The sequence below is a fragment of the Dendrobates tinctorius genome, unplaced genomic scaffold (genome assembly GCF_039654945.1).
Source record: "Dendrobates tinctorius isolate UK_male_01 unplaced genomic scaffold, ASM3965494v1 ptg000111l, whole genome shotgun sequence".
NCBI lineage: Eukaryota > Metazoa > Chordata > Amphibia > Anura > Dendrobatidae > Dendrobates > Dendrobates tinctorius.
In genome coordinates, this window is record NW_027361779.1 from 29,953,902 (window position 1) to 30,530,617 (window position 576,716).

The window sequence follows — 576,716 nt, forward strand, 5'->3', positions numbered from 1 at the left end:
TATGAGTCTGGGCCAAACTTAGAAGTTTGTCTAATTTAGACTTGAATACCGTGGTGGGATCCGAGGGGAGTATATGATAAAAGGAGGGATTACTAAGTTGTCTTTTGGCTTCTTTTAAATAAAGATCAACCGGCCAAATAACTATATTCCCTTATCAGCTTCTCTTATCACCAGATCCTTATTCCCACCTAGTTCTCTGATGGCCATCCTTTCAGACTTAGTTATATTGTTCAAAACATTTGGTTTAACATCAAGCGATTGTAAGTCCCTACATACCGCGTCAAAGAATATTTGGACCACAGGAAATAAGGAGAACTTGGGTGTTGCTTGTGAAGGTAAACGTCCCGTAAAATGAGTTCTTGTGGAGGAGTTCTCATTCTCCTCTAAAAGAGAGAGAAGATCTCTAAATTGTTAGCACCGCCTAGGCTGAGTGGAAGTCCCGGAGTGGACCTTCTGGACCGCGGCACCGAGGGGCCCCGGACGAGCAACCAGGTGGATCCGACCCCTATACAGGGATCGTTAGGAGCAGGTCCAGGGGTTCGAATGCCACGGTAGCCGGAACCAAGAGGGGCGGCTCGGAGTATACTACGGAGGTAGGCACGAGTAGGCGGAACTGGAACACAGCCGGCAACACGAGGACTGGAGCACGGACAACAGGACGGCGCTGGAGCCGGAGTAGGACGGCAGGACTGGAACACGGACAGCAGGACGGAGCAGGAACTGGAGTAGGATGGCAGGACTGGCACACGGACAGCAGGACGGGGACTGGAACACGGACCACAGGACGGAGCAGGAACCGGAGGAGGACGGCAGGACTGGAACACGGACAGCAGGACGGAGCAGGAACCGGAGTAGGATGGCAGGACTGGAACACAGACAGCAGGGCGGGGACTGGAACATGGACCACAGGACGGAGCAGGAACCGGAGGAGGATGGCAGGACTGGAACACGGACAGCAGGACGGAGCAGGAACCGGAGTAGGATGGCAGGACTGGAACACAGAGCGCAGGGTGAAGTTAGCCACGAACAGGGCAAAGCCTGGGGACCTGGTGCTAATAGGACACTAACGATCAGGCGCCTCCACTAGGGGAGGGCGGCCTGATAAAGGTAGGGACCCGCCCCCATTTGTCCGGCGGTGCTACCGGGCTAAGGCACCGCCGGAGTATAAGAGCCAGCAGGGAGGGCCGGCCGCGGCCTAGGGCGCATGCGCAGGAGTCGCAGTGACGTCACAGGCCGCGGACTGGACAGGGGAGGACGCCGCCGCCGATGCTGGGGAGGGGAGAGCTGCGGGCCCGGCAGGTAAGTATGAGGGCGTGCGGCCGGGTGCGCAGTGGGGGTCGCGGCAGGGCGTGCAGCGGTGGGGGCCGTGACAGTACCCTCCCCCTTAAGCCGCCCCCTACTGCGATTGGCAAGAAACCTCCTGAGAATGCGAGGAGCATTGATGTTCTCCCGTGGCTCCCAGAACCTCTCCTCAGGACCAAAACCCCTCCAGCCAATAAGAAAAAAGGTTCGTCCCCTAACTCTCCTCATGGCAAGGATGTCTCTTACCTCAAAGGTGTCGTCAGAACCCACCGGCCGAGGAGCAGGACAAGGTGAAGGTTGGAACTGATTCAGCACCACAGGTTTCAGGAGAGAGACGTGGAAGGTGTTCGGGATACGGAGCGAAGCAGGCAACCTCAGCTTGTAGGCCACTTCGTTGACACGTTTCAGAATCTCAAATGGACCAATGTAACGGGGACCCAGCTTGTAGGAAGGTAATTTTAAGCGAATATACCTAGACGAGAGCCAGACCTTGTCTCCGATGCGAAATGGTGGAGGATCAATCCTCCTCTTGTCAGCGTATCTCTTCATCCGTTCACTGGCCCTTTTGAGGGCCGTGTTGGTCTCGGACCAGACCTCCGAAAATTCTTGAGACAAGACGTTGGCTGCCGGTACCTCGGAAACCGGGACCACTGGGAGAGGAATGCAGGGATGTTTACCAAATACCACAAGGAATGGGGACTTGGTAGTGGACTCGCCGGCATGGTTGTTGTAGGCGAACTCTGCCCAGGGAAGCAGGTCCACCCAGTCATTCTGGTGGACGTTGGAAAAATGCCGAAGAAAAGTGATCAACGTCTGATTAGTTCGCTCTCCTTGCCCATTGGTCTGCGGATGGTAGGCTGAAGAGAAGTCCAGGGATATATCCAGAAGCTTGCACAGTGCTCTCCAAAACTTGGACGTAAACTGGACTCCACGGTCCGACACAATACGACGGGGTAGCCGTGAAGCCTAAAAATTTGGTGGACGAAGACCTTGGCTAGTTCGGGTGCAGAGGGAAGGCCGCTCAGAGGAATAAAATGCGCCATCTTGGAAAAGCGGTCCACCACTACGAGAATCACCGTACAGCTGGAGGAGCGGGGCAAATCGGTGATAAAGTCCATCGCGATGCTTTCCCAAGGAGACGTAGGCGCCGGCAAAGGAAGCAGCAGCCCAAACGGACGCCGACGTGGTATTTTATTCCTAGCGCAGGAGGAACAGGAGGCCACGAAGTCTGCTACGTCTTGGCGGAGAGTGGGCCACCAATAGTGCCGAGAAACGAGAGCAAGGGTCTTCTGTATTCCGGCATGTCCAGCCAATTTGGAGGAATGTCCCCACTGCAGAACTCTATTCTTGGCATCCTCTGGCACGAGGGTCTTGCCCGGCGGTGGAGAAAGTAAGCTCACCGGAGCCACTGTGATCATCTTCGCAGGCTCGATGATGTGAGACGGTTCCTCCCTAGTCTCGGACTGTTGAAAGGCTCGGGACAGGGCATCGGTTTTGGTGTTTTTATCTCCCGGGCGAAAATGGAGCTCAAAGTCAAAGCGAGCGAAAAACAAGGACCACCTGGCCTGTCGGGGATTAAGTCTCTGAGCGGTCTGCAGGTACGCCAGGTTCTTGTGGTCCGAGTAAACGACAAAGGGGTGGACAGCTCCCTCCAGAAGATGACGCCATTCCTGCAAGGCCAACTTGATGGCCAAGAGCTCGCGGTCGCCAATCGAATAGTTGCACTCCGCGGCAGAGAAAGCTTTGGAGAAGAACCCACAGGGCCGTAGGCGACCAGAGGAAGTCTTTTGAGACAACACCGCCCCGGCACCTGTTGAAGATGCATCTACTTCCACCACGAAGGGCTTGCTACTCTCCGGACGGGACAACACTGGAGCCATGGAAAAAGCCCGTTTTAGCGAGTGGAAGGCCTCCTCGGCCTCCGATGGCCAGAACTGAGAACTGACCCCCTTACGAGTAAGAGCGGAGATCGGCTTGGAGAGTGACGAGAAGTGCAGGATAAACTGTCTGTAATAGTTGGCGAAACCGAGAAATCGCTGGATAGCCCTGATGCCAACGGGGCGCGGCCATTTGAGAATGGCAGACAGTTTCTCGGGATCCATCTGCAGCCCTACGTCGGAGACGATGTAGCCCAGGAATGGTAGCGAACTCTGCTCGAAGAGGTATTTCTCCATCTTGGCATACAAACGATTCTTCCGGAGACGCTGCAGAACCAGGCGGACAGTCCTCCTATGAGACGGGAGATCAGAGGAGAAGACCAGGATATCATCCAAGTACACCACGACACAGGAATACAAAAGGTCCCGGAAGATTTCATTAACAAATTCCTGAAACACAGCTGGAGCATTGCATAGACCAAAGGGCACCACCAGGTACTCATAGTGACCGTCACGGGTGTTAAAGGCGGTCTTCCATTCATCGCCGGCCCGGATACGGATAAGATTGTATGCTCCTCTGAGATCCAACTTGGAGAAGATCCGCGCCCCCCTGAGGTGGTCAAACAGCTCCGGGATGAGAGGAAGAGGGTACCGATTCTTGATAGTGATGTTGTTCAGGCCCCTGTAGTCGATGCATGGGCGCAGCGAACCGTCCTTCTTCTTTACGAAGAAAAAACCGGCTCCTGCTGGGGAGGAAGACTTCCGAATAAAACCCTTGGCGAGGTTCTCTTGTACGTACTCGGACATAGCTGTGGTCTCCGCGGGAGACAACGGGTAAATCCTACCCCGTGGGGGGGTGGAACCAGGGACTAGCTCGATCGGACAATCGAAAAACCGGTGCGGTGGAAGGATCTCCGCCTCCTTTTTGTCGAAGACGTCTGCGTAGGGCCAATAGGCCGCAGGAAGGCCCGAGAGTTCCAGCGGTGGGCGTGCCGAAACGACGGGATGAATAGGGCTCAGACACCGAGCTTGGCAAGAATCCCCCCAGCGCAATACCTCCCCGGACGACCAGTCGAGAACCGGCTGATGAGTCCGTAGCCACGGGAGGCCGAGCAAGATGGCGTGAGACAAATCGGGCAACACGTAGAAGGCCACCTTCTCCCGATGGAGGGCACTGACTTGCAAGACAACCTCCTCAGTGACCATGGAAATGGGTTCCCGTAACGGTCTGCCGTCGACGGAGGCAATCCACCGAGCATTCTTCAGTGCCACCATGGGAATCCGGTATTTGTCCACCACTTCACGCCGGATGAAGTTGCCAGCCGAGCCCGAATCCACGTAGGCCACCTCGGACCCACGCCTCTCCCCTGAAAGCAAAAGAACAGATAACGTGAGGGACTGAGAGGAATCATTATCACCTAGGGAGGCCTCTCTTACCTGACCTAGGCGGAGGAGTTTCCCGTCCTTTCAGGGCACGAACGGATAAAATGCGATGCTCCTCCACAATAAAGGCACAAACCCTGCGCCCGTCTCTCTCTCTGACGAGACTCAGCCATCCGTACCCGGTCTACCTGCATGGGCTCGGAGGAGGAAGCATGGGCAGAACCCGCTGGTCGTGGAGTAAAGGACCGATCAGAAGGTGGAGCTGGTCTGATGGATCTCCTATCCCTAGCAGACTCCCGCGCACGCTCCTGAAACCGGAGGTCAATGCGAGTAGCCAAGGAGATGAGGTCCTCTAGGGTGGAGGGAGTATCCCGACCCGCCAATTCATCTTTTATTCGGCCCGCCAGCCCGCGCCAGAAGGCCCCTACCAATGCCGCATTATTCCAACCCAACTCCGACGACCTGGTGCGGAACCGGATGGCATATTGACCGACCGTCAGGGTGCCCTGGTAGAGGTTGAAAAGGGACTCGGTAAGGGCGGCTACCCGTCCTGGCTCGTCAAATACCTTACGAAAGGTATCTAAAAAGACCTGGATATTTAACACCATGGGATCTTCCCTCTCCCAAAGAGGATTGACCCAAGACAGGGCCTCCCCCTCCAGATGGAAGATGATAAAGGCCACCTTGGCCCTATCGGAGGGGTACTGGTGGGGCAGAAGCTCGAAGTGTAGGCTACATTGGTTTAAAAAGCCTCTACACTGTTTGGGATCACCACTGTACCGGGGGGGTTTGGCCAGTCGAGGAGAGGGAAATGAAGCGGGACCGGGAGGTGCGACCGCGGCCGCAGCGGCGGACTGGAGAGCCACCAGACGACTATCCACGGAAGCCATATAGGACAGAATATGAGACTGAGCATCCCGCTGCTGGCCTAGCTCCTGCTGGAGACTGGCCAGTTGGGCAGCATTCCCCGGATCGGCGGCCTGAAGGGCCGACAAACGTGACTCCATAGACTTCATCACGGACATGATCCGCCCCTGGTTCTCCCGTAAGAAGAGCAACTCCTTTTGAGCGGGAGCAGAGGTGCCGGCGGGATCCATGGCCTGATCGTACTGTTAGCACCGCCTAGGCTGAGTGGAATTCCCGGAGTGGACCCTCTGGACCGCGGCACCGAGGGGCTCCGGACGAGCAACCAGGTGGATCCGACCCCTATACAGGGATCGTTAGGAGCAGGTCCAGGGGTTCGAATGCCACGGTAGCCGGAACCAAGAGGGGCGGCTCGGAGTATACTACGGAGGTAGGCACAAGTAGGCGGAACTGGAACACAGCCGGCAACACGAGGACTGGAGCACGGACAACAGGACGGAGCTGGAGCCGGAGTAGGACGGCAGGACTGGAACACGGACAGCAGGACGGAGCAGGAACTGTAGTAGGATGGCAGGACTGGCACACGGACAGCAGGACGGGGACTGGAACACGGACCACAGGACGGAGCAGGAACCGGAGGAGGACGGCAGGACTGGAACACGGACAGCAGGACGGAGCAGGAACCGGAGTAAGATGGCAGGACTGCAACACAGACAGCAGGGCGGGGACTGGAACACGGACCACAGGACGGAGCAGGAACCGGAGGAGGACGGCAGGACTGGAACACGGACAGCAGGACGGAGCAGGAACCGGAGTAGGATGGCAGGACTGGAACACAGACAGCAGGGTGAAGTTAGCCACGAACAGGGCAAAGCCCGGGGACCTGGTGCTAATAGGACACTAACGATCAGGCACCTCCACTAGGGGAGGGCGGCCTGATAAAGGTAGGGACCCGCCCCCATTGGTCCGGCGGTGCTACTGGGTTAAGGCACCGCCGGAGTATAAGAGCCAGCAGGGAGGGCCGGCCGCGGCCTAGGGCGTATGCGCAGGAGTCGCAGTGACGTCACAGGCCACGGACCGGACAGGGAAGGACGCCGCCGCCGATGCTGGGGAGGGGAGAGCTGCGGGCCCGGCAGGTAAGTATGAGGGCGTGCGGCCGGGTGCGCGGTGGGGGGCGCGGCAGGGCGTGAAGCGGTGGGGGCCGTGACATAAATGTTTGTCTATCCTCTATTGGCAGAGTGTCAAGAATGGTCGGCTGATGATACATTAATTTAAACGTGAGTTGTCTACAGAATAGATATAAATCTTTGACAAAAATAAATTTGTCTAAGGTGCTCATAGGACAAAAAGATAAACCATGTTGAAGTATGGAGTATTCAGTAGGCGACAGTTCATATTTACACAAATTGATAATAGAAAGCTTACCCTCATCCTGTTGAAAGATATCCAAGGAACAGGACCGAGTAGTCGCAGGGCAGACTAACGCCTGCGATTCTGTCTGGTGTCCCTTCGGTATCTGGGGGACCACTGGCGATACCTCCTGGTTCTCCTTATGGGTTCTTCTACCATGTCTGCCCCTCCTGTGGCGCCTTCTAGGTCGCTCTGGTCTGACAATAAAAAATCACTGGACTGAGAATCATTAGCAGAGGGGTTGTCCTTATAGGTGTTAACATCAGGGGTACAGCATCTCTTATTGCCCCTGTGGACCCATTTATAGGCCTTTCCATTTTTAAATTCCATCTGGCCACGCTTAAACTCATGCTTTTTGCCCCCAATGATCTCCTTTTCATATTGATCAATGGTGTTTTTAAGACGACTTAAAAAGGGTTCAACCAATGTTTTAGAATCAAAGGTATGTAGCTTGGTTTCACAAATTTTGATTATATCTTTAGTCTCTGCCAATATAGTACGATCATTCTCGATTAAGAGATTCATGATGATGGTAGAACATTTAAAAAGACCATCCTCCCAATTCTTTTGAAAAGAACAATCCACTTCCCAGGCCGGAAAGATTTGCACCCTAAGTCCCCTAGGGACAAGGCCAAATCGCTTGTATTCCTCAAGACTTTTGATGTTCCACCATGTCTTTGTGAGAGTTTTATGTAAACTAACAAGATTTCTAGAACGACCATCAAAATCCGTATGTTTACCAGTATCACTCAAAGAGGAGTGAGTCATCGAAACATCCTCAAAAATCCCCTGTGCCTGACTGGTCCAGGCTGCCTCTCTTGCTGACAAGTCCATAATAAGAATCAAATAAATGTGTGCCAACACTCCTTAGAAGAGAATAGTGGCTAGCAACCACTGACAACAAAACATATGAAAAAGAATACAAGGAGGGCACCACTGAATAAAGAGTAGGGATACTCCAGCAATCAGTATAAACAAGAACTAAGAAAATTTGTAGAAAAAGCTACTAACCAAAAAAGCAGGGATCACCACAACAATATATATTTTATTAATTACAGAAAGACTACACCATATGAAAACATACACAAAGCTCATAATAGAGCCAACAAGACAAACCCCATATTGTGTGTGCGGATAGACTGGCTCAAAAAAATATTAACAATCATATAAAACAGTTTAAACAGTGGGTGACCTGTAGATATATTGTGTCGCAAAAAATCCCCCATCAGATTCCTGTTAATGTGTTGTCAAAAGCCCAAAAACAGGCTATAATAACCAAAAAGACAATTAAATACCCATAGACAGTACCAGGGGGGTAATAAGTCTATTAACAGTAACACAGATATTAAAATAGGCCCATACCATAAAAAAGAGCCACATAACTAAATCAAGGCACAGTGCGAGCAATCATGCAGAAGCCGTGGAGCATACCTACGATGATCCTAGACGCCTCGGTACAGCCGGAGAGCTAACTAAGCCTAAAGCAAGAAAGGGGAAATCTAAACTGCCCCAGAGCAGACCCCAAAGGAATAGATAGCCCCCAAACATATAATGTCGGTGAGACAAGATGAAAATACAAATGCAGGCAGAAAAATAGACTGAGCAAACGATGGGGCCCACACTGACTAGACAGGACAGGAAAGGAAAGACACTGTCTGCAATCACGCAAAAAACCCTGCAAAAGTCCAACACGTCTGATGCAAAAAACACTGAAGTCACATGACTTTGCCCCCCTTTAGAGATGAGCGACTCTGCCTTTTTTCGGGTCGAGTCGGGTTTCATGAAACCCGACTTTCTCAAAAGTCGGGTCGAACGAAATCGGCCGATTATCGTGAAGAGTCGAAGGCCGACTGAAACACGAAACCCAATGCAAGTCAATGGGGAAGAAAAGTCGGCAGGGAGTGGAAGACATTAAACACACCTACAGTGCCCATTTGAATGGCAAAAACATCAATTTTTCTTACTGACGCTTGTCAACCTTGATTTACGCACTGAAAACTGGGGGTTATTTGGCTAAAGTTGTGGAGGGGTAGGGCTGGCTCCAGGTTTTCATGTGCCCTGGGCCAAAGAGCGCCCCTTTAACACATACCACAACTCATGATGCTACGATACGGTAGAGAAATAGCGGAATAGTACAATGAAAAATACTTCACTTTTTACATCTCATGACTGATTTCGATTTTAAATTCTCCAATAGCTCCAAAAACGGACAGTATATTACTCCATACAGTATTATGGGCACCGCATAGTGCGCTATACAGAGTAATGAGGCCCATATATTTCTCCATACAGAATCATTGGTCCCATATAATGTTTGAAAAAGTATATGATGAGCTCCACATAATGCTACAGTATATGTTGGTCCCCATGGATGAAGCTCCACTGTCTTATGGGCCCAAATAATGCTCCATATATAATGGGCCCCATTTCTAATGCTCCAGTGTATAATGGGCCCTGTAAATGCTGCTCCAGTGTCTGATGTCCACCTTTGGAATGCTCCAGTGTATGGTGGGCCCCATATATCATTCTCCAGAGTATAGTGCTCCCCAAAAATTGCTGTCCCAACATTGAAAACAATTAAATAAGTCTCCTCGCTAGGGAATCCCTGTACTAGTCTGGACTCCTCGTCGTCCCCATCTTCCATCTCACTGCACTTGGCTGTTTAGGCAGAGGGCGTACAGACGTGATGTCATTGCGCTCTCTGATCAGAATATCACTGTCAGGATACGCGGAAGACATCATGGCGGTGGAGCAGGGAGAGGTAAGTATTTCAACGTTGCAAATGCTGTGATCTGGAGCAAGCAGGGGGGCCCACTTGTTGGCGACGGCACTGGCACAGGGCCCCTCATAGTACGGCGGTGTGTGGCGGTGTGTCTGACGGCAGGTGGGGGCGGGCCTGGGCCCTCCCACCGGCAGAGACACTTTTGCGTACTATGAGGGGCCCTGTGCCAGTGCCATCGCCCATGAGTATGCCCCCCACCTGCTCAAGGAACCTGCACTTTCATCTGCACCTTCCTCTTTGTCACCTTGTAAGGTGGTATAGTATGCGGGAAGGGGAACCTGAGTTCTGGTTGTGTAGAGTGTGAGGGGAATGTAGTGGTCTGGGTCAATGTACCAGCAGAATCATCTAGCAGTGGCTGGGCATCAGTGCACTTGTGGTGTCCCCAGGAGTACGGTCGCCACAGTGGCATTACCTTCCTCCTAGGGAGTGTGATGTCATGCTTGGGAGCAACGAAGGATCTTTCTAGCAGTTCAACCAACACACAACACATTTCCCACTCCAGGCCAGCAGGGAGACCTCTGAACCTGACCGCGAAGGAGCTGCTCTCTGGTCGGGAGGAGGTAAGTTAAGGCACTCTGTGCAGGGAAGGGGAAGTGTGTGGACGTGAGAAGGGGAGCTGGAGGATGAGCGGAGTTAAGGCTCACTCCTAGCTGGAGCGCATGGTCCGGACTCCGGTCTCTGAGTTTGTAGGGACACTGACGTTCCTGCAGCCGAAACCAGAGGAAGTAGCAGTTGTAAATGCTCTGTACCCAACTAAGGCTTGGAGGCCCCAGCATCGATGTGTGCGAGCCAGAAGGAAAAGGCTACGGCTGCCTGCCATACGAGAAAGTTCCGAAAGAGAGTCAACAGGGGGAACTTCATTGAACTCAGCACTGCGAATACCTCAGATAAGCGCTAGAACGGAGGCCACACTACCTATCTGCAGAGAGAGAATTCCAAATTGGCTTCCAGGCTGACCAACTCCTCCATCTGTACTCTGGGTCCTGGACGGCACTTACCAAGTACAGGTAAAGGAACTGCATGACTGTGTCTGTCATCTTTCTCCTGCGCCTGGCGCACGGCTCTGCTACATCCTGCACTGCACACCATCTACCAACTCTTTCATCTGCCCTGAGACTACGGCCCTACCTGTGCAGGGCTTCTACATCTTAGCTGCACCACAACATCTGTCCCAGAGAAGCGACACTGCAGCGCTGGTCAATCTAATCAGAAACGACAGGTGGCGTCATGTATCATTCACCTATAAACGTAATTCACCCCTTTGCATGGACGCCCAGGGCCACGGAACGGGTCACCACCACCGTGACATATCCCTGTGAGACACCGGCCCGGTACCAATTAACCCCACTGCCATGGCTGGCCACCCACACTCCATGTCTGATTCATCTTGGACTTGGGAATTCACGATTTCACTTGATAACCCAGGCATGGTATGATAGAAAGAGCTACATGGACTAATGTGAAGTGTGGCCTGCTGCATCATTCACTTTTGGTGGGGGTGAAGGACACAAGGAAAGGGGTTCTTCCTGACCAGGAGCCAGCTCTTGACGACTCAGTGCTTGCATTTTTTGAAACTTCAGAAGAGGAGGGCATATTTGCTGGAGTCTGTTTTCGGCAATGTAAGCCAAAACCAGGTCCTCATGCTCCGCCTTTAAAAGCGGTTAACCTACTCCCAGAAAAGGTAGCCTTCCAGGCGTTCCGGAGCCAGACCATGACGCAGGCTCAACACCTCCTGCCTTAGCTGCTATTGTGCTTTTGCCACTACCAGCAGATGCACCACCACCATCAGCACCAGCTGCCCCCCCCATGCCCACGTCCGCGGCCTCTTCCAAACTTCAAAATTTTGCAGAAAATAGACCCAAAATAACATCAGATATATGGCACTGTATCAGAAGCGTACAGCTCTATTCAGTCAAAGGATAATTGTCAATCTCCCTATATATTCCATCAGTCACACAGAGACGCTCACAGGCTCAGTATGGATTAGACAAGAATATAAAAATTAGACAAAGTGTACAGTATCATCAGATAGCAGGTATACTGTATATAGTATAGTTTAAACATTCTAAATCTCCGTAGATATTTGAGGAGGCACACACAGACACTCTCAGGCTCAGTAGTGGATTACAGCACAATCTAAAAAGCCGTAAAACGGTAATGGATCTCAAGAGTACAGCTGCACACAGTGTAGGTGTCATTGTTGTCAATTTCAGTATTTATTTACACAGTCAGAAAATAACTCTCACTTGGTCAGTTTGGATTAGACCAGAATATAACAAGCAGTAAATGGGTAATGTATCCCAAGCGTAGAGCTGTATACAGTGTTGGGGTAATTTTTAAATGTACATCTAAATTGCAGGAGTAACCCATAGACACTCACACGCTCAGGATGGATCACACCACAATATTACAAGAAGATCTGCAAGAAATAATCACACATGTGGGACAATGTTCCAGGTGTCAATGATACACTTAGAGTGTTGGTTGGAGGAGGACTTCCTGGCAGAAAGGGTACAGTATCACCAGATACCAGGTATATATAGCATAGTTTAAACATTAACAATGTACTTTGATATATCAGGAGTAGTGTTGAGCCACCCCGCTAGTGTTTTGGTTCGTCGCACAGGAGGCAAGTTCGTCGAATGTTCGTCGAACGTTCGAAGAACACCGTCGAACCCCATTCAAAACAATGGCAGGCAAACACAAACACATAGAAAACAATTACAAAACACCTTTAAAAGGTGTCCCAAAGCAGACAAAATGCTCAGAAGACAAAAATAACATATGGAAAAGGGCAACTACATTTAGAAAAGAGGTGGAGGAGTAAAAGGAGGAGATGGAGGAGACACAGATATAGGCTTGTCATGCCCTTATGAAGTCAAGAAAGGCTGGAATAAAAATGTAAAATACAAACCAAAAAAAAATAAAAAAATTCTGAAATTGAACACGATCATATACCGTCGGATTGCCCACCAATAAATTATGGCAAATGCCGATGGGGTGGCGTTATTCCCACGAACCTCAAAACTGCGTCCATGAAGGCAAAGTGTTTGGTTTCCGGGGGCTGTATGATTGCAAAGCTGAACCTTAAAGGAATGTCCAAAAGGGCACCACCAGGAGTGGAGCCTGTGGCTTAATTGGACTCCACCCGGGAAACCACAACCATACAAGCTACAGAAAAGATGGACAGATTGCAAGCTTTGTCGTTTCTGTGTGTGGTGTGGTATGTCCGTTTGTAGTTGTGCTAGCGATTTCTCAGCTTTATTCCGTTAACGACCGAGACTCCGGCATGCCCCCGCGGTACGCGTCAAGCTTATTAGAGGGATACGCGAGGCTCTGGCACGCGAGATCGAGCAATAACAGGTCTATCATGCCCTTACATGTCCGGGGCTGCATGCGCGCTACACTGAAAGGACCAGCTTTTGTCGCTTACAGGTGCTGATAACCCGCTGAACACCGTTAGTGATGGGGATCTGGGATTCCAATTATTCCCCGCGAACGATGATTTCCCAGTAAGTGCAGGTCAACCGCAATTACGGAATTAGGCCTAACCGGCATTCCTGACAAAATGAAAAAATTACGTGTCCAAACCACAGGTGCTGTAACTTGCTTAACAGCTCGGCAGCCGTTCTCAGGCCCAGTATGGATTCAACATTGTAGAAAGTTGATAAAGGGTACAGTTTCACCGGATAACACGTATATATGTAGCATAGTTTACACATTAAAAACCTATAGATCAGGAGGCAGGCTCAGACGGTCTCAGGCCCAGTATGGATTAGACGTTATTGGACAAAGGTGAGAAAGGGTAACGTATCACTGGATTACAGGTATGTATAGCATAGTTTACACATTAAAAACCTATGTCTATAGATCAGGAGGCAGGCTCAGACGGTCTCAGGCCCAGTATGGATTAGACGTGATTGGACAAAGGTGAATAAGGGTACCATATCACTGGATAACAGGTATGTATAGCATAGTTTACACATTAAAAACCTATGTCTATAGATCAGGAGGCAGGCTCAGACGGTCTCAGGCCCAGTATGGATTAGACGTGATTGGACAAAGGTGAGAAATGGTACATTATCACTGGATAGCAGGCATATATAGCATAGTTTAAACATTTAAAATCTCCGTGTTCTCAGTATGGATTAGACAACAATCTAAAAAGTAGAAAAAAGGAAATGTTTTTGAAGCGTACACCAGTATACACTTTTGGTGGTATTTTTAAATCTTCATATATATTTCTGTCTCAGTAAGACCGTCCAGCCTCTCCGACATAGGAAATGAGATGCATACAATTACTGACATAAAGTCTAGTGATTGCAGAAATCCAGGAATTAACAATCACGGGAAAAACTGCCGTCACAATTCTCTGAGGCGATGCTGACCCTCAATTAATTTGTGTGTGGAGACAGCGAAAACATAACTTTGTGAAGAAAGTGTTGCTGTATCGCAGTACCGTTGATCCCATCAGCGTTACTCATATCCATATAATTTTGATCACAGGGAGAGATGTAAACATGTTGCTCACTGCCTATCATGATCTGTCACGTAACTTTGGAGTGCAAAAGACAGAAGCCACAGGCCGTAGGCGATTCTATGGGATTGGCATGAGAGGGCACATTTAAAAATGTGCGCCGGAATGTCACGCGTCTGTGAGTAGGAAAACTGTGAAAGCTGATGATAAACCACCACTGCATGTCATTGTGAGTCGACGTCCATAAGGAATGGAAGCCATTGATCATCTGAAGCTAGAGCCTGGCCAGCGGGACAGGGCATAGCTACATCTTAACCATCATCTATCAGTTCAACAAATTTGTAGCGGCAGTCCCAGTGAAGGATTTGACAGCCCAGACTACACAGTGGAGGAGCAGGGATAGGTAAACATTGCAAATGCTGTGGCCCTGCCCAAGCAAGGGGGGCACACTCGTGGGTGTCGGTACTGGCACTGGGCCCCTCATAGTACGGCGGTGTGTCTGACGGCGGGTGTGCACCCCCACCGTCAGAGACACTTGATTGCACTATGAGGGACCCTGTGCCAGTGCCCGCACCCAAGAGTCGGCCCACCCACCTGTCCAGGGCAACGGCACTCGCACGGTTGGGTGCGCTAGGTGGTGACCCCGGCCATGGGGGGGGGGGAGGCAGCCCAGTTAGGGAGGTTTACAAAATGGCATATGTTGATGTTGTACATTCAGCTGCTGCAAAAGGCGAAATTGGGCAAGTGTGAGGAAGAGGAGGACCAAAGCAAGTCATTTTTCTGGCAACCTAGGTGTCATCAGGGGAAGGTGGGACAAAATCCTTGGAAACCCATGCATGGTTCATTTTAATCAAGGTTAGATCATCCACATTTTGGGTCGACAGACGGGTCCTTTTTCTCTGTCAGGATTGATCCAGCTGCACTGAAGACTCTTTCCGGTAGCACACTTGCAGCTGGGCAAGCGAGCTCCTGTAAGGCATATTGTGCCAATTCAGGCCAGGTGTCCAGTTTAGCGGCCCAATAGTCAAATGGGAATGACCTGTGCGGGAGAACATCGATATGGGACGAGAAGTAGTTTGTAACCATAGTTGACAACTGCTGTCTCCTGTCACTTTCAATCGATGCAGTATTACCAGTCGTGTGAGCGGGACTTGAAAAATCAGTCCACAACATGGTCATGAAACCCCTGTCTCCAACGCCACTTCTGATGTGTGCACCACGAACACCTCTTCGAAGCTGCCCCCGGCCCCTACGGCTCGTGTGAGAACCATCACCGCTGCTGTGTGCTGGGAATGCCTCAACCAACCGGTTTACCAGAGTTGCTTGTTTGTTAGCAAATATTCAAGGTCAAGGTTCTCCTGTGGCATTATGTTTTGGAATTTGCCTTTATAGCGTGGATCCAGGATGCTGGCCAACCAGTAGTCGTCATCGTTCATCATTTTGGCAATGCGGGGGTCCCTTTTTAGGATCTGCAAGGCATAATCTGACATGTGGGCCAATGTTCCCGGTGTCAATGATGGACTGCGAGTGCTGGGTGGAGGAGCACTTTCTGGCAAATACACATCCCTCCAGTCACGCACAAACCCTGTACCAGACCTTGTCACGCCAACATTTTCTCTTGCCCCACGAGAAGCATCCTCCTCCCCTAAATAATCATCCCCATCATCATCCTCCTCTTCTTCTTCCTCCACCTCGTCCAGGAGAGGTCCCGGAGCAGACAATGGCTGACTGCCATCAAGGTTTCCCTCCTCTTCCTGCTTATCTACCTCAGCTGCAGACGCCTGCTCCTTAATGTGCGTCAAAGTTTGCATAAGCAGATGCATAAGTGGGAAGCTCATGCTTATGATGGCATCGTCTGCGCTTACCAGCCGTGTGCATTCCTCAAAACACTGAAGGACATTACAGAGGTCTTTCAGCTTTGACCACTGCACACCTGTCAACTTCATGTCTGCCCTCAAAGTGCCTGCCCGTGTATCCTCCCACAAATGCATTACGGCCTGCCTCTGTTCGCACAGCCGCTTAACCATGTGCAGGGTGGAGTTGCAACGTCGATAATTAGGCGGTGCTTGGGAAGGTGGAGCAATCGCTGCAGCTTCTGCATACGACTGGAGTGTACCGGCGACCGGCGGATGTGCGAGCACAGTCTTCGAACCTTATGGAGCAGGCCTGTTAACTCCGGATAATTATTGAGGAAGCACTGCACCACCAGGTTCAAGGTGTGATCCAAGCAAGGTATGTGTCTGAGTTTTGAAAGGGCTATGGCTGCCACAAAATTCCGGCCATTATCACTAACTACCTTGCCTGCCTCAAGATGTAGACTGCCCAGCCATGGCTCAGTTTGTCGCTGAAAGTAGTCGGCCAGTACCTCCGCGGTGTGTCTGTCGCCCAAACACATCATCTGCAACACAGCCTGCTGACGCTTTCAACTAGCTGATCGATAGGGGGACACCTCGTGTGCAACACTGGCAGCTGCGGATGGAGTGCTCGTGCGACTGCGCTCTGTGGATGAGCTTTCGCTTCTGGAGGAGGAGGAGGGTCGAACGCCTACAGCCAACTGTTTCCTATACCGTGGGCTAGGCAGCACTGTCCCACCACTGCTGTCCCCTGTGGACCCTGCATCCACCACATTAACCCAGTGCGCAGCGATGGACACGTAACGGCCCTGGCCATGCCTACTGGACCATGCATCAGTTGTGAGGTGCACCTTTCCACTCACTGATTGCTTGAGTGCATGGACAATGTGGTCTTTCACATGCAGGTGGAGGGCTGGGATGGCTTTGCGAGAAAAGAAGTGGCGACTGGGTAGGTCATAGCGTGGTACTGCATAGGCCATGAGTTCGCGGAAAGCTGGGCAATGTGGGCGTTCAAACCCAGTGTACGCGGATGAGAGGATGAGTACTTTCTTGTCCTACTCATAGTCTCTGGTAAGGTGAGCTGGACTTCAGAGCTGCATATGGTGGAACTAGCGGTGGACATGGCGGACTGAGAGAGGGTTAATGGTGATGGAGTTGGTGTTCTTTCTGATGGCCTAGATTCAGTCTTTCGTTGATATAACATTGTGATTCCCTGACTGCTTTGGCCTTGCGACGACACCTCAACATTTGCTGCTGGTGGTGTGCTAAACGGTGGGCTTACAGTGGGGGAAACAATGTAGCGTTGCTGACTACTTTCTTTGGGAGCAGTTGCACATGTGGTACGTGAGGTTTGGTAGTCCGTCCACGCTTGCAAGTGCATGGTGGTTAAATGTCTAAGCATGCAACTGGTATTCAAATTTCTCAGATTTTTCCCTCGGCTAAAGGTCTTTGCACACTTCTTACAGATAACCTTTGCCTGATCATTAGGATTTTGTTCAAAAAAGTGCCACACTGCACTCTTCCTACTATGGAAGACATTTTGAGGCCTTGCACGCTGTGCTATTTTGACCGTCTGGCCAAGCTGTCCTGCAACTCTTTTGCTTTTTGTAACCCGTTATTGGACTGCACCGGGCCTGCCAGATAACAGCTGTTGCGATGTCGATGCCTGCTGCGGATGCTCCTCCTCCTCTTCTGAGCTATTGGCAGCAGCACCCTCTTCCCCCAGTTGATGCCAATCTGGGTCATCCATCACCTCCTCTTCAATGTCATGTGCACCTTCCTCTGTGTCACCGTGTATGGTGGTATAGTATGCGGGAAGGGGCACCAGAGTTTCATCAGGGTCAGATTCTGGCTCAGTACACTGCGAGGACAAATGTAGTGCTCTGAATGAATGTACCAGCAGATAAATCTAGCAGTGGCTGTGCATCAGTGCACTCCTTGTCAGATTAATCTTGGACTGGGGAATTGACAATTTGACTTGATAACCCAGGCATGGTATGAGAAAAGAGCTCCATGGAGTAATCTGTAGTGTGGCCTGCCGCATCCTTCACTTTTGGTAGGGGTGAAGGACATAAGGAAAGGTGTTGTTCCTGACCAGGAGCCTCCACTGACGACGCAGTGCTTTTATTTTTTGAAACTTCAGAAGAGGAGGCGATAGAGCTGGAGGCTGTGTCAGCAATGTAAGCCAAAACTTGTTCCTGAAGCTCAGGCTTTAAAAGCGGTTTACCTACTCCCAGAAAAGGGAGCCTACGAGGCCTTGTGGAGTCAGACAATGATGCCGGCTCACCACCTCCTGCCTTAGGTGCTATTGTGCTTTTGCCACAACCAGCAGAAGCACCACCACCACCACCATCAGGACCAGCTGGCAACCCCCGCCCACTTCCACGGCCTCTTCCACCATACTTCTTCATTTTTTTGAAAAAGGTACCCAAAATAACAACAGCTATATGGTACTGTAAAACAAGGTAAAGGATCTATAGAGTATTGGTGAGAATTTGAATCTCACTGTAGATTGGAGGACGCTGAACTATTGTCTCAGGCCCAGTATAGATTACACCGCTATGTGACAGGCAGAAATTGCCTAGTGTATGACTAACTACAAGGTGGATATAGAATTGGGCAGAATTGGAATCTCCCTAGAGTGTAGGTCTGTAAGAACGGACAAACTCCTCGACTTTTCCTTACAGAATGACAAACGTAGATAGCTTCAATTTGGCCGTGATAACAGCCATTACACGGTACTGAGAGAGGAGCGTGCACGTACATCGCTGTACAGTGTATGTAAAATTGTCAAGCTCCGTGTTTTTGTATACGGACTGACACACGCTGTCTCTCTCTAGTTTTGAATGTAATCAAACAGCAAATGTACTAAACTGTTTGAAAAACGGACAAAACTATAAGGTGTAGGTCTGTAAGAACGGACAAACTCCTCAACTTTTCCTTACAGAGTCACACACGTAGATAGCTTCAATTTGGCCGTGATAACAGCCGGTACACGGTACTGTGTGAGAAGCGTACACCGCTGTACGGTGTGTGAAAAAATGAACGCTCAGTAACTCACCAGGACAAAACAATACAATTTGGATTGCTTTGAAAAAAGCAGTTAGCTGCATTGCTGTTTTCACACTGCTGAGCAATCAGGGAGCCTTAAAAGGCAGCCTAATAACCAACAGAGCTGATGCACCGAAATATAGCCTCCCCTTGCACTGCACAGTAACTGGTGTGTTGAACACGCAAAATTGCTAGCAGCAGAAGTAGTTTTTGGTATCTTCTTCCCTGCCTAATGCTCTCCCTATTCTGAGATCAGCATAAGTAACATGGCGGTCGGCGTGCACGCCCTTTTATACCCCCTGTAACGCCACACAAAGCAAGCCAATCACTTGCATGCCCTTCACAAACATGGTGGTAACCGCTGCCTATGTCATCACATTGCCCACAGTGTCCGTTCTTCCTGATTGGCTGAAAAAGGGCGCAAAAGCATCTTTTGAAACACGACTTTGGCGCGATGGTCGCCAACCTCGTGGCTGACCTCACGCTAAGGTCGGGTTTCGTTTCATGAAACCCGACTTTTGGCGAAAGTCGGCGACTTTTGAATTTTTTCGACCCGTTTCGCTCAACTCTACCCCCCACTATATCAGCACTCTGGTATATTCTGAAAGCAGAGCAAAAAGAGACCAATCTAACAGGGGATAAAACAAACTGGCACAAGCAGTAACATATGGGTGGTGATTCAGCACAGCCCCAGCCGGAGCTAGCTGACCCGCACAAAGCAGAGATAAACAAAACTAGATCAAATGCAAACAGAATAGCAAGTGAACCACTTAGCTGAACATGCAGGGAAAGAGCAGGAGACATCAGACCTCAGGAGGCACAGGAAAAAAATCACCAGCAGGGATAGAGGGAGCCAGCTGCCTTAAATCCCAATCAGAAACCCCAGATCTCCAATCTTCTTCCTCATTATCAGGTGGCAAGCCTCTGTCAATCACATCAGCTCCACTACCTCCAGTAACCACCAGAGGGAGCCCAGAAAGAGAACTCTCAATCTGACCAGCTCCACTATCTTCAGAAATCACCAGAGGCAAGAGAGAGAATTCACAACAGGCGGGCCCTACAATAGGGAACGGGGACGTGGAAACCTCCTGCACTCTCCTGAGGCTGTGTCCCTGAACACACGTTACCTATACAGACTCTTCAGCTGTCGCAGACCAGGATACTTGAATCCCTCACTAGCCCTGCACCTATCCCATACTAGGGAACTAATTTTTGAAAAGCAAATTTGGACACTGTTGCATTTGTAGAGCCCTTCAGGTGCCAAAAAAAGCAAAAACACTAACGAGTGCACAGTGGCTAGCAATGTATCCTTGCAACGCTGGGGTCCCGGGTTCAGATCCCACCAAGGACAATATCTCCAAGGAGTTTGTACATTCTTCCCATGTTTTTGTGGGTTTCCTCCCACCAAAGACATACTGATAGGGAATCTAGATTGTGAGCCCTAATGGGGACAGCGATGCGGAATTAATGGCGTTATATAAGGTCAGGTTCACACTTGCATTTGGCTGGTCTGCGTACTTCTTCCCTTGAGCTCCACCTACTTTTGCGTCATTCTGCGCACCTATCTTTAACATTAGGTACGCAGGGACATGCGTTGTATGCGGATGCATCCGCGTGCGTCGTTTTGACGTGCCCACCGGAAGCAATATGTTGCTTTTTTGTGCGTTTGGCGAGCAAGTCAAAACGATGCATGCGGACGCATGCGTATACAACGCATGTCCCTGCGTACCCAATGTTAAAGATGTAGGATGCATGTGGAAGTAGGTGGCGCTTAAGGAAAGATGTATGCAGCCCTACGCAGACCAGCCAAACGCAAGCGTGAACCCGGCCTAAGTGAGTAAAATAAATAAAGTGCCTCCACTTGGCAAATTAAACCCCATAAGGAATTCATGTAGTGTGTGGTCAGCATTTATATCCCAGAATTTTATAAAATTGGGATATGAAAACAAAAAAATGCTGATTTTCCGCTAAAATTTTTACTTTTGGATCAAAATTTTAATTTCATCAAGGGGTAATAAGAGAATATAGACAGGACAATTTGTCATGCAATTTTTACAGAACGTGGCAGTACCGTATACACGGTTGTACACTACTGGTTGAGCAGACGGCCTAGATCGGATGGGAAGGAGCACCACTTGGCTTTTAGAAGGCAGATTCTGCTTGAATACATTGTAAGTGCCTTTAACAGAACCCCTGAGGTGCCAGATCAGCTGAAACCCACCCCAGGTGGCCCCATATTGGAAACTTCACTGCTTACGGATTTCATCTAGGGTGTGTAGAAAGGATTTTGAACCCACAGCTGTCTCACAGAATTACATATTGCAAATTTTTCAGTTATACAAGGGTTAATAGGTGAAACTTGCCCTCACAATTTGTTGCTCAGTTTCTCAGAAATGAGGTGATGCCAATATGCCATACAGCAGGACTGAGAAGGAAGGGGCGCTATTTAGCTTTTGGAGCACAGATTTTACTGAAATAGCTTGGGGGGCCAAGAAGGTGCAAGAACAGCAGAAAACCCCCAAAGTGACCCAATGTTACTGATTGCAACCCTCAGATAATTCATCTATTTTTCCCCACAGGTGGTTTCACATTGTAACATCCACGCCATGCATTTTATTTTTGGAGAATTGCAGCTATGCCAGCATGGTGCCCATACATCGTGCCTGTGCACCCCATAAATGGTTAATAGGTGTCTCCCCGCTACAGCAATGCCAAACATGTGGTCGCTTACTGCACACTGTGAGGCTCAGAAGAAGGGGGCATTGGATTTGGGAGTGAAGATGTCACTTGACTTTTTTGAGGGGCGGGAGTCATGTCACTTTTCCAGGGACCTTGTGGGAACCCCCTCCATTTCCTCTTGGGGCTGGTTGTGTGTGGGATAAGTTGGGGTTTTTATTGGTAACATTTTTTGATTGCTTTCCGTACAAGACTAGAATCACATTTGTGTTGTACGCTAAGCACTTATATTGGGGATTCAGCCTAAATCCCACAAAAAAGTAATTCAGATGAGAACCCCCCCCCCACCCCCTCGACGGAACCACTTAATAATTGTGCACGGAGGTCATTTGACTTGACGGGTGCACTCTACGCCGTCCCTGTCCTGATGCGGCATCAAGACAATATCGTGATCGTTACCACCAGCGCTATTCATGCATGCAGATGGTGGGGCTGGATATTATCGGCGCTTTGTACATGATACGCCCATAATCACCTGCGTTCATTTATTTTTCAATTATTGGCCTCACTTGGCTGGCTATAAAAACGTGATGCTTACCCTTGTCTCATACCGCCTGACAAAGCTACAACATAGCGGTGAAACGCACATCAAGTTTTTACTTACTGTACCTCACATAAGGAGCAGGATGTCTCAAGGTACATTTAGGAGGTTATTTTTTATGTTACCATTTGTTTGACTGCGGCATAGACATATCATATTTTAATCCTATTATATTCATCATGATGCATGGACGTGCACTATATTTTCTATTTCTGATGTGGTCGTACTTTATTCCTCTTTTTGCATTAAGAACTGTCAAACCAGAAGGCTGCCAAAAAAACTGAGTGCATGCCCTTGTAACTCTGTACACTTGGCAGAGAGCGCACCTGTTCCTTCTGTCAACCACTTACATGCTGCACATTGTTAATACCCTTGAGTGGTATACCAGGGTATGTGCACAAAGTCTTTCAGGCAGATTCTGTCTGGAATAAAACAAAAACCATCTTGCTGTGCACGTCTTTTGTTACTACTTGTAATGGCATCAGTATTTAGAAACAGACAAGAAATTCTAGGCGGTAAGGTGTTCATTCCCCAGGCGACTTCCTTTGGGAAATGCTGGTTTTGGCTAACAGATACGGAGTTAAAAAAAAACCTGACAGAATACTGAACGTGTGAACACGGCCTGAAAGAGATCTCTCATCAGAAAACCATATAGAAAATGCATCTTCATTAGTAGGAATAAATACACGATGGCTAAAAAAAGAAATGTTAAAGATAAAAACGCAATAACTCCGCAGTCCTGCCCCATGTCCGTACAGAGAACAGAAACAGACTACAATGGAAGAACAATGGCCGCTCTCCTCCTTTTTATTCCAAACCACGAAGATCCTTTTGCACAAAACAACTGAAAGCTCCACAGAAAAGTCCTGGAAACTCCGGGCAGGGATCAAAGCGATGAATGGCTGCAGAGGCGAGGGGACAAAGGGTTTTTGTGGCAATGTCCTGGTGGCCCTGCAAAATGGGCTCAAGCCACAGTGTCCCAGGATCCTTAGGAGCAGAGCTCGCCATAAAATGTGATCCGAGGGGCTATTGGGCCCGTGCCCTGGCCAGCGGTCGCCCACCCACCAGCTGGACGTGCCGCGACTGCCAATGACAAGTTTCACAACAACTACTGGGATTTAAATTCAAACACGGAAGAGACTTCCTCGAAGCGTTGCATGTCGGGTCTTGTAGTTCCTTCGCAGCCCTGCAGAATACAAAGTCCCCTGGAGTAAACTCGCTTTCCCAGAAGCCTCCGGGCAGCACCAGTGCTTGACGGTGCGAGAATGAATCAGTGGCGTTGTTATTAACGCCATATTGAGAGCAGAAGGAAGGAGCCCGAGCCTGGGACCGCACGGCGGCGTTGTGAGTGGGCACCATCCTTTGCCATCCTCCTCTGCCCGGCAAGTCCCCGCTGTGGGCGAAGCTGATCACTCGCTGGCACGCGCCGCGGAAGGCGGAGAGCGAAGAATCGGCCAGGGCGGCAGCGGAACCGAGGCCGGGGACAGCCGGGAGCGGAGCCGCAGTGTGAGACCCCCCAGTCCGGCTCAGAGACTGCCCGACCACCCCGGACATGGCCTGCGGAGCCACCCTTAAAAGGACTATGGACTTTGACCCCCTTCTGAGCCCGGCGGCCTCCCCCAAGAGGCGGCGATGCGCCCCCCTGTCCCCGTCCGCTCCCTCCCCACAGAAATACCTCCGTCTGGAGCCGTCACCCTTTGGGGAGGTGTCGTCCCGACTGACCGCAGGTAGGGCGCAGCGGGGGAGGGGCCGGCTCAGCACTGCCGGGAACAAAAGCTTCCTCAGGGGCCTCCAGCGGGTATACGGGATGTGGCTGCATGAGGGGGACTCCTTCCTGGGCCCTATGACAACCCTGCTGGTAGGGTATCGGAGCATAGGGGGCAGGTATGCCCTAGTGGTGGCACTGGCCCGGCCATCTTTGTTATGGGCGGCTCCTCGGGAACAGCTGGGACTTGTCCTTCTCACATGATACATGTTGGGTCTCCAATAGGTCTGTGACTATGGCTGCTGCCGTATCGGGGGCCCGGGTAACCGGTGGCCAATGTCCGGCCTGCCGTGCCAGCCGAAAACCCATCTCTTCCATAGTCTCCACACCAAACCGTCTGTGGCCCGCTGTAGAGACTAGGTGGCCACCCTCCATTTTCTGGATGGCACGTCTCCGGCAGTTAGATGCAGGCATGCTGGAGTTGGCAGGACCCCCATCTATACCTGCTGGTTGTCAGCCATCTTGGCCACCTTGTGATGCGTCTGCTTGTTTGGGTGGGAAACATCTTGGGAAAGGTGAATGGACCCGTTGATGAGGCAGTGCCCCCCAGATTACATGGATGGCACTGCTGGGGCGATCTGCCCTCCATGTAGCGCAGTGTCGTGCTCCTACGTGCCCAAACAGATCCCCGGATCATTTCTTGTACCTGTATCTTGGCTCCTGGCTGGAGGACTCGTAGCCACCATGGTAGTGAGGTGGCCCTGCTCTGCCAGTGCTTGCGGCCTTCATGTCAGTCTGACCGGTGATCTCATGTGGCGTTATTGGGGCATGGCGGGCACATCCCCCGTCAGGTGGTAGGACCGTATGTGTAGGGGGCAGCGAGGCCTCGTATGGTAGAGCTGGGTTATTAGACGGGTTTCCAGGAAAACTGATCTCAGTTGGCAGTAAGCTAGAGGTTAAATGCCTTATTAATATGCCTGCCTTAGCCCAGGTGGCGCAATCTGCTGGTGGCGGTTTAATTCCAGGTCCTGGCGCTTCACTTGCAGTCCTGTGTAAGCTTGGGACTGCCTGTTTTACTTGGTGACTTGTGTTGGGCACAGGACCCCAGCATTGGGCTAGTACGGCTATATTAGTCATTGTTCAATTTTGGGGACCGCTTTTTTTTTAATGTAGTTTGGGCTTAATTATTTAGCACTGTTTAGAATGGGTTAACTGGGAATCCATCAGTGAGCTCATTCTAAGGGTCTAGGGGGGAGAGTTTGATTCTTATGTCTCCTTTGTGGGCACATCAAGGTTGGATGGGCCAACGATCCTGTAAAAGCCAAGCAGCGCAACCTTTGTAATGAAACCCAATGCAAATATACTTGTAGTTCAGCAAAAGAAGTTTCCGGGCTGGCCAACCGCATACTTTCTAGGAAGTACGCTGGATTCCCATATTTTAGGTTACGGGTGTCAGAACTGAAAATCCCAGGAGCCCCAATGGGCCATAAAAGACTGCCCCCTGAAGCCTCCAGTGATCCTTCACCTGGAGGAATAGTACGTGCACACCTGGCAGTGCACCTACAGGGGGCAGCAGAGAGGACTTGTGATGGGAGCATCGGAGGTGTCAGGTTCCCTGTAGGCTCCCATTATAAGGAGACATTAGTCCGCGCAGAATGATGATGTGCAGACGCTTCTGCCACCATTGGCCGCTGTGAGTGCCGCTCATCCTGCTGATGCCGCTGTTCCCGGGAGCCCCACTCTATACTGGGAGAACCAGTACTAAGCAGTGATTATGGCCGGTCTCCAGTAAGTGCTTACTTCCCCAGTGATTAGCGGTGACTGATCTGCATTACAATGTGTCACTGCCCGGAATGATAATGCTCGGCCCTAGAAGAATGTCGGCCGGTCACAGCCTTGTTGCCTCATGGCTTCCCAAGTTATGAGCTCGGTGTATTCTGTGGCTGTGTAGCCGGGGAAGCACTGCTCACCGGGGGGGGGGGTGTGGACAGTGGCCCTAGGAGTTTTGTTTCCCTATCTCAGGGTGGCATGATGTAGGTGCAGAGACCCTGATTCCAGCAACAGGTCTCTTACTGGACTCCTTGCTGCCATTTTGAAAGAATCAAGGTTTTCTCTCCTGCAGATCTCAGGTCTGACTGCGGAGCTCTTTATAACTACCAGCATCACTGATAGGCAACTTTCTGCTTATGCACAGCGCACACAATCTGTGGTGGAGGCTGAGTTTCACAGAGCAGTTGACTAGTCCAGTGTTCCCCCAACTCCAGTCCTCAAGGCCCACAACAGGTCATGTCTTCAGGATTTCCTTAGTATTGCCAAGGTGATAATTGCTTCACCTGTGCAATACAAAGGAAATCCTGAAGCCATGACCTGTTGGTGGACCTTGAGGACTGGAGTTGGGGAACACTGGACTAGGAGACACAAAACCCAGTCTTGTAGTGATAATGTTCTGCTGACAAAACACTGTATTCCAAACACAGCCCAGTAAGTGACACCGCTGGAATCGGGGTCTCTGCCCCTACATCATGCTGCTCTTAGATTACATAGTAAAACCTGCAGACGGATTTCATTTAAAAGAATCAGACCGGGACTATACAGAATGCGTTACTGGGTTATCACCCACTTTCACAATTCTGCAGTCACAAAGTGAGAGGCTATGGTCAAGCATCGCGTTTTACTGTTGCAGCAAAGTGAATGCGACTTCTGAAACCTCATGCACGCGCTGATTATTCTTCTTTGCAAATCTGAAGTAGGTTGAGATCTGCAGCATGTCGGTTTTCATTGTCTTTCACTCATTTTAATGAAGGGGAGTATAAAAAAAGGCAAAAAGTGTGTATTTACGCAACCTTATCCCTGCAAATACTGCACTTGTGCGCATACCCTTACTGCAGATGATTCTTCTCACTCTGGAATAACTCTTTAAAGGAGTTGTCCACTACTCTGACCCCCTTCTCGATCATGGTTTCCCCCCTCCCAAAACAAATAACACCTATACTCCCCTCTGGTACCAGCACTGGCTCTAATGACATTATGTCACGCGCTTCACTCTCCTCTCCTACAGGCCTGAGTGACATCCGGAGTAGGTGAGAGAAGCCACAGCTCTCTTCCTCTATATGTCTGGTTTGTCAAAGGAGGGGAGAGTGGAGTGCCAATCGGCCGCTGGGATCGCGTGACATGTCACGCAATCCCCGGGAGAGCCAGAGGCGAGTACTTGTGGTGTTATTTTGCTAGGGGGAAACTTGTGACTGAGAAGGGCTGTCTGAGTAGTGGACAACCCCAGTAAGTTCTCCTGAGTTTTTGGTGCGTTTTCTACACTGTGTATGTTCGCTGCACGAAACAAACGGCGGCATTTTCCAGTTCCATGTAAAGTGGATGAGATTTATAGGAACCTCATACTCGCTGTGCAGGTTTTTGCTTTACTTAGACACGCACCGCAGATCGGTTTACACTATCTGCAGCATTTCAGTTTCCCTTTGAGGTTTTGTGTGGATTTTCCTCTTAGAATTGCATCAGATGTGGAAAATCCACAAGGAATAAATGCGTGTGGTCTGTACATGGCGATCAGTAGGTTTGTCAAAGCCAAATGCCAGAAAGTGTCACACCAAAAAGAGAAAAACCCGACGGTGGCGATAGGACAGTGGCGTTGACGCGAAGACGGACCCCCCCATTTGACACATTCAATTTTTTTTCCGTTATTTTCCTCCTGAAAACTTGGGGTGCGTCTTATAGTCCGGAAAATACAGTACTTGTGTGAGCTTGGGCAAAGTGGTTGTGTCGGCACAAGAAGTCCCTGCAGACCCGCCTGTGCTGTGTGGTTTCCAGCATCGGACTTCTAGGGGAAATGCGTTGCTTAATGTTCACACGTTTGTTTTCTCACCAGTTAGTACGGAGAACCTCTTCTGTAATATGGCCACATGGAGAACTGTCCCATGAAGACCACCCACCACTTTCTCAAGGCCTGGCGAGAAATAAGCTGCTGGTTCCTCTCCTAACGGCCCATTTATGCGAGTGAAGCCAAGCTTTCGTAAGGGCCACTGACTGTACGTTCTCCATCCGAGCTACGATCAGCGGGAAATGTTGACATCTGAGTGCAGTCCGATGGTTTCCACAGACCCATAGACCTGAATGAGCAAACGCAATCTGGTTTATGTATTTTTCATTCCCAACTAACGGCCCTTTTTAAACCTGACGGCATTTACTCGACCAATCTGCAAAATGCTCAGTGGTTGGGTGCAATTATTATTCTCGGCAGCACATCGTAACATGGAGAAAGGAGATGTGCTGCCGATAGCCTGATGCTGTATGGGGACAGAATGGTGGCTGGTGTAAGACTGTATAGGGCCTCCCATTAACAGTACAGATGACAGGAGTATGCGCCTCCTACCGTTCTTATGGAGGTGCCAGTTGTGCAGGGCTTTACCCCCTGTATGGCCCGATTACAGCAGGGTGTACAGATCCGAGAACTCCATTAGTCACAGTCTGCCAGCAGTGTCACCAGGGCGGACGTCTCCTCATAAGTGCAGCTGATCTGGGTTAGAAACCTGGACTCAACATGTTGTCCTGTTCCTGCCTCATTTTTCTTTTTTAAATCCCTGCTCTGTAACTGCCCAATGGCATTGGCTTATCTCCTGCCATCACTCATTATGTCAAGGCATTTGTCCACCTACAGTGCCTACAAGTAGTATTCAACCCCCTGTAGATTTAGCAGGTTTACACATTCGGAATTAACTTGGCATTGTGACATTTGGACTGTAGATCAGCCTGGAAGTGTGAAATGCACTGCAGCAAAAAAGAATGTTATTTCTTTGTTTAATTTTTTTTTAAATTGTGAAAAGTTTATTCAGAGGGTCATTTATTATTCAACCCCTCAAACCACCAGAATTCTGTTTGGTTCCCCTAAAGTATTAAGAAGTATTTCAGGCACAAAGAACAATGAGCTTCACATGTTTGGATTAATTATCTCTTTTTCCAGCCTTTTCTGACTATTTAAGACCCTCCCCAAACTTGTGAACAGCACTCATACATGGTCAACATGGGAAAGAAAAGGAGCATTCCAAGGCCATCAGAGACAAGATCGTGGAGGGTCACAAGGCTGGCAAGGGGTACAAAACCCTTTCCAAGGAGTTGGGCCTACCTGTCTCCACTGTTGGGAGCATCATCCGGAAGTGGAAGGCTTATGGAACTACTGTTAGCCTTCCACGGCCTGGACAGCCTTTGAAAGTTTCCTCCAGTGCCGAGGCCAGGCTTGTCCGAAGAGTCAAGGCTAACCCAAGGACAACAAGGAAGGAGCTCCGGGAAGATCTCATGGCAGCGGGGACATTGGTTTCAGTCAATACCATAAGTAACGTACTCCACCGCAATGGTCTCTGTTCCAGACGAGCCCGTAAGGTACCTTTACTTTCAAAGCGTCATGTCAAGGCTCGCCAACAGTTTGCTCATGATCACTTGGAGGACTCTGAGACAGACTGGTTCAAGGTTCTCTGGTCTGATGAGACCAAGATCGAGATCTTTGGTGCCAACCACACACGTGACGTTTGGAGACTGGATGGCACTGCATACGACCCCAAGAATACCATCCCTACAGTCAAGCATGGTGGTGGCAGCATCATGCTGTGGGGCTGTTTCTCAGCCAAGGGGCCTGGCCATCTGGTCCGCATCCATGGGAAGATGGATAGCACGGCCTACCTGGAGATTTTGGCCAAGAACCTCCGCTCCTCCATCAAGGATCTTAAGATGGGTCGTCATTTCATCTTCCAACAAGACAACGACCCAAAGCACACAGCCAAGGAAACCAAGGCCTGGTTCAAGAGGCAAAAAATCAAGGTGTTGGAGTGGCCTAGTCAGTCTCCTGACCTTAACCCAATTGAAAACTTGTGGAAGGAGCTCAAGATTAAAGTCCACATGAGACACCCAAAGAACCTAGATAACTTGGAGAAGATCTGCAAGGAGGAGTGGGCCAAGATAACTCCAGAGACCTGTGCCGGCCTGATCAGGTCTTATAAAAGACGATTATTAGCTGTAATTGCAAACAAGGGTTATTCCACAAAATATTAAACCTAGGGGTTGAATAATAATTGACCCACACTTGTATGTTTAAAATTTATTAAAATTTAACTGAGCAACATAACTTTTTGGTTTGTAAGATTTATGCATCTGTTAATAAATCCTGCTCTTGTGTGAAGTTTGAAGGCTCTAACTTATTTGCATCTTATCAAACCTGCTAAATCTGCAGGGGGTTGAATACTACTTGTAGGCACTGTATTTATTTCTAAGCAGCCCAACATGATGGAACAAAAAAATATAGGCCCCAACTCATGCCAGTCTTGATGAGGGAGTGTGGTGGGATCAGACCCTCCTTTCCTTCATTAAGAGGAGCATCTGAGAAGTGGCGTGCGTCTTGCCACAAATCTTACTCTAGTTAGGGACTGGAGTAATTGGTCTGGTATAAGGAACGCCGCAGCTCATAATGAATTTGAGCTGAGACTTCAGGCCCCAGCTCTCTCCCAATTTTGCCATGGCTGTGACACTATAATGAAAGCATCAAAGGTTGCAACAGTTTTGTGCAATTCTGAGTCTTCAAAGCAATTTACAACAGATTTGGGCATAAGTGTGGATGCGTTGAGGCAAAAAACGGCTGTAGAGTTGGTGTCCATTTTGGTGGAATCGGTGTAAAATAGACCGACTCCTAAAATATATAATACATGGGGTACAGTATTACAATGCAGGATGTGCTGTAAATGTTCTCCGAATAATTTGGGTAAATTATTAAATGTCTGTCCTGTTCCTGATCTGAGGATTTCTGCTTTTAGTGGAGATGAATCTGCTGCACTCTATGTACTGTGTTTTTTGGATTATAAGGCTATGTGCACACGGTGCGGATTCTGCTGCGGATTCTGCAGTGTTTCAGGCTCTGAGGGTCCGCAGCAAATTTAGGTGCGTTGTACAGTACCATTGTTTTCAATGATGAACTGGAAAACGCTGTGCACATGCTGCGGATTTTTCCGCGCGGTTTTGCTGCTGTTTACGTTACAATCCGCAGCATGTCAATTCTTTAGTGTAGAAATGCTGCAGTTTCACACCTCATCCATTATGAGGTGTAAGTCCTGCGGATTTATCTGCGTTTTTTTACTAGAAAATCCGCAGAGCCATAAAACTCCGTGTGCACATAGCCTAAAACCTAGGTGCGTCTTAGGCTATGTGCACATGCTGCGGTTTTGGCCCTGCGGAACCGCAGCAGTTCCGCAGACATGGTACTTTACCATGTTCGCCTATGGGTTTCAAAACCGCAGTGCTCATGCTGCGGTTTTTTCCGCACGTTTTTTTTTCCGCAGCATGTCAATTATTTCTACGGATTCTGCTGCGGTTTCACACCTTTATCATAGTAGAGGTGTGAAACCGCAGGCCAAACCTCAGCAAAACCACAGGTCACTTTACCTGCGGTTCCGCGGGACAAAACCCGCAGGTGAATCTGCAGTGTGTGCACATAGCCTTAGAAGAGGAAAATGGGAAAACAAAATTGAAGCAAAAAAGTGGTAAATTCTGTACTAATATCCCCTAACCTGCTATGCATGGCCCTCTCATCCCTAGCCTGGTTTGTATGGCCCCAATCAGAAAAAACATAATTCTACTTGCATAATTCCCTTGCATCGTCCTGTTCTGATGCCAGCAGCTGATTTATGCTTGTAAGCAGCTCATGGCAGTGACGTTATGCGCTGCTTACAAGCAGAGGACGGCTGCTGGAACATTCACTCCTCCCCATGCCAGGACTACTGGCGTGTGGAGCAGTTAATAGTCATTGATCTTTCATAGCTGGCACAGTATCCTCAGCCGCTGACTTCCTGCCACAGCTGGCCTCTGACATGTGCCCGCTACTTAAGGGAATGAGTATTTACTGCTCTCCGCTCCAATGGGCGTGGAGAGCAGTGAATATTCATTTCTCTTTAGCGTCGGGCACATGAGTTGGCCCCAGCAGCTGGCTCCTGCCTCCTGTGACCTGCTGCTGCTCCTCCACACCACAGCCAGAGCAAGTACATCCGAACTATAGGACGCACCCCCCCTGTTTTCCTGCACTTTTTTCCTCCAAAAATTTGAGTCTTATTGTCTGAAAAAGTCCAGTACATGCTCAGTAGTGACGAGCTGTGGAGTCGGAGGTTTGTCTTGCAGACCCCGCAGCCCTGCCTCACCCAGTGTCTCTCCTTCCATTGCAGAACAAATCCTCTACAACATAAAGCAAGAGTATAAGCGCATGCAGAAGAGAAGACACTTGGAAAGCAGCCTTCAGCAAACAGAGCCCTGCTCCAGCGAAGGCCCGCCACATCACTTTCTGTCTGGTGGGCAACATCTACCCGGTGAGCAAATGGTCCCGAGCCTTTTAGTTACAGGTTCTCTTTTCTGCACTCTCTTAGTAAGCCGACCAGCGGCTCCAGCAGCCTCGGGAAGGGAAAGTGTTCCAACGCATGGATTCTATGTGAGTGGCCACTGACAGCCTAACATCACTGGCCTCCTCTTTAGGCTGTGTGCACAAGTTCCATTTTTTTCCAGTGCAGATTTGTCACAACCTGAAGGGTTTTCCTGGTAGCAGCAAAGTGAATGAGAATCCTGAAGTCTAGTAGACTTGGTGCAACGAAATCTGCCGCAAGTCGATTCTTTCCCACTGACATCTGCAGCAAAAACGCTGAAAGAATCTGCACCAACAACTCTGTTTTCCTGCCAGGAGATACAGAAATGGTGCTGAAACTTACAGTTGGGCTGTGTTCACACACTGATGTTTTTGCTGCTTATAGTACCTGCTAAAGCTATGAGATTTCAGAAATCTCATGTGCGCACACATTGTCACATTGTTTTTTTTTTTTTTCCTGGTTGAATTGGAAAACTACTGCGTTTTTGCAAACTGCTGTATGTCACTACTTTCAGCATTTTTGCTACATTTTCACCCATAGAAAACAATGAGTAAGTCCAAAAATCGCAAGTATTGGGTTTTGCTGCGTTTCTGGTGCAAAAACCTAAGGAAGTTGCATCGTGTGTGTGTGTGTTTTTTTTTTTTTTTTTTTTTTTTTTGAAGGGGGGCATGTTTTAAATTTCCGTTTTTCGAATCTGGCTAGTTCAGTATCATTGTCCCAAATTTGTGGATCCTGCCCCCTCAGTGTTGGGGACACTTTTCTTTTGCACTTCTGATAGAAACCACTATCGGCAAATCTTAATCTCCGGCGCTGTTAACAATGGCCACTACTAGGACAACCCCGTCTTAAACTAAATGTTTGGCCCCGAAGAAATAAAGCCTATACTCTCCTCCCATGCCTGCTCCTTTACAGCGGTGTGGCCACTAGCATTCCCGAGGCTGTCTGTGATTTGGTGGAATGACACGTGATGCCAGCCGCCCAATCAGCACTAGGGTCATTGTCTCCTCCTTCGGAGAAACTGAAGGTGAAGTCCGGGATGAGTTGCAGCCTTGGCTTCCTCTTCATGTTAAGTTCATGTGAAGGCAGAAACACTGATGCCAGCGTGAGTATAGGCTTTATTATTTTATCGGGTCAAGCATTTAGTTCTAAGAAGGGGTTGTCCTAGTAGTGGACAACCCCTTTAATAATCCAGTAATCTCACCAAAGACTTTCCAGTTGTGATGCCATTAAATGAAAGCATGATCCTTTTCTTTGCAGGAACCTCCACGGCGTCACCACTAAGGAAGGAGCAGCCACTGTTTACCCTGAGACAGGTTGGAATGATATGTGAACGTCTTTTAAAAGAACGAGAAGATAAAGTTCGTGAAGAGTACGAAGAAATTTTGACCACAAAACTGGCAGGTATGACCAGTCTTATACCCGATGAGCAATGTTTAACCCCTTTCCGACGTTGGGCGTAATGGTATGTTCATGTCGGATGCCCTCCCTTTGATGTGGGCTCTGGCACTGAGCCCACATCTTTCCCGGCACATGTCAGCTGTTTTGAACAGCTGACATGTGCCTCTTAACAGCTGCGGGTGGAATCGCGATCCAACCTTTGCTGCTAACCCGTTAACTGCTACTGTCAGTCTCTGACAGCGTCATTTAACTCGCGCTTCCGGCAAGCATGCCCATCAATGACTCCGTCACGTGATCGTGGGTCACCGCTGGGTTGGCGTGACAGCCAGAGGTCTCCAGTAGACCTCTATGGTTGTCATTACCAGATTGCAATGGTGGTCGGCACTCATAGCAAATGAGCATATCTGCTACATACAGATGATCTTTTCATCACCTGTGTAGTAGAGGCGATCAGACAACTGCATATTCTAGTCTCCCGTGGGGATAATTGAAGCATGTAAAAAGTTTTTACTTCTGTAACTTTTTGACCTTAGTCAATTCTAGTTATGGGAGCTCTTATGTCCAGCTGTGCAACTGTAAGGGCACAATCAGGACAGGCTTTCATTCTCTTGATCTACATAGGAAGAGGTTGCATTTAGAACTGTATGGTTTGGCCATTACGTGGCTGATGTTTAGCTTTTAACTAGATCGCCATTTTTGATGCCCCCTTAATCAGCCAGCCTTCTGTACTGTCCCTCCACCACTTCCATCCATGTGATGGCTGCTGTTGGAGGGTGAGTAGATTGTCTCCTTTTATTCTAAAACAAAATGCTTCAGCCAGGTTCCCTGAGGAAGTATGATGTGCCGGCTACCAGTGGAGGGGTGAGGATACATAGAGCCGTAACTGAACCCATGATGGCGTCACCCCAATGACAAACCTGAATGTCAGGAGGAATAAATGTTAATTTCCTCCTGGCATTTGGGGTGTAAGTGCAGCACTGCACAAGTTCAGAACGTTATTAACCCCATATCTGCTGGTTAATAGTTTTCTCACTTGACCGTTTCCTTTTAAACGCATATTGGTTAAAGGTGGGGGAAGGGGGGTGTCAGACTTGTATATCCATGGCATATCCTTAAAGGGGTTGTCCGGGCTTTTCACATAATCTCAGTGCATATCTGGGCTGCAGATTGGTGACAAGAAGTAGTTTACCTTCTGTCACCAGTTTGCAGGGTTTTCTAGATATCAGTCTCTTGCTTCTGAGCAGAATGTCCAAGGGGGGGGTGTGTTCTGGCATTGAAATGAGAACTGGTCGTTTCCTCCTACTCTACTAAAAACCTGCCCTCTATAGCAACAACCCCACCCTCCATAGCAACAGGCCCTCCCCGTCCACATGAACAAGCCCTCCTAACACAGTAACAATTCCTCCCCCTCTAGCAGCCTCACTGCAGAGAGCAGACCACCCAGCTGCTCCTCCCCCAGACACACACTGAACAGTGATCTATGGAAAGTGAAACTCTTGTGAGGAGGCAAAATCGTCCTGTATTCTGGGCCACTCCATGATTACAATACATAACTCACTCATTATCAGTGATTCCTTCCCTCACTGTCCCAGGCTGCTGGCAGTGATGGGGCTCGGGCTGGTAGTGATGGGGCTCGGCTGCTGGCAGCAGTGAGAACAGACTGTGATGGGGGTCTGCTGCTTCTAATCTGCACAGGGGATGGCAGTCACTGATGTAATCTGTTCTGTGACAAAGCCTCTGCTGTGTGAATGAGACAGCTCTGTGTCACTGATGTCTTCACACAGCAGCAGATTTGGTGCAGTGTATGTGTGAAGCTCCAGTGACCAGCACCACCCACTGCCCCCACTCATTGGCTGTCAGTAAACTGCACCAGCACTCCTCTTTATCATCATTCCAGCATTGGAAGGAACACAGCAGTGATCCTGTATTTGTGAAAGCAGCACAATCTACATCACATCCACAATGGTAAAAGATAGGGCCATTACATGTTCCATGCCATACTCCTTGTAGATAATTGTATATTGTGTAATGAAAACTATATATAGCACCTAATGCAAGTCTATAGTAGATGTGTATAATATATATACCAGATGTGGGTCCGATGATATTGCATCAGGAGGGCAGTGATGTCACGATGGGGTGAGCTCTGTGGAGCTGTCTTTAACCCTGTCCGCTCTCTCTTCTTCCTGTGCTGTCTTCTCCCCTCTGTGCTCTCTCCACCTTGCTGTCTTCTTCCATCCATGCTCTCATTCCTGCAGGGCTGACACTCGAAATTTCAGGGTCCCTTACTGACAACATATTGAGGTCCCCTGGAGATGCCGCCCATCTCCATTCCAGCTCTGCCTCCATTCCAGCAATAGATATATATATATAATATATATATATATATATATATATATATATATATATATACACACACCATAGATTGTTGCTGGCTGTATACCCAATAGATGGCTGCTGTAAACATAATAGATGGCTGCTGCAGGCTGTATACCAAATAGACATGCTCACACATACACTGCACCAAATCTGCTGCGCTGTGAAGACATCAGTGACACAGAGCTGTCTCATTCACACAGCAGAGGCTGTCACAGAAGAGATTACATCAGTGACTGCCATCCCCTGTGCAGATTAGAAGCTGCAGACCCCCATCACTGGCCATCACAGTCTGTTCTCACTGCTGCCAGCAGCCGAGCCCCATCACTGCCAGTAGCCTGGGACAGTGAGGGAAGAAATCACTGATAATGAGTGAGTTATGTATTGTAATCATGGAGTGGCCCAGAATACCGGACGATTTTGCCTCCTCACTAGAGTTTCACTTTCCATAGATCACTGTTCAGTGTGTGTCTGGGGGAGGAGCAGCTGGGTGGTTCTGCTCTCTGCACTGAGGCTGCTAGAGGGGGAGGAATTGTTACTGTATTAGGAGGGCTTGTTCATGTGGACGGGGAGGGCCTGTTGCTATGGAGGGTGGGGTTGTTGCTATAGAGGGCAGGTTTTTAGTAGAGTAGGAGGAAGCGACCAGTTCTCATTTCAATGCCGGACCACCACCCCCCTCCCTTGGATATTCTGCTGAGAAGCAAGAGAGTGATATCTAGAAAACCCTGCAAACTGGTGACAGAAGGTAAGTTACTTATTGTCACCATTCTGCAGCCCAGATATGTACTGAGATTATGTGAAAAGCACGGACAACCCCTTTAAGATGCGTCCTCAGTATCTGATCTGTGGGGGTCTGGCACCCCTACCAATCAGCTGTTCCCGATGTTTGCAACAGCTGGATGTGCTTAGTTGTGGAGCTGTACCAGGAGGGTCTGCTCACACCTTGTGGTGACTCTCATTCTCTTTTAGAACAATATGATGCTTTTGTGAAGTTCACTCATGACCAGATAATGCGACGATACGGAGAGCAACCGGCTAGCTGTAAGTATACTTCAACTAAATAAACCTTTTTAGATTTAGTTTTGAGGATGATTTTTTTTTTTTTTTTTTTTTTTTTTGGAACCTCCACTGATGTCTAGAGCTGAGGCTCTGAAGAGCCTTGTGTGACTGGAGCGGAGGTCGATCAGGCACACTGCAGCTTCACTCATTCTTAATGGACCATAGCGGAGTACAGCGTTTGGCTGGTCATCGGTACACTCATAAGAATTCATGAATGGTACGGCAGTGCACATGATTGATCTCCACTCCATTTCCATGGGGCTCTGTAGAGCCCTGCATCTCATGGCTCGTGGGGGTTCTAGCAATCGGAAAACTGTCCCCTATACCATGAATAGGCGATATCTTCCAAACGTGGGAAGACTCTTTACAAGTAGGTCTTGTGTAACTACATATCTGGCCCTGTGAATGAGTGCCATTCATTATATGCACAAGAATAAGGATTTGTAACTTTTCTGAAGTGTGTTTTTAGTAGTCAGCAGCATTGGTCTCCTGATAGAGGCGCAGGTCCCTTTGCGACCAGCTGAATGAATGGCATAATTTTGCATTAATGTGTTGCCTTTTGGAAGTAGCTGACACCAGGGAATCTGCGACACAACCGGTGCTTATCTTTGCACATCTCCATTAGGTGGTGCACCGCATAGACTACTATTATCACTTCTCCACTCACGTGAGACATGGCCACGCTCCGGAGCGGGCAGAGGGACACTGCTGCTGCAGTTCTTCTGCCCCTCTCACTTTCACATTGGGCGTACACTGATACATGGGCGGCAGGCAGAAATCTGAGGCACGAGTGTCGCGCACCTGTCCATGTAATTGTGACACATGCAAAAACTCGTTGAGCGGTTAATGTGCAGCGACGTCTCATCCGAAGCAGAAATGAGGCACTGCATGACCTGTGTAACAATGTGCTGATTTAGTAGAAGCGTTTGGGGAGGGGGTTGCTGGGACATAACTGTCTAACTTGTGTTTTGGTAAAATCTTCTCCTCTTTGCAGATGTCTCCTGAATGGTTCCTCGCCTTTCCCGGCTGTTCTCCCCATATTGCTGCAGGATGTCCTAGTTAAGAATTGCAGCAAGGCCATATTTCCCCACCCTGTGAACACAGCTTATTCCGAGCTTCTGTCAGTGGCAACCACTCTTACGCAGCAACTGGTTTCCGAGTGCTCCCTGATGTTGGTGCCACCTGGCCGTGGACCTATGCTACCTGTATTACTATACCAGTGGCCTCATTGCTGTATCATTGAAGTCTGGCTTCTTTTTTTGTTAATGTTTTAAGATGGATTAAAGCTGGTGTTCAAGAACATGCCCTGTACCTCCTGTTGTATAAATCAGTCGCCCCTTCGACACTTTTCAGTGGGGTTTTACAGTTCACTACAAACACTGCGTCCGCTGTCTGTACAGTGGCTTAAACAATGGGACTTTTTTTTTTTTTTAAATGACATTTATTGGATCTGACTCTGGGCATGTGCATTTTAAAGAACTTTTGTGGGGGGTGGTAAAACAGATTTGATTACTTGTTTTGTAGTTTTTATTTATTCTACAAGTCTTTAACATGTTTAATGCATTTTTTTTTTCTGTCTTTCATTGTTTAACTGCCTTGTAGTACTGGAATTTAGTTGGTAAATAAAAAATGTACAAAAGGAGGATTTTAGTGTCTGGTTTTTCTTCTCCTTCGAAATATGTAAAAAGGGTAAAAAAAAAATTTGCTGCACAGCAAGGGTAGTCAATTTTCCAGAGAGGCCACATGAGACGTGACAGTTGTGGTGGGCCGAACAAATAGGCTGAAATGGTTTCTGCTCAGTATTAACCCCTTCACAATATTGCGTATACTTCCATCATATGTCTTGTCTGTGCCTTTGATGCGGGTTCGCCCTCTGAGCCCGCATCTTTCCTGGCACGTCAGCTGATTTAACAGGTGCGAGTGGGACGATGCTCCACCTGCAGCTGTTAAACTGTTAAATCCCACTTTCAATAGCTGTCAAAAACAGTGGGATTTATCATGTGCCAGCAGGGAGCGCGCGCCCATGAAGTGGTTGCAGGCGCCAATGGGTGATGGGTTGTCATGGCAGTTGGGGTCTGCTGCTAACCACTACCACCCCCCCCCCCCACGTACCTGGCATTTTGATCCTCCTAGCTGATGTTCATAGGATGATGATTTCTGCGTGCATAGTGGGGCTGAAGCACCCTTCTATGTATAGCACAAAGGATAGGATGATCGCAACTTCAAGTCTCCGAAGGGGACTATTAAATACAGTGAAAAGTGGAGAGGAAAAATATACACAATCAAATCATCCCCCTTTTGCCCCATTGAAAATAATAATAAAAAAAAAAAAATACACATTTGGTATCGCTGCATTCAGAAATGTCTGATCCTATCAATATGTAAAATTAATCCGATCAGTAAATGGCGTAACAAAAAATACTCAAACTATTTTTTTTTTTTGGCCTCCGCAACATTGTAGTAAGAGGCAACCAAGATATTCTATCTACCCCAAAATGGTATCGATAAAAAGCACGCTGCAGAAAAAATAAGCCCTCATGCAGCCCCATATCATGAAAAGTTACAGGTCTCAGAAGATGACGACAAAAGCAAAAAAAATAATTTTCTTAGAGTTCCCAATTTCTGGGGGGTTATGTTTGTTCTACCACGAAAAAACTATACATGTTTGGTATCTGCATACTCAAATTGACCAGGTATGTTTCACCATCTCGTGAACATGGTCAATAAAAACCCCAAAAAAGATTGTATAAGCTCTCACACCAGCCACCCTTCATACAATGAGCCCCCATATAGTGCCTTCTACATACAGTATGATATATATATATATATATATATATATATATATATATATATATATACACATACACACATCCCATACAAAAATGGAAGAGAAGGTCCATGAGGACTGGGCTCCAGCACCAATGAAAAAAATGTTAATTGCACAATAGGAGATTTATGTTTTAATAGGGATGAGCAATCGTACCGTGATACTCTTGTCACTGAAATATCTGGTTCTCGGATATGATCGGCAGCCGACTAGCATTGGCTGGTGCTCTGATTTGAAGCATGCAGGGACTGCCTGCAAATCACTGTAATGCCATAGCAATCTTGGCAGTAGGATTTGTGTTTGGCTGGCCGTGTTACCTAATTGGAGGTTATAAAAGGACTGGCACTGCCGCGCTCTACTTACTGACGCCGTTCCACAGCTTAGGGACCGTTCTGATTTGAGAGAGTGCAGTTATCCAGGCGTGTGTGCACAGCTTAATCAGGAGTCCTTAGTGTTGATAGTGCTGATGCTGAACCATCATACTAGTAACAGTCCTTCTAAGGGCTAATCTTGTGCTTGCTGTTTGTGTTAAATACATTCTGCATTTAGCCTAGGAACAGTTGCAGGAGCAGGGAGAGTGGCAAAATGCACCATCTAGGCAAGGCTTAAGGCTTTGCAGTTCGTTGGTAAATATACAGCGCCTTCTTTTTGGGGGCGGAGGGGTTTGTAAAAACACGGACTATATTGTCATCTATAGGGTATTGAGTGCTTTGAGTTTAAATTGCAGTGGTATATAACACTCCAAAAAACCATACATTGTGTTGCATTACAATGGTATTAATCTCCCCAAAACTTAGTTGACTACTGCAGGTGACATACAGTTGTGGTCAAAAGTTTACATAACCCAGCAGAATTTTTGCTTTCTTGGCCTTTTTTCAGAGAATATGAATATCACCAAAACTTTTTCTCCACTCATGGTTAGTGGTTGGGTGAAGCCATTTATTGTCAAACTACTTTGTCTTTTCAAATCATAATTACAGTTCCTGTAAATTCCTGGGCTGTCTAGCATGAACTGCGTGCTTGAGATCTCCCCAGAGTGGTTGAATGATATTGAGGACAGGAGACTGAGATGGCCACTCCAGAACCTTCACTTTGTTTTGCTGTAGCCAATGACAGGTCGACTTGGTCTTGTGTTTTGTCTCATTGTCATGTTGGAACATCCAAGTACGTCCCATGCGCAGCAGTATTTGCTGTTAATGTGCTGCATTCATCTTTACTTCAACTTTGACTAAATCTCCTGTGCCTTTGTAGCTCACACATCCCCAAAACATCAGCAATCCACCTCCGTGCTTTACAGTAGGAATGATGTTCCTTTTATCATAGGCCTTGTTGACCTCTCTGCAAATGTAACGTTTATGGTTGTGGCCAAAAAGTTCAATTCTGGTCTCTCACTCCAAATTACCTTGTTCCAGAAGTATTGAGGCTTGTCTCTGTGCTGTTTTGAGATACTTTGGCATTTGCGCAGTAATGGCTTACTTCTGGCGACTTGAACATGCAGCCCATTTTTCTTCAAGTGCCTCCTTATTGTGCATCTTGAAACAGCCACACCGCTAGGTTTCAGAGTCCAGTATTACAGCTGATGTTATTTGTGGGGGGGTTTTTTTTTTTTTGCATCCCGAACAATTTTTCTGGCAGTTTTGGACAAAAGTTTTGTTGGCCTACCTGACCGTGGTTTTATTTTTACAGAGCCCCTGATTTTTCCTTTTGCTAATCAATTTGAATGCTGCTGACTGGCATTATCAATTCCTAGGATATCTTTTTGTATCCCTTTTCTGTTTTATACAGTTCAACTACATTTTCCCATAGATACGTTTTGCTTTCTCCATGACTCACAATCCAGATAAGTCAGTGGCTGAATGAAAGATGCAATAGTCTGGATCCCAGAAACTCACTCAGCTTTTATGCACACACACACTGATTACAAGCAAACAGGTCACAGGTGAGGGGGTTACCTTTAGTAGCCAGTCAAACCCATTTGTGTCAATTTCTGTGCATGTTACCCTGGTGATTTTGGCCTGATATGTAAACTTTTGGTCAGGGTCATTTGGATGTTTTGGGTTGTCATAATGATTTAAAAAGAGAAAGCACAGTAGTTTGACAAGAAATTGCTTCAACCAACCACTAACCATGAGTGGAGAAAAATGTTTTGGCGTTATTCATATTCTCTGAAAAAAGGCCAAGAAAGCAAAAATTCTGCTGGGGTATGTAAACTTTTGAGCACAACTGTATATATATTTTTGTGTATTAAGTAGAAGCTTGGTTTCAAGACACCTAGCAATTAGAAAATGTGTAACGTGTGGTAATGGACGAGGGAGTGGAAGTGCTGATGATGTTGCATGTCGAAGTGAGGCAGGTGCAACTATGCCTGTTGCTTAAGTCACGAAGGACCAGGGTGGACGGCAGTGGAAGATGAGGTGGTGGATGACAGTCAATGACACAACCTGGGAAGCTGGCATGCAGAGCGAGGCCAGCGCTGAGGGGCAGGAATTGGCAGAACCAAAACAGGCAGGAAAAGGTAGTGGAGTGACCAGAGAGTGAAGATGGGCAACTGTTCCGCAGTGCACCGACACTTGTGAATTTCTTTGTTAAAGGGGGTTAGGTGTTCTCCAGTCTGGGACTTTTTAAAGAGAGTTATGAGGCAAAATATGGTTATTTGCAACCTGTGCCATGCCAAAATCAACAGGGGCCTGACCATAAAGAACCTAACCACCACCAGCATGATCAAACACGTCATCTAAGCACCCAACTCTGTGGTCAGAATGCCTGTGTCCTTGATGGGTGACACCACTGCCTGTTCCCCTGTGCATGATACTGGCGGCTCTTGTCCTGCACTTGTCCTTGCACATTCTGATGCACCATCATCAGGCCTACCCCAGGCCTTGGAACGAAAGAGAACATTTCCAGCCACCCACAGGCCCAAATTCTAAACGGGCACATTTCCAGGCTGCTTGCAGTGGAAATGTTGCTGTTTAGATTTGTTGACACAGACTATCTCCGCCGACTCAAGAATGTATCCGTCCCTCGGTACTCGGTCCCCAGCTGCCACTTTTTCTTCTAGTGTGGCGTCCCCACTTGCATCAACACGTATCCAGGATCATAACCCATGCACTTACTGGGATTGTCCACTTAGGGACCGACACGTAGACAAGCGCTTGTGCCCTGAGACACTGCATGTCTCCTGCACACTGGGTAAACAATGTGTAGGCTGGGGCCGAGGATTGTTGGCCCTACTTCTATCAGTGTTTCCTTCACATCCTACATCTGTTCCTGCACTCTCTCCTGGTCCTCCATCTCCAATGTGTTGATCTCCGTGCACAAATAACAAAAGACTGTAACTTCCCATCAGAAAGTTGGTGTGTACAGGTGCAAACTAAGAGTAGCACACTAGCCGCCTTTATGGAAGTGACAGTCTTTTGTTATTTGTATATTACCTATCTGAGCACGCCACCAACCAGCTTGTGGCGGTCTTAATTGCAGCATGCACCGTCCTACCCATAAAAGCAGGCTTCCGCTGTAGGGCTCATACTCACTTTCGAGAGACTCACATGATTCTCGTGCAAGTCTCTCGCATGAAAACTTGGCACAGCCGCCGGCATTCGGACCGGAGCATGCGGCTAAATGTATTTCTATGCAGCCGCATGCTCCAATCCCAGTGCCGGTAGCAGTGCTGGGTTTTCATGCGAGAGACTCACACGAGAATCGTGCAAATCTCTCGCAAGTGAGTATGAGCCCTCAGAGGATTCACATTAGATGGTTTCCAGGTAGCCGGAGATCACCTTGTTGGCTGCCAGGCACGCATGAATTGGCCAAATTACGTGCTAAGCATCTCCACTTTTTCTTATTATCAAGAGCAGTAATGCAATTCAAATTTCATATATTTTATGTTTACATGCTGCAGCACTACAGAGGGCAACTTTGTTATCTCAGAGCACATCAGCAGGAAGTTCTGCAGTACTGACTCAGCGAAGTGGCAACAGGCTCTGCAGAAGCTAATTTGTCTAGGAGACAACTGCACACTCTGGGCAGTTACTTAAATGAATAACAGACCAGACAGATCGGTGGTTTTTGGGAGATGAAACTCCAACCAGGCATGGTTGTGTGTGATAATAACCGTAATTTTGTGACGCTTGGCAAGCTCACACACGTACCATGCTTGTCATACGTGCTCAACTTGGAAGTTCAGCTGTAGTTTCTGAAAGCATACTCAGATTTGCCAGAACTTCTGGTCAGTGTACGCTGCGTCAGAACCCATTTCCATAAGTCGGATACAGCTTCCGCCACTCTGGCTGTGCTGCAGCAGCGCATGCAAGTGCCAGCTCACCGACCGGTGTGCGATGTCACCATGCACATCTTGCAAGGCTTTGTGAGTAGCAGACCAGTTGTCGAATACCAGCTCCAACAAGCCCATCTGTATTCTTGGCCGGCCTCCGCACATAACTGAAGAGTGGGCATGGATGTCTGACATTTGTGCGGCTCTCCAAGATGACAATCAGTAATGACACCATAGTCAGCGCAACTATCCCATTTCTGTGCCTAATTAAACAGTCGCTGCTCACAAAACATGAAATTTTGCATGCGGACCAGGTGGAGGAAGACATGAGACAGGAAGATACTACCCAGCCTCATCTCATCTGCTCCATGCAGACTGGGTAACAATGAGGAGGTGTAAGCTGAGGAGGAACAGGAGCTGGTTGGTCGCGCAAGAGAGGCTAGTATCCACACAGCCTTCATCCCATCTCCTACGTGGATGGGCTGAAGAGTGGAACATGGAGAGTCATCATCATGGTGGAGACAGGGAAGTGCTGGAGGGAGCTTAGCACACATGGTCAACTTTATGTACTGCTGCCTTTCCTGTGACTGTCACGTTATATTTATCTTGGCCAAAAAAGTGAACTGGTTGTTCACCTTGCTAGATCCACGCTACAAGGAGAACTTTGCATCTCTCCTTCCTGAGGCGTAGAGGTCTAAAATGGTCCTATACCAGAAGGCCATTGTGGAAAATATGTTGTAAAAATTCCCATCAGACAAAGCTAGTGGCAAAGGGCAAGCTTTGTTGCCCAACCAAGGAGGAGAGGCAAGGAAGACAAACAGCAGGGGTACATTGTGATAGGCCTGGGCCAATTTCATGACACCATCCCAGTGTATAGGGGCTGATGACTGGGTATTTTAGACAAGGAGAGAAGTTTTTAAAGATGGTCAAGCAATACCTGGCCGAACAAACCAGCATACTCTCAAATTCCTCTGCGACCTTAAACTATTGGCTTTCAAAGCTGGACACCTAGCATGAGCTGTCCCTCTGCCTTGGAAGTGTTGTGCTGCCCTGCCGCTAGGGTGTTGTCTGAGGGAGTGTTTAGTTTCTCCTAGGGAGGGGATGGCATAACAGACAGGTGCCTTCTGTCAAAGAGAATGCCGACAGGCTCACTCTGATAAAAAAAATGAACAAAGCTTGGATTAGCCCCCACTTTTCAGCACCACCAGATGACAGCAGCACATAAAGTGTTTTCAATGTTTAATATTTGAATGCATGAATGACCCTACTTGTATCTTTCTTGGCTTTGCACTTTGTGCAAAGCCTTTATGAGTGTAGGAGTACGTCAACTACACTGTTAATTTTTTTATGAGGCGCTCCACTTGGTGCCTTCAAGGGTGTATGAATGACCCTCCTTATAATTTTTTTTCTGGCTTTGAACTGAGTTCAGAGCCTTTGAGTGTAGGAGTACAAGAACTATACTTTGTTCACAATATTTGAATGAGGCACTACAGTTGGTGCCTTTAAGTGTGTTTGGATAACCTTGCTTGTAATTTTTGGCAGGCTTTGCACTTAGTGCATAGCAGTTATGAGTCTAGGAGTACCATTACATGACAATTTGAACATAATGTGTATGAGGCCCTCCTTTATGCCTAATCCAGGGTGTATCTGAGTCGCTCTTCCATATAATATTTGGCACTTCTCGCTTCCTTCATAAATTACACTGAAATTTCCAATTTTTTAGTAAACAAATTATAAAAATGAATAAATTCAATTTTGTTTTTCTTAAATTATTATTTTTAAGTATTGCCTTATATACAAGTCATTATACAGGAAAGTGTTTCTTAACCTTTTTTTTTTCCTTTAAACTTCAATTTCTCGTAGACTTTGAATGTTGTCACTCAAAAGGGGAGTAAAAGTGACACCATTGTTCTCAGCAGTGATCTGGAAGTCAGAGATGCTTCCAGGGGTCTCCCCCATGCTGTTCTCCTTCTACTCAGCACTTTTCCTATCCATTTGAAATTGCAATGCCCCCTAGACCTCCTCCTTGGAGGGTTTGACGGAAAAATGTTTTGATTTCCCATTATACTTGTTAATAAAAACGAGCATCCCAGCATTTGAAATTGTTTGGTTCGAGTAACAAGCATTTTAGTGCTCTCTCATCTCTAGTAATTAAAAAACATGGTGAGAAATGGCAAAAAAATTGAGGATTCATAAGTTTACACGCTTCAGGTTAGCAACCCTTATTCATAGCTTCAACAGTGATGTTTTGAGGAAGCAGATAAAGGCGCTATCAGGAGCAGACTGCAGGGGAGGGCATGATGAGAGGTGTGGGCTTGGGGTTTTCAGCCCTCCAGGGGCCGGACTGGAACAGTTAGAAGGCCAAATGTGGCCCATAAGCCAGACTTTGACTAGATCTGCTTTACAGTGTATATTCAGAAAAAGGATTTCTGCCCCTAAGGTAAGGTCATAACATAGTCCATATTTGTCCTCATGGCAGGACAATATCATATGTATACATTTGGACACCATACTGATATCCTGTAAGATTGACTATTGGCACTGAGGGAACAATTAAACTGCTACAAAAATCCAAGCGGGGAGTCCTAAAAACTATTCTTTTTACAACTCATGTAACTTGAACTTTTTGGCATTATTGAATAGTTGATGATTCCCAAAAAGATGAGGCTTGCAATTATCTTGATGGCACAAGATGCTGACTAGTCCATTCTTTGGGCATCTCTATATGTGAAGGGAGTTATTTATATGAATATTCGTTGTGGTAGAGCCTCCTTGATGCATAAAATCATACAACCCACTATACCTTATTCTGTTTGGGTTGCATCTTGCCCATTGGCACATTCTGGGAACAGCCTGATTCCTTAATATCTGGTCTGCAACTATGACGTACAGCATTTTCAATGCACGGGAAAGGTTACATTGGAAATTGTGGCCACAAAGATTAAATCATTTTTGGTGCCTTTTACAGGCTAGAAAACCTTGACTTTTTTTTCTTCAATATCTTTAGTAAAGCTTGTACAAACAAGTCTACTGTTTTATGTTCTGTATTTAAAGGCTCATTTACTGTTTTCTTTCATATTTCTGGGATGAAATCCAATTTTTAGCAAAAATAACTTGAAAGAGACAGCATTGAATCTTTGGCTTACCATATATTTGCTTTACATGGCTAATTGCTCTGCAAATCAGTACTATAATATCATCAGGAAAACGTGCATCAGCAGATCTGTGGTGAACGGACATAGGCGGCTTCATTCGTCTCTAGAAATGTTAGTTGTTTCTACAGGAGGTGCAAACCCAACGCCGTCTGCACCGCACAAGTGCCCCACATGGTGACATTCCTGGATGTGGCCTCTCCAATCACAGTATGACCATTTCCTCCATGTTAATACTGTAGGCACAAGAAGATGGTTTAACCAGTTGAAGACCAGGCCATAAACATCATTCCTGATCATGTGCATTTTCTGGCTTTTTCGTACATGCAGTTTTAAGAGCTGTAAAATAACAAAAATAATTTTTGCATCTATTTTTTTGTGATATACTGTATTTGGCTCCATTTTTCCGTAATTAATATCTTTTTGCCAGAATCAATGGGAAGATAAAGAGAAATGCGTGTCTGTTTTTCAGTTTTTATAACCACTGAAATACACCATGTGATTCTTTTTCTCTGTTGGAGGGGAGGCTAGTAACAGCAATTTGGATTAACAGTGACAATTTCTTAATTTTTTACCTTTTTTCTTTTTACTTCAAATATTGCACATTTGATGCTCCTAGAAAATCTTCATTTCGACACAAGTTCCTGACCACATATATATCTCAGGCCATGGAGTGATTAGGGGCATCTAATCGCACCACTGGCATGTCTGAAGTAGTGACCTTTATGATAAAAGAAAATCTGTCTAAGAAACCTTGAATGACATTCAAACGATCACTTACTATCTGCAATTTACAGGCTCCTGGTAGATTCTGAAAGTGAAAATGCTAGTGGAGCTTCCTCCTCCAGAAACAGCAGTCATGTGATAGCTGACTGTATATGCATACAGGAAAGATATATATCTTTTTGTACCATGTTAGCCAGTAGATAGAAAAATATTTGAAACTGAGAGTCCTCAGTGGTTGATACCTTTTAATGGCTAACTGAAAAGATAACGGTTACAAATTGCAAGCTTTCAAGACTACTCAATTCTCTTCATCAGGCATAGAATAAAGCAAAATCTGAAGAATCACATATTTATGCACAACATAGCACAGAAAGAAAGAATGCAATAGATAAATTTCTGCTTCATGTCACTTGTCTTATCATTAGGAGAGTGATAAACACTTGAGGCTATAATTATTGGAACAGTTCATATATAAGGAGTGTGAATGTTTTATAGTCTGGTTCTGTGTTGTGATGCCCCCATAATGTCTGAGGGGCAAATTCCTTAATTGATGTAAAAAGACAAAGCCATGTGACACATTCATTCCTGCACTGAGTGTGCCAAAGGTCATCATGAGTTTGTACTCCCAGACCCTTCTGTCTTACTGAGATTTGAAATTACCGTTTAAAACGAGTAATTTAATGTCCATGATGCTATGACCGGGAATACAAAAATGTTTTCTCCAGGTAGATCCATTATTTTTTCTCTTATTGTGTGGGGATGAGAATTCATCCTTGTTCTCAGTTTTTGCCCGGTCTCCCCCCTCATACAGACTCCCAGTTGGACATTTAGTACAAATAATTAAGTACACGACATTAGATGTGATGCAGCTGAAAGTAACCTGGGATCTTATAGTCCAGATCTCTCAAGCTGGGGAGTCGGTGGTACAGGCCTCTCTTCAGGCAGCTAACTGCACGGCTTCGGCAGCCGCAAGTGCTTTACCATCAGGAGGGCACTATGGATCAGAGAGTGGCGAGTGGACTCTGCTTCCAAAAGAGTCATTGAACTCTCCGCCTTAGCAGACAGGTCGCCTAAAAGTAAAAGTAAATGCCTTCCACAATGAAAGGCCAGTAGACCTTTTTCATAGTCAACAGCAGGTTCGGCTCTGGTCCTTTTGTATCATTTCGAGCTGGCCCATTATGACTGCCTCATCCGGACCATTCCACTCCTTGCATAGGGTCAAAGGTTTACAGGTCTCGTCTAGACCCATTTATTATTGGAAGAGCAGTCCGAAACAGTCTAGATCCAAAGGATCCAGATCCCATAGATTCTCTGCACCATGACTGGCTGCAGTATCCGGGTGGCGCCAACAAGGTAGATGGACGTCAGCTTTGGTTCCGTCAAGCCTAGCTCTCAGTCGTTTACGACAAGTACATTGGGAACCTGGTGTCTTCTGGATACAAGATAGTTTTCCCCGGTCTTGTCCCCCCTAAAACAGAGACGCAGGCAATATCCCTTTACCGAGCCATAGACGCCCTCCACAGGGACAGAGTCATTGTTCCAGTTCCGAAAAGCGAGATGTTCGAGTTTTCTTTACTCGAACCTGTTTGGGGTTCCAAAGGACAGAATGGTGCGTCCCATACTAGATCTAAAACTATTAAACAGGTTTGTCACTTCAGAATGAAGTCTCTCCACTCGGTCATCACCTTGATAATGAAGGGGGAGTTCCTATCACCCATTGACATTCGCGATGCTTACCTTTATACCTTCATTTTTCCCTCTCTTCAAAGATTCCTAATGGAGGCGGTGCCATTCACTCAACTTCACCTCCATTCTCTGCAACACGCGCCTCTGACGGTCTAGGACAGAACCCGTTCTCTCTTGATCGTCAAATTCGTCTGTCTAAGCGGATCAGTCAGACCCTCAGATGGTGCACATTGAGGTCTTCTGTGAGTCAGGGGGATCCTTCCTTCCAGTATGTTTGCTAGTGATGTCCACCAATGCCGGCCTTCTGGGCTGGAAAGCAGTATTCTGTCATCACACTGCCCAGGGCCGCTGGTCTGCTCTAGAAGTCGCGTCTCCCAATCAACGTTCTGGATATAAGATCAAATTGGCTCTTCTACGGTTTCATCACCTCACTTGTCGTGCCTTCAGAATCCAATTGGTCATCGCCATGGCGGTGGTGTACGTCAACTGTCAGGGAGACAGCAGGGCGGCCATACACGAAGTAGGTCACATTCTCCCCTGGGCTGAGAGGAACCTTTCGATCACCTCAGCTGTTCACATCCCGGGAGTTGGGATTTGGGAGGCAGACTTTCTCAGCCATCAGGGTCTCACCTCAGGAGAATGGTCTCTTCATCCGGAGGCCTTTCAGCAGACCTGTCATCGCTGGAGGACACCGAATGTGGATCTGAGGGCCTCAAGCCTAAACGCCACAGTTTCCAAGCTCATAGCTCGGTCTCATGACCCTGAAGTCATCGGGGTGGATGCACTGGTTCTTCTGTGGAACCTTTTTCACCTGCCGTGCGTTTATTCCACCGCTCTTGTCACTTCTGAGGGTCATCAGGAAATTCAGAGCGGAAGAGGATTCAGTGATCCTGATCACTCTGGGCTGGCCACGCCAGGTGTAGTACACGGGGCTAGTGCTACCCATCGTCGAAGTCCATTGGCAATTGCCGGATCATCCAGTCATGCTTTCCCAGGCCCTGAGTTGTCACCAATATTCAGGGGTCCTGTGTTTAACACCTTGGCCATTGAATCCTCAGTCCTAAACCAAGCTGAGTTCTCCCAACAGGTGGTTTCCACCATGGTCAGAGCCCTTAAACACACGTCGGTTCGCATTTATAATCGCACCTGGGAGGCCCTTTTTTTCTCTTGGTGTAGAGTCTGCGGGCATTTTTCTCTCGTCATTTTCATTCTGTCCATTTTGGATTTTCTCCAGATCGATCTGGAGTTAGGCCTCGCATTCAGATTACTCAAAGGGCAGATGTCAACCTTATCTGTGCAGTTCCAACGCAGAATTGCTACCAGGTTATAGATGAAGACCTTTATTCAAGGAGTTTCTCACATGGTACCTGCTTGGTCCTGGGAGCCCTCCAGGAGGTTCCTTTCAAACCTCTGCAGGAAGTATCACTGACCTTTGTTTCTTGGAAAGGAGCCTTTCTAGTTGCGATTACATCAATCAGACAGGTCTCTGAGCTGGCACCTCTGTCCTGTCATGCTTTTTTGCTACCTTCTCACCAGGACACAGTGATTTTAAAGACTCCCGTCTTTTCTGCTCCTTCCATCTTGACGAAGACATTGTGTTGCCCTCATTATACCCGGCTCCAGTCCTTCGTATCGAAGAGGCTCTTCACACTCTGAATGTGGTGAGAACTCTGAGGCGGTATGTTTCGCGGGCAGCGTCTTTCCGCATGTCGGATGCACTATTCGTGCTTCCAGAGGGGCATAAGAAGGGTCTAGCCGCTCCTAAAACCACAATAGCCAGGTGTTTTTCGCTCAGCTATTTAGGAGTCCTACCGCGTCAGAGGCAGGCTTATCCCGGCGGGGATTAAGTCACACTCCACTCGGGCGGTGGGCACTAATTAGGCCATTTGGCTCCAAGCATCGGCACAACAGGTTCGCACAGCTGCGACTTAGTCCAGTCTGCACACCTATGCAAAGCACGTCAATATTCTCACTCAGGCGTCTGCAGATGCAGCCATCAGCAAACGGCAGTAACAAATCTGTAGCCTGTTGGTGCATGAGGTTTCATCTGTTGGGTTGTTCCACACCCAGGGAATGCTTTAGGACATCCCATGGTCTGTGTCCCCCAATGAGGCTAAGGAGAAATAGGGATTTTTGTGTACTCACCGTAAAATACTTTTCTCTGAGCCAATCATTGGGGAACACAGCACCCACCGTTAGCCTGATGGCTTGTGTTTGTTCTGTTGTACTTTGTTGATTATGAGCTCCTACTGCTTTGTTACGGAACTTGTTCTAGCAGAGGGTGTATACTGCAGTGGAGGAGCTAATCTTTTCTGTTTTTTTGCTGTGTCCTCCGAGTGGCAGCAGCATAACACCCATGATCTATGTCCCCCAATGATTGGCTCGGAGAAAAGGATTTTACGGTGAGTACAAAAAATCCCTATTTCGTCATCTCAGCTGCATGATTTGTGACTGTTAGACAAGCTGATTACATGTGAGGAATGCCTGTTTGTTAGGGAATTCCCACATGTATTCAGCTTGTCCAGCAGCCGTAAATCATGCAGCTGAGACGACGAAATCTAAATCTCCGAGCATGCCAAAATACTCGGAGACCACCCAAACAACAAGTATACTCGCTCATCACTAGTTGGCATGTATTGTTCAATTTCACACATTGGTCAGCCAATGTTTAGTTTTACACGTTGATCGGTCATGCATTGATCAGGCATTGTGTATTTTAACACATCACTAATTTAATTAAACTTTACTAATCCCAACTGCCATCTCAGGTGAAGATACCAAGACATTATGGTTTTAACTTGAGATAATCACAAAATAAATGGGATTCACATCCTGCTGTATCCGATTTTTTTTCACTAAAAACACAGCTAAAACTGATGGCCCTGTTGAAGGCAGAGCACAGTACTGCAATGCGCAGGCGCTGGGAAAGTTCAGAGAGGTCGGGCGCCTGCACACTGCAGTACTCTGCTCTGCCCTCGCCGCGACGGGAAGCAAAGAAGAGGACGTCATCGCTAGAAGATGGGAGGCGCCAGACCGCGACACCCATCGGACCCGGACCACCCCTGGGTGAATATAACTCATTTTTCTTCTCTTTCAGTTTACATCGGGGGCTTATCTACAGCATTACAGAATGCTGTAGATAAGCCCCTGATGGTGGTGGCCGCATCTTATATATGAAAAAATAGGTGACAGGATCCCTTTAATATAAAATATACAGTGTTTACAAAAAAAGATATAAAAAGGTAAAACTAAAACGACACACAAATATGCAATATGTTATAAAATAAAAAGGGAAAACAGAAATATCTAAAAGTTTCTGTCAACAGTTATCTTCTGTTTCCTTAAGGGAAGGAGAAATGAATTACAATCAGCACAGGCCGACCCCCAAATGTGAACGTTTCCTGATGTGCCACACATCTTTTATATTCTTTTATATGCCTGGTCCTGGGCTCATATTTCCAGGATGACCTGGATTGGGCTTTTTAAAAATTGCTGTTTGTTTCTGGATGGTGTCTACTGTAATGTAGGACCTTGCATTTCAAATATCCTGTATCTCTAGCCTCCATACAGTGCATGGGAAATTTTCAGCTTGATCATAATCACTATCTCCCCACACTTTTAAGATTGGCTCACTAGATCGAGGTGTCACGATTGACACCTCTCAGTATTCTTCCAAGAGACCCACTGTGGTTCCAAGTTCTGGCAATACTGGTAAATCCAGTTTGTCAACTAAATGTAATCACTGCTGTTATATACTTCCTCCTACAAATCTATTTTTCCTTCACATTACCCTTAATGATCAGTGGTGGAACCCCAGTTATCAGACATTTATAACCAATTCTGTAGATGGACGATATGTTTATTTTGTAGGAAATCAAGCTTTTGGATCACTATATACATAATGATTCTCCCCCCCCTCAAAAAAAAAGACCAGTTGAGTAGTCTTACAGGCAATGTTGCATGGTAGAAAAGTATGCAAATTAGTCTATTTTGTAAGACAGCCTACTAGTACCACCTAGATGTGGTAGCTTTCCTACAAGTCAAGGGTCGGACAGTCACTTACAGGATAGGTCTCGTTCTTTCTGCGAGAAAGCCAATTTGCGTACTCCTCCCGTGGAACATTGTCTGTAGGAATCCATTCTCAGCTGATCTCTTCAATGGGAATCAGGGCATCATACTTAACCAGACAGACTTTTCTTCATACTGATGAGTGGCAAACACCACTCAGCAGACTGTAGATTATTTGCCAATTTATAGTGTTATTAGTGCTTAAACGTGTCTGCCAAAATCAGGCAGCTGAATTACAATCTGGTTCTCATGATTTCTGCCAGTGCCTGGTTTTAAATTTTCAGTTCACTCCTGCATTATCAACATAAGCTGAACAGCTGAGGTCAATGATTAGCTGCAGCACCAATCAAGGCAGACTGGATAGCGTCACAGATAGGACTTCACTCAGAATGGTAGCTTATCGGCAAAAGTGTATCAGAGGCAGGAATACAGTGATAGGTAAGATCTCTAATATAAAACTAGTGGCAGATAATACAGGCTCCACCATTGACAATTGTTGATGATCAGAGATCACCTGCTCCTCCTCCCTGCACAGGGCACAGTGTATGCATGCAAAGCTCTCCTATACAAGTCAATCTTCTTCAGTCTATTTTCCTATGTTTAAAAGGTTTCTGTAAAATAGGCATTCTGCAGCTAATTATATGGTTAACTGGGCTCATGCAAAAAAAAAAATGATGGAATTGCTTCTTGGACCGGATGCCTGCAGACTCCATTACAGCACTTAACTAGTCTCCCTTGCTCTCAGTTGATGTCCATACTAGGAAACACACTGGAAACGCTTGTTCAGCCTGGACTATGGGCTTAGGCACACTGGCAGAGTAATTAGAGCGTTTTCAATTGTTAATTAAATTGGTTGTCCAGTAATTTTATATTGATGACCAAACATTCAGCCAATGTAATTTCTGAAGGCTCACGCACCATAGATCTTAACAGCTCGTTCATATAAGAAAAACATGGATTTCTCTGGAATAAGACATCGGATCACACACATCAAGGTATCACATTATTCAGCTTCTTATGACCTACATATCAATATAGACGGTTTAGGAGGGTTCATCCTTCTGACAAATTCCCTTTAACCCCTTTCCGAAGTTGGGCGTAATAATACGCCCTCGTTGGAATCCCTCCCTTTGATGTGGGCTTCGGCGCTGAGCCCACATCTTTCCCGGCACATGTCAGCTGTTTTGAACCGCTGACATGTGCCTATAGCAGCCGCGGGTGGAATCGCAATCCACCCACAGCTGGTAGCCTGTTGAATGCCGCTGTCAATCTCTGACAGCTGCATTTAACTTGTGCTTACCGGAAAAGTGTCACTAATCCCGCCCATCAGTGACCCCCCTGTCACGTGATCGCGGGTCACTGATGGGTTGGCATGACAACCATAGGTCTCCACCAGACCTCTAGGGTTGTCATAGCTGAACTGCTGCCCGGTGGTTGGCACTGATAGCAAGTAGGCATTTCTGCTACGCAAAGGCACACTGATCATTGCCAGTGCATAGCAGAGGCAATCAAAGTAGTGCAACTGCTAGTCTCCCATGGAGACTATTAAAGCTAGCAAAAATTAAAAAAAAAAATGTTTAAAAATATAAAATAAAAAAATCAAATATACACATACTTGGTATCGCCACTTTCAGAATCGCCCGATCAATATAAAAAAAAAAAATTAACCCGATCGCTAAACAGCGTAGCGAGAAAAAAAATTAAAAATGCCAGAATTATGTTTTTTTTGGTCGCCGCTACATTGCAATAAACATGCAATAACAGGCCATCAAAAAATCGTATATACACCAAAACGGTATCAATAAAAACGTCAGCTTGGTGCGCAAAAAAATAAGCTTTCACCCAGCCCCAGATCACAAAAAAATGGAGACGCTAAATGGAGTCTCGAAAAATGGCGCTTTTTTTGTTTACCAAAGCTTGGAATTTTTTTTTCACCACTTTAATAAAAAAGAACCTATACATGTTTGGTGTCTATGAACTCGTAATGACCTGGAGAATCATAATGGCAGGTCAGTTTTAGAATTTAGTGAACATGGTTTAAAAAAAACCCAAAACACTGTGGATTGCACTTTTTTTTTGCAATTTCACCGCACTTGGAATTTTTTTCCCGTTTTCCAGTACCCAATATTTTAAATCTAATGGTGTCGTTCAAAAGTACAACTTGTCCCGCAAAAAACAAGCCCTCACATGGCCATATTGATGGAAAAATAAAGTTATGGCTTGGGGGAAGAAGGGGAGCTAAAAATGAAAACACAAAAACGAAAATACCTCCGGTCATGAAGGGGTTAAGAGTAGTCCTGGAAATGATCATACCGTGCCACAGAGCCCAGATCACAACATTGAGTCTGTCTGGGATTACATGACCAGACAAGATTGCACAAGCCTACATCACCAGAGGATCGGTGCTTAGTTCTCCAAGATTTGGACCAACATCCCTGCAGAATTCCTTTAAAAGCTGCAAAATATTCAGAATTGAGAGCCCTCAGTGGTTGATACCTTTTAATGGCTAACTGAAAAGATGGTAACACATTGCAAGCTTTCGAGACTACTCAGGTGTCTTCATCAGGGATTGACTAATACAAAATCTGAAGAGTCACATATTTATACACAAAACACCACATAAAAAATGCAATAGATAAGACAAGTGATGTGAAGCAGAACTATCATTATGGGAGAGGGAGAAACATAAATATTGGACCAGTTCATAGATAAGGAGTGAAAGCTTTATTGTCTTCTGATTGGTAAAGTGTTGTGATGCCCCCACAAGGTCTTAGGAGCCAATTCCTTAATTGATGTAAAAAGACATAAATCCATGCAACACATTCATTCCTGCATTGAGAGTGTCAAGGGTCGTCATGAGCTTGTACTCCCAGACTTTTCTGTCTCTCTGAGATGTGAAGTTACCTTTCAATACCAGTAATTTCATGTCCATGGTACTGTGATCAGGCATACAAAAATGTTTTGACACAGGTAGATCCATTTTTTTTTCTCTTATTGTGTGGCGATGAGACTACAAGATCCCAGGTACTTTCAGCTGCATCACATCTAATGTGGTGTACTTAATTATTTGTACTAAATGTCCAACTGGGGGTCTGTATGTGGGGGAGACCAGGCAAAAACTGAGAACAAGGATGAATTATCATCGCCACACAATAAGAGAAAAAAGAATGGATCTACCTGTGGCAAAACATTTTTGTATGCCTGTTCACAGCACCATTGACATGACATTATGAAATTACTGATATTGAAAGGTAACTTCCCAACTTCATAGAAAAGTCTGGGAGTACAAGCTCATGATGACCCTTGACACTCTCAATGCAGGATTTGCAGGTTTTTTACATCAATTAAGGAATTTGCTCCTAAGACCTTGTGGGGGCATCACACAACACATTACCAGACCCCAATCAGAGGACAATAAAACTTTCACTCCATATCTATGAACTGGTCCAATATTTATGTTTATCCCTCTCCCATAATGATAGCTCTGCTTCATGTCACTTGTCTTATGTATTGCATTTTTTCTGTGCTATGTTGTGAATAAATATGTGATTCTTCAGATTTTGTATTAGTCAATGCCTGAGTAGTCTCGAAAGCTTGCAATGTGTTACCATCTTTTCAGTTAGCCATTAAAAGGTATCAACCACCGAGGACTCTCAATTCTAAATATTCTTCTATCTACTGGCTAACACGGTACAAAGATATACATCTTTCCTGTATTTAAAATCTGCATTCATGTATATCTAGAAGAATTGGTGCTGATTTGAAGGCAAAGGGCTGTCTCAATAAAAGTTGGTTTGATTTAGATATCTGAAGTGTTCATTCATTTTATCAGATAAAAATAAACTATTAGAACTTCTTTTTTTAAAGGCATTCTTCCGTTATAGCAATTTTTCCACAATTTTTCCAAAATATTTATGTTGGATTATCAGACTTTCTGGATTAAAAAAATTAACTTAACTCGTTATGGACAGTGAGATTATGCAGATTATTTTGTGGAAAAATAATTCAAAACAATAGCCAACTATTTAGTGTATGTTTTACATCATTTTGTAATGTCATTTCAATACTAACACAGATTTTATTTGCAATAAAGGAATATCCGGGATACTTCCTGGAATTTGTACAAACTCAATCACAATATAAACAGCGTCAAGTACAAAAAGCTCATTTTCAAAAGAAATTTATTAACATCCACCCCAAGTAAGCCGTGCCACATGGTCAGTCTTCTGCTTTGTAGGCTTCACAAATCCAAGCAGCTCCAGCTCGGAAACCGCCCTGATGAAGCGTGCGCTGAGAAGCTGGTTAAGGATATCATGTTCTCTATGGCCAACCACTTAACAAGTTTATTGCACATTAAGCGGAAAAAATAAATGGTTAGGTTATGTAATAAAAAAACAAAACACAACTACATCCAAGTCTAGGTTTCTGATGATTGAGAGAGGAACACAAATGATGATGATGCCCAAAAGCTGAAGTGCCTACCTGTTGTGGCGGGAAATATTCTCTCACATTGGACTTGCAGAATTGTCGATTTATGCTGTTTACACAGAAGTACCGGACAAGTACTACCATCGACTAGAGTGTTCATTGTAAATTTGTATATTAATGTCCTCCATATAGCAGTGACATCAAATAAGCAGCACTTCCTATGGAAGTACCGGAAATTAGGATAGATCTCACTGCACGGATTAAAAGTTTTGGAACTTTATTTGATCATGATAAAATTGGACGATTCTTTGGATTTTATCTTTAAGAAAAAGGCCAATGTGTCCTGGGGCATTTAGCACCCTTAATCATGGCCAATATAAAGCAGCACAAGCAGATAAAACAGATCTACATACAGTCATATGTTAAAGTTTGGGCACCCCTATTAATGTTAACCTTTTTTCTTTATAACAATTTTGTTTTTTGCAACAGCTATTTCAGTTTCATATATCTAATAACTGATGGACTCAGTTATATTTCTGCATTCAAATGAGGTTTATTGTACTAACAGAAAATGTGCAATCTGCATTTTAACAAAATTTGATCGGTGCAAAAGTATGGGCACCTCAACATAAAAGTGACATTAATATTTCGTAGATCCTGCTTTTGCAAAAATAACAGCCTCTAGTCGTTTCCTGTAGCTATGAGTTCCTGGATCCTGGATGAAGGTATTTGTGACCATTCCTGTTTACAAAACAATTCCAGTTCAGTTAAGTTTGATGGTCGCCGAACATGGACAGCCCGCTTCAAATCATCCCACAGATGTTCAATGATATTCAGGTCTGGGGACTGGGATGGCCATTCCAGAACATTGTAATAGTTCCTCTGCATGAATGCCTGAGTAGATTTGGAGCGGTGTTTTGGATCATTGTCTTGCTGAAATATCCATCCCCTGCGTAACTTCAACTTCGTCACTGATTCTTGCACATTATTGTCAAGAATCTGCTGATACTGAGTTGAATCCATGTGACCCTCAACTTTAACAAGATTCCCGGTGCCCGCATTGGCCACACAGCCCCAAAGCATGATGGAACCTCCACCAAATTTTACTGTGGGTAGCAAGTGTTTTTCTTGGAATGCTGTGTTTTTTTAGCCTCCATGCATAACGCCTTTTTGTATGACCAAAAAACTCAATCTTTGTTTCATCAGTCCACAGGACCTTCTTCCAAAATGTAACTGGCTTGTCCAAATGTGCTTTTGCATACCTCAGGCGACTCTGTTTGTGGCGTGCTTGCAGAAACTGCTTCTTTCGCATCACTCTCCCATACAGCTTCTCCTTGTGCAAAGTGCGCTGTATTGTTGACCGATGCACAGTGACACCATCTGCAGCAAGATGATGCTGCAGGTCTTTGGAGGTGGTCTGTGGATTGTCCTTGACTGTTCTCACCATTCTTCTTTTCTGCCTTTCTGATATTTTTCTTGGCCTGCCACTTCTGGGCTTAACAAGAACTGTACCTGTGTTCTTCCATTTCCTTACTATGTTCCTCACAGTGGAAACTGACAGGTTAAATCTCTGAGACAACTTTTTGTATCCTTCCCCTGAAAAGCTATGTTGAATAATCTTTGTTTTCAGATCATTTGAGAGTTGTTTTGAGGAGCCCATGATGCCACTCTTCATAGGAGAATCAAATAGGAGAACTACTTGCAAGTGGCCACCTTAAATACCTTTTCTCATGATTTGATACACCTGGCTATGAAGTTCAAAGCTCAATGAGGTTACAAAACCAATTTAGTGCTTCAGGAAGTCAGTAAAAAGTAGTTAGGAGTGTTCAAATCAAGAAAATGATAAGGGTGCCCATACTTTTGTAACGGTCAAATTTTGTTTAAATACAGATTGCACATTTTCTGTTAGTACAATAAACCTCATTTGAATCCAGAAATATAACTGACTCCATCAGTTATTAGATATATGAAACTGAAATAGCTGTTGCAAAAACCAAAATTGTTATAAAGAAAAAAGGTTACCATTAATAGGGGTGCCCAAACGTTAACATATGACTGTATATGACAATACCGCTCTCTTCTGCTCTATAAAAAAGTGCCTACTACATGTGGCATTTCACTTCCAAGCAGGATTTTGGAATGATCTCTTGTGACTGAACTACCTCCGTAACCAAATAGGACTGGAATGTAACATGGGCAGCTACAGGTCTCACAATCGACAGCTGTGGATCACAACCGAGGCCTGTGACAGCTGCACCTTTATAGAAATACTTTCATCACAACTAAAGGGATAGGAAGTTGTAAGAAAGCCATAAAAAGTGGCAGGACATGAGATTACTAGGGTGTGTGCACACAGCGTCTTTTAGATAACTATGGAACTAACACGTTTTCAGGAGGAAGACGTTTCTAGACACTCCGGCAACTTTTGTCCTGACGAGTCTAATTTGGCTTGTTTTAGTTTGTTCTTCAATAAGGGTGCTTTCACACTGCGTTCTTGCCCATGTTCGGTGGTCCCGCTGGGGCTTGCATCTGAGTAAACGTGGGCTGTGATGTATCATGCTCAGGAGTATAAGCCTTTTAATCACAAGGTGATAAAACCTTTAGTCTAATTAACAACCCCACATAGCCTGACATGTGACACGTTGTTGAATTCTGTGTTTTAACCCCTATCTCCTGCTGTCCTCAGATTACATAGCAAAATCCTGCTGATGGATTCCCTTTAATGAATCAGGTGTTTATGACTCCAACACAGCCCCTCATGAAGATTGGCGGTCTTAGATTTCATTTAGACATGTCGAATATCCCAGAAACACTCATTTTCGCATTACTGTCCCATCTTAGTTAGGCTGCTAATCACACGACAAACTAGCAAAACACTTGTGCACTGCTATTGGATCCTTCAAGCAGACGCTAAAATCATCACTCTCGGCAGCAGCATCATCATGTGTAAACTGCACATATTATGCCAATAACTAGGATATTCTATGTTCACAGAATGATACCATTATCCATCGTTCTGTGCACATGGAAGTGCGGCCAAACAATCTAAGCAGGCTATTAATCGGCATACACATAGAGGTCAGCCAGTCTAAATACAGCCTTGTTCATTTCTTCCCATTATCAGTCAAACTGATAGAAAGAATCCATGTAGCTTGTTTAGCCAAGGCTATTTTTGGTCAAATACCAGTGACAGAGTTTGGAATTGAACATGTCCAGGTTATTAATGAGGCGGCACAGGACAAGCCTCTGCATGTGCAGCATTTGGGAATGTCCAGCTGCCGCTTACACATTCTCGCTACTTTACCCAGACAAATAAAAAGGATACTGAGTCATCTCATCCACTTGATTCAGGTTATCCGAACCACTGTCATCATCAGCATTGACAACCGTTGCGAATGCCTGCAGATATGTATATAAAGAGGGAAATAAGGTGACACTGGTGGCTGCAAAAAAACCTACGTCATTAAATCTTACGTTTTTTCATGTAAAAAATGAACGAGGATCAATCAAATCTCAAATTCCAGTTTACTATAATAAAGGTAACAAATGGGGTTCTAAAGCAGTCTTGGTCACTTGTAAAAAATCCAATCACTCTGTGCTATACACACACGGCAGTCATGGTACAGATTAATTCCGTGATCGTGGTAACTCCACACCAATTTTGCCACAATTTAAAACAAAAAAAAAATTGGCCATGGTTATGACGAAAACAAAAAACAATGCGGCCGCAACCTGTGAATGCAGTCTATGGAGAAAAGTATTGTGACTCCCCTCTAAATAACTGAATTCAGTTTTTTCATGTAGTCCCATGAGGTGTATGAATTAAAGCACCTAGCCGTGCAGTCTGCCTTTACCAAGGTTTCTGAAAGAATGGGCCATCTAAAGAGCTCCTGGGCCCACTGATAGGACATCAGCGTTGTGAAAAGTCAGTTTGCAAAATTTATTCTGTCTGAAAGACTCCGCGATCAACTGTGAGAGATCTAATTGAAAAAGTCTAAGTGCTCAGAAACCACACAACTCAGCAACAAAGTGGAAGCCACGTAAAGCTATAGTGTGGACTTACCAAAGTCACCAACGCTTTGCTGACTCAATAACTACAGAGCACTAAACCTCCTCTGCCAGCTGCATGAAAGCCTTACATTACCAGGCACAATGCCAAGTGTCGGATGCAGTGGTGTAAAGTACACCGCCACTGGACTCTAGAGCTGTGAAGACAAAAGGTTCTGTAAAGTGACAATTTCACTCCTTTAGCTATAAATTTGGGGTTTTGCCAAATTCCACGAGAACGTTACCTGCCTTTATACATTGTGTCAACTGTAAAGTTTGGTGGAGGAGGGTGTTGTTACAAAGCCAGGTTTTGAGACACCTTAGGTCTCTTCCCCAGGCATGATATAACGTTTCTGAAGAAACAAATATATGCACAAAAGGGAAAAAAAACAAAACAGGCATGGCATAATAAATGGACATTTGGGCAATGTCATATTTCCAACTCTTTGGGAAGAGTGTAGGGGAAGGTCTTTTCTGCTCCAGCATGTCAGGGTCCCAATGCACAAAGCAAGGTCCATTAATACATGGTTGGGGAAGTTTGATGTGGAAGAACCTGCCAGTCAGAGTCGCTGACCTCAAACCCAAACACTTTAGACATAAGCAAGAAAGGAGATTGCTTGTCAGGCCCTCCAGCATCAGCAGCTAGCCTCTCAGTTGCTGCTTGGGATGAATGGGCAAAAACTCCCAGACACACTTGCAACATATTCTAAAAAACCTTCCCAGAAGAGAGGAAGTTGTTTTTAGCTGCAAAATGGGGATCAACTCCATATTAGAATGAATTTTGAATTGGATGTCATAAAATATCCTGTAGGTGTAATATGTAGGTGTCTCAATGCTATTATCCATATAGTGTGTGCTAGGAGACCCATGACAGGTACCATCATATTAATGGTCTTCAATAGTTTAACCACCTCTGTATTTTGCGGACTCTACCAGACTTCCATAAAGCAGCAGGATCTCAATAGAACATACTAGATGGCATATTTCATACCTCTAACCAGTCGTAGAGGTTAATGAGTCTTCCACACTCAAGATGCAGCTTGTATGCGATGCATACATCAGGAGCTGCGCTAGATAAGGCTCCATCATTTTCCAAGGACTAATTGGAGAGAAGAGAGCAATGTTAAACTGTTGAATATAGAATGGCAAGTACATATGCTGATTGGTCACCCCCAAATGTATTACAAGCCACACCCATTACAGATCACATACAGTGGGGGAAATGAGTATTTGATCCCTTGCTGATTTTGTACGTTTGCCCACTGACAAAGACATGAGCAGTCTATAATTTTAAGGGTAGGTTAATTTAAACTCTGAAAGATAGAATATCAAAAATAAAATCCAGAAAATCACATTGTATAAATTATATAAATTTATTTGCATTTTGCAGTGAGAAATAAGTATTTGATCCCTCTGACAAACAAGACTTAAAACTTGGTGGCAAAACCCTTGTTGCAAGCACAGCAGTCAGACTTTTTTCGTAGTTGATGAGGTTTGCGCACATGTCAGGAGGAATTTTGGTCCACTCCTCTTTGTCGATCATGTCTAAATCATTAAGATTTTGAGGCTGTCACTTGGCAACTCAGAGCTTCAACTCCCTCCATAAGTTTTCTATGGGATTAAGGTCTGGAGATTGGTTAGGCCACTCCATGACCTTAATGTGCTTCTTTTTTAGCCACTCCATTGTTGCATTGGCTGTATGTTTTGGGTCATTGTCTTGCTGGAAGACCCAGCCACAACTCATTTTTAATGTCCTGGTGGAGGGAAAGAGGTTGTCACTCAGGATTTTACGCTACATGGCTCCATCCATTCTCCCATTGATGCAGTGAAGCATTCCTGTGCCCTTAGAGAAACACCCCCAAAACATGTTTCCCCCTCCATGCTTGACAGTAGGCATGGTGTTCTTTGGGTCATAGGCAGCTGGGACCACAAGCCCTTCTCCCAATCACTCACAGAATCATCCAGGTGTTCATTGGAAAACTTCAAACGGGCCTGCACATGTGCCTTCTTGAACAGGGGGACCTTGCAGGCACTGAAGGATTTTAAACTTTTACGGCGTAATGTGTTACCAATGGTTTTCTTGGTGACTGTGGTCCCAGCTTGAGATTATTAACAAGTTCCCCCCGTGTAGTTTTAGGCTGATCTCTCACCTTCCTCATGATCAAAGATACCCCACGAAGTGAGATTTTGCACGGTGCACCAGATCGATATCTATTGACAGTCATTTTGTATTTCTTCCATTTTCTTACTATTGCACCAACAGTTGTCCCCTTCTCACCCAGCGCCTTGCGTATCGTTTTGTAGCTCATTCCAGCTTTGTGCAGGCCCATGATTTTGTCCCTGACATCCTTAGAAAGCTCTTTGGTCTTGCCCATGTTGTAGACGTTAGCCTCTGACTGAATAATTGAGTCTGAGGACAGGAGTCTTTTTATAAAAGGTGACTAAGTAAGACAGCTGTCTTTAATGCAGGTAACTACTTGATTAGGAGCATCTAACTGGTCTGTAGGAGTTAGATCGCTTAATGGTTGGTAGGAGATCAAATACTTATTTCTCACTGCAAAATGCAAATAAATGTACCGTATATAACTTATACAATGTGATTTTCTGGATTTTATTTTTGATATTCTATCTCTCAATGTTAAAATTAACCTACCCTTAAAATTATAGACTTTTCATGTCTTTGTCAGTGGGCAAACTTACAAAATCAGCAAGGGATCAAACACTTTTTTCCCCCACTGTAAATTGCTTTATTACCTTTAAATATGTTGAAGGGTTGTGCAGAGCAGTGTGCAGGGCGATACGAGGTACAGCATTCAGATGTTTGCGGAGGACGCTGGCAGCACTAAAATATACAACTTCAAACAAAGGCTGATCTTCTGGACGGGTTAAGTGATCTCTGAAATAAGAAGTAACCCTGAGTTATTAGCAGAAATTATATCCGTTAGTGTAGGCTTCTATAGGGAGCCTGAAAAATTGAATGTAAAAATACGCAGATAAGTTTTTAAGTGCCCAATTCAAACGTTTCTGCACAAATGCTGATTCAAATCTGCACTAAAAATGCATAAAAAAAAGTGAAGAAACATCAACAGAAGATCTGTGGTTGGTTATCCGAGACGTTTGGAACAATCAATTTGTACATAGATTTTGAAGGAATTTAGCACGTGTACCTTGAATACCTTGAAGGATTGATGCTTTGATGCGTTTTTAAAGGCAAAAGGGTGGTCACACCAAATACGGTTTTGATTTAAAATTCTCTTTTGTTCACTTTGCATTTTTTTATTGATCAAAATAAACTTTTAATATTTTAATTTTAAAAAGTATTCTTACTTAGCATTTTTTCCACATCTGCCTAAAACTTTTACTCAGTACTGTATGTGAATGAACATATTGGCTGTATACGGCATTTTAGGACTATAGCCCAACCTCTCTCTGTGATATTACATGATGGACAATACAAAGGAAAGATTCATAACAATGTCACACTTACTACACTATATGCAAGTATACACTGCCTAAAGAGCCGGATTGCCTGAAACCCACCTAACCAGGCCATCAAGAAAGTCCACCACCTCTAGGCGAAGGGATTCAAATTTACTGGGCTTCTTTGTTCTTCTTGTTTCTTTCATTTCTAGCAGCGTCTAGAGAGACACAAAAGGGATATATTAAATGAGATCCAGCCTGCCTCAATAAATATCTTCCACCCTACCATCAGGTTCCAATCAGATGCTTTTCTGACCCACTGGTGAACTCAGATTGGGATCTGTATGGTCTTAAATGCGATCGTGTATCAGAATACCAAAGAAAAAACAACAGCGGTGAGTTATTTTAAATGCACATTTGTGAATGGGAATGTTATCTTGTCTGGTACACGTTATGCATGCTTCAAGAATTATCCTAGAAGGCAAAAGGAAAAATAATGCATCCCATGTTAGAAAGTTTAAAAGGCTTTGTGTAGCTTTGGCTTGATAAATCGATATTTATAGATAGAAGTATTAATAGGGAGCCTGTCACGTCATTTTTCCCTACTAAACTGTCCCCAATGCCTTACAGGTCACAGAATGTGCATCCCTAAATATCTATAACGCCAAACGCTGCAGTATATAGGGAAAAAAAAACCACTATCTTTAGTTACCTTTTATATAAATTTTCGGCTTGCAGTCATGTGGCTAATGCTGGATTTTGCTCAGTCCTTCTCCCCGGCCACAAGTGAGGCCCACCTTAGTTTAAATGATGGGCTGAGCTGCCCCCAACGCCACGACGCACCCCAGGCATGCACATTGCGGCTTGGTGTACATCCCCAGCGTCATGTCCGATCGGCGCAAGCTCTGGGAGCCGCTGGTACTGCAGAAGATGTGTGCTTGCTGTTAGTACGCAGGGTGATACAAGAGGTGCACTCCGACAGCATGCAAATAAAGGGAGCGTGACTGAAGAGACATCCAGTGCTACCCAAAGACCGGCATTTACATAGCCCATAACTTAAGGCTGTGTGCCCACGTAAGCGTTTTATGAAGCGTTTTTCGGGGTCAAACCGCTTCAACAACGCTTAAAATAAGCATCCCATTCATTTTAATGCATTTTGGCCTTTTTGTGCCAATGGATGCGTTTTTTTCCGCATAGGAAACGCTTAGCGGTTAAAAACGCAGCATGCTCATTAATTTTGCAGAAAAGTCCGCGTTTTTAGCTATTTCCTATAAGTCCAGAAGACGAGCGGAAAAAACGCATCAAAGATGCGCGGTTTTTGCGCGGAAATAAAACGCGTGTTTTCTGGGAAGGAGTCCATTTCGGAAGCAGAAATTTTCTGCATACGTGGGCACATAGCTTAAAAGTGGCTTGTTTTTTGCTTATATACTGGGGCGTATAGGATACATTGGGTTGCATATAAGCCCTGTTTCACACATCCGTTTTTTGTGTCCGCCAAACGGATCCGTTTCCGTTTTTTGCCGCTAACGGATCCATTTGGATCCGTTTTGACGGATCCGCGGTAGCCGCTAATGCAAGTCTATGGGGAAAAAAAACGGATCCGCCAAAAACATGGCGGATCCGTTTTTTAACGGAAAACGATGGATTTGGACGGATTTAAAAAAACGGAAGTGTGATCCAGGCCTTACATGACCTGTACAGCACTGGGGGCAGTTAATAGGGCAAAATGGCATGACAGGTTCCCTTAAAATATTATATATGTTACATTACACACAAACATATCTTTAAATAGGACATACATAGGGTTTTGTCTATTATCTAGACATCACATGTACCGGTCAGGACAACATTCCTATTTTTTTTTTAGATTAGCATTTAGGATTGCTAGCTGTTTATATTCTGCCACATCTCAGAGGAAGGTCTGCGAGTCCTGCTTCCCCCAACCTAATAAAATCTGAAATTGGATAGGTCAATCTTCTGAGCAGGCCAAGCGACCAGGGGATTCATATTCTACGCTAACCAGGAAGACAGTAAGTGAGGACACTGAAAATCCTCTCTTCTATGCAAGCCACATATGAAACTCTGGCCTGTGGGCCAAATCTGCAGGGTGGTTATATTTGGCCCACAACGGCGCCACTGCTTCCAGCCCTCTAGTATCGCACCTTCAACTGTATTGGCATCAGCTGAATCTCCCTCCGCCATCATTATTCCTCTGCGTCTGACATTTCAGTGCAGTAGGCGTGATGTCACCATTTCATGCCCACTGTGCTGAGCAATGAAGACCAGAGACCGGAGCAGTGTATATGTATATATACGAGTATGAATGTATTATACATACTCCCAGCCAGTAGACGCGGCCTCGCTTCCATACACTTGCATGGAACGAGGCGGCACTCTCTAGTCAGCCATGCCCACTGGTCACCAGTCACACAAAGAGCAGGTAGAAAACAGCACTAATTAAAAACAAAAAATCTTTGGCTGATAAATGGACTGCTCAGCCCAATATGGAGGCAGCCATCAACTAACAGTCTACTACAAAAAACAAAAACTGAACAGCACCTCTGAACAGAATAAAGCAAGTGTGAACAGGTGCAAGCTGCTATGACTGCATAATACACAAAGAAAAGAATACAGCAGTGCATTGTAAGCGCCAAGATGTAAGAAAATATTGAATGTATAAAATTTGGCCTGTATTACTGCTAAATAGACTATAATTACAAAAAATGAGGGTACTTGGCGCATAAACTGGACAATTCATGAGAGCCCACCAGCCATGACAAGTCGAGAGGCACGTTTGATTAATATTACGTTTAGGGCCCATCAAAGAAAGGTACACCTTGTTGCAGCTCATGGGCTCTCATGCATTAGTGAATCTGTGTGTTAAGTACCTGTTTCCTAAGTATATTCTATATAGCAGTAATACAGTCCATATTTCATGTGTACAATGTGTGCATACAGCTTAACACTTACAGAGTGCTGCTGTATTCTTTTATTGCATGTTACGAACAGGGCGAGCTGCCATGACTGCATATTTGCTTTATTCTGTTTGGAGATGCTGGCAAGTTTTTGTTTTTTAGAGATATATACATATACAGATATTTGTACATATAGATATATTTATATGTACAGTCTTCCATTTTACAGTAAGATACAAAATAGATTAGAAGACAGTCCAACCACTGTAGACAAAGATCGATTTTGGATTTAAAGTTAGATAACTCCTATATTGTGCCTCCCCTGTCCAATCTGTAACGTGCTATGAGATATGGGGAAGCATGGAAACAATCACAGCATAATAAAGAGTAGACAGTCATACGATGTTTCACTTTACCACTGCATCTATAGCTTTCACGCCTTGTATTCAGAAGCATATCCCAGCTGTCGCTTGTCCAGCACTTATATATGCCTGCACAGGCAGCTGGGGATATGGTGGCCTCTGACCTCCTAATCTGCTATCCCGTCCCTCCTGCATGTTGCAGATTGGGGCAGAAGAAGAATAACACCTTATTAGTGAACATGTTAAGGCATTTGCAATTTATATTCAAAAAAGATGTCATACGCTTGTGCATGGCACATTGCAATACTACTGCTTATATAATACATACTTTCTGAAGCTGGTACAGATCAGTCTTCTTCTGTAGGCCTTTTTGTGTGACGCGCTCTTCATCTTCTATGTATTGCACGTTATCCCCTGCTCCTCCACCTAGATTTATTTTACAAAAAAAAGAATAAAAGAATATCTCTGTAAAAATGACATGGTTTATGTCTTCTAAAACAACTTCTTTAAGGCCGGGATAAATGAGCCAGACTGGTTTCTAGGGTCATGCTGAATGACCACCTAACAAATCTACACAAGACTGGAGCTTCAGGAATTACAGCCATGATGTGCACATATGGGAGAGTGAGGCCAATGGGTCTGGGCCCTCCTAGATGTATTAAAGGGTTTTTATGATTTAGTCCATCTCATATTGGATGTAATTTGCATCCAATAAATGGAGTCATATAATGATTGTCTCATAATAATGGCTCCTTGCTTCACGGCACACTGCCACTCTGAGTTCTGAAGGTAAAAAGACCCTGATGATGATGATGATGATGAGGAGCAAGAAAATATTGCACTCTGGGATCAGAATCTTTTTTTTTTTTTTTTTAATTATTTTCTTTTACCTCTGGGTTCTCGTCATGGGTTAGAATTTTTTTCTCCTGGCCTGAGGTTCAATGCCTCTCATACACCCCCCGTCATTTCTACTTATGTGGTCAGGTTTGCCATTGTTTTTTCCACCCTTAGATTTTATTCTTAAGCAGTCAGCAGAACCTGAAGAGAAGAGACCACCAGCAGAGACTACAGTATAGAATGAGCGCCTGGTAGAGTCCGGATGCCTGGATTTTCAATTGTATGGTCACCTCTCTCATTTTTCACAACTACTGTACATGTATAGCAGGCTCCACAATTAGTCAGAAGACCTTACCGGACCAGCGCCCGCTCTCCTGACCTGTACCCAACATTAAGGTTTCCAGGCACACTGGAGTCAGGTCAGACAAAACTACAGACATTGATGGGTTATGCTGACCGTATACTGCGTATGCCTCATCCCACCCACAGATTATGTCAGGGGGTTTCAAGACCTGGCTCAGTTTTCAGATTGCCCACATTCCTTTCGTTCTGTAAGAGATAAGCCGCCACTACTGTAGGGGTCTGGTAGCAATCTCATAGAGACCACAGGTGTGGCTTAGACTGAGCGCTCCTGTGTACGGGAGAGTCAGGCAAATCAGCCAATTTCGGTACTTGGGTTTTGGTAGTTTGTCTTCCATCGGTGCTGATTCCAAGATAGAATTCTGGTTGTGCCGCTACATAACCTCAGCTTCAGCAAAGCAGGGCTAAATCCTAAAAAGTCTTATAAGGGCCCCGCTTAAAATAAAAAAAAAATCTTGGTGCCAAAATAAATAATTTCAGACATCTATTTTGTGATTTTTTTTTTTAAATTTTGAATGTTACTATTGCCACTTTACAAAAGGCAGCACATTTTGAGCAGTGAAATGGTTAATAATGGGATTTCTGTCGTCCATTTTTCTAAATTAGTTCAATCAGCCCAAGAGATGAATTAAGCGTGGACGACACAGGCTTTATTTTATGCAGTAGAGAATGCAAACATAGTAGAGGCTATTGCAATGGCAAAGTTATACATGCATGGACCCCAATAGGCACATTCAGTCTGTAAATGCTTATATCAGAAGTCCTCCTATATACAAAGGATTCAGCAAACCCAAAGGAAAGTTAGAGGAAAGCACAAGAGATTCACCTTCAAGACGCTGGAATTGGGCCAAGAACTCCTCCAATTTCTTTAACGCACTGTCAAGCTGTCCTCCAGAATATGGCTTCATAACCTCCAAGCACTTCTGAAGTGTGGAGGCTAGTTCATCCTTTGCCAGCATTCTGCAATATAAAATGATGCCAGTCAAAAACACCTAAACCAGAAAAAAATCAGAAGCTTTTAAAGGAAATCTGTCACCGGGTTTTTGCTGCTCCATCTGAAAATCAGCATAATGTAGGGGCCGAGAACCGGATTCCAGTGATGAATCACTTACTAGGGCTGCTTGCTGTGAGTTATATGTGGTTCGTCAGCTTAAAACGTTAAATTTTTTGCCTAGCAACAAGTATCCACGTTACATTGGGGACAGACCAATCTCCATGACCCTGTGTAGACTGGGGTTGTCACCCACGATCCCCCACACTAGTGATGTGCCTTAGCAGGGAAGGTGGCCCCGGGTTCTCAGCATTAAGTATGAACATATGTGACACCATAAACACTGCGCACCAGTTTAACACTATGAGAAAAACAGTGCCACATAGAAGTAATAAATATACAGATCACCACCGAGTGCTTAGATGGGAATTTCAGGGTGAATAAGGACAGGGCAAGTGTTAGGCAATACAGACACAAGGGAGATTGCAAATATTCTTTGGCGAGTGAGAAGGATCCTTCCTTGGTGCTCAGAAATATACTGTAATAAAGCCTACTGAGCAAAATACAGACAACCCTTTCTAATGACGGCAAATAAATCTTTTCACCACAGTGATTAAGGGCTTTATTTGCCGCCATGTTAACTGGCACAATAGCACCCGTCCATGCTGCCGCAGAGTGAGGCATTACACCTGCAGATTGCTCAGACCAAGCATGAGTGTGTAATGATGAGGACCCCAGTGCTGCTCAGTCTACCGAGTGCCTGTGAGATCACTGCACCATGTGAACCAACTCCTCTGCTCTGGGGGCAGTATATGCCGAATTCTGCCAGAAGTGTAGCCGACGGTACGCTGGGATCTTCTCACGCTTACTTTATACATGGGGTCCTTACCCACTGACAAGCTACTGACTGTATTACATTCCGAGACCGGGGAAAAGTGGTGATGCACTACTCCCTGCACAGACAATTAGGGAATCCAGCGGAAATGAGGATGTCCCCCGGAAGGATTTGTCATTGCTCCTGTGACTAATGGGAGTGACCCTAACAAAAAGACATTATATTAAAGCAAGCCTCAACAGTGCCTCCTCTCTGCGACAGCTGCTGCCTCTTAGTGCTTGCAAGCCCAGCTAAGACATATGATCCATGTGTCTGAAGAATGTTTATGGTCCAGACCGAAATATCCACTTTAATTTTGTGGACCGTCACACAAATTCAATTACTGTGAGAATCCCGGATACCTTCTCACTACACATAGGGGTTACAATCCTTCTCCCGCACCCGTCCAATAGGAGAGCCATATATCCTCTCTTACCTGTCATGTTGGAAATGGCACCCTAACCGCAGACAGGATGCTATAGAGCAGGAGGAGCGGATCACATTTTTCCCACAAAAATGTGAATTAGTTTCATTATAACTTGCATTTCATTCACTGAAATCCTTGGCGTTTGTGTCCATGAGTCCAGTGGGCGGTCCTACTCAGTGACTGACATCCCTGTATGACTGTGCAGGCAGAGACAGCTGTCAGTCACTGGTAGGACCACCCACTGGACTTGTATGTATACAAAACGCCAAGGATTTCAATGAATAAAGTACAAGTCAGACTGAACCAACAATCCGATACAGAATTCTGCTCATCTCCTTCTCTCCACCGCACTGTCCACAGACTGTACGGCATCTACAACGTGACAGGTTCCTTTTAAGTAACAGATAAATGAAAAAGGTCAACCCACCTTTTACATGCGATATAAAAGTACAGCCTTCAGGGCCAAAAGGTGTCCCAGAAATGCAAACACTTACCGCAGGAGGTTTAATGCGGAGTTGTAGTCTTCTGTATCCCAGATATTCCTTTCCAAACAAGCACAATAAAGTTCTCGAATCTGGAAACCAAGTACAGAATCAATCCTTGGCTCACTAGCACACCCGGAGCCATTATCACCACACTTCCCAAGGTCACTGGATGTGGCACTGTGCGCACAGCATCTCATAAAGCATGTAGCAAAGGACTACGCACTGGGAAATCAGCTCATCTCCCACTGACACATACAGGGAGGACAGCGGAAATTTCATGCAGAGAAGCCATATTCTATGGTGACACCCATTCAAATGGGAATCATTTATGCCATGGATTTCCACTCTAAGAAGGGGTTAACCTCATTGCATAAAGCTATCTGCATAACAAGGGACATTATATTCTAGTAGGTGACTCCCTTACAGTTAATCAGAGAACATCAATGGTATTTTACAACACCAAAATCTGAACAAAAATGGAGTGAGAATTCTGTCCAACTGCAAACACTGGTGCAAGAATTCAAAACAGCAGAGCCCCAGATGTGCCGGCGACACCGCACTGCTGTCCTTGTATATTAGCCCTAATAGGCTATACAGTGGGGGAAATAAGTATTGGATCCCTTGCTGATTTTGTAAGTTTGCCCACTGACAAAGACATGAACAGTCTATAATATTAAGAGTAGGTTCATTTTAACATTGAGAGATAGAATATCAAAAATAAAATCCAGAAAATCACATTGTATAAATTATATACATTTATCTGCATTTTGCAGTGAGAAATAAGTATTTGCTCCCCTACTAACCATTTGGTGTATGTGCACACGCTGCGGATTCTGCTGCGGATTGATCCACGCAGATTAAGCAAAATCCACAGGTAAATCCGCAGGTCAAAAGACCTGCGGTTTTGCCCTGAGGTTTATCACCTCTACAATGGAGGAGATGGTAAACCGCAGCGGAATCCACAGAAAGAATTGACGAGAGAGAGAGAATTTTTTTCGTCCGCCAGAAAGAATTCCAGGGTTAATTTTCTCTCTGACTTCCTTTCTCCGGGCATGCGCAATGTAAAATGCGGATCCAACAACAAAATAAACGTTGCATGGTCCCGTCCAGGCATGCCGGCGGATGAAAAAAATTTGGCGGTTCCTCACAAAAACGGATCCAACGGATGGCCATCCGTCAAGATCCGCCAGTAATGCAAGTCAATGAGGAAAAAAACGGATCCGCAAAAAAAATGGCGGATCCGTTTTTTTCAAAACCTGGCGGATTTTGACTGATGGTCAAAAACGGAAGTGTGAAAGAGGCCTTAGACTAGTTTCACATTAGCGCTTTTGAGCGCAGCGACGGCATGCTCACGGCCGCCGCTAAGCCCCGCCCCCTGCCGCGCCTCCGCCGGTAGCTCCGCCTTCCGGCACATGACGCTGCATGCGTCCTGCGTCCCCTATCTTTATCACTGGGGGAGCAGGCAGTGCGCAGTATGCGTTTGGCGGCGCATGCGTCCTTTTGACGGTGCGCCGACCTGCGCCAAACGCAACCTGCTGCAGTTTGGTTGCGCTCAGCGCACCGTCAAAAAGGCGCATGCGCCGCCAAACGCATACTGCGCACAGCCTGTGCCCCCAGTGATAAAGATAGGGGACGCAGGACGCATACAGCGTCATGCGCCAGTAGGCGGAGCTACCGGCGGAGGCACGGCAGGGGGCGGGACTTAGTGGCGGCCGTGCGCAGGCCGTCGCTGCGCTCAAAAGCGCTAATGTGAAACTAGCCTTAGTCGTTCCTAATCAGCTCGATACCTGCATTAAAGACACCGGTCTTACATAGTCACCTTTATAAAAGACGCCTGCCCACAGACTCAATTAATCAGTCAGACTCTAAACTCTACAACATGGGCAAGTCCAAAGAGCTTTCTAAGGATGTCAGGGGCAAGATCATAGACCTGCACAAAGCTGGAAAGGGCTACAAAACCATACGTAAGACACTGGGTAAGAAGGAGACAACTGTTGGTGCAATAGTAAGATGGAAGAAATACAAAATGACTGTCAATCGACATCGATCTGGGGCACCATGCAAAATCTCACCTCGTGGGGTACCCTTGATCATGAAGAAGGTGAGAGATCAGCCTAAAACTACACGGGGGGAACTTATTATTGATCACAAGACAGTTAGGACCACAGTCACCAAGAAAACCATTGGTAACACATTACGCTGTAAAGGCTTATAATCCTGAAATGCCCGCAAGGTGCCCCTGCTCAAGAAGGCACATGTGCAGGCTGGTCTGAGGTTTGCCAATGAACACCTGGATGATTCGGTGAGTGATTGGGAGAAGGATCTGTGGTCAGATGAGACAAAAATTTAGGTCTTTGGTATTAACTCGCCATGTTTGGAGGATGAGAAATGCTGCCTATGGCCCAAAGAACACCGGCCCCACTGTGAAGCATGAAGGTGGAAACATTGTTTTGCAGGTGTTTCTATGCTAAGGGCACAGGACTACTTCTCCACATCAATGGGGGAATGGATGGAGCCATGTACCGTAAAATCCTGAGTGACAACCTCCCTTCCTCCTTCAACAGGACATTAAAATGGGTCGTGGCTGGGTCTTCCAGCAAAACAATGACTCAAAACATACAGCCAAGGCAACAAAGGAGTGGCTCAAATAGAAGCACATTAAGGTCCTGTGGTGGCCTAGGCAGCCTTCAGACCTTAATTCCATAGAAAACTCATGGATGGAGTTGAAGCTCCGAGTTGCCAAGTGACAGCCTCAAAATCTTAATGATTTAGAGATGATCTGCAAAGCGGAGTGGACCAAAATTCCTTCTGACATATGCGCAAAACTCATCATCAGCTACAAAAAAAAAACATCTGACTGCTGTGCTTGCCAAGAAGGGTTTTGCCATCAAGTAATAAATCTTGTTTGCCAGAGGGATCAAATACTTACCGTATATACTCGAGTATAAGCTGACCCGAGTATAAGCCGACGCCCCTAATTTTGCCACAAAAGACTGGGAAAACTTATTGACTCGTGTATAAGCCGAGGGTGCACAGTGAGTGGCCCCAGTTATGATGCACAGTGAGTGGCCCCAGTTATGATGCACAGTGAGTGGCCCCAGTTATCTGCACAGTGAGTGGCCCCAGTTATGGTGCACAGTGAGTGGCCCCAGTTATGGTGCACAGTGAGTGGCCCCAGTTATGGTGCACAGTGAGTGGCCCCAGTTACGGTGCACAGTGAGTGGCCCCAGTTACGCTGCACAGTGAGTGGCCCCAGTTACGCTGCACAGTGAGTGGCCCCAGTTACGCTGCACAGTGAGTGGCCCCAGTTACGGTGCACAGTGAGTGGCCCCAGTTACGATGCACAGTGAGTGGCCCCAGTTACGATGCACAGTGAGTGGCCCCAGTTATGATGCACAGTGAGTGGCCCCAGTTATGATGCACAGTGAGTGGCCCCAGTTATGATGCACAGTGAGTGGCCCCAGTTATGATGCACAGTGAGTGGCCCCAGTTATCTGCGATCTGCACAGTGAGTGGCCCCAGTTATCTGCAGTGAGTGGCCCCAGTTATGGTGCACAGTGAGTGGCCCCAGTTATGGTGCACAGTGAGTGGCCCCAGTTATGATGCACAGTGAGTGGCCCCAGTTATGATGCACAGTGAGTGGCCCCAGTTATGGTGCACAGTGAGTGGCCCCAGTTATGGTAACAGTGAGTGGCCCCAGTTATGATGCACAGTGAGTGGCCCCAGTTATGATGCACAGTGAGTGGCCCCAGCTTTTCTGCCCAGTGAGTGGCCCAAGCTTTTCTGCCCAGTGAGTGGCCCCAGCTTTTCTGCCCAGTGCGTGGCCCCAGCTTTGCTGCCCAGTGAGTGGCCCCAGCTTTGCTGCACAGTGAGTGGCCCCAGCTTTGCTGCAGTGAGTGGCCCCAGCTTTGCTGCACAGTGAGTGGCCCCAGCTTTGCTGCACAGTGAATGGCCCCAGCTTTTCTGCACAGTGAGTGGCCCCAGCTTTTCTGCACAGTGAGTGGCCCCATCATGTTGCTGCTGCCGCTGCCTCCCTTACAAAAGAAAAAAAAAAAAAAACCTGTATGCTCACCTCAGTCGCTGCCCCCTGCTCATCAGCGTTGCGCTCAGCAGTGACTGTGCAGGCAGAGAGTGATAGCGCCCTCTGACCTGAATGTCACTGCAGAGGACGCAAGACAGCAGAGCGCAGGGACAGGTGACTATGCCTCCCCCCCCCCTTCATACTCACCGGGGTCCTGGCGCTTGTCTCTGCAGCTCCCCTGCTTGTTGTTCCATGTTGTCGGCGCTGCTCTCTTCCTGGTTCAGCGGTCACGTGGTACCCGCTCATTAAATATGCACATATTTAATGAGCGGGTACCATTTGACAGCTGAAGCAGGAAGAGAGCAGCGCCGACAACATGGAACAAGCAGGGGAGCTGCAGAGAAGGGTGAGTATGATCTGACACCCCCGCTCACCCTCCCCTGCCGATCCCCCCCGGTATATGACTTGTGTATAAGCCGAGAGGGGGACTTTCAGCCCCAAAAAATGGGCTGAAAATCTCGGCTTATACACGAGTATATACGGTATTTCTTACTGAAAAATGTAAATAAATTTATATAATTTATACAATGTGATTTTCTGGATTTTATTTTTGATATTCTATGTCTCAATGTTAAAATTAACCTACCCTTAAAATTATAGGCTGTTCATGTTTCTATCAGTGGGCAAACTTACAAAATCAGCAAGGGATCCAATACTTATTTCCTTCGCTGTAGGGGCGTATGGTATACAGTGTGCCAGTCAGTATATCGCTACCATCATACATGTACAGTGGGGCAAAAAAGTATTGTCAGTCAGCAATAGTGCAAGTTCCACCACTTAAAAAGATGAGAGGCGTCTGTAATTTACATCATAGGTAGACCTCAACTATGGGAGACAAACTGAGAAAAAAAAATCCAGAAAATCACATTGTCTGTTTTTTTTTCATTTTATTTGCATATTATGGTGGAAAATAAGTATTTGGTCAGAAATAAAATTTCATCTCAATACTTTGTGATATATCCTTTGTTGGCAATGACAGAGGTCAAACGTTTTCTGTAAGTCTTCACAAGGTTGCCACACACTGTTGTTGGTATGTTGGCCCATTCCTCCATGCAGATCTCCTCTAGAGCAGTGATGTTTTTGGCTTTTCGCTTGGCAACACGGACTTTCAACTCCCTCCAAAGGTTTTCTATAGGGTTGAGATCTGGAGACTGGCTAGGCCACTCCAGGACCTTGAAATGCTTCTTACGAAGCCACTCCTTCGTTGCCCTGGCGGTGTGCTTTGGATCATTGTCATGTTGAAAGACCCAGCCACGTTTCATCATCAATTCCCTTGCTGATGGAAGGTTTGCACTCAAAATCTCACGATACATGGCCCCATTCATTCTTTCATGTACCCGGATCAGTCGTCCTGGCCCCTTTGCAGAGAAACAGCCCCAAAGCATGATGTTTCCACCACCATGCTTTACAGTAGGTATGGTGTTTGATGGATGCAACTCAGTATTCTTTTTCCTCCAAACACGACAAGTTGTGTTTCTACCAAACAGTTCCAGTTTGGTTTCATCAGACCATAGGACATTCTCCCAAAACTCCTCTGGATCATCCAAATGCTCTCTAGCAAACTTCAGACGGGCCCGGACATGTACAGGCTTAAGCAGTGGGACACGTCTGGCACTGCAGGATCTGAGTCCATGGTGGCGTAGTGTGTTACTTATGGTAGGCCTTGTTACATTGGTCCCAGCTCTCTGCAGTTCATTCACTAGGTCCCCCCGCGTGGTTCTGGGATTTTTGCTCACCGTTCTTGTGATCATTCTGACCCCACGGGGTTGGATTTTGCGTGGAGCACCAGATCGAGGGAGATTATCAGTGGTCTTGTATGTCTTCCATTTTCTAATTATTGCTCCCACAGTTGATTTCTTCACTCCAAGCTGGTTGGCTATTGCAGATTCAGTCTTCCCAGCCTGGTGCAGGGCTACAATTTTGTTTCTGGTGTCCTTTGACAGCTCTTTGGTCTTCACCATAGTGGAGTTTGGAGTCAGACTGTTTGAGGGTGTGCACATGTGTCTTTTTATACTGATAACAAGTTTAAACAGGTGCCATTACTACAGGTAATGAGTGGAGGAAAGAGGAGACTCTTAAAGAAGAAGTTACAGGTCTGTGAGAGCCAGAAATCTTGATTGCTTGTTTCTGACCAAATACTTATTTTCCACCATAATATGCAAATAAAATGAAAAAAAAACAGACAATGTGATTTTCTGGATTTTTTTTTCTCAGTTTGTCTCCCATAGTTGAGGTCTACCTATGATGTAAATTACAGACGCCTCTCATCTTTTTAAGTGGTGGAACTTGCACTATTGCTGACTGACTAAATACTTTTTTGCCCCACTGTATACTGGAAAATGCCATTGAAGATGAAGTGTGAAGAGCACATATTCCACCCTTTCTATGTTTAGTAATCTTGGGTCACATTTGATTGCTGTAGGATTTTTTTCAGGATACGATTTTGAGGAATTACAGACCAGCACCTATTATCTGTACTGACCTAAAGCAAACAAATCCTCTCCATACATATTGTATGATCATTTTTAAAGCATATTAAAATAATTTATTAAAATGCACATGATGTTGTCACTAATCCTATTTTCATGCACTATACAAAAATGCAGATGAGGGTGTGCGCATAGAACACACTGCATGGACAGTATAAGGCTGAGTGCAGACGGACTTTTTGGCCCTGCGGATTTTTCCGCGCAGAATGGAAGAAATCCGCAGGTCAAATGACCTGCATTTTTCCTGCGGATTTCTTCCATTTTTCATGCGGTTTTCCCCCTGCGGATTTGGTGACCGGGGAGATGGAAAACTGCACAAAAGAAGTAACATGCTGCGGATTTTGTACCGCGGAAAAATCCACAGCGTTTTTTTTTTTACATTGATTTAAAGGCTACTGTACATCACAATGCAGAAATGCAACGTTTCTTCGCGGTAAAATCTGCTGCGGAACCGCTGCAAATCTGCATCGTGTGCACACAGCCTAACAGATCGGTATCAGCTCCACCTGCTGGTTACACAGAGGATTACAGGCATGTGAAACCCGAGATGATGGGACATGAGCTTTTCAATGATACCATAATGGAGCACTGCCCACTGTTTGTGCGTTAGCCACAGTTTTCATATTGTTGTTACACCCAACAACACATTTTTGCATTCATTTCAATGTACCCTGACCATGAGTATGTCATGTTTTTTAGGCAATGCAGAATGTATAGCACAGGATCATTCCTAGGCTTGGTAGAAGCATGCACAACACCACTTCACTAACAATTAATGACTGATACTGTATAGTTATCACAGCTGTATGACGGATATGAAGACAAGGATGAACCACAGATGTGCAGCATGCTTCCCATTGTGTATTCCAAGATGGCGCTTCCAACACTAATTTAGAATTTTATTTCTAGCCCTCAATAAAATAAGTACACTACCTTCTTTAAAGGGAATCAGTCACCAGGTTTTTGCTACCCCATGATGTAGGGACAGAAAACCTGACTACAGTGATGTATTGCATACTGGATTGCCGATTGCAGTTTTCATAAAATCACGGTGGTATCTGATACAGATCTACCAGTTCTCTGAATGCGGAGCTCTGTATAACCCTGATCACATCACTGATTGGCAGATTTCTCTGTGCACTGTGCATAGGCAGAAAGCTGCCAATCTGTGGTTAGGGTGTGGTTGGACGGCCTGTTTTACTAGTTCTCTAGTGATAATCTCCTGATAAAATAGTGATTTTATAAAAACTACAATCAGCAGTCTAGCAAGTGACATCACTAGAATCCAGGTCTCTGCCCCTACATTATGCTGCGCTCAGATTAGATATCAAAATCCTGGCGACAGATTCAATTTAAAGGGGTTTTTTTTTTTAGCTGCAAAGAAAAGTCTGCACACAGTCTAATGGCAAAATAGTGTGCGGTGTCACCGTTCCCCTGTATTCTCATCAAGAGTATGTGCAATCACATGCAGACTAGAGTCTCAGTTGAGAGAATCAGATATGAATCTAGTCAGCATGTGACTGCTCACTAATGCTGTGAATACAGGGGAATGGTCACAGTAACTGCCGACTCTCTTCAGCCTGAAAAAACCCTCATTAGCCAGTAGCATACGTTAGACGTGTACAAATCAGTTCAAAATTACAATGGATATTGAACGCTCATATCTATATATTCTCTTAAATTGATGTTATTGCCAGAAACACTGAAAACGCTGTGATTGGCTGTTCAGAATTGTAGATTGCAGCTGCAGGGGCTGGGGCGGGAGGCGCCACCTCCCGGGAACACGACTCCAGGTGACCTACTACAGTGAGAAACAGCAGGCACCTTCATATGATCACTGTGCACTCCATCACAGTGATCGCGTGAATGACATGACGTACATATACAGTTGTGGCCAAAAGTATTGACACCCCTGCAATTCTGTCAGATAATACGCAGTTTCTTCCTGAAAATAATTGCAAACACAAATTCTTTGGTATTATTATCTTCATTTAATTTGTCTTAAATGAAAAAACACAAAAGAGAATGAAGCAAAAAGCAAAACATTGATCATTTCACACAAAACTCCAAAAATGGGCCAGACAAAAGTATTGGCACCCTAAGCCTAATACTTGGTTGCACAACCTTTAGCCAAAATAACTGCGACCAACCGCTTCCGGCAACCATCAATGAGTTTCTTACAATGCTCTGCTGGAATTTTAGACCATTCTTCTTTGGCAAACTGCTCCAGGTCCCTGATATTCAAAGGGTGCCTTCTCCAAACTGCCATTTTTAGATCTCTCCACAGGTGTTCTATGGGACTCAGGTCTGGACTCATTGCTGGCCACCTTAGAAGTCTCCAGTGCTTTCTCTCAAACCATTTTCTAGTGCTTTTTGAAGTGTGTTTTGGGTCATTGTCCTGCTGGAAGACCTATGACCTCTGAGGGAGACCCAGCTTTCTCACACTGGACCCTACATTATGCTGCAAAATTTGTTGGTAGTCTTCAGACTTCATAATGCCATGCACACGGTCAAGCAGTCCAGTGCCAGAGGCAGCAAAGCAACCCCAAAACATCAGGGAACCTCCGCCATGTTTGACTGTAGGGACCGTGTTCTTTTCTTTGAATGCCTCTTTTTTTCTCCTGTAAACGCTATGTTGATGCCTTTGCCCAAAAAGCTCTACTTTTGTCTCATCTGACCAGAGAACATTCTTCCAAAACGTTTTAGGCTTTTTCAGGTAAGTTTTGGCAAACTCCAGCCTGGCTTTTTTATGTCTCGGGGTAAGAAGTGGGGTGTTCCTGGGTCTCCTACCATACAGTCCCTTTTCATTCAGACGCTGACGGAGAGTACGGGTTGACACTATTGTACCCTCGGACTGCAGAGCAGCTTGAACTTGTTTGGATGTTAGTCGAGGTTCTTTATCCAACATCCGCACAATCCTGCGTTGAAATCTCTTGTCAATTTTTCTTTTCCGTCCACATCTAGGGAGGTTAGCCACAGTGCCATGGGCTTTAAACTTCTTGATGACACTGCGCACGGTAGACACAGGAACATTCAGCTCTTTGGAGATGGACTTGTAGCCTTGAGATTGCTCATGCTTCCTCACAATTTGGTTTCTCAAGTCCTCCGACAGTTCTTTGGTCTTCTTTCTTTTCTCCATGCTCAATGTGGTACACACAAGGACACAGGACAGAGGTTGAGTCAACTTTAATCCATGTCAACTGGCTGCAAGTGTGATTTAGTTATTGCCAACACCTGTTAGGTGCCACAGGTAAGTTACAGGTGCTGTTAATTACACAAATTAGAGAAGCATCACATGATTTTTCGAACAGTGCCAATACTTTTGTCCACCCTCTTTTCTTATGTTTGGTGTGGAATTCTATCCAATTTGGCTTTAGGACAATTCTTTTTGTGTTTTTTTATTTAAGACAAATGAAATGAAGATAATAATACCAAAGAATTTGTGTTTGCAATCATTTTCAGGAAGAAACTGAGTATTATCTGACAGAATTGCAGGGGTGTCAATACTTGTGGCCACAACTGTACTGCATTTGTCGGCAAGTCCTTCCCAACCATGACGTATATATACTGCAAATATCGGAAAGGTGTTAATTTTGTAAATATCGTACAATGTGATTTTATGATTTTTTTTTTAGATTGTCTCTCACAGTTGAAGTGCATCTGCGATAAAAAAGTACAGACTTCTCCATTCTTTGTAGGTGGGAAAAATTACAAAATCGGCAGTGTGTGAAATACGTATTTTCCCCACTGTATAGCAGACAGACAGATCTTCATGCTTACCTGCTTTCCAAGAGGATACTTTGGAAGAATGCATGTGAAATTATGCAGACACCTCAAAATCGGGATAAAGTTTTCATGATACATGTGCAGATCTTCCAAAAACTTTTTGGCCGTTTCCTAAAAAATAAAACTCAAAACTATTGCACACACACTATATAACATAAGTAAACTACTGAGACACAGTCCCATTGCCACAGATGTATAAATTCCAGCCCCTAGCCATGTAGTTTACATTCAAACATTTGTGAAAGTTCTTTATTTCACTTGTTTATATCGACCATCATATTCCACAGCGCTTTTCAGACATCATCATTACTCTCCCCATTGGGGCTCACAATCTACTGTAAATTCCATATCAGTATTTCTTTGGAGAAGGAGTTTTTCTAAATTCGCATGTGGTACTACAATAGGATGTCACTGTTGTTACAAGTCAGTTCGTGAATGTAATTTTTCTTTCTTTTTCATGGTGAACTATGAGTGATATTATTGAAGTTTAGGAACCACAATGGCAGGCCACAAAGTTACAGAGCGAGGTCACTGAGTGCTAATAAGCATTATGCAGACAATTCTCCAATGCTCTGCTGAGTTAAAGCATACCTCCACTGGCTTGAAAATCAGTACAAAACCTCAATGAGTTTTCCATGGCCGGGATGCTGCATGCTTGCCTTACATCACCAAGCACAAAGTTGCATATAGTAATATAAAGCATGCCACATCTTGACCATTCGTGTCACTGAACAGAAAGGTAAAGCCTCTTACATTGTGGAAAAGAGAAAATCTTTAGGATTCAACATAAAAAGATATTTTGGCGTATGCTTCCAACTTTGTTGAAACAGTTTAGAGAGGGCAGTTTTCTGTTGCAGCACGACAGTGCCCCAGTGCAGCAAGCAGAGCCCATGGACCAGACAAGAACAGAAATAGACTAGTAATGTGCACACATGAATAAAAGACATAGGCAGATAGCACATTGCAATATGTCCCATGGTCATGATAAACCCATGTAAATGATGGATCAGGTCACTCTCCCCCCACATGCCGTATTGTATGCATTATATAGTCTATTTGAGCCTCTATTAAGAGCTCCTTCATGGCAATATTTTGATTTTCTCAACTTTGCTATACTGGGGGACTGACCAATATCACCTTTTCTGACTTGGTGGGGGGTTGATCTGATCCATCAGCATTTACAAGGGTTTATCGTGACCATGGGACACACTGCAATATACTATCTGACGTAGTGCCACGAACCGGGGATTCCTAGCCATTGTACCCAGTATTGTTATTACCCAACTAGCTTTGCACTCATTTATTACATGTGTTCCTACTATGTTCGGATGGATTAGTATATGCCTACATCTTATAGATCACTATAAGCCCAGCTGGGTCTGTTGCATAGTTTTTCCTATGTATGATGATCATGGTGGATCATTCCAGTATTCAATTATGGTTTCATGTTTTATTGGGTTCTGTGCAATATAATATTTGCTCACCTGTACTGTATAACTGAGCATCGCCCAGGGTGCACTGTAGTTAGCGTGGATAGAGTCTGCTGTGGTGTTGTTGTTATGCCGGTTTTATCATGTCACTTAGTTTTTGTTCAATAAAATTATTCTGTATTTTTCAGGTGTGCACATTACTAGTGTATTTCTGTTTCTGTCTGGTATCTAATGCGGATACACCTTAGATATATGGCATGCATCCACTCTATTCATATTAGCAGAGCCCATAATGGCATGCTGGGACGAGTTCGGTGTGGAAGAACTTGCTTTACCTTCACAGAGTCCTGGCCTCAACCCTACAGAACTAAAATGGAGAGTGTAAACTAGACCATCTTGTCCAACAATGTCTGACTAGAATAAGTTAGACCTACTAATAACTACTCTCCGTAGGAGATTAGCAAGGAGAGGTCCCATAAACTAAAACATAACTTTTAATACAATCACTAAAAAACCCTGGATAAACAAGGTGGTAACCAACAAAAGACATAACAAGTGATGAAGTGCTTGTGCTTAAAGTCAACCAAGTTACTAGGGGACTGCCCTTGTGAGGGCAGGAGCAATACAGGGGGGGCATGACCGGGGATGATAGGAAATCTCCCGCCCCACAAATATTATCTTTCTGCTCCTGCATGTCTTTGCCCTGCTGATAAGATCAACTGAACTGGTGAGACCAAACCATCTTTTATTGAGCACTGGTTGACTTTAAGCACAAGCACTTTAACACTCATGTCTTTTGTTGGTTACCACATTGTTTATCCAGGGTTTCTTAGTGATCATAATAAAAGTTATGTTTTAGTTCATGGGACCTCTCCTTGCTAATATCCAACAATGTCTATCCTCACAAATGCTCTTCTGGATAAAAGAGCAAAAACTCTGACAGGCACACTGCAAAAACTTGAAGAAAGCCTTCCCAGAGGAGAAGCTGTACAGCTACAAAAGGGAGACCAACTTCATATTAATTCCGATGAATGGGATTTCAGAAAAGTTCTTGTATGTGTCTGAACACTTTTGTCCATGCAAGTAATTTAAACTATTGATCAAAAGGAGTAAATTCTGCAAAAAGGTTGTCAAAACATTCACATCATACTATATTAGATCATATTATACTGGAAATACTCTTATTTATTATGCTTTGCTTAAATAGCGCCATTAATTCCACAGTGCTTTACATACATAATCATCGCTGTCCCCATTGCGGCTCACAATCTAGATTTCCGGCAGTATATCTTTGGAATGTGGGAGGAAACTGGAAAACCCGGAGGAAACCCACGTAAACACGGGGAGAACATATAAACTCCTTGCAGATGTTGTCCTTGGTGGGATTTGAACCCAGCGCTGCAAGTCTGCAGTGCTAACCACTGAGCCACTGTGCTGCCTCTCAGGTGACAGTTTGTAAATGTGAAGAATAAATTAAATGTAAACTTTCAGAAGACAATTTAGATATACTATGAGAGGTCACGCAGACCTTGAGAACAATTGTAAACAAACATTATCAATCAGTGTGATGCTAGTGACTACTCATGGACAAACTGTGAAGATGGGTAGTCAAGAGGTCCAAGGTCAAAAGTGAGGAGGATACATCAGACAGAGGGGTGAGAAAGAGGCGTAGTGAGGAAACAGTTTGAGGTCAGAATTCCAAGAAGGTAGCGGATCATGACAAAAGGGTTAGGCAAATGGATGGTCTAAGGCAGATTCATCATTGAGCAGCAAAGATCAGAATACAAAAATAGGAGCACAGAGCAAACACACACGACTTGAGCAAAGCTACAATTGGCAGAAATCTAAGACAGAGAGACGGCTAAATAGCCAGGCAATTACTCCAAACAGGAGACACACGGAGGAAGCCCTAGCCCTGATTGGAAGGTTAAACTGTCACTCAAAAAACTGACAGTTCAGCACGCCACAGCTCAGGATTGGACGACTGAGCTGTCCATCACCATACTGACAGCTCAGCCCTGTTCTAGACTGGACTGCAGAATAGTCATTCACACACCGATAGGTGGAATCATAACAGGCAGTACCAGCTCAGTAATAAATAAAAAATAATAATCTTTATTTTTATATAGCGCTAACATATTCCGCAGCGCTTCACAGTTTGCACACATTATCAGCACTGTCCCCGATGGGGCTCACAATCTAAATTCTTTGGAATGTGGGAGGAAACTGGAGAACCTGGAGGAAACCCACGCAAACACGGGGAGAACATACAAACTCCTTGCAGATGTTGTCCTTGGTGGGATTTGAACCCAGGACCCCAGCGCTATAAGGCTGCAGTGCTAACCACTGAGTCACCGTGCTGCCCAGTAACAGATTTCATATGATGGGCATCTAAATGGTCATAATCTTATACATGAGGTTAATTACAACCACCAAGTACATCCTATCACTGTCTACAGATTGCAGATATTAAAGGGCTTCTCATAGAATAACAATAACTAACGGAAATGTCGATATTTTGAATTAACAAATCACAATCATTTTCTCTAGACAGGCAATTACTGCATAATTAAAATAGCTGGCACATTGTTACACTGACAAAAACCTGTGCTAGAATGTTAGGCTAGGTGAATGTGCAGTAGGAAGCTTCACTGCTGTGATTTGATGTGGTTATATCATGTGGAAGAAGTGTGTTTACTGCGAAATGTGTAATTAAAAAACGCATTAACACCGTTCCTGGATTTTGATTTTTTTCTCCTATATTCGTTGTACTGGTTGTATGACCTGTGGCTCTGACTGACACACCTAATATCACAAAAGTGAGTACACCCCTCACATTTTTTGTAAATATTTTATTATAGCTTTTGATGGGACAAAACTAAAGATATGAACCTTTGATACAATGCACAGAGAGAAAACTTGGCACTCAAAACATTTTTTGCAGTAAAAGAATCCATTTATTAACATCCAGGTGACAATTATGTTAAACGTTTTTGGTCCCAGATTGGACCTTCATCAGAACTGGTTCAGAGATATTGTCCTGGGATCTGCGCGGGGCTCTCATCCACAGCGACGGAGGTCGCTCCCACATATACGCTGCTGCACACAGATCCCAGGACAACATCCAGGCATCTTGTCTCATTGAGGTGTCATTACACAAGGCGGAATATAGAACCATTCTCTGAGCCAGTTCTGATGAAGGTCCAATCTGGGACCGAAAACGTTTAACATAATTGTCACCTGGATGTTAATAAATGGAATCTTTTACTGCAAAAAAAATTTGTTTTGAGAGCCAAGTTTTTTCTCTGCAGATAAGACGGGCTGGATACCCTACTTGAGCACCAATACTTCATACTGTATGAGTGCCGTGTTTATCTATATTGAGCTTTGATACAATGCAGTCAGTGTACACCTTGTATAACAGTTTAAGTTTGACGTGCCCTCTAAATAACTCTCAGTGGGAAAAACAAAATCTTGTAGTTATTATTCCTTTTAATGACACTCTCACTATGCTTGACTGTAGGCAAGACACACTTGTCTTTGTACTCACATCGTTGCCGCCACACATGCCATCTGAACCAAATGGGTTTACTTTGGTCTCATCAGACCACAGGACATGGTTCCAGTAATTCATGACCTTAGTCTGCTTGTCTTCAGCAAAGTGTTTGTGGGCTTTCTTGTGCACCATCTTTAGAAGAGGCTTCCTTCTGGGATACAAATTACATGCAATGTGCGGCTTATGGGCGGAGAACTGACAGGCTGACCCTAACCTTTAACGTCTGCAGCAATGCTAGCAGTACTCATACATCTATTTAGAAAAGATCACCTATGGATATGACGCTGAGCATGTGCATTCAACTTCTTTGGTTGAACATGGCGAGGCCAATTCTGAGTGGAACCTGTCTTGTTAAACCACTGTATGGTCTCGGCCACTGTGCTACAGCTCAGCTTCAGGGTGTTCGCAATGTTCTTATAACCTATCCCATCTTTACGTAGAGCAACAATTCTTTTCTTCAGATCCTCAGAGGATCCTTTGCCATGAGGTGTGATGCTGAATTTCTAGTGAACAGTATGAGAGAGTCTGACAGCGATAATAGCAAATTTTACACATCTGCTCCCCATTCACACTTCAGACATTGTAGCCTAATGAGACACATGACACCTGGGAGGGAAAATGTGGGCACCATTTGGCCATTTTCACTTGGGGTGTATTCACTTTTGCTGCCAGCAGTTTACACAATAATGGCTGTGTTGAGTTATTTAGAGGACATACCAAAGTTACACTGTTTTACAAGCTTTACACTTACTACGTTACATTGCATCAAAGCGTCATATCTTCAGTATTGTCCCATGAAAAGATATAAAATATTTACAAAAATGTGAGGGGTGTACTTACTTTTCTGATATACCATATATACTGCTGTGACTCAGAGGTACCATGTATTGTCATTCAGAAAGATATGATGGACAGCAGTGTGCAGACTATCCTGGGGATACTTCCCCTCTATAATTGCAAGGGCCTTATCAAATGGCACCAGTATATATGACAATCGGCTGATGAGCTAAAAATGTATTATACATTAACCGAAACAATAACTTCTGATGAACCCTGTGTAAAGGGGAAAAGCGTTGACTGTTTTTTTTTTAGTAATGAGCTTTAAGCTTTGTCTATAGTATTGAGCTTTAAAAACTAGGACAGTGAACTATTTCTATTGTTTGTTAATGAGCCTGGAGTTCTATATGGTATTCAGTCCCAAAACTACGGGGATGACTCTAAGGGTACCGTTACACCTAGCGATGGACCAGCGATCCTGACCAGCGTTATGACGCGGTCAGGATCGCTGGTGCATCGCTAGGTGGTCGCTAGTGAGCTGCCACACAGGCAGATCTCACCAGCGACATAGCTGGGGACAGGGATCGCTACTTACCTGTCAGACTCGGCGATCCTGCGTCCTCCCGCCCGGCTCCACGCGTTGCTCGTCGGCGCCACAGGAAGCCCAGCAGGAAGTGGCCGACGAGGAATGGTCCAGCAGCTTCTCGCGCGACCAGCGATAATCAGCGGGGGAGCCGGTCGGAGGTAAGTATCACATGCAGCGATATCGCTAGCAATATCGCTGCAACGTCACAAAATCGGTGACTTTACAGCGATATTGCTAGCGATATCGCAGTGTGTAACGGGGGCTTAAGGGTTGGTTGACCAAGGGACTGCTTACTTGTGACTTTTTCTACTGGTGTGTTTTAATACCAATATGATGCAACTGCTGTATAAGAAAAAGATTTTCTCCTAAACTAACTGCACTAGTACTTGTTATGGTAATGAGATCTGGCTGACAAAACCAGGTCTACCTAGGTCTGATATATTGAACCACTCCTGCTCCACTGATGTTTTTTCTTTTTAAACAAAACATACTGTAATTTGCTGTGTATTCTTTTTCAACTAAGGGTACCGTCACATTTAGCGATGCATCAGGGATCCCGACAACGATACGACCCGGTCAGGTGCATCGCTAAATGGTCACTAGTGAGCTGCCAAACAGGCAGATCTCACCAGCGATGCAGCAGCGGTCGTTACTTACCTGTCAGACGCGGCGATGAAGACGTCCTACCGCCCGCGTCCACGCGTCGCTCGTCGACGCCACGAGGAAGCCACCGACGAGAAACGGCCCAGGACGTTCTCACGCGATCAGCGATAGCATGCGGGGGATCCGGTTGGAGGTAAGTATCACACATAGCGATATCACTAGCAATATCGATGCTGCGTCACAAAATCGGTGACGCTTAAGCGATATCGCTAGCGATCTCGCTTAGTGTGACGGGGCCTTTACTGCACTGGCACTTTTTAAAATTAACCTTTTGGTATCATACATACCTCTATGTTAACTCCTCTCTTTGATATCAACAGAGTATATCTGTAAGAAGCACTAGTATGTTTTGATTATCCCTCCCTTCCAACAGGGTTTGATAGGGAGAGAAGGGCGAGCCATCGAGGGGGCATCATCTGCGGTCTAGGGTGCCAACCTCTGCCATATGGTGGGAGAGAGGGTGAGGAACCAAATAGGGATAGATTGTGTCCCCTTATTTGTGTATATTAATTGATATATTGTACTTGGTTTTGTTTTTTTTCATACGATTTTTTTAAATAAACAAATTAAAAGCCATATTTTGAAATTATCTTTCAAGGTACAACAATTGGCGGTGATTTTTGTTCAAAGTAGTAAGTACTCAAATCTCTAATAGGCTGTGAATTCACTTTGGACAGCAGTGTGAGCAGCCTCTTCTTACCTCAGAACCAAATGGTATCTCTATTATTAGATTAGACAGACAGGGTGGACAGCAGTGTGAGCAGTCTCTTCCCTTAGAACCACTGGTATCTCCAATATTAGATCAGACAGGGTGGACAGCAGTGTGAGCAGCCTCTTGCCTCCGCATTCATGATGTGCTTCAAGTGGATATTACGATCCAACACTGGAGATAAGTTCCTACGCATGAAAGGAGGGGGAAGCTGCCTACTGTACATGCTCAGAGGCCCCCGTCTATTAAGTACAGGTTTCTGTTAGTGCAACAAGTTGACAGCCATTTTCGTTCCATAGTGATTACCTTTCTGGAGAAAACAATTGTGATTTGCTAAATAAATGTATTCATGAAAGTATTTACAGTGGCAATACTTTTAACTGTCTTTTTCTTTCTATTTCAAGAGAACGCCTTTAAATACTGCAAAGCATGCTTGAATGTTAGAGACACTTCATACTTTCTTCTTATTATTCATGATTTGTTTCAATAGGTTACCAGAAGAAATGAACTTGTTTTAGTTTCTCCTGATGTGTTCATTTGTAATAATGTAAATATAACTTGACAGGCGCTTTCTACTGGAATAGCTAGAGTTGATGGAGATGAAAAAAAAGCCAGAAAAATCAATAGACTTCCCAATTACTCCAAGAAAAAGACAAGAAGGGCTGAGTGAAGCACACCCATGGGAGTATAGAAATGCAATTGTGAAAGGATGAAAACTAGCTGTACCTGAAAGGCAGAAAAAGTGGCATCAATCAAGTTTGATAGAAAGAAAAATACATACTTTGTGATCTGCCCAGGGAGACATGATGTGCCAGGATTAAATTAGTTTTTTTCTCTTTTGTGAGCAGTGAAAGCATTAAAATGAAAATCTATTAAGCAGTTCTCACAAATTATCTGCCCAAATCACAGCTAAAATGAAGAAACATATGGCAAACACTAAAGAACAGTACAGTGGGTATGGAAAGTATTCAGATCCCTTCACATTTTTCACTCTCTCTTTCATTGCAACCATCTGGTAAATTCAAAAAAGTTCATTTTTTCTCATGAATGTACACTCTGCACCCCATCTTGACTGAAAAAAACTGAAATGTAGAAATTTTTGCAAATTTATTAAAGAAAAGCTGAAATAATACATGGTCATACAGTTGTGGCCAAAAGTATTGACACCCCTGCAATTCTGTCAGATAACTCAGTTTCTTCCTGAAAATGATTGCAAACACAAATTCTTTGGTATTATTATCTTCATTTAATTTGTCTTAAATGAAAAAAACACAAGCGAGAATGAAGCAAAAGCAAAACATTGATCATTTCACACAAAACTCCAAAAATGGGCCAGACAAATGTATTGGCACCCTCAGCCTAATACTTGGTTGCACAACCTTTAGCCAAAATAACTGCGACCAACCGCTTCCGGTAACCATCAATGAGTTTCTTACAATGCTCTGCTGGAATTTTAGACCATTCTTCTTTGGCAAACTGCTCCAGGTCCCTGATATTTGAAGGGTGCCTTCTCCAAACTGCCATTTTTAGATCTCTCCACAGGTGTTCTATGGGATTCAGGTCTGGACTCATTGCTGGCCACCTTAGAAGTCTCCAGTGCTTTCTCTCAAACCATTTTCTAGTGCTTTTTGAAGTGTGTTTTGGGTTATTGTCCTGCTGGAAGACCCATGACCTCTGAGGGAGACCCAGCTTTCTCACACTGGGCCCTACATTATGCTGCAAAATTTGTTGGTAGTCTTCTGAATTCATAATGCCATGCACACGGTCAAGCAGTCCAGTGCCAGAGGCAGCAAAGCAACCCCAAAACATCAGGGAACCTCCGCCATGTTTGACTGTAGGGACCATGTTTTTTTCCTTTGAATGCCTCTTTTTTTCTCCTGTAAACTCTATGTTGATGCCTTTGCCCAAAAAGCTCTACTTTTGTCTCATCTGACCAGAGAACATTCTTCCAAAACATTTTAGGCTTTTTCAGGTAAGTTTTGGCAAACTCCAGCCTGGCTTTTTTATGTCTCGGGGTAAGAAGTGGGGTCTTCCTGGATCTCCTACCATACAGTCCCTTTTCATTCAGACGCCGATGGATAGTACGGGTTGACACTGTTGTACCCTCGGACTGCAGGGCAGCTTGAACTTGTTTGGATGTTAATCGAGGTTCTTTATCCAACATCCGCACAATCTTGCGTTGAAATCTCTTGTCAATTTTTCTTTTCCGTCCACATCTAGGGAGGTTAGCCACAGTGCCATGGGCTTTAAACTTCTTGATGACACTGCGCACGGTAGACACAGGAACATTCAGCTCTTTGGAGATGGACTTGTAGCCTTGAGATTGCTCATGCTTCCTCACAATTTGGTTTCTCAAGTCCTCAGACAGTTCTATGGTCTTCTTTCTTTTCTACATGCTCAATGTGGTACACACAAGGACACAGGACAGAGGCTGAGTCAACTTTAATCCATGTCAACTGGCTGCAAGTATGATTTAGTTAATGCCAACACCTGTTAGGTGCCACAGGTAAGTTACAGGTGCTGTTAATTACACAAATTAGAGAAGCATCACATGATTTTTCGAACAGTGCCAATACTTTTGCCACCCTCTTTTTTATGTTTGGTGTGGAATTATATCCAATTTGGCTTTAGGACAATTCTTTTTGTGTTTTTTCATTTAAGACAAATTAAATGAAGATAATAATACCAAAGAATTTGTGTTTGCAATCATTTTCAGGAAGAAACTGAGTATTATCTGACAAAACTGCAGGGGTGTCAATACTTTTGGCTACAACTGTAAGTATTTAGACCCTTTGCTCAGACACTCATATTTAAGTCACATGCTGTCCATTTCCTTTTGATCCTCCTGGAGATGGTTCTACTCCTTTATTGGAGTCCATCCGTGTTTAATTAAACTGACAGGACTTGATTAGTCAAGGCGCACACCTGTCTATATAAGACCTCACAGCGCATGTCAGACCATATGAGAATCATGAGGTCAAAGGAACTGGCCAAGGAGCTCAGAGACAGAATTGAGGCAAAGCACAGATCTGGAAAAAGGTTACAAAAGAATTTCTACAGTACTCAAAGTTCCTAAGAGCACAGTGGCCTCCATAATCCTTAAATGAAAGAAGTTTGGGACAACCAGAAGTCTTCCTAAACCTTGTCCGTCCAGCCAAACTGAGCAATTGTGGGAAAAGAGCCTTGGTGAGAGAGGTAAAGAAGAACCCCAAGATCACTGTGGCTGAGCTCCACAGATACAGTAGGGAGATGGGAGCAAGTTCCACAAAGTCAACTATCATTGCAGCCAGGGCCGGCTCCAGGTTTTTGAGGGCCCCGGGCAAAAGAGTCTCAGTGGGCTCCCCCCTTTAACACATACCACGATTCATGCCGTGTGACATCCGTGGTGCCGGCCAAAAATGGACTTGTCTCTGTGTGGATCACAGGGACACGCATGTGATCCACACGGACACTCGCTCTGTGGCAAAACACGTTCATGTGAAGGAGGCTATTGATTAGTAGTGTACACATGAAAGAATGAAAGAGAGAAAGAAAGAATAGAGAGAGAACAGAAAGAGAAAGAAAGAACAGAGAGAAAGAAAGAAAGAGGGGAAATAAAGAACAGAGAAAGAAAGAACAGAGAGAAAGAAAGGAAGAACAGAGAGCGAAAGAAACAGAGAGAAAGAGAAAGAAAACAGAGAAAGAGAAAGAAAGAACAAAGAAAGAAAGAGCGGAAAGAAAGAACAAAGAGAAAGAAAGAACAAAGAGAAAGAAAGAACAAAGAGAAAGAAAGAGGGGAAAGAAAGAACAGAGAGAAAGATAAAAGAAAGAAAAAAGAAAGAAAGAAAAAGAACAGAGAGAAAGAAAGAGTGGACAGAAAAAAAAACAGAGAGAGAGAACGAAAGAAAGGTGAAAAAAAAGAACAGAAAGGGAGAGAGAGAAAGAAAGGAGAAAGAAAGAACAGAGAGAAAAAGAGTGGACAGAAAAAAAGAACAGGGAGAGCGAGAGAGAAAAAGAAGGAGGGGAAAGAAAGAAAGAACAGAGAGGTAGAGAGAAAAAGAAAGAGGGGAAAGAACAGAGAAAAAAGAGGGGAAAGAAATAGAAAGAACAGAGAGAGAGAAAGAGAGGAAAGAGAGAACAGACAGAGGGAGAAAGAACAGAAAGAAAGAAAGAAAGAAAGAAAGAAAGAAAGGAAGAAAGAACAGAGAGAGAGAAAAAAAAGATTAGAGAGAAAGAACAGAGAGAGAGAAAGAAACAAATAAAGAAATATTGTATAAAGATACCATAGCAGCCCGGCTCCCATTGTAGTGCCCACCTGAGAGTCCTGGTGCAGGACATATCATGATCCGCTCACATGGCCGACATCCCCGATTCCAAGGCGATCCCGCTGTCCGCTCTGTCAGAGGAGGACACGGTGATGGATCTAAAGCATTCCCTGAAGTGCCTCCATGGTTCCGTCACAATATCCTCCCGAAATTACCTCATTTCTGGTTAGATTCCAGCACGTCACTTCCGGTAGAACGTTACGTGCGAGTTTTAAAGTGCTCCTTGGGGCTCCGCCGTGTACTCCTATGTCCGCAGAAAAAGTAAGCTTCCGGCTGGGGCAGTCTCTCTTTCTCAAAATTCGGACTGTCTCGCTGGATCCGGGAGGTTAAAATGCTCCCCACCATACACCTCGTACACGCACGGCTCCACTTTGTATGCCTCGTACACCTTGTACACCCCCGGCTCTGCTCCGCTCCATAAATACACGGCTCAGCTCCGTACACCTCGTACACACACGGCTCCGCTCTGTACACCACATACACATGCGGCTCCGCACACCTCATACACACATGGCTCCGCTCTGTACACCTCGTACACACACGCGGCTCCGCACCATACACTTCATACACACATGGCTCCGCTCCGTACACCTCGTACACACACGGCTACGCTCAGTACACCTCGTACATACACGGCTACGCTCAGTACACTTTGTACACACACGGCTCTGCTCCGGTACACCTCGTACACACGGCTCCGCTCCGGTACACCTCATACACACACGTCCCTGCTCCGGTACACCTCGTACACACGTGGCTCTGCTCCTTATACCTCATACACACGCTGCTCCGCTCCTTACACCTCGTACACACGGCTCCGCTCCGTAAACCCCGTGCACACACTGCTCCGCTCCGGTATACCTCGTACACACGGCTCCACTCCGTACACCTCGTACACACACGGCTCTGCTACATCCACCTTGTAAACCCCTCCTGACCCCACACATAAGTACACATACAGCTTTGCTACATCCACCTTGTAAACCCTTCCTGACCCCACACAGAAACATTACCTCATCACCTCATCCAGACCAGCACCATAATGATGCGACCAGCACAGCAGAGTCCTGCAGCCACCCTGATCATGTGACCCCTGACTCCTCCTCTCCTGTGACCTCATCACAGGTCCTGTGCCGCACACAAGATTACAGCCGAAGCGATGATCATTGCTGGCTGTAAGGGGCTGCGTGGGTCCCTCGGGGAGGGCGCAGGATGGAGTTGGTACATGGGGGGCGTGGCGGCGCCGGTGGTTATCTCAGACAGCGTGAGTGGGCCCCCCCGTCTCGCCAGGGCCCCGACACTTGCCCGGGTGCTGACGCCAGCCCTGACTACAGCCCTCCACCAGCCAGGCCTTTATGGCAGAGTGGCCAGACGGAAGCCTCTCCTCAGTGCAAGACATATGAAAGCCAGCACAGAGTTTGCTAAAAAACATGAAGAACTTCCAGACTATGAGAAATAAGATTCTCTGGTCCGATGAGATGAAGACAGAACTTTTTGGTGATAATTCTAAGCGGTATGTGTGGAGAAAACCAGGCACTGTTCATCACCTAACACAGTCCTTTTGTAACAAAACCACCTCAATTCAAGTAATTTAAACAACATCCCCAAACATGTACAGGGATACAAGAGGCATTAACACAGTATGAATGAAAATAATTTTATTCAAACATGTTGAAATAATGACACCTAAACAAGGAATACTCATAGGTAAAAATCCAGAGGTATAGAAAAACCAGGAAAGCTATAATGTCATGAGATATATAGTTACACACATAGCAAAAAATATATGAACATATATTATGTAACTAACAAAACAATGAAAAGTGCACCGTGCAATTGTGCCACATAATAATCAGTACAAAAAATAAAAAAAAAATTTTGTAAAAGTTTTTTTGCAATCAGAATAAGCAATATAAAGTGCACCATGCAACTGCGCTATACGAGGGCCAGTTAATGAAATGCAGTGTATAGTAACTAACAAAACAATGAAAAGTGCACCGTGCAATTGTGCTACATAATAATCAGTACAAAAAATAAATTTATTTTTTTTAAAGTTTTTTTGCAATCAGAATAAGCAATATAAAGTGCACTGTGCAACTGCGCTAAATGAGGGCCAGATTATGAAATGCAGTGTACAGTAACTAACAAAACAATGAAAAGTGCACCGTGCAATTGTGCCACATAATAATCAGTACAAAAAATATTTTTTTTTTTTAAAACTTTTTTTTGCAATCAGAATAAGCAATATAAAGTGCACCGTGCAACTGCGCTAAATGAGGGCCAGATTATGAAATGCAGTGTACAGTAACTAACAAAACAATGAAAAGTGCACCGTGCAATTGTGCCACATAATAATCAGTACAAAAAATATATTTTTTTTTTTAAAAACTTTTTTTGCAATCAGAATAAGCAATATAAAGTGCACCGTGCAACTGCGCTAAATGAGGGCCAGATTATGAAATGCAGTGTATAATACACCATTCCTTGTAATTTCCTGACCAAAATGTATCATACTGCATAAAACAAAAATGGCATGATAAAAAGAAAATGCTTCGTGCAAAAAATGTTTGATCCAGCAATCATTATATATCACAAACTGATCCAAATGTATTACTCACAGTGAAAAGTTCCTCGTTAACCAGACCACCCGGGCGTACCCCGACAGCACTGTTTCCCCTGACCGGCTTCCTCAAACAGGGGCATGAGGAAGCCGGTCAGGTGAAACAGTGCTGTCGGGGTACGCCCGGGTGGTCTGGTTAACCAGGAACTTTTCACTGTGAGTAATACATTTGGATCAGTTTGTGATATATAATGATTGCTGGATCAAACATTTTTGGCTGGTAGCGTTTTGGAGCAGTGCACGAAGCACTTTATTTTTATCATGCCATTTTTGTTTTATGCAGTATGATACATTTTGGTCAGGAAATTACAAGGAATGGTGTATTATACACTGCATTTCATCATTTGGCCCTCATTTAGCACAGTTGCACGGTGCACTTTATATTGCTTATTCTGATTGCAAAAAAACTTTTTTTTTTTTAAAAAAATATATTTTTTGTACTGATTATTATGTGGCACAATTGCACGGTGCACTTTTCATTGTTTTGTTAGTTACTGTACACTGCATTTCATTAACTGGCCCTCATATAGTGCAGTTGAGGATTCCTTGTTTAGGTGTCATTATTTCAACATGTTTGAATAAAATTATTTTAATTGATACTGTGTTAATGCCTCTATATCCCCGTTCATGTTTGGGGATGTTGTTTAAACTGCTCATCACCTGCCCAATACAATCCCAACAGTGAAACATGTGGTGGCAGTATAATGCTATGGGGTGTTTTTCAGCTGCAGGGACAGGATGACTGGTTGCAATTGAAGGAAACATGAATGAGGCCAAGTAAAGAAATATCCTGGGTGAAAACCTCTTCCAGAGTCCTCTGCACCTCAGACATGGCTTCAGAACAACTCTGTGACCATTCTTGACTGGCCCAGCCAGTGCCCTGACCTAAACCCAATTGAGCATCTCTGGAGAGACCTGAAAATAGCTGTCAACCAACGTTCACCATCCAACCTGACGGAACTGGAGATGATCTGCAAGGAAGAATGGCAGAGGATCCCCAAATCCAGGTGTGAAAAACTTGTTGAATCATTCCCAAAAAGACTCATGGTTGTACTAGCTCAAAAGGGTGCGTCTACTCAATACTGAGCAAAGGGTCTGAATATTTATCACCATGTGATATTTCAGTTTTACTTTTTCAATAAATTTGCAAAAATTTCTACATTTCTAGTTTTTTTTTCAGTCAAGATGGGGTGCAGAGTGTACATTAATGAGAAAAAAAATAAAAAAAATAAACTTTTTTGAATTTACTAAATGAATGCAATTAAACAGTGAAAAATCTGAAGGGCTCTGTACCCACTGTATACTATGTCCCATGATGATTAGTTATTGAAATTGATGTCCATTTATGGCAATGTCTCAATCATGTCCATCATTTTCAGTTACATGTACATTATAGTTAGGTCCATATATATTTGGACAGAGACATTTTTCTAATTTTGGTTCTAGACATTACCACATTGAATTTTAAACAATTCAGATGCAGTTGAAGTTCAGACTTTCAGCTTTCATTTGAGGGTATCCACATTAAAATTGGATGAAGGGTTTAGGAGTTTCAGCTCCTTAACATGTGCCACCCCGTATTTAAAGGGACCAAAAAGTAATTGGACAGATTAAATAAATGAAAATAAAATGTTCATTTCTAGTACTTGGTTGAAAACCCTTTGTTGGCAATGACTGCCTGAAGTCTTGAACTCATGGACATCACCAGACGCTGTGTTTCCTCCTTTTTAATGCTCTGCCAGGCCTTCACTGCGGTGGTTTTCAGTTGCTGTTTGTCTGTGGGCCTTTCTGTCTGAATTTAAGTCTTTAACAAGTGAAATGCATGCTCATTTGGGTTGAGATCAGGTGACTGACTTGGCCATTCAAGAATATTCCACTTCTTTGCTTTGGCTTTATGTTTTGGGTCATTGTCCATCTGTAGCATGAAACGACGACCAATCAGTTTGGCTGCATTTGGCTGGATCTGAGCACACAGTCTGGCTCTGAATACCTCAGAATTCATTCGGCTGCTTCTGTCCTGTGTCACATCATCAATAAACACTAGTGACCCAGTGTCACTGGCAGCCATGCATGCCCAAGCCACCACACTGCCTCCGCCATGTTTTACAGATGATGTGGTATGCTTTGGATCAGGAGCTGTACCACGCCTTCGCCATACTTTTCTTTTTCCATCATTCTGGTAGAGGTTAATCTTGGTTTCATCTGTCCAAAGAATGTTCTTCCAGAACTGTGCTGGCTTTTTTAGATGTTTTTTTTTTAGCAAAGTCCAGTCTAGCCTTTTGATTCTTGATGCTTATGAGTGGCTTGCACCGTGCAGTGAACCCTCTGTATTTACTTTCATGCAGTCTTTATGGTAGATTTGGATATTGATACGCCTATCTCCTGAAGAGTGTTGTTCACTTGGTTGGCTGTTGTGAAGGGGTTTCTCTTCACCATGGAGATTATTCTGCGATCATCCACCACTGTTGTCTTCCGTGGGCGTCCAGGTCTTTTTGCATTGATGAGTTCACCAGTGCTTTCTTTCTTTCTCAGGATGTACCAAACTGTAGATTTTGCCAATCCTAATGTTGTAGCAATTTCTCGGATGGGTTTTTTCTGTTTTTGCAGCTTAAGGATGGCTTGTTTCACCTGCATGGAGAGCTCCTTTGACCGAATGTTTCCTTCACAGCAAAACCTTCCAAATGCAAGCACCACACCTCAAATCAACTCCAGGCCTTTTATCTGCTTAATTGAGAATGACATAACGAAGGGATTGCGCACACCTGTTCATGAAATAGCCTTGGAGTCAATTGTCCAATTACTTTTGGTCCCTTTAAAAGCAGGGTGGCACATGTTAAGGAGCTGAAACTCCTAAACCCTTCATCCAATTTTAATGTGGATACCCTCAAATGAAAGCTGAAAGTCTGAACTTCAACTGCATCTGAATTGTTTTGTTTAAAATTCATTGTGGTAATGTCTAGAACCAAAATTAGAAAAATGTTGTCTCTGTCCAAATAGATATGGACCTAACTGTATATGTAATGACCGAATAATTTAAAGTTTTACAATATTGTTTTATACACTTTGGAAGTTTTACAAAAATTCAAAGCGCATGCCATATACCAGACAGACAGGCCTCTCATCCAGCCAAATCAGACCTCCTGCTTTGCACTGATGAGATGCAAACAACCAGAAACATGTGTCTCTAAACTGAGTGTCTGGCTTGGCTTTTATCCTAAAGGCTCCGTCACACACAGCGATCTCGCTAGCGAGATTGCTGATTTTGTGACGCCACAGCGATCTCGCCAGCGAGATCGCTGTGTGTGACATGAATCAGCAACCGGCCCCCCTGCCGGGTATCGCTGATCGCGCTCCATCGTCCTGGGCCGTTTTTTGATCACTGGTCTCCCACTGGCCAGCGCGCATCGCTGCGTGTGGCAGCGAGAGTCCAGCGATCAGCGACGCTGGTTTCCAATGTAAACATCGGGTATCTAAGAGCCGAGCGGCTCTTAGATACCCGATGTTTACATTGGAAACCAGCTTGCTCGCTGGTCCTGATCGCTGGAGGGGCTGTCTATGTGACAGCTCACCAGTGATCAGCCTAACGATGTCCCAGCGATCCCATCCATGTCGGATCATTGGTGGGATCGCTAGGACATCGTTATGTGTAACGGGGCCTTAAGTCTTGTGGCAAAGCTCATTAAAGGGTCAATATTGACTTCAGATTACTACAGCCAAGAGGCGACACTAGAGTTCTTGTCCTCCTCCTCTCCGAAGACGATAATTCCATGTACGTGGCTTCCTGAAAAAGCCACATTGGGACAGATCTATTAACACGGTGTACAGTTTTTAGAGCAAAATATTTGTGAGGTGGGGTATCAATGGTCCATTCTTTGATTCTCTATGGAATGTTTAAGAATATGTACCCACATTAAGCTAAATTTCTGCATATCTTGGCAGGAAAAAACGCAGTTGAAAAAAATTGCATTTTTGACTGATTTGAGTGAAGTTAACGGTGAAAAACACACGGCAAAAATGCAGAGATTTGACATGCTGCAGATTATTATCTTCCGCACCAAATCTGCAAGTCAAAAATACTTAACATGTGCATAACACTTCAGGTTTCTCATTCACTTTGCTGGCATCAAGATTGCTTCAGATTTATCTAGAAAATCTGCAAGGAAAAATGCACCAAATGCGCAACGTGTGCACACAGCCTAACAATGGCTTGCTCTTAAAAGTAATCGGTCAGCAGGATTTCACCCCCCCAATATAATTTAATAAGCACATGCATCTTGTTCAAAAACAAGTTCAGCAATACCTTTACTTGACCAGTGCGTTCCTCAGTTACTGAGAAATAGGCATTTAAATGGACATACAAATGAGGCTGAAGAACTGTGTGAAATGTTTCAAACTCGCCCTTAGTTTGGGGTACATATAAAGTATTCTGTTTTTTAATATATAATTGCAATACAGTTATCAAAAAGTGATTTGGGGTTAAATTTTTTCGGTCTTTAGTTTTTACTGTCCATGTTTCATAACCTATTCAATGAATTCTCCAGCTTATTACACTAGTGTGAATCTCAAATATGTGTAGGTCTTGGTTGTTTATTTTCTTCCATGTATTTAATAAAATGTATTGTATATGAAAAAAAGGATATAATACAGATATTTATATACACACATTTTTCTAATTATTATTTCTTTTTTTTTACATCATCTCCCAGAAGGTCAAAAATATCTTTTTTTTTTCTTTTTAAACAATGTAACTGGGGCATTCAGGGTACCCTAGTTACAGGGGAATACAGCTCACTACAGAGCGGATCTGGGTCTGCTCTGATATGCTAGCAGACACTTGGCGATCATGTGAAATTTATCTGACTAAATTATAAAGTCATAGTTTTGTGAACCAGCGATTTCTGGCTTTAGCCACAAATGCATTTTTTGATGAGAGTTTTGTATGCACAATGTCAACCAATGTGTTAATGCACAAGTGATTTTCTGCAAAGGGAAATGGCACGCACCTACTGTAGCCATCTTTTGGACGAGCACACCGAGCGGAGGACATGACCCATCCAATAATGGCAATGTTGATTTGAACATAGTCTTCCAAAGTAGCTTTTAGGCGCATACATAGGATTATATGAAAGGAAGTGTTGTCATCCAGCTCACCCATTGTGAAGTTGCCAGCGATCCTTGGCTCAGATAAAACTCATTCCTGCACGGTGGTATCAATTAAGTGAAAGATAAGGAGCATGCAGCAGTATTTTGGATTAAAAAATATGAATAGCCTTTATAGTAAATAGAGATAAAACAGGACATTCCCAGTGCTATGAAAAAAATCCTACATGTTACAAACTAATATATATCCAAAACCGTGATGTGAAAAAAATGTCTTTAATAAAAGAATTAACTTCTCATTTGCCTATACTGTGACTTTTCAAAGTTGTATGACGTCTCATAAGTCTACAGTCGCACACAGTTATGCAGACTTATCAATTTAACTGGACAACCCCTTTTTACATTTCCTTAAAAAATCTTATCCGCTGACATAATTTAGTGACTATATATGAACAAGGCTCGGGATGAACCGAAACAGTGTGACTTTTCAAAAATGTATAGTATATGCAATTGAGAAGATACAGTTCTTTTATTAAAGACATAGTTTTTCACATCACGTTTTAGGATGAGCCCTCACATAGCCTCCTATATGCATGCAAACATTCCCAGCAAAATCAACACACACTCACCTCGCTCCAGATCCCCAGGCGATCTGCTTCTGTCTTGTGTACATGAGTCTCCACACATTCGTGATGAAGCGACCCTTCCTCCAATGTATTCACCGCTCTCTGCATCCTAAAGATGCGGATGGCAGTGAGCGCGACCATCGGAAAGGCGAGGGTTTGGTTCAGTCTGCAAACTACTGGTTTAAAGGGGTTAAAACCAAACATGTGGTCAAGGAAGGATAGGAACAAATATAAAGTAAAATATCTTTATTGATGCAAAACTTGGTAAATGGTAACACCGTACACAAGGGTGTACACACGATTAACCCCTTCACGACCCAGCCTGGTTTCACTGTTCTGACAATTTTTACAATTCTGACCACTGTCCCTTTATGAGGTAACTCTGGAACGCTTCAATGGATCCCACTGATTCTGAGAATGTTTACGCATGACATATTGTACTTTATGATAGCACTAAAATTTCTTTGATATGACTTGTGGTTTTTTTGTGAAAAAAAACAAAACAGAAATTTGGCAAAAATTTTGCAATTCTCCAACTTTTAATTTTTATGCCCTTAAATCAGAGAGTCATATCGCACAAAATAGTTAATAAATAACAATTTCCACATGTCTAGTTGACATCAGTACAATTTTGGAACCAAAATTTTTTTTTTCGTTAGGAAGTTACAAAGTTTAAAATTTGACCAGGGATTTCTCATTTTTTCAACGAATTTTACAAAACCATTTTTTTTTTTTTTTAAGAGACTTTGAGGGGTCTATATGATAGACAATACCCAAAAGTGACCCCATTCTAAAAACTGCACCCCTCAGTGTGCTCAAAACCACATTCAAGAAGTTTATTAACCATTCAGGTGCTTCACAGGAATGTTTAAAAAAAAAAAAAAAGGAACATTTAAACTTTTTTCCACAAAATTTTTTTTTACTTCAGATCCAATTTGTTTTATTTTACCAAGGGTAACAGGAGAAATTGTACGCCAAAAGTTGTTGAACAATTTGTCCTGAGTACGCTGATACCCCATAAATGCAGGTAAACCACTGTTTGGGCGCATGGCAGAGCTTGGAAGGGGAGGAGCGCCGTTTGACTTTTCAATGCAAAATTGGCTGGAATTGAGATCGGATGACATGTCGCCTTTGGAGAGCCCCTGATATGCCTTAACAGTGGAAACCCCCCACAAGTGACATCATTTTGGAAAGTAGACCCCCTAAGGCTAGGTTCACATTGCGTTAGGGCATCCGTTTACCAGATCCGTTAAACGGATGAGCTAACGCTGTCATTTTTGGTATTTTTAGCGCCATAGTGCTAACGGTATGCGTTAACGCATGGTAGCGCTCCGGTACCTAGCGCTACCATGCGTTAGCCCATACATTCCTATGCACAGCGAACGGGTCCGTTCGCTGTGCGTTAATGCCAATGCACCCAAAAACGCTGAAAGCAGCGTTCGAGGGTGCGTCAGGAAAATAGAATTAGATTTACCGGTAATTCGGTTTCTAGGAACCTTCCACAACAGTAACCTTGGAGGTTGCCTCCTTGCCCTAATGGGGGACAGGAAACACAAAGAGGTTAAATAACCCTCCACTTCCTGCTACCTCCAGTGTTTTTTCTGGACATACTAGCATGAATAGTTACCGCCAGTAGAGCAGGAATCATCCGGTAAAGGTATTAAGTAGGGAGGGGAATTAGTGCTGTCGTGGAAGGTTCCTAGAAACCGAATTACCGGTAAGTCTAATTCTATTTTCTCCAGTCATCTTCCACGACAGTTACCTTGGAGTTATACCAACACTAATTTCTTAGGGAGGGACCACGGCTTGCCGAACGTGTCTGCCAAATGTTAGATCCCTATTAAAATTCAGTCTGTAGTGTCTGGTAAAGGTGTGTACAGAGGACCAGGTGGCAGCTCTGCATATCTGCTCCGAAGACGCGTTCCCTCTTGCTGCCCATGATGTAGCGACTGATCGAGTGGAGAGGGCCTTCAGCATCTCGGGAGAGAGATCTCTTGATGAATATGCCAGGGAGATGGACTGCTTGATCCAGCTTGCTATCGTGTTTTTTGCCACCTTCTTTCCCCTGTTCCGTCCTGAATATTGAATGAACAGGTTCTGGTCGATTCTCCAACCCTTGGTTAGTTCAAGATAATGGAGAACCACCCTGTGGACATCCAGGGTGTGGAACTTTTCTTCCTTCATATTGGAAGGATTTGGGCAAAATGAGGGCAACACTATATCCTGACCTCTATGAAAGTCTGACACCACTTTGGGCATAAAGGAGGGGTCTAGGCACAGTACTATACTGTCCGAGTTGAGCAGGAGGTATGGTTCCTGTACTGATAGGGTCTGTAGTTCCCCTACTTGACTAGCAGTGGTGATTGCTACGAGTAAAACTGTTTTGAGTATGAGGATTCTCAATGAAATTTCCAACAGGGGCTCAAACGGGGCCTGTGTTAGGCTATTCAGCACTATTTAAAGATCCCAGGGGGGAACCCGGGTAGGGAGTGTAGGCCGTATTCTGTTTGCAGCGGTCATGAATCGTTTAACCCAACGGTGCCTGGTCAGTTACTGGTCAAAAAAGGAACTAAGGGCAGATACCTGTACCCTTAGAGTGCTTGGAGTAAGTCCTAGCTCTAACCCTTTCTGCAGAAAATCTAGGACCTGGGCAATATTGGGATGGAAGGGGTCAGGGACCTCAGGAAGACACCAGGAAGAGAATTTCTTTCATATTTTGCCGTATATGGCATTTGTCATCGGCTTTCTACTTTTTTGAAGGGTCCGGATTACTTCATCCGATAGCCCTTTGGCCTTCAGAATGTTGGCCTCCATAACCAAGCTTCTAGACTCAGTTTGCTGGGGTTTGGGTGCAGTAAGGGACCCTGGAAAAGGGGGTCGGTCTTTTGGGGTTGAAACAAGGGACCTTCTAGAGCCATGTCCAATAGGGCACTGTACCAGCTCCGTCCTGGCCACATTGGAGCCACCAGGATTGTCGTGACCTTGTCTGATCTGATCTTCTGCAGCATCCTTGCCAGCATAGGGATTGGTGGAAAGACGTTGGCCAGTCTGAAGACCCACGGATGGGCGAACACATCCGACTCCCGGGCTCCGTACGTGGGACTGAGGGAGAAATAGGTTGTTGTTTTTGCGTTTTGCGCATCCGCAAATAGGTCGACTTCTGGGTCTCCCCATGTCGAGGTCAGAAACTGGAAGACCTCCTGATTCAGACAGCACTCTCCCGAATGGACACCCTTCCTGCTCAGGAAGTCCGCCTGGATGTTTTGCGACCCCTTCAGGTGTACCGCCGAGATGGATAATAGGTGCTTTTCTGCCCAGAGTAAGATTCTTGCTGCTACGGTCTTCAAACTGGCGTACTTCGTGCCCCCCCTGGTGGCTGAGATATGCTACCGTGGTTACGTTGTCGGAGTATATCCGAACGTGATGGTTCTGGACAAGGGATGACGCGGCTTTTAGTGCTTCTTCCACTGCCTTCAATTCCCTTAGATTTGAGGATCTGGTTTTTATGCTCTGGGACCATTGTCCCTGGAAGTACGACGACTCCACCACGGCTCCCCAACTTCTCAGACTGGCATCGGTACACAGTATTTTCAGAGGAAGCTGGTCCCAGCTTATTCCTCGTCCCAAGTTCCGGTAACTCAGCCACCACAAGAGGGCCGATTTTACGTGTCCTGGAAGCGGAATCATTTTTGACAGATTGTTCTGATACTTCCTTGTGTTTATCAGGACGTATGACTGGAGGACTCGCGTATGTGCCTTTGCCCAGGATACCGCCTGGATACACGATGTCAGGGAACCAGGATAGACATGGCGTCCCTCAGAGTCGGTGCGTTTTGTTCTCTGAACCGTATTATTCTCTGACGAAAGTCTGATTGATGATCCTTGGCAAGAAAGGACGCCCTCTCTTCCGAATCTAAGAGGATCGCCAGGAATTTTTTCCTTGGGGAAGGATGAAGGTCTGACTTCGGTATCCAACCTAGGGATTAAAGCATCTGCAGGGTCTTTGATACATCCTGGTTCAGCCGGGATACCGATGGAGCAACAATGAGCAGATCGTCTAAATATGGAACAATGCATATTCCCTGAAGACGGATAGAAACGACTGCTTCCCTCATAATTTTTGTAAATACCCTTGGTGCCGGGAATACGCCAAACGGGAGAGCGTTGAACTGGAGATGGCTGATCCCTTGGTCGTGCGAGACCGCGAACCTCAGGAACTTCCGGTTATCCGGATGAACTGGGACGTGGTAATAAGCGTCCCTTAGGTCTATTGTAGCCATCAGCCAGCCCTGCCCAATAAGAGGGATTGCCGATTTTACTGACTATCTTGAACCTCCGGTATTTGATGAAGCGATTCAGGGGTTTCAGGTTTATGATAAGCCTGTGCTTTTTTCCGGAGGGCAGTTTCACTAGGATTAGGCGGGAGTAATGTCCTCTGCCTATTTCCTGTTGAGGTACATACGAGATTACTCCTTCGCGTAATAGATCGTCTATCTGAAGAAGGAGAACCTTTTGGAGATTTGGGGACTGTGCAGGGGTGACTATTAAACAGTGGGGGGGGGTGTTCGAACTCCAGTTTCAGCCCAAATTGTATAGTACGCAAGATCCACTGGTTCGAGGTCGTGGCCTGCCATTGGACGAGAAACTGAGTGAGTCAACCCCCCCACCGGGGAGTCACTGTTTGTCCGGGGGTTGCTGTTGCTGAGGGACAAGGATGTTCTTCCCTCTACCCCCCTTCGGGTAGCTCCATCGTCCCGTCTTGCCTTTCTCTCTGAACTCCTTCTGGGAGGGCTGCTCTCGTGGGGGATGAAAAAATCGTCTTTTGGCGGCTCTCTGCTCGGGTAGCGATTTCTTTTTGTCGGAAGCCTTTTCGACTGGTCCGAACACGTGGTGCCCTTGGAAAGGGATGGCACAGAGTTTCGTCTTAGAGGTGATGTCGCCGCCCCATGACTTCAGCCAAAGGGCCCTTCTAGCCGAATTTGAAAGGACTAGGGACCTTGCTGCTACCCGTACCGTTTTTCCCGAAGCATCAGCCAAAAAGCCTTGTTGCTTTTTGGAGGAGGGAAAGGGAATCTAAGATTTCTTCTCTGGGAGTACCCCCTAGGAGGTGTTCCTCTAACGTACGAAGCCAGAAGAACAATGATCTGGCAATGCAAGTGGAAGCTACATTTGCTCTGAGCAAGTTCGTAGAGGCTTCCCAGGATTTCTTAAGGTGACTTTCTATTTTACAATCCATTGGATCCCTCAAATGGGAAGCGTCTTCGAAAGGAAGGGACATCTTTCTAGTCACTATAGAGACCTGAACATCTATTTTGGGGATCTTCCAAATAGAGTTGTCATCCTCAAGGGGAAAGCGTTTTTTTTTTTTTTTTTTTTTTTTTTAGCTCTGAGGGTACACTAAGTGCCTTCTCGGGGGAGGACCACTCCTGAGCTATCAGGTTTTGCATGTTTTCATGAACCGGAAACCCTTTCCTATCTCTGGGTTTCAGCCCCCCAAACATCTCATCTTGGACTGAGAGCTTTACCTTCTCCTCCTCAACCCCCATGGTATTTCTCACCATGGAGACCAACTCCTCCATATCCTCGGAGGAGAAATAGTATTTCTTTGTGTAGGTTTTGGAGCCCTCATTTTCCAAAATATCCTCTGACCCAGAGGAACGGACCGCTCCCGAATCCGAATCGGCTACCGTAGGTGCCTTTTTCCTCTGTTTTGGGGGAGGGCCCTGGGTCACCGGGGTCTGGGCCGCCATGAAGGTCTAAACCTCCTGTCTAATGAGAGTTTTTATGCTGTCAAACAGGGAGGGCTGCTCGGTGCACAGAATGTTTTGCGTACAAGGTTGGCATAGCTTCTTCTTATAATCAGAAGGGAACCTGGCACCACAGATACCACATTTATGGGGGTTTCTAGGGGCAGAGGCTTTGTCCTCCTGCAAGAAGAGAGAAAGGCTTGCTCAGACCCGTGCCACCAGGTTTGACAGATAAGGGACCGGCCCTGCTACTCACGGTAGGAGGGGGAACGCTGGGCTCCGCAGATGCAGCAGTCGAGGGTTTGTCACCGTCCATGTCAGCACTCTAGTACAGACACACTACGCTTACCTGGGATCTGTAGCACCCTTATGTGGGCGTCGCAGCATTGGTAGTTTCGTGCCCCAGGTCCTGTGGGAGGAACTCTCGTCCGACCCCTGCCGTCATTGTTTCCCCATGCTCCGGGTGCCGGCGCGCGTCCCCATCCTAGGAAACGATGGAGGACGCGAACCGGAAGTGCTCCGACGTCACATCCGGTCGAGAGCCCGCCCCCTCCGAAGCGCGCGCGGCCAGCAGCGTGGTGAGGAAGGAGGGAGCCGGGGAACTAACCGGAGGACCCCTGCCAGCACTATACCGCCCCGCTTTACCCCGGAGGGGCGGACAAGTCCCGAGTCACACCGGGAGGTGGAGATGGGAGCAGCGGCATAGAGGAGGAGAGGCGAACCCCCCGACCTCGGCTGCCCAGCTTGTGAGTATGTAGGCGTTCCGCTCGCTGGCCACGGCAGCCCCTTTTGTAACCTCTTCATGCCCCACTGGGGGACAGGAAAAACACTGGAGGGAGCAGGAAGGGGAGGGTTATTTATCCTCTTTGTGTTTCCTGTCCCCTATTAGGGCAAGGAGACAACCTCCAAGGTGACTGTCGTGGAAGGTGACTGGAGAAATAACGGATACTTGCTAATGCATGCCGATTTCAGCATGCGTTAGTATGCATTATTAACATTGGGGTCAATGGGTGCGCTAACGGATCCGTTAGATAGCGTTACCGCCGCTATCTAACGGATCCCGCTAGTGGATTGACACTAACGCAATGTGAACCCAGCCAGGCACTGCCGCTGGCACTCAGGACCGGAGCTGTGGCTGCATGTATTTCTATGCAGCTTCAGCTCCGGTCCTGAGTGCTGGCGGCAGTGCTGGGTGCTGATGCGAGAGACTTGTGCGAGTTTCTCGCATCACACACTGTAGTGTGATCCCGGCGTTAGTGTGATCCATGAGTAATTACTATGTATTGGTTTGAAACGCATAGCATAAGCTCTTAGTTTTTCACAGTACTGGGAATATCCGCTTTTTCTAAATTTACAATAAAGGTTTTGCATATCTATCTGAAAAACAGCGGATTCTCCCTATCCTGAATTCATAGGATTATCTGATAATCCAGCACATACTCTTGCTCACTGATGCAGTATTAAAGGAATTTGCAATATTATTACAGAGTGACTATAATAACAGGAAACTAGGCCAAAGCACAAAAAATAAAAAATAAAAAGTACTCTCACAGATACAGCAGAAATATGGAAAATTTACCTTTAAATAACGGTCATCAGTCAGAAGCTTCACTTGTGACTCTGGTGTCTGACTTTCTACAAAGCTGCAAGAAATGAACACTAATAACAAAAACAAGACACGAAAAATAAAGAAAAATAGTGGGGTATCCCATTGTGCTGAAAATGGGTCATTTCCAGCAACACTGTCTAAATTGGATCTCTTTTATTGCCACTGCTGCCTTCACAGTCAATTGATTGTTCTAGAGTACCAGAAATTATCAGAAAATGGCATGTCTGCTGCCAGATGGACAAGGGAAATCAAATTCTCTACTTTCTCATCCCTATGCTCCTACTTGTCCACTAGGACTCTAGGGGCTCTAAAGCAATTTAAAGGAAATCCGTCAGCAGGTTTTTGCTATGGAATCTGAGAGCTGCATGATATAGGGGCAGAGGGCTTGCTTCCATTGATGCATCATTTACTGGACTGCTACGTGCAGTTTTGATAAAATTCCCACTCTCTAGCAGTGGTCAGAATGCTTAGTGGTGTAGAACCACACCCCATTGTCAGCATGCAGTCAATCAGTGGTGGGGGCGGGGCCACAGATTAGCCTGACTGGTCTGCAAGTGAGACCTTGTCTTAGTTTTGGCACTTGGTCACCACTCACTGAGTACATGTCTTCCATACCTCATGAAAGATGCCAAATGCCGAATGTTTTCACACTGATTATGTGATAAGGTCTTCACTCGCTGTTTCATGTCCTGAACATCACAACATAAAACACTCAACGGCTGAGAGTTAAAATGTTCCACCACAGAAAGCTGAAAGAGAGAATAAAATAACGACCAGATGTATAAAACTACATCACCAATACAAGCAGCACAAAAATGCAGCATCTCCCGCCTATTTGAACACCTACGGTAAATTTTCTAGTCTAGGTGTGCTAAAGAAATCAGACTAAGGGCCCATTCAGACGTCCATGCTAATCAGACTGAGACTGAACCACAATGCATGGACTGGCTGCGGCTCTCCTGACCCGAGTGTGACAGCCTCACAGAAACACATGACGCCATCACGCTGCAGTTGGGAGAGCGCGTCCAGTCCGTGCATTAGCAGTATATGCTCGGACCGATGTGTACAGGCATCTGAGTTAGCCTCAGGGTGCCTGCACACGAGCGTGTGAAAAGCTTATGTGTTTTGATCCAAAATGTTCTAATTTTCATCAGACTGTGATCAATGTGTCCCTCTATTATGTCCATATGACTTCCATGTTTATACAACGACATGATCACATGCATTTTGCTAGATTGATACCGCTCTGATGATCCACATGGGATCCGATTTTTTCCACTTCAATATACGAGTCCCATCTGAGACTCGGAAGAAAGAGCATGCTGCCATTTGTTTTCTCACAGACAGTCAGACTGAGGAACAGCCCTATGGAATACCATGGGTCAGTGCATTCTCTGCGTCAGCCGATCAAATATTTATCGCACATCTGATTTATACGAGTGAGCGATTAAGAAGATGCACTTTTATCGTCAGTGCAGCAGGGTGCACTGGAGTTATGGCAGATATAATGAGGGAGAAGAAATTGGCAAAAACATTACAGATATTTATTAAGCCATGTTCCCATGCTGTTTCTTTTTCTGCAGATATCCACACCAAAATATACTCTTATTATTGCCTTTTTTATGTGATCAGACATCTTCCAAAAAAATAACTCAGAAACCAATTGTTCGTTGCCTTGTGAGGTCCAATAAACATCTCAGAAATTCCATACAGTACTAAACTAATCCACCCCATTATCCTGAGCTGCTGAAAAACATTCCATAACCTTTATGTTTTGAATATGAGTTTATAATTCTTTGAGAAGCAGCATTTTTAATGTGTTTTAGTTGGTGCTGAAACAAGGATTTTTGTGATAACTCACCATAAAATCCTTTTCTCCGAGACGCTCATTGGGGGACACAGATACTGTGGGTGTATGCGTCTGCCGCTAGGAGGCTGACACTAAGTGAAAAAAAGAGGTTAGCTTCTCCTCCGCAGTATACACCCTCGCCCCTATTGCGGGCCAAAGCAGTAGGAGGACAACAAAAACAGCCTTAATACAGGTACAACATGTCCAACGAAAAACACCACCCCTATATCAAATAAGTAAACATATATTAATTTAAAAAAACAAGAGCCAACTGGCTAATAGGGTGGGTGCTGTGTCCCCCAATGAGCGTCTCGGAGAAAAGGATTTTACGGTGAGTTCTCACAAAAATCCATGCTTCTCCTTCGCCTCATTGGGGGACACAGAGACTGTGGGACGTCCAAAAGCAGTCCCTGGGTGGGAGACTGACTCACCGATCCAAGCTACACGCACCTCTTGTTTAAAGGTGCGCGACCGCTGCTTGGAGAATCCTTCTACCCAGGCTCGCATCCACTGAGGCCTGAGTATGGATATTGTAATGTTTGCCAAATGTGTGCAAGCTGGACCAGGTTGCTGCCCTGCAAACCTGTTCCGTCGAAGCTTGATGCCAAAGCGCCCAAGAGGCACCCACTGCCCGAGAAGAGTGCGCTCCGATCCCTGCTGGAATCGGCGTGCCTCTAATGCGGTAAGACTCCTGAATAGTCAAACGAATCCATCTGGCTATGGTCGATTTTGAGGCAGCGAGTCCCTTCCTGCGCCCTTCGGGGAGCACAAACAGCGTGTCCGTCTGACGAAAGGGTGCCGTCCTAGACACGTATCTCCGGAGGGCTCTTACCAGGTCTAACGTGTGAAGAGCCTTTTCCACACGGTGAACCGGTGCTGGACAAAAAGAAGGTAAGACAACAGCCTCATTAATGTGAAATGAGGACACGACCTTCGGGAGAAAGGGGGGGGGCTGGTCTGAGCACCACCTTATCCTTATGGAAAGTGAGGAACGGAGCTCGGCAGGATAGGGCCGCCAGCTCCGAGACCCGCCTGATAGAAGTGACGGCCACTAGGAACACCACTTTCCAGGAAAGGTACCTCAAAGACACATCCTGAATGGTTCAAATGGAGCTTCCTGCAGAACACTTAGTACCAGGTTAAGGTCCCAGGCGTCCATAGGCGCCCTATAGGGAGGTACCAAATGCGAGACTCCCTGGATGAAAGTCTTCACCTGCAAATTGGTAGCAATTCTGCGCTGGAACAAAACGGATAAGGCCGATATTTGTCTCCTGAGGGAACTCGGGGCCAAGCCCGAGTCTAGGCTCGACTGGAGAAAAGCCAAGATGTTGGGGATCGAGAATCACAGCAGAGAAACACCACGGCCTCGACACCAAGCGAAGAACACCTTCCAGGTGTGGTGGTAAACTCGTGCTTAAGCAGGCTTCCGGGCGCTAATCATTGTAGCGACCACCTTGCTCCCGAACCCTGCCTTGTTTAGAATCCAAGATTCAACGGCCATGCCGTCAAACACAGGGCCCGAGTTCGGGTGGCAAATCGGCCATTGAGAAAAGTAGATCCGGGCGCTCTGGTAGACGCCAAGGGACGTCGGTGATTAACAGCATTAGATCTGCGTATCACGCTCGACGGGGCCGATCTGGGGCCAGCAGGATTGCCGGCACACCTTCCGTCTTGATCTTCTTGACGACTCTCGGAAGTAGTGGCAGCGGGGGAAAGAGATACGGGAGGCGAAACTGGTTCCATGTTTTCCACGCCCGGGATGTGAACTGCTGAAATCACCGAGTGGTTTGCTTCGGCCCACTGAAGAACATGCCCTACCTCGCGCATGGTTGCTCCGCTGCGAGTGCCCCCCTTGGTGATTTATGTAAGCCACCGCCGTGGCGTTGTCCGATTGAATTCGGACAAGGCGGCCTGCTAGAAGGTGACGAAACTTCTGGAGTGCCAGCCGAATTGCTCGCATCTCCAATAAATTGATCGGGAGGCGTGCCTCCTGTGGCGACCACCGTCCCTGGGTTGTATGGTGGCGAAACACCGCTCCCCAGCCGAGGAGACGGGCGTCGGTTGTCACCACCAGCCAATGGTCTGGGGGAAATGGTTTCCCCTGGGTCAGAGAGGAACTGGTTATCCACCATCCGAGAGACTGCCTGACCTGAGAGGACAGACGACACTGCCGATCGAGCGTGAGAGGGTTCTTGTCTCAAGCTGACAGGAGGGCGTGCTGCAGGGGGCGAAGATGGAACTGGGCGAAAGGTATCGCTTCCATTGCTGCCACCATTTTCCCCAGAATCCTCATCCCAGATCGGATGGTATGAGGGACTGGTTGGCGAAGTGCCGGACTCCCTGCCGGAGAGCCAGTACCTTTACCTGAGGGAGAATCACCAACCCTCGGCAAGTGTCGAAGATCATTCCCAAGAAGGAGATCTTCTGAACTGGCACAAGGGATGACTTCTTTGCATTGACCAACCACCATAAGCGGGCAAGAGTATCCAGCGTGATGCTGACATTTTCCTCGCATGCCCATATTGAAGGGCCTTTGACCAAGAGGTCGTCCAGATAAGACAAGACGACTATGCCTCGAGAATGCAGGATGGCCATGACAACTGCCATAACCTTTGTGAACACTCTGGGAGCCGTGGCTAGCCCAAAGGGTAGCGCTACGAACTGAAAATGTTGATCGTTGATGGCGAAGCGTAGGAACCTCTGATGAGGAGGAAAAATGGGAATATGCAGATATGCATCTTGGATGTCGATTGAGGCCAAGTATTCTCCCTGCTCCATGGCCGATATGACTGAACGAAGAGACTCCATCCGAAAATGTCTGATCCTGATGAATCTGTTCAGAAGCTTCAGGTCCAACACAGGCCTGACCGACCGGTCCTTTTTGGGAACCGCAAAGAGGTTGGAATAGACTCCCTGAGCTCTTTCTTTTTCCGGCACTGGAATAATGACTCCATTGTGCTGGAGCGATTTGATGGCTCCCAATAGAGCCCTTGCCTGGCCCTCTACCCTGGGAAGCCGGGAAAGAAAAAACCGTCCTGGAGAGCACCTGACAAATTCTATTTTGTAACCTGAGTACACCAATTCTTCTACCCATGCGTCGTGAGTGACGTTGGCCCAGACGTGGTGAAACCAGAGTAGGCGGCCGCCCACCCTGTCTGGTAAAGGCCTCAAGTCATTTGGCCGATGATCTCTGGGATCTGGATCCTCTCGATCTGGCCTGTTGAGCACGCATTCTCCGGAATGGGTTGGCTCTATATGAGACCTGCCGCTCCCTTATCCTGGTTGGGGCGGCCTGAGGCGGCGGAATTGGGCCCTGTAGTCCACCCGGGGTTGCAAAAGGCTCGAAAACGTGCCTGAAAAGAGTGACGAAAAAGCGTTTTGACTTTTTATTGAGGGAGAAACCCGCTCTTTCCTCCTGTGGAGTCGGAGATAAGTTGGTCCAATTTTTCCCCAAATAGGAGGCCGCACTGATAAGGCAGGGAAGTCAAGGAATTCTTAGAAGTAGAATCGGCCTGCCATGTCCTCAACCACAGGGCTCTCCTAATGGAGATTGCATTTGCGGCTGCAAGTGCCGCGCAGTTGGCCGCATCTCAAGATGTATTAATCAAGTAGTCCCCCGCCATGGCTATCTGATTTGTGATTTCTGCTACTTCCGCTGGTAGGTCTATGTCCTGTAAAGCTCTATTCAAAGTTTCTGACCAAGAAATCATGGCCTTGGCTACCCACGTTGCTGCGAACGAGGGAGAGAGTGCTGATCCTGATGCCTCAAACACTGAACGAGCCAAGTTCTCTATGAGACGATCAGTGGGATCCTTAATAGAAGAACCACTAGGCACGGATAGCAGAGTTTTTGTAGCCAAGCGCGACAGAGGTGGATCCACCGTTGGGGATTCCGTCCACTTTACACGGAGATCGGGGGCAAAAGGATACTTCGCCTCGAGTGCCTTCTGGCCCGAGAACCACCTGTCTGGCAGTTGTCTGTGTCTTTGCACTATGTCCTCAAATTCAGGGTGAGTGCAAAATACTCTATGGGGACGCTTGACTCGCTTAAATGACACCTTATGACCCGCAGCCAGAGTGGAATCATCCTCAATCCCCAGAGTCTGGTTGACGGATTCTATGAGACTGTCAACTGTTTCCTGACCACCTGGAGTATCTAAGTCAAGGGGTACATCCGAGTCGTAGTCCAAGCCTTGCTCGCTATTGACTGCTGGTGACGGGGAGCGAGAAGTAGAGCTCACGGATGCCGAGGTACCGGATGGACCGGGAGACGCCGTGTGGGTTTGTTTCCCTCGCGTATGCCTGGAGTGAGGAGCGGCCCCTGCAGGCCGGAGGCTCCTGTGAGGTAGAGGACCCCTCTAAGACAGGCGAGCCTCTGTCCCTATCTGGGGCCCGAAGGGACTCGATTGCTCTCGTAAGTGACGCCATAGATTGCGACAGTGATCACGCCCATTCTGGGGGACTTGGTACACTGGGCTTGGTCGCAGGGGAGAGGCTCCTGAGCGCGTTCGGACTCGCAGGCTTCGCATACTCGCTTGATCTGCGCCCGCAGAAAAGCAGACTGACAGGAGATGCATGCAGCTTATAAGAACGTATGCGTCTTAGATTTTCCTGACATGCTGTACCTGTCAGGGCTCCGAGCTGAAAAAAACCGCAGGGGGAGGGCGCTCTTTGTTCCCATTAGCGTGGCCTCTCCGTGGGGCTGGGGGGCAGCACTTACCCCAGTCATGTGTCCTGTGTCCTCAGTGTGCGAGGCGTTGCTTCAATCTGCGCGCCACCACTGCAGGCCGGCCCCCGGAAGAAAAAAAGGATCCTGGGGGCGGTACTTCCTTTTGCGCCGGACCCCGGAATTACGGCCGGAACTGGATCCGCCGCTGCTGGACGCTGCAGGAGCCCTCCCTGGCCATCCACCTCCGTTCAGCTCAGGTAGGGGGAAGGGGGCCATATGAAGTAAGGACAGTGCAGGCACCCTAGCTCCATCTAACCCCTTGAAGGGGTGAGGAGAGGGACCATCCGCCACCTTGCCCCACTGCAGTCTTTAGCATTGGTGAGGCAGTGGGGGCCGCACGGACTACCCTTGTGCCTCTGTGCAGCCTAGGGTTTCAATACCCTAGGGTGGACAGGACTAAGTCCGGCATCATGTCTCACGGTGCGGGAGGGGATACGTGGAGGGTCACTCGCACGTGCTCGCCCGTTGTTGGTTTGGGGAAATCGGACCCCCTCCATAGGGTCCGTCGCCCGTATCTCACCTCCGTGGTCTGACAATATCCCACATTGCGGGAGAGGATTCATGGAGGGACACTCGCACATGCTCGCCCGTTGTTGGCTTGGGGAGATCGGACCCTTTCAATAGGATCCGTTGCCCCATCTCATCTTCATGTGGAAAAATGGAACATCCGGAAAAAAAATCCCCGTTGCGGGAGAGGATACGTGGAGGGACGCTCACACGTGCTCGCCTGTTGTTGGTTTGGGGAGATCGGACCCTTTCAATAGGGTCCGTCGCCCCTGTCTTATCTTCAAGGGGAAAAAAGAGAAAAAAAGAAAAAAAAGAATCAGTTCTGAGACAGACCGACGTGTGCCTCCAACAGACACTAAGCAAAAAACTGGTTTCTGCCCGCAATCGGGGCGAGGGTGTATACGGCGGAGGAGGTGCTAACCTCTTTTTTTCACTTAGTGTCAGCCTCCAGGCGGCAGTAGCATACACCCACAGTACCTGTGTCCCCACATGAGGCGAAGGAGAAAAACTATGTTTGCTGTTGTGAATTCTCTCTCTGGCTTTACTGAAGGTAGTGGAGCTGGTCAGATTGACAGAGGGGTTGGGAGTTCTCTTTCTGGGCTCCCTCTGGTGGTTACTGGAGCTGATCTGATTGACAGAGGCTTGCCACCTGATGAGGAAGACAATAGGAGATCTGGGGTTTCTGATTGGGATTTAAGACAGCTGACTCCCTCTATCCCTGCTGGTGATTTTCTTCCTGTTCCTTCTGAAGACTGACGTCTCCTGCTCTTTCCCTGCATGGTTCAGCTAAGTGGTTCATTTGCTATTCTGTTTGCATTTGGTCTGGTTTTGTTTATCTCAGCTTTGTGCGGGTCAGCCAGCTCCGGCTGGGGCTGTGCTGAATCACCACCCATATGTTACTGCTTATGCCAGTTTGTTTTGTCCCCTGGTGTATTGGTCTCTTTTTGCTTTGCCTTCAGAATATACCAGATTGCTGATATAGACTTCAGAGCTTTTTGTGCATCAGACGTGTTGGACATTTTGCAGGGTTTTTGCGTGATTGCAGACAGTGTCTTTCCTTTCCTGTCCTGTCTATTCAGTGTGGGCCCCATCGTTTGCTCAGTCAACTTTTCTGCCTGCGTTTGTGTTTTCATTTTGTCTCACCGACAATATATGTTTGGGGGCTATCTATTCCTTTGGGGTCTGCTCCGGAGCAGTTTAGATTTCCCCTTTATTGCTTTAGGCTTAGTTAGCTCTCCTGCTGTGCCGAGGCATCTAGGATCATCGTAGGTACGCTCCACGGCTACTGCTAGTTGTGTGGATAGGATCAGGGATCTGCAATTTGCTTAGTTTCCAACCTCTCTGGTTTTCTGTGGCTTAGCCTGGGCCTGCTATCCTCTTCGGTAACCCATTCATAAGTTTGCACTGCTGTCTATATGTTCATTTTGCCATCCAAAAAATTGAAAAGGGCTCGGGTCATATTCATGCTCTCTGCTTACGTTGGGGTTTCTATGTAGATCCCAGATTCAGACAAAACCACCGACTGAACCACTCAATATAAGGAGGCAGATGGAGTCACTATGGACTCTGTCTGATCTCTGTTCCGGTGATGACCCATCATTTAAGGTGTCTTTTTAAACATGTAAGTGTAATCAACCAAAGTTTTGTGAACCAGGGCTGTGGTGTTGGAGTGGGTATAAAATGAACCGACTCCGACAATATATAATAAATTGGGTACAGTGCAGGATGTGGTGTACATGTCTTCATAGGAATTTGGGAAAGTTCTGAAATGTCCTATAAATGTCTGTTCCCGATCTAAGGACCTCGGCTTTTAGCGAAGATGAATCTGTGCTGCACTTTATGTCCATGCTCAGTAGTGAGGCAGTGCAGTGGGGTCGGGGGTGAGATGAATCTGTGCTGCACTTTATGTACATGATCAGTAGTGAGGCAGTGCTGTGGGGTCGGGGGTGAGATGAATCTGTGCTGCACTTTATGTACATACTCAGTAGTGAGGCAGTGCTGTGGAGTCGAAGGTGAGATGAATCTGTGCTGCACTTTATGTACATGCTAAATAGTGACCAGTGCTGTGGAGTCAGGGTGAGATGAATCTGTGCTGCACTTTATGTACATGCTCAGTAGTGACCGCTGTTGTGGGGTCGGGGTGAGATGACTCTGTGCTGCACTTTATGTACATGTTCAGTAGTGACCAGTGCTGTGGGGTCGGAGATGAGATGAATCTGTGCTGCACTTTATGTACGTGCTGCACTTTATGTACATGCTCAATAGTGACCAGTGCTGTGGGGTTGGAGGTGAGATGAATCTGATGAATCTGTGCTGCATTTTATGTACATGCTCAGTAGTGAGCAGTGCTGTGGGGTCGGAGGGGAGATGAATCTGTGCTGCACTTAATGTACACGCACAGTAGTGACCAGAGCCGGTGTTATGAAATGTGCTATAAATGTCTGTTCTGTTCCCGATCTAAGGATCTCGGCTTCTAGTTGAGATGAATCTGTGCTGCACTTTATGTACATGCTCAGTAGTGAGGCAGCGCTGTGGAGTCGGAGTCCGGGAAATTGAGGAGGCGGTGGTTTGGCTTACAGACTCCACAGCCCTGCTGTGAACGCCTAAAAACATGGATTTTTGTGAGTACTCACCGTAAAATCCTTTTCTCCGAGACGCTCATTGGGGGACACAGGTACTGTGGGTGTATGCTACTGCCGTCTGGAGGCTGACACTAAGTACACAAAAAAAAAGTTAGCTCCTCCTCCGCCGCATACACCCTCGCCCCGATTGCGGGCTGAAACCAGTTTAGTGCAAAAGCAGTAGGAGAACACAAAACAAATTAGCCTTAACGCAGAATACCATATGTCTAAAAAAGGACCACCCTACTTTTAAAAAAGGAATTATACTAATTAAATAAACAAGAGCCAATTGGCTCGTAGGGTGGGTGCTGTGTCCCCCAATGAACGTCTCGGAGAAAAGGATTTTACGGTGAGTACTCACAAAAATCCATGTTTCTACTTCGTCTCATTGGGAGACACAGGAACTGTGGGACGTCCTAAAGCAGTCCCTGGGTGGGAAGTCAACTCCCGATCCAAGCCGCATGCCCTCCTGTCTAAAGGTGCTGCTTGGAGAATTTTTTTACCCAGGCTTGCATCTGACGAAGCCTGAGTATGCACATTGTAATGCTTAGAAAAAGTATGCAGGCTGGACCAGGTTGCCGCCTTGCATACCTGCTCTGCCGAAGCCTGGTGCCGAAGCGCCCAAGAGGCGCCCACTGCCCGAGTAGAGTGCGCCCCTATCCCTGTTGGAATCAGTGTGCCTCTAATACGGTAAGCCTCTTGAATAGTTAGACGAATCCATCTGGCTATGGTCAACCTTGAGGCTGCGAGCCCCTTCCTGCGCCCTTCGGGGATCACAAACAGCGAGTCTGGCGAAAAGTTGCCATCCTCGACACGTACCTCCTGAGCGCTCTCACTAGGTCCAACGTGTTGAGCGCCCTTTCCACCCTATGTACTGACGCTGGACAAAGTGAAGGCAGAACAATGTCCTCATTAATGTGAAATGAGGACACGACCTTAGGCAGAAAGGGGGGAGCCGGTCTCAGAACTACCTTATCCTTTGTAAAAGGTAAGAAACGGTGCCCTACAAGATAGGGCTGCCAACTCCGAGACCCTCCTAATGGAAGTTATGGCTACCAAGAATACGACCTTCCTGGAAAGATATGATAATGAAACTTCTTGTAACGGCTCAAAAGGAGCTTCCTGCAGGACACCCAGGACCAGGTTAAGATCCCAGGAGTCTATGGGCGCTCTATAGGGGGCACCAAATGGGAGACCCCTTGGATAAACGTCTTGACCTGCATATTAGTAGCGATCCTTCGCTGGAAGAGGACAGATAAGGCCGATATCTGTCTCCTAAGGGAGCTCAGGGCCAATCCTGCGTCTAGGCCTGACTGAAGAAAAGCCAGGATGCTGGGATCCGAAAAAGACAGTGGAGCAACCCCGTGCTCTTGACACCAACGTAAGAAAACCTTCCAAGTGTGATGGTAAATTTTCGCCGAGGAAGGCTTCCGGGCGCTAACCATTGTAGCAACCACTTCACGCCCAAACCCCGCCCGGGTCAGAATCCAAGATTCAACGGCAATGCCGTCAAACACAGGGCCTCTGAGTTCGGGTGGCAGATCGGCCCCTGAGACAGTAAGTCTGGCCGTTCCGGCAGATGCCAAGGAACGTCTGCGAGGAGCTGCACCAGATCCGCGTACCATGCCCGACGGGGCCAGTCTGGGGCCAGCAGAATTGCCAGAACCCCCTCTGCCTTGATTTTTCAGATGACCCTCGGAAGCAGTGGCAGCGGGGGAAACATGTATGGGAGCCGAAACTGGCTCCACGGTAGGACCAACGCATCCACTGCGATTGCTCGCGGGTCTTGAGACCAAGCGACAAACACGGCTACTTTGGCGAATTCCCTGGAGGCCATCAGATCCACGTCCGGAGTTCCCCACCGTTGGCAAATCTGCTGGAAGACCTTGGGGTGCAGGAACCATTCCCCGGCTGCGACACCCTGCCGGCTTAGGAAATCTGCTACCCAATTTTCCACGCCTGGTATGTGGACTGCTGAGATTACCGAGTGGTTCCCCTCGGCCCAGAGTAGTACATGCTCTATCTCACGCATGGTTGCCTTGCTGCGCGTGCCTCCCTGGTGATTCACGTACGCCACCTCCGTGGCGTTGTCCGATTGAATCCGGACCGGACGCCCTGCTAGAAAGTGCTGGAAATGCTGCAGTGCCAAGCGCACTGCTCGAATCTCCAACAAGTTGATCGGGAGGCGCCTCCCCTGATGCGACCATTTCCCCTGAGCCGTGTGATGGTGGAAAACTGCTCCCCAACCGAGAAGACTCGCATTGGTTGTGATCACCAACCACTGATCTGGGGGAAAGGGCTTCCCCTGAAGAAGAGAGGAGTCGCGCGTCCACCACTGAAGTGACCGTCTGACTCGAGAGGACAACCTGCACTGATGATCGAGCGTGAATGGACTCTTGTCCCAAGATGTCAAAAGAGCGTGCTGCAGGGGACGCAGATGAAATTGGGCAAACGGAATCGCTTCCATTGCCGCCACCATCCTCCCTAGAACCCTCATCCCGAATCGAATGGTGTGAGGGCCTGGTCGTTGAAGATTCCGGACTCCCTGACGGTGCGCTTGAGCCTTGTCCCGAGGGAGAATTACCAACCCTCGGGAGGTGTCGAAAATCATCCCTAGGATGAGATCCTCTGAGCTGGGACAAGGGAGGACTTTTTCCCGTTGACCAACCATCCTAGGCGAGACAGGGTATCCAGCGTGATGCTGACATTTTCCTCGCATGCCCGAAAGGACGGACCCTTCACTAAGAGGTCATCTAAGTACGGTAAAACCACTATGCCCCGAGAATGTAGAATGGCCATGACGACCGCCATTACCTTCGTGAACACTCTGGGTGCGGTGGCCAACCCGAAAGGCAGAGCCACAAATTGGAAATGCCGACCATCGTTTGCAAAACATAGGAATCTTTGATGCGGGGGAAAAATAGGGATGTGCAAGTAAGAATCCTGGACATCGATCGAGGCCAAGTATTCTCCCTGCTCCATGGACGATACGACTGAACGGAGAGATTCCATTCGAAAGTGCCTGATTCTGATGAACCTGTTCAAGAGCTTTAAGTCCAGAACTGGCCTTACTGTCCCGTCCTTCTTGGGGACCGCGAACAGGTTGGAATAAAAACCTTGAGTCCTTTCGTACTCTGGTACAGGGACCACGACCCCGTTGCGCTGCAGCACCTTGATGGCCCCTAGCAATGCCTCTGCCCGGGATTCTGCTTTGGGCAGCCGGGAAAGAAAAAATCGTCTTAGAGGATCTCTGACGAATTCTATTTTGTACCCCGACGACACTAGTTCCACCACCCATGCATCGCGTGCCACCGTGACCCAAACATGGCAGAACCTGAGTAGACAGCCGCCAACTCTGCCGTTTTTGGGTACCGGATGCCCCGAGTCATTTCGCTGAGGGCCTCTGGGATCTGGCTCCCCTTGACCTGGGCGGGCGGCCTCGCATCCTGCCCAGCGGGTCGGCTCTATACGCGACCTGACGCTCCTTGTCCTGGTTGTAGCGAGCTGGGGCGGAAGAACTGGCCGCTGCCATCCACCCGGGGCTGCGAAATGCCCAAAAGCACGCCTGAGGCTGACGAAATGGCAGTTTAATCTTCTGTTGTGGGAGAAAGCTGCTTTTTCCCCCAGTAGCATCTGAGATGAGCTTGTCTAATTTTTACCCAAATAGGCAGCTACCCTGATAAGGCAGGGAAGTCAAAGATTTCTTGGAAATCGAATCAGCCCGCCATAGCCTTAACCACAAGGCTCTCCTAATGGCGATTGCATTCGCCGCCGTTAGTGCCGCGCAATTCGCCGCATCCAAGGACGCATTGATTAAATAGTCACCTGCCATCGCGATCTGACCTGCTATTTCAGACACTTCCGTCGGCAGGTCTCTATCCTGTAGGACCTTATTTAAAGAATCTGACCATGACATCGTGGCCTTGGCTACCCATGTTGCCGCAAATGAAGGGGAGAGAGCTGATCCTGATGCCTCATACACCGAGCGGGCTAAACTTTCTATGAGCCGATCCGTGGGGTCTTTAATAGAAGAACCACTAGGCACCGACAACAAAGATCTCGAGGCCAGGCGTGACACTGGGGGGATCCACAACCGGAGATTCCGCCCATCTCTTACAGAGCTCTGGTGCAAATGGATATCTCGTTTATAGCGTTTTCTGGCCCGAAAAACGCTTGCCTGGAAGTTCCCTGTGTCGCTGGACTATGTCCTCGAACTCTGGATGAGTGCTAATTACTCTATGCGGTCTCCTGGCCTTCTTAAAGGATACCTTATGACCTGCGGTTAGAGAGACGTCCTCCTCAATACCCAAAGTCTGATTGACCGCTTCAATGAGACTGTCTACCATCTCCCGACACCCCGGGGTATCCAGGTCCACGGATTCCTCCCAGTCATAACCTGAACTCTGCTCGCTCCCGGAAAATGGTGATGGTGAGCGAGACACCGCACTCACAGATGCCGAAGCACCGGAGGGGCCTGGAGACGCAGTGTGGGTTCTCTTCCTATGCGTCTGCCTAGAGAGAGTGCGGCCCCTGCAGGTCGGAGGCTCTTGTGAGGTGGATGAACCCTCCCCAACAGGCGAGACGTCGTCTCTACCCCTATCCGGGGCCTGAAGGGTCTCAATCACCTTCATAAGGGAAACCATGGACCGAGAAAGTGATAACGCCCATTCCGGGGGATCCAGACCCCTGGGCTCCGTCGCAGGGGAGGGCTCCTGGGCGCGTTCGGAGTCACAGGCTTCACATAATTTAATAGTTTGCGCTCGTGGGAATATAACCCCACAGGAAACGCATGCGGCATAAAGGAACGTGTGCGTTTTTCCTTTCCCAGACATATCGCTGCTTAGGCCAACTCTTATGAAAGTTCAAGGGGAAAGGAGGAGGAGGGTAACCCTTAAATGCCTGTAGTGTAGCTCCGGGACGGAGAGATTTTTTAAATGTTATCTACCTCCCAGCTACCGTATTAGGCCGGTTTCACATTTTAGGGCCGCAGCGTCGGCCTGCGCACGGCCGCAGCTAAGCCCCGCCCCCTGCCGCGCCTCCTCCGGTAGCTCCACCTCCGGGCGCATGACGCTGCATGCGTCATGCGTCCCCTATCTTTATCACTGAGGACGCAGGCCGTGCGCAGTATGCGTTTTGGCGGCGCCAGCGTCCTTTTGACGGTGCGCCAAACAAAACCTCTTGCAAATTGGTTGCGCTCGGCGCACCATCAAAAGGACGCAGGCGCCGCCAAACGCATACTGCGCACGGTATGTATGGGATGGAGGATATGTATGATGGGTGCGGATGCCTATCCCGGACATACACACACACATACATACATACTTTGAGCTTTATATATTAGATATACACACTTTGAGCTTTATATCTAATATATAAAGCTCAAAGTGTGTATGTATGTATGTATGTATGTATGTATGTATGTATGTATGTATGTATGTATGTATGTGTGTGTATGTCCGGGATAGGCATCCGCACCGTCGCAGCTACAGCCACAAAATTTGGCACAGTCACACGTCTGGACCCCGAGAGCATCCTAAGCTATGTTGTGAGGCGAAATTTTAACCCCGCGCGTTCCAATTCACCAAACAATTTTGTCCCTGTCGACATAATGGGGAAAAAGTGTGTGCGCGTCAAGCCCCGCCCCTCATGATGTCATAATGCCCCTATCTACATAATGGGGAAACAGTGTGTGCGTTTCAAGCCCCGCCCCTCATTATGATGTCACAATGGTTGACTATGGGATGGAGGATGTGTGATGGGTATATGGGCACTGGACTATGGGATGGAGGATATGTATGACGGGTATATGGGCACGGGACTATGGGATGGAGAATATGTATGACGGGTATATGGGCACAGGACTAGGGGATGGAGGATGTGTGATGGGTATATGGGCACTGGACTATGGGATGGAGTATATGTATGACGGGTATATGGGCACGGAACTATGGGATGACGGATATGTATGATGGGTATATGGGCACGGGACTATGGGATGGAGGATATGTATGATGGGTATATGGGCATGGGACTATGAGATGAAGGATGTGTGATGGGTATATGGGCACTCGACTATGAGATGGCGAATATGTATGATGGGTATATGGGCATGGGACTATGGGATGGAGAATATGTATGATCGGTATATGGGCATGGGACTGTGGGATGGAGGATATGTATGATGGGCATATGGGCACGGGCCTATGGGATGGAGGATAATTATAATTTGTCATAACTAACCACAGTTGGGGCGCTTCAGTATATATATATATATATATATATATATATATATATATATATATATATATATATATATATATATATATATATATATATATATATATATATATATATATCTCCCCGAGTTACGTATCCTACCCAATCTTCGATCACCTCACCATGTCTGATTCTAACAGTGATCAGGATTTCAGGATATTTTGACTATAAAGAGAGTCACAATCACTGGTCAATCCGCCGGGGTGTCCGTCCCTTATGAGGTACGGTTCGAGGACTGGGCCCCCGACAGGCCTCTATATGATTCCACCTAAGAATCACCCCACCATCAAGGGCAAACCTCAGATCCTCTTTGCAGCAACAAGCACAGGAAAACCACACCAACGGTCAGTCTGAACAGTATAACTTCCAACTTACCATGGTTGTCGTGAGGGATGATCAGTCCCAATTTTCCAGCACCTGTGTCCGGTCTGAGGGTCCTTTGTCTTGTTGTCCTCCAGGGGCCTCACGTTGGGCGCCAAACTGTTGAGGTAGCTTTTGAGGGAGGGCTAAATTAACCCTTCACGGTTGACCAAGTGATTTCCAAATTAATTTACGGGGCGTTGCTAGCAACTGGGAATGACCAGACGGAGACGGGGGTCTCTGTATGGGAGGATCAAGGCAGATCACTAAGCCTGTTTATTTTGTCACCTTTTTATAGCATTTTGCTTAATTATGCAAAGTACATAGCTACCAATAACATCGTCGTGACACATTCACTTTAGAAACCAATAGTACTGCAAGAAAATCGGAATATGTCCCTAGTTGCATGACGTAGAAAATAGAACAATAGCACATTCTTCAGGGTCTCATATCTTGTACAAGCTGGAACAGTCTGGTTTCATAACAACTGTGAACTTTCACCTAGTTACAAAATTTAACTCGTAAACAACAAAATGGCGTCACAAGCACAAAAAATGAAGTCTGGAGAACAAGATGTCCCTTATATCTGAATACTGTACTTCACATTCTGATATCACCGAGAGGCTAAATTCTCCGACTCATGCTTACAGGACCCAATCTACACACAAGACTGACAAGTGAGCTGCAGAAAACAGGATCCCAGCCTGTTGTGACTGTTCTAGCGGCCAGTGTGAAAACGGAAAGGTTTCAAAAGGATTCTTAAGGCATACAGAGTGCTGCAAAAAGGATCATGAAAGTCTTACCTGAAGGCCCTTGATGAAGTTCTGGACAGAGAAATCATGGTACAAAAATATAGTGATGAGGACCTGCAGAACACGGCCGCTCAGCTTGAATGGAAATTGATTGGAGAGAAGCAGCTGACAATAAAAGATACACACATAGTGATATATACAAGGCAAATAATTCATACAGCACGAAACTGAACGCTGGACGCAGTCAGGAACACGCCAACACTGTTATTTCTAGCTTGTTTTTAGCCTGTATTCTTACCGCCATCATTTATACCTGATCTACATTCACCCCGTCTTGGTCGATGCAGATTATAGCATGCTATCTAATACACTGAACCCTGCCATGGCTTGGGTGTTACCAGAAACAAGACAACCAATACACCCCATTTAAATATCACAAAACACTAATGTAATTTCATGTCAGCAGAACTTGCTTTAAGTGAATTCATTATTACCCTATAGACAGGCGAACTGGGTGAAGTAGGGAGAGTCAAAGGCGAACTATAAAATATTCACTTCCTTTTTTACCTTAAGGCTGTGTGCCCACGTAGCGCTTTTTTAAGCGTTTTTGATGCGTTTTTCGGGGTCAAAAAGCATCAGAAACGCTTAAAAGAAGCATCCCATTCATTTAAATGCATTTTGGCCTTTTTGTGCCAATGGATGCGTTTTTAAACGCTTAGCGGTAAAAAACGCAGCATGTTCATTAATTTCCGCTTAGGTCCGCGTTTTTGGCTATTTCCTACAGCTCAAAAGACGCGTGGAAAAAAACGCATCAAAAACGCACGTTTTTTGAGCAAAAATCGCGGCAAAAACGCTCGTTTTCTGGGATGGAAAACCCGTTTCCTGAGCGTTTAAAAACGCTATGTGGGCACATAGCCTAAGGCATTTTTAGTTATTAGCACTTTTGTTTTTCCTCCCCTTGTTCTAAGAGCCATCATTATCTTATTTTTCAGTCGACGTTATCAAATTGAAGGTTTGTCTTTTGCGGTGCAAGTAGATTTAGAATAAGAACACGATTCATTTTACAATACAATGCACTGGAAAAAGGGAAATAAAAACCATGTGCATTGAAAAAGCAAAGCAACAAAAAAGCAATTCAGTCATTGGGGTTTGTTTTTACAATGTTCACAGAGTGTAAAAGGACTTTGGCAACACGATTCTCCAGGTCAGTATGATTAAGGAGATGACAAACCACCAGTTTTTATTACTTTACAAATTAAAAAAATAATTTGTTAAAAAAAAAAAAAAATATATTATAATAATAATAATAATAATAATAATAATAATAATAATAATAATTATTGTGTCACCACTATCACCAACCAGTAACTATTTATTTTTTCACTGATAGAGCGTTGTTAGCACCATTTTTGGTAGATATTCAACTCCTTCTCGACTTTGGACACTCCCGGCACTTTAACCCCCTTAATGCTGTAATTGATATTGATTGCAGCATTTAGAAAGCAGGCCCCTCTGCTCTGATTGGCGCCCCCATGATGTCATCGCGGGGCTCGATTGTTGCCATGGTGACCCAATGTCGTCATGACGACATCCGGGTCACCAGGCTCCAGCCAGTTAGTTACATGGTGAAGTACATGATCTAACTTCAGTGCAGCACTGACAGTTATAAAGAACTAGCTGAAGATCCCGGCGCTGCCCGGGCACAGTAACTAACTACGGTTAGTTATAACAAATTATAATGATTTTAAATATATATATACACACAGTGGGGAAAATAAGTATTTAGTCAGTCAGCAATAGTGCAAGTTCCACCACTTAAAAAGATGAGAGGCGTCTGTAATTTACATCATAGGTAGACCTCAACTATGGGAGACAAACTGAGAAAAAAAAATCCAGAAAATCACATTGTCTGTTTTTTTTCCCTTTTATTTGCATATTATGGTGGAAAATAAGTATTTGGTCAGAAACAAGCAATCAAGATTTCTGGCTCTCACAGACCTGTAACTTCTTCTTTAAGAGTCTCCTCTTTCCTCCACTTATTACCTGTAGTAATGGCACCTGTTTAAACTTGTTATCAGTATAAAAAGACACCTGTGCACACCCTCAAACAGTCTGACTCCAAACTCCACTATGGTGAAGACCAAAGAGCTGTCAAAGGACACCAGAAACAAAATTGTAGCCCTGCACCAGGCTGGGAAGACTGAATCTGCAATAGCCAACCAGCTTGGAGTGAAGAAATCAACTGTGGGAGCAATAATTAGAAAATGGAAGACATACAAGACCACTGATAATCTCCCTCGATCTGGTGCTCCACGCAAAATCCCACCCTGTGGGGTCAGAATGATCACAAGAACGGTGAGCAAAAATCCCAGAACCACGCGGGGGGACCTAGTGAATGAACTGCAGAGAGCTGGGACCAATGTAACAAGGCCTACCATAAGTAACACACTACGCCACCATGGACTCAGATCCTGCAGTGCCAGACGTGTCCCACTGCTTAAGCCTGTACATGTCCGGGCCCGTCTGAAGTTTGCTAGAGAGCATTTGGATGATCCAGAGGAGTTTTGGGAGAATGTCCTATGGTCTGATGAAACCAAACTGGAACTGTTTGGTAGAAACACACCTTGTCGTGTTTGGAGGAAAAAGAATACTGAGTTGCATCCATCAAACACCATACCTACTGTAAAGCATGGTGGTGGAAACATCATGCTTTGGGGCTGTTTCTCTGCAAAGGGGCCAGGACGACTGATCCGGGTACATGAAAGAATGAATGGGGCCATGTATCGTGAGATTTTGAGTGCAAACCTCCTTCCATCAGCAAGGGCATTGAAGATGAAACGTGGCTGGGTCTTTCAACATGACAATGATCCAAAGCACACTGCCAGGGCAACGAAGGAGTGGATTCGTAAGAAGCATTTCAAGGTCCTGGAGTGGCCTAGCCAGTCTCCAGATCTCAACCCTATAGAAAACCTTTGGAGGGAGTTGAAAGTCCGTGTTGCCAAGCGAAAAGCCAAAAACATCACTGCTCTAGAGGAGATCTGCATGGAGGAATGGGCCAACATACCAACAACAGTGTGTCGCAACCTTGGGAAGACTTACTGAAAACGTTTGACCTCTGTCATTGCCAACAAAGGATATATCACAAAGTATTGAGATGAAATTTTGTTTCTGACCAAATACTTATTTTCCACCATAATATGCAAATAAAATGAAAAAAAAAACAGACAATGTGATTTTCTGGATTTTTTTTTCTCAGTTTGTCTCCCATAGTTGAGGTCTACCTATGATGTAAATTACAGACGCCTCTCATCTTTTTAAGTGGTGGAACTTGCACTATTGCTGACTGACTAAATACTTTTTTTCCCCACTGTATATCTCTATCTATCTATCTGAGTGTAAAGCCCCGTCCACTCCGCATACCGGACTACTACCCATAATATCCCACATCATCCCATCAGCCAGAGCCACCGGACAACTACCCCTAATATCCCACATCATCCCATCAGCCAGAGACACCGGACTACTACCCATAATATCCCACATCATCCAGTCAGCCAGAGCTACCGGACTACTACCCATAATATCCCACATCATTCCATCAGCCAGAGCCACCGGACTACTACCACTAATATTCCACATCATCCCATCAGCCAGAGCTACCGGACTACTACCCCTAATATCCCACATCATCCAGTCAGCCAGAGCTACCGGACTACTACCCATAATATCCCACATCATCCCATCAGCCAGAGCCACCTGACAACTACCCCTAATATCCCACATCATCCCATCAGCCAGAGCCACCGGACTACTACCACTAATATTCCACATCATCCCATCAGCCAGAGCTACCGGACTATTACCACTAATATTCCACATCATCCCGTCAGCCAGAGCCACCGGACAACTACCACTAATATCCCACATCATCCAGTCAGCCAGAGCTACCGGACTACTACCAATAATATCCCACATCGTCCCATCAGCCAGAGCTACTGGACTACTACCACTAATATCCCACATCATCCCGTCAGACAGAGCCACTGGACTACTACCCCTAATATCCCACATCACCCCGTCAGCCAGAGCCACTGGACTACTACTCCTAATATCCCACATCATCCCGTCAGCCAGAGCCAATGGACTACTTCTCCTAATACCCCACATCATCTCGTCAGCAGAGCCACCGGACAACTACCACTAATATCCCACATCATCCCATCAGCCTGGAGTCAGAACCAGAGCGCTGAGTGGAACGGTCCAAACTTCCATACTGGGGATCCCTTTAACCCCTTCACGACCAATGACGCCACATAGGCGTCATGAAACCTGGTTCAAATCTGACCAGTGACGCCTATGTGGCGTCATGACTTTAAAGCCCCCCTGCGGGTCGGGTGACCTAGGTCACTGAAAGGTCACCCGACCCGCAGATTCAGGGGGCTTTGTAATATACCACAAGGGACGTGGCTTCGCCCCCACGTGGCTACGATCGCTCTGATTGGCTGTTTCACTTTTAACAGCCAATCAGAGCGATAGTAATATTTCATCAATATTACAATCCAGCCATGTCCGACGCTGCTGTAGCATTGGACATGGCTGGAGACACAGATTCCACCCCCCCTACCGGCGATCGCCCCCCCCCCCGCAACTGAATGACAGCGGCGATCTGCCCCCCTCCCATTCCCTCTGCTCCCCGCCACCCCCCCCCCCCCCGATACCTCCTAAGTCCCCCCGTCCCTCCCGGTGTCCCTCGGGTCCGGATGATGGGCGCCGCCATCTTGGAAAATGATCTCACAGTGATCAAAATGAAAGAAAAAGTAAACAAACCCCCCGATTATCACCCCCATAGGTAGGCAGAACTAATAAAATAAAGAAAATATTTTTATTTTTATTTTTCCATTAGGGTTAGGGTTGGGGTTGAAAAGAGGGTTAGGGTTGAAAAGAGGGTTAGGGTTGGAAAGAGGGTTAGGGTTGGAAAGAGGGTTAGGGTTGGAAAGAGGGTTAGGGTTGGAAAGAGGGTTAGGGTTGGAAAGAGGGTTAGGGATGGAAAGAGGGTTAGGGATGGAAAGAGGGTTAGGGTTGGAAAGAGGGTTGGGGTCGGAAAGAGGGTTGGGGTTGGAAAGAGGGTTAGGCTTGTGGTTAGGGGTATGTTGGGATTAGGGTTATGGTTAGGGTTGGGATTAAGGTTAGGGATGTGTTGGGGTTAGGGCTGTGGTTAGGGGTGTGTTGGGGTTAGGGCTGGAGTTAGAATTGAGGGGTTTCCACTGTTTAGGCACATCAGGGGGTCTCCAAACGCGACATGGTGCAACCATTGATTCCAGCCAATTTTGCGTTCAAAAAGTTAAACGGTGCTCCCTCCCTTCCAAGCCCCGACGTGTGCCCAAACAGTGGTTTACCCCAACATATAGGGTATCAGCGTACTCAGGAAAAATTGCACAACCACTTTGGGGGTCTAATTTCTCCTGGTACCCTTGGGAAAATAAAAAATTGGGGGCTAAAAAAATATTTTTGTGGAAAAATTTTTTTATTTTTTATTTTCACGTCTCTGCGTTATAAACTTCTCTGAAGCACTTGGGGGTCCAAAGTGTTCACCAGGCATCTAGATAAGTTACTTTGGAGGTCTAGTTTACAAAATGGGGTCACTTGTGGGGAGTTTCTATTGTTTAGGCACATCAGGGGCTCTGCAAACGTAATGACGACCGCAGACCATTCCATCAAAGTCTGCATTTCAAAACGCCACTACTTCCATTCCGAGCCCTTACGTGTGCCCAAACAATAGTTCCCCCCATATATGGGGCACCAGCGTACTCAGGACAAACTGTACAACAACTTTTGGGGTCCAATTTATCCTGCTACCCTTGTGAAAAAAAAAAAATTGCTGGCTAAAAATCATTTTTTTTGAGGAAAAAAAAATATTTTTTATTTTCACGTCTCTGCGTTATAAACTTCTGTGAAGCACTTGGGGGTTCAAGGTGCTCACCACACATCTAGATAAGTTCCTTGGGGGGGGGTCTAGTTTCCAAAATGGGGTCACTTGTGGGGGGGTTCCACAGTTTAGGTACATCAGGGGTTCTGCAACTGTAACATGATGCCCGCAGACCATTCCATCAAAGTCAGCATTTCATAATGTCACTACTTCCCTTCCGAGCCCCGACGTGTGCCCAAACAGTGGTTCCCCCGCACATGTGGGGTACCAGCGTACTCAGGACAAACTGGGCAACAAATTTTGGCATCTAATTTATCCTGGTACCCTTGTGAAAATAAAAAATTGCGCACTAAAAAATAATTTTTTGAGGGAAAAAAAAAATTTTTTTATTTTCACGGCTCTGCGTTATAAACTTTTGTGAAGCACTTGAGGGTTCAAGGTGCTCACCACACATCTAGATAAGTTCCTTAGGGGGTCTAGTTTCCAAAATGGGGTCATTTGTGGGGAGCTCCAATGCTTAGGCACACAGGGGCTCTCCAAACACGACATGGTGTCCGCTAACGATTGGAAGTAATTTGCATTTCAAAAAGTCAAATGGCACTCCTTCCCTTCTGAGCCCTGCCGTGTGCCCAAACAGTGGTTCCCCCCCACATATGGGGTACCAGCGTACTCAGGACAAACAACAAGATTTATGGTCCAATTTCTCCTGTTAGCCTTGTGAAAATTAAAAAGTGTGCTAAAAATCTTTTTTGAGGAAAAAAAATTATTTTTTATTTTCACTGCTCTGTGTTATAAACTTTTGTGAAGCACTTGGGGGTTCAAAGTGCTCCCTACACATCTAGATAAGTTCCTTAGGGGGTCTAGTTTCCAAAATGGGGTCACTTGTGGGGGAGCTCCAATGTTTAGGTGCACAGGGGCTCTCCAAATGCGACATGGTGTCCGATAACGATTGGAGCTAATTTTCCATTCAAAAAGTCAAATGGTGCTCCTTGCCTTCCGGGCCCTGCCGTGCACCCAAACAGTGGTTTATGACCACAGATGAGGTATCTGTGCACTCAGGAGAAATTGCTCAACAAATTTTAGGATCCATTTTATCCTGTTGCCCATATGAAAATGAAAAAACTGAGGCTAAAAGAAATTTTGTGTGAAAAAAAAGTATTTTTTTTTTTTTACAGATCAATTTGTGAAGTACCTGGGGGTTCAAAGTGATCACTATGCATCTAGATAAGTTCCTTGGGGGGTCTAGTTTCCAAAATGGGGTCACTTGTGGGGGAGCTCCAATGTTTATGCACACAGGGGATCTCCAAACACGACATGGCAACCGCTAAATATTCCAGCATATTTTCCATTCAAAAAGTCAAATGGCGCTCCTTCCCTTCTGAGCCCTGCCGTGCGCCCAAACAGTGGTTTATGACCACATATGAGGTATCGTTGTACTCAGGAGAAATTGCCCAACAAATATTAGGATCCATTTTATCCTGTTTGCCATGTGAAAATGAAAAAATTGATGCTTAAAGAAAATTTTTGTTGGAAAAATTAAAATGTCCATTTTTTCTTTCCACATTGCTTTAGTTCCTGTGAAACACCTGAAGGGTTAATAATCTTCTTGAATGTAGTTTTGAGTAGCTTGAGGGGTGCAGTTTTTGGAATGGTGTAACTTTTGGGTATTTTCTGCCATATAGACCGCTCAAAGTGACTTCAAATGTGAGGTGTTCCCTAATAAAAAAAAAATGGTTTTGTAAATTTTATTGTAAAAATGAGAAATCGCTGGTCAACTTTTAACCCTTATAACTTCCTAACAAAAAAATTTTGTTTCCAAAATTGGGCTGATGTAAAGTAGACATGTGGGAAATGTTATTTAGTAACTATTTTGTGCCACATAACTCTCTGGTTTAACAGAATAAAAATTCAAAATTTGAAAATTGCAAAATTTTCTAAATTTTCGCCAAATTTCTGATTTGACAAATAAACGCAAAAATTATCAACCTAAATTTACCACTAACATGAAGCCCAATATGTCACGAAAAAACAGTCTCAGAATCGCTAGGATCCGTTGAAGCGTTCCTGAGTTATTACCTCATAAAGGGACACTGGTCAGAATTGCAAAAAATGGCCTGGTCATTAAGGTCAAAATAGGCTTGGTCATGAAGGGGTTAAGAGAGGCCTGGCGTCAGAACCAGAGCACTGAGTGGATTTGCCCTGACTTCCATACCAATGATCCCTTTAATAGAAGCCTGGGGTCAGAATCAGAGCGCTGAGGGATTTACCCTAACTTCCATACCGGAGATCCCTTTAAAAGAGGCCAGGGGTCAGTACCAAAGAGCAGAGTGGATTTTCCCTCACTTCCATACTGAGGATCCCTTTAAGAGGGGACTTGGGTCAGAACCAGAGCGCTGAGTGGATTTGCCCTGACTTGCATACCAATGATCCCTTTAATAGAAGCCTGGGGTCATAATCAGAGCGCCAAGGTATTTGCCCTAACTTCCATACAGGAGATCTCTTTAAGAGAGCCTGGGGTCAGTACCAGAGCATTTGAAGGCAATTCCTCTGACTTCCATACCAAGGATCCCTTTAAGAGAGGTCTGGGGTCAGAATTAAAGTGCTGGATGGATTTGCCCTGACTTCCATACCGGAGATCCCTTTAAGAAGGGCCTGGGGTCAGTACCAAAGCGCAGAGTGGATTTTCCCTAAATTCCATACCAATGATCCCTTTAAGAGACCCTGGGGTCAGAACCACAGAGCTGAGTGGAACTGTCCTAACTTCCATATTGGGAATCCCTTTAAGAGAGGCCTGGGGTCAAAACCAAAGCCCTGGATGGATTTGTTCTGACTTCCATACCAATGATACACTTAACCAAAGAAATAGGAGTACAAAAAACCTAAAACATTATCAATGATATGGACAAAAAAAACACTATGAAACCAAAAAAAGCCACATACCCAAAAATTACGGACACTATTGCAAAGTTGGAATATATTAAACTTTATTAAGGACACCATAGGACACAGTAAAACCACAATACAAGACAATACATAATAAAAAAGCAAAAAAAAGGGGGAGCAGGCAAGCACATATATTCTATATAGAAATATAATAATAATCCAATCAAGGTGGATTTGATTTAAATCTAACTGATTTAAATCACGATTTAAATCACTAGTCAGTAAGGCTTGATTTAAATCAGTGATTTAAATCAAAGTTTCTACCTAAACTAGTTCTTGCTACTTTAACATGCAAGTAGATGAAGATTTTTAGAATCACTTTTTATATTACTTTTTTCTCCCCAGTTTAATGGGTTAATCATTCATATTTGGACACCACTGTTCTGTTGTACTTAGGAAAGAGAAAAATAATCCTGACCTTAATAACAATTTAAATAGATTTATTCAACTGAAACAATAACAACATTACAGCATAAGTTATTTGCTTAAACAAACATCCATGTTTGTTAACTAATTTGGCTAAACAAAATATATATATATTTTAAGAAACTTAGACTGTCAGCCCAGCCGACACATGAAAAACTTAAATACTACTGTCCCTGCTGTCCTCTGTAGCTCACTTGTCGTCATCTTCATCATCATCTTCTTTGTTCCTATTCATAATCTGGAAAAGAAAAACAAGCTTTCCTGCTTTATTGGGTCCCAACCGATTTCTCAATTTAGAATGAATGAGTCCAAAGGAAGAGAATATTCTTTCAACGCCTGCAGAAGAAGCTACTGCTGTTAAAAGTGAAATCATTACTTGAACAGTCTCTAAATCCAAGCGCTTAAGTGACTTCCACCAGTTTACTAGTGTGACCTTCCTTAAAATATCTTCAGCAAACATATATTTCTTGAATGGTTCCCCCTTAGCTCTGAAGTTTATTATAGTTGGCATTAAAGATGGATGATTGCTGGATACCCATGTCATAGCTAACTCCTCTTCCTCAGCACTTAGGTTTTGACCCTGATATTGGATATTGACAATATTTGCCAAAAAATGAGCTGGAGTCAGTGCTTGTCCCATTCGTTTGTTTACTGCTTGTAATTTAATTCTGTCCATGTGTAGTTCTGTTTTTAAGTGTTCACTCAGTTCCTTCCAAATTTCAACAGCATCAGCAATAAAACAGCTATTTTTCTGTATTTTGTTTAAAGCTTGAGAGATGGGTTTCAGGAAGCTCAGCATATGTTCAACATTTCTCTTAAGCCCAATGTTGAGGATTTTGGCCGTGACAGTGCCATCTATTTTATCTCGATTTTCTTCACAAAGTGTCATCAGAATAGGCCAGTTTTTGATATACTGCTCAAAACAGTCCACCACAGAGTTCCATCTAACATCTTGTGGGAGTGTTAGCTTGGTTCCACCCATCCTTTTCAGAGCTGCTGCAGCAAAATGATTATTACGGAAGTATTTAGCAATTTCAACAACATTAGCCTTTATTTCTGGAACACTTAAGTCTTTGGCTAAGAGGTGCAGCAAATGAGCACTGCAACCATATGTTATTAGCAGCTTTGTATTCCCTCCCTGCTCTTCTAAATCTCTTCTCATCTTGGATACGTTTGCAGCATTGTCAGTGACCAAACTGCGTACTAGACATTTGAATTTTTGTTCACATGTCGTTATAGCTTTTACTGCCACTTCTTGTAAGTATTCTGCTGTGTGTGCATTTCCTGACGTATCAGTTGTTTGTGCAAGGAAGACTTTACCTTCTTCTGTTGTTATACAAGCACATACAATAGGATCATTGTGGACATTACTCCACCCATCAATACTTAGGTTAACAATTTTACCCTCCAGAGCTGTTGCACATTGCTCCATTTCTCTGTCATACACTTGATCCAGCAGTTTCCCTGCAACATCAGCTCTGCTGGGTGGACTGTATCCTGGTCTCAGTGACTGAACCATATTAATGAAATGTGGGTTCTCAGTCAGACGGAAAGAAGAGTTTATTGCATAAATAAACTGGGCAATTTTTTCATCAATCAACTCTTTTTCTAATCTGCTAGTTCTTATCACAAACCTATCTATGGTGGTTCCAGGAGGTAAAGGTTTTTTCTTCCTTTTGGGTGATGGTGATATGTGGCTGTGGGTGTCTGATGATGCTGCTGCTGCTAATGAAGCACTATCCTGGATGGATAACTCTGAAACTGTAGAACAGGATGATGGTGATCTTGGAGGTGGATAGTTTCCAGAATCCATGAATTCCCCTAAACAAAAAAAGTCAATGCTGTTATTTTATTGTTTATACAATTTCTGCTTATTGTACACAACACATCACTGCCCCTGCCCCAAAAGGAATATTTGTTTTTCTTCATAACTGTACCAAATGACAGTAACATGCAGTAATAATAAGAAATATAATTTTTCTCACACATGACAGTTCAGTCTTTAGAAATAGGATTCAATAAAAATGTTTACCAACCTGAAGATCCTGCCTGTTCAGAAGTGTTTCTTTGGTCATCTTCATCACCGCACTTCTCATGATGTTGCCTCATTCGCGCCACCAGGCCTTGCATCTTTGTTGCATCGTTTGCATTTTGCACGCATGCCTGCCTTACCGATAGGCGAAGGAGCTTCATTAAAATATTCCCAAACTGGGTCTCTTTTACGACCTGCTGCCATTATAAGGAAAGAATGTAATAAACCTCAGATCGTACACACAAACAGATCCAGACTTGTCTGTCTGTGGCTATGCTGCAGTATTGTGCTCAAAGTTTCACTTTCATTTTCTTGTCTGCTTGCCCTTCCTCCTCCTCACACTTAGATTCACATTCTTCTTGTGTTGTGCAGATCTATTCCACTCCAAACAATCAGAAACATATTGTCTAACTTCTTGGACTTGGCACTGAAGGGGTTGATTCTGTATTCATAGGTTTGTAGAACAATAGGATTAAGGTCTTTTTCTCAACTCTGTTCATGTTGTAACATTTTTGCCGTGAAGAGGAGGCTGGGACCTCTGCGGAGTCAAATTCAGTTTTGAGAACTGCGTAAGTAAAGCGAGTGTCTGTGATAATATAGGAGAAAAACTGCCCACTAATCCTACAGAAACCTCTGGAAGAGCATGGCATTGTGAATGTTACACATATACAGCCTTTATTCTACGGAGTTAAACAACTCAGCTTTATCTCATGATGGAAGAACCTTTGGATGGTAAAATATTTTCCTCAAAAAGCAGTTTATTGAAAAAAATCCGATTTAAATCAAAAAAATCCGATTTAAATCAAAAAAATCCGATTTTTTTGATTTTTTTTAAAAAAAACATTGATTTTTATCCACCCTGAATCCAATCTAATATATTATATCTAGAGATACACCCCAACTCTATTGACCAGTAAATACATGAGAATAAAGTGTATTTACTGGTAAATAGAGTTGGGGTATATCTCAAGATATAATATATTGGACTGGATTATTATTATATTTCTATATACAGTTGTGGCCAAAAGTATTGACACCCCTGCAATTCTGTCAGATAATACTCAGTTTCTTCCTGAAAATGATTGCAATCACAAATTCTTTGGTATTATTATCTTCATTTAATTTGTCTTAAATGAAAAAACACAAAAGAGAATGAAGCAAAAAGCAAAACATTGATCATTTCACACAAAACTCCAAAAATGGGCCAGACAAAAGTATTGGCACCCTCAGCCTAATACTTGGTTGCACAACCTTTAGCCAAAATAACTGCGACCAACCACTTCCGGTAACCATCAATGAGTTTCTTACAATGCTCTGCTGGAATTTTAGACCATTCTTCTTTGGCAAACTGCTCCAGGTCCCTGATATTTGAAGGGTGCCTTCTCCAAACTGCCATTTTTAGATCTTTCCACAGGTGTTCTATGGGATTCAGGTCTGGCTCATTGCTGGCCACCTTAGAAGTCTCCAGTGCTTTCTCTCAAACCATTTTCTAGTGCTTTTTGAAGTGTGTTTTGGGTCATTGTCCTGCTGGAAGACCCATGACCTCTGAGGGAGACCCAGCTTTCTCACACTGGGCCCTACATTATGCTGCAAAATTTTTTGGTAGTCTTCAGACTTCATTATGCCATGCACACGGTCAAGCAGTCCAGTGCCAGAGGCAGCAAAGCAACCCCAAAACATCAGGGAACCTCCGCCATGTTTGACTATAGGGACCGTGTTCTTTTCTTTGAATGCCTCTTTTTTTTCTCCTGTAAACTCTATGTTGATGCCTTTGCCCAAAAAGCTCTACTTTTGTCTCATCTGACCAGAGAACATTCTTCCAAAACGTTTTAGGCTTTTTCAGGTAAGTTTTGGCAAACTCCAGCCTGGCTTTTTTATGTCTCGGGGTAAGAATTGGGGTCTTCCTGGGTCTCCTACCATACAGTCCCTTTTCATTCAGACGCCGACGGATAGTACGGGTTGACACTGTTGTACCCTCGGACTGCAGGGCAGCTTGAACTTGTTTGGATGTTAGTCGAGGTTCTTTATCCAACATCCGCACAATCTTGCGTTGAAATCTCTTGTCAATTTTTCTTTTCCGTCCACATCTAGGGAGGTTAGCCACAGTGCCATGGGCTTTAAACTTCTTGATGACACTGCGCACGGTAGACACAGGAACATTCAGGTCTTTGGAGATGGACTTGTAGCCTTGAGATTGCTCATTCTTTCTCACAATTTGGTTTCTCAAGTCCTCCGACAGTTCTTTGGTCTTCTTTCTTTTCTCCATGCTCAATGTGGTACACACAAGGACACAGGACAGAGGTTGAGTCAACTTTAATCCATGTCAACTGGCTGCAAGTGTGATTTACTTATTGCCAACACCTGTTAGGTGCCACAGGTAGGTTACAGGTGCTGCTAATTACACAAATTAGAGAAGCATCACATGATTTTTCAAACAGTGCCAATACTTTTGTCCACCCTCTTTTTTATGTTTGGTGTGGAATTATATCCAATTTGGCTTTAGGACAATTCTTTTTGTGTTTTTTCATTTAAGACAAATTAAATGAAGATAATAATACCAAAGAATTTGTGTTTGCAATCATTTTCAGGAAGAAACTGAGTATTATCTGACAGAATTGCAGGGGTGTCAATACTTTTGGCCACAACTGTAGAATATATGTGCTCACCTGCTCCCCCTTTTTTTCGCTTTTTTATTATGTGTTGTCTTGTATTGTGGTTTTAATGTGCCCTATGGTGTCCTTAAAAAAGTTTACTATATTGATTCTAACTTTGCGATAGTGTCAGTAATTTTTGAATATGTGGCTTTTTTTGGTTTTATATTCCATACCAATGATCCCTTTAAGAGGGAAGATGTGCCTATGGGATGGAGGATGTGTGATGGGTATATGAGCACGGGAGGGGGGATTCTTTTCTGTCATGTGCTCTGTGCTCCTTTCTGGGGCGCAGACAATGGCTGGGAGCTTATTTTCCCATGGATGCTAGATTTCTCCCACCATGTCTGCTGAGGTGTTGTCAAGTGGGAAAACTGTTGGTCATAGTAACCAATCACAGCTCAGCTTCTTTTAACCAGCTCTGGTGAAATGAGAGATGCTTAGTGATTGTTTGCAAGGAAAACTGTTGCTCATAGCAACCAATCACAGCTCAGCTTCTTTTGAACAGCTCTGGTGAAATGAAAGATGCTTCGTGATTGGTTGGTGATACACACACACATTCATTTTTATATATAGAGATAGCAATGCAATCAGAGTGCTGAAAGTTCTAAGTGGAACAAGTAAAAAAAATAAAGAAACTGAAAAAAAGATTTAAAAAAAAAAAATCAGAAAATAAAATAAATTAAAATATATTGTACCGACAAATTTGTATTTTTATGGAAAAAAACAAAACAAAACAAAAAAAATGTGAAAAAAACTTTGGCTTTTTCTAAAAGAGTTTTCCTTTTGAAAAGCTCAATGGGTTTCCAGGACTGGACAAGATGCCTGGTGTACATTCCCTCCCGTTATCTGTCGTCCTGGGGGGATATTATGCAGAGATATGTGTCTAACATAGGAGACACGTTTTAACCACACAATCTGAACTTTTATTCTTTGGAGGTGTCATGCACGGTAGGCTTTACTTGAATCAGATTTCTTGCCACCCACATGAGTGAAACAATAAGAATATTTTATAATTCAGGTTTTATTTAGGTTTGTCAAATGAGAACATTTAAGAAGTTTAAGCACACTGATATTTTCTTTTATCATTGCATTCTGAAAGCTACAAACTGTTTTGCCAAATAAGTAATTTTTTAAAGGCACCACTTTGTAATACAGGTAATGTTTTAAGTAACTTTTTTACAACGCAGTTCTAGCAGGTACATGAATATTGGGCATCCTCCTGCACTATAATCCTTTTTCTAAACACAGAAGGGTAAAGGGCCTGTCACACTAAGCGATATAGCTAGCATTATCACTATAACGTCACTGGTTTTTGTGACGTTATAGCGATATTGCTAGCGATATGGCTATGTCTGATACTTACCTCCGACCGCTCCCCCGCTGGTTATCGCTGATCGCGCGAGAACGTCCTGGACCGTTTCTCGTCGTCAGCTTCCTGCTGTGGAGACGAGCGACGCGGGCGGGAGGTCGTCAGGATCGCCTCGTCTGACAGGTAAGTAGCGACCCCCGACCCCTGCGATGTCGCTGGTGAGATCTGCCTGTGTGGCAGCTCACTAGCGACCACTTAGCAATGCACCAGCGATCCTGACTGCGTCATATCGCTGGTCGGCATCGCTGGTACATCGCTAAGTGTGACAGTACCTTAAAAGCTCCAGAATCAATGCCACTCTTGCACCATAATAGTATGGTGTGGAAAGTATTAGCTATTACAATGCTGAGCTGGAAGGGGTGAAAAGCCAAAAGGAATATATTCCATTTCTCCTACAGCAGCCACTGCTTGCCTAGGGTGCCAGGAGTGCAACCTGCAGAGAGCAGCTGATCCCCACCGTGCATGCATTATATCTGATAGAAAACGGAGTCTGAAGAAGTAAATGCGATGTAATACTTTGAATAACAGAAAATTATTTACCTTATTTACTACAGTTGCCAAATGATCTGTGCATGAGGAGGACTGAAACAGCTCTATACACAGCAGAGACGACACCGAGTGAGACAGAAGTCTATGGATTATCATTGGAGATGTAGCAATGCCAAATACCAAAACCAGAGGCAGCTCCTTGCAGTAACGACTGAAAAATAGAAGAAAAATACACTGAATAAAAGTAAAACAGGAAACATTTCTTTTATTATGTTGCAAATAACAGGATTTTTTGGGTTGCTTACCGTAAAATCTGTTTCTCGGAGCCTTCATTGGGGGACACAGAGACCATGGGTGTATGCTGCTGCCACTAGGAGGCTGACACTATGCACAAAAAAAGGTTAGCTCCTCCTCCGCAGTGTACACCCCACCGACCGGCAGGAAGTTCCTCAGTTAGTGAGAAAGCAGTAGGAGAAGTAACAGAATAGATTGAAAGCAGAACAAACAACTCAACTGTAACAATCCGACAAACATAAGAACAGGAGTTGTAGAACATGGGAGGGTGCTGTGTCCCCCAATGAAGGCTCCGAGAAACAGATTTTACGGTAAGCAACCCAAAAAATCCTGTTTTCTCGTTCGCCTTATTGGGGGACACAGAGACCATGGGACGTCCCAAAGCAGTCCCTGGGGTGGGAAACAAACTTCCATCAGGCCAGTGGACTCGCCACCGCAGCCTGCAGAATCCTTCTACCTAGGCTGGCGTCCGCCGAAGCGTAGGTGTGGACCCTGTAGAATTTCACAAAGGTGTGAACCGATGACCACGTTGCAGCATTGCAAAGCTGCAGCGCGGAAGCTCTGTGGCGCACCGCCCAGGAGGCACCCACCGCCCGGGTAGAGTGCGCTCTGATCCCTGGAGGGGCCACTCGATGCTTGACCCGGTATGCCTCCAAAATTGCCGATCTGATCCAGCGCGCAATAGTGGCCTTTGAGGCTGGGTGATGAACAGAGAGTCTGACTTCCGCAAGGAAGTCGTCCGGGCTAGATAGACTCTCAATGCCCTGACTAGGTCCAGCTTGTCCAAAGACTGCTCCCGAGGGTGAGCTGGTCTCGGGCAGAAGGATGGCAGAACAATGTCCTCATTGAGGTGAAACGAAGATACCACCTTCGGAAGAAAAGAGGGCGGAGGCCGCAGAACTACCCTGTCCTGATGAAGGACCAAAAAAGGAGAGCGGCAAGAAAGTACCGCTAATTCCGACACGCGCCGGATGGAGGTAATGGCCACCAGAAAGGCCACTTTCCAAGAAAGGAGGGAAAGGGAAACGTCCCTGAGAGGTTCAAAAGGAGGACCCTGCAGAACCTGAAGAACCAAATTAAGATCCCAAGGATCCACGGGAGCTCGGTACGGAGGAACCGTGTGAGCCACACCCTGGAGGAAGGTTTTGACCTGGGGCCGGGAGGCCAGCGTTTTCTGAAATAAAATGGACAGTGCCGAAACTTGACCCTTCAAGGAACTGAGAGCAAGCCCCGCATCCAGCCCTGCCTGGAGAAACGCCAGAATAGAAGGGAGCGAAAAAACCAAGGGCGCGATGTCATTGGCCTCACACCAGGAGAAATAGGCTTTCCAAGTACGGTAATAGATCTTCGAAGAAGGCTTTCTGGCGCGGATCATGGTATGAATTACCCGATCAGAGAATCCTGCCCGTCTCAAAACCTCGGTCTCAACAGCCACGCCGTTAAATTGAGCGACCGAGAATTGGGGTGGCAAATCGGGCCTTGAGACAGCAGATCTGCCCGTCGGGAAGCTTCCAGGGGGCGTCCGCGAGAAGGTTGACAATGTCTGCGAATCAAGACCTTCTGGGCCAATTCGGGGCGATGAGGATGACTGGAATCCCCTCTGCTTTGATTTTCTTCAACAACTTGGGAAGAAGAGGAAGAGGAGGGAACAGGTAGGGGAGCACGAACTGTGACCAAGGGACGGCCAGAGCGTCGGCGCCCACTGCCAGAGGGTCCCGAGACCTGGACACGAATTGTGGGACTTTCCTGTTGAGGCGAGATGCCATGAGGTCTACATCCGGGGTTCCCCACTGACGGCAGAGCAGATGAAACACCTCCGGATGTAGGGACCATTACCCTGCCGCGAGACCCTCGCGGCTGAGGAAATCGGCGGCCCAGTTGTCCACGCCGGGAATGTGAACCGCGGAAATCGTTGGAACAAAGGTCTCTGCCCATTGAAGAATTCTGGACACTTCCGCCAGGGCTGAGACACTCCATGTCCCCCCTTGGCGGTTGATATACGCCACCGCTGTGGCATTGTCTGTCTGAATCCTGACAGGCAGGCCCTTGAGGCGCCTTTCCCAGTGGACGAGAGCTAGATGGATCGCCCATATCTCTAGGACACTGATCTGCAGAGCTGATTCCTGAGTCGACCATCGACCCTGAACAGTGTGATTGCGGAACACTGCACCCCAGCCGATGAGGCTGGCGTCCGTAGTGACAATCTGCCAGTGAACGGGAAAAGACCGCCCCAAGAGAATGAGGGGAGACGTCAACCACCAGTTGAGAGACCGCCTGATCCGGCAGGAAAGGCGAACCGGACGATCCAGAGACAGAGCCGACCTGTTCCACCTGGACAAAATGGCCTGCTGGAGTGGCCTGGCGTGAAATTGGGCAAAGGGAACTGCCTCTATCGCCGCCACCATCTTCCCCAGGACCCTCATGGCTGACCTGAGGGAAGGAAATCGTGTGATCTGTAATGATCGCACGCCCTGCTGCAGGGAAAGAATCTTGTCTTGTGGGAGAAATACCCTTGACCGACGAGTGTCGAACAGAAGGCCCAGAAACACAAGGCGTTGAGTAGGGACCAGACAGGACTTTTCCCGGTTGACGATCCACCCAAAACTGGACAGGGTGTCTAGAACGATCGCCACACTTAGGCGGGCCTGTTGAAAGGAGGGGGCCTTGATCAGGATATCGTCGAGGTACGGAAAAAGAACGAGACCTCTGATCCTCAACAAGGCCATCAACGCCGCCATAATTTTCGTGAAGACTCTGGGAGCGGTGGCGAGCCCGAAAGGAAGCGCGACGAACTGGTAATGTTCGTGAAGAATTGCAAACCGCAGGAACTTCTGATGTCCGGGAAATATGGGCACATGTAGATAGGCATCTTGGATGTCTATGGAACCCATGAATTCCTGCTCCTCCATGGAAGCAATTACCGAGCGAACTGACTCCATCCGGAATGGCGAAGGCGAACTCTCTTGTTGAGTAACTTGAGATCCAAGATGGGTCGAACTGTCCCGTCCTTTTTCGGCACCACAAACAGGTTTAAATAAAACCCTGTGAAGCGTTCCGATTCGGGAACGGGCACAATCACCCCGGAACTGAGAAGAGAGGCGATGGCCGAACCGAACCCCGGGACCAAGGCCGGATCCCTCGGCGGACGGGATTGTAAGAAACGATCCCGTGGAAGAGAAATGAACTCTATTTTGTATCCTGTTGATACAACCTCTCTGACCCAAGCGTCCTCTACTGAGGCGAGCCAGACATCGCTGAAGAAGAGAAGTCGACCTCCCAATTGGAAGGGACCCACGGGAGACCGATGGTAGTCATGCGGACGTAGACCGTCCAGATCTAGATCTGGACGGTCTTCCCTGGGAAGAGTGGGACCGCCAGGACGGAGTGGGCCTGAAGGAAACCTTCTTTCTTTCCTGACGTGCCTGTGGCCTTTGCTGGGTGGAAGGGTTTTCCGCCGTATTGAAACGGCGGAAAGTCCGACAGGGACGAAACTGACGCCTTGGAGGAGGTCTGCGAGGCTTGGAGGGGAGAAAACTCGTACCTCCGGTAGCATCCTTAATAATCTGATCCAATTGTGATCCGAAGAGACGCACTCCCTGAAAAGGCAGATTGGTCAGAGACTTTTTAGAGGACAAGTCCACCTGCCAGGCCTTGAGCCAAATTGTACGTCGGATTGCCACGATGTTACTTGACGCCTGAACTGCGCAAGATGCGGCATCCAAGGAGGCAGAAAGCAGATAATCCCCCGCATGGGAAATCTGATTGGCGAGATCGGCCAAATGCTCTGGTCGTGCCTTATCCAGAATGCCCTGCCGAAGGTCATCTGCCCAAGTGGATATGGCCTTTGCTGCCCAAGAAGAAACAAAGACTGGACATACCGCTGCTGATGCCGCTTCGAAGGCAGATTTTGCTAGAGATTCTATGATCCTATCATTAGAATCTTTTAGCGACGCCACACCTGACAGCGGAAGGACCGTATTATTAGAAAGTCTGGACACGGGAGGGTCCACCGAGGGAGAAGCGGCCCAGTTGTCCGTGAGCTCTTTAGCAAACGGGTACAGCACGCCGAGACGCTTTCCTCTTTGAAAGCGTCTGGTCGGATCTTCTCTCTCCTTTGTAAAAATCTTTCCAAACTCAGAATGGAAGGGAAACACCCTGGATGGTGTTTCCGCCCATCTGGACGAAACCTCCTGATCTGAGGATTTCGCAGGGGCGTCAGCGATGTCAAAGGTATGGTGAATCGCGGCAATGAGGTTTTGCACCGTAACCTTCATGTTCGCATCCTGGTCCGAATCCAGCTCTAAGACCCCTTCCGATTCCGAAAGCGCTTCGCCTGACTCGGGGGAGGAGGCCCGAGAGGGAGACTGCTGGGGACTATGGGGTGAGGTAGGACGAGGGGAGGACTCCGCCTGGAGGTCCTGCCTGGGCCTCTTGCGACTGCCGCTGGCTGGCTCAGATGGGACGTCCTGAGACGTGCTGGGTCCCGCCGAAGCTCCCAAGGGCAACTTGTCCAGAACGGCTACTAGGGACTGAGACACCTTGATGAGGTCTGCCACTGACTGTGATTGAGAGGAGGCCCAACCCGGCATGGGGGGCTCACTCGCCCCTTGGGCTATGGATGGCTCCTGAGCGGCGTCGGGCTGGACGCAGAGCGGGTACGATCAGACTTAGCGTTGGACATAGTGAAAAGAGAGGCAGTGCCGGACGGTTGGGGGACAGAAGGCAGAGAAGGGTGTCAGTCTGCAGGTGCAGAGCTACTCACGGTCCGGTGTCCCCAAGGGCGACGCTCTCTGATCTGGCTGCAGGATGAGGCCAGGCCAATCCGGCTGAAAAAAAAAGGCCCAGCGACCGAAATCCGGCAGGGAATGAGGTCCGGCTGGCAGGCTGAGAAGATGGCGACCACCAGGGAAAGGGCGCGCTGCCAGAGGGAGAAGAAGGGCGGAGCTCGCCGCAGAGATCCCCTTAGCACCGCCCGCTGTCCAATAGCAGGCTGGTGTGAGGCAAGGGGGCTGGGAAGGCCTAGGACGGGCGGGAGAGAAGCCCGCTTAGAAGAAAGGGGCAGGGGGCGTGGCCGCGACGCAGCGGTAGGCCCGAGATGAAGCCGGGGCCTAAATTAATAGCGCCGGCCGCCTGTCAGCAGGGGGTCGGCGCGGAAGACGCGCCGCAACACCGGGCCACGTCCCTGCTTCCCACAGCCCGACCCCTGTATACCCCTGCCGGGATGAAGAAGAAACGGGGGGGGGGGGGGGGGCGCAGAACAAGGCCCGAAAGAAAAGGGGCCTTCCTGGATGCGGCGACCGTGGGGAGAAGCGGGCGCGCAGGCCCTACCGTGGTCCCCTGGCGACTGCCTTAGGATGAAAACGCCGGGGGACCGCTAGACCGCATACTCACCCAGGCCGGGGGCCACAATAAAGGTACCTGAGAATCCCACGCTGTCTGTCTTTATGGAATCCACGCCTCGTCCAACCGTCAGGCTCTGGTAGGCGAGATGGTGGGAGGCGGGGGGCAAGGACCGTCCGTATAGCTGGCACGCACCTGTGCGAGGCTCCTGGTCCTGCCGCGGAGACCTATGAGGATACGGGGTGGCAGTACACGCCGTACTCATAGTCTCTTTGTGGGAGTACGGATGTGACTGTTCACTCCGTATCCCTCCGAAACCTGTAAAGGAACGACGCACGACGAGGTAGATAGGGGTCTAATAAAAGACCCGTGTCCACCTCCTACTGACACTAAGCTAAACTGAGGAACTTCCTGCCGGTCGGTGGGGTGTACACTGCGGAGGAGGAGCTAACCTTTTTTTGTGCATAGTGTCAGCCTCCTAGTGGCAGCAGCATACACCCATGGTCTCTGTGTCCCCCAATAAGGCGAACGAGAAAAAGTGACGTCAGTAATGATTTTTTCATGCAAGATCAGTGATTCGTCCATTTATTAGCACCCAGAATGTAATTTTTAGAGACATGTACAAATTTTCATCTCTAGAATTGTCAATGTATTCAGCAACATTGGGAGAAATTTATCAAACACAGTCAGTGGATACATTCATTTAGGGAAAAAAAAGTGCAAGATTATCGGCCTGAATCATGTCACACAAAAACTTTGCTATATATTTGTCTTCTCTCTCCACTCTGTATGTAGAGATCGAGAACTGCCAGTGTGATCTGCCCTCTCTGAAGATATTGATGCTTTCCTTCCTCTCCACACTCTAATCTGTTAATTATTCCCCTCCTACCCCTCACTATTACTATTTCTATGATGAAAAGATAGGCAGACAGCAGACTAAACTGATAAAGCTTAGACAAGATGGCAAAAACAGCAACAAAGCTAGCTAGAGTAGAGGAAGGGTTTACACACTGTGCCACAGCAAAACGGTAGGAAATATTCAATTTAGAAAGCTGCAAAATGTACAGTGGGGAAAAAAAGTATTTAGTCAGCCACCAATTGTGCTAGTTCTCCCACTTAACAAGATGAGAGGTCTGTAATTGACATCATAGGTAGACCACTACTATGAGAGTCTAAACGAGAAAACAAATCCAGAAAATCACCTTGTCGGATTTGGCAACATTTATTTTTCCAATTATGGTAGAAAATAAGTATTTCATCATTAACAAAAGTTCTCATTATTTTGCTAGATATCGTTTGTTGGCAATGACAGAGGTCAAACGTTTTCTGTAAGTCTTCACAAGGTTGGCACACACTGTTGGTGGTATGTTGGCCCATTCCTCCATACAGATCTCCTCTAGAGCAGTGATGTTGTGGGCCTGTCGCTGGGCAACACGGACTTTCAAATCCCTCCAAAGGTTTTCTATAAGGTTGAGATCTGGAGACTGGCTAGGCCACTCTAGGACCTTTATATGCTTCTTACAAAGCCACTCCTCTGTTGCCCTGGTGGTGTGCTTGGGATCATTATCATGCTGAAAGACCCTTCCACATTTATCTTCAATGCCCTTGCTGATGGAAGGAGGTTTGCACTCAAAATTTCACGATACATGGCCCCATTCATTCTTTCATGTACATGGATCAGTCGTCCTGGTCCCTTTGCAGATAAACAGCCCCAAAGCATGATGTTGCCACCCCCATGCTTCACAGTTGGTATGGTGTTCTTTAGATGTAACTCAACATTTTGTCTCCTCCAAACACAACGAGATTTGTTTATACCAAACAGTTCTACTTTGGTTTCATCAGACCATATGACATTCTCCCAATACTCTTCTGGATAATCCAAATGCTGTTTAGCAAACTTCAGAAGGGCCCGGACTTGCAGTGGTTTAAGCAGATGGACATGTCTGGCACTACAGGATCTGAGTCCCTTGCGGCGTAGTGTGTTACTAATGGTAGCCTTTGTTACGGTGGTCCCAGCTCTATGCAGGACATTCACTCGGTCCACCTGTGTGCTCTGGGATTTTTGCTCACCATTCTTGTGATCATTTTGACCCCACGGGGTGAGATCATGCGTGGAGTCACAGATCGAGGTAGCTTATTAATGATCTTGTATGTCTTCCATTTTCTTATTAGTGCTCCCACAGTTGATTTCATCACACCAAGCTGCTTGCCTATTGCAGATTCAGTCTTCACAGGCTGGTGCAGGGCTACAATTTTGTTTCTGGTGTCCTTCGACAGCTCTTTCTTTGGTCTTCACCATACTGGAGTTTGGAGTGTGACTGTTTGAGGATGAGACAAGTGTTTTTTATACTGATAACAAGTTCAAACAGGTGCCATTACTACAGGTAATGAGTGGAGGACAGAGGAGCCTCTTAAAAAAGAAGTTGCAGGTCTGTGAGAGGCAGAAATCTTGCATGTATTTGGTGACCAAATACTTAATTTTCCACCATAATTTGATGAATAAATCTTGCCAAATCACACAAGGTGATTTGTTTTCTCATTTTGATTCTCATAGTTGTGGTCTACCTATGATATCAATTACAGGCCTCTCTCATCTTTTTATGTGGGAGAACTTGCACAATTGCTGGCTGACTAAATAGAAAATCATATAGAAAAAAACCCAATTAAAAGATATAACCTTTATTATAGTTCACTAAAAGCCACATAAAAAGGTGGTCTGTGCACCCCAAACAACACACAGTGAAATAAAAACCAACCACCTTGAGTTGCTATAGGTCCCTTTTAATTGCCTAATATTGTCCTTCCTATCTACAGAGATTGGCACCCTGGAAGGGGGGGTAGCATTGTGGTGCCCCCGCTCAACGATGGCTGCCCCTATAAATCCCTAGATGCACCTTATTACTGTATTATCCCTGCACCCTCAATAGGGAACCAATATTTCTATACAGAGATCACTCCTATTTCAAAAGGAACCCTATAGCCCAAAACCCATGAAATATGTAAAATGCGGTTTTATGGCTTGCAGAGAGTATAATAATGGATATTAAAAAAAAATCAAATAAATATCCAAAATACTGGCAAACTCAATGCCTATAAATCCATATGATATCAGCCCCTTACTAAAATAGATAAGAAAGCTGTCATCTGAAAATATCAATCTTATTCAAAAGGTACAACATATATTAATATCAGCAAACGGCATAATAGGCATAAGTGTTTGCCATTACTATGGAAATTTGCTGATTTTATCGTCTAGTTGTATCCACACTTATTTCTACGATCAGTTGATTACCTATATACTAAATCTGAGACATGCACTTTATTGCTGATATATTTTTAGGTGGCTTTTAGTCAACTATAATAAAGGTTATATCTTTTAATTGGATTTTTTTCTATATGATATTTTCTAATTTGATACCCTAATACACAAGACATACCGTATAAGCCGAGGCCCCTAATTTTGCCACAAAAAACTGGGAAAAAACGTATTGACTCGAGTATAAGCCTAGAGTGGGAAATGCAGCAGCTACTGGTAAATTTTAAAAATAAAAATAGATACCAATAAAAGTAAAATTAAGACATCAGTAGGTTCAATGTTTTTGAATATCCATATTGAATCAGGAGCCCCATATAATGCTCCATAAAGTTCATGATGGGCCCCATAAGATGCTACATACAAAAAATATTGCCCATATAATGCAGCACAAAGCTTAATAATGGCCCTATATGATGCCCCATAGAACAAGATGCCCCATATGCTGCTCCATAAAAGTTGATGGCCCCATAAGATGCTCCATAGAATAATATGCCCCATATGCTGCTCCATAAGGGTTGATGGCCCCAAAAGATGCTCCATAGAATTAATATGCCCCATAAGCTGCTCCATAAAGGTTTATGGCCCCAAAAGATGCTCCATAGAATAATATGCCCCATATAACGCTGCATAAAAGGTTGATGGCCCTATAAGATGCCCCATAGATAAATATGCCCCATTTGCTGCTGCTGCGATTTTAAAAGACACTCGCCTCTCGTCGCTGGGGGCCAGGTGCCGGTGTCCTGAGCAGGCGGGGACATCGGCACACTATGGGGGCCAGGTGTCGGTGTCGCTGCTGGCTCAGGGCCCCGGCACCTGTGATATTCACCTGTCCCCATTCCAACACCGTACGCCGCTCTGTCTTCCGGGTCTATGCAGTGACTGTTCAGGCAGAGGGCGCGCACTAACCACATCAACGCACTCCCTGACCTGAACGTCACAGCCAGAGGATCCAGAAGACAAAGCGGCATGCGGCGGTGGAACGGGGAGAGGGGAATATAGCATGGCTCCCCCTGTGCTCCCTGCGCCAGGGGGGAGTGAGTATGATCTGACAGCTGCGCTCCCCCGCCGACCCCGGGACAATGACTCGAGTATAAGCAGAGAGGGGCACTTTCAGCCTAAAAAAATGGGCTGAAAATCTCGGGTTATATTCGAGTATATACAGTAATACTTTGATTTCAGTGGTTGACTAAATACTTTTTTTCCCCACTGTATCATTCAGGAGGCTCAAAAACATTGCAGAGAAATTTAAACTTTAACCCCTTACTGCCATTGGATGCAATAGTACGTCCAATGGCAGTACCCCCGCTTTGATGAGGGCTCCGGCGGTGAGCCCGCATCAAAGCCGGGACATGTCAGCTGTTTTGAATAGCTGACATGTGCCCGCAATAGGCGCTGGTGGAATCGCGATCCACCCACGCCTATTAACTAGTTAAATGCGGCTGTCAAGCGCTGACTGTGGCATTTAACCAGCGCTTCCGGCTGCCGGGTCGGAAATATGCGCATCGCCGACCCCCGTCACGTGATTGGGGGTCAGCGATGCGTTGGCATAACAACCAGAGGTCTCATAGAGACCTTTATAGTTGTTGATGCCAGATTGCTATGAGCTCCACCCGGTCATATAGGCGATCTGCTATGGCAGCTTCTAGTCTCCCATTGAGACTATTGAAGCATGCCAAAATAAAAAAAAAACAAAAAAAAAAAACACATTAGGTATCGCCGCGTTCAGAATCGCCCGATCCATCAATAGAAAAAGGATTAACCCGATCGCTAAACGGCGTAGCGGGAAAAACAAAATCAAAGAGCCAGAATTACGTTTTTTTTGGTTGCCGCAACATTTCATTAAAATGCAATAAAGGGTGATCAAAAGTTTGTATCTACCCATAAATGGTATACTTAAAAACGTCAGCTCAGCGCACAAAAAATAAGCCCTCACCCGACCCCAGATCACGAAAAGTGGAGACGCTACGGAAATCGGAAAGTGGAGCAATTTTTTTTTTTTTTTTTTTTTAAAGCAAAGCTTGGAATTTTTTTTCACCACTTAGATCAGACCTGGGCACGGGGTGGCCCCTGGGCCGCATCTGGCCCGCCCACTGCCTGTGATCGGCCCAGCGGAGGGGTCCGGGACTTCTCCGGTTCCTGCTTTCCTCATGAATCATTCATGAGGAAAGCAGAAGAGTCCCGGCAGACGTGGCGGTGAGCGGAGCGGACCCCGACCTCCTAAGAGCGGCACAGAAACATTGCCTCCAGCGCACCACCCACACACCAGACCTGCGGCGCTGACTGGTCGAGGCTGGAGGGGGCGTGGTCTGAGAGAGGGCTGCGTCTGCTTGCGGCAGTATACATCACACCACGCCTCCAACTCTGTGCTAAAACGTGCGGGCGTGGAGGCGTGGTGTGATCTATACTGCTGCAAGCAGACCAGTGACACTGTGGTGCAACGTAAGGTTAGCATCAATTACTTTCGACTGGGTCTGGACTGGGTGTTTGGGTCTGGACTGGGTGTTTACGTCAGGCCAGGGTCTGGGACTCTGGGTAGAGTTAACTTTAACACTCTTTAACACTGTTAACACTGTTACAGTTAACAATTAAAGTGAACAATCACAAGCTGGTTGCAGTTCATCATATCATCATTAAATAAAGATGTAATTAGGTCCTCCATATTTTCATTGTATTGTAATTCTTTGCATTGTTTAACATACTGTTTGTTTGTGAAAAGATAGCATATGTATACTATATATTATATACATACAGTTGTGGCCAAAAGTATTGACACCCCTGCAATTCTATCAGATAATACTCAGTTTCTTCCTGAAAATGATTGCAAACACAAATTCTTTGGTATTATTATCTTCATTTACTTTGTCTTAAATGAAAAAACACAAAAAGAATTGTCCTAAAGCCAAATTGGAAATAATTCCACACCAAACATAAAAAAGAGGGTGGACAAAAGTATTGGCACTGTTCGAAAAATCATGTGATGCTTCTTTAATTTGTGTAATTAACAGCACCTGTAACTTACCTGTGGCACCTAACAGGTGTTGGCAATAACTAAATCACACTTGCAGCCAGTTGACATGGATTCAAGTTGACTCAACCTCTGTCCTGTGTCCTTGTGTGTACCACATTGAGCATGGAGAAAAGAAAGAAGACCAAAGAACTGTCAGAGGACTTGAGAAACCAAATTGTGAGGAAGCATGAGCAATCTCAAGGCTACAAGTCCATCTCCAAAGACCTGAATGTTCCTGTGTCTACCGTGCGCAGTGTCATCAAGAAGTTTAAAGCCTATGGCACTGTGGCTAACCTCCCTAGATGTGGCCGGAAAAGAAAAATTGACAAGAGATTTCAACGCAAGATTGTGCGGATGTTCAATAAAGAACCTCGACTAGCATCCAAACAAGTTCAAGCTGCCCTGCAGTCCGAGGGTACAACAGTGTCAACCCGTACTATCCGTCGGCGTCTGAATGAAAAGGGACTGTATGGTAGGAGACCGAGGAAGACCCCACTTCTTACCCCGAGACATAAAAAAAGCCAGGCTGGAGTTTGCCAAAACTTACCTGAAAAAGCCTAAAACGTCTTGGAAGAATGTTCTCTAGTCAGATGAGACAAAAGTAGAGCTTTTTGGGCAAAGGCATCAACACAGAGTTTACAGGAGAAAAAAAAAAAAGAGGCATTCAAAGAAAAGAACACGGTCCCTACAGGCAAACATGGCAGAGGTTCCCTGATGTTTTGGGGTTGCTTTGCTGCTTCTGGCACTGGACTGCTTGACCGTGTGCATGGCATTATGAAGTCTGAAGACTACCAAATTTTGCAGCATAATATAGGGCTCAGTGTGAGAAAGCTGGGTCTCCCTCAGAGGTCATGGGTCTTCCAGCAGACAATGAACCAAAACACACTTCAAAAAGCACTAGAAAATGGTTTGAGAGAAAGCACTGGAGACTTCTAAGGTGGCCAGCAATGAGTCCAGACCTGAATCCCATAGAACACCTGTGGAGAGATCTAAAAATGGCAGTTTGGAGAAGGCACCCTTCAAATATCAGGGACCTGGAGCAGTTTGCCAAAGAAGAATGGTCTAAAATTCCAGCAGAGCATTGTAAGAAACTCATTGATGGTTACCGGAAGCGGTTGGTCGCAGTTATTTTGGCTAAGGGTTGTGCAACCAAGTATTAGGCTGAGGGTGCCAATACTTTTGTCTGGCCCATTCTTGGAGTTTTGTGTGAAATGATCAATGTTTTGCTTTTTGCTTCATTCTCTTTTGTGCTTTTTCATTTAAGACAAATTAAATGAAGATAATAATACCAAAGAATTTGTGTTTGCAATTATTTTCAGGAAGAAACTGAGTATTATCTGACAGAATTGCAGGGGTGTCAATACTTTTGGCCACGACTGTATATAGCATTGGGTACAAACTGAGATAATTATATTAGTCCGGCCCTCTGACACCATCCCAGTTTCTAATGCGGCCCCATGGCAAAATTAATTACCCACCCCTGACTTAGATAAAAAATAAAAGAACCTAGACATGTTTGGTGTCTATGAACTCAAAATGACCTGGAGAATCATAATGGCAGGTCAGTTTTAGCATTTAGTGAACCTAGCAAAAAAGCCAAACAAAAAACGTGTGTGAGATTGCACTTTTTTTTGCAATTTCACCACACTTGGAATTTTTTTTCCCGTTTTCGAGTACACGACATGCTAAAATCAATGATGTCTATCAAAAGTACAACTCGTCCCGCAAAAAAAAAAAACCCTCACATGGCCATATTGACGGGAAAAAAAAAAAAAAAAAGTTATGGCTCTGGGAAGAAGGGGAGCAAAAAACAAAACCGAAAAAAGCTCTGGTCATTAAGGGGTTAAATATGAATGAAGGACTGTCAGTTTATTTAAATTGGTTATATCATGGGATATTCAACTGTGGCACACATGACATTCTATTATGCCATTAGGTGTATTACTTCTTATTTGAAGGGAAACTAAACAAAGAGCAGGACTTTATGTAGGAGAAAAGGTCTTTTTTTTCTGAATGCAAATACGTAGACATTGTATACTCTGAACTGCAAAACTGGCATAAATTGTATAAGTCTAAAATGCCTTGCCTGTGTCATAGGTTTCTGTGTTCAATGCAAGAAGCCTTGATCTATAATATATGACGGACCCCCTGGGACAGAGATTACTATATTATGTATAGGCACAACATCAACACCCATCATTTTCACTGATCCAGCAGATCCAGTAGTGTTCAAAATAATAGCAGTCCAATATGACTAACCCGATTAATCACCGTTTTTGGTATAAATTATATTCCCATATGTCAAACAGTGTACCAGTCGGTGCAGTAGAGTCTAAGAAAACCAACAGACTCCGCATTCATGACCTGCATGTTTTTCAGTCTATTAGAATAATTGAAAGTCTGTGTGTTCAATATAATAGTAGCAGTGTGGAGTTGAATTAGTGAGGTCAATCATTGTGTGAAGAAACAGGTGTGAGTCAGGTGGCCCTTATTTAAGAGTGAAGCCAGGACATGCTGTACATGCATTTTTCCTTGAAAGCCTGAGACATATGGGTCATTCGAAACATTGTTCAGAAAAGCATACTTTGATTAAAAAGTTGATTGAGAGGGTAACACTTACAAAGAAGTGCAGATAATGATAGGCTGTTCAGCTAAAATGATCTCCAAAGCTTTAGAATGGAAAGCCAAACCAGAGAGATGTGGAAGAAAGAGGAAGACTGCCATTCCAATGGATGGAAGAATAGCCAGAATGGCAAAGGCTCAGCCAATGATCAGCTCTAGGATGATCAAAGACAGACAGAAGACGCCTGTGTGAAGCTAATCTCTTAGCAAGAAGTCCCCGCAAAGTCCTATTAAAAAGATGTACTGAAGCGGATACAATTTGCCAAAGAACACATCAACTGGCCTAAAGAGAAATGGAGAACCATTTTGTGGACTGATGAAAGTAAAATTGTTCTTTTTGGGTCCAAGAGCCACAGACAGTTCTCTGCATTTAAACCACAGTTGAAGTCAGTGAAGCATGGTGGTGAAGTAGTAAACTATCCAGTCCATCAGTCCAACAACATGTAATTTATTAATCTGAATGTCAGCCAACGTTGGCCGTATGGGAACGTCCTTCTGAGAGATTGACAGCCATCTCTGTATGGACACTCATAAAGGTGACTGCTGCCAGTAGTGATGAAGTAGTTGCAGGAGTTTCCTGGAAAAGGCATTTGATTCAGGGGTTCCCTTGTGGAAAGAAGACTCAGGACTTACTGTACAATAGGAGAATACAATATTTTGCACATATTTTATTCCACCAGTGTGTGGATAAAAGATTCCGACACATTACTGATTTTTTTCCGTTGTCGTTTGCGCTTTCTCGGGACATCTCTGATAATGATCCTGCATATCTCAGTTGTGGTACTCATTAAAGTACAATGTGCAATGGCCTTCACAGCTACATACCTACTAATAACAATGAATTCCTGCAGTACAGAAGATGTAAAACTTTCCAGATCTTTGAAGACCACAACAATCTGAGGTGCTTGACCACGTTCCAAGGAAGCCGGCCTCTTTTTCTTTGGTGAACTTGATTTCTTCAGTAAAATAAAAAAAATAGGACAATCACTCATAGTTAGACAACCAGTAATTTTATATAACCTAATGGCATGTAGTAAATTGTTCCTTGGTACTGTGAACTCCGGTCACCGTTGTTTCTGAAGAGTTAATCAGCAAGAAAAAAAAAGCTCACGGCTTAGTAACCTACTGCCATGTGAATGAGTACAGAAAATATTACCTTGTTAATCTTCTGATACCATGCAGAAAGAGAGGCCATGGTGCAGTTCATCTTCCTCTGAGAGACAGAAGGATAGTCATCCTCCTCATCAAGAACTAAATCTGCTCCACATCCCAGAAGCTGTGACAGGAGCTTCTGAAGAAGCTGCTTTATTCCTGGAAGACATTATCTTATGTCATCAATAGTGTTTCACAACAAAATAAACACAAAGGCCGACAATATCTTGGTGTTCCACAAAACAATCACTGACCTCAGGGAGACCAGTCAAAGAAAACACTGCGGCAGCCGGCAAAGGCGCTCAATCACAGTGAAATCCTAGGTGCATTGCTCCCTGGGAAATACGAATATGCAAATAAAGTCTGTGCTGTCTTGGTGTTGTGTAAATGAGAGGCTGCCGCAGGACGACTCAGAAAAAGAGGAGTCTTAAGTCTGCATACATGGGGAGATGTACGCTCCCTCCAAGACAGGTGTCTCACACACGCTGCCTGAAGGATGCATGCAGCTCCTGCATCCGTTATCTGCCCCACGCTCCCGAAAAATCCTGGAGACAGCAGATCGAAGGAGGAGCACGACAAGGCCTCTTAGTGACATCATGCCAGAGAACAGTGTGTTGGAACAGAGACATCTTTTTCCTGTGCTGGTGGTAGGTGGATTTGGAAAAGAGAATTTTTTTTTTTAATCTCACTCCCCAACATTCGCGGTACATGTATGGAGTAGATACATTCCTGGAGGACTAACCTGTCTGACATCATTTACTGGCCGTGAAAAAGGTCTGTTGACCAAAACAATGGCCTTCTGCTATACAAACGCATGCTGCATAAATAAATATGCACCGTATTTGTACTTGTGAATAAGCCAAGTTCTTCAGCCCCTTTTTGGGGCTGAAAAAACCCTCTCGGCTTATACACGAGTGATAAGCCAGAAAGCCAGCGGGGGGCACGGGGGAGGAGGAGACATCATACTCACCCTCCTGGCGTCTGCATATCAGGCTCTGCTACATCTCAGTCCCGGCGTCTGCATCTCTCTTCCTGTCTTCTTCCTGTGCGGTCATGTTATACCGCTCATTAAAGTAATGAATATAGACGCGTCTCAACTCCCATAGGGGTGGAGAGCATATTCATGACTTTAATGAGCGGTATAACATGACCGCACAGGAAGAAGACAGGAAGAGAGATGCAGACGCCAGGACTGAGATGTAGCAGAGTCAGATATGCAGACGCCAGGAGGATGAGTAGGACTGGGGGAGGGTAAGCCTGCCATATTCACCTGTCCCCGTTCCACCGCTCTGCTGTGTTCCGCGTCCTCTGGCTGTGACGTTCAGTTCAGAGGGCGTGATGACGTGTTTAGTGCGTGCACGCTGACTGAACAGTCACTGCAGAGAGCCGGTGACGCTGAGGAGCAGCGGGCAGCAACAAGAGGCGAGTATGTCATTTGTTTTTTTAAATCGCAGCCTTATTATTATATGGGGCATATATTAATATGGAGCATTTTATGGGGCCACCATTAACCTTTGTGCAGCATTATATGGGGCATATATTAATATGGAGCATGTTATGGGCCACCATTAACCTTTGTGCAGCATTATATGGGGCATATATTAATATCGGCATCTTATGGGGCTACCATTAACCTTTGTGCAGCATTATATGGGGCATATATTCATATGGAGCATCTTAGGGGGCCACCATTTTACTTTTATTAGTATCTATTTTTATTTTTGAAGTTTTCCAGTGGCTGCTGCATTTCCCACCATCGGCTTATACTCAAGGCAATAAGTTTTCTCAGTTTTTTGTTGCAAAATTAGGGGCCTCAGCATATACTCTGGTCGGCTTATACTCAAGTATATACGGTATATGGATCTCCGAGTGCCGTGGCATTTATCATTACCAGGAGTAGTGGTAAGTGATTTCTTGCAAACCACAGTATATGTATGTAATGTGTGATGATGGCGCCAGCTCACAAGTAGAACTGTCACCATCAACGAGTATCAGTTGTATATTATAGCGGACACCTTGCTACAACAGTCACAACCTGTATTAGAACCAATCACGATCGCTTAACCCTTTGGAGACTGCAGTCAATAGTGACAGCGGTATCTAGATGGTTATTTGAGGAAAGGGGTGATCGTGTAGTGCCAGTAATTGTCACAGAAGTCCACTGCAAAGTAATGACTTTTGGGTGAGACAGCTAGTGTGGCCTGTAAGGACTTGCAATTAACAGAGTCTAACAGGCAAAATGTCAGTGTTAAACAAAATCTTGCAGTACACGGCAGGATATTAGATCAGCAATCAAGCAAGTAAAAGTCCTATATAGGGACTAAGTTAAAAAAAAAATGTTCAAAACAAAAGGTATGGAAAAACATTTTGCTCATAAAAAGCTGTAATACATAAAAAGGCGAGTAAACAATAACATACATGTTTGGTGTCACAGAGTCATGAACGATCCAAGCTATAAATGTGTACGTGACAGTGATCACAGTAAAATAAACTAAAAGGGCATACAATAAAATATAAACATCAATGGTGGCACACAATTCAGCTACATGTACACATAGCAGAAAAAAAAAAAACAAAGACAGAAACAATGATTGAAAACCCTGCAGTAAACAAATAAACAATAGTGCATGAAAATAATATAGGGTACTTAGTTAACATGATTTTTTATTTTAAAAAAATGCAAAGCCATCCCACCACTTCACGGTGACCCTAATTGGGACAGTCCTAACAATAATATTAAAAACCTTACCGTTTGTCAAGTGACATGCATGTGGATAAGGCTATGTGCACACGTAGCGTTTTAAAACACTCACTAAAAACTGGACTCCTTCCCAGAAATCGCGCGTTTTTTTCCGCGCGATCTCACCGCGATTATGATCGCGATTTTGCCGCGATTTTCACGTGCGTTATTCAAGCACTTTCCAAGCGATTTGAAGCATCGCTTGGAAAGTGATTGACAGGTTGGTCACACTCATAGTGTTTGACAAGTGTGACCAGGTTTTTACTATTGAGGCCGCCTATGCGGCATCAATAGTAAAAGATAGGATGTAAAAAAAAAAAAAAAAAAAAAAAAAAAAAAAAAAAAATCGGGGTATATTTACCTTCCGGTGTCCCGCTCTGCATTCCCGGTCCTCAGCGTTCCCAGTAATTCCTTGCGAGACCTGTGATGATGTAGTCTCGCGTTGCTATAGCGATCTCGTGAGACCGCTAGAGTCACGCGAGACTACGTCATCACAGAACTGTGCCGCAAGGCATTACTGGGAACGCTTAGGCCGGGAATGCAGCGCGGGACATCGGAAGGTAAATATACCCCGATTTTTTTATTTTTATTCTTTTTTTTACAGGGGTATGGTACCCAGGGCCTGGAGGACAGTCTCCTCTCCTCCACACCGTGGGTACCAACCGCACATGAGACGCTTAACTTCCCGCATGGTGGGCATAGCCACATGCGGGAAGTAAGTGATTCTCATGCATTCCTATGGGTGCGGAATCGCGGCAATTCTTTGTGATTCCGCACAAAAGAATGAGCATGCTGCGATTTTTTCCGCGATGTGATTCCGCCGCGGAAAAAAGCGCAGCATTAGCACAGCATGTGCGGAATACCATAGGAATGCATGGGGGGCGTTCTGTACACGATTTTTAAGCATTTTCGCAGCGTTTTTGCGCCGAAAATCGCGGCAAAAACGCTTACAAATCGCTTCGTGTGCACACAGCCTAAGGGCTGAGAAGGACTGGGCCCAACTAGTGGGGACACAGTCATGGGAGACTACATCAATATAATGCCCAGCTCAAGGAAAGGGAGGCCACAGCTTTATATGCACATGATGCAAACAGACTAAAAAAAAAAAATAAAAAGGTATGAACTGGGATATAAACTGGTGTGCATGCAGCATGTAAGCGCACGTTCATACTGGCCACTGAACAGAAAAAAAAGACATGATTGAATACCCTGCAGAAAATAAACAGCAATAGTACATGATAATAATATAGGGTACTTAGCTGGGCCCAGTCCTTACCACATGCATGTCACTTGACAAACGGTAAGGTTTTTAATATTAGAGTTTGGACTGTCCCAACTATGGTCATCGTGAAGTGGTGGTATGGCTTTTGCATTTTTTTTTTTTTTTATAAAAAAAACATGTTAACCAAGTACTGAATATTATTTTTCATGCACTATTGCTGTTTATTTAATGCAGGGTATTCAATTATTATGTTTCTGTCTTTGTATTTTTTTCTATTTAGTGGTCAGTGTGAACGTGCGCTTACACGCTGCATGCATACCAGTTTATATCCCAGTTCATACCTTTGGATTATGTACACATAGCAGACAACGATAAACTTGGTCTACGTGTATTCTTTTACTTCCTGATATTGGTAAGAAATCAAGAACCTTCTCTGCACTGTAGGAAGCAGGGCCGTAAGCCACAAAGAGCTTGGAACATCTAGCACACTCCCAAATGATTACATTCAGCATTGTCATTTTACTGTAGTCAAGCAATAAACAAGCATGTATTCTTACCAGGACATTCCTTGGCTTGTAACAAAACGACATATGGCGTTACATGCTCAAGAAGAACGTCAGAAAGGCTGTTGAAGGTTAGCTCATGGTCAGTGACATTGACACCTGGAAAGATGAAAAACAAAATCAGATCACACCGGACGTGTTCTATACCTGCACATTACGCCGTCAGCTCTAAAGCCAAGCATACCCTATACGAAAGAATGGCTGCATAGAACAGCTGTTACATAGAAGAGGCAGGGGAAAATGTGCAGTCAATGGGTTTCTACTGCTGTAGCCCCCAGAGTCATACAGGTGTTGAGGAAAGTGGGGGATCAGACCCAAATCTTGTGATGAGTGGAAGTTCCAGTAATTTTTAAAATAGGAAGACTTAAATTTCTATGTCCAAAGGAACACAGGCTAAAACTACCAAACACTGAAAAAAGCCACATATGAAGAGGAGAGACATACCGAGTAGGAGGGCAGCGGTAGGAATTTCACTAGACCTCACTCTGCAATTCCAATCATTTTTTTGGTCCCGAAAATCTGAGTGAGATTTCTTCAAAAAGCAGAGGAGATTGTCAAAAAGCTTCTTGTTCAGCTCCTCCTGCAATTGCTGAAACAGAAAATGAGCGCTGAAGGCTGGTTTCTGCTTTAATTTGCAGTACTTTCAATTTTAGGAGTCAAGTAAAGAAGAGTGGCTATAGAAGTTTTGTGTGTTCAGAAAAAAAATTCTATAGTCAGCTGTTAAACCCCATTTCTCTGATGAACCCAGAAAGTTTGGTTTCCTTCCCTGCTGGGTTCACATGCTGTCTACCCACATGACAGCTGCAGCCAATGATTGGCTGACGAGTTCATAGCGGCAAACAGTAAACAAATGCCGGCAGGCCGATCGGTGGCGCTGTAGCTGGGAGGATTTACCAAGGATAGATCTTTTGCGGAATTTTACACTTTTAGCTTTTATGTAAATAATCAACATGTACAGTGTAAATCCTTATTTTTCAGGACTTCAGCAGTTCACCCTGGCAGCTGGATATCAGATTCTGGGGCAAAACTTGATTGATAACACATTCTTGCCTAATCAGTGTTTGGAGTTTCTTACAATTTCTGTACTTTTGTTTGTCCACTTTCTTTTTGAGGATTGACCACAGGTTCTCAATGGGACTGAGATCTGGGGAGTATCTTGGCCACAGCATTGTGAATTTTGATTATGACCACATAAGAATGTAGATCTGGCCTCCTGACAAACCAGTTAGGGAAACACGTTGAGGCATTTTGATTGGGCGTAAGTACAGTAAACTCATTCTTGCTTTATCCTTCCTAATATATGCTGGGTTCCTGACATTTCTGGCATGCACATCTTCTCTTTTTTCTTGTCTAGATATTGGCTTGTGTTTCATATATAGACAGGAGAGACTTAAAATATAACTCACCCTGATCTATATGAATACAATGATCAATGTATCTTTTGCATAGAGCACAAGCACATGTATATATATATATATATAATGTATGCTGATGGACGGATTTGTTGGTAGATAATATCTATGTTATGATTAGAGTTGAGCGAATGTTTGGAAATGGTCGACAAATCCAAATTTGCAATATTGGTACCCTACTTGTGCCGAGTTTGTGTCTGATGATCGTTTCTGAAAATATTTGCTCATTTCTACTCCCATTGACTCCAATGATGTTAGGCAAATATTACAAAAACCATAGGTCGCAGCAGAACGCAATGCAAACCGAATATTGAAAAATTCGCTCAACTCTAGTTATGATATGCCTATAGGATATGGTTTTTGAATATGGAATGAGAATTTGTCTGATGCTGCTGCTCATACCCGCCTGGTAGACATTTCTGGAAGTACTGGTTGCCCACCTACAGAGCATCATAAATGAGTGCTATAAAGTGACAATAGTTCTAAAAAAGCACACACTTATTTAGGGTAAGGCATATATAGACCGAGGTCAGGCACTTTGTCAGGACTATAGATATCTTTTTATTGCTTTATATACAGTATGTGTGTATATATATATATATATATATATATATATATATATATATATATATATACACACACACACACTAGAGGTGTGCCCGATGCTACCGCATTGGGAGGGAAGTATGTGTGTGGGGCGTGTGTGTGTGAGAGTACGTGTGTGTGTGTGTGTCCCGCAGCTGCCTTCCCACCCACCTCCGTGCAGTCACAGCCGGCAGGAAAGAGGGTGGTTTGCGGCCTGGAGATGTGAGTACGTGTGTGTGTGTGTGTGTTTCTCCTGGATCGTTGGTCTCGGAGAATAGTTAAATCCAATTCCTTATTCATAACAGTGCTCTTAGGAAAAATGTGTGTGAGCCCACTCCCTTAGATAAAAAGCCCCCACACATGAATGGCCTCGGGATGCTTTTCTGTTGGCATGACACAGGATTCATGGTAGTGATCACCTTTTCTTCTTCAGACAGTCTTCTAGATGTCCCAAAAGGTCTGAACGAGGCTCAAAATCGGACATGTCTCTGCGTTTTGGTGCAGACCACTCAGGCCGTGAAAATACACAAACATGAGAATAGGTTCTAACAGGTACAATTGCTATTGGTGAACAATACTTGTATGTGAAAACAGACATGTACTGTAAATGAGGCCTAAAACAGAGCATTCCGCCCCCTGGTGTTTTCAGGAACATTAAAGAGCGCATGCATTCTCTCTCTCGCAGTCTTGAGGACACGTACAGTATATATAGGCCATTTGGTGCTGCTGTCTTAGGACTGGATGAATTATGTATATTACACAATTACTGATAAGGTTAGATTAGGGAATAAAAGTTTATTTCAGAGCAAATCAACCATTGATGAAGAATTCATCTATTACCCCTCCACTTCTTATGGATTTCACTGACCTCCGTCTGGGACTTCATCTGCTGCCACAGTGACTGGCAGCTCTCAAAACGCACCCTGCCATCTTCAGAGCTCTTCAGACTTTCAATAAAATAGTCGGCTGGAAATAAAGAGAGGTAACTCAGATCCAAGATTTCCCTATGTGACAAGTTATATTTACGCCCTGACAACTTATGGCATGTAGTCAATGTGAATTATGGGACAGAATTATCCTTTGTTACCCGAGTTGTGTAGCTGGAGTCCATTTTGGTGGAGTTGGAATAAAATGGAAACACTTCTATAATATATAATACATTGGGTACAATGCAGGATGTGCTGTAAATGTTTTCATAAGAATTTGGAAAAGCTATGAAGTGTCTTATAAGGCCATGTTCACACGTTGTGTTTTTGCAATTTTTTTAATGCAAAGTTTAAGCTGCGTTTAAGCCACTTACAAAAAGCAGGTTTTACGGAGTTTTTTTGCTGCCTTTGTGCCAGGGTACATTTATTTGTCTCTTGTGCATGCTGATAGAGTTTAGTGCCTCCAAAAAAATAATCTGATTCAACTTTGTCTGGTTTTGTCACCAAAAATGCAGCAAAACCTGTTAACTGCGTTTTTGCCCTAGCAATTGCTTTCAATGGGTGAAAAATGCTGCAAAAATGCTGAAAGCAGTGACATGCTGTATTTTGCAAAAACGCAGCTCATTGAGAGAACAGTGAAGAAAAAAAAAAAAATCAATGTGTTTACATGAGATTTCTGAAATCTCACGTTGCTGGTATTGTGAAACAGTTGGAAAAAAAAAAAAAAACGCTGCAAAAAACGCAATGTATGAACACAGTCTAAATTTCTGTTCTGGTCCTGATCCAAGGAGCTTGGCTTTTAGTTGAGATGAATCTGTGCTGCACTTTATGTACATGCTCAGTAGTGACCAGTGCTGTGGGGTCGTAGATGAGATGAATCTGTGCTGCACTTTATGTACATGCTCAGTAGTGACCAGTGCTGTGGGGTCGGAGATGAGATGAATCTGTGCTGCACTTTATGTACATGCTCAGTAGTGACCAGTGCTGTGGGGTCAGAGGTGAGATGAATCTGTGCTGCACTTTATGTACATGCTCAGTAGTGACCAGTGCTGTGGGGTCAGAGGTGAGATGAATCTGTGCTGCACTTTATGTACATGCTCAGTAGTGACCAGTGCTGTGGAGTCAGAGGTGAGATGAATCTGTGCTGCACTTTATGTACATGCTCAGTAGTGACCAGTGCTGTGGGGTCAGAGGTGAGATGAATCTGTGCTGCACTTTATGTACATGCTCAGTAGTGAGGCAGTGCTGTGGGGTCAGGGGTGAGATGAATCTGTGCTGCACTTTATGTACATGCTCAGTAGTGACCAGTGCTGTGGAGTCAGAGGTGAGATGAATCTGTGCTGCACTTTATGTACATGCTCAATAGTGACCAGTGCTGTGGAGTCAGAGGTGAGATGTATCTGTGCTGCACTTTATGTACATGCTCAGTAGTGAGGCAGTGATGTGGAGTCAGAGGTGAGATTAATCTGTGCTGCACTTTATGCACATGCTCAGTACTGACCAGTGCTGTGGGGTCGGAGATGAGATGAATCTGTGCTGCATTTTATGTACATGCTCAGTAGTGACCAGTGCTGTGGGGTTGGGGGTGAGATGAATCTGTGCTGCACTTTATGTACATGCTCAGTAGTGACCAGTGCTGTGGAGTCGGAGGTGAGATGAATCTGTGCTGCACTTTATGTACACGCTCAGTAGTGAGGCAGGGCTGTGGAGTCGGAGGTGAGATGAATCTGTGCTGCACTTTATGTACATGCTCAGTAGTGACCAGTGCTGTGGGGTTGGGGGTGAGATGAATCTGTGCTGCACATGTACACGCTCAGTAGTGACCAGTGCTGTGGGGTTGGGGGTGAGATGAATCTGTGCTGCACTTTATGTACATGCTCAGTAGTGAGGCAGTGCTGTGGGGTCGGAGATGAGATGAATCTGTGCTGCACTTTATGTACATGCTCAGTAGTGACCAGTGCTGTGGAGTCGGAGGTGAGATGAATCTGTGCTGCACTTTAAGTACATGCTCAGTGGTGAGGCAGTGCTGTGGGGTCATAGTGGAGATGAATCTGTGCTGCACTTTATGTCCATGCTCAGCAGTGACCAGTGCTGTGGAGTCGGGGGTGAGATGAATCTGTGCTGCACTTTATGTACATGCTCAGTAGTGAGGCAGTGCTGTGGGGTCGTAGATGAGATGAATCTGTGCTGCACTTTATGTACATGCTCAGTAGTGACCAGTGCTGTGGGGTCGGAGATGAGATGAATCTGTGCTGCACTTTATGTACATGCTCAGTAGTGACCAGAGCTGTGGGGTCAGAGGTGAGATGAATCTGTGCTGCACTTTATGTACATGCTCAGTAGTGACCAGTGCTGTGGAGTCGGAGGTGAGATGAATCTGTGCTGCACTTTATGTACATGCTCAGTAGTGAGGCAGTGCTGTGGGGTCAGGGGTGAGATGAATCTGTGCTGCACTTTATGTACATGCTCAGTAGTGACCAGTGCTGTGGAGTCAGAGGTGAGATGTATCTGTGCTGCACTTTATGTACATGCTCAGTAGTGAGGCAGTGCCGTGGGGTTGGGGGTGAGATGAATCTGTGCTGCACTTTATGTACATGCTCAGTAGTGACCAGTGCTGTGGGGTCAGAGATGAGATGAATCTGTGCTGCACTTTATGTACATGCTCAGTAGTGACCAGTGCTGTGGAGTCGGAGGTGAGATGAATCTGTGCTGCACTTTATGTACATGCTCAGTAGTGAGGCAGTGCTGTGGGGTCAGGGGTGAGATGAATCTGTGCTGCACTTTATGTACATGCTCAGTAGTGACCAGTGCTGTGGGGTCGGAGATGAGATGAATCTGTGCTGCACTTTATGTACATGCTCAGTAGTGACCAGTGCTGTGGAGTCAGAGGTGAGATGTATCTGTGCTGCACTTTATGTACATGCTCAGTAGTGACCAGTGCTGTGGAGTCAGAGGTGAGATGAATCTGTGCTGCACTTTATGTACATGCTCAGTAGTGACCAGTGCTGTGGAGTCAGAGGTGAGATGTATCTGTGCTGCACTTTATGTACATGCTCAGTAGTGAGGCAGTGATGTGGAGTCAGAGGTGAGATTAATCTGTGCTGCACTTTATGCACATGCTCAGTACTGACCAGTGCTGTGGGGTCGGAGATGAGATGAATCTGTGCTGCACTTTATGTACATGCTCAGTAGTGACCAGTCCAGTGCTGTGGGGTTGGGGGTGAGATGAATCTGTGCTGCACTTTATGTACATGCTCAGTAGTGAGGCAGTGCTGTGGAGTCGGAGGTGAGATGAATCTGTGCTGCACTTTATGTACACGCTCAGTAGTGACCAGTGCTGTGGGGTCAGAGGTGAGATGAATCTGTGCTGCACTTTATGTACATGCTCAGTAGTGAGGCAGTGCTGTGGGGTCATAGTGGAGATGAATCTGTGCTGCACTTTATGTCCATGCTCAGCAGTGACCAGTGCTGTGGAGTCGGGGGTGAGATGAATCTGTGCTGCACTTTATGTACATGCTCAGTAGTGACCAGTGCTGTGGGGTTGGGGGTGAGATGAATCTGTGCTGCACTTTATGTACATGCTCAGTAGTGACCAGTGCTGTGGGGTTGGGGGTGAGATGAATCTGTGCTGCACTTTATGTACATGCTCAGTAGTGACCAGTGCTGTGGGGTTGGGGGTGAGATGAATCTGTGCTGCACTTTATGTACACGCTCAGTAGTGACCAGTGCTGTGGGGTCAAAGTGGAGATGAATCTGTGCTGCACTTTATGTACATGGTCAGCAGTGAGGCAGCGCTGTGGGGTTGGTGTAAAATGTACCACCTCCTAAAATATATAATGAATTGGGTACAGTAGTGCAACACAGAACATGTCCTACCAGACACCCTAAAACCATATAATTTTAGGGTGTCGGTAGGACTCCTACTGAACCACTATACTAAATGTAACATCACGTCGCGGTTCTGTGTGTTTTCTGCTATGTTGATGTAATTTGTGACGCGTTTTGGGATCACCCATGTTCAATATTGCATTTACTGTTCTTAGCATATCTGACGGGATTCCTAACAGATTACTTTATTTGAATTCATACGTTATTTGCTGCATCGTGATGTAGAAATATCCATGCTCAATATTATACAGCCCATATACGGTATTCTGTTATGAGGAGCATGTGCTCTTCTATATACTGACATTCATCCTTTTCGCTTACTCACTCATAAATTAGTAATGGCAGCTCACACTCTTGTGTGGATAAGCACACTAGCTCTCACCACTAATGAACACGCGGAGCCAAGTTCCATTTTACAGGTTTTATTTGTGGGCATTCCCACAACATATTTTTCATCTTTCTAGCCCAATATTACTATTCATGTTTTGTCATTGTGATTTGTGAATAATGAGCTTTCAAGCTGCAGCATGTGACATGCGATTCCTGACCTCGGGTGAAATGTCACACCCCGCTCCTATGATCCCTTTGACCTCTTTTTTGAGTGCTTGTCTATTTATAGCTATGTGGACTGTATCTTTATGGTGGTTTGTCCTGATGAAGAAGTTTTATACTTCAAAACACATTGAGAAATAAACCCACCTGAAATTGGATTGGCATGCTTCATTCATTCTCATCGGCCGCGCAGAATAACCCATTTGTTTCTCCAGTTCCATGCATTTATCTCCTCATGGGTCTGCAGCAGCCTTATAAGTGGTTGTGTGCACACAACCCACCCAGGTGAGCACAATTGTGCATATCCTTCTATATTGCTACCCAGATAAGACCTTATCTGCACCTTGTCTCCTCTCCAGTTTCTCTCTCTTAATTCCAGTGATGTGTCACTTACTAGGCAGCTTGCTGTAGTTTTGATAAAATAACTGTTTTGTCAGCAGATCATTAGAGGACTAGTAAACCTGCTGCATGTAGTCCTTCATATTCATAAACTCTGCATAACCCTGACCCCACCATTGATTGACTGCATTCTGTGTACACTGTGCATAGGCAGAAAGCTGCCAGTCAATGGTGTGGGCAGGGTTAATACAGGCCTCCACATTCAGGGAACTGGTTGATCTGCAGCAGACAAAACAGTGATTTTATCAAAACTGCAACAGGGAGCTCAGACACTGCTGGAATCAGGGTTCTGCCCCTACATCATGCTGCTCTGAGAAGGGTAGTAAGACATATTGACAGATGCCCTTTAATTAAAGGGCTGGAGTTTGCTTGGATTATATTTTAGGTTACAGATGCCTCCCTCTTAATAATACCACATACGCACCTGCTGTAAGAGAACGTTTCTTCTTCTTTGCACTAGGTTTGAATACGAAGCAGCCCTTAAAATTAGAAAAGAAATGTACAGCTCATATCGCAGGGAGGCATTAGTCATGGACATAAAATAGTATAGTCCAAGAGTCTTAGACAGTGGTTAGCTGCCTTACACATAATAAAAAAGGCTTAGATAAAATAAGCTTTCCAAATGTGTGGCAAACATTAAAGCAGCAGTCCCAGGAAAGTTTCTATTCGCCATACGTGTCTAAATATGGGTTTTGTGTTGTGTAATGTAAATGCAATACAGACACTGACATCCTTCCAGCACCGCTCCGGTTCTTTTCTCACTCGCGGGACTAAAATCCCGATTCACCAGATCACACAGAGGTCTATGTATCGGCCCAAAGTCGCTATTACAATTTAAGTATTCAATTTCCATTCTCATAATATACAGTTATTTTGCCTTTATGATATACATCAGGTATATTTACAATGCATCGGAAAAAAGTGACGTACGGCTCACACGTGGATCTCTGTGAGATAATGCGAGTCAGAATTTCAGTCATGTGAGTGAGACGAGAACTGGGGAGTGACGCTGGAAACTTGGGAAGACAACACGTATATATACACAGGTTTAGCTAATAAAAGGGCTATATTAAAGAGAATCTGTCAAAGTCTTGGCCACATAATCTCACAGTACCAAGATGTAGGGGCAGAGAGCACAATTCCAGTGATGTATCACTTAGTTGACTGGGTGCAGCAGTTCTGATAGTCAATTTCTCTGCTGTAGATCTCGCAGAGCTCAGTAGCTCAGCTGTGTATAACCCCATGCACACCACAGCTTTCTGTGTAAATTGTAGAGTGACAGAGAGCTGCGGTTGGACTAGGATGCACAAGGCCAGTTGTCCTCAAGTGATAATCTCCTGATGATAGAGCGCGGATTATACTGAAACAGCAAGACACAGCCCAGTAAGTGACACATCGCTGTAATCTGGGTCTTGGCTCCGGTATTATGATGCTCTCAGATTACCTAACAAAAACCTAGTGACATAATCCCTTTAAAAAGCTGGCCAGCCAGCCCCCTTGACATAGCAACAGAGAAAACTATGGCAAGCACAAAAAAGTGAAGCCACGACATTAACACAATGGAACACAGATGGATGATCATGTAATGGGAACATGCCCCTCAACCATATCTATTGAAGCACAATGCACAAGCAAGTATTTTAGACGTCCAAACGCTGGGTAAGTGCCAATGAATTCTTGGTAGGAAGACGACTAAATACCAATCTTGCACAAGTCCTATACAGTCAGGAAATTAGCGCATGTGCAGTGTGTTTTATGCAGGGTGCTGTCAGAGATGTCGTGTTACATGGCCATCACCTGGGTCTATTTTCTGGCTGAGAGCGGTGTTGTTTTGGGGAAGTGGTCAGTATCTTTTATTCCAGTTGCTCACCCCATTATTTTTTTTTCTCTAAAGCTGCCATACAGGTCTAGAGATATGGGCTTTTGTATTTAGTTTATTTTTATGGTCTTTACCAACTGGGTGGTGCTCACAGGATTCTCTAGGGGTGCAATTTTACAGTATTATCCTATGAGCGACGCCTTTTTGGTAAAGGTCGTAAAAAGTCCCATATCACAGCAACCATATGGTGGGTTTATAAATAATAATAATAAATAAAAAGCCCGAATACTCAACGGAATGAAATAGGAATAAACTACCCACTTTTCACCTGCTGACGAATCCAAAAATATTTCTTCAATAAGAAAAAAGATTTACCTTGGAAACTGATGATGTGGTCATAGTGGATTCCTGACAATAAAGCAGGACATAGGAGATTACAATATATCCCTACAGTGGATAACATGATTAATAGACACACACAAAAACAACAGTGTTTTCTCTTGTACATTAAGACTGTGTTCACACGTAGCTTTTTTTTTGCGCTTTTGCAGCGTTTTTTTACTCGCGGAGTCGGCGCAAAAACGCAAAAAACCGCATCCCATGCAATCCTATGGGATTCCGCAATGCTGTGCTAATGTGGCGGATTTTTCTGCTGCGGAATCGCATAGCGGAAAAATCCGCATCATGCTCATTCTTTTTGCGGAATCACAAGGATTCCGCACCCATAGGATTGCACTGAAACGCTCATCTTTCGCATGTGGCTGTGCCCACCATGCGTGAAGTGAGTGCTTCATGTGCGGATGGTAATCATGGTCTGGAGGAGAGGAGACTGTCCTCCAGGCCCTGGGTACCAGAATCCTGTAAAAAAAAAAATAGAATAAAAATAAAAAATATTGTTATTCTCACCTTCCGACGGCCCCTAAAGTCCTTCCCGCTTCTCACCACGTTTTCGGCATCTTCCGGTCCCAGTAATGCTTTGCGCGAATCACCTGAGATGACGTCGTGGTCTCGTGAGCGTGACGTCATTGCAGGTCCTTCGCGCAAAGCATTACTGGGACCAGAAGATGTCGGGAGCGCCGCAGAGCAGATCGGGGGCCATCGGAAGGTGAGAATAACTATATATATATATTTTTTTATTATTTTTAACATCCTATCTTTTACTATTGATGCCGCATAGGCAGCCTCAATAGTAAAACGTTGGTCACACTTGTCAAACACTATGCTTGACGAGTGTGACCAACCTGTCAGTCAGTTTTCCAAGCAATGCTACAGATCGCTTGGAAAACGCTAGCATTCTGCAAGCTAATTACGCTTGCAAAATGATAGTTTTTCACGGAAATGCCACATGCGAATTTCCAGCGGCAGGGAGTTGCCGCGGAAATTTCTGTGGCAATTCCGCAAGTGTGCACATAGCCTAAAGGGATGCTTTAAGAGCTATTCCGATATATGGGCCAGATATAGATCTCCCTGAAACGCTGCCTCCACTAGTGAGACATGTATTGACTGACACACTACTAAGTACAAACACATCTACAATTCCCTCATAATGCTGTCAGCTATGCTGCAAAGCAATGCCGGACTGTAACCAACACCTTCTGCTTCCATCGCACAGGCAGCCAGTGTGGGGAGAGGGGAGCACAGCACAACTTTTTCTCATTACAAACACATCTGCAGTTGTAGCTCTCCTCTCACAGTGCTGTTCACCAGGGCTGTGGAGTCGGTGCTCATTTTGGTGGAGTCAGAGTCGGTATAAAATGGACCGACTCCGAAAAGCCGGATTACTTACCGGTAATGCTCTTTTAATGAGTCCACGACAGCACCCACTGGAGGTATCGGATCCGCCCATTTGGAACAGGAAACCCTACAGGAAAGATAAAAGGGGCGGTCCGCCTTTCCTCCTCAGTTTTACGTTTCAGAGTACCAGAAGGACCGCCAGGGATTAGGCAATGTTCTCTTATTTTAACATCTTTCTTATCCATTATTTGGTTGATATACTTTAATTATTGATATCTTTAGGGAGGGAAGTGAGCGGGTGCTGTCGTGGACTCATTAAAAGAGCATTACCGGTAAGTAATCCGGCTTTTTACTCTTCGCCACGACAGCACCCACTGGAGAGATTCCAGAGACCATCACCTGGGTGGGACCACCGTGCCAAGGACAGTCCTGCCAAAGCTTAAGTCAGAGGTTGATGAAAGATCAAGTCTATAGTAGTTATAGAAGGTAGAAGGGGATGACCAAACTGCCGCCTTACATATAGTTTCAATCGGAACATCTCCCTTTTCCGCCCAAGAAGTTGCCATTGCCCTGGTGGAATGCGCCCTGATGTTCCCTGGAGGATCTTCGTTTTTTGCGGAGTAGGCTAAACGAATGGCCTCTCTGATCCACCGGGAAATGGTGCTCTTCGTGACTCCATACCCCTTCTTACAGCCCTGAAATGAAACAAATAGGGCCCTACTCTGCCTCCAACTGTTGGACCTCTCAATATATTTTAGGAGTTCTTTTGACGTCCAGAGTATGGAACTTCTGCTCTTCCGGAGTAGAGGGATTTTTATAGAAGGTTGGGAGGAGTATCTCCTGAGATCTATGGTATTTTGTTGCCACTTTTGGCAGGTAGGCAGGGTCTGGTTTTAATACCAATCTGTCTTGGTATTCTTGAAAAAAAGGTGGATCTATTGACAAGGCCTGGATATCACCCACTCTTCTAGCTGAGGTCAGTGCTACCAAGAGGGCCATTTTAAGTGCTAAGTATTTGAAGGGTAGTGTGTCGATCGGCTCAAAGGGGTCTACCGTTAGGGCGTCTAAGACCAGATTTAGATCCCATGTAGGGACGGAGGGTATGTGGATTGGAGCTATTCGTTCACATGCTGTAATGAATCGAGTTATCCACTTGTTGCCTGCTATATTATGGCCATATAGTGCTCCTAATGCCGATATTTGTACTCTTAGCGTATTTACTGCTAAGCCTAAGTCTTTCCCTTTCTGCAGAAATTCCAAGATTGGGATTATCGGAACTTCTGCTGTATGAGGTACTGTATGGAATTGAAGAAATTTTTTCCATATTCTAGTGTAAATTTGGGTTGTGGACTGTTTTCTACTTTGTAGTAGTGTAGTAATTAAAGACTCAGAGAATCCTCTTGTCCTCAATAACTGCCTCTCAAATTCCACGCCGTCAAGTGCAAGCTGACCACTTGAGGGTGGAAAAAGGGGCCTTGGGAGAGTAGGTTGGGAGTCGAGGGAAGGACCCAAGGATCTGTTATTGACATCATTTGCAGCCACGAAAACCACGGTCTTTTTGGCCAGAACGGTGCTATTAAGATTATCCTTGCTTTGTCGTCTCTGATCTTCCGAATTACTTGAGGTAGGAGGATCAATGGAGGGAACGCATACGCCAGGTTGAAATTCCATGGAGCTAGAAGGGCGTCTAGTATGTCTGGGTGATATGATGGTGATAGGGAGGCAAATGTTTTTATCTGCATGTTCTCCTTTGTGGCGAAAAGGTCCACCTCGGGTTGTCCCCATAGGGCTACTATGTCCCTGAAGACCTTCTGATTGAGGCGCCACTCTCCTTGCCGTAGAGTGTGTCGGCTTAGGAAGTCTGCCTTTTGATTGCTCTCGCCTCTGATATGAAGGGCCGAGAGGGACAAAAAATAGTTTTCTGCTAAGTTTAAAATTCTTGCCGCTGAAGACATCAGAGTCTCTGATCGAGTTCCTCCTTGTCTGTTTATATAGGCCACTGTGGTAGTGTTGTCCGATAGGATCCTGACATGCTTATGTTGGAGCTGCGGAAGGAAGTTGTATAGAGCATAGAACACTGCAGTCAGTTCTTTTAAATTGGATGAGTACTCGCATTCCTCTTTATTCCACCTTCCCTGATGAAACCCATTCTCCATGTGGGCTCCCCAGCCCTGGGGACTGGCATCGGTGGTTACGATACAGGATGGAACTATAACCCATGGAACTCCTGAACATAAATGGTCATCATCTAACCACCACTCTAGAGAAGTCAAGACTTCTTGTGACAGGGTTATTTTGCTCTGTAAATGACCACTATGTCGCTTATCCTCTTGGAGGATCTGGTGTTGTAGTGTACGGACATGATACTGGGCCCACCGGACTGCCGGGGTGCAAGAATTTAGTGATCCTAATAGTGACATTGCTCCTCTCAAGGACACCCGTGGTCTATCTATAGCTGCTCGTATTTTTTGTTTCGTGAGGGTGATTTTTACCTGAGGTAGTAGACATCTCTGGGTCAAGGAATCTAGTTGAAATCCTAGAAATGTCTGGAGAGATTGTGGATCGAGTCTGGACTTTTGGATATTGATGATCCAGCCAAGGCTCTGAAAAGAGGAGATTGAGTCAGTCACGCGTTCGGTACATTGTTTGACTGAATTCCCAATTATTAGGAAGTCGTCTAAATACGGCACGATCAGTGTGTCCTTTTGGCGAAGGTAGGCCATCACTTCTGCCATCACCTTGGTAAATATTCTTGGTGCCGTGGAAAGCCCGAAGGGCATGGCCGCGTATTGGAAATGACGAATCCTGCCCTCGACTTCCACTGCGACTCTTAGGTATTTCTGGAATCTATTGTGAATAGGGAGATGATAATAAGCATCTTTTAAATCAATCCCTGCCATTACGCAATTTGGGAAAAGAAGCTTTATAGTGGATCTAATTGATTCCATTTTGAAGTTATAATTTTTTATAAATGAATTAAGCTTCTTTAAATTAATAATGGTTCTAAACGTACCGTCTGGTTTAGAAACCAAAAACAGGGGAGAGTAAAAGCCTCTACCCTCTTGTTCCTCAGGGACGTCAACTAAAACTTTTTTAGCTAGTAGGACTCGAATCTCGTCTTCGAGAGCCTTTTGCTGAACTGAGGAATTAAGGCGAGTTATAACAAAGAATTCATAAGGGATCTGAAGGAATTCAATCTTTATTCCTTCCTTGATTATGTTCAAAATCCATGGGCTTAACGTAATTTGTTCCCATTTGGTAACAAAAAATTTTAATCTACCCCCAACTGGTGGGTTTAAACTCTTAATTTTTATCTCTCCTATATGTTGGCCCTCTGAAGATGGTACCCTTCTGCTTTTCGTCTTTCGTGGCCCATCTATTCGTTCTGTCCGACTGTCTTCTTCTCCCGAATGGCCGTCTCTTAAAGGTTTTCCTATAAAACGGAATGGGAGAATCACTGAAGGCCTTTTTCCTCTCTTTTGCCTTGGCGAGAATTTCATCTAAGGCTTTCCCGAAGAGGAACTCACCCTCGCATGGGGTTGCACTAATTTTGGATTTTGATTGTGCGTCCCCTTTCCAGCTTTTTATCCACAGCGCGCGTCTGGCGTTATTCACCAGGGCTGCCGACCTCGCTGCCAGTCTTAGGGTGTCCGCTGAAGCATCTGCCATAAAGGCAGCTGCACCTCTTATCAACGGGATGGCTGCACGCAGTTTCTCCCTTGACACTCTTTGCTCGATCTGCTGGTCTAATTGATCTAGCCATACCAGCATTGATCTAGCAGTACATGTGCTGGCTATTGCAGGTTTGAATACCCCGGTGGTGGACTCCCAGGACCTTTTGAGCGAAGATTCTGCCTTTCGGTCTAATGGGTCTGCTAACAATCCTGCGTCCTCGACCGGGATCGAGGTCTGTTTGGAAGTGGAGGCTATGACGGCATCCACCTTTGGTATTTTAGTCCATTTCAATAGGTCTTCATCAGTGAACGGATTACTTCCGTTTTGAGGCTGATGGGAGAAAACCCTTCTGGTCGTGTTTTTCCCACTCTCTTTTGATGAGGTCCTTAATTGCCGGTATCACCGGAAATGATCTCCTCTTTTTTTCTGCCAATCCCACAAACAATGTCCTGCGCGGTTTGGGCTCCCCTTTCCTCTTCACACCCCATAGTATTTCTAACCGCTTTTACAAGGTTATCTACGCTGTCCAGTGGAAAACATGCGCGTCCTTCCATCTCCGAGGATGACGATGAGGACGTGAATGCGGAGCCTGAATTTAACTCCTGTTCTTCCTCTGACTCTGAACTAACAACGGCCTGTTTCTTATGACTGGACTCTGAGGGAGTGCTGGCGCGGTTGATGGCTTGTATCTCCTCCCTAATTATGGCTCGGATATCTTTAGAAGATATCGTCGACCCCTGTCTGGTTTCTTTCATGCATTGTTTGCAGAGTTTTTTGGGGTAGGAGTCAGGGAGAGGCTCTGAACATAATGCGCATTCTTTATGTTTAGCTTTTTCTTTTTTCTTTGACTGAAGTGGGAGGTCAAAGGTAAAGAGAGGGGGGGGGGAGGAGGTTAGCTTAATAGGTAGAGTATATACTTTGCACACTCACCCAGTGAAGCTTAATACCGGGTCGGATGGCTGAGACGGTCTGGATCTGGTTTCTGCTGCCTCGCTCCTGCGGGCAGTCTCTGTCCTGGCGCTGCGGTCCCTGGTGGAATTGCCCCCAGCTGAATCCCCTGCTGGGGCCTGCGACTCCGTGGGGGACGACATGGTTCCATCGTTACAGCGCTGCAGCGCTGTTTTATCTTCACTCCTGTCGTGCCCCCGGAAGTCGCCCTGTGTCAGGGCGCATGCGCCGCGTCATCGCCATCCTACCCCGGAAGTTCAACCATTACTTCTGGGGTATAGGAGCGTCGGGCGCCGGCCGGCTCCTGCGCCACCGCTATTCACACGCGCGGTTCGCGCGCTCATGGCTTCACCTCCCACGCTGTCCACCGATGGGGGGGGGGGTGTTCTGCCTCCGGATGCCAGACCGGCCCGCTCCCTGGTAAGACCGGGCGGCCCTCCCCGGACCCGGTCATCACCGTTATGCCACCAGACGAGGGGGGAACCGTCAAACGGAATCTCCCCCGACGCTGCTTCCGGACCGCAGCCCCTGCAGTTCCCGAGGAGACCGCACAGGCGGATGCATGGCCCAGGTAAGATCCTGCAGGATCCTGCTCCATTTGGAACAGGAAACCAAAACTGAGGAGGAAAGGCGGACCGCCCCTTTTATCTTTCCTGTAGGGTTTCCTGTTCCAAATGGGCGGATCTGATACCTCCAGTGGGTGCTGTCGTGGCGAAGAGTAAAAATATATAATAAATTGGGTACAATAGTTCAATGCAGAATGTACTGAATATTTTTTCATAGAAATTTGGGAAAGTTATGAAATGTCCTATAAATGACTGTTCTATGGCTACATTCACACACAGCGTTTTTCCTGCGTTTTTTTGAGGATACGTTTTTCAGTTGCAAAAGCAGATAAGCTTTTTATAAAACCGCATCACCTGAAAGGTTTTTGAGCTCATAGATAATGTTTTCAATAACAAAAGCAGATTAGAAATCTGCTCTATCTATATATCCATTTATCCATATCTGTCTATCCATATCATATCTGTACCAAACAGAATGAAAGCCGGATAGCACACAGACTAACACTCCTTTTTTTTAGCACCAGTCAGGTACACCTCATAGCTGCCCAAAAGGACGCCCAGGACAGGCATTGCTCGTCTTCAGTAACACATCAACATCAATTGATAGTTGGAATAAATAGACTGCATTCATCACCACATCTTCTTAAGGTGCAGGCTTTATTTTCAAGTGTAGGGGTGTGCAGTATGAAGTTCTGCAGCAGCTGAGGTGTGCAGTATGAAATTCTGCGGAACAGTATGAGGTTCTGCGCCCCCTCCCCCAGGTTTGATCCTGGCCACGCCCATAGTGTGAATGTAGCCTGAGGATCTAGGCTTTGTCTTCGCTGAGATAAGTCATAGTGTGTGTGTGTGTGTGTGTGCGCGCGCGCGTGCGTATGTATATATATATATATTATACATACATACAGTATATATATATATATATATATATATATACACACACACACACACATACATACACAATACAGACCAAAAGTTTGGACACACCTCAGAGCGTTTTCTTTATTTTCATGACTATGAAAATTGTAGATTCACTCTGAAGGCATCAAAACTATGAATTAACACATGTGGAATTATATAATTAACAAAAAAGTGTGAAAGAACTGAAAATACTGTGTCTTATATTCTAGGTTCTTCAAAGTAGCCACCTTTTGCTTTGATTACTGCTTTGCACACTCTTGGCATTCTCTTGATGAGCTTCAAGAGGTAGTCACCGGAAATGGTTTTCACTTCACAGGTGTGCCCTGTCAGGTTCAATAAGTGGGATTTCTTGCCTTATAAATGAGGTTGGGACCATCAGTTGTGTTGTGCAGAAGTCTGGTGGATACACAGGTGATAGTCCTACTGAATAGACTGTTAAAATTTGTATTATGGCAAGAAAAAAGCAGCTGAGTAAAGAAAAACGAGTGGCCATCATTACTTTAAGAAATGAAGGTCAGACAGTCAGAAAAATTGGGAAAACTTTGAAAGTGTCCCCAAGTGCATTGGCAAAAACCATCAAGTGCTACAAAGAAACTGGCTTACATGAGTACCACCCCAGGAAAGGAAGACCAAGAGTCACCTCTGCTGCGGAGGATAAGTTCATCCGAGTCACCAGCCTCAGAAATCGCAGGTTAACAGCAGCTCAGATTAGAGACCAGGTCAATGCCACACAGAGTTCTAGCAGCAGACACATCTCTACAACAACTGTCAAGAGGAGACTTTGTGCAGCAGGCCTTCATGGTAAAAACCGGATTACTTACCGGTAATACTCTTTTGTAGAGTCAATATAAGACATACTTTCAGTTGTTTCACACTTTTTTGTTAATGATATAATTCCACATGTGTTAATTCATTGTTTTGATGCCTTCAGAGTGAATCTACAATTTTCATAGAAAATAAAGAAAACTCTTTGAATGAGAAGGTTTTTCCAAACTTTGGTGTGTACCGTATGTATGTAATCGATATTATACAGTGTATTACATATTTACAATTTATTACAGTTTTTTGTGTTCTAAAGTTGTATTCCAATAAATAGATATTATGTTCTAAATATCTTGATTATTCGATCATAAAAATGATTAAATGTCTGATGTTCACATTGTGCTACAATAAATTTTTCACTTAAATATAAGCAATATATGTGGGAGTCGGAGTCGTGGAGTCGGTGTAAGGGAAATTGAGGAGTCGGAGTCGCAGGTTTGGCTTACCGACTCCACAGCCCTGCTGTTCACTCAGTGGTTGCCTGTTACATGGAAACAAAAGGAATGTTAGTTGTAATAAGGCACAGTTCTGATCTCACGTGTGGGGCATATTATGACAGAAAACAAGCTTTGTCTCATTACAAACACCTCCAACACACTTAAGTCTGCTCTTCTCCGGGCATTGTAATCACGCACAGTTCTGCATTAAGATCAGGAGAGCAGACAGTCACCTATTACATGTCTCATAAAGGTAATGACCCCTTTCATTTAAAATACGGTAAGCTCGCTCTGTAAGATCTGTGTCATCTTAACAGCTCATTTATATATTAAGAAAAATGTGGATTTCTCTAGGATCACAAATATCACGGTATCATTTTATTCAAATTTCTATGACCTGCATGCTCATGGAAGGGAGGCAAAGATTGAGCTGAGCTTTCCAACGAGTCTTTTATCTCACCCAAAGCTGGATTCACATCTACGCTGCTCAGTCCTAACTTGTGCTTCTCCGCTATCCTGCACCTAGTTATTTCAGACTCCATTGTGCAGGCAGAGATGAGTGCAGGACAGTGGTGCTCTGTAAGAAACCAACTAGTAATGATGTAAAACCAAACACAGGCAGCTATACTGATGTAGATGGTAGAAGATTAAATCAGTCAGGCGGAGTTGTGTACAGAAGTATAGACTGTTTTCTAAAAAAAAGTACAATTTTTAAAATGTGGGGAGGCAAAGAAGAGCTATGCTGGAAGGAAGCCATGCAAGAGACCCTGCACTGCCCAAGCTCAACCAGCAGCAATGGAACTATAGCAGGATGGATCCAATGGCAACTGGAAAGTAGACTGTGCCTGGAGAATTCTCTTTTAGAAGGCCATACATGTTGTGTGTAACATGGAGCAGAATTAAGAATGAATTACATTGGCACAACTGACTAAGTAAATGTTTATTATAAGAGGACAATGTGAACTGGAGAACAATACAGCCTACAGAGAAACTAGGGATAACGTTTAAAGAGGTTGCCAATTACTTTTACATAGATGGCCTATCCTTAGGATAGGTCATCAATGTCTGATCGGTTGGGGTCCGACACCTGACCGCACATGCAGCCACACACAGAGCCCTGCGGTTGTCCATGGTCCGACCCTGATGGCACATGCAACCACATACAAATCCCTGCGGATGCCCCTGGTCTGACCCTGATGGCACACGTAGCCACATTCAGAGCCCTGCGGATGTCACAGGTCCAATCCTGACCACATACAGAGGTCACCGATCTGACCCGGACAACACACATAGCCCTGCGGATGCCCCTGGTCTGACCCTGGTGGCACACGCAGCCACACACAGAGCCCTGCGGATGGCCCTGGTCTGACCCTGACGGCACACGTAGCCACATACAGAGCCCTGCGGATGTCCCTGGTCCGACCCTGGTGGCACTGGCAACCACATACAGAGCCCTGCGCATGTCCCTGGTCTGACCCTGGTGGCACATGCAGCCACATACAGAGCCCTGCGCATGTCCCTGGTCTGACCCTGATGGCACCATGCAGCCACATACAGAGCCCTGCGGACGTCACTGGTCTGATCCTGATGGCACACACAGAGCCATATGGATGTCCCTGGTCTGACCCTGATGGCACATGCAGCCACATACAGAGCCATGCGGATGTCCCTGGTCTGACCCTGATGGCACTAGTGATGTGTCGTTCATGAACGATCCGATTCAAAGAGCCGGCTTTTTACATTGATTTTAAGGCTACTGTACATCACAATGTGGATATGCAACGTTTCTGTGCGGTAAAATCTGCTGCAAATCAGCATCGTGTGCACACAGCCTTATTCTCACCTTCCGACGTCCCGTTCAGCCATCCCGCCTCTCTCCACGCTCCGGTCCCAGTGATCCTTTGCGAGAATGACCACGAGATGTCACGGTCTCGAGGGATAACAAAGTCTCGCGGTCATTCGTGCAAAAGATCACTGGGACCGGAGCATGGAGAGAGGCAGGATGGCTGAACGGGACGTCAGAAGGTGAGAATAACAATATTTTTTATTTTTTTTTATTATTTTTAACAGCTGATCGCTGGTCTCCCGCCTGTCACACACAGCGATGCGTGCTGGCCAGCGGGAGACCAGCGACCAAAGAAATGTCCAGAGGTTTCTTGCAGCGATACCGGCAGGGGGGCCGCTCGCTGATCGCTGTCACACACGAGCGATCTCGCTGGTGAGATCGCTGTTACGTCACAAAAGTTGTGACTCAGCAGCGATATCGTTAGCGAGATTGCTATGTGTGACTCCCACTTAAGGGTAAGCAATATAATAAAGTGATTTCAGGCAAGACTGTGCAGTGATCTAGGTCCAGCCCCAATCATTAGGCCATGTGCACACATAATTTTTGGTGCTGCGGATTTGGAAAAATCTGCAGGTAAAAAATATCTGCGGATTAGCCTGCGGTTTAGCCCTGCAGTTTGACACCTCTACAATCGAGGTTTGAAACCGCAGCGGATTCTGCACATAGAATTGACATGCTGTGGATTTGAACCCGCAGCAAATCCGCGCGGAAAAATCTGCAGCATGTGCACAGCGTTTTTCAGTTTACCATTGAAAACAATGGTACTGTACAAAGCACCTAAATCTGCTGCAGAGCCTGAAACGCTGCGGATCCGCACCGTGTGCACATGGCCTTATAGGGTTAAGCTGGTCTCACACTTGCATATTTTGGCTGCACACGGATCCATTTTCGTCTCCATTGACTTTCAGTGGTGACGGATGGGACTTGCGTGTGCATCCAGCTGTCACCGTTTTCCCATGGATCGCTGTGTCTGCATATTTTATCAGATGCACAAAAACGCAACTTGTTGCAGTTTTGTGTCATCTGAAAAACACGCAGGCGCAGGGCGACGCACGGATCCGCGGCTACACGTCTGGAATTGGCATGCAGCTCTATGGAGCACGGATCCAGGAGAACACGGGTCCGTGTGCAGGGATCCGTGTGGCGGCACTGATGCTCGGAAGTGAGGGATGTGCTGTATGGGAAAGTGATGAAACTGTATGGGAACAGTCTGCTGACATGATATAGACTATGTCCGCATGCTCATCTGTCATACAGTGATCTTTCCCGCCTCACTAGAAGGGATTGTGCCCTGTGTTATAGTGTGGCAATGATAATATAATGTATTGGGAGCATGTATATAACATGGGGGCACCTGGTTAGGGGCTGCACGAGTGGGGCTGCGTTCACACTAGCGTTGTGATATGGTGCGTTGTGATGCGTAGCAATCCTGATCCAGATTACATCTCTATACTTAACATAGGGAGGCACGGACCTGCGTTTGCCTCAGGATTTTCCATGTTCTCCCAAAACGCAGCTTGTTGCGAATTTTGGGTGTTAAAAAAAATCTGCAGACATCCTGATATGTGTCAGCAAAAACATATGATTGTCACTGTAGATGCACCTGAATCAGGATGCCTGCGTCCAATCTGCATGTGGATTTCATACTGCGCAGGCTTCCAGCCCCATTTTCTTTTTTTCTTTCCCCAGTCTCTCTTTCTCTCTCCCCCTAACCTCTGCCCCAGAAGTCAGAATTTCACATTTCCAACCAAATCCTCATTAGGACACAGTTCCATGCGTTTGCATCCATTTGCAGAAAAAACACGGATGCGAATAAATCGCGTCCAAGAGGGAATGACTACAGCAGTGAAGGTGCGGACTCCTAGTCTGGGGGAATAGATGTCCCGCTGGGCTACTGCTGGTTCATTATCAGATCACCAGTGCCGATATGAAACTATTCTCACTGCACATGACTTTATTACAATGCAGTAATAGGGGGGTCAGGGGGAAGGGGCCAGTGGGGGACATAAAGGATCTTATCAGTGTAATATGGAAACAAAACTGGCCCTAGTCCAAATCATTTTGCAGGCTTCAAATAAGTGCACCTGCGAGGTTGTCCATGACTTTAATGCTGGCTGACCTTAGAATAGGTCAGCAATGTCTGATCAGTGAGGGGGCGACACCGAGCACCCCGGCCAGGCAGCTGCTCTTAGTGTCTGATTTTACTATTCAGTAGGCGTTGCTTACATATTTTGCAGTGTGTGTGTTGGCGCAGTGCTTCCAACATACCTTTTACGGATTAGGCCGGGGTCACACTAAACGACGCAAAATACGGTCCGTAGTTTACATGCGTAATACGGATGAATGGCCCATAAACAGTGCTCCGTATGTCATCCGTAAGCAAGGTGTGGTCGCGTATTTTGCGCATGTAAGCATCCGTATGTCATCCGTATGGTGAGATTTTCTCGCAGGCTTGCAAAATGGACATATAATGGAGCCCTATGACAGGGTTTCTAACAGAAACCAAAGAATAGATATAGACACATAGAATACATATATATAGATATATATGCATTCTATGTGTATATATCGTTTCTTTATTAAACATGTCAGTGTGAGTATATTGTATAGGCACTGAATTGCCGACTTTTCTAAAAGACACCTGGTGCGTATTTCTCGCAGGTCACACGTGTGGTCCGTGTGTAATCCGTACTTTTTGCGCACCCATAGACTTGCATTGGCGTATTACGGCCGTAGTACGCTGACAATCGCAGCATGCTGCAATTGGCACGGAGCGTAGAATACAGATGAGAAATATACGGCTGGTGCGAGGGACCCCATAGAGAATCATTGGTCCGTGTCTAATGCGTGCTTTTAGCGCCTCTCACTCGGCCGTATTCCTCGCCAGTGTGACCCCGGCCTTATACTCTTATATAACGCCAACAGGGATTGCAGCACTTACTAATCCAGACAGGACATGTACAAAAAACGCCACAGATCAGAAAGGAATACATGGTAAGACTGTCTGCAACCAAGGAGCCGGAGCCTGATCACAAGAGCTGACAATCTGAGGAAACAGCAATGCTGAATAACAGCTTACACTGCGTCACTAGATCCTTATATAGGTGGAGAATGAGCCCCTCACTTTACAGGCAAAGACCTGGAACGATGACTGTGGAAAACGGATTAATATTTAAAAAAGAGCCGTTAAAAGAGCCGGCTCTTTATGGTGAGCGGAGCCGAATGAGCCGGATCGCCAAAAAGAGCCGAACTTCCCATCACTAGATGGCACCATGCAGCCACATACAGAGCCCTGCGGATATCCCTGGTCTGACCCTGATGGCACCATGCAGCCACATACAGAGCCCTGCGGATGTCCCAGGTCTGACCCTGGTGGCACATGCAGCCACATACAGAGCCCTGTGGATGTCCCTGGTCTGACCCTGATGGCACCATACAGCCACATACAGAGCCCTGCGGACGTCACTGGTCTGATCCTGATGGTGCATACAGAGCCATAGGGATGTCCCTGGTCTGACCCTGATGGCACATGCAGCCACATACTGAGCCATGCGGATGTCCCAGGTCTGACCCTGGTGGCACATGCAGCCACATACAGAGCCCTGCGGATGTCCCTGATGGCACCATACAGCCACATACAGAGCCCTGCGGACATCACTGGGTTGATCCTGATGGCACACACAGAGCCCTGCAGATGCCCCTGGTCTGACCCTGATGGCACCATGCAGCCACATACAGAGCCCTGCGGATGCCCCTGGTCTGACCCTGATGGCACCATGCAGCCACATAGAGCCCTGCGGATGCCCCTGGTCTGACCCTGATGGCACCATGCAGCCACATACAGAGCCCTGCGGATGCCCCTGGTCTGACCCTGATGGCACCATGCAGCCACATACAGAGCCCTGCGGATGCCCCTGGTCTGACCCTGATGGCACCATGCAGCCACATACAGAGCCCTGCGGATGCCCCTGGTCTGACCCTGATGGCACCATGCAGCCACATACAGAGCCCTGCGGATGCCCCTGGTCTGACCCTGATGGCACCATACAGCCACATACAGAGCCCTGCGGACATCACTGGTTTGATCCTGATGGCACACACAGAGCCCTGCAGATGCCCCTGGTCTGACCCTGATGGCACCATGCAGCCACATACAGAGCCCTGCGGACATCACTGATTTGATCCTGATGACACACACAGAGCCCTGCAGATGCCCCTGGTCTGACCCTGATGGCACCATACAGCCACATACAGAGCCCTGCGGACATCACTGATTTGATCCTGATGGCACATACAGAGCCCTGCGGATGCCCCTGGTCTGACCCTGATGGCACCATGCAGCCACATACAGAGCCCTGCGGATGCCCCTGGTCTGACCCTGATGGCACCATGCAGCCACATACAGAGCCCTGCGGATGCCCCTGGTCTGACCCTGATGGCACCATGCAGCCACATACAGAGCCCTGCGGATGCCCCTGGTCTGACCCTGATGGCACCATGCAGCCACATACAGAGCCCTGCGGATGTCCCTGGTCTGACCCTGATGGCACCATGCAGCCACATACAGAGCCCTGCGGATGTCCCTGTCCGAGCAACGCAGTATGAACTAAACTTGAATTACAGTCACACATCAGGGCACAGGTCTCCTGAAGGCTGCATGTGAAGATGTCGGCTCAGTCCTTACATCGCCCCCACATGCCCAGACGGCAGTGCCCACCTCATGGACGGACTGGCACTTATGGGGTGCAGCTGTTACTAGAAATGTAAGCCCCTACATGAGGTGTCCACCCGCTCCACACCCACAGACCGAGACCACTGTGCCAACCCCCCCCCCCGGAACTGACCGGACAGCCGGGCCGCGTCCTTCCCGCAGAATCTCACTCTTTCAGGCCTTCCCTCCACAGAAGTCACATGACCAGGGCGGGCGGTGATTGGAGGGGAGCAGTTCCGAGGGCGGGGCACAGAGAAGCACGTGTGTGTGAAGCCGCTTCCTGTGTCGGGTCCAGACTCCGGAGCGGTGCACAGGCGGAGAGCACGGCGTGGACATGGCGTGTTACTTCAGGAGAGCCATAGCGGAGCAGGTAGTGGCAGCGAGTGCGCGGTGCATTGTGGGACACTTGCTCCGTACTTACTGAGGACGGACGGACCGACCGTCCGTCCTGACTGTATGATGCGCTTGTACCAGTTGACTTTGTTGCGTCGATCACGTGCTCTGCATTACGTCAGTGTCACACTTGCAGCCAATCACTTGGCTCAGAAGTGATGCAATGAAAGACTGCTGAAGTGTGTGATTGGCTGCAGCGGTCACATGGTTGCATGTGACAGGAAATTTAAAGGGAGTATGTCACTGCAAATTAACACTTTAAGGTAACCACAAAGCCTTGTAGGAGAAGGAGCAACAATGAAAATAGTTATCTCTGTAAATCTGTTGCGGCCCCCCCCAACATAACAAATGAGGGCGCCCAGTCTGTCATGTGGATGGCACAATAGCTCAATAGACTGTTAGGCCTGTCTCACACTTCAGTTTTTTTGTGTCAGTTAAAATCCGCCAATATGGCGGAAAGCGGATCCGTTGCTAAACTCATGTGAACGATGCCACCGGACCGTTTTTTTTTAATGGATCCGATGAATTAAGAATTTTAAAGGAACCGTAGCCCGAGGAGAGGAGAGAGAGAGAGATTTTTCCAGCCGCCAGAACAGACTTTAGGGTTAAATTTCAGGCTGAGTGAAGGCTTTCGGGCATGCGCAGTGTGAAGTGCGGATCCGGCCGCCCGGGAAAACGTTACATGCTCTGTTCGGGCATGTCGGCGGACGTCAAATTCTTGGCTGAACCGCAAAAAAACATCCAACGGATGGCCGTCCGTCAAGATCTGCCGGTAATGCAACTCAATGGGAAAAAAAACGGATCCGCCAAGCAAAATAGCGGATCCGTTTTTTTTTAAAAACGGCGGATTTTGACTGATGGTGACAAACGGAAGTGTGAAACAGGCCTCACCCCACTTAGTTTACTACACCACCTTCTGTGGAGATTGGCCTGCCCGATGCCAGTGCTGTCTGACGGTGAGCCTGCGTTATTTGCGCACTGTCACTGTGCAGCAGACAGCACAGGAATCGCACTCCTAGCTGGTGATGTCGCTCAGGTATAGCTGTGTAGTGGTGTCAGAAGGGAGGACAGAGTGATTGGTGTGTCGCTCCTGCACTGATGTGATGGCAGGGGAGAGAGATTTGTGTGTCACTCCTACCACTGGGTAACTAAACCAGTCGTCATGTTTCCTATAGGTTTCTCGAGCTGTGGGAGTGCCATCCGAAAGAATCCTCCACCATATTCATGCAATTCCAGTCCATAGGAAACGGTAGGAAAACTTTTATTTCTTCCACATTTTTTGTCCTGATGATGTATAACATTAACTCCACCTGCTTAGTATCCTGGAGGTCCATCTATTGCTGCCAGGACAGCTCTGGCTTGTTAAGGTGTGGGCTTCATAAGACTCCTTTAGGGAACCTGTCACATCTTACATGGCGATGGGTCTGCCACCTTTATGACATAGAGCAGGAGGGGATGAGCGGAATAATATATCATTTGGCAGGTGTAGATTCAGTATCATTTATATTCTATTCATTGCCATTCCTGGTAATTGTATGCATGTGAGTCCAGTGGGTGGTTCAATTTAGTGTATGACTGAGTCGTTCCACCCACTGGACTCCTAAGCATAGGAAAGCAGGGATTCAATAGAAGAAAATACAGATTACGCTGAATCTCGTCCTACAAAATGATAACTCAATCTGCCTAGTTCTTTTTTTTGTATGGCATGCTGTCCACAGATAGAACTGCATGCTCAACGGGACAGATCTCATACCGACCACTACCGATCATATGCTTGGCAGGGTATGGAGCTGCCTCAGAAGCTGATCCAGCACCATACCCGGCGGAATGTGCTTGTCTATATTTCCCCTTTTCACATGTAAAGCGCCATGGAATAAATGGCGCTATATAAATGTATAATAATAATTGTTACACAAGTGAAATATGCCTATAATGGCAGTGACCAGAGCAAAGCTCTGAATGCTGCTGTGAATGCCACGATCAATCTCCGACCACAGCAGATACGAGGCATGGTCCAGGGCATTTATCTACCCCCTGCGACACGACCCATGGTGCCAAGGCGGTACACCTGTCGAGCTCGGCTGATGTTGGATACATAATGCAATACAGTATATAGCACAAGCAATTGAAGATTCATGTTCACTAATGGTACTTAAAAAAAAAAAAAAAAAATAACTATTAAATTCTAATCACCCCATCTCTACCCCCCAATAAAAATATAAGAAATTGAAAAAAAATAATAAAGTTCAGTATCAACAATCACAGAATAGTCACCCTTGACGTCAGATGGAATCAAAATAAATCTAATTATCTGTTTTTCTTATATAGCAAACGGCAGCCCTTTATGCCTACTATTGTTTTTCTATTTCCATCCACTCTAGTGAATCGCCTGATTTTCAGCTTTATTTGAAGTCAGTGTTGGATGATTCTGCAGATGGGGCCGGCTACCAGGAAAAGACAGAGAAACTCACAGACAAGGTATGGGAAAGAGAGCATGAGTGAATAGCTGGGAGAATCCTCATCCTTTGTTTTTAATCTACAGTTAGGTCCATATATATTTGGACAGACAACATTTTTCTAATTTTGGTTCTAGACATTACCACAATGAATTTTAAACAAAACAATTCAGATGCAGTTGAAGTTCAGACTTTCAGCTTTCATTTGAGGGTATCCACATTAAAATTGGATGAAGGGTTTAGGAGTTTCAGCTCCTTAACATGTGCCACCCTGTTTTTAAAGGGACCAAAAGTAATTGGACAATTGACTCCAAGGCTATTTCATGGACAGGTGTGGGCAATCCCTTTGTTGTCATTCTCAATTAAGCAGATAAAAGGCCTGGAGTTGATTTGAGGTGTGGTGCTTGCATTTGGAAGGTTTTGCTGTGAAGTAAACATACGGTCAAAGGAGCTCTCCATGCAGGTGAAACAAGCCATCCTTAAGCTGCAAAAACAGAAAAAAACACATCCAAGAAATTGCTACAACATTAGGAGTGGCAAAATCTACAGTTTGGTACATCCTGAGAAAGAAAGAAAGCACTGGTGAACTGATCAATGCAAAAAGACTTGGGTGCCCACGGAAGACAACAGTGGTGGATGATCGCAGAATAATCTCCATGGTGAAGAGAAACCCCTTCACAACAGCCAACCAAGTGAACAACACTCTCCAGGAGGTAGGCGTATCAATATCTAAATCTACCATAAAGAGAAGACTGCATGAAAGTAAATACAGAGGGTTCACTGCACGGTGCAAGCCACTCATAAGCATCAAGAATCAAAAGGCTAGACTGGACTTTGCTAAAAAAAAAAAATCTAAAAAAGCCAGCACAGTTCTGGAAGAACATTCTTTGGACAGATGAAACCAAGATCAACCTCTACCAGAATGATGGAAAGAGAATGGCGAAGGCGTGGTACAGCTCATGATCCAAAGCATTCCACATCATCTGTAAAACACGGCGGAGGCAGTGTGATGGCTTGGGCATGCATGGCTGCCAGTGGCACTGGGTCACTAGTGTTTATTGATGATGTGACACAGGACAGAAGCAGCCAAATGAATTCTGAGGTATTCAGAGCCATACTGTGTGCTCAGATGCAGCCAAACTTATTGGTCGTCGTTTCATACTACAGATGGACAATGACCCAAAACATAAAGCCAAAGCAACCCAGGAGTTTATTAAAGCAAAGAAGTGGAATATTCTTGAATGGCCAAGTCAGTCACCTGATCTCAACAAAATTGAGCATGCATTTCACTTGTTAAAGACTAAACTTCAGACAGGCCCACAAACAAACAGCAACTGAAAACCACCGCAGTGAAGGCCTGTCAGAGCATCAAAAAGGAGGCAACACAGCGTTTGGTGATGTCCATGAGTTCAAGACTTCAGGCAGTCATTGCCAACAAAGGGTTTTCAACCAAGTACTAGAAATGAACATTTTATTTACAATTATTTAATCCGTCCAATTACTTTTGGTCCCTTTAAAAACAGGGTGGTACATGTTAAGGAGCTGAAACTCCTAAACCCTTCATCCAATTTTAATGTGGATACCCTCAAATGAAAGCTGAAAGTCTGAACTTCTACTGCATCTGAATTGTTTTGTTTAAAATTCATTGTGGTAATGTCTAGAACCAAAATGAGAAAAATGTTGTCTCTGTCCAAATATATATATGGACCTAACTGTACTTGGAAGCACATCAGTGAAATATTCTAAATGCTATATGATAGTCCAAATATGGAGCCATGATACAAGTTTTATCCACGCGGGAAGGAAGGTTACAATTCATGTATGTGCCACTACCCGTGTGATCTGTGCAGCTGTACCTACTTCTTTGGAGGAGCTTGTCTTTAATTACAATTAAAATCCAGTAACCCTCTTTGATTTTAGTACCTGAATTGGAAAAGTGAAAGCCCTAAATTATAGGTAGATGCTAAAGTCCAGTCTTATAGAAGCAATTCTCTTCTACTGCCTGTTATCATACTTATCAAACAGATATACACCAAAGTCTAATACAATAAAAAGTTGTTTTGACAGTAAACTAATGTTTTTTGAGATACTGGGTACTATTTGAAACTGCCCCTCATTGGACACCTTTATGTAATTTTGTAGAACATTTTGCAAAAATGTTTTTTGCCTATGAGCCATAAGTTTGGCCATGATGCCCCTTTTGCCTGTTCGGCTTGCATATATCTCTTCAAAATCGTCAAGACTTCAAGCCCAAGAATCTTAGTGGAGTTGACATGTGGTCTAATTAGACAAAGGATGTGAGTCAATGTTCAGTTGCTGCACTTCCCACATGTTTAGGACTCATTCACATGTCAGTTTTTTTTGTATATGGGTGGTATCTGTTTTTCACAGGGAAGAGGGTGATCACATGAAAAGAAGTTCAACAATACTCCCTGAATCACTAGAAAGCTGGATAAAGGGAGTGATGCTCGTCTTAGACAATTGGCCTCCCCAATTGAAACGTGATGCTCAATATATTATGCAGCTAGGTGGTATTTTGAAGTCTAAGATCCTGGTCTTTCAAATTTACTTTTTATAGTCCCAAAATGGAGTCATGATGTCAATTTTAATTCCATGTTGTAAGGAAGTTGACAAATCCTGTATGTACTACTGCTCGTTGAACTCGTGTAGTGCATTACCCTCAGATCTAACTCTAGTTTTAGTTTCCTTCTGAATACTCAGCCCTGCTCCACAGCTGAGTGAACAGCTTAGTTATGTTTTTTCTCAATACTGCTCCTGCTGACAGTCAAGAGACATGTCTCAAATGATATCTCTCCAGGCTGAAATACATCCTGATGTGAATTGGATGGGTTGTAGCTTGAAATATGTAGCGGCAGCCATTTTTATGACGCTCTGAGAACCCCATTAATGTCAGAGGCTAATTCATTAAGACTGGATTAGTGCAAGCTTGCGCTATGCCAGTCTTGACAGACTATACAGTGGCAAATTCATTAAGAGGTGCACACCAGTTAATGAATTTGGCGTCTCTTCTAAGTGTTGTGCTCCTCTGTCGGCTGCATGTATGAGGGACTGGAGTATCATTTCTGACGTAGAAAATGTTGGCACATTTGACGGGGGTATAGCCATGCCCCATCTTTCCCTGGCTTTTCCCCAATTTTGCTTATTTTGTAGTGATAGACAGTCCGGCTCTTTTTGGTGAGTTGGATCCTTTGGCTCTATTCTTATGGATTCGAAAAGGATCCCTATTTATCATGTGTCCACCTGCAGATAAACACATATGCATGGCAGAATAAACGTAGGCAGATGCTGTAAGATCTCCGCCCACCTGCCTTGCCTAGGGCAGGTAGGCAGGCTGTCATTCTCCTTGGCATCTGAACTTTTGTGAAGTTAAAGCTTATGTCATTACTTACAGTGAAGGAAATAAGTATTTGATCCGTTGCTGATTTTGTAAGCTTGCCCACTGACAAGGCCATGAACAGTCTATAATTTTAAGGGTAGGGTAATTTTAACATTGAGAGAGAGAATATCAAAAATAAAATCCAGAAAATCACATTGTATAAATTCATTTGCAGTGAGAAATAAGTATTTCATCCCTCTGTCAAACAAGACTTATTACTTGGTGGCAAAACCCTTGTTGGCAAGCACAGCAGTGAGACTTTTCTCGTTCGCCTTATTGGGGGACACAGAGACCATGGGTGTATGCTGCTGCCACTAGGAGGCTGACACTATGCACAAAAAAAGGTTAGCCCCTCCTCCGCCGTATACACCCCACCGACCGGCAGGAAGTTCCTCAGTTTAGCTTAGTGTCAGTAGGAGGTGGACACGGGTCTTTGATTAGACCCATATCTACCTCAATGTGCGTCGTTTCTTTTCAGGTTTTTCCGGAGGGATACAGTGTGAATAGTCACATCTGTAGTCCCACAAAGACTGAGTACGGCGTGTACTGCCACCCCGTATCCTCATAAGTCTACAGCAGGACCAAGACCCCTAACATGGATGTGGCGTTCCAGATGGTCCTCGCTCCCCGTCTCCCACCCACTCGCCTACCAGAGCCGGTCGGTCGGTTGAGGCGCAGGTTACTCTCCTTGAAACAGTACGCTGGATGAAACGGATCAGGAGGGTAAGTATGAGCCCTTTGTCCCATTCTCCCCTGCGGGTTCCACGCCAGGCCACTCCATGGATTCTTCGGCAGCGGTCGCTGTGACAGTGCTGCGACGCCTCCGCGTCGCCTCCAGGCGGCCGCTGCAGCTATTTAGGCCCTGGCTGGTTATCGGACAGCTCTTCCCCCACCCCCCCCCCCTCCCCTCTGCCGGGTCCTAGCTGTCCTCAGTAGCAGCCACCGCGGCGGTTCTGCGACGCCTCCGCGCCGCCCTGTGCTGACAGGCGGCCGCCTCTTCTAATCCAGGCCCCGGCTTCATCTGGGGCCTTGTCCGGCGTCGCGGCCACGCCCCCCTTCTCCATTCTCGGGCGGGCTTCCCTCCCGCCCGCTCTAAGCCCGCCCACGGCCTTCTCCCCTCAGGTTGAGCGTCCCGGAGGCGGCGCCGTCCTTCCCACCCTACCATCTTAGCGGGCGGCACCATTTTTATCATCGGCGCCTAGCCCCGCCTACCTCCCTCCTCTGCATCTGCAGGAAAGCGCGCGCTTCCTGCTCGGCTCCTCTCTGGCTGCCGCCATTTTCGCAGCCTGTCAGCCGGACGCTGTCCCCTCAGCCGTGCCCCTGCAAGCCGGACGAACCGTGCATCTCCATTTATTGGAAGCTGTGATAGGACACCGGACCGTGAGTAGCTCTGCATACTGCAGACTGACACCCTCCTCTGCCTCCTGTCCCCCAACCTTCCGGCAAGGCTTCAGTGACTGTCCGTCAGTATGTCTAATTCTAAGTCTGACCGCGCTCGTCCCCCTGCCTCCTCTGGCACCTTAGTCAAGTACTTTGCGTGCTCTTCTTGCAATCGCAAACTTCCCTCAGGTCAGTCCACTCCCCTCTGCCTGGACTGTAGCAATCCAATCCAGCCCGACGCCGCTCAGGAGCCATCCATAGCCCCAGTGGTGAGTGAGCCCCCCATGCCGGGCTGGGCCTCCTCTCTATCACAGTCAGTGGCAGACCTCACCAAGGTGTCTCAGTCCCTAGTAGCCGTTCTGGACAAGTTGCCCTTGGGAGCTTCGGCGGGACCCAGCACGTCTCAGGACGTCCCATCTGAGCCAGCCAGCGGCAGTCGCAAGAGGCCCAGGCAGGACCTCCAGGCGGAGTCCTCCCCTCGTCCTACCTCACCCCATAGTCCCCAGCAGTCTCCCTCTCGGGCCTCCTCTCCCGAGTCAGGCGAAGCGCTTTCGGAATCGGAAGGGGTCTTAGAGCTGGATTCGGACCAGGATGCGAACATGAAGGTTATGGTGCAAAACCTCATTGCCGCGATTCACCATACCTTTGACATCGCTGACGCCCCTGCGAAATCCTCAGATCAGGAGGTTTCGTTCAGACGGGCGGAAACACCATCCAGGGTGTTTCCCTTCCATTCTGAGTTTGGAAAGATTTTTACAAAGGAGAGAGAAGATCCGACCAGACGCTTTCAAAGAGGAAAGCGTCTCGGCGTACTGTACCCGTTTGCTAAAGAGCTCACGGACAACTGGGCCGCTTCTCCCTCGGTGGACCCTCCCGTGTCCAGACTTTCTAATAATACGGTCCTTCCGCTGTCAGGTGTGGCGTCTCTAAAAGATTCTAATGATAGGATCATAGAATCTCTAGCAAAATCTGCCTTCGAAGCGGCATCAGCAGCGGTATGTCCAGTCTTTGCTTCTTCTTGGGCAGCAAAGGCCATATCCACTTGGGCAGACGACCTTCGGCAGGGCATTCTGGATAAGGCACGACCAGAGCATTTGGCCGATCTCGCCAATCAGATTTCCCATGCGGGGGATTATCTGCTTTCTGCCTCCCTGGATGCCGCATCTTGCGCAGTTCAGGCGTCAAGTAACATCGTGGCAATCCGACGTACAATTTGGCTCAAGGCCTGGCAGGCGGACTTGTCCTCTAAAAAGTCTCTGACCAATCTGCCTTTTCAGGGAGTGCGTCTCTTCGGATCACAATTGGATCAGATTATTAAGGACGCTACCGGAGGTACGAGTTCTCTTCTCCCCTCCAAGCCTCGCAGACCTCCTCCAAGGCGTCAGTTTCGTCCCTTTCGGACTTTCCGCCGTTTCAATACGGCGGAAAACCCTTCCAACCAGCAAAGGCCACAGGCACGTCAGGAAAGAAAGAAGGTTTCCTTCAGGCCCACTCCGTCCTGGCGGTCCCACTCTTCCCAGGGAAGACCGTCCAGATCTAGATCTGGACGGTCTACATCCGCATGACTACCATCGGTCTCCCGTGGGTCCCTTCCAATTGGGAGGTCGACTTCTTTTCTTCAGCGACGTCTGGCTCGCCTCAGTAGAGGACGCTTGGGTCAGAGAGGTTGTATCAACAGGATACAAAATAGAGTTCATTTCTCTTCCACGGGATCGCTTCTTCCAATCCCGTCCGCCGAGGGATCCGGCCTTGGTCCCGGGGTTCTGTTCGGCCATCGCCTCTCTTCTCAGTTCCGGGGTGATTGTGCCCGTTCCCGAATCGGAACGCTTCACAGGGTTTTATTCAAACCTGTTTGTGGTGCCGAAAAAGGACGGGGCAGTTCGGCCCATTTTGGATCTCAAGTTACTCAACAAGAGAGTTCGCCTTCGCCACTTCCGGATGGAGTTTGTACGCTCGGTAATTGCTTCCATGGAGGAGCAGGAATTCATGGGTTCCATAGACATCCAAGATGCCTATCTACATGTGCCCATATTTCCCGGACATCAGAAGTTCCTGCGGTTTGCGATTCACCACGAACATTACCAGTTCGTCGCGCTTCCTTTCGGGCTCGCCACCGCTCCCAGAGTCTTCACGAAGATTATGGCGGCGTTGATGGCATTGTTGAGGATCAGAGGTCTCGTTCTTTTTCCGTACCTCGACGATATCCTGATCAAGGCTCCCTCCTTTCAACAGGCCCGCCTAAGTGTGGCGATCGTTCTAGACACCCTGTCCAGTTTTGGGTGGATCGTCAACCGGAAAAAGTCCTGTCTGGTCCCTACTCAACGCCTTGTGTTTCTGGGCCTTCTGTTCGACACTCGTCGGTCAAGGGTATTTCTCCCACAAGACAAGATCCTTTCCCTGCAGCAGGGCGTGCGATCATTACAGATCACACGATTTCCATCCCTCAGGACAGCCATGAGGGTCCTGGGGAAGATGGTGGCGGCGATAGAGGCAGTTCCCTTTGCCCAATTTCACGCCAGGCCACTCCAGCAGGCCATTTTGTCCAGGTGGAACAGGTCGGCTCTGTCTCTGGATCGTCCGGTTCGCCTTTCATGCCGGATCAAGCGGTCTCTCAACTGGTGGTTGACGTCTCCCCTCATTCTCTTGGGGCGGTCTTTTCTTCCCGTTCACTGGCAGATTGTCACTACGGACGCCAGCCTCATCGGCTGGGGTGCAGTGTTCCGCAATCACACTGTTCAGGGTCGATGGTCGACTCAGGAATCAGCTCTGCAGATAAATGTCCTAGAGATACGAGCGATCCATCTAGCTCTCGTCCACTGGGAAAGGCGCCTCAAGGGCCTGCCTGTCAGGATTCAGACAGACAATGCCACAGCAGTGGCGTATATCAACCGCCAAGGGGGGACACGGAGTGTCTCAGCTCTGGCGGAAGTGTCCAGAATTCTTCAATGGGCAGAGACCTTTGTTCCAACGATTTCCGCGGTTCACATTCCCGGCGTGGACAACTGGGCCGCCGATTTCCTCAGCCGCGAGGGTCTCGCGGCAGGGGAATGGTCCCTACATCCGGAGGTGTTTCATCTGCTCGCTCTGCCGTTGGTGGGGAAGTCCGGATGTAGACCTCATGGCATCTCGCCTCAACAGGAAAGTCCCACGATTCGTGTCCAGGTCTCGGGACCCTCTGGCAGTGGGCGCCGACGCTCTGGCCGTCCCTTGGTCACAGTTCGAGCTCCCCTACCTGTTCCCTCCTCTGCCTCTTCTTCCCAAGTTGTTGAAGAAAATCAAAGCAGAGGGGATTTCAGTCATCCTCATCGCCCCGAATTGGCCCAGAAGGTCTTGGTTCGCGGACATTGTCAACCTTCTCGCGGACGTCCCCTGGAAGCTTCCCGACAGGGCAGATCTGCTGTCTCAAGGCCCGATTTGCCACCCCAATTTTCGGTCGCTCAATTTAACGGCGTGGCTGTTCAGGATTCTCTGATCGGGTGATTCATACCATGATCCGCGCCAGAAAGCCTTCTTCTTCGAAGATCTATTACCGTACTTGGAAAGCCTATTTCTCCTGGTGTGAGACCAATGACATCGCGCCCTTGGTTTTTTCGCTCCCTTCTATTCTGGCGTTTCTGCAGGCAGGGCTGGATGCGGGGCTTGCTCTCAGTTCCTTGAAGGGTCAAGTTTCGGCACTGTCCATTTTATTTCAGAAAACGCTGGCCTCCCGGCCCCAGGTCAAAACCTTCCTCCAGGGTGTGGCTCACACGGTTCCTCCGTACCGAGCGCCCGTGGATCCTTGGGATCTTAATTTGGTTCTTCAGGTTCTGCAGGGTCCTCCTTTTGAACCTCTCAGGGACGTTTCCCTTTCCCTCCTTTCTTGGAAAGTGGCCTTTCTGGTGGCCATTACCTCCATCCGGCGCGTGTTGGAATTAGCAGCACTTTCTTGCCGCTCTCCTTTTTTGGTCCTTCATCAGGACAAGGTAGTTCTGCGGCCTCCGCCCTCTTTTCTTCCGAAGGTGGTATCTTCGTTTCACCTCAATGAGGACATTGTTCTGCCATCCTTCTGCCCGAGCCCAGCTCACCCTCGGGAGCGGTCCTTGAACAAGCTGGACCTAGTCAGGGCATTGAGAGTCTATCTAGCCCGGACGACTTCCTTGCGGAAGTCAGACTCTCTGTTCATCATTCCTGACGGGGCGAGGAAAGGTCACCCAGCCTCAAAGGCCACTATTGCGCGCTAGATCAGATCGGCAATTTTGGAGGCATACCGGGTCAAGCATCGAGTGGCCCCACCAGGGGTCAGAGCGCACTCTACCCGGGCGGTGGGTGCCTCCTGGGCGGTGCGCCACAGAGCTTCCGCGCTGCAGCTTTGCAAGGCTGCAACGTGGTCATCGGTTCACACCTTTGTGAAATTCTACAGGGTCCACACCTACGCTTCGGCGGACGCCAGCCTAGGTAGAAGGATTCTGCAGGCTGCGGTGGCGAGTCCACTGGCCTGATGGAAGTTTGTTTCCCACCCCAGGGACTGCTTTGGGACGTCCCATGGTCTCTGTGTCCCCCATTAAGGCGAACGAGAAAACAGGATTTTTTGGGTTGCTTACCGTAAAATCTGTTTCTCGGAGCCTTCATTGGGGGACACAGCACCCTCCCATGTTCTACAACTCCTGTTCTTATGTTTGTCGGTTTGTTACAGTTGAGTTGTTTGTTCTGTTCTCAGTCTATTCTGTTACTTCTCCTACTGCTTTCTGACTAACTGAGGAACTTCCTGCCGGTCGGTGGGGTGTATACGGCGGAGGAGGGGCTAACCTTTTTTTGTGCATAGTGTCAGCCTCCTAGTGGCAGCAGCATACACCCATGGTCTCTGTGTCCCCCAATGAAGGCTCCGAGAAACAGATTTTACGGTAAGCAACCCAAAAAATCCTGTTTTTTTGTAGCTGATGAGGTTTGCACATGTCAGGAGGAATTTTGGTCCACTCCTCTTTGTAGATCATCTCTAGGATTTTGAGGCTGTTGCTTGGCAACTCGGAGCTTCAACTCCCTCCATAAGTTTTCTATGGGATTAAGGTCTGGAGACTGGCTAGACCACTCCATGACCTTACTGTGTTTCTTTTCGAGCCACTCTTTTGTTGCCTTGGCTGTATGTTTTGGGTCATTGTCTTGCTGGAAGACCCAGCCACGACCCATTTTTAATGTCCTGACGGAGGGAAGAAGGATGTCACTCAGGATTTTATGGTACATGGCTCCATCCATTCTCCCATTGATGCGGTGAAGTAGTCCTGTGCCCATAGCAGAGAAACACCTCCAAAACATAGTGTTTCCACCTCCATGCTGACAGTGGGGACAGTGTTATTTTGGTCATAGGCAGCGTTTCTCTTCCTCCAAACATGGCGAGTTAAGTTAATGCCAAATAGCTCAACCTTTGTCGCATCTGACCACATCATCTTCTCCCTATCACCCACAGAATCATCCAGGTGTTCATTTCAAACTTCAGACGGGCCTGCACATATGCCTTCTTGAGCAGGGAGACCTTCCGGGCACTGCAGGATTTTAAAAACTTTTACGGCGTAATTAGTTACCAATGGTTTTCTTGGTGACTGTGGTCCTAACTGCCTTGAGATCATTAACAAGTTCCCCCGTGTAGTTTTAGGCTGGTCTTTCACCTTCCTAATGATCAAGGATACCTCACGAGGTGAGATTTTGCATGTTGCCCCAGATCGATGTTGATTGGCAGTCATTTTGTATTTCTTCCATTTTCTTACTATTGTACCAACAATTGTCTCCTCACCCAAAGTCTTACTTATGGTTTCGTAGCCCATTCCAGCTTTGTGCAGTTCTATGATCTTGTCCCTAACATCCCTAGAAAGCTCTTTGGTCTTGCCCATGTTGTAGAGGTTAGAGTCTGACTGATTAAATGAGTCTGTGGACAGGAGTCTTTTATTAAGGTGACTATGTAAGACAGCTGTCTTTAACCCCTTAATGACCAGAGCTTTTTTCGGTTTTACTTTTTCATTTTTCGCTCCGCTTCTTCCCAGAGCCATAACTTTTTATATTTTTCCGTAAACATGGCCATATGAGGGCTTATTTGCCGGACGAGTTGTACTTTTGAAAGACATCATTGGTTTTAGCATGTCGTGTACTCAAAAACGGGAAAAAAATTCCAAGTGCGGTGAAATTGCAAAAAAAGTGCAAACTCAGGCTACTTTCAGATTTGCGTTTGGAGGCGCAGGGCCGCCGGTAAGCTCCGCCCCCGGCCGTGCCTCCTCCGGTCAGCTCCTCCTCTGATCGCATGAGACTGCATGCGGTTAGCGTTGGGTATGCTGGTCGTGTGCTGGTACACTGGTACATCAGGTGGCGCTCATAGCAATCTGGCATCAACAACCCTAGAGGTCTCTATGAGATGTTGTTATGGCAACACATTGCTGTCCCCCGATCACGTGACGCTGGTCGGCGATGCGCGTATTTCCGACCCGGCGGCTGGAAGCGCTGGTTAAATGCTGCGGTCAGCGTTTGACAGCGGCATTTAACTAGTTAATAGGCGCGGGTGGATCGCGATTCCACCTGCACCTATTGCAGGCACATGACAGCTGTTCAACACAGCTTACATGTCCCGGCTTTGATGCGGGCTCACCACCGGAGCCCTCATCAAAATGGGGGTACTGCCATTGGGCGTACTATTGCGTCCAATGGCATTAAGGGGTTAATACAGGTAACGAGTTGATTAGGAGCGTCTAACTGGTCTGTAGGAGTCAGAATTCTTAAGTATTTGATCTTTAACAACCATTATTTCTCACTGTAAAATTTTAAATAAATTTATATAATTTATAGAATGTGATTTTCTGGATTTTATTTTTGATATTCTATCTCTCAATGTTAAAATTAACCTACCCTTAAAATGATAGACTGTTCATGTTTCTGTCATTGAGCAAACTTACAAAATCAGCAAGGGATCCAATAATTGTTTCCTTCACTGTAAGTCATTGGCAGTGAAATACACAGTTACGATGTGTGAACATTCTTTTTACCTAAAGCGTTTATCGTACAATTAATCTCACAAAATGAAATCCTCTTTGTATTCTAGCTTGTTCCAGACTCAGTCATTAGTGAATACGGGTTGGCACGGGGAGTCCTCACATTTAAAATTAACAAACCTTTATTGGTTAAGGTGAGTTCCGTAAATTCTTGAAAATACGGGAGAAATATGGAAAGTATATTCTAATAATGGCATATGCATTTTTATCATTTTAGAAAGTTATGCACAAAATAAGACAAGATGGCTCCAGATATGGATTTACCTCTGATCTTTTGTCAGACGTCCCAACAGGTCTGACGCTAGTGGAATACAGGTATGTGTACACACACATTGTCATACCTCCCCGATAAAGCATATGATCCCTTAAATTATTGTTTCATTCAGAATTCTACATCTCTCATGGACTGTGTTTCACATCACAATTCATAAAGTGAGTGGGAATCTGCTTGCTTTTACATTAGCAATAGTTCAGACAAAGGTACAGTCTCTTTAATGTGTATATCTGGCGGGCAGGGAGATGCAGCTCAGCTTTTGAATTAACGTGACGGGCTGTGCCAATGACAGTTTTATGTTTGGAGGAATTCCTTGTCAATTGCACTTTGGCAATTATTTTTGTTTTATTGTGCTAATTTACCAGCAAAATTTAAGCCTATAATTATGGGGAACTCTCATGTCCTCTCTAGATTGACCAGCAGTCCAGTACATGGTCTCCTATATACACCTCAGTCTTCCTTTTCTCGTTCTGTGAACTACAGGATGACCTCATTATCTGGTAGCTGTTACAGTGCTCCCCACTAACCACCCTCCTCGTTTCCCTGGATCTCTCATATACAGCTGAAAGTGTAAATTCTCTTTTATATTAGAGAGCAGTGATCTAGTAGTTGATTCTATAAAAGCTGCAATTATAAGACTTATGTAAGTTGCACTGTCTTTCTTCTGTGTGTGCTGTGTGCAGAATCTACAGTATAGTCCTTCTAGATCCATTTTAATCCTTTCCACTTTCACAAGCAGGAGGCAGGGAGATGGGCTCAAACTGCATCACATAGTCTTCTTTGAGACTCTGTAGTGCCAGTGTGTCTGTTTTATGTCACTGATCTGTCACTGCTGCCATTAGATAAGTCTCAAGTATAAAACTGGTACTCCAACCTCTCTGCAAAGGCAGATCCATGATGTAAAATGTAGTATACAGTGGGGCAAAAAAGTATTTAGTCAGTCAGCAATAGTGCAAGTTCCACCACTTAAAAAGATGAGAGGCGTCTGTAATTTACATCATAGGTAGACCTCAACTATGGGAGACAAACTGAGAAAAAAAAATCCAGAAAATCACATTGTCTGTTTTTTTTTCCTTTTATTTGCATATTATGGTGGAAAATAAGTATTTGGTCAGAAACAAGCAATCAAGATTTCTGGCTCTCACAGACCTGTAACTTCTTCTTTAAGAGTCTCCTCTTTCCTCCACTCATTACCTGTAGTAATGGCACCTGTTTAAACTTGTTATCAGTATAAAAAGACACATGTGCACACCCTCAAACAGTCTGACTCCAAACTCCACTATGGTGAAGACCAAAGAGCTGTCAAAGGACACCAGAAACAAAATTGTAGCCCTGCACCAGGCTGGGAAGACTGAATCTGCAATAGCCAACCAGCTTGGACTGAAGAAATCAACTGTGGGAGCAATAATTAGAAAATGGAAGACATACAAGACCACTGATAATCTCCCTCGATCTGGTGCTCCACGCAAAATCCCACCCCGTGGCGTCAGAATGATCACAAGAACGGTGAGCAAAAATCCCAGAACCACGCGGGGGGACCTAGTGAATGAACTGCAGAGAGCTGGGACCAATGTAACAAGGCCTACCATAAGTAACACACTACGCCACCATGGACTCAGATCCTGCAGTGCCAGACGTGTCCCACTGCTTAAGCATGTACATGTCCGGGCCCGTCTGAAGTTTGCTAGAGAGCATTTGGATGATCTAGAGGAGTTTTGGGAGAATGTCCTATGGTCTGATGAAACCAAACTGGAACTGTTTGGTAGAAACACAACTTGTCATGTTTGGAGGAAAAAGAATACTGAGTTGCATCCATCAAACACCATACCTACTGTAAAGCATGGTGGTGGAAACATCATGCTTTGGGGCTGTTTCTCTGCAAAGGGGCCAGGACGACTGATCCGGGTACATGAAAGAATGAATGGGGCCATGTATCATGAGATTTTGAGTGAAAACCTCCTTCCATCAGCAAGGGCATTGATGATGAAACGTGGCTGGGTCTTTCAACATGACAATGATCCAAAGCACACCGCCAGGGCAACGAAGGAGTGGCTTCGTAAGAAGCATTTCAAGGTCCTGGAGTGGCCTAGCCAGTCTCCAGATCTCAACCCTATAGAAAACCTTTGGAGGGAGTTGAAAGTCCGTGTTGCCAAGCGAAAAGCCAAAAACATCACTGCTCTAGAGGAGATCTGCATGGAGGAATGGGCCAACATACCAACAACAGTGTGTGGCAACCTTGTGAAGACTTACAGAAAACGTTTGACCTCTGTCATTGCCAACAAAGGATATATCACAAAGTATTGAGATGATATTTTTTTTCTGACCAAATACTTATTTTCCACCATAATATGCAAATAAAAGGAAAAAAAAACAGACAATGTGATTTTCTGGATTTTTTTTTTCTCAGTTTGTCTCCCATAGTTGAGGTCTACCTATGATGTAAATTACAGACGCCTCTCATCTTTTTAAGTGGTGGAACTTGCACTATTGCTGACTGACTAAATACTTTTTTGCCCCACTGTATGTGTTAGAAGATACATACCAGCACAGAATAAGCATCAACATGGCAGGTAATCTAGAAATGGCACATCAGCTTAAACAGGCATGCACAAGAGCCTCTATAATAGTCATTAACCTCTTTCCAACATCTATCTACTATACATGTATAGAACAGGGGCCAGTAAGTTCCCGCAAAGGGCCATACATTTATTGAGCCACTCACAAACAGCCGGCGCCATCAGCAGCGGGTATCAGCTTTATATTATAGTTGCAACAACTGCGAGTGGGCAGCACAGTAGCTCCGTTAAGTCCTGGCTTCAGGTCCCACCAAGGACAACATCTGCTAGGAATTTGCATGGTCTCCCTGTGTTTGCGTGGGTTTCCGTCCACACTCCAAAGACATACTGATTGGGGCTCACAATCTAAATTCCCTATGTGGACAGTGATAGTAATGTCTGTAAAGCGCTGTGGAATATGTTAGCGCTATAAACGTAACGAAAAAAATAAATAGTAAAACAGATTGTGGCCACTAAACCACTTAGATGCCACTGTTAGAAGACTGCTCACGAAGGGAGTGGGCTTTAGCCTCATTGACACACTGTTATTGCAGGGTGCCAATGGTTGCGATGACAATTCAAGTACAAATTATGGCCCCTGGGTCTGCCAGCTATGGTTAGTAAGGTCTAACGTACATAACATAACTGACAGTTAAAAGTCCCAGAGTGGAACAAAGTAGAAAAAAAAATTAACAGGCAAATGTTTCGACACTAAAAATGCTGTTTTTATATAAAAACAAAAATAAAAAAAAAACAACCCAAGCTTTTACACAGTCTCATTATTTAACCTGTTCAGAGAATGCTGAAAAAAAAACTCCAGAAAGATGGCTTTTCTACATTACTGAGTGAAATAAATCTGGAGTCACACATAGCGACTTACCAGCGATCCCGACAATGATATCAACATGTCAGGATCGCTGGTAAGTCGCTATGTGATCGCTGGTGAGCTGTCAAACAGCTTCACCAGCGATCAGCACAGCGATGCCGAGCGCCCGGCATCGCTGTGTTCGTTAACGCTGATGCCATATCCCTGTAAAAAAAAATAGAATTAAAAATATTGTTATTCTCACCTTCTGACGTCCCGCACAGCCATCCTGCCTCTCTCCACGCTCCGGTCCCAGTAATCCTTTGCGAGAATGACCGCGAGAATGTCACGGTCTCGCGGTCATTCTTGCAAAGGATCACGGGGTCCGGGAGCGTGGAGATATGTGGGATGGCTGCGCGGGACGTCGGAAGGTGAGAATAACAATATATTTTTTTTTTTTTATTATTTTTTACAGCTGATCGCTGGTCTCTCGCCTGTCACACGCAGCGATGCGTGCTGGCCAGCAGGAGACCAGCGACGAAAAATATGTCCAGAGGTTTCTTGCAGCGATCAGCTATACCGGCAGGGGGGCTGATCGCTGTCACACACAGCGATCTCGCTGGTGAGATTGCTGTTGTGCCACAAAAGTTGTGACTCAGCAGCGATATCGCTAGCAAGATTGCTATGTGTGACTCCCGCTTAACTGGAAACGTTATCTTATCCTGCATAAACAAGCCCTCATATGGCTTTATTGATGAAAAAATTAAAGTTATAACAATCAGAATATGGAGATTCAAAAACAGAATATTTTTGAAAAGGAAAAAAACTTTTAGGGTGCAAAAAGTGGAAAATCATAAAATATATAAATGTGGTTTCACTGTGATCATACTGATCTGGAGAATAAATTTGTCTGATCACTTTTAACAAGCAGGATGTAGCGTAAAAAGCAAAACACGAATTGTGGTTTACTCTGCATCCCAACATCAGAAAAAATTCAGTCAAAGAAATGTTATGGAGACCAAAGTAGTAGAAAAAAATTAATCCCACATTATGATCGGTAATAGCTCAAGCGTGCAGAAAAATCAACATGGATTCCAAAACCCAATCCAGGAAGATCCACGCTTCCAAAACCAAATGTTCCACCCCCTTCTTGAGCTCCACAGTGTGTCCAAACTACAGTTACTTCAACATGTATGGCATTACTGCAGAGGGGAAAATGTACTTAAGGCTGCGTTCACACGTTCAGTTTTCAGATCTTACGACTTCCATCTCTCCGGACAACAATGAAAGTCCTGGGAAAGATGGTGGCGGCGACAGAGGAGGTTCCCTTTGCCCAATTTCACTCCAGACCTCTCCAACATGCCATCCTGTCTCGGTGGAACAGGTCTGTTCTTTCCCTGGACCGCCCATTTCGTCTTTCATACCGGGTCAAGCAGTCCCTCAATTGGTGGCTGACGTCTCCTCTCATCTCCCTAGGACGGTCATTCCTTCCCATCCACTGGCAGATTGTGACAACGGATGCCAGCCTCCTCGGCTGGGGGGCAGTGTTCCGCAATCACACTGTTCAGGGTCGATGGTCGACTCAGGAGTCAGTTCTGCCGATCAACGTCCTTGAGATACGAGCGATTTATCTGTCTCTCGTTCACTGGGAAAGTCTTCTCAGGGGCCTGCCTATCCGGATTCAGACAGACAATGCCACAGCGGTGGAATATGTCAACCGCCAGGGGGGACACGGAGTGTCTCAGCCCTGGTAGAAGTGTCCAAGATTCTTCATTGGGCAGAGCTTTCAGTCCCGGCAATATCCGCGGTGCACATTCCCGGCGTGGACAACTGGGCCGCCGATTTTCTCAGCCGCGAGGGTCTCACGGCAGGAGAGTGGTCCCTACATCCGGAGGTATTTCTTCAGCTTTGCCGTCGTTGGGGAACCCCGGACGTAGACCTGCTAGCTTCTCGCCTCAACAGGAAAGTCCCACAGTTTGTATCCAGGGCTCGAGATCCTCTCGCAGTGGGCGCCGACGCTCTGGCCATTCCTTGGTCGCAGTTCAAGCTCCCCTACCTATTCCCTCCCCGCCTCTTCTTCTCAGGCTGAAGAAAATCAAGGCGGAAGGAATTCCAGTCATTCTCATCGCCCCGAATTGGCCCAGAAGGTCTTGGTTCACGGACATCGTCAACCTTCTCACGGACGCCCCTTGGAAGCTTCCAGACAGGGCAAATCTGTCTCAAGGTCCGATTTGCCACCCCAATTCTCGGCCGCTCAATTTAACGGCTGTTGAAACTGAGGTTTTGAAACGATCAGGCTTTTCAGATCGAGTTATTCATACTATGATCCGGGCCAGAAAGCCATCGTCTTCCAAAATTTATTACCGTACCTGGAAGGCCTATTTCACTTGGTGCGAGTCCAACGACATTCCGTCCATGCATTTTTCGCTCCCTTCTGTCCTGGCATTTCTTCAGGCAGGGCTTGATGCAGGCCTTGCCCTCAGCTCTTTAAAAGGTCAAGTTTCGGCGCTGTCCATTTTATTTCAGAAGACGTTGGCCTCCCGTCCTCAGGTCAAAACCTTCCTTCAAGGAGTGGCTCATATGGCTCCTCCGTACCAAGCGCCCGTAGATCCTTGGGATCTTAATCTGGTCCTTGAGGCTCTGCAAGGTTCTCCCTATGAACCTCTCAGGGATGTTTCCCTATCCCTCCTTTCATGGAAAGTAGCCTTCCTAGTGGCCATCACCTCCATCTGGCGCTTGTCGGAATTGGCGGCCCTCTCTTGCCGCTCTCCTTTCTTGCTCCTCCATCAGGACAAGGTAGGAAGGAAAGAGGGCGGAGGCCGCAGAACTAAAGTGGTGTCCACTTTCCACCTGAATGAGGATATTGTTCTCCCGTCCTTTTGTCCGGGTCCAACTCATCCTCGGGAGCGCTCCTTGAACAAGCTGGACTTGGTCAGGGCGATGAAGGTCTACCTAGCTAGGACGATTTCTTTGCGGAAGACAGACTCTCTCTTCATCATTCCAGATGGGGTGCGGAAACGTCAGCCGGCCTCCAAAGGTACTATTGCTTGCTGGATAAGATCGGCAATTTTGGAGGCCTACCGGGTCAAACATCGATTTGGCCCCTCCGGGAATTAGAGCTCACTCTACCCGGGCAGTGGGTTCCTCCTGGGCGGTGCGCCACAGAGCTTCCGCGCTGCAGCTTTGCAAAGCTGCAACCTGGTCATCGGTTCACACATTTGTGAAATTCTACAAGGTCCACACCTACGCTTCGGCGGATGCCAGCCTAGGTAGAAGGATCCTGCAGGCAGCGGTGGTGAGTCCGCAGGCCTGATGGAAGTTTGCTTTCCCGCCCCAGGGACTGCTTTGGGATGTCCCATCGTCTGTGTCCCCCAATGAAGCGATAGAGAAAACAGGATTTTTGGGTTGCTTACTGTAATATCTGTTTCTCGGAGCCTTCATTGGGGGACACAGCACCCTCCCATGCTCTACAACTCCTGTTCTTATGTTTGTTGGTTATTTACAGTTGAGTTGTCTGTTCTGTTTTTCAATCTATTCTGTTACTTCTCCTACTACTTTCTCACTAACTGAGGAATTTCCTGCCGGTCGGTGGGGTGTACACTGCAGAGGAAGAGCTAACCTTTTTTTTGTGCATAGTGTCAGCCTCCTAGTGGCAGCAGCGTACACCCATGGTCTCTGTATCCCCCAATGAAGGCTCAGAGAAACAGATTTTACGGTAAGCAACCCAAAAATCCTGTTTTTACTACTGACTCTGCATAGGCGGCCTCAATAGTAAAATGTTGGTCACACTAGTCAAACACTATGTTTGACGAGTGTGACCAACCTGCTAGTCAGTTCTCCAAGCGATGCTCCAGATCGCTTGGAAAACGCTAGCATTCTGCAAGCTAATTACGCTTGCAAATCGCTAGTTTTGCGATTTTTCCCGCGGAATGGAATTCCGGAATTCTCGCGGTAACCTCTGGAGTTCCGCAACGTGTGCACATAGCCTAAAGGGATTCTACCAAGTCTAATGAATGGTGACCTACCACTGAATGGTTAATTATGAGATCAGTGGGAGTGTTACTGTGACTCTCTGCAAAGCCAGCTGAAGACTGTTCCAGCAGCGCCAGGCACTAAGCGGTGTACGGGTCACCCACTAAGCGGTGTACAGGTTACCCACTAAGCGGTGTACGGGTGGAACACAACAGCACTGTGCATTGCTAAGTGGCCACAGATGAGTACTGCACTTCATCTCTTTTCCAAAATGGGTTCACTTATGGGGGTCTGTGCTTGCTGTTTTTGCACTTCAGGGGCTTTGCAAATGTGACACGGTGCCAGCAATCCGTTCAATATTCAGGGTTTAAAAGTTGCTAATTTTCCAAAATTTTCTTTAAATTACTGATATTTTCATATATTAATGTAAATCTCTTCAATCTAAAGTTACTAGTACAATGAAGTACAAAGTGTCCTGAAAAATAATCTCTTAATCCCTGGGATATGTAAGAACAATCCAGTGTTATTGCCACATTAAGGTGCATGGGTCAGATGTGAAAATTGTGGCTTGGTCAGGAAGGTGAAAACAGGCTTAGTAAAGGGTTAATAGACTATGCTGCACTATATAGGTAAATCAAATTGTTGCTATAATGCTGCTTTAAAATACTTGTGCATCAATGGGATTGTTTTTCCTCTTCATAAGTCAAATATTTAGGATTTTTTATCAGAATTATATAAGGTAGCCATACAATTCCATCTTATAAGGAATGATTGGTTCTTCTGTAGTTTCAGCTGTGCAGGCTACTACATTTCATAGAACTTCCACAATCGTTGCTGCAGCCTTTATGTACACTACGTTTTATGGGGACAAACGTGACCTACAAATCCAATGTAGTTGATAATTTAAAAAAATGCCTTGGCCTTTTTTGTTTTGCAGTTCACCCAACATTGCCAAAAAATTTCATGTTGGACATTTGCGCTCGACAATAATAGGTAAGATACTCTGTTACAGCATAAGGTTGTTTTTTTATTAATTCATGATCTTTGCAAGGATTCTGTAAAGATCCTGTTTCTATGGCTCCTTCCCTGTCCTAACGCTAGGGGCACCCTATCTTGTCCTGTTCCACAGATTACTTTTGATGGTGAAGACGTTGGGGCCACGTTCCTTGCGTTAAGCCCCCGTCTCACTCAGCGATGCTACAGCGATTCCCAACAATGATACGACCTAGTAGGGATCGTTGCTGCGTCGCTATGTGGTCGCTGGTGAGATGCCAAACAGTCAGATCTTCCCAACGACGCAGCAACAATACGGCGACCTGTAGCGACCTTTGTAACGATGTCGGCGGTCGTTAGGACCCTGTCACCTAGCAGCTACTCTGACGATTCAGACCTCGAATCAACGCAAATCCACTCCTATGTGTCTCGCTTCTGAGTCTCTAACGAGGTCGTTTGTAAGGTGTCAAACATACCGATGCATGCTACCCAGCGGGACCTCGATCAAAAAAAGTCCAGGTCATTCCGACACGACCAGCGATCTCACAGCAGGGGCCTGGTCGCTGCTACCTGTCAAACGTAGCGAGATTGCTGCTGAAGTCGAAGTTGCGTCACAAAACTTGTGACTCAGCAGCGAACTCGCTAGCGATCTCGCTTAGTGTGACAGGGGCTTTAGCTTCTGAATCCTACCTCAGGGTGTACCCTTCCCCCACCCCACCAAGGGAAGAGGGGAGTAGCAGTGTACCAACCAGACTAGCAAAGTAATACAAACAGGGATAAAGGAAAACCCCTATCATTCAAATATACTCACACAAACAGGTACACTGGGAAGTGGAGGAAGGGGTAAAACTAAAGTAGGAGAAGGAGGGGCATTAGCACACATCCAAAACCTAACATTCTCAGATAAATCCATGATACGCCTTCTCAACCACCAAGAACAACCAACCAAACAAAAACAACAGCCTAACACCCTCCTAAACCATGCAGCATGATGCTAGCTCTGACAATGAGTGATTGCCAGGACCCAGATTATATAGCAGATGAGATTGGCTAACCGTGAACACCTGAGAGCCTTAATGCCTGAAAACATCCAGGAGCGCTCAACTCAGCAGATTAACCCTTGCACTGCTAAATGAAACCTGCACCATTTAATATGAAGGTGAAATGCTTTTAAACAGTGAAGGAGTAGGAGAAGTCAGACACCGCAGTTTTATAGCTCCTCTCTGTCGTGGTAAACCAGAGACAGATTCATGTAGAATTTTATCACTAATCAAGTCTACTTTTACTGAGATCTGCCTCATTCCTGGGTGTTGATGCTGTGTAGGACTGACAGTTTTTTTTGAATATTGTTTTTTTTATTATTTATATTCCCCAGGAAATTTTATAGCGAACCTAAAGGAGGCTGTTGGTAACAAAGTTATAAGAGTAAACTACTTGGGTGACTGGGGACTACAATTTGGTAAGTGTTAATATGCAGATGAGACACGTCACATATGAATATATGCTTTACTATTAGGATAAAAGCTTATATTGTTTGGTATATTTTTAACATTTCCTCTGTGCTTTTTGACATGTTGCCATTCCTACAGCCAGTATAACCGACCGAGCAGCAGACTAAGGTCGGTTTCTTACATATGACAGTCCTGACTGGCCACAGGTCTGCTATCCTGAATTCAACAGGTATATAGGATGCTGTTGAGTTCTGGTCTGGAAACCTGCAGACCATGAAAGTCAGCTGTATTAAACTAGATTAAGTATAGAAAATGATCTATTGGGATTACACACTGCAGCTACTAAGATCTGAAAGAGTGATGTCGAAGAACAGTGTTTTTTGGAGAACTGTAATGGGCTCTACTGGCTGTGTTCTGATATATCCCAGAATGGTCCTATCAGCCTAATAAAAGCTGTGGGCAAATTATCAGAAGTTAAAACTAATGTTAGTTTAGGCCAGTTTGATGGGACTGCTGCTTTTGGACTGTAATTTCTTTGTTGTTATGTTTCCCAAACCTAACATATAAGCCATTTTCATTGAATATTACATCAAAAGCATAAATAATTGCCTAAAAAGTGCTTGGTGAAAAAGTTTGATAAAAGGAATTTATGCCCGTTCAATATACAGTGGGTGAAATTAGTATTGAACATGTCGCCAATTTTCACACATTAATCACATTAGTGAAACGCACATTTCATTTATATCTGTAAAACCTAAAAAAACAAATTTCATTTACTAGGACTTTTGGGTGCTGGCTTTAGCAAGTTTGGGTGTGAGGAGAAGCTGAAATCAAATGCGCTCCAGCATCTTTTTGAGGTAAGTCATTTTTTATAACTATGTTTTATAAAGTATTGATTTACTCGTACTTTAGAGGTTTTCCACGTCAGTACATGGTAAATTTAATGGGCCCAAGATATTGTAAGAAAACAGAACTATACACCGGACCAGTGCATCCATAGGGGATGTCCCCACCGGCATCCTCACCAGTGCATCCGTAGGATATCCCCACCGGCCTCCTTACCAGCGCATCCATAGGATGTCCCTACCGGCCTCCTTACCAGCGCATCCATAGGATGTCCCCACCGGCCTCCTCACCAGTGCATCCGTAGGATGTCCCCACCGGCCTCCTCCCCAGCGCATCCATAGGATGTCCCCACTGGCCTCCTCACCAGCGCATCCATAGGATGTCCCCAGCAGCCTCCTCACATTCACCACTGATGTGACCTCTTCAGTCAGTTATTGGCTGCTGACATTCCATTCAAACAGATTCTTCCTGATTGGCTGCAGCCTTCACACTTTTCCCAACCAGTAGCCATGTGATACCCCTTGTTATATGTAGTTTGGAGGACACAGTAGGGAGTGCAGACTCATGGTGCTGGTCCAGGAGATAAGTATATGTTTTTCTCCTTCGCCTCATTGGGGGACACAGGTACTGTGTGTGTATGCTACTGCCGCCTGGAGGCTGACACTAAGTGGAAAAAAAGAGGTTAGCTCCTCCTCCGCCATATACACCCTCGCCCCGATTGCGGGCGGAATCAGTTTTTGCTTAGTGTCCATTGGAGGCACATGTCTGGTATTTTTTTCCAGACTCTGTCATTTTTTCCATGAAGATAAGACTGGGCAACGGATCCTATTGAAAGGGTCCGATTTCCCCAAACCAACAACGGGCGAGCACGTGCAAGTGTCACCTCCACGTATCCGTTCCCGCTACGTGGGACATGATGCCAGACTGAGCCCTGATCACCCTAAGGTAGTGAAATGCTAGGCTGTACAAAGGCCTGCGAACAGTGCTTGCAGCCCCACCAATGCCAGACAGCGGTGATGGAAGGTGGCGGATGGTCCCTCTCCTCATCCCCTATAGGGAAGATGGAGTTAGGGTGCCTGCACCGTCCTTAAACTTTTTTTCAGCCCCCCTTCCCCCCACTAACCTGAGGATCAAGATGGACGTCGAGGGGTGAGGCATGGAAATAGGTGGGCTGGGAGGACTCCTGTGGACCCCCGTGGTCGGCACTCCTGGCGCCATTTTCGGGCATCCCCGGGCTCCCTGGGTGCGCCACATAGCGTGGCAGCCGGCGGCGCAGGCTTCCTCGGGCCAGGCCCGGTGTCCGTCGGTCCCGCCCCGAGTCGGGGCGCACGCCGGAAATTTAGTCCCCGGCTTTTCCCGGATCTATACCGCGGGCGGAAGTTCCGCCCCCTGTGACGCTGCCACTTCCAGCGGACCCGCCCCTCGGGCGCACGGCAGAAATTTAGTCCCCGGCTTCTGCCTGGGACTAGGCCGCGGATGGAAGTTCCGCCCCATAACGCCACGGGGCCGCCGCCTCCTCCGGAGGCCCGCCCACACGCCGGAGCGCGCTGTTTTTTCCTACGCCTCATTGGGGGACACGGAGACAGTGGGTGTTATGCTGCTGGCCACTAGGAGGACACTAAGTAAACCAGACTAAAAGTTAGCTCCTCCCTTGCAGTATGCACCCTCTCGCTGGCTGAGATTTCTCCAGTTCTTTGCTTAGTGTCTGTAGGAGGCACTTGGGTCTGGTTTCAGACCCCACCGTTTTTATTTTATTTTTGAATTTTCTGTAAATTTTTATTTAATTAACGGAGTGAAGGGGCGACGGTTCCTTTCTACAGCCCTTCTCCCCACGAACCAACAACAGGCAAGCACGCTGAGTATACCTCCCCGTACACTTTCCTGCGACGAATGGGGCTGATTCCTCTGACGATGGTTCCCTTATGGTCGGTACTCCACGAATACGAGGGCAAGCGCAGCAGGACGCAGCACAGGAGTGCATGGAGAAGGACTTGAGCAGCGCTTTTTTCGGATGCCCTGAATCAGCCCCAGAGCTCTCCATCCCCCTACCACAGGGTGGATCGATTGAGCATATCCCTTTAAGACCTCCTCCAGCTCTGCTACATCGCCCGGAGGATGAGACAAGAAGACCCAGGACAGCGGCGACCTGCCTGAGCACAGGAGTGGAGGTATGGGGTCGGGTCCTGCCCCCTGCGAGAAGCGCTGACTTAACGTCAGCGGCGGTGCACCGGTGCTCCATCGCTGCCCCCCTCCCCGCTCTCGGCGCTCGGGTAGGCCAAAAATGTAGTCCCCGGCTTTTCCGGCCTGCTAGGCCGCAATTTGAATAGCGCCGCCCTCTCTCCGCCCCCAGCGCCTACCGCTGGTGGGCCAAAAATTTAGTCCCCGGTTTTTCCGGCCTACTAGGCCGCAACTTGATTAGCGCCGCCCGCGCTCACGTCGCCGCCCCCTCCTCTTGGCGCCTCTCATTACTTACGAAACGCGCAATTCTATTCTCGGGGCCATGTCTTCAGCTGCCGTTAACCCTTTCATGAGTGCTATGCCTGCTCTGGATAGCCGTATGACACCACAAGGCCACCGTTTTTTCCTCCCTGGGGGGACCCAGCACAGGATCGGGTAAGCTGCATCTGCCCTCAGATTAAAGCTTAACCCCTTCACGGCACATTCCCTGCAGCTGCAGACAGACTCTGCCGTTAACCCTTTCAGGAGCGCTATGCCTCAATCTAAGGAGGCTAAACGGGCTGTTAAAAAGCACACTGCGTTTTTTACCATGTGTATCACTTGCAAGTCTGCCTTACCCAGTGCACAGACTAATCCGTTATGCATGGACTGCGACCCGCACTGCGCCCTGACCTGCGCTCCAATGTCCCTCGCCGCCGTTGCAGGGCCTCCTGCGTTTAGTAACTGCGTGGGCTGCGTTCCTGTCATGGTTGGTGGAGTCTCTGACCCAGGCAGAAAGCGTCCTTACCTCCCGAGGAGGGCTCTGGCGTCAGCCAGGAACTGTCCTCCAGCAAGGGCCATACTTGTCCAAGGGACGGTCAGCGCCTCAGTATCGGCGACACCTGTCTCTCGCTCGCCCTCTCCTGAAGTGCACAGCGAGCACAGATCTGAATTCGAATCTGACATGTCAGCCCCTCAGAATCCCCCAACTGATCAAGAGTCGCTTGATTCTCTTATAGAATCAGTCAACAGGATTCTGAGGTTGGATGAAAAAAATATTCCCGCTCCAGAACACCCTAGCTCATTTAAGAAAACCAAGCGTGCACACATGTTATTTACCAGCCGTCCAGAATCATAGGGATCGGCCACATGAGCGGTTCACAGGGCAAAAGTCGACTCAGGCTAAATACCCTTTTCATCCAGACCTAATGTACGATTGGTTACAGTCCCCTCCGGTGGACCCTCCTGTATCGCGTCTTGCTTCTAAAACGCTCCTATCTGTTTCTGAGGGTTCCTCAGTCAGAAACCCCTCCGATTGTCAAATTGACTACCTTGCCCGTTCAGTTTTTGAAGCTTCAGGAGCAGAGTTTTTTCCATCTTTCGCAATTTGGGTCACTAAGGCAATGGCCGCTTGGGCAGAAATTCTTATTACTTCCTTCCAAGGCACCAATCTTCCTCCGGAGGCAACCACTGTCACCAGGCAGATAGTTCACGCAGCTGACTTTGTATTAGACGCTTCTTTTGATGCCGCCAATTGCGCTGCTCAAACTGCCGCTAATGTGATCTCCATTAGAAGAACCCTATGGCTCCGCGGCTGGCGGGCGGATGCCATACCTAAAAGATTGTTGTCTTCTCTCCCCTTTCAAACGGGTCGTTGCTTTGGAGAGAAACTGGACCAAATCATTTCTGATACTACCGAGGGAAAAAGTAAATTCCTTCCTCAACAATAGGGGCTGTTCGGCCGTTTCGCAATCAACAGCCGACGAGTTTTCGATCTTCTCGCAACATTTCTGGTTGATCCTCCTCTACCTTCTCTTCCAGATCAGGTCGGTCCCCACGCAGAGACAGAGGCTCCCAGGTCTCATACAGACCTAACTGCTCTTGGAAATCCAGGCCTAGGGCTTCTGGATCTAGGGGAACCAGATCTCCTAGATCTACCCAATGACAACAAGTGGGTCAGGGAGCTGGTGTCCTCCGGATACAAGATAGAATTTTCTTCTCCCCCTCCAACTCTATTTTTCCTTTCCTCTCCCCCAAGAAAGAGACGAGCCTTCCTTCAGGCTGTTCAGGCTCTGCTAAGGGTCGGAGTCATCATTCCGGTCCCTCATCACGAAAGGTTCAGAGCAGTGTTTCTCAACTCCAGTCCTCAAGACCCACCAACAGGTCATGTTTTCAGGATTTCCTTAGTATTGCACAGGTGATGCTGTTAATGCTTGATCAGGTGATTAAATTATCACCTATGCAAGGAAATCCTGAAAACTTGACCTGTTGGTGGGTCTTGAGGCCTGGAGTTGAGAAACACTGGTTCAGAGGGTTATATTCAAACCGTTTTGTGTTTCCAAAAAAGGACGGGACCATGTGGCCCATTCTGGATCTCAAACTGTTAAATCAGTTTGTCAGGGTATGGCGATTCCGAATGGAATCTCTCCGATCAGTTATCTCTTCCATGGAAAAAGGAGAGTTCCTAGCATCCATCGACATCAAGGACACTTACCTTCACATTCCGATCTGCCCGTCCCTCCAGCAGTTCCTGCGTTTTGCAATTCACAAGGAACACTGCCAGTTCATTGTCTTGCCCTTCGGACTCGCCACCGCCCCCAGTGTCTTTACCAAGGTCTTGGCGGCTGTCATGGCCATTCTCCACTCTCGGGGAGTGGTGGCGTTACGTATCCGGACGACCTGCTCATCAAGGGTTCGTCCCTTCCAGCCTTCGAGGAATCCATGGATAACAGTAAATACACTTTCTCGCCTGGGGTGGAAGATAAACTTTGAAAGGTCTTTCGCAAAACCGGCTCAGCAGATTTCCCTTTTAGGGATGATCTTGGACACTTCCCGTGGGTTGGTCATTCTCCCTCCAGGAGAGACCCAAGCTTTACAACAGGCAGCGCTACTGTTTTCTCACTCCATTCGTTTTGGCATGAGAGTTCTAGGAAAGGTTGGTGTCAGCTATGGAAACAGTTCCATTTGCACAGTTCTACCTCTGTCCCTTACAACACGCGTTGCTGTTAACTTAGCACAAGAACCCGTTCTCACTGTACCGTCAGATCCCTCTGTCCCTGCGGGTCAGGCAATCCCTCAGGTGGTGGACACTGAGGTCCTCCCTGAATCAAGGGAGGTCTTTTCTCCCAGTAAGATGGTTGGTTGTAACCACCGACGCAAGTCTCCTTGGCTGGGGAGCGGTCTTTCGTCGGCACAGGGTCATTGGTCAACCCGAGAGTCAGTCTCCCCATCAACATTTTGGAGATGCAAGCAATCAGATTAGCTCTACAGAGTTTCCACCGTCTCCTCGCAGGTCTCATCAGGATCCAATACGACAACGCCGCGGCTGTAGCGTATATCAACCGCCAGGGAGGTACCCGAAGCAGGATGGCCGTGCACGAAGCAAGTCACATCCTCCATTGGGCCGAGCGCAGAAAATTGGCCGGCAGATCTTCTCAGTCACCGAGGCATTGCCTCGGGGAAGTGGTCACTTCATCCTGAAGTCTTTTAACAGATTTGTCGTCGTTGGGGGACTCCGGATGTGGATCTCATGGCCTCAAGACTAAGCAACAAGGTTCCTTGGTTCATTACCCGATCGCGTGATCCACGCGCCATCGGAGCGGACGCCCTAGTTCTGCCATGGCACCGGTTCCAGCTCCCGTACATCTTCCCTCCTCTTCCCTTGCTTCCGAGGGTCATTAAGAAGATCAGAGCGGAGGAAATACCAGTGATCCTTGTCGCGTCAGATTGGCCGCACCGAGCATGGTATGCAGAACTAATACAACTAGTTGCCGACGTCCCCTGGCGACTTCCAGATTGCATGGATCTACACTCGCAGGACCCGATTTACCACCAGAACTCCGGGGCCCTGTCTTTGACGGCATGGCCGTTGAATTCTGGATTTTAGCACAGGCTGGGTTCTCTCACAACGTGATTTCCACCATGATTAGTTCTAGGAAGCCTATGTCCATGTGCATCTATCACCGCACCTGGAAAACCTTTTCATGGTGCAAGGATCATGGTCGATCACCTCTGGTGTTTTTCCATTCCGGCCATATTGGAATTCCTTCAATCTAGTTTAAAATCAGGCCTCGTGCTTAGCTCGCTCAAGGGCCAAATTTCGCCCTTGTCAGTGCTTTTTTGATGCAAAATTGCCACCAAACTTCAGGTCAAGACGTTCATTCAGAGAGTTTCCCATGTGGCGCCTTCTTATAGAAGGCCATTGGAATCATGGGACCTTAACCTGGTTCTCTGAGCCTTACAGGAGGCTCCTTTCGAACCGCCGCAGGACGTGTCACTGTCCGTCCTCTCTTGGAAGGTGGTTTTTCTAGTGGCAATTACGTCAATCAGATGAGTTTTGGAATTGGCAGCTCTGTCCTGCCGTTCTCTGTTCCTGAATTTTCATCAGGAAAAGGTAATTCTCAGGATGTCCCTGTCCTTCCTGCCCAATTTCGTCTCCTCTTTCCATCTCAACGAGTAAATTGTTTTGCCTTTCCTCTTGTCCGGCACCAGTCCATCGCATTGAGAAGGCCCTCCACACCCTGGATGTGGTTAGGGCGCTGAGACGGTACATCTCACGGACGGCTCCCTTCCACGAGTCAGATGCCCTGTTCATGCTTCCAGAGGGGCATAGGAAGGGTCTAGCCGTGTCAAAGCAACGCTAGCCAGGTGGATTCCCCTGGCGATTCAGTAGTCCTACTGTATCAGGAACGCGCCTGTCCCACTGGGGATTAAGGCGCACTCTACTTGGTCAGTGGGCGCCTATTCGGCACCAGGCCTCGGCAGAACAGGTCTGCAAGGCTGCGACTTGTTCAGTCTGCATACTTTTTACAAAATATTACCAATTTCATTCTCAGGCCTGTCCGCAAGACTGCGACTAGATCCAGCCTGCATACCTTAACAAACATTGCCTAATTCATTCTCAGGCCTCTGCAGATGCAGCCTGCAATTGGCAGTACCTCACTGTTGACTCAGTGGTACATGGGGTATTAGCAGATGTATGCTTCCCACCCAGGGACTGCTTTAGGACGTCCCACTGTCTGTGTCCCCCAATGAGGCGTAGGAGAAATAGGGATTTTTGTGTACTCACCATAAAATCCTTTTCTCCGAGCCAATCATTGGGGACACAGCACCCACCCTGTTTAGCCTATTGGCTCACTGTAGCATTCTTAGGCTTTGACTTAGTTATGGTTATTATTGACTGTTTATGCTCCTACTGTTTTTTTCACCGAACTGGAGAAATCTCAGCCAGCGAGAGGGTGTATACTGCAGGGGAGGAGCTAACTTTTTTTTCTGGTTTACTTAGTGTCCTCCTAGTGGCCAGCAGCATGTCCCCCAATGATTGGCTTGGAGAAAAGGATTTTACGGTGAGTACACAAAAATCCCTATTTTTGAAGAATGAACAGCTGGTCGGCGGGCTGGATGTCTGACAGGTCCAGGACGGGGGGGACACAGGACTGGAGTAAGTGCTACCCCTGGAGCAAGTCCACCCTCTGTGTGTTTTTCAGAGGCTAAGCAGTTTTTTGGTCTTTGGCATATCACTTAGCAGCCATCATGTTCAGAAAAGCTAAGGCACACACATTCTTATATGTTGCGTGCACCTCCTGTCAGTCTGCCTTCCCACAGGCACAAACCAAGCAGATTTGCGAAGCCAGCGATTCCGAACGTGCCCAGGAGCCCTCCCCTGCGACCGAGCCCAGTGTACCAAGCCCCCCGGAATGGGCTCTGTCGCAGTCCATGGCATCGCTTACGAGAGCAATCGAGTCCCTTCGGGCACCAGATAGGGGCAGGGATGGTGGCTCGCCTGTGTTAGAGGGGTCCTCCACTTCACAGGAGTCTCCGGCCTGCAGGGGCCGCTCTCACTCCAGGCAGACGCGGGGGAAACAAACCCACACAGAGTCTCCCAGTCCATCTGGTGCTTCGGCATCCATTAGTTTGGCCTCTCGCTCACCTTCACCAAGGGTCGTTAACGGAAGCTAGGATTACGACTCGGATGAGCCGCTTGATTCGGGTACTCCAGAATACCGGGAAACAATTGACAGTCTCATTGAGCCCGTCAACCAGACCCTTGGGATCGAAGATGATTCCACCTTGGCCTCAGGTCACAAGGTCTCATTTAAGCAACAACACAGAGAGCGGTCCGACAAACGGTTCTCAGGGCAAAAGGCGTTCGAGGCGAGGTATCCGTTCGCCCCTGATCTCCGTAAGAAATGGGCAGAGTCCCCAACAGTAGATCCACCCGTGTCATGCTTGGCCTCTAGGACCCTTTTATCCATCCCTAGTGGGTCCTCTATCAAGGATCCCACTGACCGTCTCATGGGGAGCCTAGCTCGCTCAGTATTTGAGGCATCAGAGTCAGCACTCTCCCCCTCATTTGTGGTAACCTGGGTAGCAAAGGCCATGATGGCTTGGTCAGAATCATTGAACAGAGCCCTGCAGGGTATGGACCTACCAGCAGAGGTATCAGAGATCGCAAATCAGATCACTTTGGCCGGCGACTACCTCTCGCTGCGGCAATCTCCATTAGGAGGGCTTTATGGTTGAGTACATGGCGGGCAGACACAACTTCCAAGAAATCCCTGACTTCCTTGCCCTATCAGAGCGGTCGTCTGTTCGGGGAGAAGTTTGATCAGCTCATCTCTGATTCCACAGGTGGAAAGAGCAGTTTCTTCCCTCAACAAAGGGTTAAACGCCGTTTCTCCACCAACCTCAGACGCTGTTTCGGTCCTTTCGCAACCCCGGGTAGGCTACAGCGACCAATCCTGCCGCTTCAGGTCGTCCCAGCCAGGACAGGGATCGGGAGGTCTCACATAGAGCCAACCCGTTGGGGAGAATGCGTACCCACCAGCTCAGATCAAGAGGACCTAGGTCCCAGAGATCTGCAGCCAAATGACTCGGGGCAATCTCAAGGCGACTTCGGCAAGGTAGGCGGTCGCCTGCTTTGGTTTCGCCACGCCTGGTTCTCCGTCTCACACGACGCATGGGTAACAGAGCTGGTGTCCTCGGGGTACAAGATAGAATTCATCAAATACCCCCCAAGACGGTTTTTTTCTTTCCCATCCTCCAAAAGTAATCGCCCGAGCAAGGGCTTACTCAAGGCCATAAAATTACTCCAGCACAACGGAGTCATTGTTCCCGTATCGGAGAACGAAAAATATCAGAGGTTCTACTCCAACCTGTTCACGGTGCCCAAAAAGGATGCCCATTCTGGACCTAAAGCTTCTGAATAAGTTTATCAGGATCAGACGTTTCCGGATGGAGTCTCTCCGTTCAGTCATATCTGCCGTGGGGCAGAGAGAATACTTGGCCTCTATTGACATCCAAGACTCATACTTACACATCCCCATTTTTCCCCCGCACAAAGGTTCCTGCACTTCGCCATCAACGGCCTACACTTTCAGTTCGCAGCACTGCCCTTTGGGTTGGCCACCGCTCCCAGGGTATTCACAAAAGTCGTGGCAGTCATCATGGCCACCCTGCACTCCCGGGGCATAGTTGTCTTTCCTTATTTAGATGACCTCTTGATCAGGGGCTCTTCTTTTCGGGCATGCGAGGAGAGTGTCAGCATCATGCTAGATACTCTTTTTCCCGCTTAGGATGCTTGGTCAATCTGAAAAAATCATCCCCTGTGCTAGCTCAGAGGATCTCCTTCTTAGGAATGATCTTCAGCACTTCCCGAGGGTTGGTAATTCTCCCTCGGGACAAGGCCTTAGCTCTCCGGCAGGGAGTCCGGAAGCTGCGTCAACCGGTCCCTCATACCATCCGCTTCTGCAAGAGGATCCTAGGAAGGACGGTGGCAGCAATGGAAGCAATTCCATTTGCCCAGCTCCATCTTCGCCCCCTGCAGCACGCCTTTTTATCAGTCTGGGACAAAAACCCATTCTCTCTCGATCGCCGGTGCCGGTTGCCCACGAGGGTCACGCAGGCACTCGGGTGGTGGACATTCAGTGCCTCACTTCTCCAGGGCAAGCCTTTTCCCCCAGACCATTGGTTGGTGGTGACAACCGACGCCAGCCTCCCCGGCTGGGGAGCGTTTTTTTGCCACGACACCACCCAGGGACGGTGGTCGCCGCAGGAGGCATGCCTCCCAATCAACTTGTTGGAAATACAGGCAATCGGGCTAGCGCTGCGACAGTTTCATCCCCTTCTAGCAGGCCGGCCCTTTCGGATTCAGTCAGACAACGCCATGGCTGTGGCTTACATAAATCATCAGGAGGGCAGCCATGCGCGAGGTAGGGCATGTGCTTCATTGGGCCGAGTGAAACCACTCGGCGATATCAACAGTCCACATCCCGAGCGTGGACAACTGGGCTGCAGACTTCCTCAGTCGGCAGGGTCTTGCATCCGGAGAATGGTCACTTCCCCCTGAGATCTTCCAGCAGATTTGCCAACGATGGGGGACGCCGGATGTGGACCTAATGGCCTCCAGAGTGAACGCCAAGGTACCAGCGTTTGTCGCCCGATCCCGGGATCCGCAGGCAATTGCTATGGATGCACTGGTTCTGCCATGGAACCAATTTCGCCTCCCATACCCATTTCCCCAATGCCACTACTTCCGAGGGTCATCAAGAAGATCAATGCGGAAGGGGTTCCAGTGATTCTGCTGGCCCCAGATTGGCCTCGTCGGGCATGGTACGCAGACCTAGTACAGCTACTCGCCGACGTTCCTTGGCGCCTGCCAGAGCGCCCAGACCTACTGTCTCAGGGCCCGATCTACCACCCGAACTCGGGGGCCCTGTGTTTGACGACTTGGCCGTTGAATCCTGGATTCTAACCCAGGCTGGGTTCGGCCGCAATGTGGTCGCTACAATGGTTAGCTCCCTGAAGCCGGCCTCAGCATGTATTTATCACCACGCCTGGAAGGTTTTATTCACATAGTGTCGGAAACCATGGTTGTTCTCCACTGAGATTTTCTATTCACAACATCTTGGCTTTTCTCCAGTCTGGCCTAGACTCCGGCTTGGCCCCAAGTTCCCTCAGGAGACAAATATTGGCCTTATCTGTTCTCTTCCAGCGCAGGATTGCTACCAATCTGCAGGTGAAGACTTTCATTCAGGGAGTCTCCCACTTTGTACCTCCTTATAGGGCGCCCCTGGACACTTGGGACCTTAACCTGGTCCTAAGTGTTCTACAGGAGGCTCCATTTGAACCATTACAGGAGGTCTCTTTTTAACCTACCTTTCTTGGAAGGTAGTATTTCTTGTGGCAATAATGTCAATCAGGTGGGTCTCAGAGCTGGCAGCTCTATCCTGCCGAGCTCCGTTTCTGGCCTTCCACAAAGATAAGGTGGTTCTCAGACCAGCCCCTCCTTTTCTGCAGGTCGTTTCCTCATTTCACATTAATGAGGATATTGTCTTGCCCTCTTTTTGTCCAGCACCGGTACACCATGTGGAAAAGACTCTTCATACGTTGCACCTAGTGAGAGCACTCAGGAGGTACGTGTCATGGACGGCACCCTTTCGTCAGACAGACACGCTGTTTGTGCTTCCCGAGGGGCGCAGGAAGGAACTCGCTGCCTCAAAATCGACCCTAGCCAAATGGATTTGTTTGACTATTCAGGAGTCTTACCGCATCAGAGGCACACCAGTTCCAGCAGGGATCAGAGCGCGCACTACTCGGGCAGTGGGCGCCTCTTGGGAGCTTCGGCACCAGGCATCAGCAAAACAGGTTTGCAAGGCTGCAGCCTGGTCCAGCTTGCACACATTTGCAAAGCACTACAATATCCATACTCAGGTTTCAGCGGATGCGAGTGTGACGAGGTCAGCTTACGCTGAGTCGACTTTTTCTTTAGAGTGGACCCTCTGGATCGTGGCACCCACCCACCGAGGGCGAGCTGACCTTGTGAGGAACCACCCCCTATACAGGGAATGTCAGGGGCAAGACCAAGTGGGTGAACCACCACGACTGCTGGCACCAGACGGCCGGCTCAGATACACTAGGTACGAGTGTCTGACGACAAGGACGTGCAGGAAACAAGGCATAAGTTCAAGGTATCTTCATTAAGACAAATTCAGGATAACATTCAGTGCGAAACGTGATAACAAGCAAACACGGCAAGGTGCGTGCGTGGCACGCCAAGGTCCATGGAATAGTACGTGCTAGAAGGCAAGTCTGGTTACCGGCAAGGACAGGATGACATCGGACTCCGGATAGCTGGCAGGGATCAGGGCATCAGGCTATAGACTTCATGCTTACGATCTCTGGCAGGGATGGCAGGCTCCGGGAATCCAGCAGGCAAACCAGGGTACAAGCAAGGAGGCACGACGGATCTCCAGGCATGGTGCGTGTTAGGGAGCACACCGAGGTCCAAGGCAAGATTCCAGGCAGGGTGCATGCTAGAGGCACACCAGGGTCCAGGGCAAGAGGCAAGGTGCGTGTGTAGGGGACACGCCAGGTTCAAAGTGCGAAACACGGTACGTGTGTAGGGGACACGCCAGGGTTCAAAGTTCAACATACAAGACTGGATGCGTGTATAGAGACACGCCAGGGTTCAAGGCAGAGTCCTGCGCGTGCAGAGGGGCACGCCAGGATTCAAGGCAGAGTCCTGCGCGTGCAGAGGGGCACGCCAGGGTTCAAGGCAGAGTCCTGCGCGTGCAGGGGGGCACGCCAGGGTTCAGGCTAGGACCTGTGCGTGCGAGAGGGCACGACAGGGTACATGGCTAGACCTGCGCGTACTTTTACAGAAGCACGGGGAAGTATGCCACGGGGCAGGCGAGGGCCTGCGCCTAAGAGAAGCACGGAGAGCACAGTGCAGAGACAGCGTAGGTGCAAGGAAGCACAGAGAGCACGGCTGGGTCACTGGCTAGCTGGACAGGCTGCAGCACAAACAGGCGGACAGAACTCCAGCGAACCCGGCTGGGGCATAGGAGGCGACACAGCTGTCACTGACCGACGGGCACGGCTGAGGCACAAGCAGGAGGCTAGGAAGGCCAGGTGCATGCAAAGGGCACACGAAGAAACAAGGCAAGGCAAAGCAAGAAACAAGGCAAATCTATGCATGGTACGGAACAATGAACGGAACGTAGGCAGGAACACAGAGCCAGGTCAGAGCGAGAACAGAGCTAGCAGCGGAGCGTAGGCCGAAGCCCAGAGCCGGGTCAAGGGAGAACCTTGAGACTAGCGTAGAAATGTGCAATAGCGCACATAAGGTAAGAGAGGAGGAATAGTGCGTGTGCCAGGAGGCACAACAGAGCACCATAGGTAAGAGCAAGGAAGAACTTAGGCAAGACATAGCAAAACAGGCTAAGGCAGAGAACAGCGGAAGTACTACAAGGCTCAGAATAGCAAAGGCCAGACATGGCGAAACAGGCAAGGCAGAGAACAGAGGAAGGACTACAAGTCAAAGAATAGCTAAGACGAGACATGGCAAAACAGGCTAAGTCAGAGAACAGCGGTAGTACCACAAGGCAAGGACAAACATGGCACGAGAGACAACACAAGACATAGCACGAGACAAGAGACAGAGTACAAGCACAGAGCGTGTGCAGGGGCACAGAATACAGGGAGCGACCGAGCAGGCCAAGCAGCCATGCAGGGAAGCAACACGATATTCAGGCCCCGACCTGAAGGGGCGGTCTGATATAGCACCATAGCACCTGGACTTCCGGGTCAGAATCGGGGAAGGACTTCCGGTTCAGTCCTCCAGGATCATAGAGAGCGTTGCTAGATCAGACTGCGCTGAACCATAGAGAAGGTCACATGATCAGGGGTTCCAGGATTACATAGAGGATTGCAGAATCAGACAGTGCTGGCACATAGGAAAGGTCACATGATCAGGAATACATATATGATTGCAGAATCAGACAGCACTTGAACATAGGAAAGGTCACATGATCAGGGGTTCCAGGAATACAGAGGATTGCAGAGACGGATGGTTACCTAGCAATGGCGTGCATCCATGAGGTAAGGCGCGCGTGCACACCGCTCCAGGCATCTTGCAGCACGAGACATAACGGGCATGAGAATTCAGTGCACGTGCACACCGCTCCAGGAGTCATGCGGCATAACAGACATGGCGGGCATGACAGTGAGCCTGGGTAGAAGGATTCTCCAAGCAGCGGTGGCACACCTTTAGACAGGAGGTGCATGTAGCTTGGATCAGTGAGTAAACATCCCACCCAGGCACTGCTTTAGGACGTCCCACAGTACCTGTGTCCCCCAATGAGGCGAAGGAGAAACATGGATTTTTGTGATAACTCACCGTAAAATCCTTTTCTCCGAGACGCTCATTGGGGGACACAGCACCCACCCTGATAGCCAGATTGGCTTCTGTTTTGTTTAATTAATATACTTTTTTTTTAATGATATTAGGGTGGTGTTTTTCTAGACATGTTGTTACCTGCATTAAGGTTGATGTTGTCTGATTTTTGTTTGATCTCCTACTGCTTTTGCACCAAACTGATTCCGCCCGCAATCAGGGCGAGGGTGTATACGGCGGAGGAGGAGCTAACCTCTTTTTTTCACTTAGTGTCAGCCTCCAGACAGCAGTAGCATACACCCACAGTACCTGTGTCCCCCCAATGAGCGTCTCGGAGAAAACGATTTTACGGTGAGTTATCACAAAAATCCATGTTTTTGTTTTCTTTCACCACCCTGAGCCCATTAATATTATTTTTTTCTAGTAGTGGAGAACCCACCTAACTGTGCAATAGACCTCACAAATCTTATTAGACATTTTTTCGTGACAATTAAAATAGTATTGTTTCTCATGGTTTGTTTTTTTATGTGTGATGCATAGTTGTATGTGAAAGTCAATGCAGAAGCAGAAAAAGATGAAGAGATGAAACAATCAGCCCTTGAATTTATGAGAAAACTTGAGAGCGGACACCCACAAGCGCTTTCTCTATGGACACACTTTAGAGGTCTGAGCATTGAGGAGTACTCCAAAGTCTATAAGGTACATAATGTATTCATTAGAGCACAACATAAATCCGAACGTTCTCTGCAAGCTATGTCTACTACAGGCAGCCGGTCTTCTGCAGCAACAGAAAATTGCACTGTACATTGCACTGTGTTATGCCTAAGCCGCAGGCTGGAAAACATTGCCTTTTAAAGAAAAAAAAAAAATCGTGCAGGCATATTCTGACATCTGAGGTGGAGATGATGGTCAGTACAATTATCAAGACAACTTGTACCGTAGAGTACCCATGCCTGAGCAACCGCCCCAGCCAGTGTGCCGTGGCATCTCTCCATGGCCATTGTCTGATCAGGCTGAATGCCTGCAAAGGCTTTAACATCTAGTTACTTTTTGCTTAAAGGGGGGTTGTTCACTTTTGGGAATCTTTTTTTTTTTTTTTTTTCTATTTACTTAAATGCATGTATTTGTGATGAAATATCATTTTTGCAATTGGGTTTCATTAAAAACTTTGCACCGTTTTGCTTTTACAGGCTCTTGGTTTACCCGCACCTTCATCTTTAATGTGGTCATAAGTCAGCTGAGAGGAGCTTGGAAATAGACAGATAAAAGTTACCCACGCTCCCATCATTCAATCTGAATGAGCTCACTGACGGATTATCAGATTTCTCACTTTGTAGACCACAATAGACATGACAATACAGAGGGTTATAGATAATAGAAGGCAAAATTTATGTTGAAAATTTTTGTTGGACCCCAATTGCAAAAATTATTTTTTACCCTAACTCCATGCATTTAAGTAAGTAAAAAGTTATCCCCAATGGTTGACCACCCCTATAACCACTTCCAGACCACACGTCTGGGCGGTCCCTGTTTTATTCTGCAGTGACATTCTAAAATCTCACTAGTAGAGCAGCCACAGGACATTGGGCAGCTGCGCGGGCAGGGAGCCGACTATGGCACACAGCCAGACTCCCTACAGAGAAGGCAGACCTCATTTATTACCATGTTTGTCTTCTCATTCCCTGCACTGGACAAGCTCTGTGTATACAGATTAGGAAGTCATGAGAACACTTGAAGAATAGATTGATTTTCTCCTGTAATGACTCTTGCAGACGATATCTTTATAGGTGCTAGTGTGATCTGACAAAACATCGGATCGCACTCGGGACTATGCTATGGGGCCATGTACATGGCAGATGGTTTCTCCTTGGACCAAGCCGGTCCGAGGATTGAAAAAAAGCTACATGCCGAGTTTGATCCAATATTCGGATCGCACTTGGCCATGCATGTCAATGAGTCTGTGGAAACCATTGGACATCTGAGTACAGTCTGATTTCCACACACTCACAGGATGGAGAAGGTGATATTTTTCTTTCAATCTTCTCATCCGAGAGAATTGGAGCATACTGTGATCAAACAGTAATCAGAATTTGATCAGTGTGATTTGCGTCATGAGCCCGTTTTCTTGTCATGATGGCATACAGTCGCCTGCACCTAGCGTCACTGAGGTTAACATTCCAGGCAAATAATATAGACGTCATTTGAATCCCTGACCCATATTGGAAAAAAAAAAATGTTCAATATATAAAAAAATTAAGTCCCATTTATTGTAAAAAAGAATAAAAGGCATTTAAATTTCTTAATCGTGTCATGTCTGATAACTTTATCACCGACATTCGTTTTTCTTTCTTCACAGCGCCTTGGTGTACAGTTTGATGAATATGCCGGCGAGTCTTTTTATAGGGAAAAATCACAAGACGTGCTAAACGTTTTACGAAGCAAAAATGTTCTCACGATAACGAAGTATGATTTGTTACACATTAATTTCCCACTTGTGGCATAATAAGTACTAAGAACTGGTCTTTCTATTACAGAGAGGGCACTGGAGTGGTAGACCTGACAGAACATGGAGACCTGTCCGCTTACTCAACAGTGATGCGTAGTGATGGCTCTTCTCTGTATATTACAAGGTGACATTATTATAAGACTTCCTAAATGGAATCATTTCCAAATTCGGGGGCCATTTCTCAGTAATTTAATTCTAATGAAATGATAAACGGCTCTGAAAAATGGCCAATATGAAGTTGTGAACAGGAAACACGTATGCAGTTAGTTTAACCCCTTAGTGACAGAGCCATTTTACAGCTAACTGACCAGGCCAATTTTTACAATTCTGACCACTGTTACTTTATGAGGAACGCTTTAACGGATCCCGCTGATTCTGAGATTGTTTTTTCGTGACATATTGTACTTCATGTTAGTGGTAAAATTTCTTCGATATGTCTTGTGTTTATTTATGAAAAAAATGGAAATATGGCGAAAATTTTGCAATTTTAAAGCTTTAAATTTTTATGCCCTTAAATCAGATAGATGTATCACATACATTTCTTAATAAATAACATTTCCCACATGTCAACTTTACATCAGCACAATTTTGGAAACAAAAAAATTTTTGTTGTTAGGAAGTTATAAGGATTAAAAGTTGACCAGCGATTTCTCATTTTTACAACAAAATTTACAAAACCTTTTTTTAGGTACCACATCATATTTAAAGTCATTTTGAGGGGTGTACATGACAGAAAATACCCAAAAGTGACACCATTCTAAAAACTGGACCCCTTAAGGTGCACAAAACCACATTCAAGAAGTTTATTAACCCTTTACGTGCTTCACAGGAACTTAAGCAATGTGGAAGGAAAAAATTAACATTTAACTTTTTTTTGCAAATTTACTTCAGAACCAATTTTTTTTTTATTTTCACAACTGGTAAAAGAGAAAATAAACCACAAAATTTGTTGTGCAATTTCTCCTGAATATGCCAATACCCCATATGTGGGGGTAAACCACTGTTTGGGCGCACGGCAGAGCTCAGAAGGGAAGGAGTACCGTTTGACTTTCTTTATCGCCTTATTGGGGGACACAGATGACCATGGGTGTATGCTGCTGCTGCTAGGAGGCTGACACTATGCAAAACAAGAAACTTAGCTCCTCCCCGGCAGTATACACCCACCGACAGGCACCAAGCACCTCAGTTTGTGCTTAGTGTCTGTAGGAGGCGGACCGGGATCTCCCCAGATCCGCATTTAATCCTTTTCTTTTCAGGTTTTTTGTTGTTTTTTAATGATTTTCCCTTTCTTTTTCAGATACAGCTCAGGAAACGGGATGTGAGTTCATCCTGCTTTTCCTATTAATGCGGCTGAGCGAGCAATGTGGTATCGCCCACATCGCAACTCTCAGGCCCGCAGGCAGGACCTTCCCCTATCACCCTCGGGTACTAGGGGCCATGGATGGACGGTCCTAGCCGATTCCCCTCCTCATCCCTCTCCCAGGACAGGGCTGAGAGGAAGACGGCGGTCGCCAGCGGTGACGTTTCCCCTGACACGGGGATTGGAGCCGTCTTCTGCACCATACGGCGGTGCGGGTACTGAGGATCACCTCTCCCAGTGACCTGCGCTCTATCGCGGGCCCCTGTGGTCAGCCTCTTCAGGGACATCAGGTAAGCTTTTCTGAATGTTCCCTGCAGCCCTGCGCTCACAGGCCAATCTAGGACAGCAGAGTACCTCTCCTCCTTTTGAATTTCCCGCCCCTTGAACCACCGCTCTGACAGGCGCGCGTCCCTCCTGTCGTGGGGGGGGGGGGGGCGCGCTTCCTCCGTCAGCGCTCCTTCTATCAGCGCTCCCCGTCCTCATTATCAGCCTACAGGGAGGGAGCGCTTTCAAGCCCGGGCGCGCCGTCGCTAGTGAAAGTGAGGGAGCACTTTCACTTTCATTTTCATTTTCAAAGGTGTCCTCCCTCTCCCTGCGCGCGCTTTCCCCGCGCGCTTTTTCAGCCTATCTCAGGGCTGCTTTCATTTCAGCCCTGTCAGTGTCTTTGGCCGTCCCCCTCCCCTCTGGGGTCTCAGCCAATCGCGCCGTGCGGTGGCTTAGCCCCGCCCACCGCCAGCGTTTCTTCCTGGATTGCGATCTTCTTCCTCCTTCTCTCCGGACCTCGCCTGGGGGACACATCGCTTCTGATCCTCGGTAGGCTAGACGCTGACTATCCCTGACACCTAACTTAGCTCCCCCCCCCCCGCAGTTTCCTCAGGCTGTGTTTTTTCTGCCACTAAGACTTATGCACAACCCCGCAAGGGCCTTCTGCTCCAGACCCACCGCTACTCACTACGCCTGCGCGCGCTGTAAAAAGAAGTGGGCTTCGGGTCAGTCGTCTCCCCTCTGCCTCTCCTGCAGCCCTTCCACCATGTCGGCCCCTCAGGAGCACTCCGAACCCCGGGCGGAGACCACCCCACCCCCGGAGTGGGCTGTGGCGATGTCTCAGTCAGTTTCTGAGCTGACAAAGGTGTCTCAATCGCTGGTCCAGGTCTTAGAGCGGTTACCTCAGTTATCTGCAGTCACCTGTGCACCGACCGCCTCGCATGGTGAGTCGCCAGCACCGGACCGTGGCCCTCAGACGGACAGACCAGGTCGGGGCTCTAGGAAGCGGGTCCTGTCTGGCTCTTCCTCCGGTTCGCAGGGTCCCTCTGCTTCTCTCAGGCTACGCTCCTCGTCCCCCTCATCGGCAGACGATCCGGGGTCAGACGAGGATTCACAATCTGGATCAGACTCAGAGGCGGACGACATAGCTAGAACTCGGGAGATGGTAGATAGTCTCATATTGGCTATATACCAAACACTCAAGATTAAGGAGGATAAGGCCCCCCCTCAGGAATGCTCTGTTTCCCTTAAGAAGGCAAGGCCTCCATCTCGAACCTTCCCTAATAAGGATTTCGACACTTCCTTAGCCAACCACTGGCAACATCCTGAGAAACGTTTCTCAGGCCGCAAGTACTTAGATGTACTTTATCCCTTTGATGCGGATCTAGTCACGAAATGGACCAAAGCTCCTGAGGTAGATCCACCAGTTTCTCGTATTTCCTCTAAGACGGTCCTTTCCCTTCCGGACGGAGCTTCTCTCAAGGACCCATCAGACAGGCAAATAGAGTCGTTGGCTAAGTCTATCTTTGAGGCATCCGGTGCATCCCTATGCCCTATCTTCGCATCCGCTTGGGTGGCGAAAGCCATTTCGGCTTGGGCAAAAATTCTGCGCAGGGGCGTTTCAGCGGCAGCTCCTCAAGACGAGCTGGCAGATTTAGCAGACAAAATTAATCACGCAGGCAAGTACCTTCTGGCCGCCTCCTTGGACGCGGAAGGGTGCGTTGCTAGAGCTAACAGCAACATTGTGGCAATACGCCGCATTCTTTGGTTGAAGTCTTGGAATGCGGATACTATCTCAAAGAAGTCACTCACCAACCTGGCATTTCACGGCACTAGGCTCTTTGGCGCCAAGCTGGATCAGTTAATCTCGGATGCCACAGGTGGAAAGAGCACTTCCCTTCCTCAGTCCCGTCCTAAGAGGTTCTTTAACAAGAGGGCTTCTCGGCCTTTTAGGTCCTTTCGCCCCTTCTCTCCCACAGACGGTTCATCCCAGCAGGACCGTAACACTGCTTCCAATGACCGGAGAAAGCCGTCGTATAAGCCAGCCCCTCGCTGGAGATCCAGGGGTCAGCCTTCCAGGTCCTCAGGCGCTCGATCCGGAAGGTTTTCATCTATGTGACGGGTCACCCCCACCTGGAAAGCTTTCCAGGGTGGGAGGCAGACTTTCCTTTTTCAAGGACGCATGGCTATCCGTTGTCGACGACGCTTGGGTCAGGGAAATCATCACGTCCGGATACAAAATCGAGTTTTCTTCCCTCCCAAACAGTCGTTTCTGTCTGTCCCGATCCCCAAAACAGCGATCACAGGTTCCAGGGTTCCTTCAGGCCGTCTCCTCTCTCCTTTCCGCCGGAGTCATCGTTCCCGTTCCTACAAACGAGCGGTTTTTATGGTTCTACTCGAATCTCTTTGTAGTCCCAAAAAAGGACGGCTCACTTCGCCCAATTTTGGACCTCAAACGGCTCAATCGCCACGTGAAGATCCGCCATTTCAAGATGGAGTCTCTGCGGTCGGTAATAGCCTCAATAGAGCCCGGAGAGTTTCTCTGCTCGGTGGATATACAGGATCCCTACCTCCACATCCCCATTTCTCGCCAGCATCAGAGATACCTCCGCTTTGCGATTCAGAACAACCATTATCAGTTCGCGGCCCTTCCCTTCTTCCTATCCTCCGCCCCTCGTGTCTTCACGAAGATGATGGCAACAGTCATGGCCATCCTTCGATCCAGAGGGATTCTTATCATCCCTTACCTGGACGTTCTCCTGATCAAGGGATCGTCCCGCCAAGACTGTCTTCACAGCCTTCACATAACCTTGGATGCCCTCGGACGCCTGGGATGGATAGTCAACAAGGACAAGTCCACTCTGTGCCCTACCCAGCGTCTGACCTTTTTGGGCATGGAGTTCGATACGAATCTGGCCCGAGTGTTCTTACCGAGGGACAAGTTTTCAACCCTTCGCAAGGGGATCCAGTCCCTTCGGCGCTCGAGGGTCATGTCCCTTCGGTCCTGCATGAGAGTCCTGGGGAGGATGGTAGCCTCTATGGAAGCAGTGCCATTTGCACAATTCCACTCTCGCCCTCTCCAGCTGTTGCTCCTGTCAGTCTGGGACAAGACCTCGTTTTCTCTGGATCGCCCCATTCTTCTTCCGCTCAGAGTCAAACAATCGCTAACTTGGTGGACGTTGTCGACGTCAGTTCTCCGCGGATGATCCTTTCTCCCGCCTCAGTGGCAGGTCATCACCACCGATGCCAGTCTCCTAGGATGGGGGGCGGTCTACTGTCAGAACGGCCCAAGGGCGTTGGAACGCCCAGGAGACTCTTCTGCCCATCAACCTTCTGGAGATCAGGGCAATCTTCCTCGCTCTCCTTCGTTGGCAGCATCTTCTAGTAGGCAAGCCGGTCCGCATTCAGTCAGACAACGCCACGGCCGTGGCATACATAAACCACCAGGGCGCTACTCGCAGCAGGCAGGTGATGTCGGAAGTGGCAAGGATACTTCGTTGGGCAGAGCGTCACGTGCCGGCGATTTCCGGCGTTCACATTCCAGGGGTGGAAAACTGGGCAGCCGACTTCTTGAGTCGCCAAGGGCTAGCGTCAGGCGAATGGTCCCTTCATCCCACAGTCTTCAGTCAGATATGCCAGCGCTGGGGCACCCCGGACGTCGATCTCATGGCCTCTCGGATGAACAACAAGGTTCCTCACTTTGTAGCCAGGTCCAGGGATCCATTAGCCGTCGGTTACGACGCCCTAGTAATCCCGTGGTCCCAGTTCCACCTAATCCCACCTAAGCCCTAATCCCAAGAGTAGTCAAGAAGATAAAGTCAGAGGGCATCCCGGTCATCTTAGTGGCTCCAGACAGGCCGAGACGACCTTGGTACGCGGAGCTGGTGAACATGCTCACGGACGTCCCCTGGAGGCTTCCAGACCGTCCAGATCTTCTCTCGCAAGGCCCCCTTTACCACCAGAGTTCTCAATCTCTGAGTTTAACGGCATGGCCGTTGAGGCCGCGATTCTGAAGGAATCAGGGTTTTCCAACCGGGTCATTCAGACCTTGATTAAGGCTCGGAAGCCTGCTTCTTCCCGCATTTACCATAGGTACTGGAAGGCCTTTTTTCGCTGGTGTGATGAAAACGATGTTTTTCCACTATCGTTCTCAATTCCTTCCATTCTTGGTTTCCTCCAATCCGGCTTGGATGCGGGCCTATCCCTCAGTACTCTCAAAGGCCAGGTATCTGCCCTAGCAATCCTCTTCCAGACGGATCTGGCTTCCTTACCGCAAGTGAAGACCTTTCTCCAAGGAGTCGCCCATGTGGCTCCTCCTCATCGTTCTCCGATAGATCCATGGGATCTCAATCTTGTTCTTGGCGCTCTCCAGAAGGCGCCATTCGAGCCGATTCAGGACATCCCTCTGTCTTTTCTTTCATGGAAGGTGGCTTTTCTGATCGCCATTACTTCCATCAGGAGAGTTTCTGAGCTGGCGGCCTTATCCTGTCGTTCTCCTTACCTTATTCTCCACCAAGATAAGGTTGTTCTCAGGCCAGTTCCTTCTTTCCTTCCGAAAGTGGTATCCCCCTTTCACATTAACGAAGATATCGTCCTTCCATCATTTTGTCCTGCGCCTGCTCATCCTCTGGAAAAGTCGCTCCACAAACTGGATGTAGTGAGAGCCTTGCGTGTTTACCTTGCCAGGACCGCTTCCTTTCGCCAATCTGATTCCTTGTTGGTCATTTCTGAGGGTCGCCGGAAAGGTCTTCCGGCTTCCAAGTCCACAATTGCTCGTTGGATTCGGTCTACCATCCTGGAAGCCTATCGTCTTCAGGAGAAACGGCCTCCTCCGGGGGTGAAAGCCCACTCCACCCGAGCTGTAGGGGCTTCTTGGGCTGTGCGACACCAGGCTTCGGCCTTACAACTTTGCAGAGCCGCGACCTGGTCATCTTTGCACACCTTCGCGAGGTTCTACAGGGTTCATACCCAGGCCTCGTCTGATGCTGCTCTTGGTAGGAAGGTGCTGCAGGCGGCGGTGGCGCATCGACCGACCTAAGCCCTTCCTTATTTCGTTCCTTTATTGCTGTTCCCACTCTCGGGACTGCTTTGGAACGTCCCATGGTCATCTGTGTCCCCCAATAAGGCGATAAAGAAAGAGGGATTTTGGGTTCTTACCGTAAAATCTCTTTCTTGGAGCCTTCATTGGGGGACACAGCACCCGCCCTGTTTAATTAGTACCGTGTTGTGTCTGAGAGTCCCTTGGAGTTGGTACATATGTTTATGGTTTTGGTTGCTTCTACTGCTTTTTCACCAACTGAGGTGCTTGGTGCCTGTCGGTGGGTGTATACTGCCGGGGAGGAGCTAAGTTTCTTGTTTTGCATAGTGTACGCCTCCTAGCAGCAGCAGCATACACCCATGGTCATCTGTGTCCCCCAATGTGGCTCCAAGAAAGAGATTTTACGGTAAGAACCCAAAATCTCTCTTTTTCAATGCAGAATTGGCTGGAATTGAGATTGGACGCCATGTCGCTTTTGGAGAGCCCCTGATGTGCCTAAACAGGGAAAAAATGCCACAAGTGTCACCATTTTGGAAACTAGACCCCTAAAGGAGCTTATCTAGATATGTGGTGAGCACTTTGACCCCCCAAGTGCTTCACAGAAGTTTATAACGCAGAGCAGTGAAAATAAAAAATCACTTTTTTTTCCTCAAAAATGATTTTTTAGCCCGCTATTTTTTATTTTCCTAAGGGTAACAGGAGAAATTGGACCACAAAAGTTGTGCAATTTGTCCTGAGTATGCTGATACCCCATATGTGGAAGGGACACCACTGTTTGGGTGCATGGGAGAGCTCGAAAGGGAAGGAGCGCCATTTTGGAATGCAGACTTTGATGGAATGTTCTGTGGGCGTCATGTTGCGTTTGCAGAGCCACTGATGTGCCTAAACAGTATAAACCCCCCACAAGTAACATTTTGGAAACTAGACCCCCCAAGGAGCTGATCTAGATGTGTGGTGGGCACTTTGAACCCCCAAGTGCTTCACAGACATTTATAATGCAGAGTTGTGAAGTCGTTTTTTTTCTTTTGTTTTTTTTCCAAAAGTGATTTTTTTTTTTTAGCCCCCAATTTTTTTATTTTCCCAAGGGTAACAGGAGAAATTAGACCCCCAAAGTTGGTAAATAGTGGAAACCCCTCAATTCTTGCTCCAACCCTAACCCCAATGCTAATCCTAATTCTAACCCTAATCCGCCCTAACCCTAATTCTAACCCTAGCCCTAATGGAAAAATGAAAAAAAAAATATTTTCTTTATTTCATTATGTTTGCCTATCTAAGGGGGTGATAAACGGGGGTGACTATTTACTATTTTTTTTATTTTGATCGCTATGATAGTTTATCATAGTGATCAAAATGAATGAATGGATGAATTCCCGGCGGGTGCACTGTGCATGCGCCCGCCATTTTCTCCGGATCCAAGATGGCGGCGCCCACCGGAGGAAACCACAGGGACCCAGGACCACCGGGAGGGGACAGAGGACCACCGGGAGGTACGGGGGGGGGGGGGGGGGGATCGGGGACCTTATTTCTCTCTCCTCTGATGTGCGATCACATCAAAGGAAGGAGAAATTAGATGCAAAATCGCGGCTTTTTTTTTTTGTGGTCGCCGTTATAGGGTTAATAACGGAGATCGCAAAAGCGGGGTCGGTAAAAACCGACCCGATTCATGTTCTCTGGGGTCTCTGCTCCGAGACCCCGGAGAAAATCCGACACTGGGGGCGCTATTTACTTTCTCCACAGTGCCGTGAATTAACGGTGCTGTGGTTTAAGTACCCGTAATTACCGCCGTTAAAAGGCGTATTGGCGGTCGTTAAGGGGTTAATAAGTTTATATTTGTCTTAATATGATACAAATGAGCGTGTATCGTACATTACGACTCTTCTGATTTTCCCCTATTTGTTCCTAGTTCTGATTGTGTTCTCTGTTTTGTTTCCTGCAATCTGTTTAGAGACGTAGCTGCTGCAATTGACAGGATGGAGAAATACAACTTTGATGAAATGGTGTATGTGGTATGTATTTAGGTTATCCATTATCCCCAATGAGAACAGTCATCATGCACATACATCTTGGCCTAAGGAGTCAGTGGTGTGTTCTTTTGGACTCTCTTTGGCAGCCACGCGTCCCCATAATGTTTATCTGCCAGAAAAATAACTAAATGTTTTTTCTTTATCGCCTTATTGGGGGACACAGAATACCATGGGTGTATGCTGCTGCTGCTAGGAGGCTGACACTATGCAAAACAAGAAAATTAGCTCCTCCCTGGCAGTATACACCCACCGACAGGTACCAAGCACCTCAGTTTGTGCTTAGTGTCTGTAGGAGGCGGACCGGGATCTCCCCAGATCCGCATTTAATCCTTTTCTTTTCAGGTTTTAGTTGTGTTTTTTAATGATTTCCCTTTCTTTTCCAGATACAGCATCAGGAAACGGGATGTGAGTTCATCCTGCTTTTCCTATTAATGCGGCTGAGCGAGCAATGTGGTATTGCCCACATCGCACCTCTCAGGACCGCAGGCAGGACCTTCCCCTATCACCCTCGGGTGCTATGGGCTTATAACGGTGGCCGGTCCTAGCCGAGTACCCTCCTCACCCCTCTCCCGGGACAGGGCTGAGAGGAAGACGGCGGTCGCCAGCGGTGACGTTTCCCCTACCATGAGCCGTCTTCTGCACCATACGGACATAGTGCGGGTAATGAGGATCGTTTCTCCCAGGGGCCTGCTGGCTATCGTGGGCCCCTGCGGTCATCCTCCTCAAGGACGTCAGGTAAGCGGATCCAGATGTCCCCTCCAGCCCGGCTCTTAAATATGGACCCTAGCCCTGCAGCGTTACAGCCAGTACTGCGCTGTATTAAAATACAGCCCTGCACCACGCTATCAGGATCAATACCCTTCCCCCTTTTTGAATTTCCCGCCAGTTTTCCTTCTCCAAGCACTGTTAGACGCGCTTATCATCGGGGGGTTCAGCGGTGGCCTCCACAGGCAGCATCCTACCCGGTGGCTGCCCTGTCCCTGTGACTTTCCTATCCCTGTGGCCTCCCGGTCTCTGTGGGTCCTGTCCCTGTGGTTTCTTTGCTCTGGGCGCGCCGTCGCTCATGAGGGCAGAGGGAGCACTTTCACTTTCATTTAAAAAAAAAAAAAGATATGGAAGCTTCTCCCCTCTCCCTGCGCGCGCTTTCTTCGCGCACTTTTACAGCATATCACAGGGCTGCTTTCACTTCAGCCCTGTCAGTGGGACATTTACCGCGCCCCCTCCTCGGTCCTCTTCCAATCAGGGCTTGGCGATTAATCCCCGCCCACTGCTAGCGTCTCTTCCTGCCTCTCTCTTCACAAGATTTCTTCCTGGGGGACACAACGCTGTTTTTTCTGCATCTGAACCTCGGTAGGCTCGGCGCTGCTTCAGCTGACGATAGAATTAGCTCCCATCCGCAGTTCCACATCAGGCAGTGTTTCTACCCCTTTGACATATGCCCAATCCTGCAGGGGCTCTCTGCTCTAGGACCCACCGCTATTCACTACGCCTGCGCGCGCTGTAAAAAGAAGTGGGTATCAGGTCAGTCGTCTCCCTTCTGTCCGTCCTGCAGCCCTTCCTCCATGTCTGCCCCTCAGGAGCTCTCCGAGCCCCGGGTTGAGAGCACCCCACCCCCTGAGTGGGCCGTGGCGATGTCTCAGTCGGTCTCTGATCTCACGAAAGGGTCTCAATCTCTGGTCCAGGTCTTAGAGCGGTTACCCCAGCTATGTGCAGCCACCTGTGCGCCGACCGCCTCTCACGGTGAGTCGCCAGCACCTGACCGCGACCCTCAGACGGACAAGCCGGGTAGGGGCTCTAGGAAGCGGGTCCTGTCTGGCTCTTCTTCCAGTTCGCAGGGTCCCTCCGCTTCTCCCAGGCTACGCTCTCTGTCTCCATCCTCAACAGACGATCCTAGGTCAGACGATGATTCCCAATCTGGATCTGACTCAGAAGCGGACAACATAGCTAGAACTTGGGATATGGTAGATATGGTCTCATATCGGCTATATTCCAAACTCTCAAGATAAAGGAGGATAAGGCACCCCCTCAGGAATGCCCTGTTTCCTTTAAGAAAGCGAGGCCTCCATCTCGAACCTTTCCTAATCACAAAGAGTTTGACACTTCCTTAGCCAATCACTGGCAACATCCTGAGAAACGTTTTTTCAGGCCGCAAGTACTCAGATGTACTATATCCCTTCGATGCAGATCTAGTCACGAAATGAACCAAAGCTCCCGAGGTAGATCCACCAGTTTCTCGGATTTCCTCTAAGACGGTTCTTTCCCTTCCGGACGGAGCTTCTCTTAAAGATCCAACAGACAGGCAAATAGAGTTGTTGGCTAAGTCAATTTTTGAGGCATCCGACGCTTCCCTCTGTCCTATCTTCGCCTCCGCTTGGGTGGCGAAGGTAATTTCTGCTTGGGCAAAGATTTTGCGCAAACGCATTTCAGCAGCAGCCCCTCAGGACGAGCTGGCGGATTTAGCAGACCAATTTAGTCATGCGGGCAAATACCTTTTGGCTGCCTCCTTGGACGTGGCTGGGTGCGTAGCAAGAGCTAACAGCAACATAGTAGCCATACGCTGCATTCTTTGGTTGAGGTCGTGGAATGCGAATCTCGGATGCCACTGGTGGAAAGAGCATTTCCCTTCCCCAGTCCCGCCCTAAGAGGTTCTTTAACAGGAAGGCTTCTCGGCCATTTAGGTCCCTTCGCCCCTCCTCTCCCGCAGAAGGTTCATCCCAGCAGTACCGGCATCCTGCTTCCAGAGACCGGAGAAAGCCTTCTTATAAGCCAGCTCCCCGCTGGTGATCCAGATGTCAGCCCTCCAGGTCCTCAGGCTCCCGATCCGGCAGATTTTCATCTAAGTGACGGGTCACCCCCGCCTGGAAATCTTTCCAGGGTGGGAGGCAGACTTTCCTCTTTCAAAGACGCATGATTATCCATTATCGACGACTCTTGGGTCAGGGAAATCATCACATCCGGATACAAAATCGAGTTTTTCTTCTCCCCCAGTCGCTTCTTTCTGTCTCGATCCCCAAGACAGCGATCACAGATTCCAGGGTTCCTTCAGGCCATCTCCTCCCTCCTTTCCGCAGGGGTCATCGTTCCCGTTCCTGCAAACGAACGGTTTTTAGGGTTCTACTCGATTCTCTTCGTAGTCCCGAAAAAGGACGGCTCTCTTCGTCCAATTTTGGACCTCAAGTTACTCAATCGCCACGTGAAGATCCGGAGAGTTTCTCTGCTCTGTGGACATACAGGATGGCTACCTCCACATCCCCATTTCTCTGCGGCATCAGAGATACCTCCGCTTTGCGATTCAGGACAATCACTATCAGTTCACGGCCCTCCCCTTTGGACTAGCCTCCGCTCCCCGTGTCTTTACGAAGGTGATGGCAACAGTCAGGGCCATCCTTCGATCCAGAGGGATTCTTATCATTCCTTACCTGGACGATCTCCTGATCAAGGGTTCGTCCCGCCAAGACTGTCTTCATAGTCTTCAGATAACCTTGGATGCCCTCAGCCGCCTCGGATGGATAGTCAACGAGGAGAAGTCCATCCTGTGCCCTACCCAACGTCTGACCTTTTTGGGCATGGGGTTCGACACGAATCTAGCCCGGGTGTTTCTACCGAGGGACAAGTTTTCAACCCTTTCCAAAAGGATCCAGTCCCTACAACGCTCGAGGATCAAGTCCCTTAGGTCCTGCATGAGGGTCCTGGGGAAGATGATAGCTTCCATGGAAGCAGTGCCCTTCGCACAATTCCACTCTCGCCCTCTCCAACTGTTCCTCCTCTCAGTCTGGGACAAGACCTCGTTTTCTCTGGACCGCCCCATTCTTCTTCCGCTCAGAGTCAGACAATCGCTGACTTGGTGGGCATTGCCGGCGTCAGTTCTCCGCGGAAGGTTTTTTCTTCCGCCTCGGTGGCAGGTCTTCACCACCGATGCCAGTCTCCTGGGGGGGGCGGTTTACCATCAGAAAACGGCCCAAGGGCACTGGAACGCCTAGGAGACTCTTCTGCCCATCAACCTTCTGGAGATGAGGGCAATCCTCCTTGCTCTCCTTCGTTGGCAGCATCTCCTCGTAGGCAAACCAGTCCGCATTCAGTCAGACAACGCCACGGCTGTGGCGTACAAAAACCACCAGGGCGGTACTCACAGCAGGCAGGTAATGTCAGAAGTGGCAAGGATGCTGCGCTGGGCAGAGCGTCACGTTCCGGCGATCTCCGCTGTTCACATTCCAGGGGTGGAAAATTGGGCAGCCGACTTCTTGAGTCGCCAAGGTCTAGCGTCAGGCGAATGGTCCCTTCATCCCACAGTCTTCAGTCAGATATGCCAGCATTGGGGCACCCCGGACGTCGATCTCATGGCATCTCGGATGAACAACAAAGTTCCTCACTTTGTAGCCAGGTCCAGGGATCCTCTAGCCGTCGGTTGCGACGCCCTAGTAATTCCGTGGTCCCAGTTCCAGCTGCCTTACCTGTTTCCTCCCCTTGCCCTCATTCCAAGAGTGGTCAAAAAGATAGTCAGAGGGCATCCCAGTCATCCTAGTGGCTCCAGACTGGCCGAGACGCCCTTGGTACGCGGAGTTGGTGAACATGCTCGCGGACGTCCCCTAGAGGCTTCCAGACCGTCCAGATCTTCTCTCGCTAGGCCCTTTTTACCACCAGAATTCTCAGTCTCTGAGTTTAACGGCATGGCCGTTGAGGCCGCAATTCTGAAGGATTCAGGGTTTTCCAGCCGGGTCATTCAGACCATGATCAAGGCTCGGAAGCCAGCTTCCTCCCGCATTTACCATAGGTACTGGAAGGCCTTTTTCCGTTGGAGCGATGATAGCGATGTTCTTCCACTGTCATTCTCCATTCCATCCATTCTTGGTTTCCCCAATCTGGTTTTGATGCGGTCCTATCCCTCAGTACTCTCAAAGGCCAGGTGTCTGCCCTAGCAATCCTCTTCCAGAAGGATCTAGCTTCCTTACCGCAAGTGAAGACTTTTCTCCAAGGAGTCGCCCATGTGGCTCCTCCTCATCATTCTCCGATAGCTCCATGGGATCTCAATCTTGTTCTTGGCGCCCTCCAGAAGGCGCCGCTCGAACCAATCCAGGACATCCCTCTGTCTTTTCTTTCATGGAAGGTGGCTTTTCTAATCGCCATTACTTCCATCAGGAGAGTTTCTGAGCTGGCGGCCTTATCCTGTTGTTCTCCATACCTTATCCTCCACCAAGATAAGGTTGTTCTCAGGCCAGTTCCTTCCTTCCTTCCAAAAGTGGTATCTCCCTTTCACATTAACGAAGATATCGTCCTTCCATCGTTTTGTCCTGCGCCTGCTCATCCTCTGGAAAAGTCGCTCCACAAACTGGACGTAGTGAGAGCCTTGCGTGTTTACCTTGCCAGGACCGCTTCTTTTCGCCAATCTGATTCCCTGCTTCTCATTTCTGAGGGTCGCCGGAAAGGTCTTCCGGCCTCCAAATCCACAATTGCTCACTGGATTCGGTCTACCATCCTGGAAGCCTATGGACTTCAGGAGAAACGGCCCCCTCCGGGAGTGAAAGCCCACTCCACCCGGGCTGTTCGGGCTTCTTGGGCTGTGCGACACCAGGCTTCGGCCTCACAACTTTGCAGGGCCGCGACCTGGTCGTCTTTGCACACCTTTGCGAGGTTCTACAGGGTTCATACCCAGGCCTCGTCTGATGCAGCTCTTGGTAGGAAGGTTCTGCAGGCGGCGGTCGCGCACCGGCCGACCTAAGCCCTTCCTTCTGTCGTTCCTTTTATTGCTGTTCCCACCCTCGGGACTGCTTTGGAACGTCCCATGGTATTCTGTGTCCCCCAATAAGGCGATAAAGAAAGAGGGATTTTGGGTTCTTACCCTAAAATCTCTTTCTTGGAGCCTTCATTGGGGGACACAGCACCCTCCCTGTTTAAGTTGTACCGTGCTGGGTCTTCGAGTCCCTTGTTGGGTTGGTACATATGTTCATGGTTTTTGGTTGCTTCTCCTACTGCTTTTTCACCAACTGAGGTGCTTGGTGCCTGTCGGTGGGTGTATACTGCCGGGGAGGAGCTAATTTTCTTGTTTTGCATAGTGTCAGCCTCCTAGCAGCAGCAGCATACACCCATGGTATTCTGTGTCCCCCCAATGAAGGCTCCAAGAAAGAGATTTTACGGTAAGAACCCAAAATTCCTCTTTTTTTTTTTTTACCATGGGTCGTCTATGGTCGACAAATGCCTGGGCATCCATCATGTGTCCAATGTTGGGTGTATGCCTCCCAAGTCTATACACCTTACAGTGGTTATGAATATACTGTCCCTAGCCTTAGGCTGGGTTCACATTGCGTTAAGGAGTACGTTTAACGCATCCGCTACATAACGACATTAACGCTATGTAACGGATGCGTTAACGCACCCATAGATTGCTATAGACGAGCGCATCGCTAACACGTGTCATAACCGGCATGCGTCATCGATGTGCCGTCATTCTGTGACGGACCCTCGGACGCTGCAGACCGCGTCCGAGGGTCCGTCACTGCTAGCGCAGATGAAGCATCTGCTCTAGCGGGATCTCATAACACGATCTTGGCAGGGAATAGCGTTAACGCAGTCCGTCAAAGCTATGCGTTGCACGGACTGCATTAGCGCTATGTGAGCAAAGCCTTAGATAGCTGTTGGCTCAGCAACTTATGTCTGTCCATACACATGAACGCTCATTTCAGCTTAACATTCATGTGTTCTCAATGGGTAGAGGACACCTCTGGCAGTAGCTTCTCTACTGGGAGAACAAGAGAAATGGATTGTTTAAATGCACAGCCTCGATCCTTCAAGTTGGAAGACTCGGCTGACTTTATTTACTGTTGTGGTTGTGGGGTAAGGATTCCATAGTAACTCAGTTCTTACCTTCTCCATTCTGGCATCTGCTCTTAAAAACACCTGAACCTCTTCCTCATTTCCACAGCATTCTCAGAGATGTACTGTATACAGTGACTTGTGAAAGTTTTCCCCTACCTCCCCCTTTCCATTTTTAATTTTTTGCTACATCACAACTTGGAATTTGACTTTGCATCAGTTCATGTGAAGAAAATGCCTACAACGATCTTTTTTTTTTCTTTTTATTGTTAATCCAACAAGTAGGACAAAATAACGGAAAACTTTGGTGTGCATAACTATTCACCCCCCTAAAGTCAGTACATTGGAGAGCCTCCTTTTGTGGCAGTTATACCGGCAAGTCACATTGGATAAGTCTCTGAGCTTTCCACATCTTGCCACTGGCATTTTTGCCCATTACTCAAAGCAAAACTGCTCCAGCATCTTCAAGTTCCTTTGGTGAACAGCAATCACAAAAGGCTGACCACAGATTCTCAATTGGATTAAGGTCTGTAACTAGGCTACTCCAAAACATTTACGCATTTCTCCTTAAATCACTCTAGTGTTGCTTTAGCAGTATGCTTTGGGTCATTGTCTTGTTGAAAGGTGAACTTCCGTCCCAGTCTCAAATCACTGACAGAACACCGTGAGCACAACTCAAGATGGTGCTAAGGTTAGGTTCCCAAACCGTTAAAGCAACAAATATGAACCTAGCACTCAACTTAAAGGTATTTGTAAGGCGGTTTATTATAGTACACGAAAAAAGGCGTTTCGGTCAATGTGACCTTCTTCAGTTACGTGTGGTATATAGATTGTGTAGAGCTTTAGGCATTGAGGAGAATGATCTCTCTAAGGTAATGAGCTTGTCAGTATATAGGAGAGGGGCAAACGTGCCTCCAGATGCGGTGGACACCGCATCTGGAGGCACATTTCAGAAAAGGTGTGTGTATGTACTGACAGACCATGTAACACTTTGGATTGCACACAGGTGAACTCCCTTTCACTAAGCATGTGACTTATGAAAGTAATTGCTTGAACCAAAATGTATTAGGTGCTTCATAGCAAAACAGATGAATAAATATGCACATGCCAATTTTTAGTAATTTGATCCCCTAAAAATTTTTTATGCCTATATTTTTCTCACTTCAACAACTTAGACCAGGGATGGGCAATTAATTTTCCTGAGGGGCCACATGAGAAACTGTGACTGTTGTTGAGGGCTGAACCAATAGGCCGAATTTAATTCTACTCATTATTAACAAATATATTATAATTATATTATTGATAATTATATTATTAATTGTATCACTCAATATTGAGCAGGATTAAGTATGCTGACATCCTCCTAAATATCGTTTGAACCCAGGTACAGCCCCTTCTGTATATCATATGAGGCCCCCTTATATACTCTAAGAGCCCCCACACAGCCTCCCTATATATACTGCATGAGGCTCCACACAGCCTCCCTATATACTGCATGAGCCCCACACAGTCTCCCTATATATGCTGCATGAGCCCCACACAGTGTCTCTATATACAGCATGAGCCCCATACAGCCTCCCAATGTGCCGTACGAGGCCTCCATAGCCTCCCCTTGTGCAGCACAACACCTCCATAGCCTCCCCTTGTGCACCATGTCACCCCCATAGCCTCCCCATGTGCACCATGTCACCGCCATAGCCTCCTCTTGTGCAGCACAAGACCCCCCCCCCCATAGCCTGCCCATGTGCTGCATGTCACACCATAGCCTCCTCTTGTGCAGCACAGCACCCCCATAGCCTCCCGATGCCTACCCAAACATCCCATACACATGAAAAAAAAATTAACACCACATACTCACCTCAGTCCCGTTCCCTGGCGCTCTGCTTCTCTCCCTGCCTCCGGTGTGCTGACTCTCCGGCGGTACACAGCTGACGCGATGAGAAGATGTCATCGCATCAGCTGTTCCACTCGCTGATTGGTGGAGGAAGTGGCCGGAGGCTCCTCCTCCACCAATGCAGTCAGCGGCGTCTATGGAGATAACGGAGAACGCGAGCGGGAGGGCAAGGTGCGGACCGTGGACCTCTGTTTTCCAGCCCCTCAGCTGTCTCAGTCCGTGGGCCGCACTTTGCCCAGGTCTGACTTAGACTATTTAGTGCTGATGCATCACACACAAATCGGACTACAAAAATATTTAAACACAGTTTGTAATGTAACAGAATAGGTAAAAACCAAGGGGGTGGGGGTGAATACTTTCACAAGCCACTGTATTTGAGACTATAAGATGCGCCTTACTAAACCCATCCTAGGTTTAGATAGCAGAAAATAGCAAAACATTTTTTGCTATTAATTAAAATTTCCCTGGCGGTGTAAAGTGGAGGCGTCGTCATTGCAAATTTTTATGTACTAAGGTAGAATAGGGAGGTGCTAGATGTATTGTTAGTGTCTCTCTGCAGTTATTGCCCCGTTCTTTATTATAGCCAACAATCAATAATAAGATTATCTTCCTCTGGGCAATTATATCATGTAAGGGACCCTGGCTAGCATTACCTAAGCTACATAATTCCTTTACCTGCATACTGAGACTTCAGTGACTCACAGTTTGCAAATGATAAAATTGATCAGCATGTAACAGTCATCCGATATACATCCAGTCTAAGTACTGACTATGTTGTTTTAATATTCATTTTAACAATGCTAAACACAAAAAAATTAATTTCATATATAAATAAAAGCTATATTTCCATCTCATACCTTTCCATCACATAAAGCCAACCCTCGACCCAACCGCTATGTCCAGCTATCGCCCAATATCATTGCTTCCATTCGCTTCCAAACTCCTGGAACAGCATGTCCACTCTGAACTTTCCTCCCACCTATCATCTAACTTGCTCTTTGACAATCTACAATCTGGTTTCCGCCCCCCATCACTCCACTGAGACAGCCCTGACCAAAATTACTAACAACCTACCTACAGCCAAATCAAATGGACAATACTCTATACTCCTGCTTCTAGACCTGTCCGCTGCATTTGACACAGTTGATCACTGCCTCCTACTACAGATCCTCTCCTCCTTCGGCATCAAAGGCCTTGCCCTATCCTGGATCTCCTCATACCTTTCCAACCGCACATTCAGCGTCTCCCACTCCCACACCACCTCCTCATCCCACCCTCTCTCTGTTGGAGTCCCCAAGGCTCTGTTTTAGGACCCCCTACTCTTCTCAATCTATACACTTGGTCTGGGGCAACTCAAAGTCCCACGGATTCTACTACCACCTTTATGCTGATGACACTCAGATCTACCTCTCTGGCCGAGATGTCACCTCTCTGCTGTCCAGAATCCCAGAGTGTCTATCAGCCATATCCTCCTTCTCCTCTCGCTTCCTCAAACTCAATGTAGACAAATCTGAACTCATCATCTTTCCGCCATATCACAGATCTTCTTTACCCGACCTAGCTATCACAATTAATGACATCACACTTTCCCCAGTACCAGAAGTCCGCTGCCTCGGAGTAACCTTTGACTCTGCCCTGTCCTTCAAACCGCACATCCAAGCTCTTTCAACCTCCTGTCGCCTCCAGCTCAAAAATATTTCCAGAATCCGTCCTTTCCTCAACCCTCAATCTACTAAAATGCTTGTGCATGCCCTCATCATCTCCCGACTCGACTACTGCAACATCCTTTTCTGTGGTTTCCCTGCTAACACCCTCGCACCTCTCCAGTCCATCCTTAACTCTGCCGCCCGACTAATTCATCTCTCTCCTCGCTACTCCTCCGCTTCTCCCCTCTGCAAATCTCTTCACTGGCTCCCATTCCCTCAGCGTATCCAGTTCAAATTACTAATTCTGACCTACAAGGCCATCTATAACCTGTCTCCCCCATATGTCTCTGAACTAATCTCCCGATACCTTCCCTCACGTAATCTCCGGTCCTCCCAAGACCTCCTTCTCTCCTCCACACTTATTTGCTCCTCACCCAACCGCCTCCAAGACTTCTCCCGAATAGCCCCTATTCTCTGGAATTCTTTGCCCCAACAAGTCCGACTATCAACCACATTTGGATCCTTCAGACAGAATCTGAAAACCCACCTCTCCAAGAAAGCCTACAGCCTGCAATGACCCCGCGACCTTCTTCTCTCTCACCACTACCGGTGATATCACCTCAACCAACACCGGAACTGCTGCAACCTACTGTCTCCATCCCCACCATCCTGTAGCATGTAAGCCCGAAAGGGCAGGGTCCTCTCTCCACTCTGTATCAGTCTGTCATTGTTAGTTTGTTTACTGTAAGTGATATCTGTAATTTGTATGTAACCCCTTCTCATGTACAGCACCATAGAATCAATGGTGCTATATAAATAAATAATACCTATTCTCTTTCCTTTCCCTACATTACATACACATAGACACACACAGCTCTGCTACATGCACATTTACATACAGATAAACTATACATTACCACATCTTGCAGTTCCTGATTGGGACCTGAACAGAGGCTGCCCTAGATGAGCAGCTGACAGAACTTCCATGCAATGCAAGGACCTTTTCATGCGATCAATCATATGACCTCTAAGGTCCTTGAATTGGGTGGAAGGTCCTTCAGCTAAGGTAAATGGTAGTAAATGATTAATGGCTAAAGCACATTAGACTAGCATCGGCTAACCCGCTGGGTCAACTGTTCATCAACAGTATACAGTATATTGGGGTGCCTGACAGATGAGTATTAGGGGAATTAAGCACCAGGCATGTCTGATCTCGGACTGCAGATCCTTTGGTTCTCCCTGAGATAAGCCACCGGCAGGCACGTTTGGCAGTGGCTCTCATAGAGAACACAGGATTGCTCGGCAGACAGACCACTTTTGGGCATGGGAGAGTTGGGTGAGAGAGCTGCCATCTAAGGTGTATGGGAGTATTTAAAATTACTGAGATTTGTAGTTATTTATAATCAAAATTAATTATAATTTTGTATTTTTTTTCCCCTCAACTAAAGACTGATAAGAGTCAACAAACTCATTTTCAGAATCTGTTCCAAATTTTGAAGATGCTTGGAAAAGAGAAAGTAAACCAGTAAGTATGTATTTATGTATGTATAGATAACGTCATTAAAGGGGTTGTCCATTATTCGGCCAACTTAATGTGTTATCCCTAAGTAAGATATTAACGCCTGTATTCGCCTCCAGGGCCTACGCCATTCCAGCAGTGTCGGAGTCTGCCCTCCCAGTGCTCATGTAGCATTGTTACGTCACACGTTCCTTACAGCCAATCAGCAGACACGACACTGTTTCCTCCTTCTGACTTAACAGATATCTGGAGGAAGTGAAAGCTGCAGCTGCTCTGTCACTTCCTCTGGATCTCGAAAGAGGATAGAGTGACACTGCTGCTGGGAACTGTTTGACATTGTTATGGCCCTGGGAGAGCCAACTAATAACTGTTTAGTCAATAGACAAATGTCTAAAATTGAGCAATTCTAACGCCATTTATGTGATGTGTACATTTAAACTTGTAGATTGATTACATGTTGTGCTTAAAGGGAAGGTGCCATCTAAAAAAAAATTTTTCAGCAATTGAAAAAATGTGAAGAATTAATGTTTACATTTTCTTAAAAATTATTATCGTTTGTTTTTAAATTTGTAAAATATGAAAAATAATTTTAAAAAGTTTGGCATTTCCACTTGTTAACACTAGGGGGAGCAGCTACTGAAGTTTGGCACAAAAACCTAGTGCAACTAGCTCACATTACTGCCCTGCAGTAATTATGGGCGGAATCTGCTGACATGGGTGTGGTGTCACTCCTCTCCTCCCCTTCTGGGTGTTTGCTAAGGGAAAAGAGAGGATGACATCTAGGAACACAGTGAGCAGCCATTTTGATGGGGCCTGCAAAGTTACTGACTGTCTTTGCATGCGAAGTCTGGATCAGAACAGGCCATCAATCAGCAGACATGTTTCCTGGATTTCTGTGGAGCAGACAAGCAGACAGTCCATCCATGTGTATAAAACACAGCGCTCTATGTACAATCCCTGGCACCGAACAGGGTGCCCCCCATAGACCAGCACACTGCTCTCCTGAAATACTCTGTGCTGCTGTCACCCTGCTCCTTCCACCATATATCAGGCCCCTGTCGCCTCGCTTTCACACATCTCCAGGACAGGATCTGAGGAGAGGAATGGGGTCTTCAGTCACCGAGGATGGCAGGCAGCAAGGATTCTGGGAGCAGGGTGACAGCAGCACAGAGTATTTCAGGAGAGCAGTATCACACGGGATAGGATTAGATACAAGGCTCAGCAGACAGCATCATACAGGATAGGATTAGATACATGGCTCAGCAGACAGTATCACACAGGAGAGGATTAGATACACGGCTCAGCAGACAGCATCATACAGGATAGGATTAGATACACGGCTCAGCAGACAGTATCACACAGGAGAGGATTAGATACACGGCTCTGCAGTCAGTATCACAGGATAGGATTAGATACACAGCTCAGCAGTCAGTATCACACAGGATAGGATTAGATACAAGGCTCAGCAGTCAGTATCACACAGGAGAGGATTAGATACACTGCTCAGCAGTCAGTATCACACAGGAGAGGATTAGATACACGGCTCAGCAGACAGTATCACACAGGAGAGGATTAGATACACGGCTCAGCAGTCAGTATCACACAGGATAGGATTAGATACACGGCTCTGCAGTCAGTATCACAGGATAGGATTAGATACACAGCTCAGCAGTCAGTATCACACAGGATAGGATTAGATACACGGCTCAGCAGTCAGTATCACACAGGAGAGGATTAGATACACGGCTCAGCAGTCAGTATCACAGGATAGGATTAGATACACGGCTCAGCAGTCAGTATCACACAGGAGAGGATTAGATACACAGCTCAGCAGTCAGTATCACACAGGAGAGGATTAGATACACGGCTCAGCAGTCAGTATCACAGGATAGGATTAGATACACGGCTCAGCAGTCAGTATCACACAGGAGAGGATTAGATACACGGCTCAGCAGACTTTCACACGAGACTGTATTACAGATATGCCCACACTGGTGAAACTTCCAGCCCCCCCCATACACTAGACTATGGGCTGTATATGTCACTGTCCTCCTCAGACAGCCATAAAAGCTGTCATAAAAGGGAAGGTGTCAGATTACCGGAGATCACTGGGGCTGTGAGTGAGGAGGCAGAGACAGAGCAGGAGGACGCTGGAGCAGGAAGCACAGGGCCGAGCCTGGAGTAAGCAGGACAGAGGAGCATAGATGAAAGTCACCCGCACTCACCACTCTCCATCCTCCGGCTCCAGTGAGCGCTTCTCTCCTCTGCTGACCACCTTCTCCTTTTCTTCAGCCTCTCCTCACAACACAGGACCAGTTATGCCACAAGTGGTCCTGTGATAGAGGGTAAGTGGAGCTCAGCAGATAGCACTGGGCTACAGTAAAATGGCACCCAGCCACACCTACAGCAGTGAATGGTGCAGCCCACAGGGGCGTGCCCAGTTCTCTGCTAATGAGGCTGCAATGTTAAGAGATAGGGTCGGGAACCGACCGCAGTCTCCTATGTCCAGGGACGGCCATATTTGCAGACTGTATGAGTCCTCCACAGATCTGCAAATCAAGATGGCAGCGCCCAGTGGCTACATTAAAACATTATTACAAACAAACCATAAATCCTAGTTAGTACAACATTTGCTGAAAAAACATGTTTTGTTACTTACTCTTTTTTTGCAAATTATATAAAATTGCGGCACCTTCCCTTTAAGTAAGAGAACCCTCCTTATGTAATTTTAGGACAATTTCTTTCTCCCCATGTTAGGGTGATATCATTTTTTTTCTTTCTTGTTTTCTTCTAGCTGTCAACATGTTATGTTTGGACGAGTACAGGGGATGCAGACAAGAAAAGGGGATGTGGTTTTTCTGGAAGATGTCCTGGATGAAGCACGTGCCAGGATGCTACAAAATATGGCCAAAAGCGAAAGCAAGTCTTCACTATTTAATTATTCTCTTAATAAAAATCAGGGATTTAGTGGTCTATGAGAGAGAGCACTCAGAATTGGCTGCAGTTTTAGTTGTAGTATTCTTTTTATCAAAGAGGATTTGAATTCTGAGAAGCAGAAACTGGTGCCCTCATTCTTTCTCTGTGTGTGTGATAAATATATATACATACATCATTGATTTCCTTCTCGTAGATAAAATCCATCTATGCATAACTTAAGACTATAAAACGATTGTAGGCAATGCACTTAGGACAGCTTTCACATAGCAATTTGAACCATAAACAAGTTCTGAATTGTGCAGACAAGGAAGGTACCGAATAAGCTCAATAAATAAGTATTTTCTTGTATTTTTTTTTTCTTCAATAGCAAGTAAACCCACTGAAGACCCAGCTGGTACTGCAGAAAAAATAGGCGTTGCTGCTCTTATTATACGGGTATGGTAGAGAGCTTGTTGAAACATAAAACAACTTTTATCTTAGTTTTCCTTAATTAAATTTAACATGCAGAGAATAAATTATTTTTTTAATGTTGCAGCAATGTATTTGTTTTTCAAATGTTGGGTGCAGCCATATTAGACACGCTTCCTTACTGTGTTGTCTATGAAGCAGAAAGGGAGGTGATTAAGTAACATAACAGGTTATTATGGTGTATTCATAAATGGCATACTCATTGCAGAAATGTTTAAAGTATCTGATTTTTTTTTTTTTTTTTTTTTTTTTACTATAGCATGCACATGGCTTTATGTATGCCTTATTCATATATATTGAAAAGCCACAGAAAACGAGAGAATTGTAAAAACTGTGCTGCTTGTTAGTGTGATTAAGTTACCCAGAAATAATGCAGTGCAGCCCCTTCCATCCTATAGAGAGTGCCAAAAGATGATGCATACATATTCTTATCTGTGGGTATTATGAATACGGATACGATTTTATCTAAGCCACCGGCAATTCAATAAACCTGTTTATTTCCCCACCGTGTTATGATAATGAAATGACTCTGCTTATTGTGGCCCAGGCTAAACTGCAAAGCTGAAAATTAAGCTCTGAAATCTTTTTTAGCGGTGTGTGTAGTAACAAGAGATCTTGTCTGCAGTCACACCTAAGAAGGAACAAATATGAATGGGAATGCTTGTTGCTTATAAGTTTGTTATAATTGATTGGTCAGTGTTCGAAAATGAGAATAGGATTCTGATATGTTTTTCAAAGGTCAGTTATTTTTTTTTTTTTAGGTCTTAACCTGGCTTATTTAAGCTTCTATCCCACTAATAAAATTTAGACTCTTATGTTGTAATTTAATGCGGTGGTCCGCCCTCTAATAAGTCGTCAGCAGGGGGTGGTGATAGAAGCAGTGATTGACACAAGTGCTACGCCCTTATGATGTTCATTTGAGAGCAGTGCTAGAACGAACTGGCGGTGCTGGTGTCACTCACTGTTTGTCTTCCCCCCCCCCCCACACCCACACCCACCCGGCGATGATGTCTTTTTTCACAGAAGCGGCAGTGTAGATAGAAGCAGAATGCCAGTACTGCACTCGCATCTCCCACAGAATCCATCACCTTGGATGTCTTCAGAGGGGGCAGCGATGCAAGAAACTAGTAAGTAACTGCAGTGTTGCCCTCTAATGTCCTCCTGTTCCAGAAAGGCCGATGGATGATGTGGGGAGTGAATGCAGCCCCAACCTCCTGTGACGTCATGTTTGAGATTCCTCTCAAACAAAACATCACAGGAACTACTGTACAGTAAAAAAAAAAAAACACATTTAAGGATTAGCCAAATAGTAAAAAGTGAGGGGTATTCTGTAATAAAGCCTATTACAAAAGTGGTAATGGTGTAAGGATAGATATTTAGAAAATGTGTTTTAGGTGCCAGACCACCCCTTTAATGTTTTAATGTAGTTTGTCAGGAATCGGGTGGTTTTCATAGAGCATAAAGCAGCAATCATTCTACACTATCAAGTAGATCCTCTTAAGATGTGACATTTTTGTGTATAGCATTCTGAAAGCTGGTTTATGCTTATCCCTGTAAGTAGGCATGCACCAGCCATACACACAAATGCAAAATGATTGACCAGTATCACCGTTCGTCATCCATTAGAACTGCTGTGTCATAATATTTGTCTTTATTTCAGGATTTTAAAGGCCAGCTTCAGGCAGATTACTGTTTTAACTGGGATGAAGCGCTGCAAAGCTGTGGAGACACCGGGGTCTTCTTGCAGTATACACATGCACGATTGCAAAGGTGAACTGGAAACACTGTATGTACATAAGTTAGATCTTTCGTCTGGAATTCAGATTCCTATTTAACGATAAAATATATGTTTGCACGTTAAAAAAAAGGTTTATCATGAGGCTGTGTTCACTTTTGTGTTAGAGGCTCAGTGCTGAGCCTCCATAGCTAATTACACATTGTGCTGTTCTTCTCATTAAAATGAAGGCCCCCTAGGATGGAATCCATTAGTGTATATGCACACGACTTTTCTTTTCCGGTGGGTTTGGAGTGGGCCCAATCAAAAAAGCACTCAGAAAATGCTAGAAGAAATTACGTTCATACCTTTTTATGTAAAAAAGACTTGCTGTTCAAATGGTCGGCGTCTTTTTTTGAATGCTTTGTTAACATTCTTTCTTAAAAAAAAAAAAACACTAGCATTTTCTTCTTTACAAAAAAAGGAAATTTGGAAAAATGCTTGTAAAAAGATGAGCAAAAATGCTGAAAATACTTTAAAGAAAGGATTTCTGAAAAGTGCTCAGAAAATGACTAAAAATATGGTAAAATAAACTCTTTAGCTTTACAAAACTTCAGGGAAGAACTTTACGGAAGACAAGAAAACTTGTCTTTTTTCACTTTTTTTTTCTTTTTTTTTTTTAAATAAGATACAAGAACATACTCTTCTATACTCATGGAGTTTAAGGGGTTGTCTGGCCTTAGGACCTCAAGGGTTATCGCGTCCAACCCCCTACTCAGTGCAGTGCAGGATTCACTAAACCAGAGGTGTATCTGGGTTTTCTGGTACCTGTGGTAAGGATTCTGTTTGGTGCAACCCCCCTGACAGTGAGTATATTTCATGCTGTTAGGATTGGCTGCAAGGCTTCATTTTATAACTAAGGCGTGCGTCCAGGTTTGAGATGAAATTTTGCAGTCACTTATAGGTGACTGCTGGCTTCTGAATTCTCACAGCGCATGCCCTGCATACTTTTAGGATTCTCCCTTGCACAAGTATGAGATTTGTATACTTCTGGCCACATTCCGACTAGACGTGCCCGGCCTCGCTCAATTCATTTTCATTGAGTGACGCCACACATGTCTAGTCAGCATGTGACCACATGTATGCAAATCACCGACACCAGAAAATCCTAACGGTGCATTGTGAGAACATAGAATGACTGCAGACTCATCTCAAACTTGGACAACCCCTTTAATATTCCTAACAAAAATATGAGAATTAGTCAGTATCACAATAAAGCATTTCCATCCAGGTACCTTATAGATGACGTCATCTCTGGAGTCGTTCTTTCTTTTCTTCTTCATCTTGTCCAGCCTCCATGTGTTTTCTCATCCACAGCCCGTCTCTGCAGACTGCCATCTTCTCCAGTCTTCTGCAGCACATCCCCCACATCATGCCCTTAAAGATAGCAGTGTCATTATAATGCTTCCAAATAAAATATCTGTCCTGCACTGAGCTCCTGAATAAATAATTGCCCCTTACTATATACCCTGCACAAACTATGACCCCACGCTGTCCCTCTTATGGTACATGCGCTCCACACTGCCCCCTCCTTTCCTTACTGGGCCCACCTCTTCACACTGTTCTCTCACACTGAGTCCAACCTATAGGGCCCAGTCTCTAAACTGTGCCCCCTCATCACACTCCCCCTCCTTGGTATACTGTCGACTCCTGGCTATGTCCTTACACTGTTCCCCCACACTACTCTGTCTCTATTCTGTGCCCACTTGCACTTTTTTCCCCCTATACTGTCCCCTTGCACTTTTTTCCCCTTATACTGTCCCCTTGCACTATTCCCCTTAATAGTTTACTCACACGTTTCGCCCTTCCTCCTCATACATTTACCCTCTCACTTTCCATACTGCCTCCTCACACACCTCTCCGACTCCCCATACTGTGTCCGCACCCATCCCATCACCCTCGCTCCCCATACAATGTCCTCATATATTTTCCCTTCGCTCGTCAGTGTGTCTGCACCCATCTCTCCCATACATGCCTCCCATCTTATACCTTTCTCCTTATATTCTCTTCAAATTTCTCTCGCTCCCCATATTGGGTCTGCACCTGACCCTTCCTTGCTCTCCAAAGTTGTCTTCAAATCATCCCCCGTTACACGAAATCTCACCCAGCCCCTTTACACTAAATACCCCCATCACAGTAAATCTCCTTCAGCCCCATTACACTAACTACCCCATCACAGTAAATCTCCTTCAGCCCTGTTATAGTAAACACTCCCCTTATACACACGCAGTAAATACCCCCCACACACAACCACAGACATACAGTAAATACCCACACACACACTAAATACAACCCCCCCAGTAAACATCACCCACACACAGTAAATACACCCCCCTTGAATGAAACACCCCTCCAAGCAGTATATACACCCCCATATCTTCGGCACCTTCAGCTCTACTAACGTGGAGCACCTGCTACCAATCTGCGCCTCTGCAGTGCTGGCGAGTGACATCAGCAGCGTGATCACATGACATGATCAAACTGCTGGTGTCACTCTACCCGGCAGGCAGAGCTTCAATGTTAGACACAAGTACAATTGATCTCTGGGAGCCGGCACGTTGCAATTTCTTTGTGCCGGCTCAGAACTGAATGCAGCCGCCAGGGAAGACACTTGGTCCCGACTGCACCCCTGCCAGCATTTGCCCTGGGCTCATGCCCCAGCTGCTGCCCCCTAGATACGCCTCTGCACTAAACCATCTCAGACAGATGTCCGTCAAGCCTCTGCTTCAAGACTTCCATTGAAGGAGAACTCACCACCGCTTGTGGCAGCCTGATCCACTCATTCATCACTCTCAAAAAGTTTTTTCTAATATCTAATCTATAGCTTCTCCCTTTTCAGTTTCATTCCATTACTTCTCATGTTTCCATGTGCAAATGAGAATAATGATGATCCATCTACACTGTGACATCCCTTAAGGTATTTGTAGACCGCTAATAAGTCTCTGCAACAGCCCTGGTATGGGGCTATATTCCGTTCACTGTTATCCACCCCCACGCAGTGTCCACAACCGATTGAATAACCACAGACAACAGGTCTCAGGGATAACAACTGCTTTTCTTCAGCAGAACAGGGAGATATAACATGGAGTTATGGTAACAGTTCACGTGGGGAATCCACGGCCAGTACAGTTCAGGAATGGATTCTGACACAGAATTGAGGTTCTGGAGCTTTAAGAACCTGTTTTAGTTAGGAGCAGAACTTGCAGGTAATTGTAAGAGAGTTCAGTCTATTGGTGGCATAAAGGCAGAAGAGGGAATATATCACAATATGTACAGACCTGAAATCCCCTATTCATTTTCTCAGCTGGTCACGGTACGTGCAGAAATATACTTGAAGTAAATAACGGGTAATTTGCGGTGAGGTGGGGGATCCTCAATTTCCTCAACACGCAGAGAAATAGGTTCTTCTGTACACATTTAGTGCGACCTAATGCTGTACAAACATGCCTAAACCGGACAGCAGGGATCCAGGGTTAAAATAAAGGTTAAAAGTCTTCAGCCATCTTGGCTGTAGAAGTCAGAGGAAGATCCAAGGCATTAGGCCTGGCTGTAAGTCTTGAGATGAAGAGAAGGATGAACCTCCAGGCTTGGAGCCTGGAGGGGGTCAAGAGACCCCTCACAAGAGGTCTGCTCTGGGTCACATCTTGAACCAGACTCCTCAGAACCCTGTCGTCTCCACAGAGACTGGAGGTAGCTCCTCCCATTGAACCTTGGTGACAGGGTCACTGACCATTAGGATAACACTCAATTCTTGTCAGACTTCACATTGTGAGATTAATATATAAAGCAACACAACAAATGAAAAGTGCACTTAATAGAACACTGAAACACATACCTGAGGAATATATGAGATTAGTGAGCTTTTGATTCATTTAAACCATATAACAGTAAAAGGATAACTTAGGGTTACTTAAACGGGCATACCCAGTCTGGACCGGGTCACTACATCTCCTCTTAGCCTTCTTTTCTCCTACACCTTATTGGGGGACACAGTATCATGGGTGTTATGCTGCTGCCACTAGGAGGACACTAGGTGAACATAGAAAAATTAACTCCTCCTCTGCAGTATACACCCTCCTGCTGGCTCCAATTGAACCAGTTCTTGCTTAGTGTCTGTAGGAGGTACTTGGGTCTGGTTTTTGGGCCCTTTCGGTGTGCCCTGCCGGCGCTCATTTCTGGCAGGCTTCATAAATTTAGTCCCCGGCTTCTAATCGAACTAGGCTGCAATTTGCATGGCTGCGGAGCCGCCCACACTTCTAGACGAGAGGCGCCCCTTCTGCTCTCGGCGGCCATCTTCCTACACCTCAGAGCAGGAATGAGGAGCCTGCTTACTGACAGAGGGAACGCACAGAACAGCAGCGCTGACAGCACTGCGGGGAGTGAGGACGCCGACACCCTCCCTGGGGGACACGAGCAGGACCTGAGTAAGCTGCATCCTCTGGGGCTTATCCCCTTCTTTGCGCAATTTCCCTGCATTCTTCTCTGCAGCACATACTCTATCTTTTAAAGAGTACAATATGTCTCAATCTAAAAAGTCTAAGGCCGGTTTCACATTTGCGCTTTATAGCGCAGCGACTGCCTGCGCACAGCCACCGCTAAGCCCCGCCCCCTGCCGGCTCCCTGCCCGCCCCTTCCGGTCATCGCCGCCTACTAGCGCACATGGACGCTTGCGATCTGCGCACCCTATGTTTAGCATAGGGTGTGCAGACTGTGCGCTGGCCGTGCGCTATTAGGATGAAGGTGCAAATGCATGTTGCATTTCGGCGCGCACGGCGCACCTTCAAAAGTGCGCAGCGCACAGCAAAATCCTGCTAGCACACGATCTGCGCACCCTATGCTAAAGATAGGGTGCGCAGATCGCAAGCGTCCATGTGCGCTAGTAGGCGGCGATGGGGCGGGCAGGGAGCCGGCAGGGGGCGGGGCTTAGCGACGGCCGTGCGCAGGCCGTCGCTGCGCTATAAAGCGCAAATGTGAAACCGGCCTTACAAAATGCACACACTGTTTTTTACCTCATGTGCTTACAATACTCCATTCTGCATGGCTTTTGACCTGGAATGCGCCCAGAGGCCACTCGCCGCAGCCACCGACCTCAGTGAGCCTAGACCCCCTGAGTGGGCTGCGTCCCTGTCACGGTCTATGGCTTCCCTGGCCAAGGCAATAGACTCTCCGGAGCCCCTCTTTATGTCAGAACGTCAGTTTGCCAGTTGCTGATGTCCCTTTCGATGGTTGGGTACCGTTCACAATCGGGGAGTACTGTCAAAGGGTATTCAGGATTCTAGAAAAAGGACCCATGACATTTCCCCCGAACATGTTCGTGCTTCGGCGTCCATCAGCTCACTTCCTCGTTCACCCTCTCCTGAGGTTCGCAGCGAACATGATTCTGAATGCGAGTCTGATGCGTCCTTGGTACAGGACTCGCAGAAATGTCAGGAGACGCTTGATTCCTTTATGGAGTCGGTTAACAAGACTGAGGGTGAAGAATCTATATCCACTCCGGAGCACGTAGTGTCTTTTAAAAAGGAAAAAAGTTCTCACAGAGTGTTTGCCAATCGCCTCGAGTTTAATGACATTGTCCAGAGACATAGGGACCGGCCAGATAAACGGTTCACAGGACAGAAGCCTATTGAGTTGAGATATCCCTTTGCTCTGGATTTAATGAAGGATTGGCTACAGTCTCCTTCAGTGGACTCTCCTATTTTGCGTCTTGCATCGAAAACGCTCCTACCCTTGTCGGATGGTTCCTCAGTCAAAACCCCCACTGACCGTCAAATTGACTATCTTGCTCTTTCAGTCTTTGAAGCCTCTGGAACGGCACTTTTCCCATCCTTTGCCGCGACCTGGGTGGCTAAGGCTATGGTCGCTTGGCAGAAGCTTTAACCGCAGCCATTCATGACAGTAATCTTCCCCCGGAGGCAGTAAGCCTCGCTAGCCAGATATCTCAGGCCAGGGTTTTCGTAGTTTACGCTTCTTTAGATGCAGCCAATTGTGCCGCACAGGCAGCAGCAGCAAATGCTGTCTCCATCAGAAGGGCGCTATGGCTTAGGGAATGGCGGGCAGATTCTGCCTCCAAGAGGTCTTTAACCTCTCTGCCTTATCAGAGCGGTTGCTTATTTGGAGACAAATTGGACCAACTTATGTCTGATGCTACTGGAGGAAAGAGTAAATTCCTTCCCCAGGAAAGGCCCACTTGGTCGTTTCGGAATCAACAACAGGTTCGGATCTCGCCTTTTCACAGCAATACAAACTCTTCCTGTACAACCTTTTCTTCTGGATCAGGGAGGTTCTCAGGCCTCATACAGACATGGTCGTACCTGGAAAAGCAGGCCAAAACCGTCTGGATCTAAGGGAGCCAGATCCCTTAGATCCTGTACGCAATGACTCGTTGCGACATCTGGCGGGCACCAACAAAGTAGGTGGCTATCTACTTTTGTTCTGCCAGGCCTGGCTCTCAGTTGTCCACGACGAGTGGGTCAAAGAGCTGGAGTCCTCCGGATACAAGATAGTTCCCTCCCCCGACGCATTTTCTTCTGTCTTCTCCTCCCAAGACAAAGGCATCAGCTTTTTTCCGAGCCATACATGCACTCTGAAAGGATGGGGTCATTATTCCTTTACCTCAGGACGAAAGGTTCTAAGGTTTTTGCTCTAACTTATTTGTGGTACCGAAGAAGGACGGAACGGTGCGGCTCATACTGGACCTGAAACTGTTAAACACCTTTGTCAAAGTGCGGTGGTTCAGAATGGAGTCTCTCCGCTCAGTCATCGCCTCGATGGAGAAAGAGTTCCTAGCATCCATCGACATTCAGGATGCTTACCTTCACATCCCGATTTTTCCTCCCCATCAAAAGTTCCTACGCTTCGCGGTTCACGGGGAACACTTCCAGTTCGTTGCCTTGCCCTTTGGCCTCGCCACCGCCCCCAGAGTTTTCACCAAGGTCATGGCAACTGTCATGGCCATTCTTTACGCCCGGGGATTGGTGATACTTCTGTAACTAGTTGATCTACTGATCAAAGGACCATCTCTTCGGGCCTGCGAGGAGTGCGTTAGTATCACGGTGGTACACTTTCTCGCCTGGGCTGGAACATAAACTTCAAAAAGTCTTCCCCAGTACCGGCTCAGCAAATTTCCTTCTTGGGAATGATCCTGGACACTTCCCATGGGTTGGTAATTCTCCCTCCAGAAAAGATCTTACAACAGGGAGCACGGATCCTTTCCCGCCCCTTTCCTCACTCCATACGTTTCAGCATGGGGATTCTCGGCAAGTTGGTGGCAGCGATAGAGGCGGTTCCTTTCGCACAGCTACTCCTCCGCCCTCTACAAGATGCAGTTCTGTCGGCTTGGGACAGGAACCCGTTCTCCCTCGACTGTCTGTTCTGTCTGTCTGAGCAGGTCAGGCAGACCCTCAGGTGGTGGACACAAGTCTTCCTTGGGACTTCCAAAGGAAGTCCTTTCTTCCAGTACATTGGCGAGTGGTGCAGTTTTCCGCCACCACACGGCACAGGGTCATTGGTCCATCTGAGAGTCGCGTCTCCCCATCAACATCTCGGAGATACGAGCAGTCAGGTTCGCCCTTCTGCGTCTATCATCTCCTAGCAGGTCGCCCCATCAGGATCCAATCCGACAACACCACAGCTGTGGTGTACATCAACCGTCAAGGGGGCACCCGCAGCAGGATGGCCATGCACGAAGTGGGTCACATCCTCCGATGGGCCAAGAGAGACCATTCGGTCAGCTCGGCAGTCCACTTCCTGGGCGTAGAAAATTGGGCGGCAGACTTTCTCAGTCACCAGGGCCTCGCCTCGGGAGAGTGTTCTCTTCATCCGGAGGTCTTTCGGCAGATTTGTCATCGCTGGGGGACTCCAGATGTGGATCTGATGACCTCAAGGCTAAACAACAAGGTTCTCAAGTTCATTGCCATCGGTGCAGATGCCCTGGTTCTTCCGTGGCATCAGTTTGAGCTTCTGTATGTATTTCCCCCGCTCCCCTTACTCCCAAGGGTCATCAAAAAGATCAGAGCAGAGGGAGTACCAGTGATTCTGGTCGCGCCAGACTGGCCGCATCGGGCATTGTATGTGAGACTAGTAGAACTAGTCGCCGACGTTCCCTGGCGACTGCCAGATCGCACAGATCTACTTTCACAGGGCCAGATTTACCACCATAACTCCGTAACTTCGGGGCTCAAGCAGGATTCTCTCAAGTAATCTCCACCATAATTAGTGCTAGGAAGCCCGCGTCTATGCGCATTTATCATCGCACCTGGAGAACCTTATTCTCATGGTGCAAAGACCATGGACGATCTCCTCTTGTGTTCTCCATTCCTTCCATTTTGGAATTTCTGCAAACCGGATTGGAATCAGGTCTTGCGTTTAGCTCACTCAAGGGACAGATTTCAGCCTTATCCGTTTTGTTCCAACGAAGTATTACTACCAGATTACAAGTGAAGACGTTCATTCAAGGAGTTTCCCATGTGGCGCCTCCCTATAAAATGCCGTTGGAACCGTGGAACCTTAGTTTGGTTCTTGGAGTTTTACAGGAGGTCCCTTTTGAACCATTGCAGGACGTATCGCTAACCTTTCTTTCTTGGAAGGTGGTTTTCCTAGTCACGATCACGTCGATCAAACGAGTCTCTGAGTTGGCAGCCCGGTCCTGCCGACCTCCGTTCCTGATTTTCCATCAAGACAAGGTAGTCTTGAGGACGTCCCCATTTTTTCTGCCGAAGGTTGTTTCCTCTTTTCATCTCAATGAGGAGGATATTGTCTTGCCTTCATTCTGTCTGGCACCAGTCCATCGTATCGAGAAAGCTCTTCACACTCTGGATGTGGTTAGAGCTCTTAGAAGATACAGTGGGGCAAAAAAGTATTTAGTCAGTCAGCAATAGTGCAAGTTCCACCACTTAAAAAGATGAGAGGTGTCTGTAATTTACATCATAGGTAGACCTCAACTATGGGAGACAAACTGAGAAAAAAAAATCCAGAAAATCACATTGTCTGTTTTTTTTTCCTTTTATTTGCATATTATGGTGGAAAATAAGTATTTGGTCAGAAACAAAATTTCATCTCAATACTTTGTGATATATCCTTTGTTGGCGATGACAGAGGTCAAACGTTTTCTGTAAGTCTTCACAAGGTTGACACACACTGTTGTTGGTATGTTGGCCCATTCCTCCATGCAGATCTCCTCTAGAGCAGTGATGTTTTTGGCTTTTCGCTTGGCAACACGGACTTTCAACTCCCTCCAAAGGTTTTCTATAGGGTTGAGATCTGGAGACTGGCTAGGCCACTCCAGGACCTTGAAATGCTTCTTACGAAGCCACTCCTTCGTTGCCCTGGCGGTGTGCTTTGGATCATTGTCATGTTGAAAGACCCAGCCACGTTTCATCATCAATGCCCTTGCTGATGGAAGGTTTGCACTCAAAATCTCACGATACATGGCCCCATTCATTCTTTCATGTACCCGGATCAGTCGTCCTGGCCCCTTTGCAGAGAAACAGCCCCAAAGCATGATGTTTCCACCACCATGCTTTACATTAGGTATGGTGTTTGATGGATGCAACTCAGTATTCTTTTTCCTCCAAACACGACAAGTTGTGTTTCTACCAAACAGTTCCAGTTTGGTTTCATCAGACCATAGGACATTCTCCCAAAACTCCTCTGGATCATCCAAATGCTCTCTAGCAAACTTCAGACGGGCCCGGACATGTACAGGCTTAAGCAGTGGGACACATCTGGCACTGCAGGATCTGAGTCCATGGTGGCGTAGTGTGTTACTTATGGTAGGCCTTGTTACATTGGTCCCAGCTCTCTGCAGTTCATTCACTAGGTCCCCCCGCGTGGTTCTGGGATTTTTGCTCACCGTTCTTGTGATCATTCTGACCCCACGGGGTGGGATTTTGCGTGGAGCACCAGATCGAGGGAGATTATCAGTGGTCTTGTATGTCTTCCATTTTCTAATTATTGCTCCCACAGTTGATTTCTTCACTCCAAGGTGGTTGGCTATTGCAGATTCAGTCTTCCCAGCCTGGTGCAGGGCTACAATTTTGTTTCTGGTGTCCTTTGACAGCTCTTTGGTCTTCACCATAGTGGAGTTTGGAGTCAGACTGTTTGAGGGTATGCACAGGTGTCTTTTTATACTGATAACAAGTTTGAACAGGTGCCATTACTACAGGTAATGAGTGGAGGAAAGAGGAGACTCTTAAAGAAGAAGTTACAGGTCTGTGAGAGCCAGAAATCTTGATTGCTTGTTTCTGACCAAATACTTATTTTCCACCATAATATGCAAATAAAATGAAAAAAAAACAGACAATGTGATTTTCTGGATTTTTTTTTCTCAGTTTGTCTCCCATAGTTGAGGTCTACCTATGATGTAAATTACAGACGCCTCTCATCTTTTTAAGTGGTGGAACTTGCACTATTGCTGACTGACTAAATACTTTTTTGCCCCACTGTACATGTCGCGGACAAGTCAGATGCCCTGTTCATGCTTCCAGAGGGGCATAGGAAGGGCCTAGCCGCTTCAAAGGCCACACTAGCCAAGTGGAGTCGCTCGGCTATTCAGGAGTTCTACCGTGTCAGGGGCACACCTGTCCCAGCAGGGATTAAGGCGCACCTCACTTGGTCAATGGACGTCTGTTTAGCCATTCTGCACCAGGAGTCAACAGAACAGGCCTGCAAAGCTGCGATTAGGTCCAGCTTGCATACTTTTACCAAACACTACAACATACATTCTCAGGCCTCTGCAGATGCAGCTCTTGGCAGGAGAATTCTGCAATCGGCAGTACCACATCTGTAATTTGGTGATACATGGGGTATTAGCAGTTGTGGTGTTCCCCACCCAGGGACTGCTTTAGGATGTCCCATGGTCCTGTGTCCCCAATGAGGCGTAGGAGAAATAAGGATTTTTGTGTAGTCATCATAAAATCCTTTTTTCCGAGCCAATCATTGGGGGACACAGCACCCACCCTGTTAGCCTATTTGCTGGCTTTCATTCTTATTATTGAACATAGTTTTTTATTGTTAATTGTTGGAAGCTCCTACTGCTTTGTTACTGAACTGGTTCAATTGGAGACAGCAGGAAGGTGTATACTGCAGAGGAGGAGTTATCTTTCTATGTTCACTTAGTGTCTTCCTAGTGGCAGCAGCATAACACCTATGGTCCTGTGTCCCCAAATGATTGGCTCAGAGAAAAGGATTTTACGGTGATTACACAAAAATCCCTTTTATTGCAAGCTAAACATTCCCAGATCCTTTTAATTGTTCCTCGTAGGACATACTTTGCAGTCTGCTCACCATCCTGGTAGATCTTCTCTGAACTTGCTCCAGTTTTTCAATGTCTTTTTTTAAAATGCTGCGCACAGAAGTGGACACAGTATTCCAGATGAAACATGACAAAGAACAAGTAGAGGAGGATAATTACTTCACATGATATAGACTCTCTGCTTCTCTTAATACATCCTAGAACTGTGCTTGCCTTTTTTGCTGCTGCAAAAACTTGCATACATGCTGTCACGTGCGCCGACACATCTAATCGGAATGTGGCCAGAAATATTCAAATTGCACACTTAGTTACATGATATACTGCAGTGAAGAATCCTCACAGAGCACAATGTGAAGATTCAGAGTCTGCAGTGACATAGGCTACAAATCTGCAGTCATTATAAGGCTGGACAACCCTTGAGTGCTCGACTACAAAGACAGCTCCATGTTCAGATTTCTCTATAAATGGAGTCTTTTTAAATCAATGTAAACTAATGAGTTCAGTAATCTCTTGAGTGTGCTGACCTGTTCCTTATACTTGCTGTTGACAGCTTACTTACTCTGTGGAGTACTAGAGAGGAAGAAGACTTCAGTGTTTCTTGTCTGCAGGAACCTTCTGCAATTGCCTCTGTTAAGCATCTTCTCAGGTAACTGGCCTTCATTCTTCAGTGTCACACTATATTAACAGGGTCATATCTCCACAACTGTCCATTCCTGTGTCCGCATTCATGTGTCATCTGATTTTAACACATTGAAAGACCTGCATGGCTGAGTCTGATCTACAAACCGGTTGTGAATAGGATTTGAATTGATGCATTGAGTCTAATGGAAAATAGAAACTGTTTATGAAAAAAATACCTTAAATGCGCAAGTAGTTCAATTCAATTTTGTTGGTCTGTTTGCTGAGAAAGTGTTTTGTGAATATTCCCCATGTCTTTAGAATCCTCAATAAGCACTAGAGTATTCTGAAGGCGGGTGCTGACCTGTCAGGCATAATCTCAAGAAAACCAGAGGTTACTTTTCGTAAGGGCCGTTCTATCAGAGATAGACTTGTACACAGCCACTATAAGAGAGCTAAACTGGAGGGTACGTGGCTGGATAGAAAGGTCTGTGGTACATTTAGATGTGGAAATTGCTCGTTTTGTGGATATGTGACATCAGGAAAAAGCTTTGAGTGCATCAAATGGAAGAAGATTCTTTGCAGAGATTTTGCGAACTGTAAAAGTGTCGGAGTAGTCTACATGGCGACGTGTTCCTATCCAAAAAATTATATTGGTAAAACCAAGAGGGAGTTTAGGAGGAGGATAAATGAGCACTTGGGAGATATAAGAAATAAGAGAGAGACCCCTGTTGCTCACCATGTATGGGAGGCACATGGGGGCAATGGAGATGTCCTTTCCTTTTGTGTTTTGGAAGTAGTAAAACAGAATAGCAGGCAGAGGGTGACTGGGATTGACTGATTTTACAAAAAGAGGCATGATGGATCTTTAAAATGGAATCCGTGGCCCCAAGGGGCCTGAATGATCGGCTCACGTACGGGTGCTTCATTTGAAGAGGACCCTAGATAAGATATTTGATACCGATTGTCCTCATGCTTAATACAGGAAAACCCTGAATTTACCACAGATCTATGAAAGGATTTGTGGCTTCGGTAGGGTCAATTTGATATATTTTTTGATCCGTATGATTTATTTATTATTACTATTTTTCTATATTAAGCCATTTAAGGCTAATGGTGAATCATGAGTTTATTTATCACCTCCTAATATACTGTAAGGAATGAATATTTCGAGGATAAGATGAGGTCTTGCATTATTCTGTTTAAAGGGCTTGATTATTGGAGCCTTGTTAGGTTCATAATCATATGCCCCTCTAGGTGGAGTATTATCCCCCAATTTTTTGAACTGTTGTAGTGGGGAGGTGTTAATATATGCCCATGGTATGATGACATACTACACTTTGTAGCTGAATAATGTTAATAATTACACAGGTCAACGAAAAAAATTTTTTTTTCTGGTGTCCAAAATATTTTAATGAATTTGGGGTATTTTTGGGGTGCTGATTCTGAATATGTCATCAGTTTTGCCAGATTGGCTCAAGTTTTTGAGATTTTTGGTATCTTATTTATAGCACTTGTTGGTAAATGCGACGCATCATCTCATTAATTTCTTTGGATTAGTACTTGAACTGAGCAGTTCTCAATATAGTTTTGTGTTAATTAGTGTTCTAAAAGTTTGTTCATAGCTTGATTTTTGCACTAACTTTATGTTGTTGTCTGTTTTCCAGTGAAAAGCATGAACTCATCATGAAGAAGTTGTCTTAACGATCCAGACTCATTCTGTTACATTTGTGGTGAATATACACTGCCAAAACATAGAAGAAACATAACAGACTTCGTAAAAAAAGTGTATTTTGCCTATTTTGGGGTTATGCTTGGGGACCAAGACAAGTTTTGGGCACCACACATAGTGTGCAAAGCATGTATCGAATTATTACGAAAATGGAGCAAAGGACAAAGAAAAAGCTTCAAATTTGGTGTTCCAATGGTGTGGAGAGAGCCAAAAAATCATCATGATGACTGTTATTTCTGTGCAGTGCAAGTGCAAGGATTCAATAAGCATAAGAAACGAAAATGGGAGTAACATGGAATCTGCAAGAAGGCCTGTCCCTCATTGTGAAGATGTGCCTGTACCTGTGTTTACCATAAATAACAGTCATCATGATGATTTTTTGGCTCTCTCCACACCATTGGAACACCAAATTTGAAGCTTTTTCTTTGTCCTTTGCTCCATTTTCGTAATAATTCGATACATGCTTTGCACACTATGTGTGGTGCCCAAAACTTGTCTTGGTCCCCAAGCATAACCCCAAAATAGGCAAAATACACTTTTTTTACGAAGTCTGTTATGTTTCTTCTATGTTTTGGCAGTGTGTATTCACCACAAATGTAACAGAATGAGTCTGGATCGTTAAGACAACTTCTTCTTGATGAGTTCATGCTTTTCACTGGAAAACAGACAACAACATAAAGTTAGTGCAAAAATCAAGCTATGAACAAACTTTTAGAACACTAATTAACACAAAACTATATTGAGAACTGCTCAGTTCAAGTACTAATCCAAAGAAATTAATGAGATGATGCGTCGCATTTACCAACAAGTGCTATAAATAAGATACCAAAAATCTCAAAAACTTGAGCCAATCTGGCAAAACTGATGACATATTCAGAATCAGCACCCCAAAAATACCCTAAATTCGATGAAATATCTTTGGCACCAAAAATGCTGTTGACCAGTGTTATAATAGCTTGGGCATTTTACACAGTGATGGGGTGATATGATATGCACACATTCAGACTTGGGGAGCCTTTTGGATATGGTGTGGTTTGATAAGATAGGCCGATCATTTGAGTAGGTCTGAATAAGTGCACTGTTATGTGAAAGAGCCGGGCATGCGTGATGCGTCCAGTGATGACATACCAGGCGCGCGCGAGATGCCGTGATCTTGTGTGCAGCTGCTGATAGTCTGGACATGCGTTTTGGCAGAGACGCGCTGGAGCTGATAACATAAGCGCGGATCGATTGATAGTCTAGACATGCGCATTGGTAGAGGAGGGACACGCTGGGTATAACATTATAGGCGCGGCGTAGCTCTGCTTAACAGGAAGAGGAAGCATGGGGGACAAAAATCTCTAGGGTCCAGATTTTCAGCGCAGGCGCACTAGTAAAGGTAGAGACATGTAGGAGGTATTAACCTATTAACCCTCAACTCCACCTTTTGATCTAAGTGGTGAGGTAACTATAAATGAGCATCAGTCACTGCATTCTGATTGACACCTGCAACCAGGCGCAACATTTGATGCTCTGAGGGAGCATCTAATAGCATCATGAGCCTCCTGATGAACTCCTTGCGTGGGAGGGAAACGCGTTGAGGCGACACCTTAATGGCAATGAGCCAAGTTATACTCATATGAATTTTTGCTGATTTTTTTCATTTTGGGCATAGTGCAATACTTTGAACATGAGGGATGTGGGCTATATCATTAATGGCCTTCATTTTATGGGAGGAAAATGTTATCAATTTACATATGATTTTTGAAATAACTGAGACCTGTATTGGAATGAGTTTTAATCTGATCTCCCATAGAAGTTACTGGTTGCCATTTGTATATGTTGGTAGCCCACCCTCATTGTTTTGAGATTTGTGTGGAGGATTATTTATGACAGCAATTTTTCAACAGATTGTAATATAATTGCTGTTTTGGCCCTATATATATCCCTATAGAGATTACTGGTACCTTTATCATCATCGTAAGGGTCAGCAAGGGATAGCCTACGTGGAGCGGGGGTACCAGAGTAACTTAGGGTGAAACAGCTCCGCTGATAGGCAGGAATATTTACAAATATGGACCGGTAGTACAGTATAGTTTGTTAGTTTGTTAACCCATGCACTATGTTCCCACAAAAGAATGAATTGTTCCAGTTACTGCTTTCTCACCCCCATTTAGTCTTTTTGGTGGTCTTTTGGCATGAGTCTTTTGATGATGATTTGTTGTGCTCAGCCATTTTTTTGCTCTGGAATTTGATATTCTATATATAGAATTTAACAGGGCGAGTAGGGATAGCCACCGTGGAGCAGGGGCGCCATTTGCGTTCCAAGAGGGTGCCAACCTCCGCTGTTAGGTAGGGAATAATTACAGGGCCCTATAGGGTCAAATAGAGTACATATCCCTACCTGACGTGGTATCATCATATGTTTGAAGGTGCTGGACCTTTTGATCAGTGTGTGTTGTTTGTGCCTTTGAGATTGTTTCTCATTTTTTAAAGAATTGATAATAAAGTATCTTTTAAAGAATTTTTTTTTTTTTTTGTAGAAGCTATTCCCCAAGTCAGGTCAGAAAATGGTCTTAATGTAAAACTAATCAGTTTTCTCTTTTACTTCAATGTAATTTCCTTGCAAATATTTGTTTTTCATTTCTTATCAGTTGATTTTTGAACACTTGTATTTAAGACTGATGGACCAACGACCTCTCAGCTAGACGTTTCATTCTTTTGGAGCAGGATAGTAATAATTAACACATCTTGTACCTCGGAGTTGAAGCCAGTTGATCATTTTTCAAATATGTTATTTTAGACAAGACAAATAATAGATTTGTTTGCCAATCTATTATTTGTCTTGTTTAAAATAACATAATTGAAAAATGTTGAAAACCTTTAACCCCTTAACGTCCAATGACCGCATCATTACCTTCCGTCAACGACGCCCGTGTTACATGACCGTGGGTCGCTGATGGGTTGGCATGACAACTTGGGGTCAGCAGGAGACCTCTGTGACTGTCATTGCTAGATCACTGAGTGCCGCCTGGTGGTCGGCGCTCATAGCAAGTCAGTATATCAGCTACATTGAGCAGGGTTGCAATCCTGCTCTATGTAGCAGAGGCGATCTGACAAGTGCAGCCTCTCGTCTGTCATTGACACTATTGAAGCAAGTAAAAAAAAAAAAGTTTTTAAAAATATTTTAAGGGGTGTAGCCTAGGAAACAGCACATGTGAGCCACAGAAAGGCAGAGCTCCTGAGGGATAACCTCTGAATCTACTCCCATCCCGACCAAAAATCACTCAAAACTCAATTTTTCTTTTGGATCCTACTAAGGGTTTGATACAGAACATTTTGAGCCCAATTTTGACTGTTTCTGAAATTTACAAGCAGAGATTTTTTACTTGGACCTGGAGAGAGACTTCAGGACTGAGGCCTAGGCCTCTTCTCACTGCTACAGGCCTCATCTAGGCCCTGCCGGCTAATGGATTATATACAGAACTCATACATTTGTGCTATAATTACCTAGGCATTGCCATAGTACCCGGACCTAAAGCTTTCCTTCCAGCACCACGGGAACGGCGTGAGACATAAGAGACACCGCTCTGGATTGAAAAATAACAGGGACAACCATACTTCACTGGAGGCCCCACCAGGCCACAACAGGAAAATTGCCTCAGGCACAAAACACTGGACCCTCCAGCAGACAGGTACTTAACCTTAATTAAATGAAATGTTCCCCTATTTGTTAATAGCAGGAAGAACAGCAGGAGCCAGGTTGTGGACCATTTGTAGGATCCTCCCTGCTCAGCAGAGCACCTGAGGGGATTGCAGCAGCCTTGCTGTCTCCCAGCCCTGACTGTTGGAGGGCTGTGTGTTCTATCTTGTCCCCAGCTAAAGGAGAAGCTACGAGACTGTAAGAGTTAATACAATCTCCATAGATACCTTATTTTATGTATAAAGGTGTGGGACTCCCTCTGCTGGCCATTTGACGCAATTGCCCATACTTAAAAAGAAGGAAGAGAGAGTTTTTTTTTTTCCTTTCCCCTGTTTTGGGTTGTTGCTCTGACTTATAGGTTCACGCGCCCCCTTGCTCTTGTGATATTAAAGGGGTATTGCAGCAGAACTGCACCAGAGGCATACTCTGTCCTATAAAATTTACCCCATATCTTGCTAAAATCCAACACTGAGGGCATGGACGATCCTGGTGGACTATGATTATGGAACACTAGATCTGTCACCACGGGCACAAATATGCACCCACCTATATGAGTAATTGTCATGCGATAACTTTCAGAACGCAGGAGGTCTCTGAGCAATGCGTCCCAAAAAGTCTGTTTCATCAGAAAACAATACCCGTCCGATCACACAACTGATGACTCAACGCGCAGAATCAGCTTGTCACACTATGTCAGCGTCACAATCAACCTCACTGAACACCGGGAGCTCCCCCCAGAGGTCACAGCAAACTAAGGGTACCGCTACACGTAGCGATGCACCAGCAATCCCGACAACGATATGGATCGCTGGTGCATCGCTAAGTGGTCACTAAAAAAATATTCAGGATTGAGAGTCCTCAGTAGTTGATACCTTTTAATGGCTAACTGAAAAGATGGTAACACATTGCAAGCTTTCGAGACTACTCAGGTCTCTTCATCAGGCATAGACTAATACAAAATCTGAAGTCACATATTTATGCACAATACAGCCTAGAAAAAATGCAATAGATAAGACAAGTGACGTGAAGCAGAACTATCAATATGGGAGAGGGAGAAACATAAATATAAACATTGGACCAGTTCATAGATAAGGAGTCCGGATGTTTTATGGTCCTCTGATTGGGGTCTAGTTCTGTGTTGTGATGCCCCCACACGGTTTTAAAAGGAAATTCCTTAATTGATGTAAAAAGACATAAATCCATGCGACACATTCATTCCAGCACTGAGAGTGTCAAAGTTCGTCATAAATTTGTGCTCCCAAACTCGTCTCTCTCTCTGAGAATTGAAGTTACCTTTCAATACCAGTAATTTCATATCCACGCTGCTGCAGATTTTGTATTAGTCTAGCCTGATGAAGAGACCTGAGTAGTCTTGAAAGCTTGCAATGTGTTACCATCTTTTCAGTTAGCCATTAAAAGGTATTAACTACTGAGGACTCTCAATCCTGAATATTTTTCTATCTACTGGCTAACACGGTTCAAAGATATACATCTTTCCTGTATCTAAGTGGTCACTAGTGAGCTGCCACACAGGCAGATCTCACCAGCGACATAGCAGGGGTCGGGGGTCGCTACGTACCTGTCAGACGAGGCGATCCTGATGTCCTCCCGCCCGTGTCCACGTGTTGCTCGTCGGCGCCACAGGAAGCCCAGCAGGAATCGGCCGACGAGAAATGGCCCAGGCCGTTCTCGCGCGATCAGCGATCATGGCGGGGGAGCCGGTCAAAGGTAAGTGTCACATGTAGCGATATCGCTACGTGTAACGAGCCCTTAACTTGACTACTCCAACAAACATGACAATTTATGAATAATATTGTTTTCTTTTTCTACTAGTGGAGTGTTGTGCCCCTGGTATGCCAATCCATTTTGGGCTATTACTGCCTCTGGTCCTACTGATAGTGGACAAGCACATTATAGCCCACAAATTGGTCATTGGTTGCGATCATTTTTCTTGTTGTATTTTTTGTTACCCTCTTTTCCCTACAAGAGTGTTGATGAGATGTAAAAATATTTTTGGATATGTGACTAAGGTGAAAATGCCTGTTCCAGGCCGTAGTTTAATTAGAAATTTCATTATTTTCTTTATGCATACTTAATGTATAAGGTACTATCACACAATGTTAGGGGATTCAATTCCCCGTTAAAAAGAAAATGCGCCTTTATTGATTACCAGAAACATTCCCCTGATGTGCTATTCCTACAGGAAACTCATTTCTCTAATAACTCATCTCCCAAATTTTTGCATAAGCTCTACTCGAGATTTTTTCTTGCTACTCGTGATAAAAAAATGAGAGGTGTCGCCATATTGCTGCATAATTCTTTTCCATTTGTGTAGGAGGGTTTGGTTGCGGACGCAGAAGGTAGATATATAATCCTTTGGGGCACGGTCCAGGAGAAGCGATTCTGTCTTGTTAACTGCTATGCACCCCCGACACTTCAAATGAAAACAATTAAATCTATTGCAAGATCCCTAAGGTCTATACCCTATGATACTGTCATATGGGGGGGTGATTTTAACCTGACTGTAAACCCAACCCTTGATAGATCTAATAAGGGGAGGCCTGACATGACAAGGAGGGAAAAAACTATCTTTGATGGTATCTTGCAAGCTTATCATCTGGTGGATATATGGAGAGAGTCTCATGGGCAATCCAGAGGTTATACCTATTTTTCGAGAGCTTTCCATTCATACTCCAGGATTGACTGGATTCTAACTAATTCGGAAAACATACCATCATTGATGTATTCCAGACATGTCCCCTCCTCTTGGTCCGACCATGATAGCGTACTCTGTGTTTAAATTAGGCATCAAGACTGCACGCCTGTATACGTGGAGACTGAATGAATCCTTGCTTTCTGACCCTCAAACGCGAATAATGGTCGAACAAGAGCTCAAGGCCTTCTTCCACTCTAATATCACCCCGGACACCTCTATGGGTAATATATGGATGGCCCATAAAAAATATATCACTGGTGTACTCATTAGGATAGCATCCCAAAAAAAAGAGGAATCGTCTTAAGGAGCAATTGACTCTCAAGAATGAACTTTATAAATTAGAAATCGCCAATCAGTCACACCCCTCCCTATACTTAACTAAACGAATCTATGACTTAAAACTACAACCAAATACTTTGCTAACAACTCGTACGGAAAGAGCAATCAGGTGGATGCAAGCAACATTCTATTGGTTCTCTAATAAAATGGACCGAATGCTTGCCCGAAAATTAAAACGGAGAGATTAAACTCTATCTTCTCCATAAAAGACGAACAGTCCCAAACTACTTTTAACCCAAACAAAATGTATAAAATATTTCAAACTTATTATCAAAAACTATGCACTGATAGCACGAATTTTTCATTGCCCTAATTGGATGACTTCCTAACTAATGTACCGCTACCTTCCCTAACTCCGGCTTACGCTGCTACATTGCATTCTCCTATCACTGAAGAGGAAATCACATCTACTATAAATCATCTAAAAGCTGGGAAGGCTCCAGGCCCCGACGGGCTGACCGCATAATACTCTAAAAAGTTTTCAAATATTTTATTAAAGCATATACAAACATACTGTAATAATATGCTAACTGGCCAAACAATTCCGCCGGAATGCTATACGGCGCATATCACTGTCATCCCAAAGCAAGGGAGATTGCTCACAAAAAACTACAAGCCAATATCCCTTTTGAATGTGGACTTCAAGATTTTCTCCTCCATAATAGCCAATAGAATTAATAAATGTCTGCCTGGTCTTGTCCATAAAGATCAGGTTGGTAAAAATCTAAACCTCATACATAATGCCAACAAACGTAAAACCCCCTTAACTTTGCTAGCTTTAGATATAGAAAAAGCTTTCGATACCGTCACTTGGACATACATGTTTAATATCTTGCGTAAAAAGGGGATTTTACAACTATTAATCGATTCACTTAAACTTCTATATAATATGCCGGTTGCTTAATTAAAATTACCTTCGACTACTCCAGAGCCAATAATTATCAGCAGAGGAGCCAGGCAAGGGTGCCCCCTATCTCTGGCCCTATTCGCGCCAGTGGTTCCATCACCAAAGCGAGTAGGGCACCCCGATATCACAGGCCAAACAATAGGTAGACATGAATACAGGGTCAGTCTGTTTGCCAACGACCTTCTTTTGACTTTGGCAAATACCCATATATCCCTACCTAATCTTTTAAATACACTTAAATCCTTTGAGGAAATCTCAGGCTTAAAGGTCAATATCGATAAATCAGAGATAATGTTTCTGAACACCCTTCCTGCTGACCAAAGCTCAATAGTAGAGAACTTTCATTTCCGACATGCAAAACGTTATATTACATACCTAGGAATTAACCTTACATTATCCAAATCCACGCTATTTAAATATAATTATGCTCCCCTCCTCCAAAAACTAACGTAATCTTTGTCAAAATGGTCCTCCCCATCTCTTTCTTTTTTGGGAAGGGTGCACTCGATTAAAATGGTTACTTTACCTCAATTTCTATATCTGTTCCGATCCTTGCCTATTTCAATACCTCTGATGACATTCAAATTGATACATTCGCACGTGGTACGTTTTATCTGGAATAATAAAAAGCCCCGCATCTCCCAGCAAATCCTGTTTAGACACAAAAGACAGGGAGGAGTTTCGCTACCAAACTTTACTCTCTATTATAGGGCAGCTCAGATTGCCCAGCTGACAGGTGTAAACGCGGAACAACACACACCCATATGGCCACAAATAGAAAACTCCCAAATAGCACCTTACTCCTTGGAGAGTCTAATTTGGACCATGGGACCTTTACCGAAAGATCTGGCTCTACATTCTCCGTATACCTTTCACGCCCTAAGAATCTGGAGAGCGAATAGATTCCAATTTGCGTTGCAGTCTCATCCCTCTCCTCTTCTGAACCTGTTTAATAATCCCATGTTCCCACCAGGAGTTACATCTCGAAATCACGTATGGTGGCAGCAGAATAAGCTAACTAGGCTACAAAATCTAACTACCCACTTTAAGCTAATGTCAAAACAAGAGTTCATCGCAAAATATCAAGTCCCGAGGTCTGAGACATTCCGACTTGAACAAATTTTTCATTTTCTGCAAAGCCTAACGGTTGGTTCTTAAAACGTACAACTTACAACGTACGAATTAAAATGTCTATATGACCCATTGGGCAATGGTCTCATATCTCATCTTTATTCTATATTTAACAAACCCAGGGATGGCTCGAAATTGAAGACCATGGAACAATGGGAGGCAGATCTACGAATCTCCCTCACACCTCAAAGGTGAAAATATAATGAGGGGTAGTAATCAAGTTTCACTTACTGAGACATCTCTTAAATTATTCTTTAGAATACACTATGTACCTAGCTTCCTGCACAATATTTACCATTCAGTCCCTGGTAATTGTTTTAGAGGGTGCACTGACGATGGAGACACTCTCCATATTTGGTGGACATGTCCGATAGTAAAGTCACTGTGGAAAGATGTAGTAAAATTAATTGATAATATTTTGGGTAGGAAACTACCTCTGTCACCGTCAGTTCTTCTGTTGGGGGACAGACCAACCAATGCCAACAATAAAACTTGCCGTCTCGTTGATTTTATTGCTATGGCGACGAGAAACCACATAGCTAGCAGATGGAAAACCAATGCGCTCTCTTTAACACAGGTGAAAAATAGGGTCAATTTGATAATGTTATACGAGAAAATAGAAGCTATTAGATCTGATTCTTTCGATAACTTTCAAGGTATCTGGGACCCTTGGATTCAGGCACATAAAGACGATGATCTTTCCAAAATGATATCTTTATATAATATATTGGCATGGTAGTAGCTCCATACAATTAGAGACTCTGAAACAGGTACACTGGCGCCCCACGTTTGTGTATCTCGCATTATCGACACTTTGAACCCCCCACTTTCCCTCCGCATCCCATTAAGTCTAACTTAGTTGTGTTATAATTGTTTTTCTACACATATTCTAAGCGAAGATTTTGTAGTCAAGGACCTTAAGTGCCTTTTTTTCTATGTATTTCCCCCTGCGAGGGGATCCTTGTACTTTAATATAAATGTATCTCATGCTAAATGATGCTTTCATGTCAATAAAACTGTTGAAACTAAAAATATTTTAAAAAATTTAAAAGTTCAAATCACTCCCCTATCGCCACATTCAAAATAAAACAATTAAAAAATCAAATATACACATTTGGTATCGCCGCTTTCAGAATCACCCGAGCTATGATTTATATAAAAAAAAAATAATAATCCAAGCGGTAAACTGTGTAGCGAGCATAAAATTGAAACTGCAGAATTACTTTTTTTGGTTGCTGCAACATTGCAATAAAATGCAATAACGAGCTATGAAAAGATCGTATCTATACCAAAATGGTATCAAGAAAAACATCAGATCGGCACACAAAAAATAATCCCTCACCCAGCCCCAAATCCAAAAAAATGGGGGAGAGACTCTACAAGTCTCGGAAAATGGCAACTTTTTTTTAACTTTACAAACTTTGGTTTTTTTTTTTTACTACTTAAAAAAAAAAAACCTATACATGTTTGGTGTCTGTGAACTCGTAATGATCTGGAGAATCATAATGGCAGGTCAGATTTACCATTTAGTGTACCTAGTGAAAAAAAAAAGCCAAACAAAAAATAAGTGAGGGATTGCCCTTTTTTGCAATTTCACTGCACTTGGAATATTTTTCCCGTTTTCTGTTACACAATATGGAAAAACCAATGGTGGTGTTCAAAAATACAACTCGTCCTGTAAAAAACAAGCCCACACATGGCCATATTGACCAAAAAATTTAAGTTATGACTCTGGGAAGAACTGGAGCGAAAAATTAATTTGCAAAACCAAAAATACCCCTGGTTGTTAAGGGGTTAATGGCACCAAATTATTCAAGGGAACATGTGAGAATTTTTGTTTTCTGGTCACTACAGCTCTATTGTTTAGCGGTAAATTGCCAATTATTTGTATTATGTAGAGAAGAGCTTCAGATATAGTGACTAAAAAGCTCATTTAACACTTTCAACTAAGCAGAGTATTTTGGTACAATAATGTACCAAGGCAACACACGTTCATCTGAGTGGCAAAATAATGGTAATAAATCGAATCAGTGGGAACCATTGAGGCGTTCCCATTGAGTTATAACCTCTGTAACGTTCCACCATGTGACTGGACGGGGATTACTCACGTTGCTGGTCTTGGAGGTAAACACTGGCACACTCAGGGTTAAAACGAGTCCATTCCATTTATTTTCTCCATAAACCACTGAAGCACGAACAAAAGGCAAACTGTCTTATAGCAACACAAAAACAATCCTTAGCTGGGCTTTGTTCCCTCAGGCCCTGTGCACACACAGGCGAGGGCAATGTCCAGCCCGGAGGCTCCTTCTTGAGCCGTACATACAGGAGGGCTGCTTCTCTGTAATGTCCCACCTGGACACATGGAAGTCTGTTCACACTTCCAGACTCCCAAACACTCACTGCCCATGTGCTAAACACAGCCTCCATTATGTGGGTTGTAATCTCACCCACAGGTGAGGTATGGATCACATGGGCATGACCTCACGGCAGGTCCTGACACTCCTACAGGTCCTGAAGGAAAATGGGTACAGTCAGCACCCTCACCCAGAGGTGAGGCAATATGGGTAGCCAGACCCTCCCATCTCATACCCGGACCCAGTGCACTAAATGACATCTTTAGTGCTCATGTACACTGGGTCCGGGTAGCTAGACAAAATACGCAGGGAGCATCCGTCCCAGTGACCTATACCTCCCATTAACCACCAGTCACATCACACATCATAAAGTGGCAGTGGTACGAATTGTAAAAAGTGGCTTGGTTAAGGTCAAAATTGGCTGGGTCACTAAGGGGTTAAGCAATACAACTAACTAGTACTTCTGTGTATAGACACGGCATTGTTTAATGTACATTTTCTACCCTCTTGTTTTACAGATATGATGAAGTAATACACAAAACGCTGAAGGAACTTCAACCAAGATATTTGGTTGCTTACCTCATGGGTCTTGGGTTAGTACCGATTTCTTTTGCACCGTGCACATTTCTAACGATCCGTAGGGCTCACCCTTGCAAAAAAGCTTGAGCATATTCTACATTCCTAGATAGGTTTAAGCAGATACTGCTTCAATATCCAAGATTTACAATTAGCACCTTGACTTCTGTGCACCTACACAGAGGCAAGTGTATAAACTTAGTGAAAAACAGACCACAAACGCAAGTTGTTGTCTCTTCCTTTTAGTCTCTTGAAGATCAGAGAATGTCTGCATGTTAGTTTGTTCTTCTTTTTGTCCCAACTTCTGAAAAATTTAAATCTATAAATTTGTTATCATTGCAATCGTACTGACCTTAAGAACAAGGCCATATTATGAATTTTATTATATGGTGAACATCATAGAAAAATAAATAAAAATTCTTGAATGACTGGGTTTTGTTAATATTTCGTCTGAAAAATCTGAATATATTACAGTAAATGTAAATTATGGATCCCAAAATGGTACCAATAAAAATGTCAACTCATGTTACAAAAAACAAGATCTTACACAGCTCTGTCAGTAGAATTAAGTTATAGCTCTCACAATATAGCGAAAATAAATATATTTTTTATTCAGAAGTTTTTAGCGTGCAAAAGTAGCAAAGCATAAAAAAATATAAATCTGGTATCGATTGTAATTGTACTGATCCTTAGAATAGAGCCGTGTTACCACGTATACTACACTGTGAACATCGTAAAAAAACAATTATTGAACCGCTGTTTATTTGGTCATTCTGCATCCTAAAAACTAATATAATGTTCAGTTCACATTTTATCCTGTGTTCTACTTTGAACACTTCCATCTACATTCCCCCCCAAAAAAACATGATGAAAACAAAAGCCCTGGTTGAACTATTTACTATAATGAGGTAGGTTGAGTCACTTTTGACTCTGGCCACAGTTCCTGCTACATCTGTCTTTTTAGCACACAATAGTGTGGTTGACCACATTGTGTGCATGCAAAAAAAGATGGGACACTGCCGGAACAAAGGCCAGACAGTCCAAAATGACTCAATCTGCCATATGATAGTAAATTATTCCATGGGGTTACAGCTCAATCTTCTTTTTTGAATGATTTAGATTGAAACCCAACATCTAACTTACAAGAACCACAAGACTGATTTCTTCAACCCAGGCATCATACTGATTAAAATAACAGCACCAACCTGACAGTGTCTGTAGCTTACTTAGCAAAATCCTGATGACCGCTTTGCTTTAAGGGATTAATATATCATTACATATTTATCTACACTAAATCCTTTCTCTTTTTTTTTTCTAGACATTTAGCCAATGTGGCACATAACTCTCTTCATGTGAAAGGAAGCAATCAAGAAGTTGCACACGTAGGTATCACTAGATTGTGATCACCATACTATGTAATATTTATTTATTTTACTCACTTATATAACGCCATTAATCCCACAGCGTCCTACAGACTTTATCTGCACTGTACCCATTGGCAAAGCAGAAAGAAATGTGCCAGAAGATCACCAAATAAAAATATCGATTTTATTATTATAGATATACGGTATTTTCTCCTTGCCTCATTGGGGGAAATGGGACCATGGGTGTATGCTGCTGCCACTAGGAGGCTGACACTAAGTGAATATAAAAGTTAGCTCCTCCTCTGCAGTATACACCTACCACTGGCTCCAGCCCGAACCAGTTCATGCTTGGTGTCCGTAGGAGGCACATGGGTCTGGTCTTCAGACCACAATTGTTTATTTTATTTTTTTATTCTATGTTTTACCTTTTTGCTTTTTTTTTTTTATTTTTTTTTTCCATGGACTACAGGGGGCGACGGATCCTTTCAAGGGTCAGATCTCCCCAAACCTACAACAGGCAGGAACTTGGAGCGTCGCCTCCATGTACCCCCTCCTGCACCATTCATAGCCATGCCTGAGCTTGATTTAGGGGCGACTGTTCCCTTCGGGGCGCCGATCTCCCCGCCCCAGCAACAGATGGGAACATGGAGTGTCGCCTCCATGTACCCCCATCTGAAGCCAGGCTTAGAGCCGGACAACAGCCCTGTCCCATCCCAGAGGATTGAACCCCTTGGATATACAGAGGTTCTTATGGCATCCACGCTGCCCCCACTGCATCGCCACTGACTGAACAGCGGCGATGTGTGGTGGGCGGATGGTCCCTCGCTACCTCCCTGTCAAACGGATGGTGGATTGAGGGTTCCCTGCACCGTCCATAATGCAGCTGGCCTGAAGGTTTTCAGTCCGGGTCCTGCACTTCGGTTGTCTCCAGACCAGGATGCACACCACCGGTAAGTGTGGGCCTGGGACGTGGTGTGGCAAATGCAGCGGCTCTGGCGGCTGGCTCTGGCATCAGTGAATGAAGTGCTTGGGCCACATTCTCCCCCGGGTGCGTTCCGGCCGGCATGGGAAAATTTAGGCCCCGGCTTGGCCCTACTTTAAAGAAACTTTGCCCCCTCCGGTCCCCATCATGACATCACAGCGGTACTCCGCCCATTTTCTGAAGGTTGTGGCGCCAACTCTGCCCTCCTAGTGGCGCGTCTCGCTCCCTGCGAGACTTACCCTGGACAAATCTCGGCAGCCATCTTTCTTCGCCGGCCGCATCCATGGGGTGAATAGCACTGTCACCGCTCCCTCGTCTCGCACTCGGCGACACTTCCAGGACCCTCAGCGACCATCTTTTTCCCGTCTCCCATGACGGCACACATGAGAGAGGGGATCCGCCCAGCCAGGACAGGAACCCTACTGAAGATAAAAGGGGCGGTACCTCTCCCTCGCTTCAGTTCGGTTTCCTGTCCTGACAGGGACCCGTATGCTGAAGACGGCGTGTCAAGATGTCTGTACCTGCCCACCCCCGTGCCAGCGTGGAAGATCAGGCAGAGCCTGTGCGCTGGGCGTCGGGGGTGGAAGCGCCGTCCGCGGGTCCCCCGGGGGCTCAGCGTCCGAGCGGGCATCAGCGCAGCGCGGTCAAGGGTCCAGGGGCTCTTTCGTGGCTGCCGCGCCACCCTCCCCCCTCTGCCGATGTCCAGGAGAGGCGGCCGTTCCTGGGTCGCGCCCCTCTGACGTCACGCGCAAGGCACGCTGGGAATGGGTGTGCCCGTGTGACTTAGGGGGCGGCGCCGGGATTCAAGATGGCGGCGCCCATGGGGAAAATGCTGGCCGGCAAAAGATCATCCCGGCGGCGTGGCAGGAGGGGTGAGGGGCTGTGAATGGGCACCGGAGGAGGCTTGAGAGTGCAGTGGATCCCTCTCGGATAGAGGGATGACCACAGAAGACGCACTCATGCCCAGAAAGCTTCACAAGGGAAGTGGGGCAAGAGAGCAGCGACAACAGCAGCAGCAAAAGCTCTCGCCAGATGCAGTACCGAGCCTCCAGCATACCAGAAGTAGCCGCTCAAGTGGTGGGAGTGGCATTTGTAAACACAACCGGCATGACTCTGAGACATCCAGAAAAAGCGTCACGAGTGCATCTGAGGAGCCTCTGAGATCGGTACCTTTGATTGACAGCGGTGGTGAGTGATCTACGTGAATGTCACCCTTATGGTAACAGGGTTCCAATTTTTCTGTTTGATCACTAGGGGTTGCTAGCGGCAAAAATAGAGCATGGCACCCTATGCAGACACCCGCTGGCAGGTCAGTGGCAGAAAGATCTCTGCGCTAACTGTATAAACAAAGCCATACGGGATGAAATCCCTGATTTGGTGACTAGCCTTAGGGCTATAATACAAGAGGAGGTGAAAGGCTCCCTAAAGGCAGCCCTTAAAAGGGCGAATAAAAGAAGCCGTACAAGGGACTCAGAGGCCTCCCTAGTGCAAAAAGGCCGTGAAAAATCCCTGTCCCCCTGCACCTCCTCTTCCTCTACTCAGTCCTCAGAAGCCTCCTCAGACAGAGATATAGGGGGCCGTCCGTGTTTCCAGAGAACACAGAGGACGTGGAAAAGCTGGTCAAAACTGACAGGTCTACAGTGGGCCTTAAGGAGTAAAAGTCTCCTAAATCATGGGAGGAGGTTATGTTTGGAGGACTGGAGGAAAAGGAAAAAAAAAACGCACCTTCCCTGTAAATGATAAGATAAAGGCCTTAATTGACAGGGAATGGGCAAAACCCTGAGAGGTCGGGTGCCTTACCTTCTACATCAAAAAGGTGGTACCCATTTAAAAAGACTCAGAAACCTGGGAAAAAATCCCAAAGATTGATAGTGCCGTGGCTAAATCTTCAAAAAAAAGTATTTCTACCATTAGAGGACTCTGGCGTGCTGAAAGACCCGCTTGATAAAAAAGCAGATGGTTTCCTGAAGCATATCCAGGAAGCATCGGCAGGTGGATAAAAACCAGCAATAGCTGGTACTTGTACCGCTCGTGCCCTCATGGCCTGGCTACAGCAAATAGAGGACCAGATCAGGGATAAAGTTCCTAGGGACGAAATACTGTCTAATCTGACACTGGTACACAGAGCAGTGGCTTTCCTAGCAGATACCTCAGCAGATGCCGCGAGGTTAACAGCTAGAGCGGCAAGCTTATCAAATGCAACAAGGCAAACCCGGTGGCTTAAACGGTGTCCGGGGGATTTGCCATCAAAACATAGACTGTGTTCCATTCCATGTGACGGCCAGTTCCTCTTCGGGAAAAAACTAGAGCAAATTTTGGAGCATGTGGCAGGGGTCATCCCACGGGAGATAGGAAAAATTAGGACTTTAAAAGAAGGAGAGGATCGGGCTATATGTTTAAAGGGCCCTCTACTTCCTCCAAAAAAATCTCCCCAATGACATCAGGTCGGGAGGAGGACTTTTTCTCTTCCTTCCCGCCTGGGCAAAATATCTCCCCCAGTACATGGGTCCTGAGCATAATCAAGGACGGTTTAAAAAAGAAATAAAATTCACACGTCCGCCCAGTCGAACCTTTATAATGACACCCCAAAGGAAAGCCCAAGAGCAACAACTGACCCTGGAGACGGAAGTCTTAGGACTCGTTTTTGCACTAGTCCCACAGGGGGTCCCAGTTCAAGAAGAAGGAAAGGGGCTTTTACTCCCCCCTCTTTTTAATACAAAAACCAGACGGCTCTTGGAGGACCATAGTTAATCTGAGGAGGCTCAATTAGTGGGTAGACAACTGCTCCTTCAAAATGGAGTCAATCAATACGGCCACAAAAATCCTGTTCCAGCACTGCCTCATGGCAGTGATAGGCTTAAAAGATGCCTACTATCATATCTCAATCCACCGGGGGGTATCAAAAGTACTTGAGAGTAGTGCTCTATGTCCAAGGTCAGGTCAAACACTACCAATACGCAGCTCTTCCGTTCGGCCTGTCTACAGCCCCCAGAGTCTTCACCAAGGTGATGGCTGAGGTAATGCCATTTCTTCGTTCCCGGGACATGGTGATCGTCCCATACCTGGACGACTTTCTTGTCATAGGGAGGTCGGAGACCCATTGCACACACCAAGTGAAGGAAGTGATATTAACGTTACTAAGGCTAGGATGGATAGTAAACATCCCCAAGTCGAGACTAACACCAGTAAAGGTGCAATCCTTCCTAGGGCTAATACTGGACTCCGAGCGACAGCGCTGCCTCCTACCAGGAAACAATGTGACCAGAATAAGGGGCCTAGCTCGCACAGCAATACAAAGGCCAGCTATAACACTGAGGAACGCAATGTCCCTTTTAGGCTCATTGACATCATGCATATCCGCGGTAGCGTGGGCACAGTACCACTTAAGACAACTGCAGTGGGAAGTTCTGTCAGCACAGAAACAATTGAAAGGGCGTTTAGAGGGCGAACTATGTCCCTCCATGGAGGTAAGAAACTCCCTACTCTGGTGGACTATAGAAGAGCATCTAACAACCGGTGTCCCATGGCAGAAACCAGTCGAAGACCTCATTACAACCGATGCAAGTGCCACAGGGTGGGGAGCACACGTGAGATCCCACTCGATACAGGGAACCTGGTCCTTGCTAGAAAATGATCACGGTTCAAATGTAAAAGAACTATGGGCAGTAGAGAAAGCCGTGAAACTTTTTTTCCCCTTGCTTCGAGGCCGCCACACCAGAGTCACGACGGGCAATCGTGCAGTGGTAGCTTACATCAACCACCGAGGGAGGGAAAAGAGATCTCGGGGCCTCATGAAAATACCAAACCTACTTTTCCAGTTAGCTGGACAACATCTGTTGTCCATCACGGCACTGCATATAAGGGGTGTTGAAAATACACAAGCAGAATTCCTGAGTCGCAGACACCTAAGACACGGGGATGGTCCCTAAACCCATAAGTTTTCCAACAAATAGTTCAGGCTTGGGGCAAACCAGAAATATACCTGTTCGCCACCTCACGCAACAGCGGGGTCAGGAAGTTCTGCTCACTGAATTAAAAAGAAAATCCCTTCGCAGTAGATGCCCTACAAATACCCTAGAAGTTCCCCCTGATAACAAAGATCCCCATAGTAGTCCGGAAAATTTAGGGAGGGAATAATTCTTATAGCTCCGTTTTGGCCAAGGGGACCTTGGTTCTCCCTTCTGGGACTCATGTCAGTGACGGATCCATGGATCTTACCAGAGGTTCCAGACCTACTTTCCCAGCCTGGATTCTGAGAGGGCGCTACTGAGTCGCCAGAGATTCTCACCAGGGTTAGTCTCCACCCTTTTGAAAAGTAGGAAACCTATAACATCCCAAATCTACGGTAGAACGTGGAAAAAGTTCCTAGGCTTCCTGGGGGAGCCTTTGGGGGATGTAGCTCCAGTGGGACCTATCCTAGAGTTCCTTCAGTCGGGCTGCAACTTGGGTTGGCCACTGGCACCCTCAGGGTCCAGGTCTCAGCTCTGGGGGCCCTGTATGGCTGCGGCCTAGCGGCCAATAGGTGGGTGTCCCGGTTTATAAAGTCCTGTGGCAGATCGAGGCCGGTCATTATCCCAAAGATAACTCCCTGGGACCTGAATCTAGTCTTAGAGGCTTTAACCAAAGATCCCTTTGAACCATTACATGAACTGTCACCAAAACTACTCACATTTAAAACTGTATTATTGGTAGTCTTAGCATTGGCCCGTAGAGTGAGTGACCTACAAGCTCTATCTATATGCCCTCCATATACGCAGATCTTGGATGACAGAGTGGTTCTAAGACTAGACCCGGCCTATCTCCCCAAGGTGATCTAAAACTTTCATAGGACTCAAGAGATCTCCTTGCCATTTTCCTGTAATAATCCTAAAAACCCTGGGGAGCAAAAGTTCCATACATTGGACGTAAAGAGAGCCATATTACAATAAATGTCAGTAGAGGAAAGATCAGTCCCTGTTCGTAGCTTTTCTGGGTAGTAGAAAAGGGTACGGGGTAGCGAAGAGTAACATTGCCAGATGGATCAGGGAGGCCATTATGTTATCCTACTCTGCAAGTGGCGCTCCGGTTCCAGAAGGCATCAAGGCTTGCTCCACCAGAGCCGTGGCTGCCTCCTGGGCAGAGAAGGCTGAGGTATCGATTGAGCAGATTTGTAAAGCCGCTACTTGGTCCTCACCTTCAACCTTTTCTTAAGCACTACCGACTTGATCTATCTTCCTCTACTGACCTAACCTTTGGTAGAAGGACGCTGCAAGCGGTGGTCCCTCCCTAGGGTGTCTTATTCTACAAAAGTCTCTCATGAGTGCCGTCATGGGAGACGGGAAAACACCAAGGTTACTTACCGGTAGCCGGTTTTTCCGGAGCCCATGACGGCACCTGTATATTCCCCCCCTTATCACTCCTTTGGTGTGCACTATAGTTTGGGTGCTTTTTATAGTAAGATATAATGTGGTGATAGTTTTAACATGTGTACTAACCCGGGGGGCCTCTCATGCTCTGTAAACCAACTGAAGCGAGGGAGAGGTACCGCCCCTTTTATCTTCAGTAGGGTTCCTGTCCTGGCTGGGCGGATCCCCTCTCTCATGTGTGCCGTCATGGGCTCTGGAAAAACCGGCTACCGGTAAGTAACCTTGGTGTTTCTGCTGGCACCTGCAGCCTGGTCGTTTATGGGGCACTCTTCACAACGCCGGTACAGGTCGCATCGCGCGCGTGTGTGTGTGTGTGTATGTATGTGTGTATAATAAAATATACTGCTCAAAAAACCTATGGGAACACTCAAATTACACAGCCTAGATCTGAATGAATTAAATATTCTCTTTGAATACTTTCTTCTGTACAAAGTTGAATGTGCTGACAACAAAATCACACAAAAATCATCAATGGAAATCAAATTTATTAACCAATGGAGGCCTGGATTTGGAGTCACACACAAAATTAAAATGGGATGTAATGTCCTTAAAATAAGTCAAAATGATGCTCAGTATTGTGTGTGGCCTCCACGTGCCTGTATAACCTCCCTACAGTACAACGCCTGGGCATGTGCCTGATGAGGCGGCGGATGGTCTCCTGAGTGATCTTCCAGACCTGGACTAAAGCATCTGCCAACTCCTGGACAGTCTGTGGTGCAACATGACGTTGGTGGATGGAGCGAGACATGATGTCCCAGATGTGCTCAATCGGATTCAGGTCTGGGGAACGGGTGGGCCAGTCCATAGCTTCAATGCCTTCATCTTGCAGGAACTGCTGACACACTCCAGCCACATGAGGTCTGGCATTGTTCTGCATTAGGAGGAACCCAGAGCCACCCGCACCAGCACATGGTCTCACAAGGGGTCTGAGGATCTCATCTCGGTACCTAATGGCAGTCAGGCTACCTCTGGCGAGCACATGGAGGGCTATGCGGCCCTCCAAAGAAATGCCACACCATTACTGATCCACTGCCAAACCAGTCATGCTGAAGGATGTTGCAGGCAGATCGCTCTCCACGGTGTTTCCAGACTGTCACATGTGCTCAGCGTGAACCTGCTTTCATCTGTGAAGAGCACAGGGCGCCAGTGGCAAATTTGCCAATCCTGGTGTTCTATGGCGAATGCCAAGTGTCCTACACGGTGTTGGGCTGTGAGCACGTCGGGCACTCAGACCATCCTCATGGAGTCGGTTTCTAACTGTGCAGACACATGCACATTTATGGCCTGCTGGAGGTCATTTTGCAGGGCTCTGGCAGTGCTCCTCCTGTTCCTCTTTGCACAAAGGCTGAGGTAGCGGTCCTGCTGCTGGGTTGTTGCCCTCCTACGGCCCCCTCCACATCTCCTGATGTACTGGCCTGTCTCCTGGTAGCACATCCAGCCTCTGGACACTACGCTGACAGACAAAGCAAACCTTGTTGCCACAGCTCGCATTGATGTGACATCCTGGATGAGCTGCACTACTTGAGCCACTTGTGTGGGCTGTAGAGTCCGAGTCATGCTACCACGAGTGTGAAAGCACAACCAACATTCAAAAGTGACCAAAACATCAGCCAGAAAGCATTGGTACTGAGCCGTTGTCTGTGGTCCCCACCTGCAGAACCACTCCTTTATTGAGGGTGTCTTGATAATTGCCAATAATTTCCATCTGTTGTCTATGCCATTTGCACAACAGCATGTGAAATTGATTGTCAATCAGTGTTGCTTCCTAAGTGGACAGTTTGATTTCACAGAAGTTTGATTTACTTGGAGTTATATTATTTGTGTTCCCTTTATTTTTTTGAGCAGTGTGTATATGTATAATTAGCCCTTCTCTGCATGGACACATGCCTCTCCCTAAAGCATTTAAAATGGCTATCAAAACACATACAGTGTTTGTTTTTTCTCACCTCCGGCCAGTCTGCGTTTATCATGGGGATAGAGCACTCGCTTTGGCAGCACATATACTGAAATTGGAACGATACAGAGAAGATTATCTTGGCCCCCGCCACAAGGATGACATGCAATTTCGTGAAGCGTTCTATATAAGGCCCATGACACCAATTGCGTTCAGGAGTCCTCCACCACCACTGAGGCCAGTGTACCTAGCCCCCCTAAGTGGGCTTTGTCACTGTCACAGCCAATGTCTCCGTTGACTAAAGCAATTGATTCCCTCCAACATTCCACCACGGGTCGGGGCTCTGGTCTGCTTGTCGTAGAAGGCTCCTATACTTCACAGGAGCTGCCGACCAGCATGGGCCATTATAAATCAAAAAATCCACAGGCATCTAGGAAACAGGTCCATATCTCGTCTCCTGGACCCCCCCATCAGACCCCCTTTATCAGACCTCCCCCTATCAGACCACCCCTAATAATCAGACCACACCGCCTAATCAGACCACCCCCTCATCAGAACACCCCCCAATTAGACCCCCCAGTCTGCTCCACAGGAGGCTTCTGGCCTCCCTGACCTCGCCTTAGGACACCTGCATCACAGTTTGACAGGTGTACCGCCCCAGTCAAACTCCCCTCCTGCCACCTCCCCCTGTATCAGACCCCACCATCAGATCCCTTACAATCAGACCCCCCCCCCCCATACCAGGGGTGGTCTGATTAGGGGGTGTTCTGATTAGGGGTGGTTTAATTAGGGGGGTGGTCTGATAAACCTCAAACAGGCCTGGACATTCAGTGGAGTGAGCAATGGGGCCTTGCGGGCCCTGCACTATTTTAATCCATGACGGCGTATTGTGTTAACGGTAATGTTGGAGACTGTGGTCCCAGCTCTCTTCACGTCATTGACCAGATCCTCCCATGTAGTTCAAGGCTGATTCCTGACCTTTCTCAGAATCATCCTTACCCCACATGGTGAGATGTTGCATAGAGCCCCAGACTGAGGAAGACTGACAGTCATTTTGTGTTTCTTCCATTTTCTAATAATTGGGCCAACAGTTGTTTATTTCTCAAGCTGTTGTCCTGTAGCCCATCCCAGCCTTGTGTAGATCTACAGTTAGGTCCCTGGTGTCCTCAGACAGCTCTTTGGTCGTGGCCATGGTGGAGAAGTTGGAGTGTGATTGAGTGTATGGACAGGTGTCTTTTATACAGGTAACGAGTTAAAACAGGTGCATTTGATACAGGTAATAAGTGCAGAGTAAGAGGGCTTCTTAAAGAAAAAACGGGTATGTGAGAGCCAGAATTCTTGCTGGTTGGTAGATGGTAAAATATGTATTTAATGCAATTTAATTATTTAAAAATTTTTTACAGTGTGATTGTTTTTTATTTTTAGATTATTTCTAAACTTCTCTCAGTCGAAGTGTAAAGATAAAAAATTACCTCTCCAGTTTTTGTAGGTGGGAAAACTTGCAAAATTGGCAGTGTATGATCCCTTAAATATTAGGTGGTGCCCCATATCCATTATTATTCTCTGCCCCCATTGGGGCGCACAATCTAAATTCCCTATCGGTATGCCTGAACACGGGGCGAACATATAAACCCCTTGCTTGTGTTGTCCTTGGTGGGATTTGAACCCAGGACCCCAGTGCTGCAAGGCTGCAGTGCTAACCACCGAACCTCATATGCATTGTATTGACGGATTTAAGTGCTCAGCAATATAACGTCCTGTTTGCACATTAAGCACCACTCCATTTTTTTTTTTTTCTTTATTTTACCGCTGGACTATTGCTTCTAATCTAAGATAACACTGAACCTACTCTTATATTCTCTTGCCGCCATCTTTACCTTTTATCACCGCCAGTCTTGTCTGTTTCCAGCAGTTTGTGTCCTGCCGGATTGCTCCAATGTTTCATGGAGCGCACTAGAGGTCACTCTTTAATGCAAGTCTGAGCTCCTCGACTCAGCTTTCATAGACTTGAATTGAGAGCTTGTGATGTAATTTCTAACGTCTAGTCAGTCAGAAGTTGCAGTCACAAGATAACGCCACTCCAGGCGCTGAAAAAAGTGAAGACGCCAGAGAGTGCGTTTGAGTAGGGTGAGGGACTTTACATTAGAAGCACCTCTTTAGCACTATAAAAAAAAAAACTCAAGTGGTGCTTTAATCGTATTATTATATAATTAATTGAGGAATACTATACTATTGTTTCCACAGGCTCGGCTTCATCTCTTCAGTACCATACGTGTAGTTCTGTCAAGCGGAATGAAACTACTTGGAATTACACCTGTTGATAAAATGTAAGGACTATTAAAAAAGATCATTAATTAAAAAAAAATCTACCCAAAAGTGAATTGTGTATGCTGGAAATATTGACATTTGATACATTCGCAACAAGCCAGTGGTTGTAAGTAGAGATGAGCGAACCTTTTAAGGTTCGGTTTGGATCAGTGAACTTACCGATGTTCGCCAAACTTATCCAAACCCCATTGAATTCAATAGGAGGTAAAACCAAACACTGACACCTTCGGGGGGTCGAAAAGCTGCCAAAACCACTCAAAATTAGGAGCAGACACTAGGAAAAGTGGCATCAATTGACAGAGTACACAGTATAATTGTGCAGCAAGGATGCCTGGGACAGGGCTTGGGCCAGCATTTCTAGCTTAAAAATTGATCAGTAACAGGTGGATGAGTGACAGGTTTAGGCCTGGTACTCTGAGAGTCCTAACAGGCAACTCACAAGAAGGAGACCCAACTTGGAGTCCAAACATTTCCAAAAATTAGGGTCAGACACCATGAAAAGTAACATCAATTGACTCACAGTAGAAATTTTATAATGCTGCAGCATGGATGGATGGGACAGGGTCTGGCCCAGCATTTCTATCTTGCAAATGGATCAGTATGAGGTGGATGAGTGACAGGTGTAGGCCTGGTGCTCCAAGACCCCTTCCATCAAAGGCAACACACCAAATGGAGACCCAACTTGGAGTCTTTACATTAAAAAATTATTGGCACACACCACTAAAGTCACATCAATTTCCCCAGAGTAGAAATAGTATAATGGTGCTCTGACACCTCTTCCACTATATGCCACACACAAGGAAACCTGAGTAAGAGTCTCCATTTACCAAAAATTTGGCTTAATGTGACTCAGGAGGAAGCAAAAGGAGGAGGAATATTAGGGGATTAAAAAAAAAAAGAAAAAGGACAAGTTGTAAAAGTAACAGCGGTGGACACACCCTTCTGATTGTTGTGCCACCCAGGCACTTGTTAGTAACATCAGCAGCAGTAGTAACAGCTGCTACAGAAGCCACGAAAAAGGTGTCACAGACTGTAATTACATGAGATCAATGCAGGCCACTGGGGGCAAAACAAGAACTGAAACCACCACAGTGCAATGACCCTAATAACCACCGGGGGCAAAACTAACCTTAAGAACACAGCTTAAGGAAAAAAAAAAGGTTACTAGTGCTTTTATCTGTCATAATCCAACCTGGATCATGACACTATGTGATTGTTATGCTGTAATGTCTATTGTCTGTACAAGTCCCTTCTGAAATGTAAAGTGCTGCAGAATATGTCGGCGCTATAGAAATAAAATTTATTATTAAAAGGGGTCCAAACCCCGTGATGCCATTGATATTGAGCTCAAGATACTCCTGCACCATCCTGTGTCAGTTTTGTACTCTTGTTATGCTTGTGCACAGGATGGTCTAAAAAATGTGGGAAAAGACTCACAGAAATTACTTATGCTACTTACTGTTGCTGCTAATGTTTTTGTATTGACTTGACGTTTCCAGGGTTGGAAGTCTAGAACTGCTATACACACTTTGCCTCACTGCTGTCTTGGGGAAAACCATTCTTAAGATTGTCTACAAGTATTTTTTGATATTCCTGCATGCGTGTCTTTCCAGGATGGGAAGCATCTGACAAAATGCACTCTTGTACCGTGGATCTAAAAGAGTGGCATCCCAGTACTCAGCACGATTCCAATTCCTACAATACAGGCATCATGTTGCAGATAGTGCAGTAAGAAGGCGCTCATGTGTTGGTCGCTTCCATGGAGTGTTGGTGGTGGGGTAACTCAAGCTTGCTTCCTCAGTGCCCTCCCACCAACCATGGACAACAAAGAGGGGAATCATCCACTTCATCTCCTGACTATTGCATGCCCATCACCTCTTCCTCCTCCATTTGTTCCTTGGCTCCTGCACCTTCACTAACATTTGTATGGTACCATCAGTAATCCACCCTCCTATGGCACCAGCGTGTGCAATGACATTTCAGAGCTTAGAGATGGTTATCCCTTCTGCATCCAAATTGGTTTCTTCCTTTTCATGCATGTAATAGTAAAATTATTGCAATTTTTACACAGTTGGCAGTTAAATGTGAATTGGGTCATAATTTGTGGTCTCAAAAAAAAAAAAAAAGCCCAGGCTAGGCAACCCTTGTTGACCCTGCAAACTGCAGATCCGCGACCGCTGCTGGCTGCATCACTCCATGTCTGTGCAGGAAGCCGCAATGTTACCTCCTTGTCTTCCACCTACTCTGTTGAGCTACTCAGCTGCGTGCCTCTGGGTTCACACTGAATATTATCTACAACCTCATCATCACACTCTCTGATCGCCCACTCCTCGCCCTGAGAGTCAACATCCTCCTCTTCTTGCTCGCACAGCACAGTACACGTGCGCCTCAGGTATACGAGTCTCATCAGGACCACCTCCAGCCCTGGGGATAATGTATGGTGATGAGGGTCTAGATTCTGCTCAGACCCTACTTTGGTCCAACTTAAAAAAATAATTTGGGCGTCGGTGCAGATGCTTTCCTCCTCTGGATTCCATGATTGTTCAGAGCAGACCATTGTTCCGCAAAAAAGAAGCCCTCACATGGCCATATCGACAGAAAAATAAAAAAAGTTATTGCTCTGGGAAGCAAAAAAACAAGCACAAAAATGAAACTGGGCTGCGGCATAAAGAGGTTAAAGTGATTTCTATTCAGAGATGCATTTTCCTTACTAACTTAAAGTACCACAACTATTTTCAAAACGCAGAGCTGCCTTTACATTCCATTTATTATTAATGCAAAAGAAATTGGACAGACTTTCATGTTTTTAGATCATTAGTAAATGGATTCTCTCATTGGTAAATTATAAGGGTTGTCCCTGAACAAGATAGTGATAACCTAACCTGTTTGTCAAATATTAGGCTGGAGTCACACATAGCGACTCACCAGCGATCCTGACAACGATATCAATGTGATCGCTGGTGAGCTGTCAAACAGCTCCACCAGCGATCAGCACAGCGACGCCGAGCGCGCGGCGTCACTGTGCACGTTAGTAACCAGCGCGCTGATGCAGGAAGCTGGTAACTAACGTACACATCGGGTATCCAAGGGACATGCATCCCTAGATACCCGATGTGTACGTTAGTTACCAGCTCCCTGCATCAGCGTGCTGGTAACTAACGTACACATCGGGTATCTAAGGGACGCACGTCCCTTGGATACCCGATGTGTACATTAGTTACCAGCAGATCGTTGGTCTCCCGCCTGTCACGCAGCGATGCATGGTGGCCAGCAGGAGACCAGCGACCAAAAAAAAGTCCTGGCCTTTCCTGCAGCGATCAGCGATACCGGCAGGGGGGGCAGTCGCTGATCGCTGTCACACACAGCAATCTCGCAGGTGAGATCGCTGTTGTGTCACAAAAATTGTGACTCAGCAGCGATCTCACAAGCGAGATCGCTATGTGTGACGGGGCCTTTAGATCTGTAGGTGTGATAGATTTAACCCACCCGTCAGCTCTAATGGCTTCCAGATATCACACAGAATATGATGCAATGCACATCTCCATTTAATAGGAAAACCGCTGCGCCTACTGCAGAATAAGTTGTTCTACAATACCCAAGAGCAGCCATTAAACATGGAATGGAGCTGTTCATTGCATCTCCATCCAGCTGTTCCTGGGGCTAATAACTGATCAGTAGAGGTGTCGGGCTCCCCAACCATATCTTGTGATCTGACAATCCCATTTAAAGCTGAAAAGTGTTAAAGTATTTTTGAGTGATTATTTTTCACGGTCATTTAAAGTAATGTTGCAAATGCATGTAGCATGGTTTGAAAATGTAATACGAGTGGAAACGTAGATGGGCATTTTGCAACTAGTGGTGCTCGTGGAGGTCAATACAGTAGAGGAAGAAAAGTCCCGGCACTCGGGCATATAATGAATAGTGATTAATCCAGCACATACATGGAAATTAAATTAGACGTTTCATACCATCAATTTACAAAACCCTGGGATGGGCTGAAGCATCTAACTGGATTTCCGTGTGTGTTGGATTTAACACAATTCATTATATACTTGAGTGTCAAGACTTCTCTTCCTTTAAATGCAATATGAACCCCACGGGTTTGTGCACTCTGTGTAAATGCTGTGATGGCAGTGTTTTTCCTGAAATGTGATCTTTGGAGACATTTTAGGTACAGAAACTTAAAAGCTTGGGGTTCGTACCGGACAGTTAGGCTAAGTGCCCACGTTGCAGAAATGCTGTGGAAATGTCCGCAGCAGAAATGCTGTGGAAATGTCCGCAGCATTTCCGCAACTCCCTGCCGCGTGTAAAACACATGTGGAATTCGCATGCGTTTTCCCACAAATCACAAGCGTTTTGCAAGCGTTTTTAGCTTGCAGAATGCGAATGCTTGCGCTTTCCAATGATTTGAAGCATCGCTTGGAAAGGTGATTGACAGGTTGGTCACACTTGTCAAGCATAGTGCTTGACAAGAGTGACCAACTTTTTACTATTGATGCTGCCTATGGCATCAATAGTAAAAAAAAAAAAAAATGGTTATTCTCACCTGCCGACGGCCCCAGATCCCCTCAGCGGCGCTCCTGGTCCGTTCCGTTCCCAGGGATGCTTTGCATGAAGGACCTTTGTGATGTCACAGTCACGTGACCGCTACGTCATCTCAGGTGATTCAAGCAATGCATCCCTGGGACCGGAAGATGCTGGCAGTGTGGCTGAGGGCGGGAAAGGACTCCAGGGGCCATCAGAAGGTGAGTGTATCACTATCTTTTAATTCTATTTTTTACAGGGATATGGTACCCAGGGCATGGGGGAGAGTCTCCTCTCCTCCAGACCCTGGCTACCATCCGCACATGAAGCGCTCACTTTACGCATGGCGGGCACAGTCACATGCGTAAAGTGAGCGTTCCAATGGAATCCTATGGCGGCGGAATCGCTACGATTCCGCAGAACTAATGAACATTCTGCGGATTTTACCGCTATGCAATTCGGCAGCGGTAAAATCTGCAGCATGGGCACAGCAACTGGGGAATCTCATAGGATTCCATGGGGATGCGTTTTAATAGCGTTTTTCAAGGGTTTACGCTGCGGCGGAAACGCATAGAAAACACAACGTGGGCACATAGCCTTAGTGTCCTTTGCGCCAAATGCTGAACCCTGACTTCTCCCAGAAGTGTTTTGCAATTTTCAGAGTTCAGGGGGAAGGGGAAAGAGAATTTCACAGCTTTAGGTCACCATTGTTTTGTATGAGGTTTGAATTCTGGTTCAAGTTTGGGAATTGTTCTGGCACCTGAACTTTGAAATAAAGTTTGGGTCAGGTACCAGAACCCATTACAGGTCATTTTTTTTTTTTTTTTTACTTCATATATAAACTAGGGAGCAGCTTCAGAAAGGAATCTGCCTGAAGAATGGTCAAGTAACTTCTTTTAGCCACTTCATGGCTTTCTAAGACTGAAGCAGTTAAAAGAAAGTCAAAAATACAAAAAAATGCACATCAGGTCATTTGACATTTTACTCAAACAGTTATATGCATGTTATTAGTATAATAAATTAACATTCAGGTGGAGTTCTTTAAGAAACTTGCTGCGACAAGTTAACTTTGCACCAAGTCATTTTTTTTTTTTAATTAAAAATGTCATCATGGCAAAATAAAGGAAAATAAAAGTGCAAAATATCATAATGATATGTTAAAGGATGAAAAAAAAACCACACTGGCAATAAAAGTTTAACAAGACAGTTGTAGTCTTTGGAAGAAACTTGAAGTTTTGATGAACAGTTTCAATATGTGCCCTCTTAGGACGTCTGAAGTCAGTGAATTATGCTTCCATATGATCCACCACAAAGATGACGCTAAAAGACGTTCATTCTGACTTGTGATAATCCGCATAAACTATAGATATGCCCCATTAGAATTAAAACTACTGATTGATCTCCATATAAAATTGCGCAGTTCTAGATGTGATTTCCGCAGTTGTGCAGTACCAACTACTGCAGTGGTCACTATGACCTTAAGGATAGAAGCACCAGAAGAAAATACAATAACTATTGTATGTATACACAAGTGCATTACAGTTCCTCCATGGACCATCAAACATGGATTAGTTTTTCACTGAGATTGCTGCTGGTGTCCTTTATTTCAAGCTTGGTGGTGTCTTTTCTGGGTAGCCCATATGTGTATATGGAGATGCAAACAAGCAGTGCTCCGACAGCGAAGGTTAATGCTAGAAGAAAAATAGAACATGGTTACTTTACCTGTCTGGAAATTAGAAAAATATCACTTTACTGTTTTCTAGTGAGCAAAACTTTACCACAAGGACAGCAGCATGTTTACATAAATTATATAACATAAAATTATCATATTGTTAATCCCAAATTAGAGCCAAAGCCTGGGTTTTATGCACTGCAGTCATATTTCTTGGCACTTTGACGTAATTCTTCATTCGTTTTTGAAGAGGATTTTTGGACATTCATAAAAAAAAAATGCTGAAATTTTAGTCACTGATCATTGAAAGTTCACAATCAGTTTTTGAGAAGTTGACAGTCTATGTTCACATTTAAGTGTTTTTTTTTTTTGTTTTTTTTTTTTAGTGGATCCTCTTCATAAGCTGCCTAAAGGGAACCTGTCACCAGGAATGACGCCAGATATGGGGCTAACCTGCATGTTAACAGCATTATGACTCTGTCCAGGGCCTGCACGCAACTGGTTCAGTCATCGCTCTGAGTATGCAGAGCGGACGATCTAACTGCTCCCCGGCCCAGACTGACAGCCGGCTGCAAGGTAGAGTCAGTGTCAGTCAAAGCTGGGGGCACGGTTACAGCGGCAGCTCGGTATACTCAGACCGGCGCTGCCCCTGACTGACACTGGCTCTACATTGCGGCTGTCAGTCAGAGGCAGGGGCACGGTTACAGCGGACGCTCTGTATACTCAGACCGGCGCTGCCCCTGACTGACACTAGCTCTACATTGCGGCTGTCAGTCAGAGGCAGGGGCACGGTTACAGCGGACGCTCTGTATACTCAGACCGGAGCTGCCCCTGACTGACACTGGCTCTACATTGCGGCTGTCAGTCAGAGGCAGGGGCACGGTTACAGCGGACGCTCTGTATACTCAGACCGGCGCTGCCCCTGACTGACACTGGCTCTACATTGCGGCTGTCAGTCAGAGGCAGGGGCACGGTTACAGCAGACGCTCTGTATACTCAGACCGGAGCTGCCCCTGACTGACACTAGCTCTACATTGCGGCTGTCAGTCAGAGGCAGGGGCACGGTTACAGCGGACGCTCTGTATACTCAGACCGGCGCTGCCCCTGACTGACACTGGCTCTACATTGCGGCTGTCAGTCAGAGGCAGGGGCACGGTTACAGCGGACGCTCTGTATACTTATAGCTATGACTGAATACTGGAGGGGAGAATAAAGATCGTTTTCTCCTCGCTGTATTTAGCTACGTGCAGGCGCCGGACAGAAGCAGCAGAATAACCCCACATCTGCAGGTTAACAGCGTTATTACTGGTGACAGGTTCCCTTTAAAAAAAAAATCTTGACACTTTTTTCCCAATTAAGTTCTAGGGAAAATAGACTGCTGTTCATATAAGCAGTTTTTTTAAGCCTAAATATTAATACCCAGGGAAAAAATAAAAGTGGATTTAAGCTCTTTGAAGAGGATGCTGAAGGAATCCACTGTAAGCTAAAATAATGTCCAATCAAAAGGATACAAAAAAGCTTCAGGAAAAGAAACATCCCCAGAAACTCACCAAAACGGTTTCCAGAACCAGTTTCTTTTAAAATCAGATTATTGTTATTAAACAGTTTTAACTTACAAAATTGAGACAAGGCACACAGTTTTAACATACAGATTTGAGACACAACCCAACCCCCCATTATCAAATTATAACTAATGTAACCGTGGGTCCCTTAGAATGTGACCTATAAATGTATAGTAGAAAAAAAAACAATTCTTAAGGGGGACAATATGAAACAAGATAAGACTTGTACAGCATAGATTAACAGTCAGACACATAGTACAAAATGAGCAATAGACATATTCATGAAACCTATTCATAAAGCAAGAGATCATATGGACCAGAACCAGTTTCTACTTGGAAAACTCATGGTTTTAAATTTAAAAGCAGTTTTACCATAAGAAAAAAAGAATATGCACAGCAATGGGCTAAGAAGCTGGTGTCTGGCTGTGCATCATGGTTGCAGCAGGTCATAACAGCCAAAGGTTAAGTAGTAAAGGCGCTCAGCATGAAGGGGGAAAATAACGCTGAGGCTGCAGTAGTCTGTAAATCTGGCATTTTGTGGTGAATTTGGAGAAACCACTTTTTATATTTTTGCTTAGCTATTTATAATTGTTCTTGCTTCTCGGTTTATTGCAAACAGCAGGAAGTTTGGAAATTCTAGTAATAAATACGATTTGCAATGGGGTTTAATGGAAGCCAAGTATCTCTGTGCTACAGTAAGTATATACATTTCCTGAAAGGAAAATAAAGGATTTCATATTGATAGAATGAAGGTAGAGAAATTGGAACAATAAATTAAGATTAATAAAATAGACTAGCATGTAATTACAGCTCTGAAATTAATGATGGTTAGCCCATCAGCAGGTAAGGGGTTTCACACTACAAGTCGAGTTTATACAATCCCATAAATTAGGCTGTAACATACTTATCTGTAGTCCAAAGAGCAGCACAGATGCAATGGTGGAGATGACAATAGCGGCAGCTGCTGAGAAGCCTTTCATGATATTATCTGTGTATTTCACTACAACCGATGTGTAGAGACCACCAACACTAGCCAGCACTGCAAGAGAGGTCAGAAAGAAAAAAACTCAACTTCTAAACTTTACAGTAGAACATAATAGTACCAAAAAGATCAGATATTATTTTTATATATATATATATATATATATATATATATATATATATATATATATATATATATATATATATATATATATATATATATATATATACATACATACACACACATACAATTCCCCTTCTGCAGGCAGGCGCCTGCGCTATGATCGCATCCATGCATTTAATTCTCTTTGGTATCCATAAATTCCTAATGGCGCCGACCGCACTTGCGCAGTAGCAGCTATCCGTGATCCAATAGCTGCTACTGCGCAGGCGGTGCCATCTTGCTAGAGAAAAAAAAAAATGGTACCGCCTGTGCAGTAACATGCATCAGCGATTCCGATAGATGTCACTGCGCAGGCACCATCTTGGAAGCAGCATTTTTTCTTTCTCTAGCAAGATGGCGGTGCCTGCGCAGTAGCAGCTATCAGATGGCCAGCACCATTTTCAAATTAATTTTTTCTTTCTTTTAGAAAATTATTTTATGGATACCAAAAATAATAATTACCGTATTTTTTGTACTAAAAGACGCACTTTTTCCCCAAAAAATTTGGAAGGAAAATGAGGGGGGGTGTCTTATAGTCCGAACGCAGGCTTACCAGGGGGTTGCGGCAGTGGTGAGGCAGCATCCCTTAGTCAGAGAACCACTGGCGGCAGAGGTGTGGCGATGCTTATGCTTGGTGTCGGTGGTGCGGAGTGCATCTTTGTGGTTTCCCTGCGGCCATCTTCCTGAAGTCGTGGGCCGCCGGAAGTGGCACGTGCGCAGATTGATATCTCGGCTGACCTCTCGTGCTCCATTTTCCTGAGGCTGTGGGCTTAAGGTCTTGGCAGCCCTTGGCTTCAGGAAAATGGCCGCCAGAGGCCACGCGTGTGCAGATTGAGATCTCAGCGGCCCATTTTCCTGAAGCTGAGAGCCTCCGTGATCTCAATCAGTGCACGCGCGGCCTCAGGAAGATGGCCGTCTAGAAACTGGTGATGCACTCGGCTCTGCTCGCCATGGACACTGGGCTGCGGCGTCGCCACATTTCTGCCGCCAGCATCCTGAGCCAGTAATAACGTGAAGATGCTGCAGTGTGTGGTAAATGACTCCAGGGTCGGCTCCCTGCTTTCTGCTCTGCCTCACCGCCGACCCACAGCATTGTACCGCTAGAATACCCCAGGACTGCAGCACTGCCCCACTTCTGCCGCCACCAGCTTCCTGAGGAAGGGACTATGCCTCCTGTGACCCCACTCTACCACCACTGAACCTCAGGTGAGATACCTTAAATTTGGAAAATAAGACGGACACCCTTCTTATAAAAATCTTTACTCTGTTGCCTCATTGGGGGACACAGAACCATGGGTTTTATGCTGCTGTCCACTCGGAGGCGACACTATGCATAATCTGAAAAAGATTAACTATGGCTCCTCCTCTGTAGTATACACCCCCTGGACGGCGTCAGCCTTCACCAGTTTTTGCTTAGTGTCGCAAGGAGGCACACCTAAAAATTGTTTTTTTTCCTTTTTCATCCGGATTACAGATGATGAAAAGAGGGTCTCCTGTGAGACTCCCGGCATGGCTCCTTCCTCGGTCCCCTATCATGGGGTGCCCGTTTTAAGTTGAGATGGCTGTTTCCCATGTCGCTCCTTCCCCAGTCCTGCGGGTGCTGGTTTGAAGTAGAGACCCCCCTCCTTCCCCAATTCCTTTTGGTCTTGGGTTGAGGTCGAGGCGAGGATGAAGCCCCCTGATGGTGACAGCAGCACCCTCCCTAATCCCCCTCTGGGGGTATTAGGTTGAGACTCCTCAGATAGGGTTTGTACCACGGCACTCTGCAGCTCAGAGTAACCAGGGACCCCAGCCCAGCTGCGGGCTCCTGTCGGGGCCAGGGGGGAGTGCAGGCAGGCATGGCACAATGGAGACAGGGGATCCCTGCGCCCCTGTCTCTGCGGCAGCACCAGATCTATGGTGCCTCAGAGGGGCTTCTCACAGCCCCCCTCCCGATTATAGCCCCACCGCTATCCTGCTTTTTCAATCCGGGGGGGTCCAGTTCAGTTTCGACCCCCTCCCGGACTTCCGCGCCTGCCTGGAGCCCTTTCTGGGCATCGGCATCTAATTTAGGCCGCAGCTTCGGCCTAGCTAAAGTCGCTGCCTATTCTCCGCCCCCCCCCCCTTCCCAGATGAAAAATATGACACTCTACAGCAGGGGTGGGGAACCTCAGGCCCCAGGGCTATTTATGGCCCTTGATGAACTTTTATCAGGTCCCCGGGCAGATTCTCAGGGACCACATTCTTGGGCAGTGAGCTTTATTTTGATTGCCGCAAGCTCATTAATTTCTTCTTGCTCTGTTAGCACACACATGCAGTGTTCACTAATGAACACTGAAGGGCATACAATGAAAGATTACGTCCTGACACCAGTGCCAGAGTCAGGATGTACTTTGTGGGCGGAGTTTGTATGACCCCCGAAGGATGGTATAAATATCCAAATGGCCCTTGGCAGAAAAAAAGATTCCACACCCCTGCTCTAGTGTCATAGAAGGGGCGGATCGAGACAGATAGGGCGCATTTTTACACAGCTATGCGCGCCCTTTTTCAGCTCCCCGCCCCCTTCTCGTTTGGTTTTTTTTCGGCGGCCATTTCTGCTGCTGGCAGCATCACGCCAGCCAGTCTCCGGGGGGGGCGCAGAACTGTGGATCTTCGGCGCTGGACCTAGAAGCACATTGGTGGGGTAAGATCACAGCTGGGTTTTTTTTACTCAGCTGTGATTCCATATTCCCTGTAAGGCTCTCCTATAGGTTTCCTCTGCATAGCCAGCCCTTCTGCACTCTGTGCACTATGCCGGGCTCAAGGAAGAGAACCAGGCAGGACTGTTTTTATGCATTCTGCACAGCCTGCAAAACCACTCTCCCCAGTGGCAGTACATACCCGCACTGCCGGGATTGTATCCAAAATACTGGGTCAGAACCCTAAGAGGCTCCTACCAATGTTTCAGCGTCTGCTACTACGACGGAATGGGATACCCAGATGTCGCAGTGTATGACGTAGTCTATAGATAACCTAACCTCCACATTGCTCCAGGCTCTGCAGGGTCATGTCTCGGCTATGAGCGTTACCCAGCAAAGGGACAGCTCGACTCAGTGACATGCCGCTTCCGACACTCACAGACGTAAGCGGACCCACAGGTCGCGTTCATCTGCGTCATCCTATAGCACACGGTCATCCCCCTCTAGGGACAGACACCGTGGTTCCAGGTCACCTAGACCGTCCCCTAACAGAGACAGACAACGCAGATCTCCACAGAGATCCCCGACCACAGAAGTCCTCCGCCCCAGTTCGCCCACCAGGGAACGCCTTAGCGATACGCAGGATTCGGAAGGCATCTGTGATTCAGACAACGAAACGGAGAGGTTTCTGGTCCCTGGTCCTCCTAGCAATACAGCGCTAGTTGAGGACGTAATCTCTTCCATCCATCGGGTGCTGGACATTTCTGATCCACCCCCGGAAGCCTCAGAACACAAGATTTGCTTTGAAAGTGTTCTGAAACCACCTAAGGTCTTCTCTAATCACCCGGAATTTCAGGCGATCCTTACTAAGCAGTTTTCGCAGCCTGAGAAGAAATTCGCCAACCGCAAATATTTGGAAGCAAGGTACCCCTTCCCACAGAAGGACACCAAGGAGTGGACAGATCCACCCGAAGTGGACCCCCCAGTCTCTAGACTAGCAGCACAGACCCTCCTTTCACTGCCAAATAGCTCAAGCCTCAGGGACGCAGCAGAGCGGCAGGTAGAACGCATGGCTCATTCAATTTTCGAAGCGGAATGGGCCTCTCTGGCTCCCGCATTCGCTTCAGTCTGGGCGGCCAAGGCCATTCTGGCTTGGGCCAGAAAATTGCAGACTGGCCTCCAAGCTTCAAATCCTGAGCTGTCGGACAAAGCGGTCCAAATAGCAGTGGTAGCAGATTACATGCTTCATGCAGCTCTGGATTCCGCAAGAGGTGGAGCAGGGATAGCATCAAACGCCATCACAATCCGGCGTATCCTCTGGCTGCGGGAATGGAAAGCGGACGCGGCCTCAAAAAAGTCCCTCACGCATCTCCCGTTCCTCAGTGGGCGGCTTTTCGGTGAAAAGTTGGACACAATGATTTCTAACGCCACTGGGGGTTAGAGTATTTCTCTCCCTCAACTAAAGCCTAAACGCACGTTCAGAAGGCGTAACCAAACACGATTCCGATCCTTTCGGAATGCTTCAGGCTGGTCCGTCTCGCGTCCAGCACAAAATTGTAACCGCTCTCCACGTAAGGACAATCCACGGGCGGCGCAGAGGCCGGACAGGACCTGGCAGTCAAAAGCAGGCCAGGCAAAGCCCAGAGGAGGAAAACCTCAAACTTTCTCCTCATCATGACTCACGAACTCCGGAAGACACCCCACCCGTAGGCTGACGACTTCTACTCTTTCAGCATGTCTGGCTGCCTATTACAGAAGAGAGATGGGTCAAGGAAATAGTGTCTTCCGGATACAAGATAGAGTTCACTTCCAGCCCACCGAACCGGTTCTTCCTCTCTCCCCCCAAAACCGCCAGACAAGGCTCGTGCCTTCCACCAGGCGGTTTCCTCCCTCCTTCAAGCAGGAGTCATAGTATCGTTCCCACGGCCGAGTGCTTTCTAGGGTTCTACTCCAATCTGTTCGTAGTCCCCAAGAAAGGAGACAGTGTCCGGCCCATACTGGACCTAAAACAACTCAACAAGTATGTGCGGGTTCGTCAGTTTCGCATGGAGTCCCTTCGGTCCATCATTGCGTCCATGGAGCAGGGAGAATATCTCGCCTCCATAGACATACAAGACGCATACCTGCATATAACGATTGCTCCCGCCGATCAGAGATTTCTCAGGTTTGCAATCAACCAGGACCACTACCAGTTCGTGGCTCTCCCGTTCGGACTCGCCACGGCTCCCAGAACGTTTACCAAGATCATGGCTGCCACCATGGACTTTCGGCACTCCAGAGGCATAGTAGTCGTTCCATACCTGGACGACCTTCTCATCAAGGCTTCAACCTTCAAGGCCTGCGAGGTCAGCGTCTCAATCGTAATCGACACTCTGAGTCACCTGGGCTGGTTTGTCAACCTACAAAAGTCATCGACTACCCAGAGTCAGTCTCTGACCTTCCTGGGGATGCTATTCGACACCTCCAGGGGTCTGGCGCTAATTCCCAGGGACAAGGCACTGGCTCTCCGTCTAGGAGTTTGCATACTCCTCCGCAATTTCCCCCGATTTCTGGTTTGCAATGAGAGTCCTCTGGCAGGATGGCAGCGGCAATGGAGGCTGTACCATTTGCCCAGTTTCACCTAAAGCCTCTTCAACTAGCCATCCTCAAGTCCTGGGACAGGAATCCTTTCTCCCTCGACAGGGAGTTCCAGCTAACATCGGCAACCACGAGGTCCCTGCACTGGTGGCTCAAGCCAACCTCACTGGCAACGGGAAAATCCTTTCTCTCAAGTCAATGGAAGGTTCTGACCACTGACGCGAGCCTGACAGGTTAGGGTGCGGTGCACCTACATCACAGGGCACAGGGCAAGTGGTCACCAGTGGAAGCGAACATGCCCATCAACATCCTGGAAATTCGGGCCATCTTCCTGGCATTGAGAGCCTTTCGTCACTTACTGGCAGCCTCTCATATCAGAGTACAGTCGGACAATGCCACGGCGGTGGCATATGTGAACCACCAAGGTGGGACCCGCAGTACCCAGGCGATGAGAGAAGTGGCACATATCCTCCACTGGGCGGAAGACACGAGGTCGGTACTCTCTGCGGTCCACATTCCGGGTGTGGACAACTGGGAAGCAGACTACCTCAGCAGACAAGGAATGGACTCGGGGGAGCAGTCTCTCCATCCCGAAATTTTCCGCCAGATCTGCCATCGCTGGGGGACCCCGGACGTGAACCTAATAGCATTTCATCTCAATTGCAAGGTCTCCAATTTCAAAGCTAGGACACGCGACCCGCGGTCGCTCGGAGCAGATGCACTGGTTCAGGACTGGACTCAGTTCCAGCTTCTGTACATTTTTTCACCTCTCCCCCTGATATCCAGAGTCGTGAGGAAGATCAAATAAGAGGGAGTTCCAACCATCCTAATCGCGCCAGACTGGCCCAGACGTACATGGTACGCCGACATCGTACAACTTACAGCAGACGTCCCCTGGCGTCTCCCCGACCGTCCCGGGACGATCTTCTGTCACAAGGCCCGTTCTACCACCAGAACTCAGGGGCTCTCAATCTGACGGCGTGGCCCTTGAGACCTGGGTTCTAACCCAGGCAGGGCTCTCACCGGACGTCATTAGAACCATGATCAGGGCACGGAAGCCAGCCTCCGCCAAGATTTATTACCGTACCTGGAAAGCTTTCTTTACCTGGTGCGAAGATCGCGGCCAGATCCCGCTCCCTTATTCCCTCCCAAAAGTACTTGGCTTTCTCCAATCGGGTCTGGACGCTAGGCTATCCCTGGGCTCGCTTAAGAGCCAGGTGTCAGCGCTCTCAGTACTTTTTCAGAGACGTATTGCCAACAAGCCGCAGGTAAGGACTTTTCTCCAGGGGGTTTCCCGATTGGTTCCTCCCTACAGACGTCCAACGTGGGACCTCAACCTGGTCCTGACAGCATTGCAGGCACCACCTTTCGAACCTCTTAAAGAAGTCCCACTCCGCCTTCTATCACAGAAGGTGGTCTTTCTGGTGGCATTCACCTCGCTACGCAGAGGAGTTCCACTCTCCATTCTGTCTCAGAAAGTGGTTTTTCTAGTGGCAATCACCTCGTTACGCAGAGTGTCGGAATTGTCAGCACTTTCCTGCAGACGGCCTTTCCTGGCTTTTCACCAGGACAAAGTGGTTCTCCATACGGTCCCATCCTTCCTTCCGAAGGTTGTGTCCAACTTCCACCTCAATGAGGAAATTTCACTGCCATCCCTTTGCCCGGTTCCGGTTCATAGAGTGGAGAAGGCTCTGCATACGCTTGACCTCATCAGGGCATTGCATATATACGTGTCTAGGACTGCACCCTTCCGGAAGTCTGATTCCCTTTTCCTTCTTCCGGAAGGCTTCGCAAGGGTCTGCCAGCTTCCAAAGCTACCCTTGCCAGGTGGATCAAGTCCACCATACAGGAGGCTTACCGCCTTAACAATACTCCTCTTCCGGCCGGTATCACGGCACACTCTACGCGGGCGGTAGGGGCCTCCTGGGCTATTCGGCACCAGGCTTCGGCACAACAAGTGTGTAAGGCGGCCACTTCGACTAGCCTACACACGTTTACAAAACACTACAGAGTCCACTACCCAGTCCTCAGCGGACGCGAGTCTGGGCAGACGGGTTCTGCAGGCGGCAGTGCCCCAAGTTTAGGGACCTGTCGGCACAATATTCGTCCATTGCTTCCCACCCAGGGACTGCTTTGGGACGTCCCATGGTTCTGTGTCCCCCAATGAGGCGACAGAGTAAAGGAGATTTTTGTGTACTCACCGTAAAATCTCTTTGTCTTAGCCTCTAATTGGGGGACACAGCTCCCACCCTGTTGCCCTTATGGGCCGTTGTTACGGTTGAGTTCTCATATTGTTCTTTGAGCTCGTACATAGTGGTCTTCTTACAGGCATGGTTATGTTGTTTATGTTATGTTCCTCCTAATGCTTTTGCACAAAACTGGTGAAGGCTGACGCCGTCCAGGGGTGTATACTGCAGAGGAGGAGCCATAGTTAATCTATTTCAGATTATAGTGTCGCCTCCTAGTGGACAGCAGCATAACACCCATGGTTCTTTGTCCCCCAATTAGAGGCTAAGAGAAAGATTCTACGGTGAGTACACAAAAATCTCCTTTTTTCTGCTATTTTACACCCCAAAATTTGGGGTGCGTCTAATAGTCTGAAAAATATGGTAAATGCACATTAGAGATGCGATCATGCTGCAGCTCAGATGCCACCGCCTGCCTGCAGAAGTGGATTTTGTTTTGTTTTTTTAAAAAATATATATATTAATTATTTAAACTAGGGGGGAGGTCAGTGAGGGATAAATGACCTGTCAGCAGTCTTCATTATGAATACCTAATCAGAGCACCACATGAATACCTCCCCCACACAGGCCACCCCAGAGCACGAGCATTTCATCAACTCAAAACTGAAAATAAAGATTAAACAACCATAAGACGGATTTCATCAACCAAGGTATCATTGTAATCAGTATAACGGCGCCGACCTGACAGTGTCTGTAGGTTACTGTGCACAATCCTGCTGACAGGTTCCCTTTAATAGAACAAATGCAAAAGAGAAACTACTGTATAAATGGCATACTTCTGTGCATCATGTATTGTAGTAAGTCAAGGATGCAATGCAAATAGGTATGATACAAAAATAAATGTAATGATGCAATGCATATCACTATGGGAAAAAAAGTGCGTCTTATAATCTGAAAACTACGGTATCCTCATAAGGCATGGGGAGAAGTAGTATGCACAGCAGTGTTCCCGGTATGCACCCACCCATAGGAAGTTACACCAACATTTTGTAACTTGGTATTTTCACACCAGTTTCTCCCAGTTCCAAAAAAATGGGCAGAGCTGGGGCAGCACAGGGTGTGGCGACTGCAGCTCAAATTCATGACTAGCACTCAGTGTTCACCAAGTCACAAGTCTTACTCCAGTAGAGGCTCACATTAAGGTATAAGCCGCTCGACCAATCGTCCTGATTTATGGCGTAAGCCTCATCATGAGTCAGGAGCATATGACTCCAGCACATCTCCTGATTAACAACCCCGATCTTGATGAATTGGGCCCTTTATCTTATTAAAATCATGGAGGCACTATTCAATGTTATGTCTATATAAAATTGCTACTAGCTATTGTGTTCTTTTTTTTCCCCTCATTTTCTATTGGTATCAGTGTTTATCTGGTTTTATTGGACAGGCTCTCTGATAATGTGTTACACATAAAACGTGCCCATACTTACAGACTACAAGCCAGACAAGGTAAGTGTAGCCAAAGAAAAACCCTTTCTCCATTACACCACCTCCGTCAGTAATAAAGACACCGGCTAGTGTCACGATGATGCCAGAGATGTACATCTGGATGTTCCTCACCCACAGAGAAGTGTCAGAGCTCTTCAACACCTTCTCAAAATACACTCCTGAAAAATAAAGAAAGACCAAAGAAACAGGATGAGAAAAGTAGTGTTCAGGAGCCTATAAAGGCCTTTTTCATTGTACCCTTAATAAATACATTCAGCTTCAGTGTTCTAAGCAGACAGTCATAAAAAGTGGGGTAAAGTTGCAAGTGCAAAATATTTTATCACCCAACTCATACTGAGCCATAGTTACACTATTCAGGGAAATGTAGTCTTTGAGATGGATACAGTATATAAACCCTTTAAAAACTTTTATTTCACAATTTTAAAAAACAACAAAAAAAAAAAAAAATCTGGGGCAAAATGATTAATAAAATAGATATTTAGTCTGGTTTGCCTAAAAAATTCCAATACCTGTCAACAGGTATTACATGTAGTGTAGGTCCATTACCAGAAATTATATACCGCATATACTCGTGTATAAGCCGACCCATGTATAAGCCGACACCCCCCCTAATTTTGTCACAAAAAAAACTGGGAAAAGACTCGTGTATAAGCCAAGGGAGCACAGTGAGTGGCCCCAGATAATGCTGCACAGTGAGTGGCCCCAGATAATGCTGCACAGTGAATGGCCCCAGATAATGCTGTACAGTGAGTGGCCCCAGATAATGCTGCACAGTGAGTGGCCCCAGATAATGCTGCACAGTGAGTGGCCCCAGATAATGCTGCACAGTGAGTGGCCCCAGATAATGCTGCACAGTGAGTGGCCCCAGATAATGCTGCACAGTGAGTGGCCCCAGATAATGCTGCACAGTGAGTGGCCCCAGATAATGCTGCACAGTGAGTGGCCCCATCATATTGCTGCTGCTGCCTCCGTTACAAAAAAAAAACAAAAACTGTATACTCACCTCCGTCGCTGCCCCTGCTCATCAGCATTGCGGGCTCTGCCTTAAATGTCACTGCAGAGGACACAAGACAGCAGAGCGACGCGCAGGGACAGGTGAATATGCCTCCCCCCTATTCATACTCACCCCCGTCATGGCGCTTGTCTCTGCAGCGCAGCCCCTGCTTCTTCCATGTTCTCGGCGCGCTGCTCTCTTCCTGCTTCAGCGGTCACGTGGTACCGCTCATTAAATATGTGCATATTCATGAGTTTAATGAGTACCACGTGACCGCTGAAGTAGGAAGAGCAGTGCCGAGAACATGGAACAAGCAGGGGGTTAGCAGAGAGTGAGTATGATCTCTGACCCCCCCTGCTCCCCCTCCCATCCCCCCGGCATATGACTTGTGTATAAGCCGAGAGGGGGACTTTCAGCCCCAAAAAATGGGCTGAAAATCTCAGCTTGTAGCTACAGTATGAGAGAGAGAGACTTTTCGCTGCTTCCAGAACGGAGTTTCAGGGTTAAAATGGTTCCCGGAGGAAATCTTCCAGGCATGCGCAGTTAATAATAGCGGACCGTCAAGGCAAAAAAACGTTTCAGAGCCCGTCTGCTCCGCCCGGGAACCGCTAAAATTCTCACGGATCCGTCAAAAAAACGGATCCAAAGGACGACCGTCAGTCAAAATCCACCACTAATGCAAGTCTATGGGGGGAAAAGGCGGATCCGTCAAAAAAGGGGCAGATCCGCTTTTTCACAAACTGGCAGATTTTGACTGACGTCAAAAAACGGAAGTGTGAAACAGGCCTGAAATATACCTACAGTATATAATTTCTGACAATGGACCTATATATATGTAATACCTGTTGACTCGTATCTGTTTTTTTTAGGCATACCAGACGAGATATCCAATATTTTATTTACCATTTTACATGAGATTTTTTGGTGTTTTTTTAACCCCTTAGTGACAGAGCCAAATTTTAAAAATCTGACCAGTGTCACTATGTGGTAATAACTCTAGAACGCTTCGAAAAAATTCCAGTGATTTTGATTTGTTTTTCCGTGACACATTATACTTTATGATAATGGTAAACTTAGGTTGATATGTTTTGTGTTTATTTATAAAAAAATATCAGACATTTGACAAAAAAATGTAAAAAAATTAGCAAATTTTCAAACTTTGAATAATTATCCCTTTAATTCAGATGTTCATACCACAGAAAAACATTAATTAACATTTCCCACATGTCTGCTTTACATCAGCACCATTTGTAAAATGTTATTTTATTTTGATAGCATTTTAGGAGATTTAAAAATGTAGCAGTGATTTTTAATTTTTTCATGGAAATTTACAAAATTATTTTTTTGAGTGAGCTATCCAAGTTTGGAGTGACTTTAGGGATCCTACATATTGGAAAACCCACAAAAGTGATACCATTTTAAAAACAGTGCCCCCTCACATATTCAAACTGCTGTCAGGTAGTTTATTAACCCTTCAGGTGATTTTCAGGAATTAATAAAAAGTGACATGACAGGAATGAAAAAGTGTATTTTTACCACATAAATGTCGCTGACTTCTGAACTGACTGCTATAGCCGGCAGACTCTAAAGGTACTGTCACACTTAGCGATGTACCAGCGATCCCGACCAGTGATATGACGCGGTCAGGATCGCTGGTACATCGCTAAGTGGTCGCTAGTGAGCTGCCACACAGGCAGATCTCACCAGCGACATCGCAGCGGTCAGGGGTCGCTACTTACCTGTCAGACGAGGCGATCCTGACGTCCTCCCGCCCGGCTCCACGCGTCGCTCGTCTCCACAGCAGGAAGCACAGCAGGAAGCTGACGACGAGAAACAGTCCAGGACGTTCTCACGCGATCAGCGATAACCAGCGGGGGAGCGGTCGGAGGTAAGTATCAGATATAGCGATGTCGCTAGCAATATCGCTGCTGCGTCACAAAAACCAGTGACGTTATAGCGATATTGTTAGCGATATCACTTAGTGTGACAGGCCCTTTAGGCCGATATTTGCTCATGAATTGCCATGGCAAATGTCAGGACCACACAATCATGATCTCATGATGTCAATGGGGATAAAGAGGGAGAAGCCACCCTCTTAACCATTTATGATAGTCACTATTGACAGCAGCATCTAAGGGGTTAAATAGATAAGGACGGTGCAAACACTGATCGTGGCTGATGCAGCAAGTTGTCAGCTATAATGTAGAGCCGACAGCTGCTGGATTGTCATCTGTATGGGGGTGTTATTCTCTTATATCTCAGGTCAGTTAATAAAAGACATATTGACGGTCATTAAGGGGTTAAAACAAACTTTTTAAAGGGTTTATATGTTCATATTGCAGAAAATACAAGATTTGTTCAGACAGATTAAAGAGTGCAACAAGCTTAAAAAGAGGTAGGGTGCACATGATAGTCTTCCCTCTATAAAGGCTGTCATTGTTAGTTTGTTCACTGTAATTTATATTTGTATTTTGTGTGTAACCCTCATGTACAGCACCATGAAATCAAGGGTGCTCTAAAAATAAATAATACCTTTAAGGGCCTGTCACACTAAGCAATATCGCTAGCAATATCGCTATAACGTCACTGGTTTTGTGACGCAGCAGCGATATTGCTAGCGATATCGCTATGTCTGATACTTACCTCCGACCGGCTCCCCCGCTGGTTATCGCTGATCGCGCGAGAATGTCCTCGACCGTTTCTCGTCGTCAGCTTCCTGTGGCACCGACGAGCGACGCATGGACGTGGGCAGGAGGACGTCAGGATCGCCTGGTGTGACAGGTAAGTAGCGACCGCCGACCGCTGCTATGTCGCTGGTGAGATCTGCCTGTGTGGCAGCTCTCTAGCGACCACTTAGCGATGTACCAGCGATCCTGACCGCGTCATATCGCTGGTCGGGATCGCTGGTGCATCACTAAGTGTGACAGTACCTTTAGACTGATGGGAGGAGCGCTCAGCTAACCATGAAAGCAGTCATTACTACTAAATGTACACTACAAAGAATTATCAGCAAATGAAGCAGGTAAAATTGAATGAACTCTATCCTAACAACGGTAGAAGAGGACATCAAATTAAAGTATTGAGTGCTCAAGTACCTATTGGAAGTACAGTTAGTGAATGCCACCATATTTTGCTCATCATTCTAAGATTATGTGCACACTGTCTTTTAAATGCCGCACAGCCGCCAGGTTTTCCCAGGCTAAAAGGTTTCAGGAAAATGCTGGCATTCATTTTTCTGGCATCTGTTACTCCTTTGTGAAATGTAGAGCGGTTAAAAGATGTGACATAAAACTTTAGATGTTCCAAGCAGTGTCGTTTTGAATATTTCTGTGCATTTTATGGCGTGCTTTTTCAAGTGGATTCAACCTGAAAAAGTCATCACGTGCACATAGCCTGAGGCTGTTTTTAAATTGGATCCTACCTGAACTTTAAATTTTAAAGCTTTTATTTGTCTGGGGGAGGCATGTCTGATGGAAAAGGTTATGATCCCATCAAATCAAGGTACACCTTGTCAAAGCTGATGGTCACAAACAAAGTGTCAAATTTGTGCGTTAAAGAAGCACTACCATGAAAGTTTGTATCCTCTTAATATATTGCAGTCACATTATATAGTGCTGTGTACTTATAATTGCCTATTTTACCTTTCTACCCAGTAAATTCTTCTCTTTTCTCTACTCAATGTAGAGACCGGAAGTTTCTTGTCCCTGCAGAAATAATTCCCCTCTTGAACTCCTGACCCAGATGCTCCCTCTTCCCCATGCCAGGTACTCTTACAGCGACTCATGACTCGTACAGGGAAAATTGACCTCCTGTTTTCTAAATAGCGTTTAAAAGGATTCAACTAGTCAATTTGTAATCATTGATGTCACAAACATAATCGAAAAGAGATTAGGTAGAAAGGTAAAATGAGCAATTGTAAGTACACAGAGCTATATAATATGTAGACGAATAAATTGAGAACAACAATTTGGATGGGAGTGCTTCTTTAAAGCGAACCTGTTACCTGTTTTGGCCACTACAAGATGCGGCCACTGCCTTTCAAGGCTTATCTGCACCATTCTGTAATGCTGTAGATAAGCCCCCGGTCTGACCTGCAAGGTAAGAAAAATAACTTATTATACTCACCGGGGGGGGGGGGGGCACTCCAGTCCCGACGGGTGTCACAGGTCTGGAGCCTCCAATCTTTTTGCCTCATCGCTCCCGGCATCGCGCTCCTGCGCCGGTGTACTTATCTTCCCTGTTGATGGCAGAGCAAAGTACTGCAGTGCGCAGGCGCCCCCCCCCCCCCCCCTTGGCGAGTATAATAAATGAAACTTATTTTTCTTAGCTTGCAGGTCGGATCGGGGGCTTATGTGCAGCATTATAGAATGCTGTAGATAAGGCCTGAAAGGCAGTGGCCGCATCTTATAGCGGCCAAAACAGGTGACAAGTTCACTTTAAGTTCCTACATTTTCTATGCACATTGTATATGATAGTAATGTAGCTTATATTTCTGATATACTAAGTTTATATATATATATATATATATATATATATATATATATATATATACATACACACACACATCTTGGCTCATACAGAAGGTTCCAAGGGATACGGCACGACTAGATAATAATTTTGGACTAACTATTGAGTTACACTTAAGTTATGTTCAATAAAAAGATTAGGCAAAAGGTTTATAAGACACAGTCATTATTACGCGTTTCGAACCTTTGAACTCTTGTTCTTAAACAGTTCAAAGGTTCAAAATGCGTACTAACTCCCATGGCTTATGGTATTAATCTTTTACATAGTATTTATGGAAGATACACTAATGAAAATGTTTGACAATTTTGGAATATTAATGTCATCTACTCACAAGTGCTGGATCCTTTTTGTCTTCGTTTTTTGGCACTTGGCTCATACAGTGGATGCTGCATTTTTTGATATGCAATCACGCTCTTCGTCGCTTACCAGTGTGGAACACACAGTAAAATCATAGCTGTCACATTCAGAGCCCACATTACTCTGACTAGATCAGTAACTCTACACTACAACGGACACAGCTTTTCTTGTGCAACGATCTTAATAAAATAATCTCAAAACGTATATACCGGCAAATCCTGAGCACAGCACGGCTACTGCCACAGCGCCAAATCCCAGCCAATGGTTCTGTTCAATCTGCAAAGTGATAAATGGAAGAGTCACTATACGAGTAGTTTCCCTTTAATAAGCAATCAATCACTTTGTGTTATGGTAGTGTGTGCAGAAACAGGATTGCATATTTCACTGTAAAAGCTGCTATCCATTATGGATGACCAGTAAAACGACTTTGGTATGACGGCGCCTCCAGCCTAAGCTGAACCCGCAGAAACTAGTTGTATGCACAGAATGACAAATGGTACTCCAGGAGTGAAGGCCAATATTGCTCTTTCCTCAGTGACTTCTGTACCCATCTTTCTGCGGTCACAGTTATATGATCCATCTGTCAACAGAACAAATGGAAACCTGCGATTTCCGCACTTCAGTCCCTCAGCTCCACTTAATTCCAAGTGTCACACCAAGTGTCAGATTACTAAACATGCTTTTCGGGTCTGATGGACAGCTTGTTCAGCAATTAAGCTACACCAATATCGTATACAGTATTGTACTGCGCCACCGTTAATGTGTCTGACATTTTTAGGGTGGTGGCGCTTCAGCAGGTCAATTCGATCAGCATTATCATTTTACGCGTAAAAATTAGGTTATACCGAACCAGAGACATTGTTATAATCTCAAGCATTCATTAGTTATTCAATTTGTCTGTAAAAAAAAAAAAAATAAATCAATCAATCAAATCTGACCACCAGAGTTTCCTTTTTTCGTCAACATGTCCCAAAAACACAAACAAGAGTGCAATCAAAACATATATACTGCAAAAATGCCATCAATAAAAATGTCAGCTCTGAGTACAAACCACTATAATCAACAGAAAAATAAAAAGTTACAGTTCTCAAAATGTTTCTTTTTTTTAAAGTTTCCCACTTTCTCTTAACAAAACATAAAAAAGGGACAAAATTTGGTATTGTTGTATTCATATCGACCTGTGGAATCATATTGCCAGGTCATTTTAACCACAGAAGAAACTCTTAAAAACAAAACACCCAAAAAACGGTTGAAAATTGTGGTTTCTTGTTTTTCATAATTTCACTACACGGAGTTTTAATTCCTGTTCTCCAGTAAATTTTATGGTAAAATGAATGGGGCGAGTCAAAATTACAACTCATCCTGCAAAAAAACCCTCTCATATGTCGACAGGAAAGAAAAAAGAAAAGTAAGGGGTTTTCCCAGAAACAATAGTACATGTTAATAGATCTTGGAATAATAACTTCCACAATTGGATGTATTGACATAAAATGTCCCTGTGCTGACATAATCTTATAAATATGCTGTGTAATGGCCGTGTATGACCGTACAGGAACATGGTCTGATCATACTGCAGCTCCTGGGCAGAAAGAAAGAGGATACAGATAGAATCAGCTGTGATCTCTTGCTGTACTTTATTTAATGTAAAACATTGTGTAAAAACAGGCAGGGAAAAGTTCTACCTCACAAAGATTGACTGTCTGTGACCCCATGCTGTAAGGTCTGTATACTCTTTGCTTCTTCCCCTGCCCAGGAACTGTGGTATGATCAGACCTTGTCTCTGTACGGTCAGACACAGCCATTACACAGTACACAGTAGGGACATTTATAAGATTATCTCAGCACAGGAACATTTTATTTAACACATCCAATTGTGGAACTTATTCTATTGATCAAAATGTACTTTTGTTTGTCGAACAAAAACCTTTAAGGCTATGTGCACACGCTGCTGTTTTTGCTGCGGTTCCGCTGCGATTTTGGCCCTGCGGAACGGCAGCAGTTCCGCAGACATGGTACAGTACCATGTAACCCTATGGGTTTTCAAAACCGCAGTGCTCACGCTGCGGTTTTTTTCCACAGCATGTCAATTGTTTCTGCGGATTCCGCTGCGGTTTCACACCTTTAACATAGTAGAGGTGTGAAACCGCAGGACAAAACCGCAGGTCACTTTACCTGCGGTTGTACCTGCGGTTCCGCGGGAAAAAACCTGCAGGTGAATCTGCAGCGTGTGCACATAGCCTAAGGCTCTTGGAACAAGGGGAGGAAAAAAATGTAACGCTCAAGAACAAAAAAGGTCTTGGTTATTAAAGGATTACAGATGATGTCCAATATATATAGTAAGATATGTGTACATGGCTACCTCTAGTATAAGTATATGCATAGCTAACAATAGTATATAGATATAGTTTATTCATTTCAGGAATTGACTTCCCATGAAAAGTATTTGACAATGTGACATTTAGCTAAATGCACACGTAGCAGAAATTTTCTACTGATAAACAGAAACCGCACGTTTTTTTCTGTTTTTTTGCGTTTTTTTTCCGCGCAGTTTCTAGACACATGGAAAAAAACGCGAAATTAATGAGCATGCTGCGTTTTTACCGCGATGCGGTTTTTTCGCGGTAAAAAAAAATGCATCAATGTGCACAAAAAGTGCTAAATGCATAGAAATGAATGGGAAGCTTCTTTTTCGCGTTTTTCCCGCTGATTTTTTGGCAAATCCGCGGGAAAAACCGCAAAAAAAAACGCTGTGTGTGAACACAGCCTAAGGAGTTGCCACCTCGCCCAAAATACATTAAGATGGTTGTAATATAAATTATTTAAATTTCCAACTTCATCAGAAGTGAAGGTAAAGTACAATATTAACTAGATGTGTATTTCCTGAAGGAAGTACAGATAGTGCTTTGAAATGGAGCCCGGGCTGCCCCTTTAAAAGAGACTTGCCTGCTGCCCGTGCAAGACGGGCCACTCTGGGTCCGATTAGGTGAGCGGGGCCACTCTGGGTCCGATTAGGTGAGCGGGGCCACTCTGGGTCCGATTAGGTGAGCGGGGCCACTCTGGGTCCGATTAGGTGAGCGGGGCCACTCTGGGTCCGATTAGGTGAGCGGGGCCACTCTGGGTCCGATTAGGTGAGCGGGGCCACTCTGGGTCCGATTAGGTGAGCGGGGCCACTCTGGGTCCGATTAGGTGAGCGGGGCCACTCTGGGTCCGATTAGGTGAGCGGGGCCACTCTGGGTCCGATTAGGTGAGCGGGGCCACTCTGGGTCCGATTAGGTGAGCGGGGCCACTCTGGGTCCGATTAGGTGAGCGGGGCCACTCTGGGTCCGATTAGGTGAGCGGGGCCACTCTGGGTCCGATTAGGTGAGCGGGGCCACTCTGGGTCCGATTAGGTGAGCGGGGCCACTCTGGGTCCGATTAGGTGAGCGGGGCCACTCTGGGTCCGATTAGGTGAGCGGGGCCACTCTGGGTCCGATTAGGTGAGCGGGGCCACTCTGGGTCCGATTAGGTGAGCGGGGCCACTCTGGGTCCGATTAGGTGAGCGGGGCCACTCTGGGTCCGATTAGGTGAGCGGGGCCACTCTGGGTCCGATTAGGTGAGCGGGGCCACTCTGGGTCCGATTTGGAGGCTAGGGTGGCTCAGCCTCAGATTTGGAGCCTGGGGTCACTCAGCTATCAATTTGGCGCGCCGGCCCTTTAAGACTCATTTCGATGCGCCGGCCCTTTAAGAATCACTTTGGCGCGTCGGCCCCTTAACAGCCAGTTTGGCTCACTGGGCTTCTAAATCCACTTTGGCGCACATTCTCTCTCAGGGGCATGCGCCATGTGATGAAGCTAGATTTGCATTTGTGCTGTGGGTTTCGCTTTAAGAGCTGATATTATCTGCCAGAAACTCTGTCCTGGAGAGGTCATGTGACGTTCGTAGGCGTTGGCATAGTAACTGGGTGTGCCTGCGCATATCAATGAGCTTAACTGCCATTTGAATCGCCTCAGGGCATGTTTTCCCTGTGGCAACATTTTCCCATTGAAATGCATTGAGGAAAATGTTTTTTCAAACGCAAATTGGGCAAAAACTACAAATCCGATCGACACGAAAATTACTTAGCACACCTCTCGTGGATGCTGGCTTCGAAACGACACCTCAACGGAGTCTGTGCGTGTAGCAGTTCGGGCCGCAATAATTGCAGAAAATCAACTGAATTATAATAAAAAGAAGCAGCAGAAGAAGTTAGCAGCGTTCGGATTACATGATAGTGCTTTCTTCAAACCACTATAATATTCTAAAAAAACAATAAAATTATTTGAAAACAAAGCACTATAATAAGTTAGCAGCGTTCGGATTACAATATAGTGCTTTTTTCAAACCGCTATAATTAGGACTTTTTGTGTCAGAGGCCTCTTTGCAAACTCCAGGGTTGGGGGAATTCACACTCCACAGTTTATTCTTTGACTTCTTTTCTGTGACTATTTATTTTCCCATAAAGTGAGATTGACAGTGATTAAAAAGCATAGAGGAACAAATTAACAATAGACAATTGTCATGACATGTCAAAAGGCAACAGAACCCTATTTGCTGCCACGTAGCACTAAAGGGAAATTCCCAGCAGGGCCCAATACTTCACTTATATAAACAGTCCGGTGAAGGATTACAATTTACCACACCTTCACAAACATTCTGTCATCTTCTCCGACTAAGGAGAAATCAGTGCAGGAGAACCTGCAGTATTATACATCATACGCTATATGGAAAGAAAGTACTGTCAGGTCCAAAAGCATTTGTAATAAACAGCTGTTAACCTTTGTTGTACACCATCACTATGGTTCTGAAACCAAGCCCAGAAAATGCTTCAGAAGGGGGTGTCCACCATGGGGAAAATTTTTATTTTTATTTTATCTTTTTCTAAGTTGATTTATAAATACAGCACACATCAAAGTTAAGTGTGCAAGGAAATAAAAAGCAAAATGACTTAATGAAACCCCTATTTCAAATATGCATTTTAGCTTCAAATACATGCATTTAACAAAAAAAAAGAAAAAAAAAAAAAAAAAAAGTGTTAGGCTAGTTTCACACTAGCGTATTTTCCATGCAGCGCACGGCGCCGCTAAGCCCCGCCCCATCCGGTCATCGCCGCCTACTATCGCACACGGCCGCATGCGATCTGTGCACCCTATCTTTAGCATAGGGTGCGCAGACCATGCGCTGGCCGTGCGCTAGGATTTTAGCGTGCGCTGCGCACTTTTGAAGGTGCTCCCGTGTGCGCCGAACACACTATGTTGCATTTTGGCGCGCTCGGTGCACCTTCAAAAGTGCGCAGCGCACGCTAAAATCCTACTAGCGCAAGGCCAGCGCACGGTCTGCACACCCTATGCTAAAGATAGGGTGCGCAGATCGCATGCGGTCGTGTGCGATAGTAGGCGGCGATGACCGGATGGGGCGGGCAGGGAGCCGGCAGGGGGCGGGGCTTAGCGGCGCCGTGCGCTGCATGGAAAATACTCTAGTGTGAAACTAGCCTTAAAAACTCACCTATCAGACTGTGTGTACACATCGTGTTTTTGTCGATTTCTTTTCTTCTACATAGTTTTGTCACAAAAACGGGGATTAGAACTACTAGTAATATTGTTTCCAGGAGTCCATCCTGATATCACCATGGAGGTTGTCCTTCCATCCTTATAGGCAAAGGAAACACAAGAGGTTAAGACCCTTCCCACCCACACTCCCCAGTGTTTTTCCTGTCCCTGTAAGGACAGACACGAGAGAAAACGTGGAAGGTTGGAGTTGGATCTCTGGCGCTTCCATGATTACCTTGAGGGCTCAGGGGTCCATCCTTTCCTTCCCGCCTTTCAAGAGGTCCAGGGCTGACACCCCCCGAAGGGGGGTTCCTCAGCCATGCGCCCAGTTGAGCAGGATCTCCGGGCTTCGAGCCGCTTCCCTTCCAGCGAGGGCTCTCTGCGTCCATCGCCAGCAGCCGCACACGTCACTTCCGGGCGCTGAAGAAAAACTTCCGGATGCGTTCCAGGCTGGAAAACAGTGTGCGCCGGGGGGTCAGGTAAAGCCGGTATGCCGCCCAGGGGAATTCCAGAAGAGGACCTGTCGGTGGCACTGGGAGAAGAGAAGGTAGGAAATAAAAGTTGCCTTAATCTGTATAGGGCTGAGACCAAGAGAATCTTTGGATCACGATGGAGGACTCTGTGAGGTATGTCGTTCCCTCTGAATCACCAATGATCGTGAGTAGCCTTAAAGGCTCCCATATATGGACCGATGTAAAAGACCTCTTAAAAGCAGGAGTGGTGGTCCAGGTTCCCCAACCAGAAGTGGGTCAGGGACATTACTCAACCCTGTTCACATTAAAAAGAAACCCATTCTGCGAAAGCTGTACCATCATAAACCTGAAGCCCTTGAATAAGTGGATAACGTAAGAGGTTCAGAATGGAGTCTCTGAAGACCACCATTCCTTTTATAGACAAGAACGCGGTGATGTGCACAACAGACCTAAAGAGCGCATACCACCACGTTCCAATTCACCCGCACTCTCAAAAATACCTACGGTTCGCCCTAAAGATAAGAAACAATTGCTACCACTTCCAGTTTTGCGCTCTTCCTTTCGGTCTTGCTTCTGCACCTCGGGTATTTACAAAGCTGGTCGCAGAGATCGTGGCCTACCTGAGACAGAAGGATGTGGTCAGTGTCCCGTACTTGGATGATTTTCTACTGATATCCGGTAGAGAGGCAGAACTAGAAGACCAGCTCAATCTAGTGATCTCTACTTTAGAAGGTTTAGGTTGAATCCTAAACCGAGAAAAGTCAGACCTACTACCTGGAACCAGGAAGAAGTTTCTGGAGTCCAGACAAAGTCTTGCTTTTACCAGAGGAGAAGCAAGAGGCGGTGAAGAACAAGACAGGCTACTCCTTCAAAATTGGGTTTCCATAATGACGGCAATGAGAGTCTTGGGAACGCGAACAGCCTGCATATCATGCGTTCGTTGGGGTCAATTCCACACAAGGGGACCACAGAGATAGATCCTTTCAACCTGGGACAGAAGTCAGATGTGTTTGGACAAAGAGATCCGTCTATCCCCGGCATTAAATTAGTCACTAAAATGGTGGACCGTTTCCAGGAACATCACGCAGGGAGTTCCTTGGGTATTGTCGCCTTGCGTAATGATCATCACGGACGAAAGAAGGGGAGGCCATCTAGAAGAAAAGTAGTTTCAAGGAATTTAGTCTCCAGATATCAGGATCCAGTCCTCAAACTTCAGAGAGTTACGGGCAGTTTTGGAGACCATTAAGCGAAATTAGACCTGCTTGCAAGGTTGGCATATAAAGATTATGTCGGACAACATGACGGCGGTGTCATTTCTTTGTCACCAAGGAGGCCCAAGACACTGGGCTCTTCAAGATCTGTCTGCAAAGATATTTACAAGGATCCAGGAAAACGATTCATGATTACTTGAGCAGACAGAAGATCCAGTACACCGAGTGGAAACTAAGTGAATAGATATTCAGTTATCTGTGGGGGAACCCCACCATCTGGACCTCTTGGCAACCAGAAGAAAACGCCAAAGTCTGAACGTTCTACTCCCTCAATCCGGCGGACAACCCGGAAGGGATCGATGCCTTAAACCAGGTATGGGAAAAAGAGTTCCTGTACGCCTTCACCCCCCCCCATTGCCATGATCCCAAGAGTACTCAAAGATCCAGGAGGAAGGAGCTTTGGTGATGCTGGTTCTTCCATTTTGGCCAAGGCAAAGCTGGTTTCCCTTGCTGAGGAAGATGTCCCGGGGAGATCTGCTCCTGCTACCAGAGAGGGGAGACATGCTTTCTCAGGGACCAGTTCTTCATCCAGATCCTAAAGAGTCTTCAGTTATCAGCGTGGATCCTGAAAGGAAGATCATAAGAGCAAAGGGTCTCTCCGACCAGGTGATCTCCACGATCCAGGCCAGCCGTAAATCCATGACTTGCGCAATTTACAATAAGATCTGGAAGAGGTTTTGTCTGGAACGTGGTAGCTCTTTCATAGACTCTTCCTGGCCTGACTTCCCAAAGATTGTGGATTTTCTCTTTAGCTAGATGGATAACGACCATCTCCCTAGCATACGAGGCCGAGAAATTGTCCGTTCCCGCGTGCCTCAGATCCCAAGCATCATCGTGGACTGAAAGGGCAGGGGCCTCGGTAGATCAGATTTGTAGAGCAACTATATGGTCTAGGTTAAACACATTTTGTAGGCATTATAAGCTAGATACCTTGGCGGGTAGCCAGATGGCCTTTGGCCAGAAGGGTTTGCAGGCAGTAGTCCTACCACAGTGATGTAGTACTTTGGTATTCTCCATGGTGCTATCAGGAGGGTCTTCCTGGAAAATAGGGATTAGACCTGCTGGTAATACTGTTTCCAGGAGTCCATCCTGACAACACTGGTAATTCCCTCCCTTAAATTTTGTATTGGTGATGATCAACTTGTGCAGAATTTCAATAAATAAGAATTGCATCCATCCTGGTATGGTACTTGGAAAAAAATCACTGGGGAATGTGGCTGGGAGGGGTCTTTTACCCTCTCGTGTGTTTCCTGTCCCTATAAGGATGGAAGGACAACCTCCATGGTGCTGTCAGGAGCGACGTCCTGGAAATAAGGTTTTCTGATGCCAGTAAATGAGATCCTGAAGTCTCATGCACACGTTGCTTATTTTTTCCTTGCAGATTTAAATCTGTCAATTCTTTCAGCATTTTTGCATTTTTCACCCATACTAATGAGTGGGGAAAAATCTGCACCAAAAGCACGGCAAATCATGTGTATCTTACGCTGCGTTTTTCCTGCCAAGAGATGCAGGAATAGGCATTTGGCGCAGAAATTTCTGCACTAACATGTACATCTTCGTACTCTTCCATTTAAATTTCTACGATTTTTTGACCCTGTGTATTTTCGCCAAGTGGATGGGATTTATAGAAAACTCATGCCCGTTGTGCTTTTTTATGCTATGTAAACTGATCTGTGGAGTGTGCTGGAAATCTGCAACAAGTCAATTCCTCTTGTAAGTAAACAGAGTTTTATGTGCAAATTTTCCCCATAGAAATGCATTAGCTATGGCGACAGATTGGAAAAAGTAATTTTCTGGTTCAGAATGCCTGCCCATGTACACAAAGCAATGTCAATAAAGACACATGATGATTTGGATGTGGAGGAACTTAGGTGGAGCACGCAAAGTCACAAGCTCAACCCCATCAAACACATTTGGGATTAACTGGAAAGTAGACTGCAAGCAAGATCTCTTTGCTGCGACATGAGTGATTTATGGACCCACAGATTTACTATTGAGCCCACAGCCCACGCTGTGGTGGAGTTTTGCCCAAATCAGTAATCTAATCTAATGTGCAAGATGGCAGGAGATGTAAAAGTCAGATGAACACAACTATTTACCTTGTATGGCTTCAGAGAGGATCAGAAGACCACTGATGCTTTTATATGCTAGGAAAATAATCAATCATTCTTGGATCAATTAACAGGAAAAAACTATTAATGCCAAAAGCACTTCACTAGCCACATGTTTCGGTACAGAAACCTCTTCACACTAAAGCTCTGCTAAATGGAAGGATCAACATTGCACTGAAAAAGCTCATAGGTAGATCAACAAATAATATAAGACACTGTCTATGTAATTAGGCACTCAACTTACTTGGACCCGTGTGGCCTCAGCTGGGCTGTATTGTACTAGTGTGACGCCACCACATAAAATAAAGACGGAGAACCACTGAAGTTTGCTGAGGGATCGATTCAGCATCAGCACTGTACATAAGGCGGTACATGGAATTTTGAGCTGGTATGTCACCTACAAAGAGAAACAAATCAGTGATGGACAAGAAAATAGAGAACTCCACAGCCCAGATACAATCTTCTGAATCACTGACAAAACACGGTCAGAGATACATTTTACAACAAAGTAAACCATTTCACACTATACAAAAAAAATAATTTAGAATATAAATATCTATGTATGTAATTGCCTTGTAATGTTTTAATTTGCTGTTCTATCCAGAATTCACAGCATCCCAGAATTCCAAGCGGAGGAAGTGATGGGTGTCTCAATATGGAAACTGCTGCTGGTACCAACCTATTGCACGGTACCACCAGCGGAACGCTGTACGCACCACTCACACTCATGCAGCCTCTTGCGTTGTACCACCAGGGGAACAACATCGCACTGCGCTTGCGCGAATTCCACGCAGGCGCATTGAATCATTCAGCTGATCCCGGCGGCAGATGCGAGACGTGTCTACCGGCAGGGGAAGTCGGTCACATTAAAGGGGTTTTCCCACGAACAAAAGTTAATTTCAAAAATTGTCTGTGTCTGACCGTGTACGGAGCATACCACATCTCCTGGGCAGGGGAGGAAGCAAAAGACAATACTGACATTACAGCAAGGGGATCACAGAGGATTCATTTTGTGAGGTAAAATATTTCACTGACTGTTTTTAAACAATATTTTACCACACAAAATGTATCCTCTGCAATCTCCTGCTGTAATGTCAGTATTGTCTTTTGCTTCCTCCCCTGCCCAGGAGCTGTGGAATATTCTGTACAAGGTCAAACACAGTGGTGAGAGAGACCGAGCACAGGGGGGAGACAGCTCAAACGGGACAGCACATGAGGGGAGAACACAGCACAGGAAGGAGTGAGACAGCAGACAAGGGGGATAGCACACGGGGTAGACAGGGCAAAGAGAGCACAGATGGGAGAAGTCAGCACATGGGGAAAAACAGAGTGGATAGGTGGGTGAGCACATGGGGGGGGGGGGGGGGAGATTCTCAACGCTGCAAAGCGTGCCCCCATCGTGACATTGCCGCCCTCCTGATGCGAGAGTATTGGGCCTCCATCTAGTATGTATTATATACATATCCATGCGCACACGCGCAAGTGTAAATACATATACAAATGTATACATGCACAAACTAGGAGAATTACGCTCATTGATACCTGATAAACTGCTGCATCAAGATTACTTAGTGCCACAAATGCCATGTTGTTCTGCAATGCATATACCAGGGACGGCACGGATAACTTGAGCATTTCCACCGGACTTCCCAAGATGTTTTCCCTTAAAGACGTAATCAGTCTGCTGAAACTTCCGGTTTCTCTAAGTCAACAACAAAAATATATAAAAAGTCAGCGCCAAAAGGTAAAAGCAGCACATTACTAGACAGTGCAACTTTCACAACTTATTACGAAGCCTTCAATCATGGCTCCTAGGGACTTATTACTGCAGTCTCTTGGAACATACAGTTAGGTCCAGAAATATTTGGATAGTGACACGTTTTGGCATTTTAGATGTTTAACAAAATATATTCAAGATACAGTTCTATAATCAATATGGGCTTAAAGTGCAGACTCAGCTTGGGTCACGTTCAGTATTTGGTCTGTATTTTACATCAGTATTTTTAAGCTAAATCCAGAAGTGGTGACGTGTTTCTATTACACTTTTCCTCCCATTGCCGCACTCCAGGTTTTGGCTTATAAATACTTATGTAAAATACTGACCAAATACTGAACGTGGCCTTAGGGCCCCGTCACACAGTGACACACCAGCGATCCTGACAACGATATGACCTTGTCAGGATCGATGGTGCATCGTTACATGATCGCTGGTGAGCTGCCAAACAGGCAGCTTCACCAGCAATCAGCACCAGCGACACATGGGTAACAAGCGACGCACATCGCTTACCCACTGTGCATCTTAGTTACCAGCGCGCTGATGCAGGGAGCTGGTAACCAAGGTACACATCGGGTTTCTAAGCGGCGCACGCTGCTTAGAAACCCGATGTGTACCTTGGTTACCAGCTCCCTGCACCAGCGCGCTGGTAACTAAGGTACACATCGGGTTTCTAAGCAGCGCGCGCCGCTTAGAAACCCGACGTTTACCTTAGTTACCAGCACGCTGATAGCTGATCTCCCGTGAACCTGTCAGCGGAATTTTGCTCAGGCATTGTCAGGTCGGCGCCATTACACTGATTAAAATGATACCTGGGGTGAAGAAACCAGTCTTGTGTTTGCTGTGTAATCTGTATTTGTACTTTTCAGTGAATGAGATTCTCGTGCTTCGGGGGGCCGGGGGCCTTTGTGTGGTGTTCTGCTTCCATAGTCATCTGTATGGGCTTATGACAGGTAACTGATCCTTCACAAACCTGCCTTCTATTTTACATATTGCATAGAATATTGTGGGGTTAGTAACAAAAAAAAAATGACATTCATCCAAATGGTGCTGGCATGGCACATGCACAGTATCATGTATTGCAAAATGCATATAATATTGTCAGGTTAAAAAAAATTTAACTTTATCGAAATGGCATCGGCGCATGCGCAGTAGCATCTATCTCGTTCCGATAGATGCTACTGCACAAGTGCCACTAGCGCTATTTTGCTGCAGCCAATTTTTTTTTCTCCAGTAAAATTGTGGTGGCGCATGCGCAGTAGCATGTCACACTTGCCGATAGATGCTACAGCACATGCACCGCAGGCGCCATGTTGATGAAATTAAATTTTATTTTATTTTTTTTACCCAATGTATTATTCGATACATGCTACCGTGCAAGCGTCGCAGCCAGCACCATTTTGCTGAATGTCAATTTTTTTTTTCTAACCCCACAATATTCTATGCATTATGTAATATAGGGGGCAGGTTTGTTTTAAGCAGGTAAAAGATCTGAAGCCGATTACAGGTGTGGCATTTACATTTGGAACCTGTTACTGTGAACCCACAGCATGTAGCCAAAGGAGCTCTCAATAGAAAAGAAACAGACCATCAATAGCCTGAAAAGAAAAAAAAAACATTATCAGAGATTCAGGAGAAATGCTCGAAGTGGCTAAATCCACAGTTTGGAACATTCTGCAAAAAAATAATGCACTGGTGAGATTGGAAACTCAAAAAGGCCTGGACGTCCATGGTGGATGACTGCAGATTTCTTTCCATGGTAAAGAAAAAAAACCCCTTCACAACATCCACCCAAGTGAAGAACACTCTCCAGGAAGTAGGAGTTTCAGTAATTCTGTAATGCTGTAAATAAGCCCCCAATCCAACCTGCAAGATAAGAAAACGGTAATTAGACCTACCGGTAATTGTGTTTCCAGGAATCCATCCTGACAGCACACTGGAGGACGTCCTTCTCATCCGCAGTGGGACAGGAAACCACGAGAGTTTAAAAGGATCCTCCCCCTACCACCCCTCAGTGATTTCACAAAGTAGCACCTCTGGATGGATTCAAACAAAAAAAAAAAAAATTTTATTCAAACCAACATTTTTCATACACGTTACATCACAGTTGTATGGAAGCGTTTGTCGGGCGGGAAATAGTGCTGTCAGGATGGATTCTTGGAAACACAATTACCGGTAGGTCTAATTACCATTTTCCAGGTCACCACCTGACAGCACGCTGGAGTAGTACCAAAGAATACTGGTCCTAGGGTGGGACTACCGCATAGAGTACCTTTCTCCCAAATGCCAACTGTGCGGAGGCCACGTCTAATTTATAGTGTTTAGAGTACGTACTGAGACTGGCCCAAGATGCTGCTCTGCAGATCTGTTCTGCTGAGGCTACGCCCCTCTCTGCCCATGATGTGTCCATGGCCCTAGTTGAGTGGGCTCTAACCCTGTGCTCTATACGTTGTGCTAATAATGGATTTAATCCACCTTGCTATTGTGGATTTCGATTTTTTTTTTCCCCTTATTAGGGCCTCTGAACTGGACAAAGATTATTATCCTGCCTCCAAGGCGTGGTTGCGCCCAGGTACCTGAGCACTCTTTCCCTGACATCCAGATTATGGTAAGCTTTCTCCTTGCTATTTTTAGGATACTGACAAAATGAGGGGAGCACTACCTCCTGATTCATGTTCGAGTCTGAGATAACCTTGGGGCGAAAAGCCGGGTCGAGTTTCAGGACTAACCGGTCGAATATTTGTAAGTAGGGATCTTGAACCGATAGGGCCTGAAGTTCCCCTAATCTTTTGGCTGACTTAACTGCAACTAGGAACGCCGTTTTCAGAGAGAGGTTACCAATAGTTATTTTTACCCCTAGCTGGTACAGCTGTCTACATAGCGCATTAAGGACTAGGTTAAGGTCCCAAGAAGGGACGGTCTTTCTTATCAGGGGTTTAAGCCTCTGCACAGCCCTTGAGAACCGGGCTATCCAAGGGTGAGATGATAGGGTTGTGTCGTAGAACACGCTTAAGGCCACAATCTGCACTCTCAGAGTGCTGGGTCTAAGACCCTTTTTGAACCCTGCCTGCAAGAAGTCAAGGATCTTCGGGATGTGGGGTTGGTCAGTCTCGACTGTCGCCTCTCCACAAAAGCTGCAAAATTTTTTTCAGATTTTGTTATATATTGCTGCTGTCACGGGCTTCCTACTTGCTTGTAGAGTGGATATGACTTCATCCGATAGACCCCTTGCTCTTAGGACCTGCCGCTCAGGATCAGGCTGATAGCTTGAGGGTTTCTGGCCTTTTGTTGAAGACCGGACCCTGGTGAAGAAGGTCTTCTCTTTTTGGCAGAAGAATGGGATCTTCCCGTGATATTTTCCTGAGTAGAGGAAACCAACTTCTCCTTGGCCAATAGGGGACCACCAATATGACCCTGGCTCTGTCCTCGTAGACCTTCCTGAGAACCCTTGGGATGAGAGCTAGAGGCGGGAAGGCATACAATAGGCCCCTGTTCCAGGACTGCGATAGGGCATCGATCCATGTCGGGTTTCCTGCAGGGTTCAGGGAGTAGAAGGCTTTGACCTTTGTGTTCCCCCTGTCCGCAAACAGGTCTATTTACGGTTGTCCCCAGCGGTCGCACAGACTGCTGAACACCTCTTCGTTGAGTTCCCAGTCTGTTGCGGTTATTCTTCTGCTGAGGAAGTCCGCAACATGGTTCCTGGAGCCCTCCAGATGTACTGCTGAGATTGAGAGGACCTCTCTTTCCGCCCATCTGAAGATCTGTTCGGCTAAGCCCTGTAGTGCCGGGTGTCTTGGTCCGCCCTGGTGGCAGAGAAAGGGTACTGTCGTGGTATTGTCCGACAATATTTTGACATGCTTGTTCTTCACCCGAGACCAGGCGACGAGTAGTACCTCCCAGACCGCATGTAGTTCTCTGAAGTTGGAGGACCTGTTGCTGTCCTCCCGACTCCATCGCCCCTGGTAGTATTCTCCCCCGACGTGTCCGCCCCAGCCGTACAGACTTGCGTCCATGGTTACTACGATCTCTGGGGACTGAATCCATGCGACACCGGTTTTTAGGTTTCTTGGGACGGTCCACCACAGCAGCGACCTTCTGACCTGGGGAATTAACTGTATTTTCTTGTCCATTGAGCCCTGCCTTCTGTCCCAGGACGCTAGGACTGCCCGTTGTAGTTTGCGGGAGTAGAATTGACTCCATCTGACACAGGGAATGCACGAAGTCATCAGCCCCAGAATCCTCATTGCGTCTCTGATCGATACCCGGTTCTTTGAGAACTGACGAATCTTCCTTGGCATGCTGGTCTGCTTTTCCTCTGGAAGATAGGACATTCTTCTTTCTGAATCCAGCATGACCCCCAAAAATTTTATTCTGGGCTTGGGTGCAAGATCTGATTTTGACCAATTTATGATCCAACCCAACCTCTGCAGTGTGGAGATCGAGGACTGACAGTCGACTCTAAGCTGGGCTGCTGAATCTGTTGCAATTAAGAAGTCCACCGGGACCACCGTGATGTTTTGGGCTCTTAGGTAGGCCACTACCTCTAACATTACCTTCGTGAAAACTCTTGGGGCTGATGCTAGGCCGAAGGGGAGGCAGCGAAACTGGTAGTGGTGAATCCTGCCCTCCTTTTCGACCGCAAACCTGAGATATTTTTGGTGGTCTGGGTGGATGGGGAAGTGGTATTACACGCTTTTTAGATAGAGCGTGCACATTACCACCGCTTCTCCAAGCAACGGAATCGTGGTTCTTATCAATTCCATCTTGAAGCGTTTGTATGCTACCCACTTGTTTAGGGGCTTGAGATTTATTATGGTCCTGGTCTCCCCCGATGGTTTTTTTATTGCGAAAAGGCTCGAGTAGTGTCCCCTCCCTTCTTCTTGTGCGGGAACTGGCATGATTGCCTCCATTTCTAGGAGGTCCTGGATATCTAACCACATCGGGGAGGTTGGACAGAGTGGTGAGCTGGTCACTAACAACCTGTTCGGGGGTAGGGAGTTGAACTCTATCTTGTACCCTTGAGAAATTACCTGTAGTACCCAGGAGCTGATGGTAACCTCCCGCCATTCTCCCCTGAACTTGAGCAGTCGCCCCCCCTACGCTGGTGGCGCCATTTTTTCCAGGAGCTAGACCCTGGGTCGGAGAAGATGGTATTTCTGCTCCTATTTCTACCCTCGCCTCCTTTGGGGTAGCTTTATCGGCCCGACTTCCCCTTTCCTCTGTAGTCCGTTCTCTGGTTGTAACGGGATCTACGAAAGGGCTGATACTTTCTACGTTTCTCCTCAGGGAATCCCTTTTTTTCATCTGACGCCTTCTCTAAGATATCATCAAGCACAGGTCCGAAGACTCTACCTACCAAACCCCCCCCCCCCCCCCCCGAGAAGAAAATTTAGCACACTTTATTCTTTGACTGCATGTCACCTAACCAACTTTTAAGCCAGATAGCTCTTCTGGCTGTGTTGGATAACGATTGGTGTTGTGAGTTCATTTTCTGGTCCACCAGTAGTGAGTTCTCCTGCCAGGCTCCCTCTGGTGGTAACAAGAGGTAGTGAGGCTGATTTAATCAGTAGAGATCTGCCACCTGATAATGAGGATGACGATTGGACGTCAGGAATCTCAGACTGGATTTAAGACAGCCGACTCCCTATTCTGGTGCTGGTGATTCCTTCTGGCTTGTCAGGTCTTGGTTTTCAGCTCTGTTCCAGTCATCTAAAGCCAAGTTTTTCTGCTAATGTTCACACTTGATTTTGTTGGTCTATTCAGTTTTTGTGTGGTCAGCCAGCCCCAGCTGGGGCTGTGCTGAATTTCCACTCTTATTTACCTGTATTTGCCAATTTGCTTTTTGTCCCTCATTAGATTGGCCTCTTTTTGCTCTGTCTCAGAATACTTCAGAGTGCTGATATAGTGGGAGAAGTCTAGTGACTTCAGGGTTAATTTTGCTATCAGAAGTGTTGGACATTATTTTTGTAGGGTTTTTTGCAGTTTGCAGAGCGTCTTTCCTTTCCTCTCCTTTCTAGTTAGTTTGGGCCCCATCGTTTGCTCAGCCTATTTTCCTGCCTGTGTTTGTGCTTTCATCTTGTTTCACCGTCAATACATGTGTGGGGGCTGTCTTTCCTTTGGGGTCTGCTCTGGTGCAGTTAGTTTTCCCCTTTTCTTGCTTCAGGCTTATGTAGCTCTCCGGCTGTGACGAAGCGTCTAGGATCATCGTAGGTACGCTCCACGGCTGCTGCTAGTTGTGTGGTTAGGATCAGGGATCTGCAATCTGCATAGTTACCAACCTCTCTGGTTTTCTGTGACTTAGCTTGTTTTGCTTTTTTCTCCTCGGTGACCCATTCATAACAGATTGACTTCTGGCCGTGAATCTAACGGACTCTGCTGAGGTGTCAGCCAAAAACCCCGAAGTTAATTTTAGCAAGGGAAGGGATTTTAGAATAGTTTCCCTCGGAGTTCTATCTGACAAGTGCTCCTCCAAATCATCTATCCATAGATGCATGGAGCGTGCTACTGATGTCGCGGCTATATTTGTTTTTATGACCGCCGCTGAACTTTCCCAGGACCTCTTTAAGAGCCCATCTGCCTTCCGAACTAGGGACTCCTTTAAACTTGAGGAGTCTTCGAACGGAATGGCTGTCTTTTTTGATACTCTCGCCACTGGGGTATCGATCTTCGGGTCCTCCTCCCAGACTTTGACCTCCTCTGGGTCAAACGGCAGGCGAAGAAAGAAGTCACGGGGAATAGTTAATCTTTTCTCTGCTTCCTCCCATTCGTCTAATATCATAGCACGTATATGGGTATTTACTGGGAAGACCATCGAAGTCTGGGAGCGCAACCCCCCGCACATCTCATCCTGTATTTAGAGGGTAGTCGGGGGTTCCTCGATCTGCATAGTCTGCCGAACTGCCCCCAACACCTCATCCGTATCGCCGGATGCAAAGAGATACTTTCATCCCCTTTCCGGGTGCTCTCTGATCTCCTCCTCCTCTGCGTCTGATTCGGACAGGATGTCCTTGGAAGACGTGCCCGACTCCTTCTGCCTCTTTCTGGATGCCTGAGGGTTCACCTAGGGGGTTGGGACATGGCTAGGCCGGACACCGAAGCCTGTACTTCCTCTCTAATTATTGTTCTCATGTTAGACATGAGCGTAGCCTGTTCTTCCCCCATTATGCGCTTTGTACATGTATCGCAGAGGGTCTTTTGCCATGTGTCCTTTAGCTTGTTAGAGCAAACTGGACACTTCTTATCCTTCCTCCTGGGGTCTTTCCTTTCTGCGGTGGAGGCTCCCCCCAGAACACAAAGTACCTGTTCTGTGGGGTCTGTCTTACAGGGGCCCTGCCATGACCTCATTTGAGGCTACTCACGTGACCCTGGCTCTCCGTTCCAGTCTCCGTATTTGCCTGGTCCTCCATCCTGGATAGAGAAGATTCCCTGTGGCTGCCTACCTGTGGAGACACCGGAACGTGTATGTGGCCGGGGGGGGGAGTGCCCTTACAGCCGCAGGGCCCTGCATACCGCTGCTGTCTTCCTGCCGCGTCGCCAATCCCCCTCTCACAGATGGTGCCGGCACTCCTGAACGCCGGGCGGTCGCATTTAGTGACACGACCGGAAGTGACGCGCGGGCCTGATGACGTGGCCGGAAGTCCCGCCCGCCTGGATGACGGGCGCGCCCAGGCCTGGATGGTGTGGGCGAAAGTAGCGCGCTCTGGTCCCGGGTATGGTGCGCTGGCCTGCAGCATCTCGCAGTGGGGGGGAGAGGTGCGGCGATCCTCTGCCGGGGTCCGCTTGCGGGGCCAGTGGACTCCGTAAAGGCAACCCCGGTACCTGAATATCGGTGGTGGCAGTAGCGTCCGGGGTCGAGAGCCCCCTTCGGGAGGAAGCAACCCCGTCTTCAGGAGCAGCGCTACACTGGAGGGGCTGAGGGACCCTGTGCCGGGTATCAGCTTGCAGAGTTTCTCAGGTAGGAAGGGAAAGGCTGGGCCCCCCCGATCCTGATCCTCTGCGCGGAACGGACTGGATCTTCCTCTCGTCGTTCCTATCTGCAGTGGGACAGGAAAAACAATGAGGGGTGGTAGGGGGAGGATCCTTTTAAACTCTCATGGTTTCCTGTCCCACTGCGGATGAGAAGGACGTCCTCCAGTGTGATGTCAGGTGGTGACCTGGAAAAATAAGTTTTATTATACTCACCCAGGGGTGCGATCCAGTCCAATGGGTGTCGCATGTCCGGGTCCGGCACCTCCCATCTTCTTGCTTCATCGCTCCCTGGCACTGTGCTCCTGCGCAGGCATGCTTCTCTGCACTGTTGAGGCCAGAGCAAAGTACTGCAGTGCGCAGGCGTCGGGAAAGGTTAGAGAAACCCAGCTCCTGCGCACTGCAGGAATCTGCTCTGCACTCAACAGGGCAGATAAGTACGTCTGTGCAGTAGCGTGATGCTGGGGAGCCACGAAACAAGCAGGAAGGCGGCGTCGTAATAAGATGGGAGGCGACGGACATGAGGAGGGACCGAATGAGTATAATAAAACTTATTTTTCTTATATTGCGGGTCGGATCGGGGACTTATCTACAGCATTATAGAATGAAACCATTGAAACCTTATAGAATGAAACCATGAAACATTGTAGACCTGAAAGTCTACACTCCAATTTCATGTTTCATTATAAATAACTGTCCAAATATTTCGGGACCTCACTGTACATTAAAGTTTCCATAATTTCAGCCGTGGTCCTGCAGTATAGGGGTCCACTTTGGACACCTAATTTTTAACTGCTGGAACATGAGCGAAATGATTGATAGTGGCTTCTTTACTGGTTATGTACAAGATCCTTAATCCCTTTCTGACATCAATTCCAGCCAATTCTGCGTTGAAAAAGTCAAATGGTGCTCCTTCCCTTCCGAGCTCTGCCATGCACCCAAACAGTGGTTTACCCCCAGCATACTCAGGACAAATTGTACAACAACATTTGGGGTCCAAGTTCTCCGGTTACCCTTGGGAATATAAAAAATTGGGGCGAAAAGTTCATTTTTGTGAAAAAAATATGATTATTTTTACGGCTCTATATTATAAACTTCTGTGAAGCACTTAGGGGTTCAAAGTGCTCACCACACATCTAGATAAGTTCCTTAGGGAGTCTACTTTCCAAAATGGGGTCACCTGTGGGGGATTTCCACTGTTTAGGCACATCAGGGGCTCTCCAAAGGCGATATGGCGTCCGATCTCAATTCCAGCCAATTTTGCATTGAAAAGTCAAACGGCGCTCCTTCCCTTCCGAGCTCTGCCATGCGCCCAAACAGTGGTTTAGCTGCATATATGGTTTATCAGTGTAATCAGGACAAATTGTACAACAAATTTTGGGGTCCAGCTTCTCCTGTTACCCTTGGTAAAATAAAATTGGATCTGAAGTAAATTTTTTGAGAAAAAAAGTGATTTTTTTTTTAAACATTCCAAAAATTCTTGTGAAGCACCTGAACGGTTAATAAACTTATTGAATGTGGTTTTGAGCACCTTAAGGAGTGCAGTTCTTAGAATAGTATCACTTTTGGGTATTTTCTATCATATAGACCCCTCAAAATGACTTCAAATGTGATGTGGTACCTAAAAATAAATTGTGTTGTAAAAATGAGAAATCGCTGGTCAAATTTTAACCCTTATAACGTCCTAACAAAAAAAAAAATTGTTTCCAAAATTGTGCTGATGTAAAGTAGACATGTGGGAAATGTTATTTATTAAGGAATTTGTGTGACATCTCTCCGATTTAAGGGCATACAAATTTAAAGTTTGAAAATTGCACAATTTTCACCACATTTCCTTTTTTTTCGTAAATAAACAAGTCATATAGAAGAAATTTTACCACTAACATGAAGTAAAATAGGTCACGAAAAAACAGTCAGAATTAGCAAGATCCGTTAAAGCGTTCCAGAGTTATAACCTCATAAAGTGACAGTGGTCAGAATTGTAAAAATTGGCCTGGTCATTAAGCTGCAAAATGGCTCTGTCACTAAGGGGTTAAAAAGTAAAGCAAAAAGCCATGTCTAGAATGCTCTTTATAGAGTGGATTTCCTTTCTCGTACCAAACATAGGAAATTGTATAGTCTCTGTTCACAATTCTGTTATTTTCACCCTCAGCTTGCATTGTTTTTGACAGTTAAAAAAAAAAAAAAAAGAATCAGTATGCTGCGTACAAGAAAAATTTCTAATTAATAAGGTTCTATGCATATTGGCACCTTTAAAACAGACTAAAAAAAAAAGTTTGGTATGAATCTTTAAGAAAAACAGCCTGCATTCAATGTTCACTGATATAATGTACATTTTTATGGCTATACAGCCCCGATTGGCGCTCTGACGCAGAGACAGAGTCTAAGTCCTTGTGCTACTTTTATGACTAAGAAAATAGTTGCTCAGCAGAATCAAAAAAACTTTTTTATTTGTCCTGAAAAGTGATCACTTTAGCTTCCGTCAACTCTTCATGGCATGGGCACTTTAAGGCCGAAAGAAAAAACTATGCTGTTTGATGTCCAATTATTGACTTTTTTTTTAGCCAAAGTCAGAAATGGATCTAGAGAAGACATCCTTTCTACATATTTTACTATTTCTTTACAATCCACTCCTGGCTTTGACTTTAAAAAAAAAAAAAAACTGCTCGTGCAAGGGTTGAGATTACAACCAAGATCTGCTTACTGCATGCCACTTGATAATGTAAGCTTCATCAGGAAGTCATGAAATGCCACAGAAGATTGAATCAAAGAGAAGAAAAGGAGGCGACACTTACTTTGCCAGGATGACTAAACTCAGTCCTAATTTAATAACCTCGGCCACGCAGACTGCTGTAGTAGAAAAGTACATATCTGTTGTCACGGTTCTTGTGTATCGCAAGGCCACCGTATACGCAGCAGCCACCAGAGTCATCACCAGCAAACAGTAGAGCTTGAACATCAAGCTGACATTTTCTAGATAAAAATAAAAAAAAGATAGTGATTAAGATACTATCATGTCATTTAGCCACATATTGGGCTAGATGTTATACGCAGGAATTGGAACAATACACAATTTTTTTTTTACCTTGCCAGCCACATACAAAACCCCCTGTCCATCCCAAACTGTAGTGACAGTCAGAACCCATCATGAACACCACATTATTGCGTCCACCACCCCCTGACCACCAGTATCATCCTATTCCTCTCCCCTGACTCTCTTACAACCATATGCACAGCCACATCTGTTGTTCTGTGTGTGGTTACCTACATAAGTCATCATCTGGAGATCTGGTCTTCATAGCTGGTTGGTAGATGTGTTACTAATGCACTATGGTGGCAGACAGTTGTAAGCTACAAATCTTGGGCCTGACTGCCGCATGTTGCCATCGAGCCATAGGTTGGGGACCCCTGCTGTAGACCACAAGGCCTATTAGAATACTACAAAAGTCAATTTGGCATTATAGAAGCCCCAATAATAAAAATCTATTAGAGATATCAAGACACCCTGCCACGAGGATTTCTAATATGTATAGTTGATATTGATGACTAGCTCTGTTCACACGATCATTTATACAGATTTTACATTATTCTAAAAGGGCAGAATAACATCACTCACTGCACTAGTCTATGCAGCAAAATAGAAAACCTAACAAAGCCTTGTAAGTGGATAGAATCCTGTAAGTGGATAGAATCCTATAAATACAGTGGCATGTAAATGTTTGGGCACCCCTGGTCAAAATTACTGTTATTGTGAACAGTTAAGCAAGTTGAAGATGAAATGATATCTAAAAGGCCTAGAGTTAAAGACAGCCTAAAATACAAAGGAAATGGGCCAACTCCCCCCCCCCCCAAATAAATAAAGGAAACACTAAAATACTACATCCTAAGCATCACTGAATGAAATATTCTAGTTGCAAATCTTTATTTAATACATAGTGGAATGCGTTGAGAACAATGAAACAAACACGATCAATGTAAATCAAATTTAAGATCCCATAGGGGTCTGGATTTGGAATGATACTCAAAAATCAAAGTGGAAAATCAAATTACAGGCTGATCCAACTTCAATGTAAATGCCTCAAGACAAGGAAATGATGCTCGGTAGTGTGTGTGGCCTCCACGTGCCTACTTGACCTCCCTACAATGCCAGGGGATAGTCCTGATGAGGTGGCGGATGTTTTCCTGAGGGATCTCCTCCCATACCTGGATTAAAGCATTAGTCAACTCATGGACAGTCTGTGGTGCAACAGTTGGCTGGTGGATTGAAAGAGACATGATGAATCCAGTTGAGCACATCTGGGACAAGTCTGGGGAACGGGCATGCCAATCCACAGCATCAATGCCTTCATCATGCAGTAACTGCTGACACAATTCAGCCACATGAGGCCTAGCACTGTCATACATTAGCAAGAAACCAGAGCACCTGCATATGGTCTCACAATGGGTCTGAGGGTCTCATCCCAGTACCTTAGGGCAGTCAGGGTACCTCTGGAAAACACATGGAGGCCTGTGCGGCCCTCCAAAGAAATGCCTCCCCATTCCATTACTGACCCTCCGTGAAGAGCACAGGGCGCCAGAGTCGAATGTGCCAATCTTGGTGTTCTCTGGCAAATGTCAATAGCCCTGCACAGTGTTGGTTTGTAACCACCCACTTGTGGATGTCGGGCCCTCATACCACCCTTATGGAGTCTGTTTCTGACAGTCTGAGCAGACATATAGATGTTAGGGGCCGGCTGGAGGTCATTTTACAGGGCTCTGTCACTGTTCCTCCTTGCACAAAAGAGGTATCGGTCCTTATGCTGGGTTGTTGCCCTCCTACAGCCCACTCAACTTCTTCTGGTGTACTGGACTGTATCTGCTCCATGCTCTGGACAATGTGCTGACAGACACAGCTACCCTTCGTGCCACAGCTCGCATTGATGTGCCATCCTGGATGAGCTGCACTACCTGAGCAATTTCTGTGGGTTGTACTGTAGACACAGCCTCATACTACTCTACCTCTAGGGGTGGGAGCAATGAGAAAATGCAAAAGTGACCAAATTAGCCAAAAAGGATAATGGTTTGTGGTCACCACTGCAGAACCACGCCTTTATAGGTGTTGTCTTGCCATTTGCCAATTATTATAACAGCAGGAGAAATAGATTCAATCGATGTTGCTTCATAATCGGACAGGATAATTTCATAGAAGTGTGATTAACTTGGAGTTACATTGTGTTTAAGTGTTCCCCTTGTTTTTTTCGAGCAGTGTATATATTATATTAGTCATATTTTACATTTTAAAAATTATAAAAACTGAAGATTGGCTGATGCAAACGTTTGGACATTTGATTATTCAGATAGCTAACTAAGATTTCAGACCGTAATTTGCCTGTTAGGGTTATGGTTTGTTCACTATCATTGTTAGGAAAGTCCAGGTGAAGCAAATTTCACTGCTATATAGAAACCCAGGCTACTCTAACCTTGTGGCAAAAAACAGCAGCCATGGGTTCTTCTAAGCATCTGCCCTAGCATTCTGAAAATGATGGAGTCCCACAAAGAAAAAAGGCTACAAAAAGTTAGCAAAGCATTCAAGAAGATAAAAAAGCATTTTCAATTGTCCTTTCCTCAGTTTGAAATGTAATTAAGAAGTGGCAGATTACAAGAACATTGGTCAAGATAAGGTCTGGAAGACCAAGCAAAATTTCAGGATTGCTAGAGGCAAATCAGAACCCCTGCTTAATGGCAAAAGACCTTCAAAAAGATTTAGACTCTGGAGTTGTGGTACATTGTTCTACTGTTCAGAGACACCTGCACAAATATGGACTTCATGGAAGTGTCATCAGAAGAAAAGCTCTCTGGCGTTCTCACCATAAAGTCATAAAATTCTGTGTCAGAGTCAGCATTGTGCAAAAAAAAAAAACAACATCTAAACAATATATAATTGTATAATATACCCCTTTTATCATGTCTTGTGTTTTTTTATTTTAACCTTATCTTGATTGGTGTCTATAATAAAAATGTTATTTCGATACATATGTTTTGTATTTATATTTTGTGCTTATCTTAGTGCTCAAGTAGCTTTTTTATATATAGTTTCTGCTGTCTACTTGAACCTTATATAGTATTTTATTTATTTATATTAGGTTATTGAATTACTCCTTTTCTCTTTGGTATAAAACATCTAAACAAGCCTGAAGCATTTTGGAAAACAAGTCCTGTGGACCGATTAGGTTAAAACAGAACTCTTTGGCCACAATGGTGAACGCTGTGTGTGAAGAAAAAAAAAAGGGCACAGAATTTCAGGAAAAGAACATCTCAGCAACCATTAAGCTTGGGGTGAATAAATCAAGCTTTAGGGTTGTATTGCAGCCAATGACATGGGGGACATTTCACGCGTAGAGGGAAGAATTGATTCAAAAAATTTCAACAAATTCTTAATGCAAACATAACACCATCTGTAAAAAAGCTGAACTTGTAAAGAGGATGGCTTCTGCAAATGGATAATAATCCTAAACAGAGGTCAAAATCCACAATAGACCTGGATAAGTGATACACACCCCCTTACACAAAAAATGGAAAACTGAGTTCCAAAACTAGAAAAAAGGCGTTTGGAGTCAGGCACCGCCCACTTGACACTTTACCATAAAGTTCAAATGGAAGAATAAAAGGGTGTAGTCAGGATTAAACACATGCACAGCATATAAGGAATTCACCGTGGGGCCAAATGAAGGAAGCTGTCCACAGGAAAAGAGATTACCTTGAAATCAGCCGCTTTGTGATAAAGTGTTTAGCAGCCCAGGTCCTGTAGATACAAGGTTCCAGCATGGAAGTAGCGATAATTAAAATAAGATCCAAGGATAAAGTCACAAAATGAAGAAATGAAAAACTGATGCTTGAAGTACTGGACGCTGTCCCGGCCGGCGTCGCACGCAGGGTATAGCTAATAAGGTCCGCAGGACCTTGCGTGACGTCACGGTCACGTGATGACTCACGTGACTAGCTATGGAGAGCGGGGAAGCTCACAAAACATCCAACGCGTTTCTGAATCAACGGATTCCTTCTTCCGTTGATTCAGAAACGCGTTGGATGTTTTGTGAGCTTCCCCGCTCTCCATAGCTAGTCACGTGAGTCATCACGTGACCGTGACGTCACGCAAGGTCCTGCGGACCTTATTAGCTATACCCTGCGTGCGACGCTACCGCCCTCAGTCTAGGCGGGCGCACTGCAGACAGGACGCTTGTCTCCGGCCGGGACAGCGTCCAGTACTTCAAGCATCAGTTTTTCATTTCTTCATTTGGTGACTTTATCCTTGGATCTTATTTTAATTATCGCTACTTCCATGCTGGAACCTTGTATCTACAGGACCTGGGCTGCTAAACACTTTATCACAAAGCGGCTGATTTCAAGGTAATCTCTTTTCCTGTGGACAGCTTCCTTCATTTGGCCCCACGGTGAATTCCTTATATGCTGTGCATGTGTTTAATCCTGACTACACCCTTTTATTCTTCCATTTGAACTTATGGTAAAGTGTCAAGTGAGCGGTGCCTGACTCCAAACGCCTTTTTTCTAGTTTTGGAACTCAGTTTTCCATTTTTTGTGTAAGGGGGTGTGTATCACTTATCCAGGTCTATCTCTGAGCGCAAATATTAAATTTTTACATATTATTTATTTATTTGGACTAATCTTGTGGTATTGTCCTAATATTTTGCTGCTGAGTAGACTGTAGCGCCAGCGCTGTCGGCTGAGACATTTATCAAAATCCACAATAGACTAACTCAAAAGGAGCAAGCTGAAAGTTTTACACTGGCTCTCACAGTCCCCTGATCTGGACATCAGTGAAAATCTGTGGCTAAACCTTAAAATAGCAGTGCATGCAAGACGATCCAGGAATCTCACAGAACTGGAGAAATATGCCAAGGAAGAATGGATGAAAATCCCTCAAACAAGAATTGAAAGACCCTTGTCTGGCTACAAAAATTGTTTACAAGCTGTGATACTTTCAAAAGGGGGGGGTTACTAGATACTAATCATGCAGGGTGCCCAAACTTTTGCATTGTCCCATTTTCCTTTTTGTAATTTTTAAAATGTAAAAGACGACTATACATTACTAGATGGAGGCCCGATTCTAACGCATCGGGTATTCTAGAATATATATGCAGTTTATTTTTGAAGATTTAATAATAATGCAATAATGCACCCCCCAATCCTGGTATGCATGGTCCCCTCACTCCCCAATCCTGGTATGCATGGTCCCCTCACCCCCCAATCCTGGTATGCATGGTCCCCTCACCCCCCCAATCCTGGTATGCATGGTCCCCTCACCCCCCCCCCCAATCCTGGTATGCATGGTCCCCTCACCCCCCCCCCCAATCCTGGTATGCATGGTCCCCTCACCCCCCCCCCCAATCCTGGTATGCATGGTCCCCTCACCCCCCTATCCTGGTATGCATGGTCCCCTCACCCCCCTATCCTGGTATGCATGGTCCCCTCACCCCCCTATCCTGGTATGCATGGTCCCCCTCACCCCCCTATCCTGGTATGCATGGTCCCCCTCACCCCCCTATCCTGGTATGCATGGTCCCCTCACCCCCCTATCCTGGTATGCATGGTCCCCTCACCCCCCTATCCTGGTATGCATGGTCCCCTCACCCCCCAATCCTGGTATGCATGGTCCCCTCACCCCCCTTTCCGTGTAGCCGCGACCAATCAGCAACGCGGCCCTCTGTCCGCAACCAATCACTGCCGCGGCCCTGTACAAAAATATTTAAAAAATGTTAAAAAAAGTTATTCTCACCTTCCGACGGCCTCTTGTCTTCTTTCCACGCGCCCGCCCTCGCGTTCCCAGTAATGCTTTGCGGCTTAGACCGCTGATGACGTCGTTCTTCTTTCTCGCTCTCGCGAGAGTGACGTCATCAGCGGTCTAAGCCGCAAAGCATTACTGGGAACGCGAGGGCGGGCGCGTGGAAAGAAGACAGGAGGCCGTCGGAAGGTGAGAATAACTTTTATTTTAATTCTCTTTTTTACAGATTAAGGCCTGCGCCTGGCGGCCGCAACCAATCAGCGGCCCACGATTTCGGTTACAGACAGACACGATAAGGCGTTTATATATAGATAATGTGTCATCTGTAACTTTAGGCCTTTTAGAGATAATTTCATCTTCACTGCAGCTGTGCGAGATCAATTCCAAGGATTTTATGTCATTAGATGTGTTTTACCAATATTAGAGCCAATCTTGTATTGGCCGTGCTTGTTATCAAAGATCTGTCCCATTCATTTACCAAGTGTGCATGTGTGTTGTGGGAGTCAAAAAGAATAGTTATCACACAAACAAGCATTTGGAGAACAGCTATTTAATACAGCTAATTTTAAAGGGAACCTGGCATATATAATAATGCTATTAACCTGCAGATATGGGGTTAATCCGCAGATAAATAGTGTTGTGACACAGTGCAGCCACCACACAGAACCCCACTACCGGGAGGAAATTAACTTTATTCCCACTGGAGGCCTCGCTCTTTCAATCGCAGGGGTGGCACTGGCGCAGTTTCAGTCACTGCTCTGGGTACAGAAAGGTGGCTGTAACTGCGCGCCCGGCCCTGACTGACAGCTGGCCCTTATGACAACCCCTGAGACAATGTGCGAGGTTGTCAGGTGGAATAAAGTTAATTTCTTCCCAGCAGAGTGAGCTCATTGCGGGTGCTGCATGGTGTCAGAACGCTATTAGGCTATGTGCACACGCTGCGGATTCTGCAGCAGTTCTGCGGACATGGTACAGTACCATGTTACCCTATGGGTTTAAAAACCGCTGTGCTCACGCTGCGTTATTTTCCGCGCGGTTTTGCTGCGGTTTATAAACCGCAGCATGTCAATTGTTTCTGCGGATTCCGCTGTGGTTTCACACCTTTAACATAGTAGAGGTGTGAAACCGCAGGTCACTTTACCTGCGGTTCCGCGCGGAAAAACCCGCAGGTGAATCCGCAGCGTGTGCACACACCCTTAAGGCGCAGATTAACACCATATCTGCAGATTGTGGTATTTTACATGATTGGTTCCCCTTAATCATGATGCTCCTTGAATTTAGGCTGTGTGCCCACAATGCGATTTTTAAGCGTTTTTGCCGCGATTTTCGGCATTCCTATGGCATTCCGCACACGCTGTGCTAATGCTGCGCTTTTTTCCGCGGTAGAATCGCATCGCGGAAAAAAACGCAGCATGCTTTTTACTTTTATGCGGAATCGCAAAGAATTGCCGCGATTCCGCACCCATAGGAATGCATGAGAATCGCTTACTTCCCGCATGTGGCTATGCCCACCATGCGCGAAGTTAAGCGTCTCATGTGCGGTTGGTACCCACGGTGTGGAGGAGAGGAGACTGTCCTCCAGGCCCTGGGTACCATACCCCTGTAAAAAAAAAGAATAAAAAATCGGGGTATATTTACCTTCCGATGTCCCGCGCTGCCATCCCGGGCAACAGCGTTCCCAGTAATGCCTTGCGGCAAGGTCCTGTAATGGCGTAGTCTCGCGTGACTCTAGTGGTCTCGTGAGATCGCTATAGCAACGCAAGACAAACATCATCACAGGTCTCGCAAGGCATCACTGGGAACAGGAGCGTCGCTGAGACTGCGCGGGACGTCGGAAGGTAAATATACCCCGATTTTTTATTTTTTACATTCTTTCTTTTACTAATGATGCTGCATGGGCAGCCTCAATAGTAAAAACCTGGTCACACTTGTCAAACACTATGTTTGACGAGTGTGACCAATCTGTCAATCACTTTCCAAGCGATGCTTCAAATCGCTTGGAAAGTGCTTGAATATCGCACGCGAAAATCGCGGACATAATCGCGGTAAAATCGTGCGGGGAAAAAAACGCTGGATTTCTGGGAAGGAGTCCGGTTTTCAGTGTCCGGATTTAAACGCTACGTGGGCACATAGCCTAAAAAGGGATAGGCCACACACAGGGGATCACCTGAGGCAGAAGTTAGCAAAAATATATTTTCAATCTTTATTTTGACACAAAAGACAAGCACAAAAATGGAAAAACATTAAAATTCGCCACACATGTGATCCCATGTGTGTGGCCTATTCCTTTCTCTCTTTCTAAATTGCTACATTGTTGTGGTTTGGATCCCTGTTCATATGTCAGTGGTGCCCCCGTGTGTTTTTTGATTTTGTCTAATTATTGTGGTTGTTTGTTCCTCCACATTTTCTGGGTGTTGGCACATGACAGGATACTATTTTCAAGCATTTGCTTGTATATATATTTTTCATCTATAAGCATTACGGCATGGATTTAGCGGCTAGGGAAGCTGCGTGGAATAATCAGGCCAGAGGCCTTTTTGATGATGGCCCTGGTGTATTGGCTAGTGGTACTCCAGGTGATGCTGATTTTCAGAGTATTTCCAGAGAATTTGTTGGATTACATAAATCACTCACCAAGACATGGTGGAACATTAAGACATTGGAGGAATATAAAAAAATCTGGATTGGTTCCTAGAGGTCTTAGGATACAGATCTTTCCAGCCTGGGAGGCTGATGATGACTTTTGAAAAACTTGGGAAAGTGGTTTATTACGGTGTTCTAATAGTATTATTGATATGCTTATAGAACATGATCGTGGTATTTTGACCACCATTAAGGATAAGATTAAAACTTCTGAAGCTAAAATTGAAAAATTTGATAAAAAATCTTTAGTAGAACCATTTCAGATTCAACTAAAGTCTACCATTGATAATTTTGAAAAGGAGGCGATTGGTCCCTTTTGAATTTTTGTCTCTTACCCCCAATCTGACTAACGGTGGACGGGCCTATAGATGGGTACATAAGGGCAACAAAAGAACCACAGGCCCAACCTCATCAGTAGATAAAAATAAAAATATAGCCTCATTGCATGAACTTCAATCAAGCGATTTTTAATCGTCCGAACAAAGCGACGCCAAAGGTGCAACAGGAGGGGCCAACGGAAGAGACATATCTCAAAAGAAACGCACCCGGAATTTCAGAACATGGTCCCCCAAGTACAAACAGGAGACACGACAGAACAGGAGACGATAAATCCTATATGCACTGCTATGGTTGATGCCCCTTCAGACTCTGGTAAGTTACAAATCATAAATCTTTCATCTTATGTTCTGACGGATTTGGAGATTGCTGTGTTGGAGAAGGGACTTTCCTTCTGTCCAACTAGCTGTCTGGACAAATTTACTGTGATCAAAGATGTTTATCTCTTTTGCCGACAGCTTACTTTCAAGTTATTATACCATCAGCCATTCGTCATTGATGATCTGCCACTGGTTGAAAGACAGGCTTTCAGGGATTTATTAGATTTATTGGATGAGAATGAAGGAGGACATACAACCAGAAGAAAATTCTCTGGTAGGTTACCGTCACAAGCTACCCCCTCTTTTTCACTGTTTACATCGGTGCAAAGTTTCTTCAACACAGTGTGCAAGGACATACAGGCCCTCAGATTGGACCGAAACAGGGATAGAAATTTGAATGCACGTGAACAGGCTATTATTGCAAAACTAGGGTCTAACCGTGACTTTGTTATTCGCGAGGCGAATAAAAGGGGGAAACCTGGTCATCTGGCCAGTGGAGTTGTATTTAAATGAAGCAAAACGCCAGCTATCAAACTCCGATTGTTATCAGGTTCCCCCCTCAGACCCATCCTGTGCATTTAAAGCAAAACTGGATCGCCTATTGGAGTCGGCATTCTCATGCAACATCATCAACAAACGTGAGAGGGAGTTTTTGACATGCCACCATCCAAGGACACCGACATTTTACATGCTCCCAAAGGTCCACAATCACTACAGGTACCTCCCGGTAGGCCTATTGTGTCTGGGATCGGTGGTTTGTTGGAACGACCGTGTATTTATGCAGACTTTTTACAGCCATTGGTCTCTTCCCTTAGGTGGTTTGTAAGCGATTCTAACTTTCTGATTCCACAGCTATGCGACCTCAAAGTTCCTTCTGGTGTCTGACTTGTAACTTTAGATGTAGAGTCGCTCTACACGTGTATACGACATGATTTGGGAGTACAGGCAGTTTCGTTTTTCCTGGACCAGAACACATCAGGTGACAGAAAACACGACTCATTCCTGCTGGACCTGCTACATTTTATATTGGGCAAAAACCATTTCATCTTTGATCGGGTCAACTACAGCCAAGTTACGGGGACCGCGATGGGCGCCCGCGTATGCAAGTTTGATTTTGGGGTGGTGGGAGCTTACCAGGGTGTTCTGTCTTGAGTCATTTTCCATGCATGTTATCAAATGGTATTGTTATATTGACATTTTGTTCCTCTGGACAGGCACCCTGGAAGAATGCCATCAATTTGTGGAGATATTAAACAATAACCCCTGGAATATACGGTTAACTTCGCATTTTTCACAAACGGAGGTTGAATTTTTGGACCTGAAGCTCCACCCCATTGACTCTTGCATATCTACTTCACTATATCGAAAACCCACTGCCACCAACAGCTTGTTACAAATTTTCCAGCTTCCACCCCCAGCATCTTAAGAATGGCATCCCTAAGAGCCAGTTCTACAGTGTAAAGAGAAAATGCAGCACACAAGATGACTTCTTGGCACATGCACAGGATTTGACTACTCGGTTCAGGAATAGAGGCTATCCTAGAAAGGTAATCTCACGTGCTTTTATGGCAGCAAGGAAGGTCGATAGGGGACGCCTTCTAGAAACTCAGGCTAAGGGACCCCCAAAACCTCTTGGGGTTATTACCGCATATAACAACCAGTGGCAAGACATTAGGAGCATTTTGTCTAAGCATTGGGGGATCCTTTTAAGCGAGCCCAGATTGAAACCCCACATTTCTGTTCGACAGAGTCTGGTGGCAAGAAGGGCCCGAAACCTAAAAGACTGTCTGAGCCATAGTCATTTTAAACGACCAGTCACCAGACTGAACAGGGTTGCACGATTGGTTGGCACTTTTCCTTGCAGGAATTGCAATATATGCTCGTTCACCATATGTGCCAGTGTTCTTACTTTGCCCTCTTTCCCTTTTCAGACTACTACACGGAGCTATGTCAATTGTAAATCTCGTAACGTTGTTTACGCTTTGGTATGCCCGTGCCCAAAAATATACATTTGGACAAACAACACAGGAGTTAAAGGGAATCTGTCACCCCTTTTTTGAGATATCATATAATGATATAATTCAATTGTGTGTCACATAAGGATTCTCTTAGTACTTTTGCTTCCCCCTGACCCCGCACCTTTCATGCATAAATACCTTTTTTATATCGGTTCAGATGTATGTAAACTGCCGCTGTCCGGTCCGCTGGGCGGGGCTTATTCAACTGCTCCCCCCCTCCCTGTCTTGCTCTACACAAGAAGAAATGCGTAGAGCAAGACAGGGAGGGGGGGAGCAGGTGAATAAGCCCCGCCCAGCGGACCGGACAGCGGCAGTTTACATACATCTGAACCGATATAAAAAAGGTATTTATGCACGAAAGGTGCGGGGTCAGGGGGAAGCAAAAGTACTAAGAGAATCCTTATGTGACATACAATTGAATGATATCATTATATGGTATCTCAAAAAAGAGGTGACAGATTCCCTTTAAGGAAAAGGATTCAGCATCACTTTTCTTGTATTACAACAGCCAAGAAAGATACGGAGAAGGGAAAGACTTTGACAACTGTTGCCTCACATTACGTGACAACACACAACTATCAATGGTGTGGTACCAAGATCATGGGACTTGAGTCTGTCCAATCGGACATCAGGGGCGGTGATATCACCCTGGAACTCCTTAGGCGGGAATCCAAGTGGATCTTCAATCTAAGTAGCCTAGTGCCTTCTGGCCTGAATGAGGATTTCTTGTTCACTGGGTTTTACAAACAGACATGATTCGTGTCTTGGACTTCCAGACTGGGTTGTTTATACTCATTGTTTCTTTTTGTCTCTTCCAGTGCTACCTATAAGTGAGATACGTTCAGCGTGATTGGTGGCTTTCGTGCCCTTGTGTTTATACAATTATTGTACTGACTCTATTTTTTAATTATCATGCTCCAATTTGGGGGCTCTTACGATGTCGTTTTTCTATTCTTGTATGGGGTACGTTCATATAAATAGCATACCATCCATTTCCACCCTCTCTGACGTGTCTATCATACTGGGTTGGTTCTTTTAGACCACTTGTGACGTGTATATAAAAAAATGGGCTTGGTCTTTGCCTGCACATTACAAATACTCTGATCAATGTTGGTGGTTATGATTGGCTTTTAAAATGTGGCTATTTTGGCGACTTGATTACAGCTCAGCGCTATCCACGTTTCAATCTCTCTCTTTGGGTCCCTTATGTATGAATTTAGTACCTAGGTAGGGATTATGAGATACTGTTGCCTTTCCTTTCTTTAATGCTTTTACTGCATGTTTTTCAGAATACGGCAACCAACTGCTGTGTATTAGCCATATAATGTCTATTGTTGTTTATCCCTCTGAATACGGTCACTAATTGCCATATACTAGCAATATAAGATGTCTGAGTATAACAACTGTATATGAGGGGTGTTGCTACGATGTCAATATGGTTAATAGGTGGCATCTAGATATAGCCACCGATAATTGGGGACCACTTTTCTTATATATCCTAGATGTAGGCCTCAATATGTGCCGTCACAGGAGCTATATGTACCAATGAAAGTATGTTGGTTACCACTACCGCAATGATGTTTTATGTCTTGTGCTGCTATGAAGGCATTTTATATATGTTTTGACACACTAATAGATGTGACTAACGTATCAGGCTCTGTAATGCCATTAACATCTCTAACTTATGGCAATTACAGTCATGGCCAAAAGTATTGACACCCCTGCAATTCTGTCAGATAATGCTCAGTTTCTTCCTGAAAATGATTGCAAACACAAATTCTTTGGTATTATCTTCATTTAATTTGTCTTAAATGAAAAAACACAAGTGAGAATGAAGCAAAAAGCAAAACATTGATCATTTCACACAAAACTCCAAAAATGGGTCAGACGAAAGTATTGGCACCCTCAGCCTAATACTTGGTTGCACAACCTTTAGCCAAAATAACTGCGACCAACCGCTTCCGGTAACCATCAATGAGTTTCTTACAATGCTCTGCTGGAATTTTAGACCATTCTTCTTTGGCAAACTGTTCCAGGTCCCTGATATTTGAAGGGTGCCTTCTCCAAACTGCCATTTTTAGATCTCTCCACAGGTGTTCTATGGGATTCAGGTCTGGACTCATTGCTGGCCACCTTAGAAGTCTCCAGTGCTTTCTCTCAAACCATTTTCTAGTGCTTTTTGAAGTGTGTTTTGGTTCATTGTCTGCTGGAAGACCCATGACCTCAGAGAGACCCAGCTTTCTCACACTGGGCCCTACATTATGCTGCAAAATTTGTTGATAGTCTTCAGACTTCATAATGCCATGCACACGGTCAAGCAGTCCAGTGCCAGAGGCAGCAAAGCAACCCCAAAACATCAGGGAACCTCCGCCATGTTTGACTGTAGGGACCGTGTTCTTTTCTTTGAATGCCTCTTTTTTTCTCCTGTAAACTCTATGTTGATGCCTTTACCCAAAAAGCTCTACTTTTGTCTCATCTGACCAGAGAACATTCTTCCAAAACGTTTTAGGCTTTTTCAGGTAAGTTTTGGCGAACTCCAGCCTGGCTTTTTTATATCTCGGGGTAAGAAGTGGGGTCTTCCTGGGTCTCCTACCATACAGTCCCTTTTCATTCAGATGCCGACGGATAGTACGGGTTGACACTGTTGTACCCTCGGACTGCAGGGCAGCTTGAACTTGTTTGGATGTTAGTCGAGGTTCTTTATCCAACATTCGCACAATCTTGGGTTGAAATCTCTCCTCAATTTTTATTCTCCGTCCACATCTAGGGAGGTTAGCCACAGTGCCATGGGCTTTAAACTTCTTGATGACACTGTGCACGGTAGACACAGGAACATTCAGGTCTTTGGAGATGGACTTGTAGCCTTGAGATTGCTCATGCTTCCTCACAATTTGGTTTCTCAAGTCCTCAGACAGTTCTTTGGTCTTATTTCTTTTCTCCATGTTCAATGTGGTACACACAAGGACACAGGACAGAGGTTGAGTCAACTTTAATCCATGTCAACTGGCTGCAAGTGTGATTTAGTTATTGCCAACACCTGTTAGGTGCCACAGGTAAGTTACAGGTGCTGTTAATTACACAAATTAGAGAAGCATCACATGATTTTTCGAACAGTGCCAATACTTTTGTCCACCCTCTTTTTTATGTTTGGTGTGGAATTATAACAAATTTGGCTTTAGGACAATTCTTTTTGTGTTTTTTCACTTAAGACAAATTAAATGAAGATAATCATAAACAAGAAAAAAACGCGGACGGCACCGCTGTTACCGTGTGGTTTCTTGTGTAGCGCGGTATTCAGAGAACCAACCACTGGGAATCCCGGGTGACGGACCTGGAGAAAGATAATCCTAGGAATCCACATAGAAAAAAGGCCGAACTCTTCGAGATGAGAATATTTTCACAGGTTTATTGACAGGTTTATTGACAACGGCCGTTTCGCGCTGTTCAAGTGCTTCAATGGGTTAGACCCGTTGAAGCGCTTGAACAGCGCGAAACGGCCATTGTCAGCCTTTTCTGCACTTGATATGTCACTCCCCCGGCCTGACATGTAATTTATATGTCAATAAACCTGTGAAAATCTTCTCATCTCGAAGAGTGCGGCCTTTCTTCTATGTGGATTTAAATGAAGATAATACCAAAGAATTTGCGTTTGCAATCATTTTCAGGAAGAAATTGAGTATTATCTGACAGAATTGCAGGGGTGTCAATACTTTTGGCCACAACTGTATATATAATCTTTTTTGAGCTGCTGCAGAAAGCAGCAATATACAGGTGCTTCTCCCTAAATTAGGATATCACCAAAAAGGTAATTTCAGTTCAATAAAAAAGGGAATCTCATTATATAGAGTAGTGGTTATTTCTGTTAATGTTGATGATTATGGCTTACAGCCAATGAAAATGACTTTTAGGTTATCTCAGTAAATTAGAATTAAACGCTTCCTAAGCATTAAAAAAGTCTGCTTAGTCTATTTCAGTAGGTTCCACAATCATGGGGAAGACTGCTGACTTGACATATGTCCAGAAGGCAGTCACTGACACACTCCACAAGGAGGATAAGCCACAAAAGGTCATTGCTAAAGAAGCTGGCTGTTCACAGAGTGCTGTATCCAAGCATGTTAATGGAAACTTGAGTGGAAGGAAAAGTGTGGTAGAAAAAGGTGCACAAGCAACTGGGATAACCACAGCCTTGAAAGGATTGTTAAGAAAAGGCCATTCAAAAATTTGGGGGAGATTCACAAGGAGTGGACTGCTGCTGGAGTCATTGCTTCAAGAGCCACCACACACAGACTTATCCAGGACATAGGCTACGATTGTCGCATTCCTTGTGTCAAGCCACTCCTGACCAATAGAAAACGCAAGAAGCGTCTTACCTCGGCCAAGGAGAAAAAGAACTGGACTGTTGCTCAGTGGTCCAAGTGTTTATTTCAGATGAAAGTAAATGTTGCATTTCATTTGAAAATCAAGGTCCCAGAGTCTGGAGAAGCACACAATCTAAGCTGCTTGAGGTCTAGTGTGAAGTTTCCACAATCAGGGATGTTTTGGGGAGCCATGTCATCTGCTGGTGTAGGTCCATTGTGTTTTATCAAGACCAAAGTCAGCGCAGCCATCTACCAGGAAATTTTAGAGCATTTCATGCTTCCCCCTGCCGACAAGCTTTTTGGAGACGGAAATTTCATTCTCCAGCAGGACTTGTCACCTGTCTACACTGCCAAAAGTACCAATACCTGGTTTAAAAACAACAGTGTCACTGTGCTTAATTGGCCAGCAAACTCACCTGACCCTAACACCATAACCCCATAGAGAATCTATGGGGTATTGTAAAGAGGAAGATGAGAGACACCAGACCCAACAATGCAGATGAGCTGAAGGCTGCTATCAAAGGAACCTGTGCTTCCATAACACCTCAGCAATGCCACAGGCTGATCGCCTCCATGCCACACCGCATTGATACCAAAGGAGCCCAACCAAGTATTGAGTGAATATACATTTCAGTAGGCCAACATTTCGGATTTTAAAATCATTTTTTCAAGCTGGTGTTATAAAGTATTTTAATTTACTGAGATAATGACTTTTGGGTTTTCATTGGCTGTAAGCCATAATCATCAACATTAACAGAAATAAACACTTGAAATACATCACTCTGTAATGAATCCATATAATATATGAGGTTCACATTTTGTATTGAAGAACTGATATAAATTAACCTTTTGATGATATTCTAATGTAGTGAGAAGCACCTGTAAGTAGTGATGGCGAGGGTTTTACAGGGCTCATAGATATGGAGGACTACATGTCAGCAGGTTTACTGGTCCTCTAACTATAAGCTCCTGCTGATAAAAACAGTGATTTTAGCAAAAGTACAGCAAGCAGCCCTGCAAGTGTTATAGTGATGGAATCAGGATCTCAGTCTCTATATGCTTGCAGATTAGGGGGCAAAAAGCTGATGACCGATCCTCTTCAAAGGATTGTTCTCAAGATGTCTCTTGAGTAGCTCACAATCTTTTTCACTCCCTGTCCTGTTTTCTGGGACAGGGGCGTGTCATCCACACAAAGCAAGAAAGAGATGGGAGGCGTCAATCAAGAACATCGACACCCCTTGGATGGATCGTCTGACGTGAGTATAATCAAAAGGCCTTTCTTCTCTTACAGGTCTGGTTGGGGGCTTATATGCAGCATTATAGAATCCTGTATATCAGGTCTGAAAGCTGGTGGTCTTGCCTCATATCAGCCAAACCTGATGACAAGTTCCCTATAAGTGACCGCTCTGCTGAATAGAGCTGTAGCATGAATGGAACTATAAAGCTCAGCTCAAGCTCTGCTAGAACACACTCGGCCCTCAGTAGTGTGCTCTAGAATGTGAACTGTTATATCTGAATCTATCAATATATCAATGGAGGTCGGACCCCAGTACACTGACCAATCAGCTGATGGCGCTGCAATGCCTCAAGAGCGTTGGCCCTTCCACTGTTTACCGAGCACAGTTTTGTGTAGTTTGAAGTTGCACTACCTGGCATGTAGCAACTGTACCCGGCATTGTGCTCAATGGCTGTGCCCGCATGTCATGTAGTGGCTGTGCCCGGCATTGTGCTCAGTGGCTGTGCCCGCATGTCATGTAGTGGCTGTGCCCGCATGTCATGTAGTGGCTGTGCCCGCATGTCATGTAGTGGCTGTGCCCGGCATTGTGTTCAGTGGCTGTGCCCGCATGTCATGTAGTGGCTGTGCCCGCATGTCATGTAGTGGCTGTGCCTGCATGTCATGTAGTGGCTGTGCCCGGCATTGTGCTCAGTGGCTGTGCCCGCATGTCATGTAGTGGCTGTGCCCGCATGTCATGTAGTGGCTGTGCCCGGCATTGTGCTCAGTGGCTGTGCCCACATGTCATGTAGTGGCTGTGCCCGCATGTCATGTAGTGGCTGTGCCCGCATGTCATGTAGTGGCTGTGCCCGGCATTGTGCTCAGTGGCTGTGCCCGCATGTCATGTAGTGGCTGTGCCCGCATGTCATGTAGTGGCTGTGCCCGCATGTCATGTAGTGGCTGTGCCCGCATGTCATGTAGTGGCTGTGGCCGCATGTCATGTAGTGGCTGTGGCCGCATGTCATGTAGTGGCTGTGCCCGGCATTGTGCTCAGTGGCTGTGCCCGCATGTCATGTAGTGGCTGTGCCCGCATGTCATGTAGTGGCTGTGCCCGGCATTGTGCTCAGTGGCTGTGCCCGCATGTCATGTAGTGGCTGTGCCCGCATGTCATGTAGTGGCTGTGCCCGCATGTCATGTAGTGGCTGTGCCTGCATGTCATGTAGTGGCTGTGCCCGCATGTCATGTAGTGGCTGTGCCCGGCATTGTGCTCAGTGGCTGTGCCCGCATGTCATGTAGTGGCTGTGCCCGGCATTGTGCTCAGTGGCTGTGCCCGCATGTCATGTAGTGGCTGTGCCCGGCATTGTGCTCAGTGGCTGTGCCCGCATGTCATGTAGTGGCTGTGCCCGCATGTCATGTAGTGGCTGTGCCCGCATGTCATGTAGTGGCTGTGCCCGGCATTGTGCTCAGTGGCTGTGCCCGCATGTCATGTAGTGGCTGTGCCCGGCATTGTGCTCAGTGGCTGTGCCCGCATGTCATGTAGTGGCTGTGCCCGCATGTCATGTAGTGGCTGTGCCCGGCATTGTGCTCAGTGGCTGTGCCCGCATGTCATGTAGTGGCTGTGCCCGGCATTGTGCTCAGTGGCTGTGCCCGCATGTCATGTAGTGGCTGTGCCCGGCATTGTGCTCAGTGGCTGTGCCCGCATGTCATGTAGTGGCTGTGCCCGCATGTCATGTAGTGGCTGTGCCCGCATGTCATGTAGTGGCTGTGCCCGCATGTCATGTAGTGGCTGTGCCCGGCATTGTGCTCAGTGGCTGTGCCCGCATGTCATGTAGTGGCTGTGCCCGGCATTGTGCTCAGTGGCTGTGCCCGCATGTCATGTAGTGGCTGTGCCCGGCATTGTGCTCAGTGGCTGTGCCCGCATGTCATGTAGTGGCTGTGCCCGGCATTGTGCTCAGTGGCTGTGCCCGCATGTCATGTAGTGGCTGTGCCCGCATGTCATGTAGTGGCTGTGCCCGGCATTGTGCTCAGTGGCTGTGCCCGCATGTCATGTAGTGGCTGTGCCCGCATGTCATGTAGTGGCTGTGCCCGGCATTGTGCTCAGTGGCTACCCAGTGAGTGAGTAACCCGTTCATGATCTCCAGACTCTGCTGTCAGGATCTGCAGGTGTGTGGGCTGCCACCCTGACCGCATGCTCTTCATTCTCGTGAGACATGTACTGGGACGCTTGTGGCACCACACAAGTGCCATTATGATCGTGTCTTTGGACCCCTAACGTACTGGGTTCTGTCTATGACTGATACCCCCACACCCAAAATTCCAGAGATCAGCCACCAGTAACATGCTAATGTCTCTCTGCAAGCGACAAAGATGTGGAGCCCGTCAGCATGGATGGGACAGTCAGCCCTCCAGCTCAGCAGCGACTGAAGAAGGGAACCTCAGCCACAGTCTTTCCTATGAACTAATAAGGAAGTCTGCCCATGGACACTGCAGTCCATGCTCCATTAGAAGACACAAGTACAGACTGTGCGGTCCCCTACCCAGAGCTATCCCTATGCCCATACAGTGCAGCTGGCGCTTACCCCGGGCAGCCATGGCCACTGCTTGTCCGCCGCTCCTCTCCTCCACACACTGGGCTCAGCATTACAGCACTGCCGGAAATGACGTTGCGGCCGCGCGCCCGTCCTCTCAGCTGTCACTGTACGTTTCCGGGTTGAGGAAACCATGACAACTGGCCAACGTCACATTCCGTGTAGTGACTGAGTGTTCGCGACGTGACCTAAAGCCTAGTGGTGGCTAATAACGCGCGTGGGTGCCGCATTGTGCTCAGTACTACGTGCCTTCTGTACACGGCTGGTAACTATGGCAACACAAGCTGCAGTCAGTGAAGGCTCTCCCGCCTCAGTAACGTGTGCGCGCCTCCATAGAACACTATAAGCACCAGCTGCACCTCCTGTGTATTGTGGGCCTCCGCACACAGATGTAACCCGTGGATTGGGAGTGTAACATCAGTTCAGAAGAAAATGGCCCTGATAGAAAATGTGCAACTTTCTCCTTTTTCTTATGTGTATTATTCAACTGTGTAATAAAACTAACAATGGTTACTAGGTTACAGGACGACCCCCGGCGTGGAACTGTAGGGTGGCCAGAGCTGTGTGCGCGAAGCCCTCCCGCCCGGTACGCGGTGTGTCTGACCCTAGGGGTGGCGGTGTCCCGGGCATATGACCTCGAATGCGCTGTGCTGGTCACTCATTTGCTAATGGGAGGAGGTTTCTTAGCCATAACGTTTGTACTTTTTCCTCCACGTGGCCGCGTCGTGTTTTGCGCCACGAGTTGTGCTTTTGTACCTTTGAATGACACAATCCATTTTATCATGTGCCGTGAAATTGCAAAAAAGAGCTCAACTCCACCATTGTTTGCTATTGGCCACTATATGGTAAGATTGGCAATAAGAATCCCTGAGTCAGCACAATTACAAAAATACCAAACATATATAGAGAGCTTTGGTTTTTATTTAAGTGGTGAAAAAAAAATTGGAAATTTGTAAGGAAAAAACATTTTGCTTCTGTCGCCATTTTCCGAGCCCGTAGCATTTTCTGTTTTCAGCATATGGGGCTGTCTGAGGGCTTCTTTTTCGCGCCCTGAGCTGACGTTTTTACTGATCCCATTTTTTGGGTAGATACAATGTTTTCATTGCTTGCTTGTCAGTGATTCACAGCAGGATTTAACAGGTTAACAGCCGCGGGCGGACCTCCATTCCACCCATGGCTGCTAAAGACACATGATGGCTGATTACATCAGTCATCACGTGCGGGGAAAGATGTGGGCTTGGCGTGCGAGCCTGCATCAAAGGCGGGGATATGATCTTTGACATTGATATACATCAAAGGTTGTGAAGGGGTTACTCTCTGAGTGCTTTGGCAGTAAACTTTCCAAAATTATATAGAATACATAAAAACATAGGTGGCTCACAACTGAGGGACACATGAAATAGACCTGTCCCAACGTCATACGTGACATGATGGCATCAAACTCATTGCAAGAGTATTAGCAGATACATAGAGCTCTCATGCACAGAAGTCCAGTGCAATGTTTCTAAGGCCGGGGTCACACATCCATTTGTCACCATCAGTCAAAATCCGCCGTGTTGGCAAAAAAACGGATCCGCCATTTTTCTTGGCGGATCCGTTTTTTCCCCCATTGACTTGCATTATCGGCGGATTTTGACTGATGGTGATCCGTTGCATCCATTTGTCAGCAGATCCGCCAAGATTTTGGCGTCCGCTGACATGACCCTGCAACGTTTTTTCGCTGCCCAGATCCGCCATTTGGTATTTGTAAACAAATTTAACCCCCAATTCTGTCTGGCTGCTGGATCTCTCCGTCCCCCTGTCCCTCAACCCTTCAGCGACATCAGCGGTGCTCCTGCGAGTTCCCGCCGTGCCCGCGACATCAGCGGTACTCCCGCGAGATCCCGCCATGCCCGCGACAGATCCCACCGTGTCCGCGACATCAGAGATGCTCCCGCGACATCCGGATGACAGCTCCCACGTAATCAGCATGCCTGCTACCGCTACATGCAGATGCCCGCTCCCGGAGCATGCTACAGCGCCGGTATGCTTTTTTTTCCCAGGCGCGGTTCCTTTAAATTTTAACCATCGGCGGATCCGTACATCCGCCGATCCAGTGGCACCCGTTCCTGTCAGTCCGCCTGCGGATCCGTTTTCCGCTATTTGGGCGGATTCGGACTGACAGGAAAAACTGAAGTGTGAAACAGGCCTAAGGCCAGGGTCACACTTGCAACTGTGATGCGAGAAATTCGCGCATCAAAAAGTGTCACTGCCGCCGGCACTCAGGACTGGAGTATTTCTATGCAGCCGCACACTCCAGTCCCGAGTGCCGGCGGTAGTGCCAAGTATTGATGCGCGAGTTTCTCGTGAAACGTTAGCATTACCTTGCATTAAAGACACACCTAGGTCACATATGCGGGTCAGGTCCAGTGTCCCTCCACCCCGATGCGCGTTTCGTTATGCTTCAGGGGGTATGTTCCATCTGAGAACATCATGATTTAGTGGCAAGGACCTTGATTCCAGTGATGTCACTTACTGGGCTGCTTGTTATAGTTTTCATAAAATCCCTGTTATATCTGTTGCAGATCTACCAATTCTCTGAATGCTGAGCTCTGTATAACTCCACCCACACCACTGATTCACAGTTTTTTTTTGTACACTGTACATAGGTAGAAAGCTGCCAATCAGTGGTGGAGGTGGCATTACACAGAGCTCATGAATTTTGAGCATGACAACAGGTTTACTAGTCCTGTAGAGAGAATCTCCCGCTTATAAAGCTGATTTTATCAAAACTACATCAAGCAGCCCAGGAAGTGACACATAGCTGGAATCAGGGTCTCAGTCCCTATATTATGCTTCTTTCAAAATAGCTGGAAAAAAACTGGTGGCTATTCCCTTTAATAGTTTTGGACTTCTCAAATGGGCCAAAGGGACCCTCCTTGGCTACTGGACCCAGTGTAGTTATGCCCCTAATTTTCACTACTTTATCCTGCCCATATTGGGGGCAGACAAATAATGACAGAATGGCTATAAAAGAAAGGTGACGTAAGTCAGAGAGTGGTCAAGGTAGAGTGCTGTCTTAGTTACTGCGGGGGTGCTCCTGTAGTCAGGTACCGCACACTCAGTGTCAGTCAATAAGGGCCTCGTCACACCAGCAGATAATTATTTACGTGACAAGCGATGTGAGTGTGGCGCCCCCAGAAGTATGGTCGCCACAGTGGCTTTGCCTTCCTCCAGGCGATGGTAATGCCCGGCTTGGAGGCAATGATGGGTCTCTCTCGCAGTCAATCTATGCATGCAACACAGTTCCACTCCAAGCCAGCAGGGGGAACTCTGAACCGGGATTAAGGGGAGGAGTGCTCTCTGAGGGCCAAGAGGAAGGAGTGGTTAGTTAGTCTGCGGAGGGTGAAGTGGGCAGACGTGTGGAAGGAGCGCTGAGAGGAAGAGCTCATCTCTGGAGAGAGCGCTTGAACTGGAGCCTGGTCTCCACGGTTGTACGGATACTAACGGTCCTGCAACAGACACCAGAGGAGTAGGAGGCTGTGAATGCCCTACTCCCATCTAAGACTTGAGGGCACAACAGCAGCTTGGATAGTGAGCCGGGACTTAGGAGTAGAGAGTCCCCGAGAGAGGCTACAGCTGTCTGCCGTGCAAGTGAGGTTCTTGAGAACATCTGACAGGAGGAACTTCAGTGTAACTCAGTACTGGAGATTCCGCAAACAAGCGCTAGTAAGGAGACTGCACAGCCCGTCTGTGAGAGAGAATCCCTGAATTGCTTCCAGGCTAGCCTGCTCCAGTACCATCTGTAATCAGGACCTGGACTGCAGTTATCAAGTAAAGGTACAGAAATTGCACCCCGCTGTGTTTTGTCTGCTTCCTACCTTTCCGGCACCGCTACATCCCCGTGCCAACCTCATCTACACTGCCCTGGGACTACAGCTTCACTTGTGGGGAGCTTTTACATCTTTGCTGCACCATACCATCAGTCCCAGCGGATCTGCATGCAGCGTCGGCTTAACACCTCCCTTGCCGAGCACCACAGGTGGCGTCACAAACTATTCATCTAACTACAGTCCACCATTCACATCTTCCTATTACTTGGGCGCCCAGGGCCACGGTCCGGGTCTCCGCTGCTGTGACACATCCCACTGATACCGGCCCGGTACCGAGTACCCCACAGCCCTGGGAGGGCGACCCATGAGATCGTAGCCACGACTAGCAAACGACGTGAAGTGTTCATACAGGATAAGAATTGTGAATGAAATGGTTGAATAGCGATCGTTACACTGAACGTCATGCGCTGTATTCATGCAGACGAATAGCTGTCTAGCACTTGAATTTCCACCTTTAGGCTATGTGCCCATGTTGCAGAAATGCTGCGGAATTGTCCACAACATTTCTGCAACTCCCCGCCGCAGGTAAAACGCATGCGGAATTTGCATGCGTTTTCCCGCAAAAAAATAGCGTTTTGCAAGTGTTTTTATTATGCAGAATGCTAGCGTTTTCCAAGCGATTTGAAGCATCGCTTGCAAAACTGATTGACAGGTTGGTCACACTAATCAAGTATAACGCTTGACAAGTGTGACCAATATTTACTATTGATGCTGCCTATGCAGCATCAATAGTAAAAGATAGAATGTTAAAAAGAATCAAAAAAATAATGATATACTTACCCTCTGTCGGCCCCCGGAGTCCTCCCGGCCCTCAACGGCACTGCCAGCAAGTTCCGTTCCCAGGTGATTCGCGCAATGCATCCCTGGGAACGGAACTTGCTGGCAGTGCCGCTGAGGGCCGGGAGGACTCCGGGGGCCGACAGAGGGTAAGTATATCACTATTTTTTATTTTAATTCTATTTTGTACAGGAATATGGTACCCAGGGCATGGGGGAGAGTCTTCTCTCCTCCAGACCCTGGGTACCATCCGCACATGAAGCGCTCACTTTATGCATGTTGGGCATAGCTACATGCGTAAAGTGAGCGTTGCAATGCAATCCTTTGGCGAAAGAATCGCCACGATTCCGCAGAATTAATGGACATGCTGCGGATTTTACCGCTATGCGATTCCGCCACAGAAAAATCCGCAGCATGGGCACAGCAACTGCGGAATCCCATAGGATTGCATGGGGATGCGTGTTGTTAGCGTTTAAGGGTTTCTGCTGTGGCTGAAATGCTTCAAAAACGCAATGTGGGCACACAGCCTTACTTTTCATGTTTCAGATTGTTGAAGGACAATTGCCATTTACATAAGACAATTTTCAGAATTTTTTTCCGCTCGCCTAAAGAATTTCTTGCAGAAATGTACATGACTAATTATATAGTCTAATATGTTGATGAGGCTTCTGGAAAATAACCAATCTGAGTTTATACTAAATGCAACCAATGATTCATGCAGAGCTAAAGATAGGAGCAATTGCTTGAGGGACAGGATCACAAGATGATGTGACAAAAGGGCTGGACAAGTTCCTTATACACCTAGACCAGTTTCGATAACAGACACTGTAGGAATAACTAGTTTGCATTGTTATTTGTGTCACCATAACTATATATGCAGATAGTAGACAGTCCCGCTGCCATCCTCATAGAGGTGATTTGTGATTGTCTCCTTGTATACAAGAAATAAACCTTGCCGCAGACTCGGATGTCTCTGGTCTGCCATTGATAAAGAGAATTTCTCCTGACACAGTATATACTATATACTCATCTGGCTCACTATGTACCTGTTCTGTCCGGTTTATAGCGACCAAAGACCACTCCTGCCGGTGATTCTGCTACTCCCGTTACCAACTACCTGCCTGTGAATTCTTAGGCTCAAAGAAAAAAAAATAGTCCCAGAGAACCCCTTTTAAAGTAAACGTTAGTTTGGAAATAGTTTTCATATATTAACCCCTTCATCACCTTTGGGTTTTTCCGTTTTTGAGTTTCCATTTTTTTTCCTCCCCTTCTTCCCAGAGCCATAACTTTTTAATTTCTCTGGCAATATGGGCATGCAAGGGCTTTTTTTGTGGGACGCGTTATACTTTTGTACAACACCAGTGGTTTTGACATCTAGTGTAATGGAAAAATGGGAAAAAGATCAAAGTGCGGTGAAATTGCGAAAAAAAGCGCAATTCCACAATTGTTTGTTTTTTGTTTTTTTTACCCTGTCCACTAAATATTAAAACTGAGCAGCCATTATGATTCTCCAGATCATTACGAGTTCATAGACACCAAACATGTCTGGGTTCTTTTTCATCTAAGTGGTGAGAAAAAAAAATCAGTTTCTCCAAAAAAAAAAAAAAAAAAAGGTTGCCATTTTCCAAGACCCGTAACATCTCCATTTTTCGTGATCTGGGGCTGGGTAAAGGCTTATTTTTTGCACTCTTATTGCGGTAAGGGCTTATTGTTGGGGCCACCAAAAAAACATAATTCTGATATTTTGATTTTTTTTCTCTTTACGCCATTTACGGTTCAGATTAACTATTTTTATATATGGATCGGACGATTCTGAACACAGTGATACCATATACAGTGGGGAAAAAAGTATTTAGTCAGCCACCAATAGTGCTAGTTCTCCCACTTAAAAAGATGAGAGAGGCCTGTAATTGACATCATAGTTAGACCACAACTATGAGAGTCAAAATGATAGATCAAATCCAGACAATCACCTTGTCTGAGTTGTGAAGATTTATTTTGCAAATTATGGTAGAAAATAGGTAGTCACCTAAAAACATGCAGGATTTCTGGTTCTCACAGACCTGTACCTTCTTTAAGAGGCTCCTCTGTCCTACAGACAGACAGATACATTACAATTTTTTTACATAGAAAACTGGTGTAAAAAGTCTTGTAAAGTTTTAATACAATGGATGACAAATGAGAAAAAAGTCATCTATTTTTTTCTGGCAAAAACTGGGTTTTTTTTCTATGGTTGTGTGAACTCCACCTTAACAGTGTAAACACATAACAGGGATTATCTTGATGTTCACACGATTACACATAAACTAGACCTTGTATATGGAAAGTATCGGCTTTATTCTGTACTTTATGTGGTGCAGATGGCAACAGAACAATTCTGTAAATCCCTTAACAATCTTCTTTCTTCTTGCTAACAACTTGAAGTCTTTCAGTGAGAACCACGTTGATTTCCAAACGTCCGTGTCTAGGATATCACCTGAACTTAGGATTCCTCCACATCTCTTGTTAGATTAACCTCAACCATGTTTGTAGGCTTCGATAACCCGCAACCGCGTAGCCCTGATAGGAAGATCTGAGGCTTCGGCACATTGCTGGCGCTATCCCGTTTTGTCTGTGTGCCTACTTGTTTCGGAAGATAGACCTGACTGAAGTTCTCCCGTCTCAGGTGGCTGCCGTGGGTCTGCATGGAACGAGTCACCTTCTGGCGCAAATTTGTCTGGAAGAGAAAGACGAGATGTGAAAGCTTTGCTGGAAAGGCCTGTTTCACACATCAGTTTTTTTGGTCAGTCACAATCCGCTAAAATGGCGGATAACGGATCCGTTCCTGTACTGACCACAACGTTTGGCACCGGACCGTTATTTTAACGGATCCGTCAAAGGAAGAATTTTAAAGTAACCGCTGCCGAGAGAGAGAGATAATTTTTCAGCCACCAGAACAGAGTTTAGGATTAAATTTGCGGCGGAGTGAAGTCTTTCGGGCATGCGCAGTGACAAATGCGAATCCGGCCACCCAAAAAAACGTTGCATGGTCCGTTCGGGCATGTTGGCGGACGTCAAAATTTTGGCGGATCCACAAAAAAACGGATCCAACGGATGGCCATCCGTCAAGATCCGCCGGTAATGCAACTCAATGGGAAAAAAACCGGACCCAAGAAAAATGGCGGATCCGTTTTTTTGGGAAACGGCGGATTTTGACTGATGGACATAAACGGATGTGTGAAACAGGCCAAATCAGCGCTCCGATCTCACAATAGTGCGCAATGTATTACATAGCGGGAGGTTATTAAGACTTCAGTCTTAATACTATTGGCAGATTTTAGCCCAATGGATTATGGGTGTGTGCACACGCTGGGGATTCTGCTGCAGATCCACAGCGGTTTTGGCCCTGCGGATCCGCAGCAGTTTCTGCTGCGTTGTACAGTACCATTATAATCAATGAAAAAGAAAAACCACTGTGCACATGCTGCGGATTTTTCCGCGCGGATTTGCTGCGGTTTCTAATCCGCAGCATGTCAATTCTTTGCGCGGATTCAGCAGCGGTTTTATACCTGCTCCATTACCAGGTGTCAAACCGCAGGGGAAAACCGCAGGCTAATCTGCAGATAAAACGCAGGTCTTTTGACCTGTGGATTTACCTGCGGATTTGCAAAATCTGCGCAGAGAAATCCGCAGCAGAATCCGCAACGTGTGCACTTACCCTAAGAAGCAAATACCACTTTTTTAAAAAAGTTTTGGAGGTGAGAAAATGACAAGTTTTAGTGCAGATATGGCATGTCGCAAATTATACAAGGTTTTTTATACTGAGCGTAAAGCTGTCGATAAATTCCCCCTATAATGTTTATGCAGGTATTTATTTCATCTTTTTCATCTCACTTTCACTGATATCCATCCTATGGTAAAAAAAATTTTAGTTTGTTTGTGAAAATAAACAGAAATTTGGCAAAACTTTTGCAATTTTCAAACTCTTCATTTTTATGCCCTTACATCAGAGAGATATGTCACACAACTTAGTTAGTAAGTAACATTTCCCACTTGTCTACTTCACATCAGCACAATTTTTGAAACATAATTTTTTTTTGTTAGGAACTTAGAAGAGTTAAAAGTGATCTTGCTAGCTCTGGTGACCCAGGTGGCGTCATGACGTAATTGGGACACCATGTGTTAAGGGGCTGGCGGAACGCACCAAATAATATGAAAGTAATGACAAGGTGCGTTCGCAGCCCGGGGTCCACCGTGCAGAGATGTTACCTGCTGCCTGGTAATGGCGGATGGCGACGCACTGGCGATTGCTGCTAATTCGAAGCAGTATGTTTGTGCCTAGTGCTGGATGGCTCAGTCTGGCACTAGTCAGCTGAAAGACCCTACTACACGCACAACCAGAGGGAGGGAGACATAAGGAGTCAGTCACCAGAAACATGCATCCATCCCCACACACACGAGTACAGTCGAACCTTTTATAGTTGCAGCCTTCTGGGACCATCCTAGTGGTCCAATCGGAGCAGCAACAGGACCTGAGCATGTGACCTCTGACCTGCAATGAGAGGTCGTCCCACGGGCATGCTCAGTAGGCCGAAAGAAGGACTTAGTCCCAGGAGCTGCTCACTGCTGGCTAGTGTGGGTTGCTATAGCTGAACCAGGGGTGGCAGCAGCAACCAAACCGACAGCACTAGCCTGCGCAAGACGCCGGAATCGACGTCTCTGCTGAGCAGCCTCCTCTGCGGTCGAGACTGGATGGGAGATCGCAGAAGGCAAGGCTCGGGATTCCTCCTGTGCAGGGGAAGAAACCTGACGCCTAACACCATGGCAGCGATCGGCCCTTCGCAATGACGTCACGGGGGAGCTGATCGGAGAGCAGAGGGGTCTCCGATCAGCCTTATCTCCACCCTAGGGTGTGGTCTGGGGTTTAAGTAGCTGTCCTCCAATGACAGCAGTGTTCAGTGTGTGTAAAAGGACCTGAACTGTGGACCTGGAGCAGGCTTATCCCCACTGAGCAATAGTCAATCCCCACTACCACTAAATATAGCTGGGATAAACAAACAAGGGGAACACTTATCTTGAGGAAACTCTGAGATGTAACACAAACGTCCTCCAGCAACACCAAAAAGGAAGATAACTGACTGCTATAGCTCCAAGCCTCAACAGGGTGAAATGGAAATATCACTGGCAACTCCCAACAGCAAGTTGGGAGTTGTAAACACCCCAGTCCAGGTGTGTCAGTTAGAGCCAGGGGGAGGTTACCACTGGGTCAAAGAGTCAGAAGGGTTAATAATGTGTCTGCAAGGCCAAATGCAGAGCGACTGCAGCCTCTGACACACCCGTGACAGCTACAAACATGTCACTTAGGGTACCGTTACACTTAGCGATGCACCAGCGATCCCGACAACGATATGGATCACTGGTGCATCGCTAAGTGGTCGCTAGTGAGCTGCCACACAGGCAGATCTCACCAGCGACATAGCAGGGGTCGGGGGTCGCTACTTACCTGTCACACGCGGCGATCCTGACGTCCTCCCGCCCGCGTCCACGCGTCGCTCGTCGGTGCCACAGGAAGCCCAGCAGGAAGTGCCTGACGAAAAATGGTCCAGGACGTTCTCGCGCGACCAGTGATGAGCAGCGGGGGAGCCGGTCGGAGGTAAGTATCAGACATAGCGATATCGCTAGCAATATTGCTGCTGCGTCACAAAATCGGTGACGTTACAGCGATATTGCTAGCGATATCGCTATGTGTAACGGGGGCTTTAGTCAGAAACCACCTTGTGGCAGCGTTTATGAGGAATCTTAGCTCATTCATCATGGACAATGACCTTCAGTTCTCTGCGCTGCCTTCTTCAAATACCACCAAAGATTTCCAACCCCTGAGGTAGTCGGTGGAAGTGTTGTGTTGAGCTATTTAAAATATTCTTACATGACTGGTCTATCGCACACAGCTAAATATTTGCAAATTTTGCTAAGAAACCAAATTTGCAATGGGGGTTGAACAATTTTGACGGCAACTGTAACTATATTGTAAATTGCTCAGAAATGTTTCCCTGATAGACCTTGTACAATACATAGGCTACCGCATTTGGTGCACATAGAAATTACATTACACTCCCCCCTAGGTCAGTGGAAATTTACTACACACCAAAGGGGAGTCATTACTGAAATGTCAATACAGGCAGAAATAATTAGATTTCAACTATATTTTACAGTAATATTTCAGAACATAAGTATTTCCATACCAGCTTTATTGCTTTTCTCCGCAGTTCCCATTCATTCCACTCATACGACTTCACAATGTTGGTCTCCAGGATGTGTGTGTCCGTTTGCGTGCTGCTGTTGCATTTAGTGATTGGTTTCATCAGTAATTTTTCAGCAGCCTGAGCCTGTTAGGAAGGTAATGTTTAGTGTTTCCTCGCATTGAAGGATCAATACATCAAAATGGCAGAACACACTTTGTAAAGTCGGAATTTTTTTCACACATCTTTGCGACGTTTAGCGTTTTCACGCCAGTCCCAGGCCAGCTCCACTAATGTGGTTGAAGCATGAGCGGGATGCGGGTTACCGTCGCCTGTCTGTCTAATGTATGACCAGCTCCCTGACTGCTAAGATGCACCCGATTCATTAAGTGGGGTGCAACTCTTGAAAAATTCCGGTGATACCCACTCCACCATGCCCTGTCATTAAGACTCGCATGTACAATGCCAGTCTCGATGAATCAAGGCCCATGTCTGTTTTGCTGGGTATTTAAAACAGAAAGTCTCCAAAATCCTTGGCAAAAATTTCTACTTGAAAAACTTAGCACAAAGACTCAGTGTGAACACTGGTGACACTAGTCACACACAAATCTGCTCTGAGGTTAGTAGACAACTATTTGAAGTCTTCTCCTAGTGACGAATGCAACATCTAGAATGGCGTTCTCTACGGACGGTGAAATCTGTTGGGAAAGTCCGCAGCATAAATTTACATGAGGCCAACGACAAATCAGCAGCGAAGGACATTTTCCACTGCAGGGATTTTTTCCCTTCGGAAAATCTAGTTGAAAAACCTGCTGCATATTCACACGGTTGTGTACATACCTAATTTTGATGTCCATGAAAAACCCTTTATCACCTCAGTTTAATGCCAAATCAATATTTAAAGGGGTTCCCTGATATTATATATATACCAGAGAACCTCTTTAAATATTGTGGTGTAGTGTCCACTGTGTCCACTAGGGGGCGCTGTGTAGGTGTTCCAGGACGGGCGTATAGCCATATCCAGGGTGGTAATAGGAGCAGGGTCCTAAATGACCGTTATGTATCCCACCCACCCACCTTGGGATGAAGGCTTGATTATGTGTTGATCAGCAGGGCTACTGCCGATGTTCTGTTCCAATGTGTCAGGGAGAAGCCTTCAGGTGGTTGGTGAGACGGGTGGAATCAACCACCTACAAATCCACCCAGGGGCGTGTGTCTAAAACGCCCATAGTGAACAATATGTGTATGAATGGTTGTAGGACCTGCGATGAGGTCATATCCATGTGATCCGGTGGGCGTGGCTCTGGACCATATAAGGTGACCAGGGTAGGTCACATGAGTGAATGCCTGGACCCGGTTGGTCCGTATGGAAGGTCTCGTCTGGCTGACGTGCTGGAGGATGTGGCTGCCTTCTTGATAGCACGTGTGTACGCTGTTTGTAATGGCGTCGTGTGTCTGACAGTTCCTGGAGGGAACGGACGTCTGCAGTGTGGGATTATGTGTTGATCAGCAGGGCTACTGCTGATGTTCTGTTCCAATGTGTCAGGGAGAAGCCTTCAGGTGGTTGGTGAGACGGGTGGAATCAACCACCTACAAATCCACCCAGGGGCGTGTGTCTAAAACGCCCATAGTGAACAATATGTGTATGAATGGTTGTAGGACCTGCGATGAGGTCATATCCATGTGATCCGGTGGGCGTGGCTCTGGACCATATAAGGTGACCAGGGTAGGTCACATGAGTGAATGCCTGGACCCGGTTGGTCCGTATGGAAGGTCTCGTCTGGCTGACGTGCTGGAGGATGTGGCTGCCTTCTTGATAGCACGTGTGTACGCTGTGTGTAATGGCGTCGTGTGGCTGACAGTTCCTGGAGGGAACGGACGTCTGCAGTGTGGGATTATGTGTTGATCAGCAGGGCTACTGCCGATGTTCTGTTCCAATGTGTCAGGGAGAAGCCTTCAGGTGGTTGGTAAGACGGGTGGAATCAACCACCTACAAATCCACCCAGGGGCGTGTGTCTAAAACGCCCATAGTGAACAATGTGTGTGAATGGTTGTAGGACCTGCGATGAGGTCATATCCATGTGATCCGGTGGGCGTGGCTCTGGACCATATAAGGTGACCAGGGTAGGTCACATGAGTGAATGCCTGGACCCGGTTGGTCCATATGGAAGGTCTCGTCTGGCTGACGTGCTGGAGGATGTAGCTGCCTTCTTGATAGCACGTGTGTACGCTGTGTGTAATGGCATCGTGTGTCTGACAGTTCCTGGAGGGAACGGACGTCTGCAGTGTGGGATTATGTGTTGATCAGCAGGGCTACTGCCGATGTTCTGTTCCAATGTGTCAGGGAGAAGCCTTCAGGTGGTTGGTGAGACGGGTGGAATCAACCACCTACAAATCCACCCAGGGGCGTGTGTCTAAAACGCCCATAGTGAACAATATGTGTATGAATGGTTGTAGGACCTGCGATGAGGTCATATCCATGTGATCCGGTGGGCGTGGCTCTGGACCATATAAGGTGACCAGGGTAGGTCACATGAGTGAATGCCTGGACCCGGTTGGTCCGTATGGAAGGTCTCGCCTGGCTGACGTGCTGGAGGATGTGGCTGCCTTCTTGATAGCACGTGTGTACGCTGTGTGTAATGGCGTCGTGTGTCTGACAGTTCCTGGAGGGAACGGACGTCTGCAGTGTGGTGAAGCAGCTAATAGTTAACCCTGTACACGGGAGTGTAACTGAGAGACTGTATAGACTATTGGCTGAATGAAGCACAGCCTGTGTGACCACAGGGTTGACAGAACGGAGCTCTGTCATGAACGTTATGCTACTTTGATGTGAAAAGCCTGTTGGTGCTTTGGTTTATGATGATGAATAAACCGCATGGACTATGTTAATGTTTTATGAAAAACCCATGCCGGACCTGGTTATTTGGCTGCCAAGCGAATATCCCCAAACCGAATAACAAGCGCTACCTTACAATATATAAATTTATTTAGACTTCACAGGGAAAGTGAAGCCTGAAGAAAGAGAAAAAAAGATACACTGTAATTACCACTAGAATTGGCTCCAGTGCTGCCACTCCAACATTCTCTGACAGACTAGAAGGAATAGTGTCCTGACCATGAGTGACCCAACCTTTTATACCACTGATTGGCTGCAGGGTTGGGAGACTGGTGGTAGAGATAACTTCTGGTCTAGGTTGAACTTTGGGCTTGTCCAGCCTGGGATGGATTCTAGAGGTATATACAAGTGCTTCTCACTAAATTAGAATATCATCAAAAAGTTAAAGGGAATCTGTCATCAAGTTTTTGACTATGAGCTGCCGGCACCACCATCAGGGGGCTTATCTACAGCATTCTGTAATGCTGTAGATAAGCCCCCAATGTAACCTGAAAGAGAAGAAAAAAGAGAGAGATTATACTCACCCAGGGGCGTTCCTGGTCCGGAGGGAGTTGGGGTCCGGTCCGGCGCCTCCCATCTTGCAGCAATGACGTCCTCTTCATTCCTGGCCGTCGCGGCGCAGGCGTACTGCCCTGCCCTGTTGAGGGGAGAGCAGATTGCTGCAGTGCGCAGGCGCCGGAAGAGATCCTGCGCACTGCAGGACTGGTGGCGGTGGCCGCAGCTGTGTCATGGTATGCCTAGGTTACTTTAGGCAAAAACCCCGGGACCCCTGCGATGTCCCTCAGACTAGGGGAACCCTGTTTGTCCCTCTACCCAGGGTTTACACTGAAGGTGTGCCTGCCTGAGCCTCCACCCTGTCCCTGTCTCCTGTCCAGCCCTAAGCTGAACCCACCACCCTCCACCCAGTGAGGGGACCAGACACCAGACCCCACAAATACGTATGGACAGGGGTAAAAGAAACACCACACAGTTAATACACAAGGGAATACAATAATGTGCAAGGGCAACCAAATATATATATAACAGATTGGAGAAAGAACCACTGAGGGATATACTGCACCAGATATCAGACGCTCCAACACCACCACTGCTGACCGGTATTGCTAGCACTAGGCTAAAGCTATAGTCGGCGACACCCATAGTCAGGACGAACTATTTAAAGACCAAGGGCGTGGCCCAGCCCTCAGCCAGCATGACAACCTGGTTAACCCTATCCCGACTGGAACAGAATACCCAACAGGGTATTACCGCTGTCTGCCGGACACCCTGGTGTGAACAGTGTCCGACATGACAGTACCCCGCATTCTACGAGGGACCTCCGGAACCTCACCATGTCGAGGACCTGGCTTGTCCGGATGGCGACGATGGAACATAGTAACCAGTCGATCAGCATGAATGTCAGAGGCCGGCACCCATGTCCTCTCCTCAGGACCATAGCCACGCCAGTGGACCAGGTACTGTAGAGTGCGACGCACAACCCTAGAGTCCACCACTTTTGACACCTCAAATTCCAACGCGCCATCCACCAAGACGGGAGGTGGTGGCCCGGGGGAACCATCCACCAAACCCACGACCTTCTTTAGCAATGCTTTGTGAAATACATTATGAATCTTATACACAGCCGGCAACTCCAAACGAAATGCCACTGGGTTGATCACTGCGGAGATTCTAAATGGGCCAATGAACCTGGGACCCAACTTAAGTGACGGTATCTTGAGCTTAATGTTCCTAGTAGATAACCACACCCAATCACCCACACACAGGTCCGGACCTGGCACACGTCTGCAGTCAGCCACCCGTTTGTACCTGGAACCCACCTTCAACAAGCGCTGCTTGACTCTCCTCCAAACAGACGACAATTGAGCTCCCAACTGGTCCTCTTCAGGGACGCCAACTGAGCACCCCTGACGCAAGGTGCAAAATTGAGGATGTTGACCATACACACAAAAAAAAGGAGATTCCCCAGACGATTCCTGGCAATGGTTGTTTATTGCGAATTCTGCCAGAGGAAGAAACGCTGACCACTCTTCCTGATTGTCGGAAATAAAGCAGCGCAAGTATTGCTCCAGGTTTTGGTTCATCCGCTCAGTCTGTCCATTCGACTGAGGGTGGAAAGCCGATGAATGAGATAATTTGATTCCAAGGCGAGAACAAAAAGCTCTCCAAAACTTTGCCACAAACTGCGTACCTCGATCAGACACAATGTCAGACGGGACACCATGAAGTCTGACCACCTCGCGAATAAATATCTGAGCAAGAGTCTTAGCATTGGGCAAAGACGGTAAAGCAACGAAATGTGACATTTTGGAGAACCTATCAACAATTACCAAAATGACCGAGTTCCCTGCCGAGGCGGGCAAGTCAGTAATAAAATCCATGGAAATCTCAGTCCATGGCTTACTGGGCACCCCAAGAGGCTGCAAGCTACCAGCGGGACGGGAACGAGGAGTCTTGGCCCGTGCGCACGTGGTACAGGCAGCCACATATGAGGCCACATCCTGCCGGATTTTAGGCCACCAAAAACGACGCGATACCAATTCCAGAGTGCTCTTAACCCCTGGATGACCTGCCAGTACCGTGTCGTGATGTTCGCCCAACACTCTAGAGCGTAGATGTAGCGGCACAAAAGATTTATTAGCAGGTAACCCCGGCGGTACCACCTCCTGAGCCTCGGCAATCTCTGCCTCAATCTCTGTCGTGATGGCAGATACCACCACACCCTTTTGGAGAATAGGCACCGGCTCTTCACATAACTCTCCCCCAGGAAAACACCTGGATAAAGCGTCTGCCTTAACATTCTTCGACCCAGGTCGATAGGTAACAATGAAGTTGAACCGGGTGAAGAATAATGCCCAGCGAGCCTGTCTAGAGGACAGGCGCTTAGCAGATTCTAAATAAAGCAAATTCTTATGGTCGGTTATCACAGTAATCTGATGAACAGCACCCTCCAAGAAGTGTCGCCACTCCTCAAATGCCAATTTGATGGCCAATAGTTCCCTGTTGCCAATATCATAATTACGCTCCGCAGGCGACAGCTTCTTGGAGAAGAAGGCACACGGATGCAACTTGGCCCAAGAAGGGCCCTGAGACAGTACAGCCCCCACTCCAACCTCCGACGCATCCACCTCCACGACAAACGGTAAGGAGACATCGGGCTGCACCAGAATGGGCGCTGAGGCAAAACTATTCTTGAGGAATTCAAACGCCTGTACCGCAGGCTCAGACCAGTCAGAAAAGTCGGTACCCTTCTTAGTCATGTCAGTCAGTGGTTTGGCAATCATAGAGAAGTTCTTAATAAATTTCCTATAGTAATTGGAGAAGCCAAGAAATCGCTGAAGCGCCTTAAGATTATCAGGCCGATCCCAATGTAGTACTGCCTGCACCTTTGCGGTGTCCATCTTAAAACCTGAGGCGGAGATTATATAACCCAAGAACGGTAGCTCCTGTACGAAAAACACACATTTTTCAAGCTTGACATAGAGCCTGTTCTCTCTGAGCAACTGCAGAACCTGTCTAACATGCTCTATATGTGTATCATGGTCGCGAGAGAAAATGAGGATGTCGTCAAGATAAATTATAACAAACCTCCCCAACAACTGAGAGAAGACATCATTAATGAAGTGTTGAAAGACCGCCGGTGCCATAGTCAACCCAAACGGCATTACCAAACTCTCAAAGTGACCCTCAGGGGTATTGAACGCTGTCTTCCACTCATCCCCCTGACGGACTCTTATAAGATTGTACGCCCCCCTGAGGTCCAGTTTGGAGAACCACCTGGCACCAACCACTTGGTTGAATAAATCGGGTATAAGTGGCATAGGGTAAGGGTCACGGACCGTAATCTGGTTGAGTTCTCTGAAATCCAGACACGGGCGTAAACCGCCATCCTTCTTTTTAACAAAGAAGAAGCCAGCAGCCAGAGGAGAAGAGGAAGGCCTAATATGACCCTTGCTCAGGCTATCCGCAATATATTCCTTGAGAGCTAGCCTCTCGGGACCTGAGATATTAAACATTCTAGCTTTAGGTAACTTGGCCCCTGGTTTCAACCTAATAGCACAGTCATAGGGGCGATGCGGTGGTAGTTCCGAACAACCCTTCTCAGAAAATACATCCGCATAATCCAGCAACGGCTCCGGGATACTGGGGGTCAAAGCGGAAATACATGTAGCCAGGCACCTCTCCTGACACTCCCTGCTCCACTGAATTATGTCCTGGGTCTTCCAATCAATAACAGGATTATGCATTGACAACCATGGAAAGCCCAGAACCATCTGAGCCGGTAAGTTACTAAGCACCTTACAAGTTACCCGCTCTGAGTGTAATACTCCGATGTGGAGTTGTATATCCAACACACACTCTGTGATCTCCCCTTGAGACAACGGGGAAGCATTGATGGTAACCACCCGGATGGGGTTCGGCAATTTCTCCACCGGAAATCCCGCTGTATGCGCGAACCTCTCATCAATGAGATTGGCAGCTGAGCCACTATCAATAAATACTGTAATAGAGAGCATTTGCCCCCCAAGTACCACCCTAGCAGGGAGCATACACTGGGAAACCATGACGGAGGATACACAAAGGCTCAGACTAGACTCCTCCAAACCCTCTGAGCCTATCAGTTTTCCGCCGGCGCGCCCTTCTTAGGTACCAGGGGGCAAGCGTTAATAAAATGTCCTCCTTTGCCACAAAAAAAACAGAGCCCCTGCCTTCTGTGCCAAGGACGTTTAGGCTTGTTACTCGGTGACTGTGCTATACCAGCGATCTGCATGGGTTCCACAGATTCACCCGCGGCAACCTCACCGACCACTCCCCCACCTCCCGGAGGCAACGAAACCAGCGCCCCCTGACGGAGACGTCGGTCTATGCGTACTACAAGTGCCATCGCAGCCTCCAGAGAGGCGGGAGTCTCGTACATTAGGAGAGTCTGTTTAACCCTTCCAGAAACCCCATGCAAAAATTGACTTCTAAGCGCAGGGTCATTCCACTGCGTGTCCATCGCCCAGCGCCGGAATTCCGTGCAGTAATCCTCAGCTGGTCGATCACCCTGTAGCAGTGAGCGTATCTTAGACTCTGCTAAGCTTAATCTATCCGGATCGTCATAGATCAAACCCAGAGCAGAGAAAAAAAAATCTACAGATTCAAATGCCTGTGAGTCTGAAGGGAGTGAAAAGGCCCAGGCCTGTGGATCACCACTCAGCAAAGAAATCACCAAGCCCACGCGTTGAGCCTCATTACCTGAGGAATGTGGACGCATACGGAAATATAATTTGCATGATTCACGAAACACCGTGAACTTACCACGATCACCAGCAAATCGTTCAGGAAGGGGAAACTTGGGCTCAGCTGCCCTGGCTGCAGCCTCAGCAGGTACTGCAGGAGCTGACAGGCCTTGTTGCTGGACCTCCCCCCTGAGTTCAGTGACCTGTATGGATAGAGCCTCCAGCTGCTTGGTTAGGGAAAGTATAGGATCCATAGTAAGTAACCCCTATATTCCCTAGCTATACCTTTTTTTTTTTTTTTTTTTTTCCTTCTTCTTCTTCTTTCTTCTCACTTTATTATTTGGGCCGACTATAATGTCATGGTATGCCTAGGTTACTTTAGGCAAAAACCCCGGGACCCCTGCGATGTCCCTCAGACTAGGGGAACCCTGTCTGTCCCTCTACCCAGGGTTTACACTGAAGGTGTGCCTGCCTGAGCCTCCACCCTGTCCCTGACTCCTGTCCAGCCCTAAGCTGAACCCACCACCCTCCACCCAGTGAGGGGACCAGACACCAGACCCCACAAATACGTATGGACAGGGGTAAAAGAAACACCACACAGTTAATACACAAGGGAATACAATAATGTGCAAGGGCAACCAAATATATATATAACAGATTGGAGAAAGAACCACTGAGGGATATACTGCACCAGATATCAGACGCTCCAACACCACCACTGCTGACCGGTATTGCTAGCACTAGGCTAAAGCTATAGTCGGCGACACCCATAGTCAGGACGAACTATTTAAAGAACAAGGGCGTGGCCCAGCCCTCAGCCAGCATGACAACCTGGTTAACCCTATCCCGACTGGAACAGAATACCCAACAGGGTATTACCGCTGTCTGCCGGACACCCTGGTGTGAACAGTGTCCGACATGACAAGCTGATAGGCAAAAAAATTGATGACAGATTCCCTTTAATTTATTTCAGTTCAAAACAAAAAGTGAATCTCAGATATTATATAGAGTCATTACAGACAGTCATCTATTTCAAGAGTTTATTTCTGTTAATGTTGATGATTATGGCTTACAGCCAATGAAAACGCAAGTCATTATCTCAGTAAATTAGAATAATTAACAAAATAATTAAAAAGGTCCCTTAGTCTGTTTCAGTAGGCTCTACAATCATGGGGAACACTGCTGACTTGACAGATGTCCAGAAAGCAGTCATTGACACACTCCACCAGGAGGTTAACCCACAAAAGGTCATTGCTAAAAAAAAAGCTGGCTGTTCACAAGCAAATTAACTGAGTAGTAGGAAAAAGTGTGGTAGAAAAAGGTGCACAAGCAACCAGGATAACCACAGCCTTGAAAGGATTGTTACGAAAAGGCCATTCAAAAATTTGGGGGAGATTCACAAGGAGTGGACTGCTGCTGGAGTCACTGCTTCAAGAGCCACCACACACAGACGTATCCAGGACATGGGCTACAAGTGTTGCATTCCTTGTGTGAAGCCACTCATGACCAATAGACAATGCCAGAAGTGTCTTACCCGGGCCAAGGAGAAAAAGAACTGCACTGTTGCTCAGTGGTCCAAGGTGTTTTCAGATGAAAGTAAATTTTGCATTTCATTTGGAAATCAAGTTCCCAGAGTCTGGAGGAATAGTGGAGAGGCCACAATCCAAGATGCTTGAGGTCTAGTGTAAAGTTTCCATAATCAGTGCTGGTTTGTGGAGCCATGTCATCTGCTGGTGTACATACACTGTGTTTTATCAAGACCAAAGTCAGCGCAGCCATCTACCAGGAAATTTTAGAGCACTTCATGCTTCCGTTTGCCGACATGCGTTTTGGAGATGGACATTTCATTCTCCAGCAGGACTTGGCACCTGTCCACACTGCCAAAAGTACCAATATCTGGTTTATAAACAACAGTATCACTGAGCTTGATTGGCCAGCAAACTCGCCTGACCTTAACTCCATAGAGAATCTATGGGGTATTATCAAGAGGAAAATGAGAGAGACAACAGACCCAACAATGCAGACGAGCTGAAGGATGCTATCAAAGCAACCTGGGCTTCCATAACACCTCAGCAGTGCCACAGGCTGATCGCCTACAAGCCATGCCACATTGATGCCAAAGGAACAACAACCAAGTATTGAGTGCATTTACTGAACACACATTTCAATAGGCTCACATTTCGGATTTTAAAATCATTTTTCGCGCTGACTTTTGGCTTTTCCTGGGCTGTAAGCCATAATCATCAACATTAAGAGAAATAAACACTTGGAATAGATCACTCTTCTGTGTGTCATGACTCAATATGAGTTTCACTTTTTATATTCAAGAACTGAAATAAATTAACTTTTTGATGATATTCTAGTTTAGAGAGAAGCACTTCTATATATTCTGTTTTTTTCTCCTGTGAAGTTTAAAATAGATGAGGATCCCTCTAACATAATCAGAGTCATATTTTATCTGTGAGGCCCCATTCAGCTACCAATGATGTCCTGCCTGCAATCTAATGATACCTAGGAGTTTATTCTCCTTCCAGACCTGGTTGAAGTCATAGACATTGTTTCACAACTTGGTCTGGGAAAGAACAAGCAGGACAGATGCAGGAGGACCAAAACGTTAAAACTCCAGGTATCGCCTAACCCTCTATACATGTGGCCATGGACATCTTATTTGCATCTCAAACATCTTAATGTCACACAGTAAAATGTAACCTCTGAAGTCTACATGCCTGAGAATAAGCTGTGATGGCTGAGAACTGTTGGTGAAGCTCCAATAACTGGATGAGCTCTGCGCACTGTTTGGCTTTTTCTCCAATTAAAGTGATGTAGTGATCCGGATCCTGAGCGAACGTGGAGGCGGCTTCCTTGGAGCTGAAAATGTAATATCCTTCTCTGTGCTTTAGAATACCAATGCCTGGGTTCCCTGATGCAGAACAGAATGAATTAGTCTATTATCCTTATATATGTCCAAATCAAAACTCTTCCATTATTGAGCTTATGAAATGCATCTATGAGTAGGACCAACCCTCCTAGGCCGTCTATATGGGCACTTGACCTATATTTAGGTCATAGGAGGCTAAAAAGTGTGAGATCTGAGATCTGATTTCTTAATCCATACAAATCCACGCTTTTTAAAACCTGTAAATGAGCTGTTAAGGGCTATGGGCCGGACACTGATCTACCAGGAAATTAGATGAAAAGAGGCGTTACCAGTGTGAGACATGTAGATCCGAGAGCAGACTGTCAGTCATTACATAACACATTAGATCGCAGATATCAAGAAATCACAATATTCAGCTTCAAGTGACCTGAATGCCCATATAGACGGCTTAGGAGGGTTGATCCTACTCACAGATTCCCTTTAAACCAGTGGAAAACTGCTATAACTATACATACTGATTTTAAACAAGCATACATTCATTCAAGAGGGCAAGACTTGGTGCATCTTTTCAGCTGTCCATGCACCAAAAAATGGTTGTCTTGTGCCATGCAGTCCTTCCTGTTCTGTGTAACCCACTCCCAACAGTGAATGGACGATTTCTGCCAATGTTTAGCTTTCATAGAATGGTGTGGGCGGTTATACAGAGCTCAGTATTCAGACAACTGGTTGATCTGCAGCAGAGAAAGCATTGATTTTATCAAAATGACAGCATGCACACCTGTCAGTGACACAAAACTGAAATCAGGGTTTCTGTCTGTATAGTAGCCTATTGAAGTGAAAAGTAAAAAAATATATATTTTTTTTAAAATATTAAAAAAAGAAAAAAGTATCTAAAAAGTTCAAATCATCCACCTTTCGCCCTACTCAAAATAAAACAATAAAAAAAACACATATTTGGTATCGCCGCATTCAGAAAGGCCCGAGTATGATTTCGATCAGTAAATGGCGTACGAGAAAAAAAATCAAAATATCAGAATTATATTTTTTTCGGTAAACGCAAAATTGAAATAAAATGCCATATTAGGCGATCAGAAGATCGTATCTACTCCAAGATGGTATCGATAAAAAAAAGTCAGCTTGGCGAGTAAAAAATAAGCTCTCAGCCAGCCCCAGAAAAATGGAGAAGCTATGGGTCTCGGAAAATGGCACCCTTTTTTAAAAAAAAAAAACTCTTTTTCTTCACGACTTAAATAGAAAAAAGAACCTAGAGATGTTTGGTATCTGCAACCTCATACTGACCTCGAGAATTATAATGGCAGGTCAGTTTTAGCAGTTAGTGGACATGGTTAAAAAAAGCAGCCAAAAAACAATTGTGAAATTGCTTTTTTGTTTTCCAGTTTTCCAGTACTCAATATGGTAAAATCAATTGTGTGGTTCAAAAACACATCTCGTCCCGCAAAAAACAAGCCCTTACATGGCCATATTGATGGGAAAATAAACGTTCTGGCTCTGGGAAGAAGGGGAGCAAAAAACGAAAATGCAAAAATGGAAAATCCCAAGTGGTGAAGGGGATAAAGCTACAATAGTTCATATGCCACAAAATTAAAGAAATTACAAAACAATACAACAAGAAAAACAAGATAAACCAACAAAGTATAAACTAGAGAGAATAAAAGCTAACATAATGGGCATAGGGCATGAAGGTGCAGAACAAACACAGGAAATCAAAGAATCCCAAAGGGCTAACCCCAGTGTCAAGGTCCATATGTCACCTGTGCCACGCTATCCCAGATCACACATTCTGCCATAATAAAGCACACCTCAGGGATCCGAATGCATTTGATTATAAGTCATCGAGGTCCTTTGGACACCAAGAGGTTCAGTCTTGGAAAAGATCTACACAGTGTGAACAGATGCCACAATGCTGATGTATATAGCTCCTTCCATTTCATGGGTTGTTCTAGTCAAGCATATACAGTATAGTACCTGGTAAGAGAAGCCCATCTCTTGAAGCAATTGTGAAACCACAAAATCCATGGTATTGAATGGAAAGGCGATCATAATTTGCAGTGGTTTCTGGAAAATACCACTCTTGATTACGAAACTCCACGGGATTCACACATTCTCCTAAATGAGAGAAAAAGATGACTCATCCGAGGATCCTGTTCATACAAAAATGGTTACAACATAATAAAGTGCCCATACAATGAAAAAAAATATTGTATGGAACAGCGGCTGTGATGGAAACTTTGGCATTCGAGAAGCGGCTGTCCAAATAGTAGGCAACCCCTTTAAAAATGCAGCAATAATGACACCAAACTGCATGTGTGAACCTGACTTTGAAGTGCATGACTTCTAAAATGTGGAAGGCTTTTTTAATAGTCACTGTGAGGGACAACGGAGACCCCTGTGTTACGGAGTTATAAAGCATAGCTACCAGGAATTACATACGGTAGGCATATTTGGTCTCCCTGCGCAGATAAAATCCAGAAGAATCCAGTAGCACCACTGCCATTCCATTCAGAGCTTCGGGTTATGAGTCTCCACAGTTCTGGACAGAAAACCATACTCTCTGATATGGGAGGAGAGAGGCTGCACAAGCCCAGGGGTGGGCGCAGAGTGTGGGAGGGAGCAGCCTAGGAAATAAGAGGCAGCACCTCATTTTGAGCTTAGTTTTCTACTGGCAGGAAGATCCATTATCTGATGCGGCCAGGAAAGCCTGTAACTAAGATTTGGACCTGTGATCCATCAGAGCCTCCCTGTGGTCACATGCTACATAACACAGTAATTGCAACCTATCTATACCCTATCCTCGTACTATACTCTTGACTTATACCTGTATATTTTTCTGTAAATATATGCCTGTATATTTCTAGTGCGCCTTTCGGCGATTAAATATAAAATTAATTTTGGGCTGCTCTTTTATCTCGATACATGAATCCTCATGTCCTCACACTCTGTTGGTTATTATACGCTACCCAGGTTGGTTTCTTACCTGATATAAGCCTGCTGATGGACGGGGCTTATTTCGAATGAAGAACTGGTGGCAGCAGACTGTACTGTTTTAGTGAGGAACTCTGGCAGTGACAGCCAGGAGGTATATATATATATATATATATATATATATATATATATATATATATATCCCAGCCTGGACTGGTGATATATATCCCCCCTCACTGGGAGCGCCACAATAACTCGAACCTATAAGGGAAGCCTTTCCAGCGACTATTTGCCCTCGGTGCAGTTCCCTGACTGACCTGGGGAAAGTGGCACCAGAGAGCCGATCCCTGCTGGGTCCTTTTCTCCCCTCCCCTGAGGTGAGCGAAGTCGACACCCCCTTCCCCTGTGCGATCCGTCACAGTCACTGTTGTCTCAACAAATTTTCTATATATTAATAGAAGTAGTAAATAGAAAGTTTGTAATAAAACTTCAGAGAAATCTTATTTTTCAACTCATAAGTCTCTTCCTTTCAAACCACCGCTCCTCAGCTCATCATTCACGCAAAAAAAACAGCTCAAATCCATCTACGTTAAATCAAAACAGACTCAGTAAGGTTTCAGATGAGAGCTGATTTTTGAAGACTATGAAGAGGGGAGGAGGAGAAGAGAGAAACAGAGTAATAGAGTGACAGGGACACACACAACTGCTGCATGGTTCATAAATGTTTATATAATCTCAGTGATGGATTCACAGCTACACTGCTTACTACTGCTTTATTATGGTCTTTACGCTGCTGCTACTTCTGAAGATATGATACATACAGATCTCAAACCAGAAATCACCCATGTCTTGGTGTACTGTGTATGTATATCATAGCAACTTTCTCAACCCACTATTTCAGAAAAAACTGGAAACAAGATATAAAGACTGCAGCGGGAAAGCTTATCAACTTATCAATTCCATTGGTGGCAGAAACTCAAACATATAATCAAAATCACAAAACTTTTTGAACACTGCAATAATGGTGGGACAGGTTTACTGTAAGCCAATACGCTGCACAATAGTGTTTATACTGTGCAAAATATCAGGTCTCTTTTTAAGGGTTCCACGTTAAGGTTTCTAATCTTTGAACAAGTTAACCTGAGTACAGAATTCCTGCTACTTATTGCTAACAATGTCAATAGTGATTCTGCACATAACAAAATCCATTTGAAATAAAGGGAATCTGTCACCTATTTCTTGCTGCCCAAACTCCAGACAGCAAGAATCAGAGAAAATACACTTTAAATCTTTGGTCAGAGCCGGCACTAGACTAGTTTAGTCTCTGCCCATGATCCCCGGCCGGACCTTTAAATATCATAGAGCTTCAGAGAAAAATATCCCTGGGTGCAATCATGCAGCAAGACTCTGATTCGTGTTACACAGCTTGGGCAGCAAGTATCAGGTGACAAGTTCCCTTTAATTCAAATGGGTTGTTTATGTGCAAAATTACTGGTCACATCGCTAACAATAGCGATACCTATATCTTGATTCCAGTTGTCTCTGAGCTAGTGGGTGGAGAGTAGTTGCTATGATGTCCATGGGCGATTTCTGCTGTGTGTATCACATCTTCAGTAGTAGCAGCTGCAGCATGAAGGACATTATACAGCAGTACTAAGCAGTTTAGCTGTGAATCCAGCACTGAAATGATATAAACATTTATGAACCCTGCGGTGCCCTGTGTGTGTCTCTCAGCCTCTCTAGCACTCTATTTCGCTCTCCTCCTCACCTCTTCAAAGACTTCAATCGGCATCTCTAATATGATATCTTATTGCGCTGGCAGTCTATCTTTTTTTTAACATAGATTAGTGTTTTTCCAAGCTCCAGTCTACAAGGCCCTACCAACAGATCATGTTTTCATGATTTCTTTACTGTTGCACAGCAGAAAGAACCTGCGGCAATTCCTTATGCCTTGATAATAACTTTCACCTGTGCAATACTAAGGAAATCCTAAAAACATGACCTGTTGGGGGCCATGAGGACTGGAGTTTGACGTACTGTTTTGAGTGAATAAGGAGTTTTGGATGTTGATTCTCTCCGCTCCACAACAGGTGATTGACAAAGCTCCTTCATATCAAAGCACCTGTCAATCACATAGAAAATATTTTTACCATATACACTGTGGCTTGAAAAAGTATTCATACCCAGTGAACTTTTCCTCATTTTTTCACCTTATACTCACAAACTTAAATTTTATTAGGATTATATGTGATATACCAACTAGTGATGAGTGAGTATACCCGTTGCTCGGGTTTCCCCGAGCATGCTCAGGTGATCTCCGAGTATTTTGGCGTGCTCGGAGATTTAGTGTTTGCTGACGCAGCTATATGATTTGCGGCTGCTGGACAGCCTGAATACATGTGTGGAATTAATAACAAACAGGCAATCCCCACATGTATTCAGCCTGTCCAGCAGCCGCAAATCATGCAGCTGCGTCAACAAACACTAAATCTCCGAGCACGCCAAAATACTCAGAGGACACCCGAGCATGCTCGGGAAAACCCGGACAACGAGTATACTCGCTCATCACTAAACCAACACAAAGTGGCAAGTATTTGTGAAAAGTAAAGGAAATTATACTTGTTTTTTTAAATATTTAAAAATATACCGTAAATCTGGAAATTGTGACGTGCATTTGTATTGAGCCCCTCCATGTGATAGTGACTTGCAGGATCATATTTTGCTGCACTTACTGCGATAAGCCTTTTGGGGTATGTCTCTACCTTCTTTGCACATCTAGAGGCTGACATTTTTGCCCATTCTTTTTTGCAAACAGGCTCTAGTTCAGTGACATTGGATGGAAAGCGTCTGTGAACATCAATTTTCAAGTCTTGCCACAGATTTTCAATGAACGAATATACTTTGATCTAAACCAATTCATTGCAGCTCTGGCATTATATTTAGGGTCCTTGTCCTGCTGGAAAGTGAAGCTACACCACAGTCTCAGGTCTTTTGCAGCCTCTATCAAGTTTTTCTCCAGGATTGCCCTGTATATAGCTCCATCGACCTTCCCATCAACTCTAACAAGCCTCCCTGATCCCAGCTAAAGAAAAACATTCCCATAGCATGATGCTGCTACCACCATGTTTGACGATGGGGATGGTGTTTTTCAAGGTGATGTGCATTGTTAGTTTTCCGCCATGCATAGTGTTTTGCATTTAGCCCAAAAAGTCCTACTTTGATCTCATCTGACCAGAGCACTCCTTACCTTGGATATAGCAATAAACCAGCCTCAACGCACAAACGTTACCTGTAGTCACTTTAATCCTTTCTTCATCAGATTTCACATGTAAATCACTGAGAAGTGGTTGGATGACGTGTGCAGGAAAGAGCTCTTCATGAAGTTCCAGAAATGGTTGCAGATTTGCAGTCATATTACTAAGGACACTTAACAATACAATTTCATCTTGGAAGCTGTTCCACAGCTTAGACAATGAAATAAAAAGTGGCTGAAAGAAATGATTGCAACTGGTTTTCGTATAATGTATTGCACAGACTGTAAATGATAGATAAATCTTTTACTACATTAGAAGAATGTAGTTTAATTATTCAGAAGCATTGGAAAGTATATACTAAGGAATAAGAGATCTTAAAGGGTACTTATGTGTATTTACATCATAGGACGTTGGGCTTCACCACACGCATATACATCATGATGATGGAGCTAGCTCAGGAGATGAGCCTGCGCCATGAGATGATCTTGTCAGCTTTAATATATAACTGACAAACCGTGCAACACCTAGGATTTAGGATAACGCAAATTCCAGTCATTTAACCCTTGAGATGCCATAGTGACATTTTTATATTTTCTGCTGCAGGAAATATAAAATGTAGCAGTCCTTCAGAGTACATGCGGTCTCGTGTAAACTGCGCTCAACGCTGAACTCTACACAGTCCTGGGCTCAGTTAGTACATACCATGAAGAATGGAGTATGTGTCAATGTAAGGAATGTTTCTTTTACCTTCATAAAACAATGCAAACGAAAAACTGAAATGAAGAAACTCTGCGTTCTGTACTTACATAGACCTGTGCCGTGGGGATGGCAGTCTTTGCCTGAACTGTGGCCTTTAGTAGTTCCATTTGTGCTCCATACTGTCTGTCCATCACTTCCAGTTGTTGTGCACAAGTGCTGACATCTGTCTACAAAGCAGGAGATGAGATATATAATTGCCCTATAATATCATACTGCTACTAATAGCATATTTAGCCTGAATTCATACAACACATTTGCAACAAAGAAATCTTTTTTTTTTTTGAGCGGTCACTAAGATACTGTTATGCATAATACATACACTGCATTATTAGAGTTTGAGGGTTTTTTTAAATATTTTTCTAATTTCTTTTTTGCTGATGTATAATGGCTTTTTTCTACCATAGCCATGTTAGTTTTTAGTTTTCTAAAGTGTTAAAAAGGAATGTACTGAAGTTTATTGCATCCATTGGTTTAGTTTTTCATACATGAACCATATACTACTTAAAACAGCAGACTCTAAAAAGCATTATTTAAAAAAAAAAATAATTTAGAAAAATTCACACACAAAAAAAAACACTAAGCCAGAGCTCCTAAATGTTAAGGACTTCAGAGCAGGAGATTATGATTGAAGGGACTAGCAGACCTGCAGCAAATAAATCTTTTATATCAATTACAGCAAGAAGCCCGGAAAATTAAAAGAAAAAAAAATGGAGTTTCTACCCTTACATAATGCTTCTCTAGATGGCGCGGTATAAACTTGGTGACAAACTCCCTTTAATCCCTTCGCAATATGCGACGTATGTAAGTATTGGGGAGGGGTACAGGAGCTACAGTAAGTTCACTCCATAAACTGTGGATGCCAGTTGTGTTATACAGTGAGCACCTGCCTTTAACTGCTGTGAATGAAACTAACTTAGAGTAAAATATATAGATATATAGTTGTGCTCAAAAGTTTACATACTCCGGCAGAACTTTTGCTTTCTTAGCCCTTTGAGAATATGAATGATAACACCAAAACTTTTTCTCCACTCATGGTTAGTGGTTTGGTGAAGCCATTTATTTCAAACTACTGTTTCCTCTTTATAAATCATAATGACAACCCAAAACATCCAAATAACCCTGATCAAAAGTTTACATACCCTGGTGATTTTGGCCTGATAACATGCAGCTTCAGCTGAAATGCTGGACTCTCTGAAAACTAGCAGTGTGGCTGTTTCAAGATGCACAATAAAGAGGCACTTGAAGAAAAATGGGCTGCATGGTCGAGTCGCCAGAAGAAAGCCATTACTGTGCAAATGCCCCAAAGGATCTCGCCAACAGTATGCAAAACAGCACAGAGACAAGCCTCAAAACTTCTGGAACAAGGTAGTTTGGAGTGATGACGAGGCCAAAATTGAACTTTTTGTCCACAACCATAAGCAATACATTTGGAGAGAGGTCAACAAAGCCTATGATGAAAGGAACACCATTCCTACTATAAAGCACAGAGGTGGATCGCTGATGTTTTGGGGATGTGTAGCTACAAAGGGACAGGAAATTTTGTCAAAGTTGAAGGAAAGATGAATGTAGCACGTTATCAGCAAATACTGGAGGCAAATTTGCAATCATCAGCCCGGAAGCTGTGGATGGAACGTACTTGGATGTTCCAACATGACAACAAACCAAAACAGAAGGCCAAGTCGACCTTACATTGGCTACAGCAGAACAAAGTGAAGGTTCTGGAGTGGCCATCTCAATCTTCTAACGTCAATATCATTGCGCCACTCTGGGGACATCTCAAGCGTGCAATTCATGCTAGACAGCCCAGGAATACACAGGAACTGGAGCCTTTTTACCTAGAAAAGTGGGCAGCTTTACCATCTGAGAAAATAAAGAACTTTATCCATAACTACCACAATCGTACTAAGCTGAAGAGTCACATAACTGAATCATGCGACCTTACATTGAATGCCATAAAAACAAAATCCAAAAAACAAAGGCAGTATTATGGGTTTTTTTCCACCATTTCACAAAGCTTAGAATTTTTCCCCTCTTTTTCAGTACAGTGTATAGTAAAGTGAATGGTATTGTTTAAAACTATAATTCATCTTGCAAAAAAACAAAGTTTTCATACAGCTATAGTCTATGAAAAATAAAGTTGACAGCAAAAGAAAAGGAAAGTTGGCTTCAATGGGTCAAGTTACTACTTAAGTTTAAATACAGGCTGGTTTATATTTTTATGAAAAACTATAGAGGACAAACTTGTCATGAACGTGGGCATCTATAAGGGCGCAGTCAGACGGCCATATAAATCAAACAGCGATCGGGGCGAATGCTCGGGCTGGCCACGGCTCATGCGATTACGACAGCTGCATAGAAATAGATGAAGTTGTCACGCTCAGATCGTGAGAGCCGCCAGCAAGTCCGGTCTTATTTATATGGCCGTCTGACTGCGCCCTTAGCCTGAGAAGCCCCACAGATGCTTTGTGACAACACAGAGGGGACCCTAAAAAGGCAGATCAGTGGCAGAAGAGTGCAAAGGAGGGCATCAGGTAACATTACTCCAGGTACTACTGCAAAGGGTCGCTTTATATTTCCATTTCTTACCAGTAAAATATTTAAGAGAACCTCATGCTGCCTTGCATTGTAAAGGGCTTCTTTCAGCTGGGTTAGGTTGAGCAGATTGCTCTTCTGTTTTTTGCCATCCATGTCTTCTATGAGAGCCGTGTATCTATTTATCATCTCTCGGGATGACTGAAGTTCTGAATCGATATGTTTTGTGGTGGCCGGTATGGCCTCCTTTAGAATAGTTGGCACTGCCGAAACAAGAACATTTTTTTTTTTTAAACCAAAGATTTTTATTATATTCAAATGTCGTTATAATTACATTCAAGCAAAGCTTTCAAATCATCTCCATTGCATATAGAAGAATACACGACATTCAATTTCCTCCCCGTCATAAAAAGAAAAGATAACCTAACCCGACCTCCTCCCTCCCCCCCCTTCCCAACTGCAATACAGACTTTCTCAATGTGATTGTCTCCACTGTAACCACATGGCCCAGAGTTTTTCAAAGTGAGCTTCCGTATGTCGCCTTCTATAAATTCTCTCCTCCAATCGGATTACGTTATTCACACGGATAACAAACTCCCCAGTCGTTGGGGGTTCAGCATCGATCCATTTTTGAGCTATCAGCTTACGGGCAATATATAAGAGTTTTGCTATGATGGACTTATAGGCATTCCCCACCGACACCTCCTCCACATACCCCAACACACACGTTACTGGGTCCCTTCCTATATCACATCGGTATATCTTCTCAACAAGCCCTATAACCTCCTCCCAGTATAATGAAAGTCTTGGACAAGACCAAAGCATATGGAGCATTCCCGCAGGTTCATACCCACATCTTGGACACTCCGCATTATCCCTCAAGCCCATTTTCCTCATAAGTTCTGGAGTCTTATATGTTCTATGTACAATATATATTTGCGATATCCTACCTGGCTCACTCAAAGAGAGTTTAGGTATATACTCTAAAATAGACTCCCATGTATCATCTACTATTTCCCCCACTTCTCTCTCCCATTTAGATTTTACTGTTAGAGGAAAGCCAGTCAAGTAAGAGTATAATAAATCTCTATAGATGGTAGAGATAACACCTCTCGTACCCCCGGACGCACACACATAGTCCAATACCACATCCCTCTGCACCGTCATATTCATTATCTGTTTCTGCGCTTGAAATGCATGCCTGAGACCAAAATATCGAAATTCCCCACTACATGGAAGTCCAAACTCTTCTTTCAAAACAGTAAAAGACTTGATCTCAGACCCCTCCAATAGTTGCCACACATATTGCAAACCTCTCCTCTCCCAATCAATACAAGAACATTTTTTAATTAAAAAAAATGCAAATCTGTAAATACAATGTGGCTTAAACGGGAACTGTGACATGGAAAACGCAGCCTGACTGGCCAGTAATGTGGTACTGGGCAGGTGGTGTGTGGGGGAACATTAGTTACACTGGACGATCGACCATTGTTTAATAGTGTTTCGAGGGGTTGACCACAGCTCCATGCGCACAGAACATCATGTTATCTGCAGCACATGTCTGATTTACACAGGACGATGTGCTACCGAGAATGAGGATTTTCAATCAGGAAAGCTTAAAAATAATTTCACCTGACGAACGAGAATTTTCTTGATTATTATGCGATTGGCAGCTAGATTACACAGGCCGATTATCAGGAATCAGCTTTTCTAGGGACTGTCCACTGGAAATGACCCTTAGGGTATGTGCACTAGGGTGACCGCAAAAAATCGATGTCGGAATTTTGTCCGTCTGGACCCCACAAAACGATTCCCCTTTCCAGATATTGAGATAGCCAAAATTTGAGCTCGATCAAACAACGTTAACCCGTGCCGCTCGTCGCTCAAAGTTTGAAAAAATCCAAATTGAGGTATTTTAAGATTTAGGTATTTTGCATAGTCTGTTAGACTATAAAGAATGTGACAACAACATTGCAGAAATAGCCCTGACCAAATTTTCGAACCGTTTGTGGTATTTGAATGCAGAGTTGGTGGGATTATCGTTTTTTGATCCCACCATTACAGACAATGAAAAGTTGTTAATGGCTAATAAATTGCTCAGTAGCACAGATGAACCATCAGAGCACGCTAGGGTTGTAAATCCAAAAGTTAGGAAAGAAAAATTAAAAGAGGTAGGAAGTAACCGACTTTAACGACCTTCTGACAAAAGATGAAGAACAAAAGCAATATGTCCTGCAAGTTGTAAGCAAATGCCGAGCATTATATTCTGACGTTTCAAAAACTACTTTAACAAAAGCTCTAGAATAGATTAGATAACTATGTAAAATTATCAACTCATGTAGGTTAGCGTGCTCTGATGGTTCATCTGTGCTACTGAGCAATTTATTAGCCATTAACAACTTTTCATTGTCTGTAATGGTGGGATCAAAAAACGATAATCCCACCAACTCTGCATTCAAATACCACAAATGGTTCGAAAATTTGGTCAGGGCTATTTCTGCAATGTTGTTGTCACATTCTTTATAGTCTAACAGACTATGCAAAATACCTAGATCTTAAAATACCTCAATTTGGATTTTTTCAAACTTTGAGCGACGAGCGGCACGGGTTAACGTTGTTTGATCGAGCTCAAATTTTGGCTATCTCAATATCTGGAAAGGGGAATCGTTTTGTGGGGTCCAGACGAACAAGATTCTGACATTTCCCCCCCCCCCATATGAGATCCGGTCACCCTAATGTGCACATACTATCTTTTAGATACTTTTGCTATAGGAAACAGCTTTATTTAAATGTCTCTTGACATATGCAGCTTTATTTTACATTCAGTATATAAAATACAGCCAGCATCCAAGTGGAAGCCACCAGATGAACGGTCAGGTCAATTTTTTAAGCCACTGTGCCGCTTTCCAAATCTGACAATTATTAACAGAAATGACAAAACATATCTTTTGTGTAACAAGTTGCTCTAACATTGACATGCAGTTAGCTAACTTTTTTACATTTTTTATTAGCGCCTTCAGATGGGTTCCGGGCAGATTCTGCCAGAAAAAGGACGTCGTGTGCACATGCCTTATGGCTGCATTCACAAGGAATGGGCATCCTGTTGATGAAAATATTACTCTGCATTTTCAGCCTTTCCATTGTTTACCTGGACAATGACTTAACCCCTTAGCGACAGAGCCAGTTTGCAGCTTAATGACCAGGCCAATTTTTACAATTCTGACCACTGTCACTTTATGAGGTTATAACTCTGGAACGCATTAACGGATCCTACTGATTCTGAGATTGTTTTTTCGTTACATATTGTACTTCATGTTAGTGGTAAAATTTATTCGATAAGTCTTGTGTTTATTTATGAAAAAAACGGAAATATGGCGAAAATGTTGAAAATTTGGCAATTTTAAAACTTTAAATTTTTATGCCCTTAAATCAGAGAGATGTGTCACACAAATTTCTTAATAAATAACATTTCCCACATGTCTACTTTACATCAGCACAATTTTGGAAGCAAAATTTTTTTTTGTTAGGAAGTTATAAGGGTTAAAAGTTGATCAGCGATTTCTAATTTTTACAACAAAATTTAGAAAACCATTTTTTTTAGGGACCACATCATATTTAAAGTCATTTTGAGGGGTGTACATGACAGAAAATACCCAAAAATGACACCGATCTAAAAACTAGACCCCTCAAGGTGCTCAAAACCACATTCAAGAAGTTTATTAACCCTTTACTTGCTTCACAGGAACTAAAGCAATGTGGAAGGAAAAAATTAACATTTAACTTTTTTTTGCAAAAAATTTACTTCAGAACCAATTTTTTTTATTTTCACAAGTGTTAAAAGAGAAAATGAACCACAAAATTTGTTGTGCAATTTCTCCTGAATACGCTGATACTCCATATGTGAGGGTAAACCACTTTTTCAGCGCACGGCAGAGCCCGTCTGACTTTTTCAACACAGAATTGGCTGGAATTGAGATCGGATGCCATGTTGCGTTTGGAGAGCCCCTGATGTTCCTAAACAGTGTAAACCCCCAACAAGTGACCCCATTTTGGAAACTAGACCCCTTAAAGAACTTATCTAAATGTGTGGTGAGCACTTTGAACCTTCAAGTGCTTCACAGACGTTTATAACGTAGAGCCGTGAAAATTAAAAATAATTTCTTTTTCCTCAAAAATGATTTTTTAGCCCGCTATTTTTTATTTTCACAAGGCTAACAGGAGAAATTGGACCACAAAAGTTTTTGTGCAATTTGTCCTGAGTACGCTGATACCCCATATGTGGGGGGACCACTGTTTGGATGCATGGGAGAGCTTGGAAGGGAAGGAGTGCCATTTTGGAATTCAGACTTTGATGGAATGGTCTGCGGGCGTCACGTTGCGTTTGCAGAGCCCCTGATGTGACTAAACAGTATAAACCCCCAAAAGTGATCCCATCTTGGAAACTAGACCCTCGAAGGAGCTTATCTAGATATGTGGTGAGCACTTTGAACCCCCAAGTGCTTCACAGAAGTTTATAAACGTAGAGCCGTGAAAATTAAAAATATTTTTTTTCCTCAAAAATGATTTTTTAGCCCGCTATTTTTTATTTTTCTAAGGGTAACAGGAGAAATCGGACCACAAAAGTTGTTGTGCAAGTTATCATGAGTACGCTGATACCCCATATGTGGGGGGGAACCACTGTTTGGGCACATGGGAATGCTCGGAAGGGAAGGAGTGCCATTTTGGAATGCAGACTTTGATGGAATGGTCTGCAGGCATCATGTTGCATTTGCAGATCCCCTGATGTACCTAAACAGCGGAAACCCCCAACAAGTGACCCCATTTTGAAAACTAGACCCCCCAAGGAGCTTATTTACATGTGTGATGAGCACTTTGAACCCCAAAGTGCTTCACAGAAGTTTATAACGCAGACCCGTGAAAATGAAAAATCTTTTTTTTTCCTCAAAAATGATTTTTCAGTCCTCTATTTTTTAAATTTCCTAAGGGCAACAGGAGAAATTGGACCACAAAAGTTGTTGTGCAATTTGTCCTGAGTACGCTGATACCCCATATGTGGGGAGAACCACTGTTTGGGCGCATGGAAGAGCTTGGAAGGGAAGGAGTGCCATTTTGCAATGCAGACTTTGATGGAATGGTCTGCGGGCGTCACGTACGTTTGCAGAGCCCCTGATGTACCTAAACAGTGGAAACACCCCCAAGTGACCCCATTTTGAAAACTAGACCCCCTCAAGGAGCTTATCTAGATGTGTGGTGAGCCCTATGAATCCCCAAGTGCTTCACAGAAGTTTATAACGCAGAGCAGTGAAAATAATAAGTCTTTTTTATTTCCACAAAAGTGATTTTTTATCCCCCAATTTTTAGACCCCCAAAGTTGGTAAACCCCTCAATTATTGCTCCAACCCTAACCCCAACACACCCCTAACCCTAATCCCAACCCTAACCCCAACCCTAATCCTAATTCTAACCCTAATCCTAATTCTAGCCCTAACCCTAACCCTAGGCCTAACCCTAACCCTAACGGTTTGCCTAACTAAGGGGGTGATAAACGGGGGGATTATTTACTATTTTTTTTATTTTGATCACTATGATAGTTTATCATAGTGATCAAAATGAATGAATGGAATCTGCAAGCCGGAGCCTGCAGATTCCCGGCGGGCGCACTACTCATGCGCCCGCCATTTTCTCTGGATCCAAGATGGCGGCGCCCACCGGAGGACGCCGGCGGGACGCAGGACCACTGGGAGGGGACCCTGGAGCACGGAGAGGTAACGGGGGGGATCGGGACCCAATTTCTCCTCTGATGTGCGATCACATCAGAGGAAAGAGAATTTAAATGCAAAATCGCGGCTTTTTTTTTTTTTGCGATTGCCGTTATAGGGTCAATAACGGCGATCGCAAAAGCGGGGTCGGTAAAAACCGACCCGATTCATGTTCTCTGGGGTCTCGGCTACCCCCTGCAGCCGAGACCCCGGAGAAAATCCGACACTGGGGGGCGCTATTTACTTACTCCACAGCGCCGTGAATTCACAGCGCTGTGGTTTAAGTACCCTTAATTACCGCCGTTAAAAGGCGTATCGGCGGTCGTTAAGGGGTTAACCTTTCAGGGAACCTGCTGTTTCACCTGCAAAATTGCAAAGTCATTACTACAGTGGCTTTGTATTTTAGGCAAAGAAAAAAGACCTCTTGCACATTTAAATTTTACAAAAAGGAAAACTGGGAGATGCAAAAGTTTGGGCACCCTGCATGGTTAGTACCTAGTAGCACCACCTTCTGCAAGTATCACAGCTTGTAAATACTTTTGCATTCAGCCAAGAGTCTTTCAATTCTTGCTTGAGGTATTTTCATCCATTCTTCCTTGGAAAATTCCTCCCAGTTCCATGAGATTCCGGGGTCATCTTGAATACACTGCTATTTTCAGGTCTAACCACAGATTTTCAATGATGTTCAGATCAGGGGACTGTGAGGGCCATTGTAAAACCTTCAGCTTGAACCTTTTGAGATAGTCTATTGTGGATTTTGACATGTGTTTAGGATCATTATCCATCTGTAAAAGCCATCGAATTTTCAACTTCAGCTTTTCTACAGGTGATGTTATGTTTGTATTAAGAATTTGTAGAAATTTAATTCAATCCATTCTTCCCTGTACCTGTGAAATGTTCCCCGTTCCATAGCCTGCAACATAGCTCCAAAGCATGATTGATCCACCCGCATGCCTAATGGTTGATGCGATGTTCTTTTCCTGAAATTCTGTGCCCTTTGTTCTTCACATACGTTTGATCACTATGGCCAAAAAGTCCCATTTTAAACTCCACAGGACTTGTTTCTCAACTGCATCAGGCATGTTTAGATGTTCCTTTGCTTACTTCTGATACTGAATTTTATGGTGAGGACGCAGGAGAGGCTTTCTTCTAATGACTCTTCCATAAAGGCCATATTTGTGCAGGTGTCTCTGAACAGTAGAACAATGTACCACAACTCCAGAAACCTTGATCAAAGTTATCTGAGTACACAAATCTCCAAGAGTGCCCAAACCTCTTAGGGCATAGGCCCATTTTCTTTTTTGTACTTTTTTAAATGTAAGAAAATGACGGAAATGTGTCATCTTTAACTTTAGGCCTAGAGGTCATTTCATCATAAACTTGCTTAACTGTTCACAATAAAAGTAATTTTGACCACACACACTTTATCCACACTTTTACATGCCACAGGCTGCATTATCTTACTGATGAAACTGCAAGATTAAAGGGGTTGTCCACTACTCAGAGAACTTCTTCTCAACTGCTATGTTCCCCCTTCTAAAATAACTTGCCTCCAAAGCTGATGCAGTTTCAGCAACATTGGCGCCAGGTCTCAGGAGACGTTATCTCATAAGATCCCTGCAGCCAATCAGATACTGCTTCACGATGACTTATTTCTAATGTCAGTGTTGTCGGAAGGAGGTAAGAGCAAGGCGGTCAATTAGCGGCTGCTGATTGGCTGCAGGGCTCACATGGCATAACTGGAGCACTGGAGGAGAGCACAGCGATTTTAGCTTCAGGGCATATGTAGGTGATATATGGTATATGCGAATCTCCCAGGATTGTAGGTGCTAATATAATATGTGTGCAGTCAGCAGCCATGATAAACGTTACTATGCATGTATCATGCCATGTAGGGCCAGTTTCACACATCCGAAGATCTCGGAGTACAGACCTCAATATATGGGGTGCCGTGGGTCTCTTGACTGAACTCAACAGCCTCATAGCCCAGTCCGTAAATTGCGGTAAGTACGCAGATCATGAATTGCAGATGTGACGACCCCTGGAGTGGACCCTCTGGGTCGTGATGCCAACCCACACAGGGCGAGCTGACCTAGTGAGGACCACCCCTTATACAGGGAGTGTCGGGGCAGACCCAGGGGGGCAAAGTACCACAACTGCAGGAATCAGGTGGTCGGCTCACAGAAGACATGAGTGAGTGTGTCAAGCAAGGTGCAACAGGGAATGTGCAGAAAACAAGAGAGTGCAAAGCGTGGACACAGGGGCCCGCAAGGTATAGGACAGTACAGGGCATTTGCACGGAAGTACAGAGGGTTGAGGACAGTACAAAGCGTGTGCACGAGGGCACGCTGGGTACTGGGTAGTGCAAGGCGCGGACACAAGAGCACGGTGGCTACGGGAGCGCGTATGCGTGTGCGGGAGACCACGCCTGTATACAAGGCTAGGCAGTGTGCATGCTGGGAAGCACGCCTGAGAGCAAGGCAAGGCAGAGGATGTGCTAAGAAGCACGACAGGACACAAGGCAGGAACAGAGCGTGTGCTAAGAAGCACAACAGAGCACAGTACAGAAACAGAGCATGTGCTAAGGAGCACAACAGAGCACAGTACAGAAACAGAGCATGTGCTAAGAAGCACGACAGGGCACAGTACAGAGGCAGAGCATGTGCTAAGAAGCACGACAGGGCACAGTACAGAGGCAGAGCATGTGCTAAGAAGCACGACAGGGCACAGTACAGAGGCAGAGCGTGTGCTAAGAAGCACGACAGGGCACAGTACAGAGGCAGAGCGTGTGCTAAAGAGCACGACAGGGCACAGTACAGAGGCAGAGCATGTGCTAAGGAGCACGACAGGGCACAGTACAGAGGCAGAGCGTGTGCTAAGAAGAACGACAGGGCACAGTACAGAGGCAGAGCATGTGCTAAGAAGCACGACAGGGCACAGTACAGAGGCAGAGCATGTGCTAAGGAGCACGACAGGGCACAGTACAGAGGCAGAGCGTGTGCTAAGGAGCACGACAGGGCACAGTACAGAGGCAGAGCGTGTGCTAAGGAGCACGACAGGGCACAGTACAGAGGCAGAGCGTGTGCTAAGGAGCACGACAGGGCACAATACAGAGGCAGAGCGTGTGCTAAGAAGCACGACAGAGCACAGTACAGAGGCAGAGCGTGTGCTAAGGAGCACGACAGGGCACAGTACAGAGGCAGAGCATGTGCTAAGGAGCACGACAGGGCACAGTACAGAGGCAGAGCGTGTGCTAAGAAGAACGACAGGGCACAGTACAGAGGCAGAGCGTGTGCTAAGGAGCACGACAGGGCACAGTACAGAGGCAGAGCATGTGCTAAGGAGCACGACAGGGCACAGTACAGAGGCAGAGCGTGTGCTAAGGAGCACGACAGGGCACAGTACAGAGGCAGAGCGTGTGCTAAGAAGCACGACAGGGCACAGTACAGAGGCAGAGCGTGTGCTAAGGAGCACGACAGGGCACAGTACAGAGGCAGAGCGTGTGCTAAGAAGCACGAGACAGGAGACCTGAATACAGAGCGCGGCCGAGCAAGGACCAAGCAGGGAAGCACAACAATAATCAGGCCCCTCCAATAGGAAGAGGCAGCCTGATATAGGGCAAGAGCGCTGAGACTTCCGGGTCAGGTCCTCCAGGACCATAGAGATGGCATGGCTGCAGTCAGGGCAGAGAGAAGCGCGCATGCACATTAGCAACACCGTGCAGTCATAGGATTAAGTGCGAGAGGTGCGCGTGTGCACCCGACGGGACCCCCGAAGAGGCCGCGGCACCGGAAGTGGTGACGTCGGTCGCAGAGTCCCGGCCCCAGGTGAGAGCTGCGTGACAGCAGATGTGTGAATCCTGTCTTAGTACAAGGTTTTTCTTATTTAAAGCTCTACTGCATACGAATTGTAGTTAGCTAATATATACGGAATACACAGCACTTACCTGTACCTGACCCACCCGACAGACATTGCATGACCCAACATACCCCACTGACTAGTAACGGGGCTCACAGGGTCCTGTCAGTAAAAAGAATACAGCATGCTGTCCAGCTTTCAATCAAAACTTACCGAACTGGATCAGGTCTTTGGTACAGATGTGAACATAGCCAAAAAGATTCATTAAAAAGGCAGGAGAAAAGAAAATTGCAAATAATTGTATAGATGTTGATTTTTTTTACGTAACACTAACTGAATAGGAATAATTATTGCAAATAATTTATCACCCAGGAACCCTCCGACCATCCAAACCAGCCTCAGGCACAGGACCCCCGCACTTACAGTCATCAATGCCCTCTCCACCTTTTCCACAGTCTTTGTTGAACAGACGGATCCCAGTTACGATCATGGTGAGCTCTTTCAGCTGTCGTTCTTTGTCTTTTTTAACAAGGGATAGAAAGGTACCAAGTTCTGTATGTGGGAAGATGCTCTGAAGGGCAGCTAGGAAAATACAAAGAAGCAATTAAAGGAAATCTGTTAGCAGGTTTTTGTTATGGAATCCAAGAGCAGAACGATATAGGGGCATAGGCCCTGATTCCAGTGATGTGTCACCTCCTGGACTGCTTGGAGCAGTTCTGATAAAATCCCTGTTTTCTCTGCTGTAGCAGTGCTATAAATGCTGAGTTGTGTATAACCCCGCCAACACCACTGATTGCCAGATTGTGTACACTGTACAATGTCAGCATGCTGACAATCAGTGGTGGGGACAGGGTCACACAGATTAGCTGGACTGTCTGGCATGAGACACCTAATCTCTAGTGATACTCTCCTGCTGATAACACACTTATTGTATTAAATCTACAACACACAGCCCAGTAAGTGACAAATCCCTGGAATCAGGCTCTCTGCACCTACATTATGCAGCTCACAGGTTACATAACAAACACCTGCTAACAAATTCCTTTTAACACATTACATTCTACGGTCAAACTAAAAGAAACAAATTATCTGACAATATGTCATATTCACACCATAGTTTACAGACTGCCTCGTCATTGAATTTTAACTCGCCAACTACTGACCATGGGTTGTGCCAGATATTGCAACACAGGCCGAGTTACAATACCAGACACCATTTATGGTCCGCGGTGGCACTGTTTCTGAAAGAAAGCAGGCATGTTTTTTTAATCCAGGTCAAACCCATTAAAGTATGCAAAACACAAGCCGCGGAGACACCATCAAATGTTTCTCAACGCAAGCAATGACTAGCCAGGTCTTTCCCCGGGAAGGAACAACCACGGGAAGGGCAGTCTCCAATGAAGGAAACCACCTATGCCAAAACAAGGTATCCATCCACAGACAGCTGTTTCGGGGTATTGCCCCTCATCAGTGTGGAGTAGGAAACTGGTTAGTAGGAGCAATGCCTAGTAGAAGACTGTGAAAAATAAGGATGAATGAACTCATGGAGATCAACATCCAACACTGCGGAGACACCATCACATGTTTCTCAACGTAGTGATTCTAGAGCAATGCCCCATCCCTTAAGGGAAATATGTAAAAATATGCAAAACAGAAGCCGCGGAGACACCATCACGTGTTTCTCAACGCAAGCAATGACTAGCCAGGTCTTTCCCCGGGAAGGAACAACCACGGGAAGGGCAGTCTCCAATGAAGGAAACCACCTATGCCAAAACATGGTATCCATCCACAGACAGCTGTTTCGGGGTATTGTCCCTCATCAGTGTGGAGTAGGAAACTGGCCAGGAAACTCCATGAGTTCATTCATGCTCATTTTTCACAAACCCATTAAAGTAAACTTCATCTAGAATGGGCTTACGACATCAAGGCATTTTGAAGGTAGACTAAGGATCCCGTTTCACATAGCGACGCACCAGCGATCCCGACAATGATACGACCTGGTAAGGATCGCTGGTGTGTCGCTACATGGTCGCTAGTGAGCTGCCAAACAGGCAGATCTCTTCAACGACGCAGCAAAGACGCAGCGATTCGTATAACGACCTCGGCAGCCGTTGGTACCTTGTCACACAGCAGCTTTTCTGACAACTCACGCCTGCATCCCTGAGTTCTACGTCGCCAACGAGGTCGCTCGTTGGCGTCAAACACAGCAATGCACGCTGGCCAGTGGGACGCCAACGATCAAAAAATGGCCCAGGACATTCGAGCACGATCAGCGATATCCAGCGGGGGGGGGGCAGTCGCCGCTATGTGTCACACGTAGCGAGATCGCTGGCGAGATCGCTGTTTCATCACAAAATCGGTGACTTTTCAGCAATCTCGCTAACAATCTCGTTATGTGAGACGCAGCCTTAACAATGGTAAACTGATTGTGCCCCTGATCAGTGTAGCAGAATGCCAAATATAGGGATAGAAGCGAGCTAACCACATACTGTCTGGAGTCCACTGTTTGAAGAAGAGTAGTCTTACATGAATGGCTGCCTTTGGGATTCATGCGTGGCTTACGTCTGCTCTATTAACCTATTGGGCACATGGACAGCGGTCTTCATGAAACAACCTCATTATCATCATCATTTTTCATCCCAGCCAATATGATTGATAGCATATGGTCAAAATATGGCTAGATGAGTAAATGTCTTAAGACATCACTCCCTAATTTTGGGTTGTTTCTGCGGCTCACTGCAGTTGCTGACCTGTAGCTTCTCTGACAACTTTGATATCCGTAGGAGACCCAAGACCAGATCTCAGCAGAACGTAGCTGACAATCTTCCGATACAGGTTCTCTAACTCCTCAGCTATGCGAGCTCGGCTGTCCGTGATCTCCCTGCACACTGGGGCCAGTCGTGATTCTAGGACACGATGATGTTCATCAAGAAATTCACCTGGAAGAGGAAAGGCGACATTGGGAATCACTGGTAATCCTGTCATTCAATTCATGCATATGTAATCTGAGAAATGATCGGATCTAGACATCTAATACACATATAAAGCCAGTGGTAGTAAGAACTGACCTAAACCCTGTAGGCTAGTATTAGCTTGATTACACCTAAATCAGGCCCATAGAGAATGAATAGCGTGGAGGTGCACATGCTCCATATCTGCTCCTTCTAGAAGGGGCTTTAGGGTCCCAGGATCTCAGGAATCAGATCTCCTGCAATTACATAACAACTTTTTACAGCCTCTCTCATATAGAGTAATCCATATACTTTCTAATGAATCCATACTCTGCTCTTTACATCCGACAAGGAGGGAGTTGTATGCTTCTGCCTAAAGTTTAGTTACTCTTTCAAGAGGCTGTCCGGTGAAAACACGTGATCACCTATCCATAGGGCAGGCGATATCTTGCTGATAGGTGAGAGTCACCCAGCACAATGGGACACTTTTATCCCTGTCAGAATGGAGTGGCAGTATACAGGCTCGAGTGCTGCTTCATACAATCCTTATGGGGCTAAGAGCGCTGCACTCGTTTTTTCCAGAAGCATAGAGAACAAATAGAGCAATGGTCGGGCGCCCACCTATTTTGTAATGGGGCTAAAAGTTCTCCTTCAGGAATAAAAATGCACTGATATGCCAGTTGGTGCGTCTCCCGGCGATGGGATACCCATCGCTCCATAAATTCCCACGATCCTGTGAATAGGTGATCATGTTTTCACTGGACAGGGAGTCTGTCATCCTGAAACTGATCTATTTAGACCTTGGTAGTCGGGGCTTAGCCCTATGCCGTGTGATCGTGTGTGCAGAGAGCGGCTACTATGCCTGCTATACACAGGAGAGGGATGAGGACACTTGCACACCGACAGTGTGTGCACGTGATGCTCGGCCGCTGTCAGTGCAGCCATGCTGTCACCTCCTCCTGTGTATAGCAGCCGGGTGGACCCGCCATACGCCGCTGTGGCCACTGTACAGATGACAGAGCTTTACTATTCCGCTACGCAACTGATCACATCCAGACGGTGGCGTCACAGGAGCAGCTGATCGGCTGGGATGCGGGGTATCACACCTCCAACGTTCGGATATTGATGACCTATTCTAAAGAAAGGCAAGCAATAGAAAAGTCCCGGACTACCCCTTTAATGCTGGCTTAATATTTAAGTTACCTCTGGTTGTATAGTTCAAGTCAAAATACACTTGCATCTTTATGGTTTCCAGGGATGGGCTCTTTGTGACCAGGAGTCTATCCACGCAAAGCTAAAGCAAACCAGACACATGTTAGTCACTGAACAGCAATAAACATAACCAAGGTAAAAACACATCGCTTTTCATCCTGATGTGACGGACAGTTATGGGTCGCCCTCCCAGGCTTCACCCAGGGCTGTGGGGTACTCGGTGCCGGGCCGGTGTCAGGGGGATGATGTGTCACAGCAGCGGTGACCCGGTCTGTGGCCCTGGGTGCCCAATATCAATGGCGGTGATGTTTGTTTGTAATGTAAAGTTCGTGACGCCACCCGTGGTGTTTGGCAAGTAAGATGGTGAGCCAACGCTGCATGCAGATCCGCTGGGACTGATGGTGTGGTGCAGCAAAGATGGTGTAGCTCCCCACAGGTGGAGCTGTAGTCCCAGGGCAGTGTAGGTGCAATGGATGAGTAGAGGCACAGAATGGGGTGGATGTGGATACCCAGATGTAGCGGTGCTGAAGGTGTTAGCGGCGAATGAATGGAGGACACCAGAGCTTGCAGTTTCAAAGCTTTACTCACAGTTCTTGGTACCCACTGGTGCCTGCCTCCGTGCCGTGTCCTCCGGGGTAGAGACTCAATCAACCTCCCGGGCAAGTCAGGGTTCTCCTCTCCAACACTCCGCCAACATGTGCCTTTCCTGAACGACTCCCCTATTGCGCCTATTAGTGTGAAGAGCTCCAGTACCGTGGTTCTCTGAAGTTCCTCCTGTCAGATGTTCCTAACAACTCTACTTGTATGACAGACAGCTGTAGCCTGATCAGGGACCCCTTGAATCCCGGCTCTCTATCCGTGTTGCTGTTGTGTCCCAAGTCTTAGATGGCAGTAGTGCATTTACAGCCAACTACTCCACCGGTGTCTGCTGCAGAACCATAAGTGTCCGTACAACCTCGGGGACCGGGCCCCGGCCTTGCGCTGAGAACCTATAGGCAGGGTTCCTCTTCCAACCCACAACTCCTCTCTGTTCTCCTACTCCTTCGTTCCGTACTTGTCTTTCTCTCTTATGGAAATGCAGGTTACAGGTCTACGTCTCTCTCTCTCTCCTTCTATCTCGTTCCACGGGAGATCTTCCACTAAGACCAGTCCTCAGTCTCTCCTGACTGTCTTCCTCCGCCTCACTCCCGTCAGGCAGACCTGCTGTCCGCCCGCTCTCTCAGACCCTCGTCTGACTTCTCTGGGACTCACCCCAGACTAGCCCTTCTCGGACTGACCTCCAATCCTATCTTTCCCCTTCTTTTTATACTAACTCCACCCACCTCCCTGCACATCTCATGTTACGAAGCAGGGTTCCACGAAGGGTGCTCTGCTACCCTCAGCCTGGAGCTGCTAGGTGGACCTACTGAACTATCCTGTGTGTGGGATGCAGGTGTTGGAGTGAGGAAAGGAGTTCTCAACTTACCTAGGTGGTGGGGCACTACACCTTAGGAGAAGGTGCAGTACCTCTGTGGCGACTGAGCCTCAAGGGCACCACAGTTAGATTTAAGGATCGATTATTTTGGCGGAAAAAAAATGCTCACAATGGTCATTTTATCCTCAGCTGCCATGTTTTCCCAAGGGAAGCCACTTCAGAAAAATGATGGCAGCTATTTTATTAATGCACCATCGCCATCGGCTTTTCCATCGTCCTATTAAAGGTGTTATCCGATACGTGAAAGGCATTTAAAAGTACCCATTTAAAACCCTAATCACTTTTGTAATGTGCCTATATAACTCCCTAGTGTTCCCCCTACACTGCTAATCCATATATGTAAATGAAATGCATTATAGATATTTGAGAGATATTGGACAACCCCTTTAAGTATCACGAGCGGGTGGCTGGGAAACCACCCCAAGAATGAACATGTCACTTCTTTTAATCGCTTGACGGTGTCCAAATTCTGAAGCGGTTAAAAGAAATAACATAAGACAGAACATGTGCACAGCAATATCGCTGTGACATTACTGAGCATTCTGATCTTTGGTTTTATGGCTCTTTTTCTGGGGGGATTCCACCAGAAAAGGACGCCGTGTGCACAGACCCTTAGGAGGCCAATTCAGATTTTCTTAAAAATCTACCAAAAAATTGTTCCCTTCTGGAAACCATAGCATGACAGACATGAAGCCCAAATCATTTTTTTCCCACAATGGATCACAATAGGAATGTGATGGGACTGTGGATACTTTATACCCACTTTAATACAATTCTGAGATACTTTGTAGTTGGGTGTGACTCTACAAAATCACGGAGGTCACATAAAAGGAACATAACATCAATAACCCCACGGTAATACAAATTGTTAATTCTGCCTAAGGCTTTATTCACGCATCAGTATTTCATCAGTATTCGTACTGTATGCCAAACTCAGGAGTGTCTACAAAACACAGAACAGGTGTCAATCATTCAATTATAGTTTTCATCTGATTGATCCACTCCTGGTTTTGGACATGCGAATGAGACCTAAAACATATTTTGGGAGAAGTACACAATGTTATTTTTAGGCGGATTCCACCTGGAACCCATCAAAAAGCGCAAAAGACCGCTTCAAAAAAGTGTCCATGTGGCGCCCCTGAGGGTTCAGTTGCCACAGAGGTACTGCACCTCCTCCTGAGGTGTGGTGCCCACCATCCAGGTAAGTTGGAGGCTCCTGACCACATTCCAACACCTGCACCCATCATCACAAAGTAGTGTAGCAAAGCCACATTGCGGCTCCCTGCTTGGAGTGTAGCAGAGCACCTTTGGTGGCTCCCTGCTTGGAACACGAAACGTGCTGGGAGGCGGGTGGAGTTAGAATACATAAAAGAGTGGGAAGGTTTAGAAGTTGAGTTCAGTTCAGTTTAGTTGAGTGGAGAGTGAGGAGTGAAGATCCCTGGGAGAGGGATGGAGGAAGTAGGTGCTGCAGCAGATCTCTGTGACCTGCGTCTGCTGGCACGGGAAAGGAAAGAAAGAGAAAGATATTGAACAGAAACCTGATCTTCCATGGGACGGAAAGATTAGTAAGGAACGTAGGAGTAAAAGGGAACAGAGGACGTGGGTTAGAAGAGAACCCTGCCTAGAAGTTCTAAGCGCTAGGCCGGGGCCCAGTCCCCGAGGTTCTATGGATACTAAGGGTCCTACAGCAGACACCGGTGGAGTAGTGGGCTGTAAATGCACTACTCCCATCTAAGACTTGGGGGCACAACAGCAACTTGGATAGTGAGCCGGGACTTAGGAGTAAGGAGTCCCCGAAGCAGGCTACAGCTGTCTGCCGTACAAGTATAGTTCTTGGGAACATCTGTCAGGAGGAACTCCAGTGTAACTCAGTACTAGGAGTACTTCACACCAAAGGCGCTATAAGAGGAGACGTTCAGAAAGGCACATGTTGGCGGAGTGTTGGAAGGGAGCATTCCATCTGACCTGGAGGTTGACTGAGTCCCTGACCCGGAGGACACAGCACGGAGGCAGGCACCTGTGTGTACTACAGACTGTGAGTAAAGCTTTGGAACTGCAAGCCCTGGTGTCCTTCATTTATTCCTGCGCCAACACACCCGGTACCGCTACATCTGGGTACACGCTTCTACACTGCCTGCGCCTCACCTCTACCCGTACATCTACACTGCCCTGGGACTACAGCTCCACCTGTGGGGAGCATCACCATCTTGGCTGCACCACACCACCAGTCCCAGAGGATCTGCATGCAGTGTCGGCTTAACATCTCAATTGCCGAACACCACGGGTGGCGTTACGAACTATTCATTCAAACAATTACAATTCACCATTTCAATTCCCCCATTACTTGGGCGCCCAGGGCCACGGACCGAGTCACCGCCGCTGTGACACATCCCGCTGACACCGGCCTGGTACCGAGTACCCCACAGCCCTGGGAGGGCGACCCATTCATAATGCACAGTAAGGTAAAAATGGCCTTGCTGTGCACATGGTCAGGATTTTGTTACTTCTTCTAGCTGTTTCAGGGCTGTGAATGGGACTTCTTCTGCGGCTTCCACTAGGAAACAACTTGCTGGATAGTTTAAATTATACAAAGAAAAAAACAACAACATATGAACAAAAAATGCCAATGTAGAAGCTTCAAGTGAAAAGACCACCGGCTATTTCCTGAAGCAGCTTCGTCTAAGAAAACCTTGGCGGTTCTCCCAGCTTCTTAAAGACGCCCTATGCACATACTGTTCACGATTTTTTAAAATTCCTGAACCGTTTGCCTGAAAGTAAAATGTGTTTATGAATGAGTAATGCAGAATACTGATCCCAGCCTGCAACCAACAACGCATGTCAGAAGTTGATGTGTTACCTTGATCAGCTTCTGTACATCATCCTTTGTCAGAATGCGATCCACATTAAATCCATTTCTGGGGTCTAATACTATGGCTTTCACCTGAGATTTAACATAAAACACATAAAATAAATGGTTATTTTATTATCATGATAGTATTTTAATATGTTTGGGGGTAACAGCAGACCTCATTAACCCTAAAATGTTATCTGTTAGGGTTTGGTTAAAGGAGTTATCAATTAGTTGGAACATACCTTCTGAATTCCTATGTTTCCCTCTTGTAAAATAGTACACCTATACTAACCTCCGATGCAGGTGCGATTCTGGCAGTTTAGACATTGTCTCTCCCCAGGATTGCGTGACATTTTTATGTCACGCGATCCCTGAGGCCAATCGACACTGGCTTCACTCTTCCCTTCTTCGGACAAATCCGGATGAAGTGAGAGGTGCTGCACTCTTGCTTCGGCCAGATGTATATAATAAGTCCGAAGGCAGGAAGAGTGAAGCCAGCACTGACTGGCCGCAGGGATTGTGTGACATAACAATATCACGCAATCCTGGGGAGAGCCAGTAATCTAGTGATGAGACAGCCAGACGGCACCAGAGGCTAGATGTTATTAGGTGTTATTATTTTACAAAAGGGAAACATTGGGATTCGGGAGTTGTCCAAGTAGTGGACAACCCCTTTAAGATGCCAAATCACATTTTTATTACCTATGAAACGAAGGCTTGGTGTACATACCTTTCCTCATGTGGCACAAGGTCGAGTGGGGTGTACAGGACAAACACTTCTGCTACTGCTTATCTTGGTAGGGATACAATACACAACCAAATCCTACCACAGCAATAGACACCTAGGGGCGTCTGGCAGTCTCTGTAAACAGTTCACATATGCATATCCTACTCCATAAAAAAGTTATTATTAGTGCAACTGGCAGAATTCAGGTTTATAAGTTAGGCTATAAATGTTAAATCCGATACGACCAGCCAAATCATTGGTGTGAATCCAAATCACTATCTATGGCCATGTGCATTCATCATTACTTTACTATGGTACTATTAAGTTCATAGATGTGAATGCTCACGTGTACAGTGTCTTGCGAAAGTATCATCAGCCTTGACATTTTTTGTGTTTTGCTAACTCATAACCTGGAATCTCCTTGTTATTTTAAGGATGTGCCTCAGTTCATGGAAAGAACATGCCTACAACTGTGAACATTTGGTTTTCTTTTTATTGTGAAGCAAACAACAAATAGAACAAAATAACTAAAAACTTCAGTGTGCATGACTATTCACGCCCCTAAAGTCAGTACTTTGTAGAGCCTCTTGCAGCAATTACAGCTGCAAGTCGCTTTGGATAAGTCTCTATGAGCTTTCCACATCCAAATTTCCCATTCCTCAAGGCAAAACTGCTCACGCCACTTAAAGGGAATCTGTCACCCTTTTTTGAGATATCATATAATGATATCATTCAATTGTGTGTCACATAAGGATTCTCTTAGTACTTTTGCTTCCCCCTGACCCCGCACCTTTCATGCATAAATACCTTTTTTATATCGGTTCAGATGTATGTAAACTGCCGCTGTCCGATCCGCTGGGCGGGGCTTATTTACCTGCTCCCCCTCTCCCTGTCTTGCTCTACGCATTTCTTCTTGTGTAGCGCAAGACAGGGAGGGGGGGGGCAGTTGAATAAGCCCCGCCCAGCGGGCGGACCGTGGCAGTTTACATACATCTGAACTGATATAAAAAAGGTATTTATGCATAAACGGTGCGAGGTCAGGGGGAAGCAAAAGTACTAAGAGAATCCTTATGTGACACACAATTGAATGATATCATTATATGATATCTCAAAAAAGGGGTGACAGATTCCCTTTAATTTATTAAGGGGACTGGAGTTAATTTCTGGCATAATTTAGGGCACTAAATTCAGGTACATTTTGATTAATTTGCCAGGAGAGCTTAGCCACACATCCTGCCCACTCTGGTAGAAAAGGCCGGCACTGACGTCAAAACACAAAAAGTTTTGAAAACACCTTGATGAATCATGTCCAGAGCCAAGACTAAAGAGCGCCATTAAAAACCACTTCTCAGAAGCTGGAGAAGACTGACCAAAAGTGCCCTGGTTGGAGTGGTAGGGCCAACAGAAGTGATGAAAATCAGGAACTAGGACTTGGACTGGGCGGATTACCTGCACGTTGTCTTCCCCTCCGTGACTGGTAATCTGTAGATTATACATTTAGGGGATGTGCACACGTTAAGAATTTCCTGCCGACATTTCTGCTGCAAATACTGAGGAGTTGGCAGGAAAAATGTAGCATAAAATACACACATTTTAGTTGTGTTTTTGATGTGTACTTTTCCCATTCATTAGATTAGGTGAAAATATGGCAAAAACACTGAAAGACCTGACGAGCTGTAGATGTGAAACTGCTTCACTTCTGCAAGGAAACAACAGCAACGTAGCACGAGCCTTCAGGAGTCGCATTCATTTGCTATTACTGGGAAAAGATCCTGTTTGTGACAAAACTGAGATGGGAAAAACTGTGACAAAACGAAGCAAACATTCAACTTGTGCACTTCTCCTTAACCTTGTTTTTAGGAATATTAGGCTATTAGGCCATTGCTAGGGCTACTGAACACTGAGAGAGCAGCAGAGGGCTGCTGGGTGGCCATGGCGAAGGTCTGGTAGCCAACACAATTAAGAGCCACATTGCTATAGTGACTATTAGGGATGAGTGGATCTGTGGATGTTCAGGTCCGTTGGGTTCGGCAGAACTTTATAAAAAGTTTGGTTTGGGTAGCAGAATGGTACCCAAACTAGATTCCAAGCACGGGACCCAGTCAAGTGAATGGGGGCTCGAACATCCAGTGGTACCCCTGCTGTCCTCTGTGTGACGGCGTGGGAAACATCGGCTCTGACCATCGGTAACCTAACTAAACTCACCGCCGGTCACAGCCACTGGGTATCGCAGACCGCTAAGGGTTCCCACACTGTCACACAGAGGACAGCGTCTGAGCCAGCAACTGTGACCGGCAATGAAAAGGTTACCGTCGGTTAGGCGTCAGCTGATGACTACTACTGTCATCATCATGCTCCTGGTCTCACTGATAGCAGCAAGAGCAGGAGATGCTGATGAGAGTATTCACCAGCTATCACCTGTGTATAGTAAGAAATATGTCAGTGAGATATATCATTAATGCAGGGCATATGTAGGTTACTGTACATGTTTTTAGCTAATAAATAAAGAAATAAAAGAAAAAAATGGAGTGAGGACCACCTTATTTTTAATACCCATCTGAGGGAAAGCACACTGCTGGGAGCTGGTGTTATTATTCTGGGAAGAGGCCAATATCCATGAAGCTTCCCAGGCTATTGATAACAGCTGTCGAGGTTTGTACTCATTCAGCTGCTGTTAAGTATGCACAGGGAGCGGTATTGCTGAAATGTTTATTTAAACTGCATAAACCGATCAGGATAGCAAAACAAAAGACCAACCTTTTCCAGCACAAAGTGAAAACATAAAGTAAAAAGTCCATACAACATATAGGGGGTCCGCCCGCTCAGGATGGAGTCTGGTTCTTTAGGCCTTAGCACAGACCACCCCACAGGAGATGCACACAGCTCCAGACACTGAATGAGACCCTCGGCCTCCATTTTATCTGCCAAACCACGCCCCTGGGGTTGGGATATGTGAGCAGCCATTCCCACCCATCCCTTATGACTGCTCGTAAAACCTGGCCCTGGAATCGCCTAATAACTCTCTCAGCACTATATATGCTGGAGCATGCTGCCGAGCTCACATGACTGCAGCTAATAACTGCAATGACAAACATCTCCCCTCAAGGACTCATCCAGCGGCCATCTTACATTGCTCACAGCTGTCTGCTTAGCCCTTACTGGTTATTTCACATCATTTTGGGGATTTACCTCCCTATTTTTACTAACCAGCAAAGGCTAAGCAGAGAGCTGCTGGCTGATATTAATAGGCTGGGAAGGGACAATGGATATTGGCTCCCTCCTAGACTAGCAACACCAGCCATCAGCCGCCCCAGAAATTTTGCATCCATTAGATGCACCAATTCTGGAGCCTTGTCTCGACTCTTCCCGCTTGCCTGGTGCATTTGCAAGCAGCATAACGGTTTTGAGGTTGATGTCAGCTGTGTAATGTCCAATGACATTAAGACGAAGGGTTAGTAATGGAAAGGTGTCTGTAAGTCAAAAGTAATAATCACACAGAGAAAAGTCCTTTAATAATACAGAACACTTCCCAGCCCTCTTTACCCATTTATTACCTTTAAAAATAAAATAATCCAAAGGGCTCTGCCGTAAATCCATCCCATGTCCCATGACAATCGCCGACCCTGCTACATCTGGAGGCTGTGATGAGCGGTGACATCAGCAATGTGACCGCTCAGCACAACAGCCAGAACACAATGATAGTAGCGCGTGAATCCGGCTGCTGCGAGCGCTGACGTCAGTATGGTTATGGAAGTTCATCGGCTGTGAACTATGATAACATTACAGACGTCATATCTTGTCACAGCAGCCGGATTCACGTGCTAATGTCATTGTGTTCTGGCTGTCGTGCTGAGTGGTCACATTGCTGATGTCACTACTCATCACTGCCTCTGGATGTAGCAGAGTTGGGGATTGTCACGGGACGTGGGATGGATTTATGGCAGACCCATTTGGATTATTTTATTTTTTAATGGTATTCAAAAGGGTAAAAGAGGGTCAGGGAGTGCTTTATACAAATAAAGGACTTTTCTCTGCGGGGTTTTTTTTCTTCTTACTATGGGATTAGTAATGGGGGGTCTTATGGATGCCTCTCCATTACTAACCTGTGGGCTTGATGTCAGCGGCCATTAAACAGCAGACACCAACAACACAAGTATAAGGTTATGTGCACACGTTGCGGATTCTGCTGCTGGCCCTGCGGACCCACAGCGGTTTCCGCAGCGGTGTACAGTACATTAAAGCCTATGCAAAACAAAAAACGCTGTGCAGATGCTGCGGATTTTTCTGCGCGGTTTTGCCGCGGATTACAATGCGCAGTATGTCAATTGTTTGTGCGGATTCCGCAGCGGTTTCACACCTTATCATTATGAGGTGTGAAACCGCAGGGCAAAACCGCAGGCTAATCCGCAGATAAACCGCAGGACTTTTGTCACCAAAATCCGCGTGGAAAAATCCGCAGTGCAATCCGCAACGTGTGCACATAGCCTTACACCACTTGCCACCGCACCAAGGCAAGCGGGAAGAGCAGGGCAAAGCATCAGAATTTGCACATCTAATGGATGCACCTTTTCCGGGGCGGTTGCAAGCTGCTATTTTTAGGCTAGGGGCCAATATCCATGGACCTTCCCTGTCTGATTTACCTTGGCTGGTTATCAAAAATAGCAGGGACCCCATACCAGTGTTTAAAATTATTTATTTACATAATGGGAAAAAAATGGCGTGGGGCCCCTCTATTTTTTGTTAACCAGCCGAGATAAAGCAGACAGCTGAGAGTAGCTACCCGCAGCTGTCTGTTTCATCTTCGCTTGTTATCAAAAATAGATGGGCACCTACTTCTTTTTTTTTTTTTAAATGTTCACATGTTGTGGCGACCAAAACTACAAGTCCCAGCATGCTCTGCCTGTCTGAGGTTTTCACGCCATCACAGGTCACTCACCACAAATGCTGCCATGGTCTCTGACACCGTGTGCCCCTTTGCAGCACATTCCTGGGCGATTTCTCTTATGATGTTCTTAATCACACTCTCGGCTTGTGTATGAGACATAGTAGAGGGACGAGCAGAGCGGCGGCGGCGGCGGCACGGTCCGGTCTCACCCCGGATCACTGCGTACACTAGTTACAGCCGCAGTTGTTTACACCGCCGTCACCATAGAGACAGCAAGAGCCGCGCGGCGGAACAAAGCCAGATACCTTCTGATGTCAGATGGTCATGTGACAGTGTAACATCACGTGGTTCAGCTGAAGCCGCAGCCATTATACCGTCCCCTTCGCTACCTGTAGAGAAGTCTCTTCACTTTCAGTTTTCGGCAGTCAGCATTGTCTAGAGACTCATTTACAGACTGAGGCATGTGTGTCTGGTGCAGCACTGAGGTGCATGGGGGGGGCGGTGTGAGGGCGCACTGAGGTGCATGGGGGGGGCGGTGTGAGGGCGCACCGAGGTGCATGGGGGGGGGCGGTGTGAGGGCGCACTGAGGTGCATGGGGGGCGGTGTGAGGGCGCACTGAGGTGCATGGGGGACGGTGTGAGGGCGCACTGAGGTGCATGGGGGACGGTGTGAGGGCGCACTGAGGTGCATGGGGGGGGCGGTGTGAGGGCGCACTGAGGTGCATGGGGGGCGGTGTGAGGGCGCACTGAGGTGCATGGGGGGCGGTGTGAGGGCGCACTGAGGTGCATGGGGGGCGGTGTGAGGGCGCACTGAGGTGCATGGGGGGGGCGGTGTGAGGGCGCACTGAGGTGCATGGGGGGGGCGGTGTGAGGGCGCACTGAGGTGCATGGGGGGCGGTGTGAGGGCGCACTGAGGTGCATGGGGGACGGTGTGAGGGCGCACTGAGGTGCATGGGGGGGGCGGTGTGAGGGCGCACTGAGGTGCATGGGGGGCGGTGTGAGGGCGCACTGAGGTGCATGGGGGGCGGTGTGAGGGCGCACTGAGGTGCATGGGGGGGGCGGTGTGAAGGCGCACTGAGGTGCATGGGGGGCGGTGTGAGGGCGCACTGAGGTGCATGGGGGGCGGTGTGAGGGCGCACTGAGGTGCATGGGGGGCGGTGTGAGGGCGCACTGAGGTGCATGGGGGGGCGGTGTGAGGGCGCACTGAGGTGCATGGGGGGCGGTGTGAGGGCGCACTGAGGTGCATGGGGGGCGGTGTGAGGGCGCACTGAGGTGCATGGGGGGGGCGGTGTGAGGGCGCACTGAGGTGCATGGGGGGCGGTGTGAGGGCGCACTGAGGTGCATGGGGGGGGCGGTGTGAGGGCGCACTGAGGTGCATGGGGGGGCGGTGTGAGGGCGCACTGAGGTGCATGGGGGGGCGGTGTGAGGGCGCACTGAGGTGCATGGGGGGCGGTGTGAGGGCGCACTGAGGTGCATGGGGGTGTTGTGAGGGCGCACTGAGGTGCCTGGGGGGGCGGTGTGAGGGCGCACTGAGGTGCATGGGGGGTGCGGTGTGAGGGCGCACTGAGGTGCATGGAGGGCGGTGTGAGGGGGAAATGAGGTGCATGGGGGGGTGGTGTGAGGGCACACTAAGGTGCATGGGGGGGCGGTGTGAGGGCGCACTGAGGTGCATGGGGGGGCGGTGTGAGGGCGCACTGAGGTGCATGGGGGGGCGGTGTGAGGGCGCACTGAGGTGCATGGGGGGCGGTGTGAGGGCGCACTGAGGTGCATGGGGGGCGGTGTGAGGGCGCACTGAGGTGCATGGGGGGGGCGGTGTGAGGGCGCACTGAGGTGCATGGGGGGCGGTGTGAGGGCGCACTGAGGTGCATGGGGGGGGCGGTGTGAGGGCGCACTGAGGTGCATGGGGGGGGCGGTGTGAGGGCGCACTGAGGTGCATGGGGGGGCGGTGTGAGGGCGCACTGAGGTGCATGGGGGGCGGTGTGAGGGCGCACTGAGGTGCATGGGGGTGTTGTGAGGGCGCACTGAGGTGCCTGGGGGGGCGGTGTGAGGGCGCACTGAGGTGCATGGGGGGGGCGGTGTGAGGGCGCACTGAGGTGCATGGAGGGCGGTGTGAGGGGGAAATGAGGTGCATGGGGGGGTGGTGTGAGGGCACACTAAGGTGCATGGGGGGGCGGTGTGAGGGCGCACTGAGGTGCATGGGGGGGCGGTGTGAGGGCGCACTGAGGTGCATGGGGGGGCGGTGTGAGGGCGCACTGAGGTGCATGGGGGGGCGGTGTGAGGGCGCACTGAGGTGCTTGGGGGGGCGGTGTGAGGGCGCACTGAGGTGCGTGGGGGGGCGGTGTGAGGGCGCACTGAGGTGCGTGGGGGGGCGGTGTGAGGGCGCACTGAGGTGCGTGGGGGGGCGGTGTGAGGGCGCACTGAGGTGCATGGGGGCGGTGTGAGGGCACACTGAGGTGCATGGGGGGCGGTGTGAGGGCACACTGAGGTGCATGGGGGGCGGTGTGAGGGCGCACTGAGGTGCATGGGGGGGTGTGAGGGCGCACTAAGGTGCGTGGGGGGGTGTGAGGGCGCACTGAGGTGTATGGGGGGGCGGTGAGAGGGCGCACTGAGGTGCATGGGGGGACGGTGTGAGGGCGCACTGAGGTGCATGGGGGTGGTGTGAGGGCGCACTGAGGTGCGTGGGGGGGCGGTGTGAGGGCACACAGGTGCGTGGGGGGGCGGTGCAGGGGGGGCGGTGTGAGGGCACACAGGTGGGGGGGCGGTGTGAGGGCGCACTGAGGAGCGTGGGGGGGCGGTGTGAGGGCACACTGAGGTGCGTGGGGGGGCGGTGTGAGGGCGCACTGAGGAGCATGGGGGGGCGGTGTGAGGGCGCACTGAGGTGCATGGGGGGGCGGTGTGAGGGCGCACTGAGGTGCATGGAGGGCGGTGTGAGGGGGCAATGAGGTGCATGGGGGTGGTGTGAGGGCACACTAAGGTGCATGGGGGGGCGGTGTGAGGGCGCACTGAGGTGCATGGGGGGGCGGTGTGAGGGCGCACTGAGGTGCATGGGGGGGCGGTGTGAGGGCGCACTGAGGTGCTTGGGGGGGCGGTGTGAGGGAGCACTGAGGTGCATGGGGGCGGTGTGAGGGCGCACTGAGGTGCATGGGGGGGTGTGAGGGCGCACTGAGGTGTGTGGGGGGGTGTGAGGGCGCACTGAGGTGCGTGGGGGTGTGTGAGGGCACACAGGTGCATGGGGGGGCGGTGTGAGGGCGCACTGAGGAGCGTGGGGGGGCGGTGTGAGGGCACACCGGTGCGTGGGGGGGCGGTGTGAGGGCACACAGGTGCGTGGGGGGGCGGTGTGAGGGCGCACTGAGGTGCGTGGGGAGGCGGTGTGAGGGCGCACTGAGGTGCGTGAGGGAGCACTGAGGTGCGTGAGGGGGCGGTGTGAGGGCGCACTGAGGTGCGTGGGGGGGAGGTGTGAGGGCGCACTGAGGTGCGTGGGGGGGCGGTGTGAGGGCGCACTGAGGTGCATGGGGGGGGCGGTGTGAGGGCACACTGAGGTGCATGGGGGGCGGTGTGAGGGAGCACTGAGGTGCATGGGGGTGTTGTGAGAGCGCACTGAGGTGCATGGGGGGGCGGTGTGAGGGCGCACTGAGGAGCATGGGGGGGCGGTGTGAGGGCACACTGAGGTGCATGGGGGGCGGTGTGAGGGCGCACTGAGGTGCATGGAGGGCGGTGTGAGGGGGCAATGAGGTGCATGGGGGTGGTGTGAGGGCACACTAAGGTGCATGGGGGGGCGGTGTGAGGGAGCACTAAGGTGCATGGGGGGGCGGTGTGAGGGCGCACTGAGGTGCATGGGGGGGCGGTGTGAGGGCGCACTGAGGTGCTTGGGGGGGCGGTGTGAGGGCGCACAGGTGCATGGGGGGCGGTGTGAGGGCGCACTGAGGTGCGTGGGGGGGGTGAGGGCGCACTGAGGTGTGTGGGGGGGGTGTGAGGGCGCACTGAGGTGCATGGGGGGGTGTGAGGGCACACAGGTGCGTGGGGGGCGGTGCGTGGGGGGGCGGTGTGAGGGCGCACTGAGGTGCGTGGGGGGGCGGTGTGAGGGCACACTGAGGTGCGTGGGGGGGCGGTGTGAGGGCACACTGAGGTGCATGGGGGGCGGTGTGAGGGCGCACTGAGGTGCATGGGGGTGTTGTGAGGGCGCACTGAGGTGCATGGGGGGGCGGTGTGAGGGCGCACTGAGGAGCATGGGGGGGCGGTGTGAGGGCGCACTGAGGTGCATGGGGGGGCGGTGTGAGGGCGCACTGAGGAGCATGGGGGGGCGGTGTGAGGGCGCACTGAGGTGCATGGGGGGCGGTGTGAGGGCGCACTGAGGTGCATGGAGGGCGGTGTGAGGGCGCACTGAGGTGCGTGTGAGGGCGGTGTGAGGGCACACACGTGCGTGGGGGGGCGGTGCATGGGGGGCGTTGTGAGGGCGCACTGAGGAGCGTGGGGGGGCGGTGTGAGGGCACACTGAGGTGCGTGGGGGGCGGTGTGAGGGCGCACTGAGGTGCGTGGGGGCGGTGTGAGGGCGCACTGAGGTGCGTGGGAGGGCGGTGTGAGGGCGCACTGAGGTGCATGGGGGGGCGGTGTGAGGGCGCACTGAGGTGCATGGGGGGGCGGTGTGAGGGCACACTGAGGTGCATGGGGGGCGGTGTGAGGGAGCACTGAGGTGCATGGGGGTGTTGTGAGGGCGCACTGAGGAGCATGGGGGGGCGGTGTGAGGGCACACTGAGGTGCATGGGGGGGCGGTGTGAGGGCGCACTGAGGTGCATGGAGGGCGGTGTGAGGGGGCAATGAGGTGCATGGGGGTGGTGTGAGGGCACACTAAGGTGCATGGGGGGGCGGTGTGAGGGAGCACTAAGGTGCATGGGGGGGCGGTGTGAGGGCGCACTGAGGTGCATGGGGGGGCGGTGTGAGGGCGCACTGAGGTGCTTGGGGGGGCGGTGTGAGGGCGCACTGAGGTGCATGGGGGGCGGTGTGAGGGCGCACTGAGGTGCGTGGGGGGGGTGAGGGCGCACTGAGGTGTGTGGGGGGGTGTGAGGGCGCACTGAGGTGCATGGGGGGGTGTGAGGGCACACAGGTGCGTGGGGGGCTGTGTGAGGGCGCACTGAGGAGCGTGGGGGGGGGTGTGAGGGCACACTGAGGTGCGTGGGGGGCGGTGTGAGGGCACACCGGTGCGTGGGGGGGAGGTGTGAGGGCACACAGGTGCGTGGGGGGGAGGTGTGAGGGCGCACTGAGGAGCATGGGGGGGCGGTGTGAGGACGCACTGAGGTGCATGGGGGGCGGTGTGAGGGCGCACTGAGGAGCATGGGGGGGCGGTGTGAGGGCGCACTGAGGTGCATGGGGGGGCAGTGTGAGGGCGCACTGAGGTGCTTGGGGGGGCGGTGTGAGGGCGCACTGAGGTGCATGGGGGCGGTGTGAGGGCGCACTGAGGTGCATGGGGGGGGGTGAGGGCGCACTGAGGTGTGTGGGGGGGTGTGAGGGCGCATTGAGGTGCATGGGGGGTGTGAGGGCACACAGGTGCGTGGGGGGCGGTGCATGGGGGGGCGGTGTGAGGGCGCACTGAGGAGCGTGGGGGGGGTGTGAGGGCACACTGAGGTGCGTGGGGGGGCGGTGTGAGGGCACACCGGTGCGTGGGGTGGCGGTGTGAGGGCACACAGGTGCGTGGGGGGGCGGTGTGAGGGAGCACTGAGGTGCGTGGGGGGGCGGTGAGAGGGCGCACTGAGGTGCATGGGGGTGTTGTGAGGGCGCACTGAGGTGCATGGGGGGGCGGTGTGAGGGCGCACTGAGGAGCATGGGGGGGCGGTGTGAGGGCGCACTGAGGTGCATGGGGGGCGGTGTGAGGGCGCACTGAGGTGCATGGAGGGCGGTGTGAGGGCGCACTGAGGTGCGTGTGAGGGCGGTGTGAGGGCACACACGTGCGTGGGGGGGCGGTGCATGGGGGGCGTTGTGAGGGCGCACTGAGGAGCGTGGGGGGGCGGTGTGAGGGCACACTGAGGTGCGTGGGGGGCGGTGTGAGGGCGCACTGAGGTGCGTGGGGGCGGTGTGAGGGCGCACTGAGGTGCGTGGGAGGGCGGTGTGAGGGCGCACTGAGGTGCATGGGGGGGCGGTGTGAGGGCGCACTGAGGTGCATGGGGGGGCGGTGTGAGGGCACACTGAGGTGCATAGGGGGCGGTGTGAGGGAGCACTGAGGTGCATGGGGGTGTTGTGAGAGCGCACTGAGGTGCATGGGGGGGGCGGTGTGAGGGCGCACTGAGGAGCATGGGGGGGCGGTGTGAGGGCACACTGAGGTGCATGGGGGGCGGTGTGAGGGCGCACTGAGGTGCATGGAGGGCGGTGTGAGGGGCAATGAGGTGCATGGGGGTGGTGTGAGGGCACACTAAGGTGCATGGGGGGGCGGTGTGAGGGAGCACTAAGGTGCATGGGGGGGCGGTGTGAGGGAGCACTAAGGTGCATGGGGGGGCGGTGTGAGGGCGCACTGAGGTGCATGGGGGGGCGGTGTGAGGGCGCACTGAGGTGCATGGGGGGGCGGTGTGAGGGCGCACTGAGGTGCATGGGGGGCGGTGTGAGGGCGCACTGAGGTGCGTGGGGGGGGTGAGGGCGCACTGAGGTGTGTGGGGGGGTGTGAGGGCGCACTGAGGTGCATGGGGGGGTGTGAGGGCACACAGGTGCGTGGGGGGCGGTGCATGGGGGGGCGGTGTGAGGGCGCACTGAGGTGCGTGAGGGGGCGGTGTGAGGGCGCACTGAGGTGCGTGGGGGGGCGGTGTGAGGGCGCACTGAGGTGCGTGGGGGGGCGGTGTGAGGGCACACTGAGGTGCATGGGGGGCGGTGTGAGGGCGCACTGAGGTGCATGGGGGTGTTGTGAGGGCGCACTGAGGTGCATGGGGGGGCGGTGTGAGGGCGCACTGAGGAGCATGGGGGGGCGGTGTGAGGGCGCACTGAGGTGCATGGGGGGGCGGTGTGAGGGCGCACTGAGGAGCATGGGGGGGCGGTGTGAGGGCGCACTGAGGTGCATGGGGGGCGGTGTGAGGGCGCACTGAGGTGCATGGAGGGCGGTGTGAGGGCGCACTGAGGTGCGTGTGAGGGCGGTGTGAGGGCACACACGTGCGTGGGGGGGCGGTGCATGGGGGGCGTTGTGAGGGCGCACTGAGGAGCGTGGGGGGGCGGTGTGAGGGCGCACTGAGGTGCGTGGGGGCGGTGTGAGGGCGCACTGAGGTGCGTGGGAGGGCGGTGTGAGGGCGCACTGAGGTGCATGGGGGGGCGGTGTGAGGGCGCACTGAGGTGCATGGGGGGGCGGTGTGAGGGCACACTGAGGTGCATGGGGGGCGGTGTGAGGGAGCACTGAGGTGCATGGGGGTGTTGTGAGAGCGCACTGAGGTGCATGGGGGGGGCGGTGTGAGGGCGCACTGAGGAGCATGGGGGGGCGGTGTGAGGGCACACTGAGGTGCATGGGGGGGCGGTGTGAGGGCGCACTGAGGTGCATGGAGGGCGGTGTGAGGGGGCAATGAGGTGCATGGGGGTGGTGTGAGGGCACACTAAGGTGCATGGGGGGGCGGTGTGAGGGAGCACTAAGGTGCATGGGGGGGCGGTGTGAGGGCGCACTGAGGTGCATGGGGGGCGGTGTGAGGGCGCACTGAGGTGCGTGGGGGGGTGAGGGCGCACTGAGGTGTGTGGGGGGGTGTGAGGGCGCACTGAGGTGCATGGGGGGGTGTGAGGGCACACAGGTGCGTGGGGGGCGGTGTGAGGGCGCACTGAGGAGCGTGGGGGGGGGTGTGAGGGCACACTGAGGTGCGTGGGGGGCGGTGTGAGGGCACACCGGTGCGTGGGGGGGAGGTGTGAGGGCACACAGGTGCGTGGGGGGGAGGTGTGAGGGCGCACTGAGGAGCATGGGGGGGCGGTGTGAGGACGCACTGAGGTGCATGGGGGGCGGTGTGAGGGCGCACTGAGGAGCATGGGGGGGCGGTGTGAGGGTGCATGGGGGGGCAGTGTGAGGGCGCACTGAGGTGCTTGGGGGGGCGGTGTGAGGGCGCACTGAGGTGCATGGGGGGCGGTGTGAGGGCGCACTGAGGTGCATGGGGGGGGTGAGGGCGCACTGAGGTGTGTGGGGGGGTGTGAGGGCGCACTGAGGTGCATGGGGGGTGTGAGGGCACACAGGTGCGTGGGGGGCGGTGCATGGGGGGGCGGTGTGAGGGCGCACTGAGGAGCGTGGGGGGGGTGTGAGGGCACACTGAGGTGCGTGGGGGGGCGGTGTGAGGGCACACCGGTGCGTGGGGTGGCGGTGTGAGGGCACACAGGTGCGTGGGGGGGCGGTGTGAGGGAGCACTGAGGTGCGTGGGGGGGCGGTGTGAGGGCGCACTGAGGTGCGTGAGGGGGCGGTGTGAGGGCGCACTGAGGTGCGTGGGGGGGCGGTGTGAGGGCGCACTGAGGTGCGTGGGGGGGCGGTGTGAGGGCGCACTGAGGTGCGTGGGGGGGCGGTGTGAGGGCACACAGGTGCGTGGGGGGGCGGTGTGAGGGCGCACTGAGGTGCGTGGGGGGGCGGTGTGAGGGCGCACTGAGGTGCGTGAGGGGGCGGTGTGAGGGCGCACTGAGGTGCGTGGGGGGGCGGTGTGAGGGCGCACTGAGGTGCGTGGGGGGGCGGTGTGAGGGCGCACTGAGGTGCATGGGGGGGCGGTGTGAGGGCGCACTGAGGTGCATGGGGGGGCGGTGTGAGGGCACACTGAGGTGCATGGGGGCGGTGTGAGGGCGCACTGAGGTGCATGGGGGTGTTGTGAGGGCACACTGAGGTGCATGGGGGGGCGGTGTGAGGGCGCACTGAGGAGCATGGGGGGGCGGTGTGAGGGCGCACTGAGGTGCATGGGGGGGCGGTGTGAGGGTGCACTGAGGTGCATGGAGGGCGGTGTGAGGGGGCACTGAGGTGCACGGGGGTGGTGTGAGGGCACACTAAGGTGCATGGGGGGCGGTGTGAGGGCGCACTAAGGTGCATGGGGGGAGGTGTGAGGGCGCACTGAGGTGCATGGGGGGGCGGTGTGAGGGCGCACAGGTGCATGGGGGGGCGGTGTGAGGGCGCACTGAGGTGCATGGGGGGCGGTGTGAGGGCGCACTGAGGTGCATGGGGGGGTGTGAGGGCGCACTGCGGGGTGTGAGGGCGCACTGAGGTGCATGGGGGGGTGTGAGGGCGCACTGAGGTGCATGGGGGGGCGGTGTGAGGGCGCACTGAGGTGCATGGGGGGGCGCTGTGAGGGCGCACTGAGGTGCATGGGGGGCGGTGTGAGGGCGCACTGAGGTGGATGGGGGCGGTGTGAGGGCGCACTGAGGTGCATGGGGGGGCGGTGTGAGGGCGCACTGAGGTGCATGGGGGGGCGGTGTGAGGGCCCACTGAGGTGCATGGGGGGGCGGTGTGAGGGCCCACTGAGGTGCATGGGGGGGCGGTGTGAGGGCACACTGAGGTGCATGGGGGGGCGGTGTGAGGGCACACTGAGGTGCATGGGGGGGCGGTGTGATGGGGCACTGAGGTGCATGGGGGGGCGGTGTGAGGGCGCACTGAGGTGCATAGGGGGGCGGTGTGAGGGCACACAGGTGCATTGGGGGCGGTGTGAGGGCACACTGAGGTGCATGGGGGGGCGGTGTGAGGGCACACTGAGGTGCATGGGGGGGCGGTGTGAGGGCACACTGAGGTGCATGGGGGGGCGGTGTGAGGGCACACTGAGGTGCATGGGGGGCGGTGTGATGGAGCACTGAGGTGCATGGGGAGGCGGTGTGATGGAGCACTGAGGTGCATGGGGGAGGTGTGATGGAGCACTGAGGTGCATGGGGGGGCGGTGTGAGGGCACACTGAGGTGCATGGGGGGCGGTGTGATGGAGCACTGAGGAGCATGGGGGGGCGGTGTGAGAGCGCACTGAGGTGCCCGGATTTCATCACCATGAAGGAGGAAGAGAAAACATATATCCTGCTGGGGGAAGAAGAGAGAGCAGTGGAGATAGCAGCGTAATATGTGAGCAAATGTCATAGACTGCAAGAAAGAGAACTATGATATGCCATGGACTTCTATGGCCCTATCCTGGATCTACCCCATGCCCCCTTCCACCTTCCCTATGCCATGGACTTATATAGCCCCATCCTGGATCTGCCCCATCCACCTTTCCTACAGCCCCTACCCAACATCCCTACAGTCCCTATCCTTATTCCCTTTTGTACACTTGCTTTGGCAAAACTAATGTGTATTTAGTCCTGCCAATAAAGCTTCTTTGAATCTTGAATCTTGCATTGGGGGGCGGTGTGATGGCGCACTGAGGTGCGTGAGGGGGCGGTGTGAGGGCGCACTGAGGTGCGTGGGGGGGCGGTGTGAGGGCACACTGAGGTGCGTGGGGGCGGTGTGAGGGCTCACTGAGGTGCGTGGGGGGGCGGTGTGAGGGCGCACTGAGGTGCATGGGGGGCGGTGTGAGGGCACACTGAGGTGCATGGGGGGGGCGGTGTGAGGGCACACTGAGGTGCATGGGGGGTGGTGTGATGGAGCACTGAGGTGCATGGGGAGGCGGTGTGATGGAGCACTGAGGTGCATGGGGGCGGTGTGATGGAGCACTGAGGTGCATGGGGGGGCGGTGTGAGGGCACACTGAGGTGCATGGGGGCGGTGTGATGGAGCACTGAGGTGCATGGGGGGGGCGGTGTGAGAGCGCACTGAGGTGCCCGGATTTCATCACCATGAAGGAGGAAGAGAAAACATATATCCTGCTGGGGGAAGAAGAGAGAGCAGTGGAGATAGCAGCGCAATATGTGAGCAAATGTCATAGACTGCAAGAAAGAGAACTATGATATGCCGTGGACTTCTATGGCCCTATCCTGGATCTACCCCATGCCCCCTTCCACCTTCCCTATGCCATGGACTTATATAGCCCCATCCTGGATCTGCCCCATCCACCTTTCCTACAGCCCCTACCCAACATCCCTACAGTCCCTATCCTTATTCCCTTTTGTACACTTGCTTTGGCAAAACTAAATGTGTATTTAGTCCTGCCAATAAAGCTTCTTTGAATCTTGAATCTTGCATTGGGGGGCGGTGTGATGGCGCATTGAGGTGCGTGGGGGGGCGGTGTGAGGGCACACTGAGGTGCGTGGGGGGGCGGTGTGAGGGCGCACTGAGGTGCGTGGGGGGGCGGTGTGAGGGCGCACTGAGGTGCGTGGGGGGGCGGTGTGAGGGCGCACTGAGGTGCGTGGGGGGCGGTGTGAGGGCACACTGAGGTGTGTGGGGGGCGGTGTGAGGGCACACTGAGGTGCGTGGGGGGGCGGTGTGAGGGCGCACTGAGGTGCATGGGGGTGTTGTGAGGGCGCACTGAGGTGCATGGGGGGGCGGTGTGAGGGCGCACTGAGGAGCATGGGGGGGCGGTGTGAGGGCGCACTGAGGTGCATGGGGGCGGTGTGAGGGCGCACTGAGGTGCATGGAGGGCGGTGTGAGGGGGCAATGAGGTGCATGGGGGTGGTGTGAGGGCACACTAAGGTGCATGGGGGGCGGTGTGAGGGCGCACTAAGGTGCATGGGGGGGCGGTGTGAGGGCGCACTGAGGTGCATGGGGGGGCGGTGTGAGGGCGCACTGAGGTGCTTGGGGGGGCGGTGTGAGGGCGCACTGAGGTGCATGGGGGGCGGTGTGAGGGCGCACTGAGGTGCATAGGGGGGGTGTGAGGGCGCACTGAGGTGTGTGGGGGGGGTGTGAGGGCGCACTGAGGTGCATGGGGGGGTGTGAGGGCACACAGGTGCATGTGGGGGCGGTGTGAGGGCGCACTGAGGAGCGTGGGGGAGCGGTGTGAGGGCACACCGGTGCGTGGGGAGGCGGTGTGAGGGCACACAGGTGCGTGGGGGGGGCGGTGTGAGGGCGCACTGAGGTGCATAGGGGGGCGGTGTGAGGGCACACTGAGGTGCATGGGGGGCGGTGTGAGGGCGCACTGAGGTGCATGGGGGTGTTGTGAGGGCGCATTGAGGTGCATGGGGGGGCGGTGTGAGGGCGCACTGAGGAGCATGAGGGGGCGGTGTGAGGGCGCACTGAGGTGCATGGAGGGCGGTGTGAGGGGGCACTGAGGTGCATGGGGGTGGTGTGAGGGCACCCTAAGGTGCATGGGGGGCGGTGTGAGGGCGCACTAAAGTGCATGGGGGGGCGGTGTGAGGGCGCACTGAGGTGCATGGGGGGGCGGTGTGAGGGCGCACTGAGGTGCATGGGGGGCGGTGTGAGGGCGCACTGAGGTGCATGGGGGGGCGGTGTGAGGGCGCACTGAGGTGCATGGGGGGCGGTGTGAGGGCGCACTGAGGTGCATGGGGGGCGGTGTGAGGGCGCACTGAGGTGCATGGGGGGCGGTGTGAGGGCGCACTGAGGTGCATGGGGGGCGGTGTGAGGGCGCACTGAGGTGCATGGGGGACGGTGTGAGGGCGCACTGAGGTGCATGGGGGGCGGTGTGAGGGCGCACTGAGGTGCATGGGGGGGCGGTGTGAGGGCGCACTGAGGTGCATGGGGGGCGGTGTGAGGGCGCACTGAGGTGCATGGGGGACGGTGTGAGGGAGCACTGAGGTGCATGGGGGGCGGTGTAAGGGCACACTGAGGAGCATGAGGGGCGGTGTGAGGGCGCACTGAGGTGCATGGGGGGGGCGGTGTGAGGGCGCACTGAGGTGCATGGGGGGCGGTGTGAGGGCGCACTGAGGTGCATGGGGGGCGGTGTGAGGGCGCACTGAGGTGCATGGGGGGCGGTGTGAGGGCGCACTGAGGTGCATGGGGGGGGCGGTGTGAGGGCGCACTGAGGTGCATGGGGGGGGCGGTGTGAGAGCGCACTGAGGTGCATGGGGGGCGGTGTGAGGGCGCACTGAGGTGCATGGGGGGCGGTGTGAGGGCGCACTGAGGTGCATGGGGACCGGTGTGAGGGCGCACTGAGGTGCATGGGGGGGGCGGTGTGAGGGCGCACTGAGGTGCATGGGGGGGCGGTGTGAGGGCGCACTGAGGTGCATGGGGGGGCGGTGTGAGGGCGCACTGAGGTGCATGGGGGGCGGTGTGAGGGCGCACTGAGGTGCATGGGGGGCGGTGTGAGGGCGCACTGAGGTGCATGGGGGGCGGTGTGAGGGCGCACTGAGGTGCATGGGGGGCGGTGTGAGGGCGCACTGAGGTGCATGGGGGGCGGTGTGAGGGCGCACTGAGGTGCATGGGGGGGGCGGTGTGAGGGCGCACTGAGGTGCATGGGGGGCGGTGTGAGGGCGCACTGAGGTGCATGGGGGCGGTGTGAGGGCGCACTGAGGTGCATGGGGGGGCGGTGTGAGGGCGCACTGAGGTGCATGGGGGGGCGGTGTGAGGGCGCACTGAGGTGCATGGGGGGCGGTGTGAGGGCGCACTGAGGTGCATGGGGGGCGGTGTGAGGGCGCACTGAGGTGCATGGGGGGGCGGTGTGAGGGCGCACTGAGGTGCATGGGGGGCGGTGTGAGGGCGCACTGAGGTGCATTGGGGGGGCGGTGTGAGGGCGCACTGAGGTGCATGGGGGGGCGGTGTGAGGGCGCACTGAGGTGCATGGGGGCGGTGTGAGGGCGCACTGAGGTGCATGGGGGCGGTGTGAGGGCCCACTGAGGTGCATGGGGGGCGGTGTGAGGGCACACTGAGGTGCATGGGGGGCGGTGTGAGGGCACACTGAGGTGCATGGGGGGCGGTGTGAGGGCACACTGAGGTGCATGGGGGGCGGTGTGAGGGCGCACTGAGGTGCATGGGGGACGGTGTGAGGGCGCACTGAGGTGCATGGGGGGGTTGAGGGCGCACTGAGGTGCGTGGGGGGGTGTGAGGGCGCACTGAGGTGCGTGGGGGGGTGTGAGGGCGCACTGAGGTGCATGGGGGGGCGGTGAGAGGGCGCACTGAGGTGCATGGGGGGACGGTGTGAGGGCGCACTGAGGTGCATGGGGGTGGTGTGAGGGCGCACTGAGGTGCGTGGGGGGGGCGGTGTGAGGGCGCACTGAGGTGCGTGTGAGGGCACACAGGTGCGTGGGGGGCGGTGTGAGGGCACACAGGTGCGTGGGGGGGCGGTGTGAGGGCACACAGGTGCGTGGGGGGCGGTGTGAGGGCGCACTGAGGAGCGTGGGGGGGGCGGTGTGAGGGCACACTGAGGTGCGCGTGGGGGGCGGTGTGAGGGCGCACTGAGGAGCGTGGGGGGGGCGGTGTGAGGGCACACTGAGGTGCGCTGGGGGGGTGGTGTGAGGGCACACCGGTGCGTGGGGGGGCGGTGTGAGGGCACACCGGTGCGTGGGGGGGCGGTATGAGGGCACACTGAGGTGCGTGGGGGGCGGTGTGAGGGCGCACTGAGGTGCGTGGGGGGGCGGTGTGAGGGCGCACTGAGGTGCGTGGGGGGGCGGTGTGAGGGCACACTGAGGTGCGTGGGGGGGGCGGTGTGAGGGCGCACTGAGGTGCATGGGGGGGCGGTGTGAGGGCACACTGAGGTGCATGGGGGGGCGGTGTGAGGGCGCACTGAGGTGCTTGGGGGTGTTGTGAGGGCGCACTGAGGTGCCTGGGGGGGCGGTGTGAGGGCGCACTGAGGAGCATGGGGGGGCGGTGTGAGGGCGCACTGAGGTGCATGGGGGGCGGTGTGAGGGCGCACTGAGGTGCATGGAGGGCGGTGTGAGGGGGAAATGAGGTGCATGGGGGTGGTGTGAGGGCACACTAAGGTGCATGGTGGGGTGGTGTGAGGGCGCACTAAGGTGCATGGGGGGGCGGTGTGAGGGCGCACTGAGGTGCATGGGGGAGCGGTGTGAGGGCGCACTGAGGTGCTTGGGGGGGCGGTGTGAGGGCGCACTGAGGTGCTTGGGGGGGCGGTGTGAGGGCGCACTGAGGTGCGTGGGGGGCGGTGTGAGGGCGCACTGAGGTGCATGGGGGGCGGTGTGAGGGCACACTGAGGTGCATGGGGGGCGGTGTGAGGGCACACTGAGGTGCATGGGGGGCGGTGTGAGGGCGCACTGAGGTGCATGGGGGGTGTGTGAGGGCGCACTGAGGTGCGTGGGGGGGGGGTGAGGGCGCACTGAGGTGCGTGGGGGGTGTGAGGGCGCACTGAGGTGCATGGGGGGCGGTGAGAGGGCGCACTGAGGTGCATGGGGGGACGGTGTGAGGGCGCACTGAGGTGCATGGGGGTGGTGTGAGGGCGCACTGAGGTGCGTGGGGGGGCGGTGTGAGGGCGCACTGAGGTGCGTGTGAGGGCACACAGGTGCGTGGGGGGGCGGTGTGAGGGCACACAGGTGCGTGGGGGGGCGGTGTGAGGGCACACAGGTGCGTGGGGGGGCGGTGTGAGGGAGCACTGAGGAGCGTGGGGGGGCGGTGTGAGGGCACACTGAGGTGCGTGGGGGGGCGGTGTGAGGGCACACCGGTGCATGGGGGGGCGGTGTGAGGGCACACTGAGGTGCATGGGGGGCGGTGTGAGGGCGCACTGAGGTGCGTGGGGGGGCGGTGTGAGGGCACACTGAGGTGCGTGGGGGGCGGTGTGAGGGCGCACTGAGGTGCGTGGGGGGGGCGGTGTGAGGGCGCACTGAGGTGCGTGGGGGGCGATGTGAGGGCGCACTGAGGTGCGTGGGGGGGCGATGTGAGGGCGCACTGAGGTGCGTGGGGGGGCGGTGTGAGGGCACACTGAGGTGCATGGGGGGGCGGTGTGAGGGCGCACTGAGGTGCATGGGGGGGCGGTGTGAGGGCGCACTGAGGTGCATGGGGGCGGTGTGAGGGCGCACTGAGATGCATGGGGGGGCGGTGTGAGGGCGCACTGAGGTGCATGGAGGGCGGTGTGAGGGGGCAATGAGGTGCATGGGGGTGGTGTGAGGGCACACTAAGGTGCATGGGGGGGCGGTGTGAGGGCGCACTAAGGTGCATGGGGGGGCGGTGTGAGGGCGCACTGAGGTGCATGGGGGGGGCGGTGTGAGGGCGCACTGAGGTGCTTGGGGGGCGGTGTGAGGGCGCACTGAGGTGCATGGGGGGCGGTGTGAGGGCGCACTGAGGTGCATGGGGGGTGTGAGGGCGCACTGAGGTGTGTGGGGGGGTGTGAGGGCGCACTGAGGTGCATGGGGGGGTGTGAGGGCACACAGGTGCGTGGGGGGCGGTGCATGGGGGGGCGGTGTGAGGGCGCACTGAGGAGCGTGGGGGGGCGGTGTGAGGGCACACTGAGGTGCGTGGGGGGCGGTGTGAGGGCACACAGGTGCGTGGGGGGGCGGTGTGAGGGCACACAGGTGCGTGGGGGGGCGGTGTGAGGGAGCACTGAGGTGCGTGGGGGGCGGTGTGAGGGCGCACTGAGGTGCGTGGGGGGGCGGTGTGAGGGCGCACTGAGGTGCATGGGGGTGTTGTGAGGGCGCACTGAGGTGCATGGGGGGGCGGTGTGAGGGCGCACTGAGGAGCATGGGGGGGCGGTGTGAGGGCGCACTGAGGTGCATGGGGGGCGGTGTGAGGGCGCACTGAGGTGCATGGAGGGCGGTGTGAGGGCGCACTGAGGTGCGTGTGAGGGCGGTGTGAGGGCACACAGGTGCGTGGGGGGGCGGTGCATGGGGGGCGGTGTGAGGGCGCACTGAGGTGCGTGGGGGGGCGGTGTGAGGGCACACTGAGGTGCGTGGGGGGTGGTGTTAGGGCACACCGGTGCGTGGGGGGGCGGTGTGAGGGCACACCGGTGCGTGGGGGGCGGTGTGAGGGCACACTGAGGTGCGTGGGGGGCGGTGTGAGGGCGCACTGAGGTGCGTGGGGGGGCGGTGTGAGGGCACACGGAGGTGCGTGGGGGCGGTGTGAGGGCGCACTGAGGTGCGTGGGGGGGCGGTGTGAGGGTGCACTGAGGTGCATGGGGGGGCGGTGTGAGGGCGCACTGAGGTGTATGGGGGGGAGGTGTGAGGGCACACTGAGGTGCATGGGGGGCGGTGTGAGGGCGCACTGAGGTGCATGGGGGTGTTGTGAGGGCGCACTGAGGTGCATGGGGGGGCGGTGTGAGGGCGCACTGAGGAGCATGGGGGGGCGGTGTGAGGGCGCACTGAGGTGCATGGGGGGCGGTGTGAGGGCGCACTGAGGTGCATGGAGGGCGGTGTTAGGGGGCAATGAGGTGCATGGGGGTGGTGTGAGGGCACACTAAGGTGCATGGGGGGGCGGTGTGAGGGCGCACTAAGGTGCATGGGGGGGGCGGTGTGAGGGCGCACTGAGGTGCATGGGGGGGCGGTGTGAGGGCGCACTGAGGTACTTGGGGGGGCGGTGTGAAAGAACACTGAGGTGCATGGGGGCAGTGTGAGGGCGCACTGAGGTGCATGGAGGGGTGTGAGGGCGCACTGAGGTGTGTGGGGGGGGGGTGAGGGCGCACTGAGGTGCATGGGGGTGTGTGAGGGCACACAGGTGCTTGGGGGGCGGTGCATGGGGGGGCGGTGTGAGGGCGCACTGAGGAGCGTGGGGGGGCGGTGTGAGGGCACACTGAGGTGCGTGGGGGGGCGGTGTGAGGGCACACCGGTGTGTGGGGGGGCGGTGTGAGGGCACACAGGTCCGTGGGGGGGCGGTGTGAGGGAGCACTGAGGTGCGTGGGGGGGCGGTGTGAGTGCGCACTGAGGTGCGTGGGGGGGCGGTGTGAGGGCGCACTGAGGTGCGTGAGGGCGCACTGAGGTGCGTGAGGGGGCGGTGTGAGGGCGCACTTAGGTGCGTGGGGGGGCGGTGTGAGGGCGCACTGAGGTGCGTGGGGGGGCGGTGTGAGGGCGCACTGAGGTGCGTGGGGGGGCGGTTTGAGGGCACACTGAGGTGCATGGGGGGCGGTGTGAGGGCGCACTGAGGTGCATGGGGGTGTTGTGAGGGCGCACTGAGGTGCATGGGGGGGCGGTGTGAGGGCGCACTGAGGAGCATGGGGGGGCGGTGTGAGGGCGCACTGAGGTGCATGGGGGGCGGTGTGAGGGCGCACTGAGGTGCATGGAGGGCGGTGTGAGGGCGCACTGAGGTGCGTGTGAGGGCGGTGTGAGGGCACACACGTGTGTGAGGGGGCGGTGCATGGGGGGCGGTGTGAGGGCGCACTGAGGAGCGTGGGGGGGCGGTGTGAGGGCACACTGAGGTGCGTGGGGGCGGTGTGAGGGCGCACTGAGGTGCGTGGGGGGGCGGTGTGAGGGCGCACTGAGGTGCATGGGGGGACGGTGTGAGGGCGCACTGAGGTGCATGGGGGGGCGGTGTGAGGGCACACTGAGGTGCATGGGGGGCGGTGTGAGGGAGCACTGAGGTGCATGGGGGTGTTGTGAGAGCGCACTGAGGTGCATGGGGGGGCGGTGTGAGGGCGCACTGAGGAGCATGGGGGGGCGGTGTGAGGGCACACTGAGTTGCATGGGGGGGCGGTGTGAGGGCGCACTGAGGTGCATGGAGGGCGGTGTGAGGGGGCAATGAGGTGCATGGGGGTGGTGTGAGGGCACACTAAGGTGCATGGGGGGGTGGTGTGAGGGAGCACTAAGGTGCATGGGGGGGCGGTGTGAGGGCGCACTGAGGTGCATGGGGGGCGGTGTGAGGGCGCACTGAGGTGCTTGGGGGGGCGGTGTGAGGGCGCACTGAGGTGCATGGGGGGCGGTGTGAGGGCGCACTGAGGTGCATGGGGGGGTGAGGGCGCACTGAGGTGTGTGGGGGGGTGTGAGGGCGCACTGAGGTGCATGGGGGGTGTGAGGGCACACAGGTGCGTGGGGGCGGTGCATGGGGGGGCGGTGTGAGGGCGCACTGAGGAGCGTGGGGGGGGTGTGAGGGCACACTGAGGTGCGTGGGGGGGGTGTGAGGGCACACCGGTGTGTGGGGGGGCGGTGTGAGGGCACACAGGTGCGTGGGGGGGCGGTGTGAGGGAGCACTGAGGTGCGTGGGGGGGAGGTGTGAGGGCGCACTGAGGTGCGTGGGGGGGCGGTGTGAGGGCGCACTGAGGTGCGTGAGGGGGCGGTGTGAGGGCGCACTGAGGTGCGTGAGGGGGCGGTGTGAGGGCGCACTGAGGTGCGTGGGGGGGCGGTGTGAGGGCGCACTGAGGTGCGTGGGGGGGCGGTGTGAGGGCACACAGGTGCGTGGGGGGGCGGTGTGAGGGCGCACTGAGGTGCATGGGGGGCGGTGTGAGGGCGCACTGAGGTGCGTGGGGGGGCGGTGTGAGGGCGCACTGTGGAGCGTGAGGGGGCGGTGTGAGGGCGCACTGAGGTGCGTGGGGGGGCGGTGTGAGGGCGCACTGAGGTGCATGGGGGGGCGGTGTGAGGGCGCACTGAGGTGCTTGGGGGGGCGGTGTGAGGGCGCACTGAGGTGCATGGGGGGCGGTGTGAGGGCGCACTGAGGTGCATGGGGGGGTGTGAGGGCGCACTGAGGGGTGTGAGGGCGCACTGAGGTGCATGGGGGGGTGTGAGGGCGCACTGAGGTGCATGGGGGGGCGGTGTGAGGGCGCACTGAGGTGCATGGGGGGGCGGTGTGAGGGCGCACTGAGGTGCATGGGGGGCGGTGTGAGGGCGCACTGAGGTGCATGGGGTGGTGTGAGGGCGCACTGAGGTGCGTGGGGGGGCGGTGTGAGGGCGCACTGAGGTGCGTGGGGGGGCGGTGTGAGGGCACACAGGTGCGTGGGGGGGCGGTGTGAGGGCACACAGGTGTGTGGGGGGGCGGTGTGAGGGCGCACTGAGGTGCGTGGGGGGGGCGGTGTGAGGGCACACAGGTGCGTGGGGGGGCGGTGTGAGGGCACACAGGTGCGTGGGGGGGCGGTGTGAGGGCACACAGGTGCGTGGGGGGGCGGTGTGAGGGCGCACTGAGGTGCGTGGGGGGCGGTGTGAGGGCGCACTGAGGTGCGTGGGGGGGCGGTGTGAGGGCACACTGAGGTGCGTGGGGGGGCGGTGTGAGGGCGAACTGAGGTGCGTGGGGGGCGGTGTGAGGGCGCACTGAGGTGCGTGGGGGGGCGGTGTGAGGTCGCACTTAGGTGCGTGGGGGGGCGGTGTGAGGGCGCACTGAGGTGCGTGAGGGGGCAGTGTGAGGGCGCACTGAGTTGCATGGGGGGGCGGTGTGAGGGCACACAGGTGCGTGGGGGGGCGGTGTGAGGGCACACAGGTGCGTGGGGGGGCGGTGTGAGGGCACACAGGTGCGTGGGGGGGCGGTGTGAGGGCGCACTGAGGTGCGTGGGGGGCGGTGTGAGGGCGCACTGAGGTGCGTGGGGGGGCGGTGTGAGGGCACACTGAGGTGCGTGGGGGGGCGGTGTGAGGGCGAACTGAGGTGCGTGGGGGGCGGTGTGAGGGCGCACTGAGGTGCGTGGGGGGGCGGTGTGAGGTCGCACTTAGGTGCGTGGGGGGGCGGTGTGAGGGCGCACTGAGGTGCGTGAGGGGGCAGTGTGAGGGCGCACTGAGTTGCATGGGGGGGCGGTGTGAGGGCGCACTGAGGTGCATGGGGGGGCGGTGTGAGGTCCCACTGAGGTGCATGGGGGGGCGGTGTGAGGGCACACTGAGGTGCATGGGGGGGCGGTGTGAGGGCACACTGAGGTGCATGGGGGGGGCGGTGTGATGGGGCACTGAGGTGCATGGGGGGGCAGTGTGAGGGCGCACTGAGGTGCATGGGGGGGCGGTGTGAGGGCACACTGAGGTGCATTGGGGGCGGTGTGAGGGCACACTGAGGTGCATGGGGGGGCGGTGTGAGGGCACACTGAGGTGCATGGGGGGGCGGTGTGAGGGCACACTGAGGTGCATGGGGGGCGGTGTGATGGAGCACTGAGGTGCATGGGGAGGCGGTGTGATGGAGCACTGAGGTGCATGGGGGCGGTGTGATGGAGCACTGAGGTGCATGGGGGGGCGGTGTGAGGGCACACTGAGGTGCATGGGGGGCGGTGTGATGGAGCACTGAGGTGCATGGGGGGGCGGTGTGAGAGCGCACTGAGGTGCCCGGATTTCATCACCATGAAGGAGGAAGAGAAAACATATATCCTGCTGGGGGAAGAAGAGAGAGCAGTGGAGATAGCAGCGCAATATGTGAGCAAATGTCATAGACTGCAAGAAAGAGAACTATGATATGCCATGGACTTCTATGGCCCTATCCTGGATCTACCCCATGCCCCCTTCCACCTTCCCTATGCCATGGACTTATATAGCCCCATCCTGGATCTGCCCCATCCACCTTTCCTACAGCCCCTACCCAACATCCCTACAGTCCCTATCCTTATTCCCTTTTGTACACTTGCTTTGGCAAAACTAATGTGTATTTAGTCCTGCCAATAAAGCTTCTTTGAATCTTGAATCTTGCATTGGGGGGCGGTGTGATGGCGCACTGAGGTGCCCGAATTTCATCACCATGAAGGAGGAAGAGAAAACATATATCCTGCTGGGGGAAGAAGAGAGAGCAGTGGAGATAGCAGCGCAATATGTGAGCAAATGTCATAGACTGCAAGAAAGAGAACTATGATATGCCATGGACTTCTATGGCCCTATCCTGGATCTGCCCCATCCACCTTTCCTACAGCCCCTACCCAACATCCCTACAGTCCCTATCCTTATTCCCTTTTGTACACTTGCTTTGGCAAAACTAAATGTGTATTTAGTCCTGCCAATAAAGCTTCTTTGAATCTTGAATCTTGCATTGGGGGGCGGTGTGATGGCGCACTGAGGTGCGTGGGGGGGCGGTGTGAGGGCACACTGAGGTGCGTGGGGGCGGTGTGAGGGCGCACTGAGGTGCGTGGGGGGGCGGTGTGAGGGCGCACTGAGGTGCGTGGGGGGGCGGTGTGAGGGCGCACTGAGGTGCGTGGGGGGGCGGTGTGAGGGCACACTGAGGTGCATGGGGGGGCGGTGTGAGGGTGCACTGAGGTGCATGGGGGTGGTGTGAGGGCACACTAAGGTGCATGGGGGGCGGTGTGAGGGCGCACTAAGGTGCATGGGGGGGCGGTGTGAGGGCGCACTGAGGTGCATGGGGGGGCGGTGTGAGGGCGCACTGAGGTGCTTGGGGGGGCGGTGTGAGGGCGCACTGAGGTGCATGGGGGGCGGTGTGAGGGCGCACTGAGGTGCATGGGGGGGTGTGAGGGAGCACTGAGGTGTGTGGGGGGGTGTGAGGGCGCACTGAGGTGCATGGGGGGGTGTGAGGGCACACAGGTGCATGTGGGGGCGGTGTGAGGGCGCACTGAGGAGCGTGGGGGAGCGGTGTGAGGGCGCACTGAGGTGCGTGGGGGGGCGGTGTGAGGGCACACCGGTGCGTGGGGAGGCGGTGTGAGGGCACACAGGTGCGTGGGGGGGCGGTGTGAGGGCGCACTGAGGTGCGTGGGGGGGCGGTGTGAGGGCGCACTGAGGTGCATGGGGGGCGGTGTGAGGGCGCACTGAGGTGCGTGAGGGGGCGGTGTGAGGGCGCACTGAGGTGCGTGAGGGGGCGGTGTGAGGGCGCACTGAGGTGCGTGGGGGGGCGGTGTGAGGGCGCACTGAGGTGCATGGGGGGGCGGTGTGAGGGCGCACTGAGGTGCATGGGGGGGCGGTGTGAGGGCACACTGAGGTGCATGGGGGGCGGTGTGAGGGCGCACTGAGGTGCATGGGGGTGTTGTGAGGGCGCACTGAGGTGCATGGGGGGGTGGTGTGAGGGCGCACTGAGGAGCATGGGGGGGCGGTGTGAGGGCGCACTGAGGTGCATGGGGGGCGGTGTGAGGGAGCACTGAGGTGCATGGAGTGCGGTGTGAGGGGGCACTGAGGTGCATGGGGGTGGTGTGAGGGGACCCTAAGGTGCATGGGGGGCGGTGTGAGGGCGCACTAAGGTGCATGGGGGGGCGGTGTGAGGGCGCACTGAGGTGCATGGGGGGGGCGGTGTGAGGGTGCACTGAGGTGCTTGGGGGGGCGGTGTGAGGGCGCACTGAGGTGCATGGGGGGCGGTGTTAGGGCGCACTGAGGTGCATGGGGGGGTGTGAGGGCGCACTGAGGTGTGTGTGGGGGGTGTGAGGGCGCACTGAGGTGCATGGGGGGGTGTGAGGGCGCACTGAGGTGCATGGGGGGGCGGTGTGAGGGCGCACTGAGGTGCATGGGGGGGGCGGTGTGAGGGCGCACTGAGGTGCATGGGGGGGCGGTGTGAGGGCGTGCTGAGGTGCATGGGGCGCCGTGTGAAAGCGCACTGAGGTGCATGGGGAGGCAGTGTGAGGGCGCACTGAGGTGCATGGGGGGCAGTGTGAGAGCGCACTGAGGTGCATGGGGGGGCGGGTGAGGGCGCACTGAGGTGCATGGGGGGCGGTGTGAGGGCGTACTGAGGTGCATGGGGGGCCGTGTGAAAGTGCACTGAGGTGCATGGGGAGGCAATGTGAGGGTGCACTGAGGTGCATGGGGGGGCAGTGTGAGGGCGTACTAAGGTGCATGGGGGGCCGTGTGAAAGCGCACTGAGGTGCATGGGGAGGCAGTGTGAGGGCGCACTGAGGTGCATGGGGGGGCAGTGTGAGAGCGCACTGAGGTGCATGGGGGGGCGGGTGAGGGCGCACTGAGGTGCGTGAGGGCGCACTGAGGTGCATGGGGGGCGGTGTGATGGCGCACTGAGGTGCATGGGGGGGCGGGTGAGGGCGCACTGAGGTGCATGGGGGGCGGTGTGAGGGCGCACTGAGGTGCATGGGGGGCGGTGTGAGGGCGCACTGAGGTGCATGAGGGGCGGTGTGTGGGCGCACTGAGGTGCATGGGGGGGCGGTGTGAGGGCGCACTGAGGTGCATGGGGGGTGGTGTGAGGGCGCACTGAGGTGCATGGGGGGCGGTGTGTGGGCGCACTGAGGTGCATGGGGGCGGTGTGAGGGCACACTGAGGTGCATGGGGGGGCGGGTGAGGGCGCACTGAGTTGCATGGGGAGGCGGTGTGAGGGCTCATTGAGGTGCATGGGGGGCGGTCTGAGGGCACACTGAGGTGCATGGAGGGCGCACTGAGGTGCATGAGGGGCGGTGTGAGGGAGCACTGAGGTGCATGGGGGGCGGTGTGAGGGCGCACTGAGGTGCATGGGGGGCGGTGTGAGGGCGCACTGAGGTGCATGGGGGGCGGTGTGAGGGCGTACTGAGGTGCATGGGGCGCCGTGTGAAAGCGCACTGAGGTGCATGGGGAGGCAGTGTGAGGGCGCACTGAGGTGCATGGGGGGCAGTGTGAGAGCGCACTGAGGTGCATGTGGGGGCGGGTGAGGGCGCACTGAGGTGCATGGGGGGCGGTGTGAGGGCGCACTGAGGTGCATGGGGGGGCGGTGTGAGGGCGTACTGAGGTGCATGGGGGGCCGTGTGAAAGCGCACTGAGGTGCATGGGGAGGCAGTGTGAGGGTGCACTGAGGTGCATGGGGGGGCAGTGTGAGGGCGTACTAAGGTGCATGGGGGGCCGTGTGAAAGCGCACTGAGGTGCATGGGGAGGCAGTGTGAGGGCGCACTGAGGTGCATGGGGGGCAGTGTGAGAGCGCACTGAGGTGCATGGGGGGGCGGGTGAGGGCGCTCTGAGGTGCGTGAGGGCGCACTGAGGTGCATGGGGGGCGGTGTGATGGCGCACTGAGGTGCATGGGTGGGCGGGTGAGGGCGCACTGAGGTGCATGGGGGGCGGTGTGAGGGCGCACTGAGGTGCATGGGGGGCGGTGTGAGGGCGCACTGAGGTGCTTGAGGGGCGGTGTGAGGGCGCACTGAGGTGCATGGGGGGCGGTGTGTGGGCGCACTGAGGTGCATGGGGGGGCGGTGTGAGGGCGCACTGAGGTGCATGGGGGGTGGTGTGAGGGCGCACTGAGGTGCATGGGGGGGGTGAGGGCGCACTGAGGTGCATGGGGGCGGTGTGAGGGCGCACTGAGGTGCTTGGGGGCGGTATGATGGCGCACTGAGGTGCATGGGGGGGAGGTGTGAGGGCGCACTGAGGTGCATGGGGTGGTGTGAGGGGGTGCACTGAGGTGCATTTGGGGTAGCGTGTGAGGGCGCACTGAGGTGCATGGGGGGGTGAGGGCGCACTGAGGTGCATGGTGGCGGTGTGAGGGCGCACTGAGATGCATGGGGGCGGTGTGATGGCGCACTGAGGTGCATGGGGGGGAGGTGTGAGGGCGCACTGAGGTGCATGGGGTGGTGTGAGGGGGTGCACTGAGGTGCATTTGGGGTAGCGTGTGAGGGCGCACTGAGGTGCTTTTGGGGCAGCGCAGGGCGCCATGAGGTGTTTTTGGGGTGGTGTGAGGGTGCACTGAGAAGTCTATTACCAGCAGACTTCTCCTTCCACTGTTGTAAGTACAGATAATTAACTCTTTAGGGCTCATACTTGCGACAAATACAGAAGAGTGCAATCCGATAAAAAATTGAATTGCACTCGACCAATGTTATTCAGTGGGTGACATCTCATTTGCGAGTTTTTTCTCAACTGAAATCAGACTGAAAAAAAAAATCGCAGCATGCTGCGTATTGCTGCGATTCTTGGACGAGACTCGCCAATGCAAGTCAATGGGTGCGAGAAAAAAATTGGACAGCACTCGCACCATGAGAGTGCTGTCCAATTTTATGCACCGGTGTTCTTTGAAAAGCCGGCAATTCATGTCCGGCTACTGTAAAATCACACTGACGGCTCACAAAACACTAGATATATACACATAGAATACATATATATAGATACATATAAAATATATACACAAAATAATATATATAACATGTAATATATAAAATATACATATATACATAATATATATGTAATATATACAGTATATACACATAAAATATATACTATATATAATATACCGTAAATGTAATTAAAAAAAAAATATATATATATATATATATATATATATATATATATACACACGTTAGTGGCAAATACAATTAGCACAGTGTTTGTTCAAAATTATGGACATGTATTTAATTAATGATTATTTCAAGGAACAAAATGGCGTGGGGTCCCTCTATAATTTATAGACAGCAACACTATAATAATCATATTTGTCACTGAGATGTGTATATTTGTATATTTTATAGATAATATATATATATATATATATATATATATATATATATATATACAGTTAGGTCCATATATATTTGGACAGAGACAACATTTTTCTAATTTTGGTTCTAGACATTACCACAATGAATTTTAAACAAAACAATTCAGATGCAGTTGAAGTTCAGACTTTCAGCTTTCATTTGAGGGTATCCACATTAAAATTGGATGAAGGGTTTAGGAGTTTCAACTCCTTAACATGTGCCACCCTGTTTTTAAAGGGACCAAAAGTAATTGGACAGATTAAATAATTGTGAATAAAATGTTTATTTCTAGTACTTGGTTAAAAACCCTTTGTTGGCAATGACTGCCTGAAGTCTTGAACTCATGGACATCACCAAACGCTGTGTTTCCTCCTTTTTGATGCTCTGACAGGCCTTCACTGCGGTGGTTTTCAGTTGCTGTTTGTTTGTGGGCCTTTCTGTCTGAAGTTTAGTCTTTAACAAGTGAAATGCATGCTCAATTGGGTTGAGATCAGGTGACTGACTTGGCCATTCAAGAATATTCCACTTCTTTGCTTTAATAAACTCCTGGGTTGCTTTGGCTTTATGTGTTGGGTCATTGTCCATCTGTAGCATGAAACGACGACCAATCAGTTTGGCTGCATTTGGCTGGATCTGAGCACACAGTATGGCTCTAATACCTCAGAATTCATTTGGCTTCTTCTGTCCTGTGTCACATCATCAATAAACACCAGTTACCCAGTGCCACTGGCAGCCATGCATGTCCAAGCCATCACACTGCCTCCGCCGTGTTTTACAGATGATGTGGTATGCTTTGGATCATGAGCTGTACCACGCCTTCGCCATACTTTTCTCTTTCCATCATTCTGGTAGAGGTTGATCTTGGTTTCATCTGTCCAAAGAATGTTCTTCCAGAACTGTGCTGGCTTTTTTAGATTTTTTTTTAGCAAAGTCCAGTCTAGCCTTTTTATTCTTGATGCTTATGAGTGGCTTGCACCGTGCAGTGAACCTTCTGTATTTACTTTCATGCAGTCTTCTCTTTATGGTAGATTTGGATATTGATACGCCTACCTCCTGGAGAGTGTTGTTCACTTGGTTGGCTGTTGTGAAGGGGTTTCTCTTCACCATGGAGATTATTCTGCGATCATCCACCACTGTTGTCTTCCGTGGGCGCCCAGGTCTTCTTGCATTGATGAGTTCACCAGTGCTTTCTTTTTTTCTCAGGATGTACCAAACTGTAGATTTTGCCACTCCTAATGTTGTAGCAATTTCTTGGATGGGTTTTTTCTGTTTTTGCAGCTTAAGGATGGCTTGTTTCACCTGCATGGAGAGCTCCTTTGACCGCATGTTTCCTTCACAGCAAAAACCTTTTGCTGCGATTAGGCTAGTTTCACACTAGCGTTTTTTAGCGCCGCACTTCGTGCGCAATAGAATCGCATGCCAAAAACTCATCATGCGTTTTGTATGCGTTTGCTTTTTTTAGGTGCATGCCTTTTAACCAGTTTCTAGCCATGTTAACTCTTAAAACGCATGCGTCCCATAGACTGTAATGTGATTTTTTTTTTGCGCATTCCGTGCGCAAGCGTTTTTTTGAGACAGGTCGGACGGACCAAAAATGCAACAGGTTGCGTCCGGTGCGCCTAGGCACACACTACAAAAAAAGCATGCTCACGAAAATGCATACGAACGCGTGCATACGCTAGACCATGTGCCCCCATGTTAAAGATAGCGCAGGACGTATGTGCATGGATGCGCACAAAGCGCAGCGCTAAAAAACGCTAGTGTGAAACCAGCCTTACAGCTGCAAGTTGCTTGGGATATGTCTCTCAGTTTTGTACATCGAGAGACTGAAATTCTTGCCCATTAACCCCTTTATTACCCCACTTGCCACCGATACAGGGCAAGTCGGAAGAACCGGGCAAAGCTCCAGATTAGGCGCATCTAATAGATGCGCCTTTTTGGGCAGCTGGGGGGGGGCCAAGATCAGTGGCCCCTTACCAGCCTGAGAATATCAGCCCTCAGCTGTCGGCTTTAGTCAGGTTGGTTGTCAAAAATAGGGGGGACCCCACGCCATTTTTCTAAACTATTTATTTAAATAATTTAAAAAAAACAGCGTGGGGACCCCTCTATTCTTCACAACCAACCTGGCTGAAACTGACAGCTAAGGGATGCAGTCCCCAGCTGTAAGTTTCGTCTGGTTGGTTCAGAAAATGAGGGGGACCCCACGCCGGGTTTTAATTCATTGTTCTCTACTGCCGGCAGACCAGGAGAGAAGAATCACAGCCGCGGTCAGCACCTGCCGCCGGGAACAGCGCTTACAGTAGCTGCTTCCTGGCGGCCGTCCGTGAGCATGGAGGACTGTGTGAACAGTTCTCCGTGTGCATGTATTGCGGGCCGTGTGTCCGTGTTAAAATGGACATGTCTCCGTGTTTTGCACACGGACACACGGTCTGTGAAAACACACTAACATCTACATAGACCCATTCATTTGAATGGGTCTACGTATGTCAGTGTCTCTGGTACGTGAGAAAACTGTCACTACACGTACCGGAGACACTGACGCGTGAATCTGGCCTAATATAGTAGCACTTGTAATTTACCCTTGCAATCGAGGTTATCTCACCTACCTGTACACAATCGTATGATGGTATAAAAATAACTAGAAGCACTTGCACTTTCTGCACGTGTGCATTTTATTGTCTCATTAGCATTGACATTTATATCTTCCCATTCCTTATTCAAATCTGTGTAATATTTGTGTTATTTTTAGAATGCATATTCTGATATTTAGTTCTGATATTGGCTGCTACCAGGGTAGAACAAAGCATTTTGGTGCCCTAGACAGATGAAGCCACTTGCGCCCCCCCACCACAAAGCTAAGGAATGGCTCAGAGACTAAGGTAACAGGACCCCTAATGCACATACCCTTTTCAATACTAATGAGTTAGGCTGGTTTAACAGTAACGTTCGGCTGAGCTGCGGAGGACTGCGTACTTCCTCCGATAAGCTCCGTCTACTCCACACATCTTTAATTTAGCTCCGCCTACCTCTGCATGCGTCCTGCGTACCTATCTTGGGTACGCATGACATGTAGATGTATGCGGATGCGTCGTTTTGACGTGCCCGCAGAATGCACAGAAATGCAACATGCTCTTGGGCTGCAAAGGGATCATATATTGTTCTTGCACAGGGGCCCCTAACCAGGTAATCATGATTATAACTATGGTGAGTTAGGGGAACCTCAGGAGATGACCGCCCCTGTTATTGAAAATAAAAGTCTATGCAAAGATCAGCATTGATATTACCGCCTTATGGTGACATGTAGTGGTAGATACCAGTCATGCAGGACCTATAGAGATTACTGCACAGTTATAGATGGTGACTTACAGAGGACGTTCTTTCTGGTGGAGTCATTCACTTTTACCGTCTTTTCCATCTGGCCCAGACCGACATGTTCCAGGTTCATGTCCAACCTCCTGCTCAATGCAGGAATCACTAAATCACCTCAGACAGATGTCTGTCCAGCCTCTGTGAGAACAATTCCATTGGAGGAAAACTCACCACCTCTCGTGGCGGCATGTTTCACTCATTGATCACCCTCACTGTCAAATAGTGTTTTCTAATATCTAATCTGTATCTTCTCCCTATCATTTTCATCCCATTGCTTCTCGTGTTTCGATGTGCAAATGTATTCCCAACCTGCTCAAACTCCTGTGCATGTGCCCTCCAAATTTTGTCCCTAGAATGTAATAATTCTCCATGTGCATCTTTGATGGTCACAATACTGAGAGCCCCTATAGCAATAATGTTTAAGTGCCCGCTTAACATTTAATAATGTCCCCTGAGTTCCCCATGTATAATTCCTCTATACACTGCGTGCAGAATTATTAGGCAAGTTGTATTTGAGAGCATTCTTTTTATTATTGAACAACAACTATGTTCTCAATCAACCCAAAAGACTCATAAATATCAAAGCTTAATATTTTTGGAAGTTGTAGTGGGTTTTTTTTGGTTTGGCTATCTTAGGAGGAAATCTGTTTTTTTCAGGTAACTATTACTGTGCATAATTAGGCAACTTAATAAAAACCAAATATATACCCATCTCACTTGTTTATTTTCACCAGGTAAAGCAATATAACAACACAAAATTTAGAAATAAACATTTCTGACATTCAAAAAAAAAAAATCAGTGACCAATATAGCCAACTTTCTTTATGATGACACTCAAAAGCCTTCCATCCATAGATTCTGTCAGTTGCTTGATCTGTTTACGATCAACTTTGCGTGCAGCAGCCACCACAGCCTCCCAGACAATGTTCCGAGAGGTGTACTGTTTTCCCTCCTTGTAGATCTCACATTTTATGAGAGACCACAGGTTCTTTATGGGGTTCAGATCAGGTGAACAAGGGGGGCCATGTCATTATTTTTTCTTCTTTTAGACCTTTACTGGCCAGCCACTCTGGAGTATTTGGATGTATGTGATAGAGCATTGTCCTGCATGAAAATCATGTTTTTCTTGAACAATACCGACTTCTTCCTGTACCACTGCTTGAAGAAGGTGTCTTCCAGAAACTGGCAGTAGGTCTGGGAGTTGAGCTTCACTCCATCCTCAACCCGAAAACGTCCCACAAGTTCATCTTTGATGATACCAGCCCATACAGTACCCCACCTCCACCTTGCTGGCGTCTGAGTCGGAGTGGAGCTCTCTGCCCTTTACTGATCCAGCCTCGGGCCCATCCATCTGGCCCATCAAGAGTCACTCTCATTTCATCAGTCCATAAAACCTTAGAAAAATCAGTCTTAAGATATTTCTTGGCCCAGTCTTGACGTTTTATCTTATGGTTCTTGTTCAAAGGTGGTCGTTTTTCAGCCTTCCTTACCTTGGCCATGTCCCTGAGTATGGCACACCTTGTGCTTTTTGATACTCCAGTAACATTGCAGCTCTGAAATATCGCAAAACTGGTGGCAAATGGCATCTTGGCAGCTTGACGCTTGATTTTCCTCAATTCAAGGGCAGTTATTTTGCGCCTTTTTTTATCAACTTCTTGCGACCCTGTTGGCTATTTGACATGAAACGCTTGATTGTTCGGTGATCACGCTTCAAAAGTTTGGCAATTTCAAGACTGCTGTATCCCTCTGCAAGACATCTCACAATTTTTGTCTTTTCAGAGTCCGTCAAATCTTTCTTCTGACCCATTTTGCCAAAGGAAAGGAAGTTGCCTAATAATTAAGCACGCCTTATATAGGGTGTTAATGTCATTAGACCACACCCCTCATTACAGAGATGCAAATCACCTGATTTACATAATTGGCAGTTGGCTTTCAAGCCTATACAGCTTGCAGTAGGACAACATGTATAAAAAGGATGATGTGATCAAAATACTCATTTGCGTAATAATTCTGCACACAGTGTATATAGCATGCTGGGCCCACAGCTCTCCTATACACCGTATGATGATCCCGCAGCTCTCCTATACACAGTATGATGATCCCACAGCTCCCCTATACACAGTATGATGATCCCACAGCTCCCTTATACACAGTATAATGATCCCACAGCTCCCCTATACGTATGGTAGGCCCACACAGGCCCGGATTGGCCACTTACCCAACCGGGCATTTTCCCGCTGGGCCGCCATTTTCATGCCGTTATGGGCCGCTGGCTGGGCGCCCGCTCCTCTGGCCGCTTGCCAGATAATGCGGCGGCGGCCACCGGCCTCTTCTTTCCTGCCGCCGGCCCTTTAAATTTGCTGGCAAGGTGGCAGGCAGCGGCACCCTAGGGGGTTAAGAACGTGCCGCGCGGCGCGACGTGACGCTGCACGTCGTCGGACGTTCTTTGAGGGCGGAGAGCCGGAAGGCGCGCGCCTCTTCCCTCTGCTATGCTCTTCTTCCGTCACTGGCTGGCTGCCTGTGCCAGGCACAGTGACTGACTGGGCCTATCAACGGCGTCGCCGCGGCAGCGTTCACCGACTCTCCCAGGCCAGGAAGCAGGAATTTATCCAGCCTAAGTATCCAGGGACCAGAGGAGGCTGGGCAGTGGGAGCTGCTGTGCGCGACTCGACTCCTACCCCCGCGTGCCGGGCTCAGGGTAGGCTGAAGTTCATTCAAAGCGGTGTGGGCCTTGGCCGGGGGTGAGTTAAAAGAGGCTGGGGGTGTGCACTGATGTGATGATGGATAATATATATATATATATATATATATATATATATATATAGGGCAGGACTGGGGGGGCCGCCATCTGCCAGGGTGGATGTATATACAGGGACTGGTCACTGGGGGGCTGCCATCTGCCTGTACTGATGTGGATGTATATTACAGGGCAGGACTGGGGGGCTACCATCTGGCTGCACTGATGTGGGTGTATATACAGGGACTGGGGGGCCGCCATCTGCCTGCGCTGATGTGGATTTATATACAGGGCAGGACTGTTGGGGGCTGTCATTTGCCTGCGCTGATGTGGATGTATATACAGGGACTGGGGGGCCGCCATCTGCCTGCGCTGATGTGGATGTATATTACAGGGCAGGACTGGGGGGCCGCCATCTGCCTGCGCTGATGTGGATGTATATTACAGGGCAGGACTGGGGGGCTGCCATCTGCCTGCGATGATGTGGATGTATATTACAGGGCAGGACTGGGGGGCCGCCATCTGCCTGCACTGATATGGATGTATATACAGGGACTGGGGGGCCGCCGTCTGCCTACGCTGATGTGGATGTATATTACAGGGCAGGACTGGGGGACCACCATCTGCCTACACTGATGTGGATGTATATACAGGGACTGGGGGGACGACGTCTGCCTGCGCTCATGTGGATGTATATTACAGGGCAGGACTGGGGGGCAGCCATCTGCCTGCACTGATATGGATGTATATACAGGGACTGGGGGGCCGCCATCTGCCTACGCTGATGTGGATGTATATTACAGGGCAGGACTGGGAGGCCGCCATCTGCCTGCACTGATGTGGATGTATATACACGGCAGGACTGGGAGGCCGCCATCTGCCTGCGCTGATGTGGATGTATATACAGGGACTGGGGGACCACTGTCTGCCTGCACTGATGTGGATGTATATACAGGGACTGGGCGGGCCGCCATCTGCCTGCGCTGATGTGGATGTATATACAGGGAAGGACGGGGGGGCTGCCATCTGCCTGCGCTGATGTGGATGTATATACAGGGCAGGACTGGGGGGCCGCCATCTGCCTGCGCTGATGTGGATGTATATACACGGCAGGACTGGGGGGCCGCCATCTGCCTGCGCTGATGTGGATGTATATACAGGGACTGGGGGACCGCCGTCTGCCTGCACTGATGTGGATGTATATTACAGGGCAGGACTGGGGGGCGGCCATCTGCCTGCACTGATGTGGATGTATATGCAGGGACTGGGGGGCCGCCGTCTGCCTGCGCTGATGTGGATGTATATTACAGGGCAGGACTGGGGGCCGCCATCTGCCTGCGCTGATGTGGATGTATATACAGGGACTGGGGGGGCCGCCATCTGCCTGCGCTGATGTGGATGTATATACAGGGAAGGACGGGGGGCCGCCATCTGCCTGCGCTGATGTGGATGTATATACAGGGCAGGACTGGGGGGGCCGCCAGCTGCCTGCGCTGATGTGGATGTATATACAGGGCAGGACTTCCTTTCTTTCTCTCTGTTCTTTCTCTGTTCTCTTTCTTTCCCCTCTTTCTTTCTATTCTTTCTCTCTTCTGTGTTCTTTCTTTATTTCTTTCTCTCTCTGTTCTATCTTTCCCCTCTTTCTTTCTCTCTCTCTGTTCTTTCTTTCCCCTCTTTCTTTTTTTTTCTCTCTCTGTTCTTTTTTCTGTCCCCTCTTTCTTTCTCTCTTTCTTTTTTTCTCTTTCTCTGTCCCATCTTTCTTTCTCTGTCTCTGTTCTTTTTTTCTGTCCCCTCTTTCTTTCTCTGTTTCTTTCCCCTTTCTTTCTTTCTTTCTTTCTTTCCCCTTTCTTCTTTCTTTCTCTCTGTTTTCTTTTTTCTCTCTCTGTTCTTTTTTCTGTCCCCTCTTTCTGCTCTCTTTCTCTCTATGTTGTTTCTTTCTTTCCCCTCTTTCTTTCTCTCTGTTCTTTCTTTCCCCTCTTTCTCTTTCTTTCTCTCTCTGTTCTTTCTTTCCCCTCTTTCTTTCTTTCTTTCTTTCCCCTCTTTCTTTTTTTCTCTCTCTCTCTGTTACTTTTTTCTGTCCCATCTTTCTTTCTCTCTGTTCTTTTTTTCTGTCCCCTCTTTCTTTCTCTCTCTGTTTCTTTCTTCTTTCTTTCTCTGTTCTTTCCCCTCTTTCTTTCTTTCTCTCTCTTTCTCTCTGTTTTCTTTTTTCTCTCTCTGTTCTTTTTTCTGTCCCCTCTTTCTTTCTCTCTGTTCTTTCTTTCTTTCCCCTTTTCTTTCTTTCTCTCTCTGTTGTTTCTTTCTTTCCCCTCTTTCTTTCTCTCTGTTCTTTCTTTCCCCATTTCTGTTTCTTTCTCTCTCTGTTCTTTCTTTCCCCTCTTTCTCTCTCTCTCTGTTCTTTCTTTCTTTCTCCTCTTTCTTTTTTTATCTCTCTGTTCCTTTTTTCTGTCCCATCTTTCTTTCTCTCGCTCTCTCTGTTCTTTTTTTCTGTCCACTCTTTCTTTCTCTCTGTTTCTTTCTTCTTTCTTTCTGTCTTTCTTTCTTCTTCTTCCTTTCTCTCTGTTGTTTCTTTCTTTCTTCTTTCTTTCTTTCTCTCTCTGTTCTTTCTCTCGCTGTAGTTTCTTTCTTTCTTCTCTCTCTCTCTGTTCTCTTTCCCCTCTTTCTTTTTTTCTCTCTCTCTCTTCCTTTTTTCTGTCCCATCTTTCCTTCGTTCTCTCTGTTTCTTTCTTCTTTCTTTCTTTCTTTCTTTCTTTCTTTCTTTCTTTCTTTCTTTCTTTCTCTGTTGTTTCTTTCTTTCCCCTCTTTCTTTCTCTCTGTTCTTTCTTTCCCCCATTTCTGTTTCTTTCTCTCTCTGTTCTTTCTTTCCCCTCTTTCTCTCTCTCTGTTCTTTCTTTCCCCTTTCTTTCTCTCTCTGTTGTTTCTTTCTTTCTCTCTCTCTTCTTTCTTTCTCTCTCTGTTTTCTTTTTTCTCTCTCTCTGTTCATTCTTTCTTTTCCTCAGTACCAGTCAGTGTGCCCACAGTACCGGTAGAATAAGAGGGGTAGGAAACTAGGTGGCACTGGTCACATTGATCCTTTCAGACTTTTTACTGGTGTATAATCATATGCCCTGAGCACCCCCATAAAGTGGGCCAGCCCCAGACAACAGGGGACAAACAAATCACTATTACTATCAGTACAAGTGGACAATTATATACGTAAAGTTAATGATGTCCCTGTGCCAAGTAGTGCGGAGGATCAGAATACACTGAGGAGACCAGAGCAGCGGGGTATGGTGAGAAGAATTATATGGGGCCCATTATGCTGTATGAAGTAATATATGGTGCCCATTATACTGTATGAAGTAATATATGGTGCCCATTATACTGTATGCAGCAATATATGGGGCACATAATACTGTATGGAGCATTATGTGGGGATAGGGGATGACTTTCTGTTTGATGTGGTCTGACCGCTGGGACCGCCATGATCCTGGGAAATGTAGCTTTGAAGAGCACCATGTAAATGGAGCTGTGGTCAATCATACGCACTGTGGTGCCATTCACCTGTGGCTCTTCAAATAACTCCTTTAAGAGAGTGATGAGGGGACAGCAAAGTATAGCAAAAATTCACTGATTGGGGCTGATGAGTGTTATAGTTTGTGGGCTGGTGGGATTTGTGTGGCAGGGCTGCTTTTTTGTCCCAGTCCGGCCCTGGGCCCACATCTCCCTTATATACAGTATGATGGGCCCACAGCTCCTGTACATACAGTATGATGTCCCTCAGAGTTCCTCTATATATATGATGTCCCCACTGCTCCTCTAATACACAGAATAATAGTTAATAGTGTTCTGACACCTTGCGACGCCTGCACTCAATGCCCCTTTATGGGGAGGAAATTAGCTTTATTCCTCCCGGCAGCATTGCTCTTCCAGTAATAAGGGTTGCGCTGGCACGGTTTCAGTCACTGCTCTGTGTATAGAGAGTGGCGGCTGTAACCTTACCTCGGCATTGGCTGACAGCCGCTTCAGCACCGTCTGCCACCCGGTAGTTACCCTACTGGTGCCCCTATAAAGAACGCTTCTAAAATGCCCACTTAATATTTAACTGAGTCCCCCTATGTACAGTAGTAATGGCTCCAGTATCGCTGATGTGAGCAGGCGCACCTCATCATGATTTTGCAGTCTGTCGTCTCAGAGTGAGCAATTTTCCCGAGCCTTTAATAACTTTACAATAATAATAAATTGCTTATTATTTAATAGAATGCAGCTCGTAGTTACTGTATGGTTATACTTGTTGGGGGCAGAAAAATGGATGTATTTCTCCTGCGAGGATCCTCGGACTGACCGTTAGCTCTCCACACCTGAGTGAGACAGTTGCATAGTAATCCATCACGCTCATGTCAGGAGCAGTACCGGCCAGTCCGAGGATTCTGATGTGATCCTCGCATGAGTTTTATGGCCGTCTGTCAGTGCCCTTGTTAAACCTTGTTGTACTAATACTGAAATATTAATCTATTATTAACATATTAACGAGCTCACAAGTAAAAAAAATGCCCCCTACCTCCCCCTGTCCTCCTTTCACACCCCAGCAGCCTATCCTCCTACATGCACCCCTCAGTGCTCTGTCCCCCTGGCCCTTCATCAATACCCCCATCCTCTCACATTCACCCTCCAGTGCTGTGTCCCCCTCCCCCACGATACCCCCTTCCTCTCACATGGACCCCTTAGTGCTCCGTCCTCCTGACCCCACAATACCTCCATCCTCTCACATTCACCCCCTGTGCCCTGTCCCCACTGCCACACAATATCCCCATCCTCTCACATGGACCCCTTAGTGCTCCGTCCTCCTGACCCCACAATACCTCCATCCACTCACATTCACCCCCTGTGCCCTGTCCCCACTGCCACACAATACCCCCATCCTCTCACATTCACCCCCAGTGCCCTGTCCCCCCTACCTCACAATACCCCCATCCTCTCATATTCACCCCATCCTCTCACATTCATCCCCAGTGCCCTGTCCCCCCTGCCTCACAATACCCCCATCCTCTCACATTCACTCCATGTGCCCTGTCCCCCTGCCTCACAATACCCCCATCCTCTTACGTCCACCCCTAGTGCTCTGTACCCCCTGCCACACAATACCCCATGCTCTCACAAAGGGCCGACTCCAGGTTTTTGAGGTCCCCGGGCGAAAGAATCTCAGTGGGCCTCCCCTTAAACACATACCACGATTCATGATGCACAGATATAGCAGAGAAACACCAAGGTTACTTATCGGTAGCCGTTTTTTCTGGAGCCCATGATGGCACACATGAGCGAGTGGATCCGCCCAGTCAGGACAGGAACTCTACTGAAATAAAAGGGCGGTACCTCTCCCTCGCTTCAGCTGGTTTACAGAGCATGAGAGGCCCCGGTGGTTACTACACATGGTAAAACTGTCACCACATTATATTTAACTAAAAAAGCATCCCAAACTATAGTGCACACCAAAGGAGTGATAAGGGGTGGAATATACAGGTGCCATCATGGGCTCCGGAAAAACCGTCTACCGGTAAGTAACCTTGGTGTTTTCCCGTCTCCCATGGCGGCACACATAAGAGACTTTTGTAGAATAAGACACCTTAGGGAGGGACCACCGCTTGTAGCACCCTTCTACCAAAGGTTAGGTCAGTAGAGGAAGATAGATAAAGTCGGTAGTGCTTGAAAAGGGTTGAAGGTGAGGACCAAGTAGTGGCTTTACAAATCTGCTCAATCGATACCTCAGCCTTCTCTGCCCAGGAGGTAGCCGCGGCTCTGGTGGAGTGAGCCTTGATGCCTTCTGGAACCGGAGCGCCACTTGCGGAGTAGGATAAAATAATGGCCTCCCTGATCCATCTGGCAATGGTACTCTTAGCAACCCCGTACCCTTTCCTACTACCCTGAAAGGCTACAAACAGGGACTGATCTTTCCTCCACTGACTAGTCACTGACATATATTGTAGTATGGCCCTCCTTACATCCAATGTATGGAACTTTTGCTCCCCAGGGTTTGTTGGATTATCACAAAATGATGGCAAGGAGATCTCCTGAGTTCTATGGAACTTGAGGACCACCTCGGGGAGATAGGCTGGATCTGGTTTTAGAACCACTCTGTCATAAAAAATCTGAGTATTTGGAGGGCATACAGACAGAGCTTGTAGGTCGCTCACTCTACGGACCGATGTTACGGCTACTAGTAATACTGTTTTCAGTGTGAGTAGTTTTGGTGACAACTCCTGTAATGACTCAGAGGGGTCTGTGGTTAAAGCCTCCAATACTAGATTCAGGTCCCAGGGTGGTATCTTTGGGATGATGACCGGCCTAGACCCACCACAAGATTTTATGAAGCGGGACACCCACCTATTGGACGCTAGGTTGCAGTTGTATAGGGCCCCCAGAGCTGAGATTTGGACTTTGAGGGTGCTTTTTGCTAACCCAAGTTGCAGCCCCGCCTGTAGAAACTCTAGGATAGGTCCCACTGGAGCTACATCTCCTAAAGGTTCCCCCAGGAAGTCAAGGAACTTTTTCCACGTTCTACCGTAGATTCTGGATGTTATCAGTTTCCTACTCTTCAACAGGGTAGAGAATAACCCTGGTGAGAATCCATGGAGACTCAGTAGAATTCCTGGAATTGGAGTAGAACTCCTCAGTAGAACTCCTGGAATTGGAGCCCTCTCAAATTCCAGGGTGCCAGATGGAAGCCCCTCACCTGAGAGTGGACCACTGGTCCCTGGGAAAGCAGGTCTGGAACCTCCGGTAAGATCCATGGATCTGCTACTGACATGAGTCTCAGAAGGGAAAACCAAGGCCTCCTCGGCCAGAACGGGGCTATGAGAATTAGTCTCGCTCGGTCTTCCCTGATTTTCCGGACTTCTATCGGAATCATCATTATCGGGGGGGAATGCGTAGGCCAGGGAGAACTTCCAGGGTATTTGTAGGGCATCTACTGCGAACGGGTGTTCTCCTGGGTTTAGTGAGCAGAACTTCCTGACTTTTCTGTTGTGTGAGGTGGCAAACAGGTCTATCTCTGGTTTGCCCCAAGCTTGCGCTATTTGTTGGAAAACCTGGGGGTTTAGGGACCATTCCCCCTGTCTCAGGTGTCTGCGACTCAGGAAGTCTGCTTGTATATTTTCGACGACCCTTATATGCAGTGCCGTGATGGATAACAGATGTTGTTCAGCTAACTGGAACAGTAGGTCTGATATTTCCATGGGGCCCCGGGATCTCGTTCCCCCCTGGTGGTTGATGTAAGCTACCACTGCACGATTGTCCGTCATGACTCGAGTGTGGCAGTCCCGAAGTAAGGGGAAAAAATGTTTCACGGCCTTCTCCACTGCCCACAGTTCTTTTACATTTGAACCGTGAGCCCTTTCTAGAGAGGACCAGGTTCCTTGTATTGAGTGGGATCTCAGCTGTGCTTCCCTCCCTGTAGCACTTGCGCCAGTTGTATTGATGTCCTTGATTGGTTTTTGCCACAGGACACCGGCTGTTAGATGCTCCTCTACTGTCCACCAGATTAGGGAATCTCTCACGGCCGTGGAGAGATATAGTTCTCCTTCTAAATGCCCTTTCAATTGTTTCTGTGCTGACAGAATTTCCCACTGCAGTTGTCTCAGGTGGAACTGTGCCCACCCTACCGCGGGTATACATGATGTCAACGAGCCTAAAATGGACATTGCGTTCCTCAGTGGCATAGCCGGCCTTTGTATTGCTGTGCAAGCTAGGCTTCTTATCTAGGCCACTTTGTTCTCTGGTAGGAGGCAGGGCTGTCGCTTGGAGTCCAGTATTAACCCGAGGAAGGATTGCACCTTTACTGGTGTCAATCTTGATTTGGGAATGTTTACTATCCATCCCAATTCTATTAGAGTTGACGTCACTTCCTTTACTTGCTGAGTGCAGTGGGTCTCCGACCTCCTTACCACAAGGAAGTCGTCCATGTATGGGATGATCACTATGTCCTAGGAACGAAGCTATGACATTACTTTGGCCATCACTTTGCTGAAGACTCTGGGGGGCTGTAGACAGGCCGAACGGAAGGGCTGTGTATTGATAATGTTTGACCTGACCTTGGACATAGAGTGCTACTCTCAAGTACTTCCGATACTCCTGATGGATTGGGATATGATAGTAGGCATCTTTAAAGTCTATCACTGCCATTAGGCAGTGCTGGAACAAGATTTTTATGGCCGTATTGATTGACTTCATTTTGAAGGAGCAATTGTCTACCCATTGATTGAGCCTCCTCAGATTGACTATGGTCCTCCAAGAACCGTCTGGTTTTTGAATCAAAAAGAAGGGCGAGTAAAACCCCCTTCCTTCTTCCTGAGTTGAGACTTCCTGTAGGACTTGTTTCTGCACCAGTCCCTGGACCTCCGTCTCCAGGGCCAGATGTTCTTCCTGGGCTTTTCTTCGGGGAGTTATTATAAAGGTTTGCCTGTGCGGACGGATGAATTTTATTTTTAAACCATCCTTGATTATACTTAGGACCCACAAACTGGGGGAGATGTTTGCCCAGGCCGAAAGGAAGAGAGAAAGCCTTCCCCCTACCTCTGACCTGATGTCATTGGGGAGATTTTTTGGAGGATGTGGAGTGCCCTTTAAATATGTAGCACAATCCTCTCTTATCTTTAAAGTCCCAATTCTTCCTGTCTCCCGGGGGACGACCCCTGTTAAATCTTGTCCTCCGAAAGGACGTTTTTTCGGACTCTCCAGGAAATCGGGGAAAGCCTTTCTTCCTATCCCCTGCGTGCTCCAAAATCTCCTCCAGTTTTTTGCCGAAAAGGAATTGACCGTCACATGGGATGGAACAGAGTCTATGTTTGGATGGCAAATCCCCCGGACACCCTTTAAGCTACAGGGCTCGTCTTGCCACATTGGACAATCTTGCCACTCTAGCTGTTAATCTTGTGGAATCTGCAGAGGCATCCGCTAGGAAAGCCGCTGCTCCCTGTACCAATGTCAGGTTTGACAGTATTTCGTTCCTAGGAACTTTAACCCTAATTTGGTATTCTATTTGTTGTAGCCAGACCATGAGGGCACGGGCGGTACAAGTACCAGCTATTGCCAGTTTTAATCCCCCTGTTAATGCTTCCCAGATAAGTTTCAAGAAGCCATCTGCTTTTTTATCAAGAGGGTCTTTCAGCACGCCAGAGTCCTCTAATGGTAGAGATAATTTTTTGGAAGACCTAACCACGGCACCATCAATTTTCGTGATCTTTTCCCAAGTTTCGAGTCTTTCTCCTCAAATGGTACCTCCTCTTTGATGTAGAAGGTAAGGTACGTGACCTCTCTTGCTTTTTCCATTCCCTGTCAATTAAAGCCTTTATCTTGTCATTGACAGGAAAGGTGTGTTTTCTCTTCTCTTCTAGCCCTCCGAACATAACATCCTCCAATGACTTAGGTGTTTTTTCCTCCTTAAGGCCCATTGTAGACTCGATAGCTTTGACCAGCTTTTCTACGTCCTCTGTTGGGAAACACGGACGGCCCCCTATATCGCTGTCCGAGGAAGATTCTGAGGACTGAATAGAGGTAGAGGAGGCAGAAGGGGACTTTAAGGGCTGCCTTTAAGGAGCTTTTTACCTCCTCTTGTATTATAGCCCTAAGGCTAGTGAATAAATCAGGGGTCTCATCCCGTATGGTTTTATTTATACAGCCATCGCAGAGATTTTTCTGCAACTGGACCGCCAGCGGTTTTTTGCATAGGGCACATTCTCGGTTCTTTGTTTTGCCGCTAGACTTCCTCAACCCCTAGTGATCAAACAGAAATATGGAACCCCGTTACCATAAGGGTGACATTCACGTAGATCACTCACCACCGCTGTCAATCAAGGGTACCGATTTTGGAGGCTGATCAGATGCACGTGTGACGTTCTTTCTGGACGTCGAAGGATCTTGCCGGTCAGCATGACTGCCGCTCCGACCACTCGAGCGGCTACTTCTGGTATGCTGGCGGCTCGGCAAGGCATCTGGCGAGAGCTCCTGCAGAAAAGGCTGCTGCTGCTGTGGCTTTTCTTGCCCCACTTCCATTGTAAAGCTTTGGGCACGAGTGGGTCTTCTTTGGTCATCTCTCATTTATGAGGCATCCACTGTCCTCCCCGCCTCCTCCGGTCCCATCTATGGCCCCTCCCCCCTGCCGCGCCGCCGGGATGATTTTACACCGGCCAGCGTTTTCTTCACTGGTGCCGCCATCTTGGATCCAGCGCCCGCCCCCAACGTCACACGGGCACGCCCATTCCCAGCGTGCCTTGCGCGTGACGTCAGAGGGGCGCGACCCGGAAGCGGCCACCCCTCCTGGATGATATGGATGCCGGCAGTGGGAGGAGGGTGGCGCGGCAGGCACGTTAGAGCCCCTGAACCCCTCACCGTGCTGTGCTGACGCCCGCTTGGACGCTGAGCCCCCGGGGCACCCGCGGACGGCGCTTCCACCCCTGAAGCCCAGCGCACAGGCTCTGCCTATCCCTCCACGCTGGCACGGGGGTGGACAGATACGACAATCCTGACACGACCTCTTTCAGCAGGCAGGTCCCTGTCAGGACAGGAAACCCAACTGAAGCGAGGGAGAGGTACCGCCCTTTTATTTCAGTAGGGTTCCTGTCCTGACTGGGCAGATCCCATCTCTCATGTGTGCAGTCATGGGAGACGGGAAACTATAGGTATAGTACAATGCCAGATTTCACTTCTTACATGAGTGATAGCTATTGTAAACTCTACAATACCATTCAGCAGAGGGGCTTTATATAAGTCAACCCCTTATATGCCAATTTTTGTGACCTACTCCCTCTTGTCAGTAGGCATTTTATTGTTAGCTGAACTTGCTGCAAAGAAAAAACTGTATATATTGAATATGACAATTTTTTAATGGAAAACTTTTTAAAGTAAACATTAGAAAGTATTATTGTAGAACATTTGTAAAAGTGCAAAATGGGTTGCAACATCACAACACATCAGTATTCGTTGTCCTCATTGTTTTGAATTCACTGTCGATTTGTAGTGCTGATGACTGACCCCAATAAGTGACATGTGCAAAATACTGCTTAAGAGCTATTAAAACAAGAATATATAGTAATGATCGGTCACTTAGTCACTTATTAGTCCACGTATGTGTTCGGGAAAATAAGTCCTGATAGTGGCGTTTCTGCACTGTGTCACTCTTGGAGTAGGTGACATGTAGATCCTTTGCTTTAGCAGATGGCTAACTCTGATGATCTAAGGTCCACAGCTCTCAGGGTATAAGTATCTGTAATATTGGAGGCAAATCAACATTGATAAATGTACCCTATTAGTAGAAACTGTCCTCAGCAGTGCACCCTTTACAAAAATCGTGACCCAAGCCCCGCAGACCCCCCACACACACACGCATACAGACACCATACACGCACTGTTCTGCCCATTCTGTGCAGCAAGATATTTTTAAGTGCTGTTCCGGCTATGACCATTAGGAGTCATAGTTGCCTTTCTCTTTCTTATTCATGTGTTTGGAATCTTCTGTCCCCCCAAATGGTTAACTGTTCAGAACCGCCCCTTCTTCCTGCGGGTTTTGCAGCATGTAACCATTCCTGCTGAACTCCTGAGTAGGTCACATCTGCTCAGCTCCCTGCAAAACCACTGCTTATAACAAGCGGATTCCGTTTTTACCTGAATCATCCATAACTGTGTGCAACAATCTCTGATATCATCTATAACTTTGTACAACAACCCCTGATCTCATCTACTACTGTGTTCTACTATACCATCTGTTATCATCTCCCATTGCTGTCCATATCATTCCAATAAATATAGACTTAAGCACCCATACAGTCTTGTTACTGGGAGTGGATGAAAGGTTTAGCTGTATGCTGGAATCCACACAGCATCATACATGGAAGAAGGCAGAACGGTCGCAGACAGTGGTTACACAGGCTTTAAGGGACGCTATCACCCAAACTTCTCCGCATACGGGTACTACAGCAGCCGCCATACAGCCGCAGGGGACAAGAGTCCAGGGCCCAGTAAGAACAGATTAGCTGCCTTCAGTGAAACAGACAGCCGGTCGCAGGCTGCAGTTGATCAGACTGTACGGGACCGCTAACACCCACACTGCTCCGCATACGGGTATCACATCAGCCGCCATACAGCCAAAGAATGCTACTTCAGCCCACCAAGAAGTGCTACATCTTTCCCACCACGTGGAAGCCCGCCATACATAGACTGTTTCCTGCCAATATACTCAGCAGTACGCAGCTAAATGCACAATATCTTGAAAAAGCACATCCTCACTCAAAACAAGGTCACGAGCAAGCTCCAGCAGGTCGTCATTAGCAGAGCTCGCTGTTGTGCTCGTGCCGGAGCCGAGGCAGCCAAAGCAAGATCTTCCTTCGCCGAACGAGAGATGCATCTAAAGCTGAGACAAGGAGATCAAGATACGGAAGCTTGACATCTGCAAGCCGAAACTTCACGCCTGCAAGCCAAGACCGCACGTTTGCAGGTGGAGAAAGAGGCCGAAATCGTACATCTGCAAGCCGGAACCGCACGTCTGCAAACGGAGAGAGAGAGGCCAAAACTACACGCCTGCAGGCAGAACTAGAAAGACTTGCTGCAGACAAAGCGACAGCAGCTGCAATAGCTAAGGCTGAGTGTTTGGAAGCTATGAAGAATCCCGATTCTGAGAAACGCAGCAGCATTCTCGGACCAGATCTAGAGCAGCATGATCCAGTGCAGCGCGTCACAGAGTACGTCCGTCAACATTCCGGCGTGGATGACAGCCCTGAAGCATCATATCGATCAGCCCATGTCGATTACCAGCGATCCAACTCCGAGCTTCACTACCATAGGCGAGGAGTCGTCCAGCACAGAGATGTCGACCACAGCTACCGTTCTACTGAGAAGAAGGTACAGCTCCCATCCCGCCTTAAAGAGACACTTTCTTCACCGAGAAGGTACCACACAGACTATCCGCAGTCAGAAGCGTCTTACAGGTATGGTGATATACCACACACTAGACATGACTATTACACACCGGCTCGTGACAACACTGACGGAGCCACCATGGACTTTGCAAAGTTCTTTGCCTGTCGAGAACTGGTTACAAAGGGACTTGTAAAGTTCACTGATAAACTTGAGAACTATCGGTCATGGCGAGCCTCATTCCGGAACCCCTTCATGGTCTGGACCTTTCTTGTAGTGAGAAGTTAGATCTCCTGGTAAAGTGGCTTGGAAGTGAGTCAGTCGAGCATGCCAAAAGACTGAGAGACATTAATGTAAAGCATCCTCGCACAGGTCTACATAAAGTGTAGGAAAGACTTGATGAATGTTATGGGACAGTAGAAGTCATAGAGAATGCTTTATATAAAAGAATTGATGATTTTCCTAAGATAGGACCTAAAGGTTATCTAAAGCTTTGAGAACTGAGTGATTTGTTGAATGAGTTACAGGTTGCCCAGAAGGAAGGAGACTTGCCCGAATTGGTATTCTTAGACACCGCTAAGGGTGTCAATCCGATAGTACAGAAACTTCCTTACAACCAACAAGAAAAGTGGATTACATGTGGTTCACAGTATAAACAAAATCATAATATATATCATTCCCTCCTTTCACTGTATTTGTTGATTTTGTCACCAAACAATCTAGGATTAGAAATGACACTAGTTTTGACTTTATTCTGTTATGTTCCACTGCCCCTGGTGTCAAACCCAGTAAGACACCCGTGGCAGTCAACAAAACTAGTATTGTTTCCACAGGCCCTCCTTACAAGGTGAATAAACCCCCTTCAGATGAGAGCAAGCCTGAGGATGTCAGTAAACAGTGTCCTCTACACAAGAAACCACATCCTCTACTAAAATGCAGAGCCTTCAGGGAGAAATCTTTAGAAGATCGCAAAGGTTTCCTCAAGGAGAACAACATCTGCTTCAAATGTTGTGCCACAACCTCTCACTTCGCCAGGAACTGTGAAGCTAGCATGAAATGTGCAGAATGCAACAGCATGGACCACAATACTGCTTTGCACCCTGGAACACCTCCACGAGTGTTGTCGCAAGCAGAGGAGCACAATGGGAAGCAGAAGGACACAGACGAAGACACCCCTGAGGTCAGCTCTAAATGCACGGAGATTTGTAGGGTACTCACAGGAGGAAGGTCCTGTTCAAAAATCTGCCTTGTCCAAGTCTATCCTGCAGGCCACAAGGACAAAGCCTTCAAGATATATGCAATCCTGGATAACCAAAATAACAGGTCTCTAATCAGGTCCATCGTCTTTGCCAACTTCAGCATTGTAGGCCCTGGTTCTCCCTACACCCTGAGGATGTGTTCAGGGACCGTTGAGACGGCGGGGAGAAAAGCAACCGGATACAAAGTGGAGTCCATAGATGGCCAAACCCGCCTATCATTACCGACCATCCTGTAGTTCAACCAGATTCCTGACAACAGGTCAGAGATTCCTTCATGGGAGGTGGCGACACATCACCCCCATCTAAAGCGTATAGCCCACCTGATACCTGAGATGGATCCAGGAACCCCAATAGCTCTACTTCTGGGAAGAGATATACTACGAGTTCACAAGGCTAGAGAGTATATAAACGGTTCCAGGAACACTCCGTACGCACAGAGGCATGATCTGGGATGGGTCATCATAGGGGATGTCTGCCTAGGAGGAGCACACAAGCTGGCCTCAGTCAACAGTATGCTTACCAGCACACTATATAATGGATGTCCGTCTCTCTTCCAGCCATGTCACAATAGTCTACTGGTAAAGGAATTGCCAAACAGCACTCCACTACCTTGCCCTTTCTCAGCACTTACCAATGAAGACCACGCCTGTGAAGGTGAACAAGACCACATGGGATGTACAGTCTTCCACAGGACAAAGGAGGACGACAAGGTAGCGATGTCCATAGAAGATAGGATGTTCCTAGACATCATGGATAGACAAGTAGTCAAAGACGATTCGAACAGTTGGGTCGCACCTTTACCATTTCAGCCTCAGAGAAGGCACCTACCCAACAACAGGGAACTGGTCTACAGCCGATTCATCTCCCTCAGGCACAAGCTTCAGAAGTCACCTGAGCCGTAGGAACACTTCTTTACCTTCATGGGGAAGATATTCCAAAACAACCACGCAGAGATTGCACCTGCACTTCGGCCCTCAGAGGAGTGTTGGTACCTGCCCATCTTTGGAGTATACCATCCTAAGAAGCCAGGTCATATACGAGTGGTATTTGACTCAAGTGCCAAATGCGAAGATGTTTCGCTGAATGATGTCCTACTGTCGGGTCCAGACCTCAACAACAGACTTCTAGAAATACTACTCTCTTTCCGCAGAGATACGGTGGCATTTATGGCTGACATACAACAGGTGTTCCACTGTTTTCTCGTCAAAGAGGAACACAGAAACTACTTGAGGTTCTTCTGGTACCGTGACAATAATCCGGACAAAGACATCACAGAATACCGGATGAGGGTTCACATTTTTGGAAACAGCCCTTCCCCAGCAGTCACTATCTACAGCCTCCGAAATTCCGCCAAAGAGGGCAAAAAAAAGTATGGGTCAGACGTCAGATCCTTCGTAGATAAGGACTTATATGTAGACGATTGTCCACACCAACAAATGAGACTGCAATCAGTCTACTAAAAAGGGCTCAAGAAATGCTCGCCCAGTCTAACCTAAGGTTACACAAGATTTCCTCCAACAGCCGAGAGTTGATGGAAGCCTTTCCCTCTCAAGACTATTCAAGCGATCTAAAGGACTTAGACCTAAGCATCGACTCCCTACCCATGCAGCGGAGCTTTGGATTGCTTTGGGATCTGATGACAGATGCCTTCACCTTCCAGATCAGCAAAGAGGAGAAACCCTTCACGCGCAGAAGAGTCCTCTCTTTTGTGAATAGTTTATACGATCCCCTGGGATTCGAAGCTGTAGTAACTATCCAAGGGAAAATGATGCTAAGAAACTTCTCTCAAGACACATCTGATTGGAATGATCCACTTCCAACAGAAAAAGCAGACCTGTGGGAAGAGTGGAGAAGTTCTCTCAAGGCCTTGAGTGACCTTCGTGTGAAATGACCGTATGCTCCTGTGCCATCCACAGAAGTCAAGACACGAAGACTTTGTATCTTCTGTGACGCATCAGTCAAAGCGATCGCAGCAGTAGCATACCTTAAAACCATAGACATTGACGAACAGAGCCACATAGGGTTTGTGATGAGCCGGACTAAACTGGCACCATTCCGTGAACACACGATACCCAGACTGGAACTCTGTGCTGCTGTCCTCGCAGTCGAGTTGGCCGAGCTTATCTCGGATACTATGAATCTGGAGATCAAAGACGCAGAGTTCTACACTGACAGCAAGGTGGTACTAGGATACATCTGCAACGAAACTCGACACTTATGTCTACATCAGCAACTGGATACTGAGGATAAGAAGATCCATATGAAGAAACCAGATTATATCTTAATTACCCAGATGACTGTGTTTTTGCAGGTCAAGGGAAGTTAGTTTTTCTATCTGTATATTGGATTGTGGATTTAAGTGTTTATGTCTGGTGGGTCAAAAAGACAGTCTTGCAAGCTGATATACTATTTAACATACTGTGTAAAGGGGGTTTTACACTAAGCGATAGTTATAGCGATATAGCTAGCGATATCGCTATGTGTGATACTTACCTCCGACCGGCTCCCCTGCTGTCCATCGCTGATCGGGCGGCTCCATTTCTCGTCATCTGCTTCCTGCTGGGCTTCCTGCTGTGTGAGACGAGCGACGCTGGACGCGGGCGGGAGGACGTCAGGATCACTGTGTGTGAAAGGTGAGTATCGTGCGCTGCATCACTGTGAGGTCTTTCTGTGTGAAAGCTCACTAGCGATCATTTAGCGATGCACCAGCGATCCTGACCGGATCGGATCGCTGGTGCATCGCTAAATGTAGAAGGGCCTTAAGTCGGTAATAGTAACTTGTACATAGTGTGTGTATTTATCTGTGTTTATTGTGAGCTGATATGCTAATTGTGTATTGTATTCTATAACCAGTTTGTTGACTGTAGATAGGGAAAGGCTGTGAGGGTGTACTGAAGAGTGTACGTCTAAAAATAGCTTACCTGCCACTGGTATAAAGAGACCCTGAGACAGAGAGGCAAGATCTCATCACACAGAGAGCTACCAGTCTGCACAACACTCAACAGACGAGAGAGAGGACTGCAGCCAATTCATCATGGCACCATCACGAGGGACACGGATCTATGATTCTAAGGGAAACAACCTTCACCTGCTCCCCGCCCCTCCTGTCGTGCTCTACGCATTTCTTCTTGTGTAGAGCAAGACAGGGGGGGGCGGGAGCAGTTGAATTAGCCCCACCCAGCGGCAGTTTACATACATCTGAACCGATATAAAAAAGGTATTTATGCATGAAAGGTGCGGGATCAGGGGGAAGCAAAAGTACTAAGAGAATCCTTATGTGACACACAATTGTATGATATCATTATAGGATATCTCAAGAAAGGGGTGACAGATTCCCTTTAATCTTACCAACTACTTCCCATTCCTAGAGGAATAAAACATTGTAATTTTCTCACCAGCTTTAAAGAAAAAAAAGTTATATAGCAAGTCTACTTCAGAAGGTGGTGGTGAGCTACATAAGCATCTCCTGCAATGGCTGCCCCTGTCACTTTCCAGCTTTTGTTACAGTAATTGCCAATATGCACAAGGCTAAGCGCATTTGTCCCAGTTGTTGGGTAACCAGATTTCTTATGTGGATGTGCCCTCCCTCAGTATTTTAGAGGTCAGGAGCTTTAGTACATCCCAGCATCATTTTCATCATAATACATTTTATTTCTATAGCGCTGACATATTCCACAGCACTTTACATTTCAGAGGGGACTTGTACAGACAATAGACATTACAGCATAACAATAATCACATAGATCATAAGATATCCAGAGGAATGAGGGCCCTGCTCACAAGCTTACAGTCTGAGGGAAAAAAAAAAGGAAGACACGAAAGGTGGGTGGTAACAGTTGCCCTGATTGTATGGACCAGCCATAATGTTAAGTGTGTAACAGTACAGACGCAGAGGGCTAATGGATGCATAAAGCATGTGGGAACATGATGCGGGGAACCTGGTTATGGTAAAAACTTTTGGCTGTGCCACATAGGGATAGATTAGGTTAATGTGTTGAGGCGGTAGGCCAGTCTGAATAAATGCGTTTTCAAGGCACGCTTAAAATTGTGGGGATTGGGGACTAATCGTATTGACCTGGGAATTGCATTCCAAAGAATTGGCACAGCACGTGTATAGTCTTGGAGACGGGAGTGGGAGGTTCTGATTATTGAGGATGCTAACCTCAGGTCATCAGCAGAACGGAGGGCGCAGGTAGGGTGGTATACTGAAACAAGGTAGGAGATGTAGGGTGGTGCTGAGCCATGAGAGCTTTGTGGGTGAGGGTAATAAGTTTGTACTGGATTCTGGAGTGGATGGGTAGCCAGTGTAATGAATGGCACAAGGTAGAGGCATCGGTGTAGTTGGGTCACCCTCCCAGGGCTGTGGGGTACTCAGTACCAGGCCCGATGAGCTTCAATGGGAGATGTCACGGCAGCTGGGACCCGGCCCGTGGTGCCCATTGTAAAAAGGGGGAAGTTCAGTGTGCTTATGATGATTAGAGTTTACGAATGAGTCGTGACACCACCTGTGGTGTTCGGCAATGAAGATGTTGAGCTGATGCTGCAGCCAGATCCTCTGGGACAGATGGTGTGGTGCAGCAATGATGTTATAGCCCTCCACAGGCAGGGCTGTAGTCCCAGGGCAGAGTAAGTGAAGTGACACTTAGATGGTGTAGTGTCAGGCGCAAGGGATGTAGCAATTCTGGGCAGGTGGACACAGGAATAAGTGGAGGACACAGGGGCATGTAGTTCCAAAGCTTTACTCAGTCTGTTACAGGTGCCCGCATCCATGCCGTGTCCTCTGGGTCAGGAGCTCAGCCAACTTCCAGGCAAGATGAAGTACTCCTTTCCAACACTCCGCCAACATATGTGCCTTTTCTGAACATCTCCCTCTTAGCGCCTTTAGTGAAGTACTCACAGTACTGAGTTACACTGGAGTTCCTCCAGTCAGCTGTTCCTATGAACTCTACTTGTACAGCAGACAGCTGTAGCCTGCTTCAGGGACTCCTTACTACCTAGTCCCAGCTCTCTTACGTAGCTGTTGTGCCCCCAAGTCTGGTGTGGGAATAATGAGGTGACAACTTCTATTCCTCTGGTGTCTGCTGCAGGACCATTAGTATCCCTACAACCTCAGGGACTGGACCCTGGCCTTGCGCTTAGAACTTGGGAAGGGTTCTCTAACCCCGATCCTTGTTCTCCTCACGTTCTGTACTAATTCTTTTTTTTTTTATTGAGAGTCAGGATTTCTATTAATGTTCCTTTCCTGTGCCAGCAGACCCAGATCACTGAGGTCAGCTGCAGCACTTCCTTCTTCCCACTCGGGGGGGGGGGGGGGGGGAGGAATCTCCTTTCACAGACTGACCTCGTCAGACTCCTGTGACTAACTGCCCAAAATCCTATCCTCTTCCCGCCGCTCTTTAATGCAAACTAAACTCCACCTGCCGCCCAGCACGCTTCGTGTTCCAAGCAGGGAGCCACCAAAGGGTGCTTTGCTACACTATGTTGGGTGGAATGCAGGTGTTGGAGTGCGGTCAGGTGTCTCCACCTTACCTGGATAGTGGGGCTCCACACCTCAGAAGGTGGTGCAGTACCTCTGTGGCAACTGAACCCTCAGGGGTGCCACAACAATTGGCGAGGAATATGATCCTGGCAGCAGCATTCAAGACAGATTGGAGGGGGGAGAGTTTGGTAAGAGGGAGACTGATTAGAAGAGAGTTAAAATAGTCGAGAATGAATAAGAGAAACAGTAAGAGATTTTGCGGAGTCAAAAGTAAAGGTTGAATTCTAGAAATGTTTGAGGTGCAGATAACAAGAGCGAGCCAGTGATCATATGTGGGGGACAAAGGAAAGCTCATAGTCAAGCATGACCCCAAGACAGCAGGCATGTTGCTGGGGAGTAATAGTGGAACCACACATGGAAATGGCAATGTCAGGTATAGGTACATTACTAGAGGAAGGAAACACATGGTGTTCAATCATTGATAGGTTCAGTTTCAGATCTAGTGAGGACATGATGTTAGACACAGCATTTAGACAATTGCTGGTGTTTTCTAGAAAGGCTGGCGTGATGTCAGGAGAAGAAGCATATAATTGGGTGTCATCAGCATAGAGATGGTACTGGAAACCAAATCTACTGATTGTTTGTACACTGCCCCTATTGGTCAAAGAGAAGAGGAGGGGGCCTAGGACTGATCCTTGAGGAACCCCAACAGTAAGAGGAAGATGAGAGGAGGAGCCAGCAAGAGATACAGTAAAGGAGCGGTCAGAGAGATAGGAGGAGAATCAGGAGAGAACAGTGTCCTTGAGGCCAATGGACCTGAGTATAGTGAGGAGGAGCTGATGATCCACAGTGTCGAATGCTGCAGAGAGATCCAAGAGAATTAGCATGGAGTAATGACCATTTGATTTAGCTGTTACTAGATTAGAGATATAAATACCAAAAACATTTTGCTTTTATTAAAACCATAGCAAAGAGAATACAGCCATCTTTAAATTTCTACATTTAAGTTTTATACACAGTGAGTGTTTTACAAAAAGTTGTAAACGTGCAAAAGTGCAACATCATTAAAGTGTTATAGAGTGCAACATTGTTATCATGTGATAAGTGATTACTGTAATTTCATTCACACAAGTCTAGAAAACTGATAGTTGTGACAATTCTACAAATGAAAGCCTAATACAGTGGGGAACAATTGTGAAACATACGTGCTTGTTTACAAGTGTCACTGGCCATTTTTTTCTCCTGCTTTCATCCACATACAATTAAAACCAGAGGTGGGAAGGTGAGGAGAGTTTATCCAGTCCTTTCATTTATCAGTCCATGCTGTAGAAAATCTTTGCCCTGCCACATGCTTCTTATTTTCTCCACAGATGGGGTAGAAGAGATATGCTGCTTTTCAAGTCTAGTATTCTGAAAAAGACAACGTATATTTTGGTTACATTTTAGTGGATTTTCAGTTTAAGGCCAAGTTCACACGTGGTGTTTTTTTCGCGTTTCCGTGGCAGTCTTAACTGCGCGATTTTGCCGCGAAAACTAAGCATCCCATGCATTCCTATGGGATTCCGCAATGCTGTGCTAATGCTGCGGTTTTTACCGCGGCGGAATCGCTTTGTGGTAAAAAACGCAGCATGCTCATTTTGCGGAATCGCGGCGATCCCGCACCCATAGGAATGCATTGTTCTGCTTACTTTCCGCATGTGGCTGTGCACACCATGCGAAAAGTAACCAGAACAACTGCGGATGGTACCCACGGTCTGGAGGAGAGGAGACTGTCCTCCGGGCACCATATACCTGTAAAAAAAAAAAAAAAAAAATAGAATTTAAAAATAAAATATTGTTATTCTCACCTTCCGACATCCCGCGCAGCCTTCCCGCCTCTCTCCACGCTCCCAGTAATCCTTTGCGAAAATGCCCGCGATGACGTCCGTTCTCGCGGGATCGTGAAGTCTCGGTCATTCGCGCGACGTCATCGCGAGATGTCGCGATCCCGCGAGAACTGACGTCATCGCGGGCATTTTCGCAAAGGATTACTGGGAACGCCTGCGCGGGACATCGGAAGGTAAGAATAACACCATTTTTTATTTTTTTTTTTTACATTTTATCTTTTACTACTGATGCTGCATAGGCGGCCTCAGTAGTAAAAAGTTGGTCACACTTGTCAAACACTGTTTGACGAGTGTGACCAACCTGTCAGTTCTCCAAGCGATGCTACAGATCGCTTGGAGAACGCTTGCATTTTGCAAGCTAATTACGCTTGCAAAATGCTAGTTTTTCCGTGGGAAAATCGCGGGAATTTAAAATGCGATTTTCCCGCAGACTGGAATTCCGGAATTCTCGCGGTAATTTCCGCGAGAGTTCCGGTACGTGTGCACTTAGCCTAAGGGTTTGTCATATGCCAGTGGAAGAAATCCACCCCAGTCATCTGTAGAATCATGACACCAATTCCAGTTTCTACTTCCTACAGTTGTACATTTAGATGCTCAAACAGGACAGCACATGAGGGGAGAACACAGCAGACAAGGGGATAGCACATGGGGTAGACAGGGCAAAGAAGAGAGCACAGATGGGAGAAGTCAGCAAATGGGTAAAGAGAGTGAATAGGGGGGTGAGCACATGGGAGGGAGAGGTTCTCAACACTGCAAAGCCTGCCCCCATTGTGACATTACCACCCTCCATCTAGTACATTATATAATATAACAGCCAGTTTACAAGTATAGAGGTGCCATTTGTAATTCATATGTGCATTATGGCATGGTTGCATTTGCTACTGAAATTAGAAGATGTGGACCTTCTGAGGATGGGCTTCTCCAGTGACATTAAATACAGAGATGAGGTCAGAGCAGAGATTCTCTACACCTTGCCAAGCCAAACGTTCAAGTTCTTCCTCCTGTAAAAAAAATAAAAATAATTATACATCTAATATATAAAGCTCAAGTGTGTATGCATGTCCGGGATTGGCATCCGCACCGTCGCAGCTACAGCCACAAAATTTTGCAGTCACACGTCTGGACCCCGAGAGTGTCCTAGGCCATGTTGTGAGTTGAAATTTTAACCCTGCGTGCTCCAATTCACCAAATTTTGCCCCTAGCTACATAATGGGGAAAGAGTGTGTATCAAGCCCCACCCCTCATTATGATGTCATAATGGTTGCCATGGAGATGCTGATGTCATCATAGGTTGCAAGCCCTGCTGCTCATTATGATGTCATAATGGTTGACTATGGGATGGAGGATATGCATGATGGGTATATGGGCATGGGATGGCGATTATAATTTGCTATAACTAACCAGTGTTACTATGCCCGGGCAGTACCAGGCTCTTCAGCTAGTATATATAAAACAGGATGTTAGTTCTTCGTGTGAGCCATGTCTACATACTTTAAGATTTGTACTAAGGTTATGCATCACCTCTTGTTTTGTGGCAGAATTCCCCAACATGCCTTAAGCCCCCCCATTAATCCAGCATAGGGCACCTGTATGCACAGCAGCCTATTGGCTACATATCCCATGTAAGTGAACAGAGCTTACATCCTGCCCCCCCCCTAACTACGCATAAGTGACAAGCGAACCACAAGTAACACTGACTTAAACCTTTTGCTTGCAAAGTGAGTTACAATAATGACAGCGAGAACTTGTTCACATTAAGTTTAAAAGGAGGCAAACTAAGTTATGAACACCACAATCCGTCACAATTGTGGTTTTCTTGCATTATCACACATACTCACATGTGGATCTACATACTCAGGGATTCTTGATAAATGGAGATCGTAACTGTCCCAGGGAATACTCTCCATTACATCCAAATGAGCCGATCCATGGCTGAAAGAGGTAGAGAAAGACTCCATCTGGGAATTATCCAGAGTCTTTTCTTTACTTGTGGTTAGTGGCTCTTCAGCAGTTTGCACACCACAGTTAACCTCTCGCTCTCTCATGGTGTAGCTCAGCCCCGAGCTGACTTTAACAAAAGAAAGGAAGGTCTCTTCTATAAAGTGAGAATCAACAGCTTGAAATGGTGGTGAAGATTGTATATAGAAAATCCATGGAAGTTCCAACCACAGGCTGATTGGGCAAGCTAAATAGCAGAAGGGTTCCGGGTCCTTAAAGTGTTCAGAATCTAATTGATCATTCACTTTACAATCTTGTACACCCAAGTCATCTAGTATAGGCAAATTCATTGTCTCCAGCTCATCCTCAGATACATTTTCAACTACTGATGGATCTTGACAGAGGTCTGCTTCAGCAATCCTGAAACAAATTGCAGAGTTAAAGTTGTACAGCAAGATACCTTGTTTCAGTGTGTTTTGAATGAACATAAATGAAACTTATGGGGACTTGTCAGATTATTCCAATTGTGGTTCAGGCAGCATATAAGCTTAGCTGCACAGTTACAGCCAGTTATTGTCCTCTGAAATACAATGCCACGTGGCTCCTGGCCAGTTTCTTCCTGCCCAACGCAATTGCCATGTCTATGTGTGTACATACTGAAAGACCTGATCACCTGGATCTGTGAGGGAGAAGCTGGCCAGATCCCATGCCTGACTGATCACATCTCTCCCTATAGTCCCTGGATGCCTTTTCAAGCAGTTCTCTAAAATGCTGCAGTGCAAAGAGAAATATAACTGGCTGCAAACATGGTGAGATGCTGGTCCATGCGGCATGAGTAGTGATAAGATACTTTTAATACATCAAGTATGGTCATCTGAAGGCAGTTTCAGTGCAAAATACCATAAGTACCTTACACCAAGCCATGCAGGGAACACATGAGCATCATGTTCGCAGTGCTATCACGATGTCTAGTCACCTGGATTGCCTGCAGACCAATTCAGCGTGGAGAACATTACTACTTACAGAACGACACTCAGATTAGAGTCTTGTCACCAAGTTAAAAAAAAAGCTGCACTGTTTGTACTGTAGAATGCCAACCCCATGATGGAAACTTAAAAGACCTATTATAGTTGATGGGGGTCTAATGGTCCCACTGGCATCTGGAACAGCTGAACTGACAGGGTTAAGATCCTTGCCAAGTTATTTTTGACTAATTGAAGGTCATGCCCCTTTTTTTCCCCCCACATAATCTTGGCTGGCATTTGATTCAAAAGGATGTCAGGCAGCAAAGGGGGGGGGGAGATTGCGCTTTAGGGCTACAAGTGGAGAGGACTCTGGAGAATTGGCAAGACTTTAGGGGCCTACTTTGAAATCTAGCCCTTCATGTCATTTAATGGTTGCCAATCAGCTATTTACAAACACGTGCAGAACAGTATTCATTTACTGGCTGTTCATGCACACAGAACAGTTCTGTGCATGTTGAATGTGATAGCAGCATTTTCCTCCCTTCCCCAGTTGCCTGCTGTAATGTGCTGCCAAGATGATTTTTAAGCCATTTGAAATCACCTGACAAGGTATCATTTCCTTCATTGAGTGGGCAATTGCTGACCAGTTAGACTGGAATACACATCCCTATAAACAGCCACTCCCCAGTTGCAATGTCTAAATGGGCCATAATTTAGTGGCCATTTCCTATACAGCTTAGTAGTGCACACCATATTCACTGTACTGTTGACCTGCATTTCAGCCATTTAGAAAGGCAAAGTTACAGAACTTGCAGGAAGTGACTTGTGCCAGAGCTGAATTATGGTCCTAGTCCAGCCATCTCATCTGATGCAGAGACAAAGGCTGGCTTAGCTGGTGAAAGAGCCAGCTCTAGTTAAGCACCTTACTGAAATTCTGGTGAAGTCAATATGGAAAAGCTACTGGGAAAGTGGATTGACACTGAAATATCAGTCCTCTGCAGTATTTCAGCAAGCTTCATCCCCTTTTCATTTGAAGCATCTAGTTAGACAATTTCCTTTAATATAAACTTCACATATGAAGTGCATAATATGGCCGAAGCACTAGACCAATAGGAAAGCAAATGTTAGCAGTGTTGGATCCTGTCTCCGCTATTGCAGAAGGAACACTCAGGGGCGGACATGCTGCCGATGCAGCTGTGCACCCTACACCATGTTAGATTTCCTGCACAGGGCCTCTGCAGTCTGTTTCCACCCCTGGGAACACTATAGGCCATCACTTGTATCTTCTGTATAGACCCACTAGCTCTGCTGCCACTAGCCTTTAATACACAGTTGACAAGTTGTAACCCAGTCTGGTTTAACTACTTTTCATTATACAGAAGTTTACACATACCTGTCTGAAGACAAGGGTGGGTGCAAAGCATCAGCAATTTCCACGTTCTTCCCACAATATGTGTGATCAAAGTCTTCCATACTCTAAACAAAGATACACATCTTTTCAAAACAGTGTTGATATTATGGGTACAAGGTGCAGTTCATAGGGGGATCTGTCACCCCATTTTAGCCCTATCAGGGGCTCATCTATAACATTGTGTAATGCTGTAGATAAGCCCCTGAAAGATAAGAAAAAAATAAAGTTAGATTAGAGTTAGATTATGCTCACCCTGGCATTCGGTCTGGTGCCTACCATCTTCATACGATGATGTCCTCCTCCTTGCTTCTCCCTCGGCTCCTGCACATGCGTACTTTATCTGCAGTGTTGAGGGCAGAGCAGATTACTGCAGTGCGCAGGCGCCGGACCTCTGACCTTTCCTGGCGCCTGCGCACTACAGTACTTTACTCTGCCCTCAACAGGGCAGATAAAGTACACCTGTGCACTAGCTGAGGGAGAAGCAAGGCAGAGGACATCATATGAAGATGGGAGGCACTGGAGTGGACCACGACACCCACCGTGGTGAGAAGAAACACGCTAGATTATTATCTTTCAGGTTTCATCAGGAGCTTATCTACAGCATTACAGAATGCTGTAGATAAGCCCCTGATGGTGGTGGCCCCATCTTATGGGGCAAAAATGGGGTGACAGATTCCCTTTAAACAAGTCCTTCCCCCTCTTCACTGTAAGAGGGTCAAAGCACAGCCATTCAGATATATGGTTAGATGACATTACAGCATGTTCCCCTTGTGCAATTTTGCATGCTTCCTCCATCTACAGATTTGATAGTAACATCCTGAAGTACTTGTGGGACAAGAATTATGGTAATATTGCGTGGCTTTTCCCTTTGCCACTAAGAGCCATGTCTTGGGGAGGAGAGGAGATGATTGAACCAGGTTTTAGAATATTCATTGTCCAAGGCTGAATTCTGTTGCAGTTTACCAAGGCATAAGCAGATCCAAAAAAGTAGAATGCTACATCGTTGCATTGTCAGGCTAGGATATGCAGCAGCAAGTGGAGTATTCCCATACTGACACATTACTGCAGATCACTGGATATGTCATTTTTATAATGGCCGGCCCCTAATCCTGGGAATCAGATAGATGCAGTGCTTTGCCCCATTCATGGATCATGCCATCATCCTTGTGTAGGACATCTGGCCACAACCAGTTTGCTACCACTTCATAATATAGCTATAGACCTTGGAGCGCATTGCTACAGTCGTGTATGAAGCTTAGACCAGAAGTCACAGGCCCATGACTTAAATTGTTTTTTTGCCCATTAAGTACAGCAAGTTTATAACCTCAGAGTTATATACTACTAGCATTTAACCCAATCTTACCCATTCATAGTACAGATGACCTGAACTGGAGTAGGATGCAGCATCAACGTAACTGAAGAGCTCAACTGCAGTGTTCAGTAGGACACACTATTGAAAAGTAAAAAGTTTTAGTACATAAAAGATTCAGGTTAGTACACACCTTTTCAATAGATCTATACTTTAGGTATAAAAGAGGAGTGTACAGCTATAACATTGAATGGTATTGGTGGAACTAGTTTCCTATAAATCAGTATGGACAGTCTTGTTGTGTAGGTCCTGTTATATTTGGTTAGAGCATTGCTTTAAAGGGCACCCGTCACCATGAAGATGCAGTCCTATCTACAGATATGTTAGAGCAGGGGGAGGTGAGCAGACATTGGTTTGAGAGAAGATTTAGCATAACTTTATCATCTATTCCACAGCTTTCTGAAAATACAGCTACATCTCATTATACAGATGTGACAAAGAAGAAGAGACCTGCAATTCTAAGTGATGGAAAGATTTGGCCATAAACCAAGGTAAAGCCTGACATAACACATTAGTGTGAACCACGTTGTAAAGTAATCATGCACCAAGCTGTGGCATACAGGACACAAGCACAGTGTGCACACACACCAGATTCCCACCTGCCTCAGTAGGGCGTATGGAGAGAGCAGTCTTTGGGCCAATTACTGACAGCTGAAACAGCCCCATGTCAGATCAGTGACATTTGAAAGATCCCTTCTAAGTAGTCAAGTCCTACTTGATGTAGGCACGAGAAACAAGCCAATATACACTAGAGAAAGCAGAAATAAGGACTACTAAGCCAAGAATAAGACCAGATACAGGGCCATAGAGCCACATTACCTTTAGGAGCTGGTTCCTTGAGGAGAGCCTTATCTTCTTCACTAAGGAGTTCAATAGGCTCGCCATAGTCACCTGAGCAGACAACACAAAATTACTAGCACCAGCAGTAGATTAATGGCCAACACAACCAAGCAAAAGCAGTCATGAATTCACATTCATAGGGGCTCAAAACTACAGCAGGAAAGTTATTTCTCAGGCACCTTACCATTGTGCCACAAAGGGAACCTTCACAGAATAAGTCAGTGTAAGGGATCAGTTTTTTTGTTTTAATTTTATAGTTTTAGTTACCCTATAGTCCAGAGATACCCTGCTCAACATGGAACTTGGTGCCACAGTGCAGCCCCAACTACAGCCATATACCCCAATTACCATACATGCACACCATAGTGAGGCTACCACTTCCCCAAAGCATACTCCAGCACCCCCAAATTACCTGCTTCCTCACCTATCCAGGAACTGTGTTCTGACCATTTTGTACCTGCCACCTGGACCCTGTAATCACAGCTCAATAATATAACCCAGGTGCCTGCAGGTGGGAAACAAGTGTGCGGCCACTTGTTGTGTTTGCATCAATTAGGCTAGGTTCACATTAGCGTCTGAGACCGCAGTGTATCAGCCGCATGCGCAAAAGCATGCAAAATGCATGTTTACGCAGCGGTTTTTATGCGCATCATCTTAAGCATGACGGAAAAAAATATGCTGCGTGTGCATGCGTTTGTATGCGTTTTTGCATGCTTTTGCATTGTTTATGCGCATGCATTCGATATGACACCAGACAAAAATGGGTGTGTCTCATGGGCTTTCTATATGTATTTTGAATAACGCATGCGTATCGAACGCATGCATATGCATGTCCTTACGTACCAATGTGTTCCCATAGACCGTAATGCGTTTTTTACACACTCATCCGCATTTGACGCCTAAAAAATGCACCGCGAAACGACGCCTGCGTATGCAAAAGCATGCGAACGCACGTCCGTGCGTACACCATTTTAAATACATGCGGATCAAACGCTGCACACACAAACGATATTGTGAAACCGGCCTAACATAGCAGGCGGCTAAGGTTCAATTCCCACTATGAGGTTTGGTGCTGCATATCTTTGCTGTGAGAAAAATGCAGTATCTTACAGGTTCAGCAAAGTGGAAAGGCTATATGTAGAAATCTCATGCCCATTATTTCATTTTTACTTTTTCTTGTAGCTACACAGAGTTTTATATGCAGATTCCCCCCATACAATTGCATTAGGCTATGTGCACACGTAGTGAAAGGTGCTGCGGATTTTTCCGCGCGGATTTGGAAAAATCCACAGGTAAATCCGCAGGTCAAAAGACCTGCGGTTTACCTGCGTATTAGCACCTCTACAATGGAGAAGGTGTGAAACCGCTGTGGATTCCGCACAAAGAATTAATATGCTGCGGATTTGAACCCGCAGCAAATCTGCGCGGAAAAATCCGCAGCATGTGCACTACCTTTATCATTTTACCATTGAAAACAATGGTACTGTACAACGCACCTAAATCAGCTGCGGATCCGCAGGGCCTGAAACGTTGCGGATCCGCAGCAGAATATGCAATGTGTGCACATAGCCTAAGATGTGGAAAATGTGCTGGTAAAAAACGGATATCCTTTTTTTAAATAAGCACCCGCTGTGTAAACATATTAAAATGCATGTAATCTGCACATGACTGTATGAATAAAGTTTTGTCAATGACAAATACCAAGTATCAAAAACAAAGCAGATTTAATTAAAACATGACATGTCAAAAACACAATAAAAATGCAATGGAAAAAAATGCAAATAATCTAATATACATAGTAAGTGCAGAATTGCTGCAAAAATCTGCCACATCAATTACTCAGCAAATACTCATCGTGGGACCTTAGTCTGAAGGTACTGTCACACTTAGGCTAGTTTCACACTAGCGTTTAAACGACGCGCGCACGGCGCCGCTAAGCCACGCCCCCTGCCAGCTCCCTGCCCGCCCCTTCCTGTTATCGCCTCCTCCGAGCGCAGAGGGCTGCATGCGTTATGGCCGTGCGCAACTATGAATATAGCGTGCGCTGCGCATTTTTGGAGGTGCGCCGAACGCAGCATGTTGCATTTTGGCGAGCACGGCGCACATTCAAAAATGCGCAGCGCACGCTATATTCATAGTTGCGCACGGCCTGCGCACCCTATGCTAAAGATAGGGTGCGCATAACGCATGCAGCCCTCTGCGCTCGGAGGAGGCGATAACAGGAAGGGGCGGGCAGGGGGCGTGGCTTAGCGGCGCCGTGCGCGCGTCATTTAAACGCTAGTGTGAAACTAGCCTTAGCGATGTACCAGCGATCCCGACCAGCGATATGACCCGGTCAGGATCGCTGGTACATCGCTAAGTGGTCGCTAGTGAGCTGCCACACAGGCAGATCTCACCAGCGACATCGCAGGGGTCGGGGGTCGCTACTTACCTGTCAGATGAGGTGATCCTGATGTCCTCCCGCCCGCGTCCACGCTCGTCTCTCCACAGGAAGTGCCGCAGGAAGCTGACGACAAGAAACAGTCCAGCCTGTTCTCGCGCGATCAGCGATAAGCAGCGGGGGAGCCGGTCATAAGTAAGTATCACACACAACGATATCGCTAGCAATATCACTATAACATCACAAGTTATAGCGATATTGCTAGCGATATCGCTTAGTGTGACAGGCCCTTTAGGGCTCTTTCAGATGTCCATTCATTTTTTCACAGAAAGCACTTGTACATATGACAGTCTAGGGGGCTGATGACATGTTCGATTTGTTCCTCGGACCAAAATCAAAATTACCGAAACGTGTCCGTTATTGATCCAAGTTTCAGATCAACATCGGCAAAGCCTGTTCTATTTTTGCACTAACATAGAAGTATGAGGGCTTGTTTTTCAGGGACATGTACTTTTGAATTATACCATTTGTTTTACCATATACAGTGAGTGAGAATGCCAAAGAACTCCAATTAAGGAGAAAAGATTTTAAAAAAATGTAATTCCGCCATTGTTTTTCATAGTTAACTTTTGTGTACAAATGATTGGTATCACGATTCTCCAGGTCAGTATGATTTTGGAAATACCCAACATGTACAATAGTTTTTAACTATTTTATTTGCTTGAAAAAAATCTGAATTTGTAAAAAAATAATAAAGAAATAAAAATGTTGTTTGTGTTGCCATTTTTTCAATATTCATAACTTTTGTTTTTTCATATTACCTTAAATGGTGATGTGTGGGGGCTTGTTTTTTGGCGTGGCGAGCTGGTGTTTGGGGCTTATACTATGTTTAGATTGCTTCTTATTGCATTTTTTTGTGTTATTAGGAGACTGAAAAACAATTCTGATGTTTTGATTTTTTTTCCAGTTTACGTTTACCGATCGGCATAATTAATGTTATATTTTGATAGGGCGAGCTTTTCTGAATGTTGTGATAACAAATATGTATTTTTTGCTTGCATTTCTTTACTGTTAGCAGGGAATAGAGCGTGATTACAATTTTATATTTATTTTTCTGCTTTTAATATCAATCCTGGGCTCCTTTGATTGCTTTTACTATATACCGCAATACCACAAAAATGTTTACTTTATTTGTTAGTCCTCTTAAGGGACTTGAACCTGCAATCATCTGATCACTTCTACTATATACACAATGCCACAGCATTTCTGCATTTGTAAAAAACATTGTTTTCTATGACACTCATTCGCAGAGGAGATCACATGATGGACATGGGGACTTTCAACCAACCCTAGCTGTCATAACAACCCATCAGTTCCTTGTGACCGCATCACAGGGAAGCTGATGGCCTCCTGAACTAGTGTCCCAGTCATGATAGCACTGTCAGCAATTTACCATGGCATTAAAAGAGTTAAAACCAGCAATCAGTGGGCACGCCAATTGCTGCTGTTTGAGGCAGATGCCAACTACATATTTTAGCCGGCACCAGCCCTGTGTGGCGCGAGCTCTGCTTCTGTGCCCGCTTCCAAGTCACTGACATGCTTCATGATAAATACAATGTGTCCGTAAAGTCATGGCGCACTTTTGACCAGTCACTGGAAAGCAACAAAAAGCGATAGAAATGTGAAATCTCCTCCAAATAAAAGAAAAACTTTCCCAGTTTCATACATATTCAGTGCAGTTTGATGTGGGATCCATTTGTTGCCCTACACACATCCAAACGATAGTGAAGTTCTTGCCACACACGGGTAAGGACGTCTGGTGTAACAGAGTGACTAACGTCTGTGATTCTCTGTTTTAAGTGATTAATGTTGTTGATGTGTTCAATGTACACATGTTGCTGCACATAACCCCAAAAGTAAAAGTCTAAGGCCGTCAGAGCCGGGGATCGTGGTAAACTGGTATACTTTCCTGTGACGGGACAAAAGTGCACCATGACTTTATGGACACACTGTATAGCTGTAGTTGGGAGTGCAGTGAAGGCATAATGCTATGGTAGAGTTTTTTGTTTCCCAGTGATTCTCAGATTGTTTTCTCATAACAAATTGTACTTTATGTTAGTAGTGAATTTAGGGTGATATGTTTTGCGTCTATTTGTGAAAATATCAGAATTCCGTCGAAAATTTTTTTAAACAATTTGCAATTTTCAATCTTTATATCCTTAAACCGATTAGTCATGCTGCAAAAAAAAAAAAAAATAAATTACATGTCCCATATGTCTACTTTACATCTGCATCATTTTCACATGTCATTTTATTAGGATGTCAGAAGGGTTAAAAGTTTTGTAACTATTTTTTATTTTTTTCAAGAAATTACAAAAGCTGTTTCTTTAGGGGTTTATATATTGGAATCTCCACAAATGTGATACCATTTTGAAAAACTACATCCCTCAAATACTTCAAAACTGCTGTCAGGACATTTGTTAACCCTTCAGGTGCTACCCAGGAATTAATGGAAAGTCTAATGAAAAAAAAATTGTATTTTTTACTCTAAAACGTTTAGCCCCAATTTTTTCACTTTTAGGGCTCATACCCAGTTGCGAGCAAAAAACGGTCTGTTTTCTGGATGGAAAAAACGGACCGATTCTATGCGAGTGTCCTGCGAGTGTAATGCGATTTCAGTGCGATTTTTCCATATGACATGCGTATGACATCCGTAGTCAATGTGAATTTAGCATGAGGTTTTACATAGAGCAGTTCTCTCCATGTAAAAACTCATGTTAAAATAGCATTGTAAAAAGCAAACTGTACGCATCGTTTATAAAAGAATCTTCAAAACACACACACATATATATATATATTTGAGAGAGGCATAGATAGCAGAATTTGTCAGCTTTTATAAAATAATTGCAAAAGCTGACAAGATAGGAGACATGATTTACATACAGTAAGCCATTTTATTTCATTTAGTTTTTTATATGTACATATATACACATAGAGAACATACATATATATACACACATGTCAGTGACACACACACACACATATATATATACAGTATATATATATCTAATATAATATATATATACATAATATATATAACATATAATATGTATATATATGATATATATAATATATCTAGTTACAAACTATACATATAATATATATGATATATTATATATTTAATATATTAATATATTATATATATACTTTTCATACATATAATATAAATATAATAAAAATATAATATATATCTATAATCTATATATATATAATTGTCTTATCATGTCTGTCTGTAAACGAAATCCTGCGTCGCTGATTGGTCGTGGCAGTTAGGCCGTGACCAATCAGTGACAGTCGCTTAGTCGTCGCGGCAACACGGCCGCATCGCTTATTGCACAGGCACATTACAGCCGTTAAAGGCATCACTGCTGCGTTGCTCATTACACAGGCACAGTCCTGTACATATACAATACATTAGGTAAGAGCAGAACAGTGACTGCAGCTCTGGGTGTAACAGGAGTATATAGGTAACAGAAGAACAGTGACTGCAGATCTGGGTGTAACTGGAGTACAATACATTAGGTAACAGTAGAACAGTGACTGCAGCTCTGGGTGTAACTTGCGTACAATACATTAGGTAAGAGCAGAAAAGTGACTGCAGCTCTGGGTGTAACTGGAGTACAATACATTAGGTAAGATCTGAACAGTGACTGCAGCTCTGGCTGTAACTGGACTATAATACATTAGGTAAAAGCAGAACAGTGACTGCAGCTCTGGGAGTAACTGGAGTACAATACATTAGGTAACAGCAGAACAGTGACTGCAGATCTGGGTGTAACTGGAGTAGAATACATTAGGTAACAGCAGAACAGTGACTGCAGCTCTGGGTGTAACTGGAGTACACTACATTAGGTAACAGCAGAACAGAGACTGCAGCTCTGGGTGTAACAGGAGTACATTAGGTAACAGCAGAACAGTGACTGCAGATCTGGGTGTAACTGGAGTACACTACATTAGGTAACAGCAGAACAATGACTGCAGCTCTGGGTGTAACAGGAGTACATTAGGTAACAGGAGAACAGTGACTGCAGATCTGGGTGTAACTGGAGTACAATACATTAGGTAACAGCCGAACAGTGACTGCAGCTCTGGGTGTAACTTGAGTATAATACATTAGGTAAGAGCAGAATGGTGACTGCAGCTCTGGGTGTAACTGGACTACAATACATTAGGTAACAGCAGAACAGTGACTGCAGCTCTGGGTGTAACTGGAGTACAATACATTAGGTAACAGCAGAACAGTGACTGCAGCTCTGGCTGTAACTGGAGTACAATACATTAGGTAACAGCAGAACAGTTATAGCAGCTCCGGGTGTAACAGGAGTATAATACACTAGATGGTGGCCCAATTTAATCGCATCGGGTATTTTAGAGTCTCTGTTAAAATAAAAAATAGTTATATGCTCACCTTCCGACGGCCCCCGGACTCTGTCCCTCTTCTCACCACGCGCCTGGCATCTTCCGGTTCCAGCGAGAATGGCCGAAGATGACGTCACTCTTGCGAGACCGCGACGTCATCAGCGGTGTTTCGGGCAAATCCGAAACACCGCTGATGACGTCGCACTCTCGCAAGAGTGACATCATTACTGGAATTGGAAGCTGCCGGGAGCGTGGAGAGGAGAGAAAGAGTCCGGGGGCCGTCGGAAGGTGAGTATATAATTTTTTTATTTTAACAGAGACTCTAGAATACCCGATGCGATAGAATCGGGCCACCATCTAGTACAGGGGTCCCCAACCGCCGGTCCGCGGCCCAGCACCGGGCCGCAGCAGTGCCCTTGCCGGTCCGCGGACACAAGGGGAGCCAGGGGCGGTCAGTGGCGTAGCGGGGGAGGGGCGGGGGCGGCGCGCAGCAGCTCTTAGCGGCGGGCAGGGAGCGATCAAGCAGCTCCGCTGCCTGCAAGAGGGAATAGCAGGAGCGGAGCTGCAAGGACCCGTCCAGCTTCCTGCCCGGCGCCTGCGCTTCCTGTCTCTGACTGACACAGAGAGGAGAGTGCGGCCACTGCTGTGTCAGAGCGAGGAAGCGCGGGCGGCGGGCAGGTGAGAGGAGAGAGGTGGTGTCTGTGTGTGTATATGTATGTCTGTGTGTGTGTGTGTGTGTGTGTGTAGCCTGGCCCTGGAGGAGATGGGGACATGAGGAGAAGGCCATGAGGGGAGTGATGGGGTGAAGGCAATGATGGGGAGAGGGGAGTGATGGGGTGAAGGCAATGATGGGGAGAGGGGAGTGATGGGGTGAAGGCAGTGATGTAGAGACAGCAGTGATGGGGTGAAGGCAGTGATGGGGAGACAGCAGTGATGGGGTGAAGGCAATGATGTAGAGACAGCAGTGATGGGGTGAAGGCAATGATGGAGAGAGGGGAGTGATGGGGTGAAGGCAATGATGTAGAGACAGCAGTGATGGGGTGAAGGCAGTGATGGGGAGACAGCAGTGATGGGGTGAAGGCAATGATGGGGAGAGGGGAGTGATGGGGTGAAGGCAATGATGTAGAGACAGCAGTGATGGGGTGAAGGCAGTGATGGGGAGACAGCAGTGATGGGGTGAAGGCAATGATGGGGAGAGGGGAGTGATGGGGTGAAGGCAATGATGTAGAGACAGCAGTGATGGGGTGAAGGCAGTGATGTAGAGACAGCAGTGATGGGGTGAAGGCAATGATGGAGAGAGGGGAGTGATGGGGTGAAGGCAATGATGTAGAGACAGCAGTGATGGGGTGAAGGCAGTGATGGGGAGACAGCAGTGATGGGGTGAAGGCAATGATGGGGTGAAGGCAATGATGTAGAGACAGCAGTGATGGGGTGAAGGCAATGATGGAGAGACAGCAGTGATGGGGTGAAGGCAATGATGGGGAGAGGGGAGTGATGGGGTGAAGGCAATGATGGAGAGATGGCAGTGATGGGGTGAAGGCAATGATGGGGAGAGATGGCAGTGATGGGGTGAAGGCAATGATGGGGAGAAGGGAGTGATGGGGTGAAGGCAATGATGGGGAGAAGGGAGTGATGGGGTGAAGGCAATGATGGGGAGAGGGGAGTGATGGGGTGAAGGCAGTGATGGAGAGAGGGGAGTGATGGGGTGAAGGCAATGATGTAGAGACAGCAGTGATGGGGTGAAGGCAGTGATGGGGAGACAGCAGTGATGGGGTGAAGGCAATGATGGGGAGAGGGGAGTGATGGGGTGAAGGCAATGATGTAGAGACAGCAGTGATGGGGTGAAGGCAATGATGGAGAGAGGGGAGTGATGGGGTGAAGGCAATGATGTAGAGAAAGCAGTGATGGGGTGAAGGCAGTGATGGGGAGACAGCAGTGATGGGGTGAAGGCAATGATGGGGTGAAGGCAATGATGTAGAGACAGCAGTGATGGGGTGAAGGCAGTGATGGGGAGACAGCAGTGATGGGGTGAAGGCAATGATGGGGAGAGGGGAGTGATGGGGTGAAGGCAATGATGTAGAGACAGCAGTGATGGGGTGAAGGCAGTGATGGGGAGACAGCAGTGATGGGGTGAAGGCAATGATGGGGAGAGGGGAGTGATGGGGTGAAGGCAATGATGTAGAGACAGCAGTGATGGGGTGAAGGCAGTGATGTAGAGACAGCAGTGATGGGGTGAAGGCAATGATGGAGAGAGGGGAGTGATGGGGTGAAGGCAATGATGTAGAGACAGCAGTGATGGGGTGAAGGCAGTGATGGGGAGACAGCAGTGATGGGGTGAAGGCAATGATGGGGTGAAGGCAATGATGTAGAGACAGCAGTGATGGGGTGAAGGCAATGATGGAGAGACAGCAGTGATGGGGTGAAGGCAATGATGGGGAGAGGGGAGTGATGGGGTGAAGGCAATGATGGAGAGATGGCAGTGATGGGGTGAAGGCAATGATGGGGAGAGATGGCAGTGATGGGGTGAAGGCAATGATGGGGAGAAGGGAGTGATGGGGTGAAGGCAATGATGGGGAGAAGGGAGTGATGGGGTGAAGGCAATGATGGAGAGACGGCAGTGATGGGGTGAAGGCAATGATGGGGAGAAGGGAGTGATGGGGTGAAGGCAATGATGGGGAGAGGGGAGTGATGGGGTGAAGGGAGTGATGGGGTGAAGGCAATGATGGGGAGAGGGGAGTGATGGGGTGAAGGCAATGATGGGGAGAAGGCAATGATGGGGAGACAGCAGTGATGGGGTGAAGGCAATGATGGGGAGAGGGGAGTGATGGGGTGAAGGCAATGATGGGGAGAGGGGAGTGATGGGGTGAAGGCAGTGATGGAGAGAGGGGAGTGATGGGGTGAAGGCAATGATGTAGAGACAGCAGTGATGGGGTGAAGGCAGTGATGGGGAGACAGCAGTGATGGGGTGAAGGCAATGATGGGGAGAGGGGAGTGATGGGGTGAAGGCAATGATGTAGAGACAGCAGTGATGGGGTGAAGGCAATGATGGAGAGAGGGGAGTGATGGGGTGAAGGCAATGATGTAGAGACAGCAGTGATGGGGTGAAGGCAGTGATGGGGAGACAGCAGTGATGGGGTGAAGGCAATGATGGGGTGAAGGCAATGATGTAGAGACAGCAGTGATGGGGTGAAGGCAGTGATGGGGAGACAGCAGTGATGGGGTGAAGGCAATGATGGGGAGAGGGGAGTGATGGGGTGAAGGCAATGATGTAGAGACAGCAGTGATGGGGTGAAGGCAATGATGGAGAGAGGGGAGTGATGGGATGAAGGCAATGATGTAGAGACAGCAGTGATGGGGTGAAGGCAGTGATGGGGAGACAGCAGTGATGGGGTGAAGGCAATGATGGGGTGAAGGCAATGATGTAGAGACAGCAGTGATGGGGTGAAGGCAATGATGGAGAGACAGCAGTGATGGGGTGAAGGCAATGATGGGGAGAGGGGAATGATGGGGTGAAGGCAATGATGGAGAGATGGCAGTGATGGGGTGAAGGCAATGATGGGGAGAGATGGCAGTGATGGGGTGAAGGCAATGATGGGGAGAAGGGAGTGATGGGGTGAAGGCAATGATGGGGAGAAGGGAGTGATGGGGTGAAGGCAATGATGGGGAGAAGGGAGTGATGGGGTGAAGGCAATGATGGAGAGAGGGGAGTGATGGGGTGAAGGCAATGATGGGGAGAGGGGAGTGATGGGGTGAAGACAATGATGGGGAGACAGCAGTGATGGGGTGAAGGCAATGATGGGGAGAAGGGAGTGATGGGGTGAAGGCAATGATGGGGAGAAGGGGGTGATGGAGCACTTATTCAAAACCTATGGTGAGTTGAGTCACATTATAAATGTTATTTAATTATAAGTATGCACTGCTACACTACAACCGTGTCCATAGCCCCGCCCCCTTATGACCAAAGCCCCGCCCCTGCCACACCTCCATCCCCGCCCTGCCGGACCATGGAAGAATGGTCTTGCTTGAAACCGGTCCCCGGTGCAAAAAAGGTTGGGGACCACTGATCTAGTACATATATATATGTATATATATATATATATATATAAATAGACATGTTAGTGACAAATACAATTATTCTAGTGTTGGTTCTAAATTGTGGACATGTATTTATTTAATAAATGATTATTTCAAGGAACAAAATGGTGTGGGGTCCCCCTATTATTTATAGACAGCAACACTATACTACGGTAATTGTATTTGTCACTAACATATATATATATATATATAATATATATATATATATACATTTTATATGTATAGATTACAGTACATAATATACATACATATCATATATAAGATATATATATATATATATATATAGTTATATTGCACAGTAAGATTGAACAAAAGGCGCTAATTCAATTGTCGGCTTTTGTAAACTCATTCTAAAACCCAACATGAAATGACACATGGTTTACATACAGTAAACCATTTAATTTCATGTATTTTTTATATGTCTCTGACTAATAATTAGATTAGGGTTTGTGCGTAAAATTTGGGACGTCTAGGTGTTAAATTAAGGGGAATTAACCCTTGAATTTAAGAGCTACAGCTCACAAATTTTAAACACATACACTACTAACATTTTTAGTCAGGGAGATATAAAAAAAATAGGGATATGTAATGGTTTACTGTATGTAAACCATGTCTCATATCCTGTCGGGTTCTGAAATGATTTGACAGAAGCTGGCAAATGAATTACCGGCTTTTGTTCTATCATACTGTGCCAAATAAATAAATAAATATATATATATATTGTGTATATATAATAAAATATAATTATATATATCTAAAATATAATTATATATATAATATACATACATATGATATATAAAGGATATATAATATATATATATATATATATATACAGAGAGAGAGAGATGTCATTGACAAATACAATCAGTATAGTGTTGCTGTCTCTAAATTATAGGGGGACCCCACACCATTTTGTTCCTTGAAAAAATCATTTATTAATTAAATACATGTCCATAATTTAGAAACAACACTAGACTAATTGTATTTTTCACTAACATAATATATTAGATATATATATTATATGTATATATACTGTATATATCTATGTCTTCAATATAATATATATATATTATTTTATGTATATATATGTATATTTATTCTATATATTTATATATATATATATTTATATATATATATATATATATATATTATGGCTATATATATATTATATATAGTACATATAAAATATATATATTATTTTATGTGTATATATATATATATGTATATTTATTCTATATATTTATATATATATATATTATGGCTATATATATATTATATATAGTACATATAGAATATATATATTATTTTATGTATATATATATATATATATATATGTATATTTATTCTATATATTTATATATATATATATATATTATGGCTATATATATATTATATATAGTACATATAAAATATATATATTATTTTATGTGTATATATATTTACATACAGTACAGACCAAAAGTTTGGACACACCTTCTAATTCAGAGTTTTCTTTATTTTCATGACTATGAAAATTGTAGATTCACGCTGAAGGCATCAAAACTATGAATTAACACATGTGGAATTACATAATTAACAAAAAAGTGTGAAACAACTGAATATTTAGGTTCTTCAAAGCAGCCACCTTTTACTTTGATTACTGCTTTGCACAGTATGGTTTTCACTTCACAGGTGTGCCCTGTCAGGTTTAATAAGTGGGATTTCTTGCCTTCTAAATGGGGTTGGGACCATCAGTTGTGTTGTGCAGAAGTCTGGTGGATACACAGCTGATAGTCCTACTGAATAGACTGTTAGAATTTGTATTATGGCAAAAAAAGGAGATAAGTAAAGAAAAACGAGTGGCCATCATTACTTTAAGAAATGAAGGTCAGTCAGTCCAAAAAATTGGGAAAACTTTGAAAGTGTCACCAAATGCAGTGGCAAAAACCATCAAGTGCTACAAAGAAACTGGTTTACATGAGGACCACCCCAGGAAAGGAAGACCAAGAGTCACCTCTGCTGCGGAGGATAAGTTCATCCGAGTCACCAGCCTCAGAAATCGCAGGTTAACAGCAGCTCAGATTAGAGACCAGGTCAATGCCACACAGAGTTCTAGCAGCAGACACATCTCTACAACAACTGTTAAGAGGAGACTTTGTGCAGCAGGCCTTCCTGGTAAAATAGCTGCTAGGAAACCACTGCTAAGGACAGGCAACAAGCAGAAGAGTCTTGTTTGGGCTAAAGAACACAATGAATGTGCATTAGACCAGTGGAAATCTGTGCTTTGGTCTAATGAGTCCAAATTTGAAATCTTTGGTTCCAACCACCGTGTCTTTGTGCGACGTAGAAAACGTGAACGGATGGACTCTACATGCCTGGTTCCCACCGTGAAGCATGGAGGAGGTGTGATGGTGTGGGGGTGCTTTGCTGGTGACACTGTCACCTATACTATTTGTATGCATGTAGTATAACTTTTGTATTAGAACATGTTGTTAGGCGTCGGATTTCTGCGTTTACTCCGCAGGGATCCAGACCCCCACATTCTGCAGTCTCCTGCTGTTTATCTACTGCAGAGGAGATTGCCTTGCAGCAAATCTCTCCTGAGGCTAAGTCCTTCTGTCCTCCTACTGAGCATGCTCATGGGACGATCTCCCATTGGAGATCGGGAGTCATGTGCTCAGGTCCCGCTCCAGATCTCATTGGTCCATCTCACAGATCTGGAAGCTTGCGGAAGGTCCCGGCTGCTATAAAAGGCGCACATGGCTGTTCCGCCATGCGCTAGTATAGACTTACTTGCTGCTGTGTGTATGAGGACGGATGTATGATTCTGGTGAATGACTCACTAAAAAACCCCTTCCCTCTGATACGTATGTGGTTAGGGACTGAGTTAGAATCAGCGCCAGCGCTCCTCTGCTGCAACATCCACAGCGGCTAGCGTCCGACATTGCGCTTGCGCCTTCGCCTTGTCGTTTAGCGGCAGTGTCCACGCCGCGTTGCAGTAGCAGCCCCTTTGCGTCCACAGCTGCGACGCTCCGCACACAGAAGGTCTAGACGGACATAGTGCCGCTGTCTTGGGCTACTTCTGTGACCTGATACCGTGTGTGCCTTTTTACTGAGCACTGTGACCTCAACAGGCTCAGTCTTTTGTGTTTGTACTTATTTGGCATCTCTGTGAATTAACTGAGATTGCTCTGCGCACCTGGGTGAAGTTTAACCCTGTGCGCATTTCCGCCATATTGCTCCTGCCACCACTTAGCAGCGGTTATATCACCTACTGCACGGTGGACCCCGAGCGGCGAACGCACTTTATTATTATTTTTATTTAGCGCATTCCGCCGTTCCTAACACATGTCAGTGTGATTTTGCTGTATAGCCGCATATGAATTATCGGCTTATCTTATCAGAGCTACCGGACTACTACCACTAATATCCCACATCATCCCATCAGCAAGAGCTACCGGACTACTACCACTAATATTCCATGTCATCCCATCAGCCAGAGCCACTGGACTACTACCCCTAATATCCAACATCATCCCGTCAGCTTGGAGTCAGAATCAGAGCGCTGAGTGGAACGGTCCTAACTTCCATACCAGGGATCCCTTTAAGAGAGACTGGAATCAGAACCAGAGCGCTGAGTGGATTTGCCGTGACTTGCATACCAATGATTCCTTTAATAGAAGCCTGGGGTCGGAATCAGAGCGTTGAGGGATTTGCCCTAACTTCCATACAGGAGATCCCTTTAAGAGAGCCTGGGGTCAGAACCAAAGCGCTGGATGGATTTGCCCTGACTTCCATACCGGAGATCCCTTTAAGAAAGGCCTGGGGTCAGTACCAAAGCGCAGGGTGGATTTGCCCTCACTTCCATACCGGGGATCCCTTTAAGAGAGACTGGGATCAGAACCAGAGTGCTGAGTGGATTTGCCGTGACTTGCATACCAATGATCCCTTTAATAGAACCCTGGGGTCTGAATCAGAGCATTGAGGGTTTTGCCTTAACTTCCATACAGGAGATCCCTTTAAGAGAGCCTGGGGTCAGAACCAAAGCGCTGGATGGATTTTCCCTGATTTCCATACCGGAGATCCCTTTAAGAAAGGCCTGGGGTCAGTACCAAAGCGCAGAGTGGATTTGCCCTAACTTCCATATCAATGATCCCTTTAAGAGACCCTTGGGTCAGAACCACAGAGCTGAGTGGAACGGTCCTAACTTCCATACCAGGGATCCTTTTAAGAAAGGACTGGGGTCAAAACCAAAGCCCTGGATGGATTTGCTCTGACTTCCATACCAATGATCCCTTTAAGAGGGAAGATGTGCCTACGGGATGGAGGATGGGTGATGGGGATATGGGCAGGGAGGGGGGGATCCATTTCTGTCATGTGCTCTCTGCTCCTTTCAGGGGGGCAGACAATGGCTGGGAGCTTATGTTCCCATGGATGCTAGATTTCTCCCACCATGTCAGTGTCTGCTGAGGTGTTGTCAAGTGGGAAAACTTGCTCATAGCAACCAATCACAGCTCAGCTTCTTTTAAATAGCTCTGGTGAAATAAGAGATGCTTAGTGATTGGTTGCAAGGAAAACTGTTGCTCATAGCAACCAATCACAGCTCAGCTTCTTTTGAACAGCTCTGGTAAAATGAAAGATGCTTGGTGATTGGTTGGTGATACACACACACACACACACATACATTCACTTTTATATATAGAGAAGATATATATGTGTATGTGTGTGTGTTTTGAAGAATATTTTGTTTGAAAACGATGTGTAAAGGACTGCTGTATGTAAAAGCTCATGTTAAAATGTCATTGCATACGCATTTCATACGGATGTTACGTTTGAAAATTGCACAGAAATCGCATGACACTCGTCCGCTTTTTTTTCTACGGGTCCTACAGCATTGTGTGCGCGAAACGGCCATCGTCCAGTACTTTTTCACTCCATGTTCACCTGTTTTATGTAAAATCCTTAAAGGACATTAGAGGACGTTGAGTGGCATTGACACTTTTTCTTTTCTGAGGATTATGGACATTGGCTTTTGCATTCCTTGTGGCTAGGCACCTGTATGTCCTGATCCGGTATCACACTGAAAATCCAGGAACATTGCAGCAGTGCTAGTCTGTTTCTTCTGGCACATGCATTCTTGATAACATTATTTTCTGTCTGGAATAAATAACATGCCAGTTTTTATAAATCAGGTTGTTGCGGATGGAGTTATACCAGTTATGTGTCGTCTTATTTTTCTTTGTTTTAGCAGAAATTCTGCATTTTTAGTGTCAAAACAGCTTTATGTGATTTTTTTGTGTTTTTTCTTTTAAACAAACACAAAGCATTGCAGTTGCGCAAGTCACTCGCAGAGATAGTCTGGGTCTGCAAGGACCCAGCAGCGATGCCAGCAGATACCTTACAATACACTACATAGCCAGCGAAATAGAAGGCAGAAGTGGTAATGACTTCTGCTTTCTCCCCTACCCCAGGTCCTTTCTGTTGGAGATGGAACCTGCTCGATACCAGGACCTTTAAGCCCCGTATAAAGGCTTATTTTTTTTGCGTGAAACGATGTGTTTTTCTCAAGTGTTTTCTGGTATGAACCATTGTTTAATTTTTATTCCAATTTTTAGAAGGAGAAATCCACTAAATAAACAGCAATTCTGATATTGTTCACTATCTATCTATGTCTATACTGCTCTAAAAAAATATAAAGGGAACACTAAAATACCACATCCTAGATATCTCTGAATGAAATATTCCAGTTGCAAATTTTTATTCATTGCATAGTGGATTGTGTTCAGAACAATAAAACATAACAATTATCAATGTAAAGCAAAATGAATATTCCATGGAGGTCTGGATTTGTAAGGATACTCAAAATCAAAGTGGAAAATCAAAGTACAGGCTGATCCAACTTCAGTGGAAATGCCTCATGACAAGGAAAAGATGCTCAGTATTGTGTGTGGCCTCCACGTGCCTGTATGACCTCCCTACAGTACAACGCCTGGGCATGCTCCTGATGAGGCGGCGGATGGTCTCCTGTCTCCTGAGGGATCTCCTCCCAAACCTGGACTAAAGCATCCACCAACTCCTGGTCAGTCTGTGGTGCCACGTAACGTTGGTGGATGGAGCAAGACATGATGTCCCAGATGTGCTCAATCGGATTCAGGTCTGGGGAACGGGTGGGCCAGTCCACAGCTTCAATGCCTTCATCTTGCAGCAACTGATGACACACTCCAGTCACATGAGGTATGGCATTGTCCTGCATTAGGGCCAACCGCACCAGCATATGATCTCACAAGGGGTCTGCGGATCTCATCTCGGTACCTAATGGCAGTCAGGCTACCTCTGGCAAGCGCATCTCCAAAGAAATGCCACCCCACACCTTTACTGACCCACTGTCAAAGCGGTCATGCTGAAGGATGTTGCAGGCAGCAGATTGCTCTCCACGGCGTCTCCAGACTCTGTCACATCTGTCACATGTGCTAAATGTGAACCTGCTTTCATCTGTGAAGAGCACAGGGCGCCAGTGGCGAATTTGCCCATCCTGGTGTTCTGTGGCAAATGCCAAACGTCCTGCACGGTGTTGGGCTGTGAGCACAACTCCCATCTGTAGACGTCGGGCCCTCAGATCATCCTCATGGAGTCCGTTTCTAACTGTTTGTGCAAACACATGCAGATTTGTGGCATGCTGGAGGTCATTTTGCAGGGCTCTGGCAGTGCTCCTCCTGTTCCTCCTTGCACAAAGGCAGAGATTGAGGTCCTGCTGCTGAGATGTTGCCCTCCTACGGCCCCCTCCACATCTCCTGATGTACTGGCCTGTCTCCTGGTAGTGCCTCCAGCCTCTGGACACTACGCTGACAGACACAGCAAACCTTGCCACAGCTCGCATTGATGTGCCATCCTGGATGACCTGCACTACCTGAGCCACTTGTGTGGGCTGTAGAGTTCATCTCATGCTACCACGAGTGTGAAAGCACAACCAACATTCAGAAGTGACCAAAACATCAGCCAGAAAGCATTGGTACTGAGATGTGGTCTGTGGTCCCCACCTGCAGAACCACTCCTTTATTGAGGGTGTCTTGATAATTGCCAATAATTCCCATCTGTTGTCTATTCCATTTGCACAACAGCATGTGAAACTGATTGTCAATCAGTGTTGCATCCTAAGGCCTGTTTCACACTTCCGTTTTTGACCATCAGTCAAAATCCGCCGTTTTTGCAAAAAAACGGATCCGCCATTTTTTTTTTGGCGGATCAGTTTTTTCCCTATTGATTTGCATTACCGGCAGATCTTGACGGATCCATCAATTTGTTTGCGTCCGCCGAGATGCCTGGACGGACCATGTAACGTTTTTTCGGCTGCAGGATCCGCATTTTTATAGTGCGCATGCCCGGAGGAATGAAGTCAGGCAGAAATTTAACCCTGAAATCATTTCTGGCGGACAGAAAAAATTCTCTCTCTCTCTCTCGGTTTTTAACTGACACAAAAAAAAATGAAGTGTGAAACAGGCCTAAGGCTACTTTCACACTTGCATTGTTTTGCAGCGCGTTTTTCCCGCAAAAAACGCATAGAAAAAACGCATACAAACGCATACAAATGCTGCGTTTTTTTCAAGCATTTTTATGAGCATGCATGAAAAAAACGCAGCGTTTTTATGCGTTTGTATGCGTTTTTAGTGCGTTTTTACCGCGTTTGCGTTTTTTTCCAACATTAGTTGGCCCCTCACACTAACCCAAACCATGACTTTACTAACCCTAACCAATCCATACCCTTAACCAAACCATACTAACCCTAACCCTAACCCTTAACCAAACCCTACCCAAACCCTAACCCTAAGCCTAAACCCTAACTAACCCTAAACCCTAACCCTTAACCAAACCATACTAACCCTAACCCAAACCCTAACCCCCCTTAACTAACCCTAACTCTAACCCAAACCCCTAAATTCCATTGTCTAACTAATGGTCAACAAAAAAACGCATGCGCAAAAAAACGCATACATGAGCATGCCAATGCGCACCCATAGACTTATAATGGGTGTCTTGCTGTAAAAAACAGCATTGCGCGCATGCGTTTTTTTGAGGCAAGTCGGACGCCAAAAAAATGCAACAGGATGCATTTTGTGCGCCGGAGCGCACACCACAAAAAACGCATGCGCATAAAAACGCATACAAACGCATGTGTATGCGCACATAAGCGCATCCCATGCAAAATATAGGGAAAAAACGCATGCGTTTTTAGCGCTAAAATACAGCGCAAAAAAACCGCAAGTGTGAAACCAGCCTTAGTGGACAGTTTGATATCACAGAAGTTTTATTTACCTGGAGTCATATTCTGTTGTTTAAGTGTTTATATATATATATATATATATATATATATATATATATATATATATATATATATAGCAGTATATATATATATATATATATATATAAATAGTGTATATATGTGTGTGTGTTTGTCGGCCACGCCCACTCCACATAGCAACCAATCACTAAGCATCTTTCATTTCACCAGAGCTGTTTAAAAGAAGCTAAGCTGTGATTGGTTGCTATGAGCAACAGTTTTCCTTGTAGACAGTTGTGGTAACTGAGGACTATTATTGTTATCATTTCTATGTTGTGCTCACAAAGACCACCCTCTGACACAGACTGCAGGGGGAGTCCCAGTAGCACACAGGATAGGATTAGATACACGGCTCAGCAGACTGTATCACACAGAATAGGATTAGATACACGACTGAGCAGACTGTATCACACAGCATAGGATTAGATACACAGCTCAGCAGTCAGGATCACACAGGATAGGATTAAATACACAGCTCAGGAGACAGTAACACAGGAGAGGATTAGACACACACTTCAGCAGACTGTATCACATAGGATAGGATTAGATACATGGTTCAGCACACAGTATCACACAAGGTAGGATTAGATACATGGCACAGCAGACAGTATCACACAGGATAGGATTAGATATATGGCTCAGCAGACTTTAACACACAGGAGAGGATTAGATACACGGCTCAGCAGACTATCACACAGGATAGGATTAGATACACAGCTCAGCAGACAGTAACACACAGGAGAGGATTAGATACACGGCTCAGCAGACTGTATCACACAGGATAGGATTAGATACAGTACATGGCTCAGCACACAGTATCACACAAGATAAGATTAGATACATGGCACAGCAGACTGTATCACACAGGATAGGATTAGATACACAACTCAGCAGACAGTAACACAGGATAGGACTAGATACACAGCTCAGCAGACTGCATCACACAGGATAGGATTAGATACAGTACATGGCTCAGCACACAGTATCACACAAGATAGGATTAGATACATGACACAGCAGACTGTATCACACAGGATAGGATTAGATACACAGCTCAGCAGACAGTAACACACAGGAGAGGATTAGATACACGGCTCAGCAGACTGTATCACACAGGATAGGATTAGATACACGGCTCAGCAGACTGTATCACACAGGATAGGATTAGATACAGTACATGGCTCAGCACACAGTATCACACAAGATAAGATTAGATACATGGCACAGCAGACTGTATCACACAGGATAGGATTAGATACACAACTCAGCAGACAGTAACACAGGATAGGACTAGATACACAGCTCAGCAGACTGCATCACACAGGATAGGATTAGATACAGTACATGGCTCAGCACACAGTATCACACAAGATAGGATTAGATACATGGCACAGCAGACTGTATCACACAGGATAGGATTAGATACACAGCTCAGCAGACAGTATCACACAGAATAGGATTAGATACACGGCTCAGCAGACTGTATCACACAGGAGAGGATTAGATACACGGTTCAGCAGACTATCACACAGGATAGGATTAGATACAGTACATGGCTCAGCACATAGTATCACACAAGATAGGATTAGATACATGGCACAGCAGACTGTATCACACAAGATAGGATTAGATATACAACTCAGCAGACAGTAACACACAGGATAGGATTAGATACACAGCTCAGCAGACAGTATCACACAGAATAGGATTAGATACATGGCTCAGCAGACTGTATCACACAGGAGAGGACTAGATACACGGTTCAGCAGACTGTATCACACAGGATAGGATTAGATACAGTACATGGCTCAGCACATAGTATCACACAAGATAGGATTAGATACATGGCACAGCAGACTGTATCACACAAGATAGGATTAGATATACAACTCAGCAGACAGTAACACACAGGATAGAATTAGATACACAGCTCAGCAGACAGTATCACAAAGGATAGGATTAGATACACGGCTCAGCAGACTGTATCACACAGGAGAGGATTAGATACACGGCTCAGCAGACTGTATCACACAGGATAGGATTAGATACAGTACATGGCTCAGCACATAGTATCACACAAGCAAGATAGGATTAGATACATGGCACAGCAGACTGTATCACACAGGATAAGATTAGATACACGGCTAAGCAGACTATCACACAGGATAGGATTAGATACACGGCTCAGCAGGCAGGATCACACAGGATAGGATTAGATACACGGCTCAGGTGACAGTAACACACAGGAGAGGACTAGATGCACAGCTCAGCAGACAGTATCACACAGGATAGGATTAGATACATGACTCAGCAGACAGTATCACACAGGATATGATTAGATACACAACTTAGCAGACAGTAACACACAGTATAGGATTAGATACACGGCTCAGCAGACTGTATCACACAGGATAGGATTAGATACAGTACATGGCTCAGCACACAGTATCACACAAGATAGAATTAGATACATGGCACATCAGACTGTATCACACAGGATAGGATTAGATACACAACTCAGCAGACTGTATCACACAGGATAGGATTAGATACACAGCTCAGCAGACTGCATCACACAGGATAGGATTAGATACAGTACATGGCTCAGCACACAGTATCACACGAGATAGGATTAGATACATGGCACAGCAGACTGTATCACACAGGATAGGATTAGATACTTGGCTCAGCAGACAATAACACACAGGAGAGGATTAGATACATGGCTCAGCAGACAATAACACACAGGAGAGGATTAGATACACGGCTCAGCAGACAATAACACACAGGACAGAATTAGATACACGGCTCAGAAGACAGTATCACACAGGAGAGGATTGGATAGACGGCTCAGCAGTCAGTATCACACAGAATAGAATTAGATACATGGCTCAGCACACAGTATCACACAGGATTAGATACACAGCTCAGCAGTCAGTATCACACAGGATAGGATTAGATACACAGCTCAGCAGACTATCACACAGGATAGGATTAGATACACGGTTCAGCAGACAGTAACACACAGGATAGGATTAGATACACAGCTCAGCAGTTTCACACAGAATAGGATTAGATACACAGCTCAGCAACAGAATGTGCAAAAGGAGAGGACATTTTCATTCCAAAAATTGCACTCATTCCATCTGATTTGCCTTTTGATTTTAAACGCATCCAGTTTCCACTTCGACTGGCATTTGCAATGTCCATTAACAAGGCTCAGGGACAGTCCTTGAAAGTAGTAGGGATCGATTTGCAATCACCATGCTTTTCTCATGGTCAACTTGACGTGGAAGAAATTCTCCAGCTCCACGATGTTGTGAAAAACAGGTTTCTTTATTCACATCAGACGATTACAAAGTGGGAGTAAAATGCCAGCATGGAAAATAACAGATGCTTGCGTTGTCAACGCGTTTCTGGTGTCTAGGCACCCTTAGTCATTAATCAACTTGACGTGGCCTGTTCAAGAGTTGGAACTGCAAAGATCTGTTCATCTTTGCACCGAGAGGAAAAACCAAAAATGTTTATCAAAAAGGCTCTTGAATGAGTTGAAAATATAATACTATTAATACTTAGGCAATCATATAGTTAATTTGTGTTGCAAATCTGCAGTGTTGATATATGATGTGAAATGTTTTTATGTGCAATATTATCTTTATAATTTGTTGTAACTAACCACAGTTAGTTACTATGCCCAGGCAAGCGCAGGCTCATCAGCTAGTTCAATATAAAGATGAACCGGTCAAAAGTGCTTTTATCTGATTTGCTCTTATTCTATTTCAGCTGCTCTCCTATTATATTTTCTTTTTTAAAATCTGCCATACATTTATTTAGTACTGCTTATTAATGATGTGTACTAAGGTGGTGTGGCTCACAGGACTTTCTTTTATAGTATTTTGTCAGTTCTGTATTATTACCCTGTGAGCCCATCCCTTGGTAAAGACCATAAAGTTAAAACTAAATTTAAAAAAAAAAGAAAAAAAGACAGTGTTCTCTGGAATTGAGCCGCGGAGTTAAAAAAAACAACCCAAAATACTCAGCTGAGCAGCATTGTCCATTGTTGACAAGTGCTCTAATTTACATGTAACTTTATCCTGATGATCAATACGATGATGACAATACCCAATTTTATATTTTACACAATTTAATAAAATATACAGTATATTTGTGGGGCGTTTACCATTTTTATGTTTTCCTAATTTTAGCGTCATTTTATCGTGCTGAATAAATAATGATATAGTGTTGTGTTATGCATTACCAGAGTAGGTCTGGTCCCAGCACACACAGTAGGAGCTTAGCTATGGATTTGTCGGCTTCTGCAGATGACTGCACTATATATATGAGTCATAGGGCTAGCCAGGGCCCGTCCAGTAGGCATGGCCTCACTCCATACACATGTATTGAGCAAGGTTGCCCTCCCCCGTCTAGCGATGTTACTGTTCATACTGTTCAGTGGACTCGCTCCATACAAGTGTATGGAAGCGATCCCGCACCCACTGTCCAGGAGTATGTATAAGGCTAGTTTCACTCTAGCGTATGGAGGAGCTGCGGAGGGATGAGGACTTCCTCCATGAAGCTCCGCCCATGGCCGCACCTCCTCCGTTAAGCTCCGCATCCGCATACATCGGCACAGGCTGCATACCTAATGCTAAAGATAAGGTACGCAGGCCACATGCTAACGGAGGCGGAACTTAACGGAGGAGGTGCGGCCGGGGGCGGAGCATCACAGAGGAAGTGTGCATCCTTCCGCAGCTCCACTATACGCTCGCGTGAAACCAGGGCTGTGGAGTCGGAGTCGGTATAAAATGGACCAACTCTGACTCCTAAAATATATAAAAAATTGGGTACAGTAGTTCAATGCAGAATGTGCTGAATATTTTTTCATAGGAATTTGGGAAAGTTATGAAATGTCCTATAAATGGCTGTTCTATTCCTGATCTAAGGCTACATTCACACACAGCGTTTTTTGAGGATACGTTTTTCAGCTGCAAAAGCAGATCAGCTTTTTAAAAAACCGCATCACCTGAAAAGTTTTTGAGCTCATAGATGTTTTCAATAGCAAAAGCAGATTAGAAAAACGCCACACAACCTGACATGCTCATTCAGCCCAAAAACGGATCCTCACAAAACAATGTGTCTGAATGTCATATCTTGAGACCCATTGACTTTGCTGGGATTCCCAGAGTCACTGCATTTTACTGCAAAAAACGGATCCGCAAAAACGCTGTGTGTGAATCATGGCCATAGCCAGCGAGGGGCAGGGGGTGCAGCTGCCCCTCCCCTAGAAGCAGGGGCATGCACCTATCAAAACTCACTTGTATGCTGCAGTGCTCCCGTCCTGCACCGGCTCCAGACTGCCGGCGGGCAATCTCCCCTCCTCTGTCCTGTCCTCTGCTGTCTTCACCAGAGAGAAGAGGGGGAGGGGTGCCTGCCCTGCACAGGATCCGATTCCTGGGCCCCGAGCTGGAGAAAGTGAAAGTACTACTGCTCATCTCTGTCACAGGAAGGTAACTAATGCTAATATTGTAAGTGATTATTATGTGCTCTCTGTAAAAGGAAGAGCTTAAAAAGACTCTCAAAAGATGCTTCATGTTTCTTGAAATGGATGCCGGAACACGTCACAGAGTGAACTATTTTGCCATCAATGTTCGATATGTTTGTGGCAACAAAGAAATTGTTACCACTGGCAGTAAAAGATACTAAAGCTCATCACAGCAGCCAGTTTCTCCAGGCCTTAGTGGAAAAAGTTCTGCAAGATTATGAACTCAAAAAAGAACAGGTTCTTGCTATTGTAACGGACAAAGCTTCAAACATGATAAGTACAAATAAATTGATGAATGAGAGTAATGAACAACAGCTAGAAGAAAATTTAGGATTCAGTATGTTGGAGATGGAAGGCCACAGTGCTGTTCATGTAACTGAGGAACAAACAGATATTACAACAGAAGAACAGCAAAATTATACTGTAGAAATAGATGATCTTGTTGAAGCTGCTTCAAAACACTTTCATATTCATCACATGCTCTGTGTTGTGCACACGCTGTAGCTGGCAATAAGAGTCTGCAAGATGGATATGCTGGAAATCTGATTGAAAAAGTGAGGAAATTGGTTATTGCCGCCAGAACCCCTAAAATTGATTCCATCTTGAAGAGAAGTGCTGGGAAAGGGGCAATTGTTGATCAAGCCACTCGGTGGGGCAGCACTTATTTAATGATTGAGCGATTGCTTGAACTAAAACCGTTTCTTATAGATATGGTGAACCCTCAGGTAACCCTAAATGAAGGTCAATGGATACAGGTGGCTGAATTGAAGGAATTGCTTAATCACCCATTTACCGTGACTAAAAAATTACAAGCTGAGGATTTAACTCCTGGCATTTTCATAAGGGAGTGGAAGAACTTGCTATTTTGCCTGTCCCAAAGAGGAGGTTTAATCGCAGATGGCATTTCTGCTTCAATGAAACGGAGAGACACAGCTATTGGAAAATAAAATTTTTCTGGCAGCTGTTTATGTGGACCCAAGTCATCGTATACTGCTTGTTGATCAACAGCTTACTAAAGGAAAAGAAGCTCTGACTAAGGTAGCAGTTAGGATGAGTGGCCTACATGGGGACTGCCAGGCGCAAGAGAACTTGGGTCCTGACAGTGCTACCGCTGCCATATCTTCATCCTCATCAGATGAGGAGTTTGACTTTGACAAGTATTTGGATGACATGGAGCAGGCAAAGCGTTGCTGCAAGGAAAAAGATTTCACTCCGTCTCCTATAGCAAGCAGATTGACCATATTTCAGCAAAATGTTTCACTTGCTCTCAAAGAAATAGAAAAATTCAACCGTTCATCAAAACTGACTGTGCATGAGGCAATTCCTTTATACCCGGAAATTGTTAGAGATGTTGCCTATTATTTATATTCTACTACTCGCTCCAACCCAAGTTAGTGTAGAGAGGTTGTTCTCTAGCCTTAAAATTATTAGGTCAGATATGAGGTCATCTATGAAGGAGGATCTGATGGAGGCAATTCTATTTCTTAGAACAAATTCAAACTGCACAAATGTCATTTAGTATGTTTTTTTTTTTAAACTGTTTTTTTGCCACTTACATAGTTTATTACATAATATATATATATATATACACAGTATATGTAATCGATATTACATAGTGTATTACATATTTATAATTTATTACAGTTTTTTGTGTTCTAAAGTTGTATTCCAATAAATAGATATTATGTTCTATCTAAATATCTTGATTATTGTATCATAAAAATGATTAAATGTCTGATGTTCACATTGTGCTACATTTTTCACTAAATAGAAGCAATATATGTGGGAGTTGGAGTCGGTGTAAGGGAAATTGAGATCGGAGTCGCAGGTTTGGCTTACCGACTCCACAGCCCTGTGTGAAACTAGCCTTAGGTTGGGGTCACACTTGCGAGAAACTTGCACGAGTCTCGCGTCTCAATACCTGGCACTCGGGACCGGAGTGTGTGGCTGCATGTATTTCTATGCAGCTGAGCACTCTGGTCCGAGTGCCGGGTATTGAGACGAGAGACTCGTACGAGTTTCTCACAAGTGTGACCCCGGCCTAACTCATAGATATCCTTCGGTCCCAGGTCAGAAACCACCAAAGCTGGGGGGGATTCATAAGTCTGTAGTCATGAAGAGTGACTGTAGACATCGATTTGGACCGCACAACCCCTATAAAATGATTGGCCCCACCGTGAAGCACCAAGCAGCAGGACTTACAACAATCATTCGGTGCTGAGAGTCCATTTAAAGTGCACCTTCCTATCTACTTCACCCCCCTCTAGTTTGATTGACAGGTCTGGCTTTATAGAGCCAGAGACGGGCAGATAGCAATGGAAAACAAGTAGGTGGGAGGGTGCACTGAACTGTTGGCCATGGCAAGTGTGCACTGAGCGCCTGTACTTGGTAATAAGACAATTTTTTCAAATTGCTTCAAAAGTATACTTTTATGACTGCAGCAAAAAAATGTTTAAATCCATTGCTGCTCCTGCATCACTCTGTAATAATACAGACACTTCAGTGATTAGACAATGGTTTTTGCATTATTATAACTTTTTGACATCTGAAATATATATTATATATCAGATAAGTGTACATTTACTAGCATGCAACAAAATCTCCAAGAAATTACTTCTTCCAGAATCTTTGTTGATCACCGATTATCTTCAAAATAAATGTATTAATCTCCCTGATGTGCATTATTAATTAAAAGATCTGTAATGAAATCAAAACACAGCCAAATAAAATAGGATTTATTACATTTAATAAGCATTACCAGTACTTCCCTAATATATTCACAGGTATAGGTTTTTTAAAAGTTTGTCATTTTTTTGCAAGAAGATGTGAAGTTTAGAATAAATTTTGGTCTCTTTAACCAAAACTTTAATTTGCCTGTAGGAAAAAAACTAAAAGATTTTATAGATGACAGACTTTTGGCTGTAATTAGAGATGAGCGAATATAATCCGAACCAACTATTGAAATATTCGTTCATCTATAGTTGTGATGAACAACGGGATATCTGGATTTTTCATCCATCGTATAAGAATAAAAAAATGCCTGGTTACATTAGCATATAACATTATAAATAAATTTCTCAAGATCTCCACCGCACCTATGAGGCATACAGGTAAGACTGGTTTAACCATTCAATGTTATGTCCATAGTGATAGATCAAAATCGTTCAGGGGTGACAGATTCCCTTTAACATCCTGCCTATGAGCTCTAGTGTTGACATTATATGATTTGGCTATTTCATAGGGTAACAACTATATAATTCAAAAGTCAAAATAGAGCATGTTACGCTCAAGTCTCCTAGGCTTTAGTCCTATGTACATATTTTCAGTCCTTTCAATTAGATCTATTCAGAGAAAAGTAGCAAAATCTTCTCCATGCACGATTTTATCTTCACCACTGAGCGCCAGGACAATGTCTGCATTACGCAGCCACCACTTGCTCTCTTTAGAATGTTTCTTAGATTTTATAGCATTATTGCTTGCTGCTTGTGACAAAACTTGCTAAATATTGTCGAGAAGGAGCCAAAAGGGAATTATAGTGACTCAATCCCACTTGGATGCTTTTCTTCTGGTGTATCTGTTTCCTTCACTGTCAACCGCTTCATACACTTCTCTCTTATTTTCCTCTGTTGCATGTAAATAGGCAATATATGCAACACACGCTGTAATCGAAAAAAGTCCAAAAGCCATAACTGGTTTGTTCTGCAAAATAGAGAAAAAAAACAAAATAAAATGTAAATATGTAATTTATTCCGGCTAAAATGAAAGGGTTGTTCTCAAGTTGTCTCCTGAGCAACACACAGCTTGAGCTAATTTTTAGAGCTCCGACGGGGGCATCTATCTATATATAATGCTAGGAGCGTCTCTCTGTCCGAAGCTTTTATAGGCTGAAGCGCCAGCGCAGTCTAGCTCCAGACAGAATAAGGCACCCAGCGTATGGCGGTACACGTAGACACTGAATGCATACCGCTATCTCCGGCACCATACTTACCTGACCGGGAGGTGCTTCTCTTCTCGCCGGAGACCAGGGCAGGAGTTCGTTGTCAGAATCGCGCATGCGCATAGCGCTATCCGGCGCCATTTTACTGAAGACACATTTGCAGTGTGTCTTCAGCAATATGGCGCCGGACAGCGCTATGGGCATGCGCGTACTCGGGTGCCAGACTCCTCCCCCCAGCCTCCGGCAGAACGTGACAGCGCTGGAACACAGGGAGGAAAGGTAAGTATAAATGTTTTTTTTGTATGTGTGCAATTTAATAGGGGTGAGGGGGACCATACATATCAGAATAGGGGGGTGTGGGGTAGCATGCATACCAGGAAAGGGGGGTGAGAGGACCATGCATACCAGGAAAGGGGGGTGAGAGGACCATGCATACCAGGATTGGGGGGTGAGAGGACCATGCATACCAGGAAAGGGGGGGTGAGAGGACCATGCATACCAGGACTGGGGGGTGAGAGGACCATGCATACCAGGATTGGGGGGTGAGAGGGCCATGCATACCAGGATAGGGGGGGTGAGAGGGCCATGCATACCAGGATAGGGGGGTTGAGAGGACCATGCATACCAGGATAGGGGAGTGAGGGGACCATGCATACCAGGATTGGGGGTGAGAGGACCATGCATACAAGGAAAGGGGGGTGAGAGGACTATGCATACAAGGAAAGGGGGGTGAGAGGACCATGCATACCAGGAAAGGGGGGGTGAGGAATATGTATATCAGGATTTGGGGGTGAGGGGACCATGCATATCAGGATTGGGGGTGAGAGGACCATGTATACCAGGAAAGGGGGGTGAGATGACCATGCATATCAGGATAGGGGGGGTGAGAGGACCATGCATATCAGGATAGGGGGGTGAGAGGACCATGCAAACCAGGAAAGGGGGGTGAGGGGACCCTGCATACCAGGATTGGGGGGTGAGAGGACCATGCATACCAGGAAAGGGGGGGTGAGAGGACCATGCATACCAAGAAAGGGGGGGTGAGTGGACCATGCATACCAGGAAAGGGGGGTGAGAGGACCATGCATACCAGGATAGAGGTGTGAAGGGACCATGCATACCAGGATAGGGGGGTGAAGGGACCATGCATACCAGGATTGGGGGGTGAGGGAACCATGCATACCAGGATAGGGGGGTGAGGGAACCATGCATACCAGGATAGGGGAGTGAGAGGACCATGAATACCAGGATAGGGGAGTGAGGGGACCATGCATACTATTATAGGGATGAGGGGGCCATGCATACCAGGATAGGGAAGAAAGGGTACCATGCATACCATTATAGGGATGAGGCGACCATGCATAGCAGGATATGGTTGAAGGGGTACCATGCATACCAGGATAGGGATGAGGGGGCCATGCATAGCAGGATAGGGATGAAGGGATGCTATGCATACCAGGATAGGAGTGGGGCAGCACATACCAGGATGGGAGATCATATACCAATAAAAAATGCTCACCACCCGGGCGTAGAACAGGTTTATAGCTAGTTGACTATAATGGTGCTGACAGAGCAAATGGCCGCTCTGTTGTGCATCATTTTCTTGTGTGTACTCTGTATATCTAATCCCAGTGCGTCACACACTCTGTATAGCTAATCCCAGCGCGTCACACACTCTGTATATCTAATCCCAGCACGTCACACACTCTGTATATCTAATCCCAGTGCGTCACACACTCTGTATATCTAATCCAAGCGCGCCACACACTCTGTATATCTAATCCCAGCGCGCCACACACTCTGTATATCTAATCCCAGCGCGTCACGCACTCTGTATATCTAATCCCAGCGCGTCACACACTCTGTATATCTAATCCCAGCGCGTCATACACTCTGTATATCTAATCCAAGCGCGCCACACACTCTGTATATCTAATCCCAGCGCGCCACACACTCTGTATATCTAATCCCAGCGCGTCACGCACTCTGTATATCTAATCCCAGCGCGTCACACACTCTGTATATCTAATCCCAGCGCGTCACACACTCTGTATATCTAATCCCAGCGCGCCACACACTCTGTATATCTAATCCCAGCGCGTCACACACTCTGTATATCTAATCCCAGCGCGCCACACACTCTGTATATCTAATCCCAGCGCGCCACACACTCTGTATATCTAATCCCAGCGCGTCACACACTCTGTATATCTAATCCCAGCGCGCCACACACTCTGTATATCTAATCCCAGCGCGCCACACACTCTGTATATCTAATCCCAGCGCGCCACACACTCTGTATATCTAATCTCAGCACGTCACACACTCTGTATATCTAATCCCAGCACGTCACACACTCTGTATATCTAATCCCAGCACGTCACACACTCTGTATATCTAATTCCAGCGCGTCACACACTCTGTATATCTAATCCCAGCGCGTCATACACTCCACTTATCTACGGTAATTCCACCGCGTGATACATTCCCCGTATCTAATCCTAGCACATGACATTGCACACAGCATAAACACTGTGATCCTAAATGTCATCCTCCCTTATCCTTTTGCAAACACCCAGAAGGAAAGAGAAGTGAGATCACACACGTGAGCAGATCTTATCCACTAAACTCGGTTTTCATAGAAAATATAAGCAGCTGCTCCCCCTAGTGATTAAAAGTAAAAGTATGAAAACTGTTGAAATTATTTTCATATTTTATACCATGTAAAAAACATTTTTTTACTTAAAATATTAATACCGTACTTTATAATAAAAAAGTATTATATACACTTTTTAATTAAAAAATGAGGATTTCACATTCACTTAAAATAAATCTAATGTCCTGAAATTTTCACACTGGCTACAAAACCTCATATTAGCCTTAAGCTTCCCGTTTAATTTTTATTTTTTGCAGCAACATGGACATAACTAGCAATAGATTGCATCTAACCTACTGACTTCTATACAAGCCATTTCTGCTTACAATGTGATTGTGAATGGAGGTGGAAGCAGGCCAGCTGTGGCCATCATCTAATGTGAGTGGAGAATCCTGTGTTATCTACTGTGTACAATGGGCGGATACCTTTATTGTAATGATGATAATGAGACAGCTGATAATGTATCTAAGAAGCAGGAACTGCCGGTCTAGTATTGGAACAATAGCAAGATTTTTGTAATATTGTAATATATGTGAAATTAACCCCTTCATGATATACGACACATATACGTCAAGTCGTGTCTCCTAATTTGATGTGGGCTCCAGCGCTGAGCCCGCACCTTTTCCGGCATATGACAGCTGATAAAATCAGCTGTCATGTGCCCCTACCAGTCACGGGTGGAATCGTGATTCTCCTGCGGCTGTTAACATGTTTATCTCTGAGAGCGGCATTTAACAGTGACGTCAGCGGGAGTCCCCACAATTTAATACAACGAATTAACCCCTTAAATGAACCCCTACAACTCCAAAATTTTACCCACAAGCCCTCATATAATTAATAGTTATAGACATAAAAAAAAAAAAAAAAACATGAAATGAAATGGTTAACTATATGTAAACCATGTGTCATTTCATGTCGGGCAGGAGAATGTTATACAAAAGCCGGCTAATGTTTCAGCGGCTATTCTGCAATTAAGAACTGTATGAATTAGAAATATAAATATAAATGTGTCTCTATGACATGTATAAAATATATATTTATTTAATGTGTCTAGATCTATTAATTCAAACCGGACACGGGTCGGTGATGTTACTGTATTTGAGAAAAAAATGCCGGCTTTTGGTGCGATTTTATCGCAACTCACACATCGGGTCCGTTTGCAATCCAATTATTTCACGCCCCCATAGACTTGCATTGTCGAATCCGATCCGAAAATCGGTGACAATCGATTGTCTCGGTCCGAGGATCAGATCCGATCAAAAATCGCATGATGTGAGCTGCCCCGTAGAATAACATTGGGACGAATGCAATGCGATTTTTTATCGCATTGCATTCGTCCGTTTTAATCGCCAGTGTGATCCCGGCCTTAGGCTATGTGCCCACGTAGCGTTTTAAAACGCTCACTAAAAACCGGACTCCTTCCCCGAAATCGCGCGTTTTTTTCCACGCGATTTCACCGCGATTATGATCGCGATTTTGCCGCGATTTTCGCGTGCGATATTCAAGCACTTTCCAAGCGATTTGAAGCATCGCTTGGAAAGTGATTGACAGGTTGGTCACACTCGTCAAACATAGTGTTTGACAAGTGTGACCAGGTTTTTACTATTGAGGCCGCCTATGCGGCATCAATAGTAAAAGATAGAATGTTAAAATGCTAAAAAAAATAAAAAAAAATCGGGGTATATTTACCTTCCGGCGTTCCGCGCTGCATTCCCGGGCCTCAGCGTTCCCAGTGATGCCTTGTGAGACCTGTGATGACGTAGTCTCACGTTGCTATAGCGATCTCGCGAGACCGCTAGAGTCACGCAAGACTACGTCATTACAGGGCCTTGCCGCAAGGCATTACTGGGAACGCTGTGGCCGGGATGGCAGCGCGGGACACCGGAAGGTAAATATACCCCGATTTTTTATTCTTTTTTTTACAGGGGTATGGTACCCAGGGCCTGGAGGACAGTCTCCTCTCCTCCACACCGTGGGTACCAACCGCACATGAGACACTTAACTTCCCGCATGGTGGGCATAGTCACATGCGGGAAGTAAGCGGTTCTCATGCATTCCTATGGGTGCGGAATCGCAGCAATTGTTTGCGATTCCACACAAAAGAATGAGCATGCTGCGATGTTTTCCGCGATGCGATTCCGCCGCGGAAAAAAACGCAGCATTAGCACAGCATGTGCGGAATGCCATAGGAATGCATGGGGGGCGTTCTGTACACAATTTTTAAACGTTTTCGCGCCGAAAATCGCGGCATAAACGCTTAAAAATCGCTACGTGGGCACACAGCCTTAGCCATTAAAAGGTATCAACCACTGAGGACTCTCAATTCTGAATATTTTTCTATCTACTGGCTAACACGGTACAAAGATATACAGCTTTCCTGTACAATCAGTAAACTAAGTAACAAGAAAAAAATTAAAAACACCAGAATTATGGTTTTTGGTCACTGCAACATTGCAGTAAAATGCAATAACGGGAGATCAAGATCGTATCTACCCCAAAATGGTATCAATAAAAACATCAGCTCGGCCTCAAAAAATAAGCCCTCACCCAACCCGAGATCATGAAAAAGGGAGACGCTATGGGTCTCGAAATAAGGCGCCATTCATTCCTTTTTTTAAGAAACTTTGGATTTTTTTTTTTCACCGCTTAAATAAAAAAAAGAACCTAGACATGTTTGGTGTCTGCAAACTCGTAATGACCTGGAGAATAATAAAGCCAAGGCAGTTTTAGCATTCAGTGAACATGGTAAAAAGAAACAACCCAAAAAATAATTGTGGAATTGCAATTTCACCCTCATATGGCCTTACTGACAGAAAAATAAAAAGTTATGGCTCTGGGAAGAAGGGAAACAAAAAACGAAAACATGGGAAATGGCCCGGGGGTGAAAGGGTTAAAAAAAAAGCCATTAGGAAACAACTGTGTATTCAGCTATAAAATATTAAAGCCCTCTTCAGGATGCAGCTAACCGTCTGCAGTTGTTGGTGCTAATTATACGGCTCTGGTAAAGAGCTGTAATCTGTTCTGTTTTCTTCTAATAATATTGGTAAGGACGGCCTCGGAGGTGTGAGGTGGTCTTACTATACCAGAACCATAATCAAGAATATGCCTTACAGGTTTGATGAACAACTCCGGGTTCACGGCTCGGAACAGACTGGTCGTCTTCACCCCTCTAAATCCAGGGGTCCGATAGTCCTTTTCTTTGGGGACATCGCTTTTAATACCAGAAGGTTCAGAGGATGATGAGGACATCTTCACGGGTGGAAATGGCAGCAGGTTCTGGGTACTTCTGGGATATGGTTAACGTTTAGTCTGATTTATAAACAAAATGAGAAAATTAGGCATCGGGGGGGAATCAAGTACCAGAACAAAACCCAAAGTATCTACAGTATTGATAAACTAAAACAGTACCACAAGAAAACTAATAAACTTTCAGAAACCGGTGATTTTGCTCACCACCAAAAAACTACATCTAGGGCTTGTCCAGAGAAAAACATTGTACTGATGTTTTCTGCCCGGAATCATCAGACACCACACTGACCAATGTTATTCGACAGGGCTGTTCCCCAAAAATGCAATATTCTCTTCCATATATTGGATAAGACTTGGCTAATCAAATCTATGGGGGGTGTAAAAATATATAAAAAAAATCTGATTCCAAATAGACTATACATAATGTATTCAATTTTGATTGGATCCGCAACCCCTCACCCCTAGCTTCCATGAATGGAAGTACTGGATTTACAAGAGTACACTCCACCTGTACTCCTGCTCAGATCCATGGGATTTCTGGATTTTCTTACCACCTTTCACCTTCCATTTTTTGGAAATGCTATTGAGGTATGACATAAGGCATCTTCACCTACTGCAGTACATTGCACTTGGAAATTCCACAAGGCACATTATTAGGTCAAGCTGTGGTTTGAGGCGAGTGGTCCTCCAGTAGCAAAGTATGGCACAACCGTAGCCATGAGAGAAAACATTAAAACCATTTAGGAAAAAAAAAATGGAATATCATTGATTATCTGGCGACAACAGCGCCTGTCAATGGGTGGGATATAATAGGGTTAGGGCTAATTCAGACATGTTTGTAAACCGGCCTGAACACAAACTGCAAATACAGACTGGCTGCGGATCTCCCGCCCTGAGCATGACTGCTTCATTCATGTCAATGAGGCTGTCACGCTCGGGTCAGGAGACTCGCGACTAGTCTGTGTGTTGCGATACGGCTGTTACCCCCCTGTACAAAAAGATATCGCCGCTTCTGTAAAAGTCCAGTCAAAATATCAAATTAACACAATCAATAACGGTAGAACGAGGAAAAAAATCAAAACACCGTAACTGGGGTTTACAGTCACCACTGCTCCCTAAAGAAAAATATAAAAAACAATCAAAATAGAAAATGGTGGCACAGCGCATTTGTGTTTTCACTAAATAAATAAAAAAGTTTGACAAAAACAGTAATGCTTGAGAACCAGGTTTTCAAGTTATTTTTACCATACAATGCATGCCATAAAAATGAAATCCAATAACCTGTCAGAATTGCATATTTTTCACATTTGGATTTTTGTTCTCATTTTCCAGTATACTGCATAGTAAAACGATTGGTATAATGTAACCTCTTCATGACCTATGAGTATAGGTACCTCATAGGTTGTGTCCCAGTATTTGATGAGGGTTTCGACACTGAGCCCGCAACTCTTCAGGCACATGTCATGTGCCCCTAACAGCTGTGGCTGGAATTGCGATCCACCCGTGGCTGTTAACATGTTAAATGCCACTGTCAATTTCTGACAGCGGCATTTATGGTAACTCACGCTGAAGCCCTATGTGTAGGACAAGCGATTGAATGACCTCAGCTTCAAGTCTCCCAAGGGGACTATTTCAGTAAAAAGTAGAACAAAAGTGTTAAAAAAAAAAAATATATATATATATTAGTCAAATTGGTATATATATCCCAAACAGCACACTGTAAGGCTGTGTTCATACGTAGTGTTTTTTTTTGCGTTTTCGCCGCGATTTTAAACGAGCGATTTTGCCGCGAAAGTGCAAAAAAACAGCATCCCATGCAATCCTATGGGATTCCGCACATGCTGTGCTAATGCTGCCGATTTTTCCGCGGCGGAATAGCATCGCGGAAAGATACGCAGCATGCTCATTCTTTGTACGGAATCGCTGGAAAATCCGCACACATAGGAATGCATTGTTCCGCTTACTTTCCGCATGTGGCTGTGCCCACCATGTGAAAAGTAAGCAGAACATTTGCAGATGGTACCCACGGTCCGGAGGAGGAGAGGAGATTCTCCTCCAGGCTCTGGGTACCATATCCCTGTAAAAAATAGAATTAAAATAAAAAAAAAAGTCATATTCTCACCTTCCGATGTCCCTTGCAGCATCAGCAGGCCTCAGCGATGCTCCCGGCAGGTCCCGTTCCCAGTGATGCATAGCACCAATGACCTTTGATGACATTGCGGCGACTGCGATGTCATCAAAGGTCATTGGTGCTATGCATCACTGGGAACGGGACCTGCCGGGATTATCGCGATGATCGGGAACGCTGCGCGGGACGTCGGAAGGTGAGAAAAACACCTTTTTTTTTTTTTTTAAATTATTTTTAACATCCTATCTTTTACTATTGATGCCGCATAGGCAGCATCAATAGTAAAAAGTTGGTCACACTAGTCAAACACTATGTTTGAAGAGTGTGACCAACCTGTCAATCACTTTTCTAAGCGATGCTACAGATCGCTTGGAAAACGCTAGTATTCTGCAAGCTAATTCCGCTTGCAAATTGCTAGTTTTTCCACAGGAAATATGCGGGAATTAAAATGCAGTTTTCTTGCATATTTCCCGCGGAACGGATTTCCGGAATTCCCGCAGCAATTCCACAACGTGTGCATATAGCCTAAGAGGATGTTATTTCACCAGAGTGCTGGTATAACTTGTTTAGCTGATGAGAAAGTGTGCCGCTAAAACAAATATATATAGATAAAATTATGTGCTAAATACGATGTCACTGAGGGCTCATACTCACATACGAGAAACTCGGACGAGTCTCGCACGTCAATACCCGGCACTCGGATCGGAGCGTTCAGCTGCATGTATTTCTATGCAGCTGAACGCTCCGATCTGAGTGCCGGGTATTGACTTGCGAGACTCGTCCGAATTTCTTGCATGCGAGTATGAGCCCTGGTTACCTTTACCTTAGAGAGGGGAAAGCTGGGTACATTGATCCCGTAAGAGATACAGAGGTCAAATACAATATGCTAAATTCAGTAGCGCGCCGGCGTGCTAGACCCTTTCAAACAGACGCCGCGTGTGCTCTTACCCCGGACACGCTTTCCCTCATCAGCCTCAGAGAGGCGGTGGTATCTCTTTATGCAAGTGGGCCGCAAACAGCATACCCAGCTTTCCTGATGAGATCAATGTACCCAGCTTTCCCAACAATCTGCCTCTCCAAGCCACAGGTAACCAATGGCATGTTCAGTAGCAGACTGTATGTAGCATATTGGAGCTCTGTCTCCCTTATGGGATCAATGCACCCAGCTCTCCCCTCTCTAACCAGTTACACTTTCAGTGACATATTGTATTGAGCCCATCATTTTAGCTATATGTTTGTTTTAGTGACACACGTTCTCATCAGCTAAGCTAGTGACACCGGAGCTCTGGTGACATTAATAACATGCCCTTACACTGTGACCCTATGGTAGGCGGCAGCATTGGTGTTTTACTAATGCCCGTGCACTTGTAGCCGTCCAGGGAAGCACCGGGCACCCACCCCCGCTACATCCACTGTGTAGGGCCCCCGGGAGGTCACACGTCACGTGCTCACACCTTTGCTCCACCGTCCGGGATCGGCTCCCGCCCTGCAAACACCGGAAGTCTAGGAACCAGAACAAACGTTGAAGTACACAGCGACATCTAGTGGCTGGAGTATGAACAGCACGTTACTCACTGATCTGGCACGGAGAGTTGTTGGGAAGACCAGGCTCTGGCCTGCGGAGGGCGCTCTCCTCACTGAGGTTGGGAACATGATAAAGACTCGTGTGCTCAATGTTAGGTGTTGTTTTATCATTTGATAATATACGTTTATTGTTCCTATGAGTTGGACTGAAGGGGGAGCGTGCAACCCACCAAGCTCCAGCAGCATTAATGAGGGGCGGAAACCTTAGTGATTGGTGCTGATTTTGACTTTTGTTATCAACGAAAAGCATTTCAAAGATTCCTCCTGTCACAATCGGACCCATGTAATAAGTGGACGTTATTTACCCACTTAAAACACACAGGGATTTTTTGTTTTCGCACTTTTTCCATAACTTTGTTTTCTACGTCGCCATGTGGGCGCTTTTTTTGGGGAGAACAGCTGTATCTGTGACTGGCGCCATTCAGTTTACAGTTTAATGGAAAATGTGGGAAATATCAAGGAAGAACAAATCACAATTCCAAAATGTTTTTGGGGGGTTTTGTTTTTCCATTTATGCTAGAAATGAGATGGCAACGTGCGCCATGTACAGTGAGACTAAGCTTCCATAGGATTTCGGTATCTTCTGGGACCCATAACTAGTCTGTTTTTCCCTCTCTAGTCCTTTGTGAGGGCAGTATTTTGTGTGAGGGGCCGGCTTTTTCATGGAAACCCTTTTGCAGTACATATGACGTTTTGATCCCTTTTTATTGTATTTTTTGAGTCAGATGAAGAGCGTTAGAAACAGCAATTTTGGTGTCTCAACTGTAATAATCCGCCATTTTGTCTAGTGTTAATTTTTATTGTTGTTACAGGATTTTCTGCGGCTGTTTCTTTAGGCCGTGCCGCATAAATATGACTACTCATAATCATGGCAGAGGCGTGTCTAAGGGGAGGGGTTAAACCGGGGCATGTGCCTAATGCAGCAGTGTCTTCCCCAGCGACTGCATTCTGCCTCCCCCGGAATGGGAGTCAGCAGTTCTCTGAGAAGCAGACCCGAGTACAACTGAAGCTCTGGCCACCGGGTCAAAGCAACATGTGATCACGCTGCTGACATCATTTGCCGGTTCCGAGAGCGTTGGTGGACTGGTAAGTGCTCTACGTTAATGAGGCTGAAAACACTGAAGATAAAGGGGGAATTTACTGTGTGGGGGTATTTACTGCCTGGGGGGTATTTACTGTGTGTGTGTGGGGGGGGAGATTTACTGAGGATTCTCTCGTTCCAGCAATTTGCATACACGTGGTCACATGCCGACTAGACATGCGTGGCCTCTCACTCTAGTCGAAATGTGGCCAGAAGTATACAAATCTCATACTTGTGCAAGGGAAAATCCTAAAAGTGTGCAGTGCATGCGCTGTGAGAATTCAGAAGCCTGCAGTCACCTATAAGTGATTGCAGACTTTCATCACAAACCTGGACGCACGCCTTAGTTATAAAATAAAGCCCTGCAGCCAATCCTAACAGCATGTAATAGACTCAATGTCAGGATTCATCTCTGCTTGCTGGTTCCAGTAGTCATCACATGGCTGCTTCGTTCATGCAGTTTTCATATTTACGGTCACTTGACAACAAGCTTCTCTTCCTGCTTCTCTCAGTTTTCCACTGAGCATTGAATTAGGGAGAGCAGCTAGTCAGTATGTGACTAAGGCCGGCGTCACACTAAACGTATGGAAAATCGGTCCGAGTCTCCCTTCCGAGAGTCGTACGAGCGTTCTCCGTCTGGTCATCCGTGTGTAATACGTTTGCAATGCAATGATGCGATTTCCTCTCAGCCATGTGTCCGTATGACATCCGTATGGCTTTACATTTCTCACTGATTTTCCCCATTGATATAAATTGCTCAATGGGCTGAAATGAGGAAAATGTGTGCGTATTTGTTGCACACTAGACGGATGGTCCGTGTAGTGTCCTGAGTTTTTCTCGCACCCATACCCTTGCATTGGTGACTTTTGGACGAGTCTCAGTGACAATCGCAGAATGCTGCGATTTTACATGCGCGTCGAATATGCCTGAGAAAAAATACGGTGATATGAGCTGCCCCATAGATTAACACTGGGCTGAGCGCTATGCAATGTTTTCTCGCATCGCACTCGTCCGTATTGTACGGTAGTGTCACGCTGGCCTAAGTGTGCAAATCGCATATGTGCTTGGGGGAGGGGAAACCAAACTGTATTCCTTCCACAGGTGCCAGAAAACCTAGATACACCTCTGCATAGAGCTGATACCCGCACCTGTTATGAACGAGTCACCGTAGGAGGCAGACACAAAAATAGAAGCTACGTCCAGAAAACCGGAGAAGTTGGCAACTATCAGATTGCAGACCCCTGAACCTAACAACACAACTAGCAGTAGCCGTGGGGGGTTCCTACGGTGCCCTAGACCCCTCGATCACAGCCGGAGAACTAAATAGCCTAAAGACAGAAAAGGAAATCTAAACTGCCCCAGAGCAGACCCCAAAGTAAAAGGCAGCCCCCAACATATAATGACGGTGAAGCAAGATGAAAAAACACACAGATAGAAAGATAGGCTGAGCAAACAATGGGGCCCAAACTAACTAAACAGGACAGGAAAGGACGGTTGCTGTCTGCAATCTGCAAAAACCCTATGAAAGACATAAGCCAACAGGCTGATATGGAAAAAGGCCCTGAAGCAGCTAGGCTTCAAAAACTAAATCAGCACTGAGGTATTTTCTGAAGACAGAGCTAAAGGAATTCAGCTCACCCCAGCAGGGAATGGCAAAAATCCAGCAAAACAAAATCAAAGCACAAATGCAAAAAGCAGAGCAGAAAAAACTTAGCTTTAGAAGAGCAGGAATTCAGACTGGACTCCAAGGATCCCACAGAGTAATCACCCGCAGGGCAGAAGGGCGTCGACGGCCTTATATCCAGTCAGTAACTCCACTCAGCCAGTCATCATCATTAGTCTCAGATGTTTGATAATCAGGCTCACTACCTTTCTTAACCAGCAGAGGGAGTTCATCGGGCCTGAGTGTTGAAGGGGAAAATGAACTCACAACAGTACCTCCCCCTTGAGGAGGGGTCACCGAACCCTCAACCAAGCCACCAGGGCGATCAGGGTAAGCCCGATGAAAGGCACGCACCAATCTTTTGGCATGAATATCAGAGGCAGAGACCCAGGAATTATCCTCCTGACCATAACCCTTCCACTTAACCAAATACTGGAGTCTCCGTCTAGCCAGACGGGAATCCAGTATTTTCTCTACCTCATATTCCATGTTACCTTCCACCAATACAGGGTCTGGAGGTGCCACCCCCGGAACAACAGGCTCAACAAACCTCTTCAACAAAGACTAATGGAACACATTATGGATTTTAAATGTGACAGGAAGAGCCAAACGAAAAGAGACCGGATTAATAACCTCCAAAATCTTGTAAGGTCCAATAAATCTAGGCTTAAACTTAGGAGAAGCCACCTTCATAGCAATATTTTTTGACGATAACCACACCATATCACCAACCTTAAACTGGGGACCCATGGTCCTATGTCGGTTGGAAAACCGCTGGGCCTTTTCCTGGGAGAGAGATAACTTATCCACCACTTGGTCCCAGATCTGGTGCATTCTCTCCACCACAGTGTCAACACCTGGGCAGGCAGAGGGCTCCACCTGCCCTGAAGAAAATCGAGGATGAAACCCAAAGTTACAAAAAAAAGGTGACATCAAAGTGGCAGAACTAGCTCTATTATTTAAAGCAAATTCGGCCAAGGGCAAAAATGAAACCCAATCGTCCTGATCAGCGGAAATAAAACATCTTAAATATGACTCCAAGGTCTGGTTTGTTCTCTCTGTCTGCCCATTGGTCTGAGGGTGAAAAGCAGGGGAGAAGGACAACTGAATTCCCAGCTTGGAACAGAAAGTTCTCCAAAATCTAGACACAAACTGAACTCCTCTGTCAGATACAATGTTCTCAGGAATCCCGTGCAAGCGAACCACCTAATGCAAAAACAATGGCACCAACTCAGAGGAAGACGGCAACTTAGGGAGTGGTACAAGATGGACCATCTTAGAGAATCTATCACAAATCACCCAAATAACAGTCATTCTCTGAGAGACAGGCATATCAGAGATAAAATCCATTGAAATATGGGTCCATGGCCTCTTGGGGACAGGCAAAGGCATCAACAACCCACTAGAGCGAGAACACGATTTAGACCGGGAGCAAGTCCCACAGGACTGCACAAAATTCCTGACATCACGAGACAAGGAGGGCCACCAAAAAGACCGACTCACCAGATCTCTAGTACCAAAAATACCTGGATGACCAGCCAAAGCAGAGCAATGAACTTCAGACATCACTCTCTTCTTCCACTGGTCAGGAACATACAACTTTCCACTGGGACAACGCTCAGGTTTGTCCTCCTGGAACTCCTCCAGAGCACGTCTCAAATCGGGCGAGATTGCAGAAAGAACTACTCCTTCGCCTAAGATGGTAGCAGGCTTGGTCACCACAGGAGAATCAGCAAAGAAGCTCCTAGAGAGGGTGTCTGCCTTGACATTCTTAGTTCCAGGAAGAAAAGAAACCACAAAATCAAAACGTGTAAAAAAACAAGGCCCACCTAGCCTGTCTAGGGTTCAAGCGCTTAGCCGACTCCTAGGTAAATCAAATTCTTGTGGTCAGTGAGGACCACGACTTGATGCTTAGCTCCCTCCAACCAATGTCTCCACTCCTCAAATGCCCATTTCATGGCCAACAGTTCCCGATTCCCCACATCATAGTTACGTTCAGATGGAGAGAACTTTCGGGAAAAGAAAGCACAGGGATTCATTTTAGATGTTACAGGATCCTTTTGGGACAAAACAGCTCCTGCACCAATCTCAGAAGCATCCACCTCTACCTGGAATGGAAGTGAGACATCAGGTTGCCGCAAAACCGGGGCGGAGGTGAATCTTCGCTTCAGCTCCTGAAAGGAAGAAACAGCCTCTGGAGACCAATTTAACACATCAGCACCCTTCTTAGTCAAATCAGTCAATGGCTTGGCAATACTAGAAAATTTTGCTCTAAATTTCCGATAAAAATTAGCAAAACCCAAAAACTTCTGAAGGGCCTTCAAAGAAATGGCCTGTACCTTGGCCGGGTCCATTTCAATAGTTGACAGAGACAAAATAAATCCCAAAAAAGAAATCCTCTGTACTCCAAAAAGGCATTTAGATCCTTTGACATACAGGGAATTCTCCCTCAAGATCCGGAACACAGTCCGAATATGTTCTACATGAGAATCCCAATCCTTGGAGAAGATCAAAATATCATCCAGATAGATAATCAAAAATTTATCGACAAAATCTCGGAAAATATCGTTCATGAAGCACTGGAAGACAGAAGGGGCATTAGTGAGCCCAAAAGGCATCACCAGGTACTCAAAATGTCCCTCTGGAGTATTAAACGCCGTCTTCCATTCATCCCCATGCTTAATGCGAATAAGATTATACGCCCCCCTGAGGTCAAGCTTGGTAAACCAGCAAGCACCTTTAACTCTAGAGAATAGATCCGAAATCAGGGGTAACGGATACTGATATTTAACAGTAATTTTGTTGAGGGCACGATAATCAATACAAGGTCTTAATGATCCATCCTTTTTGGCTACAAAAAAAAACCCGGCACCTAAGGGTGACGAGGATGGTCTAATATGACCCTTCTCCAACGCCTCCTTAATATAGGATCGCATAGCCTCGTGCTCGGGTACAGATAAATTGAAGAGCTGACCCTTGGGGAATTTACACCCCGGGCTCAGTTCAATTGCACAGTCATAACTCCTATGAGGAGGCAGAGACGCAGACTCATTCTCACTAAATACATCATAAAAGTCCGCCAAATATTCAGGAACATCATGCGACTGAGGAGAGGTGGAAAACACCGGAGCCTCACTAAAGGCACACCGACAACCCCAACTCGCCACAGACACAGATTTCCAATCCAAAACTGGATTATGAATTTGCAACCAGGGAAACCCCAGAACAATGGTATCATGCAGATTATGCAACACCAAAAATCTGCAATTTTCTTGATGGTCTGGGGCGACCCGCATTACCACCTGGGTCCAAAACTGAGGTTTATTTTTTGCCGAAGGAGTAGCATCAATCCCCCTCAAAGGGATAGGCGTCCGCAGAGGTGTCATCGGAAATCCACAACGTTTAGCAAAATCCAAGTTCATTAGGTTTAGAGCTGCTCCTGAATCCACAAAAGCCTTGGTGGAAAATATGGACAGGGAGCAGATCAGAGTAATAGCCAGAAGAAACTTAGGTTGAACACCACCAACAGAAAACGTGTGTGCAAAGCGTTTCTCTCGTTTAGGACAGACAGAAATAATATGCGAGGCATCTCCACAGAAAAAACACAGCTTATTACGCCTTCTGAACTCCTGACGCTGCTCTCTGGACAAAACTCTATCACATTGCATAGGTTCAGACATTTGTTCAACAAGTGGCAACACTTCTCGTGCAGTTTTGCGTTCGCGCAAACGCCGATCAATCTGAATGGCTAATGACATAGAATCGTCAAGACCAGAGGGAACAGGAAATCCCACCATAGTATCTTTTACGGCTTCTGACAAACCCTTCCGAAAGAGAGCAGCCAGGGCATTATCATTCCAGGTAGTAAGTACCGCCCACTTTCGGAATTTTTGACAGTACGATTCTGCAGAATCTTGACCCTAGTTCAATGCCAGCCGGGTCTTTTCAGCCTGATCAATGGCATTAGGTTCGTCATACAACAACCCCAAGGCTTGAAAAAATGCGTTCACATTAGTCAGAATAGGATCATCAGGTTTCAAAAAAAACGCCCAATCCTGGGGATCGCCACGCAGCAAAGAGATGACAATTTTAACCTGCTGCGCGGAGCTCCCTGACGAGTTAGGCTTCAAGGCAAAAAATAATTTACAATTATTTTTGAAATTCAAAAATTTAGACCGATCCCCAAAAAATACATCAGGTGTGGGAATCTTTGGTTCAGCAGCATGTGAATGAGCAAGGTAGGTGGAAATTCCCCGCACTTCCGCAGCGAGCTGCTCCACGCGATCAGACAATTGCTTAATCTCCATTGAGAGAAAAAAAAAATTCCCCCTACGGCCTCAGAGATATAGAGGAAAAAATATACACACTTTTTTTTTTTTTACAATTCTTTCCTGCTACTGAGTACCCTAGGATCTGCGGTATGGCGGGTGATTCTGTTATGAACGAGTCACCGTAGGAGGCAGACACAAAAATAGAAGCTACGTCCAGAAAACCGGAGACGTTGGCAACTATCAGATTGCAGACCCCTGAACCTAACAACACAACTAGCAGTAGCCGTGGGGGGTTCCTACGGTGCCCTAGACCCCTCGATCACAGCTGGAGAACTAAATAGCCTAAAGACAGAAAAGGAAATCTAAACTGCCCCAGAGCAGACCCCAAAGTAAAAGGCATCCCCCAACATATAATGACTGTGAAGCAAGATGAAAAAACACTCACACAGATAGAAAGATAGGCTGAGCAAACAATGGGGCCCAAACTAACTAAACAGGACAGGAAAGGACGGTTGCTGTCTGCAATCTGCAAAAACCCTATGAAAGACATAAGCCAACAGGCTGATATGGAAAAAGGCCCTGAAGCAGCTAGGCTTCAAAAACTAAATCAGCACTCAGGTATTTTCTGAAGACATAGCTAAAGGAATTCAGCTCACCCCAGCAGAGAATGGCAAAAATCCAGCAAAACAAAATCAAAGCACAAATGCAAAAAGCAGAGCAGAAAAAACTTAGCTTTAGAAGAGCAGGAATTCAGCCTGGGCTCCAAGGATCCCACAGAGAAATCACCCGCAGGGCAGAAGGGCGTCGACGGCCTTATATCCAGTCAGTAACTCCACTCAGCCAGTCATCATCATTAGTCTCAGATGTTTGATAATCAGGCTCACTACCTTTCTTAACCAGCAGAGGGAGTTCATCGGGCCTGAGTGGTGAAGGGGAAAATGAACTCACAACACGCACCCAATTGCGGCGGCGCAAAGTGTGAGCCTGCGTGATCGTGGCGCCGTACATGCATGGCACATATTGGAAAGGAGTTAATCAATTAAGTTTGATTAATAAAATATATGTAACCTAAAATGTTTTTGTTAAAAAGACACAAAATATAAAAGTATTGGCTTTTTAAATTTTGCAACACAAAAACAATTTTTTAAAGTGTTTTTATTGTGTAAAGGTAATAAAACATAAGGAAACCCTGTTATTATTGTTTATTTTATAGTGATCTTACTTCCAGGAACTCTACATATGAAATCAATTAAAAGTACAAAATAAAATACAAAAAGTGTAACTAAGGCAAAATAAGTGACAGACAGGTACAGTGTGAGGGAGGGCACTACCCATGAGGGCATCTACAGGGAGAAGGAGGGATACACTATACCTAGCTGTAGTCATACTGATCCATAGAATAATAACACGTTATCAGCAATATGACGAACAGCGCAAAATTTAAAAACACTAAAGAATATTTGAAAATTGCAGTTTTTATGCCACTTTACCCAAACAGAGTTAAAAGGTTATATCCCCCAAAACACCAAGTTATTCTCTATGCAATGGATGGGGGATAACTTGCAGATGTTGGAGATGGGGAGGTGGAGGATTTCTGACCACTGGGAATGGACTTCATAACTCTGATAACGGTGACCTACAGCCCTGTCCTGAATGCTGTCCATGGATAGGATATATATATTTTTTCTCTTGTTGGGGGGATTGGGAAGGGTGATGAATAACCCTTTAATAAATTGTAAAAAAATAAATGTAATAAAATAAAAATTATGTTGTGTGCACTGAAAATGAAAAATTCAACTCATTCCCACAAATTACAAACCCTTAAAGGGAAGGTGACATCCCAAAAATTTTTTTTCAGCAATTGAAAAAATGTAAAGAATTAATGTTTAAATTTTCTTAAAAAATATTATCATTTGTTTTTAATTTTGTAAAATATAAAAAATAATTTTAAAAAGTTTGGCATTTCCACTTGTTAACACTAGGGGGAGCAGCTACTGAAGTTTGGCACAAAAACCTAGTGCAACTAGCTCACATTACTGCACTGGAGTAAATATGGGCGGAGTCCGCTGACATGGGTGTGGTGTCACTCCTCCTCCCCTTCTGGGTGTTTACTAAGGGAAAAGAGAGGATGACATCTAGGAACACAGTGAGCAGCCATTTTGATGGGGCCTGCAAAGTTACTGACTGTCTTTGCATGTAAAGTCTGGATCAGAACAGGTCATCAATCAGCAGAAATGTTTCCTGGATTTCTGTGGAGCAGACAAGAAGACGGTCCATCCATGTGTATAAAAGACAGCACTCGATATACAATCCCTGGCACCGAACAGGGTGCCCCCCACAGACCAGCACACTGCTCTCCTAAATTACTCTGTGCTGCTGTCACCCTGCTCCCACCATACATCAGGCCCCTGTCGCCTCGCTTTCACACATCGCCAGGACAGGATCTGAGGAGAGGAATGGGGTCTTCGGTCACTGAGGATGACAGGCAGCAAGGATTCTGGGAGCAGGGTGACAGCAGCACAGAGTATTTCAGGAGAGCAGTGTGCTGGTCTATGGGGGGCACAGAGGGAGATATATGGTGGAGGCAGCAGGGTGACAGCAGCACAAAGTATTTCAGGAGAGCAGTGTGCTGGTCTATGGGGGGGCACAGAGGGAGGTATATGGGGGAGGAGCAGGGTGACAGCAGCACAGAATATTTCAGGAGAGCAGTGTGCTGGTCTATAGGGGGCACAGAGGGAGATATATGGTGGAGGAGCAGGGTGACAGCAGCACAGAGTAGTTCAGGAGAGCAGTGTGCTGGTCTATGGGGGGCACAGAGGGAGATATATGGTGGAGGAGCAGGGTGACAGCAGCACAGAGTATTTCAGGAGAGCAGTATCACACGGGATAGGATTAGATACACGGCTCAGAAGTCAGTATCACACAGGATAGAATTAGATACACGGCTCAGCAGTCAGTAGAACACAGAAGATTAGACACATGGCTCAGCAGTCAGTATCACACAGGGTAGGATTGGATACACAGCTCAGCAGACAGTATCACACAGGATAGGATTAGATACACGGCTCAGCAGACAGTATCACACAGGATAGGATTAGATACACGGCTCAGCAGACAGTATCACACAGGATAGGATTAGATACATAGCTCAGCAGTCAGTATCACACAGGAGAGGATTAGATACACGGCTCAGCACACAGTATCACACAGGATAGGATTAGATACACGGATCAGCAGTCAGTATCACACAGGAGAGGATTAGATACACGGCTCAGCAGTCAGTATCACACAGGAGAGGATTAGATACACGGCTCAGCACACAGTATCACACAGGAGAGGATTAGATACACGGCTCAGCTGTCAGTATCACACAGGAGAGGATTAGATTTCCAGCAGATTGCCAAGTGTTTTGAAACAGCAGAAAGCAGCTCCTTCTATGTTTTGCAAGAGCAGGGGCTGCAGCTGGTCGGGTGTTTTGGAAAGAGCAGCTCAGTCTCCATGAGCTCATCCTGGTTCCTCTCCTGCAGCTGGTATGTGCAGAGTGAACATCTAAACCCTGTTATGCTGGAACAGTACAGCATCCAGGGCTTGCAATAGAGTGTAAATGAAGCTAAAAGAAAAGCACTGGGCTCTAATAAGATGGCGCCTGGCCACACCTACAGCTGTGAATTGAGCTGCCCACAGAGGCGTGCCCAGTTCACAGCTGATGTTGCTGCAATGAAAGAGATAGGGTCGGCAGCCGACTATTGTCTCTTATGCCCAGGGACTGCCGTAAATGAGCATGGAAAGTGTCGTTCAGCAGCCAGAGAGGTAAGATGGCAGCCCCCAGTGGCTGCATTACTACAGAAAAAAAAAAATCCATACACACCACTGAGTCAAGCTTAGGGGACCATATCTTTTTATACTATTTTCTTTTTTACATTAAATTATGAAAAAACACGGCACCTTCCCTTTAAACAGCTAAATCGATGAAAAAAAAGTAACAACTCTTGAAATGCGATGTTTAGAAGCAAAAATGAATACAAAAAATGCTAGGTCTGGTTGTTAGGGTACGTTCTCATTGGCGTATATTCTCTTATGGGAATCGGGCTGATTATGCTAATGACATTTGGCTCAAACTCTGTCGGAGTGTCATCTGAGTGTGATCTGATTCTCTCACATCAGAGAATTGCAGTGTAAGGCCGGAGTCACTCTACTGTACAATACGACCGAGTGTTATACGAAAAAACATCGCTCAGCACTCGGCCCTGTGTTACTATATGGTGCAACTCAGATCTGCGATTATTTTCTCATGCCGAATCGGCATGCAAGAACAATGGCAGCATGTTGTGATTGGCACCGAGACTTGGCTGAGTCTTGGCTTACTCGCACCCATATAAGTCTATGTGTGCGAGTGACACAGCGCATATCACTCGGATATCATCCGAGTGCGGTGCGATATACGCCAGCAACAGAGGAGATGGAGAAATTACTGCATAATCATGGATCACTCTTTTACGGGGGCTCCTAGGTTAGATGAACCAGTGGAATTCTTGAGATAGCTCTGGGTCCTAGAGGTGGGAACCCTGCATCTGTTAGACATTTATAGTATACTAGATGGAGGCCCGGCACAGTGCTCTGCACGCGGGATTTCCGTTACAAACACAGATATCTACTCACCTTCCGATGGCCCCCAATCTCCTCTCCACGCTCCCGGCATCTTCCGGTCCCAGTAAAGCTTAGCGCGAAGGACCAAAGAAGACGTCACTCTCGCGAGAGCGCGACGTCATCAGCGGTCTTTCGCGCAAAGCATTACTGGGACCGGAAGATGCCGGGCGCGTGGTGAGAGGAGGAAAAGAGTCCGGGGGCCATCGGAAGGTGAGTATATCACTATTTTTTATAGGTTTATGGTACCCAGGGCCTGGAGAAGAGTCTCCTCTCCTCCGGACCCTGGGTACCATCCGTACATTGAGCGCTGCGCCAGTTATCTCCCGGCTACGTCGCCGCTGACCTCCGTGCAGCAGGAGATGACCCACGGTAACCGTCGGGAGATCAGTGGAGATCTCCCTACGGTAGCTGTGGAGTGCATCATTCCAATGCCGTGCCAATTCGCGGCCGGACTGCGCCAGTCGCTGATTGGTCACGCCCGGCCGGCCGCGATCTATCAGCGACGCGGGATTTCCGTTACAGACAGACAGAATTAGATGAGTATATAGTAGATCCTGTGGGTATGCCATATAAAACATCTCCGTAGGGATCAGTTTTCCCACACCTATGGCCCTGAAGAACAAAAGATCAGCATAGTCTTATTGCAGAGAGAATAAGATTTTCTAAATATGTAAATGAGCTGATGAGATCTATGGGACATAGATCTCCCTGAGAATCTGCCTCCAGAGCTTATTTTGAAAGGGGGGATTACCAGTGTGAGACATGTAATGACTGACAGCCTCCTAATTATGTGTCTCAATTAATAATGCCCCCTTTCATTTAAGAGGCAGATTCTCAGAGCGATCTATGCCACGCCCATATATTTTATCATCTTATTAACATATAACATATTAAGAAAAATATGGATTTTTTGGGAACCAATAAGTGGATTGCAAAATCAAGGCATAATTTTATCCAATTATCTATGATCTGCATATCCATATACAGTAGATAGTTTAGGAGGGTTCATCCTACTTACAGATTCCTTTTAAAAATTTAATAAACCTTTTGCAGTTAGAAAAACACAGGAACATCAATGAGTGGCGGTAACATTTAGCCGATGTGTTTGCACGTTACAGACTGGTTTAGGTGCCATAGTTACTTGTACACACCTGCCCGATCCATTGAGCATTGTATGCATCTTTTAGCAGCTGTCTTATTTATTTATCATGTTTACCCTCCAGCAAACTCTTTTTAGTTACAAGTTTCTTTGTTTGGCTGCTGTTCCATGATGTCAAGCCTCCAGCTGATGTACAGCCTGTATCCCTTCTATACTTTTCATACAGCTTACTGCCCTTGAAAGTGTTGGAGAACATAAAGGTACAGTGGCATGTAAAAGTTTGGGCACCCCCGGTCAAAATTACTGTTATTGTGAACAGTTAAGCAAGTTGAAGATGAAATGATCTCTAAAATGCCTAAAGTTAAAGATGGCACATTTCCTTTGTATTTTAGGCAAAAAAAATGTATTTTCATTTTTTAACATTTTAAAATGTATAAAATGGGTCAATGCAAAAATTTGAGCACCCTTAGAGATTTGTGTGCTCAGATAACTGCATTATCATGGCTAAGAAAGACCAGGTGATGCAAATTTTCCAGCTTTATAAAAATCCAACCTACTCTAAAAAAAACAGCAGCCATGGTCTCTTCTAAGCAGCTGCCTAGCACTCTGAAAATGAAAATGGTAGAGGCCTACAAAGCAGGAGAAGGCTACAAGAAGATAGCAAAGTGTTTTCAAGTCACTCTTTCCTCAGTTCAAAATGTAATTAAGAAATGGCAGTTAACAGGAACAGTGGAGGTCAACATAAGGTCTGGAAGACCAAGAAAAATTTCAGTGAAAGCTGCTCTTAGGATTGCTACAGAGGAAAATCGGAACCCCCGCTTGACTACAAAAGACCTTTAGAAACATTTAGCAGACTCTAGAGTTGTGGTATATTGTTCTAGTGTTCAGAGACACCTGCATAAATTTGGCCTTCATGGAAGTAAAAAAAAAAACAAACACAAAATAAAGATGCAATGCAAAAAGTCCAGAAGTAATGGTAGTATTATATCAAAAGTGAAAAACTTTATTTAGAAAAACAGGTAGGCAACAAAATAGGCTAAAAAAGTGACAGACAATATCTGTAAAAAATAGCAATGGAACAGTAAGAGGTGACTCCCCATAGATTATAACATCACAATTATATAAGAGGCCCTGTATAAATGGCCAGCATACATCTAATAAGATTATATAAGGTGCATAAAACGGTAACTCTGACTGACTGCACTGAAGACTGACAGCCCCCGTAAATATGCGGTTAATATATTATCGTAGGTACACAGTATATTTAATCAGATTGACATATGTCAATAACTGACAGACAGCCATTTGAATTATAGTCAGATGAACAAGCATCATATTAAAAATGGATATATGGAATAATATCCAGGCTGACAGACACCACTATATTTAAATCGAGCTGACATGTTTCAGTAGCAGACAACCAGACACTATATGGTTATTTTCCCATATACTGTCTGGTTGTCTGCTACTGAAACATGTCAGCTCGATTTAAATATAGTGGTGTCTGTCAGCCTGGATATTATTCCATATATCCATTTTTAATATGATGCTTGTTCATCTGACTATAATTCAAATGGCTGTTTGTCAGTTATTGACATATGTCAATCTGATTAAATATACTATACACCTAAGATAATATATTAACCGCATATTTATGGGGTCTGTCAGTCTTCAGTGCAGTCAGTCAGGGTTACCGTTTTATGCATCTTATATAATCCTATTATAACATGTATGCTGGCCATTTATACAGATATTATAATCTATGGAGTAACCTCTTACTGTTCCATTGCTATTTTTTAGATATTGTCTGTCACTTTTTTAGCCTATTTTGTTGCCTACCTGTTTTTCTAAATAAAGTTTTTCACTTTTGATATACTACCATTACTTCTGGACTTTTTGCATTGGGTCTTCGTTTTGTGTTTTTTTTCAGTTGATGTGCAGTGTGTCCTACACTGTCTTGAATGTGAGCTGGGGTAATAACTTATAATACATTGTTTCATATAATTTATGATATTCTATTTCTCCAGCTTTTTGTGTTGTCAATTTTTCTTACTTCATGGAAGTCATCAGGAGAAAACCTCTTCTGCATCCTCACCATAATGCTGAGCATCAGAAGTATGCAAAAGAACATCTAAACAAGCCTGATGCATTTTGGAAACAAGTCTTGTGGACCGTTGAGGTTAAAATAGAACTCTTTGGCCACAATGATCAAAGTTATGTGTGGACAGAAAAGGGCACAGAATTTCAGGAAAAGAACATCTCGCCAACCATCAAGCATGGGGGTGGATCATTCATGCTTTGAGGTTATGCTGCATACAATGGCACGGGGAACTTTTCACTGGTACAGGGAACAATAGATTCAATGACATTTCAACAAATTTTTGATGCAAACATAACAACATCTGTAAAAAAAGCTGAAGTTGAAAAGAGAATGACTTCTACAAATGGATTATGATCCTAAACAGACGTCAAAATCCACAATAGACTATGGCTAAAGGCACAAGCTTAAGGTTTTACAATGGTGCTCACAGTCCCCCTCATCTGATCACTATTGAAAATCTGTGACTAGACCTCAAAAGAGTAGTGAATGCAAGACGACCCAGGCATCTCACAAAACTGGAAGAATTTTCCAAAGAAGAATGGAAGAAGAATGGATGAAAATCCCTCAAACAAGAATTCAAAGACTCTTGGCTGGCTGCAAAAAGTGTTTACAAGCTGTGATACTTAGCATACTGCGGCTCAGCTGTTCCCCATCACACAGAAATCACAGAATGTCAGAGTTGGAATGGACCTCAAGGGCCATCGTGTCCAACCCTCTGCTCAATGCAGGATTCACTAAACCATCTCAGACAGATTTCTGTCCAGCCTCTGTTTGAATGCTTCCATTGAAGGAGAACTCACCACCTCTTGTTGCAGCCTGTTCCACTCATTGATCACCCTCACTGTCAAAAAGTTTTTTCCAATATCTAATCTGTATCTTCTAATGTGTATGCTTCTCATATTTCCATGTGCAAATGAGAATAATGATGATCCCTCTACAGTATGACATCCCTTCAGATATTTATAGACAGCTATTAAATCTCCTCTAAGCCTTCTTTTTTGCAAGCTAAACATTCCCAGATCCTGTAATCATTGCTCTTAGGACATACTTTGCAGTCCGCTCATCATCCTGGTAGCTCTTCTCTGAACTTGCTCCAGTTTTTCAATGTCTTTTTTTGTGTGATGCCCAGAACTGGACACAGTATTCCAGATGAAGCCTGACAAAGGAGGAGTAGAGGGGGATAATTACCTCATATAGTCTAGACTCTATGCTTCTCTTTATACATCCTAGAACTATGTTTGCCTTTTTTGCTGCAGCATCACACTGTTGAGTCATGTGCAGTCTGTGATCTATTAATATACCCAAGTCTTTTTCACGTATTGTTGCTTAGTTCTGTTCCTCCCATTCTATGGATGTAATTTTCATTTTTCTTGCTCAGATGTAGAACCTTGCATTTCTCCCTGTCACAAACCATTCTATTAGTCACTGCCCATTGTTCCAGCTTATCTAGATCCTTCTGAATCATTTCTCTGTCTTCGCTTATGAATGGAGGTTGATCTGCAGTACCTTGCTGCGGCCACTATGCAGTAGACATAGCTGTGTTGTTCCATTTTGCAACTAAGCAGAACCAGTCACCCTTGGCAATAGGAATAACCGATCAGCGTGGGTGCCCGCTGTTGCATCCCCACTAATCTGATATTGATAAGTGTCATGTCCGCCATGTCTGTCATGTCTGTTTTGTCTCAAGAACTCCTGGAGTGATGTGCATGCGCATATCTTGTCTGCTTTCCTGCATGTTTCCCTAGAGCAGTGTGCACACTCACCTCATGTCTGAGCTGCAGGATGCCTGCATTTCTGCTCTGCCTTCTGTGATCTTCTCGTCATGTCTAGAATCCCTGATCATGTGTCCCTGCCTGGATCCTGCACTGTCTGGTTCTGCAATCATCTCGTCATGTCTGGAACACTCATCATGTGACCTTTCCTAGGATCCTGCATGGTCTGGTTTGGTAATCATCTCCTCATGTCTAGAACTCTGATCATGTGACCTGTCTAGGTTTCAGCACTGATTCTGCAGTCATCTTGTCATGTCTGGAACTCCGATCATGTGACTACACTCTGTTATCCTGTGGATCTGAACCCGGAAGTGCTCCCCTGGTCCTGACCTGGAAGAGGAGGTGCTATGCCCTATATCAGGCCGCCCCTTCCTATGCTCAGGGCCTGAGTATTGTGTGGTGTCCCTGCATGGCTGCTTGGTCTGTGGGGCGCTCCCTCTATTCTGTGCCCTTGCACTCTGCTCTGTCGTGCATCTCTGCACACGCTCCGTGCTCGTATTCCGTCTCTTGTCTTGTGCCTTGTCTAGTGTTGTCCTTCGTGCCATGTTTTGTCTTTGCCCTGCTTTGCCTTGTAGTCCTTGTTTGCTCTGATTGTGTTCCTTGTTTCATGTCTCGCTCTGCTTTGTGGCTTCAGGTACCCTGCCTGTCTCTGTCCCTGTCCCTGGCGTGTCTCTACACGTGCAGGCCTCCGCTCTGAACCTGTCCCTGGCGTGTCTCTACATGTGCAGGCCTCCGCTCTGAACCTGTCCCTGGCGTGTCTCTACACGTGCAGGCCTCCGCTCTGAACCTGTCCCTGGCGTGTCTCTACACGTGCAGGCCTCCGCTCTGTGCTCTGTCTAGTCCCAAGGTCCTTCCTTGGCCCAGCTCTGGGCTTCGGCCTATGCTCCGCTGCTAGACTGTCCCTGTCCCTGGCATGCTCTTTGCATGCACAGGTCTCTGCCTATTTCTTTGTATTGTCCCTGATGTTTCGTGCGTCCTTGCACATTTCGTACTAGGCTTTGCCATGCTGTCTCGCATGTGGCTCTGTCCTGTACCCTTTGCCTAGCCCTGCCTTGTGACTCCGTGCCTCCGTGCACGTGCCTGGTCGCCTGTGCCTACCTGGTGTGCCTCAGCCGTGCCGCCTCTAGCCGTGCTCGCCTGTGTGCCCCAGCCGTGCCCCATCCAGTGCTATAGTGGTCTGGCTGCGTGGCCCCGCAGTGGTGCCGCCTCTAGTCGTGCCCGCTAGCAACTGCCATCGTCAATACCACCTGCCGGTGCTCCCAGCCGTGGTCTCTGTGCTTCCTTGCACTCACGCTGGTTCTTGCACTGTGCCTTTTCGTGCTACTCTTGCACAAAGTCTTTGTCTCCTTTTGCTCCTTTCTGTACCCTAGTTTGCCTGCCGGATTCCATAACCTGCCGACCGCTGCCAGAGGTCCGGACCTAGATGACTGCGGCCTGATGTCCGGAGCTGATGTCCGTAGCCAGATACCTGGACTCTGTCGGTCGATGCCAGCATTTGGATTCTGATGCCACCATACTCTGTGCCTCTCCCTGGCATGCCCCTTGGCATGCGCAGGCCACCGTCCTGTGAACCTGACCCATTCCTGGCATGCCCCTCGGCATGCGCAGGTCTCTGTCCTGTGAACCTGTTCCTGGCGTGTCCGTTGACACGCACCATGTCACTAACTCTCTTGTTTCCTTGCATGGAACCCTGGCTAACTTCTGGATGTCCAGATCCTGCCGATCACCCTCTGAGCTACAGACCCTGATGCCCTGGTTGATCGTGGACTGTTGTCCGGAGTCCGATGTCCGTGTACCATCTGCACGTGTGTTCACGTTTGCTATTGCACCCTGAAGAGTTCTACAAGTCTTGGACCTCGGCGTGCTCTTGCACGCACCCTGCTTTATGTTCTGTGTGTTCACGTTTTGCACCTGTTGTACCTGAAGTCTTCCTTAATGAAGTTTCTTTGAATTAATGACTCGTCTTGCCTGGTCTTGTTTCCCTGAGCCGGCCGTCTGGTCCAGCAGCCGTGGTGGCTCACCCCCTTGGTCTTGCCCCTGACACTCCCTGTATAGGGGGTGGTTCTCATTAGGTCAGCTCGCCCTAGGTGGGTGGGTGCCACGGCCGAGTGTCCACTCTTTCTAAGAAGAGCGACTCAGCGTAAGCTGATACTCGTCACAATAATGTAACCTTAGGTTACATTACCCCGATGAGCTTTTGATGAGTTTTTGATGTTGCAGATTTTCTGTACCTATTATGTAAATTAGGTTGACTTCCGGTTCCGGCTCTGTCTGCAGCGGTCGAGTAGAGGCAGAGCTCCCGTGGCCCCCCCCGCAAAATAAGCTGAAATAGACCGACCTGAACCTGCGGCATCCCCCGGAACGCTGCAGATCGTGCATCGGAGGGATGGATCGCTACCTCCCACAGAGCACACGGAGCGGGGAGGGACCAGGACCCCGGGCTGGAGAGCCGCACGTGTCGGGCCCCAACATGGCACAGATGGCGGGAACTCCTCAGGGAGGAGAAGCTGATGGTGCCAGAGCTGACAGGAGGCGGCAGCAGCTGAGGGAACTGGGTCCCAGGACACGGACTCAGCAGAAGCTGTGACACAGCGTGCATTATACAGGGGAGGAGGCAGCTGGAGGCGAATGGAGAGAGTAGGAGGCTATGCATAATGAGCTTACAACATGGGGAGAGGGGACTGAGACGGCTGACGGTGTCTTAGAGGATCAGCAAGGTACAGGAGGAGGAGAAGCAGATGCTGGAAGAGATCTAGGGTCGCATGCCATTGAAAATACTCAGCCTAGATCATGGACCCATTTAGCCTCTGGAGGGACTGGAGACATGGGGGAGAGGACACAAGGAATGCAAACTGTGATGGCAGGAACAGGGGGAAGAGAAGAGGAGTGAACCATAAGATGTCTGAGAATCATCAGCCACAACACTGCTCTATTGATTATGGGTGTTCGGCCAGTGAGGTAGCTGCCCATTTGGCGGAGGATTGAAAGGGGACTATAGATTCTGCAATTCCCAACGCTCTGCTTAAGTTGGAGGCAAAATATGAGAGCCATGATAATAAAATAAAGGAGGCTGAACAGAGAATATTGGAGGCTGAAGATACCATAGTCTCCTTGAACAAACGTATTCGTGACATATCGACCCTATCAGATAAACTCTGTGAGAAGGTTGACGACCTTGAGAATCGCTCCAGGCGTAATAATGTGAGGATTGTGGGGCTTCCGGAATCTGTATTACCGGGACAACTTTATGAATTTTGTGAAAGGGAGCTACCAAAAACGCTCGGCCTCAATCACGTGTGCAGAGTTGAAGGGCGCACAGAATGGGTCCAGTGAGAGACCAATCTGAATCCAGGGCGAATGTTAAGGATGGAGCCCAGACGCTGAAAACAAGAACACAGCAAGTCATCGTCAAATATCTTGACTACAAGCCCAAGGAGGAGTTGCTGAGAGCATTCAGAGAGAGGAGGGAGCCATTACAGTTTAAAGGACACATACTTTTGCTGTTTCGAGACTATTTGGCGGAGGTAACGAGGAGTAGAAAAGCTTATAGCAACGTGTGCACCGTACTCTACCACAAAAACATATGTTTCCAGCTCCACTATCCTGCCACATTGAAGGTGCGACATCAGGATGGCTCCTTTATTTTTCTCAAAAGCCATGATGAAGTGGAGGCCCAATTGCTAACGGCTGCAGAGAGAAGAAAGGACTTTGTGGCAGGACGTGGAGAAAACCGTCACGAGAAGGTGCCCACTTCGTCTACAGAGGCAGCACATGGGGAGAGGAGTCAGGGGTCGCCGGATGGTGGAGGAGCCATAATTTAAATATGAGAACTTGTGAAGCGGCAGTACTGAAGAGGAAGGATTTGAGGTAGAGAGGAGAGAGAGAAGAAAGGTCTATGGAATCCGTAAATATAGACTAAAAAAAAAAAAAAAAAGGGGAGAAATGTATTGACCTATATTTTTTAACATATGGTCTAGGGAGGTTTTATATTGAAAACAATTTTTTTGTGTGTGTGTTCTGGCTCCTCTTCTATGTGTGTTGCCTTTTTCTCTGCTTCCCTGCCTATGACTTCTATGGGGGGGGTAGGATAAAACTAATCTACTAAGAATGTGGATGCAGCGAGGATTTTTGTTTTTTTTTTATATTCCAAATGGCATGAAGGGGGGTAAGATGAGGATTTAGCAGCCAGACTAAAGGAGGTCATGCAAAGGATTGTACAAAATTGTTTTACTTTTCAGGTTTGGGTTGTTGGGGGGGGGGGGGAGAAGGGAAGGGGAGAGGGAGGGATAGCCATATCCCGAGCCAAACTTATAACATTAATATTGATATATCTGTTAGGCGGTTATTTAGGCAGACCAAGTTTATCTTTAATAATTAAGTTCATCTCGTGGAATGTAAAGGGACTGAGGTCCCCGGGGAAAAGAACTATGGTGTTGTGGCATCTCAAGTGGTTGAGAACAGATATAGCTTTACTGCAGGAAACACATTTACTAAAAGAGGATTATCTCAGCATGAACAAGTTCTGGGTGGGGAAAGTATTTGGTTCGTTTGCTCAGGGTTGGAAAGCAGGGACTTTGATTTTGATCAGCAGACACATCAATCATTCGGAAGAACTAGAGGAGCATGATTCAGAAGAGAGATGGCAACATCTGGTGATCTCGAGACCGTATATACACATTACTCGCACCCGCATGATAGTTGGTCATGCATAGACCAAATTTGGTTGAGCGAAAGTCTTTTGTCTAGAGAGAATGAGAGTAAGATAGAAAATTTGGTGATCTCTGATCACAGCCCGGTGAGTGTGTGGATTCAAGACACCTTCCAAAAAGGAAGTAATATTTTGTGGAGGTTCCCAACATACCTGACTAAAGAAGAAAACTTCCACAGGATCTTGAGGGAGTGGTGGGAGGACTATAGGTTGTTTAATGGGGAGCACAAGGGGAATCCGGTGTTATACTGGGAGGTGTTTATTGGGGTACACTGTCATACTCAAAAGGAAAACAAACGAACAATATCTAATGACTAGTGAGAGCTTAAGAGTGGCGTACACGTTTTTGATGGACCGTTCTATCAGCAAAAAAGGGGTGGATGGAGGCAAAAAGTAACTTTGTTGGGGTAACAAAAGGGAGCAGTTGTTTTGGTCACAAAAGGAAGTGGCACTGCATAGATTTGGGAACAAGGCAGTGAAGATGTTAGCTAAGCTAGCTAGGGAACGGAGACAACAGACCTTAATCTCGACTCTGAACAGAAAAATTGGGGTGACCTCTAATCCCAAGGAGATAAGATCTTGGAGGAATTCTACAGGGATATCTATGGGGCAACTCGGGGAGTTGGAGGAATGGTTAACAAGGGCTAAAATTCCTAATTTCACCGATCAAGAGCTAGAGTTTTTCAGTGCCAAGATTACAGTGGATGAGGTTAAATCGGCTATCAAGGGCCTTGGTAATGGAAAGGCTCCGGGACCAGATGGTTTTGGGGGTGAATTTTATAATGTCTTAAGAGATCAGGTCTCACCAACGCTAACGGACATGTTTAACATTTGGATGGGGGGAGGGGAAATACCCAGCCATGCTAGTTCGGCTTATATAAAACTACTGCCTAAGGGTGATAAGAATTTGGGGGACCCTTCCAGTTATCGTCCAATTTCACTTATCAACAAGGATTTGAAGCTGATTTCCAAAATTTTGGCAGATCGACTGGCAGCGAGTTTGCCCAGAATTATCACGTCACACTAATCATGTTTTATAAAAGGTAGATCTGCAGTAACTAATATTAGAAAAGCTATGTTGATTATGGATGTGGACATGTGGTAAATTCTGAAAAGGGGAACCAAAAAGGACTCCCGGCTTTTGTGACACTGGATGCTGAGAAAGCATTTGATAACGTGAGTTGGTCGTGGCTGGAGAGGGTTCTAGACGGGATGGGCATGTTTGGTGGAATGAGAAGATATATACAGACACTCTATTCGAACCCCCAGGCACAAGTGTATACACCTGGATTTTTATCTGATGTATTTCCCTTAAAAAAGGGCATACGCAAGGGCTGCCCATTGTCACCCTTACTGTTTAATATGGCCATTGAACCCCTATCGAGGGTCCTTAATAGTGGAGAAAGCAACGAGGGGATCAAAATAGGGAACAGGATGTTCCAATCTGCTTTGTTTGCTGATGACATAGTGTTATTTATGTTTGATCCATACAAAGATCTTATGCGGACATTGAAGCTCAAAGAAGTTTGGGAAACTCTCAGGCTTTATCCTTAACAAAAACAAATGTGAGTTATTATTCTTGCGAGGAGGGGATGGGACAGGAAACAATAGTCAACTCACTGAGTTGGGGGGTATAATGGTAACAAAATCCTGGGTGTTCACTTGGGCCGAACAGCGGATTCGGTCTGTGCCCTAAATTATCATCCGTTGTTTTTGAAAATAGAAGCACAGTTGAGAGGTTGGAGGGGTCAGCCTTTGTCACTTTTGGCCAGAGGACATCTGATTAAAAAGATGAGTTTTTTTCCGAGACTGCTGTACCCTCTTCAGACGATTCCCCTGATACTTAAATGAGGAGATATATCTAGATTGAATGGAGAATTCACAAGGTTTCTTTGTGGAGGAAAGAGGCCTAGAATAGGTCTGAGTACCCTTATGTCCCCTGTGGAGGAAGGAGGGATTGGATTCCCCAATATTAGGTGGTATAATCTGGCATGTTTGGTTAGGCATGTGATTGATTGGTTGCGCAGAACGAGTGGTCATTCGGATGTTGAATTTAGAGAAAGAATTTTGTAAGCCATGGGACTTGGCCTCAGTTCTACACTCCCCCGTCCTGTCTTGGTTCGACAGTGAGGAACTCGATATGTAGGGACACAATAGTATCCTGGAAGGCGATAAGAAAAAAATTGGGACTACCGTGGAAGATATCCAAATATCTCAATCCATGGGTCCATCCAAATTTTCAATTGGGAAGGGAGAACAGATTATTTAACGAATGGCGAGAGAAGGGGGTACTGAGAATGAAAGATTTGATGCATGTAGATGAAAAGAGATGGATGACTGAAGCAGAGGTGACTGAGAAGTTTGCATTTAACAAGTTTCAGGGTATGCAATATTCACAAATACATCACTTTGTTTTGCGTGATCTGCGGGATGTTTCTAAAGAATTGCTTAAAAATGAATTTGATATCCTGATGGAGTGTGATCTCCCCAGTTTGAATATATCAAGAATATAAGGGGGCCCTGAGGGACTGGTTAACTCCATCTGGGAAACAGACTTGCACAAAAGCGTGGATAAAGCAGTTGGGAGACATCGACATAATGGACAAGATTACTCAGGGGTGGTGTATATTAAGGAAAAATATCACTAATGAAAATTGGCATGACACCCAGTTCAGAATTATTCATAGGGCCATATATGGTTAATATTCCAATGCAATCAGCAAGCCCAAGGGTTATTCAGAAATGCCCGAAATGCAGGTCAGAACGCACGGGTATGTATCACGGTTTGTGGGGATGCAAAGTGATACCAAAGTTCTGGACATCAGTTCTGAACTTTAGCAATGGGATGGGAGGGAGAGACTGGGATCTCAATCCGATGCTTTGGATTTTCCATTATGACTTAGACGTGGGAAGTGGGAGGGGGAGGAAGTTGGTACTGCATGATCTAGCAAAGAAATGCATCCTGAGGCGATGGCTTATGGGTGAGAGTCTGAATATGAGATAACTAATGAGAAATATTAAACAGGTGATGTATTTGGAAAAGTTGGAAGCAGGAAGAGACAAAACAAAACCAACGGAGCAGTTCTTCAGTAAATGGAGAGGATTTATCGAAAACAAGTGCACTTGGGATGAAATTAATTCGGATTATGACTCCGTTTCAGCAGGCGGACTGGTACTTAAGGAATGATCTTCGGGGTACCTTGGAAAACGTAAAGGTTAACACATCTCGATTTTTCGATCATTGATACCGCACTATGGATACAAGGCGGAGGTCTAGCTTGAGGACATGGCAAAAGATGGGTTGGGGGAGGGTGATGAGTATGGGTTTGAGAACTGTTTTCTCTTATTTTTCTTGTATACAGATACACCGTGGTATTGCTTATCTTTGTCATGGTAATTGTATTTATTGTTGGTTATGAAAAAGCTATGCAAAATCAATAAAAATGATTTGTTAAAAAAAAAATTAGGTTACTTGTATTTTTTTATTGCGATTTTGAGTGCATTTTTTTACATGCATTTTTAACCCCTTTAACCCCAAGGGTGGTTTGCATGTTAATGACCAGGCCAAATTTTAAAATTTTGACCGCTGTCCCTTTATGGGGTAATAACTCTGGAACGCTTCCATGGATCTCGGTGATTCTGTTTTCTGTTTTGTCAAGACATATGGTACTTCATGATAGTGGTAAAATTTCTTTGAAATGAATTGCGTTTATTTGTGTAAAAAAAATGGGAATTTGGCGAAAATTTCACAATTTTTCAACTTTGACTTTTCATGCCCTTAAAACCGAGAAATATATCACACAAAATAGTTAATAAATAACATTTCCCACATGTCTACTTTACATCAGCACAATTTTGGAACCAAATGTTTTTTTGTTAGGAAGTTATAAGGGTTAAAATTTGACCAGTGATTTCTCATTTTTACAAGACCATTTTTTTTCTAGGGACCACATCATATTTGAAGTCACGTTGAGGGGTCTATATGATAGAAAATAATAAAAATTTACACCATTCTAAAAACTGCACCCCTGAAGGTGCTCATAACCACATTCAAGAATTTTATTAACCCTTCAGGTGCTTCACAGGAATTTTCTGAATGATTAAAAAAAAAATTAACATTGAACTTTTTTCACAAAAAATTTACTTCAGATCCAATTTATTTTATTTTGCCAAGGGTAACAGGAGAAATTGTACCCCAAAAGTTGTTGTAAAGTTTGTCCTGAGTACACTGTTACCCCATACATGCAGGTAAACCACTGTTTGGGCGCACTGCAGAGCTTGGAAGCGAAGGAGCGCCGTTTGACTTTTCAATGCAAAATTGGCTGGAATTGAGATCAGACGCCATGTCGCGTTTGGAGAGACCTTGATGTGCCTAAACAGTGGAAACCCCCCACAAGTGACACCATTTTGGAACGTAGACCCCATAAGGAACTTATCTAGATGTGTGGTGAGCACTTTGAACCCCCAAGTGCTTCAGAGAAGTTTATAATGTAGAGCTGTAAAAATAAAAAATCTTATTTTTTTCACAAAATGAACTTTTCGCCCCCAATTTTTTTTCCAAGGGTAACAGGAGAAATTGGACCCCAAAAGTTGTTGTTCAATTTGTCCTCAGTATGATGATAGCCCATATGTGGGGGTAAACCACTGTTTGGTCGCATGGCAGAGCTCGGAAGGGAAGGAGCACAATTTGACTTTTTCAAGGCAGAATTGGCTGGAATTGAGATCAGACGCATGTCGCGTTTGGAGAGCCCCTGATATGCCTAAACAGTGGAAACCCCCCAATTCTAACTCCATCCCTAACCCCAACACACCCCTAACTCTAATCCCAACCTTAACCATAACCCTAACACACCCCTAATCCCAAGCCTAATCCTAATCCCAACCCTAACCCTAACTTTAGCCCCAACCCTAACCCTAACTATAGCCCTAACCCTAATGGGAAAATGGAAATAAATACACTTTTTTTATTTTATTATTTTTCCCTAACTAAGCGGGTGATAAAGGGGGGTTTGATTTACTATTTATAGCGGGTTTTTATATTTGGCTGCTGTCACACACTAAAAGACGCTTTTTATTGCAAAAAATAGTTTTTGTATCACCACATTTTGAGAGCTATAATTTTTCAATATTTTGTCCCACAGAGTCATGTGAGGTCTTGTTTTTTGCAGGACGAGTTGATGCTTTGGTACCATTTTCGTGCACATGACTTTTTTTTATTGCTTTTTATTCTGATTTTTGGGAGACAAAATGAACAAAAACCAGAAATCCATGAATTTCTTTTTTGAGGAGGCGTTTATACCGTTCAACGTGTGGTAAAATTGATAAAGCAGTTTTATTCTTCGGGTCAGTACGATGACAGTGATACCTCATTTGTATATTTTTTATGTTTTGCCTCTTTTATACAATAAAAACTATTTTATATAAAAAATAATTATTTTTGCATCGCTTTATTCTGAGAGCTATAACTTTTATTTTTCTGGTGATGGAGCTATATGGCAGCTTGTTTTTTTGCAGGACAAGATGACGTTTTCAGCGGTACCATGTTTATAGCTGTCATTTTGATCCCGTGTTATTCCACTTTTTGTTCAGCGGTATGATGATAAAACATTTTTTTTGCCTTTTTTTTAATGGTGTTCACTAAAGGGGTTAACTAGTGGGACATTTTTATAGGTCGGGTCGTTCTGGATGCGGCAATACTAAATATGTGTACTTTTCATAGAATCATAGAATCGTAGAGTTGGAAGGGAACTCCTGGGCCATCTGGTCCAACCCCCTGCTCAAAGCAGGATTCGCTAAATCATCCCAGTCAGATGTCTGTCCAGCCTCTGTTTGAAGACTTCCATTGAAGGAGAACTCACCACTTCTCGTGGCAGCCTGTTCCACTCAGTGATCACTCTTAACTGTCAAAAAGTTTTTTCTAATATCTAATCTGTGTCTTCTCCCATTCAGTTTCATCCCATTGCTTCCAGTCATTCCTTGTGCAAATGAGAATAAAGATGATCCTTCTACAATGTGACAGCCCTTTAGATATTTGTAGACAGCTATTAAGTCTCCTCTCAGTCTTCTCTTTTGCAAACTAAACATTCCCAAATCCTGCAACCTTTCCTCATAAGACAGGGTTTGCAGACCGGTCACCATTCTGGTCGCTCTTTTCTGAACTTGCTCCAGTTTGTTGATGTCTTTTTTAAAATGTGGCGCCCAAAACTGGACACAATATTCCAGATGAGGTCTGACCAAAAAGGAGTAGAGGGAAATAATGACTTCACATGATCTAGACTGTATGCTTCTGTTAATACATCCTAGAATTGCATTTGCCTTTTTTGCTGCTGCATCACACTGACTCATATTCAGTCTGTGATCTATTAGTATACCCAAGTCTTTTTCACATGTGCTGTTGCTTAGCCCTATTCCTCCCATTCTGTATATGCTTTTTTCATTTTTATTGCCCAGATCTAGTACTTTGCATTTTTCCCTGTTAAAAACCATTCTGTTAGTTGCTGCCCACTGCTCCAGTTTATTTATATCTTTTTGAATCCTCTCTCTCTCTTCTCTAGCATTAGCTATCCCCCTAGCTTTGTGTCATCAGCAAATTTAATCAGTTTACCCTCAATTCCTTCATCTAAATCGTTGATAAAGATGTTGAACAATACAGGGCCCAGGACAGAGCCCTGTGGTACCCCACTTTAAACATTCTTCCAACCGGATGTGCAGCCATTTACGACCACTCTTTGGGTCCGATCACTAATCCAGTTATGAATCCACCTAACAGTTGCCTTGTCCATTCCATACTTAGTCATTTTTTCAATAAGGATTGTATGAGATACTTTGTCAAATGCTTTGCTGAAGTCAAGATATACTATATCTACAGCATTTCCTTGATCCACCCAATCAGTGATTCCGTCATAGAAGGAAATTAAGTTAGTCTGACATTACTTATTAGTTACAAGCCCATGCTGACTCTGTTTAATCACTTCATTCTTATCCAGGTACTGACATACATGTTGTTTAATAATTTGTTCAAAGATCTTTCCTGGTATAAAAGTCAGACTCACCGGCCTATAGTTGCCTGGGTCCACCTTCTTCCCCTTTTTGAAGATAGGAGCAAAATTTGCTCTTCTCCAGTCTTCTGGGACTTCTCCTGTTCTCCAAGAATTTTCAAAGATTATGGAGAGGGGTTCAAAAATTTCTTCTGCTATCTCCTTCAGTACTCTGGGGTGTAATTCATCTGGACCTGGAGACTTGAATTCATTTAGGTTAGCTAAGTGTTTCCTCACTATCTTTCTGTTTATAGATATCCTGGATTCTTCTATTCCCTTAATAGGACAGTGAAGAACAGTTGATGTTCCTTTCTGAGAGAAAACAGATGCAAAATAGGAATTTAAAAGTTCGGCCTTCTCAACATCCTGTCTTACCATTTCATCATTTTCATCCTGTAAAAATCCTATAGCATCTTAGACTTTTCTTTTACTTTTGACATATCCCCAAAATCCTTTATTATTGCTTTTGACATCTCTTGCAAGCCTCAATTCATTGTCAGCTTTAGTTAATCTGATTTGTGCCCTGCAGGTTCTGCAGACAGCATTATATTCTTCTTTAGATATGCCTCCCTCTTTCCATTTTATAAACATTTTTTTCTTCCTTTTTAGCATGTGCTTAAGTTCTGTGTTCATCCATCCTGGTTTCCTTAAATGCTTCCTATTCTTCCCTCTTTTCGGAATTGTTAACAATTGTGCTTTGAGAATTTCATTTTTCAAGATTTCCCATCCTTCCTGGACATCTTTATCTTTAAGGATATCCAGCCATTGGATCCCTCCAATTCTCTTTCTGAATCCCTTAAAATCTGCCTTTCTGAAATCTAACCTTGACGTCTGAGTCTTCACAGGTCTTCCTCCTCTAGTTATCCAAAATTCTAAAATAGCATGTTCGCTACCTCCTAGGGTCTCAGCCACTTTTACCTCCTCAACCATTTCCTCCCTGTTTATAAGGATTAGATCCAAGGTAGCAGATCCCCTTGTTTTCTCCCCTACCTTTTGGAAGATAAAGTTGTCAGCAAGAGAGGATAAGAATTTCCTTGACCTGTTAGTTTTGCCTGAGAGAGATTCCCAACAAATGTCTGGATAGTTGAAATCTCCCATGACAACTATGTCATATTTTTTGGAGAACTTGGCCATTTGATGCATAAAGAGTTCATCCATATCTTCAGCTTGCACAGGCGGCCTGTAGTAAATGCCTACAATGGTGTCCTTTCCATTGTTCTGTCCTTGTATTCTTACCCAAAAAATTTGTGTGTCATCCATGGGCAGGGGCCATGCTAATCTTCTCTTTTATTGTTTAGATTTTTTTTTATTCAACTAATGATTTAATTATCGAAATAAATATTGATTTTTTTTAAATTATTTTTTATCTACATATTTTTACAATTATTGAAAAAAGAATTTAGTTTTTAATTTGTTTCTACAACGGTAACACACTAAAAATAGATATGCAATTTTTGCTTGTGGATTTTCCACATTTAATGCAGTTTTGTGGGTAAAGAGCACACACAGAGCTCAGTGTACCCATTTTTAGGTGTTTTGACCTGCCCACATGTTTTTGAGCATTTTTCCAGTGTTTTTGTGGCATCTTTGTACTGTCGTTTTCTGGATTATTTTTTTACCTCGATTCAAACATGCATACATTACAGCAAAAACGCTGGCTCAACATTCAAAGAGAGGCCTGGGTGTGCATATTTTGACCCTTCCCATTGACATCTGTAATAAAGTATAGAGCATCATAAGAGTAGAAAACACTTGAAGAATGGTCAGGTTGCTTCTTTTAAGAGCATGATGTCCTAGGAAACCTAAAGACATTCAAAAGCCTGTAAGTTTTTTTTTTTTTTTTACATATAATTGCAAATGTTTTGAGTTTTTAGTTAGTGCTTTTTCTTGCAGTTTTGGAGCAAAATCCAGATGAATGAGACGATGTGCGTACATATCCTAACAGTTTAAATATCAGAAACCATAGAATATGTGACAAATGCAAAATAACATATAGATACTTTTTATGTAAATATTATTCATTGCTTAATAAATATATGGTAATGATTTACATGTAGATTTGCATAACTAAGGACAAGCACTTAGTTCATAAGTGTAACATTTCCTGAAATAAAAATAACCCAGTAGTTACATAACAACTAACAACGGGAGTGGTTTTATAAAAGGAAATTTATCTCCACCTAAACTCTATTAATGAGTACAATATAAAAGAAATGCTAATTAGTGATGAGCGAGCGTACTCGGATAAGGTGTTATCCAAGCACGCTCTCGTCCTAATCAAGTATTTTTGGCATGCTTGAAAAATATGCTCGAGTTGCATGTCTCACTACTGTTCTACAACCTGTGACACCTAGGAGGGGCTAGCTTCCAGGAGTGGACCCTCTGGGTCACGGCACCGAACCTCACCCGGGAGAGCGTACCAGGTGGAACCGACCCCTATACAGGGATCATTAGGGGCAGGCCCTGGGGCAGTCAGGTACCGCGACAGCCGGTACCAAGAGGTACGGCTCAGAGTGAAACTGATAGACAAAAGTAGATAGGGAAAGCTAGAGAATAGGGGCCTGGAAGGCCTAACAGGTTCGGGGGTACAGGAGAGTGGGCCCTGTGGCACCAGGGAAGGGACCAGGACCGAGAGGGATGGGGACTGCTGGACAAGACCAGGATCCATATGAAGAAAATTCATCGTACACTCAATCCGTAAAGTGATTTTGATGCCAAGAAGAAATTTATTTATATGTTCACATATAATATTCGTGGCGCAGAGAAGGAAAAAACGTGATAGAGCGACTGACGTTTCGACCGATTCCTGGTCTTATTCAATATGTCGCTTTGTGCTGAGTAACATCTGAGCGGTCATATAAAGTGGGTATAATGGACAGCGCTCCCGCTCTTTGTCTCCTTAAGAAGTTTGCTGCAGCTGCATCTGCTCACACTGGCCAGCCAGCCATTTTCTTCATGTGGATCCAGGGTTTTAAGGGCCCATTGCACCGGCACCTCACTTTTGGACAGAGTGCAGGCCAATTTATCTTACTTGGACAGGACCAGGAGACGAAGGACCAGCAGGACAGCAGAGGACTGTGAAGCATAGGCTGAGTTACAAGGGAGCTGAGGACAGAAGCAAAATAAAGGGTTAATTAGAAATAGTGGGCGAGCACCCGCAGAGACGGCCTAGATAAGTACACAGGAGTACACACAATAGTCAGGCACCTCCCCTAAGGCTGATATGGCCAGCAAAAGCATCTGATTGGACCGCAGATGGTCCAGATCAGATGCGATGCATTAAAGGGCCGGCAGAGCGTGCGGCCGCAGCCTAAGACGCATGCGCGGGTCTCCGTCGGACATGACGCCAACAGAGCGGAGGGGACACGCCGGGACCTTGGAGCAGCTGGACGCGGTTCCACCGGAACAGTGCGGTAAGTATTAGAAGGCGAGGCGGGCGCGGTGGCTGCGAGCGTAGTGATGACAGGCTCGGCAGCAGCCGCAGTCATGACACAACCGCAACACATGCAGGGATTGCCAAACAATCCCTGCATGTAGTGCGGCTGTCGAACAGCCGTGATACATGATCGATGGTGACTTGAACATATTTTTAGAGCACACCAAAATACTTGATTATGACACCAGCATGTTCAGATAACACCTTATCCGAGCACGCTCGCTCATCACTTATGCTAATGGGCATCGTCACGGATCCTACTCTGGTATCACAAAATCAACAGAGCAAGAGAGGAGTGAACAGTCCCATAAACTTTTATTACATGAAAAAGGAAAGGTCCATAAAACAATCCACCGCACCAAGGATAAAATAATCCAGAAACACGGATACAGTCCAATAACAGGATAAATGCCCCGGGAGATGAAGATCATAATCCTCAGCTTAGAGATCGATATGGCAGTGCGACTCCAGATACTTCTCCGAATAGGCTCCTCCAGCAGTATTTTCCAGGATAATCAGGGTTTCTCCAAGTCTGGGGTGCTTGTCTTAAGCCCCCCGTCACACATAGCGATCTCGCTAGCGAGATCGCTGCTGAGTGACAAGTTTTGTGACGCAACAGCGATCTCACCAGCGAGATCGCTGTGTGTGACACTGACCAGCAACTGCCCCCCCTGCCGGTTATCGCTGATCGTCCTGGAATAGCCAGGACATTTTTTTGATCGCTGGTCTTCCGCTGGCCAGCACGCATCGCGTGACAGGCGGGAGACCAGCATTCAGCGCGCGGTAACTAAGGTAAACGCAGGGTTTCTGAGCACCAGGCGGTGCTTAGAAACCCGATGTGTACCTTAGTTACTGTTAAATATTAATAATCGGTAGTTAATTTCTTATTACACTCAGTTCTGTACTGAATGCATTGCTGACAACTACATAGGTTATTCTTGGAAGTTTAGCTCATGGTAAAGGTCAACTCCATATATATAGACCATGTGCTCTAACAGACGGATATATAAGGTGGGGGCTTACTCTAGGGGTCGCTCTCTCTCCTTCCTTCACCACGAGAGACAGACTTGAGGAGTCATCCTTGCTCGGACACTACATTGAATGGACAGCTGGTATGTAACTTGATAACTTCAAGAGAAGCCTAACAGAGACAGAAGCCATTTTACCATGTGGGATCTCAGGAAAAGATGAATACATGTTGCTTTGCTATGAACTAATGGACAATCTCTCTTTCACCTATTTTTATGTTTTTCTGTAATAATCTTTTCTTTGATGGAAGAATCCAAATAAACCACTACATTTTTATCTGGTAACAAGTCCTGAGTATTATACAAGAATACGCATTTTTTTTTACATTGGAGAGCCAGCCAGATCTGAATTTTTGTACTTTTTTGCGGATTTCCCTCAACTTGCCCAAAAGGGGGAATGAACTTTGCTAATGTCATATGTGCAAGTTATCAGGAACTCCACTACTATGTACAAGTCACAAGAATCAGACAGAACCTAGAAGTGAGGACTAAGAATTGCCATATGGATTGAGAAGTACTATAAGTGCCAGACGTGCTGAAGGTAGACGTGTGAAGACAAGAGCCCAGCGTTGTCCATCAAAGGAACTACAAGCTGAGATATTTCAAGGTAAGAAAAATGGATGTCATTACTTCTTTTTTTAAGCAGAGTAAACTGAAATTTGAGTGTGTAGACGAGTCATCTAATTTAGACGTTTTATGGCTCAGCTTATATGCAGAATGTGAAGTGGATCCTTTACTAAAGAAAGAGAGAAATTTAAAAATATTTTTCAAATGGTAGATGTATTTCATAAACTTCTAACAGAGAAATTCAAAAATGACTGTGTGAAGGAAAATAGTGATGTTCCCGAGATTGACTGTAAAGTTAGGGAGATTGAACAAGACTGTAATCAAGTGTCTGCAGCAGCCATTGAAGGTGACCTTGCAGACGTGGAACAAGATGGAGAAGTAGGAGGAGACTTCAGAACTGACGTAGATGCCGTACAAGGGAAAGATGTACCACTAAGAATAGATCACTCAGAGACCCAACTCCGAAGTAAAGTAAGGAAAATTTGTGAAAATTTTCAAAATTATTCTTGCATATGATAACAAAATCCATGTTTGTAGAAACTCTGAGGTTTTTGAAAGCTGTGTTGACAAATTTGATTTAACTAACGAGGAAAAGAATTTATTGTTTAAAATGTGGATTCCTGTAACCTTTGCCAGGCAATTATCTTTAAAGATATCTGGTGAAAAACATGAGAACTTAAATGATAAAGACAGATTAAAACTTCTGATTTTTTTGTGCATCAAATGAAAATTATCCAGATATTGATATTCTTCAAAAATTAAGGATTGGTCGGAAGGAATGTACCTACACATTCATGTCCATATTTGACCGCTTGTACAGAACAGTCATTGAGAATGTCAAAACACAGTCCCTGATAAAGACTTTTGTAAGCAAATTTGGGTTTCTAAATCCTGCATCTCGTGTTATTGCATCACAAAAAGATTCTTTATTTGAGTGTGCGCAATCCCTTGATTTTGCCAGAAAACACGAGAATCGTGAAAGGGAAATAAATTGTGCTAATTTTGTAAAGACAGACAAGGTAAAATCTTATGAGAAGCCTGTATCAAAGTATCCCCGAAATCAAATCTATGAAGAATGAAGAAAATCACATATTTGTTATAAACCGTATGAAATTAGGCAAAGGATCACCGAAAAAAACACAGATTGAGTCAAGAAAAATTCGAAGTTCTGATCTTCTTTCTGTAAAAAAGATGGCGGAATTTGACAGACAGAAGCAGGTGGTGAGTGACATCATGGCCTGTAAACTGAACACTTTGCTCAGACAATCCATCAGCTTCAAAATCGCAAGAACCTTGCAGGACAGTTTTTACAGGGAAATAAGACTGGGTTTAAGAATTGGATAAGAAAGTAATTATATGTTGTGTAAAAGTGTTATACAATGTATTAGTTATATGTAATTATTTTATAGAGTATAATTCTGTAGTTCTATAGTTTTGTAGATATACATATTCATACAGTATATATAGAGTGTAGAAGTAGAGATTGTAGAACTGTATTTTTTAGTGAAAATTTAAATCTACTTCAGTAATAATATTTAGAATTATGACTATGATATTAATCTTATGTTTTATTTTTCCTTAGAATTTTCATTTCAAAGCAGGACTTAATTGGGAAAAATTCTCTTACAAGGATTTATGCCTTTATTTACACAGGAAGTTGCAATAATTGCATGATTTCATATAATTAACACTTAAAAGAAAATAACTAACTGCATTTTAAATGTGTTCTGTGTGTATGCCTTTATTGCATGGCTTGACATGACAAACCACAGCAGGTGAAATCTGAACCTTGTTCTAATAATAAGTATACCATGTCCCTGTAGCCTTAGTGAAAAGAATTTTTAAGGGGTCTCAGCTTTTGCAAATCAAAGGAATTTTTTTCCCATGCCTAAAGTTTCAAGTGTATAGCTAATTCAACATATATTTTTATGTTATGTGTATTTGGGGAATATTCAAAGAAATATTAAGACACTAAATTTAATAGTTTACAATGCGCATTGATAATTAGGATAATAATTTGGGTTAATATATATATGAATTCATACCTCTGTATGTGGGATAATTTGGTTTAAACTTATATTTGACACAGTCTGAGTGACATATGACAGATGAGTGTATGAGCAGCTGCTTAGGAGTAATGTGATGCGTTTGATGTATGAGACGCCTCGGGATTCTGTATGGAAAAAAAACTGTCTTTAGGAGAAATATGCAGATCAGTTAAATTATTAGAATATTTGTTAATAAGTGCAATCGCACATCAAAATGGTTTATTAAGAAAATCTACATTTAGATTATTTTTTTTTTCCAAAGGATAATTTTATGATAATCAATTTTATTTTTAATGGTTACAAAGATGGTTACACATCTTCAGACAAATAAATGGTATAACGCAAGAATAATATTCACACAATTTATAAATTAATTTTTAATTTTGGTTTTGATAAATGAAGTTTCATGAAACAATATTTTTCGGTATTAATGGGGAAATATGTTTTTGATCCTGACTACATCATCACATTTGATTAATACCTCTTCCTCACAAATTTTTTTAAAAAAGAAATATTAATAAGGTACAATGGTATAAGTATTGGGTATAATAACATTAAGTATTATAAAGAGTCATTTCTTTACACTGAGAAGAGTATTATATGCAAAGTTGCATAATTTGAATATTTTGGTAATACAAGTTTATGACAATTATGAAGTAATCCAGATCATGGAAATATTAAGGGTATATGTTACTGAGGACATAACTACTCTGCATTTGGTATCAACATAAAGGCCTTATTTTTTATTCTTATTTTATTCATATTCTTATTTTTATTTTTCATTTTCAATTTATTATTCTATTTTTAATTGAATTCCTAAATTTTAATTTTTTCTGTCAATCAAGGAAAAAAAATCAATATTTAATAAAGTAATGTCTAGTATGAGAATATTGCTTCATTAAATATAGCGAGATATGATTCCATTACAAAGGAAAATGTTTCACTTCTGAGTTATATGCAACAATTCTTTTATCCATTCATTCATTCATTCATTCGCTCACTCATATAGTCTTATTTTGGTTCATGGCTATACATTCCTACATATTATTAGTATAATAAATATATTCCTTATTAATAAAGATGAAAACACTGGTTACATAAAACACACTGACACCTATCGTTTGAAAAAGGTAATTACACCTATGACATAAAAAAATGTTCTATCACATGAAGAATATGGTTAACTAGATTATGGCCCGATGCTATAGCATCGGGAGGATGCGATAGCATCACACCTCTTGCCATGTTAACCCTCAACACACACACTCCTCCACACTCCTCTCACCTTTCACCATCTCCACTCACTCTTTCACTCCACATACAACCCCTTCTCTCACTCCGTCTCTCATACTCACGCCGTCATTGCCGCTGCTCCACGATCCCCGACATCTTCTTCCGCCGGCGCCATCCTGGATCCAGACATTGTCCACGCCGGCGACATGTTCTTGCGGCGACTCCATCTTGAGTATCGTGAAATCCCGCAATAGTCAAGATGGCGTCGCCGGAAGAACATGTCGCCGGCGTGGACGACATCGGGATCCAAAATGGTGTCTGTTCTGTCCCCACTTAATGGCGATTAAAGGTATGCAGACATGTAAGTGAGAGAAGTTCCTACCTTTGTGTATCCAATAAGCGAGGCAGACATGACCCTTAGCAGCTTCTCAGATAAGCATACACGCGTTGTGATGAAGAACAATGTTGGTTTATTCCGTAGATAACGATCCAAACATTACATTGAATCTCTTGCATGGAGCTTGTCTCTGGAGTCGCTACTTGCGGGTCAAAAGACTTTGCTTCCTCAGCTCATGAGGGAGAACAGTTCTCTCAGGTAAGATGTCTGCCGATGACTGAGCAAACAGGAAGAGAAGAGGCTGAAGAGAAGCCCCTCCCCATAGGCTGAACAAGGAAAGACCGAGGAACTAAATGGTCTGGCCAGTAGATGGCAGCAGAGACAAGCGAAAAAACATAAATACATTTCTTTAACTAGAAACATGAATGGAACAGCACAGCGTCGACGAAATCTCGCGAGTTTTCGCCAACGCCATTTTGGATCCCGACGTCGTCCTCGCCGGCGACATGTTCTTGCAGCGACGCCATCTTGACTATCGCGGGATTTCGCCGATCCAAAATGGCGTCGCCGCAAGAACATGTCGCCGGCGTGGATGCGGTCGGGATCCAAAATGGCGTCGGCGAAATCTCGCGAGTTTTCGCAGACGCCATTTTGGATCCCGACGTCGTCCTCGCGGCGATGCCGATCCAAAATGGCGTCGCCGCAAGAACATGTCGCCGACGTGGAGGATGTCTGGATCCAGGATGGCGCCGGCGGAAGATGATGTCAGGGATCGTGGATCAGCGGCGATGACGGCGTGAGTATGAGAGACGGAGTGAGAGGCTGAAGAGAAGCCCCTCCCCATAGGCTGAACAAGGAAAGACCGAGGAACTAAATGGTCTGGCCAGTAGATGGCAGCAGAGACAAGCGAAAAAACATAAATACATTTCTTTAACTAGAAACATGAATGGAACAGCACACTCCCCGTCTGGAATTCACTATGGGGATTCCACTATTGTCCATAATAATAATAAACCTAAAAGAAAGGGCATGTTAAATGCAACAATTAAAGTTCAAAAAATCAGAAAAACGGCCAAACTTCGGGTGCAGAACGCTCATCCCGTAGTGGCGCTCTCGATAGGCAGTAAGAGGACGAGTTCATGGATTGGCCTCGCAAAGATCTTCGTCTCACCCTTCCTAAAGACCCTCAGCTCCACCTTCCGCACGTTGCCGTCCTGGCTAGGCAGTGTCCTGGTAACAAGTCCCAGAGGCCAGTCAGTCCTTTCAGTGGTCTGGTCTTTCATGAGGACCAGATCTCCTTCCTTGATATTCGGCTTGGGATGTCGCCACTTCCTTCTCCCTTGAAGAATGGTAAGGTATTCCTTCCTCCATCGGTTCCAGAAGTAGTCGGCCAAATATTGGACTCGTTTCCAGTGTCTTTGGTAAGTGTTGGCATGAGTGAAGTCTCCGCTGGGAATTACCGCGTTGTCGATCTTCTGGGTAAGAAGGATGTTGGGAGTCAACATGGTTGGTACCTCTGGATCCATTGACACCGGCACAAGGGGTCTCGAGTTGATGATGGCTGAGACTTCGGCTAAAAGAGTCACTAGAGTCTCGTGCGTGAGTCTCGAGGAGTTGACGTCCTTTAGCATGGAGTTCAGGATGTTGCGTGAGATTCCGATCATCCTCTCCCAGGAGCCTCCCATGTGAGAGCTGTGAGGAGAATTGAAGATCCAGGTGCAACCCTTGTCTGCCAGCTGGTCTTGGATTGGCTTGGTGTCGATGTTCAGCTCTCTACATGCACCGATGAAGTTGCTGCCGCGGTCGGACCTCAGGTGCTTTACTGGTCCTCTGATGGCGAGGAATCTTCTCAAGGCGTTAATCAGGCAGGAGGTATCCATGGACTCTAACACCTCGATGTGAACGGCTCGGATGCCCAAGCGGGTGAATAGCACAGCCCACCGCTTACTGTCCGCACGGCTGCTACGAGTTCTGCGTGTGGATACCATCCATGGTCCGAAAACGTCTAGGCCCACATAGGTGAAAGGTGGTTCCATGGAAAGTCTATCTGTAGGTAGGTCGGCCATTTGTTGGCACAGTTGCTTTCCTCTCACTTTGCGACAGTGCACACAATCGTGAAGTATTTGTGCTACACGTCTCTTCATCCCGACAATCCAGAGGCCTGCAGACCGTAGAGTGCCCTCTGTAATTTGCCTGCCTTGGTGTTCAGCCCTTTCATGATGATGACGGATCAGTAAGACTGTAATGTGGTGTTTGTTGGGAATGATGAGAGGATTTTGCTCTGCGACACCGAAACGAGCCTGGCTTAAACGACCGCCAACCCTCAGTAAGCCGAAGCTGTCCATTACTGGGTTTAAATTGGCGAGGGGGCTTCTTAATGGAATCTGCTGTTTGTTATTTAAGCACTTCCATTCGGTGGCGAATTCGCTCTGTTGGAGGTGGCGTATAATGAGGGACTCACTACGGGAGATGTCCTCAGCAGAAAGAGGTCTGTGGCATACATGCCAGCGATGACAGTCCTTGTCTTTAAAGTCTGCACGATAACATCTGGCGATGTGCACTAACCTGGCAACAGTCCTGACGAGTCTTAACCAGCTGGAGAAACGTTCAAAACGTTGGCAGCCGAGGTTGGATGTTTTCTCAGCACTGGTGGTCAGGGTATGGACCTCAGTTCGGACATCTGGATCGTTGTCTGGATCTAGGATGCTGAAGTCTTCCTGGACACCTTCTTCTGACTGTCTCAGCAGGAACTCTGGACCTGTAAGCCAAGAAGAGTTAACGAAAGAAGATATAGACATGGGTCTGGTTGCAAGATCTGCTGGATTCAGCTCCGATGGTACGTAACGCCATTGTTCCGGTTTGGAGGATCTCCTGATCCTTTCAATGCGGTTACTGACATACACGTAGAATCGTCTCGATGTATTGTAGATGTAACCCAAAACGACCTTGCTGTCGGTGTAGAATTGGACCTCATCTATTTCGATACACAGTTCTTGTAGTATGAAGTCAGCAATTTCCACTGCCAAGACGGCTCCACAGAGTTCGAGTCTGGGGATGGTGTGGTCGGGCTTCGGGGCTAGCTTCGCCTTGCCGAACACCAATCCGACGTAGCTTTGCCCGCTGGCGTCCATCACCTTCAGGTATGCAACCGCCGCTATGGCTTCTGTGGAGGCGTCTGAAAAGACGTGGAGTTCTTTCCTTCCGCTAGAGGCAAGGGAGATTTTGGTGTAGCATCTCGGGATGTGAATATTGTTCAATCCGCACAACGACTGTTTCCAAGTTTCCCATTTTTTCTCTTTGTCGGAGGGGAGCGGGGTATCCCAATCCTTGACAGTTTCAGATAGTTGTCTCAACAAGGATTTGCCTTGTATGGTGATGGGTGCCACGAACCCCAGCGGGTCAAATAAGCTGTTCACTATGGAGAGGACACCACGTTTTGTGAACGGTTTGTCCGAGCAATTCACTTGAAACCCGAAGGAGTTGGCTGCGAGATCTCATCTGATGCCTAGGCTCCTCTGCACGGGTGGGCTGTCTAGCCCCAAGTCAATGTCCTTGAATCCAGGGGCGTGATCACCCGAATCAAAGGCTCTCATTACGGTCGGGCTGTTTGAAGCGATTTTATGAAGCCTGAGCCTTGCCTGGGCCAGCATACCTTGGGTCCTCTTGAGCAAATCAATGGCTGCTTCTTCAGTGGGCAGTGATTTGAGCCCGTCGTCTACATAGAAGTCTCTTTCAACGAAGTCTCTTGCGTCTGTGCCATACTCAGACTCTCCCTCTGATGCGGTCCTTCGGAGACCGTAGGTTGCTACTGCGGGTGAAGGGCTGTTCCCGAAGACATGGACTCTCATTCGGTATTCCACCATCTCTTTGTTGGTGTCGTTGTCCTTGAACCACAGGAATCTGAGGAAGTTCCGGTGGTCCTCCCTGACTAGGAAACAGTGGAACATCTGTTCGATATCGGCAGTGATGGCGACGAGTTCTTTCCGGAACCTCAGCAACACTCCTACTAAGTTGTTCGTCAGGTTGGGACCTGTGAGGAGGACATCGTTGAGTGATACGCCTCCATGTTTGGCGCTGGAGTCAAAGACAACCCTGATTTGGTTCGGTTTCCGTGGGTGGTAGACACCAAATGAAGGCAGATACCAGCACTCTTCGTTCTTCTTCACGGGAGGAGCGGGTTCCGCGTGGTTGTTGCGAAATATTCTGTCCATAAAGGCAACAATATGCTCCCTCATTTCAGGTTTGTGGTTCGTTGAACGTTGAAGAGAGTTGAATCTGTTCTGAGCTTGGTCTCGGTTGTTTGGCAGTCTTACCCTGGTGGATCGGAAGGGTAATGGAGAGACCCAGTGGTCGGTTTTGTCCTTAGAGAACTCACGGTCCATTATGTCGATGAATTCTCTGTCCTCCACTGACAAGGCTACTTTATCGTCGTCCTTGGTGATGTGAAAGACTGATCTTCCCAAGTTGTCGGTACGCAGAGAAGAAGCGATGTCAGGCAGCTGTATTGAGTCTGGGGGCTTCTCTTTCACTTCATAGTGATGAGGACATGGCCTTAGGCAGGTTGTGCGTCCGTCTCCATGGACGTAGGTCCTGAAGGAGTCGATTTCTGATCGATCAACGCACACGTTTCCTATGACTACCCATCCGAGGTCCAGTCTCTGGGCGTATGGTGCGTAGTCAGGTCCGTTGCACTGTTGTCGCACCTTGTGTACCCTCAGGTTGTCTCTGCCGAGCAGGAGTAGAATCTCCGCGTTGTTGTCCATAGGTGGGATGACGCTTGCGAGGTGCTTCAGGTGCGGCTGATGAAGTACAGCTTCTGGGGTAGGAATTTCACTCCTATGGCTGGGTATTTGGTCACATTCAACTAGCGTTGGCAGAGGTATTTCAGTCTTCCCGTTGATAGGAGAAGCGATGAATCCCTGGGCTCTTCTGCCGCTAGTCTCTATGCGGCCTGAGCAGGTGTTCAAGGTGTAGGGCTCTGATGGTCCACTAATTCCGAAGGCTTCAAAGAATTTGGCTCCTGCCAGGGACCGGTTGCTTTGGTCGTCTATGATGGCATACACCTTCATTGCCTTTTCTGGATGTCCTTCAGGGTAAACCTTGATGAGGCATATTCGGGCGCAACATTTCTCCATGCGGCCCTCTCCACATACTTCTGAGCATGAGCAGGAGACAGTTGTGGCGGTGTCGGTCTGATTCTGTGGCTCCCCGCCATGACTTGGAGCGGGAGCGGTGGTGACTGCAGCCGGTGTGTCTCTAGCTATTCGGGTTGAGTGCATGGCTGAAACATGCTTTTCGCTGTGGCACTCCCCACACTTGACTGTGGATTTGCAGTCCTTGGCCATGTGCTCAAGTGATGCGCAGCATTTGAAGCAAACCCCGAGCTCTGTGAGGATCTTCTTGCGCTCCTGTAGGGTTTTGGATCTAAACCCTTTGCACTTGGTCAACGAGTGTGGCTTCTTGTGGATGGGACATTCACGATTAAAGGATTTATCTCGTGATGAGACGATGTTCTGTTCGTCTGTGGGCGTTGCAGGTGATGGTAGCTCGGTCTTCCTAACGCTCACAGCTCTCTTAGTGTCTCTGCGTTTGTATGTGGTGTTTTCATACCTTGGCGCAGGAGTTGGTGCGGCTGTCGAAGCGTTGGACTCTAGGAAGTCGAGGCTGGGGTCATTCCTCATCTGGGCCTGTTCATCGATGAACCTGCAGAAGTGGATGAATGGAGGGAAGGTAACGTCGTTCACTCTTTTGTATCTTGATACTGACATTGCCCACTTTTCCTGCAGGCTGTATGGCAGCTTCACCACGATCGGGTTTACTCCATGGGCTGAATCCAGATAGCACAGCCCAGACAGACGAGGGTCTCTTTTGGCGAGCTCCAGCTCCATTAGCAGGTCACTTAGGTCTTGCAGCTTGTGGACGTCTTTAAGGTTGATCTTTTGGAAATCCTGCAGTCTCTTGAATAAGGCTTTCTCTATTGCCTCTGCGCTGCCAAAGGTGCGTTCCAGCGTTTGCCATGCGGCAGCGAGACCTGCTTCTGCTTGTCCCACGTGGACCGCTCTGAGGCTCCTGACGCGGGTTGAAGAGCTTGGACCTAACCACTTTATCAGGAGGTCAAGTTCCTGTTCTTCAGTTAGGTTGAGATTGGCGATGGCTGCCTTAAAGGTTGCTTTCCAGGCCCTGTAGCTCTCTGCACGATCATCAAACTTCGTAAGACTGGTGTTGATTAGCTCTCTGCTCACCATGAACCTGGCGAACTCGGACATATCCAACTTCTCACCACTCGTTGCCACGACGACTCGTGATGCCCCTGGGGCGTATGGGCCGCCTGGTGTGAATGGATGAGCTGTTCCCGGATAGAATGATGTTGCTGCAGGGTTGAGCTGTGGTTTAGCCCTTGAAGAATCTGACGAATACCGCTTGAGCTGTGAAGGTGGGTCAGGAAACACTTGGTTGCCATCTTGTGGTGGTGACTGTGTTTGAGAAGGTATCTCTGGGTGACTGTCATTAATTAGCTCGGGTGCCTTCGAGGGTACTGGCGCCTCTGGAAGTACGTTGGAGGTTTTGGTGTCGTCGACTTGGACGGTACTGTAGACCGGGGTTGCTACAGGTAGCTGGTTTAGTACATAGTCTTTCGTGCGATTGACTGGATTGTCTGATTCCAGTGGTGGCGAGTTAGCTGCATCAGGACCTTGGATCAACGCCTGCTCAAGTAGTCTCACTTTAGCTAATGCGACCTCCTCTTCCATCTGTGACCGAAGAATCTTCAGCTGAGCCTCCGCTTCTGCTTCTGCTCTCTTGGCTTCCACTTCTGCCCTTTTTGCTTCCATGTCTGCTTCTGCCCTTTTTGCCTCTGCCTTAGCTTCTCTCTCAGTGAAAGAACGTCTCACTCTGGATTCCTCTGCCTTTATGCGGGCATCTAGTATCCTGTCGCTCATGGTTGAACTTCTTGAGGACGATGCCCTGGATGACCGAGAGGAACGTTTAGATGAGGTCGATCGGTGTGACCTGGTTTCTTGCAGGTGAGAGATACGGTGTTCAGCCTTGTTTATGGCATGTTGGACCTTGGCGTCTCTCTCCTTGTCCGTCTCTAGCGCCTCACTGAGGTCTGGAAGAGCTTCATCAGAATTAAAATCTTTTAGAAGAGCGATGTACTTTGCTGATAGTCTCTTGTACCTTTCACGGGCGGTGTTCAGCCGCTCCATGACGGATTGCAAGCTTGCGGCGTTGCCTGATGAGGATTCGAGTCTTGACATACAAGAGGTGACGCATTCCCACTGTTCTTCCAGGTGATCACATAGCTCATCTTTCATATTGTGGTAGTTTTCAAGCACCTTTATAGTTGGTTTGGCAGAACGTTTTGGTCGGGTGACTTGGTCTGCTTGAGATGTGGGGTCTGCCTCCTGGGCTTCATCGTGGACGGTATCAGGTTGTATTTGCACTGTTTCAGCAGTAGGGACCTGTCCGAGGTCTTTTTCGGCCATTTTGAATAAAGGTGTACTGTCTCTTTAAAAAATTCAACTTTTGAATCGGGGTCCGAAAATCGCTGTGCGGCTCTGCGGGAGGTCCCGGATGAGATTCCCAGAGTGGCTTTGGCGAAACTTGGGGGTTCGCGGATCGCTGATGCGCGGTAATGAGGTATGGAGTACTGCAGGCCTTTAGGAGCGATGTGGCCAGAAGGAAACAGCAGGTGCATAGACAGTCCTCATTAACAGTACGAGCAGAGTTATTGCAAGATGTGGCAGGTGGTGGAGCTACTTCTAGGCTTGTCCAGACGTGCACTGCTGCAGGCAGACTGGTGTGCGAGGCTTGTTGCTGGGCAGATTACACATAGGGAGACGGGGCAGATGGAGATCTGTAGCTGGGGTGCTGGGCTATAAGGAGGTTTTCTAGCTGCTTATGAGCTTTAAAAGTAGTCTTCTGACTTGTATGGGCCGGAAAGCTAGTCTTTTGACTGTTCTGTCCCCACTTAATGGCGATTAAAGGTATGCAGACATGTAAGTGAGAGAAGTTCCTACCTTTGTGTATCCAATAAGCGAGGCAGACATGACCCTTAGCAGCTTCTCAGATAAGCATACACGCGTTGTGATGAAGAACAATGTTGGTTTATTCCGTAGATAACGATCCAAACATTACATTGAATCTCTTGCATGGAGCTTGTCTCTGGAGTCGCTACTTGCGGGTCAAAAGACTTTGCTTCCTCAGCTCATGAGGGAGAACAGTTCTCTCAGGTAAGATGTCTGCCGATGACTGAGCAAACAGGAAGAGAAGAGGCTGAAGAGAAGCCCCTCCCCATAGGCTGAACAAGGAAAGACCGAGGAACTAAATGGTCTGGCCAGTAGATGGCAGCAGAGACAAGCGAAAAAACATAAATACATTTCTTTAACTAGAAACATGAATGGAACAGCACAGCGTCGACGAAATCTCGCGAGTTTTCGCCAACGCCATTTTGGATCCCGACGTCGTCCTCGCCGGCGACATGTTCTTGCAGCGACGCCATCTTGACTATCGCGGGATTTCGCCGATCCAAAATGGCGTCGCCGCAAGAACATGTCGCCGGCGTGGATGCGGTCAGGATCCAAAATGGCGTCGGCGAAATCTCGCGAGTTTTCGCAGATGCCATTTTGGATCCCGACGTCGTCCTCGCGGCGATGCCATCTTGACTATCGCGGTATTTCGCCGATCCAAAATGGCGTCGCCGCAAGAACATGTCGCCGACGTGGAGGATGTCTGGATCCAGGATGGCGCCGGCGGAAGATGATGTCAGGGATCGTGGATCAGCGGCGATGACGGCGTGAGTATGAGAGACGGAGTGAGAGAAAGGGTCGTATGTGGAGTGAAAGAGTGAGTGGACGTGAGTGGAGATGGTGAAAGGTGAGTGGAGTGTGTGTGTTGAGGGTTAACATGGAAAGAGGTGTGCGGTGACGTCACCGGTTAAAACTGGACGGAAGTTGTTACAACCGGAAGTTGCTTATGGCATTTATTATTATAGATATATAAATATATATCTATATAGATATTTAAATATATATATATATACATAGGTGATAATGTATTATCACTTCTTATTGGTTTATTATTTCAAACATTGAAATCTATATATGGTGCAAATTCTGATAATAATCATATGGATATTACTGATTGCTATGGTACGCTGTGATATTATAGGTTAGGAAAATTGCCAGATTTGGTATAGAATAGGGAATGAAGACTTCAAGCAAGATACTGAAATTACGTTAACCCCTTAACGACCAGGGGTATTTTTGGTTTTACATTTTCATTTTTCCCTCCCCTTCTTTCCAGAGCCATAACTTTTTTATTTTTCCGTTTATATGGCCATGTGAGGGCTTATTTTTTGCGGGACGAGTTGTACTTTTAAATGACATCATTGGTTTTACCATATCGTGTACTCGAAAACGGGGAAAAAATTCCAAGTGCGGTGAAATTGCAAAAAAAGTGCAATCCCACACTTGTTTGTTGCTTGGCTTTTTTGTTAGGTTCACTAGATGCTAAATCTGACCTGCCATTACGAGTTCATAGACACCAAACATGTCTATGTCCTCTTTTATCTAAGTGGTGAAAAAAAATTTCAAAGTTTGCTTAAAAAAAAAAAAAATTTGCGCAATTTTCCGAGACCCGTAGCGTCTCCATTTTTCATGATCTGGTGTCGGGTGAGGGTTTATTGTTTCAGTGCCAGACTGATGTTTTTAATGATACCACTTTTGTGCAGATATGTTCTTTTGATCGCCCATTATTGCATTTTAATGCAATGTCTTGGTGACCAAAAAAACGTAATTCTGGCGTTTTTTTTCTCGCTACGCCGTTTAGCGATCGGGTTAATGCTTTTTTTATTGATCGGGCGATTCTGAACGCGGCGATACCTAATATGTGTATGTGTGATTTTTTTTTACTGTTTTATTTTGATTGGGGCGAAAGGGGGGTGATTTGAACTTTTAGGTTTTTTAATTTTTTTTTTATTTTTAAACATTTTTTTTACTTTTGGCATGCTTCAATAGCCTCCATAGGAGGCTAGAAGCTTGCGCAACCCGATCGGCTCTGCTACATATGGGCGATGAGCAGATCGCTCATATGTAGCAGATTTTCTGCTGTGCTTTCAGCGCCGTCCACCGGGTGGCGCTGAAATCCATATGCCTGGAACAACCATAGAGGTCTCATATAGACCTCTGGTTGTCCAGGCAACATGACGCCGACCCCCGATCACGTGACGGGGGTCGGCGATGACGTCATTTCCGGCCCGGCGGCCAGAAATGCTATTTAAATGCCCGCTGTCAGCTTTGACAGCGGCATTTAACTAGTTAATAGGCGCGGGTGGACGGCGATTCCGCTCGTGCCTATTGCGGGCACATGTCAGCTGTTCATAACAGCTGACATGTCCCGACTTTGATGCGGGCTCAGCGCCTGAGCCCTCATCAAAGCAGGGGAAATGTCTGATGACGGACTGTGTCCGTCATTGGACATTAAGGGGTTAATAAAGACTTTACATATTTCTAAATTCAATTGATTCTTACCAGTTGGAAGAAGAAAAACGCTATTCAGAAGTCACAGAAGGTAACAAAGCTATGATATTTGAGTAATAGACTGTGTTAATAACAAGTGCAGTATCCACCACTGACTGCCACAATTAAAGTGTCAAACCTGACAACCAGAGGACGATGATCCTATGATGCTGAGATGAACTGTGTTATGTTTTTATCAAGTTCCAGTGGTTTCCTATCACCTGTAAATCTTCAATGAAAAGCTGGTGAACAATGAAGGTAATTGTCAGGAAGCTACAACCCTGACATGTGTCCTGTGCATTAGGACTAAGGACTGGTTATGGTGCTATGTTTAGCAAGGAAGAGTCATTTTAACCCTTGCTTTGCTGACCAAAGACGTCACACCTGATCAAAAACCAGTGCCGATGGAGGATTCCAGAATATCCAAGGCGAGCCAATGTAAGTCCAGGTTTTTAAAGGTGACACTGCACAGATATTAAAGCTACATTTCATCTATAGGCTTTGTTTTCTTATCAACATTTGAATTTATGGACTTTGATTTGATACACGACACGATTCCTACAACATCTATATGCTATTATAATAGGTAAAACCTGTGTTTTAAAAGAACCAAGAAGAAGACAGAAGACATCAAAATGAAGACCAGATGACATCAGATGATGATGACTGAACCTGAGATGCTTCAATTTAGACTTAGGGAGGTATAATTATACATATTTTATATGAATATTGTTCACGACTTACCATAACATGAATTCACATCATTGAGTACGTATAAAAATAATCTGATATTATTATTGATATTAAATTATTTTGTCAAAGAAGAAGAAAGGAAGGAAGAAGATATTATATTTTGAGTGTTCCAATTAATGTCTTTCACCCTCAAAAGGGGGAATTGTTAAATATTAATAATCGGTAGTTAATTTCTTATTACACTCAGTTCTGTACTGAATGCATTGCTGACAACTACATAGGTTATTCTTGGAAGTTTAGCTCATGGTAAAGGTCAACTCCATATATATAGACCACGTGCTCTAACAGACGATATATTACTCTAGGGGTCGCTCTCTCTCCTTCCTTCACCACCATGAGAGACAGACTTGAGGAGTCATCCTTGCTCGGACACTACATTGAATGGACAGCTGGTATGTAACTTGATAACTTCAAGAGAAGCCTAACAGAGACAGAAGCCATTTTACCATGTGGGATCTCAGGAAAAGATGAATACATGTTGCTTTGCTATGAACTAATGGACAATCTCTCACCTATTTTTATGTTTTTCTGTAATAATCTTTTCTTTGATGGAAGAATCCAAATAAACCACTACATTTTTATCTGGTAACAAGTCCTGAGTATTATACAAGAATACGCATTTTTTTACAGTTACCAGCGCCCTGATACAGGAAGCTGGTAACCAAGGTACACATCGGGTTTCTAAGTGATGCATGCCCCTTAGAAACCCGATGTGTGCCTTAGTTACCAGCTCCCTGCATCAGCGCGCTGGTAACTAAAGTACACAGCGTCGCCGCGCGCTCAGCGTCGCTGGTGCTGATCGCTGTTGAAGCTGTCTGACAGCTCACCAGCAATCATGTAGTGACTCACCAGCGATCCTGACAAGTTGAAATCGTCAGGATCGCTGGGGAGTCGCTATGTGTGACGGGGCCCTTAGCTTCAGTATCCCACAATCTCACAAAGGATCTATCTTGCTTGTCTGTCCTCCTCAGGCTCCCTCCTTATATCCAAGGGTAGGCAGTTTGAGTGTTTTTCTTTCCCCCCAGACTTGGAAAAGGTGCATCCAGAAATGAAGGCACTACAGGAGCAGAGGGGGTCAAGAATAGACAATCAGGAAAAGTCAGTAAGGGTTCATCAAGGGGCAAAGACACATTCAGGCTGAAGATTGTAACTGAGCTAAGTCAATTGAGCCCTATGGTAATAATATCCCCCATCCTGGACCCGTGTATCTCATTCCTGGCTCCTGACATATGGTCTCCCATCCTGCCCTCATGAGTATCCATCCTGCCCTCATATGATCACCCCATTCTGCCCCATCTGTCCCATGATCCTTCCCCATCTGTCCCAAGATCCTGACCCATCTGTCCCAAGATGCTAACCCATCTGTCTCTACATACTGCCCCATGATCCTGCCCCATTTGTCTCCACATCCTGCCCCATGACCCAGCCCCATCTGTCTCCACATGCTGCCCTGTGTCTCTTCATCCTGCCCCATCTGTCTCCACATGCTGCTCCGTCTGTCTCCACATGCCCTGTTGTGAATTCCCTTGCTCGGATTTCTGAGCCGAAGCTCCCTTTGCTCCCTCTGGTGGTTACTGAGAGTAGTGGAGCTGGCCAGGTTGATGGTAGTTCCCCACCTGACGACGATAATTGGGAACCTGGGATTACTGGCAGGGAGCATATAATGGAGCTGGCTGCTCTTGGAGGTTGCTGGCGATTTTCCTCCTTGTGCATTTGGAGTTCTTTTGTCCCCTGCCTGATCTGCATGGTTCAGTTAAGTGATTCTTTTGCTAATCCTTTGCTTCTATTCTGGTTGTGCCTTTTTTTTGCTTTCTGCTTTGTTGCTAGGGTTCAGCGTACTCCCTGCTGGGGGCAGCGCTGGGCCCTGCTCCGGGCAGCGCTGGGCCCTGCTCCATATGTTACAGCTTGTGTCAGTTTGTTCAGTCCCCTGTTATGTTAGTATCTTTTGCTTTGCTTCCAGTTTATACCAGAGTGCTGATCTAGCGGGGGTGAGGTCGTGTGGCCTCAGGTTTTTTATATATCAGAAGTGTTGGATTTTTTAGGGTTTTGTGTGTGATTGCAGATAGTATATTTTCTGTCCTGTCCTGTCTAGACAGCTTGGGCCCCACCGTTTGCTCATTCTGTTTTCTGCCTGTGTTTGTGTCTCATCTTGTCTCACCGACAATATATGTTTGGGGGCTGTCTATTCCTTTCCTTGGGGATCTGCTCCGGGGCAGTTTAGATTTCACCTCTCTGGCTTTAGGCTTAGTTAGTTCTCCGGCTGTGACTAAGCATCTAGGACATCGTAGGAATTCTCCACGGGTACTGCTAGTTGTGTGGCTAGGATCAGGGGTCTGCAGTCCGCTTAGTTACCAACCTCTCTGGTTTTCTGGTGGCTTAGCCTGTTCCTGCCATCCTCCTCGGTGACCCATTCATACCACTGTCCCGTCTGTCTCCACATGCTGCCCCGTGTCTCCACATGCTGCCCGGGTCTCCACATCCTGCCCCACCTGTCTCCACATCCTGCCCCATCTGTCTCCACATTCTGCCCCATCTGTCTCCACATTCTGCCCCATCTGTCTCCACATTCTTCCCCATCTGTCTCCACATTCTGCCCCATCTGACCACATTCTGCCCCATCTGTCTCCACATCTGTCTCCACATGCTTCCCCATCTGTCTCCACATCCTGCCCCATCTGTCTCCACATCCTGCCCCATCTGTCTCCACATCCTGCCCCATCTGTCTCCACATCATGCCCCATATGTCTCCACATGCTGTCCCATATGTCTCCACATGCTGCCCCATCTGTCTCCACATGCTGCCCCATCTGTCTCCACATGCTGCCCCATCTGTCTCCACATCCTGCCCCATCTGACTCCACATGCTGCACCATCTATCTCCACATCCTGCCCCATCTGTCTCCACATGCTGCCCTGTTATGATTGGGTCACCGAGAAGGAGAGCAAGCCCAAGCTAAGCCACAGAAAACCAGAGAGGTTGGTAACGAAGTGGATTGCAGACCCCTGGTCCTATCCACACAACTAGCAGTAGCCGTGGACCGTGCCTACGATGATCCTAGATGCCTCGGCACAGCCGGAGCGCTAACTAAGCCTAAAGCAAGAAAGGGGAAATCTAAAGGAATAGATAGCCCCCAAACATATATTGTCAGTGAGACAAGATGAAAACACAAACGCAGGTAGGAAAATAGACTGAGCAAATGATGGGGCCCACACTGACTAGACAGGACAGGAAAGGAAAGACACTGTCTGCAATCATGATAAAAAAACCTAGAAAAAGGTCCAACACATTTGATGCAAAAATACTGAAGTCGCATGACTTCACCCACTATATCAGTACTCTGGTATATTCTGAAAGCAGAGCAAAAAGAGGCCAATCTAATAAGGGACAAAAACAAACTGGCACAAGCAGTAACATATGGATGGTGATTCAGCACAGCCCCAGCCGGAGCTGGCTGACCCAAACAAAACTGAAATAGATAAAACCAGATCAAATGTGAACAGAATAGCAAAAGAACACTTAGCTGAGCATGCAGGGTCTGAGCTGGAAACTAAGACCTCAGGAGGCAGGAAAAAATCACCAGCAGGGATAGAGGGAGTCGGCTGTCTTAAATCTAGTCTGAAACCCCAGATCTCCAATCGTCGTCATCATTATCAGGTGGCAAGCCTCTGTTAATCAGATCAGCTCCATTACTTCCAGTAACCACCAGAGGGAGACCAGAAAGAGAATTCGCAACCCCTCCGTCAACCTGACTAGCTTCACTACCTTCAGCAGTAATCAGAGGTAGGCCAGAAAGCGAATACACAACAGTACCCCCCCTTGAGGAGGTGTCACCGAACCCTCATCCACGCCATCAGGCCGATCAGGATGGGCCTGGTGAAAAGCATGAACCAATCTATCGGCGGCATGAATGTCAGAAGCAGAGACCCAAGAATTATCCTCCTGGCCATAACCCTTCCATTTGACCAAGTACTGGAGTCTCCGTCTAGCCAAACGGGAATCCAATATTTTCTCTACCTCATATTCCACATTGCCTTTAACCAATACAGGGTCAGGAGGTGCCGCCATAGGAACTACCAGCTCCACAAACCTCTTCAACAGAGATTTATGAAACACGTTATGGGTCTTAAACGAAGATGGAAGAGCCAATCGAAAAGAAACAGGATTAAGAATCTCCAAAATCTTATAAGGTCCATTGAATCTTGGCTTGAACTTTGGAGATGCAACCTTCATAGGAATATTCTTTGATGACAACCAAACCATATCACCCACTTTAAACCGGGGACCAATGGTCCTATGCCGGTTGGAAAACCGTTGGGCTTTTTCCTGAGAGAGGGACAACTTATCCACCACTTGGTCCCAAATCTGCTGCATTCTCTCTACCACAGTGTCCACACTTGGGCAGGTTGAAGATTCCACTTGCCCTGAAGAAAATCGAGGTTGAAACCCAAAGTTACAGAAAAAGGGCGACATCAAAATGGCAGAACTAGCTCTATTGTTTAGCGCAAGTTCGGCCAAGGGCAAAAATGAGACCCAGTCATCCTTATCAGCAGATATAAAACATCTCAAATAGGACTCCAAAGTCTGGTTTGTTCTCTCAGTCTGCCCATTGGTCTGAGGATGAAATGCAGAGGAGAAAGATAACTGAATCCCCAGTTTGGAACAAAAAGCTCTTCAAAATCTGTAAACAAACTGGACTCCTCTGTCCGACACAATGTTCTCAGGAATTCCGTGCAAACGAAGCACCTGTTGTAAAAACAAGGGCACCAACTCAGAAGAAGATGGCAACTTTGGGAGTGGTATAAGATGGATCATCTTAGAAAATCTATCACAAATCACCCAGATAACAGTCATTCTCTGAGAGTCAGGAAAATCGGAAATAAAATCCATTGAGATATGGGTCCATGGCCTCTTGGGCACCGGCAGGGGCATCAACAACCCACTAGAACGAGAACAGGGTTTGGACTGAGAACAAGTCCCACAGGACTGCACAAAATTCCTGTCATCATGAGATAAGGCAGGCCACCAAAAAGACCGACTCACCAAATCCCTAGTACCAAAAATACCTGGATGACCAGCCAACGCTGAGCAATGAATTTCAGACATTACTCTCTTCCTCCACTGGTCAGGGACTTATAATTTTCCCATAGGGCAACGTTCAGGTTTGTCCTCCTGAAATTGCTCCAGGGCACCTCTCAAATCGGGTGAGATGGCGGAAAGAACTACACCCTCATTTAGAATGGTAGTTGGCTCGGTCACAATAAGAGAATCCACAAAGAAACTCCTTGAAAGGGCGTCTGCCTTAACATTCTTTGTGCCCGGAAGAAAAGAGACCACAAAATTAAAACGCGTGAAAAACAAGGCCCAACTAGCCAGTCTAGGATTCAAGCGTTTGGCTGATTTAAGATAAATCAAATTCTTGTGGTTGGTGACGACCACAACTTGATGTCTAGCTCCCTCCAACCAATGTCTCCACTCTTCAAATGCCCATTTCGTGGCCAACAATTCCCGATTCCCCACGTCATAGTTACGTTCAGATGGGAGAATTTTCGAGAAAAGAAGGCACAGGGATTCATTTTAGAAGTCACCGGATCTTTTTGGGACAAAACGGCTCCTGCACCAATCTCAGAAGCATCTACCTCCACCTGAAATGGGAGTGAGACATCAGGTTGCCGTAGAACCGGAGCAGAAGTGAATCTCCGCTTAAGCTCCTGAAATGCCGAGACTGTCTCTAGAGACCAATTCACCACATCAACGCCCTTTTTGGTCAGATCAGTCAGTGGTTTGACAATACCAGAAAAATTACTTATAAATTTACGGTAGAAATTAGCAAAACCCAAAAACTTCAGGAGAGCCTTCAAAGAAGTGGGCTGAACCCAATCATAAATGGCCTGTACCTTGGCCGGATCCATTTCAATAGCCGACAGGGACAAAATGAATCCCAAAAATGAAATCCTCTGTACACCAAAGAGGCACTTTGATCCCTTAACATACAGGCAATTTTCCCTCAAAATCCGGAACACAGTCCGGACATGTTCCACATGGAAATCCCAATCACTGAAAAAGATCAAAATATCATCCAGATAAATGATCAAAAACTTATCCACAAAGTCCCGGAAAATATTGTTCATAAAAGATTGGAAGACAGAAGAAGGGGCATTAGTGAGCCCAAAAGGCATCACCAGGTACTCAAAATATCCCTCCGGAGTATTAAACGCCATCTTCCATTCATCCCCGTGCTTGATGCGAATAAGATTATACGGCCCCCTGAGGTCAAGCTTGGTAAACCAACAGGCACTTTTAACTCTGGAAAATAAATCAGAAATCAGGGGTAATGGGTACTGATATTTAACAGTGATTTTGTTAAGGGAACGATAGTCAATACAAGGCCTTAATGAACCATCTTTCTTGGCCACAAAAAAACCCCCAGCACCTAAAGGTGAAGAGGATGGTCTAATATGACCCTTCTCCATCGACTCCTGGATATAAGATCGCATAGCATCATGTTCGGGTACCGATAAGTTGAAAAGCCGACCCTTGGGAAATTTACACCCGGGCATTAACTCAATTGCACAGTCATAACTCCTATGAGGAGGCAAAGATGCAGGCTTACTCTCACTAAATACATCAGAAAAATCAGCCAAATAATCAGGAATCTCATGAGAGTGAGGAGAGGTGGAGAAAACAGGAGTGTCACTAAGAACGCACTGACAACCCCAACTCACCACAGACTCAGATTTCCAATCCAAAACAGGATTATGAGTTTGCAACCAGGGAAAACCCAGAACAATAGTATCATGCAAATTGTGCAACACCAAAAATTTACAATTTTCTTGGTGGTCCGGGGCAACCCGCATTATCACCTGGGTCCAAAACTGGGGTTTATTCTCCGTCAAAGGAGTAGCATCAATACCCCTCAAAGGGATAGGAGTCCGCAGAGGTATCATGGGAAAACCACAACGTTTAGCAAAGTCTAAATCCATCAGATTTGAAGCTACTCCTGAATCTACAAAAGCCTTAGCGGAAAATGTAGACAAGGAGCAGATCAGAGTAATTGCCAAAATGAAGTTAGGCTGTACACTGCCCACGGCAAATGTGTGAGCAAAACGTTTTTCTTGTTTAGGGCAGACAGAAATAGTATGAGAGGCGTCTCCACAGAAAAAACACAGCTTATTTCGCCTTCTAAACTCCTGATGCTGTGCCCTAGACAAAACCCTATCACATTGCATGGGTTCAGACATTTGTTCAAAAGGCGGCAACACCTCTCGTGTAGTTTTACATTCACGTAAATGCCGATCAACTTGAATGGCCAATAACATAGAATCGTCTAGACCAGAGGGAACAGGAAATCCCACCATAACATCTTTTACAGTTTCTGCCAAACCCTTCCGAAAGAGAGTTGCTAGGGCATCGTCATTCCAATTAGTAAGGACTGCCCACTTTCAGAATTTTTGACAATATAACTGCAGAAATCTGACCCTAGTTCAATGCCAATAAGGTTTTCTCAGCTTGATCAATACAATAGCATTAGGTTCATCATACAACAACCCCAAGGCTTGAAAAAATGCATCCACATTAATCAGAATAGGATCTCCAGGTGTCAGAGAAAAAGTCCAATCCTGGGGATCGCTGCGCAGCAAGGAGATGACAATTTTAACCTGCTGCACAGAGCTCCCCGATGAGTTAGGCTTCAAGGCAAGAAATAGTTTACAATTATTCTTAAAATTCAAAAATTTAGACCGATCCCCAGAAAACACATCAGGAGTAGGGATTTTTGGTTCAACAGTAGATGATTGAGCGAGATAGGCAGAAATTCCCCGCACTTCAGCAGCGAGCTGCTCAACACGATCAGACAATTGCTTAATCTCCATTAAAGAAAAAAAAATCCTCCTACGGCCCCAGAGAAAAAGAGGAAAAAATATATAAAAAAAATTCTGACACCCTTTTCTTTTTACAATTCTTTCCTTCTTTTGAGTACCCTAGAGTCTGCGGTTTGACTGGTGATTCTGTTATGATTGGGTCACCGAGGAGGAGAGCAAGCCCAAGCTAAGCCACAGAAAACCAGAGAGGTTGGTAACTAAGCGGATTGCAGACCCCTGATCCTATCAACACAACTAGCAGTAGCCGTGGAGCGTGCCTACGATGATCCTAGACGCCTCGGCACAGCCAGAGAGCTAACTAAACCTAAAGCAAGAAAGGGAAAATCTAAACTGCCCCAGAGCAGACACCAAAGGAATAGATATCCCCCAAACATATAATGTCAGTGAGACAAGATGAAAACACAAACGCAGGTAGGAAAATAGACTGAGCAAACGATGGGGCCCACACTGACTAGACAGGACAGGAAAGGAAAGACACTGTCTGCAATCAGGCAAAAAACCCTGCAAAAAGGTCCAACACGTCTGATGCAAAAATACTGAAGTTGCACGACTTCACCCACTATATCAGCACTCTAGTATATTCTGAAAGCAGAGCAAAAAGAGACCAATCTAATAAGGGACAAAAACAAACTGGCACAAGCAGTAACATATGGATGGTGATTCAGCACAGCCCCAGCCAGAGCTGGCTGACCCACACAAAACTGGACTAGGCAAAACCAGATCAAATGTGAACAGAATAGCAAAATAACACTTAGCTGAGCATGCAGGGACTGAGCTGGAAACTAAGACCTCAGGAGGCAGGAAAAAATCACCAGCAGGAATAGAGGGAGTCGGCTGTCTTAAATCCAGTCTGAAACCCCAGATCTCCAATCGTCATCCTCATTATCAGGTGGCAAGCCTCTGTTAATCAGATCAGCTCCATTACCTCCAGTAACCATCAGAGGGAGCCCAGAAAGAGAACTCGCAACCCCTCCGTCAACCTGACCAGCTCCACCACCTTCAGCAGTAACCAGAGGTAGGCCAGAAAGCGAATTCACAACATTGCCCCATCTGTCTCCACATTCTGCCCCATCTGTCTCCACATGTTGCCCCATGTCTCCATATGCTGCCCCGTGTCTCCATATGCTGCACCATGTCTCCACATCCTGTCCCAGGCTTGCCACTTTGAATTAAAAAAAAAACACTTTCTCCTTGCCTGGCCCGGCTGGTCACGGTCCAGAACCGACATCCATCCCATGCATTTCAGTGCGCACTCGCCGGCGAATGACAATGACATCATACGCCGACGACGTGCGCACTGACGTCAGCTGCCAGCCTCCGATTGGCTAGCAGCTTTTAACTATTGCCGTGTGGGCCCTGCACTGGCAGAAGCCTGCTGCAGGGGCCTGATGACCAGAAGAGGCGGGACCCGATGCAAGTCACCTCTGGTCATTTTTCCCCATATGCCAGTCAGGGCAGTAATGCCCTGATGGCGACCCTGACCCCACACATCATATCACTCTTTCACAGGTATAATGGATGTTCCAAGGTTACATTATTTGGATGAAAAGATGCTTGAATTATTACGAAATACAAATGCCTAGTTCAGAACTGCGGTTCTTACTTTTACTACACCCATGGTGGTTAATGGGGAGACTTGTGCTACAGCTAATCAATCTTTATAATTCAGGTCTTGGAGTTCTAATTAAGACTGGAGATGCAAATAAAATGCTGTCTCGATAGGCCCATTTGTATGACTTGGTCTTCTGGTAAACTGAGAATATGAGTATGACTCCCCCCTAATTGACATCAGGGAATCCGTTTACCTCCCAAGGTGGTTTGCATGTTAGTGACCAAGCCAATTTTTACAATTCTGACCAGTGTCACTTTATTAGGTCATAACTCTGGAACACTTCAATGGATCCCAGTAATTCTGAGACCGTTTGTTCGTGACATATTCTACTTCATGATAGTGCTAACATTTCATCTATATGACTTGCGTTTATTTTTGAAAAAAATCAGAACTTTGGTAAATGTGGAACATTTTTCAACTTTCAAACTTTTAATTTTTATGCACTTAAATCAGAGAGTCATGTCACACAAAACAGTTAATAACATTTTACACATGTCTACTTTACATCAGCACAATTTTTGAAACATCATTTTTTTTTGTTACTAAGTTATAAGGGTTAAAAGTTGACGAGCGATTTCTCATTTTTCCAACAAAATTTACAAAACCATTTTTTTAGGAACCACCTCTCATTTGAAGTGACTTTGGTGGGCCTATATGACAGAAAATACTCAAAAGTGACACCATTCTAAAAACTGCACCCCTCAAGGTGCTCAAAACTACATTCAAGAAGTTTATTAACCCTTCAGGTGCTTCACAGGAATTATGGAATGAGGAAGGAAAAAACATTTAACTTTTTGTCACCAAAATTTTACTTTAGACCCCATTTTTTTTTATTTTTGCAACGGTAACAGGAAAAAATGGACCCCAAAATGCGCTCAGTGCTGAGCACAGGATAAATGTGTGTTGATCATTACTACGATCTTTGGGAGGCATAATGAACAAAACAGCAGGTGAAGAATTGGTTTTATTTTTTATGCTGTTCTTTGTGCAGTATATGTGATTAGATGGCTTTATTCTTCTGGTCAGTGCGATTACAGCGATACCAGATTTATATAGTTTTTTTATGTTTGACTGCTGTCACACACTAAAAGACGCTTTTTATTGCAAAAACTAGTTTTTGCATCACCATGTTTTGAGAACTATAATTTTTCCATATTTTGGCCCACAGAATCATGTGAGGGCTTGTATTTTGCCGGTTTTACGTTTTACGTTTTTATTGGTACCATTTTCAGACACATGACATTTTTTGATCGCTTTCTATTCTAATTTTTAAGAGGCAGAATGAACAAAAACCAGTAATTCATGAATTTTTTGGGGAAGTTATGCTGTTCCGAGTGTTTTAAAATTGATAAGGCAGTTTTATTCTTTGGGTCAGTACGATTACAGCGATACCCCATTTATATAGCTTTTTTTTAAAGATTTTGCCCTTTTACACAATCAAAACTATTTTATAGAAAAATAATTATTTTTGCATCGTTTTATTCCGAGAGGTATAACTTTTTTATTTTTCAGCTTGTGCAGCTGTGTGATGACTTGATGGCATTTTCAGCGGTACTATGTTTATTTAAATTAGTCTTTTTATCGCGTTTTATTCTGCCTTTTGATCATAAAGCATTGTATTATGTCTTATTTTTTATTTATTTTTTTTAATGGTATTCACTAAAGGGGTTAACTAGTGGGATAGTTACAAAAGTCGTGTTGTTCCAGATGCTGCAATACCAAATATGTGCACTTTTATTGTTTATATTTTTTTTCCATAAAAATATTTATTTATGGGTACAAAATATTTGTGTGTTTCGATTTTTTTTTTTTTTTTTACATTTTAACAATTTTTTTAAAACTTTTTTTTTAACTTTCTCTTGAAGGCTGATCGCTTGTATAGCATGGAGTTGCAGGACCATTCCATTGCTATATAAACTGTCAGCACTGCACTGACAGACAAAATTGCTGATGCTCTGAGCATGATCTAGCAACTTTCTAGTTCTGGTAACCCGGATGTCGTCATGACGACATTGAGTCACCATGGCAATGACCAGAACCCTGCGATGATGTCGCAGGGTCTCCGAAATGCTGTGATCAAGTTCAATTGCAGCATTTAGGCTACTTTCAGACTAGTGTTCGGAGGCGCAGCGCAGGGCCGCCGCTAAGCTCCAGCCCCAGCTGCGCCTCCTCCAGTCAGCTCTTCCTATGATCGCATGACACTGCATGCGATCAGCGTACCTTATATTTAGCGTTGGGTAAGCTGGCCATGCGCTGGTATGATTTTGCTGGCTCTTGTGCCCTTTTGGCGCTGCGCCGAGCGCACAAAAATGCAACAGAGTGCGTTTTTGTGCGCTCAACGCAGTGCTAAAAGGGCGCAAGCGCCGGCAAAAGTGTACCAGCGCACCCAACACTAAATATAGAGTACGCTGATTGCATGCAGCGTCATGCGATCAGAGGAAGAGCTGACCGGAAGGGGTGCGGCCAGGGGTGGAGCTTTGCGGTGGGCATGCGCTGCGCCCGGTAACGCTAGTGTGAAACTAGCCTAAGTGGGTTAAAGCGCCATGAGCGATGCAGGACCAATCCCAGCACTGAGTGCCGGGTGTCAGCTGTCAGAAATCAGCTGACACTCAGCAGTGATCTTGCACTCACAGCCTGTGTGTGCGCAAAATTGCCGGGATGTATCCATATGTCCCAGGTCAATAAGGTCCAGGTCACAGGGACGTATGGATACATCCAAGGTGGTAAAGGGATTAAAGACCATGAAGAATTGGTAATAATAATAATACATTTTATTTCTATAGCGCTAACATATTCCGCAGTACTTTACATTTCAGAGGGGACTTGTACAGACAATAGACATTACTGCATAACAATAATCGCATAGATCATAACAGATACCAAGAGGAATGAGGGCCCTGCTCGCAAGCTTACAATCTATGAGGAAATAGGTAGACACGAAAGGTGGGTGGTAACAATTGCCCTGATTGTATGGACCAGCCATAATGTTAAGTGTGTAACAGTACAGACACAGAGGGATAATGGATGCATAAAGCATGTGGGAACATGATGCAGGGAACCTGGTCATGGTAAAACTTTTGGCTGTGCCACACAGGGATAGATTAGGTTAATGTGCTGAGGCGGTAGGCCAGTCTGAATAAATGCGTTTTCAGGGCACGCTTAAAATTGTGGGGATTGGGGACTAATCATATTGACCTGGGAAATGCATTCCAAAGAATTGGCGCAGCACGTGTATCGTCTTGGAGACGGGAGTGGGAGGTTCTGATTATTGAGGATGCTAACCTCAGGTCATCAGCAGAATGGAGGGCGCGGGTAGGGTGGTACACTGAAACAAGGGAAGAGATGTAGGGTGGTGCTGAGCCATGGACAGCTTTGTGGGTGAGGGTAATAAGTTTGTACTGGATTCTGGAGTGGATGGGTAGCCAGTGTAATGACTTGCACAAGGTAGAGGCGTCAGTGTAACGAATGGCGAGGAATATGATCCTGGCTGCAGCATTCAAGACAGATTGGAGGGGGGAGAGTTTGGTAAGAGGGAGACCGATTAGAAGAGAGTTACAATAGTCGAGACGAGAATGAATAAGAGAAACAGTAAGAGTTTTTGCGGAGTCAAAAGTAAGAAAAGGTCGAATTCTAGAAATGTTTTTGAGGTACAGATAGCAAGAGCGAGCCAGTGATCGTATGTGGGGGGCAAAGGAAAGCTCGGAGTCAAGTATGACCCCAAAACAGCTGGCATGTTGCTGGGGAGTAATAGTGGAACCACACACGGAGATGGCAATGTTGGGTATAGGTACATTAGTAGCGGGAGGAAACACAAGGAGTTCAGTCTTTGACAGTTTCAGTTTTAGATATAGTGAGGACATGATGTGAGACACAGCGTTTAGACAATCGCTGGTGTTTTCTAGAAAGGCAGGCGTGATGTCAGGAGAAGAAGCATATAATTGGGTGTCATCAGCATAGAGATGGTACTGGAAACCAAATCTACTGATTGTTTGACCCATAGGGGCAGTGTACAAAGAGAAGAGGAGGGGGCCTAGGACTGATCCTTGAGGAACCCCAACAGTAAGGGGAAAATGAGAGGAGGAGGAACCAGCAAAAAATACAGTAAAGGAGCGGTCAGAGAGATAGGAGGAGAACCAGGAGAGAATGGTGTCCTTGAGGCCCATGGAACGAAGCATAGTGAGGAGGAGCTGATGATCCACAGTGTCGAATGCTGCAGAGAGATCCAAGAGAATTAGCATGGAGTAATGACCATTTGATTTAGCTGTTAGTAGATCATTAGAGACTTTAGTGAGGGCAGTTTCAGTAGAGTGTAAAGAGCGGAAAAAGGATTGGAGAGGGTCGAGAAGAGAGTTATCAAAGAGATAGCTGATAAGACGGGGGTGGACCAGGCGTTCCAGGAGTTTAGAGTTGAAGGGAAGATTAGAGACAGGTCTATAGTTAGCGGCCCAGTTTTGGTCGAGGGATGGTTTTTTAAGTAGTGGATGTATGATGGCATGCTTAAATGAGGAGGGAAAGATGCCAGAAGAGAGAGAGAGAGAGGTTAAATATTTTAGTTAGGTGAGGGGTGACAGCAGGGGAAAGGGACTGGAGTAGATGTGAAATGGGTCACTGGTGCAAGTGGTTGGGCGAGAAGATGCAAGGAGCCTGCTTACTTCTTCTGTGACTGGTTCAAAATCAGAGAGTGAGCTAGATGCAGTGGGGGATGGAGGACAGTGAATGGTATGAGGTGATTGGGAGAAAATTTCCTGTCAGATCTGGTCAATTTTTTCTTTGAAGTAATTGGCCAGATCGTCAGCTCAAAGCTCCGTGGTTGGGGCCTGTACTCTTGGGTTGAGTAGAGAATGAAAAGTGTCAAAGAGACGTTTAGGGTTACTGGACAGTGAGGTGATGAGGGTGTTGAAATAGGTTTGTTTTGAGAGGTGAAGGGCAGTGTTGTATGCTCGAAGCATAAACTTATAATGAATGAAATCTTCGTGTCGATTGGATTTTCTCCACAGACGTTCAGCGCACCTGGAGCACCGCTGCAGGAAGCGTGTTTGTAGGGTGTGCCAGGGTTATCGCCATTTGTGTTGTGGTGTTCTATGTATAGGAGGTGCAAATTCATCCAGGGCACTTTGAAGTGTTTAATTGTAATGCTTCAATGCAGAATCAGGACATGAGAAGGAGGAGATTGGGGCCAATGAAGACTGCAAGTTCTTCATCAGTTTCTGGGTGTTAATGGCCTGTATGTTTCTATAAGTATGGACAGTGGGGGTGACCTGAGTGGTCTGGCAGTTTTTGATAGAGAATGAAAGAAGGTTGTGGTCAGAGAGAGGGAGAGGGGAGTTTGCAAAATCATCCACTGCACGAAGCCGAGAGAAGACCAAGTCGAGGGAGTTTCCGTCTACATGCGTTGGAGACTTAGTAAGCTGCGAAAGGCCAAACGAGGAG

The 576,716-nt window shown here is 46.7% G+C and overlaps 7 protein-coding genes, 1 non-coding gene and 1 pseudogene across 24 annotated transcripts; 3 read left to right on the plus strand and 6 right to left on the minus strand.

Moving 5' to 3' along the window:
- The first annotated feature begins 22,251 nt into the window (after window positions 1–22,251).
- Window positions 22,252–38,853, plus strand: AKIRIN2 (akirin 2). 2 transcript variants are annotated; one of them, XM_073589593.1, is made up of 5 exons: window positions 22,252–22,371; window positions 32,186–32,326; window positions 33,635–33,778; window positions 37,121–37,192; window positions 38,205–38,853. In XM_073589593.1, exons 1-5 carry the CDS (start codon window positions 22,266–22,268, stop codon window positions 38,213–38,215), a joined length of 474 nt encoding a protein of 157 aa, XP_073445694.1. In that variant the 5' UTR covers window positions 22,252–22,265; the 3' UTR covers window positions 38,216–38,853. The 2 variants fall into 2 exon arrangements, with proteins under 2 accessions (XP_073445694.1, XP_073445695.1); XM_073589594.1 differs by lacking the exon at window positions 22,252–22,371 and adding an exon at window positions 23,500–24,003.
- Window positions 38,854–47,438: 8,585 nt separating this feature from the next.
- On the minus strand, window positions 47,439–190,087 carry ORC3 (origin recognition complex subunit 3). Of its 9 annotated transcripts, XM_073589597.1 has the most exons (23): window positions 189,729–189,842; window positions 183,048–183,082; window positions 174,314–174,346; window positions 172,544–172,598; window positions 167,223–167,320; window positions 164,802–164,946; window positions 164,352–164,456; window positions 159,837–159,991; window positions 159,506–159,636; window positions 144,153–144,312; window positions 128,314–128,427; window positions 111,784–111,917; window positions 111,139–111,202; window positions 83,436–83,552; window positions 73,095–73,174; window positions 71,135–71,268; window positions 69,440–69,537; window positions 65,955–66,052; window positions 65,169–65,310; window positions 63,406–63,513; window positions 61,693–61,766; window positions 58,135–58,229; window positions 47,439–47,695 (listed from the first exon to the last, which is right to left on the minus strand). In XM_073589597.1, exons 3-23 carry the CDS (start codon window positions 174,335–174,337, stop codon window positions 47,556–47,558), a joined length of 2,271 nt encoding a protein of 756 aa, XP_073445698.1. In that variant the 5' UTR covers window positions 174,338–174,346; window positions 183,048–183,082; window positions 189,729–189,842; the 3' UTR covers window positions 47,439–47,555. The 9 variants fall into 9 exon arrangements, 8 of the variants coding, with proteins under 8 accessions (XP_073445698.1, XP_073445699.1, XP_073445697.1 ...); XM_073589598.1 differs by lacking the exons at window positions 183,048–183,082; window positions 189,729–189,842 and adding an exon at window positions 190,017–190,087; XM_073589596.1 differs by lacking the exon at window positions 183,048–183,082 and having other exon boundaries at window positions 189,729–189,867.
- Window positions 189,832–296,287, plus strand: RARS2 (arginyl-tRNA synthetase 2, mitochondrial). The gene is made up of 20 exons (XM_073589604.1): window positions 189,832–189,965; window positions 191,164–191,237; window positions 192,370–192,466; window positions 204,279–204,362; window positions 204,446–204,543; window positions 212,772–212,827; window positions 214,203–214,286; window positions 215,059–215,135; window positions 229,997–230,155; window positions 231,813–231,919; window positions 231,991–232,086; window positions 240,570–240,630; window positions 252,444–252,520; window positions 255,309–255,433; window positions 255,819–255,886; window positions 257,580–257,689; window positions 269,495–269,590; window positions 282,942–283,016; window positions 284,318–284,381; window positions 294,889–296,287. Exons 1-20 carry the CDS (start codon window positions 189,930–189,932, stop codon window positions 294,973–294,975), a joined length of 1,731 nt encoding a protein of 576 aa, XP_073445705.1. The 5' UTR covers window positions 189,832–189,929; the 3' UTR covers window positions 294,976–296,287.
- LOC141100957 (U6 spliceosomal RNA) lies at window positions 292,730–292,837 on the plus strand. The gene has a single exon (XR_012234832.1). It is a non-coding gene; the product is annotated as a U6 spliceosomal RNA (small nuclear RNA).
- Window positions 296,288–300,460: 4,173 nt separating the features above from the next.
- SLC35A1 (solute carrier family 35 member A1) lies at window positions 300,461–360,240 on the minus strand. The gene is made up of 8 exons (XM_073589605.1): window positions 360,086–360,240; window positions 340,635–340,812; window positions 329,643–329,802; window positions 328,345–328,497; window positions 318,891–318,957; window positions 312,785–312,961; window positions 303,635–303,769; window positions 300,461–301,187 (listed from the first exon to the last, which is right to left on the minus strand). The coding sequence occupies exons 1-8, from the start codon at window positions 360,096–360,098 to the stop codon at window positions 301,054–301,056; spliced, it is 1,017 nt and encodes a 338-aa protein (XP_073445706.1). The 5' UTR covers window positions 360,099–360,240; the 3' UTR covers window positions 300,461–301,053.
- Window positions 360,241–367,056: 6,816 nt separating this feature from the next.
- Window positions 367,057–464,351, minus strand: CFAP206 (cilia and flagella associated protein 206). Of its 3 annotated transcripts, none has more exons than XM_073589608.1 (12): window positions 464,228–464,351; window positions 409,554–409,637; window positions 405,214–405,304; window positions 403,810–403,998; window positions 401,483–401,641; window positions 391,497–391,705; window positions 388,958–389,077; window positions 388,187–388,385; window positions 383,941–384,081; window positions 381,803–381,996; window positions 370,965–371,108; window positions 367,057–367,459 (listed from the first exon to the last, which is right to left on the minus strand). In XM_073589608.1, exons 3-12 carry the CDS (start codon window positions 405,248–405,250, stop codon window positions 367,226–367,228), a joined length of 1,626 nt encoding a protein of 541 aa, XP_073445709.1. In that variant the 5' UTR covers window positions 405,251–405,304; window positions 409,554–409,637; window positions 464,228–464,351; the 3' UTR covers window positions 367,057–367,225. The 3 variants fall into 3 exon arrangements, with proteins under 3 accessions (XP_073445709.1, XP_073445707.1, XP_073445708.1); XM_073589606.1 differs by lacking the exon at window positions 464,228–464,351 and adding an exon at window positions 415,211–415,447; XM_073589607.1 differs by lacking the exon at window positions 464,228–464,351 and adding an exon at window positions 413,032–413,148.
- A 3,368-nt stretch (window positions 464,352–467,719) lies between these two features.
- LOC141100882 (uncharacterized) lies at window positions 467,720–475,673 on the minus strand. Of its 3 annotated transcripts, none has more exons than XM_073589610.1 (7): window positions 475,607–475,673; window positions 475,174–475,245; window positions 474,349–474,435; window positions 472,968–473,050; window positions 470,510–471,029; window positions 469,574–469,672; window positions 467,720–468,195 (listed from the first exon to the last, which is right to left on the minus strand). In XM_073589610.1, the coding sequence occupies exons 2-7, from the start codon at window positions 475,237–475,239 to the stop codon at window positions 468,079–468,081; spliced, it is 972 nt and encodes a 323-aa protein (XP_073445711.1). In that variant the 5' UTR covers window positions 475,240–475,245; window positions 475,607–475,673; the 3' UTR covers window positions 467,720–468,078. The 3 variants fall into 3 exon arrangements, with proteins under 3 accessions (XP_073445711.1, XP_073445713.1, XP_073445710.1); XM_073589612.1 differs by having other exon boundaries at window positions 475,619–475,643; XM_073589609.1 differs by lacking the exon at window positions 475,607–475,673 and adding an exon at window positions 475,462–475,514.
- A 26,989-nt stretch (window positions 475,674–502,662) lies between these two features.
- Window positions 502,663–513,551, minus strand: SMIM8 (small integral membrane protein 8). 4 transcript variants are annotated; one of them, XM_073589616.1, is made up of 3 exons: window positions 513,490–513,551; window positions 509,649–509,846; window positions 502,663–503,643 (listed from the first exon to the last, which is right to left on the minus strand). In XM_073589616.1, the coding sequence occupies exons 2-3, from the start codon at window positions 509,784–509,786 to the stop codon at window positions 503,485–503,487; spliced, it is 297 nt and encodes a 98-aa protein (XP_073445717.1). In that variant the 5' UTR covers window positions 509,787–509,846; window positions 513,490–513,551; the 3' UTR covers window positions 502,663–503,484. The 4 variants fall into 4 exon arrangements, with proteins under 4 accessions (XP_073445717.1, XP_073445714.1, XP_073445715.1 ...); XM_073589613.1 differs by lacking the exon at window positions 513,490–513,551 and adding an exon at window positions 513,369–513,481; XM_073589614.1 differs by lacking the exon at window positions 513,490–513,551 and adding an exon at window positions 513,313–513,386.
- A 29,546-nt stretch (window positions 513,552–543,097) lies between these two features.
- LOC141100958 (U6 spliceosomal RNA) lies at window positions 543,098–543,198 on the minus strand (annotated as a pseudogene).
- Between the last annotated feature and the right edge of the window lie 33,518 nt (window positions 543,199–576,716).

Excerpts from the sequence above, each read along its gene's own strand:
- ORC3 (XM_073589595.1), bottom strand. The coding sequence starts at position 183,580 with ATGGAGTCTGAAATAACTAGGTGCAGGATAGCGGAGAAGCACAAGTTA. Across the intron at positions 128,428-144,152 it reads TGGCAACTGTAGTAAATAAG|CTGCTTCTCTCCAATCAATT; the intron begins GTAAATAATTTT and ends TTTTATTGTCAG. Across the intron at positions 47,696-58,134 it reads TGTGGCACGGCTTACTTGGG|TATTAACATGGAGGAAATGG; the intron begins GTGGATGTTAAT and ends TTGTGCCTACAG.
- LOC141100882 (XM_073589609.1), bottom strand. The coding sequence starts at position 475,491 with ATGTTGAGCAGGGTATCTCTGGACTATAGG. Across the intron at positions 469,673-470,509 it reads CTGAGTATGTAGATCCACAT|GAGGAAGAACTTGAACGTTT; the intron begins GTGAGTATGTGT and ends TTTTTTTTACAG. Across the intron at positions 468,196-469,573 it reads GAGAAGCCCATCCTCAGAAG|AATACTAGACTTGAAAAGCA; the intron begins GTCCACATCTTC and ends TGTCTTTTTCAG.
- AKIRIN2 (XM_073589594.1), top strand. The coding sequence starts at position 23,829 with ATGGCCTGCGGAGCCACCCTTAAAAGGACTATGGACTTTGACCCCCTT. Across the intron at positions 24,004-32,185 it reads GTCGTCCCGACTGACCGCAG|AACAAATCCTCTACAACATA; the intron begins GTAGGGCGCAGC and ends CTTCCATTGCAG. Across the intron at positions 33,779-37,120 it reads TTTGACCACAAAACTGGCAG|AACAATATGATGCTTTTGTG; the intron begins GTATGACCAGTC and ends ATTCTCTTTTAG.
- SLC35A1 (XM_073589605.1), bottom strand. Across the intron at positions 328,498-329,642 it reads TTGATGCAGCAGTTTATCAG|GTGACATACCAGCTCAAAAT; the intron begins GTATCAATGAGC and ends TTCTCTTTGTAG. Across the intron at positions 312,962-318,890 it reads GCTGTGCTCAGGATTTGCCG|GAGTGTATTTTGAGAAGGTG; the intron begins GTATATACGTTT and ends TTTATTTTTCAG.
- SMIM8 (XM_073589616.1), bottom strand. The coding sequence starts at position 509,786 with ATGTCCTCATCATCCTCTGAACCTTCTGGTATTAAAAGCGATGTCCCC. Across the intron at positions 503,644-509,648 it reads CGGAGTTGTTCATCAAACCT|AACAAACCAGTTATGGCTTT; the intron begins GTAAGGCATATT and ends TCTATTTTGCAG.
- CFAP206 (XM_073589606.1), bottom strand. The coding sequence starts at position 415,318 with ATGTCTCATACACAAGCCGAGAGTGTGATTAAGAACATCATAAGAGAA. Across the intron at positions 384,082-388,186 it reads AAGGATTAAAGTGACTACAG|GAGAATGTGTGAATCCCGTG; the intron begins GTAACGTTTGTG and ends TCTCTCATTTAG. Across the intron at positions 381,997-383,940 it reads AGATGGGCTTCTCTTACCAG|GGAACCCAGGCATTGGTATT; the intron begins GTACTATACTGT and ends GTTCTGCATCAG.
- RARS2 (XM_073589604.1), top strand. The coding sequence starts at position 189,930 with ATGGCGTGTTACTTCAGGAGAGCCATAGCGGAGCAG. Across the intron at positions 191,238-192,369 it reads ATTCCAGTCCATAGGAAACG|TGAATCGCCTGATTTTCAGC; the intron begins GTAGGAAAACTT and ends CATCCACTCTAG. Across the intron at positions 231,920-231,990 it reads AATGTTCTCACGATAACGAA|AGAGGGCACTGGAGTGGTAG; the intron begins GTATGATTTGTT and ends TTTCTATTACAG.